The sequence below is a fragment of the Camelus bactrianus genome, chromosome 29 (genome assembly GCF_048773025.1).
Source record: "Camelus bactrianus isolate YW-2024 breed Bactrian camel chromosome 29, ASM4877302v1, whole genome shotgun sequence".
Lineage (NCBI taxonomy): Eukaryota > Metazoa > Chordata > Mammalia > Artiodactyla > Camelidae > Camelus > Camelus bactrianus.
The window spans coordinates 14,999,582-15,418,722 of NC_133567.1; the positions used below are offsets into that span (position 1 = coordinate 14,999,582).

The following is a 419,141-nucleotide window of genomic DNA, read 5'->3' on the forward strand; positions in this document are numbered from 1 at the left end:
AAGCAGCGGCAGGACCAAGGTAGTTAAAAGAGAACATGTGGGATACTCGCGTTCCAGCCTCCGTGGCCTGACCCACGAACAAGATGTTTCAAATGGGCCGGTGGGGCTCGGGACGCCCCCATGACGAGGAGCCTGTGTTTCCCGCGTTCTGGTAGGACACACTATCTCCTGACAAAAACAAATATCCCCGCTCCTTAGAATCTGTGTACCTTTTCCAGACTTAGGGCCCTACCCTCGACGAAGCTTTGGTCTCTGACTCAGAGTCCTGTGAAGATGCTCAGATGGCCTCAGGCAGGGGAAAATCTGTTGACCAGCTCTTGTGGTTCTTACAACACACTTGGCCGCCAAGGCTCCAACCTGGCTTCCGTGTGAGTACGGGGAAGGCCGTCCTGGGGAGATGTGCCCCTGAGGGGCAATGGAGAGCCTTGGTGGGAATGACCCAGGCTCTTTGCACATGATTTCTTTTTCTTTGGCATTAGAAGATGTAAGTTGCTGAAAGGGCTCAAACAGAGCCCAGGGCTACAAATCTCAGATCTCGACATGCAGGGTAATGGAGAGAGCAATGGCCTACAGGCCCTGGGACTAGTGGGCGGCCCACGACTAGATGGCAGCTGGTGTGGAATTGCAGGAACCCTCCCGATTTCCCCTCCCTGCTCCTAGAGGATGAATGCTGAACGAAGGGGACTCAGCGTCCTGGTTTGCTTGGTGTGTCTGGTTTTAGCACTAAAAGTCCCAGATCCCAGGAGACTCCTGTCCTGGCAACCCTCTTTGATGAGGCACCGTATAAATGGCAGCAGTCCCACAGGGCACTTTTCTCTGAATGAAGTTTGGGTTTCTCTGCAGTGCTGGTTAAAGGAAGTCTCAGCGGCATGTGGATAGCTTTCAGAACAAAGCCACTCACTGCCCAACATGGGAGCCAAGTGAAGCACAGCAAATGGTCCTCTCCCAGCCACGCTGTTGGTGAGCACAGGAGAAGGGGTGCTGAAGGCCCTGTAGATGTGTCTGCTGAATGTAGAGGAGTCAGGGCTATGGGTTCAGCTATAAGGACGGTTTCTGGATCAATCTCCACCATCTTTGATGAGGCAACAGATCTTAAATGGCTGTTTTATTTGCAAATTTCAGGAGAAAGCAAATGCTATACACGCATTGAGACTGGCTGTCTGACCTGGGGGTTGGAGGTCAGGTCGTTGTCAGCCTTGTGAGGGTTTGGTTCTGGGCCGGGTTAGAATTTGTCCCCATCTCTCACCCAGAAGAAAGAGGACTCAGCTTCCTAGGGGCTTTGTCACACCTGCTAGAGTCAAAAGGAGACACTTCAGCTATACAGGTTTTACTTCTAGAAGTTAATTCTCTTGTAAGCCTGTTCCTCTCTACGAGAGTTGAAGGATCTGAGATTCTTGCCCTAAGAAAGCCATTTTTGTCCTACAAATTCTTGAAGACTGCTCCTCCAAAGGAGATCACCAAAGGGCCATTGCTCTGTGGTTGAAGTTTGCACGATTGGTCTCTTGAGCTCCTGTCTTTCAGGGATGCTACAGAAGTGTGGGGTGCCCCATGGTTCCATGGGTGTTGGGCCAAATTGTCTGAAACAGATCTCATAGTATGAAGACGCCATGTCAGACTCAGTGTGCTAGGGGTCCCCTCCCATCTCCACCCACCCCTGCTCCCAGCCTGGATAGCGCAACAATGCTCCCGTGACAACTTCACCGATTGTCCCTGAGGTTGTGTAGCTGAGCTCAGTGCTGGCCGCTCTCAGACAACTGTGGGCACCTGTCCTCCACCCGCCACGCTAGCCAAGACATACAATGTGTTCTTCGTTATGGGCAACACAGGGGGTCTGAATTACAAGGAAATAATTCAATCTAGCAGGCTAGGGTGAAATTGCCAACCAAAAGAACAATTTATGAGATCATCCAAACCTGGATGTGAAATTAATTCCATGCATAGTAACTCGCCACAGACCACCTTGTTTAACTTTACTTTCTCCTCCTAACAGGATCTTCCTGCTATCATTTCAGTTCCAGACAATATGAAAACCATATAACCAACATGCTAGAAATTACATCAAATCTGAAATACAGTTGTAACAGCAGTGGGAGCTTTAAGCAAATCGTGTGTCTTATAAATGAATTCATTTATGCGGACGAGTCAAAGCATGCTTATTAACAACATCACTGACGCCAACTGTCAGTCTGTAGCTCAGCTTTGGCCAGTGTAGATAAACCGGAACTTTCAGAGGCACACTTCTTTCAAGCTCAAGCCCTGGTCCACAGGACCACACTCTCCCAGTGAACTGGCATTGACTCTGGGTTCCCAGGAGACAAAAAGGAGGAGGCTTCAGGCTTTTGCCATCCTTTCCTGACCTGCCCTAGCAGGGTCTGGAATCATGGCCCCTGCCCTTGAGGAGCTTACAACTGAGATTTTGAGGAAAAGTTACTACAGACGGAGCAGCAGTAAAGAGCCCAGGACAGTGCACGGCGGTGCCCTGGAGCACGGGGCGTCTGGCGCAGGGCTCACGGGTGGACCTGGGGCTGGGAGACTTGAATCGTCAGTGCTGAGTAAAGCCACAAACACACAGCCATTGTGATCAAGTGTCATATCACGTAACTAAAATTAGCCTTCAAGGCAAGAAAGAATGGGAACTTAGCCATCTGGGCCCACCTAGTCTTGGCATCTGGCCCTCTCCTAGGGAGACTCTCTAGAAAAAAAAAAAAAAAAAAAAAGAGTCCTGTGTTCAACCGCTCATGTGAAAACAGCCTCAGCCCCAAGTGGCTCTGCTCACTCGTTTGGACAAGGCCCCCTCTTCTCCAGTTGGAATTTCCCAGGCCTTTTGTGCCTCGACCCCACGCCTGAGATACTCACTCACCGTGTATGACTGTAACAAGGAGACCGAGGGAGCGAGAGAGAACTCCAACCCTGTTCTGCTACTTACAGGGAATTATGGAAAGACTCCATGCAGAAGAGATGGGTGCGAAAGGGTAATTTAAGGTTTGCTTTTGCCAGTTTACTCCAGCATCTGGGTTCAAATCTATGGAAAAAAGGAATGAAGACTGTCCCGTTACCTACTGCTGCAAACAAACCCAGATGGAAAAGCATTATTTCTCACAATTCTGTGGGTCAACTGGACTCTTCTCCACATGATGGTGGCTGGGGTTGTGGTCATCTGAGGCTTTGTTGGGCCAGAACATCCAAGAGGGCCCGCTTACCTGGCTGGAAGTTGACGCCAACTGTCAGTCTGTAGCTCAGCTAAGGCTGTGGACCAAAGTGCCCACCTGTGGCTGTGGCCTCCCCAGGTGGCTTGGGTTTCTCATAGCATGGTGGCTGGGTTCCAAGAGTGAGGGTCAGAAGAGAGAGTGACCCAGCAGGAAGAACGCAGGAGGCCAGACCTGGAATGTGAGGCCTGGAAATGGCACAATGGCACTTCCACCAGATTCTATGGCTTTAGTAATTATGGGGCCAGCCCAGACTCAAGGGGAGGGGAAATAAATTCAAGGAAGAGAGTGACCATTTATAGCCATCGTTAGTCCGCCACTCGAACCTAATTCTAGCCTTTCCGTAGAAGTCAACATGTCCCAGTCTGTGCCCACACAAGCCCCATCCTCTCAATCTCAGTTCCCTGCACCACTCTTGCCAATGACCCCCACGACAGGCTGACTTCCAGTGGAGTTTAAAGCAATATCCTCCACTCCGCAGCTCTTCTCTTGAAGTAGAAGCACTGTCATCAGAAGGCAAATAAAAGCAGGCAGAGCTAAGACCACAAGCCCACCAGAACAGGCTTGTTCCTGCCGAGGTGGGAAGGGGGGTCCAGCTGGGAGCACCTTGGTGGGGCAGCATCCATGGGTACCCAAGGCCTACCTGCAGTTGCTCCATCTTCAGAGGCAGCCAACACACTCCCCAGTCATAGGTCACTGGGGACAGCGCTGATCTGCATGAGACTCGCTGATCTGAATGAGACTCGTTAATTTGCAACGGCCCCTGGGCACTGCCTCCTGCTACCGCTCTGACAGCCCCGGCACAGGCACCATCTCTGTGAGGACACTGAGCAGAAGTCATTGACAGCAGCATCCTTTCTTCACTAAATATGTGGCTACACATTGCCCAATTGTTCCCCAGAAATTTGTACTGATTTACAGTCCTTACATCCAGTGGACTAGTGTATTTGGTAGCTAGAAGACAAAGGATTTAGACTTGGCTTGAGGAGCCCTCTAGCCCCACAGGACAGTCAGGCTGCCCTTCCCTGCATCCTCCTCCTCCTCCTTCCTGAACGACACTGGCAGGTCATCCATGACCTCCTCGTGCCAGACCCTGTGGACTCTTTTTCTATTTTTTCTTGCCCCCTCACTTCCTCTCTGTGGCAACTGACACTCCTGACCATCCCATCCTCCCCTCTCTCCACCATCTTTTCCTTACTACATCCATTCCTTCTCAGATTCCTGTATGAGCTCGTATTTCTGTCTATGTCTTCAGTGTTGGTGCTTCTCAAGACTCTGCCCTTGGCCGTGTGCTCCTCTTCTGCCACTGACCCAGCTCCCCCAGCCAGGGCCCTGGAACCCTCCTAGGTGGCCTCCCTCCCCTCACCCCTGCATCCATTGGGTGATTAGGGCCTGTTCTCCCTCCTCCTGCCCTGCCTGCATCCAGACCCTTGTTACCTCAACTGCATTATAAATAACATCTATTACCCAACTTCCTGTGCCTCTCCGTTGCTTTCTCAGGATGGTATTCTAAGAAACGAGGTAATAGGACCATTGTAGTGATGGCATGTTTGTAACCAGACAGAACAGAGGGATAAGCTGCCTTTTCCATAATGGCTAGGGGGACAGGGCCACTTACAGTTCTTTCTCTCTACTGCCAAGCAGCTTTCCAACAAACGCCAAGCCCAGTGCAGGCCTGATGCCTCAGAGGCATCTCACCATCCTTGGTTCCCCTGACTTCTGACACTGGGTGTGCCACTCTGGGTCACTGGCTGACTTCTTCTACCAGCTTCCCCTGGTTCCCTAGGAGTCTAGAGGAGGGGGTGCAGCATGAGGAGTACGGGGAATGTGGAATCCCTCTGTCAGAAAAATTTCTCTGGCCTGTGGGTCATTCTCACCAGAAGAGTCCCAAAATGCATTCGGAGCCGTATATATTTGGCTTTATGGAGAAGGCACCTCAAAGATGATGATCCTATTGTCTGAGTAGCCCCCAGGGGCTTCCTGCAGGTTCTCCCTGCCCCAGGTCTCTGAGAACATTCGTCTGGAGTAATAGTTATTTGTATGCATGTTTTATAACTGCCTTTGAGAAACCAAAATTCCATGATGCACAACAGGACTGTGCCTTAGTCATCTCAGCCTCTTCCTTTTCTCAGCACTTCAAGTATCTGGCACATCGTAGTTGACCCACAACTACTGATTAATTCATCGACTGGCTTTTGGTCAGTAATAAGTCATGTTTATCAAGTACTTACTCTGTGCCACATATAGTTTGAAAGACTCCACGTGTATTAACTCATAAAACTCATTCATCTAACCCACATAGCAACACTGCCACCCTCACTTCACAGCTGCAGAAAGTGGGGCTTGGAAAAGGTAAGGTCACTTACCTAAACGTATACAAGGATATAGTAGAAAAGCCAAGAGTTGAACCAGGCAGTCTGACTCTGGAACCCTAACTCTTAACCATCCCCAGCACTGCTTTCTTGGTAAAAGGTGGATCGGGGTTATACCAGTGGTTGGGAAGGTTGGTGGCAGTGGAGGAAGCTGTGGTTGTGGAGGGGATGGTGGCTCATAAAGCCTCAGCTACACAGGGATTGACCCCAGAAAAAGGAAACATGCAAGATGGATTCCTGCAGCACTTTGGTTATCGGTTGGCCAACCCAGGTCACCAGATTAAAGAAAGCAGGAGTCCAGGGTAGACATCTTTTTAATATCAAAACCTGAGTCATTGGCCTGAGTTTCCCTACGATGCTTCTCAAAAGCACGGTGGAAGCCAGAGGAGCTGAAATCAGTTCCTAATGAAATGTATCTATTTCTGTCTTCTTGCTTTTTTTTCCCCTCAGTATCTGGTTGCCATGTCATCTTCCCAGTTGGACTGAAGGCTCTTTTTTTTTTTAAAAAAAAAATCATTTTATTTATTTACTTATAAATTTTATTTTATTTTAATTTTTGGAGGAAGGTAGTTATGTTATTTATTTATATTTATTTATTTTAATGGAGGTACTGGGGATTGAACCCAGGACCTTGTGCATGTTAAGCATGTGCTCTACCACTGAGCTGTACCCTCCCCCAAGACTGGAAGTTCTTTGAGAGTAGAGACATCACTTTAAGCTTCAGTTGGTTCCCCACAATGACTAACTCAAGGATGGAGACTCAATCCATATTTGCTGATTGATGGATAGATTAGGATTTGGTTAAGGTCAGAAACTAAAAGGCAAGATATGTTTAGCTAGACATTTTCATGCGAGTGGTGTCTTCTCCTAAGACAGAGGCAGTGGCTGCAGTGGGGCTGGACACTTGAAGAGCTATTGTGCATTAAGTCGTGATGACTGTGGAAGCAACTCTAGTTCCAGGTAGAAAAAAATCCCCCAAAACAAACAAACAAAAAAGTCCTGACCCTCCCTGATACCATCAGCTAGATTCTCCATGTTGTGCGCGTCCAGCCCCGACCTTTGCCAAAGCTGGGAGCTTGAAAATCACCTCAAGCCGGTGAAGAGGAATGGACTTCCTCTCCCTGTACTCTGGGATGACGAGGACGAGCGGCCAGACACCGTTCTGGAAAATGACTACCCGTGTAGAGGATTTAGGGCAGGCGCAAGAGGAAACAGAAGATGTTGACTGCTCATTCCTGAAGCTCAGGTGACAGCATTACAGACAGACCTACCTGCTGGGAACACTTAGTCTGTTCCGATCACAAGCGCCTTCTCCAGAACTTCCCACTTCCCCATTTTTCTCTGATGCGGCTTGGCTTATCTCAGCCCCTTTATTTTTGAATCCAAATTTCCGATACTTTCTGTTGTCTGCTCCTTCACACTCGCTTAAATAACCAAGCCTCTTCCCTTCTTTGAGTTCCCTTGAAAACTTATGAGTAAAGTTTGAAAGAAAATTAGACCAAGATTGCCTCCATGTCTACCCACCACAGCTGTAAGAATCAGAAATGCCCTTGCATTTGAAGTCCACTCAGGCTAACAAAGGCAGGGGGATGACTGCCAGTCTTCCGGTTCTGTAGAAATCACTGAGGCTGGCAGACCACCCTATTGCCTAATTTTCTCATTATTTGTGCTGAAGGAAAGGAGGCTTTTAAAAACATACTAATTGGGGATCACTGGGAAGTTTTAATTTTCTTCTTCTGGGTAGTTTCGTGACTCATTCAGAGATAGCTCTGTGGTTCATCAGACCCTTGAAACTAAAGGCTGAAAGGATTAAAGAAAACCAAACAAAACCATCTAGCCTTCATCTATGACCAGTCTATGACTTCTGGGAGACTATTACTCACTTATTTAAGGTTCACTGTTTACATCGGAAGCACATGATTATGAAGAGCCTTGCCCCCTGGGGAGTGGTCCGGGCACGTATCTATTGGGTTGTCTCCCAAAACAGTGATTCTCTCTTCTCCGATGACTCCTCCGCCCTGTTCCAAAGGGGTAAGAGTTGGGGCAGCCATATTTGAACAATGTGGGCCAGGGGTGAACACCTTGTCCAAAGTGAGCTAATCAGGTTCTTCCTACAACTTCGGGAATGAAATCAAGAGAGGAGCTTCAGTGTTCCTTCGGTGGCTGTAAACGTGGGTTCTACTGGTAGCTGTGTTCGCCAATGCGTGTACTTGAGAAGCGAGAGCCGGTATAGAGAGAGAGAAATGATTCACACGTTCAGAGGGAGGAGGGACTGGAGAGAGAGGGAGAAAGAGAGCTTCCTGGCTTCCCCACAGCCTTCCACTTCCTGGCTGCAATTCATTTCTGCATCTCTGCCCTTAGGTTCTGCACGACAGCCCTGCAGCCTTATAACACATCTCCCATTGCTGGCTGAGCAGGCTTTTATCATTCACAACCAAAGAATCCTAATTGATAGGAACAGTACTTTTCCTAGCAGGTATTTGGTTTTAGAAATTCACGTATTGGAGATAAGGTGTGAACAGAGGAATACATTTAGAGCTGTTATGCTCTTTGTGGCCATCATTTTACAGATGTGGAAACTGAGGCCCAGGAAGGCTAAGTCCCTTGCCAAGGTCACACTGGTGCCTGAACCAGGTCTCTGGACTCCTGACTCCTAGACCCGGGCTCTTTCCCTCAAACCCACTAACTTTGCTTGAAGTCTTGTGTTTACTTTTGCAACCTGTACACTTTCAAAAATAGAACATCTACTCCTGCATATTCTCATCCCTACAGTTTTGGATGAAAAGTTGAAGCTCAAAGATGTTAAATGACTGCAACAGGATGACCCATTAACAGAAGCTGAACTAGAAGTTTATTCCCAGGGCAGAAGGTCCCCCACCCAATAGGCCAGACTTCTCTGTTGGGGCAGCCAGGTCACCTTGACCCGGTTAGCCTGGCACAGCCATCAGGGCAGTGGTTAGTCTTAGGGTCGTTCATCTATTTGTTAACCGTTTATCAAGTACTTACCGTATTAAGGTGGGCACCATTCCAGACTGGGAGATACAAAGCGGGAAAAATTCAGTCGGCCAGCCTCCTGAGTATAGGTGAGTTTCCAGAGCTTTACCTAGTAAATGTGGATTGGGGGCCTGGGTGGGGTCAGTCAGTGGACGTGGGGGGTGTGTGGAGGTGAAAGATGTTCTCCTAGAGTCAAAGCGTGGTGGCTTTTTGACGGCGCCACCAGAATACAGCATGGTACCCAAAGCAGAGTGAGACGAGTGAGGGAACGAGGAGGAACTGAGAGAGACAAGTCGGTAAACAAGGAGCTACAACACATCACGCTCACCTCTCACGCTCACTTCCCGGTCTGCCTTTCCCTCCAGCTAGAATGTGGGTTCTTGCTGGAGAAGAAGTTTCATTTGTTTATTTATTTTCTGCATTCCCAGCATACATCAGAGCGTGCTGGGGCTCCAGTCAAGGGAGCTTTTCGTTATGTGAAGAGCGTAGACCGTAAGAGGAAAGCCTCCCCTACAAGACAGTTTCTCATGAGTCCCAGCAAGGTGAGATGGACCTTGGGGAATGTTTGCCAGAAACTGACAGTCGGGTTTGCCTGAGTCTAAGGAAGTCTTTGCTTTGAGTCAGACAGTACAACATCCCTCCTCACGAGACACTTCTCTGTTACTGTGGAAAGACAGGAATGTATCTGGGGGTGAGGACTGAATTGAATCGGCTGGCCTAGGGAAGGGAGATAAATGCAGAAATGGGAAGATGGGGGCAGGATGGTGGGTCTTCATGGATCCAAAGTCCTCTAAACTAAGGGGTTTTTGGACTTGCCATGTTTTTAGTTAAGAAATGCTACAGTTCCCCTGGGGTTGAAGGTACAATATCTTATCAACCATAATGTCATATCTAACTACCAGTGTCTCTGTGTGTCAGGCGAAGCAATGAGATTTAAAATGTGCTTCTTCAGGGGTGGGGGTTGGGAAGGGACAGACTGGGAGTTCAAAATTTGTAGATACTGACAGGCATGTGCAGAATAGATAAACAAGATCATACTGTATAGCACAGGGAAATATACAGAAGATCTTGTGGTAGCTCACAGAGAAAAAAATGTGACAATGAATATATGTATGTACATGTATAACTGAAAAATTGTGCTCTACACTGGAATTTGACACAACATTGTAAAATGACTATAACTCAATAAAAAAAAGTTAAAAAAATAAAAACAAATAAAATGTACTTCTTCAGTTGATTTATCTATCCATTTGATAGCTCATTCATTTGTCCATTTATTCACCTATTCACTGTATCATATACACATGTATTAGGTACCTATATCATGGTGGAGGGAGATGTGGGGAGAGTCAGAGAAAAATTCATGTATGGCTTAGCCGTTATTGACTTGTTAGCTCTGAGTGCAACACTGTTAGGTTTTCTACCATTCTTGACCGTAATGATCACAAGTGGCCTTTGGAAATTAAAAGTTACAGAACCAACTCTGGACAGTTGCACTGATAACTGACCAGCAGCAGGATTTAAACACCAATCAATTGGTCTAGACCACATTTCCAAGGTCACTAGAAGTCCTGAAAACCTCTTATAATGTAAGTTTTTCACTAATCTATTTTTATTGCATGGTGCAGGAAATTGGTTGAAGCTGTCAAAAAACAAAAAATCACTGTTGAGAGTTTTGCTGGGGAGACTATGAGGACAACCCAGAGAGGTCACCCCAGAAGAGGGGACGAGAGTCCTTATCGCAGCCTGAAGGGAGGTGTCTCACCATTGCTCTTTGGCAAGTGGTGCTGGAAAGGGCTGGTCCGAGTTCCAAAGTGCAATATTGTATTTCCAATTAAAATGTAAAAACAAACCTTTTTTTCATAAAACGCATTGGCCTCAGCACTGGGAAGTGACTACAAAGCCCAGTGCTGATTGAGAAAAGCTGAAAGCAGACACTGTAATTGATAAAGGAGATAAGTCAATCTGTGTCCTTTAAAGAATAATGAGTTCCATTTTTCATCAAAAAGATCTCCTTGGGCCGAAGAAACATTCTTTCAATAAATCTACTTAATGGTTTCCCCTCGAATGATATATAACATTGCGAGGGACAGCAGGCCACCCATCATTTGCATTTGCTAATTCAACCCAAAGAAAACCCAAATGCTTCCCAGGAAGGGCTGCCATTCTGGGCAAAATGTCTAAAGGCCTTCCTGGTCTCTTCAAGCAGGAAGATGGGATGGGATTTTGAATAAACATCCTATCACTAAACCTGAGATCTTCTGTGGATTTCCATCCCCACCCCCCACCCCGCTCCTGTGGGCTCAGCTTTGAGGGTGACTCTGTCAGACAGTTCCCGAGTTAGATGCCTCAGATACTTGGGTTGTGAGAACTGATTAGCTTTGTTTGTTCCCTGAGCTCATCACTCTCCCACAGCCCTGACGGCCTCGGTGCTGTGGGGACCGTGGGCTGTGGGAGGTTGTCTGTGTTTATTGCATTTGGGAAACTGAAGACGCACTTTAAAGATCCTGCCTGAGGTCTTGTTGCAGACAGGCCTGCTCCCCACCACTCCCCTCCAAGGGCCGGAGCCTCAGGTGGTGAAGGCTCTAGGGGGAGAAAGGGCCTGCCCCCTTCTGAGGAAATGATTTAGGGCCCCCTAAGGGCTGCAGGACTTACTGTTCAACTCGGCTGATCTTCATGAACCCCGACTTAACAAATGTGTCATCATTTCCACGAGGACCCGGCTTTCTGTCACCAAACCTACTTCCTCCCAGGGCACCCAGCCCTCTCAGGACGGGCGGACTTCCCCACATGGGAATCATTAAAAACAACCCTAGAGTTATTTCCTTATGTTGCTGTTTGTTTATTCTCCAGTCGCGTGTGAGTCAGGCAGACCATGATTTGTGGCGGTTTTGCTTGTGAAATCTTACATAATTATATTCCTATTGTCATGTTGGGTCGAGCAGTTAGACCAGAGAGTGTTTTCTCATTGCACAACATTGGCAAATCAATAAGGAGAAAGCCTGAACAATGAGATGACGTTGGCTGGTCAGGAACCCGGCTCCGAGTCACCCAGGAGGTGGCCCTGCAGTTTCACAGAGACGGCCGGTGACAGGATAAGCCTGGACATTCTTCAACGTCACTGCTGTGCAGGGTGACGAGGCCAGGCAATGGCCTTTGGGATGGGTGACACGGAGGAGATATTTAAGAGGTGAGAGCTAGGCAAGGAAAGAACCACAATAACAACACTTCACACAGAAACCAACCAAATTTTTACTGCATTGGCTCCACGCTGGATTCCAACATGCTGGTCCAGAGCGTGGCTGGCTACAAGCTGGCGAGACCTCTACGGCTCCTCCGACGGGCTGGCCCTTCCCCGCCAGGTACATGATTCATTTTGATCCCACTCACTATCCCAAGTGCAGAGGCAGTTATCAAAAACACTTTGGATGCAAACAGTGAGTGGCTACGACACACGAATGGGGTGGGTGCGCTTTCCACCACGTGGTGGGACGTGGAATCCACAGAAATGGTCAAAGAGGCAAGACGCCTCCTGAGTGGCTAATAGGGTGATGGAGTTCAAAACCCACAATTGGTTTGTTTGTTTTCTCTTTGAACTCCTGGAGTATATGGAAACTAATTGTTCCTAACATCATTTCATGTTTCTAATCAAACGTCTGACCCGACGTCAACCACGTTTGTGTGCGTACGACTTTGAGCAGTGCGCCTTGAAGTGACCCATACTGATCTAGGATGAAGGTTACAAGTCTCTGCATAAAAAGAGAAACCGTGTGACTCTATATGAAGACAACGACCATCACATTCCACAGCACAGCATTGGTTAATCTTTGAGTCATCAAGCATTGTTTAAAATGAGAGAGAGGATATAACTGAACACAAGCGCCACGACAAGACAGTCATCACACGGAACCCGACCCGATTTCTCTATGACTCACTTAAACATTTTACCTCTGTTTCTAACACTTTTCGTTAATTGTTATTTTAAGCTCCGGTAGCAGGATCAGACTTCTGCTGCCTCTGGGCAAACGAGTTATGATCTGATCTCAAGTTCCAAGGGAAAGGCTCAAAGTTTTCTTTTTTCCCCTCAGTTGAATAAACAGGACTATGTCTATTATCTCTCGTGTTAGAATAGTGTTGTCTTCACATGAGACTCAAATCACGGTATTAGTCATTCATTTCCTTGAACACAAACACCCTCATGCGTGCTGACAGGTTTATAAGGATGCGGTGGCAGCCGTGGTTCTGGGAGCTGCTAGATGACCGACCTTGCTTTCTTGCAGTCCTGAGCGAGGGAGCCCGGGTGTGTCTGGTTATTGTCTGCTTTCTCTCCCGGATGCTGGGCTTGTCTGGAAGATTAATACATTAACAAGAGCTGAAGGTCCAGGGTTGCAAGTCTTCAGACATGTTTATTAGCAGATGGCACACGGGATTCAAAGGTCACCACAAAAGTGACATTTTAAAGTGAAACAACAATATTTATGTTCAGATAGCCCACTGATGAGATCATGTGGAAATGGTTTTGATTAAATTAGCTTATAAATGGTTGCCGATCTATAGACAACTTAAAATGCCACGTCTGTTTACCAAATGTTTTCTTCTCACGCTCTCACCTTTTAAATATGAATGACCAAATGCTAGGGGTTTTGGGGGGGGGGGGAAGGGATGGGGGCTGGTAAGCTTATTTAACTGCCAGATAAGTATATCTGGTTTTGACTTCCTGGGTTATCTAATTTCTTTTTTTCATTCTAAAAATATTATCTCCTGTGTGTGTTCTGAAATCTCACCTGCTATTATTCCTGCTTTGAAAGAGTTTGGATCCCACTATTGGAAATACAATGGCTTACCATTGCTTTAGTATAAATTGGGTCTCTGGAGAGACCTAAAATTCAGTCTCTCAGATCAAACCTTATGTTCAATATCATAAAAGAGGTATGAGCTGGATTTCAGAAATACTTACTAAAGCTGCATTTTGGCCTCTGCAGCCTCTGGGAGCCACACCTTTGTGGCAATGCCCGCCTGTGTTTCATATAACAGTGTGAAAAACAAAACTCAGCCAAGGGGAGGGAACCCTCCTTTCAGCTTGCTTGCTTGCTTGCTTCCTTCCTTCCTTCTTCTCTCCCTCCCTCCTTCCTTCCTTCTCTTTTTTTCTCTCTGTGTTGTGCCCACAACTTAGTAGGAATGTGAGTGAAAATTTTTACCTCAGAAAATGATTTAGTCAGAGAATGCTCAACAGTCTGAAATGAAAATCCATCTTTTGCAAGTTTTGCAACACTCCACGGTCAACAAAACTCAAATACATATATCCAGCGAAGGCATTAAAAAGCAGAAATAATTCTCAACCAGTAGATTAAAATTTTCAGAGACATATTGATAGGAAACGAACATGACCATATATATACTGTTTCTCATTTATTTACATGTAATGGTATTATGAATAATTTTGTCAGAGATAGCTAAATTTGAGTATATCTTGTCTTCAGTTTTAGCCTTATCTGCATATCTTAGTTTTCAAACAGTTGCCAAATTACCCATGTAAGAATATGACAGAAGATTTACTCACTTTTCAAGAGAACCTTTCTCAATATTCATTGCCCCTTCCATTGGGTCCAATCCTTGTTCAGAAAATTGTTTCAAGGCACTTAAAGCTGCCTAAAAGTGAAAACAAACACACAAACAAGGAGATCCATTCATTGACTCTAATGTAAGAAACAGGTATGTAACTGAAAAAGAAAGCTGTGCTATATAGTAAAGGCTGTCATTTTCATTAGTCTAACTAAATGCTTTTTTTGTATCATTTACCAAAATTACATTTGAGAGGCTGCATTATGATGGAGCAATGTATATACTATGACGGCTTTATTTTTGTGCACTGAGCAAGCGGGGGCAGGGGGAGGTGGAGAGAGGGTTCTCCATAAATGTCATGACTTATCCATAATTTTGCAAAATTAACATTTTATCTGAAAAACATAGAAACACCTAGTATGATGAGCCTGTCACTCTTTGATGATGATTTTTCATCATTTCTCTTCCCGTTACTGAAACGCCACCTTCTTGTCCTCCAGATGGGAGAACATAAGATTTTTTCCCCCCAACTTTCCAAAGCTAGCATAAATGGGTTGCTCAATTTTGTAGACATTTAGCCCCAACCAGGTCCCAGAGTGTGGGCCAAGAAGCGTTCCGAAGACACTCTTGCATGCCGAGGGGATGGTACGATGGAGGAGAGGGAAAACGTGCGCTGCTGGGGCCCCAGGGAGGCAGGTCTGGTTGCTGCTGAGCCTCCTGAGGTGTTGATATGCCCGGGGTGCGTGGGATGCCGAAGGGTGTTGACAGGCTGGTGGAGCCTCACAGGATAGCTGGGAGGCACCGAAAAATGTGATGCCGATAAGATCTGCATAACTTGTTGACACTCTTGTGCATGTTCCAAATTGTTATTTCTTTTGAGTAAGAATTTGGTTCTTCTTCCTCCCATCCCCACCCCCCACCACTTTTCAGCTCGATGAGAAGGGCTTTGTTGAGTCTGAGCGAGGTGTGAGAGGCCAGGGGTGTCTGCATCTTGGAGATCCTGCTGGGTCACACTTTGGTCATCTGTATCTTCTCAACTGCCTTTGAAAAAGAAGTGACTCTTGCAATTGCTCCAACTTTTCTCTGCCAGGGGCCCTTTTGGGTAACTGCCTAAAGTGCATGATCTTGTCTACGTTTCTTTATTCATGACATTTCTTTTTGGTTTTGACTTTTAAATATTTAGTAGACTTTATTTTTTTTAGAGCAGTCTTCAGTTTACAGAAAAATGGAACAGGTAGAACAGAGTTTCCAGGTACCCTCTTCCCTCCAACTCTCGACACTGTTTCCCCCATTATTCGTGTCCTGCATCACCTAGATTCATTTGTTACAACTGATGGAATATTTATTACAGCTGATGGAATATTGATACATTACCATTAGCGAAAGTCCATAGTTAACACTGGGGTTCATTCTGGGTTGTCATGTGTCCACCATTACAGTATCATACAGAATAATTTCACTGCCCTAAAAATCCCCTGTGCTCCACCTCATCGTCTCTCTCCCCTTTCCCCCTAGTCTCCTGGCAACCACCAATTTTTTTTTAACAATGTCTATAGTTTTGCCTTTTTCAGACTATCATATAACTGGAATCATACAGTATGTAGCCTTTTCAGATTCATGTCTTTCACTTAGCAAGGTGCATTTAAAGTTCCTCCATGTCCTTTCACGGCTTGATAGCTCATTGCTTTTTATTGCTGAGTAATATTCCATTGTCTGGGTGTCCCACAGTTTGTTTATCCATTCACACCTTGAAGGGCGTCTTGGTTGCTTCCAGCTTTTGGTGATAACAAATAAAGCAGCTATCAACATCTGGGTACAGATTTTTGTGTAATATTTGTAATGTTTTTCCCCCTTCTCTCTTGATCTTTCTATTTTTAAAATTTCAACCCCTATATTCAACCAAAAGGAACAATATCTTCTTTGCTTATTCTTTAGGCTACTCCTTTCCTTTCTGACTTCTAAGCTGGTCTCCCCATTTCAGACGCGCTAAACTGAATGTTCTCTCATGCCTGAAGCCCCAGACTGTGTGGACTGGGGCAGGCGGGGGCCACATTTAGGCTCTCTGTTTCACCATTCTCTCTTGAACCTGGAGTCCTGCAGGGATGTCAGTGCCCCACCCTACTACCCCTGACCTTGGCCCAGGCTCCTATCATACAGCAGCTGGTGTAGGTAGATCGTGGTGGCAGGTGAGCACCAACCCCAGGTGAGTAGGGGCAGCGTGGCCATCTCATTGGGGTACTGTTATTGGTTGAACTGTGTTATCTCCTTCAAATTCATTTGTTGAAGTCCTCACCCCTAGTAGTCAGAATGTGGCCTTATTTGGAAATAGAGTCATTGCAGATGTAATGAATTAAGATGAAGTCATACTAGGGTAGGGTGGGCCCAGACCCAATACAACCAACGTCCTTATAAAAAAGAGGAATTTGAAAACAGAAACACATGCAGAGAGGACACCACGTGAAGAAGAAGACAAGACTGGAGTGATGCAGCAGAAGCAAGGGATGCCAAAGATGGACAGCAAACCCCAGAAATGAGGAGTGAGGGGAACAGATTTCTCCCGCAGGGCCCTCAGAAAGAACTGACCCTGCCAACACCTTGACCATGGACTTCTAGCCTCCAGAACTGAGAGACAATAAATTCCTGGTGGATATATCACTGGTGGTCCTTTGTTTTGGCAGCCCTAACAAATGAATACAGGTGTATCATCTTGCCTCTTTAGGGCTCGTGGAACCTCTTTCTCCTCTCCCTGATGTTTCCTTGTAGTATCTTTTTATTATAAAAATAGTTTTTCATTAAAGAAAAATCATAACACGTAGACAAAGAAAAAGAATGTGAAAATATTCACAATCTTACCTGCCACTCACAACTTGGTCTATGTCTTTCCGTATTCTTTTCTAGCCACCCCCGAAATGTACATGCTTTAACCTGGATCGTATCCCAGCACTGTTTTAGGATTTGCTCTTTTCAATGAACGTGAGCCATTTTCCATACCAACAGAAACAGTTCAGTAGCATCATTTTGCAGGACGGACAGCAGCTTGCTGATTTTACATGCCTTTCCGTACTGAGCCAATCCCAATGGCTGGACATTGAGGCCACACCCAAATTTTAAGCTGTTGTTTACACTGCATCAACCTTCCTAGCAGTTAAGTCTCTGCCAGCCATCTCAATAATTTCCTTGTGATAAATTCCTAGAAATTGAATTTCTGGGCCAAAGGGCATGCACATTTGTAAAAACCTGATATGAACTTCCTTCTGCCTCAGAGAGGTTGTGCCCCACCAGTTCTCTGATGAGCAGCATCTCTTTCTCTAGGTGCTTTACGATCACCTCTCAGAACCTTTCTGGTGAGGGGCGTGGTCATTCAAGCAAACCAGTTTTGCCATTTTATGGCCCCACTTAACTTTTCATTTGTTTACCCTGACCATTTACCTTATTCACTAGACTTGGCTTTGAGTGAAGACTGGTTGCTTTCATAAGTTAAATTCACCCTCAAAAGACTCAGGTTTGGACAATCCTCTTCCTCAAAAAAGTAATCCGCAGAGAGGTTTGACTTTTTGAAAAAATTTTTTATTGAAGTGTACTTGATTTACAATGTTAGTTTCAGATGTACAGCAAAGTGATTCAGTTATATATATATATATATACTTATATATTTTTTCTTTTCAGAATCCTTTCCATTATATGTTATTACAAGAAAGTGAATATAGTCTGCTGTGCTATACAGTAGGTCCTTGTAGTTTTTCTATTTTATATGAAGTAATGAGAGTCTATTAATCCCCAACCCCTAATTTATCCCTCCCTGCCCTTCCCTCTTTGGTAACCATAGTCTGTTTTCTATGTCCTTGAGTCTGTTTTTGGTTTGTATACAGAATTTGTATCATTTTTTTTAAGATTCCACATATGGGTGATATCATATGGTATTTGTCTTTTTCTGTCTGACTTACTTCACTCAATAGGATAATCTTTAGTTCCATCCATGTTGTTGCAAATGGCATTATTTCATTCTTTTTCATTGCTGAGTAGTATTCCTGTATATACATATACATATACCACATCTTCTTTATCCAGTCATCTGTTGATGGACATTTAGGTTGTTTCCATGTCTTGGCTGTTGTAAATAGTGCTCCTATGAACATTGGGGTGCATGCGTCTTTTCGAATTATAGTTTTCTCTGAATGTATACCCAGGAGTGGGATTGCTGGATCATATGGTAAGTCTATTTTTAGTTATTTAAGGAACCTCCATACTGTCTTTCATAGCGGCTGCACCAATTTACATTCCCACCAACTGTGTAGGAGGATTCCTTTTTCTCCACATTTATTATTTGTTAACTTTTTAATAATGGCCATTCTGACTGGTATGAGGTGATACTTCACTGTAGTTTTGATTTGCATTTCTAGATTTGACTTTTATTAAATTCAATTAGGTGACCTCTGAGGTCCTTGCAAGTCCCAGGTGACTATGCCAAAAATTGTCCTGTGGGTGTGCACATCCTTGTGGGCTGGTTGAGTGAACCTGAGCTCTGAAGTCCCTCCTCACATGAGCGTGTGCTGAGCTAGGAGACAGGCCCCCTTGCTGCTAAGCTCTAAGGACCAGTCCATGCCTGAACTCCCCAGATAGCCCAACTTCATGCGGTTCTCAGAGTTCAGAGTTCTTTGTATATTGAAGAATTCTGAACAAATGAACAACTATTTTGTTCTGATCTGGTAATATGTGAATTATTGGCAGGAATGCTGGTTTTTATCAATTTCTCTCCAAACGGACTATTGCAGAAGGCTATTCAGTGCTGGAAGATTTAAATCTGCAACATGGTTGGTATTGCTGAATGAGACTCCTGAGTGCTCCAGGGCTTCTTGGTCCTGCTTTACTCCCAATAAGGCCAAAAGACAACCAAAACCAAATCTTAAAAAAGAAAAAGAAAATCACTTATAGGCTCTTTGTAGCCCATGCTCTCTAGTTGCTTTGGGAATACTTGAAGCCTGAACACCAGGAACCACACGTCCTGCTTCACGGAGTCCAGGAGCCAGTGACACCTATTCTCTTCCATCCAACAAGAGATACGCATGTGAGATGAAGGCCAGGTCTCAGGGAGCAGGCTGGGTGTTTTAGCTCTTGCAAAACCTCCTGGATGATTTTATCGTGTCAGGCAGGTCCCCAAGCACTGTGAAGAGGACCGACATCACTCCAAGAATGTCCTACACGCTGGCATGGTGGCTCACTCTTTCACTCGATGCCATGAACAGATTTTCAGAATTCTTATGTGGCTGCTTCCCTCCCAAGGTATGTTTAAAGGCTTCCAGATAATATTCCCTTATCTGTCCAATGAGATAATTCAACCCACATCTTACTGATAACCCTGAATACAATTGTTTATAAATATGACAAGACTTCTTTCTAAAAGGCAATGAAGATGATTTATCTTCTCTGTAAACAGCAATCACGACCATTTGGTGAGTCTCCCTCAGCCACAGTCACGACATCCAGCCCTTTGCCTGCGTGACCTTAGGTGTTAGCACAGCCCTGCAAGGTAGGTCCTCCCCGTGAGGAATTCAGCAACCTACCCGAGCTAGCAAGTGGCAGAGCAGAGCACTGAACCCAGCCCACATCCTCAATCACATTACTTTATTTCCTTCAAACATAAAAACTGTTCACATTTAGCCTCGCCAATTTCAGCATAACTCTTTTCAATCTCATTATTTCAAAATCACTCTTATTACCTCTTCCATGCTCACTCTATTAATTGTTTCCCACAATAATTAATTGAGACTGGCTCATAAAACTATCTCCATTTTCTAGAGAAGGGCTTTATTATCTTTCCAGGATGACACAGTCACATTCTACCTCCAGCCTTTTGGGGGATGTCTGAGGCTCTGTTCAGTGCTTTTAGAATACTTGCAGTTTTGGCTAAAACTAAATTGCTATAGTAATTATTTTGTCACTTGGAGTGACCCAATGGCCACAAGCGTAGTGACTTGAGTCTACATTTCTGAACATTCTGAAGGTGCCAAGTCTTGCTCTTTCCTCATCTCTCCTCCCTGCTGTTTTCAGGAGAGTTCATGTCTCACCTTCCTGCGGTTGTTGGAAGGAGGGAGAACTGAGGTGCAGGGTTTGCCTGGGATTGTGGGATGGAGGATACCCAGTAAGAGGCAGTGCCGGGGCTGCACAGGTGAAAATGAACAGAGAAAGAGAGTGGAGGGCTTGGCTGTGACTTACAGGGAGAGATAAGTCAAATGTGTTCAGGAAAGTCAAGATGGGCACGAGCTGAGGACCAAGTGCCTCCTCTCACAGGTACTAACAGAGCACTCACCCAGCCACTACCTTCCTTGCTCGTGTGTCATGAGTTCAGCCGAGGAATCAGGGTGCTCCACCCACCCCACCCCCAACTCATCACCCACCTCTTTCCCAGAAATGACACTTTACAGAGTAAAAAAGACCATGGAATGAGATGCGTTTGCTTTGCCTTCTACAGCAAAATGCCCACAAGAACAGGATTATGCAGCAACCCTCAAAATAACCACATGGCATTTAGCAAGACCCAAATAACAGTCATTTCATAGAACAATGTGCAACAGAGTATCTTTGCAAGCAAAAACTAAAATTTGACAGTCCATGACAATGTTTTACTATGCACCTCCAAATCTGTCCAGAAGCTGGTAAAATCAACAAAAAACTTATGTTTAAACTACTCGAGCTGAATAAATTGTTACTTGCCAGAGGTCAGTTGCTTTAAAAGAAAATAAGAACCCATTGTAAATATGCTACATAATATTTAAGGGTATTTTGTTTGGAATGAGGGAAAAATCACTTCATTTGGGGAGACATAGTCAAAGTCAGATTAGAAGAAAGTTCGACGTTGTCTATTAACTGAAAGGGTAAAGAGACAAGACGTTCCGTCCCTATCGTCTGCAGTTCACCCTCTGAGCACGGATAATCAGCAGTGTGATAAATGTAAACTAATACTGGGGAGTCGTGGGAAGGAGGTAAATCTGAGTTCCTTAATGAAAAACATCCTGAATGCTGCTTAAATCTAAGCTGTGGATTCGTGAATTCAAAAACACACTAACTTACATACTAACTTAAGTACCCAGAACCTTCCATACAGCTTTGGCCATAAACAGACAGCTAAATGATTTCATTTCCAAGATCAGAAAATCTTTTCCTACCAAATCAAAACAAACTTACTCAGCATCCATTTGTATGTTATCATAGCTTACCAACTGGAATCTTAAACGCTAGCTTTATGATAATTTATATGCTCTGGGATTTTTTTTTTAAAGGTATATATCCAAGACAATAGACGTAGCTTAGTTTGAAAGGAAAAAATTTTTTTAAGTGTTTGAAAGAAGTGGACGATGTTTCCTTTTCTTACTTCTGTCTTTTCAGCTCAACGCTTGTATCCACTTGTGTGTGTGTGTGTGTGTGTGTGCATGCATTCTTTGAGGAGAGAGTATCTGCATAGACACATAGAAATTATTTTTGTCCCCGAAAGATTTTACAACTGTTTTAGGAATAAAGCCCCACAGGTTCGAGAACAGATGTCACCACCATTTCATGTATCGCTTGTTTTGGGCGTAGTTATAGCAATGCCAGAAACATGATGCCAATAAGATACTTTCCATGCCTCTTTGTGGTCTTGGTTTGCACATGCATGTGTGTTTATGTCCACAGGATGGAGGTGAGCCTTTCCAGCCATTTCTGTAATTTCTAACTTTCCTCTTGTGGATTAGCAATTTAGAAGATTGTGCCGAAACCAGTGCCTACTCTCCCCGCTTCGTTCTGCAGGTATTAAGAGATTGAAATGCCAACGTAGCAGCATTAAATCATTCTTTCAGAGACAACAATGGTCTTCATTAGCAAAATGTGAATTTTATCTCATCCCCTTATGACAGTGCAGTCCTTTTCGGAGTCTTTGAACACGCTGCCTAGTGGATCCTTTCATTTCCTATCCCCCAACCCATTTCACACTGTCCCCACCAATTTCATATCCTGAATCCCAGAAACAGACACGTTGTTCCCATTAAAGTCAATGGTAACCATACATGTCCAAATGTGGCCTTCATTTTGAAGTAAGCGTCCAAGGTTTGTTTTGTTTTGCTTTTTCGCCCTACAGTGCTTGCTCATGTGCAGCTCTTCCTGGGAGCAGATCTAACTGCTGGCTTCATTTCAGAACGCACACAGTGCTCCTATATGCAGCTCATTAACTCAGTCTCCTGTTGAGGCGGAAAGCCCCATAAAAAGACCGGCGGGACCCCAAAGCAGGGCCACTACTCTCCTGCCAGCACCATCCGGTTCCCTGGCCCAGAGGCTCTATCTCACATTTTGCCTCTGAAACGGCTTACTTACCGCTAAAATTCTATTGGTTCCCTGAGCTCACTTCTGATTGGTTATTTCTCTCACTCTTGATTGGTTACTACTCTCACTTCTGACTGGTCCACTTCCCTAACTTCTGATTGGTCCATTTGTAGTACTTCATTTGCATGGAGCTCACTCCTGATTGGTTATTTCTCTCACTCCTGATTGGCCCATTCCCCTCACTCCTGATTGGTTATTTTTCTCACTCCTGATTGGTCTATTTCTACAAAGCTTGTTCCTAGTTGGTCAATTTTTGTTATACTTTATTTGCATATGATGTTGCAAAGTGTAAATTGGCAACCTATAAAGGGCTGGGGTCCAGAGCTTTGAGTGTTAATTCCTGTGGGTCAGCTGGTGTGATAAACCTGAGTTCCCCTACTCTTGGAGTGCTGCTTGGGCGCTTGACTGGATCCAGGTTGCTTTCACTACTGAGATGTAACACCAAGCTGTAACGCGTTTTTCTGCAACACTGTAATAAGAAAATGATAGGCTTCAAATTGCAAAAGTCTTCATTTGCAGTTAAGGACTCCCCTAACTTCTGGTCCCAACGATCCTTGAGACTGACACTATATGTAATCATTTAAATGACTGAAAAGCCAGAAGGTCTTTTCTTCAGTAGACTTGAAGGTTTATGGCCCAGAGAATGTGAATTTTGTTTCTGAGGTATCATTTTCTTGTTTAAGGTCTGTAACAAAATGCCAAGTCTCTCTTTGTATAAAATAAGAAAAATTGTTTTAAAAATCATATTTGTAAATTTGATTACATTATGATAGGAGCCTCAGTCCTTTATTTAATAATTTTTGCTTCAACAAAAATCCCCCTTTTAATGGTGTTTACAGAAACGCAGTGTCGGGCACAGAGGCAAGGGGTACATGGACCATGACAGCAGCATGACTCTCTGAGCTTGGCGGGATAATGCCCCCAAAGGTGTCCATGTCCTACCCCCAGAATCTGAATGTGTTACCTTACTTGGCAGAAGTGATTTTGCAGATGGAACTGAAGTCTGAACATTAAGAGCAAAAGATTATCCTGGATTATCCAAGTGGGTCCAATCTAACCACATGAGTCCTTAAAATCCTAAGATCCTTTCCTAGCTTTGGTCAGAGAGAAAGATGTGGCCAGGAAAACCAAGTTGACAAAATGTAACATAGTTTTGAAGATGGAGGAAGGGGGACCCAAGCCAAGGACTGTGGGTGGCCTCTAGAAGCTGAAAAAGGTGAGGGAACAGTTTGCCCTGAAAGCCCCCCAAAGGAACTGCCTACACCTTGCTTTTAGCTCAGTAAGACTCCTGTCTAACTTTTGACCCACAGAACTCTAAGGTAATACACTTGTGTTACAGTTGAGTCCTTATGTCTGTTCATTTGTTACAGCAGCAAGAGAAAACGAATCCACTCTTCCTGTCATCTGGACGAGGAAGTGAAGGGCTGCAGCATCTGGAGTCTGTCAGGCCTAGATTAAAATGCCAGTTCCACTGCAGACCAGCTGTGTGTCTTTATGCAAGTGAATTGATCTCTCTGAGCCTCGTTTTCATCATCTGTAAACTAGAGACTGCAACACCTACTGCATCAGATTGTTTGAGGCATTAACACCTGGACCATAGTGGTATTTCATAAATGAGGGCTTTTATTACACGCCTTTCTCTGTTGAGCCCAACATGCAGTCATAAAATTTTTTATACTCTGTAGCTCCATGTTAATTTATGTCTGGTTTCCTGTATATTTCTATTAATTTTTTCCAGCACATAGCTCATCTTTCTTCTTAAGAGAACCCCAGCACTATGCCTCCCCCTGAATCAACAGCCATTAATAACTCCTAGCTCTGGAATAACAGCCTGTATTCTTGGCCTGGCATTCAAGGCCCTCCATCAGCGGGCCCTATTCTATCTCACCACCTCACTTATGGCGGTTTCATTACAGCGTGTTTCCCTGAGTGTGATCCCCTGACAGCAGACCAGTCACCAGTTTCAGGAACACTGGGTAGGTGTCAGTGTTGTCAACCAGGTCCCCGGCCAGTTGGCCTCAAGACATGCCAACATTTCAGAAGCCCTGCCTGCGTAGACCTTCTGCCGTGGTCAGATTGATCTACCTGCTGCCCCAGGAGACATCCAGGTCTTCCTCCTTCCACACCTTTGCTCCTGCAGGCTTTTCAATTTCTTGGGTGGTCTTCCTCAGTTCTCAGCCCTGTGTCCCATCTATGAATTTCGGACAGCCCTGGCCATTGGCCTCCCTGAACTGTGAGTCAACTTCAAGGTGTTGACATCCTATCTCCCACCTATTTGGTCTAATGGGACCATTTTTTTGTTTGAAATCACCACACTGTGTTTACAGAATGTCTTCAAGGAATATTCCTCAATAGCCTCCATCCGAAGTTCCCCCAGACAAGCCAGTGCTCACACACACATTTATGTTTCCTGTTTTCTCTCTTTTCTCCAAGTCGGCATCTTGCCCTCATTGCTTCCCTCCCCCTGCAGGGCGTTCTCCAAAGCTTCTCTCCATGGAGACTCTCTCCCTCACATTACGCACCTGTCCACCCCACCCTCAGTGTGGCCAGTGTGCTGTGGGAAAGAACATCCCAGGAGAGCAAGGCTGGGCTGTGGTTCTCTGAGTGAGAGAAGGTTCTCCTGCCCCAGTTACCTCCAAGGAATACAGAGGAGAGTTACTGTCTTTTCCAAACATCGACCATGGGCTGCAGCCGGTGCTTATGGCTCAGCTCCCCCAGCCCATGGGAGGTCTACAGAGGATGTGCCTGGGAAGCCCTACCTGGGAGGGCCCCACAACAGGGGCCTTGCCTAAGACCCTCAAGGTGGCTCACCCTGAAACAGAGGACCAGATCCTGCTGCGTGCTCTGTCTATTCAGCGATTCCTCTTGGGTTTGAGTTTGTGATTGATAGATCCTCACATTATAGTTATTTGTTAATTTTTACTTCACTTAATGTCTTCTTGGACTGCACAGTGGGAATAGGGAGTGATGGTCAAACAATAGAGCCTGCAAAGTTCTGTTTAATTCTGAAGCTTTGGTTGTATTGAAATAGAGTCCGAGGTGGTAAAGGCAGATGGCCTGCAGGCCTCACAGATTCCCTCAGTGGCTGAGGCAGGCAGCAGGCTGACTTTCTCTTGGGGCATTTGGTGGCCATCCTCATGGTCAGACTGCAGGAGGGAGGGGCTCGAACCTTCACCTTCATCCCAAATGTCTCCTTAGCTTCCTACTGACACCTGAGTAAGCTTCAAACATGCACAAAAGCACAAAGAATGGTACCCTGAACCTCACACTCTTACCAACCCTCATATACTTGGCCATCAGATCAAGAATTATCAGTATTTTGCCAGTCTTATCTCATGCACATTCATATTTTTCCTGTAGGATTCCAAATCAAATACCAGGTCAACATACAGGCGATTATCACAGCTAACAAAAGTAACAGTAAATCCTTTCCATCTGATAAATACCCAAGTAATGTTAAAATCCCCCTGATTGTCTCAATGATGTCTTTTAAAATTGGTTTTCAAATCTATATCTCAACAGTTCACAACTTGTATTCGATTGATCTTTTAAGACCTAGGAGTCCCGCGGTAGGCAGAAGAATGCCTCCCAAGGTGCCTCCGTCCCAGTCCCGGAGATCCGTGAGTGCTCCTTTATAAGGGATTTTGCAGACAGAACAAGCTGAGGGCCTGGAGATGGGACAATTAGCTCGCATTATGATGTGAGTCCAGTCTGATCCAGTGAGTCCTCAAAATTAGGGAACCTCTTCCAGCTCTGGTCAGAGAGAGACACGATGATGGAAGAGAGGTCAGAGGGATGTAGCAGTTCTGGCTTTGAATGTGGAGGAGGGGGCCAGGATCCAAGGACTGCGGGAGCCTTACAGAAGTTGGAAAAGACAAAGAAACAGATTCTCCCTCCAGAGAGGAACACAGCCCTGGCCACACCCAGATTTCAGCCCCGTGAGGTCTGAGATCGTGGCTGACTTCTCATGACAGAGCTGGCAGATAATACATTTGAGTTGTTTTCATCCCCCATTCTTTTAATGGGGCACTGAAAATCACACCAAGGTGTAAGCTCTGACACCAGGTTCTTTCCTGAAACCAGGCTGGCGTTGGGCTGGAGGAGATATGAGGGCCTGCCTGAGACATCCAGGAATGAGGAGGCAAGAGCCTGAGAAGTGGGGCCGGCTGAGCTTGTGGCTGTGCTGCCGCCGCTGCTGGTTCCTTGCTGCCACATCAGGCAAGAACGGAAGAGATTCCTACACCCCTCCCAGTGGGCTTCACCCTAAGATCAAGTCACCAAGATCACGCCACCGAAATCCTTCAAAGGTCCTTCCTCTGCCCTCAGGCGCCCCCACACCACTCTCCCTTCCCTCCCTTCCTTCTGTGTCAGCCTCCTTTCAGAGCCTCGATGGCAGTGAGCTCTCTCCTACCTCAGGACTCACACTGGCCAGTTCCTCCAGCCACCCCTCCTCAGGACCCGCTGCTTGTCAGCCTTCAGGTCTCAGATCCAGGAGGGGCTTCCTCTGGCCGCCCCATCTCAATTCTCTCTCCCCTCAAACAAATCATATAACATTTTTTATTAGCCTCCTAACCATTGTCACCATCTGGGATTATGTCCTAGAGAGAGGGGTCTGGTCTGTCTGATTCATGACTGGGTACCATCATCCATTCATCCATTCAACAAAGATGCAGGGAGAACCGGGCGTCACCCTGGGCACCAGAAAAACTAAGATCCACGTACCCGGCCCCTGTCTGTTCGTGGCATGTCTTCCAGCAGGAAGGAAAGCAGGCAACCATGCCAGATTAAAGGATGACCCCCGAGAGAGCACCCACAGCAGTATTGCTGGGAACTGAGGAGGCGCAGAGCTGCTGGGCTTGTATGGAAAGGGGATGAGTGGTGACTCCAGCAGGGCTCAGAGCAGGCAGCACTGGCCTCCACAGGGGGACCATTTAGGTAGGTGGGGCCAAGGTGTGGAGCTGGGTTCATTCAGGATGCCTGTCAAGGCTGGGGTCTCACTGGACTAACCAGAACCTAAATAAGAGTATGTTCACCAGCAACTTCCTATGTTTTCCTAATATTAAAGGGCGACAGCTCCTGTGGTTTCCAGCACCTCCAGTCCTCTCGCTTTTCACCTTCTGTCACCAGGCGCCTCTTTTCAGTGTCCTCTTCTGCTGGCTTTCCTTTGTCCTGACATTTAAGTCCATCCTTGGGCCTCTTCTCTGCTCTGTCAATATTCTCTCCTTAAATGACTTCATTGAGGCCCATGGCTTAACTGCCTTATAAATACTGGTGGCCTCAAACTCCTACTTGCAGCCTAGCTAGCTGTCTGCCCTACAGTTCACACGCACAACTGCCAGGTGGGTTTCTCCACCGAGGAGTCCAAAAAGCACTTCCACCCTGCCCAGACCCAAACTCTAGATCATTATCTCCAGACACCTCCTCTCCCAGGAAATGGAACCCCCCCTCAACCAGTGGCTCAGGCAACAAATCCTAGGAACCAACCTCACTCGCTTCCTTCCTCTCTCACCTCCCACATCTGACCCAATACTGAGTTCTATTGGTTCATCTTGAAATGCACCCAGGATCTCGGGACCTCTCACCACCTGCTCTGCCCCATTCTCACCTAAGCCACCGTCATCTTTCAGCAAGACTCATGACGTAGCTTCCTAACTCATCTCCCTGTGTCTAATTCCGCCCACCTGAAGCCTGTCCTTTGAACAGATCTGGAAAGATAGATGCAAAATGTAAGTAAGAACAAGTCACAACCCTGCTCAAAACCCTCCAGGGACTTCTAGCTGCTCTCAGAACAAAACTCTGATTTCTGACGTGGGCCCCAAAGTTCTCCAGGATCTTCCCCAACCACAGCTCCAGTCACCATCAGCCTCATCACCTCACACTTGCACATCACAGAGCTCCGGCCATGCCAGCCTCTTCGCTCTTCATGGAGCACCCTGAGTTCATTCCCCCTGGAAGGGTCCCCATGGGGCTCTTCTCCCAGGTCTCCTCCAGGCTGCCTCCCTCCCTTCAGCCAGTTTTCTGCTCAGTTGTCACCCGTGGTGACCAGTGGACCTATAGGAACCACACACCCCACTCCTAGCCTGGTGTTCTCTCATCTCCTCACACTGCCTCATTTTGGGTGCTTATTGCCCCTAAAATTTTATTACATATTTAACCATTTCCTTGTTTATTGTCCATGTCCCCAGTAGAATGTAAGTTTCATGAGGGCAGAGATTCATCTGTTTCATTCATTGCTAAATATTCAGCCCTTGGAATAACAGACACTCAATAAAAGCTTATTAGTTGAATGACTGAAAGAATGAATGAATGGTTAAAAACAGTGACCATGTTCAAAAATATCTAGCCCCTCCATATACACAGCATAGTTTTATTAATTCTCAGAAGGTCCCTGTGGAAATTAGCGAGTAGATCATTTCCCCCATTTATTGAAACCCAGAAGTAACCATTCATTTGACGTTAAAGACTGGTTATTCAGCTGAAGGAAGTAACTGCTAAATGTTGGTCTTTCAAATGAAGAGAATGAAGTATCATGATAGGTCTCCAGTGTGGGTGTTCTCATATGTTGTAAACTTATTTTATGCCAATTACATTATTGCAACTTTGGAAGAAACGTTACTGGAATTAACTATATATTTTTTTAAAGATAGTCTTCATTTTTTAAAACTGAGAGAAATGCCGTCACTGTAAAGTTCAAGAAGTAAACTATATCTTCTTTTTCTAGTTACCACTGATGGAAAAGCACATCAATAATAATATCACATGCGGTTTGGTAATTTTTAGAAGCTCCATTAAAGGTAATTCTTTAAAGTTTATAATTAAATAATCATCTCAAAGGAAAAACTGGGATCCTGTTTTCCTAAAAACATCTCCATTAAGACAATATAATCAAGCAAAGAGATTTACTTTGCGTTTAAATAATTACGATCACAAATGGTCCCCTTCCTCTACTTCCACACCCAAATGAGAAGTAATTTAGTATACTTTTGGGGATATGGTTTTGTTCTGCCAAACACTTAAGTAAAAAATTCTCCTAAGTTGTTTCAAGAAAATGCTAGTGCTCTAAGAGGGCTGACATTCTAATATAGCCAAACACAGTGTTTTTTTCTAATTGTTTGGCTGCAGATGAAGATGTAAGGTTATAAGTATAAGAATTTATGAGATGATCAGTGATGGAACCCTAATCCGTCTTAAGCTGTGAGCATGACAACTGGCAGTTTCCAGTGTGTATTAAGAGACAGAGATTTTTTTTTTTTTTTTTTTTTTGCCTGAGGGTACATTCCCTTTCCAAAGCAGAATATTTTTCTTCTTTTGCTTTCTAAACAGATCATGTTAAGGTCCATTCTTAATGGCTAATCTTTTAAGGAGGCAAGATAGATTGGAGAGAAAATACATGATAGATTTATAAATTTGGGGCAAAATGTAACATGAGGCATTCCAATATGCAATTTCAAATCAAAACCTTAACTAGGGCAAGGGACTTTATATCAACCAACAGCATTCTTTAGAAATGCCTGGCATTCAACTGGATAGAATTATATATTGAAATAGATTGTAGACATGTTGTGAATGTCTTCCCTCTAGCATCTGGTAGTATTAAAGCCCAGGAGAAAGAGTGGGTCACCATGCCAGAATTTAAAAGCTGCCTTTCAATAAATATGTGGAAAGGAGAGGAATTAAGTTATCAAAAGATTAGAAGAATTTGCTGAAAAGACTGAGGGTGCTAAAAGCCATAAGCTATTTGGAATTTGATAGCACGCAACTTTAGTGCTTTGTATCACTAGTGTTGTTAGACAAATGAGGGTAAAAGTGAGCTTTCAAAAGAGGAAAAATAATGAATGAGTACAAGCATAAAAAGCAACAAGGCATTGCCCGATCTGTAAAAGTAAAAATATTTGAGATACAATGTGGGGTAAGACCCAAGGGAAATCAGGCACCTTCTCCGTGATGCCTCCTCTGTATTTGGAAGAGAGTAGTGACTGGTGAGTTCTGTTAGTCAAGGTAAACTAACTGCTAAAAAATCACCCCCAGAAACTCAATGCTCATGGAAAGACCAGTCGGGTGTTCCCAGGCAGTGGACCCTGGTCAATCAAGGTCCCAGACCCCTTCCATCTTGTGACTCTCCCCTCCTCAAGGCTTGCATTATGGTCCTCTCTATTCAGCCAGCCAGTGGCAGAGAAAATAGAATAGAAGATAGTACATAGGAGGATTTTATGAAAAAGGACTCAAAACTCTCATGCTCCATTGGCCGGAACCTAGTGACATGACCTAACTCCATACCTAACTCCAACTCTAGGTTGGGTAACTAAGTCTGGCTGTGAGCGGAGGAAAAGAGGAAGCAAATATGGTGAGTAATTAGTCTCAATTAGTCCTCACAAGTGGCACCATATTATTGCATTCATTTGCTGAGGTCTCTGCATGCCTATCTCCTCATGCTAAAATTGTAAGTCCCCAGAATAGGGCAGAGTTGGGTCTTATTTGTTTTGTAGCTCCAGCGCCAACACTGGCATGGAATTAATGCTCAATTTGTAGTCAGGAGACATGGGCTGCTTGGTTCACAAAGTCCAGCAGAGCAACCTGGAGATGTTAAGGTTGGTTGTCTGTGCTCAAATATTGCCAGGAAATGCCTAGATTTTTCTTCCTTCTTCAAGATGGCCTCTCTGTGAAGATATTTTCAGAGGGCAAAGGGACCACATGCTAACAGTGGGCAGACGGGCGTCTACTTTGTTAGTTCTCATTATGTCTTCATGCAAGAAGCCTTCACAGAGTCCCCCTACCCTTTGCCTCTTAGGAGGCACTTCAGTGAGGGATGGAGAGTTTGGGTTCCTGGAAGACAAAGGATGAGGTGGAGGGTTTGTAGTGAACCCAAACCTTGGGAATAAAAACGGACCAAAATCTTTATCAAGGATAAACCAGACTTCCTTATCAACTGTAAAAGAAGTCAGAAGTTATAGATGAATAAGTAGGACTACAGAACTTTATAAAAATCTAGAACCTTATTCTGTCTCCATCGGTTTCACACCAAGTGGTAACAGCCCCTGTGTGACAGACAGAGGGCTGGGATCTAGAATATACAAAGTAAAAAACAGAATTTTTAAAACCCCAAAACTCCCACAAAACCCCAAACAATTCAACTAGAAGATGGGCAAAGGACATGAAGAGAAGTTTCACCAAAGAGTATTTACAAATGGCAAATAAACACACGAAAAGATGTCCAACATTACTAGCCATTAAGACAACAATATCATCGCAAACCTATTAAAACAACTAAAACAACAGCAGTGACTACACCAAACGATGGAGAAGATTCAGAGAAACTGGATCTCTTATACATTTGTGACGGGACTATAAAATGGGTGGGTCAGCCACTCTGGAAAATGGTTTTCCAGTTTTATAAAAAAAAAAAAAAACCAAAATATAAACTTACTATACAACACAGCAATCATATTTTTGCACACTTATTCCAGAGAAATGAAAATTTATGTCCACACAAAAACCTGTACACGAATGCTCACAGCAGTTTTATCTGTAATAATCAGAACCAGGAAACAACCAAAATATCCCACCAAAGATGAATTATTAAAGAAACTGTGGTATATCCATACCAGGGAATACTACTCAGCGATACATAGGAACGAATACAATGACTTGGATGGATCTCCAGGGCATTGGCTGAGTGAAAAAAGCCGATCCCAAATGGTCAGGTACTATTATGATCCTATTTATATAACATTCTCTAAATGACAGAAGTATAGAGATGGAGAACAAATTAGTGGTTGCCAAGAGGTAGTGATGGGGGTGCAAGGAGGAGTGGGTAAAGAGTGAGACCATAAAGAGAAAGCACCAGGGAGATCTTTGTGGTGATGGAAGAGTTGTGTATCTTAATTGTGGTGGTGGTTACATGAATCTATGTATGTGATAAACTGGCCGTAGACCTGCAATACACACATGCTACTAGTGTCAATGTCTTGCTTTGGATATCATACTATAGGTAAATAAAATGGAATCACTGGGGGAAACAGAGTATACAGGACCTTTCTGTACTATCTTCACAACATCCTGTGACTCTATAATTATTTTAAAATTAAAATTAAAGACAGAATTAGGACCACGCTTTTTATAAAATTAGTACTTTTAATTTAAAAATGAATAAACTCTGAAAACTACTTCAATGTTAAGGGAAAGTCCTCCATATTGTCTTACCATTCAATCAACTCAGCTCACATCCTAGAAATAACTGCTTTTAACAGTTTGGTGTGCATATTCCAGATATTTTGTTATTTTTTTTATATACAAATGTGAACTCTTTGTTTTTTTTTTTCTCAAATGGAATCACTATGTTGCTGCTTCTGCAACTTTTTTTTTTTCCAGGTCATAATAGGACACTTTGGACATTTTTTCATGCCACCAAAAATAGCCCTCTCATTCTTTTTTATTAGCTGCATAGAATTTTCCTGTATGGTTGTACCATTTATTCAATTAGTCCCCTACTAATAGGCATTTAGATTGTTTCTAGCTCTTACAAATAATGCTGCAATGGATAGTCCTGTACCTCAATTTTGTGCAAATACATCTATGAGATAAATTTAAATATCTGGTATTATCAAATTGCTTTCTGAAGAAGTTGCAACAAATTGTGTGTAAGATCTGCTTTACAGAGAACAGAAAGTCATGCTGAGTCACCAGGGTGACTGGAGGGTGACCACAGGAGCTGCCCCCTCCGTTTAAGGAGAAGCCACATCTATTGAAAGTTAGCATCATGTTAAGGTTTTCTCCCACCTCCAGGTGGCTAGTTGACACTTATCTCCGTTTAGAAATAGAGTGAGAGGGTGTAGGACTGGTCTTCCTTCTCAAGGCCGTGTGACATTTCCATGAGCTGGTGAGGGAATCCAGGGCTGGGATTTTCAGCCAACACCACGCAACTTCTCTTCAACAAGATAAATATTAAAAAATCAATCCCTTGTTTAAAATTGTCAGACCTCTCAGAGAACTTTCCAGTTAATAGTGGCTTCAGGATTTAGAGGAATGCATTTAAGGAATTCATTTACGATGTTAAAATCCTTCTTTTAATGAAGGCAATGCTCATGGAACACTATGACCATCGTAAAAACCAGTGAAAACATCATTTTCCCATGATGGCTTTACGTAATCACCCACTCCTTCTCCCAGGAGCCTCTCCCTGCTCCTCATGGTCAGCAGAACAGAGTTGAATGTGGCAACATGGCTCCCAGTGACTTCACCACAACAGACCCCTCACAGTTTTAATTTCTGCTACTCCCCTCCTCCCATTTATTTCCTTTTTTGTAGCTTCAACTTGCTTGTTTACCTATGTGCATAATGCTCTTTCTTACCTCTGCCTTTCTCCTTCTGCTGTCTCTGCTTGGAACCAAATGGGCTCCCCACCTGTCATAGCCTTGCTGGCTTCTACTTTCAGGTCTAACATGGATATCTTTCCTCTAGGAAACTGGCTATAGGCTTTCCCGTGGACCAGATGTCTGTTCTGTGTAGACACCCAACACTTTCTCCCTAATACTAAAATTACCTATTTGTCTTCCCTGGTAGACTAGGAGCCCCTCAAAACTGCAGGCCATGTCTTCTCACTCATGTGTTTTCCCCCAGTACTAGCAGAGCCGGAGCAAAGGTTAGTGTGTGTCTGAGTGGCTCCACTAAATCAGCCCCACAACGCCCAGGAGTCTGACTTGACCTGAGTAACTAAGGATTCCTTCTCTTCCCTCAACCTGTGTTTGTGTGAACACCAAGCATGGGCCAACTTTTGGCCAAGGGCAGTAGATGTCAAAAATCTGGAATCCCTGGCCTGTCTACCCCGCTTACAGCATGAGGGATATTAGAAATAACATTTTTATTGGTAAAATAAGTGGTACTCAGGATACATGGCTGGTTTAAAATTATATGGGACCACCTCCTTTGTGTTACTGAAGGATAAGGATTGGCCAGATCAGCAATCTGATTCCTTCTTGGTAGCCCTTGAGGTTTACAAAGAACTCCATCATCCTGGGCCACCTACCTCCTTGGGCGATGTGCTCACCTGACCCACCTATAGTCTTGGCAGGTCTTACTGATGGGACATGGATGCATCTGCTCTGTTCTGAACCTAGTGTAGCACCTGAGTCCAGAGATAGGTTTCCCTGCATTTATAAGAACAGGCTGGATAAAAATGTTTGCGGCTCTTTATTAAAAAAAAAATTGTGTTTGGGAGAACTTGGTCTAATAATGGCTTTTATTTTAACACACCACAGGACGGCATGGTTAAACAAGACAGAGCAAGCACAGCTTCTCCCATCCGGTTGCCAGAAGTGACTGATATTGACCAAAGGATCTTCGGTCAACAATCGTCCCTCCAAGAAGCACGTGCCAGGCTGGGTTTGGGGAATTTCGGGCTCTCTCAGCCACTGCCTCCCTCTTCGTTACTCCCGCCACGGACCCATCCCCAGCACAATTCCAGTTTAACTTGACATTAGACTAGCCCAGTTGCTGAGTGTGGAACTTTCCCAAGAAGGACCCTGGGCAAAACTCTGAAACGAACCTGCTGGGAACTTCGCACGCTCCCAGTTGCAGGTATCACTGAGTTTCAAGCTATAGAAAGCAAAGGTTGGCAAAATTATCTTGGCTGACAAGAATCCATGGATCAGGGATCATTTTGGGAAGGCTCATCTGGAGAAAAAAAAAATCCCTTATGATTTTTTGGTTGTTTAACATTTGCAAACAGGAGATACAGGTCTTAGAAGGGTTGAGAAACACTGGCCTGGATGTGCGCCCATAGTTTTCTCAGGAACTTGTATCTCAAGGAGGTCATGGACTCTTCTAAGCTCACAGAGCTGGTAAACGGCCCGCCCTGACCTTGAACCCAGACTATCTGTTGCCCCTGTTGGAGTGGGACAGACTGACGACAATCTGGCTGGAGGGATGGCTACATATATTTGTTCATTGGATACTTATGGCGAGATGAGTGCCAGGCCCTGGGCCAAGTGCTGTGCCGGGCTCTGGGAATGCAGAGCTGGAGAGCCAAGCCTGCCCTGAGGTGCCCCGGGTGAACGGGAGCATGAAACACATGTGATGAGCAGAACAGGGAGCGCCGACAACATGTTGGAGGCAGGGAGGACTTCTTGGGTGAGATGCAGCCCCAGCTTTTGTAAAGAACAAGCAGGTGTGGAAGAAAGGCACTGGGGACTGGGCCCATGCGGCAGAGGCACAGGGGTGAGAAGCAAGTGCCTGTGTGCTCAGGGTCAGCGAGGCACCAGTGTTCTGGAACAGTGAGGGGAAGCCAGGCCATCCTCATGGGAAGCTCAAGAGTGAGGCTGTATTAGTCTGCTGGGGCTGCGTAACAAAACACCACAGATTGGGCAGTCGGGTGCCTTAAACCATAGAAATGGACTCTTACAGCTCTGGAGGCTGGAAGTCTGATATCAAGGTGTCAGCGGGGTTGGTTTCTCTTAAAGTCCTTCCCCTTGACTTGCTGATGGCCGCCTTCTCACTATATCTTTGCATGTCTTTCTCTGTGCATACATCCCTGGTGTCTCTCTCTGTGTCCTAGTCGCCTCTTCTTAGGCAGCAGTCCGACTGGATTAGCCCCCATGCTAACAGCCTCATTTTAACTTAATCACTTCTTTAAAGACCCTGTCTCTAAATACAGTCCCAGTCTCGGGGTCAGGGCTTCAACACATGCATTTTGAGGGGGAAACATTTCAGCCCGTAACAAGGGCCTTTCTGTCATTTCAAAGAGCAGGGACTCTAGCCACGCACGAAAGTCTAGCAGACTTTCACCAGGACAGTGGTGCACTCAGGTCTGCGTCTTCAAAGGGGCCATACGCCCGCAGCTGGATGGTGGCGGAGGCAAGGAGACCAGCCAGAAGGCGAGCAGAGTGGACAGAGCTTTTTCTCTTCCTGACTTGATCTTTCTCCAGCTCTTCCACCACTGACAGCCCTCATGGTCACACCGCTTTCACAGGGCACCCACCTCCACTCTCTCTGGGCCCAGGGCAGACTTGTTTGGGTGCAGAGAGGCCTTTCCCGGGCATCCCCTCACTGCCCATGGCATGAAGAGGTGTGCTGCTGGGTCCCTGCTCGGACCTGGCAGCTTGGCCCCTTCTGCCAGCACTGGACAAAGCAGCATCTCCCCAGCGGGATGCAGGGAGGGCCTGAGGTGGGCAGAGGCCAAAACACCCACCAAGTCACTCCGTGAAAGACAAGGGCCAAAGAATGGACCGAGACCAGGGGCTGAGCAGGAAACAATCCCCTGGCCACAGCTGCTGCTTAAACAGCATGCTCACCAAGCCAGGGGGTTACCTGTGGGCCCGTGGGTTTAGGGGCTCTAGGAATTTAGACAGGAAAGAGCTAGCATGATGTTGTGTGTATTTCTGACTTAGCACTTCTTCAGGCAAACTATCAGAAACATTGGAATTATGTTAGAAGTATAGTTAACAGACCAGCTGCTAATCTTGTTAGTCACTATGCAAATAATTTACTGCCATGGCACAAATTTATTCTTTTGATAATTGAATATCTTGATAAGAGATTTCAATATAATTTTCTAAAATCTTACGTATTTTTATTTTATGTGGGTTAATAATATTCTTCTGTGAAAAGGCCCATAGGTTTCACCAGATTGCCAAAGGGGTCCATGGCTCAAATAAGGTTACAAACCCCTGCTGAGCCAAGGCCATGGATGAGATGGAGTAGGGTCCAAAGAGAGGAAACTAAATGCCCATTTTTACCCTCTAATCATTGGGCAGCTGGGGGCCAGGACTTCAGAGAATTTAAACTGCTCCTGAGCCACTCGACAATTCAGGGCTTCAAAATGTAATCCAAAGACAAGAAAGGTATTTGTATTCCTCTGATGACAGCTGTTCTTAGATTTTCATTATCCTTTTGCACACAAGACACAAGTCTGAAAACGCAAAGCCCGTTTGTAAAATGCTGATCATCACCAGGACCCCTCTGCCTTCGGTCTTGGATGTGTTTATTTAAAACCGACCAGTGTATGCCAAACCCAGGGGAGGCTAGGGAGTGAGGGGTTTTGCTAAAATCACACCAGTAAGTGTGTGTTCTGTCTTTACTCCAAGTGACTAGAGGCTTCTATTGTTCTGTATCAAGACACCGTGGGGTGTGGTGGCCTGGGGACCCTATTGCCAGCCGTATGGGGGACGTGAGGCAAGAAGGTGATGGCATGTAGGTTACCGATCACACGCTTGCTCCTCTGAAACATCTGTGTATTACGCATCCGAAGGCCAGCATGCAGGATGTGCAGACCAGGCATGGGAGGAACTGTCCGTGAAACACCAAAAGGCGCAGCAGTCCGCGTGCTGATCCCAGATGCTGGGGGGCCAAGCATGCAGCTGGCGGGCATCTTGCTGCATTTCTCCCCCAAAGCAACCAGATAAGTGGAATCCTTGAACAATCCTTGAATCTCCTCCCCAGCAGCTCTTTCCTAATTCTGGCTTTCTGCTTTTGAGATGTCGTCTGTGTTCATCCCACTTGAACCTGCAGCCGTCAGCCCCTTTAATAGGGGTGTCTATAAAGAGCTGCCCTAAAATATGCTTTTCCAGTGCACTTAATGTCTTCCCAATTAAATCCAGATGTGAAAAGCTGAAGGAACAGTTCTCAGGACTGAACAAGATGACATAAATCTTGCAGCTGACAGAGATCCCACTGAGCTCGGTTGGGGAAACTCACAGAGAACTTGTTTGGGGCCAGAAAAGCGGCTGGGTATAAAGACAGATGTGTAAACTCTGATTCAAAAAAATATGTTAAGAGAGAGAAAACGCTCTTCTAACACAGTGCCTACAAACAGGGCTGGTGGCTTGAAGCGGGTTGGTGGAACTCCCCCTCCCACACGCACAGCTAGATCAAAGGAGGTGATTGAAAAGGCTTTGCTAGAAAACAGACCAACTCAGCGATGCTTCCTGGTCTTCTTAATTGCTCTTCTCAGGGAGAGGAAGGTGGGCACTCCTGACAGACCTTTGCTGGAAGAGAACAAGGGCTGTTTGTGCAGCTGAGGGTTTGGCTTTTATTTTTTTAATTATCAGGTTTTGTACACTTTCCAGAAAGTTCCTTTTAAAAATAGTATATTCTTCCTCCTCTTCTCCAGATGCAAGGAAGTGCAGGTTCAACCCAAACCATGTCTATTTCAAAGCGACACAAAAACCCAGGGCTGGAGTTCAAGGAGTCTGGTGGCATGCTGCCCAACGACTAAAGGCTTGGGTTTTCTCTTACCCTCCTGGTAATTTTGTTTTTCAAGCTTAGAAAACAAATTCCACTGGAGGATGGGCTTCTGCAGGAGGCAGCGTGGAGAAGGGCAGGGTGGGCGGTGGAAGCGAGGAGCCGGGTGCGGGGAATGAGCCCAGACAGGGGTCAAGGTGGTTGCTCTGACCGACAGGTGCGCAGTGGACAAAAAGCTCCCTGCCGCGTCCAGAAGGCTTGCTGTCTAGAGTGTCGGGGTCACAGGAGAGACATGTGGTTTTCTTCCCCTCAAGAGCCTCTCTGATTATCCATCGCTTCTCTCATCCCTCTCCAGCCCCATCATGGCAGCGGCTCCACAACAGAGGACACAGGGGTCGAGACGCTTGCTGTGGGCAGCTCACAAGAGCCCCTGGCCAGGCTTGGCCAGGGTCCTGAGGAGCCCTTGGCCCCCTCAGCTGAGTCTTTTCACATTTTCCTGCCATGCCTCCCACGGAAAGCCCTGATGAGAGTGCATTTCATTGACAATTTTATGACCCTGACCATTTCCTCCTGTAACAGTATCTTTAAAATGGCTCCTTGTCTTCAGGTGGGTGAGAGCAGGGCTGAGATGTCTTTCTACTCCCTGCTGCTCAAACGTCTCAGCCCGAACAATGGTACTGAATAGCAGAAAGTGAGTTCTGGATCACAGAACTGCACACAGGACTCTGACCGCTTTTATTTTCCATCCTGAGATAAAAGCCAGAACATGTTTTTTAAATTGCTGTTTTACATCTTTTAGTTGGGTATTACTTTCCTGAGAGAATTCTAAGTATTGAAAAGATATCTTCAAAGATAGACAACTTCAACTGGAAAGAAATTAATGCAAATTACAGTGTATCCTGGTGACATGCTAATTTATAGCACCGTAAAGGTACAGTTCAGAGCGCGGATGAGCCAGAAGGAAGTTGGTGGATTGATGGTTGGCAGTAAGAAAGGTTTAGAAACAGTAAAATGTAACCAGGATTTTAGTTTGGAAAGGAGCTAAAGTGTCCATTTGTTCCAAGGTACTGAGTTTTTAATTTAAATCTGCTGTTAAAACTCAAGGCGCTTTGTATTGGTGGTTAGTAAATGACTATAAGCCGGTGTCTAAGGAAAAACCGCAAAAGAGCAGGAAAGATTCTCAAAGAGAAGACTCACAGCTGCAGGTTTCTCAGCAAAAGGGTAATCGCTGTATGTCACCTTTAAAATGAAGTTACAAAGCAGAAAAGCTCAAAAAAAATACATCTGTTTTTTGGGGGGGTTAAGCAATTATTGTAAAAGGGAAAACACATTTCCATAGAGGCAAAATTCACCTGTAATAGCATATAAAATATTGTGTAGTCATGAACCATTGCTGGCAATTATTTATCCCAAACATTTGAACCAGAGCAAGAATGTAAAAGCTGTTACTTGGTATTTTCCTGTGACTAAATAGGCATCTACCCTCTCTTCTATGCCCAGTAGTAATGTCATTGACACCCTACATCTACACCGAAGTTGGAAACATATTCAGGAAACATATTCTTTGGATCCTGAATGCTGTCTGGGAACGACCGAGAGGCGCGTTGCTACCCAAACCAAGCGAGTGAAAGTTGGCACAGGGCCTTGTCATAGCCTGAGCGCTTCGAGGCCTGAGCAGATAAACCAGTTTGAAAACCGATAGCTCTTTTTAGAAATCAGAAGGAGCAACTTTTCTTTTTCTTTTAAGAGGCAATGATTTCTTAGGGTAGGAGGATTTTTTTTTCCCACTTCATACCAACAAGAAATATAAACTCTGGTTTGGTAACACAAGTAATAACTTCTCTTTCTAAAAGACACAAAGCAATTAATTAGGCATGCTTTTTTTTTTTTTTTTTAAGAAGGCATATGTCCTCGGTATGGTCAGAGCAGCCAGGTCACTCTCCCCATTGAGATGCCTGTTCCCTGACCAGATGACTTGCCCCAGCAACCACGCCATTCCAGAGGACAGAGCTGGGGGCCTTCACCAGAACATATGTGTGACCAGAAAACAAATGGGCACTTTCACTCCATGTTGTCTTCCTTTCACTCAAGAACATCTTATTCTAAATATGTTTCTTAGAATAAAAAACCCCCAGAATACTAGACTATTTAAAAATTAGTTATCTTTAATAAATAAGTTATCTGTAAAATAGAGGTTATTAACTTTGTTCCTCAATAGAGCAGGCTGTAAAACAGGAATTCTGCTCACCAGTCCAAATTAGCAGCTACAAATTCTGCACTGTAGGCTGCGTGTTCATTTTAAAAATGTCCATACATTCATCAAGTTGCATTTTATGACACACGCCAAAACATTAAACAGTAACTGTGATGTAACACCCACTGGACAAATATATAATTTGCAGGACCCTGAAGAATAATATTTCATCTTGGATTATCTGGTTGCCCATTTCATTTGCAGATATGACCTAATTAAAAAATGTTAAGTGGATCTACCTTCAACTCACATATTTACTTCTGCTTTTTTTTTAACCCATTTCACACCCCCTCCCCTTCCCTCCTTGCTTCTGGCAACCACCCGTCTGTTCTCTGTATCTATGAGTTTGGGTTTTTTTTTTTAATTCCACACATAAGTGAGATCATACAGTATTTATCTTTCTCTGATTTATTGCACTTAGCAAAATGCCTTCAAGGGCAATCTACATTGTTGCCAGTGGCAGGCTCTCCTTTTTATGGCTGAATAATATTCCATTGTGTGTACATATTTTCTTTATCCATTTGTCTGTCAGTGAATACTTAGGTTGTTTCCATGGCTTGCTTTGTAAATAATGCTACACTGAACATGGGGGTGTGTATAGCTTTTCTAATTACTGTTTTTGCTTTCTTTAGATAAATACCCAGGAGTGGAATTTCTGGGTAGTTAATTTTTTGCTTTTTCTTTTCATTTTCAGTTTTATTAGGTGAATTGTTACAATTTTCCTGCACATATACAATATATTGCCCATAAATAATATACACAATAAACTGCACATATTTTTAAAATTTACATATACGTACTGTTCATTGTTTCTAAGACTGTTTAGAGCTTTAGCTTTTTAAACTTACATAGTTATCAAAGGAATAAAGCCAACCACAAAATAAGAATTAATTTAAAAAGACGCATTCACCCCACTATTAATGGCAAAATTATTTATAATTGCCAAGATACAGAAGCATCCTAGGTGCACATCAATAACTGAATGGACAAAGAAGATGCAGTATATATATACTGGAATACAGCCCATCTGGGTAGCTTATTTTAATAGTAGTTCTATTTCTAATTTTTTGAGAAGCCTCCATATTATTTTCCATAGTGGCTGCACCAGTTGATATTCCCACTCACAGTGCACAGGGTTCTCTTTACTTACACACATACACATTTTTACTTATACCTTATACATGTTTGCTTTCTACTTGTGCTTCTTGATAATATTGCCATAAAACATGAATTTAAAAGACTTCTTGTGATTTTTGTTTGCACCTGTATTGAGGGATATTTTTCTAAACCTGAAGTCAGTGGTGGCAACAGAAAAGGGAAGTGCAGGTTAGGGTGCATAGGAAGGGTGTCTCGGGGCACTCTTTCCAACTGTACTCTACCATTTACCCATCCACTCTCTTCTTCAACATAGGAAAAGCAGTGACAGTACATGATGAAGTCTTACATCTGAATGGCATTTGACATTTAATTATTTTTAAAGAGAGAAGACTGGAAGACTAACAGACATTCTTTGAAAGGCAATTCAATGTCAGTTCAGCTTACTGGGCAGTAGAAGTCCTAGATGGATGGCCTGTACACATTCCTGTCCACAGAGGACTGCTTCAGTGACTTTCCAGTCAGGCCAGCAGGGAGCCTGTGCTCCCCAGGGGACCATGGGAGCTGCAGTCTGCACAGGTCAGTCATCGTTGGCGCTGGAAGGTGGGTGGCTGGGAAGTGCTCTGGTTGGGAGGACTTAGTCCTCCCCGGGCTAGAAGAGGAATGGTTTTGGCAGTTCTTCCAAGCTAGCTCATGCTTCAAGATAGGATTCAGCCTCAAGTGGAGATGGAAATACTTAGCCAGGTCATCCTACTCAGTGTTTGCAGCACGACACTGGAATTCTCCATGTGCAGACCCACCAAACACATGGCTTGCTGCAGGCAGAAGGGCCATCTGGATCCCATCTCCTTGTACAAAGGTGCAGGTCATGAAGCCTGCTGCCTGCTCTGCTTGGGCTGGGTCTGGGACTCACCGCCCTCTAATGGTGGGCAAGTTTCCTCCTGTCAAAATTCACAAAGGAGAGGCCACATCGATTTGGAGAATTTAATAGCTTTGATTTTGGTAAGACTGCTACTCTCCCAGGGGCTGTGTGGCTGAGGTGGAAGATCTAGGAGCCAGGACAACTGGTCAGGGGTCAAAGGCCAACGTGCCCTTTCTCCAGCCCCAGCAGATGCTGAAGTCTCTTACCAGATCTCCCTTGACCTGGGAAGGGTGTAGGAAATGTTTCCAATGGGCTCACAGTTCAGGGCAGGAATGAAAGAGAGTCCTCAAAGCCCCCAGACAGGTCCCGGGGTGGGGGGGTGCTCAGTGGCTTTGCTTAGGCTGCTCCCTGTGCCTTGATGGCCCTTCCCTCCTGCCTTCCCATGAAAAACCACGACTCAGTATTTAAGATTCTGCTAAACTGTCATTCCTTCCCTAAAATACTCGCCAAATTCCCTGAGAGTGAGTTGTTCTGCCTTTTATACTCCAGAAAGCTTTGCCCATACATGCATTATGGGTTTTTAAGGCACCAATGCTGTGTGACTATACGTCTCTGTGCACCACCAGGCCAAGAGCTACTTAAAGTTCAAGGGGTGTGTTGTATTTATCTCTCTAGCCTCAACACAGAACCTGATATACAGTGAATACTCAATAAATATTGGCTGGCTGGCTGAATGGATGAGAAGCTGAGGGTTGGTGTCTGAGGGTGTCAACCAAATCAAGGTCCACTGGCTATTCTTAGAGTCTAAGAAGATGGGTTCAATGTCTAGGTCCAAGTGAAAAAGGCATCTACATATTGCCACAAATTAATTGCGAAGATACACTCTCTCCAGTGGGCAGGGTCAGGCTTAGCAATAAGACAAATACTCTTACAATATTCAGATCTGGGAGCAGATGCGTTTCAGTCTTGTTGCCACTAACATTGTTAAGTTAAAAGTTAAACAGGGTATAATTATTGCATGAGATTGGACACAAAAGGGCAATCTAAAATACACATCATTGGCCGACTTAGATCCCAGTGGGTGGTTTAGAGGACTTTAAATAGGACCGATTTAAACTAGGTGAGCCTAAATTAATCCAAGGTAAGAAAGGGAACCTCTCAGCTTGCATTACACAGAGGAAGCATAACTGAAATCTGCCCAGAGTTATCAATCATTCATTCAGTCAGGCAGCTTTTGAATACCTCTTAGGTGCACAGCATTGTCTCTGCTTCAAGGAGGGTAAAAGAAATAGGAAATGTGTGCAAAAAGAGGAAGACTTTGTGAGGCGGGAGTGAGAAGGAGCACACGGTGCTCCTCAAAGCAGAAGGGGAGGGGGCCAAACAGCCGAGATGTGAGGCAGGAACGAGCATGAGCATAGGGCCCCAAGCTGGAGGTCTTGGCGAGATTCCACTCCATCCCATCTCACCAGGTAATTATTCTCTTCCTACTACTCCCAGGTGGGTCACCTGGGCTGATACAATTTTATATTTTCAGAGCCACTGACATTTTCTCTAGGACAACACTTACGTTTTTCAAATATGGAAAACTTACACATAAGCACACTTGGGCATCCATTCAAAACCGGAAAGAGTACAGGGGCTGCTGAATTCAAATTTTAGGAGTATTACAGAAAAATTTTATTTCATAGTGAATCACACACAGTGTATTGAATAGCCACATTTACCAAATGAAACCTTTTCTGTTCCAAAATCTCTGAAGCTCTGATTTAATAAATACATTGATACTTGAACTTGCTAATAACATTCTTTTAGCCCTGATTTCTTTCTTTTATTTGCATTGAGCACTCTTTGGAAATGCTATGATTTTTCCTCATGGGCAAGTTATATCCATGAATTAAGATTTTTCCCCCATAATTCTCTCTGGTCTTTTATTGTTAATCAAGGGCACTGAAAGTTATAAAAAATAAGTGCTGTGCAGTCAGCTATCTGTTTCCCAGTGGAAAGGGGCAAGGGTATTAGAGACCTAATCAAGCTTAGAAAGAAATACACAGAAAGAAATCTCAACAACCAAAAAAGCACTGCCCTTCTGATATTAGCATCTAAATGCCAATCAGTAACACAACGGACTACAGGTTGGTGTCCAGGCACAGGCGCTCGGGGGCTGCAGGGCCGACAAGCCTGACCAGCTGCACTGGGGGCTCCAGCGGCCCCCCCCCACCTCGGCTCTCACATGCGGTCAGGCCTTCATCTCAAATGAACCATTCATGCTTAGGCATCCTCTCAGATTTCCATTTGTAATGTTGTCATAAAGGAATTTCATTTTATACTTTCCAGACTAATGACTTGGTACAAAAAAGCTGTGCTGCCAAAGTAAGAGGCTGGGGGAGGAGAAGGATTCTCACAGACATTTGTGAATCAGCGAAGCAACAGGCCGAGAAAAACTATGCAGTGACTTTCATCTGCCCACACATCCCAGTGACTCTGAGGCCTGGCTTACAATTTACTCAATCTGGGCTTTAAATACCACTCTTGGTTTTCTCTTTGCTGTGCTATTTGTATTCATCTGACTTTCCTTTCTGTTGAGATTGTCTCATTTTAGTGGTTTAATTGATGAGATTTTCGCTAGGACAGGCAGGCAGTGCAAAGTACTGAATGACAGGTTAACGTGGTTAACAGGTTAAGATGGGCACTGAGCAAGCAGGACGGACTGCTGCGCTGGGCTGGGGCAGGGTCTTAGACACCCCTTTTCACTGGGTGGGAGTTCCTATAGTAGCTGGGTCTTGGGGACATGAAGTGGGGGGCCTGGGCAGCACTGGGGTTGGTGTCAGGCACCAACAACTTGAAGCCACAGCTATTACCAATGAAGTATTTCAATATTTTAACAACCAATGTAGGGTACCTAACCACCACCTGATGAATATCATCTCCATTAAGATCTATTTGAAAATTTCACTCCTTAATCTAATTTTTAAATTTCCTTCCCAGAAACCTCATAGGAAGAAATACTACTTAATTAGAATTTTCAGCTTTACTTCCGTAAAATAAAATTCACTCTGGGATTGATTTGGAATTTTAGTTCTTCACAACTGTGACTTTCTTTCTTAGACAATTCAGCTTCATGATAATGTATTTGAATCTCATGGTTTCTACTCTGACCCAATTCAATATTCTTAGGTTTTTAGGAATATTCCTTTTACTCCTGCTTTTGTTTTAATGTACAAATACCTTCTTACTTTATCAGCTTTTTGGACTTAATCCTGTCTAGGAAGTTGATAGAAACAATAAAGAGAAAAAAAAAGCCTGTAGTTTCATTAACAGTTGCCAGACACCCTCCTCCCATCCTTGTCCAGCAAAGCTCAAGGAAAAAGTTACAAAATCGAGAGGAAAAAAAAATAATCCATTAAAAAGTAGCTCTAGAATTTTCTTTAAAAAAAAAACTTTACTTGAATACTCTCTCACTGTAAAAATGTTGGCACCTTCTGACCCTCTTGAACAAAGATGAGAAAGTGACTTGTTACGGTGGCCCGATTTTTGTCACGTGTATTCTCCAAAGGGGAAACCAGAATTTTATCCTGATATATTCAGAACCAAAGTGATGTAAACCAAGCTCTGAAAACAGAAAGAAGAGGAGGAAGTTTGATGCTGGTCAGTGGGTGGATGGCATTGGAGAAGGGCAATAACACTTGACATTAATTATACATCGACCCACCCGGTCCTAGTCAGGGTATTTGCCAAGAAGTTCTTACATTCCTGTGGCCGGGGCACAGGGCCACACTAAAGTTTCATGGAAAACAACAGTGCATTATAAAACGTTTTAATCACTCCAGCTCCCTGCAATGACTAAATAATCTAACAAAATTTTCATTGAATGGAAGCCTACTTTTGTGAAAGTAATCAAGTTTTGACTTTAAACGTTTGTTTTTTTTTTTCGAGAAGAGGTTTCCTCTATTCGTTTTTCTCTCATGACTAACCACTGCTGACTTAATGTTAACTTGCCAAAGTTTTCATACTACAAAGATTGATGAGGAGATATAATCTACCCAAAAAACAAACAAACAAAAAAACCAAGAACAAATAAATGGCGCTCTTACTCTGAGAGTGTATAGTCACAGAAGAGAAGCAGAGAGCCTTCTCACTGAGCATGAAACAGGTGCATCCCCGACAAATACAGAGAGTAGGAGCCACTTCAGATAGGCCTTGGCATTACATTTGTACAAAAGAGCTATAATTTTCCAGTCTATAGAAAGAGCTCTAGAGAATACATTTTCTGTGTAAAAATCAGAAATCCCCAAATCTGTTCTGAGAGCCCTCTGAATTTCCAGGCTTTTTTAGAGGGACAACTTAAAATAGCTGAGAGGCACTCTGGTTTCTGGAGCTGCATTTTTTTACCCTTCTCTCTGCCAGGAAGTGGGGCCACCTACATGAAGTCATTAAGATGATCCCCTTCACAAAGACCTCAAACAGTGGCCCTTGCGTGTGCAGAGAGCCCATGGACATCAAACCCCACAGTTCTGCCCCCAGACATCGCCGCGTCCCACACATGCTGCTGTCATCACACCCGCGCTGTTGTCTCAACACCCAACGGGCTATGACTAAGGGCCCTGGTATGCAGCCGAATATATGCATTAAACAAGAGTTTCAAAACCTATTTCAGGAGTACTCGTCCTTGGCTCTGCATCTTCATTTGCTCAATGTGGCCACTGTCTCTGGAGGAGCAACTCCTCTCAGGCATTGGTCCCCGTGACTCGGGAGGCCTCCTGGTCCCCAGCCCCGGTCATGAATGCACAATGGAGATCGGGGGAAGGCTGCAGGAGGAATCTAGGGCAGTGCTGAATCGGATCGTTCTCCTCCCATTAGACCATTCATCCAGGTCAGCACATCTCGCTTCACCCGCATCCTCTGCTCGGCAGTGGCTGCCAACCCGAGCTCCAACTCTGTTCCAGTTTTGTAACCTTATCTTCTCAAGAGTCTCAGTCTCTCAGCCTGAGGTACCTGACGAGTTGTGTCTGGCAGACATCCCCGCCCCTCCCCTTTCGGTGTTGTGGAGTAGCTGTTGTCTCTCTGTTGGACCATGCAAGGCCCCTAAGACAAGGGCATTGTTGCTGCTATGATTAAGGTGCTCTGGGGAAGGCCATCTGCTCCAGGCTAGAAAAGGGGTATGACCTGACAGACAGCACAAATGACTAAAGCAATATTTGGGGGCCCTTGCTTCTTATTAAACAGATATGCTGAGTGCCTACGGGGGACAAGAGACATTTTGAACAAGTTTAGACACATTTGATAATATTCAGCTTAGGGATTTCTTTTCAGCCTTTCCAGGAAATTGACATGAGTAAACCAACAGGGGGAGAGGATGGCTAAATAGTCGTGACAAAGGGCTTTTGAGGAAAACGCTGAAGTGAGAGGGATGAGTTCTGTCTTCTGCTAAGGCTTTGAGTCCTCTTAGATCCTTGGTCCTCTAGACTCGAGGTGTCTTGCGGTATTCCCTAACTGCTGTGGATGGCTCAGCTTTGTTTGTTGCTTCCAGGATGAGAGTCACGATTATTTAGTGCCAGACTCTGCACACAGCTTTGTTTTCAGATTCTTCACACTGATGTCATAAGAAGCCCTAAGGTTGTCCTAACATATTTAGGACATGTTGGACACATGACACAGATTTCCAATATGCTTCTGAGAGCAATTCTTTCTAAATGGTGTAGCTGTTGACACCTGAATCAACTTGGATTGGGAGTCTGAACCACAGCTCTGTGCATTAGTTTTGGGGTGCACCTGCTCCTCTCCCCTCCCTCCTCAACTCTTCTCTTTCTTTCAGTTGAGTTCAACAAACATTCACTGGATAACTGTGTGCCAGGTTCTTTGGTATGTAGGTTCTTTGGTATGGGCTATGGTGTGTGTCAGATCGACCTGGCTGGAAGACTGGGGAAATTGCTTCACCTCTCTGAGTCTCAGTCCCTTCAGTGAGTGTCCTCAAATGAGTTAACGCACACAAAGTGTTTATCATAGTACCTGGCACGTGGGGAAGGGGGTGATATGCAGTAGTTCTCACTGTCACACTGATGTATGTGACAGACCACAGACAGGCTCGTGGGCTAACAGAGAAGGAAAGCACTAAACAGACCATTTCCATACTTCTGGTAAGTTTTAAAGGAATAATCCTTATCCCAGCTTTAGTTAGTCATTAGGAGGAAGGTGATGCTTGGAGGAAGAATATAGAAGTTGATACCTGAGCTCCATATATCTCATTGGATAGGTAGGGGAAGACATCCTCTCTCATTGCTTTGGAAGAAAATCAGAGCCCCGTGGAAGCCTAACTCATCTGGTAAATATGGGGTGTCTTTGGAGGCTACACGTGATTGCTTCTGTGTATTTACAAATGCATCTACATGCCCAGGAGAGGATGCCACATACATCATGTCATGCTGGTGGCAGCCAAAGAGGTCAACAAATAGCATAAGGATGGCAGCAGGTGGGAGGAGGACAGAGACTGCGTGGGAGGGGAGAATGAGGCGGGGAGAGGCAGAAGTCAGGCAGGGACCCAGCCACAGGATTTCACCCATCTGTGGAATGTAGGGGAACTCTTAAACTTGGAGCCTGCAGGGCTGGAACTGGACCAGCCCCCTGGAACTTCAGGCTTGGGTCTCTGCCCAGCCGGGGTTCCACACCCAGTGCTCCAGCCCTATTGTTCCCAGCAGCTCGGCTCCCACCCTTCTCCTTGGTCAATCCAACGTCCCTGCTTCTTTGTCTAGTTTGATTATCTAACCCAAGGCCATCACATCACCTTCTCTGTCAATCTCTTAATGACTACCCTTCATATTTATAATGATTTTTTGGTCCACACCCACTGATAAATATCAAAAAATTTTAAACCTAAAAAATACGTATGAGATTTTCCTTATTCCTGCTGAATCCATGAACTTCAAGCATCACCTACATTGTGACTTGCCAAAATGTGTTTTTAGTCAATATTAAGTCTTTATGATATCTATTAAAACAGTATGCAACTTATTTGAGAGATTTGGGGGTGCACACAATCAACCAGGCAAGAAAGACTACGGGGTTCCAGAGTGGGTGGCCAGTGATGGGGAGGGAACATCTCTGAAAATTATTTGCACATTTGAGAATTAACTTGAAGGCAGTCATATTAGGAGGTGAAGGGAAGATTCCTTTTTCTTCCTTCGGGGCTTCCTATCTGCCTGCTTTCTGCCTACCTACCAGCATTTGCTGAGCCAAAATGGAGAAGTGGGGTCTAACAGACCTGGGTTTTGACTCCTGACTGTGTGATAGGGACACGTTATTGAGTCATTATGACACTTGCCAGAGAGTGATAAGACTCAAACGGTCCAGTTCTATCTTACTTCAGATCTTATCAAAGCAATACGCTGGCCTTTGAAAAGGAAAATGGCTCACAGAACTTTCTGGATGGCAGTGTACGTAGTGGGCTAGACTTGTGCTGGTTCATCTGCACTCTTTCCTGACTTGCTTTGAACCGGGGGGGATACAAATTAAAAATGGCTTTTATAACCATGTTGTCCTGAAAAGCTGTATTCCTCATGTCTATTTCACTTGTGCCAGTTCTGAAGAGTAAAATATGTTTTACACATGAATTTCTGAGAACTTGATTGTAAAGGATATTGCTCCCTAAGAAAGACTGTAGAAATATAAATCACCGTAATTATTATGTTAGCTGATGACATAAGACAAATGTTGACAGTTCAGGTTTCTAAGTCTTTCTAAGCAGTCAAGGCCTTCGTCTGATGCTCTTCCCACGACTTTGCCTAAGGTTTATTTATTGATGTATAATCCACGATTCAGAACTCACTTTTATGGGAAGTATATTCAAGCAAAGGAGGGGAAGGATCTACTCCATTTGTGAAGGAGACTTTCAAGAAGGTCATCTCCTTTGATTCTGATTTATCCCATATCTGAGGTGAACAAAAGTTTGATTTTTGCAAAATGATTTCTGATCAGCGAGCAGCTGCAGGGACCTCACGTGAGCTGAGGGGTGCAGAACTGGACAAGGGAAGCTCCTTATGTCTCATGGAACTGACTTGGAGGGTTTTTCATTGGAACCTTCCAAGCAAGCAGGTTCCCCAGTCATGTGTGTGCACAGAAGAGGAGATGGGGGTCGGTGGCTATGAAGTCAAGACCTTAAAATGGTGCACGGGATTCTACTGAAGGTCAGACGTGTTAGGAAATGTTTCACACTTCACCGGTTTTTCTCTTTTTAATAAAAGAGTCGGGATTTTTGAGACAACGCTTTCCAAGTTGCCTGAAAATTTGTAACGTCTAGCTTTCAAATGCAACTTTTCCAGGATAGCAGAAAGCCCTAGTGGGTCTTTGTATTTTGGTTTTTTTTTTCCTCACAAGAGACAGGCTGGCAGCTAAATCAGGCGAACCCTGTTTCAAGAGGCTACTCGATCTTCTGAGCTCACAGCGAGCTATAAAGTTGGTTCTCAGAGTCTCCATTTTCTCCCTGAATCCTTTCTGAATGAAGGTCCTCGCGGCTGCTCACTGTTCTTTTAGAGGGTGACACCCATCCTCTATTCTCTCTCACTTTGAATATCATTTTTCAGGCTTCCTGGGAAGCGCTGTTACACTTCTATGAAGAGACTCCAACTGCCAATCTTGAAATACTCTTTGAAACCAGTAACACCAGGTGCTCTGTTCAGAAGGAAAGGAGGCAGCTCCCATATTACATACAATACAGCATTTGTTCATGGGCAGCATTGGATTTAAACACGCACACACACACACAACGGCAGCCTAAATAGCTCAATGTATCTCTTGAAACACTCAAAGGGTTTCAGGAAATGCAAGGAAATTTTCAAAAACAGAGCATTAAAAAAATAGAAACAGAAGAATCAAAGGAAACATTAAAAAAAGGAATCCAAGCTGAACCAGGCTTGTAATAACATGCTTAAAAGAACAGAAGTTGGGAGGATACATGGAGTTATGTCACCAACCTGCACGTAAGAATGATCTCTTTCAGAATGATGAAAGATCTACCCTTTGTAAGTGATTTTAGAGGGGGTGGATTTGTTTTTCTGATATCATTTTAGGAAGATACAGCTAAAATGAGCTCACTGCCTGCTGGAGGACACTGCTATTTCTCAGCATAATTTATGTATGGAACCAAAGTAAAGGGGAGGATAAACATCAACATGATGTTTTCTACTCCTCCCAAGAAACTATTATTTCTTTTTGAATTTTCATACAGCCTTGCTCTTCCAAGAGCGGGGACCTGCAAAAGAGGAAATTCAGGTGGCAGAGAGCTGACCCCCAGCCTCAGCCCACAATCACCGCCAGCTTGGGTCTGGCCCAATTTCCTGGGACCGCAGGCAGGTTGGCCAAGCAGTGCTGGGGTATCCTCTTCAAGGCTCAATGGTTTAAAGACATGATAAACATTTCAAATCTTTTTGGAGGCAAAATTTCTGTTTTCCAGCACATGTGATCTTGTTTTATTATTTAATGGCATTTTTTTTAAAACAACAATTCTTTTATGATCTCCTAGAATACAGCCCACCTTCCTTTGTTTAGTTTCTACATCTAGTAGGAATGCACCTGACTAGAAAATGTGTTAGACCCATCTTCTTTGTTAGTGGAAGTATGAGGGTGACTCACTTATTATTTTATTTCTCAATTATTTCTTCAAATTAATTATCTCTTTTAAACCAAGCTTGGGCAGCTGGATATATTGTTTGAGGGAAGTAGTTAACTTCTATCCAGGCTTTCATAGGACAATGGTTTGAAACTGTCTTTCTCCTAACCTTTCCCAGGATGGACTGCTTGGATTTGTCGTGACTGACAGGGGTCATGAAGAGCTCCACATGTCCATCACAGCCCTGCTTGGTTGCGGTCCTTTAAACATGTGTGCGCACACACACATATATGTGTGAACACGTGTGGCTTAGTTACTTAATGGGACTTAACATCCCTTTTGCTTTGTCTTTTCCTTGTGTCTTTAGGTTCTGATTTTCTTACCCCTGAGTTTAAAGGCAGTATATGCTATTGTTAGTTTTTGCCCAAATGTTTTCACTTTTATCTTTTGACTAATTCATCAAATGCTACAGGGAAGCACCCTTGCATTTTGGAACCACATACCTGTAGGTCTCTCAAACCTGAGTGGCAGTCCATAAATTACAACACTTTGAGCCAAAACACCATGGGGTAATCTCATAGCTGTTACTCATGACGTTACTCAATCATCTTACTATTTGTATGTTCTCTTCATTTTAATGAGGCTAAAAAAAAGTGAGTTCTTCTTTCTTTACACTGTAGTTCTGGGTCTTAAAAAAAATACTTTTGCTAGCTCTCATCTGCCCAGTCTTTGTAATAAAATTCCCGTAGAGGAGAGGTGAGAGGGCTTGAGCAATGCCTCCTACCCTCTGGCTTATTAGAGAGGATGCAGGGTTTCTAAGCAGGATGAAAGAAATAATCCAGGAAGGAAGCCAGGAAGAAAAGGGGGTGGAGGGAAACCTAAGCCAGTGTCGAGAGGTTGGTAAACAGAAGAAAGTGACACAGAAGAGAAAAAGAGAAGCCACTCTGATACACCTTGCCATCCGTCCCTGAAGGCCTGTTTCAAAGGCTTCTCAGTGGAGTCATCTCTGCCTTTCTCACCTCTCACTCTCCCTCCCCTGAACATTTTATCTGCAGCTCCCTTACAGGCCTCGCCGATTCCTACTTGGCGTTACAGGTATTTGCGCGATCTCCTGTAAACCCTTCATTCACTCAACACAGTAAACAATCATTGAGCATGGGGGACTTTGCCAGATGCCAGGGGTACAAAGACCATTGGGACATCACCCCTGTCCTCAAGAGGCCAACAGCGTTGGCCCGGCCCTTGCCTACGACACCTGCCCCATCCTCTGCTGGGACCCGCCGTCTTGTTTCTGCGTCGTTTCTCCGCCAGCGCGGTCTCCTTGCCTGCGTGTTCTTTTCCTCCTTTCCCCTTGTTTGCCTTTCAAGGCTCACGCACAAAGTCTTCAGGAAGGCTTTTCTGAACGGCCAGGCTGGGTTCCCGTATCATGTGCATGCTTTTCTTTTAGTACTTCCCATAAATCAAAACTTTCTGTTTATATGACCATCTCCTCCAGCGCCTTCAGGGTGGGAACCTTGCCTTCTAATCTTCCATCTTCCAAGATCAAGAACTAGGCCTGTTCCGGGATTCATACCCATGAAATATTAGCTGAAGGAATAATTGATCAGTTCTCCTCATAATGCCCCTCTCTAAGGTAAGGTGGGAAAGATATCATTTATCCCCTTTTACAAAAGAACGGTGCTGTGGGTGGTTAGTATCACTCCCCATCGCCCCACCCCAGTTCATATGTTGAAGCCCAACCCCAAGGGTGATACTGCTTGGAGATGAGGCCTTTGGGAGATAATGAGTTCAGGAGGGTGGAGCCTTTATGAATGGGATTAGTGTCTTTGCAGGAAGAGGCACGAGAGAGAAGACCCCTCCCTCTGTGCCAAGTGAGGGCCCAGCAAGGAGGTGGCCATCTGCAAACCAGGAAGAGGACCCCCACCAGAAGCAGCCCAGGCTGGCACACTGATCTTGCTCTTCTCAGCCCCCAGAAGTATGAGAAATACATTTCTGTTTCTGAGGTCCTTCAGTCCCTGGTATTTTGTGGAGGTAGCCCAAACTGACTGAGACAAACGGAGAGGAAAAATGACCTGGCCCCAGATTTAAATGATGGGAGGGCCAGGCAAGAAGCCACACCTTCTGCTCTCTCTACCAGACTAAGCAGATTTTCTACGAGAAGAAGCTATACCTGTTTCTCCTGTGTCAGTTTAGAAAGAGAGTTTGGGTAGGAGGCTGAGCATTAGGATTGGGAGATAAAAGGATTCTGGGACAGACATGGCAGGAGACCTATTTGATAAAACAGGGAAATAAGTAAAATGCCATTTTTTGTATTCTCTAGAGAAGATGAGGGTTAGGGCTTTTGCATGGAATCTATCTGTGGTCAATTCAAGAAAGGAAAACAGTGTGGGTCAAAGGAAACAGGGTGAGAAGTGGATTAGCAAGTGACTACTTCTGCTGGGCAAGAACACACACGTGAAAAATATCTAGACATAGGGCACCTGGCAAGAGTCAGATTAAAGCTGAAGTTAAAGCAAAGCAGCTTGGAGAACAAAGCTGCAGCCCAGGAAAATGGGAAACAGCTGAACAGATTTATGAGCAGGTACCTAACTGATGTGACTTTTAAATGTGCACATATATTTTATTTTTATGTAAGAGTGACAAACAGGTGGCATAAAGCAGTAAGAGGAGCCTAACTGTCCCACTTTAATTCAGAAGCCCTGGTTTTAGGTCCCTCTTCTTAAAACTTGCAGACTCTGTTACTTTGGGCAAGTTACTTAGCTTCTCTGAATCTTTGTTTCCTCTTAAGATGACATAACGCTGTATTTCTGTAGGGTTGTGGTGAGGGCTGACTCTTCATTAAAAAGTTCAGATTTGTTTTTCAAATGATTACATTTGGGGTTGGATTAGGTTGTTAGCCAGTTTTCCCAAAAGCTTGTAGGCAGATACGCCTTTATGTCTCCATGACTCGGCGACCCCCCAGATGTAAGGGAGTCTGGGAAAATGGCAACCAGTTTTGCTCTTTTGGGGATTTTTTTGTTTGTTTGGTTGGTTTTTTGTCTCTATAAAGAGAAGAATTTCAGGCAGAAGGGAGTTAGGAAAGGCTTTGGACTCAGTCAACCAATGCCTTGGCACCCATGCCAAGCAGCGGCCGCACATGCATAAATGGACAGAGGAACGGGCCCATGGGCCCAGCAAGCTACGTGGTAAATTAGCAGTGATGGAGACAGTGGGATGCAATAGCCCATTAAGAGAAACTGCTGAAGCGGTACCACCACCAGTTTCCAGGAATAATACACAGGCATGTTTCCAACAAAACTGAGATCGAGCTGCCTCTTTTTAGAGTCTCCATTTTTCTACGATCTGATGCCACCATTTGCTTTTCACTTGTCACTTCTCCCTCCTACACCCTCAAATGGTTTTTAGGTCTCCTTAATCAGGACTCTCTAATGCCATTCTAGGCTCCACTTTCCAGGGTTTCTGGCTCACTCTTTCCCCTAATAGCTCAACTACCTTCTTATGTTTCATTTTCTCAGACTCCAATTCTTGGTTTGCCTCTGCAACAGGAAAAGAAAGAAGAGAAGGAAGGAAGGAAAGGAAGGAGGGAGGGAGGAAGAAAAAGAAGTTCGAGCTGAGGTGGGTTATATTCACATTTTAATAGTAGCCATTAATGCCGGAATGAAAGTACTACCACGGGTAACACAGGTGTGACCGGGGGCACTGCAGGACAGGACCAGTGGAAAGGACATTTTCAGATTAGGGGACCTCACCTTTACTTTGTCAGAGAGTACCTCCCCATGGGGATTAAGGCAAAGGCTACCCCTGTTAACACAGTCTGGGAGCAGAAATGCAAGAAGGGAGAGCAGAACGGACTTGCTTGTCGTCAGCGTGTGGTGTGACAGGACAGGGGGTGGTGTACCAGAACTGGGTGGGGAAGGACAGAGCTGCCCCAACGTGAGAAGGAAAACAGATGTGCTAGGGAGAGATGATGCTCCATAGAGGGGAGGATATAGCTCAGTGGTAGAGCGCATGCTTAGCATGCACAAGGTCCTGGGTTCAAATGCTAGTGCCTCCATTATAAATAAATAGATAAAAACCTAGTTATCCCCCCCAAATATATTTTTTTAAATCTTCATAAAAAGCTACACAGTTGGGTAACACCCAATCAAAATAGTGCCACTAATGGACTAATTATTACCATGGAGCTCTAACTGTGAATTACACATGGTAACCAAGGAGGGCCAGGGCGGGCCTAGGGAGGACAGGATGGCAGAGGGCATAGTGAAGGGAAATAAAAGTTGGCCTCACATTAAAGCATACCCCCAGCATCCCCTTTGCTTATTCCTCAATAGAATGAATTTTTTTGGTCCTGGGTTTAGCTACAAGTGCGTACTATTAGAAAACAATCAATAAGGGAATATATACAGGTAAATTAGGGAATAATCACTCACAGTATAAAATTATTACTGACTTTACAAAATGAATTCTGCTTGAGGTTTCCTTAAGTGCCACTTAAACTACTACTCAAGTTATCAAAGATTTTTTTTTAATGTACAGTACAGCTTTTAAGAGTTCTATTTCATAAGGTAATTCCATGTAATAGAAAGACAGAAGTTTCAGTCAACTGAGTTCGGCATTAAAAAACAAAACAAAACAAGAAGCGTACACTGCTAACAGAGGAAGGGGGCAGAAAAAGGCAGCCTACCTTCAGGTGTAATAAGAGGTCATTATATGCTGTGCCAGTAAGCTCCCGTTTCACCAAGAAGAATTCATTAAGTGGAGAGAAAGTCAATAAAAATGAGCTTTATTAAAAAAAGAACTGATGTAATTAAAGGTATTGGTGGAAACGAGCTCAGTTATGAAGGGGAAATGACTCAGCAACCCAGTTAAGAAATGAAACAATATACCATAGAAGCTCCTCCCGATTGAAGTTATTTCAGGAGGACACTATGATCCTCTACATAATCTGTAATAGCCAAGGTGAGTGCCAGTGTGATGGAGGAAGAAGTGCTCCCATAAAACTGTCATTCTTCAAATAACAGTGAATTATAGTATTGACAGTGCTTGCAGCCCGGGAAGCCTGTTCTCAGGGGTAGTAAGAAAGAGAGCCCCTGCAAGACTCGGGCTGGCAGCTTAAGACGGGCAGGGGCGATTTTCATGAATACTGTTCTGTATGTTACCATCTAAATGAGAATATTTGGTCTCTGCAACACGTAAAGCTGCAGACTGGGGGAAATAGGCTTAAGACTCTCTGAAAATCTAGGAGGTGTATAGCTCAGTGGTAGAGCATGTGCCTAACAAGACTGAAAAGCCCAGGTGAGATGATATTTCCGTGGAAACAAGTATGTAGGCCAGTCAAATGAAACACACACGTCACAGGGCAGCAGAGTGGCCGTGCAGTGTGGTTGGGAAAAAGGATCATCCCATCCAAGGTGATGTGGTCTTAGTCACGTGGTTGGAATGGAGGGCAAAAATCCACACACCTCAGGATCAGGTAATGTGCACGCGGGGGCATTGTTGCAGACCTCAGATATATGGATATGCAAAGAAGGCAGCGGAGTTGTGGGAGTGACTAGCGCCCTCTCCCCCGGGGAGCTTACTGCTGTCTTGTGATCTCAACACGGGCCTGGGAGACAGAGAAACAGCCGGAGGCCTGGAGTTGCCAGGGACGCCATATGACAAGTGACTGCTGAGTCTAACACCTTCTAATATAACACCATCAAAAGGCTTAAGAGCTTATTGCTAAAAAATAAAATAAAAGGTGGATCAGAAGATGCTCCAAGCACCAGAAAGCTTGGTGCAGTGTTCTGCTAGCTGCCTCACTCTCACATCGAGGGGGAAGATACCAAGGGTATTGTGAGAAGGGAGATGGGAGAAGTTTGGAAATGTCCAGTTACCAAAATAATAAATAACCCATAATAAGATCAGCTCCAAATGGATGGCACATTCCAAATTAGAATATGACGTTTTCCTACACACTGATCCACACAACATTCCTCGTCTACCCCAGAGAGTTGATGAACTCTGATCAGATGAACTACTGCCTGCAAGAATGATTTACAAACTATAAATCCTTTAAGAACTTACTGTGGTGTGTGGTCAAAATGGTTAAAAAACAAAACAAAACCCCAAATACCTCAGGGAGCTTGAAGAGGAATATCTAAAAACGGTTAGGTCTTCATCATGTCTCTGGAGTCTGCAGGCATTTTTCTCTTAAAATATCTGCCTACGCACATCAGAACTGCATCATTTGGGGCAGTAAAAGGGAGACTGTCTAATAAAGTATAAATAAAAGTTGGGTGACCGAGTTTGGGGGAATGGGTTCCTTCAGAGTCTAATTATTATCAACTGATCATGACAAGAAAGGGGAAAACATTAGAAAAAGTTTTGGTGAATCTGAAACTTTGTTTACCTTACCTTTAGCTTTCTACCCACAAATTGCTGCTCTCTTAACACACAAAAGCCAAAACCAGACTACCACTTTCTCTCTCTAAGTATTGCTTAGGACTGAGTGTTTCCCAACTTTGTCTACTTTCCCTCCTCATGCGGAGGAGGCGTGTCCCGCTCCTCCCCCATCTTGATTGGAATTCTGTCGGGAAGAGAAGAGAAACAAAGCAGGCTGGTTTGAACTAAAATTCATCCTTGCCTTTTAATAGATTGTAAAGCTGATTTCTATCCAACCTTCCAAGAGATTCATCGTCCACATGCCAAAGTATCACAAAACGCTATGTGAAAAAATGGGTCAGTCTCCCCAGTAGAAATGGGTAGGGTGGTCTCCAAAAGATATAATAAAAGAATGTACATAACAATATTCATAATAGCCAAAAACTGAAATGGATAAGTTGTGGGTAGTCCAGCCAGGGAATATTACGTAGCATTGAAAATGAACGACCCACAATTACACTCAACACTATATACCAATATAAAACAGAGTGCAAGAAATCACACAAGAGTATATACAGCAAGATTCCACTCCCGCAGGGTACAAAACCAGCACAACTAAATGATGCTGCGGGGAGCTAGGATGGTGGTGACCTCTGGGGACGGGGGTGTGACTGGGAGGGAGCACAGTGGGGGCTTCTGGGATGCCAGTGTGTTTCTTGAGCAGTCTCCTGATCACACAGCTGTGTTCAATTTTTGAAAATACATCAGGTGTATTCTTATATACCTTTTCCCGTGGTATATTTTGCTTCAGTACGATGCTTTTAAAAAGGGGAGCAGCCTCTAAGTTGACACGATTCAATTAGATTTGTCCTGACCGGTACTCTGACACCATCTGTCTTCAAATTTCCTAATTCCCATGGGTCGGGAAGCAACTGATCAACAGAAATTTGGTTTCTGAGGCTTAAAGCTGAGACACAGAATAAATGAATAAGTATTTTCACTCTTTCTGTAAATCATGAATTCAGTAAATGCATCTGTGAATTTAATAGATTGTGGATGGACAGTCCATGGAGAGATACTTTGAATTCAATGGATGATATTTTGGCTTTTTGGATTTTGTTCCATTTTTGAGATGTCTTAAAAACCTTGGAGACGCCACATCCTCTACATGATGGAAATCCAAAAAAGTGGACCAATAACATCTATTGAACTTAATTTAAATTGACAAAGGTTTTCCCTTTGATATATGACCAGGGTCTCATTTAATGGTAATACAGAACCATAGAAGATTCCTTTTAAAATGAACATGTTATGATTTTAAACCACCACCCACCCCTTTTATAGATCAAGAACCCGAGATTCGGAGAAGATACACCATACAAGTGAGGCAGAGCCATACAAGTCCCAGGAAAAGGAGTGAACACAGCAAATAGTTTCAACTCCAGGTAATTATTACTATTTACAAATAGGAATGACTCACAGCAGCTAAATACCCCTTGAAAGGTAAAAATAGCCCAAGTGCACATAAGTGTACACATGATGTATTTTCAAAAACTGAACACATCTTTGTGTATTCAAATAGATATTCAAAAGCAGAATATCGACTAGAACTCAGGTTCCCTAACTACTCAGCCAATTCACTTTCATTCTAGCTTTCGGGCTTCCATTTTACTGTTGGTTCACAGAATCGTGAACAACTAAAAAGAGATGATATGAAATGAAGTTACAATGGGCCAACACCAAAGTTTTCACTTATTGTGATATTTACATATTCTAAAGGGCAAAGCCAAGAAATTGGGTGTTCCTAGGTGAGTACTGATTGTTAGAAACTGGCTAATGTCAGTTTAGGAACTCATATGTTAATAAATAGTATCTTTTAAAAAATACTAATACTCTTTTATTGAAAATTATGATTATTTCCATAATTACCATAGTTACCAGTGGGAACTGTGTTGGCTATTTTATTTTTTTGTTCAAGAACACATATTGTCAGAAGAGCACTAAATGGCCTCAGATCAGCCAGAACAGAATTTATCAGGCCCCTCTACATACACCTGAAGACATATATCTGAGATAGATTTGATGTTGTCTGTAACTTCTTAGCTTCTGGCTACTGGTCACACAGTTGTGTTCAATTTTTGAAAATACGTCAAGCGTATACTTACAGGCATTTGGGCTATTTTTACCCTACAGTGGCCTTTCAAGGACTGTTTACCTGCTCTGAGTCATTACTATTTGTAAATAGTAATAATTACCTGAAGTTGAAACTATTTACCGTGTTCACTCCATTCCCCAGGACTTGTATGGCTGTGATTCACCAGCTGTAGAGCAAAGTAGTTTCATTATTTTTGAACCGACTTACCTCCTGGCTTTGTATTATAGGTAATGTACTGTGACTTGACATTGTGACTGTTATTCAGATTAAAAATATAAGTTCCCTTGATCATGGCTGCATAACATTTACGGTCTGATTCAGTACACTTCTAATGACAGGAATTGCTACGTTAAACTAGGCTTTAAAATCAACCATCAAACAAACGAATTAACAACATAAAATTTTGTGGCGGACGTTAGGGTCCTAATACATTCTCATGCTGAGACTCTCAGACGTGTGTATATAAACTGCACTTTCTTCTCAAGCCTGAAGAAATGGTTACATCCCCCACGGCACTTGGACTCACGGATGGACCCACTGGCCACAGGCCCAGCGGAAATAGGGAGATAAACACTCATGAGTGGATTCTAAGTACTGTAGAAATTCTAGCACAGAGATAACATTAATTACATATCATTCGAATCCTAAACAACAACTGAGGGTGGCCACGATGGGAAAGCAATTCATCCAACAAATACTTCTTTTTTCCTTTTTTAATGGCGGTACTGGGGATAGAACTCAGGACCTTGCGCATGCTGAACACGTGCTCTACCACTGAGCTATTACCCTCCCCACAACAAATACTTCTTGAGCGCCTGCTCTGGGAATTGGAGCTTAAATGAGATAATCCATGCAAAGGGTTTAGCACAGTGACTGGTATGTGATAAACACTCTGTAAATGTTATCAGGGTAACACTTCCTGAAGGAAGCAACACTGAAGCTGACACGGGAAGGGCTGGAGGAATTAACTAAGCAGATAGGGGTAGAGGAGGGAGAGAGAGCTGTCAAACGTGAAAGAGAGCAGCATCACGTTGGGACCGTCAGGGGTTCAGGAAAGCTGGGATATCAAGTGGCAGGGGCAAGGGTTGGGGCGACAGAACGAGCAGGTGGCAGAGTATGAAGAGCCCCCCCACCTTGTTACAGAGGTTGGTTTTTATCTTTTGTACAGTAAGAATCACAAACGGCAATGCTTTTCACACCATAGGATCTCATCTACTGGTTAGCTCTGAAATCGTGTTCATGGGTTTTCACCAGCATTACTTTTTTTTTTTTAATAAAAGAGATCAAAACAGAATAGGACAGAACAGAAAAAAAAAAGAAACTTGTTGATATATTTGGTCATGATGTATTGGGTCATGATGTTGAATTTTGTTCTTTTGTAAGCCACAGTCCGAAAGTTTAAAAGCCACATCTTTGAAGTATTAAAGCGGAGAAATGATACAAACAGCCTTGCGCTTTGGAAAAATCAATTTGGCTGCTGTGTAGAAAGGACTGGTGGGAGATGAGTGTGAGAACAGGAAGGACAGTTGCCACAGTTAGACTACAGATGACAGCCTTCAGCCCAGGGTGGGGCTAGTTAGGACGGACAGAAATTCTGCAGCTGGGTACCAGGATGCTGAGCAGGGTAAGAGTTAGGTGGGGAAGGTGTCGGAAATGCAGCCTGGGTTGCCCAAGTTTCTACCTTAGGCAACTGGCTGAGTCTTTCTGCCCTTCTCTGAAGCAAGGAACACCAGAGCCAGGGTAGTTCTGGAGGCACAAGAAAATTATTAGGTCAGGACATGCTGGGGTACAAGGTTGAAGATATGGAGCATAAGCACAATTTAGAGAACTTTCTCTGTAGAAAATGAACAAACCAATCATTAAGAGTCTATTGTCTGAGGCTAAAAGTTAGCATAAATATTGGTACTAATGTTAGATACACATACGTGTGTGTGTATGTATTTTGTAAGGAAATGGAGTTAAGTACATAAGGGATTTGCAAGTGCCTAGACTTTGGGAACAAACGGGAAAAAAAGACACTTTCTAAAGTAAATGCAAGTAAGAATCCTTATAAACAGAATAAGAGTAAAGGTTAAAGACAACGTATATGAGCATCTAGCCTAATACCTGACTCACAGCAGATGCTCTAAAAGTCAGTTTTTCTTTCCTCCCACTGTCCTCTATCATGTTAACAGTTCTTAAGATACAGCAAGATAAACTATTTACATGAGCATATTTCAGGTCACCTGCTAGCTAGATTTACCAGATGATGCTATGATTCACAAAACTGATCACATTCTTTGTTTTACAAGGGCTGCCAAGAAGCAAATGGGTGAATCCAAATGTATGGAGACTCAGCACATGCATTTTGTAAATCTCACCTCAGTCTTATTTTTAAGCCTCTTCCTTGATTCTTTCACTTAAACAATATCACTGAGAAGTTTTTAAAGTCACTTTAAATCTTTTTTTGAAATAATTCAAAGCCTACAGATAGGAAGATGGATAAATAGATTAGACAGACAGACAGATGGTTGAAATTCATGGATGGCTGCATATTTGATTATTAATCAAAGACCTATGTGTTTCAGTAGTTGAATTAGTTCCCTGAACCTTGTTTCTTTTTCTAGAAGTACTTATAATGAAAAAAATTTAAACATATACAAAAGTAGAGAAAATAATATAACAAATAGTACAATGAACCTATGCTGCAGCTTCAACAATTGTCAACACAGCCAATTTCACTTCCTCTAGAGCCTCACCCACTTCCCCAACTCCTGGATTAATTTAAAGCAAATCTCAACCATTATATTCATTGCATTGGTAAATAGTTTAGTATGAATCTCCAAAAGAGAAGGACTCTTTAAAAACAAAACCATAACCTCATTATCACATCTTAAAAAAGTTAACAATAATTCCTTAATACCATTCAACATCAGCCAGTGTTCAAATTTCCCCCAATTGTTTAACTTTTTTTTTTAACAGGTTGAATTTTAGACACTGATTATTTCTGGATCAACTCATAAAACAGTTCCTCAGTAATTTAATTTAGGACCAGAATGGGAAACTTACCACAGAATCTTCCCCTCATGGCCTGAGGCTGGATTCCTCCAGCTCTTCCTTATCCTTTTTTTTTCTCTTCCTGTGGTCCTTTCATCTCCCCATTTTGCCTCATTTTCTTTATCTACAACTTGAGTTCACTAGTGCATGTGCATACATGCACACACACACACAATGGGGGGGAGCTTTACAAATTGCTGGTTGTGTAAAAATGAATGCTTGATATAAAAAGGGAAATTGTCATACAGCAGAGAAATGGGTTTAACAGGTCCTTAAGAAAACTACTCTGTAGAATTACCAAATTTATAACTAATGACAAAACTTTGAGCAGGATATCTTCTAATACAGATATAACTATAAACACTGTACACCCAGATATATGTATATGTATATATGTATAGATACATACATGCGTGTGCATTTATGTGTATGTAGGCCTAAAAAGAACACTTCACTGTGCATATTTGAAATAAAATGTCTTATTCCAAAGAGTCTGAAAAATTTTACACCCTTCAAAATATATTTAGAAACAAAGACATATTAAAGTAAATGGCTCCAGGAAAAGAAAAAAAACAAAACAGCACCCCACAGAGTCATCGTGCCTTTCCTCCTCCTGCTCTAGTGTCTGCCACCTCAGCGGACTCCCTGTCTCCGGTCTCTCCCATTGCATCAGACACACTGATGCTGACAGACATAGTTTCCTAAAACACAGATCCAACATGCCATGTCTTGAAAATCATCCACTGCCTACAGAATCAAGTTCCAATTTCTACAAGTGGCAGTCCAGGATGACGGCAATCCCCCTGCAGCCTACCCTTCCAGCACCATTCTACTTTCTGTCTTTACGAAGACAGGTGCCTCATATACGTGGAATCGTACAGTATTTTTCTGTTTGTGACTGGTTTATCTCACTTAGCAAAATGTCCTCAAGGTTTATCCATGCTATATAGCATGTCAGAATTTCCTTCCTTTTTCCTATCATATCCCATTATATGTGTATACCACATTTTGTTTATCAGTTCATCTATTGTTGGACACTTGGGTTGCTTCCACTTTCTGGTTATTGTGAATAATGCTGCCTGGATGTACAGATAACTCTTTAAGTCCCTGATCTGAATTCTTTTGGGTATATACCAGACGTGGAGCTGCTGGATCATGTATTTAGTTTTTTTTTGCAGAACTGCTACACTGTTCTCCACAGCAGCTCCATCATTCATGTTTACATTCTCATCAACAGTGCACAAGGGTTCCAATTTCTCCACATCCTTGTCAACACTTGTTATTTTCTGTGTTTTTGATAACAGCCATGCTAATAAGTATGAGGTAGTATCTTATGGTAGTTTTATTTGCATTTCCCTAATAATAAGTGCTATTGAATATCTTTTCATGTGCTTATTGGACATTTGTATACCTTCTTTGAAGAAAAACTTACTCAAGTCCTTGGTCTGTTATTCAGCTGGAGGGAAATGGGGCCAAATGCTACAGAGAGCAGTTGTAGCTGTAAGAGCAGGTAGTTACTGTAAGTGCAGTGTGTGGAAGGGCTATTGTGTTTCTTTGGGTCTACGGAATAGCCAGCCTTGGCCAACTGTTTTCTGCTCATGGAACTTGTTATAAAATTTCCTCCCTGAAGACCCTGCATTCCAACAGAAGAACAGCAATTTCTATCAGTAGTAACATCTTGGAATGCTTTTGTCTTTCAAAGAATTTGTTCATTTCATGTAAATTATTGAATTCATTGCCATAAAGCTGTTCATAATATTCCTCTATTGTCCTTTTAATGTTTGTAGAATCTGCAGTGAGGTTGTCTCTCATTCCTGATAGTGGAGATTTGTGTCTTTTCTCTTTTTGTCCTGACCTCTAGTCTGGCCAGAAGTTTATCAGTTTTATTGATCTTCAAGAACCAGATTTTGACTTCACTGATTTTATTCTTTTTGCTCACTACTTCGCTGAGTTCTCTGATCTTTATTATGTCTTTTATTCTACTTACTTTGGATTTATTTGCTTTTCCTCTTTTAATCTTTTGAGGTGGAAGCTGAGGCCACTGATCTGAGGCTCTTCTTTTCTAACATAGTCATTGAGTGCTGTAAGTGTCCCTACACCTACTGCTCTGGCTATGCTGACACATTTTTAACAAGTGGTACCTTCATTTTCATTCAATTCAAAATATGATCTAATCTCCCTTGTGATCTCTCCTTTGACCCACCCATTATTTTCTTATTTTTTCTTTTTTTTTTTCATCCCTTATTTAGAAGTGTGCTTTTTAGCTTCCAAATATTGGAGATTTTCCATTTATTGCTTTATTATTAATTTTTTAATTTAATCCTATTGTGGTAGAGAACATAGTTTGAATCACTTGAATCCCTGTAAATTTACTGAGGCTTGTGTTATGGCCCAGAATGTGGTCTGTAGAGGTGAATGTACTGTGCATACTTGAAAATAATGTGTACAGTGTTCAGCGGAGTGTTCTATAAATGTCAGTTGAGTCAAGTTCGTTGATAGTGTTCAAGTTTTCTATTTATCCTTCCTGGTTTTCTGTCTACTTGCTCTCTGAGTTATTGAGCAAGGGATGCTGAAATCTCTGACTGTAATTGTATATTTGTCTCTTTCTCCCTGCAGTTCTATCAGTTTTCATTTACCATAGTTTGAAGCTCTGTTAATAAGTGCATAAACGTTTAGGATTGTGTCCTCTTGATGAACTGGTCTGTTTATCACCATGAAATGATAATCTCTATCTTTGGTAATAGTCTTTGTTCTACAATCTACTCTGTCTCATATTAATATAGCCATTTCAACTTTCTTTTGATCTTCTTTGAATATCTTGGAGTACAAAGAACAGATGGCCATGTATATAGAACAATCATCTCTATAAAATATCTGACAAAAGTCATAACATTAATGCAGTAACCGGTTCTGTGTGGTTGAAAAGATGACGTCTGGAGCAGGACAGTGTGACTCCCCAGACTGGCAGTATCAGTATCACTTGGGGACTTGATGGAAGTGAAGATTCTCAGGCTCCACTCCAGATCTACTGAATCTGGATTTCTGGAATGGGATCCAGAAATCTGTGTTCCAGCAAGTGCACCTGGGAATTTCAAAGCATGCTGAAGTTTGAGAGTTCTGTCTAGAGTCAGTCTCTTTAACTTCTGATTCTACAGCAAGTATTTGGATAAAAATAAGCCAGAAAAATACCTTCTTTGGTGGGGGGGGTGAACTAAAAACAACATTTCTCTAGCTAGAAGGGTACATCTGCAACCCTACACTTATATAATGTTGCCCCAACCAAAGGCTTGTTTTTGAATGATTTAGTTATATAATACTACTCCTGATTAAAGTGTAGTAACAGAATACATAACTGTATAAAGAATTAAAACATGTTTTTAAATAGAATCATATTTCAGGAACAGGGGGAAACAATTCATGGCTTTGAGTTTTTAGCTGTGATCTTTTAAAGGTAGGAAATGCTGCTTGTGGGAAACATTATAATGAATTCTCACTGCATGTGACTACTGAGTTTTAGGGATGAATCAAAGTCAGGGATGACTCAAAAGTAGGCTCCTCTGGAAACCACTCTGTAGGGCAGAAATTTTGTTTTCCTTTAGGTCAGTACAGCAGGTGGGCCACTTTCTGAGTGAAGTTTCCGCACTGGGCGGTTCTTTTGTGTATATGTGGCCTTTTGAGTGCTAGCCCACACAGGCAGGGTTCTTCTTCCTTTTATTTAAATGTACGTTATGCCTGGGAACTACTTTTGGATGCTAGTGGACATCATTTGTAAAGCTCCTCTCGGGTGTGGGGCTGCACCCAGGTCTTTATACAGATGATCTTCCCTAAGCCCCACATAACCCGGCCAGGCAGGTACTGCCCCCCTCACTACACACAGGTGGAGCGGCTGATGTGTGGTCGCGCTGCCTGGGAGTCTGCAGACGAGCTAGCAGACTACTCCCTGAACCCAAATGCAACAGAATTCCCACTGGGGCCAGCATAGCTACTAGCTGCCACTTCAAAACATAAAGAACAAAGAAAAGAAAAAGACTCATGATCTAAAAAAAGCTCTTTTCTTTTTAGTTCAAAAATTTAATAGACGTTTGAATGGTAAACAGTTTGGTTTATTTCAGCATAGATGACTTATTTCTAGGTATGAAAGGAATCCAAAGGAAAGGGAAGAAAGTCCTGGCCTTGGCACTTTGTAAACTGACTGCATGCAAACACACACCCTCACACAAACACCCTAAGCCAAAAAAGTTCTTTTGAAGAAGTCATTTCACTATATCACCTTTCAAGGTGAGGATATAGCTCAGTGGTAGGGTACGTGCTTAACATACGTGAGGTCCTGGGTTCAATCCCCAGTACCTCCATTAAAATAAATAAATAAATTTAATTACCCCTCCCCCCCAAAAAAGAAAGATTACTGGAAAAAAAATATCACCTTTCATTTAATATGGTGTGGACTACATATTTATATTAAGTGTATTAAGTTTTATTTTTAACAGAAGTCTTTTATTTGGGTTATAAGTCATACTTACTATTTTTTTTTTTTTTACAGTCAGAAGGGTCAAGACTCATTCTTTGTGATACAGAAATTTTATCATGTAGCAGTAATTGAGGACTGCAATCTTTTTACGTATAGATTGTTAACAGATCTGAACCACTCACTAAATAAAACTTACGAACTTCATTTGCAGGATCACATGAGAGATTAGGTTCGGATTAAAGGACTGATACTATTTAGTGAACAGGGATGGCTTCGTTGGTGGTTTTCTCTGCAAAGAATGGTAAACAGAGCTTCCATACTGCTGCGAATTTCCTTGTATCAGAACCAAAAATAATATTTAATATTTGCTTTGTACCTTACACAAGAAATTTCTTTTAAAGGCCCATCCATAGAGTAGGCAGTGATCAGCAAAAGAATCTGAAAGCCTAAAACAGGAAGCAACACTGGAGGACAAAGTAGTCAGTCTTTCCTCTTTGGTCACTATCTCTAGTAGCATAAAAATGGAGTTTTCAACACGCTGATGAAAGATGAAAAAGAATCACTTGGCTTGAAGGAATTTTAACAACATAACATTAAGGGGAGAGGAGGCTGTAAAATAAAACCAAAAAGCATGTCCACAAGAACTTGAAATCAGGAGGGAAAAAAAAAAAACCCCAAAAAACCAACCCTCACAAGTTGTCTAGACAATCATGAACAATCATTGACTCGGTTTGTTATAATTTCAAATTAACTCCTCTTAAACTATGATTTATGTGGGGCCACTCACACAGCTCTTATCTATGATTTCAAAGGTGATCAGTTCAAAGTTTAATGAATTTTCTTGATATTGAATTTTTAAACCTTTGAAATCTTATATTTCAGTAATGTACTATTAACTTAACATTTAAGCAAAGCTGCATGATCTAGAGAAAATTCAATCTCTTCTGATGATTAAATTTCAGTAATTGAACATAAAAACATTTGAAACAAGAAAGGCTGTATAAATGAGCTGTCAGCATATATTACAACACGACAGTGTTGCTTAGGTAAGAAAATGCTCCTTGAAGAGTTGGCACAATGATCAGCCAATTGGAAAAACAGAGGAAGTGAGCTATCACTGAAATAACGAGGAGGAATTCCATTAAGGCTCCAGGCCAGGTATGTGAAGGAGGTGTGATTGATACGCGGGACTTGGAGATTAACCGTGTGGGACATTCTAAGGCTGGGCCTACATGCATCTAACATAACCCTGTATTTGGTGTCAGAGTTTGACTGAAGTGGTATTTACAGAGCCACTGCTCTTACTAACCCTTTTCTTTTAAATGCTCAAGATTTTATTTCAGCCGTGGCGTCAGCAAGGGAGCATTTTCATGAGGAAAAGAAAAATCTAGGCATGCCCAGAGTTAGCCTCATATTAAGATGTGATTAGTGTTCGCTTTCAGTGTCCACAACAATTTGAAATGCTACATTTCATATAAAGACAGGGATGACAGTGACCATGAGCTCATCAAGTCCCCATGTCCCCATCAGAAGGTCCCTTTGGATACTGCCAACAAATGGTAAGATTTTAGAAGCCAGCAAATGACATGATATAAAAACTATTTTAAAAATTTGATATTTATGAGGATGGGAGTATGGAAGAAGTCATTGTTTTGAAGCTGCTTCTAGAATTGCCACAGAGCATGGAATTTAGTTCAAGTTAACAGAACATCTCGGACATGTTAAAACACAAAGGTTAGTTCTGAATATATATTTCTAGTGCAAATGATTCTATAATGGAATAGAAGTCAGCCGGATGGATTTGAATATTCTCAGTCTTTTAAAACATCCTAGAATAGAAGAAAAGCACGGGAAATCTCCCACAGTAGAACCTTCTTAACGGCTGGCTTTTTATTACATGAATTCTGATGCTGGGAGAGTTAAATAATGATTTATCAAACCCACCTACTGCTTACACTAAAAGTGTGTATAATATCTCAGGTTGTAAGGGGGATGCTAGTCCTGTTTATCAACATCCAGCTTATAGAGAAAAGGTCCTGCTTTCCTGTTTATGGCTCCTGCTGTACTAAGATGAAACGAGCAACCTGTGATTCCCAGTTCTGCTACGAGCCCGCTGCGTGCCCCTGATCAGGCAGTCAGCTCTCTCCGGCAATCAGAAACTCAGAACCTGAGCGCACCAGAGATTGAAGCTCCCGACAATGTTTTCTCCAATAGAATATGGATTGACAACTGGCCCTGACGGAAGTAAAAGAAATAACCTTAAGGCATTTACTTTTTCCATGTCTTATTAATTGTTTGGTGATTTCACATCCTCCTCCTTCCAAGACCACATTCGGAGCAACACATGCTAATCCACAAGCAAAAAGGAGCAGCATGACGGCCAGCATTGCCACCACAGACCCTGGGATGGAACTCACGATGCCGTCCCCTACCCTAGCAGCTGGTATCACAGGCGGTTTTTTCAATGTTGCTTTGTTTTGCTTATTCTTTTAGACAACCACATCCCCACATTTTTTAAGTAACAGTTTGTTCTAAAGCTTTCTATCAGTTTAGTATAATCTGTACCCATTGACTAGCCACCCCGCACCATTTTGTGTACTTAGGAGCCGACCCTCAGCCCTGGAGGAGTTTACGAGCCAGGGACAAGTGGTTCCAGGAGAGAAGTGAAAAGTGCATGGAGGTAAAGGAAGGGAGGGGTCTGAATCAGCCTAGGGAATGAAGAGACTTGCTTCTGGATAAAGGTGACCTCTGCAGTGGGATTTCAAGAACTGATATAACTAGGAAAGAAAAAGATAGGGAGAAGGTTGTCTGAAATGAGGAAAAAGCAAGAACAAAATAAACAGCCAGGAAAGCCTAAGGAAAATTAGGTGGTTTGGCCAAAGCCAAAGAGTGTGTGTGGGATAGTGGGAGAAGAGGCTGACAAGGAGGTTTGGGGTACACTGTTTAGGGTCTTGGATTCTTCTGATAGGAGTCCAAACGGGGAAAAAAAAAAATGGAGGCCAGGCCTCTCTCCACAGACAACTAACCTGAGACTGCGTCAGCTAAGTGCATGATACATTGTCTTTTCTCTTACTGATCCTGTGAGCTCAGTGACAATAGGAATCTTATGTTCTGGTTACTGAATCTCCAGGGATTAGCAAACAGATTTTTGTTGAATAAATAAGTAAATGAACAAGTAATTAAATTGATTAATTAAAGGTAAATATGAAAATTGTAATTTTACTATTAGTATATCTCTTCATGCAAATACTCTCCTGTGTGATTTATTTCAAGCAAATGAACATTTGAATAAATCAATGGAGTTTTCTTTCCTCCACATTACTTCTTTTCTAGGTTACTCAAAAGATCATACAGATTCATAAGAAAAATTAACAAATTTTATCTGCAAGGAGTTGATGTCATACACTTGTACTAGAATCTTGCAGATTATTAACTAGCTACTTGTATAAAAAGCAAAACAATTATTTTACCAAACATGACATTTAATCACAAGAAACTTTTTCTATCAGCTTTTTTTTCTGAAAAATATCTATTCTTCATATCAGCTTTTAAAAGGGTTGTTTCAAGTTAGAAATACAAGAAAATCTCTTTTTATGGTCACAGCAAACCATACCTAATATTCCAGAATCTCCTTCCTCATTGGCCACTGAATGTTTAAAATTGGTGAGGGTGACAAGTGTCACAAACTCTTTTCCTCCTACCTGCGGCATCATTCAAGCAAAAAAGTATTTTAATGGAGACACGGCTTAAAAACTCTCGCCCATCAAGCTGCCAGTGCTATCCGTAGGGCAGGTAGAAGAATGACGCAAAAAACTCCTTTTGAAAAGGATTCTCCAGAAATTATTTCTGGGAGGGACCTTGGGACTCAGTGCCTGTTACTGACTCGGGTTGGTGGTAAGAGTGGAGGCTGACTGTCTTGACTGGTATGGAAAAGAAGGAACCTGGTGCTTCCTCCCCAAACTGAAAACCTCTGATTGTCATTGGAAATTAATACAGAGGTGAAGAGATGACTTGTGAATTTTCTGTGATAATAGAGGAGGTTCCCGAACACAGCCTTGATTATGGTGAAGAATGTTCTTTTCTCTCCTTTCACATAAACACACAGGAGTACCCTTCTATTTGATAAAGAGGGTGAGAGGAGACCTGATCTGTTTGTTTATTGATGTCCAGCTCTTGCCCGCTCTGCTGCACTCTGCAACTTTGGAAAAAACCACTTTTCTTGCCAACTACCCACATAAGGCATCTTGCCACATCTTAAGAGCTTTCAATTTATCTGTACATTGTATTATCAATATTGAACAGCAGTTAAAATAATCCCAGACCAAATTAGCTTGACTCAGATTAACAACTGAAACTGCGAAAGAAAACCAGCATTTGGGATCCAACAGAGGAGAGGTTAAACTTCACTTAAAAATCAGAATATAATTTTCATTAGGTACAATCGATGCAGAACATAGAAATTAATTCATGTTTTATAATGAATCATAATTTATATTAACTGATTGTGATGAAATATTTGGGAGAATCAGTGACTCTGAAATATAAATTTTCTTATCTAATTTGGGGGAAAAATCAGTTTACTATAAACAAAAAACATTTTTGTGATTCAAATATTTAATCCAAGCAAGAGTTTCAGTTTTGTGGCACAAAGTTTGTACCCAATAAAATGGAACATATGAGTGAAGGCATGAACGTTTTACATAAGCATTTTTTTGTCCTTTCAAAGAAAAACAGGGTAATAAGTGTACTCTTATACAGAGTACAAACTTTTAAATTACTTTTATTGATAAACAAAATTTAAAACTCCAAATAAAATGACAGGACTAAAATCAGAAAACAACAAAATCACAAAATAACTAAAATCATAAAAATATATATTTTTTATATTTTTACAGTGCTTTTGACATCATGTTTGCATCTAGTTGTGAATGTCCAAAGGTAAAAAATATGTTCACGTTTCCTATTTAGAAGACCAAATTCATCATAAGGTAGATTTTGATTACAAAGAACCCAGCATTTATGTCTCTGCTAGTCCAAGGAAATAAAGCTGTAATAAAGGAAATAAAGTGGTAATAAATTGCTCCAAAGCAAAGGTAAAATGACCACCCAATTAAGCCATAACTCTAAAAATCACCTTGAGGTTAAATTGGGAAGAAATATGAGGAAAAGGGCAATTAAAGATCAGTCTTTTAAATCTGAAGTCTCCTCATTGACAATGAAAGATTCAGTTACTTAAACTGTTTTTTGCCTTTTCATTTATGAGTTGCTTTTTGACAATATTTCATCTCTCAACAGAGGACATAAGGAATGCTCTTAAAAAAGAAAAAAGCTATACCAGGCTATCAAAATCTTTGCTAAGAAAAATAAACGAATCAAGATTGATCTCCTGGGTTTCTCAGAAGTTCACCAATTCCAAATGTTCACATAAGTTTCAAAAGGGAGGAAAACAATGAAGCTTCTCTGTAACACAGTGCTTAATAACTCACGGGTTGGGGGTGTGGGGGTTAATAACAGTGGCATTTTGTAAAATGCATTTAACTATAATTGAAATAAGTATGCATTTATTTTCTTTTCTGAAAAATCCAAGTTTTTATTCCCCAGTACTGAGAAGTATGGGTCAATTTTGTCTACCAATTCTTGAGGGATTTTCTAGAATAGTGTTTAAGAAAAGATTGAATGTGCTCTCAGCAATACTTTGGCAGAGAGGATTGCTTTCTCAAATCTAAAAAAAACTAGGGGGTGGGTAATAGCTCAGTGTTGGAGTGCATGCTTAGCATACACAAGGTCCTGGGTTCCATCCCCAGTACTCCATTAAAAACAAAAGAGAGAGAGAACAAAAATGACAAATTAAAAAAAATAACAGCAACGTAACTATTAAATATGTCCACAAAGCAAATGCATTTGTGGTGCACTGGCAAGTTACCTCTTTTTCAAGAAGTCTTGGATATTCGTGAAGGATAGAGCAAGTGAAAAAGACAAAAAAAATATTAATCACATTACTGAAAAAGGACTGGTTACTTTCTCCTGTTTTAAAAGTCTCTTCCTGCTTCTTTTAACGTCCACCAAAAAGACACAGTTTTCTATAAATGTCACACAAATGGAATGCAGAAATAGTTAAGTACAACCAAAGGAGGACTTAATCTATTGTATCGTTGTCTGTCAGCTAATCTCCCCTGGTTTAACAATCTGAGTTTAACTACTGCATGATGAATGAGACAGGGTGCAAATGACCTGAGTGTTTCAGCCCATAAAACAGGCTTAGGGAAATAAAACTTGCAAATTTGATCACCAGCCTTAGATTGGCCATCATTGGCAATATAGTTAAGGTTTCAACAGAGACTAATAGTTTTAAAGAAATTGTCTTAGTGTAATATTAGATAATGAAATGCCAATAATTTACATTTAAAGTACCATTTACCTTACAGCAGCCTACTATCTGCAAGATTTACCATTACATAACTGAAAATCAGATAGCTCCGAATGGAGAAGCGGCGAGCTAAATGTCAGAGGACCCACTGAGGCTGAGAGTTTTCTAGACTCGGTTATACAGAAAGTTTCTCGGGAGCATTAACAAGTAGTCACATTAAGCAAAAAAGACTTCAGTTGTTAACAGCAGTAGGTCTATTGTTCAAGAAGAAATATATTTCAGTAGATTCATTATGAAAGAAAGAGGGGGAAAATCCTTTTTGGCATGCTGCATATAAAATCTTCTCAAAAAGACATCTGCAGTTTCAAAAAAAAAATTCCACCTACTTTTACTACTACAACCCTTGTTAATTTTCTACAGTTCTCTGCTCTGACTTAAAAGTCATTTCCTTAAGAAAACAGTTGACAGACAACTTGAGTGACTGATTATATTGTGCCATCACTTTGTTTTTCTCCGAGGCCTTGGTTTAAGAGGATGGATGTTAGTGTAAATGACAGAAAGGGGAGCTTCGCATAAGATTTCACTTCTGTTCAAAGACAGGCTAATGTAACCTCACTGCGGTGCAATCAACTTGACAAATGGACACCGTGCAACCCTCTGCCTCCCACTGAAACCTGAGAGCCTGATTTACACAATGTTCTCCATGCAGACGGGAAAAGACTTCATGCTGCTAGGCTGTATAATGGGTTGATCTGTTAATTCCTCGCATGTCATGAAATTTGATAATATGGAAGTGAAATGCATCTCAAAGAATGAAGTCAGTTAATGAACTTATAAAACTACACTGAAGTCTTTTAAAACCTGAATAAACAAAAAAAGGGACTTAGCTCAAACCATACTGAGAAAACGTAGCAGTTCTCACGCCTAACCCTGCAATCCATTAAAGATATATGGCTTTTGCTTACAACGAAGAAAAGAGCCTAGCTCCGAGAAGTACAGCTCTATTTACAGCTCTATTTAAACAGTTCAATATAGTCTGTAGACCTTGGTGTGCCTTATCTTCACCATCAGATTTTGCGAGCCCTCACTTGTCTACCTCAAGAATTTTGCATTACTTTATCCTGTTAAACTATGTCCCCGGCGGCTTACTATTTGTTCCTTTTAAAGTGGGAGCTTTCTGAAAGAATTTATAAATTTTACTACCATACTTTGCAATGATACTACTATAATTTGCAAAATTAACAAATTGTTCATCTGGAGATTTAAACATATCCTAAAGCAGCTATGAACGCACCAAAAAAAAAAAAAATCACAAAAATCAGGGCTTCATAAGAAATATAAACTTCTGCTTTGAAGTCACAGTATAAATTCTTACTTACTCAAAGTTGGAATGTTAAGCTAAATCATTTAAAAAAGAAATACATCGTGTAGTATATTTTGCAGGCAAGGCTGATTTCAAAGCCTCTGTAGTAAAACTGTCTGTTGGTACGAATGCTTGTTAATAAATGCCATGAATGTAAACTGCAATCAGAAGCAGTTTTAACACATGTAAATGTTGAATGAGGTAGAATTCTAGTCTTATGTTTACTTTGCTGTTGTCACAAATAAAAAAAGCACTTATGAAAACATTTCATGCTGAAGTGAATGGATTTCAACAGCTGCTGATTTGGTGACATGGAGAACCCCGGTGGAGACATCCTGCTGAATTAACGTTTTGGAAATGTTAAAAAGAAACTTCAAACAGACCTCGTTTAGCAGGCGGTCAAAGATTTGGCTCAGTGGGGATCATGTGAAGGCTAGCAGAGCAGTCACTCAGCCATGAATCAGACTTGTCAATAGTTGCCTATTTTCTCAACAGGTGACTCAAAAAGGCACACAGTCTATTTCCCTTAACATTTCTGTGTGTGCTTGCGTGGAAAAAAATTATCTGAGACTCCTGCTTTGGCATTATTTAGGAAGGCACAGCATGTACAGTTGGGGGAGATGGTAGTATAAGGGGTTTAAATACATTTTAAAAATTTGTACTTCTTTTCTAACCAAAAAAAAAAAAATTGCTAAGCTATATTTAAAGTCCACTGATTTTCAAAGAAACTTTTATTCTAAGTTAGAAGTCTAGAAGCGATTCAAAGAATCATAGAACAGCAAGGAACCTTGCTGATAATAGAGATCAAACCGCCCATTGTACAGATGAGGAAACTGGGGCTTACAAAGATTTAGTAGAGACAAGTAATCTGCCAAAGATCACGTATGTATTTACTGATGTGTTAGGACTAGAACATCCATCTGCTGATTCCCCAGTTCAACCATCATTATACTCATCCTTAAGAAGTAATTCAGATTTAAGCTTCATTTAGCAATGTAAAAATACTTAAGGAAAGAAACTGTTAGGCTGGGCAAGATCTCATAGTTCAGTGTTTTCCTGATTTGGCATGTTTTGATTTTTTTTTTTTCTTTAAACTGGCCACAAAGAGAGTTAATGGAAAATTCCTTCCCCACATCACCAAGAAATGGGGGTAGGGGTGGGGTGAAAAGAGGTCCAGTATCAAGCTTTGTTTTCAGCTCTCAACATTTAAGAGTTTAGTACAAATATAGAGGACAAAAATAATAAAGCATTTCATTGTCACTGATTCGGATGGGCACTGTAAACTGTGCGATACAAGCTACTATTATGTCAGAAAATTACCAGGTATCCATTAAATAAGCCCAGACCATTTTCTATTGTTCAAGGATTTTTCAGTTGTTTTTGAAAGCCTCCGTACAGAGTTCAGTGAAAGTTCTCAGAGGTGACTCCACAGTCATAGCGATGCTCACTGGCTTAGTCAACCTCACTACTGCTCCCATCAACACACAGTCATTACCAGCAAACGCTAAAATAGAACCTGAGTAAACCACCTCACATCGGCAAGATGTGCCCTGTGGGAAAATACTTTCCACTTAATTCAGAGACAAAAATTAGGAAGAATCATGAATACATGACAATCCCATAAACCTACATACAACCATATACACAAGCCTCACAGGGCCCAAGCTCACTAATTCTTGTTATTAACATTTACCTTTTAGAAGTTTAACTCCTCACATGGTAAGAGGAAACCAGCACTCTAACACCAAGGTTGATGACAGTGCAAAAGACAGATTGGGCTTATACATCAAAATGAAAAATGTCCTCATCCTTTGACTCAGAATTCCCACATTTAGAAATTAACTCTGAGGAGATAATTCAACAAGTAGGGAAAGAGATATGTGCAAGGATTTTCATGGCAGTATTTTTTTATGGTAGTACAAAGTTGGAGATTAAGTTAAAATTAAATCAAAATTTGGCAAGAAAATAAGGTACGTACATACAATGGCACATATGCAGTTGTTAAAAATGGTCATTCACTTAATATAAAGCTACAATAAAGCTATTAAAAATCACCATTCATTTAATACAAAGTAAGGTAATATTAGCATAAAGATTGGCAAATGGAACAGAACAGAGAGCCCAGAAATAGACCCATACTTATGTGATCGTTTGATTTTCAACAAAACAAAAAGTAATCCAACTATGTTAGGAATCCTAACTGAATATGTATAAAAAAACAAACAAACAAAACCTCAACAGGCAAAGATTTCTTAAAATGGAGATAAATAATCATCAAATTAAAAAACATAAATTGGACTACATCAAACTATAACTCGGTGTTAGAGCACGTGCTTGGCATGTACAAAGTCCTGGGTTCAATCCCCAGTACTTCCACAAACAAAAAAAAATTAAAAACTGTGTCCATGAAAATACATTGATAAGAAGATGAATAAGAAAGCCAGAGACTAAGAAAAATAATGCAAAGCATATACGACAAAGGATTGGTATTTAGGATACTAGTAAAGAACTCCTATAATTTAGTAACAAAAAGACAAACAACCTATTTTAAAATGGACAAAAACTTGAACAGACTCTCCACAAGGAAAGATATATGAATGACCAATAAACACACATTAAAGTATTCAACATCATTAGTCACTGGGGAATGACAAATTAAAATCATAACAAGATTATCATTAAACACCCACCATTATGGATAAAACTAAAAGGGACAGCACCAGATGTTGACAAAGATGTACAGCAGGTGAATTCTTGTGCATGGCTGGTGGGAGTATCAAATGTTGTTTTATATAAAATGTACACCTACCCTATGACCTGGCAATTCCACTCTTAGGGATTGGTCCAAGAGAAACGGAAATAAATCCATAGAAGACTTGAACAAGTTCACAGCAGCTGTACTCATGGTAGTTAAAATCTGCAAACTGCTTGTGTTTATCAAAACGAGAATGAATAAACAAACTGTGGCATATTTGTGCCATGAAATACTTAACTATTTGGCATAAAAAGAAACTATGGATACATGCAACAACATGGATAAATCCCAAAAATGTTTTGCTGAGTAAAAGCAGCATTACACAGACAAGTGTATACTATATGAGCTCACTGATATGAAGTTTGGAACAGACAAAACTAATATATCATGGAATAGTACCAGAACAATGGTTGCCTTTGATGATGGTGAGGGCTGGGATTTACTAAAGAGGGACCTGAGAGAGTTTCTTATGGTGATGGTAATGTTTTATATCTTGACAGGGGTTTGAGTTGCATAGGCATATGGTTAGAACTTGTCAACTGGTACACTTTAGGATTTCATTGTATATTTGTGTATTTTATTGTATGTAAATTTTACCTCAAAAGGAAAAAAAGGAACCATAAACAAATACTGAACTCAAGTTTTTGACATGTATGTGAAATCCTTGGAGGGGAGGAGTATATGAATGTCACTCCTTTCTTTGAAATGCATCCCCCCAAAGATAGGTTAACACAGAAATGCTTAGAGACATATATGATGAGGCAAGGTCAGCAGGCACGATTGCAGGTGATTTACAATGAGCATGTATAATTTTTCAATGTAACATTTTTCCAAAGTGGCATTTTACCTCTACTAACAGATACTTCTTTCATCTTTGTAAATGAAGTTTAACAATTGAATAATTTTCAAGTCCATCTTTGGCAAATGTCAAAAGAAGATATTAAATAAAACCAGTTCAGTTTGATCAGTGGATCTGAATATCAAAGTTTGTCATGTTTTTGAACAAGATGAAAATGCAATGGTGGTTGTACCATCTTCTATTAAATACCTATGACATGGCTCAGAGGAAAGACTCTTCTAAAAATAATCTATATTAACAATAAACTGTAAGCCACTTGCACTGGAATTAGAAATATAAAATTATTAAGAAATAATGTTACCTTAAATTTTAATGGAAAGTTTGTTATCAAATAACACTTTGAATTTTATCAATCACTGATTTAAATGCATGCAGAAGGAAAAACAACATTTTTCCAATTGTGTTGTGTCAACAAAATGGAGATAAATAAGTCACCAGACATGGTAGAACCTCCCAGGGTCATGTATAATAAGAGTATCTTATTGTAATCTCAGAGTTCCTTTATCATATATTTATAATAAAAATCTAAATTGTGCTCTCATTTTTAAATTAATATATTCTAGTGATAAAAGGAAGAGTTTTTACTCTTTATTTGTTGGGTATTATCTTTTATTTGCAATTGAAACAATAAATCTACTTTTATATTACATTCTGGGATGACTGGCTATAGACCAAAATACCATGCAAGGAAAATGATCTGTGCAAGTTAGAAGTGGACCAGTCTCTTGAGGTATTCTAAGCACCAAATATATTACTATATATAAAATTTGATGATATATAGGGCCATATGTTTATGGTATTCAATAATTTACAGATATTATATTAAGCATGCTACTCAATGTTATAAAAACCACATAATAGGCCTCAGAAGGATTTCTTTATTTTGTTGAGTGGGAGAATGTACTTTCTCTCAGTTATACAAATACTTAGCATCATACATCAATAAAGTAAAAGTCCTCTGCCATTTAATTGGAATTGAAGGGTATTTTTTTCTTCACTAGTTAATGAGTATAAGAAATGGTCAAAATTGTAAAAAGAATTTTTCTAACAAGTTATTTTAAAAAACACGTATCAGTTACTTTACCAAACGATTTCATTACTTATTTAATGTCCTCTCTACTTAGTGTAATATTATAGAGTCTTCCAGTCATCGAACAAAATGCCAATAAAAAGTCATACCTTTTTCATCACCTTAATTTAAAGACATGGGCTCTTAACTCATAAAGTAGGAGAGGGAGTAACTCACAAAGCTCTCTCTATATAACATATACGTGTATAGTTAACGCTAATTCTTGGGTTTATCTCATGAAAAATGTGACTATAAAATAACAATGATTAAAATACCTCATAAATTATGTATACAAATGAGCACCATCTGAATATTCATCTAGAGAAACAACAATGGATACAGTTAATGAATTCCATTTCAGAGCTGTCTTTCAGAAGATTGTCTCCCTCAAGGGTGTGTGTTCTCCCTCTCCTTCTCCCTCTCTCACACACACAGACACACACACACACAAAGTTGCCTTCTTTTACGCTCACACTTTCAGACACAACAACAGTACTTAGCCAGCATCTCCAAATATCTTGTAGTTATTTTTAAAAATCAAAGCCACCACAAAAAGTGATAAAGTTGCTACCAAAAGGATATTTGGAAAATTCTGATGACATTTCTGAAAGTGGAAACTTAGATGTATCACTAAAATAAACACACACTGCCTCCCAGGACACTAAGATGACCACTTTGGAGGAACCAGTACTTTACTGAGACGTACACGCTCTGGCATGTGAGTGCATCTGTGTGTGTTTTAACTGCCACATTGGCAGGAAGTGCCAGGACAGGAAGGACTGTGTCAGGTACCAGAAAGTCTGGGCTGGAGTTTCAGCTCTGCCATTTGTAAGCTGTGCAAGTTTGGGTAAGTTCCTTCACTTCTTTGGGTTTCAATTTCCTCATCTTTAAAATGAGTTTATCTGGACCAGCACAGCCCAATAGAAATATCATGTGGGCTACATATGTAATTTTTATAGCCACATTTAAAAAGTAAAAAGAAACATATAAAATTAATTTTAATAATATATTTTATTTGACCCAGTATGTCCCAAATTTTATCATTTTAACATTTAATCAATAAAAATCATTATGGGATCTTTCTTACACATTTTGGGGGGGGTACTAAATCTTTGAACCCCTGTGTGTATTTTACACTTACAGCACACATCCCAGTTTGGGCTAACCACAGTTCAAGTGCTCGATAGCCAAATGGGGTTAATGGTTAACACATTGGACAACATGGATCTAGACAGTTGCTAACAGTTCCTTTCATCTTAAAAACTTATTACTTTGCTGTCAAAAATTAATACATTAACCACAAAATTAGTATAAAATTCAGCACAAGTATATGAAAATCACAGATTAAATGCTTCCATGGAACCTCTACTTTCATCAGGAAAGATTCATTAATATTCTCTCTTATCTGGCATTTTTAAACTCTGGACGATTTTTCCTAACATTGAACAATCATTAAGAAGTAAAGAACTGGCAATTACCTTCTGAACTCAACCCCACAGAGAGTGGATTACTTAATCTATTAAATTGGCTTGAGTCTATTAATAATTGCCAAGTCCCCATTTCATATTATATGATGCAGATTTGGCCTTAATCTGAAGCTTAGTTCTTTATGCAATCATAAAAATAATGACGGTTTTTCAAATGAATAAACATTCAAAATGATGACTACAGTGATAAAGCCTATTTAATTTCTGCTTTGTTTCACTTAGTCCAAATTACTAGGGCTATCAGAGTTTTGTATTAGTGAAGCACAACACAAGTGAATCAAAGTTCAATAATGGATATCACTGTCAATTCTTGGGGGCTTATTACGGGAAAGGCCATATTCATTAAAACAGGTAGTAATATTTAATAATATTTCCTTAATAATAATTAAGAAAAATGTATAAACCACTAGCTATCATGTCATTAGTCATTTACTAACTTAAAGGCTGGAGTAGAAACTACTGGCATCGCAGGACAATCGCAACAGACTCCCACAAATTGTCTACCTCCAGGTACAACTGAACATCATCTCAATCAGCTTATGAGTTTGTTATACCAAACTTTACAAAAAAGCTCTCTGACATTGCTATACTCTTTTTTTTTTTTGCTATAATCTTTTGAAACTTCACTTTCCCCCTCAAACTTATAATCTGATAATAATAGCACACTCAAGTGTTTCTGTATCATTATAAACCATTATATAACCAAATTCTTATTTTAAAAAAAATTGCTAATAGAACATCCCACGTGCTCTGTCAAAATATAAAACCTGTTCCTGCAAATCTCCAAGATGTATTTTGACATTATATATAGTGAAAGCTGACATTAATTCATATTTACAGGCAACATAGCAACATTACTCATCCTTTAACAACTAGTATAACATACATAGTATTTGTAAATTTGCCTATAAGATAAAACATGGTTATCTGACGTCAGCTTTCTACATGACTTATATTATTTAAGGAGCATTCAGCAGAGCCAGTCTGACACATCATACTGTCTCATTTCTGGAGGAAAAAAGGTAAGCATTCTTGCTATCCTGCAGTCATCTATAATTAATTCCTCCAGGCAATTATCTTTTACATGTCAGAGGCCAGGGAAGAAAGTAATAAAGGCAAAGTCAGAAAACTTTTAATGTTGTGTGGCCCCTGCCAAGCGTACTGCCTGGCACTTCTGGGATATGCATGTTTGTTGCAAGAACGGTCATACAGCATCTACACTGTACATGTAAGTGTGTAAACACTGCAGCCTGCATGCATTCTATCTATAAAGAAATACACACACACACACACAATACATGTACTGTGCAGGCATGTTTCCTTTTTAATTTGAGAAATGTGTTGTTAAGAACTTTTAATCTGATTCTGAAGTCTGAATCATAGCTCTCCATTTGGGTAGCATCAACACTGAAGTCTCTTGCCAGCTTTCATTCATCGTGCACTCCATTCATTCATCGAGTATTTACCTAACTGGCACTGTAACAGGCGTGGGTCTGTTACAAAAAGAGTAAGTATATCATGAAGACAAACACAAAGACCAGTCACTAGCGTTTTGGAAACAAGGGAATTGCTATTTGGGGAGATTAAGAAACTTGCTCAAGGTAATCTAGCCTATAAATACAAGAACCAAGTGTCAGATCTCAAGCTATACGTCTTCCAACCGTCCCTGAGCCATGCCTAGAGCTGGTAAGGGAGTGTGATGGTTAACTTTATTTGTCAACTTGGCTGGGCTGCGATGCCCAGCTGCTTGGTCACACACTGGTTTAGACGTTGCTGTGATGCTATTTGGTAGATGTACTTAATATTTATAATCATTTGACTTTACGTAAAGGAGGTTATCCTGGATAATGTGGGTGAGCCTCATCTAATCAGCTGGAGATCTTAAGAGCAGAATCAGGTTTTCAGAGAAGAAGCAATTCTGCCTCAAGCCCATAACACAGAAATCCGGCCTGAATTTCCATCCTGCCAGCCTGCCCTACAAATTTCAGCCTCGGGAATGCAACATCAACTCTGTATTTCCAGCTTGCTGATCTGCACTACAGACTTTGGACTTGCCAGCCCCCACAACTGCATGAACCAACTATTTAAAATGTCTCTGTCTACATATACATCCTATTGGTTGTTTCTCTGGAGAACCCTCACTGATACAAGCAGTCATAGCTAAATACAGAGCTTGGCAAAACATCAAAATGTGGACGATAATGCAATTCATGGAAGTGGATTGGACACAACAGAAACCAAGGTCCCAAGGGTAAAACTTGGGTACAACAGCAGTTAAGTGACCAGGAGAAGATAAGGAGTTAAAAGGAAGAGCTAAGTCAAGGCAAAAGAGGTTTTCGTGAAGGACGGAAGCAATTCTGCAGAAAGGTCAGACAGGATGAGGGCTGAGTGCAGGCTCTGGTATTTGGCGAGGAGGGGACAACAGTGACCACGGCCAGGGCAGTTGGAATGGTGGTTGGAATGGAAACCATACTGTATTCATTGAGTGTCTACCAGTAAATAAAAGGTGGGAAAGTGGAAAGAGTCTGGCCATCGAGGAAAGGGAGAAAATAATACAATAGCTCAAAAAGGAAGGTATAGTGGAGGGGGCAGGTTTTTTAGAATGAGGGAAAGAAGCCACTGCAGAAGATAAAGGCAGATGGCAGCTGTTGAGAAACCAAGTCCAGGAAGACACAGACTATCCCAGCATATGGGCTCCAGCCCTCAGGGGTAGGGAACAGACGAGCAGCATACAGGTAAGAGACGCTCTCCGGGGTTGCTCTGAAGCTCGGGCCCCATGTCCCCTTCATTTCATTTATCCTTTATTTCCTCAGGGAATTCAGAGGTGAGGATTTCGTTGGGAGTCCTTATTAAATAATATATGTGCCTAGTGCTATCAGGGATACAAAAAAGCATGAGACCCATTCGCTACCAGTCTACTTACTTCTCCAGCTAATGTGGCCTGGTATATATTTAGTCACTAAACAAACACAGAGTTTTAACCATTCCTAGGGTTAAATTATTACTAGCGTTGGGTTATACAGTATATTGTGGGAAACCTTTAGCAAAATACACTCATTTCTGCCTGTAATTAGTAAAAAGTATTACGGGTCTTCTACTTCTCATCATTTGTAAAAATTTTTTAAAAGAAGCATGAAAACAAGATTTCTGATACACAGTTTAGTTATAATTCCAATGATAAAATACCTGCATGATCTTAGCATCCACAAGGAGAGCACTAATACAATATATGAGCATGATAAAACAGCACAGGATACTGTAATCTTATTCTGTTCAAATGTTTAGAAGACTACACTTGAGACTAGTATGATATGATCAATGTCTTCTCTTTTATTATTTTCTAGCTGTGAATATAAAGTGATTAGACAAATAATATGTAACTATTTTTCCCTTAAAATATAAAGGAATTTGCACAATTTTCTTACATTCTATTAAACAAGGAGATGGGTGGTTAGAGGCTAAAGCCTTTAGGTTCTCCAGTGATGCATTAACTAAACCAAAAGGACAACTTTACTCATTTCAAAATGTTTTATTATAACAGCAATCTTCGAAGGCAAACACAAAAGATTCTACCATGCTTAGATTTTAAAACATAAATAACCAATTTAATGCATCACTAATGATGTACAATAGATGTCTTCTTGTAGCACCAATTCAAATAAGAGACTGATGTAATCTGCCAGATACTTCAAAGTAACTAATTTGGTAATAAGAAAACACTTCTATTGTGCAAACTTTCCTACTAAAAAGAAGTTGCGGAAACCTTCCCAGTTGGATGTTTACTAAATAAAAGTGTTGAGCTCTCATTAAGAGGTTATTTAATAAGAAAAAGAGAACTAAGTACTTTAGATCTTAAAATTTTATCTTGAATAACATTAGGCTTTTAAACGGAAATATATCTCTATACAAAGAAGATAGATATCAATGGCAGAGTATGACCTATTTTAGAATTGTGTATTTATAGTCAATGTATTTATACTCAGTGTCTTCAAATTTTAAATATCTGTTACGTTTGTTGCTATTATGTTATACACTCCATATACACACACTCCAGATGCCTTATCTATGAAGTAAGTGTACTAGCACATTTCACTTCTCTATAAATCTTCCCCAGCAAGAATAAATAAAACGTTTCCCAGATTCTAGATTTCTGAAGGTAAAGGCTTAGCTCAGTTTCCTAAGCATACTCTATTCTAACATTTAACATATTTTTCCAGGAAAAGAACCTTAGACTTCTCTCTGCCTTTCTTCTCTCTTATCTATCATGGCATCTATCATTCCAGCCTTAATAGAAAAAAAGAAGCAAGAAATTCAACTAAGATTTCCAAAGCATGTTTAATAAGATTATTGTTCTTTGACCAAGGCCATTTGCAATCTGTCTTTTGGTCCACAAATGTCAAGCAAGATAGAAATGTAAATTAAGACGTTTTCAATTTTCTGTTGTTTCTTCCCCAGGAGCAGCTAATCCTGGGAAAGTACCTATTATTCCACAAAGGAACAAGGACTTTCCATTTGTGTAGCCACCGCAAAGGGGTGTCCAGAAGTGGCACACAGGAGATGATACTTAGGGGTCTTTTCGATGGTTTTCAAAAGACCCAGGATCTAATTATCTAAGATTTTTATGGCTAATGATAGAGGGGCAGAACTAACACCCAAGATGTTACAGTAGGATTTTCTTTAACTGCATAATATTTTAGACTGTATCTTCTCAATTAAAAAAAAAACCTGAATGATTTGAACCATGTAGTGATAAATTATATTATCAAGTGGGCAGCACTGTATTATTTATTCCACAGAATTTTAGAACTAGAAAAATAGTAGTCCTTGAATTAATTTGCTTAATTATTTCTTGCTTAATATTAATTGTTGTACATGCCCTACGCCAGTACATTAGCCATAATTGCTTCGCATGTTTGCAGATTGTCATGACTTCTCATGACCCGCTGGATGAAATCCAAATTCTTTGTCCTGGTGTCCAAGACACTTCATAGTCTGATCTCTAGCTCACTCTCGCCCTGGTTCCCACTAATATCTGCAGACCAATGCTACACTTTAACCAAAGGGTTCTGTCCCCTAAATGAGCCTTGCCCCTCCCTCTCCGTGCCTGGGCTCAGGCTTGCCCAGCTGCCAGAGCAAATACCTTTCACTAAATGCCTTTTTTCTCTATTCAGAGGGAAGTCTGGTTCATCCTTCTTCTACAGAGAAGGCCACCTTCTGCATAAAACTTTCCTAGTCAAAGAAGTTCCTTAAACATTTTGCTTATATTCAGCATAGGTCAGATATCTTTAATTTGCATTACAGATTTTATTCCAATCATGGTCATCAATCTTTAGGGACAGCACCCGTTTCTTATGCACACCTTTAGACACAGATCATCACACTGCCTTGTATGCAGCAGACATCCAAGAAAGGTTTATTGAGTGAATTAACTTTTATGTAATCATAATCTTTTATTCTGGATTTATTCTTATATGAGCGTTCATTGTAGAAACCATTGGCAAAACCCGTTACTGCCTGTAATCTCCTTTCAAAAGCAAACAATAGAAATGATTAATCTCTCAATTATAAATTCAATTGGAGGTGAGACTAGAGATCAGCCTCATTCATAAAACGAGACAGTAGAAGCCCATAACGATACTGAGGCCAGGGACTAAGCAATGGGCTCTGAATGAGAGGTTTCCTTGTAACTGTGAAAAAGATACACTGCATATCGAAGCGCGCATGGGGCATGTCATTTGGCATAAAATAGGAATGAATACCTGGTACACTGAAGTGCTTTATAATGAAGTTTTGCTGAATATATGCCTTACTACTCTATTGAAGTGGTCAAATTTTAAAACCTCCAAATCAATGAGGCTTAAAGTAATAGCAAGGCTCATTTCCTGGGATGATACATGGTTCTCTGCTCAGAGTTCTGTCATCTACGTAAATTGAGAAGCCTGTAATGGAAGAATTAATAAAATAGGGTTTCCTTTCATGGAACTGACCTAAACAGTGAATCACAGTTTGAAAGTTACTCATCTAAAACAACAACAAAACACCCAAGCACCTTGCCTCCTGTGTAAAAAGCAACAGTGTTGGTGGTGGTTGGGTTTTTTTTTTTTTTTTTTTTTTTGGCACATAGAGATACTGAATAAATATTTGTTGAATGGATGAATGGCTGCTTTTTTTTTTATCAGAATATTAAATAAGGACACTGTGACAAGTGATGCAATGCTAGTATCTGAGCATGTACTTTAGGGGAAGAAACTAAAAATTTGCCCCTTGGCTGAGATTTGAGAAATGTTCTCCCAGCTTTATACTGTTTCTGGTTCTGTAGGACAACAGTTCCAGGGAAACCCCATCGCCTTCTGATGGTTCTGGCCCGGGCTTATAAACTTTAGGGAGGGAGTCGGTTTCTGTTAGAGTAAAAGCAACAGTCAGCTGCTTTTCCAAAGATGTCTGAAGACAAAAGGACAAAACAGAAAATATACAAAAAGAAAGAAAAAAATACTCCTAAGAGAGGGAAAATCACTACTAGGGGTAACACTGAAAATAAAAGCGGACTATTATTTGGTGACCTTAACAAAGAAAATCTTGCAACAGCATACTCTACACACGCTATATTCTCTCAGGCGATCCTGAAGCTCATTCCAAGTTCCCTGTAATTAATGAGACCTCCAGAAACCTTTTATATTCATGCGAGTCAAGAGAAGAAAGCAACCTACAGTGAGAGATAATGGTTTAAAGAAGACTTGATAGCTTCCTGCAAGCTACGAGCAGGTAGAGTAACTTACTTAAAACAGAAGTGATCATTTCATCAGGGTTCTTCAATAGTACGTATGTCCCAAGAACTCTTGGGACAAAATTGTGAATGAACCACATTCATTTTCTCTTTAGTATCTGTGTAAATATTTTAGTATTTTATGTTGTGTCCCAAAACGTTTGCTGCCAAAAATCAACACAAGGCATACCTTCCCCCTTCTTCCCTCTACTCCAAAGGAAACTTAAGGATCACCTAGACTGTGTACTGTTAAGTGTACAGAGTGTCTGAATTTTTCACGACGACAGTTTTAAGGGCACATCGCTTAGGAGTAAGTGACAAAGCAGGGGGTAGGAGCCGGGCTGTGCTCTCTCTCCCACAGCCCACTTCTGCCACCTAGTGGGGGAGGCAGTTTCATAGTTAGATTTGTGTTCTGCATGAGAATTGTCTCCTTCGTTGAAGATCTAAGAGCAAAAGTCAGCATCTTATTAGAATATGATCGTACACATTTTCCTTTCATATTGGGAATTTTAGATAAGAGTTTTTTTGGAATAACCTGAAGTAACTTCTCCAAGCTGATCTGTTCCACATCTATTGGTTTTCTTTCAAGCAGTTAGTTTTCACTACAACAATTAACCTAGAGGATTCAAGGTCAACAAAACCTCCTTATATGAATATGTCACTTGTAATTTTAAAAACAAACAAACAAACAAAAAACTTTGATCTTTTCCTGGTTTCCAATCTTTCTCCATTCCCTTACCTTGTGGGATTTTACAAGGTCTACGTTTTGGCTCATTCCTGTGTTTTATACCTTTGTGGGGACTAAATGTTTATCTTCATCCCTAATTTCTCATTGTGGGTCTAATCTCCAACCTTTGGTTATTTACTGAGTATCATCCCTGGAACTGACATTTAATGTGTCAAAACCCCAAGTCATCATCCTCCAAAAGAATCTAGCATGGGCTTTCCATTCTGAGCCAGTGTGGCAGGCTTCATCAGAGCCAGACTGCAGTTTAGGGTTAAAGATGGCAGAAAAAAACATTTTTTTTAAGTACATAAAAATTATTTAAAGAAGTTAAGCAAAGGGAGCCATCAGAAGTCAGGATCAGTTTACTGGGCTTGGTGGGAAGAAACATGATGACCAAGAGTTTGGGTGGAGCAATAATAACGAACAGGAATTGAGGTCAGGAACATAGGAAATTTGAGGCAGGTTTGCAAAGCTTAAAACAAAGAAAGTTGGAAATAAGAGGCAAGAGAGTTTGGAGAAAGTATTAGAGCACAAATCCTCAGGCTTTGGGTAAATGCAAAGATTGAGAGGGCTGAGCACCAGCAGAGACAAAGTCCTGTGCCTAGAAGCATGTGGTGGAATCTAGTTTTGCACCCAAATTTGTCCAAAGAGTAACCTCCCCTCCCACCCCCAATCCCCATGGAGTCTGCTGGAGAATTTCTTGAAGTTCCTGATCCAATTAAATGGTTGCTTACCAAACGTTTCATGATCATGATTGGCCTTATAATCCTCTTGGTCTCTTTTTTTAAAACATCTTTATTGGGGTATAATTTATATACCACAAAGTTCATCTAGATTGAGTAGTTTCAGTAAATTTAGAAAGTTACTGAAACATCACCATAATCTATTCTTAAAACATTTCTGTCCCTGTAAAATATTTCCCTGTGCCCATTTACCACCAGTTCCTGCTCCCATTTCCAGCCTAAGGCTTCAATGATCTGTTTTCTGTCTCTGTAGATCATTTGCCTTTTTTGGAAGTTTCGTATAGATGAAATCATACAATATGTCATCTCTTGTGTCTGGTGCCTTTCAGATAGCATGTTTTTGAGGTTCGTCTTTGTCATGATGTGTATCAGTTCATTTCTCTTTATTGCTAAATAGTATTCCATTGTCTGGATCAATCACGTTTTGTTAATCCATTCACCAGTCGATGAGTATTCAAATTGTTCCCAGATTTTGGCCATTATGAATGCTGCTGCTATGAATATTCAAATACACGTCTTTGTGTAAACATTTGTTAATTTTTCTTGGGTAGATGTATGAGTGGAATTGCTGGATCACGTAGTAAGTTTGTTTAACTTTAAAAAAAACTGCCAAATTGTCTTCCAAAGTGGCTGTACAATTTTCTATTTCTACCAGCAATCCGTGAATGTCTGTTTCTTCACATGCTTGCCAACATTTGTTACTGTCTGCCTTTTTCAGTATAATTATCTTAGTGGGTATGAAGAGGTATCTTGTATTGTGGTCTTACTTTGTGTTCTCCTGATGGGTAATGAGGTCGAGCATCTTCTCAGGTGCTTTATTAGTCAGTTGTATATTTTCTTTGATGAAGTGTCTGTACATATCATTTATTCATTTTAATTGCATCACCTTCTTATTATTATATTATAAGAGCTCTTTGTATATTCTAGATACAAGTCACATTTCAGATATATGATTTAATATTTTCCTCTAGTTGGTGGCTTGTCTTTTCATTTTCTTAATGGTGCCTTTTGAAGCACAAAAGTTTTAAGTTTTGATAAAGTTCAATATGCCAGTTTCCTCTTTTATGGACTGTGCTTTTGATGTTGAATCTAAGAAGTCTTTGCCTAACCCATGCTCATGGAAATTTCTCCTATGATTCTTTCAGAAGTTTTATAGTCTTAGTTTTTACTTTTAAACCTATTATCTATTTTAAGTTAATTTTTGTACATGGCTGAAGTAAGGATCTAAAATCTTTTTTCCCCCCATATATTTAACTTTTCCAGTACCATTTGTTGAAAGGACTATCCTTTCTCCATTTAATTTCCTTGGCAGTTTTGTTGAAAATTGATTGAACATAAATATAAACATTCACTTCTGGGCTGTTCCTTTTGATTCTCTTCCCTTAACCTACACGTCTATCCTTATGACACTAACTTGAATAATGTAGCTTTATAGTTAAATTTGAAATTGAGTAATGTAAGTTTTCCATTTTTTTTCTTCCTTTTCAAAAGTGTTTTAGCTATTCTGGGTTCTTTGCATTTCTGTATAAATTTTATAATCAACTTTTCAATTTCTACCAAAAAAAAAAAAGCCTGCTGGAATTTTGTTAGCAATTGCGTTGAATCTATAGGTCAATCAGATGAAAACCTCCAACTTAACAGTAATGTCTTCTAATCCATGAACATGGACTGTCTCTCATATATTTAGATCTTTAATTTCTCATGCAATGTTTCTTAGGTTTCAATGTATAAGTCTTAACGCTTCTTTACTTAAATTGATTCCTAAGCATTTTATTCTTTTTGATGCTATTGTGAATGAAATAGTTAAATTTGTTTTGAATTATTTGCTTCTAGTATATAGAAATACAACTGAATTCTGTGTATTGATTTAGACCCTATAACTTCACTGAACTTGCTTTTAAGTCCTAATAGGGTTTTTGTTTGTTTGTTTCTTAGGATTTTCTACATACAGGATCATGTATCTGCAAATAAAGGTAGTTTTGATTCTTCCTTTCCAAGCTGCAAGTCTTTTGTTTTTTTCTCCCCTGCCCTCCTTATTGCACTGGCTACAATCTCTACTATAACGATGAGTAGAAATGGTGAAAGCAGGCTTTGTGCCAAAACCTAAGGGGAGAGTACTTCGTCTTTCACCATTAAGACGACATTAGCTGTAGGTTTTTCATAGACGTCCTTTATCAAGCAAGGAGGTTCCCTTCTGTTCCTAGAAGGCTCAGAGTTTTTAATTAGAAATGGGTGTTGGATTTTGTCAAATGTTTTTTCTGTGTTTCCAGAGATTATCTTGTGGTTTTTCTTCTTTATTAACAAGATTAAACAGCAACTGATTTTCTGACGTTAAATCAACCTTGATAATGTTTAATTCCTTTTTATATGTTTCTTGATGTTGTCCACAGTTCGTGAGGCTCTGTTAGTATTTTTCATTCTTTTTTCTGTTATTCTGCTATCTGATCATTTCTTTTGATCTATCTTGAAGCCCAGGTGTTCTTTCTTCTGCTGTCTCAAATCCCTTGCTGAATTCAATCCCTCTACTGAATTTTTCATTTCAATTACTATTTTTTTAACTCTAGAATTTCTATTTGGCCTTAAAAATTTTAGCTCTTTATGGAGAGTCTCTATTTATTGAGTTATTTCACTATACTTTCCTTTAATTCTTTAAACATGGTTTCCTTTACTTTCCTGAACATACTTACTACAGCTGCTCTGCATTCTTTGTCTGCTGAGCCCAAATGTTTTTTTTCCAGGGAATACTGGTTACCCTTTCCTTTCTTTGCATTGCTTGTAATTTTTTTTTTTTAAACTAGAATTTTAGGTTCTATATTGTAGTAACTCTGGGTTTTAACGTTTCTCCTCAGGATTGTTGTTGTTACGGTTTTCTTGCTTGTTTATTAATTTACCTAGATTAAATCTATGGAATCCATTTCCCCACAGCACATGATTGCTTGTGTCTCTTCTCAGTTTTTTAAAAAAATTATTTCCCCTTTTATTTTGAAACCTGGTTTCCTAGGGGTCACCCTTGTGTCTGCATAACTTAGTGATCAGTCATTGCTGGACCGTGGTTGTGCTCAAACATCCTAAGCCAACACAGCTTCTACTCTCGACCAATGAATCTGTATTTGGGTTGGGGAGCACATTCAAAGTTCAGGCAGTTCCCACCCTCGCTTTTACTTACTGCCAGGCCCTCTTGCATTTCCTCTGTATATGTGCAGAATTTCACAGTCAGCCAGGGATGTGTAGATAGCTTGAGCTCTCTCTGGTCTCTTCTGCATGTGTATGAAGACTTTTGATCAGCTGTATTGAGTTTATCAAGGCTCCTTCTTGGTATATCACTTTCTGAGTCTCCCTGGTAAATTTCTGGCTAGTCTGTTTGTCCACTGTTGATCCCAACCAAGACAGTCACCTCAGGCTCACCGAATGCTGAATTGGCGCATCCTGCTTGTTTGCCACTAAGGTGTCTACTGTTATTCACAATGCCACTGGGAATGGGGTTTTCACATTCCACTTCAAATCAAGTAAGGCCGCTCCTTCAGTGAAATTGCTGGTTTTCATGGATCTCCTTGACCTTGCAGAACTAATGTGCTGACTGAGTCTGTAGGTGGCGAATGAAATCGGCTACAGGCAGGAACACCACAGAATTCTACCTTTCTTTACCTTCTTGCCCAGCTCTCATTCTGCCATATTGGTAGCCTGCCCTTAAAGCTGTTTTTAATTGCTCTGTTTCTTTCCACCGTACTCAGTTGGTCACTAAGTTCTGCTGATTTTTTCTCTGCAAGGCTGTTTTCCTTGCCATTTTTAGAGTCAACCCATCAGGGTAACCAGCTCCCATTCATTCCTGAATTACAGTGACAGAAGCCTTCATCAGTCACTTCTGCATCTGGCTACTAGACTGATCTTACAGACACCAGTATAATCATATCCTTTGCTCCTGACTGAAGCATTGTTCTTTGCTGCAGAGAACATAAAATTTATTCTGCTCAATCTAGCTGTCAAAAATGTACTCAACTGTCTTGATCTTATGCAACAACATTTATTCCTGGAGCTCCCACAAAGTTGAGTTTTTCTTCCCCCACATATTCCTTACCAACTTCCATGCTTCTATTTTCTCTCATGCTGTTTCCCCTATATAGAAAGCCATTATAATTTGTCTTTCAATTTATAGTCCATCAACTCCTAAAAGAAGCTTAATAAGGTAAATTCTTCTGCCCTTGATCATTTCCGTACTCCAAAGTCATTTCAATATTCACATATGCATATATGGATTTCTAAAACATTTCTGACACTACATCATGTTGCTTTGAAATCAGTCCTCAATTGTTTTTGTATATGTTTTGTTGTTTCTCCAACTTTTTTCCTTTTAAATACTTTATTATTTAGAGCAGTTTTAGATTTACAGTAAAATTGAGCAAAAAGTACAGAGAGTTTCCATATACCATCTCTAACTTTTGATTACACTCAATTTGAGAGCTTTCCTTATTTACAAAATAGGAAATACTTCTTTAGCATCTAGTACAGTGGTAGAGATACAGCTGGTGTTTAGTACATGACTGCTCAATGAATAAACTAAAATGCTTCTTAATTTCCTATGAACGTTTTCAAAAATCTTTTAAGGGAAATGATCACTTTAGTATGTTTTCCCCATCTCCCTGCCTTCTTGAAGAACTTAACTCTTATGTATACCTCTGGAAGCGGAAATGATACTAAAAATATTTAATAATTAGTATGGCATAGACATCAACCAAAAGAATCAGACAACAAAACAGTCCTGAAAACTCCTGATGGCTCAGGAAATGATCCATTAGTTCCTAGATTGTGGGGAGGTCCCAGGGGTCCTGGACATGAGGCCATGAAAACAGGGGATGAAACATGGGGCAGAAACTATCTGCCAAGTGATATGAAAGGATTTAAACAGTTTAACAACTGGTACAACCATATCAGGGGAACAGACTGAATTTCAGTGCTGCCAACAAGGAAATTGGTATCTGGATTTTATAATGACTACAGAATACAGTATCTGTAAAATGAACCTTTGTCACTCATGACCAGTTTTGGATTTGGAGAGCAATATGAGAACAATGAGTTTCAGAGATGCAAGGTGCAACTCCCAGACTCCCTTTGTCCTAGGAAGTCTTTCTGTAGACATGTGACCTGGGCTTCACCAATCAGATGCATCCACATAAGCTTTGGTTCAAGAACGAGCCACAATAGCCAAGAGAAATGAAAACTTACATCCAGAACACAAATGTTCATAGCAGCCTTATTCATAATTAGCCAATGAGTGGAAACAACCCAAAAGTCCACCAACTGATGAATGGATAAACAAAATGTGGTCTTATCCATGAAATGGAATATTACAAGCCATAAAAAGAAACGAGGTACTGATATAGGCCACAATATGAATGAACCTTGAAATGTCCATATAGTACGTTTCACTTTGTAAATGTTATACAAAGTCAAAGAAGCCAGACACAAAAGACCACATACTATGGGATTCTATTTGTCTGAAATGTCTATACTAGGCAAATCCATAGAGACAGAAAGTAGATCAGTGGTTGCCTAGGGCCGTGTGAGAGTGCGTGTGTGTGTGTGTGTGTGTGTGTGTGTGTAGGCGGGGCGGATTGAGAGGAAATGAGGAGTGACTGTTAGAGCACTACAAGATTTCTTTTGGGGGTGATGAAAATATTCTAAAATCGACTGAGGTGATGGCTTTGCAACTCTGTGAATGTATTAAAATCCATTGAATTGTAAAAAAAAAAAAAAGGAAGGGAAGGAGGGAGGGAAAGAGAGAGAGAAAGAGAAAAGGAAGGAAGGAAGGGAGAAAGGAAGAAAGGAAAGAAAGAAAGAGAGTGAGAGAGGGAGGGAGGGAAGGAGGAAGGAAGAAAGAAAGAAAGGAAGGAAGGAAAGGAAATGCAAGGTGCAGACAAGAACAGAAAATGGCCAGAAGCCATCGCAAGGCTCAGTTAGGCAGTATAAGATCAGCGAGAACAAAAGGACCAGCAGGCCAGGGCAAACACACACGGCAGAGCCTAGGGAAGCAAGCAGGAGCCAGGGCTCAAGGCAAGGAGAAGGTAAGGAAACGCTACATAAGGATTGCAGCAAACAGTTGTCTAGGAAGCAGAAATGTATCAGCAACAAGGAGACTAACAGCCAGGTGACTGTGTCCCTGAGCTGCAGATTTTCTTACTCCGTGCTTCCTACTATGGCAAGAACCTACGTAAAGGCAGGACCTCTCTCTGCGTATGAGGTTGGGTGAACCAGCTCTGAGGCCTATCAGCGTATCAGTCGTTTAGAGTGGGAAATGTCAGCGTGGGTCTTGCCACAGTGATGATACTTCTTACCAGAAGGGACCAGGTTTGCTGGTAGCACATCCCTGTACAGCCTATGAAGGGCAATAGAGATATTTTAAAATCACTTTGTTGGCCCCTTATTATTTAATTTCACATATGTTAAATATTTGGGGGTTTAAAGATGTCTTTATATTCCTTCCATCAGAAGATGCAAAAAAGGAGCCAAGTAACCAAAGAGTATTTAAAGAAAAAAATAAAATGGGATCTGAAAAAGGCATTAACCACCAAGCTAGAAACAAAGAGACCAGGTCAAATAACTATCAGCAATGAAAGAATAAAATAGAAAATTCTGAAAAATAGCCAGCAACTGGTTTGTCTAAAAAGGAATTTTGGAAATGAGGAGAGGCATGACTTAATCGAAGGTGTACTGCTAAGAGAGAAGGTTACTGTTTTTTTGGTTTTAAATAGTGTAGTAAATCATACATAACACCATAATCTGAGTTTACGAGGAAGGTAATACTCTCTAGGTTATAAAAGAGAGCCCCAGTAGGCAATCATGCTCTCAAATCTGTGGCCTAGGGAACTATATTCTATTGATCGTCACTTTTAAAAAGTCTATTTAGGCAACAGTTTTCCACTATAACTTTCATATCCATTTAGCCAATTATATGCATATGGTATTTACTGGCTCAATAATGTATCTGGTTATGATTCATTAGTATGAACTGTTAACAGAAAGGTTTTTTAGGCTATTTCCCCAGTGATCTTCAAATCAACATCAAATATACAGACCTACAGAATGGTAGGAATATCAAATTCCTATTTAAATAATTTGAAATTAGAACACTGAATTAAAAATTAAGGAACTAGTGACATGAAACATGCTTGCAGATCCAAAACTGAACAAAACTTATTCGAGAGAAAATCTAGAAAACACCCTTGGGCTCTATTTATATTTGATTTATCCCCTATGAGATCATGAACATGAAATTATCTTCAAAGAGACAGTCTGGTGTGAAACACTGAGCTACAGGTCAGGTGAGGTACAGAGCAAATAACCACATTGAAAATTGTCTTCAGTGTAGATGGGAAAAGTAATGTTTTGTAAAACCTAAAATCTCACACTTTCTGTTGATTAAAATAGCTGTCATTCATCACTTCGGGAAAGAAAAGCAGGAGAACGAAAGCAATAAGGTCAAGTCGTGGGTTTTGACTATGGTCCAAAATCACTTTATAGGTTAAGTTAATAAGTCACTTGTGTGCACAATATCACTGCATATATATAACCTCTTAGAAATGTGGTCATGCTGCACTACACGTAAGTGAAATTATGAGTCAGTTATAAAATACATAATATTCAATCTTCCCAACTACCTTCCCCTATAACTCACTGTTGGTTCTGGAAACTGCTTATGTATCTGAAATGAAGAAGTAAAAGATCACTATGGAAACAATAGAATATCCCCTATTACTCAAAAAAAAAAATGCAGCTATGAAGTGTTTCTAAATGGGATTTCAAAAATAAGACAAAAGTAACCTTTGCTCCAGGCAAACTTTCTTTCAATGCTTTGATGAACACTGATGAAGAAAGACAATTATTTTTCCCTTACAGAATGAAATTGGTTTCTATTGTAGAGTAAACAAATACAAAATTCACAATCAAATCTGTGTTATATAACATGGGAAATATTTCCAGAAAATTGGCTTCTTTCGGAAAGAGAATGAACTCTGAGTGACATGTAACATTTGATACAAAACTCAAAAGGTGCACGCCTAATGCTTCTTCCTTCTAGCTCAGGAATCAGATCAGCAAACTTTCTGTGTCAAGGGGCAGATAGTAAATATTTCAGGCGTCGCAGGCAGTAAAGTCTCTGTTGTAATTACTCACTTCTTCTGTTGTGTGGAAGTAGCCATAGACAATCCCTGAAAATGTGGGCATGACTGTGTTCCAAGAAAACTTTCCTCAGGGGCACTAAAATTTCAATTCCATATAATTTTCCTACGTCATGAAATATTATTCTTCTTTTGATTTTTTCCCAACCATTTCAAAATCTAAAAACCATTCAGGAGTAGACTGGATTTGGCCCATGGTGATTCCTGTTCTAGTCCACTGAGTAATAACTAGCCAGTGGTGAGACGTCATTCCTGGTAACTTTCCCTCCTGAAATATTTTTTTGAAGGTATGACTAATTTGTGACTGTGTGTGGTGATGGATGTTTACTAAACTTGTCACTGATCATTCTGCAATATATACATATATGAAATCATTATGTCTGTCTACCTAAAACTAATCTAATGTTATATTTCAATTATACCTCAGTTAAGAAACAGCTAAAAAACAAAAACCAAAAAATGCTATGTGAACTACTGGACTAATTACTGAAATATAAAATGTAAAAAAAAAAGATACGATTGAGTTCATTAACTATAAAATATATTTGTGTAAAATGGGAATTTCATACAATAAAATGAAAAGTCATCAGAAGCAATTTTAGTCCTATAGTCATGGGATAAGTTTCAGATAGAAGAAATATTCTGAAACACAAAAATCAACAAATATGAAAGCACTTTCCCAAAACAAACATTAAGATTGATGTGTCTATTTACTACCTCTCTTAGCATCCGAGTTCACAAAAAGTTAACAAAAACCAGCTGGCAGCTCCAGAACCCCCTAGAAGCTGCTAGTGGCAGTGGTCATGCTCTCTCTTTCAACAGTCTATGGCCCTCAGCACTGTGGCTTGAGACTGGAGTAAGTGAAACAGTAAGGTTCAAACTGAACACTGAATCTCTGTAACACAAAGAATGCCACCGCCCTACTGCACGTACCTCTAGGATAATGACGTGAGGTCTGTTATTGCGCAGAGTCACTGCAATGTGTCCTCTATGTTAATAAACAGCTTTATTTGTCTTGGGTAATTTTGCTCAAACCTATGAAGTCCGTGCCTCTGTATATTCTCAGGGATGTAGTCCCAAATGACACTATTCAGTGACTACTGACTTACACACTACACTGGGAAATGCTAGAATCAGGAGACAGCCCTGGAACCTGAGAAAAGTAAGTTAGACACCGAGAAGGATGTACTCATATACAAGACAGGTCAGAAAAATTCAGAGTTACAAACAGGTCAGTAAAGAAATTAACGGAGATGTGTGACGGATTTCTAATGACAGTCAGATGTATTCAGAGCATGTAAATACTCTGAGGTCAACATCTGGAAGTCCTCAGGATGCTCTCAGAAAAGCCATCTAAAGCCATCACCAGAGAAAGCATCCTGGGCCAAACATTTTGCTTCTCCCACAAATTCTATCACATCAATTCTACCTAATACAGGTCATTCTCATTTTTCTTAGAAATTCAATTTACTTCCATCCTATAAACATGTATGCAGTGACTCCCAAGAGCCAGAGCACAGACACAGAGAATACCAAGACAAAGGAGACACCGCCCTGACCTCACTGGAGTCACTGCCCAGTGGAGGAGGCCAATGTGAAAACCAGTGATGGGAAAGCAGTTTGGTAAGTCTAACAGCAGGGTGATGTACAAAGTTGGCTTGGGGAAGGCTTACTGACCGGAGTGACATTTGGTTGGATCTGATGGATACAACAATGAAAGTTCCTCTCATCATCAAGAGGAGAATGGACCAGGCCGAGGGAAGAGTGCGGAGAAAGACAGATGCAAGAGAGCATGAGACGTGGGAACTCAACTCTGCCGGGGCATGGAGTGTAGGTATAAGTTAGGCACAGGGTGAATGGTCAAGGATGAGACCTGACACATAGGCAGGGACCAAGCCGTAATGCCCTTGGAGTTCACCCTGTCCAACACACACACTTGAAATGTGGCTAGTCCAAGATGAGACGTATGAAAAAAAGATAATATATCTCAGTATTTTAAAGAGTAGATTGCTGGTTGAAATGATACTTTAGATATATTGGGCTAAATAAAATACATTGCTAAGATTAAATTTACCAGTTTCTTTTTATTTTTTAAATGGGTCTACTAGAAAATTTAAAATTATTTATGTGGAATTTTATCCCTTATGTAGCAGTCCTTGTGGTGGATTCCTCGACAGCCACTTCACCCTAAGCATTTAAACTAGTAGTGGTCTCTTTTCTCCTGCCAGTGGCTACATTAGACCATGGGCATGTGACGACCCCAACCAGGCCTGAGCTGTGAAGGAAAGATGGCTGGAGGAGCTCCAGACACAAGTGTCTTTGCCCCTGAAGAGAGACAGCAGAAGATCCGATCTCATGTTTTCTCTTAGATGTGGCTATGCTTGCTGCCTGTGACAGAGAACTCCTGGGGCCATCTTTCCATGACACAGAGGATACAGCAGAGGATAGTAGGGTTAAGAAGTGAAATAACCTGACTCCCTGTTGACATTATTGAGCTGCTTTATCAATCAACCTTGGAGTTCACCCTTCCTCTGAACTTCCTGTTATGCGAGATAACAAGGTTCCTTATTATTCAAGCCAACGTGAGTCAGGTTTTCTGTTACTTGTAGCCAAAAGCGTCCTAGCTGATACAGTCCATCAGACTACAGAGCAAGGTAGTAGTGGCACTCTCATTTACGACCACCTAGCACTGCAGAAGCTCTGTACGCAGCCTATGACCAATCGCTGTACTACTGTTGTGATAGCGTACGTTTAGACAGTATGTGTGAAGGCTTTTCTCTTTTCATTTTAAATTACTATACAGCTGTAAGACATTATGAAACAATTACTCAGGCAGAGAGACTTTTAATTAATCAGAAAAAGAACTATGAGCAGAATTTAATCAATCAAAAGTGGAAGAGAATACTCATAAGATTTGTAAATTGTTACCCTTAATGGGTACCCTTTTGTTGAATTCTAGTCAAAGCACACACATCAGGAACAACTCAGTTTGATTTCACCAGTCTGGACATAAACCCTTAGCGGTGATGTAGCAAATGAAGCAAATAAGCAAATGGTACAGCTTACACCTCACAGAGTTACCATGAGAATTAAACAGAATAGCTTATGCTGAGCCTAGCACAGTATCTAGTACATGGTAAACACATTATATACAAATCTGGTTCTTATTCAAACTAGTGGTCATCAGTGTGGGGAGGGATAGGGGTAGGGGATGAAGAGGTACAAACTACTGGATATAAAATAAGTAAGCTACAAGAATATATTGTACACCGCAGGGAACATAGCCAATATCTTATAAAAACTATAAATGGAGTATAACCTTTAAAAATTACGAATCACTGGGCTGTACAACTGAAACCTACACGATACTGTAAATCAACTATACCTCATTAAAAAAATAAAATAAGTTTAATTCTCATTTCTTTTCTCTAGTGAAATTGTTGATTTTTAAAATTCTAAGTAAAGTGTTAAGTACGCATGGTCATGTATTTGATACCATAACCTCGCTTAGTTATGACTTGAGGTCAGATTACAGCAAACACTAATATGCATGTTACACTTCACTGGCTAGTTAGTTCTTGGTTAGGTGGTTGACTTATTAGTTCATTCTTTTATTTATACAAAGCAGGCGAGATCCAGAGCTAACCGAAACAAAGCAACGTAGGCAGTGAAAACACTATTCACCAGAAACTGAGCTAAGTATGTCGACGACTCTATGCCTGCTGACCCAGGATTTGTGAAATTGGTGAGACTGACAATGCAGTCTGAATGGAGATATATAAAAAGAAAATACAAGGGGGTAGGGTTGAGCTCAGTGGTAGAATGAGTGCTTCGCATGCATGAGGTCCTGGGTTCAATCCCCAGTACGTCCGTTAAGATAAGTTAATTAACAATAAATAAACAAACAAACAAACAGAATTACTTCCTATCTACAAAAAAAAGAAAGAAAATACAAAGATAAGGAAGGAAGTTTATGACTTTGAGGCTGTAACTAGAAGGTGACTGCTGTACCTAAAAGAGACAGAGAGGGAGAGCTACCTGTTAACACTTAAGAACAATGAAGAAAGATGCAGAAAGGGTATCAGGCCCGTGGGGGAGAATGGACAGTATCTGTTGAGTTGTACCAAGATCTGTATCTGTAAATTTAAACTCCGTTTATATTCAGGACAATTAAACATTGTAAATTAATGCAAATTTATAATATCACAATTACTGTGATGAATAAGGCAAACACATGTAGAACATTCTCACTCACACACATGGGGACCTCCAGACAGACACTGCCCTGAGTGTTCACTGCTAGGATGAGACTTCAGAGTTCCCAAATGGGAAACAGTGGCCTACAGGCCCTACCCTAAACTCAGACGAGGGTAGGCTTAGACAAGTTTTTGGACACTAATAATTATTCCAGGAGGTCAGAAGCAGGCTTAACCAGCCACTGGCATTCAGAGGAGCTCTAAACCAGGCTATCAGTTAAATATAGGGCACTTCCAAGGTGGAGCCAACGCGCACAGAGAAAACAGGAAAGGAAAGGGGATGCCAGCCTCCCAAACTTCACTGGGGTCAGTACCACATGAGTAACTGGTAAAAGAATGTTTGGCTTTTTTATTTTAAGTTAGATTTATTGAGGTATAATCTACATACAGTAAAATTTACCCCTTTCAGTGTACAGTTCTGTAAGTTTGACGAATGCATACAATCGTGTTTCCACCACCACAATCAAGACAGAATACGTTACAACCACCCTCAAAACTCCCTCATGACAGTTTATGGTCGATCCCGCCCGTCCCCTGGCAACCACTGCCCTGTTCTTTGTCTCTACAGTTTTGCCTTTTCCAGGATGTCATACACATCGAATCTACAGTACGTGGCCTTCTGAGTCTGGTTTCTTTCATCTATTATGATGTAATTGTAACAATGCCAGTGAGACTGGGACACAGTGAAAAAGAGAGTGGCAGGAATTCAAGTTGGAGAAGTGGAGGGGGCCACATCCCATAGGCACTGGTATCCACAACAAAAACTCTGGATTTACAGTAGGTGTGATTAGAAGCCAGTGGAAGTTTCTGAGCAGCCGAGTAATGTGATATGATTACCTTAAAAATAATTTTGGCTACTGTGTGGAAGACTGCCCAGAATGGAATAAAAGTAGAAAAAAGGAAGCCAGTTTAGAGACTACTGCAGTGGTCTGGGGTAAACATGATTGTGACTTAAACTGGAATTGTAACACTGGAGGTGGTGAATAGCGGTCAGATCAGAGATGTAATTTAGAGGAAGAGATGCCAGGACTGGGTGTAGCACGTGGAGGGGAGCAGAAGGCAAGGAGGCTTTAAGGTGCTTGGTTTGAGCAACAGAGTAGATGGTGGTGTCATGCAGGATGGATAAAAGAAAAGGAGATAAAACATAAGAGGGAAGAGCAGGTTTGGGAGGGGGAGAGGGAGAAACAAGAGTTCCATACACTTGGATATCATCAGCATATAGACACTGAGTCTCTTCCCGGACCGTTCCGCTTATCTCTACTGACCCTGGTAGAGAAATTTCATTTAAGCTTCCCTGTGCTATTCCTCTTAATACAATGAGTGAATGCACTGGTAGGACATTCAGTCTCCACTTCACTGGGTTCCTAGAGTTATTATTATTTTTTAATTAAGAAGATAAGCTGTAAAGGTTCAAGGCTAGAGAGCTCTTCCATTTCTCACCCTCATTTTCTGTACAGGTAAGATCAAACTGAGTTTCACAGAAAGGATTACCTATAAACTTCACATAGACTTTTTTTCAGAATGCTTATTCTCTTGGTCAATCGCATTGGCTCAAATGAATTAAGAATAGAAAATGTCTTTTAAATAAAGCAATTTTTCTTGCTTTTAAGTGTTTTCCTGTTTTTTAGTATTTACAAATTAATAGGTGAAGCAGCATTCAGGGGTCCACTTTTTCCAACCTGTGAGATCAAGCTTATGCTTTTGGGATGGCAGAGGAGTATTTCTGCTTAGACAGAATATCAGTATGAGGAGAGGGAATATAATATAGAAAAGCCAGAGGATGTGGAGTAGAGGTTTTCTGTGTCTGCTTTCCTCTGGGAGCCGAATTATCCAGAACAAGGGAGGTGCACTGATCACATCACCACCCTCACGCTGCACCTCTGGGGCCGCCAAAGTAGAGCGTCTGAGATACAGGATGATTATCCTAGTCATGGCTCCATCCATCCATCCATCCATCCATCCATGTGACCCTTATTGCCACATTTCCTAGAAGTTTTTTTATCTTAAAATTCCATGCAAGCTTGTCATCTATGATGCACTTCCATTTACTTTAATATAAAGAAGTCTTTATTTACTTACCACTGAATAACTGACATTCCAGAGAGCTGCAGAATAAGACCACTGTGTACGGTTGTGCTGGTTGTGCACTGCACGCATTGAGGGGGAGGGCATTCACGTTGTAGTTATTGAGGACTTGTATCTTATGACCATTTTCTTTTTAATAGCAGTAAAGTGTTTTAAGGAAAAGGTATCTTTTTTCCTAATTTGTTAGAGTGCCATAGGGTACTTTGAGTACCATGACATTTGAACTTGGCATGAGCCTGAACCAGTCTTATTACTTTACTTATGAAGAGGCCAAGTTTCAAGAGGTGAAGAGACAAGGTCCCGGGTAGTTCATGGCAAGTCTGGGTTTGATGCCAGTCCCCATTCCCAGTCCCATGCTCTTTTGTGGGAACTACCTCCACTAACAGTGAGCTGCTCTTCTCAGCGCACTCTCATGTCCGCTCAGCCGAAGGACACACCTTTGCAGGATGGTTATCTCATACTGCTCTGGCCATTTGTTTCTGCCATGAGTGGATAGAGAGATATGCCACAGCTAGACTTCCTGCCAATTATTCCAGGGGGTGCAGCTGCTGGCGTGTGAGCTCCCTGAGAGCAGGAGGCATGCCCAAGGTTCTTCTCTTGTACCGCCAGCACCTGGCATATAGTTCGGCCATGGTTTCATACAGAGGCCCTGTCCCCCAGATCCCTGCTGTCCTCCCTCCTGCAGCCAAAGCACACATCAGTGTGCAGCTCTGAGCAGCACTGGAGAGACCTCTACGCTGATTTCCAGATCGACATGCCATGAACTGCTTATGACTGGTTAGACTCATTCAACCAGGAGCAGGAAGATCAGTTACAGAATCATACAATGGGAGCACTGGAATAAACCTTGTAAGTCAACTAATTCAACTCCCTCACTTAATATTCCTGGAAACAGGATTGCAAAGAGATGAGAGAATCCACCTAGGTGGCTGCAGCTTACATATGCTGTGGTTAGTTCCCAAAACTCAAAATTTTTGACCAGTTAGATGCTGTTTCCTGAACATCACAATGCCTTGCCACCAACAATTGATGACTGAAGACCCATAATGTCAGAGACATCATGAACTAGAGAGGAGGTGTGCCCTTAAGAATGTTTTCCTAGGTCTTGTTTGGGTTGGACAATAATAAATCATGTATTTGAGAAGATTCACTATTAGGCTCTTTTATTCTCTCCATACAAGGCACTACTCAGATAGAAGGGAAAAAAAGTCAGGCAAGCCTATTAGAAATTCTCATATTTACCAGGAAAAGGATATGGAAGTAGGTTATGATTGTTCTGTATGTAAATGGTTAATTTAAAAAGCACAGCTGGTTAGTCATACAGTAAACTGTGTATGTCTATTTATTTTGACTCCAAACTAGACACTCTATGACCTAGATCATTGGTTTAGTCTAATCTGATGATTATTTTAATTGAAAATATGTATTCTCTTATAAACAGGATGTATTCTCAAGCCGCTATCCAAACAATCAAAGGAATTTGTTTATTAAGAAAATACACTTTTTAGACTTTTAGCTTTATTGCAGAAATAAAACTTTAAAAGTAAAGACAACACTGGAACTTCACTTTAATAATATCCCAAGTTATGGGAGTAAATTAGCGGTTCTGAAAGGTCACACGGTTATTTGACATGCGTTCTAGAATACTCAGCTCTCTTCAACAGAACTAAATGAGTATATCATAGTGAGACTCCAGTGTTATCTCCACTGGTTTGCTGATCCTTCATTATTTATTAAAATAGTAATTATTAAATATAAAATTAAAAATAAAAACAACACAGGGCAACCACTTCTTCCTCGCAAGGGAATTCTGTATGTAAATTAATAATGAACTGCAAACTAGAAGTCTAAAGTAACTTAAATCTCCTAAGGTATCAGTTTCCCAACACACACACAAAAAGTCTTGATTTTTTTCAAAAGTCTAGCAAATGGCACTAATGGCTAATGTATTAGGGAAAGCAAAGCTGTATGTGTGCACATAGCTTCCACTTGGATGCTCTCTGATTTCTCAGCTGGGCCATAACACAGCAAAATGTCAGTGGCATATTATACCTGGTCATGGCTGGCTTCAATGGAGCTTCCAATAGCATGGAAAGTCATCTGCACAGGGGCTAAGGTCAGACAGGTCACACACTCTTTGCCACTTTGTCTATCACAGTAGTGAACCTATAACAGAACACACGCAATCTGAACACCACTCGTAAGAGGGAGCCCGATGCAGTAGGTCCTTTTCAAAGGTTCTGGCTTTCAAGAAGAAACTCAAATGATTTATGCAGCACACAATCCACATATCTAAAACCTTATCAGGACTCAAATATCTATGGAAAATCTATTAATTCTGTTTCAAATACTTCTGAAGTTTTCAAAGAGTTTAGGAAATGCTTTGCAGAGTGCTCTACATTAGCCCAGCCAGTAGAAAAATAATTCACAACCACATGCTACACCCATCTCTTTTGTCCACCTTTTCATAACACATAATGCATAATGGGCTCCAGGGTAAGCATGAGTCAAGTTCATTTGAGTCTAATGGAATTTTTGTCAACCTGAATTTTCCTCATCTTTGACTCTATATGTGTGTGATTGCTGCTTGACTGGTAGTGACACTCATCTACTTCTACATTACAGATGCTATAAAACCACTGTTTTATATGTATGTGTGTATACACACACACACACACACACACAAACTTCACTACACCATGTTCTGCTTGGAATTTTGACATTGCAATCAAACTGAATTAAACTGAAATGATTTGTAATGTGCAGACCAAAATGAAGTTCGTATAATATTATTTTCCTTTTAGTTAAATACAACCAACTATTATTAAAACCATGTGTAAGACACTCCATATCAGAGGTAGGGGATTTGGGGGCTGGGGGAAGTGTGACTCCATCTTCCTATTGGGAACATTTCCACCCTTCCATTTATCTACTTTCAAAAAAGTTCTTTCAAGCAGCGTTTAATTCTAAGCTCATAAAGTAAAAATAGCATTGCTTTTGTGATAAATTAATGAAAATATGCCTGTATATATAAATACATATATATACTTGCATATATAATATGGATCTTATATATACTTGTATATATAATACAGATCATACATAATACGGATCCCTGAAGGCAGGGAAACTTTCTGGAATCTATAAAAAGTAGTTTAGAGTTCAAATCAAGTCAACATACAAAGCTTTGTTTCCTAAGTACTTTAAAGATTTTGCTATAAAAATATTTTTTCCAAATTAACTTTGGGGAAGAAGATTTGACAACGGTTTGAATTCACTGGACTACACCCCCTGAGCAAAGGAAAGGTCACTCAGTGTGCATGACTTCAAGAATGCAGGCGTGTTGTTTACCACACAGCAGCCAAACATCATGGGGGGAGCGAAACTGATCATATAACAGGTTTATGCAAAAGCCAATCCATGGCGACACGATAACAGCTACAGTTCACAGCCACTTACGGCACAGTTAAAATGTTATGTCGGACGTAGCACTGTCCTAAAACACGCTTTTTAAAATGAAACATAATCACCCCCTGACATCAACTGAAAGTCTACACGGAATACAGGACACTCTCCTAAATATCCACATTGGTAGTGAGCATGCTTGTATGTCAGTCAACCAACTGCCGTCTTATTATTTCTTCTAGAGACATGAAAATTAGGGAAGACAAAAATAGCACAAGACAATTCAGTCAAAAAAATAAACTTCAACCTTCATTCCCATCAGCGGCTTGGATACTATTACTAAAAGACTGAGCTTCTCTCCTAGCTGTATCCAATTCACTGCGCACCTGTGACAACCTGTGAGCTACTGCACCTCCCTCGGACACTCGGTGTGAGTGCACGCACAGAACTCGCTTATACAAAATACACATAGAGGTGCAGGTTTGCACACAGCTCCCAAGAAAGTGTCACAGCAGCCGGTGACCGTGACAGAGATTGCTAACTGTCCTCCAATATTTTTCCACAGTAATTTTCGGTGGGGCACAGAATAAAGGTATTTCCCAGGCTCCCCGGCAGCCAAGTTAGTCATGTGACTGAGTAGAATGTAAATGAAAATTTTGTGGTAGCTTCCTAGAAACTTTTAAGATTTCAGGTGTGTACCTTTTGTTCTTCTTCTTTACTCATTTTGCTTCTTGGAATGTGGACACCACCATCTTCGACCATGAGGACTAGGGCCAAAATTTAGAGATGGTAGAATGGTAAGTTGGAGGGAATTGGGATCCTTGAAGATTTCAGGGAACACAACCATTACTCTGGCCCTAGACTGCAAGCTTCTGGACTTTTATGTGAGAAAAGAATATATATCTATTTTGTTTAAGTCACTGAGCTTTTTATTACTCACAAAAGAACCTAATCCCAGTGAGATTTTTCCAGTTGCTCCAAAATTGACACCAGGACCCAAAGCCAACAACAAAAGGAGCTCTAAGGAGCTGTCAACATTTATTCCCTCTTCCCACACCCTTATAACTGTCAACAGAGCTGGTCCAACCATAAGGAATACACAGGGTCACTAGGAAAAGGCAGGGAAATGGGAGGGAACCAATCTTCCAAGGAATACAGCATTTCCAGTGAGTGGGGTAGCTCTAAGAAAAGCTGACAGAGATGGGGAGTGCCTACACGAAGGGGAGACTGAAAGTCTGTCCCCTGGCAGTAGGTTTGCTGAGAACTAGACCCCCAGGCCTCTACAGAGAAATCCTGACTGAGTCTGACGCATTTCCCTAGCCCATCTGGAAGCACACAAAAATACAGAGACCGAGTCTGGAGATATCTAAGGGCTTGCTGAAGGAGCCCTAGGCACACAGTGTCCTTGAAAACAAAAAAGAATGAAGGAAGATGCTCACCTAGGTCTCCACGGCCCTTGAAGAGAATGAAAGAGAATCTCAGCAGAAGCCAAGGGGCTGCTCAGGCCAACCAACGCGACACCATCCAACAGTGGGGTCAGGGGCATGGACCACTGGTCAGGCCCAAAGGAAACATGGCTGCCCCTCATGGACAGAGGGAATAGGGAGAAACTGAATACTGCTTTAAGAAAATCATGAACAATATTTTATAGTAACTATAAATGGAGCATAAGTAACAACTGTGAATCACTATACTGTACACCAGTAACTTAGATAATATTGCACAGCAACTGTATTTCAGTTAAAAAAAAGAAAATCATGAACATCATCTACATGGAAACCAATAACGGACGAGACCAGGCTACGGGTGGCACATTCTCCTGCCCTTGGACCCCTGCAAGGCCTCTAACATCGAGGAGGAAGGCCACGAAATAGATGTAGAATGTGGAAGAAGGTGTCTCAGAAGCAGATCAAGCCCCTACCCCACCAACTACAAATGCTCCAAGGTGTTAGAGTGAGAGGAAGAGGAAAGAAATCAGGGTGCACCCTCATACACTCCCTCCCCCAAGTGTCTGGAGGCAGAACACCTGGCTGGCAATGGGGGGACATCAGCTTTGAGTTTTGCGGTGAACTGGGCTAGATTTTTTAAAACTAAAAATAACCAGGAAACTAAGGGATTTGCCAACGATATAAAGAAACATGAGTAAGAGATATGACAGAGCATGGATGAGAGTGGTGACTGGAGAAATAAAATCATTCCATGTTTACACACCCGCTGCACTGAGACTGCTCCCCCCACCGAACAGATGAAAATATGTCAAAAATATAGAAAACTCTTCCTTGAGGACACAACTGCAAATTAAACAAAAAGTAATAATGCACAGATAAATGGCCTTAAGCAAGAATCATACAATCAATCACTCAAAGAAACAAGTTTGATATGGCTCTTCAGTTACTTACTTTCTTCTTGGACATAAAAACATTAGAGTTCATAAAACTGTGACTTTCAAACAAAAAAAAATCTGTGAATGACATTTTAAAATTCATCCTTCTAAATCTAAAAATGCTTCCTAATGATTGAAAGCATCAGCAGAAGCCAGGAATCTTGGAACTCTAGGCTGAAATAATTAGAGTAACAAAATTCCATTATGTTCTATAATGTACAAATTTTCACAATTAATGGGAGAAATATTTCTGCTACAACAAAGCAGTGTTTCTACAAATGTGGACCTAAAAATTCCAATATGCAATGTTATGGACCTTGATTCTGATTAAAGAAAGATGAAAACAGATAATTTTAGGACATTACAAAAGTCATCTCTTATGTTTACTTTAAGATTTATTGTTTATGAATCGTATCATTTTGCTCTCTCTCATACCCTAAAATGTAAGCAACTGATCTTGATTTGTATACTGTTGTAGCACTTGTTCTGGGTTTATAACACCATCAACTACAGCAAACTGACATTTTGTTTCTTTCTCCTGGACTTACAAAAATTATTCCACTAAAAGATTGGGTCAGAGATTTCAATATATGTAAATTAAATAATGTGGCTTCCCTTGAAATTTGCAAATCCATAATAATTTTTACTTTAAATTTCTTAGTTTGATATGTAATCACATAAACCCAAAGGAGATGTTATAATTGTGCATTCTGATAATGATTCTGCCAGTTTAGAGACTTCTTGACAGGAGACACACAAATCACTTCAACTATTTAGATAACTTAAGAAATAAAGAAAAGTATTCTGAGCTTTAAAAATAATTTACATAAAAAGCTACTAGGTTTGTGAATTTTTTCATGCCCATGTGAAAACATGTGGAGCCATTCAAATGAAAATTCAAATTCCCTACCCACTATCTCCAAAAAAAGTTAAATCAGATTGTCTCCTGCAGGGCTGAAAAATTCCCTGATGTTGTAGGACTGCTAAATATTTTACGGATCTCAGCAGGGAACTGGTTAACTGCCTGTGTGTCAGATGTTTTTACCAGTCACCCCCCCGGTGGGACAAAAATGAAGAGGGTGTGAAAATGATCCATCTTTAAAGAAAGCTGCTCATGAGATCATTAAGGAAAGATAAAGGCCTGCACATTCACATGTGATACCTACACAATGACTGTGTCAAGAAAACACGTTTGATTAGCGCACCTCAGGGTCACGAACCCGGCGTTGACTACACAGAAGCAGGCAGGGATAACGTTGTAGTCCAGCGGCATAGACGCCCTGCAGGGAGGGGCAGACACAGCAAGGAGCTGAAGGACCTCAGTTTAGGACTAGACCTTAGGATACTCAAAACATGCTGGATTCTTGTAGAGTCTGCACACTGGCTGCACAAAAGACCTAAATCTTTATTAACATGAAAACTAGCAAATTCTTGGCAAAGCACAAAACAATGCTGCTTGATCAGTATTACCCTAATAAGTAGAGTAAATTGGTATTCAACATTTTTTAACTACTATTTTTAGATCACTTGAGGGCACGTAAATCATCTTATTTATTTGGGTCAACTACAGGCAATAGTAGAAATCTATGTTGTACCTATCTATTTATAACTAATGAATTAATTTATAATTAATAAATAAAAGAAGTTTCTCCATGAAAAGCACTTAGAACAATGCCTGGCTTATGGTTAGCATTAAAATAAATATTAGACATTCTTATTATTAGAATAACACATCCCATAGTAATGTAATAATATAAAAGATATGACAAGATATATAATTATGAAGAATAATATTACATTAGGATAATGCCTGTCACTGACTTTCTCTAAAGCTTTTCCCCCAAATCCTTTTCGTAACTAAAGTCAAGTCCTTTGTAACTAAAATGTAAACATATATTTAACATGTTCAGTCACGTACTGGTGTTTTAGCTGTATGAGTAATCTGCTTCACTCTGCATGCAATACGCTTGTCACATTAATGCCTCTAAAAGGACAAGTGAATGAATGAAATCACATTATACAGACTGAGACTCAGCTTGTAATTATCTTTTCTCTCTTTTAGAAATTCTATGCTCAAGAAAAGCTTTGAAAATGACATGCTTATATTTGGTGTACAAAGCCCAGCAGAGATGTACAGATTTACTCCCAGTACAAGTCACAGATAAAAACTGTCCAACAAATGCAACAACAGACGGGGTATCAGTATTGTTACGGGAGATAACTGCAGTCTTTAAGCGATGAGTTTATACATGACAAAAATCCTAAATATTTGTTCGTTGCTTTTCAGTTTCCACTGACTATGCCAGTGAAGGTCTAAGGAAGCAGCTAATCAAGATGTAAGTTACACACACACACACATATACACACACAGTTATTTTAGTTTTACATTTCCATCAAAAGAAAATACTAAGTTAAAAAGAAAAGAAAAGAAAAGACTAAGTGATTTTTAACAGTCAATTACACAGCTACCAGAAAAGGAGCCTCCCTCTTCTGTAGTTCATACTCGTGTTTTGATAAACTCACACACATCCATTTATAAACGTAAAACAAGCTACTTTAACATCTATAGGTTTTGCAAAGAAATAACTTTTTAACAAGGAATACTTTTTCCAAGGTCAAAGAAAAATTAGTTACATGGGCACTCAGTATACCACCAAAGTTAAACTAATGCAAAATACTCTGCCAAGAGGGTCAACCAATTCTACCACTTCTCATGTATTAGAATTCTGCTGTATTAACTATCACTTCAAAAAATGGATATCAAAGACAAGACCTTGCAAGTCTTTTCATTATATACTGGTTTCATTCATAATGACATTTAATTTTTTTTTTTACAAAAATACTAGAATATGTTGCCTTCTCCTCAGGAATTACAGATTTTAGGAATATAGTAAATTTGTAATTAAAATTACATTCATGATGAAAAGACTATTTATGACTTCTGCTTCCAGACAAAATTAAAGAGATCTACTTTTCTCTATTCTTTCCAGTAAGTGTAAGTAAAAGCTCTTGATATCATACATAAAACAAACATAAAAGGACTCAGAAAGGTGGTGAGAAAGAAGAAGATAAGGTAAGGATTTCAAGACCCAAAAAAAACAACAGAGTGGTGAATTTCTGCATTTTCTTTTTGTCTTATACAACCTGGACTGGATGTTAGAATATTTAGTATCTTGGAAATGCCAATAAGTATGGGGGGGGAGCCCCCAGAAAGCCTGCTCTAACAAAAGGGCCAGAAAAGGAATAACTTGGCAAGATAGAAATTGTTTGGACAATAACTGCCCTACTCCAGCCGAATACCATGGAAAAAATGGCAGACACATACCTCACCCCCATCAGCAAAGGTCAATTGGGGAGCCTAGACTTCTACTCTTGCCAGACTGGAAGGAGGTAACCCAATTCCCCTACAGGGAACAAGTGCACCCAGCCCGTGGCAGGTGCTCGATATATTTCAGTTGACTTAATAAATGAACGAACCCCTTACATTGTTAGTATTCATCGAGAATCTTTCCCAGGCCTTCACCCACTTTCCCTGGTCAGTCTTTACTTCTATGGCTTTAATTACATCTGTATACCGATGACTCCCCAATCTCTGTCTCCTACCCTCTCTTGCTGATCATCAGACCCATTTACAAGTGCTTACTGGACAAGTTAAGTGCCTTTGAAAGTCCCACAGGCAATTCAAATTAGCCATGTTTAATATGGAACTCATTAACCTTCTCTAAGTTTATTCATCACATTCACACTAAAAATATAGTCTTTCCTAAAACAGGTCACACTCATATTACCTTCCTACTTTACTTTATTCTCAAATTCTTGAATGAATTTATCCTCAAATAGTCTCTATCTTCAACGCATTTAAATCTAGCTTCCATCCTGACCAGGCCAGTGAAAGCAACCTCACAGAAGCTGATGCAAGAGATCAATGAATTCTCTCGACTATACTGTGGACACCTGCACCTCGGCCCCACTCCGCAATGACCGTTAGCTTTGCCTCAAATCAATCTCAGTTATTTTTCTACTGCATTTGTGCAAAATCACTCTAGTTGGTCTTCCTGCAACCAATCTTTCTCTTTTTTGTCTAGTTCCCCCTTCACATTGCTTGGAGAACTATCTAAATTACAAAACCACTACCTTTTAAAAAATAAGTTGGTGGTCTCTGCCTAACAGCTAAACTCAAATTCCCAGCAGCACACACACACACGTTTTTTCAGCCTCCCTGCCCACCACTTCCACTTTGAACTGTAAGCATTTCCTGAAACACCAGGCCCTTTTATGTCCTTAGTACTTGGCTTCCTCTGCCTGCAATTCCTTTTCTTATTTACCATAAACAACCACACCTCCGGTGAACACGTGCCGTATTACACCTACGACAACACTTACTACGTGGCACAGGCACTGCGTATGTTATTCCCTGCAGTGTGCTACAAATATTTTATTTTATTTATCAAATGCTTGTGTAATGTTCAAACACTGATCCCTGGAGCCAGGACTAAATGGTGGCAGTGGCCAGTCTTCTATATATTGGTTTCATTTTCCTGTCTGTCTGTCCCCAGTTTGACCATAACTCTTCCTGTGCCCACTGCTTGATACCCAGCGTGCATAGGTACTTCTTAAGTACTTGCCCAGAGTGAATAAGTAAATGTTCCATTTCCTGCTGTTCAGCTAAATCAATTCCAGTATTCAATGCAATGATATGGTGTAGCCGGATTAACTTCATATCCATTCAATTCTTCACATACATACTGAAATTATCAAAAACTATTCCTAATGTATTATCTACTATTTTTTTTCTTAATAAGAGTTTCTGAAGCTGGGAACTTTGTATCATCTTCCAACAATAGTCCTTGTTTTCTCAGACGTTTCACTATAGGACTTGATTCCGAACTTTTCTTATACTTAAACAATGACAATATTACGGATAAAGACATTTAAGAAGTTTTTCGAATATTTCTTATCTTTGACAGTTAAGCCTGCTTTTTTTTCTTTTTAGTCTTTTTTTGGGGGAGGGTAGACTGTTATTTATTTACCTTAATGGGGGGTATTGAGGATTGAGCCCAGGACCTCATGCATGTTAAGCATGCACTCTACCACTAAGCTATACCCTCCCCTGCCTAAATCTGCTTTTTGATGTGACCATGTTAAGATAGCAGAACTTTCTTAAACCTAAAATATGTCAGGGTTTAAAATTAACTAATAATTCTATATGTGGAAATGAGTATACTGCGTTACTAATAGGATGTTTTATTTGTGTAGTCTCTCAAATGTGTACTTACATAACCAAATTATGTCTTTGAATAAAATCTAAAGCTCCTTCCAGCTCAAAAGAGAATTCTTAAATGACTCAGACTCATGTGTGTATACAGTGGAAGGCATAAATAAATTTATTGATGAAATCTATGACTAAACCAAAACAGTATCCAGAAGACCATGGACTACCATGGACACCAGTCCTACCTTTAGGATGAGGCTCCAATTACTATACACATTTGGTTTAAAAGAAAATAAATATTCGTAAGGAAAAAGCAAAAGTGTGCCAGGCACTTGTGCTGCATCATAAAACAATGTATGTAATGCCTCCTTCACTATCTGATACATAACAAGGCAGTCAATAGACGTTAGTTTCATTTCCTTGTTTACTCATGTATCTCCTAATGCCTCTGGTATGTTAGAGTAGCTTTTTTCAGTGTGCAGAAATTCTTTATATGCAGTATTCCACATACTGTCCTCTTTCTCCAGGGCTGTCCTGGGTGAGAAGAGAGTAATACATTTGAAATTTTAGACACTGTGATTCATGAGAAAAATCTCAGCCATGGCTGAATGCTGTAGAGAAGGAAATAGGTAATTTCAACATGACTTAGAATGAACATGGATTACCGACCCAACAAGAAGTCACCTGATGGGTACTACAATTAATCTTCAGTTACAAAGGAAAACTATCACATCATCGCCAACCTTTTCTAGCAAGAGGACATGAAATTCACCTTTAGATGAAAAACAATTTCCTTTTCTTCAAATTGTTTAAAGAAATGATTAATTACTGATTTTCAAATAATGCCAGATAGAGTGCTAATTATGGGTTGAAATCTCTTCTGATACAAATGGAAAAGGCTAAAGATATTTCTACTTGGGTGTGACACGTGACGGCGGCCATTTTTTTCCTACACCATGCTGGCTCATTTCAGATCCACATACTATGTTAGGGCATAGTTTATGCAGTAATAATGGACTGTTTTACTCAAGGCCTGCTTGATTCTTACCTGTACTACTGTTACTCATCACAGTATGCTTTTATATGCATCAGGATTTCCTTCTTCAAATGTAATGCTCTTCTCTAAAGAGTTGGAAGTTTCAGCAAAGTGAGCTGATCTGTAATTCTACTGGTCTGTATGGAGTACAGTTATGTGATGTGTAGTATGCGTACCCTTGGGGGTTTGGACAAGTATATCAAGGCTTAAAGAAACCAAAGCCAGGAAGTCAGTTTGCATGAACGTGGGCTGCCTATTTGAAGAATAAACCTGCATTTTAGGGTCACTATAGGAAAACCAAGGCTTCAGGAGAATTCTTCCAGTTTCTCCAAGATCTTTGGAAAACAGTACACGCTAAATCCAACAGAGATTTTTAAGAAGTAACTATAAATTAGAGCAGAATCTCTTGACCCCACGCCAAACCCCTAAATGTATTTTGCTCACTGTACTCTGAATAATTTCTCATCACTTTTACAGCCATTGTGTAACAGTGTAGATGAAAATTTGGGCTCAGAAGTGACATGGTATAAGTTATGTTTCAAGGACAAATTAGAAACTTATTTCTAAGTGGAGAAGCATTATATCTTTCTCCATATTTTCCTATTAGAAATCTACAAAATTTTATTTATATTGGTCTTCAAAAAAAACATGGATCCCCCATTCCTCAAAAAAAAAAAAAAAAGCTACTGCAAATAGCCACTTTGATGATAAATGTATGTATTACAAAAAGTGAGGTATAGGGAAGATAAGAAAAAAGAGAAAGGAAAAAGGTTGATTCTCAAATTGGCCAAGCCCCACCTCAATGTAATCTGTACTGAGGTCATATTATTAAAATACGCTGTATGTCATACATGTCAAAAATAAATAAAGAAAGCCCATAACCTATAAAAGAAGCCTGCTATAACCATGTTAAACTTCAAAACAGGAGACATAGTTGAAATGTATTATGTTTGAATTGTATTTGAAAAGAAAGTTTTAAATTTAAATAGATATTTCTAAGCCTTCTACTGACATTCTCATCTTGCTAAAAACGACACGTCTAAAACTCACGATAATGAAAAGCCTCCCTTTAAACACTCCTTGAATTTTATAAAATAAACTAATTACAGTTTAACTGTAAGATAAACTGTAAGATACCAAAGAAGTGCTTCTTTACTTCTTCATGTGAGTAAAACAAATCTAGTTTATCATATTTTACTCTGAAGATTTCAAAAACAACACTGTTCAATGGATGACAATCACAAGGAGGGGCACAGACTAGAAAGTTAAAATTAAATCCATCAAGAAAGGAGAATTTACTAAAACAATTCATTTTAATTTCCAATCTAATCGTTTTTCTAGTGGCTCATTTAAACAATGGTACTGGTTATATTTCATTATACAAAGAAATTTCTAATATAATAAGTATGGAAGAGCATATGAAAGATGCAAAAACTTAGAATAATGTAAATTAGAACACAACAAAACAGAGTCTTCTACTTCAGTTCGAATGCACAGCATTTCAAAAATGTCTCCTCCATAATAATTTTCTTTAAAAAGCTGAATGATTTTGAAACATTCTGGCATTATAATTAAAAGGTATCAAAGAACGCACCAGGAACCCTGAATGCTATGGTTTAACTATATTTCAATTGAATTGTTATGAAATGCATAGACATTATAGAAGCATATCGACTGAGCTGTGCAAAGTCTGAGGTTCACAGAACTGTTGATACAGACTTTATTTTTCTTAAAAAACAATAAATCAATAAGAATATTCAGGTTCTAAAAGAGGATATTTAAAAATGCACTCAATAAAATTTCAAAGAAATAAGTATTCACTTTTGATAGAGATCCAAAAGCTTGCATCTAAAATATGATAAAAACTTTAGGGGAGCCCAAGCAAGGATAAAAGAATTACTGAGAATGTGCAAGAGTTCAGTCATATTCTGACCTGGGAAGTGAGCTTTATTAATAATAACTTTAATTGTATAATAATTTTAATTATTTTATAGATTTAAGCAAAAGGATGTGAGATTAATACCTACACTCTGGTGAGCAAATAAGCTTTCTGTAATTTAAGAATTTCAGTTAAAGAGTGGATAATGAAAAAAATTTAAAAGTTAAAACAACTTAGTTTTCAGTACACTGATATATTTTTTACTTTGTAATACAATATAGCTGTCACATACAATGGCTCTGGTAGGCTTAAATCAAATGTCAATGGGCACAGAAGGCCAGAGAAGAGTTTATACAATATTCCGTAAGCAATAATATCTATTCAGTGTACAATAACAAAATTGTAGAAGCACTAACCTAGAAACACAGAAAAGGAATTTATTGTCCTTAAATTCTAGAAATAAAAATAACACAACAGCATGTAATTGATAACAAGCTGGCCCTATAATTTCTAAACTACAGTCCAATTAAAGCATTTAAGAAACAGAGCAATCTACATGTTTTTTTACCAGGTAAATATACCTGAGAAAGTTACCTATAAAGAAATAGGCTTTAAAACTCTTAACCACAAAGACTCTTCTACTGCGACATTATGAGGATGTGCTGTGTACCTGACGGCACAGGAAGCCATTTCCCACGGACATTCTGTTCACCCACAGCTGCAAGTTGCCGTCCGTCAGCGACACAATATTTCATAACAACACCAAGCTCATTTGACCAAAGAAGCGTCATAATGTTTTAAAACCGTCTGTTTATATTCATTAGTATGTAAAAATCACAGGACACAAATTTGGAAATGTTTAACTTGTCCATAAATAAGAGTATATTAACTCAGCATTAAGCTTAAAAAGGGGGGGGGGGGCTGAGTAGTCAGCCCAGATGTAGGGAAAACAGATTCTACATTTTGACTAAAGGAAAAATATTTTTAAATTACAGTTGTTGTCATTGCCAGGAATTAACAAATAAATATAAATTCAAAAATGTAAGTAGTTCTTCTGGCAGCAAAACAACATCTACCATAATAACATCTCCAAGCAAAAAAATCAGTTGTGAGCTTGAATGCAACTTGTGCTTCATTTCTATAAAAATGCAAATGTAGTGTAACTCTCAGACATTTCTCAGTGACTGGATTTGTAAGTAAACTGAGTTCCTTTTCATTACAGTTTATTTCTAGTTCATCCTATGCAGATTATAGATAGAATTAAAAACAGCTTAGTTTTTTTTCCAGTACTTTAACTGTATGAACCAAGGTCCTTTTATTTTAAACAGTGATTCATTGTTATTCTTAAGGTAAACAACAAAAACAAGTTCTAAAATTTTAAGTCTTAAATTAAGTGTTTAAAATTTCAGGTGACAGAGCCAACAACTGGTAACAGCTTTTTAGAGTTCATAATTAATAGCCTAATTAAAAACACTGATGACTACCTGGCAATAGATTTGAAAGAATCAGGTTTCTGTGAAGGCAACCAAAAAAAAAAAAAAAAAAAAGACTCCCAAAAACACATGATCTTTTCTCTTACACCTAAACTTGTAAAATTTTTATAAATACATGATCATTCTACACAATACAGATCTTCTAGAGCATTTCTAAAGGAAATTACAGCTGTTGATCTTAAGGAATAAGACTAAGATGAAAAAGGGGGTAAAAATAGTGAAATCTGAGGGAACAAAGAATAAATAAGGAAAAAAAGTTTCCATCTCCAAATTCATGCACACAACAAGTGGACTATAAGCCAGTTTCAGACTGCCCGGTGAAACAGAATTGTTGGTATCATCCGAGGCAGGTACCATCCCAGATGGTTCAAACACGATCCAGTAAAACAATATATGTTTTATGCCTCAAACAACTAGAAAGCATTTATTATTGTTCTAACATCATGTTTAATTAACTCCTAAGATAATAGACTTCGAGGACGTTGTACCTTAATGTTATACCTGAATCACCACTAACAATAGAATACCAAATTCAAAACTGCTATGAAACTAAAATCATCATTAGAAAAACTCAACCTTACTGTAAAATGAGGGAGAACTGAGTGCTAAATACTAATACCAAATGTATTAAGGCAAAATTTTTGTTTGTGGAAGGGAGTGAGAGAACAGATACACCCAATCAAGACCAACCAGAAAGACACAAAAGAGAATGAAAAATGTAAAAAAGAAAAAAAAAAAAAAAAAAAGAGGAAGAAGGAAATGGAGGAGAGCCAGGCAGCAAAAGAATTACTGGAGAGAATGAAAAAATTTTTACATGAGGCATGTGCACATGGTTCGTTTTTCTGTCCTCCGTGTTCCTAATCATTTTCAATGTAAGTGGCATACAAGTTACACCAGCAGGCAAGAATGAGCTTTCTGATGGATAGAGATGGAGGATCTGGGGCTAATGAATTGCTTTGTTTTCTTGTTTTTGCTTTTAATTCATACCTGAAAGCCTTGAATCCTTGCTAAATATTCCAGTTGTTTTGAAGGTTGTACTGGAGAACAAGGGGGAGTAGGAGAACTTCCTTTTAAACCTATGGCTTCAGCTGTAGGAGGTGCTCCATTCATAAGGAGTTCCCTGGCAATTGTGGCTGAACTATTCGATGTGGGAGATATACTGAAGAAAGAGCTTGAGGGTTGGTTCATATCTTTGGGTGACAAATAGCCTAGAGTAGTGCCAGAGATTACTTTGTGGCGGCTGGCTTCCATCTCTTGATAAACATCAGGAGACAAATGAAGAATTCCTTTTGGAGCTATAAGTAAAATAAAGGGACATTGTTATTACACTTAAAATAATTGAAATAGAAACATGTTACAGCATTATTAATGCAAGGATTTCACTTGGTACGGTGACAAAGCAATGAGACACTGTCCATTGAGCATCTTCCCCAAAATTGCAGAGGCAACTGCAGTCTCCTGTTTGTATGTTTCAATATGCCTAAAATCATTAGTTTAAGAAATCCACAAAAGTGACTTCGGGCAAAGTGTATGTGGTAGGCAAGCTGCGGAGGAACAGGGCTAACTGATGTGTGGAAGTACAATGGGGGATAAAGTTAGGAATGTGCATGGTCTTTACCCTGCAATTTAATGTCTTATGTTCTCATAACAGACACAAAATCCCTAACATATGCAGCAAGTGACCCACAGTAGGTAAAACGAAGGTTGGGTCAGTCCAAATCGTCTGAGGAACAAACTCACATATCAGTGGCCCACTGGTGTTCTCCTCTCCACAAGGATGTCCCACTGTCAACTCTACCTCATGAACATGTCACGAAGTGACAGAGCATCTTCTTCCCCAAACTGTCTATCTGGCTTATCCCATCATGGTACCGCTATCTATCTGCTCAGTTGCTCAACCGAGGCTCCTGGCAACCATCTTCGACTCAGTCTGTCTCTGCGTCATCAAGTGCACTAGTTCAGGCCAGGCCAGGCCCAGGTTCTGTTACCAAGAGGAGGGAGCCTGGGGCTGTGTCATCCGTTGGTGGGGCCGCAGGCATATACAAGCACTTTCCTTTGACTACTACCTGTCCCAGGGATGTTTCAAACCACATTTCACGCTGCTTGTTCTAACATATGTGGATTAGGTATTAACAACTCTCAAATCATGATGTTATCTTTTACGCTTCCTGATAAATCACCACTTCTGGCGAATGTGCTCTGACAGACACAACTTAATTCCCTTGGTCTTGCTCCTCCCTGTCCCCCCGTTAACTTCCTGATTCAGGCCCTCAGTGTTTCTCGCCCGGGCTACTGTGACCCTCACTAAGAGGTTTCATGGCTACTAGTCCCCCCAGTGTCTATTTCCCAAAATGGATTCTGTAACATAGTCCCCATATACAATGGTTCCATGATAAATTAAATATGGGAAATAATGCAAATGATATTACACATAAACATCCCTTTTGGAGGATTAAAATGTACACTAGCAAAGCAAAGACTCCAAGAAGTCCAAAAGAACACAAATCTATTCAAACCAGGATTTCCCAAATTTATTTTATACCCAGGCTTTTCACATAACATTAATAACACCTAACACTTTGGGAACTGCTAAGGCTAGCCATTCTTTTACTTTAAAGTCTTTACTGGCTCCTCATCCCTTGAGCTATAAAATCAAACTCTTAAAGATGACTTAGGAAGCCCTTAACAATCTGGCTCCCTCACCTCTCTATCCTCATCTACTAAGATCTTCAGGAAGAGCCACGCTCCAGTCGTGCAAATATAGGCGCACTTCTTCCAACACTCTGGCCCGTTGGAGGCCATCAGATCTTTATTTCCACTGCTCGGTCACACACACGCACATGCACACACCCCACAGTTAAGCTCCTACCGCTAGGTTCCAGGCACTAACGAATACTGTCCTGACTCAAGTCACACACTTCGTCCCTGGGAGAGGAAACTGGAAGAGATGGGTAACACAATGTGGGAGGTGCCCCTGCAGAGATGGGTTAGGGAGCAGTGGCAATCTGGAAGGAGAAGCACTCGGAGCTCGGGAAAGGCTTCCTGGAGACAGGTGATACTGACAGCAGATTTCAAGGGATGAGAGGAATCAGGCCAAGGAAGGAGAGAACTGAAGGCAGAGGGAGACACGAGCAAATGCAGGGGTCAGCAGTGTGCTCCAGGGAACCTCAACTCTCAAGCAGAAAGAGGGAGGTGGAAACTGTCAAAAGGTGAAGGGGGAGGCAAGAAGGGGCCAAGCTCCAGGGGACTTGATCCCAACGGCATTAAAACATACCAGAGTTGTTTTTAAAAAATAATTTATAGAGCTTAAAATAATATAGCAATTCTATTTTATGGATTTATTTTATGCCTTTGTGTTAGCTTTATAATCAGGAAGAAATTTCAATAAAAATTTTAAAAAGAAAACATATACATTGGGAAAAAGTACAGATAGCCAGAGGAAACTACTTTTAATATTTTGCTTTAAAAACATACTTTTAGTCCTTTTTCCTATACACTTGTTAACTTTGAAAAATAAGTTAAAACACAGAAATACCATATGATCCTTTTGTTGTTTACAGAATAAAATACTTCTACTAATAATTTTAAAGCTTAAAATTTCATTGTATGAATTGTTTCCTTAGACAATTCTGCATTGTTGGACATCTAATTTATTTCTTTTTTTGCAATTAAAACGACAATACACTTTTTTTTTGGAAATTAACCCTTATTCACATGAAAATTGACTTCTTTAACTTAGAAGCAGAGCTGCTAGTTCAAAGAACATGCATGTAAGTTTTTTTGACACTAACAAATTGCTCCAAGTTGGTACAAACAACTCCAATAGCTGTCCCAATGTCACACTTCTGTATTAATATATGAAAGTTTCTTTTTCCTATTTTGGTATTGGATATTGTTTAAAAAAAAATCTTTGCCACTGCTCTCTGTTAGCGTAGAAAGTGGTGAAGATTTTTTAATAATAATATCCAATACCAAAATAGGAACAAATGTATTTGTAGCCCCTGAATTCGATCATCAATGGCCAATGGTTTAATCACTCATGCCTATGGAACGGAACTCCACAAAACCCCCTCAGCGATGAGGTTTACAAAGCTTCTGAGTTTCGAACACATCCGTATGCTGGGAGCGGGGTGCTCCCCAACTCCATGGGAACAGAAGCCTCTATGCTCTAGACCTTTTTGGGTCTCTTCCTGTGTACCTCTTCGTCTGGCTTTTCATTTTATATCCTTTATAATAAACCAGTGATAGTAAGAATCTTTCTGCATTCTGTGAGCTGTTTTAGCAAATTATCAAACTTGAGAAGGGGGTTGTAGGAAACCCTTGAATTTATAGCCAGTTGGTCAGAAGGACAGGTGGCAACATGGGACTTATGACTGGTATCTCAAGTAGGGCATCTTGTGGGACTGCGCCCTTACCCTGGGGGGGGGGGGGTCTGCACTAATTCCAGGCAGTGTCAGAACTGAATTGTAGGACACCCTATTAGTGCCTGGAAAGTTGGAGAATTGGTTGGTAGGGGCAAAAAGATCTCTATACATTTGGTATCAGAAGTCCAGTAAAAACTATGTCAACACTGATCAAACTGTACATATGATGTGGAATGTACTGTACTTCAATTGTACCTCAACAAAGTTGTAAAAATATTTGCCAATTTGATTAAGTGAAATGTATTTTTTCACTAGGTGCACAGATACCAAAAGTTAATTCTTATTTAAAGAATAACTTAATGTGTGACTCTAAATTCTAGACTCAATTTAAGAAATCAAGAAACTAACAGCATTATTTCAGCACTGTTATTACACAGCAGTAATGGGCTGCCAACAGCAATATTATAAAGCAACAAAAATGCTCCCCCAACACTCAAGAGAGGCATTACATCACAGTATAAGAACTCATGCAGAGTTCAGGCTCCCTTATTCTGCAGTAATGCCCGCACTGACTTTCCTTCATAAATAAAGAAGATTCCTTTCTACAGAGCTCAACTAATATAATAGTCATTGAAGGGGCGTAAAGATACTTGTGGATTTATGTGGTCAACTACCAAATGATTTTCAACGTGAGCATTAGTAACAGCGTCTATGGATTAGACACAATTCATATAGGATCCTTCTGTTGTAAATTTAAGTCACTTTTCAGTAGAGTCAAGACCTAAAAGTAGAATCAAAGAGGAATTTAGGGAATGCATATTTAAGGACTTTCAACTGCCTCCTGAAAAACTATATCAATTTATACTTCCATTAGCAGTGTGCGACTCAACTTGTTTCCCCACACTTCTGTAGAAATAGGTTTAGTTATTCTGAATCATTTCTGCCACTTCAACACCTCATTGTTATCCTAACTGATCACTGTGCAAACTTTTTCTCATGTGACCACCTTGGTCACATGCCTTTCTTCCCTGTTGGTTCTGACCTCAGTTTTGCTCATGGACATGGAAGGCATTCCCTTCCTCAGGCTTGTTACATCGGTCATAGTCACCCTCCAACTGCAGGTGTCCCGAACCCATTCTCCCATCATCAATCCTTCGTCCCGGATTGTGCCTTTGATGCTCCCATCCTAGTGCTGTCGATCTGTAACCACCGCACACGGCTACACCAGACACAAGACTGGCACTAATCTAGCACTTTACATGCATTATCTCCTTTAATCCCCACAACCACCATATGAAGTGGGTTTTTATTTCTTTACATTAGAGATGAAAAAACTGAAGCACAGAAAAGTCATGAAACAGCCAAGGCTGTATGGATAATGAGTAGCGATGCTGGATTTTTAACTCCAGGTTGTCTGTCACGAGAGCCTGGATACCTAATCAGTACATTAAATGGAATCCTAAAAGACGAATTTGGGAACAAAATGCAATGTCCAGCCAGTTCCAAACATGCAGGTGAAATCCAGGAAGTAAACTCCCTGCCTGGGGTGTGCCCACATTGGCTCCACAGTTGATCCACGTCGTCATGATTGTGCTAAGTATTCCAGAGACGGCCTCACCAAAATCTCCGTGAATTGTTTGAAGTACACACAGGACTTCAGAAGCCCAAACTTGCCAGGGACTGTGACGCTTATACATGAAGAACACCAGGCCATGGGGACCATTTTACTTGTTTTTCCCACTAGGTTTCTGCTTCTCGCAAATGGATACGTAAACCTTCCGGCCCGCAAAGCCTCCAGCAGCATTTTCGTGGAGCTCTAGTTCCTACTGGAGGAGTCATAGAGAATACTGTGAATTGAGATCTTCTAAAAGGTTTTATCACACGCACTGATAAGCAAACTTAGTGGACCCTTGCCTTTTGATATTCACGAATGTCAGGACTCTGCCAGGGAGGCTGAAGAACACAAATGCTGATGAGTAGTAAGTGGTATCAGGGGTATCAGAACAACAGCGCAAGCCAACGTAGCAAGAAAGATAACACTACTTCCCTGGTACAAGTGATTAATGCCAGTCTACAAACACGGATTTCTCTGCGAGTCCATGGAATGAGTGCAGAGCTACTGCTTCATAAAATGAATTTGTCATTTCTTATACCAAAGCTCTGTGAGAAAAATCTTACTGAGTGTTTCCGTAAGTCAGCTTGAATTCCTGCCACAATACTGTTGGACAAAATCTTTTGTTTATAAATACTCAAATACCCAACAATACTCCCTACTCCTGTCATGGTGAGTTTTTCATAACAGAAAAATTATAATTCATATAGAGGTAAAATACTTTTGTAAATGAGAGAAAGAGCAGAAATGGTGGTGGCTTCTTCTGATTGAGATTTAGCATATGTGGGTAGACTAGTTCTATATACCATCATGGATGATTTATCAAAATTTAAGAAGAAAGTCAATTATTTGTATGTTTTGAAAGCTGATGCCTCAGAATTTTATTCCTTCTTTGATCAGATAGACATTTTGTTTAGTACTATGTCAGAAGTCAAGTCCTGCTTCCTGGATGGCATCAATTATCTTAAAACACACCCATTTTTTGGGAAATGTGTGCCTGCTAATTTAGAACTGGATATCTGAAGAGTTATTTGGTTGCTACTGGCAAATAGATTCTTAATGAGTCTTTTTTCCCCAATCTTCTTTTGTCTAAAGTTTCAAGTGGCAGCCAGGTATAAATATGTTATGTGACTGCTTTCCTGTTGGTAAAAGTCCACCTTTCCTAGCATTTGCTACTCATTAAATTTGTGTGTCCTGATGGTGACAAAATCTTTCTAACCTGTTCAATAAACCTTATCTTTAAAATTCAAAAAAAAAAAAACAATTAAAAAAATTCTTAAAACCTAGAAAATGAACTGCTGGCTCAAAACAGGAAATTTAAGAAAAGGATGAGCAAGAACAGCAAGATTTATCAGTTTGATAATGATTTTAAAAAATCATTTATATGAAAACTCACAAAATCCAAGCAAGGTCTGTAGTCTAGATCACTGTATTGTACCTACGTCAGTTTCCTGGTTTTGATCAGGTACTACGATCATGTAATATGTCACCACTGGGAGAAGCTGAGTGATGATGGGTACACACCACCTCTCTGTACCATTTCTACAACTTGAAAAAGTTTTAAATCCCCAATTACATGAAAGCACTGTTTTGCTGCTGTGGGCCTCTCCCTGTACAAGGCAGTGTGAGAACAAGGCAGTGTGAGAAATCAAGGTGGGGAGGGCAGTGGCACTGATCCTAGAGGTGGCACTGGTCCCAGATGCAGCCCTGAGGAAAAGCAGGCATGGCAATGTGTTCTCCTCGAGTCTGCAACTTTGGCCACTGCCTCACCTCGTGTGCAGCCCTGGCTCCCCAGGCTCTAGCTGCTTGACCTTTGGTTCCGTTAAAGTAAGGGAGATCCTGATGGCAGTGTGGGTCCCAGGGCTGGGGTTCTGATCTTTGTCAGGGAAGCCTGTAGTCATTTATTAGGTGAGAGCATATGTGACCCAAGAAGGAAGCTACTGGACTACTATGGTTGTTCTCCTGGAGTGCAGGGGTAGACAATCCAAGCTGTCAGGCTGTTAGGATCTCCGAAATCTCCCCTTCCCATAGCCTTGTTGTTGAGATGCAATGGAACAGGCAGCTATTTTTATGGGACCTAACCTCTCCTTTCCCACACAGCTCAATATCCATCTGGTCTTCCAGCCAAGGGCCTTGGGTCCCTGGTTCTGTCTAATTTTAAGCTAATTAAGTTAATAATACAAAATTTGAAGAAAACTTCTGAAAATTAAACTGAAAAAGGAAAATATTGACTAAGAGCAATACAATGAAAAAATAAAACAAACAGGTGAATAATTTGTTAGAAGTTTCTTTTTCAGGTCAGTCTCAGAATCACCTTGGAAGGTAAAGTCTCAACTTGGCAAAAATCTGGTCATATCTCATGGTCTAGATGAGATTAAAACTGTCTAGATTAAAAGAAACAGCTACACTTAAATAAGAGTCATTACTGAACAAATGAGCAAAATGATGTATTTTAATGTGCTTAAAAAGCATAACTTAAATCAGTGGTGAAAATTAACCTTGTTCTTGCCCTTAGAGTTGGATGAAAGCACTAATTTTGTTAATTTGCGGATTTTATAGGGGTTTTGGGGCTACATTTAACATGATGTATGTGGTAAGTTGTTAATTTGGTGAATGCTTATGAATAAAATTACTGACGAAGAACTTTTTGGAAGATATGCAAGGCTTGTGGCGAGCACAGTACCAAGAGGGAAGAGTGCTTAGTGCGGTCCTGTCCGCAAAGACGGAGCCCCCGGGCAGAGCCCCGGCAGGACCGCGGCAGCCAGCTCACCTAACAGCGACTGCGCCTGGACTGTATCAGCTGTGTGACTGGGTGGGGGTGGGGGGTCAACAAAATGGTAAATGATCAATTTTCTTTAGAAAAACAAAAAGAACAATAACAGCAACAAAAAGGTTTTATGAATATTCATCTTTTATAAGGAACCAATTTGAAATGAACTGGGCAATCCTTGTTCTGCTACACAAATGTGCACCAGCTTAGCCAAAGAAAGGGGCTCGGCAGAGTTTGCAAACCCAGGGTTGAACTGTTATTTTTTTCTGTAAAAGAGAAAAGTAAAAAGTATTCAATGATAATAAACAATAACCTGAATGTGGTGAATAAACTCACCATTCATCTTAATAGTAAAGAAGGTCTCACATAGTTTGGCTTATAGAGAAGAAATGTGTTCAAGGCTCAACATTTTCAATTAAGACAGAACTGTGAGTATTTCTCCTGAGACAGAACTTTTGCAGTGGTAATGAAGTTTGAGAGCAGCTTGTGAAGATAATGAGTCATGTCTGACTGTTAGTTTATTTAGTTTATTCAAATGGGATAAAAACATTGCTGGTAAATGAACATGGTTTTAGTTATCTTTAGTTATCTTTCTTCACAGAAAAAATCCGTTAGTGACTATTTCCCTAAGACTGTAAAAAATACTGAAAAATGGATTATGTAAACTTGCCGCAGGACACAAATGACCAATCTCTCAGCAAGAGACACACACCAAGAAGTGTGGCACAGCAGCTCCAGCACCGCTCCACACTCCTCTGCCAGCGTCCTGAGCACCCGTTACAGAGGGCACACAAAATGGAAGGAACCACAGCTAAGACTCACACAGTCCTCACCAGAGAGCAGGCTTTACATACACAGCTCAGTAACCCTCACGATGACCCTACGAAGCAGGGATTATGATGAGCCCCATCTTACAGCTGAAGGCCCTGAGGCACAGAGAGGTTATGTGACTTGCTCAGAGTTTTAGTAAAGGGTCAGCGCTGGGACTGCACAGCACAGGGAACTATACTTAATATCTCGTGATAACCTATAATGGAAAAGAATCTGAGAAAGAATACATACACACACACACACATACACACACAGAGCCCTCTCCTCTGTTTGCTCACGGGATGGAAGTTCATGTCAGGAAAGGCAAACCAAGAACACCAGAGACTCCCTCCCCTGCCCACACAGCAAGGGAGCCACTCTCAGGGAAGTAGGCCACTGCCCCCGTCCCCACTCTGGAACCGTGACTCAGAAATTCTGCCCAGAGGTGAGGTAGTCCATAAGAACAGAGCTCTGATGCTTTCCCAAAGGGACTGACTTTATTTGAAATGGAATGTGGGGAAGTTCAAGCCTAAGGACACTCCTGAAAACTCTGGAGATTTTGGCAGTAAGCAGTTCAGTGGAGTCTGGTAGCTTCCGGAAAAGTACAGCAAGTTACAATGTAAACCTGCTAATTTCCCAGAAAGAACCAGGGAAAGAGACAGCTAAGAAGAGTGCCCTTGGGGTCAGAATAAATCTGAAATACTGGCCTCAAAAAACTATTCTGAAAAGGGTAATTTATAATCCAAATCTAATTAAATCATAATGAGAACAATTTATGTCCAAGAAAACAAAAGGGCTATATGCCAGCAATCAGTGGATCCTAGCAGCTATGTGTTATACTAACAGATGCAGAAAGCTTAACAGAGATCAGCTAACAGTAGGGAAAAAGAGAGCCCTACTAAATCTGTCATCCATGTGAGCATGAGCTGCTGAAGATGCTCCCTCTGAGAGGTGACATCAAAGGTATCATTGTGCAAGAAAAATGAACATCACAAAAACAGTTCAGCTCTTCCTCTAAAACCAGGAACAAGGCAACAAGGATCCCCACTTCCGACACTTCTATTCAACAAATACCGGAAGCTCTAACCAGAGCAATTAGGCAAGAAAAAGAAATAGAAGGCATGCATGTTGGAAAAGAAGTAAAATTATCTCTACTTGCAGATTATATCATCCTCTATGTAGAAAACATGAAAGATTCCACACACAAAAAATCTGTTAGAATAAATGAATTTGGCAAAGTAGCAAGATATAAAGTCAACACACAAAAATCAGTTGTTTTTCTATACAATAAACAATCTGAAAAGGAAATTATGAAAACAATTACATTTATAATAGTATCAAAAAGAATAAAATATTTAGGAATTATCTTAACTAAGAAGGTAAAAACTTGTACACTGAAAATTATAAAGCACTGCTGAAAGAAATTAAAGAAAACAAATAAATGGAAAGAGATCCTGTGTTCATGGACTGTGAAATATAATGCTATTAAAATGGTCATACTACCAAAACAATCTATAGATTCAATGCAATTCCTAACTAAATCCCAGAGGCATTTTTTACAGAAATTTAAAAAATTCTAAAATTTATATGGACTACAAAAGACCTTGAATAGCCAAGTCAATTTTGAGAAAGGAGAATAAAGCTGGAGGCATCATACTTATTGATTTGAAAATATATTACAAAGCTATAGTAATCAAAACACTAGGGTACTAGCATAAATACAGACATACAGACCAACTGAACAGATTAGAGAGCCACACATATATGGTCAACTGATCTTCAACACTACCAAGACTACATAATGAGGAAAGAACAGTCTCTTTAACAGATGGGAAATCTGGATATCTACATGGGCAAAGACACATTTTTCAGAAAGAATAGACATTTCCTCAAAGATGACATACATGGTCAACAGATATGAAAAAATGCTCAACATCACTGGTGATCAGAAAAACACAAATACAAAATCACAATGAAGTATCACTTGACATCTGGTAGGATTCTCATTATTTTAACAAAAAGGAGATAAGTGTTGACAAAGATATGGAGAAACTGGAACTCCTGTGCACTGTTGGTGGGAATATAATTGGTGTAGCCACTATCACTGGAGCTACCTCAAAAGATTACAAAAAGAACTGTCATATGAAACAGCAATCCCACTTCAGGATATTTACCCAAAAGAACTGAAAACATGATCTCAAAGAGATATTTGTACTCTCATGTTCATTACAGCATTATTCACAATAGTCACGAAGTGGAAGTAATTCAACAATGGTTGAACGGATAAAGAAAATGTGGTGCATATATATATATATATACACACACACACACACACACACACAGTAGAATATTATTTAGTCATAAAAAAGAATGAAACCCCATCATCTGCAGCAACATGAATGAACCTTGAGGAGACGGTGTTAAGTGACATAAGCCAGTCAGAGAAGGACAAAACTACTTGATTTCACACATACGAGGTATACAAAGTAGTCAAACTCATAGAAACCCAAAGTAGAACAGTAGTTGCCAGGAACTGTGGCGAGGGGGAAATAAGGAATTGTTGTTCAATGAGTACAGTTTCAGTCATGCAAGATGAAAAAAATTCTAGAGGTGTGCTGTACAATGCTGTGCTTACAGCTAACAATTCTGTATTGTACACTTAAAAATGCATTACGAGGGAAGTTCTCATGTTACATGTTTTTTATCACAATAAAAAAGTAATAAAATAAAATTTAAAAACAGTAAATATCGTACATATCAACAATGAACAAGTGTAATTTAAAATTAAAAACACAGTATGATCTATATTAGCACCCACCAAAAATGAGATACTTAGGTATAAATCTAACAAAATATGTATAAGACATACATGAAGAAACCTACAAAACTCTGATGAACAAGATGAAGAAAAACTAAATAAGTGAAGAGATATTCCATGTTCATGGATAAAAAGATTCAATATTTTCAAGATTTCAGTTCTTCCCAACTTGACCTATAGACTTCAATTTTGATCCAAATCAAAATCCCAGCAAGTTATTTTATTATTTATTTTATGGATATTGACAAACTGATTCTAAAGTTGATACAAGCTGGCAAAAATCCCATAATAGGCAACACAGTTTCAAAGGTGAAGAACAAAGTTGGAGGACTGACACTACCGAACTTCAAGACTTACTATAAAGAGACAGTAATTGAGATAATGTGGTATTTGATGAAAAAATAGACAAATAGACCAAGAGAATAGAAGAGCAAGCCCAGAAATAGACCCCCATAAATACAGTTAATTGATCTTTGACAAAGAAGCACAGGCAATACAATGGAAAAAAAGACAGTCTCTTCAACAAATCATGTTGGAACAACTGGACACCCACATGTAAAAAAATTAATCTAACCACAGGTTACACAGACCTTACACCATTCACAAAACTCATAGTCCTAAAAGTAAGATACACAACGATAAATCTCCTAGAAGATAACATATGAGAAAATCTACATGACCTTGGGTATGGTGATGCCTTTTTAAATATAACACCAAAGACAAGATCCATGAAGGGGGAGGTATAGCTCAAGTGGTAGACTGCATGCTTAGCAGGCATCAGGTCCTGGGTTCAATCCCCAGTAACTCCCCTAAAGAAAGTTAATAAACCTAAATACCTATCCCCCTAAAAAATCCCAAAAATAAACATTGAAAAAAATTTTAAAGATAAGATCCATGAAAAAATAGTTGATAAGCTGGACTTCATTAAAATTAAAAACTTCTGCTCTACAAAAGACAATGCCAAGAGAATTAAAAGAGAAGTCACAGACTGGGAGAAAATATTTGCAAAAGACACATTTAATAAAGGATATATATTAATATATCCAAAGTATTTTACAAAGAACTCTTAAAACTCAAAAATAAGGTGTCAAACAACTCATTTTAAAAATGAGTCAAAAACCTTAACAGGCACCTCACCAAAGAAGACATACAGATGGCAAATACCCATATGAAAAGATGCTTCACATCATACGCCATCAGGGAGATGCAAATAAAAATGAGATATCACTACACACCTATTATAATGGCCAAAATCTGAAACACTGACGTCACTACCAAATACTGGTGAGCTCATGGAGTTAAAGGAACTCCCATTCGTTGCTGACAGGAAAGCGAAATGGTACAGCCACTGTGGAAAACAGTTTGATGGTTTCTTACAAAACTAAGCATACTCTTACCATATAACCCAGCAATTATGTTTCCTGCTATTTATTCAAAGGAATTAAAATCTATGTCCACATAAAAATCTGCACACAGGTATTTGTAACACCTAATAATTGCCAAAACTTAGAAGTAATCAAGATGTCCCTGAGTAGGTGAATAAACTGTGATACACCAGACAATGAGATATTACTTAGAGCTAAAAAGAAATAAGCTATCAATCATGAAAAGTCATGGAATAACCTTAAACGCGTATCACCATGTGAAAGAAGCCAATCTTAAAAGGTTACGTATCTGTGATTCTAACTACCTGATATTCTGGAAAAGGTGAAAGTACAGAGACAATAAAAAGAACACTGTCAGAGGTGATGGGAGGTAGGGAGAGAGAAACAGCACAGATTTTTTGGGCAGTGAAAATATTCTGCATGATATTGTAATGATGGATATATGTCATTACACATTTGTCCAAACCTATTAAATGTACAATAGCAAGAGTGAACTCCTAAGGTGATCATGACATGTCAATGTAGGTTCATCCTTTGTTTAAAAAAAGAAAAATATATGTATGTATGTATATATATCATTCTGGTGAGTTATATTGATAATGGGAAAAGTTATGGGGACAAAGGGTATATGAGAAATCTCTGTATCTCCCTCTCAATTTTGTTGTAAATCTAAAACTGCTCTAAAAAATACTTTTTTAAAAACAGCAAAAAAAAAAAAAAAAGTCTAAAATTTTGTATCAGCATGAGATGTAACATAGAAAAGACGACACAGTCCAGCGGTAAGAGCACTCAACAAAAGCCCAGCTATCTGGGTTCAAGTTGCAGATCGCCTCTTTACCTTGTTTCCTTCATCTGTAAAATGAATTAGACAGAGGATCCTGAAAATCTCTTTCAGCTCTAAAAGTCTATGAATCATCTTAACACAAACCAGAAAGCTTGGAATAAAACAATACACTTGAATAACATCACCCCAAAAGCCTGTTGAGTGTTTTTAAAAATGGGCTATTACTATTAAAGTCTTAAGAAAAATCATGCAATGCAGATGGCTGTTCCATCATTAAAACAAACACAGCACATGCTTTCTCAGCCATTTTAGTGTTTTTACATGATCCACCCAAATATCAAACTGGTATCTGAAACAATAGTTTGGACATTTTCCACGTTATGAAACATCCTAAATGGTTTTTTTTTTTTAAGATTCTGGTACATGATATATAAAACATTCTCTCATGAAAATGCATACTTAATTTTAATGGAATTTCTTTAGGAAAACATTATCCAGTTTTTCCTTAATTACCAGCAAGTGATAGATCTAGAAATAAATATGCTGTCTGCCAGCAAAGGCAGACCTTAGAATAAGAAGACACAAGTTCAAGCCACCACTACCTCTAACTAACTCAAGTGTCCTCAGGCAAGTTATAAAATCACCTGAGCCTCAATTATCCTGTTTGTAAAATGAGAGGTTGGATGTTCTCCAACCTTTTCACACTTAAGACTTCAGTCTTTTTTTTCTTCTATGCATACCATGTTTCAAGGATTTATCTTTCAGACAGACTACATTTATTTAGTAAATGTTCTTTCCACCAAAGACTGCCAATCTGAGATTCAGACCAGCTTGAGATATGAATTCAGACATGTACTGTTCTAACCCAAAGCAAAGAAATCTACTAAGAATGAATGCATTATTTTCATTAGGCTGTTGAAATACCAATAATGACATCTATTATTATACAAAGTCCAGCAACACCAAAGTGAGAACCCCAGGTCCAGGGGATATCTAAAGACCAACAACATGGCGGGAAAACAGTAAAAACACTGTGTTTTTCCATTTGTTCAAATATTAAGCACTGACAATATCAGGTACTGTGCATATGATTTTATTTTTAAATAAAAAACAATAGATTTTTTTTTCAAATTACACTTTTTTCATTTTTAAAAAGTTTGCCCTCCTTTTCTTACGAGGGAGAGGGGAGCAGTTAACTACGTTTGTCTTACACACGGACTAGCTTTTCAAGAAGCAGTGTCCACTTTTAAACTCCACTGAAATCACCAATAATAGCAAAAACAGAACAATGCAGTCCATGAATCGTTTCTGAATAAATGAAAGAATGAATGCTATATCCATTATACACAGAAGTTCTAGGGAGACAGCTGCTACTGCCTTTCTGAACCCTAACAGCCCTCAACCATGCAGTGCCCTGCTGCTCCTGTCAGTGCCTTTAATCGATGTGTTGACTACCCTCCCTCCTCTTATATCTCATGTCAAGGAGATTTTTATCTTTTCAATTACTTATATACTTCATGCAGTATGTGCAGAAAGATCATGAAACAAGTACATCTTTGTTCACATTTGTTTCCAGCAAACAAGTTATGTTTACTAATGTTAAAATACTCAGTGATTAAAAGTGGTGTATGAATAAACAGTCAGGTGAACAGGAGAGAAACTCCAGAATAATACCAAATACATACAGAATCTTCATATACAACAGTCAAGTCTCAGTGCAATGGAGAGTAAAGTAGGATCCACGCTTTCAGTATAAATCCCAGGGGGATCAAAGATTTAAGGACAAAAAAAAAAAAAAACCAAAAAAAAACTAGAAAGTTTCCAGAAGATAACTTAAAAGGATTTTTTATAATCTCAGAATGAGGAAGGCATTATTACTATGCAAAGATTACAAATGCAATAAAAGATTATAAAAGGAAGGCCATTCAATTATGTTAAAAAGAAAACCAAACATTAAAAGAAAATTTCCAAGGGGGGAGGGTATAGCTCAAGGGGTAGACTGCACTCTTAGCATACACAAGGTCCTGGGTTCGATCCCCAGCACCTCCTCTAAAAATAAAACAAAGAGGTAAACCTAATTACCTACCCCCCCTCAAAATAAATTAAACTCCACCACTAACAAAGAGAACAAGAAAAATACTGGTAAGTCATATCATAAAGGCACAAACACATACACAGTTTTCAGATAAGGAAAGAAAAAGACCAACAATCTAATTTTAAAATAAGCAACAGATATGACTATATCACTGACATAAAAAGTATAGAAATGGCTCATAAATATACAAAAAATATACTCAATCCCATTCAAAATAGGAGAAATGCAAAATAAAACTACACTGAATACCACATTTCAACTATCAGATTGGCACATGTCCAGACCTTTGAGAGCACACTGTCACCGAGGCTGTGGGGAAACAGGAAATCTCATACACTGCTGATGGGCATGCAAACTGGGAAATCTCTACTGAGTGTAAACTGGCAACATCCATCAAAATTGTAAGTGTACATATTCTTTGACCATTAAGAATTTATCCAAAAAATATACTAGCATACATGTAAAATGATGTTATGTTTGAGGCTTTATGAAGCAAGATTACGTAGAATATAAAAATACTAGAAACAATCTAAATGCTCATGAGTTTGAAACCAGTTAAATAATAATTAAGTCCTACACATTATCAATATAGAAGGATCTTCAAGGCATACTGTTGAATGAAAAGAGAAAACACTGTAGAATAGTGTGTCTGAAATGCCACAGGATAAAACAGTACCTATCTGAATTTGTTTCTAATAGTATAAAAAGATTCTGGAACAATATAAAACAATACAAAAGAAACTAACATAAATTACTTGCTTGGGAGACAAGGTGGAAACTGTGGCTAAGAGGACAAAGGCAGTGGGAGATTTGTCACTTTTTGTATTTTACATTTTTATCCACTAAAAAACTAAGTGAAAAAAAGAAGAGTAAAATAAATAAGATTAATGATACAGTGGAATTTGAACTAGAGTCCAACTGAATTCATCATTAAAATGAAATTAAAGGTACAAAAGTGATTTAAAAATTTTCTCCTTCTTGCAATACAGAGGGCTCGATACTTTGAAGGGCTCTCTGGCTTGCCCACCACAGGGCAACTAGCATTTCTTATAAATCTGAACTTATACATACCCTGTAATGCATAAATTCCACTCCTAGGTGTGTTCCCAGAAACTCTTACACATGTGCACCAGGAGACACGTTAAAAAATGTTTATAGTAATATTGGTTATAATAACAAAATCCTGAACTACCCCAAGAGTGGATCAATAGAATAGATAAATCAATTATAGACGATGCACAGAGAAGATGAAATACTGTATGTTGCAACATAAATTAATCTTAAATTACAATGTTAAGTGAGAGAAAAAATGTTCCAGAAAATATACAGTATAATGTCATTTTTTTCTAAAGGTAAAAAAAAAACTAAACTAAAATACTGTTAAGAACTCATTTGGTAAAACTGTAAGAAATAAAGGGTGGGGCAAAGTCGGCCAAGGGACATGAAAGAGGATAAGGTGAAAGTAATGGCATTAGTAACATTTCAGTTCTCAAATTGAGTGGTGGATTCACGTTTATTTTATTCTCAGGCTTCATAACTTCTATGTGTTAAACTCATTATGTACCAAATGTACCTATATTTTTCTTAAAAAACAACACACAAATTTAACATTTCTTGGCACACTATAATATATTATTATTCTATGGGACTTATAAACTTCCATGTTTCTACACAAGCTGATGAATGAGTAATTATAAATGTTACTCTTCTGTTCTCCTGTTATGTTTGTTGTAGAGTTTCTTTGATAACAGAGAAAATCAATTAAGTACACACGTAAGTTATGAAGCCTGAGAGCTGCCTCCTAAAGCAAAGGAAATAAAAGCAAAAATAAACAAATGGGACCTAATTAAACCTAAAAGTTTTTGCATAGCAGAAGGAACTACTGACAAAACAAAAAGACAACCTACTGAATGGAAGAAAATATTTGCACATGATACGACCAATAAGGGGTTAATACCCAAAATACATGAACAGCTCATACAACTCAACATCAAAAAAGACAAACAACTCGATTAAAAAATGGGCTGAAGATCTGAACAGACATTTTTTCCAAAGAAGACATACAGATGGCCAACAGGCACATTAAAAGATGCTCATCATTAATCATCAGAGAAATGCAAATTAAAACCACAATGAGGTATCACCTCACACCTGTCAGAATGGCTATCATCAGAAAGATCACAAATAACAAATAATGGCGAGGATAAGGGGAAAAGGGAATTCTCATACATTACTGGTGGGAATGCAAACTGGTGCAGCCACTATGGAAAACAGTATGGAGATTCCTCAAAAAATTAAAAATAGAACTACCATATGATCCAACAATGCCACTTCTGGGTATTTATCTAAAGAAACTGAAAACACTAATTCAAAAAAATACATGTACCCCTACATTCATCAATGTCTTACAGTTTTCCAAGTACAGGTCTTTTATCTCCTTGGTTAGATTTATTCCTAGATATTTTATTCTTTTTGATGTGATTGTAAATGGGGTTATTTTTCTTAATTTCTCTTTGTGATAGTTCATTGTTAGTATATAGAAACGCAATAGATTTCTGTACATTAATTTTGTATCCTGAAGACAGTTTTAATCCGGCATAGTTAGCACCTAGCTGTAAGTAGACAAAAAAGTTAAAGTATATGTGCATTTAATTTTTGAAGTGGAAGATTTGTTTTTTAAAGATTACAGTTATAAGAAAGTGCTAACAGTTACAACTAAAAAACAATTTAAATGGCTTTGTAAGTGACTGTGATTGCACAGCCTGGGTCCTAGCTTTATTACCTGCAGATTTAAAATAGACCTAATTTTTGTATGCTTCTCAGGCTTTCTTCATTGCCCTGAATTGCAGTGAATCTGTACACTGCCTTGATATATACAATGGAATATTACTCATCTATTAAAAAAAGAATGAAATCTTGCCATTTGCAACAACATGGATGAACCTAGAGGGTATTATGCTATGTGAAACAGATCAGACAGAGAACGACAAATACTATATGACTTCACTTATATGTGGAATCTAAAACAAAATGAATGAACAAACATAACAAAAGAGTTATGGATACAGAGAACAAATAGGTGGTTGCTAGAGGGAAGAGCATGGGGGAGGAAAGAAATAAGTGAGGGAGATAGGAGGTACACACTTCCAGCTGCAAAATTAATCAGTTAGGGGTATGACACATATAGGGTGGGGAACGTAACTAATAACTACCTAATATTTTTGTATGGTGATATTGTAACTAGACTTATGTGGTGATCATTTTGAAATTTATAGAAATATCAAATGACTATGCTGGGTAACAGGAACTGACATAGTATTATAGGTCAATTCTACTTCAAAAACCAACAAACTCATAGAAAAAAAGATCAGATTTGTGGTTACTAGAGGCAGGGGGCGAGGAAGGGGAAACTGGAGGAAGGCAGTCAACGTACTTCTAGTTACAAGCTAAAAAGTAAGTACTAGGAATGTAATGCACAACACGATAAATACAATTAATACTGCTGTACATTATGTAAGAAAGTTGTTGAGAGTAAATCCTAAAATTTCACATTACAACAAAAATTTTTTTCCATTTCTTTAATTTTGTATCTATTTGAAACGATAGGTGTTCACTAAACTTACTGTGAAAATCATTTCATGACATATGTAAATCAAATCATTATGCTGTACGCCTTAAACTTATACAATGCTTTATGTCAATTATATCTCAATAAAACTGGAAGAAAAAAATAAAATAGGTTGCTAGAAGTTAGCTGCACTCTTAGATTTCCCACTTATGTCTAAATAAGTAAGTTGAATCACTTGGCTTTATATTTAAAATCCAATTGGCTCCAACTAATTTAATTGCCTGTTTATAAAATGCCTGTTTGCTATGGGAGCCCTAAAAGGGAATTGTTCAGGGAACTCTCCCAAAACACTTAAAGAATCTATTAATCCATTATCTTCAGACTTCACCCACCCCACCCATTCTCGCCAAAATTTAGAGGTTCAAAATACAGTACACAGCATACAGGAAGCAAGCATGCAGTCCATCTAATGCCACGTCACTGGGGTGGTTTAGCCTCCCAGCTTCAGGATGTACAGAGTTTAGTAATATCTGCATATAAGACAAAAGTGATGCAAATTTTATGTCAACTACAATACTGAAAAGGTCAGTAAGAATTCTATCCCATCCCCAAAGTGTTTGTCTTGGGTCATCTCTAATGAACCTAGAAGAGCCAGCATATTTCACAGGGGCTAAATAAAACTTTTTAAAAGGTTAACGGAAAACTATTTATGTGAAAAATGCCTCCAAATAATCTTTTAGTGGGTGGATTCGGCACATACCAGTGAATACCTTTGAGCTTAGTCCAATTTTGAATTAAGCCAGAGTTTACCTTTAAGAAACAATGAACCTGTTTTTAAGTAAAACCCTGTATTAATAAGAAACATGGAATGTGAATACAAAAAAAAAAAAAGATTTTATCAACTGAACTGTATCTAAATATTTTACAAAGTTTTCCATGAGCCGTCAGTAAGTCTTTAAAATGCATGATCTTTTAAAAAACTTGTTAGTCATTCATCTGTAAAAATCTCGCTTTTTATGTGTATGCCAAGCATAAAATTGCCCCATGCTGAATTTAACACAAACCTCACATTACAGAGTTAAGTGTTCTTGCACTTCAGCATGACTATGACAGTGATTCAAAGGGTGAAAATACACTTAGAACAGTCTACATTCTGCAATTCAGGACAATGAAGAAAGCCTGAGAAGTATGCAAAAATTAGGTCCATATTTTAAATCTGCAGGCAATCAAGCCAGCAACCAGGCTATGCAATCACGATCACTTGCAAAACCATTTAAACTATTTTTTAGTTGTAACTGTTAACAGTTTCTTATGACTATAATCTTTTTAAAAAATATCTTCCACTTCAAAAATTAACTGCACGTGTACATTAACTTTTTTTTTGTCTACTTACAGCTAGCTGCTAGCTATGCCAGGTTAAAACTGTCTTCTTTCCCATTTCCAATTCTGCCTTCTCTTCATTTTTGTGCGCTATGGTTCTAAGTTAATTTCATAGTATGTATCCAAATAATGGTTGGCTAAAACTTTATTCTTTTCAACTACAGTTTGTAAAGTAATGTAAAGTTTAACCAAAAAAGGAGTGAAGAGTCACTTTATGATGACATTCTGTTTTTTTCAAAGTAATATGTTACCTTTTCAGATGTTATTCAAGGATGATTAATCTTTTTACAGAACGCAGATAACTAAAGATACTCAACATTATAAACTGATAGGGTGCCCTAAGTAACAAGATGGAAAATGAGTTGCTCAAGGTCAGATAATCTGGCAGTGAGGCAGGGAGCACTGGTGGTCTCTCGAATTCCTGTTCCCCCACGTGCCATCCTGAGAGACCCCTGCTCTAACCTCTGCCTGTGAAAAGGACACAGAGGTGCGCCCCAGGATGGGAACCACCTAGCGCAGAATTTCAAACTTAAGGAACTGATTAAAGATAAGAGAATTTAACCTAAATATTACCATAATACATGAATTTAAATTACTTTTCTGGTAATAGATTCATTATAGAGACACTTTTTTCCTAATGTTGTACTGAAGTGGCTACGGGCTGGATCCGGAGGCTTCGGGGGCTCCACTAGAGAGAACCATCCCTGACGCAGTGACACAGGTGCCTGTCAGGGCCACGCTGCCCCAGCATCCGCGGGAGCCTGCCGCAGGGTCCGCTTGGCTTTGGGAGGAAGGAGCCCCCGTACCGGCTTCCTCATCTCCTCACAGCTGGGAGGGGTGAGGGATCATCCTCCTTTCCAACCCTCAATGTGAACGACTGTAGACCAGAGGAAGTCCTAAAGTGTTCGCAGTTTGGTTAAATTTTAATCTGGCTTCAAATAACTTTATCACTTCCAACAGGTTTAAAGAAAATCTTTTACGCATTCTTGCATGTTTCTCATCACTGAACCTCATTGGCCTCTTCATGATATCTCTTCCTCTACTTGCAAAGGAGTTCCAAACCCCTTAGCAAGTTAAAAAAAAAAAAATCAACAGACATAAAGATGAGGGCCAAACATCACTGTTTAATGATGGAGTCTGCAGATTACCTATAGTGTGTTTTCATGTTAAAACCATCACATTAACAAGTATCTGACTTCCATATTCAAATATGTAATGTTCATATTCTTTGAAAAAATTTCTAGTACCAAAGGTAACTATTCAAGTATAAACCATATATATTGTTTGATCATTTGTACATCTGACAGATAAAAAGTGTAAGAATGGAGTTTCTGGCAAACCTACACAGAATTAAGTAATTTTTATTAAAAAAAAAAAAAGAGAGAAGGCATGGAAGGAAATTAACATTCATTATGTGCCTACTAAGAAAGAGGTACTGTGCTCAGTACTTTACATAAAACTGAAATCAATTTAATGCTTCTTACATTCCTTTATCAAGTATAATTATAATCCTATATACTCAAACATCAAAGGAATTCAAAACAAACTTTCTGAGAATCCTGAACTAATTCCACTGCCTCTTTGGGCAATGTGCTAAGCCTATCACACTCATCATCCTTACATCCATAGACAAAAGGCCCAGAGTTATGTTATACTATTTAAATTATTCCCAGAAAGTAACTCATGAATACCATTACCTCACTGAAATAGTCTTTCCAAGAGGCTAGTTTTAATGATCCAAGAATTCAAGTCTCATAAGCATGCTGTGGTAAGAGTTTGTTATGAATTTCATTACACATCAAGAGATGAGCTGCTAATATCAAAGAATACTCTTCACTACAGCAATTTACATATTTAAGCATATTTAGCTTCCAGAGGTTATAAGGAAGAGAACTAGGGTTAAAAATGAGATAGATTTGCTTTCACTGGGGACTTCACTTTGACAGGGTCTTCACTGGGTATCTGTTCCATTTGACTGATATACAGCAATAGATGCTTTTTGGGAGAGGTAGGGAGGAAATTTCGGAAATGTCTATGCTTCCAATGCGTGATCACAGCTTGATCACGTACCTTTGGAAAAAAAATAACCTGAAGTGGATTTTTAAGTGTCTGATAATACTATACTTGGAATAAAACTATGAACAATTTTATTCTTACATTTCTGATATTTCAATTAGTGACTTTAATAAAACATTAAAAAGTCTAATGACTCAGCACAACCTGAAAAATGTTTATTTCAATGTTAAATGAAAACACAGTACAAACTTTGATTTACATTATAATTATGTGAAAGCGTCTGTGTACCTAAAAAGAGGAACTGTGAATATAGTTGATGTTGGATTATAATGAGCTGGTAGGTAATGGTTTTTCTCTTTTGATTCTTTTGTATTGTAATAATGTCACCATAAAAACAACTTAAAAAAAAAAACATCATCACTACGTGGATAAAACAGTGCTCTGTCTGCAATGACTTAACCATGTTAAGGAGATACGTACCTGTGTCTTCTGTCAATTCCAGGAAAGTAAATAGCACGACTTCCATGTATCCCTCACAACACCTAACATGGCATCTCAGACCCAAACAGACCCAGCAGATACCCAGTGAAGGACAAATCACCGAACCACAGATGAACATCAAGTGTAGTTAAGATAAAAGTAGAAACTTACTGTTATTTGTTGGTTCAGGAAACCCAGCCTTTGGACCACTCCATCCTTTGTTTTCCCCTGTCTGAAAAATTGAATTAATTATTTAAATCCAGGGAAAGATACTTATTCAAAAAGAAAAACAGTTACTAATCAGTTAACCAAGAGCAAAGATTATTCTGCTTATTTCTCTCCAATCTGACACCTGGACCACGGATACAAGAATAACTAACATGAACAGTACCATCTATCCCTTTTCTACGTTTGAGTGTGTTTCTTCGGTGTCCTGCCTTTATCTGTTTATTTAAATTTATAATTTAAGTTATCAAGAAAGTTCCATACTGAGTATGTGTATTATATACCACCTGGGCTCCATCAAGGTGGTTAAAGAGTAAATAACTGTTTTTCAAACAGTGAACAATAAATCATCACAAGTGCTAAGGTGACTAGAAGAGCCTCTTTATCACTTCTAAGGTCAAACAGAAATACTATTATGTCTGTTCTGGAAAAGCCCTGACAAGGGTTACCAAACACTGCTAACGACATACATAAAAAATTGAAAACTAAACCTTAACTTTAAGTAAAATTTGGAGTATCTTGCCTTTTGCTAGATGATTTGATCAATGTTTAGTGTAAAATACATTTTGAACTCAGACATTTTGAAGTAGTAAGAATTTTAATCTAATTACTAAGTGACTTTAACTGGCTGTGTTCTCTTTTTGCGGAGCTGGCATAAAGCAGTCTTGGGCGGAGGCTTCTTTTCTGTTATAATCAGTACTTCATATACGTATGTGTATGCGTGACTGCGACATTGTGCTGTACACCAGAAACTGACACATTGTAACTTAATGGTACTTCAATTTTTAAAAATTAGTATTTTATACTTATGTAATCAGGTATCAAAGATCAAAGGGATAAATTAAATCTATATATAAACACAAACTACATTTCTAGCAAGTAGTTTGCACCCATGAAAGGGTGAGGGAGAAGGAAATGCATGTAAATGAGGTGGGAAGCCCCATAAAAAAGACCGGCAGGACTCCCAGGCAGGGCCACTACTCTGCTGCCAGCACCATCTGGTTCCCTGGCCCAGAGGCTCTATCTCACTTTTTGCCTCTGAAACAGCTTACTTCTAGGAAAGTGGAACTTACCCCTAAAATTCTACTGGTTCCCTGAGCTCACTCCTGATTGGTCCATTTCCCTCACTCCTGATTGGTCCATTTGTAGTACTTTATTTGCATGGAGCTCACTCGTGATTGGTTATTTCTCTCCCTCCTGATTGGCCAATTTCTACAAAGCTTGTTCCTAATTAGTCAACTTTTGTTATACCTTATTTGCATTTGATGTTGCAAAGTGTAAACTGGCAGCCTATAAAAGCCTGTGTAAACCTACAGACGGGGTCCAGAGCTTGGAGTGTTAACTCCTCTGGGCCTGCTGGTGTAATAAACCTGAGTTCTCCAACTCTCCAAGTGCTGCTTGGTCTCTTGTCTGGATCCAGAATGCTGTCACAACTGAGCTGTAACACTGAGCTATAACACTGAGCTGTAACACATTTTTCTGAAACACAGATGCAGGGCTATGCTGATGGGAAGGAGGAGACTCCCACTTACATATTCTCTGTGAAGCACAAGATCACAGAACGAGAGGAAAGCTGACTGAGGAGGCTTATAAGCATGAGGAAAGTGGACGCAGTAAGGATTAAGTCACTTCCGGGAAGGAAAGAGCTGGCTGATTAGAAGGACGTAGGTTCTCAGGCATTTGAGGGATCAAGTAAAGTTGGTAATAATACCCTTAGCATTTCATTCCTCCTTTTCTCTCCCTCTATTAATAACTAAGGATATTTACATATCAGATTTTATTCCTTAAGCCAATTTTTCACCTTCAACTGAATCCCAAGCCTGCTGCTCTCTGATTTCTACCACAACACCTCTAATGAAACTGCTTCTGTAAGGTTTGCTCACACATGACTGAGTGAACACAAGGAGTAATCTCTTCTCTCCCCAGATGTCTCTAAATTGATTAATTCAATAAATACTCTCTCCCTCCCTTTCCCCCTACCCTACCCTAAATATGAAAAGAGTCAACAGCAGAAGAGATAAGTCAATCAAAGTCTGCAACCTGGAAAGCAGATAAACAAGTTGTAAACTAACTTAGCAGATGTCAGCAGGCTGAAACCTAACTTGCAGAGTGAAAAGCCAACAAAGAGCTTGCAAAGAGTGAAGCGATTTGCACCCCAGGACTGCAGAAAGCCTCAGCAATCAGAAGCACACCTGGCATTTCTGGAGATGAACCCTGGAAGAGCCTGAAAACAGAGAGATCATTTGGAAGTCGTTCAAAATGCTACAGAATTTCCTGGTCACCTCTTTGACACCAAAGAGGCAGATTTCCTAAAAGCTTCGTCTTCAGAAAGGCTTAAACGGAGACTTTACATACCAGGTACAGCTGAGGATGGGATCCACATGCCACACTGCAAATAAGGAGCTGGAATCCAAAATCATATCCTGGAAGATAAGGTCCCCAGCTCCCTTCCTCACTAGGTCTCAGAAGACAACATCCAGGCCCCTGCTCCACAAGAAATGGTGAGGACAATACAGGGAACAGAGTAAAGCTTCAAAAACCAGGTTAAAAACAGAAGTTCTCAGAGAGAGAGAGAGAAACACTATACCCACTAAACAAGAATAGGAGGTTATAAAAAGGAATATTCTGAGAATGAAGAAGAGCTCTGGGAAATAAAGTAAAAATTTTCAAAGGAGGACTGGAAGATAAGATTGAAGAAATCTCCTAGAAAACAGAACAAAAAGAAAAACAGACAGAAATAGAAAAGAAAGAAAGAATGGGAAGATCATCCATTAGACTAACAGGTATCCCAGAAAGAAGAGCAAAAATGGAAGCAAATAAATTATAAAAGAAATAATAAGAGACATTTCCCCCTTTCAAAGTATATGAATTTCTGGATTGAAATGCAAACACTCAACACAATTTGCCAAAACTACACAAATCAGGTCAATCACCCATGAAATTTCAGAACTCCTGAGAAAAGAAGTTAGAAAAGCATCGAGAGAGAAGAAATGTAAAAGTTCCATACATGCGCTGAAGAATCAGAGGGCTTTGGGTTTCAACAGTAACGTGCAGAGGTAGAAAACATCAGTGCAACACCTTTAAAACTCTGTGGGAAAAAATATTTCCAATTTAGAATTATATCTCAGAAAAACTATTAAGTGTGTGGGAAATGTAAAGATGTATCAGACCTACAAGATCTCAAAAAAAATTTACTCCCCGTGTATCCTCTGTCAGAACGTGACTAAAGCAAGGACTCCAACAACCCAAGGAAATAAATCAAGAACAAGGGAAACTGATCAAAAAACAGGCAACTCAACAAGAGAGAGAGGCAAAAGGAATTTTCAGGGAAATGGTGAAGAGAAGAACCAAAATAGTGGGTCTGCAACAGATCTCTCAAACATACAATCCGAAGTAGGAGAGGAGGATAAACAGCTCCAAGAAAGACAGAAAAAAAAAAAAAAAAAGAAACTAAAAAAGTACATGATGTGTTCACTGGCAGAGAGCTTCGGGATAAGTCAGAGAGATGTAGAAAAATATACATGTGGAGTATGTATATGACAGATCTTCCTTTTCCATAGTAGGAACTTAGATAATATCTAAAAAGGAAAAATCAAGAAATTGTAGTACAAGCTACTGACAGTAGAAAATAACAAAATAAATACCTAAAACAGGTAGTAAATGGTTGCTTCTTATAAATCTTGAGTCTTTACACCATTAATCTTGAATAAATCTTAACTTCTTATACATATCTGAGTATTACTTAGACCGATATATAATTATAAAGTATAAAAAAGAATGAAGCTCAAAGTTATATCTTTATGTAGAACAAATTCCAAGATAGAAGTGAAACCCCAACAGGTAAGTAAAAAAAAAAAATCAAACAACACGATCAGTATTTTTTTTAAAAGATGGAGAGAGTGTCCCACTTTTCCTTAGAATGTAGAAATGTAACAATGAGAAAGAGCCAGACAATGTAAAAAAAAATCATAACTTTTCTCGAACCTATCAGACATCTGAGATTGTAAAGCAAACAAATGAAATGAATTCCAGAGAGTGACAAAGCCCTCTAAGGAGAGGCGAGGCTCACAAAATGTTTCAACTTTGGCAGAGCTAGAAAGCAAGGGTTGAATGCCAAAAATGCAGGTAAGAAGAAAGCAGATGAAATGTTAATAAATTCTAAAAGACTGCATGTGGGTTAGCACAACAGTTTAGAAAAACTGGGACTCCAAGCAGAAGTGTTTTTCCATGGGCCTCCCCTGGGAACTCAGGAGGACAACTGGACATACATCAAGAAAACAGAGCGCCCCACTCAGTGGTGCAGGTATGCGGCAGGTCAACGTCTGCCACTGAGAGAAAAGCACAGGACTTTGCACACTCCTCTTTCATACAAATAGTTCAAGCCATTAGAGAAAGGGGAAAAGCAAATCCTATCTGCCTCTGGGACAGAGGCAGGAAATTCTGTTGCCCCAAAACCTCAGGCAAAGACTCACTACTTTTGGAAAAGGATTAGAAGCAAAAGCTACCTGCCCCTGGGGGAAAAGAGGGTAGGGTAGAAAACCCTCTTGAGAGCAAGGCCCTGCACCAATATAAAGCAGATGCCTGAAAATGCTGGGAAAAGGGGCTGGAAGCTCTCTTGCACCCAAGACAATCCACAGATCCAAAGTAAAGTCTGGCTACCATGGGGAAGGAGGCAGAAACATTAAGCAACACACACCTCTGAGACCCAGGCACACACAGTCTGTCTGAGAATGAAGCTGGACAAGAAAATCAAGAACTATGCTCCCATACGCAACACAATCCTACAACTGAATAATAAGCAACAGCAATTGACTACAAAGCATAGAGAGATCCTTCACCCCATGGCATAGCAAAGAAGAGACTGGTGAAACCTGAGGGTAGAGCAGAAACCCTCCCCAAACCTCAGCCCACACAAAACAGAGACAGCAGCAAACCACTGCTAAAGAAATTTGATGTCAACAGCGACTACAGCAACAATAAAACCCACAACAAGCTCAACTATTGACTAGATCGATGCCACCCTCCATATTAACAGTCTGACAGACGACGAGACATGCCTATTTCTCAACGTAAATACTATTTAATTCAGCCTCTACTGTTTCTCAATACATGATGTCCAATATTGATTCAAAAATCATAAGACACCCAAAATTGCAAAAAGAACTGAACCACTGTCAAAAGATAAAGACCCATAAACAACCCACGGGCTAGAAATCTAAGAAATAAATTTTACAATATCTATTATTGGTGAGTTAAAAGATCTAATGTAAAAGGTAGACAACATACAAGGACATTTGGAGAATTTCAGTAGAGAAACAGAAACTACAGAACAAAATCAAATGGAAGTCCTGAGGGGAAAATTATCTTAGATGAAAATTAGTGTTGAAGTTGTTATTAACAAATGGACACAGCTGAAGAAATAATCAGTCAAACTGCAGATAAATCGATAGAAATTACTCAAGCTGAGACACAGGGGAAAAAAAAGATTGAAAAATTAAAAGGAACAGAAAGGAACAGGAGTTATAAGACAATATCAATGGTCTAACAAATGTGTAACTGGAAGTTCCCAAGGAGAGAAAAAACAAGGAAGAAATATTTGAAAGGCTAACAGCTGAGAATTTGACAAAATAACTGAATGACAACAAATTACAGATCCAATAATGTTCAGAGACCACTCACCAGGAAAAATACAGAAAGGAGAAGAAACAAAGGAACAAGAGGAAGAAAAGGAGGAGAAACTGAGAAACGGGAGACAAAGGAAGGGGGAGAGGGCAGAAGAGAAGGAGGAAGAAAGAATCAAATTTAGACACATCACACATTGGTGAGAATTAATGAAAAAGGAAAATTTTGAAGGCCTTGAGAGGGGAAGAAAAAGCACAGCAAGATGAAAAAGTAGATAAGAATTATGGCACACTTCACATAAAGGCAATAAAGCAAGAAAAATAAAAGTATACAGATTAGCAAGGGAAAAAATTGTCTTTATTCAAATACAGCACAATCACCAATACAGAAAATTGAAAAAAAATCTACAAAACAAGCTACCCTACTGATAAGTCATTTCATCAATGTTACAGGATACAAGGTCAATATATAAAAGCCAATGGTATTTCTACATACTAAAAAAGAAGAATTGGAAATTGAAACAAAAAACTAGTACCATTAATAATAACATCAACAAACATGAAACATTTAGGGATAAACATAAAAAATGTGCAAGATATTTCTATGAAAAGGGACAAAACATCACTGGGACACCCAAAACCTATATAAACAGAGAGCTAGATCTTGTTCATGGGTTGAAAGACTCAATATTCTTAAGATACCAGTTTATGCAAAACTGATCTACACAGTCAACACAATCCCCACAAAAAAATCCCAAATGGATATTTTTTGGTAGAAATTGATTCTACAATGTATTATCAAAGACTTTATGTTAGTCAAAATGAATTTTAAAAAGCCAAAGATGGAGTTCTTAATCTGATTTCAAAACTTACCCAAAAAGCTACACTCTATATAATAGTTGTAATAGCTGAAGAACAGACATACAAATTAATCGAACAGAAGAGAGAATCTAGAAAAAGACCCACACTTATATAGTCAACTGAGTTTCAACAAATGTGGTAAGGAATTCAATGGAAAAAGCACTAATCTTTTAAACAAATGGTGCTAAAGCAATTGGATAACCTATGTAAAAAAGGAGGAGAGAGGAAGGGAGAAGAGGGGAGTCCTTTATCTGATAAAGGACTGGCATCCAAAATATACAAAGAACTTTTACAACTCAATAATAAGAAAGTAAACCACCCAATTTTTTAAAAGACTAAAGTTTTGAACAGATACTTCAAGGAAGAGATACGAATGGTAAATAAACACATGATAAGCTACTCAGCATTATTAATCAGAGAAAATGCAATTAAAGTCCAATGAGATAACATTATACACCTACTAGTATGATCAAAGCTATCAAAACTGACAATACCAAGTGATGGAGAAGATGTGGAGTAACTAGAAATCTCAAACACTGCTTGTGGAAATGCAAAATGCCACAGCCTTTCTGGAAAATATCTTCAGTTTCTTATAAAGTTACAAGTGTACTTATTTCATGAATTTGTACCTATAGGATATATGCATAATGAAGACTTAAACATGAATGTTTATAATCACTTTATAATAGCCTCCAGCTGGAAACAAATCAAATGTTGGTGAAGAATAAAACAATAAACAATAAAATAAAAAATACTAATGATAAATGCAAGACATGGACAAATCTCAGCAATAAGAAGCCAAACACAAAAGGCTACCTAATGTATGATTCAATTTATACAACATGCTGGAAAAAGGCAAAATTATAGAGACGGAAATTAGATCAGTGCTTGTCAGGGGCTGGGGAAAGGGAAGACATTTACTACAAACGGGCATTAAGGAACTGTATGGGGGTAACAGAAATGTTATAAATCTTAATTGTGATGTGGTCGTTGAGTGTATACACACACATACTTGTCAAAATTCACTGAACCGCAACTCAATAAATCTGAATTTTTTTTATAGTGGGGATATATTAGTGCATACACATAAAATATCTCTGTAAGCATATTTATTGCATTTTTATTTATCAAATCCTTATATAAGATTCACCATATTTCAGACACTATTCTAAATGCTGTATAAATATTAACTCATTGTGGGAGATGCCTTTAGAGGAGAGACCAAGAGACTGAGGGTCTCAGGGTGAAGTGAGACTAACATTTTTTTCACTGTTTACTCTTTTGTGCTATTTAAATTATTTTAACCATGTACCTACCTTGCTTATTTCTTTTAAAAAGCCAACTTTTAAAAAATTGCTTTCACAGGTTTATTTTTTACATTCTCCAAAGATCTTATTGATAAATCAACGTACACAGTCCTCTTATCTGATCTCTGCAGCATATGACCGCCAGCTCTGTCCCAAAGCCATCCTCTCCTCCCCTTCTGTGCAGGTATTCTCCCCTCCTCCCTTTTCCTGTGTCCCCCATGCACATTATCTGCCACTGAAATCTTACAATGTACACTCTAGAAGGATCCCTGGTGTCTTTCTCCTCCTCTACCACCACTGTCTTAGTTCAGACCCTCAGCATCTTTTACCCTAGCATTTCTGCTAACACTGGCCTCCCTGCCCCTAGTCCCCTCCTGCCAAATCCGTTCACTCCATTATACAGGACTGTCTTTTGAAGAAGGCAAACCAGATCATGTCACTTTCATGTTCAAATCTCAATTTAATAATTCAAAAGCTCCTTACTTCACATAAAAACAGTGGTCTCAGCTATTCCTGACTTTCCAGATTCATCTTCACACGTCCTATAATTTTAATTATACTATAATTTTTGTTGCATGATTAAAATTCCTCACCCCCTAACACTTACTGGTCAGGTTCCTGAAGTGCAGGGACCAAATTCCAGTCATCTTATTCTAAGTGTTTGGCATTTAGTGGGTGTGATGGTTAATTTTATGTGTCGACTTGTCTGGGCTACAGTACTCAGATATTTGGTCAGACATTATTCTGGGTGTTTCTTCTTCTGGAAGAGATTTAAATCATTGAACTCTGAGGGAAGCAGATGGCTCTGTATAACGTGGGTGGGCCTTGTGAGTGGAAGGCCTCTTAAGCTGCCCTTCCCTGGAGCAAAAGGGAGCTCTCCAGCTGACAGCCTGTAGACTCTGCAGCTCCTTCCTGAATCTCCTGCCTGCAGGCCTCCCCAGCAGATTTTGGACTAGTTAAGCCTCCAAAACTGCATGGGCCAATTCCTTAAAATTAGTCTGTGATACACACACACACACACACACACACACACACACAACCTGTCAGCCTGTTTCTATGGAGAACCAGGACTAGTAACAGTGAGTATGCAAAAAATGTTTTTCAAATTAATGAAATTAATGCTGGTTTTTTTGTCCTGTTTTATTTTCACTTAACTTACAAATAAACCTCTATGAGAAGATTTATTTTGGCATACTTTTATAAATCACTAACAGTTTTAAGTCAATATAAATGTGTTAAGTTAAAACAACATATACACAATATAAGAACTACAGCAACTTGAACACGTGTTAGGTTTCATGTTACAAATACCTTTAAAAGAAGAAAAGTATTCACTAGCCAGGTTATAAAAACAGAATTGAAATCTCTAGCAATACCACATAGACAAATAATTTTTTAATCACTCAAAATAATTGCCTAGATATTCATAGTTGCCTTAAAAAGAAAAGTGTATCTAAATGTTTTTAATACATGATTTTGTTTCAACTCTAAGCTTCACAAATGTGTTTCCGCAGAAACTAAAAATATCCCTGAAACAGAATCCTTATGTGAGAAAATGGCATGGAAAAAAGCATACTGTTTATGACATAAATAATCATTAAGCCTGTTGTGTGACTGTTCATACAAGTAAAATGTTCGATAAAAATAATTTCTACATATGCATAGATAAAATGATAATTTAATACAAAATGAAATTAAGCCAGTTCCTGTCAAGTTATCTGCCAAGTCCTAATGTCAGGTGTTAATGATGTCATTAACTGCTGCAGAAGAAATAAGGGACCATGAACACAAGTATTGTCAGAAAATAAACACCTTCTGAGTTTATCTTTAAATTTAAAGTAAGTAGAAAAATTAGTTTATATAGTCCTATATAGTTCCTTCCCCAAAGGAATAACTCAGGATCTTTATTTCCAGTGTTTTCAGCTGTATTCCAGAAATAAAGGCTAATAACTTCTATCCTTAAAAAGCACAAATTAAAACTGTCTATAGGGCAAAAATCATCAGTCAGTAAGCTAAAAATTATTAAATTGGTATTATATAAAATATGTATAACCATACAACAAACTTTTAGTGTCTGCTAACTGTAAGATTATAATTAATATTTCATCTTGACCCCTAAACAGATGTTATCTTCCATCCGGAAAATCTATCTTTAAGGATACGAAGATAAGAGCACTGCCTTAGAAAAGTTAAAACTTGACATCTACTTTAACATCAGTTAACACAGTACTTAGAGTCAAGGAATACTGGAACAGAATCTGTTCATCACTTTTAGTTATTCTGACAGGACAGAATGTGTCCATGTAAATTCAACCCTCACCTTGTCAAGTTGATCTTGAAGACTAGTGGACGCTTTATAACCAAGTTGTAACAGCATTGCTTCTGCAGCATTTTTTTTTGCTATCTTTTTATTAGGTCCTGTTCCAGTAGCAACTTCATTGCCTACCTTGACCTGATAAGATAAAGTAAGAAATTAATGATTGTTGCTTTGGTAACAAACCTTAACACCAAAACCACAATGAGATATCACCTTACACCTGTCAGAATGGCTATCATCAAAAAGAACACAAATAACAAACACTGGCTAGGATGTGGAGAAAAGGGAACCCTTGCATGCTGTTGGTGGGAATATAAATTGGTGCAGACACTGTGTAAAACAGTATGCAGGGTTCTCAAAAAACTAAAACTAGAACTACCATATGACCCAGCAATTTCATGCCTGGGTATATGTTCGAAAAAAACAAGAACACTAATTAGAAAAGATACATGTGGTGGGAGGGTACAGATCAATGGTAGAGCGCATGCCTAGCATGCATGAGGTCCTCGGTTCAATCCCCAGTACCTCTATTAAATAAATAAATAAATAAATAAATAAATAAATAAATAAATAAATAAATAAATAAATAAATAAATAAATAAAACTAATTACCTCACCCCCAAGAGATAAAATAAAATATAAAAAAAAGAAAAAGATACACACTCCAATGTTCATAACAGCCATATTTACAATAGTCAAGATATGGAAGCAACCCAACTATCCATCAACAGATGAATGGATTAAGAAGATGTGGTGTGTGTGTGTGGAATACCACTCAGCCATAAAAAAGAATGAAATTTTGCCATCTGCAACAACATAGACCTGGAGGGTATTATGCTAAGTGAAATAAGTCAGACAGAGAAAGACAAATACTATATGATATCACTTATATGTGGAATCTAAAAAGCACAACAAACTAGTAAATATAACAAAAGACAAACAGACTTAACAGATGTAGAAAGCAAACTAGTGGGTACCAGTGGGGAGAGGGAAGTGGGGAGAGGTACAAAGGGGTAGGGGATTAAGAGGTACTAACTATCATGTATAAAATAACCTATAAAGATAAACTGTACAACACAGGGAATATAGCCAATATTTTATAATAACTATAAATGGAGCACAATTTTAAACTATTAAAATTGTGAATTATTATACTGTACACCTGTAACATACAATATTGTACATCAACAATACTTCAATAAATCTTTAATCTAAATAAATAAATAATAAAATGATACATATATTTAAAAAATAAAATAATGTGCACATTGCATGCCAAGTATATAAAAGTTTATACTAAATAGTTCCTGAAGAGAATTAATATATAAAGGTTAGTACAATATTGTGGTTAAGAACAAAGACTTCCAAGTCAGGTTGGGGTATGAAATCCAATTCTACTACTTCCCAGCTGCATGAACTGATTCAAATTAAGATCTGACTGCCTCCCATATCTGGACTGGCCTGCACCTGACCTGAATAACAGGCCCTAACTATAACATCCTTGATCCCTGGCTAGAGCCAGCCTCTGCTACCGGTTGTTTTTTCCAATGCTTGGTTTGCTCCCCAGCTTCACCAGCCCCTGTGTTGTTGCTGGAATGCTTGCTGGCTAAATGATTAGGCCAGCTACGTCAGAAGCTTCCTCTACTGCTCTGAGGGTCAAAAGATTTGCCAAAGTAAATGGCAGCAAAAGATAACTGAGCAGTGAAAATTGTTTCATCTGTTTTTATATTCCACATCCATCTCCTCATTCTCATTTAATCCTGCTGCTTCTTCCCTAAAATCTCATGTATCCACCCAGGTCTGCTGCCCTTTGGCTGCAGGTTCCTGCTCTTGGGTGATGGGGTTCCCATCACAGCATTCACCTTAGACCTATGTCTGATGGCTTTCCACCTGCCCTATTCTGATCCTTCAAGACTTACTTCCAGAATAGGCGCTTCCAGATTCGTTTTCCCCATCCATCCACCCCCTGCCTCACACAAGTCTTTTCACAGTTGCATGGTTCAATAGTTTGTGAGTAGTTGGTTACCCCAGAGTTATTTGTTAGTACTGAAAAAGACCACTATGCTGAAGGACTTTGTTCTCTGCCAACACACAATGGTCACTCAAAAAAAAAAAAAAAAAATTACTGCGTTATACAAATCAAGTAAGTATGTGAGTAAACTTCCAAAAGTCATCTTCCTAGAAAGCTCACAAATTTATTTTAAGAGTTTTATATTAAGATGTTAATTTTTTTATGAAGAAGCTCAATTATTTTGCTACACAAGAAACTTAAGACTGCCAGATTTTTAATCTTTAAGCAAATCAGTTAAATTAATCAAGTCCTCAAAAAACTAACAAAAGGTTCTAAAATAGCATTTACCAAGAGCTTAATTATCTTTCATTGAGACACAAACAAATTAATCAAGTTTCCTTTACATATATTTTTTTAAAACCTGGAGATCCTAATCACAGGTAGAAAAATTAACATCATATGATATATAATAAAAGAATGTACACAATTTAGTTATCATTGTTTTCTCTTTGAAAAATTAAAATGCTCTTCAAAAAAATAAACAACTCTCAAGAAATTTGCTCTAGAGCTAAGTACTCAAATAATGTCACCAGAGATTTTCCTTTATCTAGTTATCAACACAAGTAACCACATCCAAACACATGTTTGTGGGGGGTTTTTGGTGATAAATATATATGAGCCCATTATCTTTAGATAGTTTATTCCCACATTCAATTGTAACGAATGATAACGTTGCTTAAGTAGTTTATACAGAAGCTTTTACTTTGATAAAGCTGCTGCAATACTACAATGAGTCCACTGAGGCTTTCAGAAGACACAAAAACAATACAAATTCAGTGTGAAAACATTTAAAAGCACAGCCAAATGTTCCTGTTTGACTAGGATGTTTATGAATACTCATAAAATGGAAGCTGGCCTAAGATACTCTAAATTCCTCTTTCAAAAGAGGTACTCACTATACTCCACAGAAAAGTAATTGTTCAATCAAGTCAAAGCCAGTTTTTATTCCTAACACAGGTCTAAAATTTAGGTAATTTTTTTTTCCATCAAGCTTTGGAGTTCAAAGAATACTTTCTAGAATTCTTCAAAGTTAAGAATGTAAAAAGAAAAAAGGTGCACATATTTTACAAAGTGAAAATATTGGGACAACACTGCCCTGGGTCCCAATGACATCTAGACAACGATGTGTTTACTAACCACAGAAGAATTCCCCTCTCTATGGACATCTATGTTCCCACCCGTGGTTTACCTGTGACTACGTCACAAGTTTGTATCTCCAACAAAAGCCAAACGTACCAGCTCGCAGCCAGGCAGGCAGCAAATACACAACATAGGTTTATAAAGATCCTACTATATACATACTACTGTATTGGGTTTACTGTGAGATAAAGACATATAAGGATCATAAATTAGGAAGGAGGGTAAAATTAGACGTGCATAGAGAGTTAATCAACATGAGATACTATGTTTGAGTCCAAAATGTCCACCACATGGTCAACACTTTATAAAAAACATCTGTTGATTTTAATTGCATTATCTTAAAGGTGAGATCCACAGGTTTGACTGGGAAAAGTTTCTTTGACAAGCCTAGTATAAGAAACGCAGTTTGGGGACAGTAAGGAGAATTTAAATATAGACTGTGATTAGATGACTCTAACGAGCCACGCCTAATATAAGAAAAACTTCCAGACCCAGCGCGCTGGAGGGCAGGCGTGGAGGGGCTGGCCGCCTGGGACGAGGGGCTGCAAGCCGGTGTGGGCCCGGGTGTGGGGGGGGGGGAGGGGGGAGCAGTACAAAGAAAAAAAGAAAAACTTCCATATTTTTTAGAGATACACGTTAAGTATGTAGGCTAAAATGACACGTGGTTAGAAATTAGGTTTAAATTACTTCAGGGAAAGAGGGGAAGGAGGGTGGAGGGAAGAGAGGATGGGAGGAAAGAAAAATTGATAGCTAAAGCAAGTGCAGCAGAAATCTTAACAGTTGTTTCTGGATGATGGACATATTTCCCAATATTCCATTATACTATTCTGTACAGCATACTATTAAATATACCCACCATGTATATATTTGAAATTTTTATAATAGGAACTAAAGGTTTCTGTGATACCGGGGCTTGAGTGGGCAAATGAAGATGGATAGGCAGGATTTAAAACGAAGGAGAGCATTTCAGGCATTTTACCTCATTCCTAATCCCCACCCACTACCCATACACCAGCCACCATTCTTCAGTTTTCTTGACTGCACAATGCAGCAGTTAAGCCTCTCAGCAATCCTGGGCCCTCAGTCCTCCCCACAGTTAGGTAGCCAGCTAGCTCTCTGTCCCTAGTTTTTCTAATAACCCCAAAGCTCATGCTTTTGGCCCTGTTCCATCGACTACATCCATCCTTCTAAATTTTGTTTCTAATTCTATCTGTCTTTTATTCCCAGTAGTTAACAGACTCCAGCTGCAAAGTGCAACACATTAAGTGAGAGAGAGGTATTCTGAATGATGAACTCTGTGGTAAATAACCTGGTGAACTCACAGCTCCTTGGAGACCTCCTCCTGTCTGTCTAGCATGGCCTTGACACTTGAATGTTTCAGCCAAGCTGGTAGGCGGGCCTAGAGGAGTGAATGCTTCAACTGTAAAGAGTTCTGCTCCCTACTCTGCATTCCTAGTTTGCCTTTCCACCATATCTCCAGTCCAGCCTCAGGGTTTCTAATTTCTTCAATAGTTAAAAAAAAATCTTCTAATAAAAACCTTAGAAATACCTGCATCACAAACTCCCGACGTCGGGGCATTCCTCTCTCTGAAAGCAAAACATAATCCGGCTCCTTTTCCTTCTTGGCCTGTTGAATCTGAGCCAGGCGGCTAATGGGGTTCATTCCTTGACCATATTCTGGTCCAGCCTAAAAAATAATTTAACAAAAAATTTCAAGGCATGCTGTGACAACTTGTTACTAGATCCTTAAAGAAACCATGGCTCTTCCCTCCTTCCTGTACCCCAAAACTGTTGACTACAGAAAATAAGTGAAAATTATGAAAACTTAGAGTGAGTGCTTTACATTTACTAGCTGCTGCTGCTGCTGCTGCTGTCACCAGGGTGAGCATCATTCATCTGATCAGTACTCTGCATCCTAGTACCACTCCCCGGCATCCTAGGAAGTCACCACACAGCACTGTTGTTGGCAGGAGGAACACCAGGTTACAGCTCAATGGTTCAGGCTGCTCCACAGGACAGCTGAATACAAGTGGGTGAATTCTTTGAACATGTTTCATAAAACCTGATTTGTAAAATGAGGGGTAACATCTGCCTTGCACCATCATGGTAAGAATTTTACCAAAGGTGATCATGAATGGGAAAGTATTTTTAAAACCATAAAAAACTATAGATAAGGTATTATTATTATTTCACAAACAAGCACAGACATACAAGTGTCTAAAAGCAAAACCGAATTCTTATTAATTTACAGGCACATGTCCAACCCTGACTCTGGGACTGTACATAACCCACAGGTTTAGGCGCCTGCCCTGTGGAAACTTCCAGCTAGAGTTACTATAATGTTTATATAGTAAAACTAATGTTCACAAGCACACACTTACCTTTACTATTGTCTTAGGGCGTTTTTTAAAAAATAGTTTTGGCTTTTCAACCACAGGAAGAGGTGGAAGTTTCTTAAGCTCCTGGAGGACAGTGGTCGCAGCGCGCTTCTTGGAGAGTTTCTTGCTGTTTCCTTCTCCTTCTGCGGAGAACTCTCCCACTGACACCCGAGTAACAAAGCTTTTCATGTGCGGTGGTCCACTTTCTTTAATAACCTATAAAATATAAGTGAAAGTGAAATATTCAATACAAGCACTTAAGATGTGTTCTTACGACATGAATCTTTTTAAATGTTCATATCATACTCAAAATTGAAATTATTAAGAATTATGCCAAAACTATAGATTTCTTGAAGAAAGCTATTATGGGCAGTATTATACAGGGATTACTCACTTACAATACTCAGGATGCTGAATGAACTGAAGTTGAAAAAACAGAAATCTAAATAAATACATTCAATTCATGGTCAAAATTGTGTTTTGCTAGCTTAAAACAGGTAATTCTAACTATAGTTACCATTTCTTAAGGACCAGAAAAGTAAGAACATAGAACAGACTGTCTCACATTAGGTACACAGGCCATCCAGAATGATCATTTGTATAAACTATGTACCTATGTAATTTTCTCCTCTGTAAGAGCAGGTTACTGAAGCACAAGGACTATGTCTTGCTGGAGTCTATAACCCATAAAGCATCCTGTGTGTGGAAGCCTCTCAAAAACAGGTGATGGATGAAAAATAACCTGTTTTGGATGGAGACCTCAAAGGCTGACATTCCTCGAAGGAATGTTTACTCTCTGTGACATGATCTTAAAAAAGTTAGTAGATGTGCCATAAAAATACCTAGCTTTCTGGACTATGAATCGATTATGAATCTGTCAGCTATGAACATTCCTAATCCCTGTATTAATGTGCTCTTTTAAACCATACCAGCTTTGGAAGGAAAGATGACTTCCAAAACCTGAGTGCTCAGAACTTCAGCCTCCTTAAAAATTATGACCTATAAAAGATGTCCTATTTAGTTAAATAGTTTACCATTGAACATTATATTTAAAAATGTGTCTTCTAACATTGGATACCAATTAGGAAAAGATACACTATCTCAATAATCCGTATTACTGTGGATAAAGAATTTATGATCAGCACTCCAAGTAATTTAAGTTTACAAGTTGAAATATTAAAACTTTATTTTAATCACTTTAATGGACATCTTCCTCGACTGAAAAAAAGCATATACTTGCCTGCCTTAACAAAGAATACTGAATATGTAACCATCTATGGCTCACGTTAGATCATCATTATGACCATCAAATATTCTACACTACACTACATTGATGCCTCTATGGACACCTAAGACTTAACAAAACTGTTCTTATTCATTGTAAAAGGCCCCATGTTCCAATGACTACTGAGTATACACAATTACTTTTGCTTTCCATATTTTGCTTATCATTTCTTGCTGGGACCAGCAGGCCCTCAAGTATGTTCTCTTCCTGCCTTCCTCATTTTGCTGCCTGCAATCTGCTATGGGCTGCAACATCTGATAACCCAGCTTGTTTGTGTCTAAGAAGAAAGCAAACAGGTTCTCAGTCAGGGGAAGTAGATTCTGCCAATGAGTAAAACATGGGAGCTTTCTAGTGGGTGAACATCACATAATTTGAAGGAAGATACTCCACAACTATCCCCACTTATTTCCTGAGTTCTGCCTATTTTCTGGATATCTGAGTTGCAATATTAGTGACCTCTTACTAAAGAAGGTATTACAATAATTTAACGTTTCTTTCTCTTTTAAATGTCACACAATTGTAAAACTATTTTGTGACATATTTACCTAGCTGCAAACTAGAGAGCTGCTTAAATTACTTCTTAATGACTTTAGCGAAAGGTTAAATTTAAACATATTTTGACCTCCACAAATTTAAAAGAAGTTAGATATTAATATATAATACATGTCGCTAAATATTAACTTAATATTTTCAATTTGATCTTATTAAAAACACCAAATCTTATACGGTACTAACAAATTGTCTTAAACTCAAAAAATAAATTTTATGATGAAACTTGAAATATCATCTATACAAATGGCTTAATACAGAAAAGCTAAAGAGATCAGCAGGAATCCATGATATTATAATAAGTTCTATTTCTCCCAGGGCCCATATCACTTCATGATAGAGAGCCTGAACATTAAGGAAGCACATGAATTCTTTCAAGATACTAAAATTTTATTTGTTTATTTAAAATAATGAGGAGCAAAGAGGGGAAAAAGAAAGGTCTCTTATTGGATACATACCTCAAAACTGACGGGCATGTTTCGCTTCAGAGCAATTTCAAACACTAAGCTGATCTCTGATTTATTGGCATCTTTATCATCATCCATTTCTTTTCCTGATTCACCATTCTAAATCACAAAAAATAGGATGACACTGAATTTTCACGCTGTAACAAACTTTACACATATTCTACAATCTAAAATACTGTAAGAAACAGGAAATCAGAGACTGTTTCTTGTGGATTCCCATGTAATCACCATGTCGAGGGCTTTGCCGTGAGGCTTCATGTGATTTGGTTTTAATTTTTCTCCTCAGAGTGGAAGGATAAATGCTGAGTGTGGAAATCTTTGCTCAACCATACACTAATTTGAGTTTATCCTCCAAACCCAGACCCAGTTCTCTTTAGAGCTCTCCATTACACACACACACAGACATATACAATACTCCACTGGTGTATGACATTTAATCTTCTATGATGACTAAGTTGTAGAAAGGCTGCAAACCAGAATTTTGGAGCTCTGTGTCTGACTCTGCACCAATTTACTTATTCACTTATTTAACATTTACCTCTGGAGGGCCTGATACATGCTGAACACAGTATAAGCATTAAAGAGATCACGAGACAGTATCCCTGCTGTCAAGAAGTGTGTGACTTGGTGGGAAAACAGATAAGGAAACAGATAAAGAGTCATAATGAAAGTGTACAAGGACAAAAATACTAAGTCTGCCATTAACTAAGATAAATCTCAAAGGGGGAGGAACAACAGGCGTGAGGAAGGGCAAACTGCAGAGGTCAAAACGTACAGCTTCAGATAACTACGTGGAGAACTCAACCAGGTGACTTATTAAACACGCCCGAGCTGGAGATATTATTTTGAGGTCTGTGGAGAAAGTGGCTGTGGCCATGAGAACGGGTAAAATTCCTGAAGATGAGCCTCAATAACCTCACTGGTAAAATAAGGTAGGACTAAAATAAAATCCATAAAGAGCTCTTCCACGTTAAATTCCTTGATTCTAGATTAATTAATATAATGTCATCCATGCTCAGTAAAACACAGCACTAAATACAAGGCAAGTGAATGTTGTTTCTCATCCTTGTTCACATCCCAAGTCCTGCCTTGCCTGGAAAGGGAACTCCCCAGGGTGAACCAAAGTGCCCAAAGGTAAGTAAGCTCATCCCAGCAGGAACACACGAGTCCCGTCGTATAGCACACAGGTTATCTGAGGAGCAAATCATGGCAGATCGCCATGCTAGTATTCCTTCCTAACAGAAGAGATTATTTTTGTTAAAAAAAAATTATCTTCTCAATAATCTTCCAGGGGGACTAACAGAAACAGGCTGCCGCGTGCGGCGGTGACACACCTGAGCTGACTTTTCTGGAATAGGTTCGTTCTGCAGCGCCTGGAGGGCCTTCATCGCTGCGTTGTGTCTAGCGGCTTGGCGAGTCTTTCCTTCCCCAAAAAATTCATTATTTCCTACAGTCAGCTGAACATAAAAGATCTTGGGCATTGGGCAATGGTACCTAAAGTGAGAAAATGACAAAATTAATGTTAGCTCAATAAAATCACTCAATAATCATTAGTAAGACTTATTTTCTTTAAAATGATACCAATTATATAATGCACTATACCTTCTTACTAACCACAATAAAGTTTTAACCTAACCAATGTATTTATAAAAGATAAAATGTGAGTCAATGTATCTATTGATGATAAAGCATGTATACTGATCTCTACAAAAATGTATTTTAGAAACAACACTACACACAAATTAATATTGTAAAAATTAAAAAATTATTTGATTATATCACAGAAGACCTCCTGGTGAGAAGTGTTCAGTGACGGAAGTGAGCCAAATCTTCTGGTGCTAGAGGACGGGGACCTCCTACAGAGGCTGGAGACAAGCAAGCCCATCTAGGTGACAACGTTCGGATCATTGTGCATTTAGCAGAAGGTAATTATGACTAGATATGGGAAGGACAGAGAGACGAAGCTACTACTGTAAAGATGTAAGCACTCTGCAAAGTAATAAGATCAGATTCAACATAAGAATGAAGAGCTTAAGCCAATTCTTAAGCAGCAAGTATCACAGTAAAATGCATATAAGGTGAAAACTTTTAGCAGGTTTGTGTTTGAGACTGAGGTAAGGAGGCATGACTAGAAAGTTTCAATGATGTGGACATGGTAGACTTAAAAAACAAACTTAGAAGAAATTAAAAGGGTATGCAATAAAATCCATTAATTCAACAGTGACTTAAGAAGCACCTTCTTATGATGGGGGACTAAGACAATGAACAAAAACACACATTTTAGTGGAGACAATAGACAATAAGACAGATATGTAGACTATCTAGTAGGTTAGAAATATAAAACAGAAAAAGAAGAAAGGGTTCAGAAGCGTTGGGAGGCGAAGTGTTTAGGTAGAGTGACCAGTGAGTATCTCACTGAGAAGATGACAATTGTGTAAAGACCTGGAGTAAGTTAGGAAGGAAACCATGCAGAAATGAGCATTTGAGGAAGTAAAAACTCCAAGTGCCCAGGCTCTGAGGCAGCAGTGTAATTCCAAGTAATTCCAAGGATTCCCATCTGGTTAGAGCTGAGGACGTGAAGGAAGGGAAGCTAAGAGATGGGAAGAGGTGACCAGATTCCACAGGGCCTCCGTTAGAAACCACTGTAAGGATCTGACTTTCCTCCTGAGTGAAATGGCCAGCCACTAGAAGGTTCTGAGGGGAGAAGTGACATCATCTGACTTACATCTTGGAAGGATCATCTGACTATATGCCGGCAACAGCCTGTAGGGGAATGATGAGAGAATCAAGGAGATCTGTTAAGAGGCTCCTGCAGTAACACAGGTGCCTGAACTAGGGTGGAAGCATTAGAAGTAAGGAGAAGTAGTTGGATCCTGGACAAATTTCAAAAGTAGAGATGATGGGTTTGCCCAAGGACCAGATATAGAATATGAGAGGGGAGCTGAGGGAGACCCCAGGGTTTCTGACATGAGCACCTGGAAAAATGAGCATCCACACACCGAGCTGGTGAAGACTGCAAAAGGGATGGGTTTGCTGGGGATGAGCATCAGCAGCTCTGGTTTGGAGATGTGAAATTATTCAGTCTGTTGGACATTCAAACGAAGATGTCAAACGGACAGTCCGATCTATGAGTCTAGACCCCAGGAAAGAGGTCCAAGGTGGAGTTACAATTTGGGAATCATCAAATTCCACATAGATGGAATTTAAAGTCACAAAACAGTGAGCAGTCTGTGGGAGGGAGTGACAGGAGGAAAACCAAGCAAGCATAGTGCCCTTCCTGAAGGCTAAGTGGGGAAAAGGGATCTCTAGGAAGAGAGTAGAGTCAATTGTGTCAAGTGTTACTCACAGGTCAAGTGAAATGATGACTGAGAACTACTACCACTGAAGTGGGCAACTGAGCAAAACTAACAGGATCAGTTTTGATGGAATGCTGGATTTATCATTGTTAGGCTGAAAAATTAAGTTAAAAATCGTTCCAGTGCTGGAAAATGTCTACTTCCAAGCAAAAAGAAGCCAACTGAGGTCCAACTAAGTTTTAGATGATTATTGCACATCCAAGTAGCAGAGTTCTATATTCAACCTGAGATAAACTGGACAGAGTCCATTGTTTAAGAATTCACAGGCAGATGGGACTAATCAGTGAAGGTTCACTGAAGGTGAAGGACTAGAAATGTACATCGGTACTGAAGATGCAGATTTGGGAGGCAGTAATTGAAACCATGTGAGTGGATAAGCACCTGGAAAGGGCAAGTGTAAAAGAACCAAGAAACAGAGCCTAAGGCTGGGATCTGATTAATGCCATGATCAAAAGGCAGGGGAAATAATAGACAGCAGTGAAGGAGATGAAAGAAGGCCAGAGTTAGAAAAGAAATTACAACACAATGTCAGGGAAACGGATAATCAACAATGTCAAATGTAGTGGAGAAATCCAGAGTGAGTATGAAAAAAAAAGAAAAAGTCACTGCTTTAAATTTTTAAAGTCAACTTTCTTGGCCCACAGTTTTCTGAAAATTAAACATAAAAAATTTTAAATGTATGTCATATGTTCTCATTTTTAATTGGCAAACATAAAAAAGTGAAAGGAGAAAAAAAATCACCTATAGTAAAAGATATTTTTAACACACAAAGACTAAAAAGCATTAAAACCACAATCTTTCTGTTCTTTGCAGTAACTAGCGGTGTATTAAAGCACATAATCTCATGTTACCTATTTTATTTTAGATTCCTTTAATGCAGAAATTTTGACAGAACTAATATCATGAGTGCAGGTTATCTTCATTTTATTTCTCACAAAATTCAGGTTTCTCACCTCCACAGAACTTTATGCATACTTTTAACTGGTTTCACTATAAAACTTTAAAGACAGACAACCTGAAATCAGAAATGTACTCCTGGACTGAGATCTTACATGGCAATATTTCACCAAAGAGCAAATGTTTACAATTAATTACACACTTCTGAAAATCGAGGCCCACGACTGGAATGCTAACAGACCTTTAACTACAGCACAGGGACTGGGCGCCACAGTAATCACCAAGGCCTGCTGACAATTACAAAACTCATTTCGGTTTGCCACAGAGACAAACAAAATTTCTGTTCATTACAACTTTACTGGAATATGATGTCATAACACATAACCATACTGAAACAATCTGCTGATTTTCTGACCAAAATATTAATTGCACACTAAAGAGCCCTTGGGGCCTCTTCCTTTTTGGCCATCAAATATGGCGCTATGTACGTGTATGTGCGTGATGTGGGTACGTGTGTGTGTGTGTACATATATATATATAATATCGTATAAATATCAGAGGGAAAATTAGGTATGTTGTATTTTTAACATGAAAAGTAAAATATTCTAGCACTAACAGCAGGAAATACCGAGAGCTGACGCCTGACTTGTTTCATTCCAGTTTCATTCCATTCTCTTACTTAACAATGATTCTTAATAATCTACCTCATGGGGTTTGAATGCCTTATATATCACATCTCCTCACATCACCATGACAATTACGATTAACCAGAGCACTCCTATTAATGGCACCCAGACTGAATTATAGGAGAGAAGATGAAGAATTTTCCGTGGGTGTTAGGTCCTGGTCTCCAAATAATTCATTCCGTTTGCTAAAGAAACTCAGTTTATTAACTTTAAAGGTTGGTATTCTAGTTAATAGAGTTCCTTTTCTATTTTTGTTTATTTCAAATATTTAGCACATTTTTGGCAACGTGCTTATTATAATAAGTGAGGTACATATTTCTACAAACTGGCACATATATATTTACCTAATCTCACATTGCTATTCTTGAATGATTTTCCTCAATTAGAATTTTGTGATCAATGCTTAGATCCCCATGGTGATTACTGTGAAAAGATGAGCCATGAAAACAAAGCCGGACCTTCTACCCGCAGCCCCCAAAGTACCTTTTGCAAAGTGTGACCCCACTTTCTTAAGAACCATCTTTAGTGCTTGTTAAAAATGCAGGTTTCCTGTGTTCCAACCCTGATCTGCTGAATCAGTTTCTGAGGATGGAACAAGAGTCTCCACTTGCACAAGCTTCCCTGGTGAGTCTGTACACTCAAGTCTGTGAGCACCTGCTGCTCGGAGTCACCACAGTCCACCATGTGGCTCATGTGACTTGATGACTGTCTCAGACTCCATGCCAGCGAGGGACTACACACATTCCTACAGTACCACGGGTTTCTCATATCTTTCTCACTGAATCCTCACAGCAGCCTGGTGAAACAGATGTCCCCACGGTCACCTTGACAAGTAACATCTCTCTCCAACAGAGTTGCCGGGGGTCAAACTCAAGTCTGCCTAACTTCAGGGCTCAGCCAACTCTTAAGTAGTTTCCTGAATATCTGCTTTAACCTCTTCTGTTTTTGTTCATATATGTTTGTTAAACTGACTATGTCCTTGGCAGGCCAGAGAACCTAACACAAGTGTTCTTTCTAAACCTAAGGCCCACTAACAGACTTCAGACGGGTTTTACTGAGCAGCTGCTGAAACAAACAGACCTCCACAATGAAATCCTATGTTTTCACGGTATATCAAGCCAAGCGGGAACAAAAACAGGTACCACAGAGAATCTATCAAGGTAAAATGTCAAAGTAATGTGCTATTATGCCACACTGTCTAACAATCTCAATTGTATAAAGACTGGAACATCCATTTCCCCCCACCCCACTCCTCCTTGTCCTTGGTCTCCTGGAAGTCTTACAAAAAATAAACAAACAAAATTTCAAATAAAATAAAATCTTCCCTTTCTTTAGATCCCCTAAAAGTCTTTAGATTTGGCCTTATTTCAAGACCTCACAAGTCAATACAACAATAAAGAAAGAAATGACATTTGGTTCCTTTGAATCAATACTTAACACTCCTTATAGAGTTTTGTTTTTTGAGCAAAGGGAGGATTTCACATTCTTACATAAGTGCTCTCAAAAGAATGTACGCATTGTTATTCTTACATCTGACCGTCAGTTATAACAACGTTCTACACCACATGTCCTTGCCTTCCTCCCTAAAGTTACCTTGTTAATGCCCTCTTTGTGGACTCATTCTGTATTTACCTTTCTAAACAACTAAAATCCATACGTCCTCCCTACCATTCTGTGACTGCCTTATCCTCCATCATCTGCACCTTCCTGAGTACCTTTTTTACAAGGTGAGAAAGACATATTCCAAATAACATCAGAACTTTTAAAAATTGAAAAATAATTGCCTCATTTTATTTGATAGCATTATTCATAAATCTCAGCACAGCTTAAGCATTCATATCTCCTCTACAGGTTTATGTCTTAAATATATGAACATGTTATCTTCTGATCTAGTAAGGAGAGGCTTTGGGTTTCTGTGTTTATTTCTAACATTGACTGAAAACAGAAATGTCACTTAATCTTTCTATCTCAGTTTACTTATCTGTAAAATATTTGCAGAATTTATGTTTAAAGAACTCTAAAGGCCAAAACTTAGAATCCAACTGCCCTGTTGATTATTTTGACTCTTTGTACACTTTTTGGCACAGCTAAGCATTCTTTTTCTTGCTATAGAAAAATAATAGGTTTTATCATAAAGCTATAAAATAGTCCTTGGCATACTTTCAAGTTTGTATGTATATAAAATGTCTAGATAGGAGAGAGTTCTTTCTCTATTCACATCTATAAATTTTGAAAATATATCTTTTATGGGATCTAAATGTTTAGTCTTGAGAAATTTCAAAACAGGATCTATTAGAAAAGGTTCTCTGGGCAGCTGAAAATAAGCTTTCAAAGAGGTATAAGGATATACCTACAAACAGAATAGTAGTATTATAATTCTGTTTAAAATGCATAGAGGAAAATACAGAAAGATGCATTAACAGCTGGGATAGGGTGTTTTGGAGTGATGGAATTATACATGACATTTTCTTTCACAATTTCAAAATTTTTTAAATAATATGGTTGTACTCGTGTATAAACAGAAGAAAATATTTAATTGAAGTCAGTCCAGTCCCTGTCCAAAATAAAGGTAAATCTACAGGCATATGCAGAATAGATAAACAAGATTATACTGTATAGCACAGGGAAATATATACAAGATCTTGTGGTAGCTCACAGCAAAAAAAAAAATGTGACAAAGAATATTTGTATGTTCATGTGCAACTGAAAAATTGTGCTCTACACTGGAATTTGACACAACATTGTAAAATGACTATAACTCAATAAAAAAAAAGTAAAAGAAAAAAGGTAACTATGTATTCCAAACATAAATCTGATCAACCAGTGTAATGACCTGTGGAACACAGAATGTGAACCACAAGAGTAAATAGTTTGGACTGTGTCACTGATGCTAGAACCACAGCAGGACCATGGACATCAGGGCACGTCATCAAAGAGCCCCATTTTGTAAACACACAATCACCACCCTCAGTCCACACTTGGATCCAGCATAAAACTATTCTTGCCCCTTCCCTAAATGGATCTCTAGATAAATCATCATTATCACCATCCCCATCACCCATTATCATGAAGACAGCAAACACACAGAAAGAACTCACTATGTGCCAGGCCCTATTCCAAGCACTGTGCATACTAATCTCATTCAGTCACCATAACAACTGTCACTTCACTTTACATACAAGGAAATGAGGAACAGATATGTTAATGAACTTGCCCAAGGCCACCCCTACTTAAGCCAGCACTGAACCCCGACTCACTCCAGAGCCCATGATCTTAACCTCTACACTATGCTGTCTCTGAATGAACCAGATAAATGAGCACTTTAAACTGCAGAGGTGCTAACTATAAACTCCGGAGAGGTCATTACAGACTTGGAGCATTAAGGCAATTTAAGTCAAACTAGATCTAAGACATCAGTGCAAAGAGAAAGCGGGGGCTTTGTGAGTTCAGGAGACCGAGCTGATTGCAGCTCAGTCTCGTGCTTTGCGTCCCCTCTTAACCCACCTTTCTGGAACCCCTGGTTAATCGCTAATGTTCCCATCAGGGAACTACAAATCAAAACCACTGTGAGACCTACCACTTCACATCCACTAGGATGGCTATAGTTGGGCAACTGTGGAAAACAGCCTGGCGTGTCCTTAAAAGTTAAACATAGAATTACCATTTGACCCAGCAATTCGCTCTCAGATATATAAACTGAAGAGAAATTTTAAAAGGTGTCGAAACAAAAATGGGTACACAAATGTTCATAGCAGCACTATTCATACTAGCCAAAAAGTGGAAAGAAGCCAAAGGTCCGTGCAACTGATGTTTACTGATGAATCAGTAAACAAAATGTAGTATATGCAAACAGTGGAGTACTGCACAGCCATACAAAGGAATGAAGCAGTGATATATGACACAACGTGGACGAACTCTGAGCTAAGTGAACGCTAGACATGAAGTCTACATCTCGAATGATTCCATCTAGATGAAATGTCCAGAACAGGCAAATCCACAGAGACAGAAAGTAGATCAGTGGTTGCCAGGGGCTGGGAAGAGGGAAAGTGGGGAATAACTGTTCATGGGTACGGGGTTTCTTATAGAGTTGACGAAATGCTCTGGAATTAGACAGTGGTGACGGCTCACAACACCGTGAATGTAGTAATTCACAGTGTACTGAACTCTACACTTTAAAATGGTTAAAACGGTGAATTTTATGTTACTGTGAATTTTACCTCAACAAAAACCAATTTTTTAAAAAATGTTCCTACTCCCTGGGGTTCAACCTTCTGTTTCTCATAGACAAGACAGTCTTCCTAGGTGATCTCACCTACTCCTATTTACATTCTTGGCAGACTCCCAGAAATGCGCCTGCCAAATTGGGGGAGCACAAGGGAGAGGGAATAAAAGTCATCCCTCCCTTTTGAACTCTCAGAAATTAATAACCTGGTCTTCTTCTTGCCCTTGTTCGATGACCAGGGGAGGGGAGGCATGTGATTTAAATTATTAATTTGACAAATATTTATTAAGGACCTAATGCATGCCAGGGACTGTTTTAGTCCCTAGGAATGGTGGACTGTCCTCAGGAGACACAATCAATCAATAAATGAAACACTATCAACTAGTAAGATGGACTAAGAAGAAAGTAAAGCAGAGTAAGGGAACAGAGTAAAAGGGCTCCTTTAGGATGTGACATTTGAATAAAGAGGTGAATGGAGTAAGAATTCTAAGCACGAGGATTCCTGCAGGAAAAAGTGTTTCAAGCAAACTGTATAGCAAGTGCAAAGGCCCTGGGATGGTAACATGCAGGTCTTTTTTTTGAGAAACAGCAAGTGTCCTGGAAAGAAGTGAGCCAAGGAGTGAGTGGTAGGGAACTAGCCAGAACTTAATTCCACACGTGACGGGAGCCACTGGAGGGTTTTAAGCAGGGAAGTGACACGATCTGGCGTTACTTAAAGTCTCTCACTGCTGTTTGCCCAAAGAAAAGCAAGAAAGCCACTGGCAGGCCACTGGCTAGTCTAGACAAGTCATCTCTGGAAATAGGAGACTGAACTGCCTAGGAGAATACAAGATTGCAAGCAGGGCTGGAACTCCACTGAAGGATGGGACCAGTCAGCACAGTTACATTTTTCTGTAGCTCCTTGGGTGCAAGTGCAGAGTCAGAGGAGCTGGACTTAACAGTTTTGTTAAGCATCAGTAATCATTCAAGCAGGCAGGTACTAGAGTATACAGGAATTAAGGGACTGACTCCAGAACTGGCAAGAACAGAATGATAAAGTCCAGTGAAATACAGCCCTACAGAATCTGGAAGGTGAGCAAAGGCTGCAACTACCCTGGAATTCTACTCAATGTTTTCCCTAAGCGCTGGTGATAGAGGACACGTCCCTAATGTCCTGCCATCCCACTGGGCAGACAACGTGTAGCAAGAGCAGTAAGACATGCCTCCCACATGGAGGCTGACAAGCAGTGCTGGAAGTGTTTCCACTTAAAGAGGGGTCCCTAGCAGAGTAAGGGGGGCTCTCTTTCCTCTGGGTACCATGGCACACCATCTGAGACAGGTAAATGACCAGCACCACAGACAGCCACGTGGAAGCCAGAAGGGAGCAGTGATGGTGCAGGAGTGGTGGTGGTGGGGGGTCCTCAGGGTAGCATTTCTCCAAGTGTGGGTCCCACACAAAAATCATCAGTCCTCCTGGTGGGGTCTAGGAACACCTGTTAAAATGCAGACTCAAGGCTGACAATCAGGCATCTTGGGTGGAGTCCAGAAAGCAACATTATTACCAAAAAGCCTTGGTGGTTCTCATGCATGCTACAGACTGAGACGCAGCTCCTCACAGAGGTCTCCTTCCCTCCCCTTGCTTGTGAACATGAAGGCTTTCCATTCTTGAGTATTAACTTGGTGCCGGGCTCCCTTCTTGAATTCTCCTGCTGACTCTAGTAAGTTTCTAGCTCTTTGCAATTTTCCAGATTTCCACAACTGACCTGCAAAAAATGATAATCTTTCTCCTGTTTCTTTCCACATTTTATTCCTTTTATTTTCTCTAATTGTGTGGGTCCATACCTCCAACAGAAGACTAAACAGCAGTCGATAATGGATGTTCCTATTTCTTACTTTAATACCAATGTGGCTAGCGTGTTCTTGTTAGCATAATGCTGGCTGCTGGGGTGGGCTGGGATGGGCTGGGATGGGATGGATGGGTGTGTGTGTGTGTGTGTGTGTGTGTGTGTGTGTGTGTGTGTGTGTGTCAGAGATAGAGAATATGCAGGTGTGCGTCTGTAGTATACAGTTTACAGTGTTAAAGTAATATTCAGTTACTCATAATGTATTGAATTTTCTAAGTCAAGAAAGGATTTTTTAACGTCTTTTCAGCAGCTGTGAGGTTAACAATTTTTAGTTTTCATCTCTTAATAAGATGAATTTTATTAACATATTTTCTAATGGTGAAACAGTTTCACAATCCCAGAATAAATCCCACTTAGTTATGGTGGTTCTTCTTTCAAAGGACTGCCAAATTCCATTTGCCAGCATTTCAATTAAGATTTTTCCATTGATATTCTGTAAATAATACTGATCTGAAGTGCTACCCTTTGTTGTTTTTTCAGACTGGCATTGTTGAAGTAGACACCAAAGTTATTTTTGGTTGCCCAGAATAACTTGTTTCCAGTTTTTCAAAGGGTCAGTGAAATTCTTCTGGGAAACCTCTCAGCCAAGTGCTTTTCTCGGGCAGGGGGCGGTGGGAGTTAGCTATTCGACTACTTATCCTTTAACGTCTATAGCAATCGGATCTTTATTTTTGTCCTTTTGAGGCCAGTTTTGATCATTTACATTTTGCTACAAAAGCACCCCGTCCATCCAGGTTCTGAAATCATTTTCCGTGAGTTGAGCAAAGTTCCTGTGTGAGAAGCGCCCTTTCCTATGCGTCTGCGGTGCTCCCCCATCCTAGACCACGCTCTGCACCTCTGGGCTATACGCTCACAACTGCTTGCCTTGATGAGGTCACGTATTTATATATTTTATTGGGTCGTCACAAGATACTGGATTCTGCATGGTTGCTTTTTTTTTCCTATTATTCTTCTGTTTTCTAATTAATCTATTTCTACGTTCATTTTCCTTCCTTAGACTTACTTTGTCACTCCTTTTCTAACTTCTTGTGTTGGATACATACTTCATTTTCAGGGTATCTATTAATATAAGGTTAATGAACCTGCCTTCTCATAGGCTTTATGTTGGCTAAACTGTAATATCTTTAAGAGGGGAATACACTATACAATGTTGCCTAAATATTTTTGGCAATGAAACCCCCTTTGTGTGGACTATCACGTGTGTCCTATGACGCACACCTGGAGATATACAGCCTCGGTTAAGAGTTTGTGTATCCCTCCAGGTTATTGTTTAATCTGTTAAAAGCTTTTTCATCTTGAATGTAATAAAGATTACTTACCATTTTAAGAAATACAATTAAAAACGTTTATCAAGTACATTTATAAACTTGATAAACTTAAATAAACACTGAGAGGAGTGAATAGAGGAAAAGGTCTTTAGATTACATTAAAACCAACTGACTTGAAGTTCCACCTACTAGATCTGTAAGCTCTCTGGGTAAGAGGACTTACTTTCTCTAAGACTCACCAGTAAAAGGAAAGATTCTGTCTGTCTCAACCTTCTCAATCTTATTCAAGTGGCAAATCAGGAGGAAATTATTGTATTTTTCATGAAATACCATAGCAGATTTGTGTATTTACTTAGGGACGATTTTCAAATATATATATGTGCATGTGTGTGTATGCACTTTGGGTGACCTTTGTACTTCAAAAGCATTTGTAAAATGTTTTAAAGAAATACAGTTTTAAGCTTTTAATATGTATTTGTTAAATACTGCATGCTAGTAGTCTAACAGCAGATTCCTAAGTTTAAGAAAATTACGGACAATATGGCATCTTTTTTCTTTGAGCTCTAAGAAGATTCCCATTATTCAATTCCATCAGCAGATCATCGTTGGTTAAGGGCTATCTGCGAATGTTTTTTGGAAACCACTGGTGAAGAGACTGTCTTAAGTCCTTTCCAACAACAAAATGGTTCCTGAGAGTGGTTCTAGGAAATATTTTAAATGCTTCTGTTTCTTCATTATCTCAGGCCTCCAAGTAGATGCTTTTGAGAAGTTAAAATTACAACAAAAAAAAAAGAAAAAAAGATCATACCCTTTTTTGGATAAATTAATTTTGTAATGTCTAGAAAAGACAGTCAAATGCAAAACTGTGTTTGCACTGGAATCTTCCAAGAGCTTTAGAAAGTGTTTTGCTTTGTTACAATGTCCAACCCAGACATCTACTCCAGTGCCTTTGCTGATCAGAATTAACTATCAACTTTGGATGCTTGCCCACTTCAAATACTCCCAAAAGTAACATGGAGACATTACATCAGCGGTATTGCAGAAAGATTAATGTGCTTTGTTTGGAGATGCAAACAGTAATTATACTTACTGCATACTTCTAGCATTTTGTCTATTTTACCCAAATCTAAGTGAATCTAGTTGTACATTTGCATATAGTTTAATGACAACAATAATATGTAGTTAACAGATATTCATTGAAATATAAAAAATTTATTTGGCATTTTCCCAGCTAATTGTTTTTACAGCTTGACTTCACTTATGCATTAGCTACATTCATAAAAAAGTTTACATAAAGCAAATATTTTCATACTAAATCCCATTTTCCCACTGTTGCCCAATATTAAATCTTGAGTTCTATTTCTATAGGAAAATGTTGGCTCTGACACATCATAAAAATTATAATTAAACATCTAAAGATGTATGCTAAGGAATAGGTACATTTAATCAAGTATTTTATAAAATACATTTTATCTTCTCACCTGCAATAATGATTAATCAGATGGATAATCATTTTGTTTCATATTCCCACAATCACTAGACAGACATGTACATTAAAACAACAACAAAAACAAATGCAGAGTTTTGGGTGACTTCGTAGAAACCAGAAGTAGAAATGTAATTTATTAGCTGGAATTGCCACATGTAGATATGGTGTCAGACAGATTCAGGTAATGCAGGTAGTCTCAGATTATTGATAATAATCATTAAAATTTCTTCTGGTATTGGTAACACACTTGGTATTTTATTATAATCCATACCAGATGATTTACTGTAATTATACAGATCACTGGAGCCAATACCATCGTCTGACTCAAAGATTACTTTTCAAAGAAATGGAAAAAAAGACTTGCTCAACCCCCTGGATCCTTTTGCAGTATAAAAAGTGTAAAAAGCACCTTTTGCTAAAACAGAAGAGTACCTGGGACTTTTAGAAAACTCTCCTACTTTTAACCACACATACTCTGAGGTAATGCTAAGCAATTTAATTTTCAGTCGTTTTAAATTAAGTTTTTAATTTCTCCGCACAAATCCTCCAGGGAACACTATGTGGAAAGCAGTTACCTATGCTCTCCTTTCCCTGTATTGCTGCAGATAATCTAGGTATGCTTTTTGTCAATAAGTAGTATGAACTGTGTCTTATTCCAGGATGTGCACAAAGCTGGGAATCATCAAATGCTCCTCATCTCTGCTGTGCACCCGGAGACAAAAGCATGGCATAGCAACAGAAAGATGCTATTGGTAAAGACAGGGCATTGATACCCAGTGTGACTATTGCCCACGGGGAGGGGTTGAGTAATACTTAGCACTTTAAAAGGCTACCAGTTCTGACCTCTGATTATGGTGGTTTATTCCTATTCATAATATGGATAAAAGACTGCATTTCAGTCACACTGCAAATTCTTTTCTGTGGGCAAAGTAGCTTTTGAGGTTATTCCTGAATATAAGTCTTCCATGACACCCTAATATTCCAAAAGAAGAGATGTTTACATGAGTTAATATAGTGTAGCAGGAAAAACACGAGCTTTGAAGACACACAGTCTTGGGCTGGAGGACCAGCTCGTCCTTTACTGTTAACCCTGGGCGAGTTTCACTCTGGGCCAGAACTCAGTAGGAAATCATAGTTGTTTGCCCTCCTTCTTTCTTGGCAACTAACCCATCATCCTTCTTAAATATTCCACAGATGCTTCAGCACCTCTCGTGCTTTTTTATTATTCCTCATAAATAACCCAGGGGGCATGCCACCAGCTCCACATCACTACGTCTGCTGGGGGAGGCCCAGGAAAGGGCTGCAGTGGTGCTGGCAGATCTCTAGCTTTTGACTTCCTGTGCTCAGCGTGGCGGCCCATCAGGGCTTGTACCACACCAGGGAGAACAGAGCAACACTGCCCTCCGGTTCATCCGTCGCTGGAGGATACCCATGTACTTCAAAATATCAGGCATTGTTCAGAGGGCACACTGACAAGTCCAGACATTGTGAAAACCAGTAAAAAAACAACTAAATAAATCTTCAGATGAATCTAATGTAAAATAATAAATAATACTACTTTTCCTACAACTTTTAAAATTCTTTGTATTATGTCTTAAAGGACATTTATTTACATGTTTGAGCTTACATTCTATCCATATGAACTCTGCTGTGACCTGTCAGTCAGCCGCACTGTAGGAGCCTAGTAACTTATTTATCTTCAAAGAAGTGCATCTTGACCAAAGGCTGTGAGAATGTCAACAAATAATAAGGAAATTAAGAAAGCCAGCGGGTCAAGGTTCTGATAACTGAAGCCAAGAAAAGGCCTGGGAAATTAATGAATAATAAACTCCCAGGAAACCTGAACTGAGAAAAGCAGTAAGCCATGAGGAAAATAACACCTGAGATGATTAAATATACACTCCAAACATTACTGCCTAAGACCCTACCCCTGACCCAGGGGTGACAGAGAAGATGCTCATTTTCATCTCAATGAGAGGGAAAAGGGATGAGGGAGAGAGAGAAAGCATGCAAGCAGTGAGGGTGGGAAATACCTGATGGTATTAGTTACGATGTTAAGATTATTTTATTATATTCCATTAGAAATATAGGTCACTGAAACTCAACATAAAGAACTTACTGGATTTAGGAAAGATCAGAACAAAAGATAGATCTATTTTTGTTTTAAAATGAGATAAGTAGACAACTAAAAAGTTCAATATAGTAAAAAATGTCTTGCTGCCTTTACTGATTTGGAAAAAAACCTTCCATATGTTCTTACAAAGATAGGATGTCAAGCAAAATCAGTGGGTCATTCAAACTCAATGTGTATAAGGTTCCAGAAGTATTTGAGGAAACAACGTGGAGAATTGTGCAAATCTGAGACCCACATGGGAGTAAAGTAAGATTGCATTTTCTTGAGCAAATTTTATTTATTTTTGTTATTCTATTTATTTTTGTTATTCTCCTGAAAAATTAACTCAAGGGAACAAAAGAAGGCCTCGCAAATAAGACTGTACAATCTTATCTGCAGAGGATGACACTTCTTGAGAGACAGGGAGAGAAATATGCAACATGATCCGAGACTGTAAGACTGAGAACTCCAAAGCCAGACAGTCATCAAGACTGATGAGAACACGACCACTGCGACCTCCCAGGAAGCGAAATCACCCCAGACATGCATAAGAAGTCCTGGCCAGGAACTGAACACTTCAGAGCTGGTGAATTTATGATGAAGTCAACTAGATGAAGAGCTAATCTTATAATCTTAGTTGTCATTTAAGTCTGGTTTTATCAAAATGGAATTCTAATAACATCAAAACAAGTCTGTTTTTTAATTCTCAAATTTAAGAAGACCAGGACTCCCCAGAGAATGCTTGAGAACCCCTGTTATTAGACCATAAAATTTCTTCAATAAAGAAAAAGTTTAGAGTGAATGATTCACATGCTATTCCGGAGGTGATATCCTAGGAAGGCTGTTTAAAGGGACTGATTTCTGATCAGACACGGGGAAAGGGGGAGTCGTACTGTAGCCCTAGTGTCTCATATCTGACATAACATCTAGCACTTAGAAAGAGTCCAACAAATATGTGTTAACTGAGGGAGTGACCACAGCTAATATTTACTGAGCAGCTTACCCTATGCCAGGGCTGTACATACGTAACTCATCTAATCCTCACAATGAGGTTTCCACTTTACAGCTAAGGAAACTGCAGACCAGAGAAGTTGAGTACCTTGGCCTAGGTGGAGCCACGTTTCAAAGGAAGGCAGCTGGACCACAGGCCCCCTTAACCACTCCAGCACACCCTACAGTCCTCTCCGTGTGAGCGTGAATGATTGGGAGGGAGCAAATTGGACGAGCAAGGGCCAGGCTCTAAGCTCTATGGGAATAAAGCAAATCCCACCTTGCAGCAAGGTGAGTTCAAAGTAAAAGGATGCATGTGGGGTCCGGATGGGGAAGGCACTAGAAGTGGACGCACTCAGTTGTGACGGTGGACTCCAGGTACTTCCTAACATCTGAGGTGACCAACGACCTTGAGGCCGCTGCGTGAGACTTTGATGAGGACAGGCTAGATCTGTAGTTTTCATCCTGGTCTATACATGGAAGTCACCTGACACACAAATCAGTAAGAAAAAGACTATTAAATCAACAGAAAAACAAGCAAAGGTTATAAACTCACTGTTTATGGAAAAGGAAATATAAATGACTTTTACACACGAGAAGATGCTCAACTTCATTTATAAAGAAATGCAAATAAAAATGCCAAAGAGGTATCATTTTTCACCTAATTGGTGAAATTGGAAAAAAAAATCCCAAAAGATTCAGGAGCCTCCTCTCTCATCTGGATTACTGTAACAACCTCCTAACTGTTCTCTTAGTCCATCAAAGAGATCCTTTCTAAGTCAGATCATGTCACTACTTTGCTCAAAACACTGCAATGGTTCCATGTCTCCTTCAGAGCAAAAGCCAGTGTCCTCATGGTGCCAGGCAAGGCCTTACATGCATCTGGCCCCAAGTCATGTCACTCACACCACTCACCACTTCACTCCCTCCACTCCAGCCACACTGGCCTCCTTCCTGTTCCTCAGACTCACCAGACGCATCTTTACCTTCACGCCTTCGTAGTGTCTGTTCTTTTGCTTCTCCCTAGACATCCTCAAAGCTCATGCTCTCTCCTCCTGAAAGTCTTTGTTCAGATCTCACCTTCTCAATCAGACCCCTCTATTTAAAACTGTAATCTTCATCTCTCTACTCTACTCTACTTTTCCCCGTGGCCATAGCACTTTTCACTTTCTAATCTACTGTAGAATGTATTTATCATATTTAATTTTTATTGTCTGTCTTCTCTGACTAGAATGTAAGCTTCAACAGGGCAGGAATGTCTATTTTATTGATTGATGTATCCAAAGAACATATAAAAATGTCATGCACATGGCTAAAATGTATGTACAAAGATCTATACTACAACACTGTTGCAGCAAAGCATTCAAAACAATTGAACATCTATGAATACAGGATTGGTTAAATAAATGAAAAAACAATCACACGGTGGAATGTTAAACTGTTCTCAGAATAAATGAAACAGCAGTCCTGTTTCCAGTATGGCCAAGTAAGCTCTGATTGGACCAATTCTCCTGTAGGAAACTATAAGCCAAACAAAATATAGAGAACAATCATCTGAAGGCACTGAAGAGTGAACAAAACAGGCAATACTGGAGGGGAGTTAACATCTGGAAAAAAGGAACAGCACAGGATGAGCTTCTCTCTCTCTCTCTCTATTTTTTTAAACAGCTTAAACCTGAGGGCAGGTCTCAGTCTGTTCCATGGGACGGCAGCTAAAATGCCAACAGAAAACACACAGTCTTACTGGCTTTAAGACCCAGAGATAAGGATTCAGAGCAACCACAGTCACTGAAAATGACTATCTTCCCCAACTAGAAAATAAGGGGGAAATTCTGGAAATAACAGATCTAGATAGATAAAGGAAACCCCAATTCTGCATATAAAACTCTGCCCAAATCTCCACTGACTCCTGAACCACACCAGCATGGGACAGACTCAAAGCAGCAGAGCCGAGAGACTGACGCTTGAGCTGCTACCCAATGCAGAAAAATAGTGTTGTTGTTAGGCTTCACCCAAATCAACTACCTGCTTTAAAATATTACTACGCTTCAGAGGGACACAACACAATCTAGTATGCGCAACACATAATTCAAAATGTCCAGAATGTAATTCAAAATTTCTCAACATATGAAGACACAGGAAGAAATGATCTATTCTCATAATAAAAGACAATCAATAGAAAACAATCCTGAAATGACCCTATTAGAATTAGCAAAGTTATGCCATGCTCAAAGACATAAAAGAAAATATGCTTTTAATAAATAAATGCATGGGAAATCTCAGCAGAGAACTATAAAAACTACAAAGGGAAATTCTAGAACAAAAAATACAATACTCAAATTCCAAATTAACTAGATAAGCATAGTAACAGAAGAGAGATGACAGAGGAGTCAAGATCAATCAATAGAAGTTATACAATCTAAAGAACAGAGAGGAAAAAAGATTGAGGAAAAAAAGTAAACAGAGCCTTAGGAATCTGTGGGACATTAAAAGTCTACCAGAAGGAGTGTGAAAAAAAAAAAAGGCAGAAAAATATTAAAAGACATAAAACCCAAAAACATCTCTAGGTGAAAGACATATTCACATAGCCAACAAATTCAGTGAACCAGACTGATATAAAGAAAACCACACAAGAAACATATATTTGAATTGCTAAAAACTAAAACAACATATTACATACAGGGAACAATCGTTCAAATGATGGTTGACTTCCTTTTTTGTCAGTTAAGGCAAATAAATTTATTTATTTATTTACCTGCTTGTTTGTTTTTAAATGGTTGACTTCTCATGACAAAAAAACTGAGGCCAGAAGACAGTGGAACAACATCTTTAAAGTGCTGAAAATAAAAAAGCTGTCAACTCAAAATTCTATATTCATTGAAAATATCCTTCAAAAATGGAGGGAAAATAAAGACATTTTCAGTTAATGAAAATTAAGAGAATTCATTGCCAGAAGATCTGTCATACTATGAGAAATACTGAAGAAAACTCAAGGAAGAAGTGAACTGAAGCCAGATGGAAATTTGGATCATTAGAAAGGAATGGATAGAATGAGAATGGTAAATCTATGAGTAAATATGAAAGACTATTTTTTTCCTTTTCATTTCCCAAGGATATATAGACTATTTAAAGTCAAAATTGTAACACTGTGGGGTTTACAAAGTATGCAGATGTAATACAAATGACAACTACAGTATAACAAATGTGCTGAGGAGTTAAACAGACCTATATGGTTATAGGTTTCTAAAATCTTCATACTAAAGTTAGAAAAAATGATGCAACTTCTTATATAGTAATATGAAATGAGCTTGTGTACCTCAAATTTAAAAGGATCCAGAATACTGTTACAGAATGATGCTTTCTTAAAGTAAATACATACAGCCAGAGGATATCCATGAAACAGGCAATAGCAGATTGGGTACTGGAATGCAAAGATGGCACAATGTTCACACTAATACTCAAATTATACTAATTCTGCACTATATAAAAGTAATACAAAAAAAATTTTAAATAAAATACATAAAAAAGTAAACGCTGAGAAGTTACACTAAGAAAACATTTAAACTTTCCTTGATTCATCATCTCCCAAACTTATATGACTAAAGGAAACTCACTCCCTCTCCCTTTTTCAAATAACAGTTATTCTGTCTCAAAAGAGACTAGTATTGCAGGCACTGGTTTTTTTTTTTTTTTTTTTTTAATTATTCTTTGATTAACTGAGCCAACTAAATACAGAAAGAATACACTCGGGTCATTTCAAATACTATTTTTAAAAAACGACTTAGTCCATCAGAGTAACTCTAAGTATAACTGCAATTTCACTAGCAGTTTAACAAAGTTGCATCCACTAAAATTTCAAACTTAATATCTTCAAAGATATGCTTAAAAGTAGTTACTATCCCATGGCTCATTTATTTTAGAAAGTCTTTCTTGGGTATCTGACATTCCTGTTCAAACTGAATGACAGTAACTATTTCTGAAAACACTAAACTATTTTGTTGAACATACAAGTGGTTTCCATTAAAAATGCCACAATATATTTTTTTATTTTCTAAAGACTGATATGAATTATAACCATTATTTTGCTGTACAAATGAAAAACTTATAGTTTAATATTATTTGAATGTATCCATCTTGGTGTTATAGTTTAATATAATCTTTCCAAGTGATGATACATTAATTTTACTAGTTCCTTTGGGTTTTGGATTCCTTTGGGTTTTAAACTCACTTGCCAACCTTCTTTAATTGTGTATTCTACCCAATTTATCTTTGTACCTACACCAACAAAAAAATCAGACTACAATTTGTGAATACTCAGAAATTCTTTAATCATGGAGATGGTATATAATGTTTCCATGCTACCTGAAGTGGGAACATGATCCTAGTTCCATCTGTGCTAACAAGAAGAATTTAGTATGAAAAGATCTGGGGTAAAAATGAGATGCTAAAATGAAAGACATAAACGCCTACTACATGCAGCTGGTTTTCTTCTTCATAAATGAAAGGTTAATAGTGAGGTGTTAACAACCCATACTTGGTACCTATTCTCTACAACCATCTCACATGACTCAGAATGAAAATAAGTTTCTGTACTATAACTCAAACTAAAAATTGTTTTGAAAAGAACATGTTTAAGCACTTCAGAAGTATCTACATATTTCAAGCTGCTTCTTAAAAACTTCATGGTTTTACTTTTCCCAAACCATAAAATTTACAAAGTGAAAAAAATTCATCTGTATGTAAAAGTGTTCATGTATTTGGAAACAAAAATGGAAGCAACCCTCTTAAGAGCCAAGAAGAGAGTTATCAAACAGAATACGTAATAGAAACTTAAATTATATAGAAATTAAACTGGTAGCAACATTCAAACCAAAGAGATGAAGTATTCTAAGAATATTTACTCCAGTTGCGTTCAGGAGGAAAAGTCAATTATTGATTCATTAGGCCAGCTAAATCTGATAAGAATACCATTTTGCTGCTTATAAGATCATTTGAAATAATTATTTTTAAAAAAAGACTTAGTCTGTCAATGTTAACTTCAAATGTAACAGCATTTTTCCCATAAACCATATAAATAAATATAAAATTACTCCAAATTTGTTTATCCCACAAAGAAATACTTTCCAAATCCAAGTTCTTCCTACGACAATATATGACACTATATACTGTTTACTGATCAATAGGAAAAAGAAGATTAATTGAAATTAAAATAAAACATATACCTTCTACCAAAAAGAGGGGAAGAATAGAACCAGCAGGGTCAAATAAATGGAAATTATTTAGAAGACATTTATTTAAAGAATTGGTCATACATAAAATACAGTTCCCTATATTTCATATAGAGTTATAAAATAACCCCACAAACTCTATTACTCATTAATCTACATCAGGGATCAGCAAACTTTTCCTGAAAAGAGCCAGACAGTAAATATTTCAGGTTTTGCAGGCCATACGGTTTGCATCCACCTACTGAACACTGCTGCCAGAGTATGAACGCTGCCACAGACAACATACTAATGAATGAGCACGGCTGTGCACCAATAAAACTTTATATACAGCCACTGGACTCTGAATTTCATATAATTTTCACACATCACAAAATATTATTCTTCTGTTGATTTTTTTCAATAATTTTTTCAAGTTCAACCTTAGATTCTGGACCATAATAAACAGACAGCAGGCTGGATTTGGCTTGTGGGCTATAGTTTGCCAACCCCTAATCTAGAAATACATAAAAAGTAGGTAGTAGTAATATTTTCCAAACATTCTTTCTAATAATAGAATGTGAATACTGTTGTATTTTTACTATACTATTTTTTCAATATATGAAGTTCTAAAACAGCATTATCTGCCAATGTAACAACTCAACAAAAACTAAGAAAGCTAAAACGAGGAATTCTTAATATTTCAAAGCCACAAAAACGTAATAAAAAGACACAAAAGTATTGTTTCATTACACACTACTAGGTCATAAATTTTACGTGAAATTAAACTCATTCTATATAATTTTTGTCCATTGAACTGTAATGGAGTTATTATTTTATGCCAAATCTAGAATTTCATTCACCTCCCATATAATATAGTATTAAAAGGTGACCACAAGAATTCTGGCACTTTCATAGTTAATACTGTTCTATATGGTAATACTGAAATGTCTTGGAAAAAAATCACTTGGAGCTTACCTTTTAACTAGTTAAGATCTTGAGCAAATCATGTAAGCTAGCATTTCCTAAAGTCTGCTCTGTATCCACAGATGATTCATTAACATAACAGGATCCATGGCCAAATGAGTTTGGGAAATGCTATACATTAGACACATTTCTAGAAGATTTATTATGTACACAAGCATAATCATAAGTTCTGAGAAGTCCTGCAGTAAAGACATCCTTTGGTTTAATCTAGCACTCTCCATATTCACTCAGAGATAGACAAACTTAACAATACTTTTAACCAACATGATCTAATCAATACTTATAGACCACTCCACCAACAACAGCAGAATATACATTCCTCTCAAATGCCTATGGAATATATACCAAGACAGACAGTGTCCTGGGCCATAAAACAAATCTCACCAAATTTAAAAGATGTGAAATCATACAGAGTTTACTCTCTGACTACAATGGAATCAGACTAAACATGAGTAACAGAAAGATAACAGAAAAAATCTCCAAACACCGGAAACTACACAACACACTTCTAAAATAATCCTTAGGCAAAAGAAGTATCAAGGTAAATAAATACTGAGTTGAATGTAAATGAAATACAACGTATTAAAATTCGTGAGCTGAAGCTAAGAAATTGCTAAGAGAAACTTACAGCATTAAATGTGTACATCAGAAAACAGGAAAACTCTTTAATCAATAACCCAGGTTTTCATCTAAATGACAAAAAGAAGAACAAAATTAACTCAAAGCAAGCAAAAAGAAGTAAATTTAAGAACAGAAATTAATAAAAACTGAAAGGAACAACAACAAAACTAAAAAGAAAAGCAATGAAACAAAATCTTGGTTCTTTGAAAAGACTGACAAAATTGATAAACCTCTGACAAGACTAGCAAAGAAAAAAAAAGTAAGACAAAATTGTCAAGAATGAAACAAGGTATCATTACAGACTCTGTAGACATAAAAAGGATAATAAAGGAATATTAAGAACAACTCTACATGCATGAATCTGATAACTTAGACAACACGGACCAAATCCTCAAAAAGCAGAAATACAATTTAGCCAGTATAAAAGAGATGACTTAAATAGCCCTCCAAGTATTCAAGAAATTGAATTCCTAATTTTAAAACTCCTGAAAAACATACCTCCAGACCCAGATGGTTTTACATAATTCTATCAAACATTTAAAGAATTAACAGTAATTCTGTACCATTCCTTCCTGAAAATAGAAGGGGGAATACTTCCCAATCCTTTTGAATCCAGTACTATCTTGATACCAAAATCAAGGAATACACCAAACAAACAAAAATACTATAAATATCCATCATGACTATAGAAGCAAAAATCCATAACAGAATATTAGCAATTAGAATTCACCAACATATATAAATGATTATAGACCACAATACGACCAAGTGGTATTTACTACAGGAATGCAATATTCAAAAGTCAATAAATATAATCCATCATATTAACAGGTTACTTTAACTACATGATCAGAGCAATTGATGCAGCAAAGACATTTAACAAAATTCAACCCTCACTCATTCATTACAAAGATTCTCAAAAAACTAGTAAGAGAAACATCTTCACTTGATTTTTTTTAATCTAATTAAAAAAAAACCCTACAGCTAAAAATCATGCTTTATGGTGAAAGACTGAATGTTTTCTCCCCAAGATCAAGAATGACACAAGGAGGTCTGTTCCTACCACCCATTTTCAACATAATTCTAAAATTGTTAGCCAGTGCAATAAGACAAGAAAGGGAAATAAAATACATATAGGTCATAAAGAAAGAAATAAAACTATTTGAAGGTGGCATGACTGTCTATGTAGAAAACCCCAAGAATCTATTTTAAAAATCACCTAGAATAAGTGAGTTGAGCAAGGTCATAGAATACAACATCAAAATTTTAAAATAAACTGTATTTGTATACACTAACAATGAATATATGGAAACTGAAAATAAAAATACATAATTTATTCTAAAATTTATATTGAAAGGTGAAGGAACTAGAATAGCACAAACATTTTAGAAAGAGAATAGTAAAGTGTGAGGAATGACTCTATATTATTTAACACTTATAATTATATAACTACAGTAACCAAGACTGCGTGTTACTAACAAAGAAAGAGACTCAGAGATCAAGAGAACAGAATTAAGATCCAGAAATAGACCTAGGGCTTAGTGAAGTAGTTTTAGACAACTGACATAAAACACATTCACAAAAGAAAATAGCTGACAAACTGGACTTCATCAAAGCTTAAAACTTTTGCTCTGTGAAAGACCCTGTTAATAGGACGAAAAGACAAACTACAAATAGGAAGAAAAAGTTTGAAAACCATCTATCTAACAAAGGACAAATACCTAGAATACATGAGAAACTCTCAAAAGTCAACAGTAAAAAAAACAAACACTCCAATAAAAAATGGGCAAAGGACATGAAGAGGCATTTCACCAAGGAGGACATATGATGGCAAAAAACACTTAGAAGTTCAACATCGCTAGCCATCAGAGAAATGTAAATTAAGACCATAATGATACAACACTGCTCACACATAAGAATGACTAAAACTTAAAATATCAACAACAACTGCTGGTGAGGATGAAGAGAAACTGGATCTCTCATATGTCCCTGGTTGTAATGCAAAATGGCTCAGCCACTTTGGAAAAGAGCTCGGCACATTTCCTAGAAAATTAAACATACATATACCATATGACTCAGCTATCACACTTCTGGGCATTTATCCAGAGAAGTAAAATTTTATATCCACACAAAAACTATGCACAATGTTTATTTATAGAGATATATATAAAACTACAATGTTTATTTGTAGTAGCTGAAAATTGGAGGCTACCAAAACACCCCTCAATAGGCGAACAGTTACACTCTGTGATACATCCATACCACAGAACACTAATCAGCAACAGAAAGGAGTGAACTGCTGATGATACCAAAAAAAACAAAAAACAAAAAACAAAAACAACAAAAAACAAAACACCAAACTCGATGGATCTCAAAGGCATTAGGCTGAGGGAATAAAAGTCAAACCCAAAAAAGTCTGCATGATCCCATTTATATAACATTTTGAGATGACAAAATTATACAGATAGAAAACAGATTAGTAGTTGCCAAGGGCTAGGGATGTTGAGAAGCAGGTGTGAGGGGAGACTATAAAGGGACAGCAGGAGGGAAATCCAGGCAGTGATGGGGAGAGCTCTATATCTTGACTGCAACAGTGGTTACACAAATCTGCACATGTGATAAAATTGGCATAGACCTACAATGCACACCTTGTACCAATGTCCACATCCTGGGTTAGGATTATACTATAGGTATGTAAAGTGTACCCACTGGCGGGAACTGGGTGCAGAGTACATGGGATCTCTCTGCACTACTTTCATAACTTTCTGTGAATCTAAAATTACTTCAAAAAAGCTTTTTTTAAGAAAAGGAAATAAGGTAAAAAGAATAAAAGAATTAAATCAATAAGAACTAATAGTATCTGTATTCTAAATTTTCCTTATATGTATCTTTATTTTTTTTTGAATGACTTAATTTAATCGTGATTTTTACTTCAGGAAAAAAAAAAACTGAAATGAGATTTGGATTTTACTTGACAATACTCAAAATACCTAGCAACAAAATTATTTTACAATAATTTTGTAAAGAATGGGTTTTGGAGTTGGAACGAAATAGATTTAAATCCCCATTTTATAACTTACTACGTATATGATCTTAAGTGAATTAAACTTGAATCTCAGTTTCCTAACAGGTAATATGGGGATAAAAATACATACCTTAGAGAACCATCGTATCTGTGTTTAGAGAAGCTGGTAGCGTTCCATACATGATAAACTAATAATAACTTTAACTGTTACTGTCTTATGTCCCTCAGTGGGACAGATATTCCTCAAAAGTAGGGACAGTTTCATGTGTTTCCCTCAAATGACCCTACTGCTCTCAGCATGGCGATAGGTATACAATAACAACTCAACATGCGCTGAATTCTCTTTGAACTTTTAACTTTCGCCTTAAAAAATTACTGTATTTTCTTACTGTAATAATAATACCCTGAACGATAAAAGGTTAGGTTCTATTGCTTTTTAAATAAAAGTGGGGTTTTTTGATAAGTTGATACATCATTTCCAAAGGCATGAAACCAACAAGAGTAGTTCAACCAGTGTGGTAGTTTCACAACGCAGAACGCAGAACAAGATTTCCAAATGTTCTTCATATCCCGGATTCTTTTTTTAATGCATACTGAATCACTATGTCATACACCTAAAACTAATATATTTTTATGTTAATTACAACTCAAAAAAATTATGAAGGGGAAAAAGAAAAAAAGTCTCAGTCCTCCCTTGTCCCTATCTTGAAAGGTTATGCCGTGTTCTTTACAAACTTTTTTTTTTTTGCCAATTTTCCATTTCCTGCTAAGCTGAGAGCAGTCCTCATCGCCTCTTGGTACGATGAAAGAAATCAGACCTCTTCCATGCAATATGCCAAGAATCATGAGCTTAGGAAAAGCAGTTACAAAATCAGACCACTTCCTGCATATTCTGTATTCTTGTTTCCAAATTTGCTAGTTAAAAATATTTTTAACGGCCAATGAATGGCACCTTCCAATGCCTCATCGCTTCATGACAATTATTATTTTTGCTTCAGATTTTCAAACAAAGAACCCTATTTTCATTTATACTGGCAGACCCTGTTCCTCACGATCCCTTTCTCAACACAGGACTCCAGGCTGCTGACTTTGATCTTTCAAAACTTTCTAGAGATTATTTCTATACTCACATGCTCCTCACATATCTTATTTTCTTCTATCACACCAGAAACTGTTAAACAAACAAACAAACAAAGACCCCCCCCCAGCTGCCCAACTTAAAATTTTCTTCCAAGAATTTATTTCACTAATTCTTCTTAGTTCTAAACTTCCAAAAAGAACTCTCAGGTAACTATGAAGAAGGATTATCAAGTTCAACTTCCATACTAATTACTAAGCTTCTTTCTCTAACTATAAGAATTATATTAAAAACTCACTGCTGCAAACAAAGATTTATTAACGTATTATCAATATACCACAATAAAAACTTGTAAACAAAACAAAATCTAGGGCTTGAGATATCACTACTGAGAGCACACGATTCAAAAATGCTCTTCCACATTTTTAATTTCTACTTTGGAAAAATATTACATGTATTAAAAAGATGCACATATAGTGCAGAGAGTTCCCATATACCCTTCACCTAACTTTCCTTTATGTTAGCATCTTACGTAACCACAATACATTGGTCAAAACTAAAAACTGATGAACAAGTTTATACTGTATAGCACAGGGAAGTATATTCAGTATCTTGCAGTAACCTATTTTGAAAAAGAATATGAAAATGAATATATGTATGTATATGTATGACTGAAACATGCTGTACACCAGAGATGGACACAACACTATAAACTGACAACACCTCAATAAAAAAAAGAATGGGAAAAAAACCTAAAAATTAAAGACTGGTTCAACAGTATTAATTAAACCACAGATTTTATTTGTAGAGTCTATTCTTTATGAGTAAATGAAAACACCTCTGAGGTAATCGGACATCCAGGTGTCCTGAGGAATTCCGATTAAATTATCCTAACTTATCTTGGTTCCCAGTTATGTTCTATGGTGAACTTTGATTCCTATGAGAATATGGATTCATAGTAACATAGAGCCTTGATGTTGGAAGAAATCTTAGAAGTCATCTAGATTAGTGTTTTTCAAAAGTACAAATGATCAACAAGTCATGAAACAAATTTAATGAGTCACAACTAGCATTTTTAATAAAACAAAATAGAAAATATTAGACAACAGCACACACATTAAGGGTATCACTGCTTCATAAATCTTCTGTTTTAGTTGTGTATGTGTATATATCCGTAACATGTACTAGGTCACGCTAATGAAAAAATATTCCTCACCACAGGTTAGTCGAAAGTTTAAAGTCACTCGCCTCCATCAAGTCACAGAAGGAAACCTGTCTTCAGTATCTCTGTCAGATGATAAGGCTACTTCCACTATATCACCAAAGGTAGGATACTTACTACTTACACTTCGGACAGTAATGTTAGGAAATACTTTATGTGGAACCAACAATTAACTATCTCTGTTGACTTTTCATCCACAACTCACAGGAAAAGGTTTTTTTCTTTCAAAGAAAAATATCATGCAGTCCTATTCCTTCTTCTTTTTCTTCCTCTTTTTTAAAAATCAGAGATGATTACACCTCAAGTTCAAAAATCTACCATAAAGGGGGTTGGTTTTTTGTTTGTTTGTTTGGTTGGTTGGTTGGTTCCCAGGAAGAGACTCTGGAGACAGAGGCAATAAAGGAACAGAAAAAAAAAACACATAAGGACTCTAGATTGGAGAAAAGAAGCAATACCAAAGAAAAAGGTCAGATCAATAAAGGAGTATTTTTGTAGAAGACATGAAAAAAATTATCAAACTCTGCAGACAATTTCATTCAGAAGAGCATGCATTATTTACTAGCAAATCTCATTTTGGAAATGAGACCTTTTAAATTTTTTAAATACACACATTCAAAGAGACAGAGAGAAAAGAAAGAACTATATTCAGAAGAAGGGAGAACAAATTATGCACAAATGAACCCTTTCTCCATTAACATATAATAAAGTAATTATATGTAATCTATCAAACAATTGTTATTCCTGTCTAATCCCAAGTAAAGTACCTCATATTATTAAATAAATATATATAAATATTTTATAAATATATAGTTTGCCAAATCTGTATTCAGTTAGCTGGCAACTTCATTCTACCTAAAATGCAGAAGAAACTCAAAATGTATAAAGGGAAAAGTAAATTCTGACATCAAAAAATCCTCAAACTAAACAAAGCTCATGCATTTACCACTTACAGGAGACCTCAGGACCCAATTCAAAGCCCTGTTACTCTTACTCTGCTCCCAATTCCAACTACAATATCAGTTCCCAAGACAAAAGCAGTTTAAGAACATTAAACTACAGGAGTGGGGGCAAGGAGGACAAACACTGTATACACTGACATGCAACAAGCAGCAACATGACAGCCTAACTGCTAAGGATGATTTGGAAAGTAACAGAGCCGACTTGGGTGCTCAAGAAACTGATGTCTCGCACAAGGACAAACCACAATCTCACGAGGCTTATAATAATAGTTGTCATTTATATGGTTGACAATGAGTCAACATGTGAGATTCTTTTATGTTCATAACTGTGGCATAAGCAATCTGTAAAACCTGGCTGTCCAGAACAATTGATTCCCTGAGGGCTGTGGTTAACTATAATTTTTACCTTCTACTTTAACTCTTTCAAAAGTTCTCTGACTACTTAAACCAACATATCATAAAGTAATCTTTGATGTTAATAGAGGGTAAAGTGTGTTTGGGTTAGTATTCCAATGACTGGACATTAAAATCACCAGGGGAACTTATTAAAACACTGGTGTTCAAATTCCCCAACCAGAGATTCTGGTTTAATTAGTTTAGATTGAGTCTGCCATCAGAGCTGCTAACGTTTTCCAGGAGAGCCTGATATCCAGTCAGGGTTGGGAACCACTCAGATAAATAATCCTCTAAATGACATCTTTAAGGAGTCTTTAGAGGAATACAGTAAGCAGCATTTCCCAAATTTGTCTTCAAGTCCATTTTTCGTGGGGCACCTAATGGTACTCACTTCGGTAATTCTTCAGCTAAAAATCAAGGTAAATATTAAGTTTAGAATCAAATTTCCAAATTTTTTAAAAGCTCTGCTGTGCTCCTCAGGGCCAGGAGAAGTGAGAGAAGGAAAAGGCTCACTTTTACACGGCTGTCACATTTTTTATTATATTACAAAAACTCCAAGTGAAGGGTTTTAACTAAAAAACTTAATAGCTTATTTAAATGATGTTTTCATTAAATCTGTGACTCAAAAGAATTCATATATTGTGAAAGCTAATTTGAAAGATAAATTCATGCTGCCCTCTAATGGGTCAAGATAAAATTTTTTACCTGGACTATACCAGAAATACTAATGATGGAACAATGTTATCATTTCATAAATAGGAAGACTATATTAAATACCATAGAAAGAAAGTAAGACTTCACTTTTGGGTGTGAATGAGCTCAAAAGATTAATTATGACTGCTTTATTCATGCTCAAGACTTTTAAAACGATCAATCCATTTTCATCAAGCTGCCATGTTTACCTATGCATGTGGAAATCAAGATGAAAATGTGCACCACCTCTGTGCATTCTGCAGTGGCCATCTCTAACTCAGCTTCTCTTCAAATAAGTCACAGCAGTGGTCTTCAAACCTAATGCTCATACCTCATAAAAGAATTTTGAAAACTACATATACTCTTGCTTATTTTGTATTACATCTAAAATTTTAATTAGTATCTAAAATTTTTCATTAGAATGTTAGATACTTGCAAAGGATGTAGTTTCTGGCTTACTGTAAATATTTGACATTTAAAAATAATAGCACTATGTCACTCATCTAAATGTACCCAAAGGAATCTAAGTAATATAGCAGGTTGATATATTTATTCATCTACTTCAAAAATACATGAATTCTGTTAAATATCAGAAATTTTACATCTTTTTTTCCTTCTTAAACTTGTTTTTTATTCTACTGTCTCCATAGATTTTTATCCTAATGTTACATTTTATACCTTAAAGTCTTTTATTGCTCACTCTATCATACCTCTATGCATCAAAAATATGGACATTAATTTAAATTTTTAGCAGTCTATATTTACTGTGACTATATGCATGAATGTTAAAAAAATTCTGTGGAATGAGCTATTATTGCAGTTATTATTAGCAGATAACTAATGGAACATAAATATCACAAACTATTGATAAATAATTCTTAAACAAAAAGTAAAATCTTTGTGGACATGCTTCTCAGGGACATAGGGCTTTAAAAAATAATGTATATTGTATCTAAAGAAAGACTATTTCTTGCTGCTAAATAAGATAGGTTCTCAGTTTTATTTCTATTTCAGTTTTCTAGGTATAATCGTCCCTGAAAAACATTATTCACATGAAAAAGTAAATCACACCTAAAAAACAAAAAAAGTAAATCACCCCTAAGTTCTGTTATAATTTTTTTTCTATGTCACAACTTACACTATGATCTGCCACCAGAAATTATTTTTAATTATTTTAACTGTCAACCAATCCCAAATCAGGCTATCCAAAAAAAAAGTCTTTGTTTCTCAAGTCAAATACGTTTTGGGCTTAAAAGAAAAAGACTTTAAGTTGTCTCACAAAGCAAGACCCAACTACATGCCATATACAAGAGACATGCCAAAAACAGAGAAAGGCTAAAAAAGAAAAGGATACACAAAAGTATACGAGGTTATTGGAAATAAAAAGAAAATAGCAATTATTCTCCTGATATCAAAGTAGAATTCTGGCTAAAAATGCACTGACGTCAAAGGACACTTTTTGTTGTTGTTGTTGTTGTTGTAGAACTCAGGTTTATTATGTCAGCAGGCCCAGAAGAGTTAACACTCCAAGCTTTAGATACCATCTGTAGGTTTACACAGGCCTTTATAGGCTGCCAGTTTACACTTTGCAACATCATATGCAAATAAGGTATAACAAAAGTTGACTAATTAGGAACAAGCTTTGTAGAAATGGACCAATCAGGAGTGAGGGAAATGGACCAATCAGGAGGGAGAGAAATAACCAATCAGAAGTGAGCTCCATGCAAATAAAGTACTACAAATGGACCAATCAGGAGTTAGCTCAAGGAACCAATAGAATTTTAGGGGTAAGTTCCACTTTCCTAGAAGTAAGCCAGTTTCAGAGGCAAAAAGTGAGATAAAGCCACTGGGCCAGGGAACCGGGTGGTGCTGGCAGGAAAGCAGTGGCCCTGCCTGGGGGTCCTGCTGGTCTTTTTTATGGGGCTTCCCACCTAAAGGACACTTTTTTAATGCTAACATTTGCAATTTTCAATAATACATGAATATCAATGTGCCAATTAATGCAGCAACAACCATTATGAAGCAAAGACTATAGGAGATTTGAGGAGACATGGAGAGAGGAACACAAATCCCAAGATACTTTAACATACCACTCTTAGTATAACACAGATCAAATGAGGAAACCGTATGTAAGGATACAGAACATCAAAGCAACAAAACCTCATAGAAGATCGATCTATCTACCTACCTACCTATCTATCCATATACACACATACACACACACATATGTAAGTGTACATACATATCAAACTTCACATGCTTTATACTTCCTCTCGGGGCATTTGCATATTCACACTGATCTTACACTGTATCTCAAAGAATGCATGAGTAAGCGCCACAAAAAGAAGTATTACAAAAACCAGCCTTGGATCACAATATAATAAGCCAAAAGTTAACAACATTTTAAAAAGAAAAAGACCCTTCTATTCTGAAATTGAACCTTTATTAAAGAATTTTAACAAGAAAGGGAAAATACAAACTAGAACTATGTATGGAATGACTGACAAAAATGATCATGAAAATACTGCAGATGAGAACCTACAGGACACGCGGAAAGCAGTGACTGAGGAAACTTCATGGCCTTCCGCAGTTACACCAGTAAAAATGAGAAAGCCTTAGAATAAACGAATTAAATTCAACTCAAGAAGCTTTTCTAAAAGTGATATATATTTTTACTAATTCGGGCGTCAGAATCTGCTCATGTTTTATTTTTTTTCTTATATATTTATATTTGGTTTTAGATTGCAGTTTCCTTTTCTGTACTCTCTTGCCCAGTTTAGGTAACAATATTATACTTGTTTTATAAAGAAAACTTGGGAATTCCACTTTTGATCTTTATGTAGTCAATATACCATTAAAGCTGTGGACTTCTACAATCCGGTAGATAGAATTCCCCTGTGAAACCATGTGAGCCTGATGCTTTTTAATGTGTTTATTAACATTCTATATTTTCCCCCAATGGATACTGATGCATTTAAGCTTTCTATCTCTAATGGGCCAACTCTGGTGAACAGTACTTCCTAGGAAATGATCGATATTGCCTAGGCTTTCAAATACATTTGCACAGAGATCTACAAAATAGGCTCTTGCACCTTGTTGAAATTTTTCCTGGTTTCAGTGGTCATTTCCTCCTTGCCATTTCTTGGTTTTTTGGGGTTTTTTGTTTCTGTTTTTGTTTTTTTTGTGCCTTCTCCGTTTTTCCTCCTTTAGAGCTAGCTAGCAGTCTATTTTGTTAATTTTAAAACTCATGGTTTTGATTTATCAGTTACATCTACTTTTTTCTTTACTTCACTCATTCTGTTTTAATCTTCATTATTTCTTCCTCTGCACTGTCATTTACTCTTTTAAACTAGCTTTTACGATGCTGAGCCATCCTATCCCAGACCAAAAATGTCTTTCCATTTGTTGAAGTTTAACTTTATGTCTTTCAAGAGTACTCTAAAGCTTTCCTCATATATTTTTGCACATTTCTTTTTAAGTTTATTCCTCGGTATTTCATCTTCTTTGTTGTTATTATAAATGGAGTTTTCTCCATCATTATATAGTCTACCTATACTTCCTTGTATATTTGAAGGCTACTGATTCTAGATGTTAATTTTACATCATGCTACCAAATTGAATTCTTTTGCTGTTTCAATTACTTTCTAAACCTTATGCCTCTAAACTGCTTTCTTTTTCTCCTCTAACTGCACTGACTAATGTGCCTAGGACAACACTGAATACTGGAGATGGTGTGCCTTGTTCCTGATCTTGGTGATAAATAAGTTAAAAACCCTCTGATGTACTTCCAAGGTGTGTGTGGTAATCGCTGTTACAGCATTTACCATCCTGAACTATAATCACCTGCCTTCTCCCACACTCTACACCCAAGATCAAGGGTGGTATCTCACTCATCTTCATGTTCACCAGCATCTTGCTTCTCAAGAACTACCTACTGACTGATACTGATGTAATGAATGAATCAATCTATGAATAAATGCATTCCTAGTGTCAATGGATCAGACAAAACATGTTCCCAGACAAGAATCAGAAACTGAGAAGTGATGTCAAAATTTGTGGGATCACTTCACACCCATTAGGATGACTATTACCAAAAAAAAAAAAAAAAACAAAACAAGTGTGGAGAATGTGGAGGAATGAGAATCCTTGTATAAAACTAAATTTGAATGCTGTGGACTTTATTTTGTAAAGCAGAAGTTTGCCTACAAAATATGGGAATTGTTCTGTTCCCGCACTCCTTAACAACTTCACGTTGCACTAAATTGTAAATTCTGTACTACTGCTATAAGGCACATCTTCCCCACAACGCGCTGGTCAAATCAATGCCTTTATCACTTTTCAAACTCAGCTGCCTTTCTGCTACTTCCACGCCTGGTCATGGATCCCACTCCTGGCTTTAAGCCTTCTGAAGCATGCCCAACCAGTCCAAGGCACTTCCTAGGACTGACTAAACTTGCTTCCATTAATAGATAATTTGAAATTAAATCTGTGGAGGGGAAAACTCCCTCTCTCCATTAGCCCTTTCTTTTCTACTCCTGCTGTTATTAGAGTTGCTAGAGGCTCACTGCTATTGATCAGGTGGCATCAAGGGAAAAATGTTCCTTGGAAGCCAAAGTTAGAACTGTTTACAAGGTACACTGTTCAAATGAGTTTTTACAGGCTTCCTTGGAAACTTTGCCACCATTTATCACAATCTTTCTATGAGAAAATACATTCTAAGTTTCCAGTAACCAATATAAAAACAAACTTTGGAAAACGGCCTATTCTGATGATCACCCAAAATCTTGCCCAGAATTTATTAGACATAATATTCCATTTCCAAGAAATCCTATTATTACAGAAACTTCTATAAACATGTAACATAAACTCTCATTATTAAAAGTCATAGTGCTTGCATTAAAAACTATACTTAAATTTCTTTCTAAATGCAGTTAACATTAAAAACTCCACAAACTCCTCACTAAGAATCAACAGTTGAGGGAAATACATAAGAAGTGATTAAATACTAAGGAGAAACATCTGGTAGATAATACTGTTTCTCAATTCATAAAGGAACTCTCCAAAACAAAGGAAAAAAAGATACAGAATTTTTCAAATTTCTCAGAGCTAACACTAGCTACCAACCTATATAAATTTTCTTTGCACAATTCTAGAACTGAATGCACACTCATCTACATGTGACATGCCACCTTAAAACAAGCTTCATAAACTGAACTGTCATTTTGCCAAATATCTTCTTAAAACACAAGTAAATAAGCATTGCTAAAGCAAGATTTTGCTAAGGTGAACAAAAAGACAGTAACATGTGTGAGACAGCACTGCTTCAAACACAAAGGGAATTAAGCACTGTACTTGGTTTTCAGAGCCTGAACAACAGATTAATAAAATTAGTCTCAAATAAAAGAACAAAGAGGATGCTATTTATTTCCCCTAATCTAGTATAAAAGTTGTTTAAACTTTTAAACCAAATTTTGGACTAGAAAGAGAGATAATTCTTGTAAAAAGATCTTATATAATAATATGAGTAAAATTCACCTTTATGGAAAATAATGCATAAACTTAGTAAAAATAATTCAGAAAGGATCTCAAGAACATATTTTTTAGAAAGTGACTAAATGAAAATCACATTAAGGTCAAGCCAGAATTATAAAAAGTCATCTTTTAAATTTAAGAATTGGTTTTGTGTACTTCCGCTTTTGTTTGCGGGGGTTTCAGGGGGAGGGAATATGAAAAATGTTAAACTTGTGTGGCATGAAAACAGTTTTCATTTAATAAACATACCAGATATTTTTAACAGTCTCTAATCCAAAATTAAGTGGTGAGCCTTAGGCCTGTGTGACTGCTTCCAAGGAGTGTGAAGTCCTGAATTTGTATCATGGGCAATTTATCACCAAGTTATTAGTACTTGAATACTAACTCTGTGGCAAGTAAACACAAACTAGCCATTCTATGGGGATGAAAGCGAGAAAGTAGAAAGATCAAAGGTAAAACAGGTGGCTATAAAGCAGAAGAGGTATGTGTGAAGAGGCATGCTGCAAACAATTACATAAAAGGCACAGATTTTCTGAGGCATGTGTTTAAATCCAAAGTTAATAACTGCTGAAGTACACAGTAGTCTTCCAGAGAAATGACTCTCCAGGCTGCAATGGCAGTATTGTTCCAAGGTCAACTAAATTCCAACGAAATGCCACGAGTATGCACACTTGTATTACAGACTTGGTCACCCCCTTCTGTAAGAAATAATAATAGAATCATAGCCTAAGTCTTTTTAATTGTGTATAAATGAAATTTTTTAAATCTCTCAAAATAACATTGTCCTGGTAAAAACACACTGATATTTAAATTATTTTTAAGGAACTAAAAACACTATGGTAAAATAAGGTAATGGGTCTCCTGTGGTCACAGAATTGTTATACCTAATCCTGAAAACAACACTGTGAGGAAGTGCAATTTATTCTCCCCAATTTACAGGTGAGTTAACTGAGAAGCCAAAGGTTGAGCAGCCTGCTCAAATCCACACGGCTACCACTTCAACTCCAGAGTCTGCACTTGCAAGACCAGACTGTATTGCCTACAGTACAATAAAGACTAGCAATTAAGTAACATTTACTAAGGACAGGCAGAAGCTAAGCAATTTATAGACGTATCATTTTATCCTCAAATACTTTATGAGGTAAATATTTTAGCCCCTAGTAAGATATCTACCATGGCTTTGGCCAAATGCTTGAGAGGCAGAAATTAGATGCTTTTTTAGAAATATTTTTAGCTTCAAAGAAAATTGAGAATTATAAAATATATTTTTAAGTCAATTTTACTGAGGTATAATTTACACGTAATGAAATGGGCCTATTTTAAGCTCATAACTAATGAGTTTGACATACAACAATCACCAAAATCAAGATATAGAACATTTCTATCACCAGAAGACAGTGTTGGTATCTTCTAGGAGAAATGTCCACCTAAGATCTAGGCAACCAATGAACTGCTTTTTGTCACAATGGATTAGTTTCACCTGCTCTAAAATGTCGCAAAAACAGAAACTTATAGTTTATATACTACGCGTCTGGCTTTTTGTTCAGCATAGTGTTTTGGGGATTCATTCACTTTGTGGCTTGGATCAGAAGTTTTTCTACTGAGTTGTATTCCATGGCATGGTTATAATACAATTTGTTTCACCACTACGTCATGGTGCATATGACCAGTTCAGGGTTATTATAAAGAAAAATGCCACAAACATTCATGTATAAGTCTCTGAGTAGCCATGGATCTTCATTCTTAGGTAAATACCAAAAGTGGAATTGCTGGGTAACACTGCATGTTTAACTTCATGAGAAAGTGGCAAACCATGACAACATGATGGTACCACTGTATATTCCCAGCAGCAACGTATGAGAGCTCCAGTGGCCCCACTATGCATTTGCTACTATCAACCTTTTTACATTTTAGCTATGGTTTTAAGCCACATTTCCCTGATAACTAATGGTTTTAAGCATCTTTTCAAGTGTTTATTGGCCATTCTTCTCTCTTCTTCAGTGAAGAATCTAGTCAAATATTGTGCTCATATTTTAATTATATCTTTATTGAGTTGTAAGTGTTCATTTATACCATTCTGGATACAACTCCTCCATCAACATATGTATTGCAAATGTTTTCATCCAGTATATGGTCCTGCTTTTTCACTTTTAAGACAGTGACTTCCAGGTACCAGAAGTTTTAAATTTTGATGAAGTTTAATTTCTCAATTTTTTTTTCTTTTATAATTTGTGTTCTTTGTGTTCTAAGATATCTTTGCCTATCTCTAAAGGAACAGTAAATTTTCTTTTAGAAGTTTTACAGCTTTATACATGTAGGTCTATGGTCCATTTCTAGTTCACTTTCCTCTACGGTGTGAGGTATTGAGGATCATTTTTTCCCATCCGGACATCCAACTGTTCTACCACTGTTTTTGGAAAGAGTGGCCTTTGCCTGTTAACACCTTTGTTGAAATTAATTTTGAAAAAACCAAATTGACCATATATGGGTGCGTTTATTTCTTGACTCTTTATTCCAGGGATCAGCAAACTTTTTCTGTAAAGGGCCCGATGGTAAATATTTTGGGATTTGCAAGCCATGAAATCTGTCATACCTACTCAAATCTACTGCTGTAGCATGACAGCAGCTACAGACAAAACATAAACAAATGATCATGGCTGTGTCCCAATAAAACTTTATTGACAGACACTAAAAATTTCAATTTTTATCTAAATTTTATGTGTCATTCTTTTCATTTTTTTTCCTCAACCATTTTAAAGTGTTAAAAAATATTCTTAGTTTGCAGGCCATACAAAAACAGGCAGGCCAGACTTGGTCCATTTGGCCATAGTTAGCCAACCTCTGCCCCGTTCTGCTCCACTGATCTATGCAGTTGGCCCTCGGTATCTGTGGCTTACACATTCCCAGATTCAATCAACCACAGGTAGATAATATTCGGGAAAAAGAAAAAATCCAGAAAATTCCAAAAAGCAAAACTTGAGTTTGCCACGTGCCCTGGCAACTATTTAGATAGCATTTACACTGTATTAGGTATTGTAAGTAATCCAGAGATGACTTAAAGAATACTGGAGAATGTGCATAGATTACATGCAAACACGACACCATTTTATATAAGGGACTTGAGCATCACTGGATTATGGTATCCGTGGGGACTAGGGGTGGGGTTCTGGAACTAATCGTCCACAGATACCAAGGGACAACTGTATATTACTCCCTATGCCAGCATTCCACTGTCTTGATTACTGCAGCTTTTTAGCAAATGTTGAAGTCATGTAGTGTGACCTCTCCAAATTTATCCTTTTCAAAATTGTTTTGGCTACTGCAAATCCTTTACATCTCCACACAAATGTTAATATTATTTTATCAATTTTACAAAAAAAAAACCTCCTAAGATTTTGGCTGGGATTGCATGTACCTTCATGTTAACTTTAGGAAAACTGACATCTTGATATCAAGTGTTCTTTGAGCAATATTTTTTCCCTTTCAGTATAAAAGTCATACACATATTTTGTCACATTTAACCCTGAGTATATGTTTTTATGCTTTTTTAAGTTTCCAGTTGTTCAACACTATTAAATAAAAATACTGTTTTTTGTACATTGACCTTGTAACCTGTGACCTTGCTCAACTCATTTATTTCAACAGCTTTTCATTTGTGATTTCTTATCATTTTCTACATACAGCATCATGTCATTTGCAAATACAGTTTTATTTCTTTTCCAATATTTTCCCCCATTAATTTCTTCTTCATATTACACTTGCTAGAACTCCAGTACAGTGTTGAATAGAAATGATAATGGTGTATATCACTGATTTGTTCTTCATCTTACAAGTATTTAGTCTTTCACTATAAAACATAATGTCAGCTAGACGTTGTTCAGGGAAATCCTTTTATCAGATTAAGTAAATTCTCTTACACTCCTAGTTTGACGAGTCTGGATCATGAATGAGTGATGATTTTCATCAAATGCTTTTTCTGTGTCTAATAAGATGCTCATACTTTTTTTTCTTTATTCTATTATGGTTAATGCTTTCCTAAGATAAACTTCATTTAATCATGGTGTATTATATTATTTAAATTTTCCTTAATTTAATTTGCTAATATTTTGTTGAGGATTTTATATCTATGATAATGAAAGGATAGTGATCTCAAGTTTTCTCTTTTAAGTTTTTTGTCTGGTCTTAGTATCAAGATAATGCTAGCCTCATAAAATGAGTTGGGAAGTGTTCCATTCTTCTGTTTTCTGAGATACTGATATTATTTCTTCCTCAAATGTTGGTAGCATTTATAAGTGAAATAATTCAAGATTTCAATTTTCTTTGTGGAAAGTTTCTAAATACAAATTCAACCTCTTTAATAGAGTTCTTGAGTTTTTCTATTTGCCTTTAAGTTAGTTTTGGTTATTTGTGCCTTCTTATAAATTTGCCCAATTCATTTAAGTCAGCAAACTTTTCCTTAAAGGGCCAGACAGTAAACATTTTAAGCTTGCTGGCCGTAGTTTGTCACAACTATTCACCTCTGCCATTATAGTTCAAAAGCAGCCAAAGATGACACATAAACAAACGGACATGGCTATGTTCCAATAAAACTGCAGGCAATGAGCCTGCAGGTCACAGTTTGCCAACCAATAATCTAAATTATCAAATTTATAAAGTCATTCATAAAGCTCCCTTATAATTTTTTTAATGTTAACAGATTTCCCTGTTTTATTCTTGATATTGGTAATAATAGATCTTTGCCTTCTCTCTTTTTCAGTCTAGCTAGAAATTTACCAATTTCATAAATCTTTTCCCAGAAGCAGCTTTTGATTTCATCAATTTTTTTCAAATGTTTGTCCATTTTCAGTGTCATTGGTTTCCACTCCTATCTTTATTATTTCCTTCTCTGTATTGTGGATTCAACGTGCTCTTCTCTTTCTAGCTTCTTAGGGTAGAAGCCTAAAGCATTAATTTTGGATTTTTTTTCCTCACATAAGCATTTAAAGATATACATTCCCCGTCCAAGCACTTTAGCTGCACCCACATATTTCAATGTTTCATTTTCATCTTCATTTAGTCCAAAATATTTTTCTAATATTTTTGTGATTTCTCCTCTGACACATGTATTATTTAGAAATGTTTTTAAATTTCCAAATATTTGTGGAATTTACCAGATACTTTTATGGTATTTATCTCTAACTTAATCCCTTTGTGGACAGATGACACAGTTTGTATTATTTCAATTCTCTTAAACTTATTGAAAATTGTCTCATAGCACAGCATATCATCTGTCTTGCGGAATACTCCATGTGTACTTGAAAAGAATGTATATTCTGTCATTACAGGATGGAGAGTTTCATAACACTGGTCGACAGCATTATTGAATTCTATAGATGTCTTAGCTCAAGCTGCCGTAACAAAACACCATAGACTGGGAAGCTTAAACAACAGACATTTATTTTCTCACAGTTGTGGAGGCTGGATGCTAAGGTCAAGATGCTAGAATGGTCAGTTCCTGATGAAAGAGCTCCCTTCCTGGCTTGTAGACAGCCAATTTCTTATGTCCTCCCCTGCGGGGAGAGGGGAGGTGAGGAGTAGAGAGCCAGCTGTCTGGTGTCTGTTCTTATAAGGGCACCAATTCCACATTGAGGGCTCTACCTTCATGATCCATCTAAGCCTAACTACCTCCCAAAGACCCTATCTCCAAGCACCATCACATTGGGGGGTAGAGCTTCAACATACGAATTTGGGGCATACACAATTCAACCCAGAGCAGCACCCCTACTGTTTTTCTGTCAACTTATTTTAAGGCCTGTTAGTAGATACATGTATATTTAGAATTGTTGGTCTTCTTGATGATTTTATCCTTTTATAATTGGTAATTTTATCCTTGATAATATTTCTTGTTCTTAACTCTACTTTGTCTGATATAAATATAGCCACTCCAGCTTTATTATGATTAGTGTTTGCATAAACTATCATTTTCCATCCTTTTACCAATCTGTGTCTTCATATTTAAAGTGCATTTCTTTACGTATCATATAGTTGTAGTTTCTGCTCTTTTATTCAGTCTGACATTCTCTACCTTTTAACCATAGTGTTTAGACCATTTATATTTAACATAATTATCAATATGAGTTTAAATCTATCACACTGTTCTTTGTTTTCTATTTATCCCATGTGTTCATCACTCCCTTTTTCTGCCTCTTTTCTACCTTTAGATTACAATTTTTTTATGATTCCACTTTATTTCCACTATTATTTCTTAGCTATTTTCTTTTCTTCACTCTGCATCAGTATGCTTCGTTAACTTACCACAACTTCTCTTCACACTGTATTTTATCAGTTCATGTATAATGTAAGAACCTTACCTAGATTTTCTACCTGTTTACAGCGGGAGGGTAAATCTACTCCCAGTTATTCCACCATGGCCAGAAACATAAGCCACTAAAATGATTTTTTAAATAATTTGATTTTTATCTAATACTTGGGGGAAACAAATATTGGGGGACCTGCTTCATATTTCACTTCAAAGAAAAAAAGCTCTATTTCTATTTCATATAATGAAGAGTGTCACATCTGGTCTAATCAAGCAATGAGTTTTGTTTTAAAGGATTACAATGACCGCTAATTCCTATTCTTAATGTTAAACATAGCCTGCCTAAGACAAGAGCTTATGACCCAGAATAATCCTCCTTTTACCTTAAAATTATCTCCCTGGCTCTCTGATTCCTGGCTTCATTGAATTCCAGTTCATTCTCCCTCATCTTTGCTTTGGTAACCTATTGAAATTCTCTTCTCTGGATTATGAGAGCTTTGAAAGACAATGTATTTAAATGTTTCTTTATTATGGGTTTAGACTTATTTTTCCCCAAATGAAAAACGCTGCTAATTTAATTAACGCAATCTTACATAAAAACAAGAGGAAAACAGTAGAAGTTTTGTCTTGTAGTCTTTCAGTTCTCCATCTATAATGTGATATCCTCATGAAGAAATATCATTTTTAAAAGAAGTATCATCTTGAAAAGTTCTGACATACATTTTTGCATAAAGCACATGATAAAAGAGAAAGAATATAGTCCCCAAACCAAGGGGTATAATATACAGAAGGGAAAATTACATATAGAATGAATTCCTGCTTTTCACCACTTCTAATTTCACTCATCTAAGAGGCTTTAGAGTTGTGTACTTGGCTGACTTTTTCCTATTAGATCAAACCATATAAAACTGGCATTTTTATAGGTCAAAGAAAGGTCTAAAACTGGCGATTTCATAGTGTTTAACCTCTCGCTAATCAATTAGGCACAGACCTTGGAGGACTAATCAAAGTTAATGCACCCAGTCTGTATGTTGCTTTATCAGTACACAAGCACCATCTGGCGGCAGAAAGCAAAATTGTAGTTTTAGTTTTATACCTGTTGATACCACTACTGCTACAAATATATTCAAAGTTTCTCAACTGTGCTACTTTCCAACATGATTTTTTTAAAGGGTGTTACAGACTGGTGAGGAACATTCACACTGATAGCTTGAGCAAAATAAATAGCAAATGAACATCGCAATAATTTGCAGCTAGTCATTAGTCTATATAATGCAAACTTTGAAATATAATAAGCTATTTCATAAACTAAAATCTTGGTTATTTCTAGTTTTACTGATAATTAACATAATGAAATAAAATCAGTTCAGATACTTCAAAAAAACATGCTTCTCTGTATCAAAATTTCTACTAATAGCCATAGTTGTCCATAAAGTTCTTTCTAACTCTCAAAGGTTTATTTCCCAGGAGAAAGGTGGAGACCATGAAGCCTGGAGTAAGTACCTGGATCTGCCTATAGGAACAAGTAGCTTTTTGGCAAAGTAGTTCAAACTCTTTCCTTGTTTAACTTGCTATGACTCCTCCCAGACATGCCACGAGAAAACCTTACTAACCTAGCTACTACAAGTGGTTGGGCCAGAAATTGAATACATGAACCAAAGGCAACCAAATATTGTCTTAACACAAAACACAGTAACCAAACCTGAGGACAGGGGTGCTTGGCATGGGTGCACGCCATGAAACTGTTTCAAATGAATGATGACAAAGCAATATAACCAAATCCTTTTGGGAAGGAAGTATAAATGCCAGATAATGAAGAACAGATATATCACTCAAAGTTAGGCTGTATCCTAAACACCGTATTCTGCAAGATATATTACACATCCCTATTCTGGAAACTCTAGACGCAAAAGCCCTCTTCCTATATGTACTTCCAACAAACCCTCAAAGTCAAAGATAATTTTCAAATACCCTTTGTTTTGGCTTTAAAGAGTGATAAAATGAACTCCTTCTAAATATCTTCCAGTCAATTTAAACTCAACACAGTCAAAATTGAATTCCTCATCTTTCCAAAGACCTATCCAGCTGTTCTCATTGTGAACAATATGACTAGCGATCCAGATATGTTATCCTTCACACCCTCTTATCAATCCCCAAGGGCTATCAAATCTACCTTCTAAACGTCCCCTCTTCTCCATCTTCACTCTTCCATATTCCTTGTAATGCATCTTTCTCTCTGGAATTTTAAGCCTATCCAAACTGTTTTCCACATACTGCCAAAGGAATATTCCTAAAACAGATATTCAATTATTTTATCTGTCAGCTAAAAAATCCTTCCAAGGCTCCCAATCACCTTCAGGATAAAACTTAAACCCCATGGCATGCCGCTTGAGGACATCCGGGTCAGAGACCTGCCTGAACCTCAGCCTTTTCATTCCACTCAAATCAAATTGCTTGCAAGTCCACAAATGAACTAAAACCTCTCAGGACTCCCTGCCATCGTTCCCAAAACCTAGATTGCTTTTTCCTACCTTCCTCAGCTGCGGAACACCTCACTGACCTTGAGATTCAGTTCAAATGTCAACCCCTTCTAGGGGGCTTCTTTAATTCCCCGGTCCAAGTGAGGGGCTTGTTCTCCACGTTTCCACAGCCCACGAGGGACACAACTTACCGTTCCAATGGTTTCTTTTCATTGCCTTCCTCTTCTAGGAGACTCAGAGTCTAACCCGACTGTCTTTCATCAAAGTATCTATTCCAACACAACATGTGGCAAAGAGTAGGCATTTGATAAGTCCTTTCATTTGGTGGTATTATCTCTAGCTGGAAAATGAAGCTAAGGGAGGTCCAGGGCCTTGCCCAAGACCACACAGCCAAAAGCATCAGAAGTAGGATTTGAACCCAATGTTCTGACCATAATGGAAATGACTTTCCCTCAGAATCTTTGCCTTTAGGGAACCACTCTATAAAATAATTGTGCTCTGAATAGCATTTTGGATAGGACTAAATCCTGTTTCCCCAGGCTGGGCACAAACTCAAAGCTGGCCAATTAAAGTATCCCCTCACCCCAAATCTGGCCTGAATGACAAATTCTGGAATGAACAGGCTACTCAGAGTCTTTCTTGGGACTTTTCTAAGAACTATTTAAAAACAAACAAACAAAAAATGTGTTCCTCCTTGAGTGCCCTAAGTCTAAGGACTATATAGCATATGAGATATAGCAAACAGAAGTGAGCATGTTCGAAAATAAAGTCAAGCAGAGGAAAAATTAGACAAGAGCTAGAAAGAGAGAAATGGAAAATGAGGAAAAACAACACTGAAGCCCTATATCCAACCATGCCTGAAGGTCTCCCCAAGACATCGCCTATAATATAGCTTGAGTCATGGCCCTCTGAAAACCTGCGTCAGTATACTGGGGGGCTTTCTGGCCATTAGCCAAGCAATAATGCTTCTTTAATCCATGAATACAAAAAAAAAATACATAAAACTGTAGGAGGCCTAATTTCAGCCATTCAATTCCTTCAGATAGTGGATGTTTTTATAACAAAGGTAAGAGAACAAAAGCATAAAATGTTCTCCAACTTTTACATCTTATACTCCATCAAATAAATTTTTGTATGTATTCAACTTTATAATATATCTGTTAGTAAACAATGCCCTAAATGAGAAAGAAAAAGATGTTTGGACATGTTCAGTTTAAAATAACTTGGGTGCAATAAAAGGAGACATAGGTTTTTTTTTTTTTTTAAGTTACAGGTGTTTTTTTTTTAATGTTGCATAATCATTTATTTTATTTTTAATTTTGGGGGGAGGAGTAATTACGTTTATTTATTTAATTACTTTCAATGGAGGCACTGGGGAACTGAACCCAGGACCTCGTGCATGTTAAGCATGCACTCTACCACTTGAGCTATATCCTCCCTCCAACAGGTATTTTAGAATCCAGGCTGTACCCACAAAGTTTGCTCACGGGTAAACCTCTTTTTCCTCCAGTTATCACAAAACAGGGCAGCGGTGGAAAAGACCTTTTTTATGAGTTCCTCCTCAGGCCTTTGAATGAGTTCAAGTGAAGAAGCCTCATGAGGAAAGAAGAGATTTTAAAAATAGCATCGGTAATATCTAATTATTAATTAATATTATTTTAAGTAGAAAATGAAAGGACCTTTTCAAAAATCCCTCTAAAAGATATCTGTTTCTTGAACTTCTTAACCTTTCATTCCTTGCGTTATTAAGAAGCTACTGATTCATTTGGAGTCTGACAAGGAGAAAAGCGTCTCCTCTGATCTTTGGCTCCAAATCCCCTGTAACACATTCAGGTGCTGTCATCTGCAAATTAAGGTCATATGTGAAATCGTAAGTTTAACAGCCTAATGAGTAATGGTTAGGTTTGTCCTTCTGTGAGCAGAGAGCTTTTAAGTTGAAACATGGCTTGGCAGCTTACCAGTACTTTCCTGTTTTCTTTTTACCCTTTTTGTGATCTGCAGAAAATTCTGAAGACGCTCCAAAAATCTGAAGGGAAAGTCCACTTTATCCATGCGGTGGGAACAGCCTAAGGCAAAAACCCTTTAGAGAAGTCACAAAAAAATTCTTGAAGCTCTCATGACAACCACGGAATCAGATCTTGAAACTAGACATTGCCAACAAAGGAATAATGTCAACATTCTTAACGGAAATCTAAAACAGGGGGAAAAAATCAAACCAAACCACATGACTCCTGTCACATCCTCAATACCAACTCCTCCCCCACCCACGGCCCAGCCTGTTCCAGCCACCCTGGCCTCCAGGTGGAGGCACACAGCACGGGGTGCACGCCTACTTCAGGGCTCTGCACTCTGCTGCTTCTGTCTGAATGTTCTCCCCTTCGCTCACGACACTCACACTGCCTCTTCCCTCTGCTCCTTTAGGTCTTTATCAAATCTGTCACCTTCCTGACTGACTGAGCTCCATGAGGACAGAGATTATTGTCTGATTTTTCATTGCTTTAGCACTAGATTTCTTTCATTTAAAAGTAATAGGTTCATTAGTCAAAAAGGCTCTAGTCCTTCAAATAAAGAACTACAGATACTGAAATACAATAAATGTTTACATATAACATCCTCATGGCTCTACTCATTATAGCACATTAAAAGTAAAACACCTTGCAAGTATAAAGTAGACAAGGTGTTCCTATTTCAGGGGACCAAATCTATCTATCGTGCTTAAGTAGGCAAAGAGTTTTATTCACATGAAGTTATCTCAGACTGATGAGAAATGCAATGGGTGTGTTACAGAGAAAAAGACAAAGAAAAGCAACTGTGAGATAAATGGTGTGTCCCTCCTGCCTCCCATGCGGTGTGGATACCAAGTTAAGAGTCGGGAAGTCTGCTGCCAACAGATGCTCCACAGTGAGAAGCAAGGACGCTAGCGAAGAGAATGGGAATGGAACAACATCCCGCGGAGCAGAGGAGAGCTAAGGGTTTAGGCCAAGACAGCAAGGGGAAGATGGTGAATACTCTCTGGAAGCATTACCTGAGGGGGAAAGATGGACCACAAGTCACCAACTGCAGGTTTCAGCGGGGCAAGCAAGAGAGGTGTCAGCTACCTGGTGGACAAGAGACATCACCACAAAGACCAGAGGAGCCAGAGGGGGCACCCCCTCCCTCCCCACCAGGACAATACAGTAAATCCCCCCCAGACACATGGGGAAGGAAAGGGGGGAGAGGCAGAAGCTTTTCTTAAAGAACCTGAACAATAATATTTAAATGAACCATTTACAATTTGAACACGACTAAACCTTAGGTGATAATTTTTCCACTACCAAGCAAGACATCAAAAAGCATTAGATTATCTATCGATTAAACAAGTATCTTCTCCTCATATCTGAACTGTAATAATCTGTCAGTAAATATACAAAATGTTTTTAAAAGCATCAGCATCCCAACACTAGAAGAAATGATAACTGTGTGACTGGACAGAGGTATCAGCTAACACTATAATGGCAATCATATTGTAATGTAAATGTATCAAACCATTATATTGTATACGTTAAACTTACACAATGTTATATGTCAATTATGCCTCAAAAAAAAACTAAGTATCAGCAAATATCTGATCACACATGAGAATTTCTTAAGCATAAAAGCAGTGAGAGCAATGCACACAAAAAATAGATTAGACCATAATTAACATTTAAAACTGCAGTACATTAAAGACAAACACAAAACTAAAAGCTAATTTTTTAAAATCAGGAAAATCAAACAAATAGAATAGACTTAGTGGTAATACCCTCAACACATAAACATTTGAAGACTGATCGAGCAATGCAATAAAAATTAGCAAATTAAGAGAGACGAAAAGGACAAGTAACTAATAAATATCTGAAAAGCTGTTCAACCTCACAAAGTAATCAATAAAACTGAAAGTTTAAAACATATCACTTTTAACCACTTAACTAACTTAAGACAATGTGTTTTAAAGTCAGCATTGTCACAATAATACAAAATATACTATACGAAATCAGTATAAACTTCAATGCAATTGGGTAATACATTATTGTTTTTAACCCAGTAGTCCCCTTATAGTAATCTACCTTAAGGAAATAATCAGTAATGTGAACAAAAACTTGTATATAAAGAGTGTTTACTGCAATATTATTTATAATTGCCAAAAAGGGAAGAAAAACAATCTAGATAATCAAAAACAGGTGTATTTTGTTTATATACTTATCAAGTATTCCTTGTTTACACCTGTTTAAATACTTGCAAAGTATACCCCAGCTATATGAAGTATTATATAGCCACCAAAATTATTTTTCAGAGGTTAAATTTTATGAAAAATGATTGCTATATTAAGAGAAAAGGGCAAAATATTACATATTGGGAATAAACAAATTATGATACATTCACACAAAGAAGTATTATTCAGCAATTAAAAACTGCAAACCCCAGGCTCAAACAACATGGATAAATCTCAAAATCAAAAAAAAAAAAAAAAAAACTAACTACTATATATAAAATAGATAAACAGCGAGGTCCTGCTGTATAGCACAGGAAACCATATTCAATACCTTGTAATAGCCTATAATGAAAAAGAATATGAACAGGAATATATATGTATAAATGAATCACTATGCTATATATCAGAAATTAACATAACATTGTAAATCTATACTTCAATTAAAAATAAATAAATAAAAAACAAAATAAGAAAACAATTATAATACGTGAAAAAAGTCAGACACAAAAGAGTAAATACTGGTTGACTCTGTAGAAGTTCAAGGACAAGCAAAACTAATCTATGGTGACAGAACAGTGGTTTCTTCCGAGAAGAGGTGTGTGAAGTGCAAGTAAGTGTGAGGAAGCTCTCACATTGATGGAAATGTTCTGGATCTCAATGGGGTGGTGATCACATGAGGATATAAATAAGTAGAAAGTCATCAAACAATTAATATACACACAGATAAATAAAATAATAAAATAAAGGCAGGAGATGTACATTTAAGATTTGTGCATTTTACCATTCATATAGTATACCTCCACAAAGTAATACAGAAATTGCATATAAAGGGTAATTTCAATTTGGTTAAATATATTTATATGCAAAGACTAAAAAGAATGTCAAGTACATTAAAATATTAAAGGTGCTACATCAATTAAAAATAAATAATTAAAAATAAAAATATTAAAAAAAATAAAGGTGTTTAGTTGAGATTGCAGGTTATTTATATTTTTAATTTTCTGCATCTTCCACATTCTCTACAATGAGTTATATGATTCATAAACAATCAAGAAAAAAGACCATAAATTTTTTTTAAATTCTACCATGCTTGCAAAAGAAAATTCTGCTACACTTATAACTAACACAAAATTATTCAATGTGCAGAAAGACTTAGTAAATCCTTCCAAGAATTTCCCTATAAATTATAAGCACTCATGTTTGCAATGTCTTCAGACAAATTAAGAAAAGCACTAATTAAGCTAAGCACCTGCTTAGTGAATAAGCAAGCAAGACAACTGCAAAGCCCGCACCACCCTGTGGAACGACTTTACAACGTGGTCCTGCCTGCAATAAACACAGGGCTCTCAGGACGCAACAAAAACCAGTTCCTGAAAACCAGTTATTCTTTTTTAATTTAAACATTTCTTACATGGCTGATACCTCTAAACTCCATGCAAAAATGCCTCAAGTGAATTTTCTTTACAACGAAAATACCCTTTGAGTTTCAGAAACTTGTATATATGCATAAAATAATAAATAAGAACAAAACCAAAGAAGATATACAAACCTCTGATTGTACATGCCCCGAAAGTTGTAATTAGCTCTATAATTTGGGAAAGGCTTTGGATCTAAGGGCCTGTAGATGGCAGGCTCTCCCCTTTTCATAGCCAGCCCATTCAGTTCCACAGTTGGAGTTATACTACCTGTTTAAAAGAAATATTAAAGGCACACAAGTGAAATATTTCCATAATAAACCATGCAATCTATATTTTACATATAATTACCGTGGAAGAAGGTGGAAGTGGGTGGCCCCTTCTGTACGATTTTCTAAGGGGGTGCATAAACAAATTAAACAGGAAAATCATTCCTAATGAAATCTCTTTGGGGTTTTTGCAAAATTTTTTGTATATTAATGACCAAAAATTCAACTTTTATAGTCACACCATTTCAAAACAAGGAAAACAGAAGGATCATAGATTGCTTAGTTTGAATATTATAAAGCAGGTGTTGAACTTCAAAGTTACTTACCGCAGAAAGTTTGTAATTATTTAATCAGTAAGAACATCACAGTCTGTGAATATTTTTATTTATAGTTTGGTAATCAAGTGACTAAAATTAGCAACGAATACAGGGTCATCAGTAATTCTTAGACTTAACTAATGAAAATAAATTTTGAGATTTTTCTATAACCAACCACACGACAAAGTAGTAAAGATAAGCAAAGCTTTTTGTAGATAATCTTTAAAGATAAACACTGAAGCATTTGTGGATGAAGTGATATACCTGAAATTTGTTTTAAAGTAATTCAGAGACCACAGGGATGAGAAACAAGACTGGCCACCATGTGTGGATAACAGAAGCAACTGATGGTAAGTTCAGGGATGCTCAATACCTTAGTCTTTCTTCTGCAAAAGTTCGAAAAATCCCATAATACATAACACACACAACATAAACTTATTACGTCAAGTTATTTTAAGTACCAAAAAAGGTTATTTAGTAAAACATATATATGTTCTATATAACAAATCACAAAAATGAATCTTAAGCTTTTACAGAAAGTAAAACTTATGTCAAGTGTAAATTCTGTACTATTTCATTTGAATTATGCCTTTTGCACCATACATCATGAACAAAAACGGGTCCACTTATTGCAGCAGAGAAACTGGGGCACAAAGTACAGGCTGGAGCAGGGGAGCCTGACGCAAACACACAACGGGCAGCATGGTGACAAGTAATCCATCACGAGTCACAAGCTGCTCATTTTGTGTCTCATTTCAAAAGAAATCATGTGAAACCACTGAAGATTACTATTAAGAACAAGAACTAAACCAAGGTGAAGAGAAAGCAAAAAATAAAGGGCGTGGGAGGAAAGGATTAGGCAGAAAAGGGAGAGATAAGGATAAGAAAAACAGCAAAGAAAAGTTAACAAATATAGTAAGTCCAATTAGTCCAAACCCCCATTTTAATACATACACTCAGGGCAGAGGAAGAGTAAGTCAAGCATTTTCTTTCTTTGTTTCTAACAGTATTTGACAGAGGGATAAGTAAAATGCACAAACCTTAAGCACACAGCTCCATGAATTACTACACGCATAAACACTCATATAACCACCTTTCAGATCAAGATACAAGCACTTCCATTACCCAGGAATACCCAGTCAATACCCTCCTCCCCAAGTTACCCACTATGACTTGTCAGTACAGATTAGTTCTGCCAGTTCTTCAAGTCTGATTATGTATTCGTTTGTCTAGCTTCTTCCACTCAACATAATGATTTCATTGGATATATCAGTACTTCAGAGTTTATCACCAAATAGTATTCTACTCAGTTTATCTGATCTGCTGTTAATGGGACATTTGGATTGTTTCCAGTTTGAGGCTATTAAGTATAAAGCCACCGTGAACATTTTTTAAATGTCTCTTAGTGGACATACACACTCTTTTCAGTTGGGCATATACCCAGCAGTGGAACTGGCAGGTCACAGAGGAGGTTTATGTTTAACTTTATTAGTAACTACCTAACAGTTTTCCAAAGATTTTTTTTAACACCAAAGAGCCACTGATGCCTTTAAAAGTTTGAACTGTTCTTATTTTATAAAGATTTCAGTTTAATAATTAACATGTTCACCAGTTGTACGATTTATGTCATCATGAATGCTACTCTGCAGCAATCATACAGGCACAAATATCGTAACAATCAAATGGGAAAAGAAGAAAAGAAAAAAAAAAGCTTGAAGGACCTCATCCTTTAAGTATGGCAATAAACAGGAAACTAACATGTCTGAAAATCACCAGTGAGGTCTGTCACCCACACCAAAATTGCATTTTAAACTAGGTAAAAGTACTGAATTCATATCATTTAAAGAAAGAAATAATCTCATATAAATTCATTTGAAAGTAAGACTATATTTTCTTCACAGAAATGCTAGAAACTAGTGTTTGTGAAGAAGAGTTAGAAAAGAAGCAGAGGGAAGGGGGCTGGGAAAGGGATAAATCGGGAGTTCAAGATTTGCAGATACTAATATATATAAAACAGATAAACAACGAGTTCATACTGCATAGCACAGGGAACTAATTTCAATATCTTGTAATAACTTATGGTGAAAAAATATGAAAACGAATATATGTATGATCATGTATGACTGAAGCATTATGTTGTACAACAGAAAGTGACACAACGTTTAAACTGACTCTACTTCAATAAAAATACATACACAAAAAAGAGAGAGAGAAGCAGAAAAGCACAAACCACGCTGATAAGGTTTTAATTTCTTTAGAGCAAAGCACTACACCTGTTTCCTATAGAACAAGACTGACATCTCCATGTGTGCACACCTCTCTTGACTTACACAGTGAGGCTCTCACAGAAGACATTTAAAGAATAACTTCAAACTATGAGCTGCCTCCAGGAAACGCTGAGTACCACCGCTTCCAGTGAGTGAGAGTTGGACCCAGGCTGCATAAAGATAATCATTACATAGGAATCCTCATGTATTTTACGGCTATAAAGTTGACACTGTGAACACATAATCAGAATACATTAAAGGAAATTTCTACATTTACCAATGATAAAAATAAAAAGACTAATAAATTAGATATATAAACATACTTAACAACTGTGGATTCCCATCATATGACAGGCAAAAAAAAAAAAAAATCCACAACTACTTTTCAAGGAGCAACATATTACTAACACTTAAAGAAACAACTTTGCAGGAAGTTAGAAAAGCCCCTGGAACACAGCAGTCACTCAAGAAATGTTTGCTGAAAGGATGAATTGATTAACTAACCAATCAGGGCCCTGGGAGGAATGACAGGAGCCAGGGTAAGGAAAACACACGATGACCTAGGAACATCTTATTGTGCCAGGAAGTCAGAAATGCCCAACAAATGATGAGGAAGCATCTGAAGTTCACAGGACTCAACCTGAAGGGGCCATTCCACTGGCCAAAGCTGAGACAATTTGATCATCAGAATAAATAACGATAGTAATAGATCATAAGCCTGTAGGTAAAATAGGAATCCAAGAGTCTACAGTGATATAAGTAAATAAACACAAAATGAAGGGAATGAGAAAGCTCTCAGGCACAATGCTGATGAATAAATCGAAAATGAATATGGAATTAAAAATCACCCTTTTGGCAACCTTCAGAGTAGTCATTGATTCAGACAAGAATCATCAATGGATGTCAAATCTGGTGAGTGAAAATTTGATAAGAACAGAATGCTTATGTAGTCTCAAAGTATCTCCTCAGAAAACACTTGTTAATTGTACTACGTAATAATAAAATATACATCTTAATTAACTTTACAATAGAGAGGCCTGGCAGACACAGTCTTAACCAAATGACAAAAATCATCACTAACGGGACAAACCAATATCCTGTGTCTCCTGTTATGACACTGAGCCCAGGTCACTTCTGTGATATGTGCTAAAAGTGCATAAATCATGAGGAAACACCAGGTAAACTCAACTGAGGGGCATTCTACAAATGATGTCAAGGTCATAAAGAACGAGAAGGCCTGAGGAACTGTTCCAGACTGAAGTGGAATGAAGAGAAACAGTAAATCCGTGATCCTGATTAGATGCTGGACCTACAAAGGGTGTTCCTGGGACCATCAGTGAAATGTGAATGGAGTCTGTGGATTACACGGGGATACGGGACCAGCAGTAACTCCCTGACAGACAGTGTCTGTGTACTTAGGAAGTTACACAGGAAGTAACTTAGGAAGTACGCAGGAAGTAACTTAGGAAGTAACTTAGGAAGTAACTTAGGAAGTACGCAGGAAGTACGCAGGAAGTAACTTAGGAAGTACGCACCGATGTGCTCAGGGGCAACGGGATGTCACGGCCACAGCTTATGCTCAAGTGGTTCAGAAACGCTAACCATTTCTGGGTAATGGGCACCTGGGAGTTCTACGTATTCTTTCTATAAAATTTATATAAATCTGAAATCATTTCCCCCAGAAAAGTTAAAGAAAGTAAGAGGTGGGAGAAAGGAAAGTAGTTCTACGACATACTCCTAATTAACCGGAGAACTATCCGTGCTGTACTATATCTAACTCCTCTCTGGGATGTAATTACTATTTAAGGCCCATCTACTTACTGTGAAGTCAGGATTGGATCTCCCCTCCTCTGCAGTGCAGAGAGGAACGTACTGTCTTTTCAATACATAGTGCTAAGTTAACTGAATATCTACAGATAAAAAGGAAGGAAAAAAACCTGGAACTCTACCTCGCATCGTACATATACCTCAATTCCTGACTATAGATCTAAATTTAAAAGATAAAATAATAAAGCTTCTAAAAATAACATGAGGTTATCTTCACAATTCAGTGGGAGATAAAGATGTCTAAAATATTAGCACACAAAAAAGTACTAACCATTCCAACAATTTCACTTCTAAGTATTTATCTCAAAAAAAACAAAAACACTACTGTGAAAGGATATATGCACCTTCATGCACACAGAAGCAAGCTCAGTGTCCACTGATGGACGAATGGATATAGAAGTTGGTTTTTACGGAAGTATAGTTGATTTACAATGTTAGTTTCAGGTCTACAGCAAAGTCATTCAGTTATACATTTACATACGTGTGTGTGTGTATATATATATATATATACACACACACACATATTATTTTCAGATTCTTTTCCATTATAGCTTATTACAAAAGATTGAATATCCTTGTTGTTTTATCTATTTTATATATAGAAGTGTGTATCTGTTAATCCCAAACTCCTAATTTATCCGTCCCTCCTTTCATCTTTGGTAACATAGTTGTTTTCTTTGTCTGTGAGTCTATTTCTGGTTTGTAAATAAAATCTGTATTTTTTTTTAAGAGTCTGCATGTAAGTGATATCATATGATACTTGTCTTTCTCTATCTGACGTACTTCACTTAGTATGATAATCTTTAGGTCCATCCATGTTGTTGCAAATGACATTATTTCATTCTTTTTATGGGTGAGTAATATTCCATTGTGTATGTGTGTTTGTGTATATATATTTGGTATATACATACCACATCTTCTTTATCCACTCATCTGAACAATGCAGTTTTTTTTTAACAGCAAAAATATTTCAACAATAGTGAAGGGAGACACAAATTAAAACCACAATGAAATACTACCATTTTGAAAGCTGAAGATACCCTTTGTTGATAAAGATGTGGAAAGCTCTCATACACTGCTAGTAGGAGGGACCCTTGATAACTGTTTGACATTATGTATTAATACTGAACACATGTATAATCTATGACCCGACAATTCCAATCCTAGATACATCCCCAACAGAAACGTATACATACAACAATGTTCATAGCAGTATTACTTCTGGTAGCCCAAAACTGGAAACAACCCAAACGTCTGCCAACAGTATAATGAATACATAAATTTTGGTGTACCAATGCAAGAGGATATAACGTAACACAGAAATACTATACTGTTGAACACAACATGGGTGAATCTCACAGATATAACACTGAGAAAAGACGAGCTATCACAAAAGAGTAAGCTGCATGATTCCAACAAACAGGCACAAAGAATCTAAGATGACAGAAAGCAGAGCAGTGGTTTCCTTTGGAGTTGTTAACCACCAGAAGGGGCCTAAGGGAGGCTTCTGAGGCACCGGGAAAGCCTGTGATATTGGTAAAGCATTTACAGTGCAAAATTCCACCAAGGCCCTACAACCATCAGTTGTGCACTTGCCAGTACACAATGTTACATTTTTTAAACTTTACTCCCAAAAATCTACACCTTCTTCCAGCTCACTGCAACGTTCAATAATGGACACTCTTATCTCCACTGGTCTTTCAGACTCTCTCCTGTTTCCTTCCTCTGACTCCTTTGCTGGTTGACCTCCTACTAATAATCCTCTGAAGTGGACCTGACCCAGAGCTCACCACACAACTGCTCCTGGTTCACAGTACCTGCTCTGGAAGGCTAGTCCACCGGCATGGCTTCCACCAGTGGATAGGAACCCTGGTCCCTCCGTCCATTCCAAGTGCCCCTCCAGTATCCGGAAGAGTAGAGGGCTATGTTACCCAAGGCATGTGAGTTTCTTTTCTTTCTTCACCCATAAACTATGGCAGTGGTTTCCTGACATTGCTTTTAATATTTTCCACCTTCCGTTCACATGTCAAACTGAACTTGCTAAATTGCTCTTTTAAACACAGCATCCACCTGCTGTAAAAATTAATCCCCCAAATTGTAGATAAAACTTATCAACCAAGTCTGGAGTTCAAATCCATCACAATCTGCTCCCCAACTACATCTCTAGTCTTATCTCTTACTAGCCACTTACCTGATCTAATTTAAAACCACCTACAAAAAATTTTTTTTGCCAAACCTGCTGTCCAGATTCCTATTCCAATGCCCCTTCTCATAGTATTCCCTCAGCCTGGAAAATTCTTTCCTCTCCTCTATACTTGCCTATTCTCTATTCAAGACCTGTATCTTACATCATCTACTGCCATCTGTGTTCATCATCATTACTTAATCATACGGACAGCCATTATTATTCACTTGGTACTTAATCTTTACCACTGAGTTATGCATTTTATGTAAATGACTGCAAAATCCTCACCAAAAAGGACACTGGTTTATACCTCCGAAGATATATTAAAGCAAATGCTTAATAAGTAGAGGTAGTGGTGAGGTGCTAATGATCAACCAATAATCTGAAGAGGTTTTTAAAAGTTAAAAATGTAGATAGCCTCTCACCAGTTTCAACCTGAATAGGTTTTTTTTCTTTATTATAATAATATTTTGGCTTATTTACACTTACTTAATAAATACTGGAATCAGCTGAACAGATGCAAAAACTAGGAAAGTCATGGAGTTCTGGAAAGAGCAGTCCTTGAAAGAGGAGACTGACAACTTAGGAGCACCTGCCCACATGGGAAAGAAAGAAGTGTCTGACCTTATTACGGGCATAAGCATGTGGACCATCATTAAACAGACTACAGAGTCACTGCTGGCAGGCAAAATGTCTTTTTTCACTCCGTCACAAAAATATCTAAAGCATCATTGGTCAGAAAGGAACCGCGTGCCTTTGTAAGTTAACAGACAAGTAAATGGACAGAGGGCTGGTACTAAACTTACAGAACTTTATTAACTTCATGCTATCAACTCATGCACTGTGTCCGATGCAGGTCTGCTCTTCCCAATAGATAACTGGATACATAATGCTGTTGATACCATACTAGTCTTAACTATTTTTAATTATTAAATTATATATTACCTATTTTTGATTGGATTACTACATTCTGTTGATTCTTATCTTGTAGTTGGCTTTATTCCTTTGAATTGCTCTTAGAAACAATGAACTGTACATATAGTTAAATTTTAAAATGGTTTCATCTCTCAATGAGTTGTTCTTCCTAGAATAAACTTTGTTTACCCCCCAAAAATTATGTATTAATTATTTTTAATTATTAAATTATATATTTAGAAAGAGAAATTGATGATTTTGATCCCATTTCTATCTTTACTTTAGAAAAAAACTTCAGTCCAACTTTCTGTTCTTTGCACCCAAATGACTTTTTGCCAACATCTAAAAAGTAAATAATGCACCTTTAGAGTTTCTCCTAAAGCAAATTTCTTAAATAATTACAATTAGCCTCTTCATTTTCAATACCTTCAGTTATTATTCAGCTGTCCTGGTGGTCTGTCCTGTTAATGCCTGTTGACTATGCCACTGGGTAAGGACAGCACATATAGGACGTAACAACACAACAGAAGGAAACGAGTCAGGGCCATACCTGGGTTATTATTCACATTACTTTTGGGTGGTTTCTGAACTGGTTTGGGAAGCATAGATTCAGTCAAAGCTTTATTAGCGACGGCTTGCTGGGCCTTCTTTATACTGCTCCCTTCGGATTCCCATGTCTGCTCACCAAGACTCAGCTGCACTGAGAACATCTTGGAAAAACATAAAGAAATAAAGAAAACATTGAAATTTTTCAGACATAAAGCGTGCAGTCAGCGAAAAACAGACACACCACAGAATCAAAATCTTTGAGCCAGAGTGAAAGAATTTTAAGAGATTTTGCCAAATTCTGTTCTATCCTATCAAAAGGCTTAATGGCAGCTTTAAAGTGTACATTTTGGGTGGAATATATCAAGAAGAAATGACTTCCCCAAATGGAATCACATTGTTAATGTCATTCAAATAGTCTTCAAAAAAGTAGAGTAATAACAGAGTAAGAGAAACTGTTAAGAGAATCCAACAGGTCCTGTCCCTGTAACTTTTATAAAATCTCATTCCTTAAACTTCATACTTAGCACAATATAGTCAATGAGTCAGACAATCCTACTGAATATTCTGTCACCAAGAAACTCTCAATCCTCCACAACCAACCTTTAACCAGTCACCAAATTCGGTCAATTTTAACCTCATAAATACTTCTCCAATCTCTCTTCTCTCTGCCAGTGACACTGCTGCACTGGACACAGTCTTTCATCATCTCAGCTGAGATGTAATAATCTCCCAACTGACTGCTGCTAAAGCTATCTTTCTAAAACTCAAACCCAATTGCATCACTCCCACCAACACTAGGTTAAAAACCTTCTATTGTTCCCCTTGTAGCATGGTGCAAAGGATGGACCTGTCCATCTTCATGTCACCCACCCTTACCCTTATCCTAACATTCCATTCACATCATATTTCCTTATGAGGTCCAAAACCTATTGTTCACCTTTAACATTTAGGATCAAGTTACAGGATATACACACACAATCTGCTGTTTGACTCCACAGACAGCTTCCTATTTTGTAGGAACACAAAGTATGAACCTCAAAATACTAATTAATTATGAGGCAATAAACGTGTATTTTCAGGAAGGCGATCAGATAGAAAATACCAAGTGATTAAAGTTCACGTCATCAATAACCATACAAACAGACATCATGTGCCTCCTGATACGATCCAGTAAGAAGTATGTAGTATTCTTGGCCAAAAATGTTTGCCCTGAATCTAATCACAGGGACTCAGAAATATCTAGACTATCGTGTATTCTGTAAGACAACAGGCCTAAACTCTTCAAAAATGCCAACAAAAGAATGCATACGGGCTGTCCTAGATTAAAGGATGCTAAAGAGACATGAAAAGACATGACAAAGTATAATGTATGATCCTTGACTGGATTTGTACTGGGAAGAAAAAAATGTATACAAGGGCATTTAGGGAACAATCAGGGAAAATGACTATAGATTATATACTAAATAATATATTCAGTCAAGGTTAAATTTCTTGAGTGATGATAGTATTATGGTTATGTAGAAGAATGTCTTTGGTCTTAAAAGATAGATATACAAATATTTAAGGATGAAATGTCATGATAGTTGAAATTAACTTTCAAATTGTTCAAGGAGAAAGTATATATCTACACAGAAGGAGCAAGAAAAGAAGTAAATGTAGCAAACAAATTAATGATTAGTAAATGTGAAAGACAAGCATATCCATTATACTTCTCTTTCCATTTTTCCTGTAGGTTTCCAATTTTTCAAAATACAGACTTGAAAATATTTATAACCATTTGAAATTCAGAATATAGACCTGTTAAAAGTGAATAATCTTTCTTTTATTCTGATTTAGTATAAAATATATACCTGAAACATATCTTTCAATACATTTACCTGATTTTAAAATGATTTTTCAATGACTAGCTCTTCTGGTTTTCAAATTACAGTATTTAACAAAGAACTCTGCCCTAAAACACATCACCTCTTCTACTCTCCTCCAAATCAGTTCACACTCCAGAATGCTCCATCCATTATTCTTCCATTAATTCAGGTTCAAAACCTCAACCTTCTTTGTTTATCCTCACCTTTCTAAGACTCATTCAGCAACACCTCAAAACTGTTCCTCGTAATTCGGTCACCACCTTAGGCTAAGAGCCCTATGAACTCAGAAGTGCTGCCTCCTGATCTTCCAGATGTCACCGTCCCAAGTCTCATAAGCCAGGCACCTCAGAGTGGCCTTCTTCGTCTGCTCCATTTCCCTCTCCATTCTCCCCTGCATTCAATTATCAAACTATTGATTCAACTTCAAAAATATTTTTCAGATCTGGCCTCCTTTCTTTATATCCTTTGCCAATGTCTTAGTGAAGAATATCAGTGTCTCTCCCCTAAATTACCACAAGACCATCCTAACATCATTCCTTTAACATAAAACTTTCCCATTCAAACCATCCTTCCTACCACCATCAGCATGAACATTCTGTAAAATATAAATGCATCCAAGTCAATCTTCTGCTGTTCTGCAGCCTCTTAAGAATCTCACTACATTGAACCCCTAAAACTAATGCAATATTCTATATCAATTATATTTTAATAAAACTCGAGAGAAAAGGAGTCCTGCTACAATAATAATTCCACGTAGGAATCCTAGAACAGACTGTTCATGAGCTTAAGTCGCAGATCCACCACTTACTATGCGCAATGTTAGGGAAGTTTCTTATTCTTTCCCTCTGTTTTCTTTAGCGAAATTTGAGTAATAAGAGCACACAGAATGGTTGTGAAAATTAAAATAAAATGGTGTAAATGCCCCCATTTGAAATGCAGAGATTGTCAAACTGGATAAAAAAGCAAAATCCAACTATATGCTAGCCTGCAAGTAATGTACTTCAACTATAAAGACACATGGTTTAAAAGCAATGGGATAGAAAAAATATATCATGATAAAATATATCAATGATAAGTCAGAATGGTTATATTAGTATCAGACAAAGTAGATTTCAGAGCAAAGACTACTACAAGTGATAACAAAGGTCATTTCATAACAATAAAAGGGGCAATAAATCAAGAAGATATTAACAATTCTAAACACTTAGGCAACTAGTAACAGAGCTTCAAAATATATGAAGCAAAAACTAATAGAACTGCAAAGAGAAAAAGAGAATCCACAATCAAAGTCAGAGATTCAATAGCTCCTCTCTCAATAATTGATATAACAATTACCAAGCAGACAATGAGGAAGAATACCAGACTTGAACAATACGATCAACCAGCATAATCTGATTGGAATGTTTTTAAAACACTCTACCCGAAAAGAGCAGAAATATATTTGTTCTCAGTTTCTTACATATTTATCAAGATAAACAACTTTCTGGACCATAAAACAAGTCACAACAAATTCAAAGGATTCAAGTGATGCAAAGTATGTTCTCTGACTATAATGGAATTAAAATAGAAACTAGTAACAGAAAGATCTCTGGAAAATCTCCAAATATTTGGAAACTAAAAAGCACATTTCTAAATAACCCAAGAGTAAAAGAAGAAGTCAAAGGGGAAAATAGAAACTATTTTAAACTGAATGAAAATGAAAACACTACACCTCAGAAAATGACATTAAAATAGTACTAAAGAGAAATTTCCAGCACTAAATGCCTATAGTAAAAAAGAAGTAAGGTTTCAAATAAGTTAACTTCAGGTTTAATTTTAAGAAACTAGAAAATAAGCAAAGCAAATCCGAAGTAAACAGGATAAAAAATAATAAAGACAAAAGCAAACATAACAAAATAAAAAATAGAAAAACAATAGAGAAAGAAATCAATAAAACCAAAAGCTGGTTCTTTGTAAAGGTTAATAAAATTTGTAAACCTCTATGCAGACTAATCATGAAAAAAAGAGAATACACAAATTTCACTTTCAAGAATGAGAGCGGTGACATCACTATAGATTCTTGAAGTATTTTAAAAAAACAAGGAAATATTTTTTAACAACTTTATGCCAATAAACTCAACAACTTAAGTTCTTAAAAGCCACAGTTATTAAAGCTCATTCAAGAAGAAACAGGTAACCTGAGTAGACCTATACATGTTAAAGAGAGCTGGTACTATCAGATATCAAGAATTATAAAGATATAGTCATCAAAACAATATAGTATTTGCATAAAGACAGAAAAATAGACCAATAGAACAGAACAGAGTCCATAAATAAACACACATATACGGACAGCTGATTTTTGACAAAGGTGCAAAGACAACGTAGTGGGGAAAAGATAATCTCTTCAATAACTGGACATCTACATGCAAAAAAAATAAACTTGTTCCATATCTTGCATCATATACAAAAATTAATTCAAAGTGGCAATTAGGCTTAAATATAAGACCTAAATGTAAAACTTAAACTATAAAACATTTAGAAGAAAACATAGGAGAAAATCTTATGACTTGATGGGGCAAAAATTTCTTAGATATGATACGTAAAGCAAAATCTTACAGAACAAATGGATAAACTGGAGTTCATCAAAATTAAAAATTACTGCTCTTCAAAAGACACGGTTAAAAAAAGAAAAAAAAAAGTCACAAAGAGGGGAAACTATCTGCCAAGAACATATCTAATCAAGGACTTGATTAGAATATTCAATCTAATATTCTAGCGGCCTCACAGAAAATGGGAATAGGAAGCCCCAGTAAAGAACAGTGCCTGTTACTTTATAAATAAAACAGACATTTTACAAAGGATTTTTTTAATCTTACATACTACTAACATGTAGCGATAACAATTATCTGGGTACTTCCATCATCAACATAATTGCTAAGAATTTATGAATCATCTTTCCATTATACCACACTGAAACAGGTATTATATTTCTCAAATTACAGATGAGAAAACTGAGATTCTAAATTAGGTATTCAAGGCCACACAGGCCAGATAACGTAGGCCAAAAATCAACCCTGGTAAATCTAGAAAAAACAAACAAACAAACAAAAAAAAACTACTTGGCTTCAAGGCCATTGGGTAATACTGGCTCCCTCAGTGATACCTATTCCAGAGTAAACCTTCTCAAAGAGACACAGTACGAGAGCAGCTTGAAACTTAGTTGTTCATAAAGACAACTCATCAAAATAGGAAAATAAAGAAAAAGAAGAAAATACCACTTTATATTATTCATGGCTCTCTTCCTTATATTCTACATTATAATAGCCTTCTTTTGAGATTTGAGAAAATCAAAACAATTCATAGGAAAAATAAAGAACTGTATTTAGGTAACTAAGAGACAATGCCCTGTCATAATTATAACTCACATTAATATAAGGTGCAACAAATTACTTCAGAGGTCAATTTAAAAGTGAGCATTAAAGCAAAAGGGGACAAGGCAAACATTAAAATATTTTTAATTTAATAGTCACATATTAAAAGTTCCACAAGTTGTTCATATTCTCTAAGACTCAATGAAAGAAAGAGTAAAGCATATAAACATAGACGGATCATTACCTCCCATCAAGAAGTCTGTATAAGAAGACAATTCTACACCACCCTGAAGACATTAATCTCTACCCTGTGTTTCTCTACTCTGGGTGCACATTTGAGTCATTTGAGAGCCTTAAAAAAATCCTAATGTCTGGGTCTCATCCAAGACCAATTAATTAGGAATTTCTGGGAGTGAGATTCAGGCATACGTATTTTTAAAGCTCCCTTTGTGATTCCAATGAATAGCCAAGATTGAGAACCAGTACTAGAAGTGAGTGTGTTGTGTGTATGCATATGTATAAACATGTATATGCATATATACGTAAACTGCCATATAATTGGCTAATGTCCCAAGGAAATTAATGAGGTGGGGCTAGTTTTAATTTTTTCATGCCAGAGATAATCATTTATTTCACTAAAATATATTTGATGTCTCACTTAAAACCACTGGTAGACATGCATGAATGAAAATGACTTTGCTGGGGAAGGGTATAGCCCAAGTGGTAGAGTACATGCTTAGCATGCAGGAGGTCCTGGGTTCAATCCCCAGTACTTCCATTAAAAAAATAAACCTAATTTCCTCCCCCCACCCCCCCAAAAAAATGACTTTGCTTTCCACAATAAGGATCCAGACCTAGCTAATTAATATTAACATTAATAATATTAGACTGATTCTCTTTCATTCAAGAATATGCTACTCTAGTACTCACTCTTTTCAAAAAATGAGCTACAGGCTAAATGGTGTGGTCTATGGCCAAAGCACCCAGAGCAGTAGGCACAGGTTGGCAAAGGGATCTCTCGATCTCCCTGAAACTCAAGGGAATACGGCACTGCCTAGAAAAAAGAATGTGGACCACAACAAACCTGGTCCATTAGAAGAGTAATTTAACGACACAGAAGAAAGTTAAGGGAGAGAAAGCTGGGGGAATAGCCTTGAATAGGTGAGAAGAGTTGGGATCTAGTACAGAAATAGAAGGGTTGGCCTTAACAGGTAGCTCATCCGTAACTCGAAAAGGGAAGGCAGAGTTGGCATTTCGGTTGGGATTTTGCTGATGTTCTAACCAAGAAGGGGAAGAGAGCTGAGGGTACATACAAGACATATGGAAGTTAAGCTGGATAAGGAAACACGCGAGGACTGAGGGGAGTGAGAAACAGTAAAAAAAGGAGTAGAGTCAGTGGACTGGTGGTGTGGAAAGACTATTAAAGTCAGACTACCAGAGGGAATGGACTGGGTGTCACAGAGAATTGGATGTTTAGGATTGTAATTATGGAGCGTCTTGCAGTTACTGGTCAAGATAAAATGAAGAATGTGATCACAGGGATGAGTGGCTGAAGGGGAGGGGAAGACAAGATACTTGGAGAAGTGTAAGAAGCTGACATGTCGGCATGCTGGAACCTTCCATTTAGACAGTATCACCAAAATTTAAAGGTTAGGATGGGTATCAGAGTGAAAGTGAGCCATGAGAAATGCGATGGAATCACCCAGAGGCCAGCAAATGACTACTGTGGTGTCACATGGGTGTCACACAGTCTATTAACATGAAATTCAAAGCTGGAGGTCTACCTCAAGGATGAATACCTAGCACTGGCAATGAGAAGCAAAGAGGACACATACCAGAGGAGCCATACACTATAGAAGAATGAAGTATTTATTATCCTAAATAAGCTCAGTCTAGTACAACAATAATGACCGACATACACCACTGCACCACAGCACAGCCCAGCAGAGGGATCAGAGAACTTTCAGAGGCTTCAAAAATGTGAGCCCAGTGTTCAAAAATGATTACAGGCAAAGGGACCTTCAAAGCAGAGAGACATTACAACATAGGAAAAGGCAGACAGATGTGAAAAAACATGAAACAACATAAGACATGCAAACAGTTCAACATGATTAAGGGCTGAAACAATGAGTACGAAACAGGTATAAATTAATGGGTATGAAAGAGAGGCAGGATATAGGACCAGACAGACAGACCAAGGCCACTGCCTTTTCTCTGAACAAAAGATATTGTGAAAAAATTAAAGTGCTGCCCAGAAATCCCTCATAAAAGCTTGAAATAGGGAACAAAATTAACATTTCAGTTTCATCTTATTTTCCTTACTTTGAAGGAGATGCTAGAAAACAAATAATCCAATAACCAGTTGCTTTACAAAGACTAACCAACTTTAATAGAAACGTTTCCACATTGTATACAAAAATTAATGATCATTATCATAATCTCCAATCAAGACTAAAAAATGTGCCAAGGAAATTTGTGCACAATTGAGATCTTTTTAAAACAGATGAACAGAGCTCATAAATGCATTAGTCATATTTTTGTAACATGTATACATATAAACATACATGTGCTGCTATATAAAAATAGAAATCACACAACATTGTAAACTGACTATACGTCAATAAACATATATACAAAAAAAAGAAATCAATTTTCCATTTAAAAGAATAATTTTATAAGTGAATACACAGATAACTATATATGTATATGATATATACAACTTTTATAAATGATGAATCTTAGAATTAAACATCATATTGGGAAAGATGTCTCACTAAGTAACTTGTTATATTTTACTGTCTCCATTTTTATGTTAGCAGTTATAATTTAATTGAAAAAGCTCCATACTTGGGAGCCAAAGATTACACGTTCAAGTGCTGGCACTGGCAGTCATAAATTATTAAGCAAGTCACTTAACTTTTCTGTACCTGAGTTTAATTTACAAAATAGAAATAAAAAATTCACATCTCAGGGGAGGGTATAGCTCAAGTGGTAGAGCGCGTGTTTAGCATGCATGAGGTCCTGGGTTCAATCCCCAGTGCCTCCATTAAAATAAATAAACAAACCAACCAACCTAATTCCGCCCCCCCAAAAATTTCGTATCTCATGTAGTTTCATTAGGGTTTTGTGAAATACTGTATCTGAAAGAGCTCTGAAAACCATAATGAGACATAAAATGTTTTAGGTACAGACTTCAAAATATTTTTAATACAACATTAAGAGCCTTGAGGCTTTCTGCGACCCCCTCCCCCCAAAATAAAGCACAATTAAAACCTGAGATGATAAATCTGATAGACTTTGATAAGCATGTCTCACCACCTCCCTTTGAAACCTTACCTTCGAATGAGCAGGCCCTCTTTCTTTCAGAAGTTTATACTGGGGTTGGACTCTATTGAAACGGGCTAACTCATTTACCAGACACATTGGAGTTTTCTCTTTGGGGTTTGCCATTTTATCTTGGAGAGAAGCTGTAAATAAAAAGGCTGTAAAGTTTTTGTGAAGAATGACTTTACAAAATGGAAGAAAAGCTAGTTTTGACTTTTTTAGATTGAAGTCAGATTGTATATTTGGATTAAATTATTTCCATAAATTTTATATAAAAATTCCAAATCATCTAAAGTCTTTCAATACATGCAACAGAAATATGTATCACATTTTAAACAATAAATTAAGGTAGCTTTTTCCTAAGTACCTAAATTGCTCTCTATACACATATATGATAACAGCATGCTTAAAGATTTTAAAACAATGTAAGATTATAATAATTTTTAATTTATCCTATAACTTTCCCTTCCTCTCAAGAAATTTTAGTATAAACACATAAATCTCCTTGCTTCTTATTACTATAAAACTAAATTTTATCTACCTTTCTTATCATTTGAGCTTCCTTTTTTTCCTTTTCATTCTGAGGCAGCATATTAATTGAAAAAAACTCTATAGACTTGGAAATCAAGTCCTAATTTTAATTACTAACTCTTCCAACTATTTTTTAGTATATTTTGGTTTTTTAATGAAATTTTGAAAAGTAGAAAAAAATAATGTAACAAATGACCAAGTTTTTATCATCAAGAACTGAAATTAACATGTTCTGTTTAAGTCTTAATAAGAAAAAAAAAACCAGTATTACATTCCAGTTAAGTTCCCTTTATCTTTTCCAGAAACTACCACTATGTGAATTTAAAATATATCCCTCCAGGATATTCTAAACTACATTTATATGCATACACGCATATCTATAAAGAAATATGTGGTTTTATAGTTTACATAAATAGTAATATAATAAACCTATTTTCACAACTTTCTTCACTGTTCACAATGTTTTTGAGATTTAACTTTATAGATTCAGTGCATTACTTTTAACTGCTATATAATTTACATCATAATATCTTATCAGTTTTTTAATCCTCTCCCCTACTGATTAAGTAGACATTTGGGTTGTTTCCAGCTCTTCACTCTTACAAGGTAAAACATGCTACCAAACAGCACTCAGAACGACTGCATCAAATTACTTTCCCCTGGCAGTATGAGAAAGACGACTTCCTCCTCGCAGCCTTGAAAACATGCAGTATGGTCATATGGCCAAAGTATTTTAATCTCTGACAATCTGATGTTTGACAAAATATATTGTTTTTTGTCATTTGAGTTTCCTCTTCTGGGAACCACTTTTGTCCTTTGCTCTATTGATTAGCTTATGTATTACATTTATCAGCCTTTCTTTTATGGTCCATGCCTTTTCTGCTTTGTTTAAGGAATCCTTCCCTAGCCTGCAAGGTCTTAAAATTTTTCACTTAAATTTACTAAGCCTACTGTTCTCTCTCTATAAAATATGGGTAATAAATCTATTCTACTTAACTAACTCACAGGTTATACAGTTATGATTCTTAAATGTATCTACTTTGAATCTACTGCGGTTATTATTACAGCTTCAGAATATTTTCCTAATACTACAGTATTTTATCCTATATTTTTCCTTCATCTCATTTACACACATATTTAACTGCTTTGTAGTTTTTCTCTCATTTCCTATTAATCAGTGTCAAAAAAAAATATTTTAAAACCTAGCATAAACCATTCAAATGGATTACTTCCTGCTCAATTAAAATGCAGTCAGTGTATAGAGAATATATTAAATAAATGGAAATAGCTGGTTTTAGGAACTTCATCTATAAACTACCTATGGCAAAGTTTAATGTAGAAAATAGTATTCTTTTTAATACTTTCAATTAACTTTTTAGTACTCTTTACAGGACTAATAATTTGGTATAATAACTTGATCACAATCATTACGATTAAGAAATTATAAGAATACTACACCAATACCAAGTAAGGCACAAGTAAAAGGAAAAGAACTTAAGCAACCAACTGTAGGACCAATACAGCTGTCAGCTGATTCTACAATTAGACCATTCTAAGTGGCTTGCGAACCAAAAAGAAACAAAAACAAACAAACAAACAAAAAACTAGTAATTGTTACTTTTTGGAACAGCACAAAAAAGATAATAGTATTAGTCAAGAGAAGTTGAGGAAATCTGCATTTTAGTTATTCCACTGTGTATCGTTCAAATAAACATTTTATAAACTGTACTGGGCAGAGGGAGGGTATAGCTCAGTGGTAGAGTGCATGCTTAGCATGCACAAGGTCCTGGGTTCAATACTCAGCACCTCCTTTTAAATAAACAAATACATACATACACACATACATACCTAATTTCCTCCCCCCAAAAAATAAAAAAATAATAAAAATAAAAATACTTTTAAAAAAACTACCAGAAAGTCAGTCACTATATAAAATGCAAGGGGACTTGGGGCTATAACAAATTTTGTTCCTTGCATATCATGGCATTAAGCACTCAAGTACAATAGTTAACAGCTATGTAAATATCAAAAAGCAAAATAAGAATGAAAATTTGTTAAAAATGAGAAAATACGGAATCTACTAAAAATCAAGTCAATTTTGCATAACACTAAAATAGCATTTATACTGCTATTATAACACAATTTTCATTCTTCAGCAATGTTACAATGCAAAACGTATTAGGAGCACAGAAAGAATAATGTGACAATTTTACAGTACAAAAAATTTAATAGCATAGGTTTTAAATATGTTAAAATGTGATAAAAACAGTAAGTTTATAGCTCAATAAACTTGCTTGGCAAGAAAATCTGATTTACATCCTTTAAAGGAAAAATGCTAATTAATAACATGGTGTTAAACTTATTGCATTAATTTTAATGTTCTGCTTTATAAAAATAACATGAATCCTATAATGGGATTCATGGAATCCGTTGATGGAATCCAATAACTTATTTAACATGTGATTTAAGTTTTTGTGTGAAAGGTGTGCAAAATACATGAAAGATCTCACTCCGATAAAACTTTATATTATACCTAAAACTGAAACATTTAAAGTTGGTAAATTTAAAAATAATTAGTCCTAATTCAGATTTTTTATTTTACAAAATTATTAAAATTTTATTTTCCATAGCTGTTCCTCTATTTAAATCTCATTAACATTCATTACTTGACAGAGCTCAATGATAGAGCAATGATTTAAAAATTAAACCAAAATTTTGATAGAGTATCTACAAAATTATAAAACAAATTGGTCTACAAAAATTGAGACTTATAAACTTAATTTATATATTACTTTTTTAGAAAAGTCAATAGGGCAAAAAGTAAGAAATACATACAATGCTGCATATGTATACATTTTCAAGAGACTGAAGAATATCCTCAATGAAGCTATTTTGAAATAGGCTTCAAGGTAATTTGGTGGCTGGAATAGTAGATATCTACTTAGAGTAAATAAAAATGATAATGGATTTCACAATTCTGGACTTGGCTATTTTTTGGAGGGAGGAGGTAATTAGGTTTTTATCAATGTATTTATTTTTTTAATGGGAGTACTGGGGATTGAACCCAGGACCTCGTGCATGTTAGGCATACACTCTACCACTGAGCTCTAACCACCCCCCCGACTTGGCTTTTGAGAGAACGCACGCCACACGGTTAAGAGCCTATTTTGATATCTCTGCCACTGACTGATATCCACGTAACCTTGAGAAAGCATTGAAATTTGACTTTCCTTGACAGTAAAACAAAAATGATAGTTGCTATTTTATTACCAAATTATGGCACTGGTTGAATAAAATGATGTAAGACACTGTTAACAATGGTAAGAATGCATTATTCTGTTTATAAACAATTTGTCAAAGCACACTCTCATCGAATATGAGTAGAGTGATATGATTTTATAAACTTTTCCATGGTTTCCTAAGCTAAAATATTCTGAGTTAAAATGCTGTTAGAATAAGCTGATTTTATTCATACATTTCTTTAATATTCTATAAAAAGCATGTATTTGTTATTATTTTTTCCACTGACTTATCATAACATATTAAGTTTGTTTCCACTGAAAAATTCCCAAGTGTGACATAAACTACATTTAAGATTTCTCATATTTGTGTAAGGGAATATTCTACCTTTGTTGATATAAAATTTGTTTACATGTTTGTCTCTGTAACTTTAATAAGTAACAATAGTAAAAATAACTATTTCTAATAACAGTATCTGCACACTCATTAAAACATAGACATACTCTATTTTTTGAGATATATTCTGTTTTTAATATCTTTATAAAATGTCCTAGGACTCTCTGGGACTTGAATCTTCAAAGTATACGAAAATAATATAGCTCATAGTTTTCAATCGACAGGCAAAAAAATCCCTGTTCCAAAGGAGCTCACTGTCTGGTAGAAAACACACACACATATAAGAAACAAATACACTAAACTACAATGTGTTAAGTGATATAATAAGGCTGTCAGAAGGGACTCCTCAGGTGAAGGGGCTGTTGTTGAAAGGCAGGCTTCAAGAGGTGGTGATTAGATGAGTTAAGGAAAGTAGGAATTCACCAAGTTAGCAAGGAAGGAAGAGAGAAAGATAGTCCAAGCTTTTCCAGAGCACACATGCAAGAGAAAGCGCATAAAACACATCACATTCTGGCAAATGCAAGTAAATCATTAGCAGAATATTAAATGCACAGTAGGAAATAGCAGGAAAAAATTATGTGACCAGAATCCACCAAAACACCAAAAATTTCCTAAGCCAAAACTTAGAGGAGCATCATTTTGAAGGTAGTTAAATGACAGTCAGAGCTGTTGCTAGTAAATCAGTCTACCTCACCTGTCAAGGCAAGTCTCTCCACAGAAGAATCCATTTCCATCCCTGGTCCCAGAAAATGACTTGCACACAGTTTCTATGTCTCTTTGCTGGTTCCCCTTTCCCTATTCCCTGCTATTGGAAGGGACTCATCCTAATTCCCAAGTGAAATAAAAAGAAAGAAAACAGAGTCAAAAAAGCAAGGAATTTACCTTCCGCAGGTTCTTGCCTTCTAGGAGAAATGTGACTATCTGTCCATAGCTGTAACTAAAATAAATCTTATAACTTCAAATTATAACATAACTTAAGGATGTCAAAGCAAAATCACCACCCATCGACCAAACTGCTCTATTATAATTACCTATTAATTAGGAAAAATTAAATTTCCTATCTCATATAGACACAACAATAAATTCCAAAAGTATTAAAATGCAAAATATAAAAATATGACAAAAGCACAAGAAAACTCGGCTAAATGTTTGTTATAATCCTATAACATGGAAGGCTTTCCTTGATAAGAAACCTAAAAGCCAAAATGGGATAAACTGATAGATTTAACAACACAAAAATGTAAACTTCTGTGGAGCAAAACACATCATAAATGACACTAAAAAACAGTCTATAAACTGGGAAACACTTGCTACTTGTGAAGAAAAAGTGAAGATGATAAAATAAAATCCATAAAATATGAAGATGACATAAATCAAATTTTTTTTAAAAATCCATCAGAAAAAAGGGTGAATATATGCACAAATCAATTCACATAATTTATTGAGTAAACACATGTGTTCAACAACTTTGTGTTTATAAAATAAAATTTTGAATTCCAATGAGATATAATTTACCCCATTAGGCTGATAAAATGAAAAAATGATCATGTAAGTATTGACAAGGATGTGTGGAAATAAGTGCAAATTCTATTGGTACAAACATAAATTAGTACAAACTTTCTGGTGGGCAATCTGGCAATATTGATTAAAGGTTTTCAATTGCATCTATCTTTAAAACAGCAAGTGTACTTCTACGTATCCATGCAGCAGGAAGACTCACATAAGATACCCACAATGACAACCTACAGAGCAAGACTGTAACAGCAAGAACTATACACGAGCTAAATAGCTATCCATCAGCAACTGACTGGCCACATTAAATACAATGGACTATCAGCTTTGGAACAAGAATGATGTACGACATGGGAAAACATTATAAAACACTGAATGAAAAAAAAAGCTCTAACAGCTCAATGTCTAATCTTATTTTTTTCTTTAAACCAAACATTCATGTATTAAAGAAGTGAGACGGGAAGCAGGGGAGCTCACTTTCTGCTTTGAAATACTGTATTGTTTTACTTACGGATATGCATAACTTTTATATCTAAAAAATTATTTTACAAAGCCACACCAAAAGTTGGAAATGGTTTACAGTATAAGTCTTAGACTAATTGCTATTATTCTTTCTAAAATATTTGCGGGTGCAACCAAGGTTCTGGCCGAAAGAAGATGCCCAAAGACCTGATTCAGAGCAGGCCATGAGTATCATGACTACAATCTCTGACTTTTCCAAATGAAAATTTAAACCTTGTTAAAACAATGCGGTCTTTTTACCAACATTTCGTATGGTCACTCGTCTTAACTTTGACCATTCTAATGCATATGTAATGCGTCTCACTGTGGTTTCAATAAGCATTTCCCTAATGACAAGTGTTGAACATCTTGTCATTTGTTTACATGCCATGTACATATATGAAGTAGACTGTCTATCTGGATATTTTTAATTAGGTCATTTCTTTTTCTTACTGTTTTATTTGAAGAGTTCTTTGCATATTCTAAGTACAAGTCATTAATCAGGTATATGCTTGGCAAAAATTTTCTCCCAGTATCTGGCGTCTCTTTTCATTCTCTTACCAGTGTCTTTTGAAGAGCAGGTTTTAATTTTAATAATGTCTAATTTATCCATTTTTTCATTTACAGATTGTGTTTTCGGTGTTGTATCTAAGAAATCATTACCTAGCTGAGGTCTTAAAGATTTTCTCCTATGTTTTATTCTAGAAGCTTTAAGTACCAAAGTGGTCTCTGAACCACTTTCAATTAATTTTTGTATATGGTGCAAGGTATGGACTCAATTTCATTGCTGTATATCGATATCCAATGTTCAAGTACTGTCAGTGAAAAAGGCTGTATTTTTTCCACCTGTACTACTTTTAAGGCTTTGTCAAAAATCAGTTATCTGTATATAAGTAGGTTTATTTCTGGACTACCTATTCTGTTAGTTTTTTGTGGGTTTTGCGGGGGGAGGTAATTTGGTTTATTTATTTTTTTAATGGAGTTACTGGGGATTGAACCCAAGACCTCATGCATGCTAAGTACTCACTCTACCACTGAGCTATACCTTCCCCTTTGAACTACCTGTTCTGCTTCATTGATCTATTTGTCTTTTTTAATGTTAATGCTGTTTTTACTGTAGCTTTATAATAATTCTTGAAATTAGGTAGTGCTGGCTCCCCAACATTGTTCTTTTCCAAAGTTGTTTTGGCTATTTTAAGCTCCTGCAATTCCATATGAATTTATTTTAGGCAAAAATGCCTTCAAGGATTAGAGTAGAATTCCCCTGGATCTATAATTTGATGAAAACCAACATTTTAACAAAGTTGAGGCTTCCAACCCATATACGGACATGAAGTCATTCCTCATTATTGAGATGATGTTATCTTGATGTTAGCCATGCCCTACGATGCTGCCACAATCAGTGAATTATCAAACACTAATCATTGCTTCTGGGAAATACAAGGGAAATCTTGCAAGCCTCTAGTCATAATATGTTTATCAGTCAAACAATAAATAACCTCGTTTTATGTGTGTTTCTGGCTAAAGATCCCTTACTTAATACACACTGTTCAATCACAAATACCAAACTCACAGCCAACAGTAACTCCTGTCTAAATGAAGTTTACCTAAACACACATATCTTCTCCATAAGGCATATCACAGCCCTCCTGTGCTTAGGGACACTACAAAGCACTTCAGTACTATGCTTGGGGGCCATTTAAAATAGTTAAATCACCAACAAAAAGCACAAAAAATGCAGCAGTAAACAGACAGGGAAAAGGACACTTGCTTATAGCAGGAGAGCTAAAACAAGAAAGCAGAGTGACATCTCGTTCAGCCTCAGTTTACACTGTGTGCACAGGGCAACTCAAATTTTTCAGCACTCTGCATGTGTCAGTGAATGACCACAACAGCGCTGCAAGTTATATTTGGGGTTACAAATAAATTTTAGCAAATAGTAGGCCAATTCACAAATACAGAATCCAGGAATAATGATGATCAAATGGATCTCTCAACTTATTTAGGTATCCTTTAATTTCAATAGTATTTTATAGTTCTCGGTATTCTTTAACACATTTGTTAGATTTATCTATAAGCATTTCATATTTTTGAGACTACTGTAAATGGTATTTCTGTTCAGATTGTTCCTTGCTAGTGTATAGAAATACTGACCCTGTATCCTTCTACTATACTACACTTATTCATTAGGTCTAGTACGAGTCTATCAGGTTTTCTACATAGAAAACCAGGTCATCTGTGAATTAGGACAATTTTATTTCTTCTTTTGCAATGTGAATACCATTTTATTTCCTTTTCTTGCTTGACCGCACTGGCTACAACCTCCAGGACAATGAAAGCAGGACTGGTGAAAGCAGACATCTCTAACTTGTTTGTGATTTTAGGGGATAAGTGTTCAATCCTTCCACCAAACAAGAACAACATCAGCAAATAAAGTACGTCATGGACACCCATTTTCATATTGGGGAAGTTCACTTCTAGTCGTTGTTTACTGAAGCCTTTTTTTTTAAACCAGGAATGGTTACTGGACAAATGATCCCGCATCTATTGAGATGACTGTGTGCTTTTTCCTGTTTAGTTTGTTAATGTGGTAAATTATATTAACTGACTTTTTGAATGTTAAACCAAACTTGCATTCCTGGAATAAGCTCCATACGGTCAGGACATATTATTCTTTTAATATATTGTTGAATTTGACTTGCTAAAATTTTGTTTAGATTTTTTACACCTATGTTTGTGAGCAGTATTGTTCTGCAGTTTCCTTGCAATGTCTTTGTCTGGTTCTGGTATCCCAGTAAGGCTGGCACCAAAGTCTTTGGAAAACATTCCCTCCACTTCAAATATTTTTGAAAAGTTTATGCAGAATTGATATTATTTCTTGCTATAGTATTTAGTACAATTCACAGTGAAACTGCCTGGACCCAGAGTTTTCTTTGGGAAAAGATTTTTTTAACTATAGTTTCAATTTCTTTAATACACATAGGGCTATTCAGATTATCTCTTATTTTCTTCTGCTTCCTTAGGGATTAATTTGCTCTTTTTTTTCTACATTATTAAAGTAGAAGCCAAAATAATCTGAGATCTTTCTTCTTTTTTAATACAATTAGAACTATAGAACTCCCACTAAGTATTGTTTTAGCGGCATCTTCTATTACACTGTTTCTGTTCTTACTCAGTTTAAAATACTTTATAACTTCCCTTTTGATTTCTTCTTTCAGTCATGGATTACTTATAAGCATGCTATCTAGTCTCCAAATATTTGGGGATTTTTCCAACAGTCTTTCTATTAATCATTTCTAATTCCACTGTGATCTGAGAAGATTCTTTTTATGAGCTGAATCCTTTTGAATTTACTGAGACTTGTTTTATGGCCAGAATATAGTCTATCTTAGTAAATACTATGTGTGGACTTATGAACAAATGTGTATTCTGATTTTTTAAATGGTGTTTCTGTTGCTTTATTAGTGTATTTACTCCAATTTAGTATGCCTACTATATGCCAAGCACTGTACACATACTAGGGATCCAAGATAAGTAAGTCTGATCTTCTTGAGCAGAGCATTCCGTAAATGCAGCCAGGTCAAGTTGGTTGACCATGTTATTCAAGTCAACTATATCTTTGTAATTTTCTGCCCTTTTGTTATATCAATTATAAAGAGGGGTTACTGAAATGTGACTAAAATTGTGAATGTTTCCTTGTATTTCTATTAGTTTTTGCTTCATTTGTTTTGAAGCTTTATTATTATGTGCATAAACATTTAGCATCGGTATGTCCTCTTAATTAACTGATCCCTTTATTGTTATGAAATGATCTTCTTTATCTCCCGTAATGCTCCTTGCTCTGAAATCTACCTTGATGTTAATAAAATCACTCCAAGTTTCTTTCTGCTAAGTCAGTATGTGTTCTTCCATTCTTTCACTCTTAACCTATTTATGTTTCTAGTTAGTGTTTCTTACAGGCAAGTATATGGTTGGATCTTGCTTTTTTATCCAATCCGAGCCTTTAAGTTGGGGTGTTCAGACTATTTACTTTTTAAAAAACATAAAACGTATCTCAAATTTACATGTACCTTCATACATCTTCTCTGTATTATCCAATTTTAGTATATGTGCTACTGAAGCAAACACCAGACTATTTACATTTAATGTGATTATACATATCTTTAGGTTTGAGTCTATCATCTTGCAATTTGTTTTATGTTTTTCCCATCTGGTCTTTGTTCCCTTCTTCATCTTTTCATGGCTTCTGTTGAATTAATTATTTTGTATATTCAATTCTATCTAATCTTTTTAGCTTATTAGTTATAACTGTTTGCTATTTTACTCATTGCTTTAAAGTTTATAATATATATCTTTATCTTATTACAGTCTACCTTTATATTATACCACCTAACATAGAGCATTAAAATCTTTAATATCCTTCCATTTTTCCTTGAACCTTCAAGCTATTATGCACTGTACTTTTATATATGTTATAAACCATACAATCTCTTAACATTTTTGTTTTAAATGGTCAATTACCTTGTAAAAAGATTAAACTAATAAAAAGAATCTTACACATTTACCCAAGTAATTACCATTTCTGCTTTTCCCTTTCTTCATCTTTTTCATTTTCCTGCTGCTTGAAGGACATACTTTAAAATTTTTCTTGTAGGGGAGGAATGCTGAGCAAGGAATTTGAATAGACATTTCTCCAATAATGGTATACAAATAACCAACGAGGGGGCAGGGGAGAGGGTATAGAGTGTGTGCTTAGCTTGCACAAGATCTCGGCTTCAATCCCTCGTACCTCCATTAAAAAAATAAATAAACCTAATTATGATCCCAACAACAAAAAAAAATACCCAACAAGCTTATGAAAAGATACTAAACATCACTAATATCAGAGACATGCAAATGAAAACTACAATGAGATACCACTTCTGACCTATAAGGATGGCCATTAGCAAAAAAAAGAAGGAAAGAAAGAAAAGGAGAGGGACAAAGTATCGGTGAGGATGTGGGAACGTAGAGCCCTCGTTCATTAATAGTGGGAATGTGAAGCGGTACAGCCACTATGGAAAACCTAATGAAACACAGAATTACCACAGGACCCAGCAATTTCACTTCTGGATATACACCCAGCATAACTGAAAGCAGGGACCTAACCAGGTATGTATACACCCATGTTCACTGCAGCATTATTCACAACAGTCATAAGGTGGAAGCAACCCAAGTGTCTATCCATGGATGAATGGATAAACAAAATGTGGTATATACATAAAATGGAATATTATTCAGCCTTAAAAGGGAAATTCTGACACATGCAATAGCATGGATGAACTCTGAAGACATTATGCTAAGTAAAGTAAGCCAGTCACAAAAGGACACAAATTGTACAATTCCACTTATATGAGAAATCTAGAATAGTCAAATTCATAGAGACAGAAAGTAGAGTGGTGGTGGGCAGGGGCTGGTGGATTGGCGAATGGGAAGCTAGTGTTTTAATGGGCACAGAGTTTCAGTTTGAGAATATCAAAAAATTCTGCAGATGGATGATGGCGATGGTTGCAGAACACACTTCATGTACCAAATGCAACCATATACTTAAAAATGGTTAAAATGGTCGATTTTATGTTACATATATTTTACCACAATTTAAAAATTTAAAAATTAAAGGAAACAACAAGTCACTTCTTTTTGAAAAGCACTTTCAGTGAGAATAGAATTTAAAGTTGACAAGTATTTTTCATTCCGTGTCTTAAAGACGTCACTCCACTCTTTTCTGGCTTGCAGTTTCCAACAAAAACTGTCATTCTTATCTCTAGGTCTGTGTTCGTAATTTCTTTTTTCCTCTGATTGCTTTTAAGATTTCCTTTCGCTATCACTGATTTTCAGCCATTTGATTATGATGTGCCTTGGTGTGATTTTTTAATGTTTCCCTCAAATTAGATTCATTGGGCTTTACAGGTCCATGGGGTTTACAGTTTTCAATTAACATAGAAAAATTTTGGTCATTATTTGTTCTAATATTTTCCACTTTCCTCTCTTCTCCTGAGAATCTAATTAATTTATCTTAGACTACATGAATATTATCCAACAGGCCACAGATGTTCTGCTCATTTTTTTTATACTTTTCACTCTGTGCTTCATTTTGGATAGTTGCTCTTCCTACATATTTAAAATCACTTGTCTTTTCTTCTACAGTCTTATCTATTAATTCCATCCAGTACTTTTTTTTTCTTTTTTTTTTAACATTTTTTATTGATTTATAATCATCCAGTACTTTTTAATTGCAGATATTGCACTCATCTCTAGAACTTGCATTTAAACATATATTTTTATCTTTTATTTCTGTCCTCAACATTTTCCTGTTTTCCTTTACCTTCCTGAACATTGACGGCATATTAATAGCAACTCTTTTCATAGCTTTGTCTGCTAAATCAATCATCTTAGTCACTTCTGGGTCTCTATTGATTGATTTGTTTATCCTTGTTATGGATCATATTCTCACGTTTCTTTGTAAATATTTTATTTTTTTATTGAAGTGTAATTGACATAACACCAAATGAACCATTTCAAAGTGAAGATACCGGTGGCATTTAGTATATTCGCAGTGCTGTGCACCTACCACCTCTACCTAGTTCCGAAACATTGTTATCACACCAAATTAACTCTGTACTCACTAGGCCATCACTCCTCTTTTCTCCTTTCTCCCAGGACCTGGCAACCACCAAGCTATGTTCTGTCTCTATAAATTTATTTATTCTGGATATTTCACACAGATGGAATCATACAATACATGATCCCATGTCTGACTTCTTTCACTTAGCAAAATGTTTTTGAGGTTCACCATACTGTATCATGTACCAGTACATCATTTTTTTTTTACAGCTGAATAATATCCGATGGCATGCATATGCCAGTTTGTTTACCCATTCATCCTTCTACAGACATCTGGGCTGCTTCCACCATTTGGCTATTATAAAGGTGTTACTCTGAACATGTGTGTACATACATTTGAGTACATTTTCAATTCTATTTGGTATACATCTAGCAGTGGAATTGTATGGTAATTCTGTTTAACTTTTTAAAGAACTGCCACAGTTTTCCACAGAAGCTGAAACGCTTTGCATTCCCACCAAGTGTTCCGGTTTCTTCACATCCTCACCAACACTTGCTACTGTTTCATTCTAGCCACCCTAGTGAGCATGAAGTGGCACTCATTCTGGTTTTCCTTTGCATTTCCACAATCACTGATGAGGTTGAGCATTTGTTCATGTGCATGTTGGCCATTTGTACATCTTTGGAAAACTGTCTATTCAAGTCCTTTTCTTGTTTTTAGTTGGGTTATCTTCTTCTTGTTGAGTTATAAGAGTTTTAGTTCTTATATTTAGGTTATTGATCCACTTTGACCTAATTTTTATATGTGGTGTGAAGTAGGGATCCAAGTTTATTCTTTTGCAATTGGATATCCAATTGTCCCAGAACTATTTGTTGAAAAGATTATTCTTTCCTGCATTGAATGATCTTGGCAATCTTTCCAAAGTCAGTTGTCTATAGTTTATTTCTAGCCTCTCAATTCTTTTCTACTGATCTGTACCTTTATCCTTATGCCAGTGCCACACTGTTTCGATTACTGTAGTTTTACACATGAGCCCTCCAACTCTGTTCTCTTTTAGGATTGTTCTGGCTATTTGGGTCCACTGCAATTCCCTAAGAAGCTAAAGATCAGTTTTGCCAGTTCTGCAAAAAAGGTCACTGGAATTTTAACAGACATCACCTGAATCCATATGTTGCTTTGCATAGTATTCCCAAATTAACAATACTAAGTCTTCCAATCCATAAATACAAAACATTTTTCCATTTTTTCAGGTTGTCTTTAATTTCTTTCAACAATGTTGTATAGTTTTCAGAGTACAAGTATTTTAATTCCTGTATGCTTCTGGATGCTATTATAAATGGAACTGTTTTCTTAATTTCCTTTTTGGATTGTACACTGCTGGTTTACAAAAACACTATTGTATTTTGTGTGTTGATCTTGTACTTACAACACTTCTGAATATGTTTATTAGCTCTATTTGGGTTTTTCTGTAGATTCTTTGGGATTTTCCAAATATAAGGTAGCATGTCATCTGCAAAGAGAAATATTTTTACTTCTTCCTTCCCAATCTGGATATATCTTATTTCTTTTTCTTGCCTGACTGCTCTGGCTATAACTTCCAGTACAATGTGGAATAGCAGTATTGAGAATAGGCATCCTTTTCTTGTCCATGAACATAAAGAGAAAGCTTTTAGTCTTTCGCCATTGAGTTGGATGTTAGCTGTGAGTTCTCCATAAATGCCTTTTATCATGTTGAAGTTCCTTTCTATTCCTCGTTTTTGAGTGTTTCTATTATGAACAGGTGTTGGATTTTGTCAAATGCTTTCTGTAAAAACTGAGGTGATCAGGTGGATTTTTTTCCTTCGTTCTATTAATGTGGTGGATTACACTGATTGACTTTCCTATGTTGAACCACTCTTGCATTCCTGGAATAAACTGCACTTGGTCAAGGTGTACAATCCTTTAAACATATTGTTGGATTCACCTTGTCAGTATTCTGTTGAAGTTTTTTGCATCTATATTCACAAGAAATATTGATGTGTAGTTTTTTGTTTTTGGTTTTTTTTTTGTTTTTTTTTTTTGCTTTTTCTTCTGGTGTCTTTGTTTAGCTTTATTATCAGGGTAATACTGGCCTCACAGAATAAGTTAGGAAGTATTCCCTCCTCTCTTATGTTTTGGAAGAGTTTGAGAAGGAATGGTGTTAACTCCTCTTTAAATGTTTTGTAAAAATTCATCAGTGAAGCCATCCAGTCCTGGATTTTTCTTTGGGAGGGATTTTTTTTTTTTTAATTACTGATTCAATCCATTTTTACTTCTTATAGGTCTGTTCCTATTTTCTGTTTTTTTGAGTCAGTTTTGGTAATCTGTGTTTCTAGAAATTTGTCCATTTCGTGTAGGTTATCCAATCTGTTGGCATACAATTGCTCACAGTACCCTCTTATAATCCTTTTCATTTCTTTAAGGTTAATGGTAATGTCCCCACTTACATTTCTGATTTTAGTTATATGCGTCTTTGCTCTTTTTCTTTGTCAGTCTAGCTAAAGGTTTATCAATTTTGTTGATCTTTTCAAAGAATCAACTTTTGGTTTTACTGATTCCCTATATTGTTTCCCATTCTCTATTTTGCTTACTTCCACTTTAATCTTTCTGATTTTCTTTCTTCGGCTAACTTTGGGTTTAATTTGCTCCTCTTTTTCTAGTTTCCTTAAGGTAAAAGTCAGGCTATTTGTTTGAGATCTTCCCTCTTTTCTAATTGTAGGTTTACTGCTATAAATTTCCCTCTGAGCACTGCTTTCACTACATCCCATAGTTACAGTATATTGTGTTTTCATTTTCATTTGTCTCTAATTATTTTCTAATTTCCCCTGTGATTTCTTCTTTGAGTTGTTGGTTATTTAAGAATGTGTTTTTAATTTCCACTTATTTGTGAGTTTTTCAGTATTCTTTCTGTCATTGATTTCTAGCTTCATTCCACTGTGACCAAAGAAGCTACATTGTATGATTTCAATCTTTTAAAATGTATTGAGACTTGTTTTGTGGCCCAATATATGGTCTATTCCTGGAGAATGTTTCATGTACACTTGAAAAAAAATGTGTATTCTGCTGTTGCTGGGTGTTCTGTATATATCTGTTAGGTCTAATTAGTTTATAGTGGTGTTCAAGTCCTCTGTTTCCTTACTGATCTTCTGTCTAGATGCTCGATTCCTTATTCAAGATGAGGTAAGCATTTTAATTTTGGACTGGATTACAAACATCATGAATTTTACATTGTTGCACTCTGAACTGTTCCTCAATATACTTTTGGACTTTGTTCTGGTGCACGTTAAAGTACTTGGGATCACTTGGGGCCTTCTGGAGACTGCAATGCCCCATGTATTGCCAGGTCCCTACACTGCAGATAGCAGAGACACAAACTATTCCCAGCCTTTGTGAGCCCGAGAAATTTTCTTACTGCTTTCCAGTAGTTCTTTCCCTGGCTTTGCATAGGTCCTGTTATGCATCTACAGATCAGACTCAGCAAAATATTCAAGAAGATAATCCTCTGTGGCCACTCTCCCCCACAGTTCCCTTCTCTCTGGTGCTCTGCACTACAGTTCTAACCACCTTGGCCTTCCCAAATGCTGATCTTTGTTTCCTAGTCCCATCAAAACTGGGATCTGTTTTGATTCCTCCTCCTCTCACTGTGGCCTGTGAACAGTCTAGTCTCTACTATAAACTGGTGCAACAGAAGGGCGGCTTACCTCATTTGTTTCCATTGTCTCAGGGACCACAGTCTGGTGCCACCTGTCACCCAATGTCTAAAAGCCATTGGTCACATGTCTAGATGTTCGCAAGTTATTTAAGGAGAAAGGGTTTATTAGTGCTGCATAACAAATTACCCCCAACTTAGTGACTTTGAAAAAACAAGGATTTATTTTTTTCATAGTTTCTGAGGTTCAGCAATCAAGGAGCAGCTTGGCTGGGTGGTTCTAGCTCAGAATTTCTCACGGGGGCGCAGTCAGGATGTCAGTGGGCCAGTAGTCTGAGGCTGGAAGCCAGACAAGGGCTGAGAGATCTGCTTCCACGAAGGCTCAGTCACACACTGTTGGCTAAAGGCCTCGGTTCCTTGTTAGCTGTTGGCAGGAGCCTCCATTTCTCACCATGTGGGCCTCTCCATAGGGCTGTTCACAACACGGCAGCCAGCTACTCTCAGAGTGAGCAGTGTGGGGTGGCACAGAGGGAGAGAGAGGAGGATGCAGAAGCCACAATGTCTTTTAAAACTGATCCTTGGAAATGATCCATCACCTCTACCATACTCTACTGGCCACACACACAAATGTGTGGGAGGATTACACAACGGTGTAAATACCAGGGGGCATGGATCACTGGGAGCCACCTTGGAAGCTGGCTACCCACAGGATAAATCTTGTTATGCCAGCATGGCAGAAAGCCAAAGTGTCTGTATACATTTTAACTCTCTTATGTTTCCTGCATTTTTAATCCTATCACTGTAGCCTGCATCCTATGACTTCAAGTGAGAAAGGCAAATTGTAGATCCTACCCCAAAGCCAGACTTGGAGAAAAAACAAGTAAACGTAAGTAGTAGCAGCTTTTAAGAAAAAAGGCTAGAGTTCTGGTGCCTACAGAAGAAAAGGAGAGCACCTGCAGCTCACCTGGGTTTGAAAAATGTCCAAGTGCTTCACTTCCACTAACAACTACTTCAGTGACCAACCTAAATGTCTGCCCTCCTGTCTCATCAATCTCCAAAGTAGCAACAGCAACACCTCCAGTCCCAGTAACACTAACAGAGTAGCAAGAATACCAGGGCCAATGCCAAGCACGTGGCCTCTGTCATCTCAATGACTCCTCGCAACAAACCTGTGAGACAGGTACCGTTATCCCTTAAATGCTAGGCCTTTTGTTTCTTGATGATCAACCCTGGCTTTACACTTCACCGTACACCTTGATACAACTTTATTCTTTCTCTATAACACCTGGCTCCCTCTTGCCCTACAGGGTTCTCCACTCTCCTGGCACTGAAATTCAGTTTGTCCTCCTCATTCTCCCATTCCCCTTGAGTCAGGCCTTAAAGCTTCCCCTTAGCTTCCATGTTCCTGACAGCTACTACCAAACGTCTTTAAAAGGAACCACCAGACTACTTAGGCCTCTGTTAATCCCCTGCTGCTGGGCTCTCCCAATGCGGCCTGACGTAGATTCCCCAACCCCATAGGACACACTGCCCTGTCAAGTCTGCATCACTAACTAACCCCCCCAAATTCGCCCTATTTCAGTCACTAATTGTAAAATATTATTTCATAGCACATGTGCCTTCTTAATTTATATTTGCTACAGCTTCATGTTAAAACGGGTTTCCTTTCCCCAAGGGCTTATAAATTAATCATCAGGGAGAAAGGTCCAAAATACACAAAAATCTTACTTAGTATGGTGCCCTGGAAACACAGGACATCATCATTTATTTTTTGAATAATGAATGAAAAAAATATAAAGTAATGATTATAAACAGTAGCTCAGAAAATTCTCAAAGGAATTTTCTCAAAATCCAAAGAATTTTATTTACAAATAAAAAGGTAAAGATGCTAGGGGACACATACAAGCAATTCACAAAAGACAAAACACAAAAGAACAAATATAAGCAAACCACAGAAATGAAAATTAAAACATCACTTTTTGTCAGACAGATTGAAAAAGACTGAAAATTTGCCAAGGAAATACGGGGAAAAACATTCTAACAAACTTTCAACAGATAAAATTCTGTATTTTTGGTATTTATGCATCAAATATCTTTAAAATCTGCATACCCCTTTGACTAGTATTTCCATTTCTAATAATTAATTGCAAGAAAATAATGGACAAAGGAACACAGATATATGCAAAAAAAAAAAAATACTCACTGTGGCACTATGATAGGAAATCTGTCCAACAATAAGTATTTGATTAAATAAATTTTAGTGCTTCCAAACTATGGATTATTATTAAGTCACTTCAGAATATTCTGTATTACATAATCCCAGTTTTTTTAAATAACATATAGTCACATAAAAACATACCTGTATAGAAAAAAATCTAGAAGTATACACCCCAAAATGTTAGCAGTGATTATTTCTGTAAAAGAATAGTGGAATTACTTGCGATTTTTTCCCTTTTACTTATCTATACCACCTAATTTTTCTACATGAGTTGCACACGGATAACAACACACATTCTTAAAAGGCAAAAGTAAAAATGAGGTGCACAATTTAAAGGTGGAAGTGCCATTATCATAACAGAACATGGAACATCCCCATGTTCCCTAATAATAATAATGTCAGCAGAATTAATATCAAATAAAATATAAGTAACTTAGTGTTCAATAGCCTAGTCTTTAATTAGTTCTAGGAACATATCTGGGAGAATCTGCTAGTACTATGCAGACATTTTAAGAAAACAAAAGACCTCCCAAATAAAAATTTAGCACTAATCCTACAGGCGGTGTTAAAAATCACACAGTAAAAATCTCAAATATGTCAAGATCAGTGTCAGCTTCAATCGCCTTTTCATGCCTTTCCACATTTATCCTGAGAGCCCTCTCTCTAATGGGAGAGCAGCCACCATGAAAATAATAAAACATAAAAGCCACTCATAAGTTTAAGAATTCAATGTGACTTAAGGTCTGGATGAAGAGAAGGTCATCTCCACAACTTCCACTATTCCAAATTAGCTTAACTTTCCCCCTCAGACTTGAACATTTTGGGGGATAAAACTTAGTCAATAACAAGTGAGGGTCCTGAAGTGAGTCAAGGAATACATATCTGTTATGAGCAAAGCATGCGTATCTCCAGAGACTGTGGACAATGCCAGCCAAAGCCCAGGGAACTGCCTATGGCCATGCAGAACGTCACCCAGGAGTTGTTTTCAATGCCTGGTTCAACGTGACCAGTAGCACAGTCAGCAAATCCTCATTAGGACTGACTTATAAACCGTAATTTTCAATGATGTTGACTGGCATAAAATGAATGATCACTTCCATCTGTCTATGGTAGAATAGGAAACAAATTATTCTAATTGCACCCGTATAATTAAGGGCAGGTGTCTGCACAGTCACTTAGGGGGAACTACAGCACAGTTTGAACGTCATGACTCATCAAGCTGCATCAACGCAGCCAGTGGGACCTGACAGCAGCCGTGAAGGCACAGGAAGCACCAAGCACAGTATGATTCCTTTTATCCTGTGTTAGTAACATCTTTGATGGAAGCAATATCTGCTGCACAAGAAAACTGTCTAGTCCAAGGAGAAAACTGAAGAACAACTTTGTATAAGGGAGAGATTTTACACTAGTGGCATTTGTGTAAAGCAACATCATATGATACCAAAACTAACAATGCAATCACATGGTTATTGTCAACAAAAACAGAGATCTCCTTGCTTTAGTGACAACCCTGGCATCATTCATCTACTTGTTCAGCAAACACATGAAAACCATATATAACAAGAACTATTCTAGGACCTGGGGATACAGGAGTAAACAAGCAAAGTGACTGCCTTCGCGAAGCACATCTAACAAGGAAGACAGATGTAAAATATTTACACAGTTGAACAGAACTTCAAATGCCAGGATGTCACTAAATAAAAGGGCAGGGTGCTATGAGAGCAACTCCTACACCTGGGAGTCCAGGGAGCCAAGCACAGAGGAAGGGAGGAGAGGTCCAGGGAGAGGTAGTCTGTGCAAAGACCCTGCAGCTGGAACGAACCTGCTCATTCTAAGACCTGAAAGAGTCTAGTTTGACTGAAGCATTTAAATTGTTTCCTGGGCACACATTAAGTTTGAGATCCTGTGACGTTAAGAGATCAAGTTGGTAACTGCTACTTGAGTCTGGAGCTCAGAAAAGAAGCCCAGACTAGGTATAAACTTAGAAGTCAGTGGCTTCGAGATGGTATGTGACACAGAGGAACTGGAGATCTCTTAGGCAAGGTGAGATGGATGGGCGAGGGGTGGGTGTGGTGGTCATTATTTCTTCAAATCACAAAAAATTAATTACTTCTTGCAATCTCATTACTTCTCTCTTGATTTGCACATGTGAAATGAAACAAAGTATTTTCTAACATTACAGTTATGATACAATGCCCTTCTTGTTCAGAAAGGATAAGATTAAAGGTATGAAGTCATTGGAGAAATGCCAAGACCTAAGAAAAATATTTCTTTCAGTGAGTCTAGGGCATTAAATGCTACAGTTTATTTAGCAGAGCACCTCCTTCTAGCCTTTTCCAGTGCCCTAGAAAAAAGAATCTTTTTTTAACACACTGATACAGCTACTTCAAAAGATTTGTCACTAGAAACACTTTCAGTCTGCAGAACTGCCACCTGCCGAAGTCAGATCATGACTGTAAGCATTCTGAGCACATCAACAAGTCCTGGAGGGATGTGACATCAAAAAGAACAGACCTCCTGCTCTGTACGCTCAAAAGTTATCAACTTTCAGGACTATCACTATAACGCTTACTCAACCTGCCCTGCGGTCTTTCTATGATGAATATATAGTATGTAATTGCTCTGTCAAGTGGTAGTCAGGTTATGGTTATAGAAAAGCTGAGTTAAAATCCATGACGGATGGCCCAAGCACCATGTAAGTGTGGCATGCCTTAACACAAACTCACCTGATTTATCTGAAGCATGTTAAAACAATAGTGACCAAACTGCTGTATCCCTCACGGCTCCAAAAACTAGAAAATGAAAATGAAGAAATAAAGTTCAACTTAGTTGGTGATCTCAGTGATCAGCACTTTAAACACATGCCCATGACCAAAATCAAATAGAAAATGGACATCTACACCAGCACAGAGCTTCCTAAGATGATAAACATGCTCTCTATCTTTGCTGTCCAATCTGACAGCCACTAGCCACCTGTGGCTACTGAGCACTTGAAATGTGTGCTTAAAACAACTGAGAAAGTAGATTTTAAATTTTCTTTAATGTTATTTAAACTCAAATAACCACATGTGGTTGATGACCACCATACTAGACAGTGCAGATCCAGGCTGAACGAAGTCCCCTCTGGTTCTAGAGTTCTAAGATACCTTCAGCAAAAGTGAAGCTGGTTAAACAATCTAAAAGTTTCACATATTTAATATATTGCATTAATATATACACTAATATTTAATTAATATTAATTATAATGTATATTAATATTTAACATATACTTCTGTTATTTCAGTAAGGCTTTAAACAGCTCTGCTCTCGTCCTCTATAAGATAAATTAAGCCTAAAGATATAACACACACATATTCTCCTAGGGAGAATGGAAAAGAGTACATAGATCACCTAGCTGTATTTTTCCCATTTGTGGTTTTATTATCATCATTATAAAAACAGTATACATATTATAATTCTACAGAAAATTTTCAAAAAGAAAATTGCCATTCTGACATATTCCATTGTTACATCTGGATTTGTTTCCTTCTGGGTCTGACCTCCTCACCATTGGTGTATTTCTTTTCATGTAGCAAAACTTTTCCACACTTAGTTTAAAACTAGGTATCAAAGGAGGGTAGGAAAACCCAAATTTATCAATCGATCAAGCAAGCATGAGATTTTGTAATGGGAAGAATTTACATAAAAAATAAATTATGTACAGTCCCCCCCCAAAAATTATCCAAAAAGCAACAACACAGTATTGATAAACAGCAAAAGAACTAAATCCAGTCAGTTGTGTAGAAATGTTTATGCTATAAAATGTTAATATTGAACTTCCCCTTGGAAGCAACGATCCCTGATACATTTCTACACACAGATACCATATGTGTGAGTGTGTGTGTGTGTGTGTATACACACACACACACACACACACACACACACACACACACACACACACACACACACATATATATACACACACATATATATACATATATATATACACATTTGGCTACCATTTTTTCAAGATGACAAACTATGGTCAATCTGAAATGACTCTGAAAGTTTTCAATACATTCCTTACAATACTGCCCTCAGCATCTGTATCGATTTTTTGTATTCCCCAAAAGAATCACATGCTGTAGAAATAGCACAAGGCATGAACACCAGTGAATTCGAGTTTTAGTCCAAGCTATTCAGATTACCTTTTGAGCATTGGTAAATTACTTTGAATATCTTTGGGGTTTGGGGGGTTTTTTTTGCTTTTTTCCTTTTTTTTTTTTCCAGATCTTTAAAAAGAATGTGAGTCCTTGTGGCAGACAGCCTCTAACAAATAGGATACAGCAGAAATAATGAGCTAGCATTTCCAAGACTGGGTTATAAAAAGGATCATCATTGTGCGAGAGGATATAGCTCAGTGGTAGAGCACATGTTTAGCATGCACGAGGACCTGGGTTCAATCCGAGTACCTCCATTAAAAAAAAAGTTAAAATAAGAAACCATCATTTCCTCCTGGGTGTCACCTGCACTTGTTCTCTCACTTGTTTGCTCTGAGGGAAGCTGGCTGCCACGCTGTGAGCTGCCCGGTGGACAGACCTACATGGCAAAGAACTGAGGCCTTCGGTCCAATGATCCCCAAGGAACTGAATCCTGCCGAGTCACGTGACTGAGCTCAGAAGCAGCTCTTCCCCCAGGTGAACTTTCAGATGAGACTACAGCCCCAAAGACAGCTTACCCTTAACCTCCTAGAAGACCCTGAGCCACAGCACCCAGATAAGCTGCACCCAGACTTCGAACCCACAGAAGCTGAGAAAATAAACGTTTTGTTGTTTTAAGCTCTTCATTTCTGGGGTAATTTGTTATGTGACAACAAATAAGATAGTTCCACTCAACTCTAAAATTCTATAATCCTATGGTGCTTTAGGTATTAATTTAATACATTCACATAAGCCAAAAAAAAAAAATCAACCTCCTGTTCAACATGAGCAAATGAGTAATACTAGACTTTGAAAGTGGTAAATTATGAAATTTAAACACTAACATTTTATTCAAAAGATGAAATTATTAAAACATGTAGCATTAGTCAAATGGTATTAAAATACACTAAATACACTGCCTAGAACTAAAGATACAAACCCAAACAATTTTTTAATTGAAATCAATTCATTTGGATGTGAAAATGTAAATAAACCACTAAAAGCATCTCCGTGATTTAGTATTCCTTACTTTCTAGAATTTAGCACAATCCAGTAAATGTTCAGCATTTTGAGAAATCCCACTTTGTTTTTATTTCAGGTAAGCCTCTAAAAGTTACAAATCTTATCTATAGATCTGTATGTGTTTCTTCAGTATTAGAGTTTGGCAACACTGGTGGCTGATTCTGAGAAGAAGACACAGATACAGGGGTACATTTTTTTAAGTTCTAATCTTCTGAAATACAAAAGGTAGTTTTATGAAGAAACTAAAATGAAAGCTCCTATTCCCCTAAAATTGACCATACAATTTTAAATATTCCGTAAGCCTTTCCTTCACAATTATAAAATAAAGATCTGTATAAATTAACACATGAAACTACTATGTCTGTAACAACACTCTATGAGGTAACTGGATGACATTCTGAACTTGTTCTTACTCACAAACAAGTTATATTAGATTTATATCAATATGAAAATTATAACTCACAACTATACCAAGGGAAACTTGGAACGCCCACAGTGGCACATCTCTTTAACACATCATTTCTTCTTGAAGACACACCAGGCCTAATGTCTTATATTTAAAACAACCTGATTAAAGTCATAGCAATAAAATGCAGAGCATTGTATACTGCCTATGGTTTCAGAAAATCCACCTCTCCCTCTTCTGTCAAAAAGTGTCCAGCTACAATTCATTCCAATTACAGCCAAGTACTTTTAGAGAAACCTATTCACATGTCCCAAAAATGCCCTACAGTGATATCCAGTCAGGCACATTAGGACATGCAGTTCCAGATTCCAAGCTACTAAATAAAAACAGGCGGGGCGGTTTATGGAGAGAAGGCACTGGACAAGACTTGACATTCACGAAGGTCCCACATGGATCTGAAATGTATGGCTGATATTAATTTGCTGCTTTTATTATGAATTACATTTTGCTCATCTGATTAACTGAAAGCTGTGCAAAATTAAATCTATAAAATCCTCATCAGTTAAATCCTGCTTTCTAAAATGGCATTATTAAATTAAAATACCTATAAATTTTATGTCAGCTCCCATTCCACCACTGACAGGCAATCCTCACTTAAATGTCTTGTCTGATAATATGAAAAGCAAAAACATTTACTATCTCCATTCTTAGACTCCAAACTACTACAAAACTAAATATCAACTCAAAGCTTTTTACTGCAAAAAATTCATGGGGTCCTTAAAAAGTCTTTTAAAAAAGTTTTTCATTTCTTTTTAAAAGTAGGTACCCCCAAAAAACTATTTTTATATAAGAAAAACAAAGTAATTTAGTATAAAAAAAATAGCTCCTAAGAGCCATGAAAGATTCTAAGAATATAGAAGTCTCACTCCATGAACCATTCCACTGAAAAACCCCACATACTACCAGTCCAGAAAAAAAGGGAAAGTAACATTTATCAGATAACCAGTTTTCTACACCAGGTGTCATATTTTGCCATTTTTATATTAGCTGATTTAATCCTCATCACTTTTGAGATGTAGGTGTTATTCTCATTTATCTATAAGTTCGGTTACTTTCCCCCTAGTCACAATGCTAAGATTAAAACCCAGTTTTGTCTGGTTCAAAGCCCCTTTCTTTCTGTTACATGTTAAATCATAAATAAAGACTCAATGCCTTAAAATTTTTCCTCTAACAAAGGGCTCTTGACATTTAGAACAACATAATGACAAGGATCCCACATAGAACTTCAAGGATTTATTCAAAATCAATGATACACAAATACAAATTATAATTATTATGGATTCTAGACACTCATTTAATATTTCCTTGAGTATCTAAAACAGGCACAAGTATATCTATATATGATTTGATTACACTGCATGTCTCCTACTATTTAGTCTAATATTAAGACAATTCAATTTTGCAACATCCAGACTTTTCCCTTTTCTTTATTATGATTTGTACACATAAATGATCAGATAGCCAGTGCTCGAAGTGTACAAAAAAAAGGAGACAGAATAATAGAAGAATAAAAGAACAGGAGGTTAACTAAAAAACAAAACAAAACAAAATACTGGCCACTGTGTCTCCCAGAAACTGACCCAATCTCAGGATAACCACTGAGCCTCATTTCTGCATTGTTTATATGCTAATAACTATGATGACCGCCTCAGATTTTTTTTTTTTAATATTCTTATTCTTTGCTGAAAACCAGACCAAGCTACTCTTTCCTAGAATTTCATTCCAGGCAAGCCAAGTAAGCTAAAATTTGAAATTTATATGGTTTTCCATGCTGAAGTATTTAATAGTAAAGAGCCATGATATATGTAACTTACCGTCAAATGGACCAGGAGAAATTATGTGTGTGTAACTGAGAGATCAAATGATAAACCGGTAAAATGGCAACAGGTGACTCTAAGTTAAAGTTACGAGAGTATTCTTTGTATTAGTCTTATTCTTGACACTTTTCTGTAAACTTGAAATTATTTCCAAATAAAAAACTAAAACTTAAAAATTACATGGCCGTCTCTCTGACGCTAACTGTACATACTTGGATTATACAGCAACACTTTTAGAAATACAAAACACAGGTTTTCAAGGAAAAATTTAGTGATGTGTGAGGAAATCTGCACCATATCCTACCAACTAATGATCACTTAGGAATAAATTTCAAACTACACTGCCATGTAATGGAATGTGGCAATAGTCGCTTGAGTTAAAGGAATAAAAATCCACAGACACCACATTGTTTGACGTAAGCCCTTCACAAATTTAATACAAGCCTGCTGCAAAATGCAATAAATCTACAATTCAAGTGGTATGTATTACCTCTGGTTTGCAGTAAAATATAGACAAACTGAAAAATGAAAAATCTGCCATATGAGAAAACAATCAAAATGCAGAATGTCTTGGTTTTGATGGTTTTATTAAACAAGATTTTTTTTCTACTGCAGTTCAATTCACAACAGTATATGTGAATCATCTTAAGCAAGCAAGGACGAAGAGGAAACATCCTCCAGGAACAATGCTACAATCTTTTCTGCAAGGGTACTATTATCCCGCCTGCCCGTTACAACTTTGATTTCAAATGTTCATTATTCTTTCTTAAAGCATAAAAATGCATCAGAAGAGAAGTAATGCTCAGAAAAAGTTCACCAAAATTGTGAAGTCAAACATTAGGTTTTCAGCTAACAGTGAAATAGCTTTAAAAGATCACCTCTATCCTTTCTGCAGGAAACACAAGCTTTAAAATCCCTTAGTACATTCCCCTAATTGAATGAATGGTCTTTCTCTACCCAAATAGTTCTAAACCTTTTGGGAAAGGGAGATGGTGCCTCCTGCCAAGTATAGCCCCTTTCCAAAGAAAATTATCCACAAATGCAAAATTCTGCACATATTTCCAGGGACTTCCAGAACCCCGAGGCCATTATCCCCGCCCCCCTCCAGAAGAATCCCAGCTTAGCGTCTCCTCTATTACAGCCTCTGTAGAACACCCCCCTGAACACAATCCACACAGTCCCCGGCTCGCTCCCGGAGGGACTGGAGGCTCTGCCCTCACCCAGTGGATTCCGTAACTGATCTTTGTCTCTTCGTCCAACTCCCTTCACCTCGGCAAGGTCACTGCCAACTACCCCTTTAAGCCGAGCCCTCACGGTAGTAGTTCGTAGGAGCCACGAGAGAACTTGCCTGTCATAGGATATATTTTGTCCCCTCGGCCCCACCTACCTTCCCCATTTCGGCATGTTACGTCTTTATCACTTGCCCATTATACAGAAATAGCCACCACCACCCCCCGGCGCGCCCCCGCCCCGCCGCTTCTCCAGCGCCCCCAGGCCCATTTCCCGCAGACCCTCCAAGGACAGGCCTCCCTCCATGTCCCCTCCCTTCCCCTCTTCTCTCCCCTCCCCTCTGCAGGGACCCTCCCCCGGCCCTTGGCCTCCCTCTCCCGCACCGCCGCATCACCCGCCGTCCCCTCTTCCGGCGTTTCCACCCCGGCCCCGAAGACCCCACCTTCCTGGGTCCCTGCTCCCCCCACCCCCACCCCGCAGTCCTTTAGTGCTGGCCTCCTTGCCCTCCTCGGGGCTCTTCCCCTCCGGACACCTGTGCCGTCCCACCCCCTCCACAGACGCCCCCCCTCCCCAATTCATTTGCCTCCTCCCCGGCTCCCTTGCCCACCTCCATCCTCCTCCCTTCCCCCTCCCGCCCCGAGAGAGCCCAAGGAGGGAGGGAAGGCGCGGGGGAGGGGAGGCCGCGGAGGGGCCGCTCTTCCCGGGGTTCGCCGCGCGCCGCGGACCTGCAAGGCTCCCCAGCGCCCTCTGTCTCCTCCGCCAGCAGAGCGGAAGTCGGGGCCTCCCAGACGCCCCCCACAAGGGTATTTACCTTCTCGCCAGGGACACTTTGCAGACGGCTCCAACATTGGCAAACACTACAGAGAACTGACCCCGCTCGGCCGCCGCCGCCGCCGGCTTCCACCCCTCGGGCTCCCCGCCCCCCGCCTCCGCCCGCCTCCCCTGCGCTCCCGCCGCGCCCTCCCGGGCCCGCGCGGCGCGCCCCCGCCGACGCAGCCGCTCCCGCGCCCCAGCCCTCCCGGCGCGCGCGCGCACTCCCGGCCCCCCGCGGACTCGCGCGGCGCGCCCGGCGCCGGCCCTACCTCCTTTCCTCCTCTCGCCCGCCTGCGGCCGAGCGCGGCCATTGTTCGCAGCGTCGCTCCCGCCCCCTGGCGGCCGGCAGGCCGCCGCAGCAGCGGGCGCCGCGGGCGCTGCGGTGCTGGCGCCGGCAGGCCGGGCCCCCGGGCGACAGCCGATCCCCGGGGCCTTGGAAGGAGGACGAGCGAGTGCCCAGGAACTGCGCCGGGTCCGCAGTCCTCTAGTCCCCGGCCCGGCTCCCCGCCCTCTCGGCTGCAGAAGGTGGGCCTGGGGCAGCCTCTTCCAAACCTGCACTCGGCAACTGCCTTCCCCGCCCAAATGACCCTCTGCTTTTTCCTGGCGGCGGGTAGCGCCTGGATTCCCCGCCCGTACCTTCCCCAGGCTCTCTCGTTGCCCCCCTCTGCTCTGCTGGGGACGTGCGACCATCCCGCGTCTGCTCCGGCCGCCGCTGTGTGATGCACGGTTTAGCGGATCCTGCACCTTTCCAGACTGGGAGGAGGAGGGGGGCGGGGGAGAAGGGGAGGGGGTTAGCGCAACTGTCTCGCCCAGAAAACACTAGTGATCAGTAATCACCTGCTCTCCAATATCCGCAGCGTGGCCAAACATCCTCTTCGACCAAAAAAATCGTCTTTGGTCACGTAAGAAAGAAATCCTTCGAACCAAAAAGGAAGACCATCTTACAACAGTGCCCTAGATCCTAGATTGTTGAGGCAAGAGTGCCAGAAACTCGAATTACTTCTTGATCGTCCTGGTTTTGATGTGGGTTACTGATGTCCGGGTAACTTCAACCCAGTTAAGCCCAGTGAAATACAACACTCCATTTAGTAAATGGCACCATAAATAATTTGGCAATAAAGTAAGTCTAGAAATAGACTTATTACTGTTTTCACAAACTTACCATTTGCATTATTATTCCCAGGGTTCCTTCCCAGTATCAGTTCTGTGCCTGAGAAATGTCTACCAGACCTGGGATTTCAGGCGTCACCTAAAACAGCTGGGAAGACAGTATAGCGTCGTGGTTCTTAAAGTAAGGGCATTCAAATTAGATAGCCAAGCCTGGTTATCCCCTTACTAACTAGAAGACCATGGGCATGTTACTTAGCCAATGAGTCAGTTTATTCTTTTGTTCGACAGGAGATAACATGTGATAATATGTATTTAAACGTGATAGTATTTCAGCCCCGTGGTAAGATATTAGCTATTGCTACATTTTCCTCCTAGAGCTCTTTCCTGTGCTCCTTCCCTCCGTTTCACCTCTGCCAATTCCCTCAAATTTAACATGGTGCATCCTCCCTAAATCTGCACTTGTCCTTGGATAATGACTTCTAGCTGCTCAGGCCCAGCATTCAAATACTGGTCGAACGCTTTGAAGGAGTGCATGCCCTTCACACCGTCAGTACCAAGGAACAAGCATCCCACCTTTGTGCCTTCCCATAGGCTACTCCCTCTCCCTGTGGTCCATCCCTCCTCTCACCTGATGAGCAAATCATTCTTCAGATCATTCCAAAATCACCTCCTTGAGAGCATTCTCTAACTCCTCTGAGCAGGCCAGCGCCCTTCTTCTGGGCGGTATAGCATAGCAGGTATCTTAGGTTGTTTATGAGCCTGACTCCAAATGCCCAACAGTACATTGTTTAAGGCCAGGCTCTGTATCTCATTCATCTGTGTAGTCGCAGCGTCCAAAAGCCAGTGGGTGGAAGTAAATGCTTTTGGAATAAATGGATGAGTTTATGCTTTTAGAAAGGAGTCTGAAGTGGTCAGAAAATTCATTCATTCCCTCTGATTCAGGTGGTTAAAGCTAATTGAAAACTTTATCTTCGCTCTAACTTTTTCTTGTAACTGATTTTAAATCTTTGGTTATCCACTTACTAACTAGGAGGGCATGGGCATGTTACATGGGAACCCCAAACGGAATGAATGTTTGGAAGCCATAATTATCAGAGAGAAAATTGTTTTTAAGCTTGGGTCAGCACTTTCCATTGCTCAAGGCATGTAGATTGCATCAGTACCTGGAGTCACCTGAGTGACATGGAAATCCACACATAAATCTATGATCTTCTTGGAATTTCACTTGAAAACGAAATGCTTGTATAGGAGTTGAAAAGAAGAGATATTTAAAGAGGGATGGTCCTGTTGGCAGCTGATTAAAACAAAGCAACTGATTCATGAATGCGTCTTTACCAGGCACCATTGCAGTTGAATATTCAACCATCGGAAAAGGATAATGCTTTCAAATTCATCATGGTCAGGTTTGAGTGATTTGAACAGGACAGATTCTAGAATCACAAAACAATTTCTTTTCCAGTTATGTCTTCTCTTTTCTTATATTTAACGTCCTTTTCTTGACACCTCTTTTCCTGTAAAATTCATTAAGTCCCCCAGCATCCCACCATATAAGTTAGTCTCTTTTATATATTTTTTCTGAACATATTTTTATCATTATGCAGTATTTTTTTCTTCCAATATACCTTCAGCTCCTCGAAGACAAGAACAATGACTTCCCCCATCTCTGCTTCTCCAGCACCTAGCACAGTGCCTGTGGTGATCAATAAATGCTGGCTGAATGAATGGATTTGTGAATGTGACATTTACTGAGTACCTACAATATACCAAGTACTATTCATGGCCCAGGGAAATATAGCAATGAAAAAAATTTGCAAAATCTTTGTCCTCATGGAACTTACAGAGAAATGAATGAATAGATACATGCGTGAAAAAAACCCTTTCCAATCCTTTACCTCCGTTAGAATATGGTTCTGGAAATTTCCAATGCATTTGCCTGTTCACTAATTAATCAGTTACTTGGAACTCAATTTTTCTCCCATAACAATGATGTCAAAATAGTTATTAGAGTATCAGCTGCCTAAACACTGTACTAAAAAGCAATATAAAAATTACATTACAAATATAATCGTTAAGAGTAAGGAAACAATTTTATTTAATAAAATATACAGAGGTTCTGTTAAGTCTTATCAAATATATTGTTCAACAAATATTTTTAAATAAAAATAATATGGAACCAATTATACTTGTACTGACTTTGCTTTTTCCTTCATATATATCATCTTCTCTCTAAAAATCTCAGTTGTTTTTCTTAAGTATATCTACACTTTCCACTGTGCCAAAAATCTGATTCACCTATATTCTAATATTTTTATTCTAATTTATTTGTCATATTTGTAATGGCATTAAGTCTCATTTTCAATCTTACTTAGCTAAAATGCAAGATGAGATAGCTTTACAATTCTGCTTTTTCATCTTAATCTATGTTTTATCATCTGCAAATTGGGTTCTTTCATTGAATGTATACTGTATTTGTCTATAGTACAAAGCATTCATATAAAGTATTCTTCTGTCCCATGGGTGTTTTTTCTTCTAGTTTGGGTTCTTCCTCTGTCTTTTTAATGCAATTCTATTATTATTATTATTACTATTATTATTATTAGTTACTGTAATGATTAATTTTAAATTAATTTATTTTCATTTTGCTCATGTCTAATCTGGGAAGCTCTCTCCAGATCTTCTGTTAGCTTAGCTTTGCCCATTAGAGCTTCTGGGAAAATTTAAATTATTTTTTTCACTAAGTTTTGTTTCACTAATTTTATTAGTTTTTAGGAATGGAAGAGTGTGATATTGTGATATAATAAGAAATATTTATTTTTATATTTATCCAGGGTTCCTGTTACAGAGCTCCTAAAAACCTTTGTAATTTTCTGAAGGATAAGAGTGAAAAGAGCATCATTTGTTGTATTTGTTTTTTGTTTCCAGCTCGTTAGAGAGCTTCAGAGTATTAAGGTGAAAGGAGTGTCTTTTGTTATTCATAATAAGCCCCTTTCAACCACACCTGAGTTTATGTAAATAAGATGATTTTTAGAAAGCCCCTAAGGAGGGGGGTTCTGGTTGCCAGGGGAACCAACCTAGTGATTAGAGGGTTGGAATTTTTAGCTCTACCCCTTAACCTCCAGGGAGGGGAGAGGGGCTAGAGGTCACCAATGGCCAAAGATTTAATCAGTCATGCCTATGTAATATTGCATGATAAATTTGGTAAAGACAGCATTAGAGAAAGAGCCATTGTATCTAAATTAGCTTAAAAAACTAATAATTAATGCTTTTGAAGACTGTTGTGAATTACTAGCTGCCTCTTTTATATTTTTCATAGCTTGGCAAACTCCATTGAATAAATAAATACATAAACAAGCAAACAAACAAATCTTGGCTGAAGGAGAGAGCTTCCAGGTTGCTGAATATATCGAGGTGCTGGGAGGGTGGCATGCCTGAACAGGGCATGGAAACTGGAAGTTCCATATCCCTTCTCCATAACTTGTCCTAGAAATCTTCTTAATTTGCCTATACCTGAGTTGATCCTTTTATAATAAACCTGTAATCTAATAAGTAAATTTTTCCTGAGTTTTGTGGGCCTTTCTAGCAAATTATTAAACCTGAGTAAAGGGTCATGGGAACCCTAGATTTATAGCCAGCCAGTCAGATGCAGAGGTGACAAGCTGGACTTGCAATGACATCCGAAGTGAGAGGGAGTGGGGCTGTCTTATGAGACTGAGCTCTTAATCTGTGGTGTCTGCATTAACCCCAAGCTGTTAGTGTCAGATCACTTGGTATGGGAAATCTGGTTCTAGGTACTTTCACCATAAACATCTTTGCTGCCAGCATTTTCTCCGCAAACATTTTGGCTGCATAACTAATTGGCTGTCAGGCAATTCTGCTATGAGAGATAAAATAACTGGTTGACAGTTTGGTTTCAACTGGTTTGGTGTCATTTCTCCACTGATGCAGCGTTCCTATTTTTATATTACATAAATCTTAGGCCTCATAATGGTCTACACAGTGATGAGTAGTTGATGATAACAATCATATATCAACTTGATAGAAACTATGGTGATAAGAAAACTTACTGGAAGTACAAAATCTGGCTTAGATGATTTGTGAAATGTAAGGACTGAGCATGTGCTGGAACATTTAAACGTAGTCTTGATATATTCTACCAGTTACATGCCTGACATTTATTGATAACAAATAGCAACATCCCGCGTCTGTTCGCTTTACTTCCAGGGAAATCTGAAAAGACTTAGAGCAGATTTTTTTTTTATAGCCTATAGAATTTATGTCCCACATTAGAGCCTGAATCCTCAGTGATCGACTTTAAGAAAGCGAGTCTCATCGCTTTCTCTAACGTATACCTGAATACAAGTATAGCTGGCTGTTCATCTTACATGGCAAGAAACATTTACTGCAAAATCATTGATATCGGAGAAAAGTTGTGCTATGTAACAGATGCCAAATTTAACACGAAAATTAAACGCATTAAGTGTTATCATTTCTTCCAGTTAGTGATGTTATTGATGGCTTTATTAAGCTGACAGATGACATTGATTTGCCCCAAGAGTTAATTTCTTATTTTGAAACTTACTGCGTTGGAGAAGAAAGAGGCCAAGGGCCTCAAAGGGGCAAAGCTGAACCCACAGTTCTCACAGAACTTTGGAACATCTATCAATGGGCATGTGGCAATATGCCAAGAACACACAACAGAAGATTTTCACAATACAATACAAAGCTCAGTAACAAATATGCATCCTAGGATTTGGAAACTGATACCACTTTTTTTTTTTTTAAGAGAAATAAATTTCTTTTTTTCTTCTTTATTTGGCTGTTTTTTGGGGGGTGGGGGAGGTGATTAGGTTTATTTATTTACTGTTGTTTTTTTTTTTTTTAATGGAGGTGCTGGGGATAGAACCCAGGACCTTGTGCTCGCTAAGCACGTACTGTACCACTGAGCTATATCCTCCCCCGATACCTGTCTTAATGAAGGAAGAATTTTGGCAACAATAAAAAGTGTGATGCTAAACAAGGAGACAAATTAAGAAGCAAAACAAAAATAACTATAACATACTATGAACAAAACACTTGGAAGACAAGTACTCAGATACAATCTACAAAATAAAATCAATTATTTGTGCAATATTGCCATAAATCTACACACATCTTAAATGTATTCAACTATTTGTATTTTGCAATAAAGTCTTTTTAATTTTGCTATTCATTTCTCATGTTTCATGTTTATGTGCTTTTTGATGTCCCTTTTTATTTTTCATGATTTTATCTTTTATGGCAAAACTGCCTTATGGCCAAATAGTTATGCCATAAAAATGTTTGCAACAGAGATGCTCACGGCAAAAATACCAGACACAGGACAGTTCATACACCTGATATTAGACACGTTGGTATGAGTGGTGAAGGACTATTTTTTTTTCTCATTTAGTTGGTGTCCAGAGAACCAGAACACTGTTTGGTAGTGTAGGGGGAAAATTCCAGAGAGAGAATTTATAATTTGACTTTATTCTACCATTGTTACCCTAAATTTCTGATAATTTTCTTTATGTCTTGTTTATAATTATTTAAATTTCCTTGAAATGGAAATAAATATGTAACATCTCTGAACACAGGGGGCTTGGAGGTGGCACATGTTGCTTCTTAAATAGATTCAGTGACTTGTTCAAACACTGTTTAATTGTGACTATTTTGAAAGGCATCATTTAGCAATCAGCTTTTTCATCTTTCCTTATTGTCCCCCACTCTTTTCAAAAGATTTCATTATTCTTTCTCCCTTCCCATTGATAAAGGAAGAAAAAAAAAAAAAACTGAACATCCCAGCTATTTACACCTTCTCATTCTGTCACCTCCTTGGTAATTGTTGATGGTACTCAGAATTAGTAATATATCGCAGTGTAATAAGCCACCCCCAAAGGCAGTGGCTCAAAACAACAGCCATTTATTTAGTTCATGCAGTTTGGGCAAAGCTCAGTAGCCTGTCCCTGCTCCACGCAGTATCAGCGAGGGCAGCTCACGGGCTGGGAGCCCGAATCACAGAAGGGCACACTGACACCTGTGGTTGGTGCTGGCTGTCAGCTGGGACCTCATCTGGGGCTATCAGCCAGAACACCTGTGGCCTGAGGAGCTGCTTGGCTTCCTCAAAGCATGGTGGCTGGGTTCCAAACACAGGGAGTCAAAGACTCCAGTTTTGTAAGGCCTGGGCGCAGAAGCTGGCACAGATGTGCTGTGAATTCTACCATATCCTATTGGTCAAGCAGTCACAGCGCCCAGACTCGAGGGATGAGACCTGACTCCATCTCTCCATGGGAGGCAAGTCAGAGAATTTTAGGGTCACATTTAAAATAGCACACGTCTGTGGGGGAAGGAAATAGCTCAGTGGGAGAGCCCATGTTTAGCATGCAGAAGGTCCTGGGTTCAATCCCCAGTACCTCCATTAAAAAAAAATAAATAAAAATAAATTAAAACTCCACCTATTCACTGAAACATATCACATTGTCTTTTCATCCTATCACTCTTGTGTTTAAAACAGAACCAAACCAAAAAAAGTGACATTGAAGATTTCCTTCCACAGACACCCAGGTCTGCAGGAATAAAACACCTCTCTTACCTACCCAAGACAGCTGTACACCTGAGTGATGGAGATCACAAAAACCAGGTTCAAGAGGGATTAATACACTATTCTAGTCCAGTCTCCTCCCCAGGCCAAGGGGGAGGCTTTGGCCAGTCAGGCAGTTAGCAGTTGCAGCAGCAGAAGAGAGGAAGGGGTAGGTTGGAGGCTGAAGGAGAGGCCCAGGAGTGACATGCAGGTGTAACATTTAGTCACGCTGTGTTTCTGGGACACGTGCAGTTGGGCCACGCTGCCAGCGAGGAGGTGAGCCGTGATCTGGGGAGGGGCCAGCAGAGGGCAGCCAGACAAGGTCAGGCCGACTGGCAGTATCGGGAGCGCTCATCCCCCCGGGGCAGGTGCAAGCCATCTGTTCATTTGCTCATTCAACATACTCGCCTGTGTATGAGTATGTTGGCTACCCCAAAATGTGGCACCTTGGCATAGTGAAGATTTTAAGCTGAAGGAATTTGAGAAACAGCTTGTACAGGAAGGACTTTCTGACCTTCCCCTGAAACAGGTCATAAAACCCTCATGTGTGACATGCCCTCCCTGTACCCAGAGGAGAGGAGCATCCTTATCTCCCAAGATGAAAGGACACGGAGAGGAATCCGCATGAACAGGCCTTGCTAAGTTTCAGCCGGTTTTCTCGACTCACCTCATAACCTCTGTCCCAACCCGCCTTTTCCCCTCTCTCCATCAAACCTGGCATAAATGCACGCGGGTTTCATCGTTTCTTCAGGTCTTCATTTCCTTATGAAGGCTTCCAAGGCACGTCAAGACTGCATCAAATAAAAGTGCATGCTTTTCCCTTGTCAATCTGTCTTTTGTCCCAGGGGTCCCAGTCGAGAACTTAGGAAGGTAGAGGAAAAAGACTGATTTCCTCTTTTACACCTGCCAGTGACAGTGAGGCTTGTCAGTGTGTTAAGAAATTGGTGCCACCCCGTACCCCGGCTGCTGTGTGGGGCCAGTGGACTTGTCTGCCCCGTCAGTCCAAGTTCCTGGTATGTTCTCTCCATCCTACCAGCTGTCCTCCAACACACACACACACATACACGCACACATCCCCCATTTCTTAAGACCCGAGAGACAATTTCTGTCCAGTACTGCTGGCCTCTTTGCCCAGGGCTGCACCCATCTGCATCCTCACCTCTCAGGATATCTTCCCCTAAGGGCTGTCCCCGCCTCCACCTTATTCCTTAATAACAATTTAAAATTTTTCATCCTCCTAAGACCGGTCCCTTGACTCTTCCCTCTACTTCTCCCCATTCTCATGTTAATTAACCTAATGTTTTTATAAGCATCTGTAAAGACCCATGAGGGGAAGCTAAGACAGCAAATTCCAGACTGGTGTTCACTTGTGCAACATAAGGTTATAGGGTGCGCCCATGTGAAAGGGGCCCGCTTAACCCCGACATTTACCAAGACTCAGGTAATGGGTGCAGTCAGCAGGTGAATACCCGGGTTATCTCAAAGCCTGCCCCGCAGGTTTGCTTATGAAGCACATCAGCTGCTCCCCCTGGAGTGTTCCACCTGCATTTACAGATGGAGCGGGGCAGCCTTCCTTCTCGGGTCAAACAGATTTTACAGTGGCCAGTATGCAGTCCATGAGGCTGGCTGTTCCCTCAGGAACAACCTGCTTTGTGTCTGGACCAAATAGAGTCATCTGTGATGGTTCCGCAGTGAGCCGTGGGCCCTACGTGAACCCAAACAGGCTCTTCCATCTGCAGAGTTCAAAAACCAAAGACTCCCCCCCTAAATGACTCTCACAACACATTTTAGTAAAGGTTTTTCAAGAAGCTGCTGATAATGATCCACAAGATGAGATTTTTGTCGCACTGTCCCCTCTGCTTGCAGTAGCTTCCTGATTGTACCCTCCCCCACAGGGAGGTGGCGGGAGAAGGGGTGAGAGCAGTGGGCGTTAGAGGCTGAAAGCTCTAATCCTGTAGCCAAGACTTGGTTTTTCTAGTGACCACGCCCCCATCCTGAAGTCATCTAGGGTCCCCAGCTACTAGAAATCTCATTAAGTTACAAAAAAGGACACATTCATCACTTAGGAGAGTCTAAGGATCTTGGAGGCTCTCGTGTCAAGACTAAATATTATAACAAAAGATCTTCCTATCTCCCTATGATTCAGGAAATCACAAGGATTTTAGGAGTTCTGTGTCAGAAACTAGGGTCAAAGACCAAATATATATTTATCATGTTATAAGTACCTTTATGGGAATTTTTAAAAGGTACCCTCCTGGGTAGATGCAGACCCATACGCACAGGTGTTACTGAGTAGATGTTACCTTTGAGCCAGGAAGACAGAAGTGAGCAGAAGATGCACTGGATTTCCATCCCTGCCAGCCCCTCAGCTAGGGCTTTGTGAACGGGCAGCGAAGCAGTAAGCACTCTTGTCTCCAGGCTGCGGGTTCAGTCAACTGCCTTAAGCCAGCTGGCAGCTTATTTAATACCCTTAGGTCAAAAGTGACCTGACCCCTCCCATCCCACGCCCAAGCTAGTGCCATTTTTCCACTTCCATCCAGCCAGTAAGTGTCTGCCTCCTCCTTATACCACAAAAGGAATTAAAACCCTCATCACTAGATCCTATCAGGTCAGTTTTTCCAGCCCTTCTTTTAGCAGCAGGCTCAGTGGATGCTGTCAGAATTATCCTTGGATCCCCTAAATTCAGACTACAAAGCCAGAACCCGTCGAAAACAGGATTAACAATATCAAGTTTGGAATCTTTTGACCAAATTCCAGACCATAAATAGGACTGGTCTAGAATACCGTGTACTGTAATTCCATGGAGTCATTTCAACAGACATTAATAGACGTTATATGAGGAATGGATTCTTTAATTAACTATGTCTAAGAAGCTGTGAGTTCAACAAAGGTAAAGAAGTTTCTTTACGGCAGGACTTCTCAGAGCCTGCCCTCTGCCAATACAGATGGAGTGTCCGATGAGGGATAAGTTAGGCTCTGTTTCCCAAACTCATTTGACCACAGGAACTTTCTGTCAGGGAGCACATCCATGGAGCACATTTGGGGAAACAGTAAGGCACAGGTGAAGAGCAAGTAGAGGGACTGCCTGTAGATGGAGCTGAAGGCACCATTTCCCGGCTAGGAATCGAAGGCTTCTGGTAAAATCAGAAAGGTCACTATACTAATATCCCCCTGTATCTTTAATCATCAGCTGATCATTCCTTTAAATAAACTTTATTTTTTAGAGCAGTTTTAGGTCCACAGCAAAACTGAGTGGAAGGTACAGAGATTTCCCATATATGCCCTGCCCCAGACATGCACTGCCTTCCCCGTGATCAACATCCTGCACAAATGGTTACTTGTGTGACAACCAACGAACCTACACGGCCACATCTTTATCACCCAGAGTCTGTAGTTTACCTTAGGTTTCACTGTTTATTGTCCTACTTTAGTCTTTTTCTTTTTTTTAATGTCGTACTTTCTATGGGTTTGGCCAAAGGTATGATGACAAACATCCACCAACTGATCATATTTTTACAGGCCTTTTCCTCCATTCTCTAGTACTCTGTTTTCTTAATTCTAAGATCTAAAATGTCATCTTGAAAGGACTACTGGATGGCACAATGGCTAAAAAGATAGGTTTCAATGTTTTAAAGCAGGTTGACAAAAAAAAAAAAAAAAAAAAGCAGATTGACAAACTACAGCCTGTGGGTCTAAAACGGTTTGTTGTCTGTTTTTGTGAAAAAAGTTTTTTAAAAATACAGCCACGCCCTTTCTTCACAAATTGTCTATGGCTGCTTTTATGCAACTGCAGAGTTGAATAGTTGCAATTGATACTCTAAGAACCCCCAAAATTGAACATATTTACTATCTGGCTCTTTATAGAAAACTTTGCCAGCCTTACTTAAGGAAGGAAAATAAAAGGTAGCATAAGTTCAGTATTCAGTCTTTTTCAAAGTCATATTTCAATGAATTTTGCTACTCTGAACTTGAAATGATGCAATTAATTCTCCATTGTGCCCTTAACCATCTCTGTGTACTCGGAAAGTTTCCCTTTCCCTTTTCTCAGAGAAACTCTACTTTTCTGTCAACTGAAGAAAAACCTAAAAGTTGTGAGTTAAGTTTTATTTGAGGACCTCGCTCAGAACTATAGCCCTGGAGGCAGCCTCTCAGAAAGCTCTGAGGAACTGCTCAGCTAAGGGAGGAGCCAGGATATATAGGAGTTTTTGCTGAAAACAAACAAACAAAAAACCCCATGTAATTGAACCTCAAACACTTACTGCTAATCAAAAAAACCCCAGACATTTCAAGTTAATGATTTCAGTGCTTTTCTGTGTATGGGAAGATACAAGAGTCTGGGCTCATTGAAATTATTCCTTAGATCCGCATCTTAACTAACTAGGGCCAATATCCGTTCTTCATCCTGAATTCCCCTCAGGATACACTATTGGGGGGGGGGTGGCGGCTGCAGTGGCTAATGGCTTGAAGGCGGGCAACATTCCTTGTTTACTGAAATGGCAGGCAACATTCTCTTTCTACACTTCCATAATAAACCTCCTCCCCCCACCCCCCTATATGAATGGTGCATGGAAACCATTTTTGCAGATTGGTACTTCTGGTTAAAAATGGCAGATTAAACACATTTATCTCGTGTCCCTCCAACATCCTATTATAATGAATTCAAAGACTTTAAAAGGCATAAGCTCATGAAGATAAATAGAAGAAATAGTAGAAAACAAAAAATATTTTTAAAAATTGAGAATGTGTACAGTGGATGGAGAAGTGATGGCTAGTGTAATGAGTAGAGGAAGCAGAACCTACGTGTGAAAAAATGAGCTGATTTAACGAGAAGAATCCAAGCACAGCCCAGAAACGAAGAACCAGATAGTGCTTAGAGGGGATAAGGCGTTGGGCTTACAACATAAGAACTGACTGAAAACTCTGTATAAAGAGCCATTAAATGAGTTTCTGCCCCTCCAGCAAACAGCACAGCAACTCTTTTGTTCAGCCCTCCAAGGAGATGGGAGGCTTACTGTCTGGGAAGCTGATCCAGGGAATACCAGACCCAGCGCAGGCAAAAAGGTAGCAGGTTGGTGGCAGGGGCTTTGGTGAAAGAGAACTGTGCTGGAAGCAGGTACCACACCCTTTCCTCTCTCTAGGATGACGCAACTCTCACCCGAGGAATGTAAACACTTCCTGCACCGGCACTGCTCTGGCTTTTCCCCTTTCCTTGGGGTTGGAACAGGAATTAGTCTGAGACCTCGTTTCAACTGCAAAGAGAAGGACAATGACCCAGGCCAGTGGCTCTTAAACTTTGACAAGGACCGAAATCACCTGAGAGTTTATGAAAGCACTAAGCCCCACCCTTGAAGGCTCTGATTTGGTTGGTGTAAGTTAGGCCTGAAAATGTGCATTTCTAACAACATTCTAGGAGATGCTGATGCTGTTGGTCCAGGAACAGTTTTTCGAGAACCAGTGCCCTAGGGACGTACCTAAGTTAAGGGAAGTGGGCCCCTGAAAGACCAAGTGGGATGAGCAGCCCATTTCCCCAACCTTGACGGTTACGCAAAAGAGAACTTTGTTCTTTAAGCCACTGAGCTTTGCATCTCCTCAGCAGTAGCGTTCTGTCCTAATTAACAGCCTTGTCCAGGTCCTGGAAATGTGACAGGCAAGCTGACACCCAGGCAAGAGACTACAGATTTCCCTGGAAAAGCTGGCTGACTGCAGAGAAACAGTTCATGGATACTGCTAGAGTCACCCAGCAACAAACAACAGCAACAACAATCAGGCTTACTGCCTCGTCGTGTGCAGGGAATCCTACACATCAATGAGCCTTGCCCATGCACGGGGACCTAGTCAGGTGTTTGTGCCTCCCGGATGGAGGAAGAAAGTGTACAACCTGAGAGACAATGACCAAAAAGGAAAAGGAAAAGAAATGGAGCTAAGATGCAAGAGAGACAATGCAAGCAACAGAAGCTAACTTAAAAAAAAATTATCATTAATCGGAGTTTAGAGGTGACATTATATCCTTTAAACAGAACTGGCTACTATAAAAAATTACAATCTGAAAAAAATTGGTTCTTAGAAATTAAAAATTATAACTGAAGTAAACATTAAAACAAAAGAATCAGATGAAAAACATAGCAAAGAGGCAGACAATAGCTTTTTAAAAAGGAAAAGAGGAGAATTTTGGAGAATCAGTCAAGGAGATGTAACATCTCACTACTGAAAGTTCCAGAAACAGAAGATGAGGGGGGTGGAAGTTAACAAAGAAATAGTAAAAGAAAATTTCCCCAAGCTGAAGGACAGGAATTTCCAGATTAAAAGAGGACTTCAAGTACCAACTTATGACCAGGAAAAAAATAATAATAATAATATTTAAAGGCATGTGTCATGAAATTTAATCCTTCAGTGATTAAAAAAAAAATCCAAAAGCTTACAGAACTTTTGTTTCCAGAGAGGAAATATATCACAGAGAAAAGAATGAGGAAAAAAATGGCATTGGTTCCTCAAAAAAAAAAAAAATTAAAATGTAGACGTTAGTAAAGGGGATTTCCAGTCAAGATGGCAGAGTGGGAGGACCACGAACTCGCCTCTCCTCAGGACTACAACAAAACCACAACTGACTGCTAAACAACCATTGAAAAAAAGACTGGAACCTAACAAAAAAGATCTTCTTCAACTGGAAACATAGAGGGAACCACAGCAGATGGTAGGAGGGGTGGGTTCATGATATAATAGGGCCCATACCCCTGGTGGGGAGGGGCGAACCACAAACTGAAGGAAAATTAAGTCACAGAGGCCCTCCCACAGGACGGAGAGCTCCAAGCCCACGTCAGGCTCCCAAGCCCAGGCTTCTGGCACTGGGGGGAGGAGGAGTCTCCAGGACATCTGGTTTTGAAGGCCAGCAGGGCTTAACTCCAGGAGCCCCACGGGACTGGGGGAAACAGAGACTTCACTGTCTGGGGAAGCGCACACAGAACCTCACGCACGCCAGGTCCAGGGCAGAGGCAGAAACTTCATATGAACCTGGGCCAGACCGGCCTGCTGGTTTTGGAAGGTCTCCCGGGGAGGTTGGGGTCAGCTGCAGCTCATGTGGGGGACATAAAAGCTGGTGGTGGACATTCTAGGAGGGTTCATCTGCATGAGCTTTCCTGGAGGCTGACACCTTGTTTGGGTCATTAGCACCAAGCCCTACCCCCACCCAACAGCCTACAGATGTTGGTGAAGAAATACCTTCAAAAAATTGTAAGGAAAAATGATCTCCAATTTAGAATTCCATACTCAGTGACACTTTTAGTCATGTATGAAGGTAAAGATATTTTTAAACCTGAAGGCTCTCAAAATTTACCTCCTGTGCCTGCTTTCTCTTTCTCCTGGGAGAATGAAGGCACGTGAGAAGAAAAGAAAGGAAGAGAAAGACACCAGACCCGGTAAACAGGGATCCAACATTTGTGATGCATAAGGTGGATTTCCCAAGATGCTGGTAAAGGGAGTCCCTGAGCCCTGAGAGCAGGCAAGCCAGAGCAAAACAGGAGAGCGCAGGGCTTAGGTGGCATGACTCCTAGAGAAAACAGATCTGATCAATTATCTGTGGAAGACTATTACCCTCTGTCAAATATTTTGCTTTTTCCCATAATGCCCCTCCTTTCGGTGTTTCTTCCTGAGATTTTAGATCCCTGCCCCACTGATATCAAGCTTGGCCAAAGGACCCACTTGTCCCAATACATTGTGAGTAAGTGTGATGAGCGACCTCTGAGTAGAAGCTTTGAAGCACTGCCACACGCCCTCTCCTGTCTGCCACCGACCAGCTGTGTTCCAAAAAGAGGCTGCTCTTCATGGAGTGCAGAGTGGAGACAGCATGGCAGATTTATATCATGAAAAAAACAGAACAGCTTTGCTCTTGTAAGTCACTGGAATTTGGGGGTAATTTGTTACCACAGCTGGACCTAGTATGTTCTGACTGATACATTATCTGATACTTTTGACTGTGGAGAAAACTGTACTGTAAGATTGTGGGAAGACTTAGTGATAGGTACCCTGAAAATTAAGCAATGACATTCATTAATTTAACAAATATTTATTAATTCCTATTATATGTCAGGAATTTTTTTCCCAAGGCACTGAGACCATAAAAAGTAAAAATGTTAAAGAGGCAATTATTATTAACATAAAAAAATGCTTTAAGAAAGGGAAAAATATCAGGGGCAGGTATAACTCAGTGGTAGAGTACATGCTTAGCATGCATGAGGTCCTAGGTTCAATCCCCAGTACCACCATTAAAAAATAAATAAATAAACCTAATTACCTCTCCCTAAAAAATAATTTTTTTTTAAATTAAAGGAAAAAATTCAAGTCTCAAAAAAAAAAGGGGAAAAAATCATAACATACCACTTAGCTCGTCAGGGAATAATATTCACATAGTTATATAAACAATGGTGAAAATAAAGGGAGGATAAGCAGTGGGGCACGGAAGTGGTTAAGCTGCTTAAATCCTTATATACCATATTAGGATAATATCTAAAATTGATAAATCAAAAAATAAGGTATAAATGTATTATGAGAAAATGTATGGAATACACAAACTATTAAAGCTAATAAACAAGTTCAGCAAGGTTGCAGAATACAAGATCAATACATAAAAATCAGTTGCATTTATATATACCAGCACTAAGCAGTCCGAAATTGAAAGTAAGAGAGCCATTTTACATGAAACAGCATCAAAAAGAATAAACTATTTAGGAATAAATTTGACTAAGGAAATAAAGATATCCCATGTTCAGAATTAGAATATTTAATATTGTTAAGATGCAATACTCCCCAAATTAACCTACAGATTCAGCATAATCCCTATCAAGACCCAAGCTGGCTTCTTTACAGGAATTGACAAACTGATCTTAAAATTCATATGGAAATTCAAGAGACCCTAAACAGCCAAACAATCTTGAGAAAAAACAAAGCAGGAAGACACATATTTCCTGATTTGAAAATTCACTACAAAGCTACAGTATCCAAATAGCGTTACAGGCATAATGATGTATATGTATCTGTAATTCAATGGAATCAAATTGAGAGGTCAGAAATAAATCCATGCAGGTATGGCCTATTGATTTTCTACAAGGCTGTCGAGACCACTCAGTGGGGAAAGAATAATCTCTTCAACAAATGATGTTGGAATCATTTGAATGTCCACATGCAAAAGAATTTGAAAGTCTGCCTCCCACATACAAAAATTAATACAACATACAAAAACTAATACAACATAGATCAAAGGCCTGAATGTAGGAGCTAAAACTATAAAACCCTTAGACAAAAACATAGGTGTAAATCCTGTGTCCTTGGATCAGGCACCTATTTTTTAAATATGACAGACACCAAAAATAGAAAAAACAAAAGAAAAAACTAAACAGGACTTCATCAAAATTAAAAATTTTTGTGCATCAAAGGACACTACTAAGGAAGTGAAATGAAAAGACAACATACAAAATGAGAGAAAATATTTACAAATCATATATCTGACAGAGGTCTAGTATCCAGAATATATAAAGAGCTCTCTGAACTCAACAACAAAATGAGAAACAATCCAATTAAAATATGGGGAAATGGAGGGACTGCTAATACATGTGGGGTTTCTTTCTGTGGTGATGAAAAAGTTCTGCAATTAGATGGTGGTGATGGTTACACCGCATACTGAAAACCACTGAACTGTACATTTTAGAAAGGTGAATTTTATGGTGTGTGAATTATATCTCAATTTTTTAAAACATGAGATAAGTATCAGTAGACACAGCTAAGAGAGATGAGAATAGTAGCCCCGGGGAAGCTGCAGTGGCACATATAAAATGGAGCTGATAACAACTGCTCTTTCTTATGTCTTTTAATATATTTGGCATTTGATACTATATATATATACATATAACTTTGATTTCTTTAAAAAAACAGATTTTAAAAATCACTATATCTCAAGCCCATTCAAGGCCTCAGTCGAGTCCAAGAATGGAATGAAAATACAATGTTGGTGAATTATGCTATCTCTTCAAAAAAAAAAAAAAAAAAATGACTGCTTTTGGATAGAAATGGAGTGGAATCTATTTTTTTGCCTGCACTCTATTTTCTTGAATTAAGATGTAGGAAAGTTTTGGGAAAAGGAAGCACAGAAACAGAGGTGGCCTTGCTTAACTTGAAATCAAGAAAATCTAAAGTCAAGGGAAAACTTAAATGAGCCAAGAGCTCCTTATTTATAAAATTGATTTAAATGCTTGTGCTTGAAAATGAGGTTAAAAAAGGGGAGCCATTAAGCTGTAAAATATCCTCACTTCCCAAATGAAGACAGGAATAAAACAACCAGAAACAGAGTACTTACCAGGCACTTTAGAACAGTGTGTCTGAAACGAATGGCTTGTGTAAAATACAGTAAAAATGAATTACCAGAAAAATGAAATTAAAAAAACAAACACACACTACAAAGCCAAATTTTCATTATTAGATTGGATTTCATTATTAGATATATATATATATATATAAAACATTACTCTGTCAAACAGCTATTAAAGTGTCTAAATGTGTATTCTCAGTTTCTTTACTCATTTCTTCAGAGGCTGTTAATAAATAGTTCACATATTGACAGGGCCATAGACCGGTGCTGAGAAGCACACCTCTGCAGACTGCGTGGAACCAGATTCTTGAAATTGTTTATTAAATCTTAAAATAGTTTCAGAGGCAAGAGGCTACTGGAACAGAAATTTCAAAATAGCAATCATACTAGGACGATAAAATTATCCCCTAGTCCTCTATTAGAGCATTGCAGAAACATTCATTTATAGACAGGGCTACAATTATTTTACAGTGGCAAAAAACAGGAGGCAAACTAAGTGGACATCAAAGGGGGGTGGTTAAAAATTATAGTAATCCACGCTAGAGAATGAGATGTAGCTGGTTAACACGAGATATATGTGTGTGTATCGCATGGAAGGATGTCCATGTTCCATTTTTCATTTTTTTAAAAAAGAAGCAAATTCCACAGCAGTGTATGTAGAATGTAGTCCTATACATTAGAAAGTGGGCCCAGGTTGTTTGTATATATTTACATAGCAAAAGGGTAGAAAAGTATTTGAAAAGATAGGGACATATTCATTCTGCTAAAGGGCTGGGGGAAAGGGACAGCAAGGGAGAAAGTTTTACCTTAGTTCATTCATTCATTCAAAAAGTTTGTACTGAGTACCAACTATGTTCTAAGTGGGAGGAAAAGGGAAACAATGACGGGCAATAAGCAACTAGACAAAGAACTTGAAAAGAAAGGAAGGAATATAGAGAGCGAGAAAGGAAGAGACAGAGAGGAAAGGGAAGGGAGGAAGGGAGGGGAAGCAAGTTCCAGCACAGTAGGTAAGGTCGTGTTTTGTCCTGTATGTCAGAGGGTGAGTTCAGGCAGTATGTAGATATTTACACTGAGAAGGTGGGGAGCGGGAAGCGGGGGGAGGGAAGGAAGAAGGTGAGCTTCAGAGGGTTAGGAACAAAGGCAATGAAAGGACTAAACTGGTGACTGGAAATGAGACTGGGACGGGGCAGCAGTGCTGATTCAGACAACAGCATCGATCCTCAGGTGTGGTTTGTGCATGAAAACATCAATACCTCTTTGATATCTTCAGCAAGGGCCTACCACTCTTAAAAAAATTTTAAAAACCAATAAAACATTTCAAATGCTTAAAAAAAAAAAAAAAACTAAGAAAATGGTTGTAGAAATGTTTTGGCCTATGGAACATCAATCTCATTTCCTCAGGGAAACGATCCTAAGTGGATGCTGGGTTCTTACACGAGGTGGTGAAAGCCGTTGCATCCGGGTTTACTACACGTAATGGACTGACGGTGGCTGCTGAAAAACGTGTCCTCATCCTAATCCCTAAAGGGTGAACATGATCTTGTACAGAGAAAGATGTGACTGAGTTAAGGGTCTTGAAAGGAGGAACTTACCCTGGATAATCAGGGTGGGCCCTGAAGCGTGATTCTGAGTATGAATGTGGGGGCAGATTGGGGACAGACACACAGAAGACTGTAAACAGAAGCAAAGGAACACGTGGGGCCAGCACAAGGTGAAAGAGGCAAGGAAGCGGCCCTCCACGGGGACTCCAGAGGGAGAATGTTCCTGCCGACACCTTGATTTTGGACTTCCGACTTCAGAACTGGGAGATAATCAATTTCTGTTGTTTTAAGCCACCAAATTTGTGATAATTTGTTACAGCAGCCATAGGAAATGAACACACTAAAACACTAACATTTGAAACAGAAAATTATAAAATTGAATGAGAAATCTTTCTTAAATTGAAGTACAGTTGATTTACAATGTTGTGTTAGCTTCTGTTGTAACAGCATACTGATTCAATTATACATATATATTCTTTTTCAATATAGGTTATTACAAGATATTGAATGTAGTTTCCTGTGCTATACAGGAGGACCTTGTTTATCTATTTTATATATAGTAATTTTTATCTGCTAATCCCAAACTCCTGATTTATCCCTCCCCCTCTTCCCCTCTCCTCTCTTTCCCTTTGGTAATCATAAATTTGTTTATGTCTGTGAGTCTATTTCTGTTTTGCAAATAAGTTCTTTTTTTTTTTTTGCAAATAAGTTCATTTGTATCATTTTTTTAGATTCCACATATAAGTGATGTCATATGAGAGAAATCTTTAATGCATTTTAATTGAGGAAGGAGCAAGTTTAATTAATAATGAGATATTTATAGACAATTTACTATAAGCACTTTAATGTGCTTTGTCTTAGAACAATGCCATGGAGTAGTTACTACCCCTTCTAAGTATTTGGAAACAAAAAACCCAGGTGCAGAGGTTAAGTAACTTGGCTGAAGTCACATACAGCCGTAAAGTGCCAAGTTCTGAACCCAGGCAGCCTGACTCCAGAGCCCACCACTCAGCTATTGCCTGGGAAGTTTTTACTTTAGGACACTTTGAAGGATTTTAGAGTTAATAGCACTGTTTTTTGTTATTTTGTTATTTTTGGCAGCCTTTCTTTTTTTTAGAGCAGTTTTAAGTGGACAGAAGAGTTCAGGAGAAAGTACACAGGGTTCCCATCCGCTCCTTTCTCCCCTCTCACCATTTTCCCTATTGTTAGCATCCTGCATTAGTGTGGTACATTTGATATACAATGAGCCAGTATTGATACATTATCATTATTTAAAGTCCACAGTTTCAGGGTGAGGGGAATTGGATGAAGGTGGTCAAAAGCTACAAACTTCCAGTTATAAGAAAACTAAGTACTGGGGATGTAATATACAACATGACGGCTATGGGAAATAGTGCCCTGTGGTATATTTCAAAGTTGCTAAGAGAGTAGAAGCTAAAAGTTCTGATCACAAGGGAAAAAAATTATTTTTTCTTTTGCAGCATATGAAATGGTACCTGTTAACTAAACTTACTGGGGCAATCATTTCACAATATATGTAAGTCAAGTCATTGAGCTGGACACCTTAAACTTATAAGGGCTGTATGTCAATTTTATCTCAATAAAATGGAAAAAAAAATCATAAAGTCCAAAGTTTAAGGTTCACTCTAGGTGTAAATTTTATGAATTTGGACAAATGTTTAATGACATGGACCCATCATTATGGTATCATACACAGTACATCACTGCCCTAAAAATCCTCTGTGCTCCATCTTTCCATCCCTCCCCACCCTAACCCCAGGCAACTACTGATCCTTTTACAGTCTCCATAGTTTTTTCTTTTCTAGAATGTCATATAGTCGGACTCGTACAGTATGCAGCCTTTTCAGATTGGTGTCTTTTACTTAGCAATATGCATTTAGTGTTCTTGATGTCTTTTCATAGTTTGGTATCTCATTTCTTTTTAACACAGAATAATATTTCCACTGTATGGGTGTACCACACTTTGTCCATTTACCTATTGAAGGACATCTTGGTTGCTTCCAAGTGTTGGCAATTATGAATAAATCTTCTCTAAGCATTCAAGTGTAGGTTTTTGTGTGGATGTGAGTTTTCAACTTATTTGCTTAAATACCAAGGAGAGTGATTGCTGGACCATATGGTAAGATATTTCTTTTTTTTTTTTTTTTTTCCCTTTCCCTAAGCTAACCTCACAGGTTGGAGTATTTTAGATAAGTGTACACACAAATTCTGGTCTATTATCTGCCATTTGGTCAATATAAATAATCCTGTAGTGAACATTGTTAAGTTCTCTGCCCATTAAAACTCCCCAATCTCATTTTTATTGTGTTGGGAAAACCATCCCCAATTTCAGGTGGTTCTGATGGGGCTGTAAATTCATGGCCACAGGGGCCATGAGACCCACGCCTGCTGAAGTTCCCCATCCTCCAGCCTCAGTGATGACTGAGGGGGTGCTGCAGACATGAAATCCGAAAAGACCAAGCAGATTCTGCTCTGAGATGGATTTACAAACACTAGTAGGGGAAGACGCTAGTTTTCTTGGAGCTGCTGGGCTGGGAAGGTACAGCTGTCAGTGACCCTCTTGCTCACATTTGGAGAGAATTTGTAGAATAAAGCCAATCAGAGCTGGGAGAGGGAGACAGAGCCCTAACTTTGAGCCCTGCCTCCAGCTTTTCTGAAGCCACTACCACCTATGACTCCCTGGCTTTATAAACCAACAAGTTCATTTTTCCTTAAGCTAGTTATACTTGCAAACAAAATAATCCTAATACAAAGCCCAGGTCCAGCTTGAAATGTGAAGAAATGAAAAGGATGTTTATGAACATTAAAAATACTCTAGAGGGGATGGGGTTATAGCTCAGTGGTAGAGTGCATGCTTGGCACGCATGAGGTCCTAGGTTCAATCTCCGGTGCCTCAATTAAAAAGAAGAAAAAAAACCTCTCATCTGAAACTTCTTTTTCATGACTGAGGAGATTTGCCACTGATTTCAAAAAATTCTCTCAACTAAAATTGCATATTTATTCTTAATAGGAATCATATTTCCTCTTTTTAGTTAGCAGTTTAGTTTCCTCTCTTTCTGCAAGAGAATTAAAGTTTGTACAATCTGCTGTTGTTCCCTTGCTGTGTTATTCTCCAGGACAAGCATTTACACTCCTGATGCTGAGTTACAGCTGAGAATTACTTTGTCTCCTGTCCTCCTGGAATAGAAAGAGAAATAACACTGCTTGTAACCTAAGAAACTTGGAAGTGAGTTAAACCAGTCATCCTCAAACCTGGCTCTGCGTCAGAATCATCTGGGAGAGATTTATTTGCCTAAAATATGAATTCTGGCTCCATTCCACACCTTACTGGAAAGAGATTGAGTTGAATTGATTTAACAGTCAGTAATGCTGTGGATGGACCACAGCTGTTGCTTCTATACCTTGGTTATTGTAAATAATGCTGCTATGAACATTGATGTGCGTGTATCTTTTCGAATTAGTGTTCTTGTTTTCTTTGGATATATATCCAGGTGCAGAATTGCAGGACCATATGGTAGCTCTGTTAGTTGTTTGAAGACCCTCCATACCGTTTTTCACAGTGGCTGCACCAATTGACATCCTCACCAGCAGCGTACAAGGGTTCCTGTTCCTCCTCATCCTTGCCAACATTCGCTATTTGTATTCTTTCTGATGATAGCCATTGTGACAGGTGTGAGGTGATATCTCATTGATTTTGATTTGCCTTTCTCTGATGATTAGCAACGCTGAACATCTTTTCATGTGCCTCTTAGCTATCTGTGTGTCCTCTTTGGAAAAATGTCCACTCAGATCTTCTGTCCATTTTGGGGGCAGGTAATTAGGTTTATTTGTTTATTTTAGACATCCATTTTTAATCAGGGTTTTTTTTTTTGATATTGAGTTTGCATGAGCTCTTTATACATTTTGGATATTAACCCCTTATTGGTGATACAATTTGTAAATATTTTCTCCCATTCAGTAGATTGTCTTTTCACTTTGTAAATGGTTTCCTTTGCTGTGCAATAGCTTCTAAGTTTAATTAGGTCCCATTTGTTTATTTTTGCTTTGTTTCCTTTGCCTCAGGAGACAGATCCAAAAATATTGCTTTTATGTCAAAGAGTGTTCTGCCTATGTTTTCCTCTAGGAGTTTTAAGGTTTCCAACATACCTATTACATTTCTATACCCTGGCGTGTGGGGCCAGGTCCTGGGCGCTCTGATGGACAGGTACGCGTCCAAGAGTGGATGTGGGCTCTGGGGGTCTTAAGGCAGTCTGTCTGCTGGTGGGAGGGGCTGTGTCCCTGTCCAGTTAGTTGCTTGGCCTGAAGCATCCCAGTACTCCCAAGCCAACCTGATGATGGGCAGTGGGTGGGCCTGGGTCCTGAGGCTAATATGCTAGAGGGAGGATTCCAAAATGATGCTTGCCAGCAGTGGCGTCCATGGGGGAGAATGAGCTCCCAAAAATGGCTGCTGTCAGTGTCTGTGTCCCCAAGGTGAGTTCTAGTCACCTCCTGAGATTCTCCAAGATCAGCAGATAGGTCTGATCCAGCCTCTTTTCAAAATACTGCTTCTGTCCTGGGTCCCCGCGTGTGTAAGGTTTTGTTTGCCCCCTTTAAGAGCGGAGTCTATTTCCTGCAGACTTTCCACTCTCGAAAGTAAGACCCGCTGACCTTCAAAGCCAAATGTCTGGGGGCTTGTCTTCCTGCTGCAGGACCCCCGGGGCTGGGGATCCCGGTGTGGGGCTCACACCCCTCACTCCTTGGGGAGAAGCTCTGCAATTGTAATTATTCTCCCTTTTACTGGTCGCCCACCCGGAGGTATGAGTATGGCTACACCATGATTCCTCCCCTCCTCCCCATCTTGCTATGGTTCCTTCTTTATATCTTCAGTTGTAAAAGATCTTTTCTGGTAGGTGCCGGTCTTTTTCTACTCTGTCACCTTGGCTGATCTCCTCCGTTATATTTTAAATGCTCTATATCCAAGACAGCCGAGGAAAGCATGGTTCCTCCCAAAAGAGCTCTGAACTGACACTTATCTGACCTTCTCACTATAACTAAGTTTGCATTTTCCAAAATGTTATATAAATAAAGCCGTAAGTATGTACTTTTTTTTGCCTGGGTAGTTTCACTCAGCGTAATAGCAATTTATCAGTGTTGTTTTTTATCAATGTATCAATAGATTATTCTTTTTTTATTGCTGTTGTATTCCATTGTATAGATATGCCAAAGTTTGGCTACTTACTCACTTATTGATGGACATCTGGGATGTTTCCAGTTGGGACAGTTTACAAATATTTGTGTAAAACGTCTTTGTGTGAACATATGCTCTTTTCCCGTGGGTAAATAACTCCAAGCAAAATGCCGATTAATGTAGTACGTGCATGCTTAACAACTTTTTAAGAAGCTGTCAAACTGTCTTCCAAAATGCTTACACAATTCTATGTTCAGTAGTGGGAGAGTTCCCATTGCTCCACATTCTTGTCAAAACTTGGTATGGTCAGTGTAGTGGGTGTAGTGGTGTCTCCTGGTTTTAATTTGTATTCTTCTAATAACTAATGACGTTGAGCAGCTTTTTATGTATTTATTTGCTATCCCTGTGTTTTCTTTGGTTAAGAATCAGCTGAAGTAAAAACAAAAATTCAAAAACTGTTCTCATTTTAAAATTGATTGGAAAGTGATTGAATTTTAAGAGTTAAAAAAATTCTTTATCAGACATATATTTCACAAATATATTGTGTTACCTTTTTAGTTTAAGTGTCCTGAAAAGCCCAAGGTTTAAATTCTGGTAAGAACAATTTATCAAATGCTTTCAATAATTTGTACGGTAGTTAAGAAATCTTTGCCACATTCAAGATCTCAGATTTTATTTTCTTACACAAATTTTACAGTTTTTACTCTTGATTTAGGTCTATGATTCATTTTGGGTAATTTTTTTATATGACGCAAGATTTTTTTTTCTTTTGCAAATGGCTCTTCGAGTGCCCTAGTACCACATGATGAATAGATTACTCTTTTTCCCTGAAAGTGCCTTGGCATCTCTTTTGAAAATCAGTTGATACTACCTTTGGACTCTCCCTTCTGTTCCACTGATGTATGTCTATATTTATGCCAATACTTTATAATAAATTCAAGTCATCATCATTCGTTGTCTGATTACAATTAAGCCTCTTGTTTTTCCCTTCAGTTTAGTCACCATTCCAAACACTTTCCACATCAGAGACAAGGTAATTTTTCTGAAGGGCAAATCTGATTCTGTCACAAGATAAAATCAAAACTCTAAAACCTCGTCTTCCATGTTCTAGTTCTATTTCCTATTTTCACCTCTCCTTCATCCAAATTTAATGCTACAACACTGTTCTCTCTCACCCTGGGTGTTTGCACTCGCTGCATGCTTTATCTCAGATGCCCTCACCTTTTCTCTCCCACCTTTGCCTGGCGAATATTCATTCTTCCCCTGGAATTCTTCCCAGACTCCCTTAGACACCTTTGGTGGTTCCTGCCTTGATGCTTGCCTGGCACTCTGCCATTACCCCAGGACACCACCGTACACAATCACCCGTTTGTCTTCCCTGCCAGATGATAAGTTCCTTGGGATCCAGCAGGCGGTCAATATTTGAATGAGTATACAGTTGAACAAGACAGGTTCTTGTTCTTCAGAAGCTCCCAATATGGTGTGTCATGCAGAGCACTGTGTCACTCCCCACCCCACACCTCCAATGCTTTCCAGGTCTGTTGTTTCTGCTGGTTTATTATCATGATGTTTCCCAGATAACTTTTGTGTACTGATCACTGTATTTAAATAAACCTCTTGGAGGAATCATCTGAGGCCTAAAAAGAGAAAAGCTTTCTTCAGAGAGGACTTGCAGTTGCTTCTGATCATCTCCTGAAAACATGGCCAGTCAGGGATCTCATGTTAATCTAGGTCCACAGCTTGGCATTCCCCAAAGCACTCCAGGGTGCAAGTCTGAATCAGGGCTGTTTCCTCAGGTGACCTTTACTCTGGGAATGGAGCTCCACTGGGTCCTGGTTTTAAGTTACTTTTGATGGGTGGGATGTTGGCGCAGTGGCTCAGACTCATTTGGGACATATCCTGGGCTTTGATTTCTGGGCAACCTTCCCTGCGATACTGCCCACACAGTGGCTCAGTTTCATAATTCCCTCCCAACTGATAGATGCCCTGAGGACAACAGGAGCTCAGTGCTAGGCTCATCTCTCCATTCAGTGGAAACTATGAAAGATCAATTTCAATCCTGCCCTGACTCACAAAGCCCTACATCATTTGGCCTTTGGCTCCTGCTTCCCCACCGGCTCACTCTGAACCAGCCACGTCATCCTGTCCTCGGGCTTTTGGACTCGCGACCTTTGTACTTGCCTAGAACCCATCCACAAAGTTTGTATTTCTCAAGGCATAGCAATACTATTTGCAAACAACTTGTTCCCCCGATTATCAGAAACTGCCACTTATCGGAACCCTTTCAGGTTCATCACTTTGTATGCTGTATCATTTCTCTACTTCATAGCTCCCTTATTACATAGGCCCTTTGAAGATACATGCTGTCGCTTATCTGCCATCCTTGTTGGTACAGCAGAGGTCATCACTAAGTATCTGCTTAAATGCCCGGTTTTAACCTTAATGAGCGTTAGGTTTATCTTTATGATCTCAGGGCTCCTCAGATGTATTTAGTTTTAAACAATTACATTTTTAATTTGTGAATATATTCAAGACAATTTACCTCAAAGAAAAGGCAAGGATATGAGAAACACCCTTTTATATAAAAGAAAGCAAAACCAATTAAGAATGACTAATGATTTACTTAAAAGTAATTCTGTCAAACTCTCTGGGATGGGAAGGATAGGGTGTTCTGCTATAACGTTTCACACAGATGGTGGTTGGGTTTGCTAGTGCCTGAGTAAGGTTCTTTGAAAAAGCTAGGATAAAGATACAAGTACAATCAGGTTAATTCAACTAACACTTACTAAGAGCTTCTGTGATAGGTGCTGTGTGCCACTGCTGTGTACACAAACACAACTGAGACTGTCCCAGAGTGAAGAGCTCAGGATAGAAGACTGGGACGGGGTAAAGAGGGAAGGGCAAAGATGATAAACTTGTAACTACATCTGAACTGCACCTTTTGGGGAGAAAAGCAGGTAACAAACATTCGAGGAACAGAGAAGAACATTAGCAAAGCACAGGGAGTCTTGTCTGGCTGCTACGTATGGGACGAGGTGTGCAGAGGGCTGAAGAGCAGCAGGGGTCCATCAGGACCAGGCAGTGAAAAGGCCAACGGCAAGAGGGCTGGAGAAGAGGAAGAAACGTCAGAGATGTTTCAAAGATGGGCTCTACAGAACTTGATGAAAAATGTCAGTGAGGACTCGTGAGCAGAGTTAAGAGTCTTCACTTGGGTAATGAGGTTAGATAGGAATATGCTGTTAATTATAACAGAAAGTATGAAAGAGAGAAATAGGCTTTTGGGGGGGGTGAGAGTGGAGATAAGAAATTTTTAATGCTAAGTTGGACACCTTTTCTGCAGGATATAGCCATTCACACTAGGGTCTTACCTGATAATATACACCCACCCGCATTAGTTCCCTGAAGATCACGTACATGTATGAGAAAGTATTTTCCACCTTACTTTCTTATTTCAACTTTCCTTATTTGACCCTTCAAATCAGTTCATGTTTGATTTTGCTATGTGCCACGTTAGTGTGAAAAGTACTAAGGAATATAGAGAGGATTTCAACAAAACACTTCTCCCTAGTAGCTTGAGCTAGTGGAGAAAAGTCATACCTTCCGTGAGAGGCAGAAATTATTTTAAGGATTATAATAAAGGGAGGGAGTGCCATCAAAGTACAAAGAAAGGTGGATCTTGCATTTACCTAACCAGCTACCAACCTAGTAGTTTGGGGCTGCAGAAGCGGCTAGTGGAGCGGTCAGGCGCTCCCGGGGAGGGAGACTCCCTGGGAGAGAGCCTAGAACGCCAGCAGAGCACGCTGAACCCCTTCCTGCTGGGAACAGCTGGGATGTGGGAAAGGCCCCTCTTCTGCTTATTTCCTTCTCTTCTCATCACTTGAGGAGTCATACTCATTCAAGTAAGTTAGTTGATCTGTTTGCATACTCAGGAAAGCGCCTGGAAATTCTTTACAGGATGTCCTTATTCATCGTGCAACTTGAAGTTCAGCAACACCAGACTCACAGTAACTCTAAGCAAGCACCCAGGTCTCAGTTTCCATCTTTTCTGAAAACACCCAGTCTTTTAAACAGGACTTAATTAATTAAAGTATGAAAAACTACTAAAATGCACTAGGCTGCACTGCTAAGCAAAGATGATCTTCAAATAAACGAATGGCTTTAGTGACTATCTTCATTCTGTTGCACTCATTTTGGAAATGGACATGTTACTATTTCCATAATCCTTTAAAGATCACAGCCTTCTGTAAAGATATATAAATTTTTACAATATAAACTACAAAAAGGTTTAATATCTATCCAACTTAGTATTCAAGTCTACAGGAAAAAAAATCAATGACAACTGCTTTATTATTAAAAGTTGCTGAATTCCATAGAGCACACAATGTAATTCATATTCAACTAACAAAAGTTTGATACATGTATTTAAAAATATATAATATAGATTTATCTGTCAACATTTATATACTATTTAAAAAGCAGTAGCTTTACACATTTTACAACTTGATTTTATAAAATATATACATCCACCCTATGCAAATCTTCAAGCAAATCTTCAAGCATGAGCTTCCATTCCTATTAATAAAATGCACAATCTGTATTTCTGAATATTGAGAGAAAAATGGTACCAACTAAAAATAACAAATCCATTGCGACTTCAACATGCATCTAATTCTTGGCTACTAGATAACTGACCTAATTATCTATTCAAATAATTATTTTACCTTGAGACTGACAACTAAATTGTATTATGTATTATGTAAACAACCTGTAGTTAACTATGAAGAGGCTTGCATTCTGACACAATCTATCAAATTCCTTATTTGTCATCAGGTTTTTAAATTAGAGAGGCAGAATTTCTCAATTATCTGCTGTACCAGGAAATCGGACAGGTGAAGTCACACCTAACAAGCCAAAGCCGGTGAGCTTTGAAACCATGCCTTTTTGCCTTTGAGGGGCAAACTTTTTTCAAAACCCTGACAGTGTATGTGCCAAGAAATAGAACAAGAACAGTGTCTCCTTTCCCCAGTCGACTGCACTCCACTTGCAAAATTCTAGTTCTCTAAGTATATGAAAGATACATTGGCTTCTATTCAGACTTTTCTTCCACATATTCAAAATGGCTTTCAGATATTACACTGTTGTAGTAATGGAAAATTTTTCATAAAAAAAGATTCTCATGTAATAATGTTGGAGATTCATCCCCAATTATAAGTCCTAATACTAACACCTGAAAATTAAAATCACAATAAACACCTCAATTAGCAGGACCACAGTCAAAAGCAGAACTTCAACTTGAAGACAGAGATCTAAGTCTGAAGTACATGTCTAGATTTCATGGGCCTCTACTGATAATGATGCATATCAGCCTGACTTTAAATTAATGCACAATTTATGCTGAGAAAGCAAAAGTCTCTCACAAATTTTATTTAAAAAAAATAGTTCCAAATCTCAAACTAGCTTAGAAACTTAAATGGAAAAAAAAAAAAAACCCTCCACTTTCACCAAAACAAGTAATTGAATTCATTTGGGCAATAATTAGGCATGGGAGAGTCACAGAAGTAACAAAAGGCCTAAAAGTAAACAAAATTCTCTCAATATCAGTATTTTAAGAACTAAATTACAGCTAACAACAGCTTATTTATCAAGTAGTCAATTATTCAACAAATTTAGCCATTTACTGATGGACTAAATTAGGTATCAGAAATTCTTTATTTGTAGGATGGAGTCTTTTTTTTAAAAATTTTTTCTGACATAATTTTAATAATCCTTCTCTGGATTCCCTAAACTCAAGAAAGAGAAATGGATGGGAAAGGGGAAGAAAGGGAATATGGGAGAAAAACTCGTAAGTCAGAAGATTGATACACTGGGTATCTGTGAGGAGACAGGAAGGAAGAAAAATAAAGGAGAGAAAAAAACAAAAACAAACAAAAGACTGCAAAGAAGATTAGGGCCAGTTGGCACAGATTAAAAGACACCTTCCTCACAGATCTTAATCCAGCAAAGGCATTAGTGTAACAGAACAGTGCTGTAGCTGATTCTGACAGCAATGACTCCTCAGATCTTTTTGAAAATCAACTTATATACACAATTAGAAATCTTAACTATTTAGCTAAAATACGTACAAAAAAACTAAATAAAAGTGAGATCAAGAAATATAAGCAGCAAAGTAACCATAAAGGCTTAGAACTAGTGACACTGAATTCTTTATTTAAAAAAAAATTTTTTAAACACACAGTACCTCCTCTTCTCTTCTATTTTTAGGAAGAAGCTTTAACAAGTTTTAAATATCTCAATTCTCAAAAACAATAGGCTTTTAAAAAAATAAGACTTGATTACCAAAAACAAGTAATATGTGGTTACATACCATTTTCATATCATTACTCATTTACATTATTTGTCAATTCACTTGATGCAATCTGGGAACAATTAAGCAGTCACTAGATATCTGTTTTAGAATCTGAAGAAGTTATTATCCACCATGGGAATCTAATGACATATATTTTTGCAAATAGTTAAAATTTCAGAAGGGAAAAATAATTAACTATCCTAGTTACGTTATACCAAAAATTTAATTTATATACCTAGTCAAAACAATAAGAATTAAGATCTTTCTCCAGATGAACTGTATATAAAAGCTATTTTTACCATTTTCTTGTGGGGATTTAAAAAAGCCTCATTTCCCTGCTACCTAAAAAGGAGGAATTTGTACACTACAAGTAAGTCCCTTCAGAGATGAATATTAAATTCCTTAAGATCTTAACAGCCATAAAATTTATTTTTAAAAATTTACCTTAAAAAACTGAAAACCATTTCTCTCTTTAAAATCTATGGCATTAATTACTACTTGACATAATTTTTTTTTTTGAAAGGGCAGCAAGTTCATGATCTAATAAGCATGCAAAATAAGGAACTGAATGTATCACTGCTTGTACAGAATTTGGCAAACCAGAAGAATGGCCTTAAAATAAATAAATAAATAAATAAAAAAGAAAAGAATACATATTGTCTAAATACGAAGGTATAATTCTGTAGGCCTATGCGGCAGACAGGGACCCATGGAGGGACTGCAGGGAAGAGGGAAGTAGCATGTTCCTATGTACACTTTCTTGTTACTCTGGTTGTCATTCAACAACATGCTACAGAGAAATAGTCTAATTTTTATTATTACAAAGCCATTAACTGCCCTCACTAGAGCAATGACTCAGGTAAACATCTTATGTCTTTTAATAATGTAACTTACATTTAAAATTAACTTAATTAAATCTAAGTGCACAGGCATTTTCAATGACTCCTAAGTTCAAGGAAGTAACACATAAGGTGTTATCTGATTGCAAATTCTGAATGGTTGGTGCTTCTATATTTTAGGATATTTCATCCCATTTTCTTCTCCTTTAACCATAAAATGTACCAAAATTATTTGGTTTTCCTTTACTTTCCTCTGCGTCATCTTAATTTATTGTATGGTATCTCTATGTAGAGAGAGGTATGTTAAAATACTATTATTCGCATTAAAAAACTCATTGAGGCTATATATGATCTATTAATCTATACTATAGCATTGTTAATCTTTGACCTGGTATATTATTTCCTTTGGTGAATAAATGGCACAGGTCATTTCTTTATAAAAGGATTTTAGTAACAGGACCAGCAGTATGGGGAGAGATGCCCCACTCCCATCCCAGAAAATGATCAAGTCAATCAGTAGTTTAGAGCAGTTATGTAAAATATGAAAAATACATAATTTATAGCTGCAGTTTTCATATTAAAAAGCAGTTAAAAACTATAAGTAGTTTAAAGCACTCCAAAAAACATTTTCTGTCTTGGTTAAATTGGCCAACTAATAAGACTGAGAGAGACGAGAACCCATGTATGTCTAGTCAAGATAGAACAAAATGCTTTTGATTTTAAACAGTGGTAGCTGCTAACTAGCAGTATAAACAGTGTCCACAATTTGGTGGCTGGCCACAGTTTAACATTTTTTTCAAGTTATTTCTACAGCAGACATATTTTTGAAGTCTACCCACCCCTGAGTTCAGCAGTTATACTTTGAGTGTAAAATTATATGTCCTTAATTAACAACATGTACAAAGCTACAAAATGTCATCTATACAGAGATTAAAAACAATTTTTAAAATATTCTCTGCCAATTACTGATTGGATGGTTTTACTGGGGTACATATTTCAAACCTTTTAGCCAACTGGCTTTTACTTTTAAGCCCAAATTGCTTCATATATTCACTGTAGGATATGTCAAAAAGAGTGCAACAACAGGCATTAGTAAAAAATAACATTGTAGTAGAAACAGACTTTGCATATGTGAAAAGGTAATTTATAAAATACATTAATCGCCTTTTAAAAAGAGAACCGAGTTGCAGTATTAACTTACATGGTACTGAGAATTGGACCTTTCAGCATTTTTTTTTTATAGAAAATTTTTATCTAGCTGTAAGCAAACTCTTAAATAAAACAAAGCAAAACAAAACAAATCCCTCCAGAAAAAAAAGTATGGTTGTGTGAGACAAATAAGCAAACATACCATTCTATAGTGTACTTCTGCCTAAATTTTAAAATAAAAATGTCCACACTCTTTTGTTAAAACATTAAGCCTCTGTCAAAAATGTATTTCTTATTTTAGGGTACAGGATTGAAGGACAAGATGATACTTACAAATAAAGAAAATTTACAAGAAAAAACTTGACAAAAGTTTTTCAATTAAAGTATTATAACATTCAAACTTGACTTAAAACATAACAAAAGAAATAAAATTGCAAACAAAAATGTTTATGGATTTTCCAAACATAAATAAACGAAATAGTGTTTAGGCAGTAGGGCTCATGCTGATGGCTAGCAGGAAGTAACAGAGTATAATCTACTTGGAAAAAATCATTAATGTACAAATAACAAGCCCAAATGAGGGACTGCAGCAGTTTAATCATCACTGCCATTCTTCTTACTTCCAAAATAAAGCCTTGATTAAACCATTCAAACCCTATATTACTCATATCTTTACTTCAGAGATTAAGGAACTATATACAACAAATGAATTTATTTTCACCATAGGGATAACATATTGTACCTCTCTGCCAGTATTACTTGAAAACTGTCCATGTCAAAACAACTTGACAGCAGATATAAACAATTCAATAAATACGCAATGATCTTTCATTACAGTCCTTTAAAGACGCATGTTAATTCATGCTGTTAACCTTAGGTTCACAGTGCATAGAATCCAAATATAAACAGTTGGGGTGACTTTCAAAGTAATGTTGAAATCCCTCACTTTATTTATAATCCCACTCAAACTGATAAGTTCATTTCATAGGCCCTATCATGCATTAATCATTGGGTGGCAGGAGTTAATGAAAATTTTTCCTTTTACAACGTCCATTGCCGGCAATGAACGTCCCAAAACCGCCAAGGAAGTCATTGTTATTGCACAATACATGAGGACCTGGAACTTTTCCAAAAGCTTAAAAAAATAAAAATAAAAAATGGAATTATATTTGACATTTCCTGACACCTGCATTAATACTGTATGACTAATAAAAGCATGTCAGTTGCCTGGACTGAACCAGCGATCAACATGCGCCCAGAATGCACACGAGTAAAAATGCAGTAAAAGGAAGTAGTCTTCATTGCCTATAGGTCACTTCCAGTCAAAGGTTAAAGTTCAAAGACTGAATGATCAAAGTGCTCATTTTCTCAGTAGGACTATCTTCTGCTAGGAGGATGATAACAGTGGCATCAACAAGTATCATCTTTAAGAAAAGGAGAAAAAAGATAATTAAAAAAGTCAAGCATGCATAAGGAAAATCTACAAGTTAGTCTAATACAGAAATAATTTTAAGTAGCAAGAAGAACATGGTTTACATTTCTGACTTGTCTCCCCAGATCCCTACAAATAAAAAATCTAATTTGTGTTCAAGTATATAGTAACAAACAAATCAAGTTCTATTCTTTCAGGGAAATGGTAGTTGATACAAATTTTGAAGTAATATTAGTAGTAGTATGTTAGTTCTGCTTAAAATAATAAATTTATATATGTTAGCATATATTCAGAATTTATCAGTCATAAGAGAATTATTTATGGGCAACAATTTAAAAATATAATGAGACAGAAAGTAAACTCATGACTAACACTGCCATGCTAATTAATGCAGAATACAAGTCATGTCTTTAAGTCTTTGAAGGAAGTAACACCATAAATGAGGTACAATCTCTAAATCAATCAACAGTAAATATTAATCTCTCTTCAGAAAATAAAATTTTCAGCAAGTATACTACATACATATGCAAAGGAGGTCATTAAAAAATTCCACAGAAATGTAGTAACACCTTTTCATAGCCTCAACACATTTATGTAACAATTTTGGGGGTTCATGAACTTTTTTTTTTTAACAGAATTTATTTCACAAAACATATCTGAAGGATTTTGAGGATGGGTTATTCTTCAGAAAGAGTCTTTTGAAAGAAGCAAGATTAGTGGCAACTACCCAAAAGTTGTGAAAGCTTTCAAGGAGAAAATTCTGAAAAATTGGCCAAAATATTTTACACAAACCATCCCATGTTAGGATCGATATATTGCTAATAAAATTCTCATTCATAATGACTCAATGAAAGCTAAAAAAGCAGTAAATCTGACTTCCATGCTGGGCAAGTTAGTGGAACATTCCACAATACTATACTTTAAAGGTAATCTAAAGAGTGAAACAGACTAAATTTAAAAAATAAATCCTATATAAATCATTAAAATCCTTTAAATAAATAAGAACATCTTTAAGAAGAGAACAAGTAAACAGTTTACAGGCTCTAAGTGTCCCATTGAAGTATCTGTTTCTTAAATAATTGTGGCTCTTGGAATAAAGAGGATACATTTGTCATGGATCAGAATAAACTTAAGGATATGAAAAGTTCCCTTAAAACATCACTTCTCCAAGAGACTATTTTATAACACTATAGTCTTCGAAATTAATACTAAATCTAATCACATTTAAATCTCTAAGTTAAGAGATGGCACTGAACTCCACTTATTATGTCAAACTACTGGGGATAAACTTTAGTATCGTATCACATGAAATGTATACAATAAGAGAAGTGACAGATAATATCCAACTTGAACATAATGTTATCTAGTTAACTATCAATAAGCTTTTATCTCCAAAGACATATAATCTTTGATAAGTGGTACCATAAATGTATCTTTATCAGGTTGTTTATTCTGGAAGGTTTTCAATACAGGTATGAATGTGCTACCAACCACCAAAACGATTAGGGGATTCATGAGAAGCTATTCTCCCCATCCCAATCCCCACCTTGGGTCAGATGTTAAAAGAAATTTAGGTCTAATATACTACCTGCTCTGAATCCTCTATCTTTTGAAAAACAAGTAAGTTCTAAAGATGAATTTCAATTATCTCTGATAGCTGGACCCACAGGGAATGAAACATTACATATCCATGATGGCTATATGTAATAAAGAATCTATGGGTCATAGTTCAGTATGGAGACAGGTATGAGCCAATCCCATAACCATCTTTTCCCCAAATAAGAAGGGCATCACTAAGAAGCAAAAAACACACTTGTTAGCAGAAGTAACACAGTTTCCTAGTTATAAAAAAAATTACTGGATACTAGGACTGGCTTCCACAAAAAAAGTCGTTAGAGTAAACCTATCTTGGATCAAGAAAAACATAGGTCTATAAAAGGTGGTGAAAGAACGCAATATATTTAACTTCTTGGCTAAAGTATTTGTGGCAAGATGATGACCTAAAAAAAAAATCTCAGATTAATCACTTAAATTTTTTCTGGAACTGCAGAAGACTCTACTAAAATTATACCCTCAAATATAATATACAAATTAGCAGTTCCAAAGAGGTGACACCTACCATGGCTAACTTCATGGGGCTTCTGGGAAATGTGAATGAGAGAGAACTATATTAGAAGAAGGTCATTTAATTTTCCCCAAAGTATAAGAACCATCAAATTATATTGGAAAGCATCTCCCTGGATATTCCCAGGGACAGAGGACTAGAAGAAAAGGAACACAGCAAGAGGTCAGGAGATATGAAGTAGGATGCTACCTTCAAGAAAGATACAAATAAATTTTTACAGTTAGGTTTGTGTCTCAACGGTTTAGGGAATTAAAATTTTCCTTTGATGAACCAATTCATGAAAGATTACATAGTAGACAACAGAACTGTTATCCTGCAGGAAATAAAGGGCAAGGACTGTAAAAGTACAAGTTTGGACTCAGGAATTTAGAAGACGGTTTTGTAATCCTAAAAGGTAGTACAAAGAAAAAGGCTCACAATGTAGGTAAACCTATGGACAGTTATTAGGCAGGGAGAAAAGGAGTTTGTTAATAGGAGTCTGAAATAATTTGGTGTTCCTATCCATTTATAATCCTTGTAATTCTACAAGCTATGTTCACTGAATGGAACCAGAATGTGGTCTATAGTTTTGTAAAAAAAAGATATTCATCTACTTCTCCCAAAATTACAATCTCCTCAGTTTATTGGACATGATATCTAAACATTATGCCAATTTAGTTCCTGTAAGCCTAGTTTTCTGGAGCCAATACTTAATAGCTATCTTAAACTATATTGTTCAATTCTCTACCACCTTAAGGAAAATGCTTCAGGAACCACAGATCTGTACTCTCACCTGTGAAAAGCAATAGTTTATGAAACTAAGTTGTATATTGATCCCAGGAAACAGATGGATATTATTAATGGATTCTAGTTGGCTATCTCTTTGAAATATTTTTACAATCTCATAAAGATACTTATTATATTTTTCAAGAAAAATTATGTCTACTTCATGATCCATAACTCTGAGCCTCAATCATTCATTAATTTGTGCACTGAACTGGATACAGATCTACTTTCTAAGGAAGATTCTAGCCCTGAATCATAGGTACATTCCTTGGCCCTTTCATATGCTGAGATGAGTTGTCTTATTCAAATACCTATTTTGGTTAGGTCTCTTTATTTTTTAACCCTATTCTCAGTTCAATTAATTTTTCAAACCATATGGGCCCCCACCCTTAATTGACAACACAGAATATTTGCATTCCGTTGCAGATATGCTCATAATTCCTTAGTGAATAGAAATGATAAAAGAGTCTGGACAACAGGTTGATAGCCAACTTCAAGTAATTAACAACAAGGAACATGTATTCACATACCAATGACTTTTTACACTTTAATAAGTTATTGCGTGCTAGAGAGGAACCTCAAAAGAAATGCAGTATGAGATGTGATGTATACAAAAACAGTAATAGGGTAGCAGTGACTGGCCTAATTCTCAAGGTATACTAATAATGTGGAAGACAAATTTAAACTCAAAAAGAGAGGCCTTTTTTTCCCCCCAAGGACCCAACACTGGTATTTGGTAGCTCAATTTTGATGTGTCAGCTAAGTTCTCCTCTTCTAAAACCAGGAGATCAACCCAATTTCAGATTTGTCATTAGTAGTGCCTCCATCCCTGCATCCTGGAAGCCCCCTCTGAAGTACACAGATATCACTAATCTACACCAAAACCTCTCTTGCCCCATTGATTATACCTGGCAAACATTCTGACCCACGCTGACCTAAGTTATGTTGGGTAGCACCACACAGAAGGGCTGTGGAGCTTGATACCTGAGGCCTACAATTTTGCTTGGTTTCTAGAAACAGAAGTGTCACGTGTTTCAGTGAGTTCTTCCAGCTGCAAGCAAGTCTTTGTTCAGCCTCTGACCTTTTTGTTTAGCTTTACAGGTCACATCAGGACCCTGATCTGACCTTGTAATCCTTTCAGAATTAGATGATGTTAAGAAAACACAAGAGTCCATATTTCTTGGTAACTGATATTACAAGGAGAACATAATCAACGAGTATCTTTTGGAACTAAAGCAGATTAGCAGAAAAAACTTAAGCTAAAATTTCAAAAGCTCCAAAACAAAGCTGACATGATTCTGCTTTATGAGTATGGTTACCTTTTCGATAAGCTTTTTCAATTTCAACTATAATGCCAAGGTGGGCCATTTTTATTGCAGTTATATTCCTTATAACTGTTATTGTGAAATGTATAAAGGAGAAGGCAAAATATGCAACACAGCTGAAATGCTTTAGTTTTTTAAAGGAAAAGTTCAAGGAAGAGTCCTTGTACTCAACTACCTGTCTGACAGAGCAGATGCTTTATCATCTCAAAGTATAACTAATATCAACCTTCCCTGATTTCAAATGAGGCTCACTCACAGAGCAAAACCATCCATTTAAGGGAGAATGCAGGAGAAGAATGATTCAGGCATTCAGGGTTCAAGGAGGAGCAGAAAACATACCGGCATAAGAATGTCACTGTAAGTGAACGAACTGAGGATGTTTTAGACGGAATTATCTGCAAGTGGAAAAAAAAAGTATCTACACCTGACAAAGGAAACTAAACAAGGATAGCCATGATTTAGCTGAATTAGAATTAGGGGCTTTTTAAAACTGGCTAATTTGTATTGGGGGGAGGATACTTTTAATCTGTTCATTGGGAAAATGAATTCCTACACAAACCCTGTACTATTTAACACTAAGTAAGAGGTTAATTTAGTCTGAAAAGCCTCTTTTCTTTTTTTTTTTTTTTTAATTTTGTTTTAGTGATTTTTTTTAATGGAGGTGCTGAGGATTGAACCCAGGATCTCTTGCACACTAAGCATGTGCTCTACCACTGAGCTATATCCTCCCTCCTTGCCCTCCAAGCCTCTTTTCTTAGTACTTCTTGGCTAACTTGGAGATGATCCATCTTCAAACTATAAAAAGGACTTTTCTATTTCAGTTATAAAAGTATGGATTTCTCAGTAACAGATAAAACTATTACCTCTATGAAAAATATTTTAAAGAATTTTTATATTCCTAGTTTTACTATGTAACATTTCCTCAATTTTTATTCAAAAGCAGGTAATAAATTCTAAAAGTATTCTTAAGTAAAGGACTTTTCGTAATTCCTTTCAACTATATAAGGTGCCTTATCTTTTTGAAATTCCCCTACCAGAGACTAAGGAAGGGGAAAATGGGAATCTACTGTCTAACAATGGGGTGGGGTGGAGTGGCAGAGAGGATTGTACACTTTCAAAATAAACGCATTTAAAAAATTTTTTGTCACTAAGATAATTTCTTCTGAAAGTTAACCAAAATAAGTGGTTTAAAAACACTGCGGAAAAGACAATGGAGGAATTTTTCTACTATTAGTGAGGTTGCGTCTGAAATAGAATGATTATGATCTTGGGTACTTTGACATTAAAAAAAAATGTTTGATTTAGTTGTGTTTGCCAACATTTTTCATTGACTAATCTTAATTTCTGATGAAATTGAGAACTTACTATGCTGAGGTAAAGGGGCTGTGACACTCAAGGAATGTTTTTTTGTTTTTGATAAGGTCCTTTTTAAAGGTAGAGAGGGAAGAGACAGCATAGTGCGTAGTCCTAAAAGGCAAGAGGATGCAAAAGAATGAGAAGCCAGGAATATAAACTGAAGGGCCATTTAATAAAAGTAGCGCCTTGTTTAGTTTTAGTGGACCTTCAGTGTTCACAAAGAATTCCCTTTGAAACCTGCCCTTTTATATCTAAGAATCCCTGAAACAGCAGTTATCAAGGGACTAGCTGTATCAGAATTATCTGGGGATAACTTAAAAAGTAAAACAAAACCCGCGTTCTAGGCACAATAATAAAGTTTATTAAGTCCTTACAGGAAAGAGCAATCAGAAAGGCTTTGGTGAAAGAGTTCCCAAGAGAGTTCTACTATTACTCTTAAAAAAAAAAAAAAAAAAAACTTAATTCAATCCACATGAAATATTTTCTATATGAAGTAAAAAGGTAAATTTTTCTTTCCCAAAATGGTTGCCAATTTTCTAACAGGATTACTTATTAAATAATTTCTCCCCTTCTCACTGATTTGTGACACAGATTTATCACATATTCAAATCTCATATACAAAAAGACCTAGAAAAGTGTAATTCTATTTCAGTATCTATTCTTGCATTATTACCTTTTGGTGTTTGGTAGACTTATTCTCCATTATCCTTTAATTCAAACTACTCCTCCCATTTTTTTTCTAAACTTTTCAAACACCCATTCATCATCATTCCACTGAATTTTTACTGTATTACATTAAACCTGTAATTTGTAAAGAGTATACTTTTTTTTTAAATAATACTGGTTTCTCATAAAAGTATCTCTATTTTTTCAAAGCTCTTAAAAGTTTCATCATTTCTTCTTCTGGGTCATCTATATTTCTCATTAACATTACCCTAAATACTCATATTTCTGTGGCTTTCAGGAAAGGCATTCTTTTCTCACTGTGTTTTCCAACTTACAAATGCTGGTATAGAGGCAGTGGACTGATTCTAGTCATCTTTTATCTCAACACTTAGAGAACTCTTAGAATTCAAGTTTTTAATTAACTCAAATTAACTGAGGTAACAGAAGGTTTCACACTGGATAGAAAGGTAAGGAGGAAAGGCTATATTTCTACTAAGTAGTTCTGTCAGTTCTAATTTCTCTTTAGAATAACATTTATGAAAAGGAAAACAAAAGAAATACTCTTATGTATATAAAAATTGCAGGGAGCAGTTTTTCTTCACTGACCTTCACTGACCTTACATACTGAGGAATGTACACTTTTTGTTTTTAATTTCAAATACCCCTTTGGGGAAGCAGTAAGGTCAGTTTAGAAAAGATGCTAGCATCTTTCAATTATAAAGGTACAATCACCCTCCCAACAAAAATAAGAGAACTTAAAATATTGAGAATAACGTATTCATAAAGCTACAATCAGCAGAACCTCAATTTTTTTTGAGGAATAACTATTAGAATAGTTAATGGGTCATCGCTAACAATGTGATGCCCTACCCTAAGAACAGTACCACAGCTAAATGAATATATAAGGCGTCATAACTTCTACTTCAAATAACAGGTTTCCCAATAGCTGGTTCTAGTTTGATCTAAAAATATTAAGGACTTTTATTTTGTAATAAAATGGTAGAACAAAATTTTAAAGCAATCTTAGATTTTACTTGCATGATGGTCATGATTTTATGTGCCCCATTAAAAATCTAGTCCAACTTATCTTAAAATACCTTAAAAGATTTGTCTCCATATTATAAAAATACAACATCAATTATATATTTCCTCTTTTTCCCAAGCAAGCAGATACATAATCTTTCAAATCAAAATACTAGAAAGTTATCATTCTAAAATAAAACTGCTTACCATGATACCACCATTTTGTTTTCTTTGGATTCTTGTTACATGTTCGAACATAAAAAGAATTATCTGGTGGTCGTCTCTGAAACCAAAAAGAGTTTAAATAGATAAGAAATTGTAAAACAGAAAAACATAGGGGGGAAATATTTTAATAAAAGCTTTAGTAAAATTACTACAGAATACTTAAAAAAAAAGTTGTCATAATTGAAAGAATAATATATGCCAGGAAATGTAGACTCTTGACACTAAAATTGTTTTAAAAAAAACAGGAGTGCGCATGTGTGGTTTGGGTTAGGTTCCAACAAGCTCACTAAGAATGACTATTAACCAAAAGTGGCAACATTATGTTATAAAGAAATTTGGCTTCATTTATCTTATCTCCCTAGAAATAATTAAATAATTATTTTGTGAGCTGATCAAAACAGGTAAGTCTACCTAACTAGGTTTGTCTGAGAAACTCTAGCTTACAAACTTCCACAGAAGATCACTGTTTTCCTATAAAACAGAATCAAGGACAGACCAAAGGATTCAGTTTCCTAACAGTATGTAAGAGCAAAAAGGGGGAAAAGCTACACTGGCATTTCTGCTACACATATGTCCCGACTAGCACAGTATTAGAAGCACATGGCAGCTCTACAAGGGAGTTACTTCAGTAACAGTGATGCCAGCAACACTGAAGATACGTTATGGAAGAGAATCTTCTTGAAAACTGTTGGATGATGATCGGACACAGGAAATACGTACATCTACAAACATGCCAAATCTGTATTAAAGCCACTGAGGGCAGGTTAGTAGATAATACGATAGGCCCAACCAAAACACAGCGGTGAACATGACGACCTAGGCAGCAGGAAGGAGAACTGGCAGCCCACCTGGCACTTCTAAAACTCATATGCGTAACTATGATCTAACCTTTACATAATAAAGAAATCATGAAATTACATGCCTACTTCAAAGAACAGATGATCTGCTGCTGTTTGTCCTGCAAAGTCATAACCTGTGTTCATGCAGGATAAACTATTACTACTGTAACAAATGATGTCATAAACTCAATTTATCTATTTATTAGAATCCAACATTTCAAAAAGAATGTAAGAAAGAAAAAAATAACACTCATTCTATTTGCTTATGTCAAGAATATAAGCAAACTGTTAAGTGATAAGGAGATACGGTTGTTAAAAAATAAAGTAACTATACAAAAAGATGGACCACCCAAATTGTTTTAGGAATGGAATACAAGCTGGAAAGTTTGGACTATCTCTATTACAAGGGCACTGAGAATAAAGGGTAGGTTACTGAAAGGCCCCTGGTCTCAATATTAGAAATTACCTTTAACCTGACATACTAACATGATGGAATTAAATGCCTCCAGCTTAGGGAACCATTCTTGATTGTGAAAAAGGAAACTGGAATGAAAGAATTATGACTAAATAACGCCGATAGTAAAATTAAAATTTGTATTCAGAGAGTTGAATATTAAAGTGAAACTCACAGAACTATGTCTACCACAGAATAAAATTCACTTGTTTTAATACAAGAGATTTTGGCAAATATTTGAAAGACTTTTTAAAACTTATATGGAGCTAGATTCCCCTCCACGCCAAAGGAAGTTTTCCCTTCATTTTAGTAACCTAGTACTTAGCACAGTAACAACAGCACATAGTAGGTACATAATAATATCTGAATTTTACCTTATTTCACTAAACTAATGCTGCCAGAATTCTGACTTCCAGATTATCATTTTGGTTGAATTACAATTTACAGATTATCATATAATATAGTTTATCAATAATTTAAATAGAATGATTAGTCTTACATTAACTATGCAACTAACGCTAGCAGCAGACAACTAGAAGGTGAGGGGAATGATGAGGGTTAGAAAAGGTTGAAAGAGAGAACACAATCATTTTCTAGTTTTTAATAGTAAACCATTGCATTTAAATGTAAACATAGCTAATGATCATAAAGCACATGCAAGGGCCATGTGCAGGCACCACTGATGTTCACCTTAACTTCTCTTATTAAATCCTATAGTTACAGCCTCATCTTTCTAAAGATATTAAGATATTAAGAAGGACACAGAAGCCCTCGTAACTGTAAACTACTCTGTTCCACACCTAAAAGTTTAAAACCTGTATGTGAGTTGGGAGTGGAGATGGAGAAACAGTAAAGTATGGAAGCAATAAATGAGTAAGACTTGTCTCCAAGCCCTTGGGGTTAACAAAAGCTCAAGTGTAGCCTAAAATCCAGCTTAGAAAAGCTAACAGCAAAGAGGAAAATCAAGTTAAAAGGTGATGCTAACATTAGATAATACGTACCGTTTCATCTAAAACATATCTTTTTTTTTTTTTTTAACTATTTCTGAATGAGGATACGTGTCTTTCAACTAATGGTATATCATAGTTCAATTGCCAGAAGTTTCTTTTTTCTTCTTGTGGCACATAAAATCGTACATTAAGGACTCTTATGTCACAATTTTTAAAATATATACAATTTTAACCCATTGTTTCCCATTCTTATTTGAACAAAAAATATTTTTTTTAACCTAACACCAAGAAACCTCTTATAGAACTAACATTCCAAGAAACTCACCTTGCAAACACTGGCTTAGAGTATTTCAAAAACTACATAACCTACCATTTAAAAATGAAGTACTAACTTAGATGTTCTCTAAATATTAATTTAATAAAAAAAAAAAAAGTTCAATTTGGAGAATACAGGGGGAAAAAAAAACACTAAAATAAATAACCCCACAGCTCCCTATTCTCTAAGGTAAATTTGTTTCTCCTTTAAAAGTAATAAAAAAGGACACCCTCCTGGAGAAGAGAGGATTTAAAACATAGAAATACATGAATACTGAGCTACACTAACCCTCAAACAAGAATGAGAAGAGGGCCAGAAATGCAGACAGAGTTTAAATAGTTTAAAAGGGTATTCTAAATTTAACTCATGATTTTTCTTTCTGGTCTTTCTCCCCTTTCTCCATCATCAGACACAGAATCTGAAGATCAGTAAAAGAGAGCAAGAGGAAAAGTCCTGAAAATTCTACTTAATCTAGTCCTCCTCCTTCAAACTAGTCTCTGTGATAGGAAAGCTCTGGTTCCTGGGACATTCCCTAAAAGAGGCTGATAGGGTGGGAGCCAGCAGAGGGGAGAAGGCAGCTACAGTGCTTGTTCCCGGCGCTTTCCCACGTGAAATCTAGAAACAGTAATTTCTTGCACACTTTTGTCCTGTGCATGCTTACGGAAATAAAATTCAGACTCTTTAAGAACATCTGCAGAAACTTCCTGTTTAAGAAATATAAAACAATGTCTGATTTCTATTATCAAATTATTTTCCAATCTGTTACTAAACATGACATTCCTTATAACTTCATAATAAAAAGCATTAAGTCCTTCCTTCAAATAAATTAAATATTAATACAGTTTCTGTACCTAAACTAAAAGAAGAGATATTACCTGGAATAATTCTGTAAAGTCCTACCTTTTCTTTGCAGCTGGAAAGCATGCTAATAATGCTAAGACAAACTGACTGGACTGAGAGCGCTGGGGACCAGTCTTCTGTTAGAATGGATAAACAGATATGACCATTGCTATAAACATGAGGATGAACGGGAATATTTTCACCAGTAAACATGACCTAAGAAAGAACAAAATTCCATTAACACTCAAATGTTCCGTTTATCCAAAAACATTCTCCATGTAAGTTAATATTTTAAAAACCAAATTGAAAACAAACAAAATCAATGCCAGGAACAAGATAACTGCTTGTAGTTTATTCTCATCAACTCAGTAAGTACCAGTTTCACTGTACGAATACCATGTAGTAGAGGAAAGCCCCAGATTATCTATTTTATATTCAGCTATTTTTCATAAATTTTCTTTAGAAAATTTCTAAATTATCATTTATTTTTAGACTAGTGAAAAACAAAAATGTTTTTTCAAATTTTACTCATTGTTCTCTGAATACAGAAATCAAATACACTAAAATTTCAAATGCAAATATTCAATTTTAAGACAATACGAATTACGTGCGGTAGGAGCACCCCCTTCCACCTACAACAACATTATCACCTAAGGTGCTATCTGCAAAAGGAAATGGCTGCTGTATGTTCCACCTCACCTAAACTCATATTGCATTATGGTGGGTACAAATTACTACTTATTTATCAGCAAGTATCTATGTGCCCAGATTAAAAAAAAAAAAGAAAAAAGTTTAGTGAGTCTCCCAATTACTTGCTGTTTTTCTCTGCTTTTTCTTTTACTCAATTCTTCTAATAGTTTTTCCCTTTCTCCATCTTGCCTCAGCACTGTTTTGAAAGGTAATATATCTATTATTTCCTTCCTTTGTCCTAATATTCAATACCCCAATAGTACAGTTTCTTAAACACATCTACCTAAGCATCCGAATAGGTGGGAGAGTAAAGTCATACATCCTGAGGAAAACGTAAGCATAGCCCAAAGTAGGTCAGAGAGAGAAGTCTGACCCTGAAGGCAGTTCATAATAAATCATTTGATATAAATTTGATATAAAAATTAACCCTTTAAGTGAACTTTACACTGCAGTAAGATGTACCATTTTTATTACATTGCTTAGTGGTAATTCCTATTTCCTGACCTGGCCTTAAAAAAAAAAAAAAAATCACCTGAAGATACGGCTAAAAATACAAATTCAAGGGCCCCATCTTCACAGATTCTGATTCAGTAGGTATGATGGCATTTTTATAAAACTCATCCAACATAAACTAGTAGTTCCCAAACCAGACTTACAGTGTATCTCAGCCCTGCAAACTGCCTCACGCTCGAATATTGCATAATCTCAGTAAGGAGAAGCCCTACCTGAAGTGATAACAAGAAATTAATAAAATACACTACTCCAGTCATACCCCTTTTTCTGCCCTTTATAGAGCAGAAAATAGAGCAAGTGAAATAAGTGTGGCCAGAATAAGGTACACCATATTTTAACACGGAATATGTTATGAGAAATCACCATAAGCTAGGTTTTCCTTTTATTTTTAAATATCTAGCTACAGATATAACTTTATTACAATTTACAAATATTTACATTCAACAAAGCATTCTTTCATAGTAGCAGCAGTCTCTAAAATTTCAAATATACTACTAACATATGGGACTCATTTCCTTGGCTGAAGCTAATGTAAGATACCAAGAGAAAGTTTTTCTCAAAGGAATGACTTTACACACTGCATTTTTTTTCCCTTTATAATTCTGGCCATCCACTCTCCATTCCTATGAACATAGAGCTAAAGTAAAGCTGAAAATTCAAAGTAAAGTCTTAACACAAGAGATATCAAGTTGCTTGTCCTGACCAATTGCAGGAGACCCCCTGAAAGAGTTGGGCACAACTGCATTCAAAGCATAATTTATCTCAGTTATATCAGTGCTGGTGTCTTTTTTATCACTTTTTGCTAAAAAAAAAAAAAAAAAAAACCTGCTGCCCTGCAAAAGAAAATGACTGCCTAATTGGTCTAGCAGCTGCATGACTCTATCCACAATTATTTTTAAATTAATTTTTAATAAATATGAACTATATATTAGATCATACGCATTTGATATTCCCACAATGCGTCATGGATGTCTAGAGTGGGAATTTACAAATCTCACAGAATATGCATCTGCTGTGGAGTATTCATTTTGCCCAAAATGCCACCTGACTAGCAGGATATCTTCCTTAAGAACACAAGCAGTGCCCAAGAGAGCTTATTCCCTGGCCACAAGTATTTTTAAAGGCTATTTCTTTTCCAGTAAGGTCTCTTTTTAAACAAGTCATGTAGAACAGTGCTCTGAAAGTGCCAAGAAGTACGAACTTCCAAACTATCTTCTTTGGCAAAAACGAATCAATGTATCGGCAACCATCAAGGAAAATACACAGACAGCCAAACAAAAGGTTATCATGACATGCTTTGACTAGCCAATTCACAGAGCAGAAGAAAAGCAGTATTCTTGGAGAGAAATGATTATAAATGAAATCTCTTGGCCATGAGCCAAAAGGAAAGGAGAGAAGAGAAAGGAAGAGACTGGGTGGCATGGCAGACACCTGCAGAAGAAGCAACAGGTGTTCTCTGAGCAGAGAAGAGAGCCAGAAGTCAAGAAGACAAAAACAGTTTTGAAATTTGAGGGGATTGAAATAAAAATAAATCAGATCTCAATAACACTTTAAGGTGGGGGGGCAGGGGCTTTTAAACCTGCTGCATGCAGGGGAAATGCAGCAGCTTAAAACTTCTAGCGACCAAAAACAGGGGAATTAATTTGTTGCACACAGTATAGAGTAACCCATAGGGCCGAACCGCCAAATACAGATTTTTAGAAATTCATCTAAATATGGAAAGGCTGAGTTTACATGCCAGAGATGAATTCCTGAAATACAACAAAAAACTTTTTTTCAACAGTTTACTCATGTAAAGGGCTGGTAAGTGTTTGCGTAGATAATTTTGATGTAAACTTTGCTATTCTGATTCTCTCTGCATGTGATGGAAGAGTCACCAAGGCTGAATTTCTTCAATGTCACACCCTTTAACTATCCTCATTTAATATGCAGTACAAGCCAAAGGAGGAAATGGACATTTCAGTATTTTTAAAGCAGCCAAGTTGGTTCTGAAAAATTAAAGAGGCTTTAAGTTGTTTCCAGAGTTCAAATAACTCTTCTTTTTTGAGTCCCAAGTAGCTGATAAACTATCTAAAACAGATGTGACAACTGAACACAATGAATCTGAAACCAAAAGAACTCTGTTAATTTATTTTTTAAACAATTTATTCAGATTCAAACTAGTCATATAGATTAAACAGTTAGCAACCAGAGACTGCACATGTTCTCCATTGCATAAACCCAACTGAGTAAAAAGGAATTACATATTTTTAGGAATAAGCTATTTAAAGGAAAAAGTCACAATTTTAGAACAGGATCTTAGATCTAGTGCATATGAACCACACCACCAGTTCTGAGTCTGCATTAGAAGCAGTCCTTAGATGTCTCTAAATTTCCACACATCTTCTTATCAGCCCAGTTCAAATGCAACACCCTCATTCCTCTTTTCTACTTTTTTCCACCATCCTCCATACTGTGTAAATTTTACTTTTTGTTTTGTCTCTTTCTACAAGAATACAAACTCCACATAAGGAAGTTTGGGGAGGGGCATTTTGTTCACCACAGAATTGCCAACACCTAGTAAAGCATCTGTCCTATGACATATGCTTAGTAAATATTTACAACAGAATGAATGAATAAATGTCTACCCCAAAACTAAACAGATTATCAGCTTTTTAAAGGCAGCCCCAATTCCTTTCTAATTTCTGTGCTCTCTCCCATTTCTAAAGGACACAATTCATGCTCAATACACGTTTAATTAACCATTTGCCTGTACCCTAGCATAGGAAAATAGAATATACTGTTTAGAATTTCATTTTCTGTAAGGCCGATGGTGAGTGCACATCAGTAGAAAAGAGTGATGAAAGGTGCCTCCTCTCTGTTCTCATAATAACTGAAAAAGTTTTTTGTTGTTGTTGTTTTTGTTCTTTTTTAAGTAAATAACTGGGCCAAACACCAGGTTTTACATAGCCAGTTTTTTCACTGTAAAGTGAGATACATAAGAAATTAATTATAACTAGCAGGGGGAAAAAAAAACCACAGCAAACTATAAATTTATGTATAGTCTTACAGATCTCACTTACAGATACAAAAGTAATAATTTCACAGTGAGGCTCATTTATTCTAGGGATATATCCCCAAATTCTACTCTTTTAAGTAGTGCTAAACTTAGTACTGCTTATTGCATAGGAAAATAAAAGACTAATTACCTAACAAGTGCCGATGTTTCCATCTCTCATCAAATAAAATCTCTGGTGAATGGGGAGTTTTACTGTCGTAGAGTGGTTCCAGCCACTTATCTAGAGCAACGGACCTCCAGAAAGTTTTACTTCTCAGAAAAATCTTGAAATCTATATGTACATCAAGCTTTGATTACTGGACCCATTTTAATTATTTTATAACCATACAGATAATGTGATTAATATAATTTAAAAATAATTTAGAAGTACTACTGGACTCACAGTGCTCTGTCATTTCCTCAATCGTAGATGTTAGAATATACAACTTCTCTGACACGGGAGGGACCACAAATTAACTGATACTAAAAAGGAATCCTCACATTCCAAATGGGAACAACTGCCCTAGAGTTTCCACATCATTCAACATGTGATCTTTCACTTTCAGAGATAACATTACTTAATGGATAAACAGGCATTTTCCCCATGCTGGAACTTACACCTAATTGGCAGTATGGGGAAGAAGTGATTTGGGTTTGAGTCTTGACTGCTCTAGTGGCTAGATTTTAAACCAGAAACAAGATACTTCACTTTCTATAAGCTTCAATTTCCTCACATAACATGAGGATGAATTCACCTCCGCGAACCACTTCATTAAGAACTGTTACAAGACAAAATCAGAATGAAAGTTACATTAAAAAGTATGATGCAAATATTAAACTATATAATAGAAGGCATGGAGGCAATGTGTGGCTGAAAGGGTTAAGTTCAGACTTGACCTTAAAGGGACTTGAATGCTAAATAAGCTAAAGAGTTTTTAGATTTGACTCCACAGGAAATAAGAACCATCAGAGGATTTACCGAGGCAGGCTGGGTGGTGGTGGCTGGTGTATATGTGAAAATCAATGAAGTAATGTGCCTTCAGCGAAATCTAATAGATTTGTGAAATTCACTTGTGAAAGGATGGCCAGGAGTGTAAAGAACTAGAGGTTATTTTGTAATAGTCAAAATGAAAGCTAAAAACTTGGGACCACAGCACTGACAGTAAAATAAAAAAACAGGTGGACTGACTTCAGTCTGTGAAAGTATCTGAGAGTGAGGGGAAGGAAAGAAATTTAACATGAGCAGATGGGTCGACAGTAACCCAAGAAAAAAAATTCTTTTTTCTTTGTTTTACTTTGTTATTAGAAAAGATTGAGTGTAGATGTGTTAAATTTGGGGCATCTGGAGGTATGCCAGTAGAGACTTTCAGCAAGGCTGTGAAATTAAACCTCAGAAAGAAGAGATTGTGCATGGAGCTGTAGATCGTGGAGTCAGCAATTTAAGATGGTCAAAGACTTTAAAGAGTGAGAAGAATAAGGGAGCACTGAATAAAGAAACTGGAGGACACCAAAATCAGGCAAGCAAGCAGGAGTAAAACCAGGGAAGGAGAATAAAAAAGAATATGAGATAAGATGATAGAATTAGCTTACAAAGTCAGTTTCTAACTTATAGAAATATTAAAGATGAAATTCAAATGATGCTTAAATTTGACATTTGATTTAGAATTAAAAACTCAGAAGAGCTTAGAGAACACTTTTGACTTGGTTTCATGTTTACTGAAATATTATTTTCCTCTGATGAAAAATGTGAGTTCCCAGAGCAAGCCTTCAACATTCCCTAACACAGAGTTTCTGAGTTGGTGAGTCGTGTTCTTCCTTCACAGGCCTTCAACAAGCTCAGCTGAAGTGACGTGGAAGAGCAGGTGGAAGGTGACAAGCGGGTCCTGAAACCCTACTGACTTCCAGCAGTAACAGTCAGAAATGATGCTGATAAACCAGAAGGCAACAAAAGAAAGTGAAGATCACTTCCTGGAGAGAAGGAAGACATTTGCTTTGGTTTATGATTAGAGTCTACAGATCATGGAGGCCTAGAGGTCACAGTAATATATACCTCTTCACCTTATTTTATGATAAAAATGAGCCCCCAATATCTTAATTTTCTGCTCACATGAAAACTTTAGAACTCGGGGAGTCAGTTTCCATTTAATTCTATGCTTTAAAACAATTCTCTTTATCTGTAGCACAATACAATAACTGACTTCCATCTGTACTTCTACAAAGCCAAGAGAAGATTAAGCTTTTTGGTATACTCTACTTAAAACAATAATGAAATATGATTTTCCTCAAAAGTGGCATATTTTAGCACCTAACAAGTTGAATTTTAGGTTATTTGAGAAATTTGATTATCCAGAATACCACATTACCCAGAAATGCTACAAAGAGTTGGGCATTAAGTCTTATCATTTTGCTACTAGTAACTCATTTACCCATCTTACCAAGCCAGAAATCTGGAATTCATCCTAGAGTCTCCTGTTCTCTAACCTCCAAAGATTAATCATTCACCACAGTTAAACAGTTCTCAAAAATGTTCCTTTACCACTGTTATCCCTCATCCAAGTTTTAAGCCATTAACGAAACTGACTGTCCCTCAAATTATAATGATCAGATTCGGGGCTGATGTCTAGATAGTTAATGTCTTGTAATATATACTGCCCTTGTAGTTGCAAAAGGCTGCAAAAGATAGCATGCCAATGGAAATCAAAGAAGTGCTACATCTAACAAAGCACCTGCCTCTTCACGATGTCATTCTATCATCATCTTATCTAGAAAATGTGCCTCCAGTTATTCCAAAATGCTAAGTCCTCCCACAACCCATGGGCCTGGGTTAGCTTTCCATATCTTTTTTCTGCTTAACACATATGGATAAGAAACAGACTTTAAGTTCCTGGAAGTACAAAAGCAAAGCCATAATCTCAATAAAGCAGAATGTTCATATGATCTTGATTATACTACATGTAAGATAAAGGAATAAATCTATTCACATAATTATAATGAATTTCTTTTATAAGTTTTTACTTAGTCAAAAATCACTAATTTAGCATTTTTCTATAAATCTAAAAATTTCTTAAAAGCAAGGCAGTTACCTGAGGAGAGTCAAAAGGATATCGACTACTAAACTTAAATAGAAGTTGAAATTTTTCCCCTTCATATAAGGTACCTGGTGCACCTTCCATGTCTACAATCCACCTAGAATAGAAAAAATAAATAAATAAACTTCAGTTAAAAAGGATTGGGGTGAGCAGGAGAAAAAAGACAGTCGAGAATTCCACTACAGCAGGCAGTGGGACAGGAGTCATTCACGTTCACCCTCCCAATAGTTACAATAGTAGGCCCTATTCCCCGCTCTGACATTCTAGGGTTAAATAACTAGATCAAAGTCAGCTAGCAAAGGAAAGAGGCAAATTTTAGGCCAGAATTGAAAAAAGCAAAACCCAACTCTGGTGTGCTGACACCAAAGCCTGCACTCTTCCTTTAATTTATACTATCTTATTTTTTCAGACTATCTCTACAATGATGGAAAAGATTTTATAGATAATATCAAACAAATCAACTGCCTTTCTGACATCAATTATTTTAGAAGCTATGAGAGAAGATGATATCAGCAATGACTACAGAAAACTGTAGCTGTCAGACCAATTTTCTCATCAGTATGCTAGGGAAGGCTAAACAGGAAAAAGGAAACTAAACTGACATCAGTCCACTTACTCTGATGGCTACTCAAGGCTCTATAAGGCCTTTTCTTTGTCTCTCATTATGTTTTGACTGTTTAATAAAACCCAAAACAGATTTCTATGGCATTACTCTGTTTTCATATATAACAAATCGTAAGTATAAATCTGTTTATAATTATATTCTATATACTATCTCTTGTTCCTTTAAAACAAAAGTGGGGGTAGAGAAATAGAGATTATTATGGCAAAGATGACGGCAGAATTTAGAAACAAAATGAGTTCCTAATTATAGCTATGCCACTTAAAATTATTGTATACTTGGACAATTCCTTTCATCTCATACTTTTCAAGTATAAAAATTTATTATTTTAAATAAAGGGAAATAAAAGAACAAGATTACAGTATTAGGGTTCTATTCAGCACCCCACATACTATGGACTTAGGAGTAATGTAAAATAATAAATGTCCCTACTTTCTGACAGTTATCAATTAACACATACAGACCCTTAAGAGCATGGCTATTCATTTTCAGAATGCATGCTAGATACTTATGTGGTAATAAACGGTAAGGCCACAGATTCAAGAGGCAATATTTTACAGTAAAATTAAACAGGTCTGACCCTCAACTGGCTGTATGGCCATGAGAAAGCTGTTTAACTTCTCCTGTTTTAAGTATTTTATTGTAAAATAGATATTTTAAAAAATTATCTGTTAAAGTTTAAAAAAAAAAGGTAGTCACCTCAAAATGTTGTTGGAAAAGATAAACGACATTACGTATTAAAAAAAAAACTAGCACATTCTTGACATCAGAGACAGTACACAGTGAATTTAATACAATGCAAAAATTGCATTTAAAAACACAAAACTGAAAACCTATTCTCTTTAAAATTAGGTCCTTCCTCCTAATCAAACTTACAAGCTTTTGCATAGCAAAGGAAACCGTAAACAAAACAAAAAGCAACCTAAGGACTGGGACAAAATATCTGCAAATGATACGACCAACAGGGCTTAATTTCCAAAATATACAAACAGATCACACAGCTCAATAGTAGGGGGTAAAAAAAAAGGGGCAGAAGGCCTAAAGAGATATTTCTCCAAAGACGACACACAGATGGCCAACAGGCACATGAAAAGATTCTCCACATCACTAATTAATAGAGAAATGCAAATCAAAATTACAATGAAGTATCACTTCACACCCGTCAGAATGGCCATCATCAAAATGTCTACAAGTAATTTTTGCCTTACATGGTAACTATGGACTATAACCCAGGTGTGCCATCTCACTGTACTACATTGAGAAACCACTTCTCTGTTTAATTAGCTTTTAATCTTTCTATGTTTCTGCTCCTACCTTAGAAAGAAATTAATCTTTCTGTGTCTCTTTCTACCTTAGGATGGCATAGAGATTTATTAGGTCAAAGAATATGATACTCATATTTTTTAAGGTGTTAATACATGCTACCAAACTGTCTTCCACAAAGTTTAATGTGCTTTCATCATCTTCCTTACCCATATCTCCATCCCATATAATCCCATTCAAACAACTCTTTTAAGATCTGATTTTTGTAAGATTATTTTTGTATCTTGGAAGATGGTCCAAAAATAATAAAAATCTTTGTGGTTCACTTACAATAAATTATTTTAAAAGAAAAATCCCTGCCTGACAAAATCTCTAAATGACAGGTTTATTCTGTAGCAAAGATATTATTTTGGTAGTTATAATTTGTGGTAGAACTATCTATAAAAAGTTTCTATTTTTAAAAACATAAAAGTCTTTTAAGTTTTTATAAATCATTGTGTTCTGTAGTTTCTTCCCACTCCCAAAAAAGAAAAGGCTGAAAGTGGAAGCGATTGTTACCAATTTCCTTGAAAACTATAGGGCTGCTGCCATAGAATATTCTATGGCAGGTTAACAAAAGGAGAAAGGGAAAAGATGAAAGTGGAGTATAATCCATTTGTTTAATGATATAGAGCAAAAACAGTCACTTGTTTAATTATATAGAACAAATTCTTGACACTCTAAATGTGTGCTCCATTTTCAAAATCTGTTTTAAATAAATGAAAAGTCAATTGAGAGCCATAAAAAGACATGGAAGAACCTTAAATGCTTATTAGTAAGTGAAAGAAGCCAATCTGAAAAGGCTACATACTGTGTCATCCCAACTATATAAAACTCTAGAAAAGGGAAAATTATGGAGATAGTAAAAAGATGAGTGGTTGCCAGAGGTTTGTGGGGAGTGAAGGGAAAGATGAATGGAGAAGCACAGAGAATTTTTAGGGCAGTCAAAATACTGTATGACACCATAATGATGATACATGTCACTACACATTTGTTCAAATTCATAGAATGTACAACACCAAGAGTGAACTGTAATGTAAGTTATAGACTTTGGGTGATTATGACATGTCAGTGCAGGGTCACCAGTCGTAACAAATGTACCACTCTGGTGGGGGATGTTGATAAAGACAGAGGCTATGGAATGTGTGGGAGCAGAGGGTGTATGGGAAATCTCTGTACCTTCTGCTCAGTTTTGCAGTGAATCTATAACTGCTCAATCAAGAACCCAGAAATGTTTTAAAGAGATAGTAACAGAGCTAGGGATCCATATTACATTTTCAAACATCAGTATATCTGTTCAAATACCAACATATCCTTTCTTCATATTCCTGTTCTCAAAGCTTGTCTCCTGTCTTAAGTACTGATCCAAATGTCAAAGTCAAAGGTTAGCCAAAATTGTTTCTTCTGAAAATGAGTATGTCCCTGTTGTGTGAATTTTGGTTACTTTCACTCTCTGGACCTAGAATATTACCATTTGACCTGTTCTATTTGTCCTACAAGTTAGTCTATAGTAACTTGTATCTTGTTGGCTTCTATCCCTTCTACATTTTTGGAGATTTTTTTTTTTTAAAGGAGTGAGTCAATTATTTTAAAATTTAAAATTTCCTATTTTAGAACATTGTCTTGTCTAACAGAATTGTTAAATCAAAGGAGTGGGTTGTGAAATCTTAGGATGTTAACTCTTGAAAAAATTTCAAACTAATTCAAATGCTCATTTTTAAAAGAGGGTACCTGTATCTCTCTATCCTTGGCACATGTTTGAGAAGAGACTCCTGCTCCACTCCTGAGGAAGGAGCTGAATTAGAGAATAATCAGTGTCCTTCTACCCCTCACTTCTTAATCCTCATGGAAAAGTTTCTTATCTATTAAATGAAAATTCTGAGAGACTGACATTCATTTAGCTACTCTCCTGTAAAGAAAGCAACTAGTATGTTCAGGGGGCAGGAATGGGGATAGCTCTTGACTATTATTCTCTTCAGAGCCTCAAATATGTTTTTGAAAAATCTGATAAATAACCTCATACCAAACTGCCCTATTACAGATGAAGACCATTTCATAACAGAGTCAGACTAAAATTTTTAAATGCTGCCTCATTAGCAGGAAACTTTCATAAAACAAAACTGTGTATATATGTATGCATAGAAAAAGATCTGTTTACTGTATCTACCTCTTGGTGGAAGAGAATGGGATAAAATGTAAAAATAATTCTGTTTTAAAAAAAAGAGTATTCATACATTATACTGATAATAAAAGAAAAACAAATAGTTTAAAATTTAAACACTTACTGTGTAATTGAATTTTGAACACTTTTTTCATTTAAAGTCATTCCGGGAGGTGGGTCATTTTGCAAAGCCAACAGTTCTTTCTGTAGTCGTTTCTAGAAAAGAATATCAATAATTTATACTTTCTTTTTACAACATAATATCCTTCTAGTTACACCATCTGAAATCGTTGATTAGATTTCCTCCAAATGCTCACACCTTTTCTTTTATAAGCTTCTTAACATTTTCTATATATTTTATATGCCTAATTCTCAAATTTTTAATTGCCTGTTCTATAACTCACAATCCACTGTCAAAATATTTCTAAATATATTTGTAAACATTGATGCTGTAAAGTGTTTATGAAGAACAGACAGCTACCTATGAAACTTCATAACTACTCCATTAAAGTTATTAAGGTCTCAATGTTGATTATAAATTCCTAATAGTTCTAGTAATGCTTGCTTTATGCTTTTCAATTATAAAAACCGTAAGTCTCCATAATCCTTAAATAATGTATCATCCTAGGCAGACAAGCTTTCCAGAAGAACTATATAAATTACCTTTCATGCAAAAAGCCTTTTGAAAAAGTTCAAATAATTTTAGTTTACAACTTAAAGCCCCTATTAATTTTCTTAAAATAGGATCATCCACAGATAATCTAATCTTTCAATACCAGAATATAACATATTTGGGCCTAAGATATGTAAAGTTATTTTTCACATACTATATACCCCCAAGTGGCTATGTATTTGCTTTCTTGTTTGTATAGCTTTTATTGTTCAATTCTTCCCTTATCAACAGTGGATATTCCTTTTCAGCATACAACAAAGCAAAACAAAAACCACAGCAGCCCATAATGTATGGGTTTAAAACCCAACAGAATGTTATTAAAATTCTTAATGAATTAAGATTCTTAATGAACATCTTTTCTTAGATTAAAGCATACAGGCATGAATTTCTGTTCAGAACTCCAAACAACTCTCTGCTTAATAGCTAGTTTCTGCTTTTTATAGACAATGAAATATTACTATCAGTATAGCAATGTTTCCAGATTTTTTTTCAATTCGTAACACCTTTAAATAAGCCTACCATCATCCAACACTACTACAGATTAGAAAACGCCTCCCTTCTTTGTTGACAATCAATGTAACAACTTTAATAAATGGCCCTCTAAATTGTCAAAAATGAAAAATTTTCCTCAGATCTTGCAATATCTTAATTGCCAGTAACAATGAAAATAAAATATCAACTATTTGTAATTTCTGACTGCAGCTGCCTCCTAAAATGCAAAATTACAAATTAAAAATTAGTTAAGAAAAATTTTAATTATTCAAAATCTAGAAATAAAGCTGCATAAACAGTTTGTTTGAATTAAGAAATACATTTGTGATAAGTGTCTATATTAGAAGAGGGTTTTACACATGTTAACAAACTTGCATTCTGTTAATTTTCAAAAACACGGGTTCAACAACAAAGACTTCTTTAAAAGCTGGAATTCTCAGAGATTTCTGATATACTAACTTGCACAAGGATTCTCTGAGGGGAGGAAGATAATATACAGGTTTCCAAAAGTAACAGACTCTTCCCAGTGTAGGGTATATTGGAAAAATCTTGTTTCAGTGATCACATGTTGGGAAACACTGCTGTGGAAATCCTCCAGATCTTAAGAACTTTACTAAGACAGGGAAGACAGCCCTTGTTACTGAATCCAGGTATAAAAGAAAGTCAATTTGCATAGTTACCAATTGAAGAATGATATAAAGGCAAGCTAAGAAGAACTATATTGGTGTAATTATCCCAAGGACTCCTGAACATAACTTGTGAAGGGTGGTGTAGAAAAAGAAATGTTTTCCCCACCCTGACACTACATGTCCACAAAGGAAGAGGTCTGTGGTAGCCAAACCCCAAGAGAATCTCCAAGTAACTGCTTCCTGATATTCACATCCTTGTGTAGTTCCTCCCACACTGTACCAGAGCTGGTCTGTGTGACCAACAGAATGCAGCAGAAATGATGGCATGTCACTCCCAAGATTAGGTAATAAAAGATAATGATTTACTTCTTGGCCATTCTCTCTAGAATCACTTGCCATATTGTGAACAGCCCAACTCAGAGGCCCATGCAGTAAGGTGAGGGCCTCCCGCCAATAATCATGTATGATTTGGATGAATCTCCCATCTGGAATCTCCAATTCTGGCCAAGCTTTCAGATGACTATAGCCCTGGCCAATATTTTGACTGCAAACTCAAGCCAGAACCATCCAGCTTTCTGATTCCAGACTGTGGAATTACATGGGATTATAAATGTTTATTCTTTTAAATTACTAAATTTGGGGGTAATCTGTCATACAGCAATAGATGGTTAATACAGGACCTCTGCTCCAACCTCTGCCCATTAGGAGGGGCTACCATCCACTTCTTCATTTCAGTTTCAGTATCAGATCAGAATCCAAGACATTCACTAGAGCATGTTTTTTAACTGAGGAGGTGGAGTCACTACATTAGACAATTCATGCCAGTCTCTTACTGTTTCAGCTACCAGGCAATAAAATACCTTGCATATCCACATCTCCTGCAATAAACAGATAGAGCAGGACTAACATTTTGGGGGTTATGAGTACTTAATAAACCCACTAATAAAAGTGATAATTCACCCATATACTTATAAAACTCACTAAATAAGATAAGAGTAGAAGGTCAGTGTATATGGCTGGCTCCTAAAAACAAGAAATTCACTCTTAGATATATCCTTCCTGGAACAGTAATTCAGTAGAGAGGGCAGGAAGTGTCTTTAAGTAAGCAATCAGGTTCTTCAAGGGTCCTCTGGCTCTTCTAAGAAACTGGTTCTAACTTTCCTGAGTATAAACACAGAAGCTAAGAAAAGAAAGACTTAAGAAGTTCGATGTGAAAATAAATGAAAACTCATACTCACCTAAGAATGTGAAGAACTAGTGTTAACTGTTTAGAGATCATACCATGTAGCATCTATCAACAGAATGCTACTATCACATGAGGAGGCATTCGCCTCCTAACTTTGAAGACAAAGTGTTACAAAAGCAGGTGAGAGACACTACTAGGGCAGAACACTCGCAAAAGCAGAGATACCACAGCTTTTTAGACCATCACAGCAACACCAGCTGTCCCAGACAGCGGTGAAAATGGCAGCCTCAGACTGAGATAACTGGAGGTGAAAACAACTACAGAAGGTAACTACTGTAACTAAAGAAGCAAAACTACCCCAAAACCTTTGGGAGCTGAGGGGGCTGACAATTAAGAGTTCAAATGGTCCCTAGCTAAATACCACCCATGTCTGCCCCTAAATTAGAGAGGTAGGGGAGAACTAATTACATATGTTATCCACCATGGTTCTCTGAATCTAAGACACACTATCAATCATAGTCTTATGATTTTATGTAACACTAGGAACTAAAACTGTTGCCAATTAAACAATGACACACCACTGACAACACATATCTTGATTTCAGATATGCTTAAATATGAAAAAATGCACATTTAAAAACCTATGATATGCTATTAATAAAAGTTTGATTTTCCTAATGCTTAAGTGCTAGAACTACTTGATAAATAAAAATTAAGTTTCTGAGTAAATGTAATATGCTTAAGATGATCCTTCTTTTAATATTTAACACCTATCCCATAATATATGATCTCAATCTGTATTATTTAAATATGCACTTTATTCCCAGAATTTGCATAGCAGTATACAGACATCTGTCCTCTGAGGCAAAAAGGCCAGGCCCAGAATCTAAATGTTCTGAAGCATCACAAGTCTAGGGTAAACCTGAAAACTCTATCTAGACCTCATCATGTGTCGGCTCAAGTCTGGAAAACTCAGAAATTGGAGCTCTTTGAAGAGATCTAAGTGGGCTGGATCAGTAAGAAAGATTATGATATCTCTAATACCATGAGAGAAATGATTAAACACTTTCAGAACTGGTCTGGCTCTCCATGGCTCTATATAGTCCAGCCAGTATCTCCCTGTCTCTCCTTCCTCATGAATGTAAATGAATCAAAATGATATGAATCCACTGTAATTTATTATTTTTCTTGGCTAAGAAAACCACTGACAAATTGTGCAATTAACTACTATCAATGTTAACACTGAGAAACACCCAAAAACTGAATGGCACCCTAGTATGTCACAATACAATGTATGATGTGTGACCTGCACTTAACAGTGACACTAGTTCAGTTCCTAAAACCTTCTCCCACTTCAACACATGTGAGGGGTCATTCCTGAGATGTACTCTCCCCTGTGACCTGGGCTTACCACAGGAGTGGGAGGACAGTATTTCTGTAATATGAAGAGGCTGCCCAGCAGCTTAACATATCCTCTTCACCACGTCACCTCCCCAAGAATCACTATAATAGCTGCTTCACATCAAAGGTCAAGTGTGAGGACAGAGACAAAAAGATTACCATCATAAAACAGACACATATATTATTACTCTTAGCCTTATGAGATTTAAAGCCTTGGAAAGTTCAAACCACAGTTTACATACAAGAGTAAAAGCAATTTAAAGAACAATCACTTTAAAAACTATAATCACTATATACTAATCAGCCCTGCTCCATTTCTCCCAACTCAACCCATCAACACCTGCCCAAGCACAGACCCATAATGTTAAACCGAGTCCAAATATGCCACGTTTCCTTGGCATGATCAGAAAATGAGATATAATGGACAAATACAAAGAGTAACAGTTTTAAATCTCAAAAATTTTGAAATAAATGTGGTAAAACTCTTAAACCTAATACAGATCCTATGAAGAAAGAGACAACAATGAAATGTGTCTGTTTAGATTATGGGGGAGGGCAGTATAGCTCAGTGGTAGAGTGTGTGCCTAGCATGCATGAGGTCCTGGGTTCAACCACCAGTACCTCCATTAAAATAAATAAAAAAAGAATGGGTAGAGGGAAACAGTCTCCTATGAAGCAGTCACAGTCTCAAGCAGACACCCACAAGGGTCTGAATCTGAATTCCTGCTAAGAACCTTAGGCAAGAATTTAATCAAGTGGTCAAGGAAGTAATGCCCCAGGCAACTGTCAGAAGCAAAAAAATCTTGGAAGAATACAAGTTCTATCCACTGAGGCAACAAATTCTCTTTGAAAAATCTAGAAAGATAATTTAAAAATTAATAAAGGCCAAATGCGAAATTATTCAGAGGACAATAGCATGCAATACTTGATGCAATAAAAATTTATACTGTATATATGTATTTACATGCAATACAATGTGTATGTGCAGTCGAACTGTAACAATTCTACCTAATAAAACTGAAAAAAAAAATTAACTATGAAAAGGTATATGCATCCCTATGTTCACTGAAGCATTCCATACTTGGAAACAACCTAAGCGTCCAACAAGAGAGGAACTGATAAAGAGGATGTGGTACACACACACAACCAGACGGGTACTCAGCAACTAAAAAAAAGAATAAAATCTTGCCATTTGTGACAATGTGGATAGACTTGGACGGTACTATGCTAAGTGAAATAAGTCAAACAGAGAAAACAAATACTGTATGATTTCATTTATATGTGGAATCTAAAAAATACAACAAATGAACAAATAACAGAAACAGAAACAGAACAAATAAGTGGTTGCCGGAGGGGGTGGGAAGGAAGAGTGAAATAGGTGAAGGAGGTTAGAAGGAAAAAACTTTCAGTTACAAAATACATGAGTCACAGGGATGAAATGCACAACATGGGGAATACAGTCAAAAATATTGTAAAATCTCTGTATGATGACAGATGGTAGCTAGACTTACAGTGATCATTTAGTAATGTATAAAAATACTAAATGTTGTGCCCCTGGAATTAACATAGTGTTACAGGTCAATTATACTTCAATTTTTTAAAAAAATGAGACATACAACCTCTTAAAATAAAAATGAAGGTAAACATATCTGATAAGGAAGGCAAAGATAAGTGAAATATAAAACTCTACTTCAATTATTCATTTTTTTAAAGTGCATTATTTTACATTTTTGCTAATTTCTTTCAATGTCTGGCTTAAAAAAAGGATATCTAGATTTGAAAGATGTCAGGACTAGCTCTGGTAGGTAGCAAGATTTCACCACCAACTCAAGTATGGACACATGCAGACCAAATGGGACAGAAAAGAGAGCCCAGATGCAGACCCACACATATTTAGAAACTTGACTGCTGACCAAATAGGAAAGCCTCGTAGTAAATGGGGCTGAGACAAATTGGATATTCATTAAAAAAAAAAAAAAAATAGATCCCTACCTCAACCCTTAAGAATTAAAGACTTAAACGTGAAAGGCTAAATTGCAAGACTTTAGAAGACAACATTTTAGGAGAAAATTTTAGAAAACGTTCATGAGTTCAGAGTAGAAAACTTTTTCTAAAAACACAAAAAGTACCAGCCAAAAAGGAAAAGACTGATAAATTTCCTTTGGGGTTCATCAAGACACTGAAACTGAAAAATCAAATCTTAAACTGGGAAAAGAACTTGGCCATACAAAAGAACTTCTTCTATAAATCAATAAAGGCCAACTGAATTGATTAAAAATAAATAAATAAAAAGTCAACAGGCATTCCATAGAAGAGGAAACACAAATAGTCCATAAACAAGTAAAAATGATATTTGACCTCTTTATTAAAGCAAAGAACTGTAAAACAACTGCAATGAGATACGCTTCACAAAAATTAAGTCGGACAATATCAGGTATTAGGGAGCACGTGGTACCCCTGGAACTACCAGGAAGAACATAAACTGATTTAACCACTTTGGTTATCTGGTAAAGCCGAACAAAGACACAGTACAACCCAGCAAGTCCACACCTAGATATATTCCCACACACATACCCATTAGAGAAAACCATGCCTATGTGTACCAGGAAAAGATGTGTTAGAATATTTAAAGCAGCACTGTTCACAATAAGTTAGGAGTAAAATACACAACTATGAAAGACTTTGTAACATGGAATACTATTTTAGTCTAAAAAATGTACTGTTACATCCATTGAGATGGATTAATCTTAAAATGTTAAAAAAAAGAAGTCAGAAATACAGTATGATTCCATTTATTTAATGTTCAAAAGAGTGAAACTTAATATACCATTTAAAGTAAATCTATAAAGAAAAACAGGGAATGATAAAATCCAGGAGAGCAATTTAGTCTGGGACAGAAGAAATGAGGTACCATCAGAAGAGGCATGTACAGGAGGCTTCAAAAGTAACGGTAACTTCTATTTCTCAAGCTAGGTGCATATTTTATTAATATTCTTTATTATTTTATTCATATTCTTTAAAACATCCACTTACGATTTTTAAATTTTTTTTTATGCTTGATACATTTCATAATCTTTTTTTTTTTAAGTCACTCTCAAAAAGTCCGGTTATGAAACGAGGGCCTGCAACAGGATGGTAGTTAGCAAGAGAAGTAGTAGAGGGAAGTATCTGTTTTTTAAGAAGAAACATTAGCACAAGTAAATATTTATGAGAAGAACCAAAAAAGGAAGTGACTGATCACCGATATGCAAAATATCTGTGAAGAGATGTTTAAGACTAGGGACTGACTTTACAATCGAATTGTCTTTTCAATGGTAAATGCTATGTATATGCAGGGAAAAAAATAGAAACCAAAGTATTTCAAAATTTAAAAAAAAAACCTTAATCTCACCATCCAGTGATCTTTTTAGGGTAGTAATTTTTATTTTTACTAATCTGTCATTTTCTCGTGTTTCAACAATGAACATATATAAAGTTTCTTTTTTTTAATGAAAAAGAACGAAAACTGAACAGTGTGGCAGGTGTACTGGAGAAGTTAAGACAGAATGAAGGCCAGGAAGCCAGAATGAAAACTACTAGAAAAATAAAGAGTTGAGACATTACTAGTGATCAACTGGAGATACAGAATAGACTGGATTTAGTGGTAAACAGATGGGAGGAGGGAGAAAGAGAAAAATGAGGATGATTCCAGCATGTTAGTTTGTGTGATGGTGGTACTAAAATCTGAAACAAATACAGGAGGAGGAACAGGTAGAGGCAGTCGGTCTCTGTCTTTGTGGGGTTAGGGGCAGCTGAAATTAAAGTCAATTTTGGACCTGTGGAGTTCCAGCTTCTTATGAGCATTCAGTGATAAACAGAAATAACTGACTCTACCAGAGCTGAAGCATGGCTGCTCTCTTTACACGAAACTCTTGAGGCTGGGTATGCTCTCTGCCATGACCCCAATATAAGCATCCTATGTACTTTAAATCAGCTTGGCTCCAGGAGGCAAGGAGTTTACAACTCTAAAATCAAACCTGAACTTCTCAAGCAAGTTCAGAAGTTATGTCTGGTGTTCTGGAAATTAACACTCCAAATAAAACTATGTAAGTTACCCAGAAACCTGGACTCTGAATGAAATAAAATACAGTTCTGAGTCTACTGTTCTCCCCTTGTGATCACTACATTTCATGCTGTAGGTGAAAGGCAGTAATTTAGCATTAGGCCTGACAGAGTTGAGGTTTCATTTTAGCTAAGCTTCCTTTGATTTTTGGAAAAATACTTAAATGTGACACAACATTGTAAAATGATTATAAATCAATAAAAAATGTTTAAAAAAAAGACACAACATTGTAAAATGATTATAAATCAATAAAAATGTTAAAAAAAAAACTTAAATGTGCCTTTTTTCCCTTATAAAGGTACAATTCAAAATTTTTTACCTTCCAGATTTGGCTACACTGGGCTACATCCAGAGACTCTGATAAGTATTAATAAAGTTATTCAGGCAAATAAAATGTCATAAAGCATAAAACATGCTATGTAGTAGAAAACGTAGATTATAGCCAGGGTTTGGCATACATACGCTAAGAGTAAAAAGTTGGGTTTGACCTACAAATCAAAATGCAGCTCTACCACAAGAGACAAAAATTGGGATTTAGGGTAAAAGAATTTGTCATTTGTTAAAAATGTAAGCAAAATGCAAGCCTTAAGAGATAAGTTAAGTACTTTAAGAGATATATTTAATTTAAAAATTCAACATCTGCTTTCTAGGAGTGTATATATGTGCAACTTTGGACAAATAATAATCTGTATCTTAATTTCTACATAATTAAATAGCTACCTCAGATTGAGAATGAGATAGGCCAGCAGCTGTAATAACACTTCGAAAATTTTAAAAATACTTTGAAAAGTTTAAGGTTCCAAATACCCACACTAAAGTAGTATTAAAATTCACAGATGGAAGTTGGGGGAGGGTATAGCTCAGCAGTAGAGTGCGTGCTTAACACGCAAGAGGTCCTGGGCTAGATTCCCTGTACCTCCATGAATAAATAAACCTAAAAAATAAGAGGTGAAATAAAAATAAAAGATCATATCTTAAAATTATGAATTTACCCTAATGAACATTATTAGAAAGCAAATGAAAATATGTATCAACTTCACTTGTTGTAGGGAGGGTTCAAACAACAAACCAGTTTTTCTCTCAGCTAAAATCTATAAAATTCGTCCCAAATATTCTTCAAAACTCATTAATGAAAAGCTTCCTTCTAAGCACAAATGCTAAATATGTAAATAGAAACTGACAACTTGTTTCCCCATTTTTAGCAAGTAACGAAAAATAAATAAATCAATAAATCACACTGTCCCTACAGTCAGTCTCTGGTCCTTAACTCCCAGAGCAAGAAGATTCTCTCCCCTTCTCAAAATTCTTCCACCTCTCTCTGGACCTCATGCCTTACCAACTCATCCAGAATGTTGTTTTCAGAGTTAATAATTTGGTTTCTAATAACTTCACCCTTTACCAGTTAACAACTTCTTCCCTTCAGTCCTCAACTGGGTCTCCTAGCTTTAAAACAACAGCCATCATTCAGCTTCTATTCCTGTCCATTCCTTCCTTTCCTTTCACTGTCCAAATGCATGAACTCAGTTAACACCACTCCCTCTACCTCCCCTCTAACACATTCGTTTAAGCTTCAATTCCTGAAAATTTCTTAAAGTTCAATGCCACTTGCTTATTAAATGTACTGGAGGTCTTATTCCAGACACCACTTACAGCCTTTCATGTGAGGAGATTTCCCCCTTTGATTCTGTTATACCAAACTTAGCTCTCTTCCTATTTCCGCCATACTTCTAACATTTTACTTGCTGGGCCCTCTGTTTTGGGGGGGTTGGGGGTGGGGAGGTGGACAGGTCCCTCTTTTTGCAGACACCCCCAGAGCAAAGTTTTCTAGCACTTTTGGTGAGCTCCTTCTCTACAACTTTAAATTCACTACTATCAAATATTTTGAGAGCTAGAAAATACACCATTCTTGAATACTTACCCTAAATTATAACAAAACTGGGAATGAGGGGGAGAGGAAGTAGCACACGCTTAGCTTATAATGGTAAAAAAGTGGAAACTCATGAATGTGGCTAATTAAATCATGATTATATGATTAGAACAAATGCTGATGCTCAACTCTCTATACCAAAAGGCAGCTTCCAAAGCTTGTAAGTTTTATGACTTAAAAAGATCTTATAACATTCTTTTTAAGCTGTAAACTAGGTGGATCTTAATTATAGATCTATCCTTCTTGTATATTTAGTCTCAAAGGAAGACACATCTGGTTATTTGTAATTTACTGAGCACTATTGTTAGAATGCTCTTCTATTTCTAAATTATTTCTAAAGCATTTTTAAAGATGACTACATTCTCAAATAGTTAGATGCTTATCTCAGGAAGAATTTCAAAGACCCCCAGATTCTTGCATCTTCCCATCCATAGTAAAACACTAAAATCTATAACTTGAGATTGTTCTTCATGATGAGCAGTAATCTTGTACCAAGATGTATGCTTGACTGCATATTTTACCTAACCAAAAATCATGTATAAACTGGCTTCTCCCCTGCTTCTTTGGAGCAGCTTCCTCAGAACTAACTGAATGGTTATCTTCCTGCTATAGTCCTCAGCAGGACCCTGAATAAAATTTAAATTCACAACTCTTATGTTGTGTGTCTTTAAGTCAACACTATGCTTAAGGGTAATCAGGCTTATGAGAAGTCCAGTCTGCACTTCACTGATATTAACAGATGTTCTGTCCTCTGCTACATCTGGGAGAACCAATCACAAACTCCCTACACCAAAACACCCCCACCCCATGCAACCTCACACCTCCTCCTCCCACATGCACACACAGAAAACAACTACAATTTCAGAAAAGAAGGATCCTGAGACACAACATATTTGGGTTTAGGGAGAAAGCAATCACATAATTCAAGTTTCAATGAAGCAAGACCTAATATTTATTTGCTGTCACGGTAAGGGTTTGTGGACTGGAAACTTAAGAAAAAACCTACTATCAGGGGTAAAAAAAAAAAAAAACAGACTTTCACTGAAGCATTATCTCCGAAGTGAAAGAATTACCAAATATTATCTAGTTGAAAGAGATGCTTGTAATTAACAGGAAATGAACACTAATTTAAAAATATTATATAGTTTTCCTTATTCAACTCAATTCTTTAGTTTCTTTAAATTGGGCCAGGACAGAAGCTGAAGCAAAAGACAGACATCAAAGGAATCAGAGATAGGGCAAAAAAGTAATGTTTTGATATCACTTCTGACCTATTTTGAAAAAAGTATTTACTTGAGTCACTGTTCTACATCTTTACTCAGAAAACACTTAAGTGATTACTACTAATAGCACACTGCCCTCAGTGAGTTAAAAATCTAACAGAGACAAAGTACCTTTATAGTAAGTACAAGGCAGAGGCAAAAAGTCCTATGAAAGAAGTAAAACATGGGGATGGGGGATATATAGCTCAGTGGTAGAGCACCTGCTTAATTAGCAAGTACAAAGTCTCGGGTTCAATCCCCAGCACTTCCATTAAATAAACAAACAAACAACACCCGCCCCCCAATTTTAAAAAGGAGTAAAACATGCTATAAGGGCACACAAGGTAAGAAAAAGTGTGTACGGCTGTGAGAACTGAGGCTAAATTTGGTGTATTCAGGATGCCAGGTATAAAGATGTAAAGAACTAATGTGGATTTTGAGTAAAATCTAAATTCAGAAATATAGTAGAAAAAGTAGAAGGACTAACCAGGTAAGTTAGCTAGATAAGTTAAAAAAAAAAAATTCCCAGAAATGATGAAAGGACAAGATTGAAGCTGTTGAAACTACCCAGAATTCAAAATGGAAGTTCACTATGAAAAAGTGACTAAAAAGAACTGCTAAGTATTCATAGCAAGTAAAGGCTACTGACACAATCTTTCCGTTTGCAGTAATGTCCAGTTCAACCTAAAGACAGGAAAGACAGACCCAGGAGCCAGAATCATAAACAACCTGATTCTCAGTGATTTTAACGGACTGACAAAAAGTCCTCAGCATAGGCCTAAAACGGGAGCTGCATGAGGTAACAATACTGGCCAAAAGACTAAAAACAAGACTAACAAGAGATATTCACATTTCAATACAAGGCTCCTAAAATTATTTAAAACAACAACCAAAAAACCCTTAAGACTGTAATTACTCATATTCAACTCCAAAGACTCATGATATAAAATCTGTAAGCTTGTCTAGGGACACAACTGGCATAGAGGAATCACTCAGCTCGTAACTGAGCCTAGAGAACCACCCAACAGACACACCTTAATGTACATTGTTCACTAACCCTCCTACACAAAGAACTCTCATGGCAGATACTTCGTGTCTTTGTATAAAACAGCCATCAAACAACAGACTACACTAAAATTGTTAAGGCAGCTAACATGCCCTCTGATACGCACAGGAAATGGATGTTCTTTGATAGAATTGTGATCATGTAAACAGCCAGGAACACAGATAAACATCTTCATAGTCTCAAATCTGGTTCCTCTTAAAAGATCTCTCTAGAAGTAACAACTCTGAAATTTCTACCATCTAGTTCAAGGAGATGGGTTACATCTTATCCAATTTATTTAATTTGCACACCTAAATTCTCCCATTGTAGTGAAGAGTTCTCAACTTAGGCTGCACATTAGACTCACCAAGGAGCTGAGAAAAATTCTAGTACCCAAGACGCACACCAGGCCAAGTAAATCAATCTCTAGCTGTGTTTAGAGCTCCCCAGGTGATTTCAATATAATGCCAACATTGAAAACCGCTAACTTGGATTGTGTGGGTAATTCACAAAAAAACTGGGGGAAAGTACTTATCTACAGTAGAAAATGGAAAAGGCAAACAAGAAACCCAGATGTAGTAATGTTGCACCTTACCAGGTTTAACCTGGCTTCAAGACATTTCAAGTCAGAGGTGGATTGAAATTTATATCAAAATATAGTCAATTTTCATTATTCACAGCAGTTATGTCCTATAAAGTTGCAGCAAATATTTATTTAGCAAGTAGTGAACCACCATTCTTGGGAAATACAGGATTAAGTTCCTGCAATCTTCTGTTCACATTCAACCAACCAACAATAACCTTAGTATTTCTGTTTCTGTTCAGAGTTTTTAACATATATTGTTGGCTCGTCAACACTGAATCCTAGGGCAACAGTACATGACAGAAGGAAGGTTACCTAACACACATTTTCTATATAAGGCACATCAGTCTTTTTGCAATTAGGAACATTGAACAGCGCTTCAGTACTACATTTGGGAGCCATTTTAAACAGTGAAATCACCAAAAGCATTAAATAGACCCCAAAAAAGGACACCTGTCTACTGTACTACAGCTGAAACAAGACAGTGTTGGCCTGTTTTACCTCAGCTGGAAACATGTACATCCAGCAACTCAAACCTCCAGCCACTCTACCCATGTGTGCAAATCACCACAAAAGCACCATGAGTATCGATTTTAGGGTTCCAATAAGTTTTACCAAGTAGGTGGATTCACAAATACAGAACCCATGAATAACCAGGACAGACAATGGAAATATCAAACCAAGGTAGCTCAAACAAATTGTTATAAAGACATGAATTCTATGAGGTTTCCACTAAGCAACATAAAGAGCAAAGGTGGCACCAACATGCCCAGCTACATAATTTTCTTCACTAGAATCCTTAAATTGGCTTGTCTATTTAAGAAAATGTAATAATTTTTCTCACAACAAATCAATACACTAAAAAAAAATCTATATACTCAACTTGCTCAATACAAATCTTCCTTTCATGTAGTATAAAAGCAGACATATTTTATCAACTAAGTCTAATCACAAAATGCAGCAATGATTCAAACCTCTAGATGACCTCTAAAATGCCCTATGGCTCAATGCTTTTGTAAGTCTAAAAACCAAAGCTGGTATGTCTATTTTAATTATAATAAAAGCCAACATATAAATACATAATTATTCTCAGTAACAGTTTATTAGGATTACAATCACACTTCTTAGTAGTAGGGCTGCAATATAAATTTTCATCTTAAAAGCAGCTAACTGCTCCACCCACCTAGATGCATAACTTGAATCCAGCAGGATATTAACAAAACTGATATACTCTCATCTAGGACCTATACAGCTTCAAAAAGAAAACAAGCTGCCACATTAATGTTACAAAGCTAAATATGTTTCAGACCATATATAAGTTAACTTAAAATGAAGCAAAACCTAAATGTAAGAGCTAAAAGCGTAACACTCTCAGAACAGAGGTGTAATAAAGTGTAAATCTTCATGACCCTGAATTAAGTAATGATTTCTTAGATGTGACAAATGTACAAATGACAAAAGAACAAAAACGATAGACTGGACTTCATCTAAATCAAAAAATTTTGTGTTTCAAAGGATACCATCAAGAATGTGCAAACAGAGCTCACAGAATAGGCGAATATTCACAAATCACATGTCTGGTAAGCTCAGAACATATAAAGAACTCTCACAACTCAACTATAAAAGGTAACTTAATTTTTTAAAAGGCAAAGGGTTTGAATAGACATTTCTCCAAGAAACGTTACCAATAAGTACAAGAAAAGATATCCAACGACAGTCATTAAGGAAATGCAAATCAAAACTGCAATGACATACCACTTCATATCCACTGGCACAGCTATAATTTAAAAAATGGACAACAAATATTGGCCAGAATGTGTAGAAACTGAAACCCTTGTACATTGCTCATAAGAATATAAAATAGTGCAGCTGCCATGAAAAAGTCCTAGAAAATTAAACATAAGAGTTACCAAATGACTCAGCAATCCCACCCCTAGGTATATACCTAAGACATAAAACACGTCCACAAAAAAACATGTTCATACTCATAGCTGCATGATTCAAAAAGGAGAAATAATATAGTCAGTTAACTGACAGAAACAGGGTGAAAAAGTCAAATGTCAATTAACTGGTGGATAAACAAAGTGTGGTATAACCATAAAATGGACTACTACTCAGCCATAAAAATGAATGAAGCACTGATACAAGCTACAATACGGACAAACCAAAAAAACATCATGCTTAAAGAAAGAAGGCAGTCCCAAAGGACACATATCGTATGATTCCATTTATATGAAATACTCCAAATAGGCAAATCTATTAAGATAGAAAACTAATTAGTGATTTTCAGTGGGGAGAGGATGGGGGACCAGACACGATACCCAGGGAACAGAGGATGACTGCAAATGGGGAAAAAGCTTCTCTTTGAGGTGATGAAAATGTTCTGGAATTAGTGATGATGGTTGTGAATATACTTTAAAAACCACTGAATTTTACACTTAAAGAAAAAAGGTTAAGTTTTATGGTATGTGTGTGAATTATATTTCAATTAAAAAAAGAAAAAATTCAATGTGCCATTTAAAACTGACGTAGAAAGCTCAACATTTTACTTGGCTAACTCTCAAATTTTGAAGAGGATTGGCAAAGAATGTATGCTAATTAGAAATCATACTTCCTCCCTCCTTCCTGTGGTTTGGAAATACAAGAAGAGACGTCATATAAAGGAAATCTGCTTTTTTCCCACTGATAGCCAACATAGGGCCAGGTATCAAAATTTTCAAGTGAGTATCTGACAGGGGTAGTTTAAAATAAGAGGACTACAGCATTATAAGATGGAACTCACAAACAACTCCAAAGACCTAAAACATGAATTTATAATTTTATCCTGTATGATGGGGGGAAAAAAAGGTTACATAGCTGTTAAGTGGCAAAGCTAGAATTCAAACCAAGTTTATCTGAATCCAAAAGCTGTGCTTATTCCTTTGACATTTACAGAGGACCTACTACACATCGGGCACTGGGGTATGTCGAAGAAAGAGTATGCTGATTAACTACTAATATGTCAGGGCTGTGAAGGAGACATTTAGCAGGGTGAGGGGAACTGCAAGTGCCAGGGGTGGGAGGGCTATTTTACACTGGGTGATTAAGGAAGGCTTCCCTGAGAAAAAACTACATTTGAAAAAAGATCTGAGAGAAAAATGGAAGTGAGCCACCAGATACATGGAGAAGAGCCCTGCAAGCAGAAGAAATAACACAGGCAAAGACTGAGGCAGAAATATCAAGAAGGCCCTCAGGGCTGTAGAGAAGTGAGGAGGGTGGGGTAAAGGGTGTGGAATGAGATAGATTATGTAAAGCCTTCCAGGCCATTAACACGGATTTTGAGTTACATTCTGAGTAGAACAGGGAAGCCACAGTAAGAATGCGAGTGAAGTGACATGTGACTTTTGTTTTGAAAAAATCTAAATAATGAGAAAAGACCATCAAGAAATATGGGCAGAAGCAGGAAAACCAGTTATGAAGCTGCTGATATAACGCAGATGACAGACGATGATGATTTACATCAGGCAACGATGCAGAAGACTGCACAGCTGGATTCTGGATTTATTTTGAAGGCAGAGCCGGAAAGAACTTGCTGATGGTTTGACTTTGGGGTGGGATGAAACCAAGGTTTCTGGCTGAACAAATGAAGAATGAATTTGTCATGTACCACATGGGGAATACTACAAAAAGAACAGGTTTGGGAAAGGGAGATCAAAAAAGCAGTTTTATAAATGTTTACCTTTGTTAATCTGCTTTTGTCTTAACCACTACACTACACACTGATTTTTGAGCAACACAGCTGTTAAGTAGTGAAACAAAACCTGAATCCAGGTCTTCTGATTCCAGATCCTGGGCACTTTTTTACATGAAGTTTTATAAAAACAACTGAATAAGATTACAGTTTTTCTCAGAATAAAGTAACTCAAAGGTATGCACCATTTGTTAGTAATCCAAAAACTACATTCACAAATAAGGGCTATCAAATGAAATTTTTAAATATCTGACAAACATGAACAAGTAGTATTTAGATTAATAATGAAGCAGACAACAGGGATATAAAGATGCAATAAAATTCATCTAACAAATCCTCAATTTAGATAAATCCTATCCAGAAGCATATTTTCAGAAAAATGCCAGATCACACCTTCTAAAACTCTCCTTAATAATAAAGATTATCTTTGAACAGTAAGTATTTGCCATTATAATTTTACTCAGTGCATGAGTATATGCATAAAGAACCTTTATGAAAATTTTGATAAAGTAACTTTATAACATATAAGGAAAATTTTCCTCTCATTTTTTTAGCTATAGAAGCTATAAAACATTTTAGTAAATGTTTAATTCTTGACTGAAAAGTTAAGTAATTGCCCCAATGATTTCTCTACAATGCGAAACTTTTAATATGTTCTTTTCCTACAACTTCACAGCATCAGTAGATTTCAGAGCTTGGTTTCTACCTGCAGCTTCACTACTTAGTTGCTATGTAGCTTTGGGTAAGTCACTTTTCAAACAAGTAATCACTGTCTCTATCAGAATGAAATAGGATTATCTGACTTCCCATTTTACAAGGTTGGAATAAGAATCCAGAAAGAAAGAAAATGAAAATACTTTGAAAAACATTAAAGTATGGCAAACACATGAATCAAGCAAATAAGACAATTTTGGAGGGAATATACTTGTAATATAAATATGAATTTTAAATTATTCCTTTATAGGTACTCAACCTTACTGTAACAGAACTCCTAAATAGATTTTTCCAAAATAGAATTAAAGTAATGCAGAATTTGATATGTAGGAATGCTTTTTGAAGTGTCAAGTGATGGACAAACATCTACTGTAGTCACTATGTGCATTTAAGAGACAGAAAGAATTTTTTTTTTCTATTCTCATGGAAATCTATGGCCCAGGGGAGTGGAAGAGACCTGAAAAGTTAAATAAAAGACCCAAACCAACACATTAGGACAAAAATAGAAGGCACCTTATAAAGAAGTAATTGATTAACAGCAAAAAGAAAAATACCACAATGACTGCTTTGAGAATTAAGAGAAGATGATGACCTCATCTTTATGCTTTTGTTCACAATGTAGTCTACTATCTACTTATGACTGTCATTCACACAGAACACCTTCAATTCTGTTCTACAGTGTTCCGCTTTTCCTTCCTCACTTGCTCCAACAGCTCCCTGACAGCGCCATTCCTCGCCACGGTATCCAGCCAACCTACTTTATAATTCTAACCATACCCCCCAAGTCCCCAGGGCTGAGTGAGCCTCAGGATCCAAGATGACAGTCAATCTTCTAACTTTTGATTATGCTGTTAACCCTTCATGACGTCAACGAATAGTCATATGGAATTTAATTGTCAAGGCAACATGACTGCAATAAGAATGTCAGTAAGAGCTCATAGTCTACCTCTCTCAATCACTACAGCCCAATTATTTGAGTAAAGAGCAATGCAGAATTGTGTATAATCCAAAATCATTTTTTATTTCTAAGCCATTTCAAAGTAAGCACACCTTCATAATCCACCGCCTATTAGTAAATCTCAATCTCCTTTCAACTAACCAAATTAAGAGTCAATAGTTTAAGACCCAATTAGGCAAGAGAGAGAAAGAAAATGCAGAAAATCCACAAGAGTAATTCAACTGACCATTTCTCTCAATTATATCACTGTTTCTAGAATTGATAAATATCAACTGTTATGCACTGAATTTCTAAGATCTTAAGACATAACATAAAGGTAGTTATGTATCTAAAATTAATAAATCTAGATGGTCAAATTAGAAAAGTATCTAGGCATACTTAAAAACTTCCAACATAAAAACATCTGAATGAAACAGATAAATTCTAAAATCAGAAAATATATCCATCCAGCAGGGAATATTAGTTAATTATTTCATAATACTAAAGATACTAATAGGGAAACAAAAAAAAGATTAGGTACAAAATGAAAAAAGAAACATAACACAAAAAAACACAATTTTATGGTTTAGCTGAAAACAGAATATCCTAATACTGCTACACTTTTAAAAAATGTTTTGAATCACATAAAAATTCACTTTCATAATGCTTTGTAGTTTGGAGATAGAAAGTTTGTACCAAATAATCTAAGTCCCTAAAATGCTAAAACTAAAAATTTGCTATGAAAAACTTCCCATTTAATATTTTAAGATTTCTAGAAGTATTAAAGTTAAATGTAGATCTATTTCTTTATTAACTTCTGTCAATTTTAAGTATCACCACAAGCCCACCATTCTCTCTGAAGTTTCTTAAAACATAATTAAAATAGGAAATATGAGTTTTCCATTCCTCTAATCAAAAGGCATAACAGAATAAAGGGTGAAAAGTCAGGGGTAGTAATTGGGACACAGAAAAATGCAGTATTCCACTGGCAAGTGTTGGTTCCATTGCTTAAGTCCCCATGTAAAATTCAAAACTGTCAAAATTAAGTTTTGTACTAATTTTTTTCTCTTAAAAACTGAAACCTGTCTTTTCCAAGCACTTAAAAGTCTACATTTAACCAGCTGATTAGTTATCCCTATAATTCTCCTGTCAAATATAATCACAAGTATTGTGGATTTTAATCTTTTTACACTTAAAACGAATGGTTTTAATCTTAATACAAATATTCTTAAATTGGTCATATAGCCGATCTACTGTTCAACTGGTGTTCTAGAGTTCCTTTTTTGGCCTCAAATGACGAAACTTTTCTAACGTCTCTGGGGAGAAGAGGGTACAGTATAATGTTTCCAGAAATTGATCTTCTTTTTTCTCTGGACCGTTTCATGACATCTCTTCACCGAGGAATGTTACACACAACTTTTTTTTTCCTATTCTGCAGGAAAGCCCAGAGGGAGAAGCAAAGGTAAAAAGAGAATTGTATGAAGAACAGGTTGAAAGGAGACAGATGACACAAAAGCACAGAAGTATGTGTGAAGCAAGTATGTACACAAAAGAGGAAGAAGATGCAGAACAAAGAAGAGAGGAAAAAAAAGCACTGTTATCCCCTAAAAAGAGGAAAACACAGAAGGATAGAGAAATTTGCTTATTTTTCTAGAAACAAAAGCACAAAACCCTTCTAAGAAAAACATGGTCTCTTTCTTTAAGATGATGTTAAAACTCTAAAAAGTGCTCAGGGAGTTCTGCCTTCTCTTCCTATGTGTTTTGACAGAGCTAGTCTTCATCTGTAAATTAAATGCAAGCTATAGATAATGCAGAATTAATCTCTACAAAACTGCAATTGTGGATGCCATCTTTGCCCGGAAAAAACCCAAACTCCTTGGATTCCGGAAAAAAAGGAGTATATTAAGTTGGAAAACCAGATAAACCACGCATTGTCAAGTTAGGTAGCTATAACACGGATTAATAAACGCCTTTGACCAACCTAAGGTTCTCCTAAAGATCTGGGAAAGGAGGGTAAAGGGCTGTAGACTTACCGCGACCGCAGGGTGGGGCACCGTAGGAAAAAAAAGATTTTTTGAGGACGAGCTATCCTGGGAGGTATAGGGGGCTGGTAACTTGTCTCTCGGGGAGACTTCATATTAGGCGACAAATGATGTTGATGGGCGAAGGGCAGTTTCAGGGGGAGTGAGAAAATGGGCTGCGGGATGTTATGTTCGCTGAGAGCGCGGAGGCTGATAGAGGAAGGTACCCATGGGGCAAAGGACTAAGAGTCAAAAGGAGAGCCAAGGGGCCAAGCCGCCAGGGAGGCCGAGCGTGGGAGGCCTGAGCAGAGGCCGCGAAGCGCCTCTGCAGCCAGCCGCCTTCTTCGGGAACGCCTTTCCAGCTCCCCCACATTCAGCCCCTCTCACGGCTGCCCCTGCCCCAGCTACAACGGCGAGAGCAGCTGTTTCCGCCCAGCCGGGGACCGCGCAGAAAAAGGCATCCCTGGAGCCGGGGGCAGGCCAGCGGCAGCCGTCCGGGTGAGCTGGAGGTGATTCCGAGACCACTGCCGCTGAGCCAACACCAAACTTCGCCCTGTCCTCCCCTTAGCCTTCTTTATCCCCCAACTTCCCGGCCGGCTGGTGTCCGCTTCGACCGACCGAGACCCCCCCTTCTCTCACCCCTCCCCAACGCCCTGAGGCTGGGAAAGGACGGGCCACCGGGGCCACTGTAGAGCCCGCCCGGGTGCCCCAGAGTCCCAGACACCGCCCCCAAGGAAACGCCCGCATCCTCTCCGCGGCTCCGGAGCCCGCCCAGATGCTGCAAACTCCTCTTACCTGCATTGACGCCATGATGGAACCATCCCCCCAAGGCCGGCGATGCCAGAGACGCAGGGGGCGGAGCTGCCGTGCTCGCGTCACGCCGCGGGGGCCCAGCATCCTGGGCGCGGGGGGCGGGGCCTCTGATGGGAAGGGGATGGCGCGAGGGGATTGGCTGGCGCTCTAGGCTCCCGGAGTGGGAGGGGGCGGGAGGGGCGAGAGGGGGCGGGAGGGGCGAGAGGGGGCGGGAGGGGCGAGAGGGGGCGGGAGGGGCGAGAGGGGGCGGGAGGGGGCGGGAGGGGGCGGGAGGGGGCGAGGTGAATGGCGCTGTCGGTATCTTCGGTCACGTCCAGCTTCCCGGCGTCCACCACAAGCCCACTGGCTACCTTCATCGCGTAGGAAACGCTGCTCTGGTTCTGAGCCCCCGCCACGGTTGTTATGTATATAACTATATATATGTAACTATATATATAAAACAAAAAATGTATATATTATGTATTTTTTTTTTTACCCGGAGATCCCCATGATGTCCAGACCCGTGGGTTTTGTTTTTGGGTTTTTTTTTTTTTTTTATGTTTTGGTTTTTTCAGCCACAGGTGTATGGTTTACAGGCTTTTCCTTTGGGATGTCTTTTCCACATCACCATACCTGCTTTCACAGCTTTAGGGGCAAGATAAAACTTCGCAGGGGGCTGCTTTCTGGTCTTTACGGACCTGAAAGGCTTCTCACATTCCCAGTTTGGGGAAGAGAGACACATTTCCTTGTATAATGGGATGAGAATTGAGAGCAGAGTAGCACTTCGGTATTTCAAATGCAAGGGTAGATTTCTAGAGCTGAAATTTGCCTGAAAGGGAAGAGAACGTCTTGAAGTTTTAAGGTTTTTTTGTGTGCAATTTCTGCCACTTTACCCCAGCCCCTCACTTTCAACCTTCAGGTGTATCACTATGTTATGACATTGACATTTGGCTGGAGATTTGACCCTCAGTGTCACATTATAATATACACTTAATATACACTTTCTGTCACATCCAGACTGGTCTTCAGCCTGTTTCCTGGTGGGCAGTTTTGTGGTCGATTATTTGAGTAGGAAGAGGTAAGTACACAGACTTTATTCTGGGAATGCACTGATTCTGCCAGCATTTATCAGAAGCCACATTTCTGAAATCTGTTCCAGAGCTGTAGATGTTATTGGTTTATAGCAGGAAAATGGAAGCCAAAGGTTTGCACCTCCTGTTCTATTTTTTTTAAATGTAGGTGGCTGATACATTGAGTAGAAGGCTTTTACTTTACCACAATGAAAGCTTAAAATCTGTCATTTGATTCACTTGGAGTTCTTTTTAGAACTTTATATAAGGTTTAAATATAAGAGCAGTGTAGCTATCATCCTTCCCACTCTTGAGATGGATCATTATGTTCTCTGTGAAATTCCGTAATGCAAAATGTGTTCAAAAAAGGCAAAAGATCCTTAAAATACACTAATTATTCTATGATATAATATTAAACACCCTGTTCTACATCACTGGAGAGGAAGTTATACCGGTGTACTTTTTTTCCCTCTCAGACTCCACCTGGTTGCCATAAATGGGCTGGTTTTCCCTTTGTAGTGCAAAATAACTGTCCTTGAGGAATATTTGAAGGCTCTTGGCAACCAAAGATGATCCAGAAGCATCTCAGGTGTCAGCCCAGTTATGTTGCCTACACTTCAGCTGAGTAAAACCCACGTATCAATGAAAGAGGTAAGCTCTTACAGATATATTTTCTTCTGGAGATCTTTATTCCTATGATCTGAGAAAACTGCTCCAGAAGATCAGATTTTACCATCTCGGTTCACTTTGTTTGAAAGCTGATTCTTCCCGAGGTTTAAGTTTAGATGACCCCACAAACGAAGCATTATGACATCATCAGAGTCAACAACCTGCCATGATAAATACTAATAAGGAAGAAAAGGGGTTACAGGAATCTTAATGCTCCTCACAGTAAATCAACATCTGATCCCTTGTGTTGTATGTATTAAAGAGGATCTTCCTAGGAGGGAAAAGTCATTACCAGTCCTGTCTTTCCAGAAAATGTAAAATAGTACATTATTACCTCACTGTTTTCTTCATTCTTTCATTAATATGCAAAAGAAAAATCCTGATGTATTCAGGAGCTAAAACCATGACTTTCAGATGAGGTGGGAGCATATAACTATCTCCAGGAAATACGAAACTTTTTATCTAAAACACTTGATTGTACGGTGAAGACTAGGCTCACATCTCATTTCTTTACAGAGTGGGGATCAGTATCAGATAGGCAGAAGATAAAATGCCTGACAATACCAAAAGTGGGAGAGAAAATAGAACTTTCGTAAACTCTGTACAAGTGAAATTAGTACAATCTCTCTGGAAAACAATTCATAACAGTAAAGCTTCCCTTACTCTTAAAGAATCTTTTTTAATAGCATCATTTACAATAAAAGATACTTAAGAGACATATTAAACAATTGCAATATGTTAACCTTGTTTGGATTTTGATTCAAACAAACCACTGTAAAAAACAGATTTTGGAGACAACTGGAGAAATTTAAACAAAATAGATATCAGATGATATTAAGAAATAATTATTGTTTTTGTTACATTTGATAATGATATTCATTTTTTAATTTACATAGCAGTTAGAAATGACCATCAGGTTCAAGAAGATGATTCTCCCTTATCTCACAAACTACCCCCACCTCCACCTCTTTGAAAAAAAAAAACAAAAAAAACTCAGACATACACAAGCGGTGTATGTGCCTGAGGTCTTCCTTGCCAAGAAAAAGTAGAGCCTGTGACACAGAAGACTAAGAGCACTGGATGTTCTGGAAGAAAAGGGAGAGAAATATGGGAAACCGAATAGTCTAATTATTTGAAGGGCCCACAAAGGAATCACTGGGCAAATCCTGCAATAGTGATACTGTCGTGTGATTTATGAATGCCTGAAGTCTAGTGATTCACTAACCTGGTGAGTTAGGAGCAGTCCTATGGGAATATGCTTGTTGGAGCATGAAGAGACAAAGTTGACAAGTCCTTGCTTGAGTCTGTGTCTCCCCAGAGTGGTTTATTCTTAGGTTCCCACGGGCTGATCTCATCAGAGAAATGGAAGCAGTTTAGAACAACAGCTTGTTTATTGGCTGTTGGAAAAAGCACCTCGCCAGGAATCCAAGGCTTGTATTCTTATCCTAGCTCTGTCAATAGCAAGCTTGGTCAAGGCTCTTAACCTCTCTGGGTTTATATCCTTATTAATAAAATGTGCAAATCACACTACGAAATCTTCAAGATTTCTCCCAGATGTCAAATTCCATGCACTTACCAGAGGGAATCAAACTTTTAAATGATTTATCTGGAATACTATATTTAAAAGTCAAGATAAAATACAATGGAAATGATGTACTATTTTGAGTTTAAAAAATCACTTATAAATATAATAAAGAATAAGCTCAGCTTCATTGTAATTTATGTAGAAATACTGGGGTGCTTTAATAATTTTAAAATTCTACTGAAATCCAACTGAGCTTATAAATGAGATTTCAAAAAGTATCAAAGACTCTAGATTCACAATTTAGAGTGATACTTTAAAGAAAAGCATCAAAAGTGCATTATTTTTTATAATTTTGAACCCAAACTAGTCATTTCACGTGGATCTTCTAATAAGGGACAAAGAAAATTAACAAACGGTTTACATATGTGTGACCTATTCTGTGTGACTTATTTTACATGACAAAAACAACTGATTTATGTGTATCTGGTTTGTAAACATGATTGTGAATTGGGAGAAATTTGTCTTCACTTTCTCCCCTTTCCCTGCGCCTGTCTAGCAAGAATTTATTTACCAGGGTCTGTAGTCCTTGAGGACATTCCTTGCTCACTTCTCTCCTAGACCTCTTAGAAAGTTATCCTTTTTGGGGTGAACCCCTTTAAAAACCAAATGAAAACCATGGACCCACTGGACGGAAAAATGCTCATACTCATGAAATTTTGTATTTCAGGGGATTACCTGACCCTCAGAAGTCCATCCATCAGCAGAGGTTTGTAAACCTCAAGGTAAGAACACCCTTACTGAAGAGGTGTTGATGGATATCAGCTCAAGCTCTTGCCCTTTCAAAGCCTGCCTTTTATGTAGGCATTGTTTCATAGCACTTGTTTTCTTTTTGTTCACTTGTTATTTTCCAATCTTCCTGAAAAGCAGAATGCTATGTGAAAAGCTCTAAGTTGGGAACCAGAAGAGTTGATCGCTTGCCTTGATCCTTCCCAGGGGTGATACTAAACTTACTTAACAAACCTGCAAAACTGAAGCTGCTTGGTGCTGGAGCAAAGGCTTGGACGCTCCCAGCCCCGTGGGACAGGTATCTGTAATTAGATCGTGGGGAGGTCTGGAGGGATTTTGAGGCCATAGAAGGGAGATGCTTTTCGGGGTCTGAGGGCAGTGGCTGTTTACAAAATGTTAGAGAAGTATTCCACTTTTGAGGGGTGGATGATAGAAATGTTCTAAAACTCGATTATGGTGATAGTTACCCAACTGTATAAATTTACTGAAAATTACTGAGTAAGTATTATGGGTGAATTTTATAGTATGTGAATTATACCCTAATAAAGCTGTTTAAAAGCAGAGAAGGACATTTCAATATTTTAACACAGCCATAACAGTAAGTCCTGGCTGGCCTTCAGACTGGCTCTCCCTTTAATGTATGAGACCAAAGGCTGGTCAGGGTCTGGATTTTTAAGTTGTAAAATGGAGAGCTAATAGTTTCTTCAAAGCTTTCCAGATAAATTCTTTTCCTTATCAAAAAAATCCATAACTGTGTCATCATAATTCATACTGTCCTCTTTTCACCTGCTTATAAAACCATCCTTTCCCAAATACATGTTTATCCTTCCTCTGCTGCTTACGAGGGATGGCAGCCCTAGTCATTTTGCCCCTGCTAGACAGTTCTTTCTTATCCTATGAGTTTACCTCCTGCCTACCTTTTCCATCCCTTTTTTCTGCCCCTTTGGGGCTGATCTCTACTTAACACATGTTAGGAAAGGTACTTGGACTCAAAAGAGCTAGATTTTAATCCTAACTCAGTTGGAGTTAGTCATTTAATCTTCTCTGAACCTTAGTTTCATCATCTGGGGAAAGGGATGAAAATGCCAACATGTGGTTTGTGGTGGAGTCCAGATGAGATCAGGGATGTGAGGAGCTTGGTGACCTGCAAGGCACCACATGGATGAGAGGTGGTATCTTGTTTTTCTTTGAATTACTCTGTGTTCTCTCTGCAGTGGACAGACGAGATGTTGACTAGAGATGGGAAGTGGGGTATAGGGCTGTAACTGAGAAATAAATACCCATGCCAAGATCCCCAAATTTCATACCACTTGTAAACATGGAAGAGGCTGGACAGACACTCTGCTCTGAACTGAACTTGCCATAGACAAACTTGCAAGGTTAGGATGTTGCCTCTCCCCACCCCACCCAGTGTATTTCTCCACATGTGGCTTCCTCCCAGACCCACCCTTATTAATGATAAGAATGGTAACAGCTACCTTGGATTGAATATTTATATGTGCCGCACAGGCAATGTCAGAGGCACTTGTATTTCCTGTATTACTGAATCTTGAAAACAGCACTGTGAGGTACATAAAACAATTCCCATTTTACAGAAAGGAAACAGGCTCAGAGAGGCTGGGTAATTTGCCAAAATCACCCAGGTTCTGAATAGAAGAGTCAGAATTTTATCTTGGAAACTCTAAGTCCAAAGCTCTACAGATTGAATTCTTTAACTAGTATACCATCTTGTCCTTCTAAATCCATTATCTTAATGACGCATACCTATGAGGTTTTAAAATAAAGCTAACTCTAAACAAATTGATTCACTTTATTTTCTTTAAAGTAATTTCTTTAAAAAAATTTTTCTCTTTCTCTGTTTTAATTTTATTTTTCAATTTTATTTAGTGGAAGGGAGGTAATTAGGTTTGTTTGTTTGTTTTTAAGTTTTTTATTTTTTTTCCCTTAACCGAGGCACTGGGGATTGAACCCAGGACCTCATGCATGCCAAGAATATGCCCTACCACTGAGCTATACGCTCCCCGAAATTGATTCACTTTAAACCGTTGAACCTAATAGGCAAGGTAGACTTTACATTTTGCCAAGAATATCTGATGCCCCAAATATATTTGAAGTGGTGAATTTTCAGACGTTTGGCAAAATTTTAAAATATATGGCAATTTTGTCCCCAAAGCATATATTGAATGTCAGGCACTGGGGGTACAAAAATGAGTAAGATACAGTCCCTTACTCAATATGAGTAAGATAAGGGACTGTATCTTACTCATATTGCTTATAATCAGGAAAACAGATGAAAAGCTTCTTACTATTATGGGATCATAAGTGAGGGGCACTTGACCTCCCTAGGAGCTGAAGATCTAAGAGCTATGGCCTGAGCAGAGGTGAAAAGGAGTAGAGGAGAGGCACTGCGGGCAGAGGGAGCATGAACCATGTAATTTGTGTCTACAGGGGATGACAGACACTTTGGCATTGCCCAATAGAAATTGATGGAAGGAGGTGGGGGACAAGAGGCAGGCAATTTCTGATCATGGAAGGCTTTGTTGGCTGGTAAGGATTTTCAAATGGGAAGTGGTAAGGCCAGATTTGTATTTTTTTAAGTAGATTTATTTATTTTTTAAATGGATGTACTGGGGGTTGAACTCAGCACCTCCTTCATGGTAAGCATGTGCTCTACCACTTGAGCACATGCTATATACCCTCCCCCTGCCCCCAGATTTGTATTTTGAAATGATTGCTTTGGTGGCTGAACAGGTAAGATCAGAAAAAAAAAAATCAGAAAAGGAGGCTAGGTAAGGCTCTGACAGATGGAGGATAAGGGCTTGGACCAGGGCATGTAGAGAAAGGACTATAGAGATATTTAGGAAGAGGAACAGACAGGACTGATTATTTGTTATAAGTGTGGGACAAGAAAGGAGTTGAGTGCCAGGTTTCTGATTTGAAAATAAAGGAGTTACATCAGAAACTAACATGGTAAATCAACTACACTTCAATTAAAAACATTTTTTAAATTAAAAATAAAAATATTCTAAAACATGAAAAAAGAAAATAAAGGAGTTGACAGAGACAGAAGGAATGAGAATAGAAGGGAAAGAAAAACTAATTCCACTTTGGACATACTTGAGGATTTAAAGTTTCCCATAGGATATCAGTCACACCTTTTAAAAATGGAAGTTGTAAAATCTAGCTCAAATGAATTCACCAGGAAATCCTAGGAACACAGGCTCAATTGATATGGAGGGCTCTTTTTCTTTCAGTCTCTGTGGTGAACAAGACGGCCTCTAGTCTCCATATTCATCCATCCTAACAGTTTAGTAATCCCCAAGGATTATTCTAGCAGCAAAGATTTGGGAAGGGCTACAATTGGCTTAGCTCTAATCAGCTCCATCTCTCAACCAATCAGTGATCTGTTTGGTCAGGCCTGGGCTGACTCTTGTAGCATGGGTGGGAGTGGGGTCAGTGAGGTCTAAGGAGATCTCCCACAGAAAAGAAGCTTCTTACACTGGAATGAGGGGAGATGAGAGATTCCAGAGAGACAAGAAGTACAGATGTCCACTACTATAGCTAAAGTGAATATATTCAGCAGACAATTCTATATCACAGGCTGAAGCTGGGAGAGGAGGGAGAGAATTTCACTTAAGTGAAGTTTTGATGAGGATATAATATTAGATGGCCTGAAAATTTTAATGACTTGTAAGAAACTGTTCTTGTGACACAGGGACTGGAGAAGTTCTGACACCTTCCTGAGATTTCATCCAGGGCAAGGAAAGCCCATGGAGCAGGTTTGAAAGGACAACAGGAGACAGCACCGTGTGGAGTCCAGCAGATTCGGTGATATGATTACATATGAAACTGTGAAAATAAAGAGATGGCCCTGAGAGAGAGTTTAGGAGAGTAAAGAACATCATGCTGAGGTCAGTGGCCAAAGAACACACATTTAAGAGAAGTGTGGCCTAAAGGCCAAAAGAGTCTTGAGGAGGGAGAGAGTAATCAATAATGTAAATTCATTCAAGAAGATATGAAAACAAACAAACCAAAAAAACAAAAAACCCCAAAAAAACTGAATTAGCACTGTGCATTACATCAGTGATCTTCATCAGATTGCTTTGTGTTGTAATGAATTGTAGAGTGAACCAGTAAGCAAAGAGACAGAGACATCAAGAGGCTTAGCTAAGAAGAGAAAAAGGGAGATAAGATTGTACTAGAGACAAATGCAAAGTCAAGAGCAGGGGGAAGTTTTGTTTCTTGTTTGTTTTCAGGAAGTGGTTTGAGCATTTTTAGAGGCTAAAGGGAACCAACAGAGAAGGAGATATTTGAAAATGTTAGGCATTTGAAGAGGGAAGGCAGTGGGGGTCATATATCTTTGGTTTGATATTGAGGGATGTTCCTAATAGTGTCTTCAATCATAGTATCATAGGACTGGGGAAATATAATCCTAGGATATGACGTAGGCTATATACAACCACAGGATAAACATGGTGTATCTTCCTAGTGCATGCACTTTACTGCTTGGTCAGTTATTTAAAACAGGATGTTCTTCAGACTCCTTGGGATTCAAGTGCACACTTAGGATTACCCATGGCAACTTAGAGGGTCGCTGAGGTAAATATGAAACTTCATCCTGTTTCTGGCTTTTGCTTAACTGGCTTTATAAAATGAAATAAGAGAGAAGCAGAGTTTAAAATCATTAGAGAAGCCAACTTTGAAGGGGCTTTTCTGGCCAAAGACAAGATTGTTTGAACAACAAGACAAGTAAGGATTGCAATAAACTGAAGTGCATAATTATATATATGGAAATATAATGCATTTGTGTATGTATATGTATTTTCATGTATATACACAATCATATATAATCATAAAAACATAATGATAGTACAAAAAAAAAAAAAAACCTCATTGGTCACCTTTGGAGTTACTGGGGAAAAGGGGGAAAGATTAACCTTTTCTACCTTTCCTATATAAATTATATTTTAAGGTAACCAAGTGATTGATAAAGGGGAGTTATTCTTTATAGAAGAATTTCAGCTATTGCACTAAAAGCTATAAAAGAATAAGAGAATAATAACTTTGCAAACCCTAGTGAAATAATGGAGCCTGGCATCAATCATCAGTGGGTGCTAAAACAATCATATAAAAAGTTAAAGGGGAACCTAATAATGGATGAATCATGATGACACACCTGAATCAACTGATCAACATAATACCAGTAAAAGTGGGGCAATCAGATACTGTGTGCCTCTTGAAGATGGTGCAGGAGGAGATAACATGAATTGCTCTTGCCAAAAACGATCTACTCAAGACTCTATCTCACAATCAGTTTATAGGAAACAAGGGTAAGAGAGGTGCAAAAATAGAGTAAATTGTTCAGCCACATCATGAGGCTGCAAACAGCTAAAGTCAGATTATAGGATATTCTGCAGGACAAATGACACAGTTTCTTCAAGATGTGGCATAAAGGCATAAACTCATAGACTAAAAGAGGCATATTAAACAAATGCAATATGTTAATCTGTTTAGAACCTGATTCAAACAGAAAAACTATTTTAAAATATTTTTGAGATAATAGAAGAAAATGAAATACAGACTAGACATTAGTTTTTAAAAATAAACTAAAAAAGAGTAGAGAAGAAATAATATGGAAGACATAGAGTTATTATTAAATATGTAGGCATAATTGATAGCTTCTGAGGAAAACAACAAATGGAAGCAAAAAATACTAAAAGATATGCAGCATAAGAAATGTGTATTTGGTCTTTATTGCTGGTTCCTGACACAGAGCTCCCAAAACCCTTGTAATTTCCAGAGTGATGGGGTGATGGAGCATCTTGTGTTCGACTATTTGGTCTTTGTACCTGCCTTCTGACACAGAGTTCCTAAGTTCCTTGGAATTTCCTGGGTGACTGGTGTGACATTTGTTATGATATTGCAACTCTTGGCAAGCCCCTATGTAGCTTCAAGATGGAAGCTGATTGCCAAAAAGGACCAAGTCTTGGTTAGAAGCCTGGAACTTTCAGCCCAACACCTCCAAACCTCCAGGTAGGAGAACGAGCTGGAGACTTGAGTTAATAACTGATCATGCTTGCATGATGATAGCTCTATTTTTCAAAAATTAAAAAAACAAAAACAAAAACAAGAATCAATGGACAGGGTTCTGAGAGTTTCTGGATTGGTGAACACATTCCTGTCCTAAGAGCTCAGTATTAAAGAGACTGAAAAACTATCGGAACCACAGTCAGATAAGGTAGGAATGTTGGGATTATCAGAGCAGAATTTTAAAAAACTGATTTTCTGTCTGGAAGATTTGTCCATTGATGTCATATATTTGTCTTTCTCTGGCTTATGTCACTTAGCATAATGCTCTCAAGGTACATGCATATTGTTGCAAATGGCAAGATTTTCTTCCTTTTAAAGGATGAATAATACTCCAGTGTATTTGTATACCACAATTTATTTATTTGTTTGTTTTGGGGGGGAGGTAATTAGGTTTTATCTTTTTTGTTGTTGTTGTTGGAGGCATTGGGGATTGAATCCAGGACCCTGTGTATGCTAAGCACGTACTCTACCACTCGAACTATACCCTTCCCCCCCATACTGCAATTTATTTATCCATCCATCCTTCAGTGGACACTTAGGTTGTTTCCATCCATATCTTGGCTATGGTAAATAATGCTGCAGTGAACATGGGGGTGGGGGTGTGTGTATCTTTTCAAGTCAGTGTTTTTGTTTTTGGGTAAATACCCAGGAGTGGAATTGCTGGATCATATTGTAGTTCTATTTTTAATTTTTTGAGGAACCTCCATATTGTTTTCCATAGTGGCTGCACCAATTTACATTCCTACTAACAGTGCATAAGGGTTGTCTTTCTCTACATCCTCACCCACTCTTGTTACTTGGTCCTCATTTTTCTTGGGTTGGGTGAAGTAATTAGGTTATTTATTTTAATGGCAGTACTGGGGATTGAACCCAGGACATTGTACATGCTATGTATGTGCTCTGCCACTGAGCTATACCCTCCCCAAACCCTGGCCTCATTTTTAATGAGAAAGCCTCTGATAAATGTTTTTTGTTAAGCATAACTGTTAGCTTGATGTGGTTTTAAAATAATAAATGAAATATTCTATTCCTAGTGTTATTAGTTTAAAATCAGGAGTGGAAATGCTATTCTAACAAATTCTTTTTAAATGTCTATTGAAATGATGCTACATTTTTCTTTGGGAAATTTATTTATTAAAAAAATTTTTTGAGAGGGGAGGTAATTAGGTTAAAAATATTTTCCTACCTTAAACCATCCTTGATTTCCTTAGAATAAACCTTACTTAATTATGATGTAGTATTATTTTACTAGTCTGAATTTGATTTGCTAGGGTTTTATTTAGGATTGTTGCATCTATATGCTTGTGGTATAGGCCTATAGGAGTTTTTTGTTGTTGGTTGTTTTTTGAGGTGGAGATGTGTGGTATCTCAGAATTTGGTATCAGGATTCTACTAACTTTTTAATGGTGACTTGGAAATTTGCTATCTTTTATTATATGTTAGAACAGTTTACTGTGTGAATTGTGCCCTTTGAAGATTTTTTTAAAAACCCAAAATAAAACTTAACCATAAAAATAATCTAGTCTTGTGTCTCTTTGGGAGAAATATCATGACAACTACTTCACTTTCATTTTATGGTTATTTGTCTATTCAAATTTTGTCTTGGTTTAGTTTTCATAATTTACATTTTCCTAGAAAATCAATTACAATTTAAAATTTTGTTTGGTGTAAACAATCACTTGTAATTTAAAAACTTTTCTGTTTTGGGGTATAACCTTTCTCATAACAAATGTTGGGTATTGTTTTCTATTTTATCTGTGAATTTTTGCTTCCTCATTTTTCTCTTGATATGTCCTATAAGTTTTTCTACTGTTCTGAACCAGCTCTTATATTTATAAATGTCCTTCTAATTGACTAATTCCTATTTTCTAATTGTTTCTGCTATTTTTGTTAATTCTCTCATCCTAATTTCCTTGACATTTGTTTGAAATATTTTGAATCTAATGCTTAGTTTGTTTTCTTATTCATTCATAATAAAGTCTATGAATTTGCTTAAGATGGATAGTTGCACCTCACAAAATTATCACTCTATCATTTCTTTAGAGTAGTCTGCAATCATAACTTTTTTTCCTTTGGCTATTTATTTTGATGTTTAAAAACTTCAAGTGGTACTTTTGAGCATATACCTAGGAGTGTAAACGGTGGGTCAGATGGTTTAACTTTTTGAAGAACTACCAAACTATTTTCCACAATATCTGCACCATTTTACATCTCCACCTTGATGTAAAACTCTACCAATATACGAGTTGCAAGTTTTACACTTCCTGGTCAGTATTTGTTAATGTCCACCTTTTTGATGGTAGCTAATCCTAGTGGATGTGAAGTCTTATTGTGAGTTTGATTAGCATTTCTTTAATGACTCATGACTTGAGCAGATTTTCATGTATTGTTGCTCATTTGTACATATTTGGATGTTTTTCAGACTATTATTTTTCATGGGAGAACAAGAACCTAGATCAGTAAGAATTCCCTTGAACCCTGTCTTCCTGCCTTCCAATTCAGCATTCTTCCCTGCAGATGTCAGACTGGATAATGTGCGGACATTTCCAGTTAGGCTTAGACAAATCTTTTATTTCAACATTAATTAAAACATAAAAGGATCCAGTGGAATATGACTGAAGTGCTACCTCTACACATCAGTGAGCCTGATTCAACTCAACAAACATTCATGGACACCTATCATATTTAAAGCGCTCTGCTAGGAACTGGGAGAGATAATGAGATCAACATCCCCTTAAAATATGAAATAATTTCCTCATTCCTGTTCTTACAATCTAGTTTTCAGAACATTCGCATAAGGCAAAAATTGCTACTAGGAAAAGAACAAAAACAGAGTTGCACTTAAGAACAAACCACATAACGTATACCGTGGTTTCATTAGTTTCACAAGCTCTTGGCTTTTTATGATTGTAGTATTGCCATTCCACCCGTCAGTGTAACTTCACGGACTCAACTCTTTGGGAACATAGGTTTTCATTGTAGAGTTCCCTCAGTATTTAAGGATGGAATGGTACTTAATCATGTAGATCATATATTCGCCCAAAACAGGAAAACTGTCAATATTACGTTGCAAAGAAGCCAAAATGCTAGAAGCATAATCATAATGCTTAAACCTTGTCTACTTTGGACAAAGTAACACCAATGTTTTGCACTGTAAGTTACGGATTTTATAAAAACCCATTTGAATTACAGCTTTGATGCAGCTACTTTCTTTAATTTGGTTTTGTGACATGCCATGCTAATGGCATGATTACTGGCTACATGAGAAAGCTACTCTAATTCCTTTATATACCTTCCTCCTGACCTGGCATGGCCATCCATCTTTATTCAGTAGGTTTGGATCAAAAACATTTGACTACTGCAAAACATTTAAAGAAAAGCATCTCTCACCACTGAGGCTATTCAAAACAACATTTATTATAAGGTCTAAAGTCAGAATGTTCCAGAAACATTTTTGAGCAACAACAGCCCTACTAAGTGAGGATGTTCGTTTGGATAGAAATGTTATATATTTTTAAAGCATTTATTATTTTATTTTATAAACACACCTCATGCATTAACTCCCTACCTCAGTTCCACCGTTTCAATCATCTGTATATTGTTGATTTCAATATGCTAACAAATGTGACTTCCTTTTCTGGATGTAGCATTCATAGGTTATTTCAAGAATCTAAGCACCATGTTTGTTCTAATTTGAACTACAGTCTGGATCTAGAATTTCACTGAAAATTAGCTTGTGACCTTGGACTACCGTAACTTTTGTCTTGGATCCTCATTAAAAGAAAAAACAAATATCAAAAAGGAGCACATTTGCTGATTCAAATAGTGGCTATAAGAAACTAAGGAAACGTGCATTTTCAAAGACAGCTGAATGAAATTATGGGAAGACAAAAATTATCTTTGATGGCCTGAAGAAAAATTACTTTCCATTTCAAAATTATACTTGGCAGACTCTTGGATGTTTTCTACAGCAGAGATGACACTATACTGACTCCAAAGGAAAATATATTTGATAAGTCTGCATCAAAATTTAATGTGCCTATAGTTAAAATCCTACTCATGTATTAAAAAAAAAAAACCCTAACAGTAGATCTGGGCGAGCTGGTATGCATAGGCAGAATCAGTCACAGGCTTTACTTCATAATGTAAAAGAAGGCTCAGATTAAAAGATTTTAGACAATTCTATTTGAATAAAAAGTCATTAATGAAATATGAATTTTTCTTATCATAAGCTGTCACCGTATACATGTGCCTCTAAATAATGAAGCAACAGATCCTATTGCAAATAAAGGTCTTAGCATATAAATGTATTATCTAGATAAATGTAAAACATTTTTACATTAAAAATGACTGTAAGCATCCAATACTATAAAGAGGGTGAAATATCTGTTTCTGATGCACCTGTGTCCTAAATGAGAGTAATAACATAAATACAAAATTTACAGAACAACTTGGTGAATAAGACTATAAGTTCTATCGCAAAGCAACTTTAAAGTTTTCACAATTTAAAAAAAAGTGTGTGTGCGCGCATGCGCATTTAGGAGATCAACTAAAGGAACGTGAAGGAAAGAAAAGGAATATTCCACAAGGCATTAAAAAAAAGTCTTCTGTTTTCAGCTAAAGATACATGGAGTAAATAAAGAAATTACATATGTATCTAATTCAGGATAAATGACTAAATTAGAGCATAAATGAAAACTGAGTTTTGGGTTGACCTGGCATTGCATATACTGGTATGAAAACAGCACATAAATTTCCCTTTGTATCATAAAAGTAATGATGATCAGAGCTAAAACTGAATTTCCCTTATATAGCAGGCAACAGAAAACAATTAGGATTCTAAATTAATCTAGTTAATGTATTTAGTACTGGTGTGTAGTATTTAATGCCTAATCAAAAGCAGCAAAAGCTGAAATTTGTAGACTTATTTAAAAGATGCAGCAAGAAAACTGTTTTCTCTCATTTATAATTTTTCTCATCTGATCATCTGTAATGTTACAATCTTGGATTTAAGCAACATCACAACCTCATTTTTTTTAAAATAAGCAAACACAACCTTATTTATTCATTAAAAACTGTCAATATTACCCCATAGAAGAGCAGTCTCCTAAATTTTCCAGAAGTGAGATTAAGACCCAGTCCCTTGCTAGAGATCACATGGCTCACTAGCACAAGAGCTTAGACATTTTAACTCTGCTTGGTGCTCTAGTACACCAAAATACTTCTAGGCTAATAAATATTTGCTTAAACCAACAAACCATTAGGTACAATATTTAAGAGTTTAGCCTAATAGGAATATAAAATCTTGGCGCAAATATGACTAGCCTGGAATTAAACCCAATTTATATATTACAAATAAAACATCGTATGTAAAATCAGCGGCATCTATTGATTTCCAGATCTTAAGTGTTTTAACAAACTTAGATAAAACTAAACGAAAGCTCAACTTTAAATTGCTAAGTCTAAATACATCCAAGCTTTGTTAATTTGTATGAAATTTTTTCTATATAGATAGGAATTACTAGGGTTAAACACTCTTCAACCTTTAATGTCAATTTTATATTGTTTCTCAGCGTATTTTTTTGCACTATTTTGAAAGAATAGATAAATTTAGCAAAACAACTCACAGCTAAGATGACAGCTCCATACAAAGCAAGATGTCTCTAAATGTATTTCTCTTTGATCGTCAGCTCAAATTGTATTTCTCATTATAACAAAGGCTCTTCAAAAGGAGACTGTTATCTGTCAATAATTGCATGAAAGATAAGCAATCTAAAAAGCCTAAAATAATCTAGACAAAAGTGAAATATTAACTAAATAAAACAAAGGATTTTGTGGTAATATTTTCTGTGCTTAAATAAAATACTTGAGATTTGCACATAATTAAAAAAAGCTAATCACCAAGTGTCAGAAAACTGGGAAGGTTTTCAATACTATATAGAATCATCTCTTAAATTTAACCAAATAAAAAATTCCTGCTATTCAATCATACGGCAAGATGTCTTGAAGCTTCGTATATCCTCAGAAAAAGAGAAAAAGCAAGGCTAAAAAGATCAAACACCAAGTGTTCATCAAACCTTTCAGTCATTAGTCTTTATTAACATGCAGGTATCATGTGCCACAAGATACACAGGTTTTCCTAATCTTTCAGCTCTATCTCAGTATTTTTAACTTAAGGTTACTTCTGGATCTAACATATAAAGTAACCTACTAAAATGGGTCAAAGTTAAATTTTATTCTAGCTATCACCTTGACCTTTAAGATCAACATTTAGGTTTATAACTGGCATTATTTGTCACCAAGTAGCAGAAGATAATTCTTGTACTTGGTAATCTTCTATACTAAAATATGTACCAGTATGTCTTAATAAGTTACTAAAATATATGCAATTAACATTTATATTTAATTGCTTTCAATAAGCTGGAAAGCACAATATAAGGTCTTCTAAGAGGAAAAATTACTTTTATAGATCTTGGTTGTTTATGGTTTTCGCAAGTTCCAGAAAAACTGGTCCATGTTAAACCAGTCTTGAACTAAGCTGAAGATTTGAATTTATAGGCCCTATAATTACGCTTTGTTTTACTACTGATAGAGACAACAATACACCCAACTCTAGTGCTGCTTTTCCCATGCCTAAGCAGACATGCTCTGGCATAGTTCTCCAAAAATTTTTTGACTCAGTATAAAAGCTGAATGACTTTTTATAAGCTTGATTTCAGTAGAAGACCCAGATAATGGATATCATATTTATTGGAACATACTTTAATTAATAGAAGATAATTAATATACTATATCAAAGTGCATTATAAGATTTGCACTGCATCTCTCCACGATTTTCATATTTTATAACATTTCAGTTTGATGGAGGAAGACTGGAATAGTTCAGAAAAGTCTTGCTCTTAGGATCTAGATAAAGTTCAGAGTGATTCTTTTAAAACATATTTAAATAATCAGAAGTGTAATCACAACAAGGGGACCATGTAAGAAGAATGAATATTGCAAAGGAAACTTCATAGTCAATGAAGTACAGGACTTTGGATTGGCTAAAATGCACAATGCACATGAAACCAAAGTCATGTAGTTTACGTGTTGACCATGTGGCTACAGTTCAAAAAGTCACTGTTCCAAAAGCTGTACCTAGTAATTTTCCAAAATTGCTTTTAAATAAAGTTCTTAAATTGTAGCAATAAACAAAAAGACAAGATACACTTAAACAACACTGCAGTTTATCAAAAGACACATAAGAAATTTCAACTCTTATGTCTTTGACAGTTATAAAAATCAATATTTTGGCTAAGTTATAAACATGTTTATAATGCAATTATTTGCATAACTCTAGTAATGCTAACGATGGCTGTTAAGATCAGAATAGGTTTTTAAAAAAACACTACAAACATAAAAATACGTAGCCCCATTATTTACCTGTAGAACGTGTTCAAATTATGCCTAAATTTCTGCATTTACTATATCACCACTGCTCTAATATTAAAATTCACATCCAAAGGATAAGGCGAAACCACCTACGAATTGGCATATTTGTTTATTTCTCAATTTGTGAAAATGTCCTTAATTTGTTGATGTAGCAAACAAATTTCAACTCTGATTGCTATGCAAAAGAACAGAAGATAATCTGCTTTGCAATGAACTTTAAAGTTCAATTGCACACAGGCAACATGCTATATATGAAAAAATTACTAACTGAACTACAGGTATTAAATACTGAAAAAGTTAACAGTTTATTATAATTTATTTTATTTAACAATCTAGGAAGTTTGCAGCCATCAGCAGTTCCAGTGCAATTTCAGGTGCAATTGGGAATTCAGGAATTTCCGTGGAGCTGTTAGTATACCGAACCTTGTAGGTAAAATACATGCATACTTTTGATAGCACATGTGAAGGGATCTCTCTAAAATTGACTTCATTAGTTTCGTTCTCAGCAAACTGACCTGTAAAAGAAAAGGAATATGTTTGCTATGGGCTGAACTGTGTTCCTCCAAAATTCATGTTTAAGTCCTAACCCCCAGTACTTCAGAATGTGACTATGTTTGGAAATAGGTAATTAAGGCAAAGCAGGTTATGATGGTGGGCCTCAATCCAGTATGACTGGCATCCTTATAAGGACAGGCATTTAGGTTGCGGACACACAGAGGTAAGACAATGTGAAGACGTAGGGAGAAGACAGTCATCTCCAAGGCAAGCAGAGAGGCCTCAGAAGCAGCCAACCCTGACAACACCTTGATCTCACATTTCCACCTTCCAGAATTGTAAGAAAATAAATTTCTGTTGTTTAAATCATCTAGTCAGTGGTACTTTTTATGGCAGCCCTAGCAAACCAATAAAATGTGAAAAGAAAAAAAATCCAACTAGCATCAAACGATCTATCTAGCTCTGATTTCAGAGTAGAAACAAAGAAATCTCCTCATCGGCTACTTCCCTTTGTTTAGTAAGTTCATAAACTGTTTTCAGTGATCTCCCAAAATTTCTTTAGCTATGTAAAGGTTACATAATTTAGCCCTTACCATAGGGAGAAAGTATTTTCTTGGCACTGTGTACAGAATATAAAAAGCAGGAAAATATACTTTCTGAGAATGTAGCATTTTAAAAGTTTTCCAGTAATTGTCCATTGGTTGACAATGAGTACTTGCTAGCACCTAGAGTGGGGTCTTACAGTAAGACTTTTCACTAAAAACAAAAACAGGGCTCTTTAGAAAAATGGTTGTTTCCAGTATTGAGGAATAATGTATAAAATGAACCTGAGAAATTTTGTTATTCAGAAAGTACAGCTATCCAAGACTCATAGAGCCACGTCAGAAGGACACAGGAGCCAACCTGATGTGCTCCCTCTGGCATCAAAATGGAGCAAATCTGAGCATCAGTGAGAATGACTGCACTGGACTGAAAAATCATATCTAAAAAGTATAAATGCAAAAACACAAATAAAACACTCCTTACGACTGGAGGATGCTGGAGAACCAATTCATAACTCTGAAAAATTGTATGTGAAGGGAAAACAATCAAGCATTTACCTTTTTTTTCCTTGACAGACTGTATTTCAGGGTAACCCAAAAGTTCTTTAAAGGAGAATTCGAACTAATAAATGTAGAAGAAATTACAGAACTAGAAAACCCCTGTTTTGTAATTCCAACTGAAGTAAATTTCAGCAATTACTACAGTGAATGCTAAAACTATTATGTGACAGTCTGACTACGGAATTGCTCATGGACAAATCAGCTTAACCCTGAAACCCACCAATCAATCTTGACATTGCTAAAATATGTGATACGATAGAAATATACTAGTACCGCCTATAAAGTATTCTTGTTAGAAAAATGAACTGGATTCTAATCAAGCCTCTAGGGTTCTAATTATGAGTGTAAAAGATGAAACATGACTTAGTCTAATCTGGATGTGGACAGTACACAAATAACTTTGTTTCTAGTAAAACTGATGGTCTGAAGAAAAGGGAAGTCACAGAGGACTATCATAGATGTTGCGAGTGAAATGACTTAATGTCAGGAATTTGCTTGAAATACTTCTTTAAAAAGGTGAGTGTAATAGACAAAACAAGATTGGCAAAATGTTGATAACAACTGAAGTTGGTCGATGGGTACATGGAGGTGTGTCATGCTATTCTTGCCACTTCTGTGTATGTTCTAAAATCTCCATATTAAAAAAAAAATAGAAAAGGAATTGCAAAGGATCCCAAATAGGCAAAACAATTTTGAAAAGGAGAAACAAACACAGGGGCCTCACACTTCCCAATTTCAAAACTTACTACAAAGCTACAGTAATCAAAATAGTGCCATACTGGCTTAAGGACAGATATATAGATCAATGGAAGAGAACAGAGATAAACCTGCACGTATGTGGTCAACTGATTATCAACAAGGATGCCAAGACTATTCAATGGAGGAAAGTATGGTCTTTTCAACAATGGCATTAGGATGTTCACATGCACAAGAATGAAGCTGATTCACACTATATACAAAAATTAACTTAAAATCAAAGACATCAATGTTAAGAACTTAAGACACAATCTATTAAGAAAACATAGGGGTAAATCTTCATGACATCGAATTTGGCAATGGATTTTTAGATAGGACTCCAAAAATCACAAACAAAGGGAAAACAGATAAACTGGATTTCATCAGAGTAAAAAGCTTCTGTGCATCAAAAGACATTATCAAGAAAAAAGACAACCTACAGAATGGAGAAAATAATTCCAACTCATGTCTAGTGTCCAGAATTTATAAAGAACTCATTAACAGCAATAAAAAAGACAAGTCAATTAAAAAATAGGCAACAGAACAGAATAGATATTTCTCAAAAGATGTACAAATGACCAGCAAGCACTTTAAGATATTTTCAACATCATTAGTCACTAGGGAATTGCTAATCAAACGTACAAGGAGACATGTAGCACTTCACACCCACTGAGATGGCTAGAATTAGAAAAATGGAAAATGTGAATGAGTATGTGGAGAAACTGGAATCCTCATACATTGCTGGTAGGAATGTAAAATGGTTCAGCCACTGGGCAAACAGTTCAGCATCCTCCAGAAGTTAAACATAAAATGACTGTATGCTCCAGAAATTCCAATTTTCAAGAAAAAAATTTTTGAGGTAAACTGTTAAGAATAGACATTTGGGAGGCGGTAACATCTATAGATAAACTTCGCATGTAACCAGGAGCACAGATCAACAATCAGAGTCCTGTGGCGAAGAAATCGACCATGGAAACTAATGTAGGGAAATGATCCCTCCGATTACAAAATAATCAATTTGGTCTAACTGAAACTAGGGTAAATAACTGAAAACAAGAAATAGCAGAAACCACTTTTTTCAATGTAACATAATCATGCAATAATTAATGTTAGAAAAGTTGCTGTCTCTCTTTCTTCTAATGTTATGAGTCATTTAATTCAATTTAAGAACATATTCATCAGACACTAAAAGTGAAGCTATATTAAGAGAAAATAAAGAAATGTACCTACCTGGGCCACTCAACATGGCTTTTATTGTTCCTGATGTTAGCGCATGTTCTCTTTTTACAATAAATTCATGACCATCCGAAGATATCAATTTGACATACATGGCATCAGGGCCTTCACAGCCACCATAGGTTTTCTCTTCTCCATCTAAAGTAAAGTAGGATAATGATTTTGAATTGCAAACTTTATTAAAAATAAACAGGCTTACCATAGCTAATATTTCAGTAACTCAGACCAGAAACATTTCTGAGGGTAACAGCCACTAAGATTTTAAAGTTTTTGACTCCTTGTATTATTCTCTAAATATTTTCCAATGTCAGAATAAACTCTACATTCAAGGATATTACTTTAGATGAAAATTTACCAGTATTTTTCAATCAAGTATTAACAATTAGTAAACATAGCAGCACATTCGATTATGAAGACTAAAAAAAAATTCAAGTAGTAAGACTTTAATTCTATCATGCGAAATACTCATTTTAAAAACAAGATGCATAGTGTGTTTTTGAAGACAACTGTTATGTGCCACGTGAGATGAACTTCTGACAAGCCTCAAATTTTAAGCTAGAGCTTCCTTTATTCAGCATTTTGCTCTTGATCCATAAAAACAACGATCAAAACATTTTACTGCCCAGTTTAAATTACTGCATGACTTAAGTAATGAATATAGACAAATATCAGTCTTTAAAAATTCAAAGTAGAGATGAGGAGACAGTTTGTAGATGTCACTCTGCTACCAGCTACTCCCACTGCCACTACGCTGGCTTCAGCCGCAGGAGCTGGCTCAACATAACTTTTGGGGGAGAGTACGTATTTCTGTATATCCATTTAACATCTTTTCCCATGTATATAACTTTACAATTTTGTACTGACAGGATTTTAATTTTTATGGTTACTGATATTTGAAAGAAAATATCTTAAGGCTTATTCTAAAAACTTAGGAAGCCTTAGAGAGAATAGAAGATGAAGCTGAAGTACTGCTCAAAGCATCCACTTACCGATTTGCTAGTAATTTAGAAATCTCTAAAACTGAGATTAATAACAAAATCGCCTATGTACTACTGCTGCCAAAAATATTTAATCTGAATCTAATCAGTAGGAAATACTCAGACAAATCTAAATTTAAGTGTCATGAAAAACCTCACTCCTAACCCCACCCAAGAATAGAACAGTTTAAAGGAGACCAAAGAGACAAATTAATGCAGTAAGTAATCCTCGACTGGATCCTAGATTTAAAATAATAAACTTCTGTAAAGAACACTATTGAAAAAACTGTGAAATTTTGAATATGGACTAAGGAGACACATGCTAAAGTATTTAGGTATGCAGTGTTACATGTACAACTAAATAAATCGTATAGAAAAAGCTTATGTGTTCGTGTGTGTATATGTAGGTTTATAAACACATACATATATACATACAGAAAAAGCAAATGTGGCAAAAGGTTAATAATTGGTGAAGGGTATAGTGTATTATTCTAGCAATTTTTCATAATAAAAAGCTAGGGGACTCATAAAAATGCAAGTAACTTCTAAATTATATACAATTCAAGCATACAGATTTCTAGCAGTTTTTGCCAACCTCTGAGAACACAAAAATAATTATCAATTATTTAAATTTATAATTCTAGTATTTTCTGCAAGCTAAACCATTTTATATGTCTGTTGGGAAAGTTTCTAATTTCTTAAGGTACAATTATTCACTAGCAATCACAAATTAAATTTGGCAAAATAAAGTTACTGATCTGCCTTTCAGAAATATGTAGTGAAACATAAGTTTTTGATTTAGACAACTAACATCAGTCTACTCTATTTTCTTACACGCATTCAGTGACTTCAAAGGCCTATGTTTGAGAAGAAAAACCAGCTTCACCTAATTGAAGTACAAAATTACTTTTATACAACTTACCCATTATGTTCTTAGGAAATTCTACTTTGCGTCCACAGGAACTTTAGCAGTTTCCTAAAAATATAACAAGATTAATGCCAGAATAACAGGTTTTCACCCATTATTATTTAATGTGTCCTTGGTGTTACAAGTGCAAGGACTCTCTCTGCTATGCAGGAGTTTCCCAACAACCATAGTATGGAACAGTCTCAAGTTTCTGAACATCTGAGAAAAGACAATGACCTCCAGGACAGTAAACTCTAACTACAGGTCTGTTCCCCATACCCCTCCCCCTGCCCCCCTTTTATGGTAACTATTCTGACAACAGTTTAAAAATACAGACATTACTTAGGTGCTGAACTGAACTTGAAGGAGATTCTTGGTCTTAATCATCTCTGTATACTGTATCTACTAGATACTAAAGTAAATGAATGACAACATGATAAATCCAAGGACATGAAGTAGCTTTCATGAGAATGAAAAAGAAGAAGCCTGCCTTTTTCTTATGTAAGTGTGCACACCTGTAATACATTTTACTGTTCCATTCCTTCTGCAAAGAAGCTACTGAAATTCTGAGATTTAACAATGAAGTGGTAAAAAAATTAATAATTTTTGAGAAATTTTAAATTTTACAAATGAAATGATTGCTAAAGGTGAAGAGCTCACGTTTTCAATAATTTATACTTTAACAGGATTTCAAAGGAAGATTTTATTTATACCAATATTATTTTTATGTCGTTATCAGGAAAACAGCATATCCATTACTACCAACAATCTGAGGACCTAGTAAGTATAAACATTGCACTAAATGCCTTACATACATTATGTTATTTCAAAACAACACTTCCACAGGGGAATTACTATTCCCATTTTAGAGATGAGTAAACACTAAGAGGCTGCTACTTGCTCAAGACTTCTACAGCTTAAGTGGCAACATGAGAATTTAAACCTAGGTATGTTTGCTTTGGAGCCCACATTCTCTTCCATTATTCTATACTGCCATGGTAATAAATTCTGGCTCCTGTTAAAACTTCTTTTCCACTACTGCTGAGGGGAGCTGATATAAATCCCTAGATAGTTATCTAAAATTTAAAAATAGTACTATGTCATTTTATGGTAATAATAGTAGGCGATTAAAAAATTTATCAGTCATTCTTACTTTCTTCTGTTCATACTGCTTTGTACTCATTCTTCTAAAAAACAAAAAAGGGAAAAATGCTAGAAAAGCTAAAAGAACAAGAATTTCAAATGCCAACTTTTCTCTGGAAAATCTCCAGAATGAAACATCTAGGATGTTTATTTAACTAGTAGTAGCTAAGCAACCACAAACAGTCACATCTTAGAAGGCCTGTGGGTAGCAACAGTTTTTGTACGGACTTCTTAATATAGTAAATCAATTCCATCATTTATACAAGAGTTAAAGGTGGCAGGGGGAGGGAACTCCCCATCACTAACAAAAAAAGAGTAAATCAACATTAATAGTTAAGCGTAAATCCTGACTCCTAGATAGAAGTTAAAAATATTTGAAATATGATTAAATTTGAACTTAACCCACAAATAACCTATACAAATCTAAGTTTGGTGCTACAAAAATCTCAGGGTGAACAGTTGAACATCTACTCCATAACAGAGCTGAGTTCTGGAAATATGAATAAGGTAGGCAAAAGGAAGTGGTTGAATAGTGGGTTGAGAATAGTTCTAAGCAGAAGACATGAACAGAAGTCTGATGTCGTACTTTTAGAGTGTTATATATAAACATTGTTCTTTTAGTTTTTTATTTTTTGGTAACAAATAGTGAGAATTCTAGGTAGGTCTAGGGCCTACACTGAAATCAGTTTTTAACCTAGTACCATTGAACACCAAAAAGATCTTTGAAGAGCCCATTGCTCTTCTGATTTGAAATGTTACTTTTATCATATACTATATTACTACATGGATTTCTACACTGTATTCTGCTCTATCAATCTGTTTATACCTGACCAGTATCCCCCCTGTTTTAATTACAATAGTGTGATAAACATGTTTTGCTAAATGGCTGGGCCAGGCCCATTTTGTTATTACACATTTTGTGTGAGGTCTACTTTTAGGTATTTTACAGTTCCCATTATGAATGGGATCTGTTTTCCTATTATACTTTCTGAAAAGTTATTGGTGTTTTAAAGAAAATCTTTTAAATTCAGTAAGTTGGTCTTATATTCCATCATCTTCACAGAACTCTTACTAGTTCTAATAGTTTTTTCAGTTGACTTGTCTAGACTATCTAAGTAAGTGAGAACAAGTCTATTCTTTGTGTCTTTTTGCCTTTTTACATTGGCTATTTACTTGGAGAAAAATAAGGTTAGATGTCTAACTGACATCACTTACAAAAATACACTACAGAGGGAGGGTACAGCTCAGTGGTAGAGTGTGTGCTTAGCATGCACAAGGTCCTAGGTTCAATCCCCAATAACTCCATTAAAATAAATAAACCTAATTACCTCTTCCCCCAAAATAAAAATAAATAAATAAATAAATAAAACCACTACAGATTAAAGACCCAAATGTTTAAAAAACAAAAAAACCCCCACTGATCTCTGGAAAAATAGCAGAAGTAAAAACACAAATAGCTCATAGACCTGTATAAAAATGCTTAATCCCAATGATAAGGAAAACAAAAACTAAAACATTAAAACTTGCTAAGAATCAAGTTTTGGAGGTGAGGGGAAATAAGTGATACTAAATAAAAATAGTATATACTTATAAAATATTATGGGGTAGTGAAAAGGAATAAGTTAAATCTATATATGTCATAACATGGAAATGGCACCAAGATAACTTAATTTTTTAAAAAGCAGATTAGAATGATACATAGTTTGATGCCATTTATGTAAAATAAGTGGCTTCTCACCTATTAATCTTATATTTTCTGCAGAAAAACAAAATGCATAAAAATAACCCCAAACAGCCAAAACAATCTTGAGAAAGAAGAACAGAGCTGGAAGTACCACACTCCCTGATTTCAAACTATACTATAAGCTACAGTAATCAAAACAATATGCAAAAACAATCACACAAATCAACAGAATAGAGAGCCCAGAAATGAGTCCATACTTACATGGTCAGTTAATCTCTGACAAAAGAGACAGATACACAATGGGAAAAAGACAACCTCCTCAACAAATGATGTTGGGAAAACTGGACTGATACATGCAAAAGAATCAAACTGGACTTTCTTACACTATACACAAAAATAAACTCAAAAATGGATTACATACTTAAATATAAATCCTAAAATCATAAAACTCCTAGAAGAAAACACAGGCAGTACATTCTTAAATGATGGACTAAAAAAAATAAATATAAAATAAATCCTGACTTTGCTTCATCCCACTGTTAAGAATTCACCCGGATTGGCACCATGCATGCCTCACAGCCCTTTAACCAACTCCCTGCCCACTCCTCTGATGGAGCTACCCACCCAAATCCCACCCCTGGCCAAACCTGATTCTCCACCTAAGCTCAGGCCTCAACCACAGAGCTGAATTGACTGAAGAAAAAGTCGCAACCATTCTGACTGGTCTCATTTTAAATTTACGACCACACACTTTAGACAGGTACTTGGTGTTGTAGTGATCCTCCTACCTAGTAAACTGGCTTTCCTATCTGAGAAAATTTACAGCTTCTCCTAAATCTCCAACACCCCTCTCCTCCCTACCCTGACAACTTGACTTACTTCACCAAGAAAACAGAAACAAATCACATTCACTGTCTTGTCTTTCCAATTTCATCCTACCTGCATCCATACACTACACTATACTGTCCGCCTTCCTGTGTATTCAAAAGTTGTATAAAAATCATCCTTCCTATCCAAGGCCAACCTTCCCACTTAAGCTCAGTGATCCAAGGACTTTGTCCTGCCACTATTACCAAAACGTCAAAATGCTGTAACATCATCACTACCATCCTCTTCTCCATAACCCACACTGATCAGACTTTTGGCCCACTAGTCCATTCAAAGTGCTCCTGTCAAATCTCAACTACTTTACTTGGTCGTTTGGTCAATTTTACTTACTCATCTTACTCTTAGGGTTTTAAGTTGACTACGCCTTCTTTCCTAATACCCCTAGTATTACAGCTGCCACACCCTCCTGGCTTTTCTGCTTCCATGACAGTTTGTTCCTCTGACCAGAGTGCTCTCCCCTCTTCTCTGTTAATACTCTTGATATCCTCTGGTCCATAGTTTTAAATAACATCTATAAAATATGACTCCAGGATTAGCTCCCTAGCCTGACTTCTCCCCTGAGCAACAGTAGTGAACAGCCTACTTGCCTACTGTAAATAGTCTGAGCTGTGTAACATTTACCAAACTCAGTACATCCCACACAGAACTCCTGCTTTGTTCCTCAGAAGCCAGGGCACCCTCCCCAGTCTTCCTCATTTCAGTAAACGGTACTACTGTTCACCCAGATGCTCGGGCAAAACAGTTGATTCCTCAAAATTTTTTTATCCTGGGGTGAAGGATAAGACCCATTCATTTGGCTCCGTCTTCAAATTACATTCCAAGTAAGACCACTTCTCACTAACTTCCAACTCTTCATCTCTAGTTCAAGCTATGATATCTCAACTGAACTACTATAAGCCTCTTTAGGAGCTGGTTTCTCCATTTTCCTCCAATTCGTTCAGTTTGCCACTCAGCAACTAGTCATCAAAAACATAAACTTGATGTCACTCCCCTGCACAAAATCCTCTAATGGCTTCTCATTTACAGACAGAATATGGACTAGAAAGTTCCATCTTATTTAGTCCTTGCTAACCACTCTGATCTCATCTCCTGTCACTTTTCCTTCATTATGCTCCAGCCATATTGGCCTTCTAAGTATCATAATAGGTCAAATTTACTCCTCCCTTAAGATCTATTTGCAGTTACTGCTCTTATAAACTTTTCCTTCAGATCTTCATGATTTTGGTCTCCAGGCAAAACATCAACTCCTCAGGGAGGCAGGTGCACCTTGATCACTTCCCTCTTAAAATTAGACACTTCCCTCCTAGTTACTCTAACTTAATCTAACTCTAATTTTGCTGTATTAGCTTCACATTTATCACCATCTGAAACTATCTTTGCTTACTTAATGTTTAGCTTCCTTCCTCAAGCTCCACAAGGTTAGGCCTCGTATAGCGCCTGGAATATAAAAGATGCTCAATACATATGTGAGTGAACGGCACTACTGTTTTCTTAATCATCAAGGCTTGAAATTTCAAGTGTCACTAGGTAGGCCTTTTCTGATCATATTTAATAATGAAACAGTAAACATTTAGGACAGGTTAGCTAAAATGCATTAACACGTATCACTGTAAATACAAAGATCCAGATTATTTTCTAGTACTGAGAAATCTACCCAAAAAAACCCGAAGAAGAGATTAATAAGATATAACTAAATATTACTTTGGAACTGGATATATAGGGTTGACTAACTTCTGACTACAAACTATTGCCTAATTCTATTACAGAATTACCATAAGGTAATGAAACTGCCATCTTCCACTTTAAATACATATATATGTGTGTGTACATATAAATATACATATGTAGGAATGGTAGATAGTTATTAGGTAAATCTCATACTTAAGTGAGAAAAGGACAGTCACTTAAAAATACTCGGGGATCAAAAAGGGTATTTGGCGGTTTGAAAAAGAGGTCTTAAAACCAAAGGATTTCGGTTGTTTTCTACAGTGAAGGCGATGCAGAGTAGAAATGCTCGCACTAATAAATAACTACATAGGTATACTAAAAAGGTTTTAGTTCCAGAAGAGAAACTTAATGGCCACTGTACTTGACACGAGATACCTCCTTTGAAATGAGACTGGGAGGCAGACGCAGGGCAGCCCCAAACCACTAAGCCGGGCAGGATCACCCAACAAGTTGACCAGGAGGTAAACTTCTCGGGGACCTGCAGCTGGAAAGAGCGAGGGCCCTCTCCTACGACTAGGGGCTCACTCCAAGAAAAGGACGAATCGGAGTGCACCCAGGGAAAGCAAAAAGGAAAAGCGACAAGGCTGCCATGCTTCCTAACTCCACCCTCCCCGCGCTTAGCCCCAAGGAGGCCCAATCTCGCAGGCCACCGCCCCTCCTTCCACCCTTTTCTAAGCCCACCGAGCGGCGCCAGGAAAGGTCCGGCCACCCTCCTCTCCCCTCCCCCAAACCAGGAGCTGAAGAGGCCGGGAGAGGTGAAGATCTTCCGTTCCTTCCCCGCCCAAATGGGAAGGGGTGGGAAGTGGGGTTGCGAGCGCGCCCAGTACGAGCCTCCCTCGTCCCCACCTCCGCGAGCCCAGAGCTCCGTTCCCACCCCAGCTCCATTCCCATCCCAGACTCACTCGTCAGCCCCGCAGCCACCGCAGCCACCGCACCGGGTCCCCGCGCACCGCTACAGCCCCTACACCAGGGCCACCCCCCCCACCCCCAGCTGCCTGCCGCCGTGGGTTCCGGGGCAGTTGGAGGGGAATCACTTCCGCTGGGTCACGGACGTTTTCTACGACGCGCGGGAGATTAGTACCTAGTGAGGCGGAGTCGCAGTGAGTCCGTCGCCTGCCGGCGTCTACAGGAAGTGCGCAGCGCCCCCTCCCCTTTCCCTCAGGCCAGCCTGCGAGGGCGGCGGTCCCTGGCGAGTCTCAACCAATCCTATTCTGAGTCTTCTGATTCCCAGTATGCAGCGCCAACCCTGATCTGATTTCCTCGGGAACCGCATCCTCAAAGAGGTGGTGGTGGGTGGTGGGGGGTAGTTATGAAGCAGCACTGCATCCTGGGGTTTGTAGTTTCTATGGCGGGTACTGGGTACTGTCGTGTTGCGCTGAGGCAGCACTGCATCCTGGGATTTGTAGTTTCTCACCTTGCGCCTTAAGATCCTGGTAATTGTGGAGACTGTCCCTGCCTTTCGTTTTGGGGTACGCTTGGAGGTGGGAGAATATCTGTAGAGGGAAGACTGAAAAGTGGGGGTGCAGTTTCTATGCTAACAGGATCGTGCTGTTTTATGACTGCCTTTCTGTCTTTTGTGAAAAGTTGCAGAGCTTGAAGAGCATCTCAGTTGCTCGAGAAATCGGCTGGCCTCATTTCCTCTGTTCCCGGTAACTTTCAGTGTTTACTGAAAACAACCCCCACCCCCAACCTGGGGCCTTTCCTCCACCTCCCATCCCCCTTCTAGCCACCGGGTTGTTCAGGTGCTGGATTCTGAAATCATTCACAGAAATTCCTGCCACCAGTACTTAATTCTCACACCATCTTTGTCTTTCCACGCCCCCTCTGTCCCCCCTTCCTCTCTCTCCCGCTCCCTCGCCGGCTCTTTCTCTCTCTCCCCACAATCTCCCTATCCTCTTTTCAGATCTTACCTCCACTTAAAATGGGGTTATGTCCTGATAAGCCCATCAAAGTTGAAAATATTAAGTAGAAATGCATTTAATAGACTAACCTACTCAACATAGTTTAGCATTAGCCTACTTAGAACGTGCTCAGAACCCTTAACACTAGACTGCAGTTGGGCAAGAATCAACTAACACGAAGCTTATTTTATAATGCAGTGTAGATTATCTTGTGTAATTTATTGATTACTGCACTGAAAGTGAAAAACATAATGGTCCTTCAGTGTATTGGTTGTTTCCCCTTCTGATTGACAGGCTGAATGGGAGCTTCAACATTGGGAGAGAGTCTCATACTACATATTGGTAGCCCAGGAAAAGATCAAAATTCAAAATTGTGTAGGGTTTCCATTGAATATGTATAGCTTTCCCATTATGGTAAAGTCAAAAAATTGTTAAGTCAAGCCATCCTAAGTAGGAGCTGCCTTTACTTGCTTTCAAATGCTGAAATTCAGGCACTCTTCCAGGAAGGGTGAAACAGCTAAATAAAGTTCACCCTCTGTTTACCGGGCTGTGGCACGAAAGGAATGTAAGGCCAAGACTCTCACCGCTGCAAGTTGCTCAACTAGGACTGTTGTGTAACAACAGTCCACAAAAGGAAAACAGATACAGGCGATACAAAGTTTGACTTAATTAATGACTTTTGCCTGAAAGATATTCTTAGTTGATTTGGCATGTAAAAGGTACTGCTTTTTACAGATTGTCCTGGGTTAATTTTTCAAAGCCTCTGCAAAAATTTTAAACAAAACCTTTTGGTTATAATAGTAACTCAGAATAAATTTTGGTGGAGAGGAGAGGCAATGGGGTGAAAAGAGGCGGCAGTGGGCTCATTTTCAACTTCCCCCTTTCCTTGTTGCATTATCACCTTCTAAAAGGATCACTATGTTAGTTGCCTAGAGGATGATAGAATTTTCCAGGTGAAGATACCGAGGCTAGCTAATGCCAGATTTAGGGCTAGAATCTAGTTGAGGACTATTATTTTCTTTTGTGCAAATTTTTATTTAAAAATTTTATTTATTTATGTAATCAATATAATGCATGCTTATAAAATGCAGAAATTACAGATAACTTTGTTTTTCTATGAACTTTTACATAGATCATACTGTGTATATCGTTCTTTATACTATTTATTTTCCAACTTAACAAACCTCAATAACCCACACCTCTGTAACCAAAATCTCAAGAAGCATCATTTTTAATGTCTGTGTAGAATTACATTGTCCAACTGTACCATGATTCACTTAAGTATTTCCTTAAATCTTGGATATTGACTTTATTACCATTTTAAAATCATTATAAGTAATACTGTGTTCAGTATCTACAGAAATCTTTGACCATGTTTCTGTTTCTTTAGAATATGAACATTTTTAAAGATCTTGTTATCTATTAACAAATTCTTTCCCCAAAAGATTCTCCTAGTATTTGCTCCAAACCAGTAATGTATGAAGAAGATTTAGTGTTCTTATCAAAATAGTACCTCTACCAAAAAATTTCTTTTCTTTTTTTCCATCATGCCATTATGACCTTAAGCTCACCTTAATGGAGGGAAAGGGGACTGGTGGATTGGGAGGGAAGACAACTAAAAAACAAACAAAAATTACATACAGTAATGGTGTCCATATATTCTACAAGTGATACCCAGTTTCATTTTCGCCATCAGCCTCCATCTTTAAAGGGAAATTCCTAGATGACATGAATGGGGAATCAAGGTTTAATTTATAAACAGCCTTAGTATCATTCTAAAATCCCATTCAAGTAGTTTATATTCAACAAATGTCTCTAAATTACTAGAACTACGAAATCTATTTAACCATGAATAACAATTCCATATAAATCAATAGCACAGAGTTTTCAGAATGAGATCTCATTTTAGCTATTTAGAAACCTTGATAAGTAGACCAAATGTTAATATTTTCATTTGCTTTCAGTTTCCATAGGAAGAAACTAAGCTGAACAGAAGATAAAAATTCAGGTTGTCTCAACATATTGTAGAAGTAACCATACAAGGAGGCCATTAGACTGAGATGGCTCTGATGCCTTGGTAAAGCAACCAAACCCTAAGCTGGACTTAATTCCTGTAAACGCCTCCAGGGTAGGAACACTAACCACAAACAGCCAACTAGATTTTCTCAAATAATGCAACAGCATAAGCTATAACCAATCAAATAATATATTTGTTTTGCATGTGCATCTTCTCTATAAAAACCTTGCCCTAGATCTTGTCAGTGGAGTACCCCTAACCACTCCCAGTTTGGTGCCTGATTTGAATAAATTTTTGCTCAAATGAACTAAAAATTTTTAACATGCCTCACTTTATGTTTTTAAAAATATTAAAGGAAAACAGTTTACATGAACAGAAAAATTTAAATACATACCAGTATATAATAATGTACAATTGATGTTTGTAATATGAATTATACTAAAACAAGAATTTTTAAAAGTGGAAGATAACTTTAAGAAAGTGAAGTTACCCATAAAGAAGTAGCATAATTTTATCCTTCTGGATACTCAGAAAAAGACAGGATTTGGAGTTGCGATGGTGATACTATTTTAGACTATTAGTTTGCTCCTCTCCTGTGCAAATAACATTTTGAGTAAAAACACAATTCTGAAATAGTAAACAAAAGTGTGTCTTTACTAGTTGGGTGCTCATCCTTCAGTCTCAGCTGAACCTGAAGCCTTTGTACAGTATAAGGCGAAAAAAATTGTTGTTTCTTGGGTTTCTGTAACATTTTGTAAGTTGGTATATTTTAGTTATATTACAGCATTATATTTTAGCTTATTTTTAGGTGTTTCCTTCACTATGTAAGCACTGTGGATTTCCAATTTCATTCACTACCTTTGTATCCGCTGCTTCCAACTTAGTCTTGGCAATAGGCGAGGCGCTCGATACCTCTTTAACGAATAATGAACGAAAGCGTATATGAATCAGAATGATGTCTGAAGACAAATTTGACAACTATCAACATTATATGAATGAATTCCCTTTATGTTCTACCAACCCATTAGTTGGATTAAATTAACCATTCATTTTTGTTCAAACGTAAAATGTATTATTCCTCTGTGCCAATAGGTTAGAATGATTTTCCGCAAAGAAAATAGTTTTTCTGGGCCTAGAAGATGATGCCCAAGAGAATGAAAGATTTAACCCTGGCTTCCAGGCTTTGTCCTTCGCGCATGGCTTCTCCCCTCTGTCCTCCCACACTGTTGTAAAGAGCTGCAGACTCAGACGAGAGCAAACGCGCGCACGCTGGGCGTCTGCGGATCCCCGCAGCGATGCTCGGGAGGGGCTCAGAGCCTAAGCGGCAAGGAACGCACGCCCCTGGGCAGGTTGCGAGCGGGCTGCACATCTGCGCACGCGCGGGGGGCCTAGGCGGCCCGCTGGCCTTCTGGGTGCGGCGCGTGCGCCGCTCGTCCCGGCCGCGGTCTACTGAGGAGACTCAGGGTGTCTCGCTACTGCCGCAGTGCGGTCCGTCGTCCCTTATCACGCGCGGGATGCTGCTCCTGGCGTTAGGCGGTCCGTGGGCGGCCGGACTGCGGCTCGGGGGGAAGAAGACGGCGCCGTGGGCGGCCACCGCGCTTCGAGGCCCCAGGGCGGCCCTCTCGTGGGCGGCCTCCTGTAGCGGCTTCTCAGGGCCGATTGGCGGCTGGGGCGCGGGGCTGCGGGGAGTCGCGCCGCTTCTCCCGCGTCCCGTGCGAGTGCAGGTCGGCCGTCCGAGGGCTTGCGGACTGGAGTAAGGGTGTGGGGCGGGAGTGGCATCCGGCCTGGGGAGCCCGTGCTCTCAGGCAGCTCCTCCTGGCCTGCCTGGCGCCTCTAGTGCGGAAGGAGCCTTTTGCGGGGCCCGCAGAGGGAGCAGGCCGCTGGTCCTGGGGTGCACAGCACCCGAGAGTCCAGCGGTGCCCGCTGTAAAGTGGTTATTTTCTGGGCAGTTTCGGTCACTCTACAAGTGGTTGCAAATCCAGCAGGTTTGTGAGGAGTCTGCTGATTTTCTTTTCTATCCTTGAGCGGAAGCTCGGAATGGTTAATTTGCGACGAAATTAGAGGCATCACGTGGAGATTGAATCTGAAAGAACTCAGAGAACCTGGTTTTGAATTTTTTTTTTTTATTAAGTGGCTCTATTTTTAGGAATTCCTTTGCTCCCTGGAAAAAGGGGGTGGACATGTTAATCCTTCTCATTTTTAATCTGAATAAATTGTCTTCTAATCCTGCCCCATAAAACATCAGGATTATCAACGTGGTTGAAATTTGGAAGAAAGGCCAACACGGGAATTGGAATCTAATTAAATGTCAGCATAAAGGAATTAGGGATGCCTTTTACATTTTGAAGAGTGTGTGTTGTGAAAGTCATTTTCAGAGGTTTGGGGAACTCTTGTTCTTGTGAAATTTGAAGTAGGATTTCAAGTAAAATATTTTTTTACGAGGAACAAGGGATGAATACAAGGCCTTTGGGGGAAAGAGCCATTCTTTTTAAAAAATACTAGCTATAGTATAAATATTTTAGAGGTATTAAAAACGGTCAGGACTTCAAACAATCTGAACTTGCAGTGGTTTACTTACATAATTTTTTTTTGACAGTCAAGTGAGAGTGACGTGGAATAAAAGAAACTGTCCCATTAGCTTTTACTTGTTTAAGGCCACTTTATCTAAAAAGCTGCTAGCTGGGATGCAAACCTGGGTCTTCCAACTCCAGTTCAGCGTGTGTCCATTTGAGAATTAAGGAAACCCATTCTGTTACTCAGTTTTAATTTTTTTTTTAGCTCTTTAAATTATTTGGGAGAATTCTTTAAATCACCCCATGTGATAAGTTCTCTTTTAGTCTTAATTATATTATTAAAAATAAAAAAAGTTAAAAGTTGATCTAAAATGCAATTTATTATGTAGTCACCTTATAATGGTCTCTGTTCTAATAGGTACCTGTTTATTGGCATGGATGTGTTCGATGTTTACATACACAACATGAAAAAGCAGAAGATGGAAGGCTGATTTATACTGGGAATCTGGCCCGAACAGTATTTGGTGGGTAATCGGAAGTGAGGATATTTCCCCCTTTTTTTTTTGCCTTTTAGTGTAAAAACGGTTCTTAGCATGTAGTGTTTATTATTTTAGCACCTTGTAATTATAACACATGAGGAAAAAATACAATTTTTTTTCTTGTGGCCTGTTGAGAGAAGATTTAGAGGCTGAGACCTTTGCATTTTTAGGAGATTTTTAAAAGGTTTTTTGAAGACTCTTATGACTGATCTTATACCTGGGCACTAAAGATTTCATCACCTCTTGGGATGTTTAGCAACAAAACAACTGAAAGTGTCTATTTATGTAATGTTTGTGGATGTCCAGAGAAAAAGTGTGGACGAGTACCTCTTAAGAATTATTTTGGGCAAGTAGACACTTCTCTCTATTTTTAAGTTGGCAGTTAAAATGAGTATGTAGTACCTTTATAATTAAAAAATATATTAATTTTATATTTTTTAGGTCATTTTAGAGTTTTCAGCAAACATGTTTGTTTAGTTGCTTTTCCAGGTGGTAGGGAGTTATCGTAGAGATGGAAAAGACTGTATAAAATAGCTAATAAGTTTAAAGCTCTTTCTTTAGATTGTAATTCAGTATTTAGTGTGGAATAATTCAGTAGGAAAGGTCAGAAGAATTTAGATATGTGATAGTCAAGTTCTGGAGGTTGTATTTCATTTTAATAACCCTTAAAAATAAGTATAACCCGAAATATCTGGAGGACTACTTTATAGTTGGCCACAAGATTTCAGCGCCCCATTTGTGTGTGTGTTTTTGATCATGTTGGTGTCAACTGATTGTCTAAAATTTACTCTGGAAATCTGTAAGTTCTCAACTTTATGGCATTAAAATAGACTGTGTTTAAAATACAGTTTAAGCTATTTAAAACTTTCTGGGAGTAAGGGCTGATTATAATCACTATTCAGAGGAGTTCTGAAGTTACTGGAATAATCATTCTTGGATGGTAGAAATTTCTTCAGGAGTCAATACATGAGTGGCCATTGAGCCTGAGTCACACCTCTGGCTTGGGATACCTGGACTGATGTTACTGAGATGTGTTAACAGTGACCCTCATTGTTCCCCTTCTGAACACAGACACCATTCCTTCAGACGAAGGGAAGACTTATTAATTTGTTTCACGTTTCCACTTGACTTCATGCTGGAAAGAAGAGAATGTAAATAGGAACTAATTTTGGTGTGGGTAGGATGTAACGTTTGTGGAAGAGCATAGCTCTCCATGGTATTCAAATGTCTAGAATTGTAACTTGTAGAATTAAATCTTTGAGTTCTTTCAATATTATGATAATAGAAAGTCACTCTATATATTTATCAGGGATTAATTTTTTTGTATGTAGAAATTGAGGGAGAAACATTTTTTCCATGTAAAACTGAGTGAGAGACCATTAACATAGAGGTACCGTTTCTGTAGATTCTTTAAACTACCAGATGGCTCCAGTTTAAAGACATTTGAAGGGCCTTTTAGTTGACAGTTCTTGTTAATTTTGCAGCAAGTAATTACTCATGTCATGGTATTCCCATTTTAAGATGAGTAGAATTTGAATATGAAGAGGTGTGAGTGAAGGGCATCCCGGCTGTGGAAGTAGTATGAGCAAAGGCATCAAGATGGAAAAGCCCAGAATATGTTTAGAAAATAGCAATTACTTCAGTCCAAGCAAAATAAAGTATGTGTGCGTGTTAGTTTCCTAGGGCACTTGTGTTAAATTTCCACCAACTTGGTGGCTTAAAACAGTAAAAATTTATTCCCATAGTTCTGAAGCCTGGAAGTCTGAAATCAAGGGGTTGGCACAGCCATGCTCTCTGAAGCCTCTAGGAAAGAATTCTTCCTTGCCTCTTCCAGCTTCTGGTGGCTCCCAACAGTCCTTTGTGTTCCTTGGCTTGTAGCTGCAGAACTCGTCTCTGCCTTCTGCTTCACACGGCCTTCTCTGTGTCTCTGTTTGTCCTGTTCTGTCCCTTTAAGGATACTCTCATTGAGTGTAGAGCCCACCCTAATCCAGTATGACCTTATCTCAACTTTTGGTTGTCTGCAAAGACCCTTTTTCCAAATAAGGTCGCATTCTGAGGTTCTGGCTGGACGTAAATTTGGGGAGGACACTATTTAACCCACTTCAGTGTAACAGAAGTAATGGGGAAAAAAGAGGTAGTTGGACGGGCTGAGGAGGCTTTTATATAGAAGGCAGCTTGGTCCCCATTTATCCCATGTGTACTGCTGTTACAGCAAATACCTGTGGGAGGAAAGAAGGAATTACTTTTTAAATTGCTGGTGCAAGATAATTAAGCCTTCAGCCAACAGCAGTGTATGAGAGTGTCTGCTTTGTTATTGCCTCACCAACAGAGTATGATGTCAAACTTTTGGTTTTGCCAGTTTAGGGGAAAAACTCTCTCACTGGTTTTAATTGCATGTTTCTCATGATTGGGGTGTAGCATCAGTTCATCTGTTGAAGTTCATTTTGTTTCCTCGGACTGTCTGCTTATATTCTCTTGCATGTTTGTATATTAGGTTGTTATCTTTTTCTTCACATACGCTAGAAACCTTTTATATATTGAGGATATTAACCCTTTGTGATGTAAGTTGCAAATATTTTTTCTCATTTGCCTCTTTTACTCTGTTTATGGTATTTATGTCCATGTATGTTTTAAAAATCAGATTTGTTAGTTTTTCCCCTTGATTGCCTCTGTATTTTGAGTCACAATTAGAAGAGTTTTCCCATTCTCAGGTTATAAGGGACTTCATGGATGTTTTCTTCTTATACCTCTCAGGATTATTTGGAATTTCCCTGATTTATAGTATGGGAAGTAGACTGAATTTTATCTTCTCCATTTGGCCATCCAGTTGTCCCAACACCACTAGTTTTGGAGTATATCTTTATTTGATGCTAAATTTTCATGTGCAGTTGGATGGTTACTAAATTTTCCATTTAGTTCCATTAATCTGTTTATTTGTGCACCAGAACCACACTATTTTAATTATAACTCTAGGTTTTAGTATCAACCCTTCCCTTTTTTTTTCCGCTTCCTTTGTTTTTCCAAATTTACTTTATAATCGACTTGTCTACTAGGATCTCAACTCATCTTTTTCCAAACAGATGGTATTAGATCATGTTAAACTTACACATTCAAACTAAGAAAAGTTACATTTTTAAGTCATTTATTTATTGTGGTAAAATACACGTAATGTAAAATACCATTTTGACCTTTTTAAAGTGTATAGTCCAGAAGTCATTGACTTTTAATCTTTCTAATGTGATAGGTAAAAATATGTCACTTGAATGTCTTTCCATGGTAAAGGAGTTGAATACCTTTCCTATATGTTTCTTAATCACTGGGGTTATTTTTTTTTTTTGGTAATTTGCTGTTTTAATCCCTGGCACCTTGATAAAGTTAGCCCCATATTTGAACATTTTATGTTAGATCTGTGGAAGGGCTTGTTAATAGAGTTTTATTTGATAATCTGCTGACTGAACTAACTTTCATAGTATTCATAAGGATCTTTGAGTAATATTAAATCTTTTATTGGGAACTGAGGTAGAAGCCAGTCAGCCCGAAAGCAGATTTCTCACCTGGAGAGGCAGTGCATTTTAGTGGCCAGCAGCCTGGACTGTAGCATCAGATTGCCTGGGCTTGCAGCCCAACACAGCCACTAGGTAGTTCTGTGACATTGAGCAAGTGCCTCATTTTTCTCATCTCTTAAATGGGACAGATCATAATGATAATTACGTATCTCTCTCAATGGGACTTTTTTGTAGATTTTATGAATAAAACATGTGAAGTGCTTAAAGCAGAAACTGGAATATAATAAGCACTATGTATGTGTTTTGATTTTGTTTGTTGTTGTTTTGTTTGATGACGATATGGTAGAAAGGTAGAAGAATTAATTGGATTGTTTCTTGTATCAGTTAAAGGTATTAATTCTCTCCCATTTTCCCCCCTATTTAGGTGTGAAATGTTTCTCTTACTCTACAAGTGTGATCAGCCTTGCATTTCTCCCGTACATTTTTGCACAAAATAATATTATATTTGGAAGTGTGCCTTTGCAAATCTTATTCTACAGCATCATAGGAAGCTTTACCGTGATCACTCCAGTACTACTTCACTTTATTACCAAAGGCTATGTCATTCGGTTGTACCATGAGGCCACAACAGACACTTACAAAGCCATTACTTACAATGTGGTGCTTTTAGAAACAAGCACAGTGTTTCACCAAAATGATGTGAGGATTCCCAACAGTGCACATGTGTTTACCACATTTTATGCCAAAACAAAATCTTTGTTAGTTAATCCAGCGCTCTTTCCAAACCCTGAAGACTATAACCATCTCATGGGTTATGACAAACCATTCACTTTTGATATGGAAGAAGCCAGTGAAAAGAAACAGCTTAAAGAAGAGAAATGAGCCTGTTGTTTTTATGTTTGTGCTTAAATGTGATGTATGTTCCAATGCATAATAATAAAATTGCTTTTGCTTTTGATTTATGTTAGTGACTGTTAAAAAATAATCTGAAATTGTATCAAAAAGAACTTTAACTTTTCAGAGAATTATGTTCCTTTATAATAAAGTAAGTTATGTTTGAAAAACAAAACGTGATATTCTACCATTCTTGTTTTTAAAAGGTGTGAAAATAGATGTATTTGCTGACATACGCTTTTATACTTTTATATTGTAAGTGTGGTTGCCTCTCAGCTGGGGATTAGATGTTAGAAGCAAATGGGAGAGTTATTTTTCCTCTGTGTTTGGATTTTCCTAAGGATATAGACATTACCTTTTCTCACATTAAAAACTCTTTAAAAGTTCACAAATTATGGAAAGCAGTGTTAATCTGCTTCCTTTGGTTCAGAACACAGGCTGTTGTTTAACTTCTCTGGTTGTCCATAATAAGGATTTCCATTAGAGTGTGTGTCCAGTAGAGTGTGGTTAGCTGTTGGAGAAAGAAAGGGTGACCTGTGTTGTGTTGTTTTCAGTGGTCCCATTTGTCCCTCCACGTCCACTCCTCTGGTACACCCTGTCACAGTAGAAAAATCGTCTGTACTGAATAGATGGATAGTACGTTTAGTAAAGTAGCAGTCTCTGAGCTATCAAGGCATTTTAAGATTTTTACTTCTAATTGTAGAGAGAAAGTTGGTTCTTGGTAAGGATTTTCAGCCAGGATCAAAAGGCCTCAACTCATGCTATTTAGTTGAGTAGATACTGGTGACGTCTTAGAGTGTGCCCAGCAGTGCTAGTTGCCAGAGTCATGGTTAAGAACAAAAGACCCAGTCTGTGTGGAGCTGCCTAACGTCTCCCATCACCTGCCACAGTGGTCAGTATAACCTAATCTTTATGGCGTGCTGTGTGCGGGGGAGGTTGATGGAGACCCGGCTCTACGCAACCGCCTAATGTCTCCTACCGCCTCCCATGATGGTTCATATCTTTTTGGTTTGCCTGTGTGTGAGAGAGGCTGATGGAGGAGCAGTAGGAGATCACTAGTTCCCAGGGGGAAGGATCAAGTCTGAAGCTACTAGAGGCTTATGGGAGGCAGCTTAAGACAGAGCAGTGCACATCTCTCTCAGACCCAGAGCCTGCCTTCTGCTAGGATCAGCCAGCTTGTGATCGAAGTAGAGGGCCGGCTCCGTTGTCAGAAAGATGAACAAGCTGACGCCTTCTCTGTCCTCAGCTTGGGCCTCTGCCTGCCTGCTCTTCTGTCCTCTGTCCCCTAGACATACATCTGTTGCTGTTTTAGCAGTTAATGTGATTTGCATCTTTCTAGGAAAAGATTATTCCATAATCAAATACTCATCAAATCATTAGATAAGACAGGAAAAAAAAAACAACCAAAAAACAGCGTTGTTAACGTCTTGAAGTTTTTTCCCAAGGGTCATCTCTCATGACTTGATTTGAGTACATACATCTCTTTCATTAAATGTCCTGTATCCGTGTAACCATTTTTGTCACCTGTGCAGTGGAGTGAAAAGCCATTTTTTATTAGTATCAGAATAATTCCTCAGAAGACAACTTGGTGGTTTTGGGAAAAGAAAAGAGGCTTAAAAGTCCACGTGAGAAAGATGACTTCTCAAGGGCATGCTCTGGAGTGAGACCAAGATGTAGAGAAGGATCAGCGTGCATAGGATAACATGATGGTCACTGAAATAAGTCAGAAACAACTCCAACTAAGGTAAGGAGAAATACACGCACGTCTCCCATGCCACTTCAGTACCCTCTCCCTGGCAGAGTAACCTTGGAAAGATTGAGAAGGTGATGAGTCTAACTATACGGAAAGGACATTGAGTCAGTTATGTGAGTCTCAAAAGGCAAGGAGATCCAACCCGACATCTGGGTTACATCAGATAATAGACCCTTTGACAATAAAATGTAATCTTTTTCTTCATATAGATTTCCAAAGGCTTCAGCTTTTGGAAGCAAAAGTAACAAAACGGCTGTTAGGTTCTGAATGACAGCCTTAGTGTGGACACATTTGTTAGGTAAAATTCTGATTTTTTTCACAACAACATGACTCTTACCTGAATTCAACAATTACCAATATGTGGTCAATATTGTTTCATCTAGACCCCAACCAATTGCCCTCTACTTTATTTTGGAAGCAAATCCCAGGCATCATATTTCTTTCTTAAATACTTAGTTTTGTAACTCTACAAGATAAGGACTTAAAAATATATAACTACAATACATTATAATATCTAAACTGCTCCTACCTCAATGTTACCAAATATCCAGTCTATTCAAATTTCCAATTGTTTTATAATTTTTTCTCCACAATTTTGTTTGGATTAAGATCTAAGTAAAGTTCCCACCTTTTTCACACCAATTTTTGAAATGCCTTTTAAGACTTCTCTAGTCTATGGGCCCCTCCATTTCTTTCACTTTCCCCTTTGCAAGCCATCTGTTGAAGAAACTGGTTTTGATCCTTTATGTGTTTTCATGGTCTAGATATTCTGATTGTATCTCCAAGTTGTAATTGAACATGTTTCTCTGTCTATTGTATTTCCTATAAATTGGTAGTTGGACGTGCAGCTTCATCACATTGAGGTTTAGTTATTTTGGACAAGACTGATTCATAGCAGATGTGTTTGTATTAGTTACCTATCATTGCATAACTAATTGCCCCTGAAACTTAGTGGTGTAAAACATCAACAAACATTTGTAATATTGCACCGTGTTTGTTGGTCAGGTAGTCGAGAATGGCTTAGCTGAGTGGGTGTGGCTGAGGTTCTGTCATGGGACTGCAGTTAAGATATTAGCTGGTGTTGCTGTCATCTGAAGGCTGGACGGGGGGCAGCCGGAACTGCTTCCAGAGTCTCATTCACATGACTGATAAATTGGTACTGGCCTTTTGGGAGGAGGCCTTAATTTCTTACCACATGGATCTCTCTTTACGGCTACTTGTTTCCTCCAGAGCAGTCGATCCAGGAAAGCAAGGTAGAGGGCACTATGTTTTTTATAATCTACCTTGGAAGTTGCACATTGTCGTTGTGCATTATTTTCTTAGTTACACAGTCACCTGTCTTCATTGCTGAGGGGAGCTAGACAAGGATTTGCATACCAAGAAGTAAGGATCATTGGGAGTCATCTTGGAGGTTGGCTCCCACAGTGTTCATCCATCAAGAGGTACACAATGTCTTTCTGTCTCTCTGTGATATTAGCAACCATTGATGCTCAGTGCCCAAGTTCACTAATTCATTAGATGCTGTGAAATGGTTATATTCTATTATTCCTTGTTCATGTATTAGCTGAAATACTCCTAAAGGTAGAGAAAAGAGTACGAGAAGGCAAAGGAAATTTGCCTGTCTCTACTATTTGGTTACCAGTAGTTCAGTTTACTATAGAAAAGTCAGGACAAATGCTTAATTCTTTCTGTTTATCAGTTTTCGAAATAGAGCTGGTTTCCTAGCATCATCTGATGATTAATTAGACTTTAAAAAAATTATGAGCTCATGAATTTAAATATATTTGATGTATTTCAATTAATTGCTGCTACTATCTTATTAACATTCATATAGTCTGTAGGTTGGCTGAATAATGGTCCCCCAGAATGTTCATGCCTGGAAGATGTAAATATTACCTTATATGGCAAAAGGAATTTTATAGATGGATCTTGAGTTGGGGAAATTTTCCTGGGTCATCCAAATGGGTCAGTGTAATCACAGTGTCCTTATAAGAGGGAGGCAGGGGATCAGGGGAGAAGGCAATGTGATGTTGGATGTGGAGATGGGAGTGCTGAACTTTAAAGACGGAGGAATGCCAAGTTTGCAGCTCTCAAGCTGAAAAAGGCAGGCAAACAGATTTGTCCCCCAGAAGAACCAGTTATGTGGACACTTTGATTTTTAACCCGTTGAGTTCATTTGTACTGTTTTAAAGCATTAAGTTTGTGGTGGTTTGTTACAGCAGCAATAGAAAACCCATCTTTGGTCAATGGGACTGTCCTGAAACTGGGGATCTAATATCTTGTTCTAGGCTCATCTCATACATTTGTTGCCTGAGACCTGGAAATGGCAATTTCTCTAGGGTCTTTGTTCCTTTTAGTGGGAAATGGTGTTTTGAGACCACTAGAAGCATTCATGGATTTTTCTTCTCCCCACTGGCCCCCCACCTTTTAAAATATATTTTAAAATTGTGGTAAAAACATATAAAATTAACCATCTTAATCAATTCTAAGCATACAGTTCAGTAATGTTAACTATATTTACATTGCGGTGGAACAACTCTCTAGAACTTTTTTGGGAGGGAGTGGGTTTACTTGTTTATTCATTTTTAGAGGAGGTACTGGGGATTGAACGCAGGACCTCATGCATGCTAAGCATGTGCTCTATGTCTTGAGCTGTACCCTCCCACCTAGAACTTTTTTACCTTGCAAACCTGAAACTCAATACCCCTTGAACAGACCCCCATTTCCCTACCACCCTTACCCCCCATGGATTTTTACCTTTTAAAAAATTGGGAAGTAGTACAATTCTTCAGTAAAAACTTTTGCGAATATGTTTATTTTCTTCTAAACTTGTAGATTTTAAGGTCCTGACTCCATGCCATTTTTGGCTACTAACCCTGAACTATGTCCCCTAATGGATTTCAGATAGCCAAGCACCTAAAGGATAAACATCTTCTCTAAAACAGAGTAATAGTTTTGAAATGAAATACATTTCAGACATGAAATAATGACCATTTCACTATTACAGCTCAAAGTATTCCCTGGACCCAGAGTTTGCCAGAATGAGTGCATTCTCAAGCCTGGTGGGACCTCTGCCCACAAAGCAGAACTACAGCTAGTGCCCTGTGTCTGGGGATTCATCCAGCTGGGCTCTACCCGTTAGCTGAACCAGTTGCTGAGCAGAAACAGTTTGCATGAGACTGTTCAGTTCAGATCTGTAGGTGTGGCTCTCTGGGCCATGAGACTTGTGTCAAGAACCTGTGGGACACACTCATATGCGAGCCCAGTGGCCTCTGTTGCTGGCCACTGAGGAATCCCAAGGCTCATCGGACATTGTTTCAAAATCACTGCATTAACTGATCTCTAAGACCTAGCCAGCTCCTGTTTTCCATTATTACCAATGAACTAAATATGCTTTGAGGGTGTAAGTTCCATGTACTGGGGGGAAGGAGGGGGATAGAGTCTATAAGAAAAGCCAGAGCTCAGACAGCGAGCCTGGGGCTGAAGCAGAAAAACAGCAAAGGGCCAAGGGAAGGGCTGAGTGTTAGTGGTGGAGGGGAGCAGCTTTTTAAGAGCACGTGAAGCAGGAGGGGATTGTTTCTGTGTTCTGAGGCATGAAACATGCCACGAGCTCACCTGAGGCCATGTTTGTCCCCCATTCATGGCCGAGACAGTTCATGTACATGAATTATTCATGATTGTTTGATTGTTCATCAAAGTATCGAATATGCTTCCTGTGCCCAGCTTGGTAGGATGTCCCTGCCCTGGTCTGTTTCCTGAGTGGGCCATGGACGAGGCCTGGGAGGTTGGCAGAGGGTGGAGGGCTGTAGGAGGAACCCAGTTTCCATGCATGGAAGTCCAGCTCTGACCCCAAGTCTCTGGGCGTCTTAAATTGTCACTTACAGTGTGTGCCTGAGAGCGTTTTTAGAAGCTTTTCGAACTTACTTCTTACCCTGAGATCTATTAAGTCTGACATTTGGCCAAAGATCCTCGTTGACTAATCTTTAGAAGGAGTCTTAGAGAAAAGGATGGTCCAGATGGAAACAGGGAGAACATTCAGTAGTAACTGAGTTAGGCAAACATGCTGGCAGGAGTAGAAAATTTACAGGGAAAGAATCCCAACCACTTTGAAAACATGTCAAAAATAGCCACGAAAACAGAGACAACCTCTCTCCCCTCTAAATATTGTCCTAACTTCCATTTTAAATATTTATATATTTAAAGCTTTAGATTTAAATCTAAATCTCTAATAAAACCTATAAAAATGCTCAAAAAAAAAAAAAAAAGAAAGAAAGAAAGAAAGAAAGAGACTTGTGGGAGAGAATGGCAATGCAGATAAAGTCTTGAGATTCTAAAGACCTACAGACTGGTTTTGTTACTATTGGCTGGGAAGTACCTAGTTTTGTTTATAAAGCTCTGTGCTCTCATATGTGTCACATGTTTGGAAAGAGTACATTCTAAATCATGTTCCTGTCCTCTCGGAGGAAATGCTCAAATATTAAACACACACACATTCAAAAGAGGAAACAGTTGGATATGAACTCAGAAATCATGTGACTGATGACTAAGTTAAATTTTTTCTACTTATTAAAGGGGAAGATTCTGATGATTAGTTGCTGATTCTCCTTGCATTTTTGTCGGTTTGGAGATTTTTGAATCATGTTCCCATTGATGCTCTTTTCCACCCTGTTTTCTTCCATTTTTACTGAACCTGGGGAGAAACATTGGATCTGCAACTCCTCGGACGCAAGCATTTGGTACAACTACTGTGGTAAGTCCAAGGGCAAAGGCAGGCAGGTACTTGTATTGTCTACTACTTGGAGGGTAAGTTTTCATAAGAACCTTCCTCTGCTGTCGCCGGGACACAGGAGATGGCTGTGTGTTCTGGATGCTGCTGGCAGTAAAAGTGATGTCTGGTTACTGCCCTGTGTGGATTTTCTCCATCCTTCACGAGTCTCTGAACTGTGCTGTATGTACCCCCCTCCAAGGGCTTCTGTTGCTCCCTGTGGTCAGCTGTCTCTACCTTGAACCCAGTTTCAGATTCTTCCTAGTTTTGTCAAAGTTGTCTGCTTCCGAGATTTTGCCTCTGCCCTAAGAGTGACCGGTTCTTCCTGAAGAGGTAGGGCTGTCCTAGCTGCTTCCTGAAACTGTTGTTTGTTGCTCCAGGCTCTGATTTTGTTTTTGGTTTTTTTTTTTTCCAGCACAGGTTTGGGTAGGTAACAGGTGCTCTTTGTTTCAGGCTGTGGTTTCTGAAGGCTCTTGGAATTGGATATAAGTCTGATTCTGTTAGTTAATAGCTGTGTGACTTTGAGCAAAGCCTTAGCCTCTCTGTGCCCCAGCATTTTTATCTATAAAATGAAAGTGATTTTCAAACCTACTTCTCAAGAATTGTTGTAAGGTAAAATTTTTAGCACAGAGCCACTTAGAAACAATAAAATCGATTACTTAAACAAAACAAAACAAAACAAAACAAAACAAAAACCCAGCCACACTCTTAACAGTCTAACACTATTAAATGGTTGGACTTTTTTTTTCTTCTTCTTCTGGTTTTGTCTTGTTTTCTTTTTGTCTCCCCCTCTTTCTCTACAAATATCTGCTGGTCTGAAAGGATGGCTTTGGGGTTTGACTGCTGTTTTGGTTTGGTACTTTCCACTGTGTTCCTCACCATGGGTTGGCTGGTCTTTTCTACCCACCAGCAACATCAGGAAAGCCTAAGGGAGTGCCTCTGAAAATACTAATTCTTTGAGATTCTCTTGGGAAAAAGGGTTTGTGGTCTAATCATTTGGGGGATTTACAGACGTACTTTGAGTTCTGAGAAGTTCTGCGACAAAGGAGCCTATTTAATCCCCCAATTTTCAGTGTTACTTTGTTTTAGTCTTTGAGTATGTGTTTATGGTCCTGCAAACACACTCTGGCAAATGTCTCTATGAAGTTGCTTCTGAGGATCAGTCTCACACTCATGGCTTTTTTCCTGTTTGTGATTGTGCTGAATTCCCTCTCAGCTTCTCTCTGGAATTCTCCATCCCACAAGGTCCGTTTGCATTCCCCTGTTCCAGGACCTTGTCACTGCACTAGGCCCCCTTCTCTCCTCTCCTTTGCACCACATGTCGATTGAGCCACCTTCTCTCTGCTACGTTTCCTATGGCCTTTATTTATATAACACTTCATATTATGATTTAGCTTTTAATCTTCTAGTAACAGTAACTCAATTTGTCTTTTGAGTTTTGAGGAGGGATCTTACCTGTTTCTCTCTAACCCTGAAAAATTCTGTGGTCCTTTCCTGCTGCCCCACGGATGGAGGGACCGTGGGGAGCAAGTGGGATTCAGGGCTAGAGCAAGACCTTGTTTGCGCCCCCCCAACCCCCCAACACCACATTGTCCTTTCCCTGCCTTAGAGAATCCATCCTGGTCAAGATGGAAACACGTCGTGTGTGGCAAGCACTGATTGCTCCGGGTATTATTGTCCGGATGTTGGTGAAAACAATCCTTTTGATCCAGTCCTTTCCCTGAAGATGATTTCCACTTGACATAGACGGTATGCTTGTTTGCCAGGGCTGCCATGGCAAACCATTGCAGACTAGGTGGCTTGAACCACAGAAGTTTATTCTTCACAGTTCTGGGGGCTGGGAGCCTGAGAGCAAGGGTCAGCAGGCTTGGCTTCCTTCTGAGGCCTCTCTCCTTGGCTGGCAGACGGCCGCCTTCTTGCCGTGTCTTCATATGGCCTTTTCTCTGTGTGCGCTCATTTCTGGTGACTCTCTGTCGGTCTGAATCTCCTTATCTTCTAAGGACACCAATCATATTGGATTAGGGCCCACCCTAATGGCCTCTTAAAGGCCTTATCTCCAAATACAGTTCCATCCTGAGGTCCTGGAGGTTAGGACTTCGACATATGAATTTAGGGGAACATAGTCCAGCCCATAACATATAGAAATGGCAAGAATTGGCCGTTTTATTTTCCAGCTTTGGAAAAGGCAGAAAATGTAGGTGTGTGAGTGAGTCAGTCCACAGAGCCCTGGACACACACCATCCTGTAACCTAGAATTGTCAGACTCAGTTCTAACCTTTTTTGGCCAAAGGTAGTCCTGAAACTCAAAGAATTCATGGATTATTTAATTAAATCGATATTCACTGAGCATCTGGCCTGCGCCTCTTCTGGGCACCAAGGAAATTATATAGCAGTGAGCAAGCAGCAAAATAAAAGTCACCACCCTGGGGGAGTTTCAATCAGTTAGATACTCAGCATGTCAGATGGTGGTGACCCCTGTGAGAAAAGAATAAAGCAGGGTAGGGGACAGAGGGCAGGGATGGGGCTAGGGGTTGCGTTTTAAATTAGGGTGACCAAGGAAGGCCTCACGGAGGAGACATCCAGCAAGGACTGGAATGGTTGAGGGAGTGAGCCATGCCCATGTCTAGGGGAAGGTGGGGAGGAAAGAGCCGTACACCGGCCTTGATGCGGGAACACGGCTGGTGTGCTGCAGGGTAGCAAAGAGGCCAGTGCGGCTGCAGCGGAGTGAGTGCAGGGGAGGTAGTAGAAGACGAGGTCTTAGAGGGAAAGGGCGGTGGGGGTGAGGGACCTGTAGGTCAGGGCATGACTTAGCTTTACTGTGAGCCAAGCTTGGTCTGGCTCCTGTGTTGATAATACCCCATAAGGGGGCAGAAGTGGAAGCAGGCAACCTGTTGTGAGACTGTTACAATAATTCAGGTGAGTGAGAAAATGGCGACTCGGACCAGAGTGTGACTCAGACCAATGGAGGTGATGAGGAGGGATCAGAGTCTGGAAATACTCTGGAGATGGAGTCGATGAGATTTGCTGATCAATTGGATGTGTGGTTGCATCTGGTCTGCCCAGCTAAGCATGTGTGTCTTGGCATCTGGAGTGTCCCCCCTACCCCAAGCAGACCACCCTCTTTACTGGTCTTTATTCACACTTCTACTATTCTCTAACTGGAAACATTCTTGTCCATCTTTTTGTTTTATACAAACCTTTTGAGGTCCATCAAAATTCCTGTCTGCTCTACAGAGTCTAGTCAAGTCAGCTGAGTTTAATTCAGTTTATTAAGTCTTTAATAGGCATTAGGCTTAGTCATTATGCTGGGGAATACTGAGAATGTAAAGGTTATGTAAGATGTAGCTGCATCCTCAAGGAACTTCTGGCTTTTGTCTAGTTTATGTGTAGTAGGAGGGATAACTAGGCACATCTGCGGGATTCATTCATTTATTCCACAAACTCGGCATAACCACTGGGAAGTCTAATGGCCGTTTGGAGCTAGAAATATTGACCCACACCCCTTTCCAAATCTGTTACTTCCTAAATCTTCCCTATCTCATCATTTGCTTAATTCCCAAACCAGAGGAATCCTTCGTTATCTCTTTCCCTTATTATCCACATTCAATTTCTCTGTGATTCTTATTTTCATTATCTCCAGAATATATTCTAAAGCCAACTGATTTTCACTGTCCTCTGCTGACCACTCATGCCACCCTCATCTCCTCTCTGGCCTCTGTAACATCCTCTTAAACTGTCCTCTCTCCACTTCAGTTCTTGCCCCCATACAATCTGTTATTGCCACAGAGGCCAAAGACACCTTTTAAAAACGTAAGAAAATATTACTCCATTGCTTAAAACTCTTGAATGGCTTTTCACTTTAATTAGAGTGAAATCCCAACTTCATACCAAGATCTCCAAGCCCCTTCAAGATGGTCCCTGATTCCTATGATTCCCACCCTCCCTCATTATTTTCCATTTATATTGGCCTTTATTGGTACTATTGTTACTGTTTGTATTACCAGCATAACAAACATAAAATTTACCCTTTTAACCGTTTAAAAAAAATTGAAGTATTTACAGTGTTGTGTTCGTTTTAGGTATACAGCAAAGTAACTCAGTTATACATATATATATATGTATATATATATATATATCCTTTTTCAGAATCTTTTCCATTATAGCTTATTACAAGATATTAAATATAGTACCCTGGGCTATATAGTATGTCCTTGTTGTTTATCTATTTTACATATACTAGTGTGTGTATGTTAATCCCAAACTTCTAATTTATCCTTCCCCTCTTTCCCCTTAGATGACCGTTAAGTTTGTTTTCTGTCTGTGAGTCTGTTTCTGTTTTGTAAGTAAGTTCATTTGTATTATTTTTCAAGATTCCACATATAAGTGATATTTGTCTTTCTCTGTCTGACTTACTTCATTTAGCATAATAGTTTCTAGGTCCATCCTTTTAACTATTTTTAAGTGTATAATTCAGTGACATTAGGTACATTCAGAATGCTGTGCAATCATCACTACTATCCATTTTCGGAACCTGTCATCATCCCAAACAGAAACTGCGCACATTAAAAAATAACTTCCCGTTTCTCCCTCCCCCTAGTCCCTGGTAACCTCTGCTCTTTTTCTGTGAGTTTGCCTATTACATATATTTCACAGAATGGTCTTTGTGTGTACACATGTATGTGTCTGTTTTTGTTGCTTGAACACGTTGAAGTCATTCTCACCTCTGAGTCTGCACTCCTGATTAAAACACTCTTTCTCCAATGACCAGAGGGCTGGTTCCTTCCTGTCACTCACTGAGTAATGCAGTTGAGGTATCTCTAACTTACCCCCACCTCCCCATTCCTCTATCCCCACAGTACACTCAATCTTTAACTCATGACCTTGCTTGATTTTTTTTTACTAGAATGTACATTTATCAAGAGCAGGGCCCATGACTGTCCTTGTTCATTGTTTCTCTAGTGACTAGAGCAATGTTTGGCACATAATTAATGCTAAGCAGAAGTGGATAAATGCACATTTATAATCTACAGTGTGCTGTGTGCCAGAGACATGAAACATGAATGAGACATGCTTCCTGCCCTCAAGGCTTGTGCTGTTTTCATGAAGAAGACAGACATATAAACAAATAATTGTAGTAGAGATTTTTGAATGACCATTGAAAGATGATCAAGTACTATGAATGATAGTGTGTTTGTGACTGTGGGAGTGGGGCAGTGTGGGGGAGTTAAGGAAAGCTTAATCCTAGGTATTTTATTCTTTTGGTGCTATTGTAAATGGGGTTGTTTTCCTAACTTCCTTTTCATACAGTTCATTGTCAGTGTATAGAAGTCCAACTGGTTTTTTTGTATGTTGACTTTACTCAATTTTTAAATTAGTTCTAACAGTTTTTAATGGAGTTTTTAGGGTTTCCTAGATATAAAGGTATATCATTTGCAAATGGAAAATTTTACTTCTTCCTTTTTTATTCAGGTGGTTTTATTTATTTTTCTTATCTAATTGATCTGGCTAGGACTTCCAGTACTATGTTAAGCATGGTTATCCTTGCCTTGCTCCTGACCTTAGAGGAAAAACATTCAGTTTTTCACTGTTGCTTATGATGTTAACTATGGGCTTTTCATAGATGGCCTTCATTATGCTGAGGCCATTTCCTCTGCTTTTAGTTTGTTGAGAGTTTTTATCACGAAAGGGTGTTGAGTTTTATCATCTCTTGAGATGGTCATGTGATTTTTTTTTCTTCTTTCTATTAACGTGGCATATCACATTAATTGATTTTTGTATGTTGGACTGTCCTTGCATCTTAGGGATAAATCCCACTTACTCATGCTGTATGATCCTCTTAATGTGCTGTTGAATTCAGTTTGCTAACATTTTGTGAGGACTTTTGCATCTAAATTCATCAGGGATACCGGCCTACAGTTTCTTTTCTTGTGGTGTCTTTCGCTTTTATAGTAGTGCTGGCCTCATAAAATGAGTTTGGAAGTATTCCCTTCTCTTCATTTTCTGGGAAGAGTTTGAGAAGGATTGGGTTAATTTCTTTTTTTTTTTTCTTCAAATCTTTTTTTTTTAAAAAAAATTGAAGTATCGTCAGTTTACAATGTTGTGTCAGTTTCTGGTGTACTTATTTAAATGTTTGGTAGAATTCACCTGTGAAGCCAGCTGGTCCGGGACTTTTCTTTGGGAAATTTTAAATTACTGATGCAATCTCCATACTACTTATAGGTCCGTTCAGACTTTCTATTTTTCAGTCCTTTGGGGATCCCCTTTGGAAAATTTGAGACTCTGCATGAAGCAACCTCTTTCCTTCTAAGTGAAATTGGGGAATAGGAGATCTCTTCCTAATTAGGCTGTGCCAGGAGCAGTGTCTCTGGTGAGAGGGCGTCCTGAGTCTCCCTACTGAGTCAGTGAGTCTGGTTTTGCAATCTCCTGGGACGCAGGAAACTTGCAATTGGTTTCTGATTTCTCACAATGGTCCATGAATTATCGCTGAATTGATACGTTTGTGGGGCAGAGGAGGACTTCCTAGTCTTCCATCTTTCTGATGTCACTCCTTTGGGGATGGAGATATTTTTAACTGCGCTCAATTTTTCTCTTTATAAAATTTTAATGCTAAAGGTAGTTTTAGGGGGCTGACATTCACAATACTCTACTTACTGGAAATGATTTATAATAATTTATTGACATTTTCTTTATTCCATTTAGATGACAAGAAATTCCCTATTTCAATAAGTATTAAACCCTGTATAACATTGAAGGGAAGCAATGGATATTTGTATCTTTACTTCATTCCAAGTAAGTCCAAAGTTTTGTTTTTGTAGATCAGTTAAAAGGGTTCCGGAAGTATCAGTGGTGAATGATTGTGTTCTAAATGTATGTGTATTTGTTTTCTGTTGCCATGTAACAAATGATCACAATCTTAATGGCTTAAAACAGTACATATTTTTAATTTCATAGTCTTTGTGTATCAGTAGTCTGGGCATGGCTTAGCTGTGTCAGCTTCAGGAGGTCTCCCACAAGGTTAAAATCAAGGTGTTGGCTAAGGCTAGGGTTTCTTCTGAGGGCTCAGGTGGGGGAAAATACACTTCTAAGCTCATGTGGTTGTTAACAGTATTCAGTTCCTGGCTAGGTATTGGCCAGCCCTCAGTTCCTTGCCATATGGGGCTTTTCAACATGGCTTCTTGTATTTTAAAAGCTAGCAAGGGGCACAGTTAGCTAACAACACTTAGGGTTCTCTGAAAAGAAGATATCAAGAAGAAATTAGACATACAAGAGATCTTTGGAGGGAAATGCTTGTAAACAACAAAAGAAAGAGGAAGCCAGAGCAGGCAAGGAGAGGACTCAGATTGAGGTGTAGGTCTGAAACCTTTGAAATGAGAAAGAAGGAAGGAGAATTTGGTAGGATGGTCATCAGACCAAAAGGCATGCCTGAGACACTCTCAGCCAGGTCAATAGGGAGCTTTAGAGCAAAGATTGCCTGTCACAAGTGCCCCATGACAGGCAGGAGTTGGCTACCTCTAGTGTCCTCACAGTGCTTGGTCACTATAGGAGCAGACTGTGAGAGTTTGACCTCTGGTTGAGTGCTGGGATGGATCTGAGAGTGCAGTAGCTGGAGGCTGTCTGCCAACTACCTTCCACCCAGCGGATTCTTTGGAAGGGAGGTTTGAGTAGCACACTTGCATGGCCACAACAAATACCTTAATTATTCACTAAATATGGCATTTACTTAATATTATATTAATTCAGTAACAAAATAATTATGTGGTCATATTTTTTATAATGTTTTGTGGTTATGACCTGAGTTTTCCTAGAATATACTAGAACATCTGTATAAAATGTTGGCCATATTCATAGAAATCAACCTTATTTTTATGGCCCTATCTCCATTTAAATTCAGTAAGAGCTCTAAGTACAATCTTGGACCAAAAATAGTTTGGGAATGGAAATGATTTATTTTGAGAATTTATAGCCTTGCTAATAAATTATATGCTACTATTAACTAATTGACAAATAAGCCTTCCTCAAAGTTATTTCCAAAAGTTCCTGGAGCTGTCTTAGATGAGCTCAAAAACAGTCTTCTTTTTTCTAACCCCTGACATCCGCCATGTTTCTTGTCTCTCACTCCAACACCTACATTGATATCTCTGGCCTGCTGAGCCACGCAAGTGGTACGTCACTTTGACCCTTGTTCATGGGCCTGATGTGACCACAGTGATATCCAAAGTGCAAGAAGCTTATCCAGATATAAACTGTTGAGGTGTCAAAGCAGCACCTCCTTTCTTGGAGTCATTGAAGACTGGAATCATAGTGTGTTCCATGCAGAAATGCAAGAAAGTCCCTTGTTCTGCATTGACGGCAGACACCGTAGCAGTACTACTGTGTGCCCATATCTCAAGGCATCCTTTGTGAAGTCAGCTCTTCAACTTCTGTACACATCCCTGACTTGGGAGAGGTTCAAGTCAAAGTCCACGGAGTGGGCGATGGGAACACTGTTTGAAACAGATTCTATGATGTGCCTCTTCTCCACGCTTTACCTTGCAAGTAGAGAAGTGGAGAGATTAGAAAGTTTGGTGGTACTTTAGGTTCAGAGTAATAAGGACCTGCATTAAGATAGTGGTAACAGGAATGAAAGGAGGCTAGTAGGATTTGCCAGGATTAGGATTTCTAGTGCCGACTTGGTGATGAAGGTGAGGAAATCAATTTTGGATCTGTTGGGTGTGGTAATAAGCAGCATTTGAGTAGAGGTATTGAGTGCATATAGGGGACAGGTCTTCAGGAGAAAGATTGAGACTAAAGGTGATGATTTGGGAGTCATTACCCTATGTAGTATTTAAAGCTGGGGAGAGTGTGCACAGTGAAAATTGAGAAAAACTGAGGATAGAACCCTAAGAAGGATGAGTCAATGAGCTAGACTGGGGAGAAGCAGTCAGAAAGATTGGAGGACAACAGAAGGAAGTAGGAGCATCAGCACCAAGGGAAGGAGAAGGTTTTGATGAAGGAGCTGGCAGTTCTGTTAAGAATAACAAAGTTTAAGGTAAAGAAGGAAAAGTTTTTTTTTTAATTATAGCTGCAGTGAGTCATGGTGACCTTACTAGGAAAATAACTTCAATGATTATTTTCATTATTAAAAAAGGCTGTGTATCTTTTGCAAATCTGGCCAACTGAATAATGTAAAAAAGTTGAGCAAAACTCATTTTTTTTCCTTGAATTTTCCATGTTCACTGGTAATAGAAAGATCATGAGGAAATAATAGTTCATTTATTTAATTTTTAGTCGAAAGGTTCAGTCTCATTCTCCAAGAAATCTTTCATCAAAACTACTAAAAAGTGGGCATGAGTTGATTATCATCATTTCTTTTCCTTTCCTTTTGAAATTTCTAGTGGAACTGTGACTATAACTGGAAATTTTATATTTTCATTTGATAATTTTCTCAAAAATATAGGTCCTCTATTTTTAGGCATAGCACACATAATTCTCATTGTGGGACCATTCTATTTAATTACGGTCTCAGAACTTCAGTTTTCTCATCTGCAAAAAAAGGATAATAATATTCACATTGTAGGTAGTTATGATGATTAAATGAGATAATGTAAGAAAAGCACAGGGCATATTTTAAGTATACAGTAAATGTTAATTATTATTTATAAAAGAATATCTTATTTGAGGGGCTAATGAAAATTTTTTTTCTTTTTAAGGGAGAGACATAAAAAAATTATATTTCAATCTCTATATATCTGTTAAGTCTATACGTCTTCCAGAGCGCAAAGAAGTTATTTGCCGAGGATCTGATGACAATTACTCTTTTTGCAGAGCTCTGAAGGGAGGTAAGCATTCAACTTACCAGAATATGAATTTTGGGTGTTGTTTAACCTCTAGCAGCCTCATTTTCCTCCTCTGTGAAATGGGTACAATGAAACATATTTTACATGGTTTTAAGGATTAAATTAGAGAATGCATATAAGAACACTTGGTATGGTGCTCAGCATAAGAATTCAAGAATTATGGTGATTAAATATAAAATATTCATATGGGTAATAGAATCCTTCTTTTGTTCGTGACATTATAGTCCTGTCCTTTTTACAAGTGAGGAAAATGATGCCTTCAGTGGTTCAGTTCTTGTTCATTTGGACAACTGGTAATGGGGTAGTCTCCTGGCTCTTCCACTGTACCGTACTTTCTTTCTCTTTGAAAGGAATCCTCTTGGCAGATTGCTGTTGTTTAAAAAGTGTCCATTTCTCTCATACAACAGTTTTACAATGATTTCACTTAATCCCTGTGGGATTATGTTGACATTTTCTGTGAATTTTTGAAGTTTCACTTCCCTGAGATCTAAGATGTATCAGACTCAACCCTACCTGCCTGCTTCTTCTCTCCCTCCCTTCATTCCACAAACATCTGTTGAACCTGATTTGAGCAAGTCATGATTTAGATTGTGGTGATCTGAAGTCGAATGACAGGGTCTCCCTTTCAGAAGGTCACTCTGTTCTGGGAAAGATAATCATGGGAACAGATGTTCTAATGAAATGTCATAAATGCTAATAGATTATATGCGCTTAGTTTTACCTAGATAGTTATCAACTTACTGTGTCAGGAGAACTCAGATAAGGCTTCAGAGAGTATTTTGTTAGAGTCTTGAATCTGAGAACATCAGAGAATAAGGAAAAAGGACATTCCTGTAGAGGAAACAGCATCTGCAAACATATCTAGCCATGAAAGAACATGGTCCATTAGGAGAGTAGCTTTTTTGTAGCTGGAGCACAATGTGCCTGCAGGGAATTGCTGGGGATGAGCCTAGAAGAGGGGCAGGAGCCAACATGTAAGTCATGCGTGAAATGTTGGCTCACGTCTTGTTGTGAGTGGGTAGGGATGACCCCCCCGAGATTTCCATTTTTGCGGGTAACTAGTGTCCATATGGATGGTGGTGGGGATTGGCTGATGCAAGAAACTTGGATGGAAGGGAATGCAGCTTGGAGGCAGTGTGAGAGACCAGGAGGGCTGAACAAAGGCGGCGGCCCCGGGAGTGGAGGGGAGGAAGCATTGTGGAAGACAGAACTGGCAGGTCATGCTCACTGATTCGGTGTGGCCGGGAAACACTGGGTAAATCAAGGACTGCTCAAGGGCCAGTGACTCGATGGATGGAAGTGCCATTATCTGAAATGTGTGCAAAAGGAAGGGGCAGATTTTTAAAGAGAAAGGTGATGAGTTCTGGTTTGGGCATGTTGAGCTCAAGGTAAGTTTGGAACATTCATGTAAACATATCCATCTAGCAGCTAAGTATGTGGGCCTAGAGATCAGGACATTCTGATTTAAGACGCTTTGAGGTTATCAACAGACCCTTGAACATTTAGGAATCAAACAAGTAAGTAACATACTTATCTACTTTCAAAATCACTTTCCCTTTTGTTGTTGTTACAAAGGTCATACATTTATAGTATATGATGTTTAGAAAATATAGGCAAATAAAGATAAAATAAAAATTATCCATAGTCTTACCACTTCTTACACACACACACACACACACACCCCTTTGTTTCTTTCAAAAATACATTTATGAATAAATAAATAGATATTTCAAAGGCATCTTAAACTTAATAAGTCAGTTAGCCCCAATTTCAGCATTTTGCTAGGGTGGTTGTAACAAAGTACTGCAAACCAGGAGGCTTAGAACAACAGAAATTGAAGTCCAAGATCAAGGTGTCGTTGGGGCCAGGCTCTCTCTGAAGGCTCTTACGGATTATCTGCTCCAGGCCTCTTTCCTAGCTTCCGGTGGCCCCAGGAGACTCACCCTTGCCTTGTAGATGGCCATTTTCTTCCTGTGTCTCTTTGTGTAGTCTTCCCTCTATGCATGTTGGTCTACAGGTCTAAATTTCCCTTTCTATAAGGACACAGTCACATTTGATTAGGGCCCCCTTCAATTACTTCATCTTAACCTGACCATCGGCAAAGATCCTACTTCCAAAAAGGCCGTGTTCACAGGTACTGGGGTCAGGACTTGACTCTCCCTGGCGGGGGACGGTGTGCAACCTAGAGCGCCATGCAAGGTTTGTGTCCTGCATCCTGCACAGTCTCCAGGAGACCTGGACGGGACCATCAGTGAGCTGCATGTCAATCATGTCTAACAAAATGGAAAGAAAAAAAGACTTAAAAACACCATGGCAAGTCTAGACAGAGAGACTATGGAAGAAAGGAAAAAACTTCCTATTTTAGTACTATTAATGGGAAGTTTCCCCTGCTGTTTGAATAAGTGGCCCCCATTTTCATTTTGTGCTTGGCCTTGCAAATTACGTGGCTGGTCTTGGAGTCGGGTACGCAGGGACCAGGTAGTACCAGGAGCCAGAAATTCAGAAGTGACCCAGGCAAAGCCCCTGTCCTTGTGGAGCTTGTAGACAAGTGGAGGAAACAAGATGGGAACTAAGTCACGAAATAAGTTAGAGATGAAAGGAAAGTAATAGTCAGTCTGTGATAAGCGCTCTCCAGGCAAGTTCCAGGATAACCAGAGAGATCACAATGGTGGAGGCACCAGAGATGGAGGTGATGGGAGGCACTTCCTCCTCCTCTCTTCACTCTTTCACTGCCTCCTGGCCTCGAACTGGTCTCCCTGACTTTAGAACCTCCCTTAAATCCAGCCGCTGTACTCCAGGTCATGTGACTCACCTTTCTGAACACAGTCTGACCAGTTCACATCTTTGGAGGTTTTCCTGCCACCTCCATTCTCTCCAGTGTGGAACCTGAGCCCATTCACGCTTGCTTCTTCCAGCTGACGGCTTAGGATTCCTGCTGCTCCTTTGCTCCAATAACTTTGAGCCCCTCACAGGCCTGTGCATAAGCTATATTGACTGTTCCTTCCCTGCCTTTGCTCCTCTTCTTCCAGCCACCTGGAATGTTCCCCCACCTTCCTTCCCATCTTTTATGACAGGTCTACTGTCACAATAATATTAATATCAACAATATTAATAACATTAACATTATTATTCAGAAGATGCCATGGGAGGGTGGTCTAGAAAGGAGTAACATTTAATGTCATAATAAATAATGTTTTTTTTTAATGTTAATAACATTTACTAAGTACTATGTTCCAGGCATTGTTCTTGGCACTTACATGTATTAACTTATATAGCCCTTGTGGACAAAGAATGTCACCTGCCAAATCAGTAAACAAAGCATGTTGTGGCCATCAAGCTATTGGCCACTGTAGTTACCCTCCATCCGCCCTCCCCAAGGTAGACCCTGAGGGGCTTCAGGATGGAGAAAACAGGATACTGGCCCTAGAGAGTTACGGTGCACGTCAAAGGAATGATTTCAATGAGTCCAGACCCTTGCGTCTTCCCATATAGAGAAAGGTGCTAAACTCATTAACTTCAGATGTATATTTTTTTCTTTAATTAACAGTAATCTTTTCATGTTCTGACTACTTTTTTTTTCCTGCAAAAACTCCTGTGTATCCTGGCTCTTCCCTTACCTCTTCAGAACAGTCCCTCGGAGCTCTCTGAGAGGCTGTCTCCCAGGCTTAAGTCCTCAGAATGTTGGCTGAATAAAACATAATTCTCGACTTTTAGGTTATGTATTTTTTTCAGTCAACACCCTCATAATAATCCTATGAGGTAGGTGTTATTATCCACTGTCATTTTATTGAGGCACAGAAAAATTAAGTGACTTACACAAAGTCACACCCTGAGTAAGTGGAAGAGCTGGGATTGAAGTCCAAGCAGTTCTGGCCCCAGAGCCGTTACTCTGAACAAAAAAGCTATCCTGCCTTTATCTTTACTGCATCTTTTCATTGCACGTGGTCGTTGTATTTGGAATGGTTTCTGTGCATGTCTAGATCCCCAGGTGACTTTAACTCTTTGAGGAAAAGGATGGTGTTATACTAACCTTTGTCTTCCCAGTCCTTGGTACATAGTAGGCCTTCAATAAATATTTGTTGAGCTATGAAGTTTGAAGTGAATTGGCCTTGAATGAAAGATCATAAGATCTTGAAGATATGATCACTTTACTAAACTCAAGAACCAACATCTCAGTATATTAGCTCCCCTAATAAGGACATACCCAGAAGCAAATAAATAAATGCTTATTTGTGAGAAAAGAACTCACACATGCAGACATAATCTATTCATTTGCTGTTAAGGATTTTCTTTAGCCAATTCAAAGAACAATAACCATTACTGTTTTGCATTTGACTATTTTACTTAAAAAAATATTTTTGGTCACTGTTGCTTTTGTTAGAGACTCAAAACATTTCTACCTTTCTATCCGTACCCTGCAAGGTCACTCCTTTGTTTTTTCCAGCTGGGCCAGTGGAGTGTGGTTTTTCCTGTACTTCTGACTCTGTGCCCCACAGTTTCTGCAGGGCCAGGCCCACGGCCGTGCATGTCAGCAGTGACTACGTACCTAGGCTTCTCAGTGCTGGGATTGGAGGGAGCTTTGCTAACCTGGCTGCCTCCCAAATCTCTCCGCCACCTTTAGGAAGATTTTTCTTTATCATTCCCTGCTAAGAGGCAACAACAGTAAACATGCACATGAGCAACTTGGGATGAAGCATATTAGTACTAGCTTGTTCGTCATTCATTCATCACCGGGACCAGTGGGCCTTGAGTTTTTACCCCCTAAGGGATGAGATATAGGCTGGTACTGAGAGGAGCTCAGGGTGGCAGAGGAAGAAGCCACAGGACAGTCATAGCCAGGGTATAAGACTCATTATTTCTCTACAATTTTGCTTGGGACTGCTTCTGTCAGGAGGAAAACTGTAAAAGTTGCACTCCATAGTACTATTACAAAAAAAAAAAAAAAACCATCTAATGTGCAGTAACTTTCTGTACTTTTTTGCAGAGACTGTGAATACAACAATAGGATTCTCCTTCAAGGGATTACGATTTTCTAAGGTATTGTTCAAGTCATTTTGTACTTTCTAAACCTTTTGCAGTAACAGATGTGTTAAGAATTTGAAACAAGCAATTCATAACTTCTAAAAATATCAATTCAAGATTGAGATGTTTAAGATTTTTTTTTAAACTTCTTGGTTTTGGATATTTTGCTATTTCTTCTTTCTGTAGAATACAGAAAAATAGAAAATTTACACCAAAGAAAGCCCTTTGGAATTTTATTTTTCCCTTCCAGCATACATTGCTAAAAGTAAATGCAAATGCTCATTGTGTATACGTTGAATGATTTGGGTGAAAGCACTACATACCTACTATGTGTAACTCAGGAACTGCCTCCATGGACAATAATGATGCAATTTTAGACATTTGCATTTGATACCTAGCAATGACATTTTTCACGTTTCACTTTGGGTGATGATTTTAAAATAAATGTTAATAATGTATATTCTTTATCAATTTTGTTACAAGGTGTATCTTGTTTGAAAAATCTCATTGGTAGGCTAGTTTCAAGAAATTATTTTTAAAATCCTCTCGGAATTGGGAAATAAATGGGTTTTTCTACTCACTGAATTTTAAGGCATACAGAATTGCAGCTCATTAGAAAATAGAGAAAATGATAACCAATTCGGTGTAAATTGGCTTCCTCCTCATAAGACAAAATTCTTATAAAAGTCTTACAAGATAGAAGCATCTAACATTCTATATTGTATTTCTCACTGCTCGTTTTAGGGACAATACAACTGTGTTGCAGAAGCCATCTCTGGGGACACTGAAGAAAGGCTCCTTTGCTTGAACTTTACCATCATACATCATCCTGATTCCAGCTAGAATAAATGAAGTATTATATTTTTATTTTTCAAAGGTTTTATCCTTCCCTTAATTTTTCTTTTTTGCACAGTGTATTTGTTTGCTGGGACTGCCATAGCAAATACCACAGACTAGGCAGCCTGAACTTCAGAAATTTATTTTTCACAGATCTGGAGGCTGGAAAGCTGAGATCAGAGCTTTAGCTGCTCTGGTTCCTTTCGAGTCCTCCCTCCTTGGCTTGGGGATGGCCTTCTTCTCCCGATGTCTTCACATCTCCCGATGTCTTCCCTCTCTGCGCGTGTCCTAATCTCTTCTTATGAGGACACCAGTCGTATCGGTTTAGGGCCCACCCAAGTGACATCATTTTACCTTCATTACCTCTTTAAAGACTCTGTCTCCAAATCCAATCACAGTCGGAGGTACTGAGGGTTCAGGCTTCAGCTTGTGGATTTTGAGGGGACACAGTGCAGCCCATAACACAGAGGTAATGCAGTCTCTTCAGTCAGTTGACTTCTCTCCATTTCCTGCCTCTGCTCTGGGGCGAGCAGCCGGCCGTGCCCCCCTGGCCTGCTCTGCTGCCTCCTGCCTGCTCTTCCCGGGCCTGCTCAGGGCCTCAGGTAAAGTCTCCTCCACAGAACAGCTTCAGTGATACTTTCAAATCCAGGCCCAGTCCTGTCACCACAGTGCAGCTGGAACAAAACAAAACAAAAACAAGCAAGGCCCTCCCCGTGGCTTTTGATTCCCTTTGGGATAAAGTTGGAATCTTCTGGACGGTCTGCCAGGCCCTGCCCCGCTTTCCCTCCTCAGCCTCTTCTCCCACCACTTTCCCCTTACGCTCTCTGTTCCAGAATGTGCCATCCTCCCTCCTTCACCCACACAGTTCCCTCCACCTCACCTCCACAACTCTATTCTACCTGGCCTTTATCCCTTATCTGTAACAGGTGTGACCTTTCTTGGCTCAGGTGCTGTGTCCCTAGGGAATTATCAACAGGTAGCGTGTAGCACACCTCTTATACTTCTGACACTGGGCAGAGGCAGTCCTGAGTAGAGCCCTTCAGAAACCATATAAGATGGAGCCAGGTTTTGAGGCTCCTGTGGCTTTCTTGGTCCCTCAGATCTCTTTCTTCCACCTGCCTTTACCTCATCCAGGCAGGACCAGCTGTCTCTGTTACATGCTTTTGTAGACCTGTGTCCTTTCCTTCCAGTACTCAACACTCATTTTGTCCTTCTGTTGATCACCCGTCACCAGACTAAGCTCCCTGAGCCCAGCCGGGCGGTCAGTTCAGCTTTGCTCACCACCCTTGACCCAGCACCTTGCATAGTACTTAGGCTTGAATTTGCTCTGAAGCCATATGTGCTGAATGGATAAACGAACATTTTCTTCTTATAACATATTCAAATAATAGATACCAAAAGCAACATTCATGTAATCACTCACCTGATATTTACTGAGCACCTGCTGTATGTCAGGCCTTATTCTAGATGCTAGGGATACAGCATTTAACAATCCAGGCAAAATATATCCTTGCCCTCACAGAGTTCATATTTTTGCGGGAACAGACTGACAAATAAATGATAGAGTACTTTAGAAACAAGCCTGCTCTGTATAAGTGCTCTGAAGAACGATAAAGCAGGGAAGGGAATAGGGACCCAGGCGGGGAGGTGGTGGTTGCATTTTCAAATAAGGTGGTCAGGAAAGGCCCCACAGAGAAGATATTTGAAAGAGCTGAGGGAGCAGGCCAGGTGGCTTTCTTTAGTAAAGGCATTGCAGGTTGAGAGAACAGCTGATGTCAAGGGAGTGAGGGGAGATGAGGCTAGCACGGCGTCTGTTGCGGGTGGGTAGGCACGTGCTGTGGAGTTTGACAGGCCATTGTTAGGACTTTGGCTACAGCTCTGAGTGAGATGGAAAGCTCTTGGAGGGTTCTTTGTAGGGGAATGACATCAGCTCCCATTAAAAAAAAAGGCTTATTCTGGCACTTAGACCTGGGAAAAAACTGGGGAGCTTTTTGCGATAATCTAGGTAGGGAAGGAAGAAGGAAATTGGGAAGTAATCCAGAAAAAGGATGATGGAGGAGGTGGTGAGACGTGATCTATGCTGGATATATTCTGAAAGTAGAGACAACTCCAAAAGTACCTTTGTCTATGTGTTGGATGTAGGAAATGAGACAAAGAGAGGAGTCATGGATGATTCCAACTTTTTTGCTTGAGCAAATGGAAAGATGGAGTTGCCATTCCTTGAGATGGGGATGTCAGAGAGGAGCAGGTTTTAGAGGGGAAAATCAAGAACTTGGCTTTGGACATGTTGAGATATCTATCAGACATCCAAGTGGAGATTTTGCAAAGGCAGTGGAAAAGTGAGTCTGAAGTTCAGGAGAGTTCTGGGCTGGAGATCAACGTTTGGAAATTGTCAACAAGCAGAGAGGAGTGTCAGCAGAGAAAATAAGAGGTCCAAGGACTGAGCCCTGGGATTCTCCATCATCGGCGCAGGTGGGAGGTTTAGGAGAACCCAGCAAAAGAGAGGGAGTGGCCATGGAGATAGGAGGAAAAGCTGGGATGCTGGCCTATTGGAAGTCAGGTGAAGAAACTGTTTTGCTGATTTTGATTGGCTGATCTGTAAAATAAGATGAAGACTGAGTGTTGACTTTGGGATTTTGCAATGCAGAGGTCTGTGATTTGATAATGTCACCAACAGAGAGACCTATGATTTTTCCAAGCATAAGTTCCAACTGTGTGCCACCAAAATATGGGGGTGATTGTATTAAGCTCTCTGCAAAGCCCTGTGGAATCCCCACTCATCAAGGACTGAGGTGGGAGATCCTTACCCACCTCCATTTCACCCCTTAAGGGGAGGGGTTTGGGGCTAAAGCTCACAGCACAGCTTTCTCCAAAAACCATCTTCCACAGATAGTCTCCTTGAAGATCCTCCCTTGCATCAGGGGACCTCTTTTTATATTTGATGTAAATATTTTTTACTACTTGAAGTAAATACTTAATATACATGATGTATGTAAAAATATTTTTTTTTTTTGTTTTTGCATACTGATAGCTCATTCTATAACTCTTGAGCTCTTGAGGGGGTAATCAGACATTTCGTATTCCCTGCTGCTGTTCCTGTGCACACCATCGCCCTGGCTCCAGGAACGGATCCTGATTTGCCAGATAAGGTATTCTTGCATGGAATTATTGGTCTAGCTGGGCACATGACTGAAGTTGGCTCAGTCAGACTGCAAGGAAGGACTAAAATTCCTAGGCTATCTCACTGGGTATAAACAAGGAGGATGTAGCCTCCGTTTCTGCTCACAATCACTTGGTGACTATAAAGGGAACCAGACTTCTGATGAAGCCCATCTTGCGGACAGAAGAATGGAGAGTTAGAAAGGACCTGAAGCTCTGCGGACACTGTTGCATCATTGAATCAGCAAAGTCTGGACCCTGCCGTACCTCTGGACTGTCCTGTTACTGGTTTAGTGAGTTGGAGTCAGGACTCTATCACTTGCAGCTGAAAACATTCTAATTGATTTACAGCAACGTGGTCTGCCTCGTCCCAGGAGTCAGGCTAATTTCAGATTCCGGCCCTCCCTTTATTCCTCTCTGACTTTTTCCATTGCTTTTATTTTTAATTAATTTTTAAAAATTGAGGTAACACTGATTTATAACATTATGTATTTCACGTGTACATTATATTTCTACTTCTGAATCCCCTACAGCATGCTCACCACCAAAGATTTAGTTTCCATCAGTCCCCATGTTTGATCTCCTTTACCCATTTAAATCACCCCCACTCTAGTAATCACTACCTTGTTCTCTGTATCTACGGTTTGTTTTTAATTTTTTCCATTGCTTTTGACCCTTCCGTTGCTGATGCTTGTGGGGCCAGCTGATCTATTTAGGCATCGTGGGCACAGGGCTTAAGGCCCTCAAAAATATTTTCATTTTAATTTCTCTTAAAATCAGAATTTTAAAAATGAATATAATAACAATGAATATATAATAATGAATCTAGTCCAGGTTGTATTCACCTTTATGCCAAGGCAGTTATAAAATATACCTTTTAATTTATGCATTCTCTTTATGCAGAATGGGGTCCCACAAAGGCAAAAGGGTTAGGACCTGAGAAAGTCATAATGTGGCCCTGGGTGCTTGGTTACTACATTCCTGACTTGACTGTACACACTACTTCCTGCCACCTTCTCTAGCTTATGAAATGTTTCTATTTATTTGTTTATTGTCTGGTTCTGCCACTAAACTGTACTCCCTGAGAGCAGGAACTTTGCTTTGTTTATTGTTCTCTGCCCTGGGATTACCAGACCCAGGAAAGCAGGGACACTTCCACCTGGCCCCACTCCCTGTTTCCCAGGCTAAGACAAACCTCTCTGCTTCACTCGTTCCCCTGCTTCTAGGCTTGTCCTCTCTTATCTGTGGGTCACTCTGCAGCCTCAGAGTCTTCATCCTCACAGCTTTCCCACTCACCACCCCCCCAGCTCTTCTGCTTCTCCATCTCTCTTAAACCTTTTCTAGGCCTTTCTTTCCTTTTCTTTCTTTCTTTCTTTTCTTCTTTCTTTCTTTCTTTCCTTCTTTCTTTCTTTCTTTCTTTCTTTCTTTCTTTCTTTCTTTCTTTCTTTCTTTCTTTCTTTCTTTTCTTTCTTTCTTTCTTTCTTTCTTTCTTTCTTTCTTTTCTTTCTTTCTTTCTTTCTTTCTTTCTTTCTTTCTTTTCTTTCTTTTCTTTTCTTTCTTTTCTTTTCTTTCTTTTCTTTTCTTTCTTTCTTCTTTTTCTTTCTTCCTTTCTTTTCTTTTGGAATACAGCAGGCATACAGAAAAATGTATAAAATCTGTACACATAGTTTGAGGAATGATCATAAACCCCTCTGTAGGTTAAGAAATTAAACATTGCTGCTCTCCAGAACTCTCTCCACTCCTGTTTGCCCTTCCTTGGTTACATAACCAGCCCTCTCTCCACAAAGTAACTACTATCCTCATTTCTGTGATAATGTTTTTGCTTTTCTTTTCAGTTTTCCCACCTGTGTATCACTAGACAATCTACCTCACTTGACTGAATCCAAGTTCTCTTTTCCTTTTGGAGCGTAGCTGAAGTTGAGATGTACTTCTGAGGATGGCTTGTCAAGGTTTACTTGGCAGCATTTTGTTCTTTCCTGGAAGAAATACAAAATATAAATACAAAAATATAAAAGAATGGTGTGCTTTACAATCAGTGGCACCTTAGATTTGATGTAGACTCGTTTTGCTTGTTTTTGAACCATATGAATGAAATTATACTGTATGTATTCTTTTATGTGTGTGTGTGTGTGTGTGTGTTTTAAATCAACACGGTGTTTGTGAGACTCATTCCCTTTGTTTCTGGGCTCACAGGGGTTACAACACTGGGCAAAAGCACCATCATTTCTCTCTTGACTATGGCAGTGTTATCCAAACACCACGCCTAACCCTGATCCCAATGAGAGCTATGCATTTGAAACCCAAATCTGATCATCTTATTCTCCTGCTTAGAACATTTTAATGGCTTCCCACTGTTCTTTGACTAAACATCCACATCTCTGATACAGCCTTCAAGCCCTTCAGATGATTCTGACACATTCTTCCTCGGGCTGTACAGCAACAGTCATCTTCTTGCAGTGCTTTAAACAAGCCTCCCCAGGCCCCTCCTACCCGCCCCACCCCAGCCTCCAGCCCAGCTAAGTGCACCGATTTATCAATCTAAGCTCTCACCTCAACTCTTCAGGTAAGCCCCCCTCCTCTGCATAGGTCATGAGCCTTTATCTCCTGGAGAACTCTCTTCTTCTTAGAACATGTTAGCACATAGAACTGCTACTGAAATAGAGACTGGTGACTTTAATATGACAGAAGTTTATTTTGGGCTTACAATACGGTATGTGCCTAAGTAGCCCAGGACCCGTCTGGAGGCTCTGTGGTGTTGGGAGCCCAGGATCCTGCTACCCTGTTGCATTGACATCTGCAGGTTGTTGCCCACCAGCCTGATTCACCACCAATTCACATTCCAGCCAGCAGAAGGGGGAAGGGAGGACAGTCACTCCTTTTAAGCGCATGACGCAGGAGTTGCCCTTATGACTTTTACTTGCCCCTCACTGATCAGAACTTGGTCACATGGCCACACCTAGCTGTAAGAGAGGCTGGGAAAAGTCGCCTTATTTTGGCTGCCATATGCCTGGCAATGAACCTGGAGATGTTACTGTAGGTGGAATGAATGGATATGGGGACACCTAGTGGTCCGTTTGGCATAACACCCAAGCTGGATTACAGTAATATATTAATTAGTGTAATTATTTGATTGATGTCTGTCTACCCCAATAGAGTGTAATCTCTACACAAGCAAGGACCATACCTATTTTCATTCACCACTGTGTCCTCATCATCCATCCTCATGCCTGATGTAAAGAAGACCTTAATAAGTATTTGTTAAATACATGCGTGAATAGTCTCTGACTACCTTTTGCTGTTCCTGGTCTCACACTTGACATTCCAGCCAGACTGAAGTACTTGTGGTTGCCTTAATTCATTATCTATAGAAAAAAAAATTTTTTAGCATATCTAGTAAGCCAAATTAGTCATCTCACTGTTTAAATTTCTTTGATTTTTTGAGATTATACATATTTTCACATATTTCCATTTATATTCCTTGTTTTGAGATTTTGATATGACCAATTCTAACAACATCCTTTGAAGTACACTACAAGCTTAACAGAATAGATTTTATTCAGAGCAGTGAGGTCCCAGTTAGGCAACCTACCTACTGAGGCACTTGCTTGACAAGGAGTAAAAGCTAATGCTTGAATTGGGGCTTTCATGCATTTCTGCCTGCTATTTCCCAAACCTGAGCTTTCCACAAGAGTTGAGAAGCAAAGAGTTAAAGGTTACATTCTCTGTTTAGAATCTGGAGGATTCGTGTGATGTCGTGATTTATAATAAGAAATACACCTTTGGTCTTTCTCCCATCTGCACAGAGCTCCTAAAACCGTTGGAATTTCCTGTGTTAAGAGCAATAAAGATGTCTTGATATTCATCGCATGCCCCTTTCAACCACACCTGAGTTTGTGTTAATGAGATAACTTTTGGAAAGGACCTAAGAGTAGGGGCTGTTTGCCAGGGGCATTGATCAACCGTGTGATTGGAGGGTTGAAACTTTCAGTCCGGCCTCTGACCTTCGGGAAGGGGAGAGGGGCTGAAGATTCAATAAATGGCCAACAATTTAATCAACCACACTTGCGTAATGACGCCTCCATGAAAACACCAAAGGTAGGGGTTCCGAGAGCTTCCAAGTTGGTGAGTCAAGCCCCAAGAAGCTCCTTCACTGGGGACCTCACCCTGTGTATCTTATCATCTGTGGTTTATCCACATCCTTTAGCACCTTTGTAATAAGCTGGTAATCTGGTAAGTAGACTGGTTTCCTGGTTTCTGTGGGCCACTCTAGCAAATTAGTCAAACCTGAGGAGGGGCTCGTGGAAATGCCTGTGTTATAGCTAGTTGATCAGAAGCGCAGATAAGAAACTGGACTTACGACTGGCATCTGAAGTGGGTGCAGTCTGCTCGGACTTGGCTATTCACCTGTGGAATCTGACGCTATCTTTGGGTAGAGAGTGTCAGAACTGAGTTAAATTTATGGGACACCTGTTCAGTGTCCTCTGAGAATTCAGTTAATTTCTTGACGATGTAGGAAAAAACACACACATTGGAGATGGTATCTTAAATTGCTATTTAAGGAAATATCCATGAGTCTCAGCAGTCGGTAAAGATGAATGTTGTATTGATAACCAAATAGGTCTAATTAAGACTTCATGGGAATGATGGCCAGCTCGCCCATAATCACCCAACCACGCCACACGCTACTAGATACAGATACTTTACTTTTTATATATTAATAACTATTAAAAGTATAAAGAATATAAAATGCTATAATTAATATGGCCACACTTGAATGAAGATATATGAAAAAAATGGAAGTATGCGAGAGTGGGGGGGTTTAGATTTTATTATTATTTTACCACTTTCTCTTTAATAATGTCATATTGTTGCTGATGAAGCTAAATCATAGCACCATCACCAAAACGTAACTACTGCCACCAACTCTGTTAGCAATGCCCTTTTAAAAATACACAAGACCTGTAAGATATTATTGGTAATAGAGGAAAGAAGAGGGCCTGTTTTAAATATAAGCACAAATGTGGCTCATGAGCGGAAGATGCATTTTCCTATTTAAGATTCAGTTATAATTCTGAAAGCCAAGAGAGGAAGCAATAATTCCAGGGGAAGGAAGCGAAGGGCTTCTATTTCCTTAGTGTTCACAAGTAGCCTGATACGGACATCACCGCTAATGAGAACAGCATTCTTTCAGACCAGAAGTACACACCCGGCTTCTCTGTGCAGATAACCCAGCATTAGCACAACTCCAGCAATTGGGAACTCAGGGTTTTGCTCTGATATAAGTGGGGCATGACCGAGAGTTGCCTCTTAATAAATTGTTCAGAAATGCATTTGACTATAGATGCCCCAGTGCACACATATTTCCCACTAGTCACGTAGTTTAGGAGGCTTTTCTTCCATACTGCCAAAATCTTTAGCAGCATTCAGTTTTACTCACTTCTCAATTTAAATGACTGAGTTTTCAAGTTCAACTACTGTCTGAAGAAAGTTTACTCTTATAGATGTTTAGAGAGGCTGAATGTGCAAACAAAGAAAAAGACTTTGTAATACAGTTGTGGAGAGATTATTTCAGAGAAGGGGAGGAGATTCTGGTGGATGGGTAATTTTGGCCAGTAGGAGGATACCACGTGAACAAGTGTGTGTGAGTGTGCGGGGTTGGGATTGGTGGGGTCGCAGATGTGGATGAAAAATAGTGCCTGCCATATCAAGGCTCCAGATGCTACTAGAAATGCAGCTAGAAAGTGAGGTGCATGGGAGTGATGGAAACGAGATTCAGGGGGTGTTACTTCTCTGACATCAACTGCATCAACATGAGGGGTTGCAAATTCAGATCCTGAAGGGGGCCAGAGAGAGCATGTCACAGGTAAGATAATAGGTAAGATAAGAGGGGTGATTATGGCCAACTGACGCACAGAAGGATGACTTAAATTTACTGGAGAGGAACAAAATTTGCCACCCCAAAATGTCTCTTTGATATGCAGATTATTTTGAGCTGAAAACAATCAAGGCTCAAAAGACTCAGGAAGAACATTTGACCTCTTCCTTCCAAAACCAGAAGGGCCGGCCTCCATCAGACCAGTGGCTTCCAACATGGGTCACTCATATGGCTGTTGGATGGAGTCCTCAATTCCTTGCCACATGGACCATTCTTTAGGGCTGCTTGAGTATCTCATGACATCTTCCAGTAATTCAAGTTCTTCCATTTTCTCAGTAATCCAAGAGAGAGCAAAGAGAAAGTCATGATTTTTGTGTTAAAAGATTCCCCCTGGAGGCAGAATGGGGTGAAGGTATAAAACTGGAGACGGGTGGACCAGCAGCTATGCTTTAGGTAAAAGAGGATGGAGGCTTAAAAGAAACAGTGGAAGATGAGGAGCACCCAGATTTAGCTGACACTCCGGAGCAGACTTGGCAGAACTTGAGACCGTTTGGTTATGGTGGTAGGATTGGGGAGATGGAAGCATTGGGGTGACTTGCCATTTGGGTGGGCTGTGATATTACTAATGGTTGAGGCACAGGTGAAGGAAGGGGTTTGGTGAGAGAGAGACAGCGCCTTTCGTTTGGACACGTTGAGGCTGCAATTCCTGGAGCAGGAGCCTGGAGCACCAGAGAAAGTTGGGGGTTAGGGGTGGGAGCCATCATTGTCTAACAGGGGCTGCAGCCACCGGGAACCCGGGATTCCCTCTGGGAGAGAGGAGTCTCAGGCGAAAGTGTGAAGAGGTAGAGGGGGACCTGGGACGGCAAGTATCACAAAAGCTAAGTGAGGAGAGTGGTCACAAAAGGGGTGCCAGCCATGAAATCAGCCAGAGGTTAGGCCCTAAAGAGACCCCTGGCCAGCTAGAGTGTCGCTGGTGACCTAACAGAGAACACTTTCACCCGAGTGACAGAGGGCGGAAGCCAGGAAAGATAAGATGCAAAACGATTAGAGATCAGTCATATATTATGCTCTTCTAAACAGAGAAAGAGACCCAGAGGACAGAGCCGCTGCACCGACTGATTAACAATGTGGTGACTCACAGCTAAAAGGCAGCTGATAATTGACTTTAACTTGTTTTAAGCTGTGCTCTGGAATGAGAGGCTGACGCTTGTTCAGCCAGTCTCCCCCCAGTTTGCTGCAAAATCAACTGATTTGGTTTCCCCCTTCCCATTGCTCTTCTGAGAAAACAATTTTATGAATCTTTATTAATAATGTATTTTATACCCTAAATCAGAAAGTTTCTTTGAAAATCCCTTGCCATTTATAAACTGCTGCATTTTTCATGAGACTGCAATGGGGAAACACCTACTCCATAATACAATTCTTGAATGATAAATACAAACTGTAGAGAATGAAACAAAATTAAGGAGACAATTTTCCCTCTCCCATATGACAAATTAAATCCCTAGAGCATGACATGATTTCATTTTAAAAAGTCTCCTAACTTTCTGGTTCATTATTGTATCTTAGATCCAATCTAGTGCCTTGCACTCAATAAATATTTGCCAATGAATTAAAGATATCACCCATTTGGTATTAATCACATGTTGCTTTGCATTTAAAATGAATATGTTTAATAAGTCACAGGGATGTAATGTACAGCATAGGGAATACGGTCAAAAATGTAATAATTTGTATGGTGACAATATTTAGACTTATCGTGGTGATCATTTTGAAATGCATAAAAATATCAAATCACTATGCTGTACAATTGATATTTACATAATATGGTAAGTCAATTATAGCTCAATTTAAAAAAATTAGTAAAATGAATATGTTTAAATCTCACCTCAAATGAGAATGTTTCTTAAAAGACTATGTTTAAAAATTCATTACCAGATTTTTTGTAGCCCTGAGTTCAGGATTTATAAATTATTTCTCTTCATTTGGGATCTGGAATTTAGTACATTCAACAATGCTTCTTCTTTAAAAAAAAAATTTTTTTTAACAATGCTTCTTGAGTTGTAGAGCAAATCACGTTAGCTGTAAAATGGTAGTACCTTATGTATATGTCTAGCTAATCCTAGCTAAAAACTTCCTGCAGTTTTGTGTGTGTGTGTGTGTGTGTATCCTTTCTATTAGGATAAGTATGCTGTCTTTTGATCCTAGATCATCAAATTTTAAAAAAAATTACACATTATTGTTGAATTTTATCAAATGATCTTTCTCTAGATAATCATATGTTTTCTTCTCCTTTAATTGGTTAATGTAGTAAATGACATTAATTGTTTACCTAATGCTAAACTGATCTTCTTTCTGGGTGCATGACACAAAAGTGCAAGATAAAGCAATAAGTGCTGATGTAGGAGCTGCAGCACGTTATCCAGAAGATCTCACATTCATGAAGCTACAATGAACAATAGATTTTCAGTGCAGATGAAACAGCCTTATATTGGAAGAAGATGCTACCTAGGACCTTCATAGCTAGCGAGGAAAAGTCAGTGCCTGGCTTCAAAGCATCAAAGGATAGGCTCTCTTTGTTAGGGGCTAATGCAGCTGGTGACTTCCAGGTGAAACCAGTGTTCACTTACTTAGCATTATCCTAGGTGAGGAAAATCCTAGGACCCTTAAGAATTATGCTCAATCTACTCTGCCTTTGCTATCTATAAATAGAACAACAAACCAGGATGATAGCACATCTGTTGGCAACATGGTTTACTTGAATGTTTTAAGCCCACTGTTGAGATCTACTCCTCAGAAAAAAAGATTCTTTTCAAAATATTACTGCTCATTAACAATGCACCTGGTCACTCAAGAGCTCTGATAGAGATGGACAATGAGATTAATGTTGTTTTCATGCCTGCTAGCACAGCATCCATTCTCCAGCCCATAGATTAAGGAGTCATTTTGACTTTCAAGTCTTATTTAAGAAATAAGTATTGTAAAGCTGTAGCTGCTATAGATGGTGATTACTCTGATGGATCTGGGCATAGTAAATTGGAAAATATTCCCCATTCTAGATACTATTAAGAATATTCATGATTCATGAGAAGAGGTCAAAATATCAACATTAACAGGAGTTTGGAAGAAACTGATTCCCACCCATATGGAGGACTTTGAGGGGTTCAAGACCTCAGTGGAGGAAGTAACTGCAGATGTGGTAGAAATGTCAAAGAACTAGACTTAGAAATGGAGTCTGAAGATGTGACTGGATTGCTGCAATCTTATGATAAAACTTTAACAGATGAAGAGTTGCTTCTTATGGATGAGAAAAGAAAGTGGCTTTTTGAGGTGGATTCTACTCCTGGTGAAGATGCTGTGAAGATTGTTGAAACGAAAACAAAGGATTTAGAATACAATGTAAACTTAGTTGATATAGTAGGCAGAGTTTGAGAGAACTGACTACCCTATTGAAAGAAGTTCTACTGTGGGTTAAATGCTTCTCCAACAGCATCGCATGCTACAGAAAAGTAGTTAGTGAAAGAGGCAATCGATGTGGCAAACTTCATTGTTGTCTTATTTTAAGAGATTGCTACCACCACCCAACCTTCAGCAACTGCCATCTTGATCACTTAGTAGCTGTTAATCTTGAGGCAAGACCCTCCCCCAGCAAAAAGATTACGACTTGCCAAAGACTCAGATAATGGTTATTATTTTTATTATTTTATTTTATTTTTAACATTTTTGATTTATAATCATTTTACAATGTTGTGTCAAATTTCAGTGTAGAGCACAATTTTTCAGTTATACATGAACATATGTATAATTCACTGTCACATTTTTTTCTCTGTGAGCTACTATAAGATCTTGTATATATTTCCCTGTGCTATACAGTATAATCTTGTTTATCTATCCTACATTTTGAAATCCCAGTCTATCCCTTCCCACCCCCCACCGCCTTGGCAACCACAAGTTTGTATTCTATGTCTATGAGTCTGTTTCTGTTTTGTATTTATGTTTGTTTGTTTGTTTGTTTGTTTGTTTAGATTCTACATATGAGCGATCTCATATGGTATTTTTCTTTCACTTTCTGGCTTACTTCACTTAGAATGACATTCTCCAGGAATATCCATGTTGCTACAAATGGCGTTATGTTGTCGGTTTTTATGGCTGAATAGTATTCCATTGTATAAATATACCACATTTTCTTTATCCAGTCATCTGTTGATGGACATTTAGGCTGTTTCCATGTCTTGGCTATTCTAAATAGTGCTGCTATGAACATTGGGGTGCAGGTGTCATTTTGAAGTAGGGTTCCTTCTGGATATATGCCCAGGAGCAGGATTCCTGAGTCATATGGTAAGTCTATTCCTAGTCTTTTGAGGAATCTCCATACTGTTTTCCACAGTGGCTGCACCAAACTGCATTCCCACCAGCAGTGTAGGAGGGTTCCCTTTTCTCCACAGCTCCTCCAGCATTTGTCATTTGTGGATTTTTGAATGATGGCCATTCTGACTGGTGTGAGGTGATACCTCATTGTAGTTTTGATTTGCATTTCTCTGATAATTAGTGATATTGAGCATTTTTTCCTGTGCCTATTGATCATTTGTATGTCTTCCTTGGAGAATTGCTTGTTTACGTCTTCTGCCCATTTGTGGATTGGGTTGTTTGTTTTTTTCTTACTAAGTCATATGAGCGGTTATTATTTTTAAATTAAGGTATGTCCATTGCTTTTCTAGACATAATGCTATCGCACACTTTCTAGACTACTACTTCTGTATTGTAATATTGTAAATATAACTTTTATATGTGCTAGGAAACTGAAGAATTTGTGTGACTTGCTTTGTTGTGGTGGTCTGGAACTGAACCCACAATAACTCTGAGGCACGCCTATATTACAGTGTTTTATTCATTGGAGGGGATCAGATTATGGACATGTATGGACCTGGAGATCAGATGAGTTCCTCCCCGACCAGCTTCATCTTTTTCAATATAATGGAATTTTTGGTTTCAATATCTTCAGTGTATGTTATTCAAGTATAATTGTAATTCTTGTTGATGCTTATATTATCGCTCTTAGGTCCTTTAAGATCCCCTATAACTTACTGCTGTTATGATTCCATTAATCTTTGAAACTGTCCTTGGTTTTGAGTGCTACAAACACATCACAGGCTCAGCCTGTATCCTTCGTCCCTCCTTCTGCAATCAGTTCTTTCTACAAGGAGTCCTGATTTCTTTTCATGGGAAATGGTACTAGAGACTAAAATCAGTATACAGGTTGTTTTTTGCTTTCTTGCTGTTTTATGGCTGCATTTTCAAAAATTAACTGTATTTTATACAGCATGTTTTTCAGTTTGTTTTCAGAAGGAGTGTTGGTCTGGGTACTAGGGCACCATATTGCCAGAAATGAAAATTTCCTTACGGAATATCCACTATCAAGTATTTTACTACACAAATGATTTATTCTCACATCAGTGAACTATGGTAGGACTCTTACAATCATGCCCATTTTAAAGGTGACAAGATGAGACTGAGAGACTAAGTAACTTACCTCAGGTCACACAGTGAGCAAGCGGTTGGGTGGGCTTTGGAGCCAGACAGTTGGACTTAGGAATATAGGCTCAATACCATGATGCTGTAATGTTATCAGCCGCTCAGAAGTATTACTCATACGAGACTTGGCAGGAAGTAACTTACATGGCATTGATTACCTTACAAAGATTTTTTTTTTTTTGAGAAGCAAAGCTTATAAAATATGCAGAAACAGGGTTGGAAGAAACAGATAAAGATGTTTTTGTAGAATCAGAATATCATCCTAAATAGTTCTTCTTTCAGTATTTTATATTGCCAACAGAGTTAACCCTTCAGTTGTGACCCTTCAACCAATCAGTCCTCCTCCGGCCACTCTCAGAATTGAACCTACCTAACTCCAGAATGTCTTCTGTAATAAATAAATTGACAGATATAAGAGATGACACGAAACATTGATTTAGTTAACAAGCATAATAATATGATGGATACTGTGTACCCACCACCCAATCCAAGAACTAGAGTATTACCAAAAGCTTATATCTACCTTTCCCCGTCCTAATCCCCTACCTCTCATCTCCAGGCCCACTTTTTAAGTGAAATACGGTTTTAGCTCTAATGTATGTCTGCTTAAGAACCATATTGTTCATCTTTGCTTGTTCTGAGCACTGTATAAATGATACATAGTCTTCTGTCACTTGCCTTTCCCTCCTCAACATTATGTTTCTAATATTTATCCATATTATATGTAGTTCATTTCTCTGCAATGTCATGTTGCATTGGGTGGACATACACAATTTATCTATCTGTTTCCCTGTTGGTGGCCACTCGGGTTGTTGCTAGTTTTTTGCTATTGCAGACATTGTTATGATCTTATCTATGTCTCCGGTATACAAATGCCAAGTGCAAACATTTCTTTGGGCTGTACAGCTGGAAATGCAATTACTGGGTTGGAAGGTATGTGAGTGTTCAACTTGGCAAGATAATGCCAAACAAGTTTCCCAAGTAGTTGTGCCAGTTCACGCCCTAATAGGTGATCTTGTCAAACTTCTAAATTTTGCTAAACTAACAGGTATAAAATTGCATCTTGTTGAAATCCTGGTTTGTTTTTCTATAAATCCTAACGAAATTAGCATTTTCATATTTTTATTGGCCATATATATTTCCTCTTCTCTGAAAAGCCTGCTTCTTGCAAATAATTTTTTCTATTACTATTTCTAATGGATGCATAATAAACCACCTTATGGTTAAAACATAATTTCATCAGTCCTCTGATGAATATTTTCCCAATATTTTGCTGTTAGTAATTCGATTGACGTGATAATCCTTCTGTGTACACCCAAGGTGATTTCTTTCAAGTAAATCTTAAAAATGGAGCAGGCTGAGGAGGCAGATATGCTCGTTTTGAAAAGGTGTTGGTACACACTGACAATTTACCTTCTGAAATGGTGGCTGTGTACGTGAAAGGGTTTTTCTTCTAAACCTGTGAAAAATTTAAGCAGCTTTATGGCCTTTGATAAAGTCACTCTAAAACAGGGAAAGCCTGAAAATATAGAGAGGTTCTGGGAAAGCTGGAAGGGGATGAAGCCATGCTCCTGATGGCTCTTCTGAGAAAGGTGGGGAGCATGCATGAGTTTGGAGGTGCAGGTGTGGGTATATCAGTCTCACTCCAGCCAGAGGAGCAGACCCACCAGCAGATGTACACAGAGATTTGGCAGTATGCAATCGCAGCAGCTGGTTGACTGGTCTCTGTAAGGCTGTTACCGTGTGTCTGTCTGATGCTGTAGCTTGTAGTCCATGGGGCAGGCGGTCAGGAATGGAAGATAGATGGAAAGATGGGGTGAGCAAGGGAGGCTGGACCCCACAAGCACAAGGGAGATGAGTGAGAGCCCACATGACAGGCGGAAACCCACATCAGTTCTTGTTTCCCCTCACCTTGGTGGCACGGGCATCCCGTGGAAACGTTTGTCAAGGATCTAAACATGTACACCTGGCTTAGAGGTCCGAGAACCTGAAGGCAGGAAGGCAAAGGTGGCGTATCGCAGGTCCAGCTGCTGCTTCCCACCAACAAGGTGAGTTGACACGTTAGCAACGTTCATGCACGTTTGTGTGCGTGTGCGTGTGCGTGTGTGTGTGTGTGTGAGAGAGAGAGGGACCAGGCAAGGGTTTACAGCTGCAGGCATGCAACAGTAAAAAAGGTGATTTCTCATACATTATCCCATTAAGTCTTCACAACATCCCTGTGAAGCTGGAAGTGTAATCATTTCTAATTTACAGGTGAGTCAAATGAGACTCTGGAGGGAAAGTGGCTTGCTCAGGTATCCAGGGAGAGATGGAGTTGAGACTGTGTTGGGTCAGTCGATTTTGACAGCTGTGACCAAGTGCTCCAGGACGGGTTTTAAATTCTAAATCATGCAGTTTCCCTCCAACCTGTGGTGGTTCAAGTTGGCTCTTGGTATTTTAGTGTTAAGAGATCAATGAACATATAATTTACACATGACAATAGATTTTAATAGAAGTCTAGACCTTTTTCATGGCTTATTTTGGTGATGTCAGCAATTTAATAGAAATATATATGGGATAGGTTAGCTTTTTTAGAAAATAAAGTGGAAGTGTTAAGTTATACTGTATTTATTATCTTTGATTTCTTTTGAGTTCAGTTGATCAGAAATTCCTTTCAGTGAAAATGGGGATGTTTGGCTCATAATTTCCACTCTTGAGAAATAAATGTGGGGATACTGAAAAGAGTATTTTATTCATTCATTCATTCATTCATTCATTTACTTATGTAATTGACATATAACATGAGTTTCAGGTGTACAACATAATGATTCAATATTTGTATAAATTGCAAAATGACCACCACAATAAGTCTGTTTCACAGTATTTTTTATTTGTTTTATTTTCTTTGGTGGAGAGGTAATTAGGTTTATTTATTTAACGGAGGCACTGGGGATTCAACCCAGGACCCTGTGCATGCTAAGCGTGCACTGTACCACTGAGCTATTCATGCCCCCGCTTCACAGTATTTTAAAACACGAAGTCAGTCCTGGTTTCTTCAACTAGTCAGTGGTACGGAATGGGAAGAGAACTACGCAAATTGCATTCTCTAGAAGCAGGTACCGAGACACAGTCTGGGAGCAAGATGATTAATACGGATCAAAACCTGTAAAGGAAGGTGCTGGGAAGCAGAGGGTGGTGGAAAAGATCCCCCAACACAGGCCTAGCAAAGCCTTGGCCAATCCAGTGGGACTCTCTGGAGGGAATGTTGTCCATCAGAGTCGTCTGTCCCTGTGTCAGGCCAAGAAGCTGGGCCTTTATGCCCTGCCTTGCGTGTGGGCTGCTTGGGCCAGAGTGAGACGTTGGGTGAAGAGGCTTTTGGCGTCAACCTCATACTCTGCAGCAGGACTGCAGGTTCTCTTGGAGGGGATCTGGGTGGGGCATCTCCGCGGCTCCACAAAAACTGCTACAGATTAAGAAAGATTTAAGGAACATTAACCAAATGCAAGAGAGTCTTGATTCCAAGGAACAACCATAATAAGACATTTTTGAGACAATGAGAGGAATATAGACTGGGTGTCAAATGATAGTTAGGACTGATTATTAATTTTATGGGTTGTGATAATGGTATTGTGGTTATAATAGAAAATGTCTTTATCTGTTAGTGGTATACCCTGATGTATTTATGGCTGTATAATTAGATGTCTAGAAAAACAATAAAACAACACAAGTGGAAGGGTTATTGATGAAATAAGGATTATTGATAACCATGAAAGCAAGAGATGGGCTCACACAGGTATTTTATGGCATTCTCTCTATGTATGTATTTGAAGTTTTAAGCATAATAAAAAATTTTAAAAACCCACCAAAGATCATTTAAAAATAGTACTTTTCCCTTGGTAAAAGAATTATCATCATAATAGAGTGGGTCTATGTTATTGGGTGTTGCATATTCTAGAGCTAGACATATGAATCCAGAAAGAAGTCAAATTTGAGTATCATGTTGACCTGCCCTGTTCAGGAAACAAAGCATCCTGCAGTGTCAGCCCATAGCTTTCAGTGGAGTCTCAGGATTGCCCTGTTAAGTGAGGCTAAATGAACAACTGAGAAAAGAGAGACTGAAATAATAGAAGGGCAGTAAGGCAGGGGAGAAAGGAAACTACTTAATTCTGAGAGCATCCAGCCACAGGCCTAGGTGCTTTCCACATATCATCTTACTTAATTCTCACGATAACTACCTCATGCTACTTATTCAAGACTTTCCAGATGATTCTCATTTTGCAAAGTAGAAAATTAAGACTCAGAAATGTGGGAGCTCATCCAAGTGCTGGAGTTGGGATTCAAAGTCAGGTGGTGTCCAGTTTCTAGGCCCTTGCATTGGGCCACTGGAGTTCAGAGCTGGTCACTTCCCTGACATCTGGCAGGACTCCTGGGGCAGCAGATTCTCCCTTCTGGAAAATGCGAGGAGTGCACATCCTCCCTAGGCCACTGCGCACACGCCCAGACCTTCCATAGCCTGGCATCTCATGCTCTCTGCTCATGACACTCCTGCCTCATTTCTGGAAAGTAGAAAAATTAGATAAGACAGAGAAAGATACTACTCTGAATCTTAATCAGAAGTTGTGAGGTTTCCCTCTTCCTTAGGGGCTTTTTCTGGCTTTTGTTCACTCATCTGCCCACCTTCAGCTAATGCCCTTTGTGATTTGTTGTCTGTCTGAAGCCGGTATACTTGGGGCTCCAATTGTTACCGACCAGGGCTCTTGAATTCCTTATCAATAGAAATTGATAAGAGGCCAGAGGAGAAGTTCAGGCAAGGCTTTACTGGGACTCATCAGCTTGAAGGAGCCATAAGTAACAGGTTCCCTTGCTCACTCCCTGAGTGGGCAGAGCTGGCCCTAAAGGGGTGAGGATGGGCCCATGGGTTGCGCCAGAGGAGGGGCCTTGGCCGTGCTGTGTGCAGGGGTCATGCACAGTACCCTGCTTTTGCTCCTTCCATACCTCAGAAGTAGCAGTTGGATTTTTGGTCTTTTTATATCTTATTATTCATAATTTGCCCCAACTGCCCACGTATGCAGTTATTTTTAGTCCCTTATCGGTTCTTTGTATTCTGTTGCTGGGGGAAACGTTTATCCTGGTGCAAGCACTGCAGCAAAGGGTCCCAGGTCCCTGTCTCCCAGTGAAGATGTCTAACAACTCTCGGAGAGGGTCCTGGGAGAGTTTTATCACGAGATGGCAGTGGATGCTT

At 38.3% G+C, this 419,141-nt stretch overlaps 5 protein-coding genes and 1 long non-coding RNA gene across 15 annotated transcripts; 2 read left to right on the plus strand and 4 right to left on the minus strand.

Moving 5' to 3' along the window:
* Window positions 1-11,800: 11,800 nt before the first annotated feature.
* On the minus strand, window positions 11,801-259,085 carry STAU2 (staufen double-stranded RNA binding protein 2). 5 transcript variants are annotated; one of them, XM_074355040.1, is made up of 14 exons: window positions 258,957-259,030; window positions 252,158-252,223; window positions 222,222-222,381; window positions 214,026-214,161; window positions 164,181-164,340; window positions 162,838-162,945; window positions 160,549-160,761; window positions 159,717-159,854; window positions 154,960-155,091; window positions 144,797-144,857; window positions 121,531-121,838; window positions 107,188-107,301; window positions 14,133-14,221; window positions 11,801-12,918 (listed from the first exon to the last, which is right to left on the minus strand). In XM_074355040.1, exons 2-14 carry the CDS (start codon window positions 252,173-252,175, stop codon window positions 12,825-12,827), a joined length of 1,731 nt encoding a protein of 576 aa, XP_074211141.1. In that variant the 5' UTR covers window positions 252,176-252,223; window positions 258,957-259,030; the 3' UTR covers window positions 11,801-12,824. The 5 variants fall into 5 exon arrangements, with proteins under 5 accessions (XP_074211141.1, XP_010949689.2, XP_045369906.2 ...); XM_010951387.2 differs by lacking the exons at window positions 252,158-252,223; window positions 258,957-259,030 and adding exons at window positions 230,775-230,905; window positions 235,624-235,753; XM_045513950.2 differs by lacking the exons at window positions 252,158-252,223; window positions 258,957-259,030 and adding exons at window positions 230,775-230,920; window positions 235,624-235,753.
* Window positions 192,257-214,009, minus strand: LOC141575562 (uncharacterized). Its single transcript, XR_012503212.1, has 3 exons — window positions 211,271-214,009; window positions 210,204-210,325; window positions 192,257-192,268 (listed from the first exon to the last, which is right to left on the minus strand). It is a non-coding gene; the product is annotated as an uncharacterized LOC141575562 (long non-coding RNA).
* UBE2W (ubiquitin conjugating enzyme E2 W) lies at window positions 222,315-337,424 on the minus strand. 5 transcript variants are annotated; one of them, XR_012503211.1, is made up of 8 exons: window positions 337,308-337,424; window positions 315,935-316,026; window positions 311,720-311,822; window positions 304,457-304,612; window positions 300,980-301,055; window positions 252,158-252,223; window positions 249,573-249,627; window positions 235,719-235,753 (listed from the first exon to the last, which is right to left on the minus strand). XR_012503211.1 is itself a non-coding variant. In XM_074355042.1 (7 exons), exons 1-6 carry the CDS (start codon window positions 337,407-337,409, stop codon window positions 252,177-252,179), a joined length of 576 nt encoding a protein of 191 aa, XP_074211143.1. In that variant the 5' UTR covers window positions 337,410-337,424; the 3' UTR covers window positions 222,315-222,381; window positions 252,158-252,176. The 5 variants fall into 5 exon arrangements, 4 of the variants coding, with proteins under 4 accessions (XP_074211143.1, XP_074211144.1, XP_074211145.1 ...); XM_074355042.1 differs by lacking the exons at window positions 235,719-235,753; window positions 249,573-249,627 and adding an exon at window positions 222,315-222,381; XM_074355043.1 differs by lacking the exons at window positions 235,719-235,753; window positions 249,573-249,627 and adding an exon at window positions 230,833-230,905.
* A 17,545-nt stretch (window positions 337,425-354,969) lies between these two features.
* On the minus strand, window positions 354,970-367,025 carry ELOC (elongin C). Of its 2 annotated transcripts, none has more exons than XM_010951449.3 (4): window positions 366,853-367,025; window positions 360,344-360,397; window positions 358,439-358,582; window positions 354,970-355,390 (listed from the first exon to the last, which is right to left on the minus strand). In XM_010951449.3, exons 2-4 carry the CDS (start codon window positions 360,345-360,347, stop codon window positions 355,200-355,202), a joined length of 339 nt encoding a protein of 112 aa, XP_010949751.1. In that variant the 5' UTR covers window positions 360,348-360,397; window positions 366,853-367,025; the 3' UTR covers window positions 354,970-355,199. The 2 variants fall into 2 exon arrangements, with proteins under 2 accessions (XP_010949751.1, XP_010949743.1); XM_010951441.3 differs by lacking the exon at window positions 366,853-367,025 and adding an exon at window positions 366,674-366,815.
* Window positions 367,026-371,054: 4,029 nt separating this feature from the next.
* TMEM70 (transmembrane protein 70) lies at window positions 371,055-377,316 on the plus strand. Its single transcript, XM_074355046.1, has 3 exons — window positions 371,055-371,413; window positions 372,621-372,726; window positions 376,672-377,316. The coding sequence occupies exons 1-3, from the start codon at window positions 371,204-371,206 to the stop codon at window positions 377,127-377,129; spliced, it is 774 nt and encodes a 257-aa protein (XP_074211147.1). The 5' UTR covers window positions 371,055-371,203; the 3' UTR covers window positions 377,130-377,316.
* Window positions 377,317-383,363: 6,047 nt separating this feature from the next.
* On the plus strand, window positions 383,364-399,384 carry LY96 (lymphocyte antigen 96). Its single transcript, XM_010951472.3, has 5 exons — window positions 383,364-383,644; window positions 390,359-390,448; window positions 393,349-393,477; window positions 398,480-398,532; window positions 399,262-399,384. Exons 1-5 carry the CDS (start codon window positions 383,533-383,535, stop codon window positions 399,358-399,360), a joined length of 483 nt encoding a protein of 160 aa, XP_010949774.2. The 5' UTR covers window positions 383,364-383,532; the 3' UTR covers window positions 399,361-399,384.
* Window positions 399,385-419,141: the final 19,757 nt, after the last annotated feature.

Excerpts from the sequence above, each read along its gene's own strand:
- STAU2 (XM_045513950.2), bottom strand. The coding sequence starts at position 235,663 with ATGGAAATGGATTCTTCTGTGGAGAGACTTGCCTTGACAG. Across the intron at positions 222,382-230,774 it reads GAGGGCCTGCTCATTCGAAG|ATGTTCTCAGTGCAGCTGAG; the intron begins GTAAGGTTTCAA and ends TGTTTTTCCAAG. Across the intron at positions 144,858-154,959 it reads TTCAAGATCAACTTGACAAG|ACAGGGGAAAACAAAGGATG; the intron begins GTGAGGGTTGAA and ends TCAATTTTTCAG.
- UBE2W (XM_074355042.1), bottom strand. The coding sequence starts at position 337,409 with ATGCTGGGCCCCCGCGGCGTGACGCGAGCACGGCAGCTCCGCCCCCTG. Across the intron at positions 311,823-315,934 it reads GTTCAAAATTCAATTACACA|GTGGATTGTAGACATGGAAG; the intron begins GTAAGTGTTTAA and ends TTTCTATTCTAG. Across the intron at positions 304,613-311,719 it reads ATCCTTTTGACTCTCCTCAG|GTCATGTTTACTGGTGAAAA; the intron begins GTAACTGCCTTG and ends GTTCTTTCTTAG.
- ELOC (XM_010951449.3), bottom strand. Across the intron at positions 355,391-358,438 it reads AGCCATGTTGAGTGGCCCAG|GTCAGTTTGCTGAGAACGAA; the intron begins GTAGGTACATTT and ends TTTCTTTTACAG.
- TMEM70 (XM_074355046.1), top strand. The coding sequence starts at position 371,204 with ATGCTGCTCCTGGCGTTAGGCGGTCCGTGGGCGGCCGGACTGCGGCTC. Across the intron at positions 371,414-372,620 it reads CGCGTCCCGTGCGAGTGCAG|GTACCTGTTTATTGGCATGG; the intron begins GTCGGCCGTCCG and ends CTGTTCTAATAG. Across the intron at positions 372,727-376,671 it reads TCTGGCCCGAACAGTATTTG|GTGTGAAATGTTTCTCTTAC; the intron begins GTGGGTAATCGG and ends CCCCCTATTTAG.
- LY96 (XM_010951472.3), top strand. The coding sequence starts at position 383,533 with ATGTTCCCATTGATGCTCTTTTCCACCCTGTTTTCTTCCATTTTTACT. Across the intron at positions 393,478-398,479 it reads TTGCAGAGCTCTGAAGGGAG|AGACTGTGAATACAACAATA; the intron begins GTAAGCATTCAA and ends ACTTTTTTGCAG. Across the intron at positions 398,533-399,261 it reads AGGGATTACGATTTTCTAAG|GGACAATACAACTGTGTTGC; the intron begins GTATTGTTCAAG and ends TGCTCGTTTTAG.